Below are 576716 nucleotides of genomic sequence, written 5' to 3'. Positions count from 1 at the left end.
TTTCTATTTTTTTAAAGATTCATTTTACTTATTTGAAATGCAGAGTTACAGAGAGAGAAGGAGAGGGAGAGAGAGAGAGAAAGAGAAGAGAGAGAGAGAGAGAATCTTCTATCTGCTGATTCACTTCCCAGTTGGCTGTAGTAGCCAATGCTGGGCCAGGCCAAAGCCGGGAACCTGGAACTCCGTCCTAGTCTCCCACATACAAGTCAGGGGTCCAAGTACTTGGGCCGTCTTCTGCTTCCTGTCTTCCCAGGAGCATTCGCAGGGAGCTGGATAGGAAGTGAAGTAGCTGGGATTCGAACTGGTATTCCTATGGAATGTTGATGTCACAGGTGACAGCTTAACCAGCTGCACAGCAATGCTGGCCCCTGTCGTTGCCTATGTTACAATTTCAAAGTTCTGTACAATTTGAGTGGCAGATCTGCTCAGGACTAAATACACCTGCGGTGGAGCTGTGGACTCCTCAATTCGGTCCTGGAAGTCTGATCCTTTCATAGCCTGAGTTTTCTTTCATAGAGAGAGATTTTAGGGTTAAGTTCTTTCTCAATCCTGTCTTCTAGCCCTGCCTTATCTTGCAATCATCTCCTCACCTGGGAGGTTCTCTGGCCTCTTCTGCTTCCACCCAGATTCCAGCCAGTAAATTTAAGCCGGTCAGCAGATCTCAACCCAAATATTGTGATCTGTGAAGCTGGACTCTCCAAATTAGATGAAATAGTTTGTACACTATAGAAATAACTCAACTTCATCTTTTCCTGCTTGGTCCAAGGAGGGAAAAAGCATTGCACTGTGCCTTGACTTGACATAGCAGTGCACGGAGGATGAGTCTTGGTGGGGTAACGGGGATACAGGACTGTGTCTGAATCCCGCGCTTTGCCTGGAGCTGCGGTGTCACGTGGACGTGCTGAGACCAATGGGGAAGCTCCCCTGGCTTGTGCCGGATGCCGAATCACCGTTCTCATGATTCACATCATCTCAGCTGGTGTGCCTATGCACTTGGGATTGACCAGGAAAATTCCAGCATAATCCTAATGTGCTGCGTTCCCTTCTCTTCTCAAAGCTGTCCCAATGTGTAGGTAAATTGTGAGGTCATTCAAATGCCAGAAAACACGCTTTATAGATCAAGCAGTTATCTAACACATTATTTCTTTTGCCTTTACAGTAATTTTATGAAGGAAGTACTCTTTATAGCCTCATTTTATAGAGGATAAAATTAAGACAGAGTTTAAAGGAAACTTGTTCAGGGTAGCCTAGCTTGAACCCGGGTGGTCTGGCTCCAGAACCCAAGGTCTTAATCCTGTTACTACTTCTTGCACAGAAAATACGGGGATGTGCCCGCAGGATCCCCTAATATCAGGCCCACCATAAACTCTTTCTGGCCCAGTGGCAATGCCTGGATCCCTGATGGCTTTTGCTCCTGCAACCCTGTGTAAGAAAATGAGGGGCTGGCTGATGACAGCCATTTTACACTCTGCTATACATTTATCTGATAAACAAGCTTCCATTCTGCCTAAGTCTCTGTCTGTAGAGTGCCTAGTTTAGTTAAACTACAAGTGTAGGGTTAAAAGGACTGCAAAGGTTGCGAATGACTCAAGTTAGCCCACCGAAGTCACTCTGCAGTGCTGTTGTTTGTTAAAAATCAAACTTGTCACTTAGGCAAATTGCCTTACACAGACATCACCCACCCCAGGAGTCATCACCCACTCCGGGAGTCATCACCCACCCCAGGAGTCATCACCCACCCCAGGAGTCATCACCCGCCCCAGGAGATGCATTGTTATCCACATTTCATAGAAAAGAATGCATGGAAGAGCTTGACTGACTTATCCATGGTTGCCCAGCGACTATGCCAGATGCTGGCATTTGACTCCAAAGTCCATAAATTTTTGCTCTGCAACCTCCTACCAAATACTCGACTATGGCTTAATCAATGTGTACTTAATCAATATGTACAATATGTATATATATATGTATATATATACGTATATATATATACGTATATAAGCATTTTTATAAATGCTTTTATACAAATATATAAGCATATATATAGGCATTTTTCTGATACTTATTTTCCTGATTTGTATATTTTACAAGTAAATAAGCATTAACTTAGGTGACATTGCTTTCATTCATTCATTGAGCAAATATTGGTCAAGTCCTTTTCTAAATGCCACACCCCATGTTCAGTGGTTGGGCATGTGGTGCTGAACAAGATGAGGACCCCTCTTTCCTGAAGCATCTTTGCTTTAGAAGCAGGGAGATGCATGCCCAGAATGATATCACAGTAAATGCTACAAGTGAATGATGAAATGAGAGCTTAATAATGGGAATGAGTAGTGTCCCTTGGCAGGTAAGGGAAGAGGTAACAGAATGAGGGTGGGAGATAAGTCACATCATAGGTCAAAACTAGATTGGGACAAAGGTTATACCCAACATAAAAATTTGAATTGTGCTCCCAGGAAGACACACAAGGTAACTGAAGCAGAAAAGAAGGTGTGCTTACATTTCTGAGGGAGAAAACCAGCTGTGGGCAGTGCAGAAGATGATCTGCATGCAGAAGATTTCGAGGTAGAGGGCAACAAGGAGGTTATTGGAGTGGTCCAGCGTAGACACTATCAATGCTTGAACTAGTACAAGAGTCGTGAAATTGGAGAGCAGGAGGTGGGAGTTATATTTAGAGTTGAATTTTTTTACAAAGATTTATTTCAGAGAGAGAGAGAGAGAGAGAGAGATTCATCTTCTACCCACTGGTTCACTCTGCAAATGACTGCGATGGCCAGGACTGGAGCAGGCCAAAGCCAGGAGTCCATATCTCCATCTGGGTCTCCCTCACAGGAGACAGGGCCCAAGTACTCGGGCCATCCTCTGTTGCCTTCCCAGGTGCACTGACAAGGAGCTGGATATGAAAGTGGAGTAATCGGAGCTTGAACCAGTGCCCAAATGGGATGCTGGCATTGCAGGCAACAGCTTAATCTGCCACATCACAACACCAGCCCTAGGGTTGAATTTGACATCATATTAATTGCAGGGTTTCAGGCTTCTGTAACTTGGCGGATGGTGGTGACTTTTAATAAGATATAGAAGAAAATGTGTTTTGCTTAAGTTCCAGTTTGAAATATAGAGCAGGTGCTAGTAAGAGAAGCAACTGCTGGAGAAAATCATTTCCAAAGAGGCTGTGTTCAAAAGTGTAGAAATGAACAAAAGCCTACACCCTGACATTGACTAGTGAACAGTTTGCCGTGGGAGTCCAACTGGCCAGAGGTGACTCTTGTTTGGCAGTTTGTGAATTACCCTTAGGGGAATAACTATCCTTAGTGCAATAACTTCCTCTAGAGAAAATTAGCTTTGTTTGGTTTTGCAGGGTCATTTCATGCTTAACAGTTTCTGTGAGCTGTGAACAGCACAAGGGACAGCAGACAGGTTCCAGTTCTTAGCCATTACCAAATGGGACTCTGGACTTCAACATCAAGGCTAAGCAAGAGCTGTTCAGAGTCAGTGTTCTGTGGAGGTTAGGCCTATAGTTCTATTTTTCTGACAGGCAGAGTGGACAGTGAGAGAGAGAGACAGAGAGAAAGGTCTTCCTTTGCTGTTGGTTCACCTTCCAATGGCCGCCGCGGCCGGTGCGCTGCGGCCGGCGCACTGCACTGATCTGAAGGCAGGAGCCAGGTGCTTCTCCTGGTCTCCCATGGGGTGCAGGGCCCAAGCACTTGGGCCATCCTCCACTGCACTCCCGGGCCACAGCAGAGAGCTGGCCTGGAAGAGGGGCAGCCGGGACAGAATCCAGAGCCCTGACCGGGACTAGAACCCGGTGTGCCGGCGCCGCAAGGCAGAGGATTAGCCTAGTGAGCCGCGGCGCCGGCTGTTCTATTTTTTTTAAAGATTTATTTTATTTATTGGAAAGGCAGATTTAGAGAGAAAGGGTCTTCCATCTGCTGGTTTACTCCCCAAATGGCCACAATGGCTGGTGATGGATCAGTCTGAAGCCAGGAGACATGAGCTCTTTCTGGGTCTCTAGCACTTAGGCCATCCTCCATTGCTTTCCCAGGGTGCATTAGCAGGGAGCTGAATTGGAAGTGGAACAGCTGGGACTCAAACCAGCATCCATATGAGGTGCAGGCAATGCAGGTGGCAACTTAGCTCAGTATGCCACTATGCCAGACCTAGGCCTATAGTTCAGAGATGAAGTGGTTTTTTTTTTTTTTTTTGACAGGCAGAGTGGATAGTGAGAGAGAGACAGAGAGAAAGATCTTCCTTTTTGCCGTTGGTTCACCCACCAATGGCCACTGTGGCTGGCGCACCGCGCTGATCTGAAGCTTGGAGCCAGGTGCTTCTCCTGGTCTCCCATGCGGGTGCAGGGCCCAAGGACTTGGGCCATCCTCCACTGCCTTCCCGGGTCATAGCAGAGAGCTGGCCTGGAAGAGGGGCAACCAGGATAGAACCAGGATAGAATCCGGCGCCCCAACCGGGACTAGAACCTGGTGTGCCGGCGCCGCAAGGCGGAGGATTAGCCTGTGGAGCTGCGGCGCCGGCCCAGAGATGAAGTTCTAAGAATTACCCAGCTTATTATGAAGTGGATCTCAGGGCAAGCATTGTGGCACAGAGGAGTCACATTGGAGTGCTGGTTCAAGTCCTGGTTACTCCGCTCCCAATGCAGCTGCCTGTTAATGCACGCGATAAGGCAGCAAATGAAGGGTCAAGTGCCTGGGCTCCTGACACCTATGTGACAAACTCAATGGAGTTCCAGGCTCCTGGTTGCAGCCTGGCCCAGCCCTGACAGTTGTGGGCATTTGGGGAAGGAACCAATGAACAATGGAAGATCTCTCTTTCTATGTATATATGTGTCTCTCTCTGTCACTTTGCTATTCCAATGGAAGAAAATTAGTAAGAAAACAACAATAACCACCATAAAACAAGTGTGTGTAAAGTTTTAAAGGAAGTTCAGAAGCTGTTCTTACACTGTTGCTGAGTCCCAGGGCCTATTGGGAGGCCCTGCCACGTCACCACATTCTCCTTCAGGCCTTCCCAAGACAGAGAAGCACCTGGCTTGGGGCTGACGATGTGGCCCAGTGGGTGAAGCCGACTTCCTGCTAATGCACCTGAGAAAGCAGCAGAAGTGTTGGGCCCCTGCTAACCACGTGGGAGACCCCGATGGAATTCTAGGCTCCTGGCGTCAGCCTGGCCCAGCCCCCAGCTGTTGTGGCCATTTGGAGAGTGAGTCGGCAGGTGGTGAGCTCTCTTTCTCTCTGTTTCTCCCTCTTTCTCTGTAACTCTGACTTTCAAATAAAAAAAAAAATTTATTTATTTATTTATTTATTTTAAAAGAGAAAAGAAAAGCTTCTGGCTACTTCAGGCACCTTTTATTCTATTGTATGTGCTTATTGGGGCCAGGAACTATGGTGTCTCCCCTGGCTTGGCCATGGCCTCCAGAGACATTCTCTCCAAATACCAGTTGTAGGCGGAGGTTGTCTCATATTAACGCCCATATTAGAGCTGGTTCGGCAGAGGCGTTAGGAATCCAGATTCTACCCAACTCTCTGGCTCCACCAATTATCCCGCTGGCTTAACCACTCTGTCCACACTTCCCCATATATGAGTTGCAGTTATCTCGTAGGATTAAATCAGATGACCTATGTAAATTGCTTAGGATATCGCCCAACACATTATAAATACTTTACAAACATTAGCTATCACCAGTTTTAGATCAAGTTGGATTGATTACATATAGAACGTTGAGTGAGATAGCGAGGCCTGCTATTTTCCAGAGAATTCTTTCTGAGGATTCCAAGACTTCGGTGACTCTGGAGGTGTTGTGCACGGCCTCCACATTTTCAGTGGAGATGCACCCACAGGACACATAGGACTTTGGTTGTGTGAGGACTTTGAAATGACAGATCCGTGTATTCATTTTTCCAAAGTACTTTAGTTTGGTAATTCCTCTATCACTAAAAGAAGATTAACACTTGACACGATAAGAAAGGTGGATCAACAAAAACCTGTGATCCAGGAGATAGGATAAGATAGAAAGTCACAGACTTCTATGGCTGGACACAGAACAAGGCTGACTGCTCGCAAAATGCCAGCTGATGACTCAGTTTATCTGTAAAAGACAAATCGAGCAGAGGCTAATCATGAAAGAAATGGATTAATAGTGTCAAAGATTAGATAGGAAGGAAGGCATTAAAGGGAGAGATTGTCATGGTCAATAAAAGTAAGGAATCGAATGACCGCAGCCTGAATAATCTCACGCGACCATTGGTGGATGGGAAAAGATTGAAAAACAAATCAAAAGAAGTCAAAGGACAGACAAGTCTCCATCCGTCCTCGGAAAGATGTCGGGGTTGAACTAAATGACCTCTATGGCTTCTTCCAGTGCTGCTGCTGTTTAATTTGACAATTCCAGCACAAAGGGAGAAAGTCCAGGGTTAGAATTACTATAAATGGAGACACACACACACACACACACATACCACAGGTACTTATGACTTGAGCCAAACATTACATTTTAATTTCACATCTCTTATGTGGCTGGGACTTGAGCTTTGCTCATTTCAACTTTGCTTCTCAGCAGTAGCAATTTTACCCAACTAGGAGTGACAGACAGGAAGCTACCTCCCATGGTCGTTCATTTTGCTACTCCCTCCGTGTTGGTTAGCGGGGAATTCCTGCCAATGAAATAAGGCCACCCATTTGTCTTTAGAGTAACCTGGAAGCAAGAAATATGGGAAGGCTGGGGGAAGAGCACCTTAAGAGAAGGCTGGGTAGTGTGAATCACCAAGAGAAGAAGGGACGCTCTGTCTGAAGCTATATGGGTACAAGGAGAAAACAGGACCTGGACTGCTGGTCTGGTCTAACACAGGACTGTGGCATCCAGGCCCCACCTGTGTGTAATTCAACATTAACAAGCAGTCTATCGCAAGCCCTGAAAACACCTCCACCTGCCCCTGGAATCCGCTCTGACAGTTTTTAGGAGCAGCCCGTTTGGAGACTGAGGTTCTCAGGATTTGTTTTTGTTTAGCTTCTAATCCCAGACACTTTTAGAAATGTTCATTTTCTGTTGCGCATGTATTGACCAGTCAGTCACTGGCTGTCGGAAATTGTCCGCTTCGAATTTTCCTTTATGTTGAACTCATTGCCACTTAGGTATTTCCATTCCTTCATGGGGAAAAACATCCAGACAGGTGTGAAATAGAGTATTTGTAAACCACAAAGCACTCAAAAGCTAAAAGGTGGTATGTTAGTTTTCCACGGTGTGTATAATGAGTGTAGTGGTAGGACAACACGCATGTATTATCTTCCGGTTCTATTGATGCCAAATCCTACTCAGGTGAGGGATGTGTCCCTTTCTGGGGGACTTGGGAGAGAGTGGTGTTCTTGACTTTTCTCATTTCTAGAGGCTGCCACACTCTTGGCTTCTTTCTCCTCCCTGCATCTTCAAAGCCAGCAACATTGCAAATCTTTGGTCCTTCTTCCATCTGCACATCTTTTTTGGACTACAGCAAGTGAAAGGTTTCCACTCTTAAAGATTCACATGATTAAATAACTTCTCTGCTTCAAGGTATTGAACTTAATCACATTGCAGTGTCTCTTTGTGCCTATAATCTTTTTTTTTCTGTTAAGAATATGCTTAATTTTAGAAGGGTTGGAGCATGGGCAGGCAGGGTAGGAAATATCACTATGTTTCTAAATCTGTATATATGAAATACATGAAACTTATATACCTTTAACAAAATTTAAATCAACGAATATGCTAATTTAAAAAACTTGCCATGGTAGCAATCCTTTTATTTTCAAATTATTTGTCTCTGAATCAAGCTAGATCTAGCATACTAAATTATGAGGAAGGAAGGAGAATTCTTTGAAAATATCCTGTATTATTTCTGTTTGTTGGTCTATGTATTAAGGTTTGATCTCTTTTTAATTTACTTTTTTGAGAGGTAGAGTTACAGAAAGAGAATGGGAGAGTCAGAGAGAAAGGTCTTCCATCTGCTGGTTCGTTCCCCAAATGGCCACAATGTCCAGAGATGGACCAATCCCAAGCCAGGAGTTTCTTCTGGATCTCCCATGTGGATGCAGGGGCCCAAGCACTTGAGGCATCTTCTACTGCCTTCCCAGGCCTAGCAGAGAGCTGGATTGGAAGTGGAGTAGCTGGGACTTGAACCAGTGCCCATTTGGAATGCTACAGCACCGGACTGTAATCCTTATTTTTGTTCCTTTCTATTTTCCTAAAACTTTAAAATTATTTAAAAATTTTAGGATTTATTCAAAGTATTTTCTCATAATTTTCCTTTAATTTTTTTAAAGATTTATTTATTTGAAAAACAGAGTTACAGAGAGAGGTAGAGACAGAGAGAGAAGGTCTTCCATCCACTGGTTCACTCTTCAAATGGTTGCAACAGCCAGGGCTGGACAGATCCAAAGCCAGGATCCGGGACTGGTTGGTTGCAGGGGCCCAAGGACTCAGGCCATATTCCACTGCTTTCCCAGGAGCATTAGCAGAGAGCTGGATCAGACTAGAACCAGTACCCATATGGGATGCCTATATTGCAGGCCGGGACTTTAACCTGCTGTGCCACAGCATTGAGCCTCCTTTAATTTTCTTAGTATCTAAGATTGATTCACCAATTCTTATTCCTAATTTACTTTAATTGTATCCTTTCTCTCCTTTTTATACCAAGCTAGCTGGTGATTTAGTAGCTTTCTCTTTTTTTTGTGTGTAAATAGTTATTTGACAAACTGCATAAAAGGCACAGCATGGTGAGAAGCTTCCACTGATAGTCAGGAAGAGCCTCAACGAGAGGTGAAAATAGGGCATTAAATGGTCTAGGATGGTGCAGATTGGGCACAAATAACCCCGGAACACTAAGTAGCTTTAGCTGTTTCCTCCGAAAGACAAGGGTCCTGGGACATTGGAGTGTTTGGCTTAGAACTGAGTATGCCACGTCTGATTTAGTCGCCAGCTTTTGGGTCTTAACCTTTTCGTTCCTAACTCTGTTCCTTGTTTATTCACCACCCCTCCACCTTCTTTAGCTACCTCACTTCCCTTCTGGATGTATTCAGTATTGCGGGCGGTAGCCAGGCTCACGGACGAGCAGCCCACACAATACCACACCTGCGCAAAATGATCTTTAACAATGCAAACTTCTCGAACCTCTGTTTTCAGAAGTGACACCTCGGGGCCAGCGCCGTGGCTCGCTTGGCTAATCCTCTGCCTGCGGCACCGGCATCCCATATGGGCGCCGGGTTCTAGTCCCGGTTGCTCCTCTTCCAGTCCAGCTCTCTGCTGTGGCCCGGGAGGGAAGTGGAGGATGGCCCAAGTGCTTGGGTCCCTGCACCCACATGGGAGACCAGGAAGAAGCACCTGGCTCCTGGCTTCGGATTGGTGTAGCTCCGGCCATAGCGGCCATTTGGGGGGTGAACCAAAGGAAGGAAGACCTTTCTCTCTGTCTCTCTCTCTCTCTCACTGTCTAACTCTATCTGTCAAATAAAAAGAAGTGACGCCTCAGTATGAAAATTGAACCTAGATCATGCTGGGGGTCCCTACAATAGCAGGTCACTGCTTCCAACTTAAGCAAAATTGGAGCAGACACTTTCAAAAGCATTGGGCTAACTACACACACACACAAACGTGTGTGTATATGTAAATATAAATATATATATATATGTAAATATATATAACAGAGTTTTGTAGCACCCTTTAATTTTTTTTTAATCACCTGGCACTGATAATTACATACAAGGAAACTTCAAAATGTTCATGGAAAATTGGAATTAAAAGATAAGCTTGCCGGTGCCGCGGCTCAATAGGCTAATCCTCCGCCTTGTGGCGCCGGCACACCGGGTTCTAGTCCCGGTCGGGGCACGGGATTCTGTCCCGGTTGCCCCCCTTCCAGGCCAGCTCTCTGCTGTGGCCAGGGAGTGCAGTGGAGGATGGCCCAAGTCCTTGGGCCCTGCACCCCCTGGGAGACCAGGAGAAGCACCTGGCTCCTGCCATCGGAACAGCGCGGTGCGCCAGCCGCAGCGCGCCTACCGCCGCGGCCATTGGAGGGTGAACCAACGGCAAAAAGGAAGACCTTTCTCTCTATTTCTCTCTCTCACTGTCCACTCTGTCAAAAAATTAAAAAAATAAAAAATAAAAAAGAAGATAAGCTTATTCTGGCACCCACGTGTAATGTCTCCATAATATGCGTTTTCCATGAATTTGAACTTTTTTTTTTTCAAGTTGTCTATTTATTTGAAAGGCACAGGGAAAGAGAGTGAGAGAGCTCCCATCTTGTGGCTCTTGAATATCCAAGAAGGCCAGGATTGGATTGGGACTGGGCTGACCCCAAAGCTGGGAACTGGGAACCCAATCCGGGTCTCTGGCGTGGGTGGCGGGAGCCCAGTGACTTGAGCCCTCACTGTTGCCTCCCAGGGTCTGCATTGGCAGGAAGCTGGAGTCAGGTGCTGGAGCCAGGAATGGGAGTCAGTGCTCCAATGAGGGCAGGGCATCATAACTGGGATCTTGATTAGTAGGCTACATGCCTGCCCCCACGGTAGTCTCTGATAGAGACTCTTCTAAAAGGTCTCTTTGTAAGATAAGGGAAGCTTTCTGTGTTCATATTTTACTGAGGCTTTTTTCCTTCCACTAAGTGAAAAGGCATTGGCTATTTTCAAAGCTCTAATGAGAATAATTTCAAAAAAGGAATTTTCATGTTACATGGATTATACATTTTGGAGAGAAACTTAGGTTGTTCGTGAGTGCTTGCATTGTGTAGGATTTTTGTGTCTGTGTTCACGAGTGAGATAGGGGAGTTTTTACTTCCTTATCAGAAGTCTGTAGGCCTCATCAGGTCAGTTGAGCAATAGGCTTTCTTTCCTGTTCCCCGAAAGAACTGTAACAAAATTGAAATGACCAGCTACTTGCAAATCTGGTGAAACGCACCTCAAAAATTACCTTGACTTGATGAGGTTTCCCAATTGATATTCATAAATTACACAAAATCTGGCACTTGCTATTTTCCTTGTATCAGTTTTTCTTTGTTATATTTTTCAAATATACACATGACGGTATGTGAGCTTTCAAATATACTGACAAAAGAAACTGTTTGTAAGGTTTTCTTTTTTCCTTTTTTTTTTTTAAGATTTATTTATTTATTTGAAAGGCAGAGTTACAGAGAGGCAGAGGCAGAGAGACAAAGAGAGAAAGGTCTTCCACCCACTAGTTCACTTCCCAGATGGCTGCAACAGCTGGAGTTATGCTGATCTGAAGTCAGGAGCCAGGAGCTTCTTCTGGGTCTCCCATGCAGGTATAGGGGCCCAAGGACTTGGGCCATCTTCTACTGCTTTCCCAGGCCATAGCAGAGAGCTGGATCAGAAGTGGAGGAGGTGGGACTAGAACTGGCACCCATAAGGGATGCTGGCGCTGCAGGCAGTGGCTTTACCTGCTGCACCACAGCGCCGGCCCCAGGTTCTCTTATTTTCTTAGAAATCTCTTCTTACATCAATAGTTACTCCCCTCCTTTCTCCTTACATCTATAGTTACTTCCCTCTTCTCTCCTCCTAAAGAGAGTTTGTCAGTTTTAGTCCTCTTTCCAAAAATCTGTGTTTTGGCGATATTGATCCCTGATCTCATTTACTTTTCCTCTGACCTTTATGATGTACTTTCTCCTGCCTTTGGGAAGAGATAACAGTACTGCAGTTTTTCCAACATTTTTTAAGTTGGCTGCTTACATCTTAAATTCTCAACCTTTCATTCTTTCTCATATAAACATTTAAGACAACAGCTCATAGAAAATACTCCTCTCTAAAACTACTTCTTCTGCAGGCCGCTCTGTGTGTGTGTGTGTGTTTGAATCTCATTTTCTTAAGATAAACTGAGTTTTATGGAACATTTAAACTTATTAAAAAGTAGATAGAAAAATGCCATGAATCCCTATGTATCTGTAGCTCAGCTCCCGAAAATTATCAACTCACGACCAAATGTGTTTCACCCATACCTTTCCTCGGCACCTCTCCATTCCAAATATTTTGAACACAAATCATAGACTTCTGGATTCATGAATATTTGGGTATATTTCCCCAAAATATCAGGATTTAAACACACATACATATAAAATTGTAATACCATTATCATACCTCAAATGTTACAATAATTTCTTTCTTTTTTTAAATTTTTTGACAGGAAGAGTGAACAGTGAGAGAGAGAGACAGAGAGAAAGGTCTTCCTTTTTGCCATTGGTTCACCCTCCAACGGCCGCTGCGGCCGGCGCGCTGCGGCCAGCACACCACACTGATCCGAAGCCAGGAGCCAGGTGCTTCTCCTGGTCTCCCATGGGGTGCAGGGCCCAAGCACCTGGGCCATCCTCCACTGCACTCCCGGGTCACAGCAGAGAGCTGGCCTCAAAGAGGGGCAACCAGGACAGAATCCGGCGCCCCGACCGGGACTAGAACCCGGTGTGCTGGGGCCGCAGGCGGAGGATTAGCCTATTGAGCCGCGGCGCCGGCCAACAATAATTTCTTAGTACAATTAATTATCCAGTCATTATTCAAAGTTTCCTGATTGCCTTATAATTTATATTTATAATTTGTTTATTCAAACGAGGCTACAATTTAGTCCATAGATTGTAACTAATGATATGCCTTTTTAATTTTTTTAACAATTTATGTATTTGAAGGCTTGGGGTGGCGTTTCCATCTGCTGTTTTACTCTCCAAATACCCACCACAATCGGGACTGGGTCAGGCCAAAGCCAGGAGCCCAGAACTCAAACCAGGTCTTTCATGAGTGGCAGGGACCAACTACTTGTGCCACCACCTGTTGCCTCCCAGGGTGTGCGTTAGCCGGAAGCTGGAATTGACACGGAACCCAGGCACTCCAATGTGGGATGCTGGCATTTTAAGCAATGTCTTACCCGTTCTACCAAATACCCTCCCCTGATGTCCTTCTTCACCTCTACTTCTCCCCTCCATCAGGTTTTTGGTTTTGGTCCCCACGCCCCAGTTAATTCGGTGAACCTGGATGACTGGACTTTGGTCACTGTCCTGTTAGCATGTTCTCTGTGGTTTGCGTGTTACATGCATAGCTGGAGCTGGAGGCCTGATCACATACTGTTGATTTTTATGGTGACACTAATTCATAGGCAGTGGTGCATACCATGTGGGGAAGACATGCGAGGCTCTGTGATTCTACCAACCACTGATGACTGTTACCTACATTCACAAGTTCAACAGTGGTTTGACACATTTTAACACTGTAATTCTGTCCTTTTCATATAGTAGTTGGAATTGTTCTATAAGGAAAAACTTCTCCTTGTTAATTATTTGGTCATCATGGAGCACTTGTAGTTCATATACAAAGGCAAGATAAATGATCAATCCCGTCCCTTTATTTTATCAAATTCAGACAATGACATAACAAACTTTGAATAAGTAACTTAAAAAGAATCACATTTGAAAAGATACCCCCATGTTTAGACAACTTCCCTCTTAAATAACAATAAACTTTTGTTACTCTTTATTTTCATTGGTTTTCATTGTCTCCCAATAAAGAAGTGTTAGTCACATTGGTTACCCAATTTATTTACTAACGTAATTCTGTGTGAGCTTTGAGGTTTTCTAAAAAGCAAATACATTGTCCAAAATCAATGTTTTCATATTATTGATGAAACTGTTCACAATGACATGCATAAACTTCCAATTTCTCTGACACCCCAAACTCCTCTCTGATCTATCTGCTACCTACCTATCTGGGGCTCCTATGATGACTGACACCTATCACTCAACATGTGAATGAATCTACATAGCTCCCCTGTTTTCTGGAGCTGTAGGTCTGTTAAGGTCACAGGAGATCCATGGACAGCAAGTGCTTCCACACATGCTGTGCCAACTCAGTCGTAGCAGGGACAGGTCCTGAGCAGGCCTTTGCCCACCAGGCATGCTCACTGAGCCAACTCTCAGCCACCGAGGGAGAGGCCCAAAGCTACCTTTTGTCTACTTTTAACCTGAACTCTCTTTACTTTTTACACCCACTCTTTCAACCATTGCTGCCAAAATACACACACTGCACCAGGGTCAGAAGAAACTTCCAAACTGACTCCTCCTCTAGGTTGGAACGAGCCTGCCCCACAGGGCAGTCAGAGTCCTGGCTAATAAATATATTATGCACACACACACACACAAATATATATATGACACACGCAAGATGCAAACCCCCTCTTCCCCTCTTCTTTGATAAATGGCACGCTTTACTTTGCCTTTTGTCCCTCCATAATGCATCCTAGAGATCACTCCAAGGCAGTCTACAGAAATGTTCCTTATTTCATTTTATAGATGCAGAGCACCCAGTCATCCCGCTATGGATTTACAGGATCTGATTCAATCGGCCCATCACCGCGTGCCATTTGGACAGTTTCTTCTTTTGGTATTACAGTTAACAGCCAACGCTAGCCCCGCTCCTTTACTGATATGTGCCAATGCGTATTAGCTCACGGCAACCTTGCCAAGAAGGGTGATTCACAGAGGAGAAACTGAGGTTTTAAGCAGTTAAATAATGCACCGAGGGCCAAGCAACTCTAAGTAGTCGGTTAAGAGGCCTATTTGCTTGCCTGATTCAAGTCCACATGCAGGAACAGAGAAGAGCCAGGCCCTGCCCTGACCCCACAAGCCTTGCTCGCACCAGCTCCCATCCTTCTGCAAACTCCTCAACCAGTCTTCCTCCCCCTTCCCAACAGCTTACAGGCCTCAGCTGGGAGCAGATTTGTCAAACAGCCATGCACCGTTTGGAAAGCTGCCCAGAGGTCCCTGTACTGACAAAGCAGAGATCCCACCTCATCTACATTCGGCCCCAGGCCTCCCCAGATTGCCTTCCATGCCTCCGGCTACTGTGTGCACCCAGAAGCATTCTTTGTTGGGGGAGGGGAGAAGTCTGAGTGGGAGAGCGCGCTGGGCTAGCCTCTCCCTTCTTCAGCCAGGGTACTGCCTCCTCTCTCCTTCCCTCTGTCCTAGAAGGATCTTGTTCCCCAGCAGCCAGTCTGGGACAGGAGGGTGAGCTGGGATGTAGCGGGTAGGGGAGGGCATGTGAAGTGGGTGATGGAGTGTTTGCAAGCACCTTCCTCTACCCCCTAGTCTGGTCTGAATGTGGGTAGAACCAAGACGATGAACCTGGGGTCCTCCAGGGCCCTGCTGACTGCTGGGGTTAGAAGAGGGCAGCACTCAGTTCAAAGCAGAAACCGCCTAGGACTTAGGAATGGGGGCTTCTCTTCTGTCCTGGAAGCAGTGCCATGGGCACCAGGAAGAACGCATCTGTCTGGAACAGAGGATTCTTCATGACTGCAGGCTAGGCAGGGAGAGGGAGGAAGAAAACTGTATACTTCAGGAGCTCCTGACCAGCCTTAAAAATCAAGTCACGCGAACATTCTGTTGTAGAAGCAAAGAAAGTAATGGTTAATACTTACTGAAGGTTTAGGCTAATGAATTTACCTACATCATGCCTGTTAATGCTTATGATAATTCTAAAAGACATAATCCCCACTTTATAGATGAGAAAATTGAGGCTAAAGTCCACAGATCTACTAAGAGATGGAGTCCTGATTCAGACCTAGATCTTCTGACTGTAAAGACCAGGGACTTACCCAGTGCATTATGCTCGAGCCCCTGTCTGCACTCATTCATTCATTTATTCAAGAATGTTGATTTGATATTTGCATGTGCACATGGTATCATAGGGACACAATCAAGAACAAGACAGGTGTAATCCTTGTCTTCAGCGATCTTATCTTCCAGCTTCAGTGGGGGTGCAAAATGAACAAGCAAATAAGCAAGCAATGTGAGTACAGGTTGTAATAAATACTGTGGCTCCCATCTGATATTGAGATTGTTTTAAAGTGAAGTCTTTTTTTCAGTGCCCAGTATTCAGTAGAAGGAAGGAATCCTATATAAACTTCTTACATTGAATTTGAAGGGCGTTGTTTTATATTTAGCCATTTTATGCTCCCACACCGAGGCAAAACTAGTCTCATCATTATTATTTTTAATATTCCGAATTTCATATCTCCAAAAGCCAAAGGTAAGTCTAAGAAAATTCATTTCAAATGACCCTGGGTTATATGATCTCTCCCCGTGACTTCCCATACCAGGGAAGTCAAAATGATGCCCTGGGAGGAAGAACTGAAGGGGTGAAGTCACGTTTGTTGGCAAGGAGGCGGTGACTCTGCCCTAGAGCTTGTGGGAGCTGTGTGAAGATCTCCCATGGCAGAAGACAGGATATGTGTCCAACCCATGATTTGAAAGACAAGTCTATCAGATGACAAGCAATGCAACAGTATTATTATATGCTACTATTATCATTGTTCTTCCATGTAGCTAGATTTGAATCTGAGCAATCTTTTCTTTTTATGTTCACAAATACCTAGGAGGAAGGGAGGTGAGAGATGTTAGCATTCCCATCATTTCCTCAACAGAGTTGGAATTAAAAATACCTGCCCCCTACCTGTCTGACTGGCCCCCGGAGCTGAGCTAGATGACTATCTCCAAACTGCTTAGGTTTCCCAGAGATAGGCACTGTGTAAACATAAGCTATTATTATTGTTATCGTAGTATCATTGTGTTATTGTAATTGTGTGGATTCTCCCATAAAGCTGCCTGGGATGGGATCCTAGCCCACACCATCATCTGTCCAGCGCTTTGAGCTGAGATGAAAGGCACGCACATGCTGTCTTGTGTTGTTACCATCATTATTGTGATTATGGTTGCATTTATGGTTATTGAAGAATGAACCAGGTTTTAAATTCATCTCAACATCTCTCCAACTTCTTTTCATGTTTCTTGTGTGACTGCGGTGGTGTGCTCTTCCTCATGTGTTGGAAGGCCTGGGGTAAGACACATCATGGGCTTCTCACATCACCTGGGGCGAAGGGACCCAGGCAGGACCTGTGAGGCTGGGCCTTTCATTCCTGTTCAACCAGAGCCTGGTAGAGGCTGCAGAGTTCCCTGCCATCAACAGCCACACTTGGGTACCCGATCCTGGTTCAAGCCAACTTTGAATGGTTCTTCTTCACACGTGCCACCTTTCGGAGTCATAGATGGCTATTCTCAAAAATACTTGAAATGGGATTCATCTCAAAAAAGAGGAAGGGAAGAGAGCTATAGGCCCAACAGCACAGCAGAGAATACTTTTATGAGATTAAAGTAGTTGACTCATCACTCAATCTGCTAGCTGGTAAGGCTGTACAGTTTAGTTTAGGAGGATATTCATAAATCCAAAGACTGATGCTGGCAGTGATGAAGATGTTATTTTGGAGCTTGTGAGTTTGGGATCTGCCTTATTTTATCTCGGCTGTATTCTGACAATGTCCTTCTCAAAGGTCATTTTCTTCCCATTGTGTTGTGTTTTTTCCCCCCAGTGAATTCTGCTATTATTAATATCCTCTCCACTGTGTTTACACATGTGCTTAAAATTATTTCCATCGAAGCCTCCCGCTAAAGGTTGCCATTTTCTTTCATTTTCTCTAGGCTGGGGCCACTGTGTCATAGAACTGGAGCATCTGAAAAGTGCACGATTTAGAAATGTAGGATGCTGGATCCCTTTATCCACTTCCCAGTGCCTACCAGGGCTGAAGATCCTCTCGTTCAAACGAGGGAAAACCTCCCCATAGATGAGCCAGCTGTTCCCTCACATTCTTACATCTCTCAAGATTCAGGCGCATGCTTCAGGCGCATGCTTTATTAAACGTGGTAATAACACAGTTATCGTCACTCTCTCATACGCCGTGGTTGGCTCTTGGGATGGGTCTTTCCCATGGTGCTGAGACTGTCATGACGGAGAAGTATGTTGTTCTCTGATAGGAAGCTTCACATTCCATATTGAGTGGCAGGGATTGAGTCCTGCCTCCCCTTCCCATTCAGCTTCCTGCTAATGAGCCTGGGAGGCAGCAGGCGATGGCTCAAGTATTCAGGTTCCTCCCACTGGTGTGGGAGACCTGGCAGGACTTCCTGGCTCCTGGCTCCATACTGACCCAGCTTCAGCTGTTGTGGGTATTTGGAGCATGAACAAGTCTTTAGAAGATTCTCTCTCTCTCTCTCTCTCTCTCTCTCTCTTTCTATCTCTCAGCTTTTCAAATAAATAAATAACCTTTAAAAAAAAAAATAGAAGCTCCCATCTGGACCTGCCTTTGCAAAGGCAAGGCTACCAGGATGCTGAAGAGGACTTGGGGTGATTACCTGCTGTGTACACCTTGACTTTCGATGCCAACAACCTAACGAAAAAGTCACTGGAACTTGACTCGCTGCTTCTCATGCATCTGTGGGCACATTTCATGCGCAGCTACAGGTTGCAGCTGGTCTGGCCACGGTTTTGTGTGGCCGAGTGCTGAGGCCAGCACTTTATTATCAGGACAGAACAAATCTAGGCTAATGTGCGTGGTATAAAGAATCCCAGGGAGCCTTAGTGCCTCATTCTCTGGCCATTCTTTCCAGTTTTTCTGCTGTTGCACTCCGGATAATTGCAGTTTAATTGGGTGACATGAAATGAAAATTGTGTCCACATTACCCGGGATTATCTCTTTTTCCTGAAGGCTGCCACCAGTTGAAAGGAGCCCATTTATCAGACCACAGAGCCGCGCTCGACTGCTTTTCGGAGCAGGGACGAGTGTGAGAACGGACTGGGAAAAGGAGAAAGGGAGTTGACAGCTAAGAAAAATTATTTCAGTTGTTTATCACGGGGAACGTTTATCTGATCCTTTACAAAACGATACGGAGGCCAGCGTGTCGAGCCATGAGTAATGAACATTGACCAAGTTTGCTTCCCCAACTGGCCGGGCCCAGCACTGCCTCTCTTTTGTGTGGGCACAGATCAACTTCAAAAGCTTCTTTCAGGCAGCATGAATGCCCTTCATTTTACCAAAAAGAACTTTGTGTTGATAGCTGGAGAAAAGGAAGGTTGCTTAAAAAGGAAGGATAGACAATCGAGACAGAGTGAAGAGCTTTCAGTTTCTCTTATGAGCATGTGGCACTATTCTTGTCATCTGTATACACACTCCCCCCACAGTAATGTCTCTTTGCAGTAATGTGTTTCCCCCTTTACACTATTCATATTGAGAAAGCCCTCACATCATGACCGTGGTAATAAATACCATAGAAATGTGAGTATAATGTCAATTTGCATTCTGTGAGAAGATCAAGGTAAACTTAAAGGCCAAAAGATTATTCCGCTACTGCTCGTACATCATTCTCCAGAGCCAGGTACAAGAAGGACCTTGTCACTACCCTGCAAACCTCTTGCGTGGCTATTGCATTTGTGTGAACATTTTAGCCTAATGCACTGATTATTAAGTAGAAAGAGCAGTCTTTGAAATTATCTATTGCACTCAAATCCCTAGCTGCACGAGGTCTGGGCAGGAGGCGTTTCTATTCAGAAGGAAATACAAGGCTTTCAGTGCAGTAAGCACAGTGTGGTTGAAGGTTACGGAGGATACCGTGCGTTTTTTGAATCAAAGTTCTCAAACGAGGGAAAAGCTCATTATCTGTTACGGTAGCAGTGCATATGGAGTGACATCTGGTGACACTGTCTGATACGTAGGTGCAGCCTTTATCTTTGGAGTCATCCATCAATGGCCAGTTGATACCAGCATAGCCTAAGCGTGCGAAGTGGGAAGTTTTCGTATGGTGCAAGCAGTTGTCTCAGATATTTGTAAGATGTACCTTGTGTTGTTACACACAGATTCAGCGCTCTCTGTAACGTCTGCTGTCCATTTTGATATTGACCTTCAAAAATAAGGCTGTAAATTAATATGGAAGGTCAAGTCGGACATTCTACACATATTATGAATAGGCTAGTCATTCTCTTCAGTGATCATGTCCTGAGCACGTAGAACTCAGCTACCTCTAGAACTCCAGGCTTTCTCTTCTCTTGGAGCAGATATTACAATATCAGTAATGTTTCCCCAGCACTGACTTCCTGTACGTTTTAAACATTCTCGTCACATTTTCCGATCTGATGGGTAAGTACAGGAGTTTAGAGAGGCAGGCAATTGTAGAATCACCATGGTTTCCTCGAATCTGTCTTTGATGACAGAACAACAAAACTCCGCAAAATTTTTGAATGAAGGATAAGATTTTTGAAAATTATGTTACATTTTGTTAGTCTTAATCCATCCCATCCCCTTAAAGGAGTTAAATTCCAGTCTTTCTTTCTTTGTCATTTTTTTCTTCTAACATAGGACTGTGCTGTATTTACTAAATGTATTCCCAAGGGCCTCTCTATTTTCACTGCCATTTTAAAAAACATTTATTTAATTATTTTAAAGTCAGAAAGAGAGAGGAGAGAGCAGAGAGAGAGAGAGAGAGAGAGATCTTCTATTCATTGGTTCATCCCCCAAATGGCTGCAGGCCCAGGGTTGGGCCGGGCTGAAGCCAGAAGCCTGGAACTCCATCCGGGTCTCCCAAATAGGTGGCAGGAGCCCAAGTAGTTGCTGTTTTCCAGGGGGTGTTAGCAGGGAGTTGGATCAGAAGCAGAGCTGCTGGGACTCTAACCAGCGCTCTGATACAAGATGCTGGCATCTATGTAGAGGCTTCACCCTCTGCACCACAGTGCTAGTTCCTGTCACTGCCTTTTTTCTCCGTTTGAATTATTATTCCATTATGTTTATTTTGAGTAATGCGTGGTTTATTCAGAAAGAAGAAGAATCAAAAAGAAAGAAATTGCTTATAGTTTTTGCCAAAAACTCTGGTACAAAACTAACTTGAAATCTTACATATACAAGAAGTCTTCAAAAAGTTCATGGAAGATGTCTATGAAACATTATGCACGAATTTCAAAATTTTATTGCACCAAAATAAACTGATTTTTTAATTCCACTGCCCGTGAACTTTTCAAAAATGTATTTCTTTGAAAGGCACACAGAAAGAGACAGAGTTCCCGTCTACTGGTTCACTCTCCAAATGTCCACAACAGCTGGGTCTGGGCCAAGCTGAAGCCAGGATCCTGGAATTCAATCCTTGTCTCCTACATGGTGACAGAGACGAAGTACTTGAGCCATCACCTGCTGCCTCTCGGGGTGCGCCTTAGTAGGAAGGCAAAGCCATGAGAGAATCTCCGGCACTCTGATCGGATGCAGGCATTCCAACCAACTTCTTAATGGCTGTGTCAAATGCCCACCCTCCCTAAACCTTTTGAAGTGCTTTAGCCTATTGTAGAAGATTCAGACGTCCTGGGAATTTGATGGAGCCTCTTCATGTCTTGGGAGAGCTGACCCCACCGCATGCTGTTGTCATCTCAATTTTAAAATTGTGTTTATAACCTTGCTCACAAAAAGGAACTAGTAACCCACATGCCACACTTGCAGCCAAAACCCAGAGCAAGGAAGTTCGGCTTTAGAGAAATATTCAAAGGGTCCATTCACTTCTTTCCAAATGCAGAAGAAGCTGTGCCTGCAGGACTCATTTTTGTGCCCATGGCAGAAATGACACCTGTGGGCAGACAGAACTCACGCCGGACTGATTTATAAAAGCCTCTGGATAAGCACTTCGGGGTCGCAAAGCTGTTCCTTGAAACCCGCAGCCTTCCTCCCCAGATACAAGGAAGACATCATCGATTAGACTTACAGCAAGCACTGCAATGCTTTGCTTTGCCTTAGCTGTGAGAATTCCAGCTGTATGTTCGAATATATTTATCCTCTGAAAAACAGGCTAGTGAGGATGTCGTGCAGACTGACAGCATGTGCATTTACCGTCCATCAAAGGCAGCGGGAAGAATAACCTACATGCAGAACCCAGACCTGGGATACAGACTTCCAGTCTGCAGGGACCTGGAAGGAAAAACAAAAGTAAAGTCACAACAAAGCAAATGGGTAAACCCAGGAATTTGGATCAGCAACTCTGTCCACACATTCAGTGCCCAACTGAGAAACCAGGAATGCAAATCCTATCTGATGACTCTGGATAGGAGACCAGCATGTAGTTTCAAGCAACTACAAGATAGTAATTGTCTGAGATATTACCTGGTGGTCTAGGAAGTCACTCCAGAGGGTCCCCCAAGGGAAACAGACCCCATCTACCATTGCAATAAAACTATGCCAAGTGGCATCCCTTAGAAAATGCTGATAATGAAACAAAAATGCTCTCATAATAATAGCTAACATTTACAGAACAGCATTCTAAGCTAAGCACTGTACTTGCGTTACTATTGCATAGAAACCCTATGTCATAGGTATTAGAGATTAGCTCATGACAGGATGCTAGGGTTCATTTGTGTAGCCCCAAACTCCTGAGTTGAAGTTCTAACCCCCAGTACTTCAGAAGGGAACTTTGTCTGGACATCAGGTTGCCTGCAGGTGCCATTGATTAACATAAGGTCATGCTGGAGGAGTGGGTGCTCCTAATCCAATACAGCTAGTGTTCTTATAAGAAGGAGGGAGCCTGGACATAGGCCTATGCACACACAGAGGGCCCTGAGAAGATAAAGACAGGACTCATGCAATGCTTCCATAAGCCAAGGAATGGCAAAGACCGCCAGCAAACCACCCAAAGTTAGAGGAAGGCTGTACAGATGGTCCCTCACACTCCCCAGAAAGAACCTACTCAGGCAAGCCCTGGAGATTGGACTTTGGTCTCTGAAAGATCCTGAGACAACACAATCCCCTTGTTGAAGCCACCCAGGCGCTGGGGTTGGAACTTGACCTCAAGCCCTGTGGCTCGGGTCATGCCTCCTCTGGCATGGTTTGTGTAGCTCTGAGCAGCTGCACTGAGTAAGCTCCGATGGCATTTCATCACGAAACCCAATGAGACACTGTAAGAGAAGGAGTTCTTCACTATGACTTGAGATCACAGAATGTGAGAGCCCAGAGGGATCCTCAAGATGCTCTAGGGCCGTAGTTTTCAAACTGTGTTCCATAGAACCTTAGGGGTTCCCTTGGGGTGTCTCAAGTGTTCCTGCAACACCAAACAGGGAGAGCAGGTGAGTCTCTGGAACCCCACTCCTCCTCCACCCTCAGCTCTGTGCTTTTATGTGCTTTGTACTTTGGACTTCTCCACACAAATTTGTTTCAAAGAAGGGCTTTACTGCTTAAATATGAAAAAAAAATTGGTTTAGTCGGAATTCATTACTTTACTGAGAAGACTAAGGTCCATAAAGATCGGGTGGCATTCTCAATGTTGGAAGTGATGTTGGTTGACCGGGTATAGAAGTCACTTCCATTCTGCTACACCTTACTGCTCGCTGAGGTGGTAAAATGGGGAGAACTACCAGAAAGTGCAGGATCTTAGGAGGCATGGTGGACCTTGCTGTCAAATGGTCCTTTGGGTGGGTCTTCAACCATTCCCATAGGTAAAAAGGAGACAAGGGTCCCCGGCTTCCATGAGGGCTCACCTAGTACCTCCCTCATACCCACACACAGAGAGAAGTGTGGCTCTGCAATGGCAATTCATTCTTGTACAAGCTTAGATTCTAGACATTTCTGTGCTCTTAGCCCAGGTCGCAGCACTTTGTGTAATAGGGTTCTCTCTGTCTGACCAATTGTGGGCACTCTGGATATTTGAGAGTTTTTTATTTTTTTATTTATTTTTATTTGGTCATCCTACAGAGTCAGGGGGTACTAATGATACACAGATGATAACAAGAAAAATAATAAATGATGTCTAGAAAAAGAGATTCTCCTCTCAAATCTCAGATTCCAAGGTGACCTAAGGTGATACTGCCTCCTCCCAGATTTCATTTTCATTTACTCATTCACATGGGACTAAGAAAGCTCCTTTGGGGATGGGGAAAACTTGCATCCCACCCATAGTTAAGGGACAGACATACAACACCATGGACTTGGGGAGGGAGAGTAGACAGAAGCCAGACTCTACACAGAGAAGGAGGGGCAGAGTGAGGTATGGTGAGTAGCAGGTCTGGACAGGGGTTATCATGTCTGTATGTTGTTACTATCATGAACAAACTGTTGTTCATCTGCATTGGAAGCGTTGATTCACTAAGCCCTTTAGTGTGTTGGGCCCAAGCTATCCATAAGATCATCTTTCTTCTACCAGCAGAGATGAACTGAATAAGCAGTGTCTTCCCTCTCCCTTCCCAATAGACTACCAAGTGGTTGTAGCACTGCCAAGGTCAAGAACATCATCAGTCTCTGGAAATTCACTGATCTCCAAGGCGGTTTATGCTCAGATGGGGACTTATGCTAATGCAGAAATGCCACTATTAGTTAGAGACAACAACTACTCCTGATAAATCCTTTAAAATGTAGGGGCTAAAGTCATCTAGTGTGCAGTCCTTTCTGAGAACCAGAGAAGGGGGGTGGTGTTTGCTTTCCAACTTCACGAGATGATCACTGGCCAACACAAATTGGCAGGTGTCCCCTTTGAAGACAGAGGCCAGCACAAGCTCACCTGGCACGGGGACTGCACCAGCTCAGTCAGGAGGTGCTGATTCTAGCTTTGATAGCCCCGAGGTAGTGGTGATGTTATTTGGTCAGAACCCCAGCTTGGCAAAACAATCAGTCCATGGATTCAAGAAAACATGTAAAGGACCTCTTGCCAACCAGCAGAAGTATTTGGAGGAAGATGATACCTGAGGAATAGTGTTTCCTTCACTTGTAGTCGAGGGATCAGTTCTATGGGGATTGGATGTTCTAGTTGAGATGACTATACTTAACATAGAGGCCAGTGGAGCTGGGAGCATTAGGGTTATTGCTTACTGTTGCTTTCAATTGCTTTGATGACAGAACAACTTGCTCCTTCAAAACCCAATTCCCAAAACCTTACTGAGAAGACCACAGTTCTCATTCTTCTTCCCATAAGCTCTCAGACTTTCTAAAAATGAGTTCTGGCCTGCACTACACTTCGGCAGGCTCAACATAAATGAATATTCTCCTTTCTTCCCAAATGCCATTGTGATAACAACAAGGAAGAACAAAACTGAATAAATGAACCTGAGAGAAGAGGAAAGAGGGCCTGAGCAGGTGAGAAAGGCTGAGGACTTTCTGGAACATGGTATGGAAAAAGGAATGACATTGAATGTCGACCTGAAGTGGGAGAGCCCTGCCTTCTCCCAGAGAAGCGGTGGGGTAGGAGACCTCTTACTGGGCGGGCCCAAGAGAGCAAGAGTGAACGGAAATGGGCAGAAATGGAAGTGTTCTGGAACATTTACCTACATGCGCCCTTCTTCCTTGACCCTTACCCCACAAAGGTGGGCAGGACCTTCCGTCTCAGGTTGAAATCAGGTGGTGACTCTGTAAAGAAATGATTCCTTTGGGAGATCTAGAGAGCTGAGTGTGGCTATGGGTACGCAGAGCTAAGACCTCTTTACTCTGGCACAATAGAGAGAGATGTTTTGCTGTGTTTTACAAGGGATCCTATAGTTGGCATGTTCTATTATACACGTTTCTTAGACTCACCTCTCTTTCAGCAGGGGAAGATCTACCCAAATCTGGAAGCCACCCACCCAGGCATATTTCTCAGGAGACTGTGCTCATGTGACAGAAGCAGGCTAAGACACTGTCCCAAGACTCCTGGAAAGTACTCAAGTACTTCAGAAACATGAAAGTTCACGTCACTATCCAGCAGTCATCCAGTCGGTGCTGGCTCTTCTCAGTCATTCTGGGAGGGTAGTTCACGGTCATCACCAACCCGCAGTGTCTAGGGGATGCAGTCAGGGAGGAGTCAGGCTCATGCTGAAAAAAGTCCTCCAGGGATGGCATTGTGGCACAGCGGGTTAAGCCACTCCTGTGATGCCAGCATCCCGTGTGAGCACCTATTGGAGTCCTGGCTGCTCCACTTCCAAACCAGTTCCCTGCTAATGTACCTGGGAAAGCAGTGCAAGATCGCCCAAGAAGTTGGACTGCTGCCCCCCACACAGGAGACCCAGATGGTGTTCCAGGCTCCTGGCTTCGGCCCAACCCAGCCCTGGCTGTTGCAGCCACTTAGAGAGTGAACCAACAGATGGAAGATCTTGTTCTCTTTGAGCCTCTCCCCTCTCTCCATAACTCTGCCTTTTGGATAAATAAATAAATATTTTTCAAAAAAGCCTTCCTGGAAGGAGCTCATTGCCTTGGCTAGGATGTCTAACTGCAGTGTATCTGAGAAATAAGGTGTAGGCACAAATCAGCAAGAAGAGGAGCAGATTTTGGGGGGATCTGGCAGGCTCTGTTCAGATGCCACAAAAAACCACCAGAGATTCGACAATAAACAGTAGCACCAGAAAGAAGAAACAAGAGGAAAAGAGAACAGTTCACCTCAGAGCTTACTTAGTGAACGTAAGACAAGCTTCAAAAATTCAGTGTAGGGGCCGGCATTGTGGCAGAGCTGGCAAAACTGCTTGTGATGCCAGAATCCCACATGGGCACCGGTTCATGTCTCAGTTGCTCCACTTCCAATCAGCTCCTGCTAATGGCTTGTGGAAAGCAGTGGAAGATGGTCCAAGTGTCTGGCCCCCTGCTACCCACGCGGGAGACCCAGATGAAGCTCCTGGCTCTTGGCCTCAGCCTGGCCATACTGGTCTTTGAAGCCATCTGGGGAGTGAGCCAGCGGATGGAAGATCTCTCTTCTCTGTCTCTTCCTTTCACTCTGTAACTCCATCAAATAAATAAATACATCTTTTTAAAAAATTCGATGTAGAGTTTACAAAACATATTGCATCAGGGTGGGCATTTGGCCTGGCAGTTAAGACATCAGTTAAGATGTGTGTGTCCCATATTGGAGTACCTGCATCTGATACCCAGTGCCAGCTCTGACTCCAGCTTCTTGCTAAGGCAGACCTGGAAGACAGCAAGTAATGGCTTAAGTGATTGAGTTATTGCTGCTGCTGTGGGAAACCTGGATTGAGTTCACAGCTCCCAAGTTTGGCCTCAGCCCAGTTGTGGGTATTTGGGGAGTGAACCAGGAGATGGGAGCTCTCTATCTCTGTTTCTGTGTGTGTCTCTCTCTCTTGCTGCCTCTCAAATAATAATAATAATAATAATAATATCCATTAAGATGGCTACTATATAGGCAAGAGTCATGAAGTATGGCTAAATTTCAAAAATTCAATAGGGTGGATGATGAAGTTGGTTGATGGCTTTCAATTTTTAAAATAAACCTGCAGAAAAACCCAGACTTAATTATAGTTCAAGAATGGAGTATAAACGTAATGAAAGTTGTAGGTACAGAGAAAGAAAAGTTCAGGAATTTGTGGTGGGTTTTAGACTCCTCAACTTACAAAAACGAGGTCAAGACATACAGTCTGAATCCAGTGGCTCAAAAAAAAAAAAAAATTACAGGAACTAAGCCCTTTATTTTAATTGATAAAATAAAGCCCTGAACTGAAAACGAACATGTAAGGTTGGAATGAGGTGGAGAGAGAAGTAATTCTGGTGAGTTCTCAATCAACTGACACGGCGTTAGAGCTCAGCTGTCAGGAACAAGGTGTAAGTTATCCGGAGAAATGGAGGTGACCACTCAGAAGAAACAGGAGAGTGGGGGTTGAAAGTGGTGACCCCTGGCAGGTGGGACTGAAATACAAAGGGGATGAACATGTTGCTTTTTATTCAATGCCTTTGGATCCTTTAATTTTCATTGTCATACACGAGGGCGATCTTAATGTGAAAAAGTTGAAATCCAAGGAGTTTTCTCCAAATTTGCATTTTCCATGAAGTTTTCGAAGCCTTTTCATATTTCTTGCATTGAATAAGATTTGGAAGGATACAAACTTCTAACAGTGGTTACGCTCAGCCTAGAATTGAAGTGAGGGATGTGGGGGCAGGGCCTTGGGAAAGGAAGGGACATTTTCACATTTTTTGCTTCATTTACCTGCCTCAATTATATTTTTACAATAACAACTAATAATTTTATATTAAACTCTCTTATTAAAATTGTGAATTTCACCCTTCCCACATTTCAGAAGGTTTATAAGGGGAATAGGTCTCTACACTCTAAAGCCAACAGTCTACGAATAACAAGGCTACAGACAGTCTGTCTGCAATTCTGTCTTGGGCATTGTGAACTATAACTTAACCACAAACTGTATCTTTTTTTGTAAAGAAAGGACTCTCAAAAGGAATACTCAGTCCAACTTCCTGTAGGCATACTTTACAATTTTAATTGATTAGTTTTGCCAATATAGCTTATTGCGTTATTATGTCCTATAAAATCTCTCCAGGTGTACACTGTTCTTTTTAGATGCTCAAGGACATTTAGGATAAGGTTTGGAAAGAATTGTGTTTAAAGCCCAACATGACTAATTTTTTCACGTTGTTAACTTTTAACAATTTATTTCAAGCTGTGATGTGTATGAACAAAATTGAATGCCAGAGGGCTAGCTTTTATGGTTCTTGTTTTAATAATCATATGGTAATGTTTTTATTAATACCAGCTTTGTAACTGAAGCCGTGACTTGGACTGATTTAGTTTAATGACCATACAACTTCCACAGATATCAGGATCTACCTTAGGCCAGAAAAAGATTGGAGAGTTCAGAAGCTGCAGGAAGCAATAGCACATCTTATTCACTGAGAAATGTTTCTTGCTTGTTAGCAAATAAATATTGTTTTGATCTTACAGATGTCAAAAGTTGATGAGGTCATGTGACTCTCCACTTCACTACCTGGAATTACTCTAAGGGCAAGTGGGGGTGGGAGGAGGCCTGCATATCTCCCAGGTGCTAGCACCATGGGCATTCAATGAATATTTGTTCATTAAATGCATGCATATGCAAGGGGCCATCAAAAAGTTCATGGAAAATTCATACTATGAAATAACCTTGCAGGGCTTCCAATTTTTTTTTTTAGCTCTTTCTTACTATCTCTTAATTGCATTTTCTATGAACTTTTCAACTACCCTCCTTTGGATAAATGGATGAATAAGGCTTCAGATAGATTTTGATTTTCAAAGTTCTCTTGTGGTTGTCTGTGTGAAAGTCCAAACTACCCTTCCCATCATAGCCATTAGATTATCAAAGCAGAGTCTTCAAGGTATAAGGCCTCCAAAAGCGAAGACTGGGCCCAGAAGCCTCATTTTCCAGTATTTTTTAAAAAGATTTTATTTATTTATTTGAGAGGTAGAATTACAGACAGTGAGAGGGAGAGACAGAGAGAAAGGTCTTCCTTCCGTTGGTTCACTCCCCAAATGACCATAACGGTCGGAGCTGCTTCCATCTGAAGCCAGGATTCAGGTGCTTCTTCCTGGTCTCCTATACAGGTGCAAGGGCCCAAGTACTCGGGCCATCCTCCACTGCCCTCCCGGGCCACAGCTGAGAACTGGATTGGAAGAAGAGCAACTGGGACTAGAACCAGAATCCATATGGGATGCCGGCGCCGCGGGCGGATTAACCTACTGCGCCACAGCGCTGGCCCCATTTTCCAGTTTTGATCAAATGAAGCCACAGGGATGGCTTCCTCTATGAGTGGCATTTATGCCAAATAGATTTCATATGATGGACAATCCATTCTTAAGTGTGCAAATTTATATCAAATTTCAGACTGTAGATAGGCACCATGGAATCCACAAAATGAAGACACCATGATTTACAGGAAGAAGTGTATTTATTTATTTATTTATTGACAGGCAGAGTTAGACAGTGAGAGAGAGACAGAGAGAAAGGTCTTCCTTTTCCATTGGTTTACCCCCCAAATGGCCGCTATGGCCAGCGCGCTGTGCCAATCCGAAGCCAGGAGCCAGGTGCTTCCTCCTGGTCTCCCATGTGGGTACAGGGGCCCAAGCACTTGGACCATCCTCCACTGCCTTCTGGGGCCACGGCAGAGAGCTGGACTGGAAGAGGAGCAACCGGGACAGAATCCAGCACCCCAACCGGGACTGGAACCCGGGGTACCAGTGCCGCAGGCGTAGGATTAGCCTAGTGAGCCGCAGCACCGGCCAGAAGAAGTGTATTTAAATCATAAAATCTCTTGAAGTGAAACCATATGACCCACCAAACAGATTTTATCAAGGGGTAGACTCAGTAGAAATGATGGGCTGACCGATGGGGAAGATAAATGTGAGACATTTATTGAATTTGGATATTTGGGGTGGCACTGTGGCACAGTAGGTTAATCCTCCGCCTGCGGTGCTGGCATCCCATATGGGTGCCGGTTCTAGTCTTGTTGGCTCCACTTCCAATTCAGCTCTCTGCTATGGCCTGGGAAAGCAGTAGAGGATGGCCCAAATTCTTGGGCCCCTGCACCCACATGGGAGACCCAGAGGAAGCTCCTGACTCCTGGCTTTGGATCAGTGCAGCTCTGGCTGTTGCGGCCATCTGGGGAGTGAGCCAGCAGAGGGAAGACCTCTCTCTTTCTCTGCCTCTCACTGTCTATAACTCGACCTCTCAAATAAATAGATAAAATCTTAAAAAAAAAAAAAGAATTTGGATATTCATGAAGATTTTCTTCCAGCCCTCCCTTCAAGAACTTGCCCCCAAGGGAATTCTCTGCCTGTGTACTATCTGTGAACCTCTGGGCTTGGCATTGAGATTTTTAAGAGAGTGGCACTAAGATAAACACAACTCCTCTTCAGCCGCCATTTCCCCAGCAGGAGCACTGAGGACCTCTCCTGCCGTCCCAGGGACTCTGAAAGCCTTGACAGAACCACAAACCCCTTTCTGCACGTTTTGGAGAGGAGAGATGCTGTCCTGGGACTTCCTTTGTGGGAACCTCAGACTTTCCACTAGGCTTCTTTAGGTCTCCAATGAGAACATGGCGACCCAAGCCTTCTCTTGAAGGGAGTTCTGGTTTCCATAGCCTGTGAGCGTGCTGTATTAGAGGCAGACCTTGGAGAGAAATATTGGATCCATGGGAAGTGCTTTGGATTGTATTCCAAGGTAATGCCCCTTCCTCACCATCTCTTCCCCCAGTTAATCTGTTGAAGGGTATCTCCATCTATGCAGAGGCTCCCTGGCTCGGCTCTGGAGATGCTCAGAGAAGCCACACCCTTAAATGTAATGCAAAGTGCTATTAAATTAATTATAGCATTTATTATAGAGCTATTTACAAGATGAAGTCCTGCAACATAAAACATTAAAGAAACATAAGTATGCAAAAATGGAAGGAGAGAGTAAGCTATCTAATCCAAGGCACTTGACTAAGCAGTTGGCTGTGAGAGTGGTTGGAGAGGTTTATCCAAATGAGCATAGAGATGGAGCTGCTCCTTGGGAAAAGGCAGGTGTCTTGGGATCCAGGTGCTTGCTGCGGTCTCTTAGTGATTTGTTTTCTCTTTGTTTTAACCATAACTAAAAATACATTTTTCTTTAACAGAATGGAGCCTTCACATGGAATCATTTTAATTGCCAATCATTTGTATCTCTCCAAACATAGATGAAGGATAGCACTAAGTGTTAGCAACTGTGATAACATCTTAGAGCACAGAATAGATACCACCCTTTCCCATCCTTCCATGGAAAAGCAATGCTGCCGGCTACACTGCAGTGCTTCCTTTAACAGCTCCCCATAATTTGCATGGTTTGTAGAATGGTGAGGATTTTTGTTAGACCATTGACTATGTCTTACTTGTATCTCCCAAACCCTCAAGACAGTATGTGTAGATTTTATTATTTTAATTCACCCACAAAGGGACTGTGATCTCTTTCAATTATTAAGGCTTCTCAAATATGTCTCCAGTTCATCTTTCTTCCAATTTTGATACCATTCAGTCATTTATTCAAAAGGCTACAACTTCATCCTTTCAATAGCCCACGTAAAAAACCAAGGGTCATCCTTAACCCCCTCTTTTTTATTTGTATTTTTTTTTAACATCCCACACAAAATTAATCAACGAATTCTATTGGGCTTACCCTCAGAATATCCAAAAATATATGGACACGTTGCTTAAATATTCTGAAGTTTCAGTTTTCCCACCCACAGTGTTGTGATGAAAGTGTTATATCCACCCTACAGAGTTGTTGGGGTGATTAAGTATCACGGAAGTACTACAAGGTGTCACATAAATACTCATTAAGTATTAACAACAAGTCTGTCAGCAGAACTAGGTTTACATGGCAAATAAAGGTGTATGTGTCATACTTTTGTGGGACATTGAAAAATTCAGAGAAATAGCAAGAAAGAGCTACTGGTGAAGCATCAGCTGACAACAGAAAAGTTAATTTGGTAGAGAACATGAAAAAAATGCAATGCTATTTCAACCTTGGAAAAAAAAATTACTAAAGAGAAATATATATTCTTTTAAAAAAATTATTTATTTATTTGAAAGGCAGAGCTACAGACAGAGAGAAGGAGAGACAGAGAGAGAGGTCTTCCTTATGCTGGTTTAGTCCCCAAATGGCCACAATGGCTGGAGCTGGGCCAGGCTGAAGCCAGGAGCCAGGAGCCTCTTCCAGTTCTCCCAAGTGGGTGTAGGAGCCCAAAGATTTGGGCCACCTTCCAGTGATTTCCCAGGCTATCAGCAGAGAGTTGGATTGGAAGAGGAGCAGCCAGGACTCAAATTGGCGCCAATATGTGATGCCAGTATTGCAGGTGGAGGCTTAACCTACTATGCACAGCACCAGCCCTGAAATACATGTTCTTAAAAAGAAAAATGAGCAAAACTTTAAAAATGATGTTGATTGCCAGGTATTTTCTTGTCTAAGCAAGGAATATTCATGGAAAAGCCTAGTTTTAATAATTTTATAAAAGAATATATCAAAGATCTAAGCATGTCTCATCACCTGAGTTATCAATTATTCTTGGAAAATTCTATTTCTCAACATTTCTCGCATTTTTATAAAGAATATTTTTAAACTTTAACTCAGGAAAAGATTATTTAAAATATTTAATGTAAAGGTAATGTCAGCTTGATATTTGTTAGTTAATAAAAAAATTCTAAAAATATTGCAACTATTGTATTAAGGTATGAAGGTTTCAAAGATTAAAAGCTGCAACAGTTGCCAACCAAGGGAATAAAAATAAATATTGAATTTATTTGCACTTTGAAGGTAAACAAAAAATGACAGTCTTTAAGAATTAGTAAATTTTGCTTATTTTTAAAAATAAAACATTCATATACATACACCATGTTGTACAAGTTTCCGGGGGGGTTATTTTTATAGTGTGTTTAGCTGTTTGGTTTCGGCTTGTAAGTTATATTATTAATATGTTTATAAAAGTTTGGGGTGTATAAAACTAATAAAAATGATTCTCTGTGTGGTTTTTCCCATAGGTTTGCCTTTGAAGTCCAATGCTGTGGTCTAGGTTGTTTCAAAGCTATATTTATTCTATAATTTTAAAATATAAAACTTAATGACTTAATAGGAGCAACTTGACCTATAATTTTAATTGTGAAACTGTTCTTCCTCTTGACATCACAGTTCAATATGGTTAGTTAGGGTTTGACATTCAGGCCACAAAAAAGACGAAGTGTATCAAGATTCTTTTTTCCAACATAATCTTTTAAAACAAATGATTTGCACTCTCTTTTGTCCTTCGAGCTCTTGGGATGTGGTAGCCTGAACTTGCAGGCAAATATCCAATGAAATGACACCAGTCCTGTACATATACTCTGTTGAGTGCTAGCAGCTATGTTGGGATGAGAGGAGAAAAATATTCAATTAATATAATTTTAAATAGTATTTTTAAAATGTAAAGTAATATTTAAATTATATAATATCAAAACTATTTAATTAATATAATTCTCATTTTTTTAAGTACCTTTGTTAGTGCCTACTGTATGCCAGCAACCATGGTGGTTGTTAAGACCCATATCACGGGCCGGTGCCATGGCTCAACAGGCTAATCCTCTGCCTAGCAGCACTGGCACACCGGGTTCTAGTCCCGGTCGGGGCACCGGATTCTGTCCCGGTTGCCCCTCTTCCAGGCCAGCTCTCTGCTGTGGCCAGGGAGTGCAGTGGAGGATGGCCCAAGTGCTTGGGCCCTGCACCCGCATGGGAGACCAGGATAAGCACCTGGCTCCTGCCTTCAGATCAGCGCGGTGCGCCGGCCACCCACGGCGGCCATTGGAGGGTGAACCAACGGCAAAAGGAAGACCTTTCTCTCTGTCTCTCTCTCTCTCACTGTCTACTCTGCCTGGCCAAAAAAAAAAAAAAAAAAAAAGACCCATATCACATCCTTCAATACTCACTCCCTCTGGGAGTGAGGTGTTAAGGCCACTGCATTCCACACAAGGACAATGGAAGTGGCAATGCTAGAATTCAAACCTCAGACATCTACTACTAAGCCCACTGCACATCATTTAAGAGCCTGGGTGAAAATGAATTTAGGAACAAGGACAGAGAGAGTAATATATAAACCACATTGCCGCAGAGCACATCACAGACGAGGACCAGTGTGCAGAGGAAGCAAGGAAAAATAATGAGGCTCGATGCTGGGGGTCAGCTGCCACTGAGCTGCTTGACTCCCAGCTCTCGTGGCTGTCACAGGACAAGAAGAAGATAGCCTCCGTGACCTGAGTCTCCTTTGGACAGTTGTTCACACACATCACAAGACATTACCAAAGGGGCATAGGTGGGAGGGGTGGGGAAGGTGGTGGCCTTAGTGTCCAAGCTGGCTGGGTAAGGACGTATGCAGGGTCAGGCTCCCAGAAGCAGAAATGCAAGGTCCAGTTTGTTCATTTTTTAGATTTTAGAGCAAATCATTTGTTTTGTTTGGTTCCTAGTAAGAATCTTAGAGGGGCCAATGGGCATGTTCTTTGCAGAACTGTGAACAGTAGAACTGGTCATGGTTGCCATTCCTCTGTAGAACTTTAAGAAAGATCGAAGTCAAATTTAGGGCTTCCATTAGCAAGTAATAGGACTTTAAAATAAAGCAGTCCTTTTATATTAGCCTCATTTCCCACTCCCTATTTCTCATCTAAATATGTTTTCATTCTATTGTGTTTCTGGGACCTACTTAAATTGCCTGGGATTCCTTTGGAAACAAGAACAGGATTCAAGTTCACAGAGGTATGCACAGAAACCAATGGTTGTACAGGAGCCGGGGGCAGTAAGTGAGGCTCATCCCAGAGCCTGGGCTAGTGTTCCTCCTACAATGACTTTTAGGAAAGGCCCAGGCATTTGCACTTAACTTTCTAAAAAATTCAGAAGAAGCCGACAACAATGTGATGATCAAGTGAGCTGCTCACAAACTGCAGAGCCCTGGCATTGGATTTGGGAACTGCTTTGGCCACATGTTGAAGAGGGCAGAGAGGGTGGAGAACAGGCTGCCACTGATTCTGATGGGAATTGTGCCTCTGCTACTTCCCATGAGTGTGATGTTGGAGAAATCCTATCATCTGATAGCCTCCTTCTCCTTGTTTGTTTCTTTTTTTTTTAAGATTTAGTTTTTATTTTATTTTTTGAAAAGTGGAGTAACAGAGAGGAGAGAAAGAGAGAGAGAGATCTCCCAACTGCTGATTCACTTCCCAAATGGCCACAATGGCCAGGGCTAGGCCAGGCTGAAGCCAAGAGCCTGGAGCTTCCTCCTGGTCTCTCAATGTGGATGAAGGGGCCCAAGCACCTGAGCCATCTTTTGCTGCTCTCCCAGGCACATTAGCGGGGAGCTGAATTGAAAGTTGAGCAGCCGGGACTTGAACCAGCACCCATATAGGATACCAGTGTTGTAGGCAGAGGTTTAATCTACTATGCCACAGCACTGCCCCTCTTCACTTCTATAATAGGAACAATATCACAGGGCTAAGAAGAATGAGATAACACTTAAAAATACTCATCCCAGTGTCTGTTTCATAGAAAGCAAAAAATACATATTAACATTATCATCATCATCATCATCATCACCACTAATCAGATAAGAAAATTGTTGTTTGCCGTCCAAATAAACTTATTTTATTCAATGTATAGGATACGTCAACAAGTTCTTAGAAAAATAGAATTAAAAGATATGTTTATTTGGGTGAAATAAGACCTTTTTTTTTTTTAAAGAACTTAATCCTTTTTTTTAAAAAAAAAAACAAGATTGATTGATTTATTTGAAAGGCAGAGTTACAGAGAGACAGAGGCAGAGAGAGACGTCTTCCATCTGCCGGTTCACTCTCCAAATGGCTACAGTGACCAGAGCTAAGCAGATACAAAGCCAGGAGCCAGGAGCTTCTAATGGGTGCAGGGGCCCAAGCACTTGCACCATCTTCTACTGCATTCTCAGACCACAGCAGAGAGCTGTATCAGAAGTGGAGTAGCTGAAACTCGAACCTGACACCCATATGGGACGCCAGCACTGCAGACGGTGGCTTTATCTGCTATACCTCAGCACCAGGCCTGCAAAAAGACTTTTGAAATTCATGTGTAGTACATTTTTCATTAACTTTTAAAAATTATTTATGTATTTATTTAGGGATACAAATTTCATAAGTACAATTTTAGGAATATAGTTATTCTTCCCATCATACCTGCCCTCCCATCCATACTCCCATCCCTCCTCCTCCTCCTCCCTCTCCCTTTCCCAGTCCAATTCTCCATTGAGATTTATTTTCAATTAACTTTGTACACAGAATAGCAACTCTATTCTAAGTAAAGATTTCAACAATTTGCACACACACACACACAAATTGTTTGAGAACTAGTTTTACAGTTATAGGACCTCTGTCCCTAATGAGTTGTACTATGAGAATCAACTGCAAATTTTTTCCCAAACTGTACTCTATATGTTATGTGTGTGCATGGATGCAAGTTGTTGAAGTCTATGCTTAGCATGGAGTTGGTCCTCTGTATATAAAGTCAAACTAAAAATGAACCATAATGAAGAAGATGAGAGAGGGATAGGGAGGTGGGATGGGAGTTGGCAGGGGGAGGGAGGGTATGGGGGAAAGAACCAGTGTATTCCTAAAGTTGTCTATGAAAAAACGCATTTATTAAATTTAAAAAAATTTAAAAATCAAATAGTATGAAGAAAAAACAATGAAAAAAAAAACAAAAAAAAATGAACCTATTCCTTGACAGTCAATGCAAGGGCAGCTCAAGTCATTCCTTCTCAAAATTGTCAATTTTACTTCTACAGATTTCATTTTAGGTGCTCTATTAGTTCTCACAGATCAGGAGAACATATGGTATTTGTCCCTTGGGGAATGGCTTATTTCACCACATATGATGTTTTTCCAGATTCATCTATTTTGTTACAAATGACCAGATTTCATTTTTTACTGCTGTGTAGTATTCCATAGTGTACATTTCCCATAATTTCTTTATCCAGTCTTCAGCTGATTGGCATTTAGGTTGATTCCATGTCTTAGCTATTGTGAATTGAGCTGCAATGAACATGCGGGTGCAGATAGCTTCTTTAGTTACTGATTTCATTTCCCTTCGGTAAATTCCCAGGAGTGGAATGGCTGGGTCATATGGTGAGTCTATATTCAGATTTTTGAGATATCTCCATACTGTCTTTCATAGTGGCTTTACCAGCTTACATTCCCACCAACAGTGGTTAGGGTACCTTTTTCCTCACATCCCCACCAACATTTATTATTTGTTGATTTCTGTATGAAAGCCATTCTAACTGGGGTGAGGTGAAATCTCATTGTGGTTTTGATTTGCATTGACGGCTAGTGATCCTGAACATTTTTTCATGTGTCTGTTGGCCATTTGGATTTCCTTTTTTGAAAAATGTCTGTTTAAGTCCTTTGCCCATCTCTCAGCTGGGTTGTTTGTTTTGTTGTTGTGGAGTTTCTTGATCCCTTTGTATATTCTGGTTATTAATCCTTTATCATTTGTATAGTTTGCAAATAATTTCTTCCATTCTGTCAGTTGCCTCTTCACTTTCCTGAGTGTTTCTTTTGCAGTTCAGAAGCTTCTCAGTTTGATGTAATTCCATTTGTCAATTTTGGCCTTGACTACCTGTATTAACTTTTTGAAGATAGCTTGTATGTATAGATTTCAATCAAATGGATATCAAAGCAAGGACTCTCCCACTCTGCTTTTTTTTAATTTAATTTTTTCTAACTTAAATGGCAGAAGAGAGAGAGAGAGAGAGAGAGAGATCTTCCATCTGCTGGTTCACTCCCCAAAGTCATACACCAGCTGTGGTGGTCCAGGCCCAAGCCAGGAGTCAGGAGCTCACTTTTGGTCTCATATGTGGATGACAGGGATCAAAGCAATTAGTAATTATCTGCTGCCTCCCAGGGTGAACATTAGCAGGAAGCTGGAATCAGAAACAGAGCCAGGACTGCAACCCAAGAACTCACCTTCCACTACTCTCTACCTCTGGGCAAGGGATGGCCTGGTGGAAATAGAACCTGTCTTCCTCCAACAGAATCCTCCTCACTGACCTCTGCAAATGGAAGATGGTGGCTGCTTGGAGACCCCAAGCCCAGCTGTCCTTGAAGCTCACTCTGTCACCTAGGCATCTCCAACATAAACTTGACTTTCTGAGGATTCTAGTGAGTCACCTTATTCTCTCTCCACTCCATTTCCATAGCTCTTTGAGAAGGAAAAACAATGGAAACCATTTTTGCTGTTCAAAATAAATATTGTATCTTTGGTGTCAGGAGCACAGCCACTGGAACTTTCTTCTCATGCATCCTGCCTTGCATACCTTCCTCTCCTCCAACCAACCTAAATTCCTCCTACCTCAAAGGCAAAGAAATTCACCACAAAATGCTGGTCCAGTGTGTCTCATCCTTACAGGACTTTGCTCTTTCCATTAGATTAAAGTGAATTAACCAATTCCTGACACACTCAAGAAAGTTCATGGTTTAAAATCTAAATCTCAGTGCATGTATTCATTTTATTCCACTGAAGAGCTCTTTGAATGTGTTCGCTATGATTTTAACAAGCTTTATTGGTCCTTGGAGTCCTTTGGAGGAAAAATTACTGCTTAATACAAGATGCTATAAATGTACTTACAGGTTTAGAGTGGTTCTACACATTTGATGAGCCTATGCATTTTAGACAACATTTTCACATCCCCTGTTTCTCCAGATAAACAATCTTGCATTCATACATGTGGGCAGATATACATGCATGGTGTACCTAGAAGAAAACCAACAATTTAAAATCCATTGCAATGAAGATAATTAAGAGTGTTATTATGAATATACTGTAATAAAACAATATTTGCTTTGGTGACTCATAATAACGTTAGGCATTTGACCTGAAACTAGTGAAATATTATGTAATGGGAAAACAATTGATCTTAGTTTTCATGTGTACTATCTCAGGGCCCGGAGTTTCTTCTCGGTAAAGTTCTTTATACCACTTAAGAAGTTTGTGTTGCATCTCAGCACAGTAACAGCTTAAAAAAATGATTCCCATAACACAGTTCTACTGGATAGTTCCATGTAATTTTACTTATCATAATTATTATGAAAATAATGTAGTTACAAAGAAACATGTAAGCATCATGATGCTTTTTATATTTTGCAGTTCTGAGCTATGTTAGACATTCAAAATTAATCTTTCCAAACATCATTTTCTACTTTTTTCTATGGCTTTGTTTGGAGAGCTTTGTTAGATTTTCTTCCTTTTGCTCAACTCATTATGCATTAGAAATAATGAAATTTTGTGGTTATAATGGGCTTCAGTAATCATGATGTGGGATCTGAGGCTGGGTTTGCTTAAAGACTAGAAACTAGATCTTTCTTGGTGTGTATATCTGAAACTTTCAACGATGGTTTATTAAATCTTTAAGAAAACCTATATTCTAAAATTGCTATTGAAGGCTAGTCGCTATTACAAAGTATCAGAGTAACATGCCAACTGACAATTTGAGAAAAGACCTATGGCTTCTGCACTCCAGTATGTGTGTGTGTGTGTGTGTGTGTGTGAGAGAGAGAGAGAGAGAGAGAATACTACAGCAGTAAGATTTTTGGTGATTTACTGTAACTTGTAGGCAATAATTTATCAGAACAAACTTTTACAGACTGATATTTCTTTTCCATATTTTTAGAAACAATATTATGTTTTTGAGCAGTCCTGTCTTGACTGTTGAGGAACAATATTTTTGTTTGTTTGTTTTGTTTTTTTGTTTTCTCTCCATATAATTTGTTAACTCTCTATTTAGTATAGGGTTAATCTTATGAATGTAAAGCTAACTGAAAATAGATCTTTGGAAAAAATAAGAATGGGAATGGGAGAGGGAGGAGAAAAAAGGATGGGAGTATGGGGAGGAGGGAGGTAGGGAGGAAAGAATCACTATGTTCTTTTTTTTTTTTTTTTTTTTGACAGGCAGAGTGGACAGTGAGAGAGAGAGAGAGACAGAGAGAAAGGTCTTCCTTTGCCGTTGGTTCACTCTCCAATGGCCACCGCGGCCGGTGCACCGCGCTGATGCCAAGGCAGGAGCCAGGTGCTTCTCCTGGTCTCCCATGGGGTGCAGGACCCAAGCACTTGGGCCATCCTCCACTGCCTTCCCGGGCCACAGCAGAGAGCTGGCCTGGAAGAGGGGCAACCGGGACAGAATCCGGTGCCCCGACCGGGACTAGAACCCGGTGTGCCGGCGCCACTAGGCAGAGGATTAGCCTATTGAGCCGCGGCGCCAACCACTATGTTCTTAAATTTGTATATATGCAATGCATGAAGTTTACATTCCTTAAATAAAATTAAAATAGATAAATTTTTTAAAGAAAAAAATAATGTTATGTATGTAAGTATTGCTTATGACCTTGAGTTTCAGCCCAGAGTTTAGTTGCCCAAAACACTGCTGTATATTCCAGAGAAGTCAAACCTGATCTACCACTGCTTACTAAGAGGGCAGAAAAAGTTGTTCTGGAAACTGGTTAAGTCTGATGGACCACATTTCTGTCGTCAAAGGAAAAGTTAGGTAATTTTTCTAAGCAATTTAAGCAAAAGTGATTTGGATCGGGAGGAAAGAGGGCACGGGAGAGAAGTGCAGAGTGCTGAGAGCAGGAAAGTAATCCCAATGATTTATTCCACCTTGCGTGGTGCTTTAGCTTGGAAACGTGTCTCTAATGTGGCAGATGGGCAGCATGTTAAATATCCTTCTGGACTCTAGGTCCAGGGTGTCTTCCATCAAATTCCACCGCCTTTGGGGAAGGCCCATTCATTTAGGAGGTTGAACCAATCTTTTCAGTGGGCACATTTTCCAAGTACATTCATTCTAGATTTGTGAGCAGGAGGAATTCAGTCAATATCTGCTGATGATCCTTTCAGTTAGACAGGGAGGGCTAGGTACCAGAAAAGCTTTAATCTAGGCACAGTTTATCTTAGTCAATCTTCATAGCGCTTCTTACCATCGGTATTTATTCACGCAAACACTGCGAAGGCAAAGACATTGGCTGATTCAATCAACCCAATTGATTGTACATGAACACCCATTGTCTAACTCAGAGCCAGGTACCTGGGAGGGGTTGGATATATATTTGCTAAAGGAATGGAAGAAGCAATATCCCCCTTCATCTTTGCCCACATCTGCCTCCACTCAGTGACTAAAAGACAGCAGCAAGGGGTGTGTCCTCTTGGAGATGCATATGTGGAATGTGGCTCAAACATGTCTTTAGATTGGACGGCCATCTTGGGTCATTCATTGTCTCAGGGCCACAAATCTATGATGTCAGCTTTTTGCTCCAACACTTGAATCCGTGTTCAGCAATTAATGGGAACTATGGGTTACCATGTCACCACCTTCAGTCATAACGATTATAATGACTTAATTCAAGGTGGTATTGAAGCCTCGTGGTTACTTCTCCCCTGAGTATACTGCATCATCATTATTCTTTTGCACAAGAACCTTCTTCAGTGCTGACCTTGAGAACTCCCAAAGAGGGCATTGTGTTGGTGTTGTGGTCAGCTGGGCAGACCTCTAACAGCTCTTGGTCCACCAGGAAGTAATCGAAAGAAACCACCAGAAAGGTAGTGTTGTATCTGGCGCTCACATCCACTCTCCAGCCATGGCCACGGTACTCCCAGAAGACAGCACAGCTCTCATTTCCTGATGAGGCAGCTGAGACCCAGAGGCTTTACAGAACTTGTCTAGGGTCAAGGCCATGAAGAAACTGTGATTAAGATTCAGATCTGTCCCGGACCAAGCCCCTGCTCTCTAACTACATGTGCAGGCCCCTACACCACAAATGCCCCTCTACTGAGTGTTTTTAAGATGTGGTAGCATCTAGGGAATTATTAGGGAAGAAAATACCATCACAGTGTGTTTATCCTGAAGGGGCTCATGTCTTGACCATCTGGACATGCTCTGTGATTGGACACTTGATACATGGGCTGGCATCTTGCTGCTTAATATTGATTAAGTAGCAGAATGACATCCTCAGTAACTATTGGGGAAATCAGTTGTGTCAGGAACATGCGCATTACCAGGGCTACTTGAAGAGAAGGATATTTTGATAAGGAACCTCAGGCCGAGGCTGAAGTCAAGCTCAGACTGAGAACAACTGTGAGGAGAAGCCAGGCTTGTTGGCTCTGAGCTACCATTATCCACCCAACAGGGTCTCTTAATCACGACTGCTGAATAGAGATCTTGCTGGTGATTTTCAATACAGAAAGGGTATGGCGTGGATGAGCCCAGTGACTCTGAGAATCTACTCACTGAAGTCTGGCCATACATTAGCTTCCCAGACTCTCTGTGGGGAAATCAAACACTTATCATTTACCTATTTCTTTGGAGTAGTCTTCCTCATTGGGGAAGAAAATAAACCTTAAAAATAGATGCACATCCACTCCAAGGCTTTTAACGGATGATTGAACACAAAAATCTAGAGCCAAGTTGTACCTGGATGCTGCCTTGATTCCTTTGATTTCTTTTAGAGAGACAGAATTTATTTTATTTTTTTATTTTATTTTTTTATTTTTTGACAGGCAGAGTTAGACAGTGAGAGAGAGAGACAGAGAGAAAGGTCTTCCTTCCATTGGTTCACCCCCCAAATGGCAGCTACGGCTGGCACGCTGTGACCTGTGTGCCACGCCGATCTGAAGGCAGGAGCCAGGTGCTTCCTCCTGGTCTCCCATGCGGGTGCAGGGCCCAAGCACTTGGGCCATCCTCCACTGCACTCCTGGGCCACAGCAGAGAGCTGGACTGGAAGAGGAGCAACCGGGACAGAATTCAGCACCCCGACTAGAACCCGGTGTGCTGGTGCCGCAGGTGGATTAGCCTAGTGAGCCACGGCGCCGGCCTAGACAGAATTTTTTTAAATAAACTTTCGTTTTTTTTTGTTTTGTTTTGTTTTGTTTTTTTTTTTGACAGACAGAGTGGACAGTGAGAGAGAGAGACAGAGAGAAAGGTCTTCCTTTTGCCATTGGTTCACCCTCCATTGGCCGCCGCGGCTGGCGCACTGCGGCCGGCACACCGCGCTGATCCGATGGCAGGAGCCAGGTGCCTATCCTGGTATCCCATGGGGTGCAGGGCCCAAGCACTTGAGCCATCCTCCACTGCACTCCCTGGCCACAGCAGAGAGGTGGCGTGGAAGAGGGGCAGCCGGGACAGGATTGGTGCCCCGACCGGGACTAGAACCTAGTGTGCCGGCGCCGCAAGGCGGAGGATTAGCCTAGTGAGCCGTGGCACCAGCCCAAATACTTTCAGTTTTAGCATCATTCTAGATATACAGAAAGTTGCATAAGTAGTATGGAGAATTTCCACACCTACCTCTAGCTTTCCTGGCATCTTACATGTCATGGTACATGAGGGTACTTCAAAAAGTTCATGGAATAGTGAATTAAAAGATAAGCTTATTTTGTGCAAGAAATGTTGAAATCATACATGCTTCTTTCAAAACATGCATTTTCATGATGTTTTTGAAGACCCCTTATATGCATGGACTTCATTTTTTGCACCAAAATTAAACTCATCTTTTAATTCCATTACTCCACAGATCTTCTGAAGGCTCTTGTGCATTTAATAAGTGTACTCACTTGACATCTTCACCAACTCTGACTATTTTAGCATTTTAAATATTTGCCTATTTGATGCTTTCAATAATGGTATACTGGTTTAATTTAAATGTTCATGGTTCAGATAAAACAGTTTAAGAAAGTTTTTTGATGTTGTTTAGGAAAATGATGGAACATTTGTATGTTATAGTCTCTTGAGTCAGAATTAATAACTCACCCAAGGATAAAATGGACGGAGAGATGCCCATTTGTCAAAATCTATCATTCCAGGGAGAAGACAACAAGGTGACTTTAAATCTATACTGAAATTTGTTCTGTTGGCCTGGACAACGACCCCCAGCATCTATTCGGTAGGACTCAGTGAGTCTTCTAAATACTTCTCTGGAGGTTTTTGCCTGGTTTATTTAGGTTGTGCTGGGTTTTTTCAATTCACCTTAGAGGGAAAAGTTGATTCATGCTATTTTCTACTTCCTATCATTTCAGAGCTCTTCAGTCTATCTGAGAACTCAGAGAACTCACAGAAAGACAAGAAAACACTGCCCCAAATTGCTGTGTGCAATTTCCTTGTGCACAGAATGCTCTTTTCATAAGCCCATTTGCTTTTGCATCTCTGACTGTACACAACTGTTCCTTCTCCGAAATTCATAAAACAAGCCTGAAGAGGAGCCGGCAGTTGCCTAAGTAACTACTCACAAAATGCACTCCTCGTGAAAAACCTTGTATGCCCACTTTTGGGAATCATTTCCCAGCACTGGCTGGCCAGCGAATTAGGTTTTACAAAAAGGGTCCAAGGCATGTGAGGCCATAACAGCCTACTGGGTGGTGAGGAGGGGGCTCCGGCGATCTGTGTTGACAGAGAAGACGGACGGCTGCTTCCTGACCATGGGCTCCAGGGCTCTGCGCGCAGGTCATTGTCATTGGCTGGAGCCCACTCAAACTCCCCAAGTACCCTGACTATGGGGCTGTGTGTGTGTGTGTGTGTGTTTATTTATTTTTTAAGAAGTACAAATTTCATAAGTACAACTTCAGGAGAATAGTTATTCTTCCCACCATATCAGCCCTCCCACCCCTCCTCCTCCTCCCTCTCTGACTATGGGTCTTAAGTGGAGGGATGGGTTCGGGCAGGAGCACCAATGAATAGGGTTTCTCCTCCTCTCCTGCAGGGCACAGCACTCCTGCTGGGCGTCCCTCTTTTCTAGTCACTTTGCCTGGAAAGAAAAAAGCCTGGGAAGTTCCCTTCCCAGATTCAAGAGGAGAAACAATTCCTCCAAAGCCTGGGAGAACTGGATTCTTTCACAAGCAGAATTTTTTTTAAGTATTTATCTATTACTTTCCAGAAATGGAGAGACAGTGAGAAAGGGAGAGAGAGAGAGAGAGAGAGAGAGAGAGAGAGAGAGAGAGAGAGATCTTTCATCTGCTGGTTCACTTCCCAGATAGCTGCAATGGCCAGGGATGAGCCAGACAGAAGCCAGGAGCCACGAACTTCATCTGGGTCTTCCACATGGGTAGCAGGGGCCCAAGCAGTTGGGTCATCTTCCACTCTTCTTCACAGGCCTTTGGCAGGGAGTTGGAACAGAAGTGGAGCAGCCAGGATACGTAATGCTATCCATATGGGATGCCAATGCCACAGGAGGTGGCTTTACGTGCTATACCATACAGTACAGGCCCAGATCATGGGAGTGACTAATATGCTCATACAGGTTTGCCCTACGCATTGCAACAGGTATTTTCAGGGTGCAATTTGAAGCCTGAGAAGACCATTAATCCACAGAACTGGAAATAACCCCATTGAGTGATTTCTTCTAGAAAGTGTGCTGGCTCCAGACAGTGTTCTCAGAGAGCACACTGGTAGCCAGAGGATGGGGTAACACACACCCCCATCAGCACCTATGCCCTTACACAAGGGCACAATTGATATCTCAGCTTAGGTGGCTACCCTCAGGAGGAGAGAAGGAAGGCCACTCCCACTGGCACTGGGGAAGGCTCTTCTGGGCTACTGGGTCCTACAGCACGAGTAGGAAAGCTTTGTGGAACGGCTTTCTCCTTACTGATTGTTTTCTGGGCCAGTTCTAGGTATCCATTTAAGCCCAGCAGGTTAATAAGGAATGATCTTGAAACAGACTTTTAAAAGGAAAGGCTGACATTGTAGCCTCCATACTTAATGCAATTAAAGTATCTGAAAACCTTTAGAATCTGTTCAAGCAAAAAGCAGGGCTCTGCCTCTGGTTGTTCTACAGGATCCTGGGATACTTCTGCTTTTCCTGTTTTGTTTTGCCCCTGCCACTCAGTGGAGACTCACATCTCACTGCCTGGTACCCTGTGTGTACAGGCCACATGCACCTTCGTTTTGTTACATTAGTGTGCAGGTACACCATGCCTGCTCCCCACACCCACCCACAGCCAATCAAACTAGTCTCCTGTGAATCCAGTTGCTGCTTTTGGAGGAGGAGGGAGACAGGGTGAACAATGAAACATTAGGGGACTTTGGGCCTTGCCCTGGGGATCCATTCAGAAAGCCTAGGCAGAGCCATCATCAGGAGGGAACTACTGACCTCAACTCAGAACCACTACCAAGTGCAACTACGGACATTCAATTTCCCAGTCCCCCCACCTTCATTATCTTTATTCTCAATCCCAGGCTGCCTACGTTGCCACTTCCTCCCTTCCCAGTCAACATCATTACAGAGGCCTGCTGGCTGAGCTGAAAAAACCATGGAATGCCAAAGCCCAATCTGTTTCAATAACAAACATTTGAAAACCAGTTATAACAGTCTTAACAGTCTGTTATGTCATTTAGCTTGGTAGCCCATCAACACCAATTCTAAAAAGAATTAAGGACAGATTCTATTTAAGCCAGTGAATTTAAATGTTTTCCTGCTTCCACTTTCATTTTATTTTTATTTTGCCAATGTGTCAGCCAATACCAAAATGAGGTAATTCGCCTTTACTGCAGACAGGTAAAAAAGTCATCTATATTCATTAATTCAAAAGTAACTTACTGATGAGCTATCATAGAGAATGGGCTTTGTAAGGGCCAGGACCATATCTGCCATGTCCACTACTATGGTTTCAACATCAGATCCAGCTTTTCTGGGAGGCTTGGGAAACCGTTCCTGCATGAACAATTGCTTGTAACCTGGGTAGGTGCTAGGTGCTAGGGACCAAGGGGTGGGAGATGTGGTTCTGTAGAGATTCAGAGTTTAAACGAGAAGAAATGAGCACTGAGTTAAAGCCCCAAGCTTTCCTCAGGAAACCCAGCATGCAATGAACAATCACAGGATCAAGGGATCTGGATGCCGGACATGCTTCTGCCCCCAACTAGCATTGTGATGTCTGACCAAGAAGGTTAAAAGGCTCCAGTTTTGCCTTCTTAAAAGTAGGATGCTTAGGACAGGCGTTTGGCCTAGAGGTTAAGACACCGCTTAGGATGCCCATATCAGAATGCCTGTGTTCAAGACCTGCCTTTGCGCCCCCTTCCTGCTTCCTGCTAATGCACACACTGAGAGACAGCAGTGATGGCTCAAGTATCGGCTCCCTGCTCCCTATGTGTGAGACTTGCATTGAGTCCTCAGCTCCTGGACCCAGCCTGACCTAGCCTCTACTGTTGTAGGCATTTCTGGAAGCGAACTAGTGGATGCTGAACTCTTGATCTCTCTCTCTCTCTCTCTCTCTCTCTCTCTCTCTCTCTCATCATCTCTCTGTCTCTCTGCCTCTCAAATGAATGAATGAATTAAACATAAAATACAAGAAAAGCAGGGGTGCTAGCTTAGATGAACTCAAAGCATCTCAACGTTCTCGACGGCATGGAAAGGAATGCAGTTGTACCAGACATATGTAGTGACTTTTCTGTTTTCTGTAGCATTTGGCTAGATCTGTGGGATTTGGGCCGCTGGATGCAACGCTGGCCTGAAAGAAGAGGCACATGTGTGCTCTTGGCTGGGCTGTCCAGGGAAGAGAGGATGTTGCCAGATGCTTTTGGAGGGAAGGAGTTATGCAAGCACCTAGCAGAAATGTCAGAGACTGGATGTGTTCAGGCCTTCTGCACTGGAGGCAGCAGTGGGCCAACATGGATGTCCATTATCATGCAAACAGGCGCCGGACTGCCCCGCTGCCTCCCCAGCTGCAGGTGCACAGCTCTGGAGGGACTGTCCCTAGCACCCCTCTTGGCTGTTGCAGCAAACCCAGGGCCATCCAGTGAGAGATGCAGTCCCTCCCCAGCCCCAGCATCTGTCCTTAGCAACTTCCTTTTCCTGCTGCCCCCAGAGAACCTGCTAGAGACACAACATGTTGCTCCAGGAGACTGTCCCGGAGCCCAAGCTGGCAGGCTGAGGCTAGGGCTCTCACTCCCATACATACAAATCTAATTGAAAATAAGAGCCTTAGTGTTTGCCATTTTTATGTGTCTGTCCGACAAATGCTGCTGTAAAGCTGGCTGCAAGGCATAGTCCAAAACAGACGACGCTGTGCCCATGATGAATTCAGTCCCCAGATTTGAAGTCTGACACTGCGTGTGCCACATCATCTCATGCTATCACCCTACTTTAAGAATTGAATTTGTTCCCGGCTTGCCAAATGGCCCCATTAGTCACAACATCAGGAAGCCCTAAAATTTGCTGGTTTCTAAACAGGGTACACTAAACAAGCAACAGCATGATGTCTGGACTGGTTTCTGGTGTGGCGTTTAATGCCTCAGTTTCCCCACTGGTAAATAGTGACCAACATTGCTTGGAAACCTGAGCAGAATCCCATCCCCACATGCAACTACTGTTGTCATGGCTTTGTTCAGCAGGCTTCACAGCCACTAAGCAATGCTGAATTTTCATTCATTCAAGAGTAATGTTTAGCAGGGTTGTCAATGCGAGCCATCACTTAGTGAATTGAATTCACAAAGCTCCCACAGTGGGATTAAAACTGGTTGGCTTCAGAGACACCAAGAAGAGCTATAGGGTAAGAGCTAAACACACACACACGCACACACACATATCCACGATAAACACATGTGCCACAGTATGTTCAAGGCATGGAAAAGCATGTAAGCAATTGGAATGGTGGCAAAGGAAAAGCCACACAGAATGCCTTTCATGCAAACTAAGTATCCCACATCATGGTTAAATATGAATGAGATAGAAAACCACTCCTGAAGGCCGGCGCCGTGGCTTAACAGGCTAATCCTCTGCCTTGCGGCGCCGGCACACCGGGTTCTAGTCCCGGTCGGGGCACCGGATTCTGTCCCGGTTGCCCCTCTTCCAGGCCAGCTCTCTGCTGTGGCCAGGGAGTGCAGATGGAGGATGGCCCAAGTCCTTGGGCCCTGCACCCCATGGGAGACCAGAAGAAGCACCTGGCTCCTGCCATCGGATCAGCGCGGTGCGCCGGCCGCAGCGTGCTGGCCGCGGCAGCCATTGGAGGGTGAACCAACGGCAAAAAGGAAGACCTTTCTCTCTCTCTCTCTCACTGTCCACTCTGCCTGTCAAAAAAAAAAAAGAAAAGAAAAAAGAAAACTACTCCTGAAAAGCTATTTGTTTTGAAAGGTAAGTGCATAGGTGATTTTGTGCCACCTCTATGTAACAATATGTTATACAAAGTTCCATGTAACAGCCTCTCTTGTTTGTAAGGAAAGGGAAAACACCTGCAGTGCTGGCTGGACTGGCATCACTGCCAGATATCGCACAGTGGAAAGCAGACATGTGGGTTCGATGTCCATATCTATTTTTTTTAAACTTTTATTTAATGAATATAAATTTCCAAAGCACAGCTTATGGATTACAATGGCTTCCCCCCACCCAAACTTCCCTACCACCTTTCCCACTCCCTCCCCCCTTCCCACTCCCTCTCCCCTTCCATTCACATCAAGATTCATTTTCAATTCTTTTTATATACAGAAGATCAGTTTAGTATATATTAAGTAAAGATTTCAACAGTTTGCCCCCACATAGTAACACAAAGTGAAAAATACTGTTTGAGTACTAGTTATAGCATTAAATCACAATGTACAGCACATTAAGGGAATGTCCATATCTAAAATAGCTGTTGTGTGATTCATCTGCATCGTTACTGTAACGTGTGTGCAAAAACCTTTGCATAGCAACAACTGTGCACCTGTGCTTTCTTTGCATTTCCCAAGTCTTTGACACAAAAAACAAAACAGGATCTAAGCCTCCCTTTTCCTCTTTGCTGTGTTCTCTCTTTGTTTCTTTTGTATACTATTTTCCATAGAGGTGGGCCTGTTTGGTTTTATGTCCATTAAACTTAGCATCCATACAGGTCTATATATTTGTCAAGTTTTGTGATTTTATAATGCAATGTCTGGCACAGCTAACTTATTGAGAGGAAAGGTTCAGTTAGCTCATGACGGAGGTTCAAGGGCAGGGTGCTTGCACCAGCCCTGTTCTGTTGAAGCCAATGTGGTGAATGATGGAGACAGTGGTAAGAGCCACATCAGGAGCGAATGGTCACATCTCAAGTAGGAACAGACTGGTGTCCCCCAGTCCCTTCAAAGGGCACAGCTCCAATGACCTAAGGACCTCTGTTAGGCCCCACCTCTCAACAGTACCATCCTGGGAACCAACACAGTATCAAGCCTTTAATCATGGACCTCTGATGGACACACACATGAATATCCAAACAACAGCAGCCCAGCTAGGGAGGGTGAACAGAGGGAGGTGAAGGGAGGAGAGAGACAGGGAGAGGGAGAGAAATCGAGAACAGGGATCAAGTACCTCTGTTTTTTGGTAGCAAGGCTACCTACTTTTATTCAGTGGTAAATCAGCACCATGAACTCTTAGGCTTTTAGGGAGAAAAAATTAAACTTTTTGTATAATTGGAAACTTTTTTTTAAAGAAAAATTACACGTGTTCTTGTGTCAGCAGCAAGTAGGGAGAAAGCAGGGTTACCTGCAAAGTCACAGGGGCCAAAGAATTGAAAAGCGCTGAGCACGTATGAATTCTGTGTCCTTGGAGCTCGTGAGGAGCGCTGGGAAGACTTGCATTCAGTGACACTGTTGCACTGTCAAGTTCAAGGGCAGGCAGATGGGGGATATATTTTGAAAAGTAAAAGCAATCACTTATGTATTCTTTTTATGAGGACAAAGGTAGTAAGCTCTGATTCTAATTTTATGATACATACAAACAATTTTATGTGTTTTCCAAGTAATTCACCTTTCATTCAACAATTGTTTTGAAAGGTTTGATCTTGGAAAGCCATCTTCCTATCACAACATCTAAGTCATGTCGATAGATCAGTCTCTGCTCCACTGTCTGAAGTGGACACAGGAAAATTCAGAAAGCTAAACATTGTTAATGTGTCTGTTCCCTAAACCGGTGTTTTTTATGATATTTGAATATAAGAGATTATAGGCTGGGAATAATACATACGCTACTTATTTCATACATGGCACTATAGAATTAGCCAGTCAGCACACTTTGTAAGAAAGCATAACACGAAACCTCTGGGACCTGGGGCAAAAGTGGAAACAGACCCTGCCCTTTCTATCCAATGTGAAAATATTTTATTTATGCCAACAAAGCATTACTCGTAACACAGTTTCAGAGCTGCCCCACCGGAGATAAATTTCACATCTTGTCCAAACCTTGCATTTCTCCCCGAAGGTGGGATAATTTAAGCATAAACATACAGAAAATATTCTATCTATTTGGAGCGGCTCTGAAATGAGTTGTTAACAGTCATGTCCCTGGATTCTCCTTGATGTGTATTTATCTCCTGCTGCCGCTCTTACAAATTAGTATTCTCGTTATCCTGCGATTTTCACATTAGCACAAGTTACAGGTACTGTGAGGACCACAAAAAAGGAAACACGGCCATTCAATGAAGGCTGCTGGCAAGACACGGCTCGACAGGGAGAAATGCTGCCCCGCAGCCCAGCGGCGCTCTCGGTCCCTCGCTCCTGCTGGCCCGTGATTGTGCTGGGTCTCTGCACGGCTGCTCCATTTTATCCCAGGCTACCTGTGAACCTATGCCTGCTGCTTTCAGACCGAATGGCTGCTCCGTAGCCCCGGCTCTCCGAGGCTCAGGACAGGAGCAAATTAGAGGCGGGCCTCAGGGACCGTCTGCTGACACTGGCTCACGGGGGGTGCAGGCTTGTGTCCCCACCCCACTCCCCAGAAGCCTGGCTCTTTGGTGGCTGTGCATAGAGGCCACCTAGAGCCCTCCAGCTCTGGGGCTGTCCTGTGTTTCCGGCCAAAGGACGGGGCTCCTCTGGTCTGGGATTACAGTCTCAGCTTCTAGTACTGACTTCCGGGGAAGACAAGCAGCGTCTTTGTTCCCTGGGGGGTCAGGTCTGGACGCGCAGGTGTGATGGCAGGAGGGGCTGTGGTCGCAGCCGCTCAGGTGTGTCTTGCTGTCTCTTCCGTGTGTTTTGTGTAGAAGCAGCCAAAAGCAGATGGACGGAGTCGCAGCTTTGGGGTTTGTTTGATGTCTGCTGTCGTGGCTTCTAACATCTCTAGGCAGATGTAGTTCGTTGGTGGAGTGTTGAGATGTTCTTTAAGTGTATTTTAACCGCACTGTGGCTTCCTTTATAAAAGAGTGGTGCTTTTATAACAAAATACAAAGAGCAGATTTTAGAATGGCTTTGAGTAACCTTACTTTCTATCTAAATGAATCACTGCCATGAAAGATGGCAAAACAAGACTTCTTTCTGCCATCCATTTGCCCACTTCTAACTGCTCACAAATACTCTGCCCTTCACACACACCCACACAGGAACACACCCCAGAGAAGGGGCAAGTTCAGGTCTACAGGATGGTACCTACTGCTTCCAAAATGTTCCCGGATTCCTGGATAGGAAAGACTGCAAATCCTGCTCCTGATGCCTGGAGTCCAAGTGCCTGAGGTCATTTCCTGTACATTCTCTGGTCTGCAACACAGCTATATGTGACATTGCTTTTGTTTTCCTAAGCTTCCTGACCTTAAGAAATACAGGCGGTCTCTTCTGGCATAGAGAGAGAACACATTGAAAGTGGTGCTCTCCTTCAATCTCACAGACTTGGGGTGTAATTGATGTAACATTGACAGCTCTCTCTCTCTCTCTCTCTCTCTCTCTCTCTGGCATAGAGAGAGAACACATTGAAAGTGGTGCTCTCCTTCAATCTCACAGACTTGGGGTGTAATTGATGTAACATTGACATCTCTCTCTCTCTCACACATACACACACACACACACAGATGTTATACCAAGAATGTATCCAAATGTGGCCCTTTCAGTTTAATGCCATCTGCTTCTCTTTAAATCACTTCGAAATACTCACCAAGACAATTAACCTCCACTGTTCTGACATTTTTCAATTATTTAAGCTGTAGCCTGAGATCCTATGCATAGAGTGTGTGGTTTTTAAAGAGTTAAGACCAAAAAATGTCTGAAGAAAATCAGCTTAAATATGTTGTACAACAAAACATGTTATTGCGGGTATTGGAGTTAGGCTATGATAATGAATTTCAGACTCAAATATTTTCTTTGATTGTCACAAAAATATGTGAGGAGCCGAGGGATTGCTTTCAGTGTGTTGCACGGAGTTGGTTGCGTTTCGTTACCACAGGCTAATTGTAGGAAAACTGCTTTCACGGCCAGAAATCCTGAGATGCGAAAGGGAGGGAGGTGGCTGGGCTCCCAGACACCCTAGCGGATGATGATTTAAAAGAAGAAGGATTAGTAGTGGCCGTTGGTATTTAAATACTTTTTGAAGGGTAGCTCGGTGATTGATAGTAGACCCCATAAATCACCCAGCACAGCTGAAGGCTGCACACTTCTGAGTGTCTCCAACAGCCCTTGCAATGTGGGTAGGGAAATTTCTTTGGCAGTCCATAGAGTTCACCATTAGATCATTAAGCCAGTCAATAATGTTGAATAATCAAACTGGAAGAAAATATGCTATTCATCCGCTTCTTCCAGAGTGTTTATTTATTGTCATCGTTTATCACTATAAGCCTGAGTGGTTACTTACACATTTTTTTTTATATATATAAACCGAGTTGAGAAGCTGCGCCTTGGTTAAATACCCCGCAGGACGCGCACGAGACAAACCTAAGAGAAAGATGGGCACATTGCCTGATAAAGGATTACCGTGGACGTGAAAGGCTGACCTACAGTCAGGAAATGTTAATCATTTTTACACCAAAGTGAGTGTAACGTTTCTATAGGGAAATTACTTCAATCTGGTCAGTGCAAGGAGCAGTTTGTATAATCGGATTGCAAATAAGGTTTGATCACATTCCAGCTTAATCTACTCTCTGAGCACCATTTACGGCACTAAATCAAACCCGGGGAAGCTGCCGGCGCGGTTTTACAGTCATTACACCCAAGGGGCAGAGACTTGGTAATAAACAGCAAATAAATTGGAGCACTGACTTGCCTGCTACAGGCCATTTCTAATTATCCTCCAGTTTAGCTGGAAATTGCCGCTCTCTCATCGCAGCCTGTTTTAACTGCTGCTGAATACGAGTGACACTCTCAGGCTGAATTAATTGAGAATGTGGGGACATGCAGATGGTGCCTCCGTGTCTCCCCTGCCAGTCCTTTTCCCTCTCTCTTTTCTGCACCCCCGCCCTTTGCTCGCCCCCCACCAATGAATGGCGGGCTTTTCAGAAGACCTGAGCCCATGTTGTATTCTGTGTTCATCTGTCTGCCTCCTCTTGTGGGTGAACCAGAGATGCCATGTCACAGCAGCACACCTCGTGTATTTCAATTATGACCCAAAGAACCACCAGACTGAACAACGTGAATGACGACCACTTCCAAATCCTCCTAAACAGACTGGTAAAGTCATGGTGACTCGTCCCAGTCCCAAGTTTCTGGGTAAGAAGAGTTGCCAGTCTGTGGCACTGAGCAAGGCAAACTGATCCTGGCAATTCGTCACTGAGACCCAGTAATGAGCACCTTTGAATCCACATCTTCCACTGACTCATGGAAATATCACAGAAGCTTTGAAAAGCTGTCCACCTGAGGGATCTTATCAAACGGAACAAAGTCAGAGTGGGTTTTGAGCACCTTAAAAAATACTTGCTCTGGTCCATTCCAGCAGAAGGTGAGGACTTAGAAGGGCTCATTTCATCGGAAATGGAAGTAAGATACTGTAACCAACATTTATGCAACATGACCAGGACGATGGAGATTTTAGTAATAGGTTGATCATTTCTCCTTAAGGGTCAAGGGTGCTGACTATGACTCAGGTAAATGCTCAATGAAATGGATGTTGGTACCCAAGCAGCAGAGAGTCTTCTGAGTGGGATCTTATCAAATCAAGGAGACTTGGTTACCTTAGCTTAGCTTCTAGAGTGAAGTGGGGGAAAAAGGATATGACTCAAAAACTCCTTGTCTCTCCAGAAAAAAAACAGGAGAGTCTGAGCTCCTCTGGTCTGCTTCCAGCTTCTGCTCTCCCCTAGCCTTCCAGCTTTAAAAGCAAATTTTGTCCTATCCTGGGAATCTCAGGGTTGGGGATCAATAACATCCTGAGTTTGCAAAGCTCCCTGGCTCCACATTTCCAGTGGCACCGGAGTCTAGCTCAGCCCGCCCCTTTCAACTCATCAGGGCAACTGACAGCCAATTGGTGGGAAGATAATGCTCTCCACTCAAACACCGGCGTAACATCACAATAGGAGAAATTCTCCAACACACATGCAAAACAAGGCAGAAATTTTCAGAGCAGTCATCTTGTGCCATTACATTTTATTTTCCTAATGGATTTGAAAATAACTTTCATCATGTTTGTGTATTTTCTAAAATGCAAAAATACAAAGCAGATGAGCGTTTTATTTTCTGATGCTTTTAACTCCAAAGGATTTCTCCAATAGTATGTTCATTCTGTTGCTGAAAGTAGGAAAGCAACACACTCTCCAGATTCTCTTTGGGAACCCAGAGAATCATAGTGATCCCCAGCTTTCTTTTCCCTTGCCCTTGCAGGGGGAGGTAAGATGATTGTCATGAGAAAGAAAGTTCCTGAAATAAGCATCCGTCACCAAGAGACACCTACTATCTCCTTACCTTCTAGAGCTCCAGAGCAAAGGGGAGTCCATGTTGAAGAGGGACCCTCCACCCCACACTGGATCATCTCTGGGAACCCAACTAGGAGACTAATATGCGTCCCTATTCTTAGGGATTGTGCAATAGCACTTTGCAATACTGGCACAATTCTTGGTGACAGGTGGGAAAAAAATCGGATTCCTGAGTCTGATGGGAACATGACGCTACTGTATTTTGAGAAAGGCGGCATTGCTTTAAGGTGCATGACTGGTGCTAGGCAGCTGACCTCAACTTAAGCAAATTAAGACCATATGGACTTTGAAAAAAGATGAAAGGATATTATCTTCTTAACAAAGAGTTTTTTCTTTTTTCATTTTAGAAATGCCATTCACAAGATTCCTTTAAATGACATTGCTGTATGCTTCTACAGCTTCACGTCATGGCCCTGCCACTCACTATGTCCCTTCAACACATTCCTTGATTCAGTTTCCTTATCTTTAAAGTCAGGGGCCAATAATACCTGCCTTACAGAGGTGAGCAATAAAACTCAATAGATAGAAGTCAAAACACTGAAGGGCCAGTACTGTGGCACAGAAGGTTAAAGCCCCAGCCTGCAGCGCAGGCATCCCATATGGGTGCCGGTTCTAGTCCCGGCTGCTCTTCTTCCGATCTGACTCTCTACTATAGCCTGGGAAAGCAGTAGAAGATGGCCCAACTCCTTGGGCTCCAGTACCCATGTGGGAGACCCGGAAGAAGCTCTTGGCTCCTGGCTTTGGACCAGCACATCTCTGGCTGTTGTGGTCATTAGGGGAGTGAATGATTGGAATGGAAGACCTCTCTCTCTCTCTGGCTCTACCTCTCTCTGTAAATCTGTCTTTCAAATAAATTTTAAAAAATTTTTAAAAAAAAGTTGAGTCACCACTTCATGCCCAGTAAGAGGACTATACTTAAAAAAAATAAAAAATATAGACAAGATGTGGAGAAACTGAAACCCTCGTAAATTCCTTATGGGAATATAAAAATGGCACAACAATTTGGAAAAACTTTTTGGCAGTTCCTTAAAAAATTAAACAGAATTAAACTATCATCTACCAATTCCTCCCCTAAGTATATACTCCATGAAAATGAAAGCAGGAACTGAAACAAAGACTTATATACGTATGTTTACAGCAACACAACTCACAATAGCCAAAAGGTAGAAACAATTCAAATGTCCATCAATAGATGAGCAGATAAACAAAATGTGGTATATATATATACAAGGAATATTATTCTACCTTTAAAAGGTATTGAATTCTGATACATGTTACAACATGGATGAACCTTGATGGCATTTTGCTAAGTGGACTAAGCCTCACATGAAAGGACAAATATTGTTTGATTCAATTTATGTGATTGTTATAGACTGAATGTTGTGTCTCCCCAAAATTTACTTGTTAAAGATCTAACCCCCAAGTTAGGGTACTAGGAGGATACTAAACTTTGGGGAGAAAATAGGTCATGCTGGTGGAGCCTTTGTGAATAGCATCACTGCTCCTTATAAAGGGGACTCTGGAGAGCTCCCCCAGCCTTTCCACAGTGTGAGGACACTGTAAAACACCAGCCATCTGCAACTCAGAAGAGAGCCCTCACCAGAACCCAATGATGCAGACACTGTGATCTTGGGCTCCCCATTTCCAGATCTGTGACAAATAAATGCTGTCATTTAAATCACCAATCCCAGTAGTATAGCAGCTTGAATTATGATAGCCAGGGACCTTAGAGTGGTTGGATTCAAAGGGCAGAAAGTAGAATAGTGGCTACCAGGGGCTGAGGGGATGGGGGACTGGGGAGTCACTGTTTAATGAACACACAATTTCCATTTGGGCTGATAAATATTTTTCTGGAAATGAATGGTCCTGATAGTTTTACAATACAGTGTCAAAATCATTGAATTGTGTCCTTAAAAATGGTCAAAATGGTTAAGTCCCATGTATATGTCAATCCAACAAAAAATTTCTCAAATACAAAATAGATAAAAATAATCTCCAAGATGGGTGCTCCATTTATGTTAGCTGAATCTGAATAATTTGACTTCCACAAAATAATGGCTTGCTCAAATTTTCAAGGTTTCCCCTTAACACAGTGCTGTGGTGCATGCTCCCCTGGGAACTTAACACTGCACCAATGCCAGGACCACAGCCCAGGGGCTGGGATCCCAGCATCCACTACCATGATGTGCTGGGATGCTGACCTAGCCCTTGGCCTTGTCTGCTGCCCCTGCGGCACTGCGCTAATAGTATCGCGCCCTGTCCATGCTGTGATGTACAAATGTTGAGAAGCTCTGTTCACAGAAAGCCTACTGCTGTAAGGAGCGATGAAAGGTTATCAGCTTTAGAACAAGTGATTCTCTGAGACCTAGTAAGTATTGAGGGGTCAACCTGGGAGCTAATATTTATAATGTGTAAATATGCACACATTGCATCCCACATTATCCCCAAGGCCCAAGTGAGGAAGGTGCAATGAATTCCATTTTACAGAAGAGTAAACTGAGCCTCAGAGACATCGAGTAGCCCACCCGGGTTCCCTGTTACATAACCCAGAGTGAGTACATGGATTACTCTAGCTTCCTGTCCAGGCCTGACCCCAACGCCTTTATTCTTTCCTCTGTGGTCATTTTTAGCTTTCTTCTCCCCCAGCTCAGCCCGGGATTCATGGTGCAACCTGACTTCAAAATGGACCAGAAGCAAATCCTAAATCATGGTGATGTCCACGCAACCAGAAAATGCTGCTCTTGAGCTGGCTTCCGCTTCCCCATGCTCTCCGTCGGAGTCCTCATGCGCTGTGTCTCGTGTCTGGGTCACAGGCGCAAGACTCCTTCTCAAGGTCCCTGTCAGGCGCACCCTGTTGCTTATTCTTTTTACAAAACAACTAAACCCGAGTTACCCTGAAAAGTGAGTCTCCATGGTGACCCCAGCACCACTTCTCTGATCAATCCATTTGGTTAATTTGACTGCTTAGGTTATATTTATTCAACTCCACTGTTAATAACCATTCCTCCCTTGCTACCAACATAGATAATGGCCATTAATTTAGAAGGTTTTCAATACTCACTCCTGGGGCAGACTGTACAAAGAGATGCGGGTATTTCTGTCACAGGTAAGAGGACGGTTTGTCCAATGTATCGCTTGCTGTAAGATAACAGGCATAACTACTCTGCACAACTAACTCCACGTCCATCTCTTGTGGTTGCAGGTTTTTGCAGAAACCCAGGATGAGCTTCGAGAATGGGTGGAAATGAGAGATGATGAGTGCATCAGTGTCGATCTCTTCGACCCATTGCTGCCCTGCACAAATGTGCCCATTGCAGGAGCAATGCCCATTTTTCCCATGCGTGTGCTGATGCAAGCCTTAGATAATATCAGCTGAGAAGCAAAGGTCCTGGCATACTGGCTGTCTAAGGCATTTGATGGAAGCTGGGCAACCACTGGCCTCTTAGACAGCTAACTGTGTTCCTTGTCACTTCCCCTGTGGCATGCAAAGTCACTTTATTTGCTGTGAGGTGCTGCTGTAGAACCCCAGAGCACTTTCTTTCAAACTGCCCTGGGAGTAGTGACTGCTACTATCCCCTGGACCAAGCAGTGGATCACTCAGAATGGCACAAGTAGCAATTTTACTGTCCATATACTGTCCATATGGACATGCATAGATTGCCCATTATTTGTTGAATTAGGTCTTTCCCAAAGATTTGCTGAAATCTAACCCCAAATACCTGTGAATGTGACCTTCGCTGGAAATAGGGTCTTTGAAGATGTAATCAGATTAGAAGAGATCGTTAGGGTGGGTGCTCCTCCAATCTGACCAGTGTCCTTATGGGAAGAGGGGACCACTGGGTAAAGACACAGGAAGAACAACAGGTGACGGCAGGGGTAGAGAGTGGCGGGAGACAGCGTTAAGCCAAGGAACATCAAGGCTTGACAGCCACCACCAGAAGCTAAAAAGAGGCAAGGAAGGGCTTTGCCCAGAGTTAAGGTGTCTGCATAGCAATGATTTTGAACTTGTAGTTCCCTGGCAAGAGACTGCATTGTGTGCTTTCAAGCTACTCAGATTGGGGCACTATGGTACAGCAGCCCTGGGAAAATGAATACACTGCCCTTTTCTGGGGAGTCCATTTGGTATCTATCTGCATTGAAAGTGTCTACATGTTGTAGATGAGCTCTGCTGTTCTATATTGTGTTCTTCCCTTTGGTTTGGAGGCAAATTAATTAACATGATACAGAAAACAGAGAATACAAATGCTGAAGCCCTCACTTTAAGCCCTCATCTGCTTTTGTTCTCCATTATTGCACCAAATTATTTAATTGGGCCTCTCTGATTGTGCTCAGTCACAGAAAAGAACACAGTCTATTGTGAGACGCCCTCCAACCATAATGCAATATCAAATTCAATTCCCATCAAAAGTGCTCGCTGCTAAAAGCCTGTTCTGTGGCTGCAGATTAATGAAGATCTGCATTGAGCAAAGTGGTGGTCGTGGAGACATAATTTTCCTCCAATAGAAGCCCTATTCTTGAAGAACAATAAAAGCACAGAGAAGCGTTAGTCTGCTTATGGATGGAAATAAATCAAAATGAATAAGAGGGTTGATGGAAGTGGTCTGAAAGCAGCAGAGTGAATTCTGAAAATACTGTTTTTGTTTTGGGAGGACATTTTCTTTCTTTCTTTTCTTTCTGTCTCTCCCCACCCCCACCCCGCCCCCTGGTCCTTCATCAAATGCTGCTGGGTACAGGATCAAAAGCTGTGGAGAGAAGGACAAATATCTGAACATTCAGACCCCAGTGAGAACTAGCCAACATCTCATCCGCACGCCCCAGCTCAGCCCAGCCTTGCCACGTATGCTCACAGGCGGGAGGCAAAGTGAGAAAGAAGCCACATCACAGAGCAACAGCGGTGAACCCCAGCAGCAATCCCCGGTCTCCGCGCAAGGTGCACTTAGACCCTCTCTCTCTCTCTCTCTCTCTCTCTGGGTGGTCTCCTGCTCCTTCTCCCTTCCTTCTCTCCCCAAAGGCTTTTTCACTTTGGAGTGGCCTCTTCCCACCTCTCCCCAGTCCCAGTTTCCATGGGGAATTCCTCAATCTGACAACTTCCGCCTTCTTTTACCCCTGCCCCTTCCTAATTTCCCCAGGGTATTTATGAGGACACTTCACAAAATTCGTGGACAAATGAAATGAAAAAAGAAAGTTTATTTTGGTGCCCCCGATTTTTGAAATCCATGTAGGGTTTTTTCCCCACAATACGCACCTTTGCATGAATTTTTTTAAAAAGATTTATTTTATTTATTTGAAAGAGTTATAGAGAGAGGTAGAGACAGAAGAGAAAGGTCTTCCACCTGCTGGTTCACCCCCCAATTGGCCGCAAAGGCTGGAGCTGTGCTGATTTGAAGCCAGGAGCCAGGAGCTTCTTCCGGGTCCCCCACATGCATGCAAGGGCCCAAGGACTTGGGCCATCTTCCACTGTTTTCCCAGGCCATAGCAGAGAGCTGGATCAGAACAGAAGCAGCCGGGACTAGAACCAGTACCCATATGGGATGCTGGCACTTCAGGCCAGGGCTTTAACCTGCTGTGCCACAGCGCCGGTCCCATGCATGAATTTTTTTTTAAAAAAGTGTTATTTAATTCATTTATTTGAAAGGCAGATTAAGGGGGGAGGAAGGGAGAGAGAGAGAGAGAGAGAGAGAGAGAGAGAGAGAGATCTTCCATCTGCTGGTTTACTCCCCAAATGGCCATAATGGCTAGGGCTGGGCTAAGCAGATGCCAGGAGTTCCATCCAGGTTTCCCATGTGGCTGAAGGGGGCCCAAGGACTTGGGCCATCTTCTGCTGCATGCTCAGGTGCATTGGCAGGAAGCTGGATGGCAAGTGGAATATCCAAGACTCGAACCAGCACTCACATGGGATGCTAGCATTGGAGATGGTGACAGGCAATGTCTTAACCCTCCAAACCACAACATCAGCCCCTCCATGACTGTTTCTGAGGACTTGTCATAGGCATGATTTTTAAAATATTTTGCACCAAAATAAATATATCTTTAACTATCATTTTCCGTAAGCTTTTGGAAGTACTTGGCATTATCTGTACTGTGCTAGGGATCCAGCTGTGCATTAAGCTGTATACCTGAGCTGCCCCAGCAGCTCCACCTGCTGCTATTCTCTTCTGTTTTCACCACATGGCCTGTATTAAGGCCGCCATAGCATCTTCCTTCAGTTGTGAGAGCCTCCTTCTGCTCCGCCCCCACCCCGCCTCTCACCGCTCTAGTTTATTCTGCAGTCATTTGGGTAGATTTGTCTACCCAAGACACACGACCAAACAAGTCTGGCTCAGAACCCTCAGGGAGTGCACATTTCTGCTGAAGACAGTCCAGGCCTATAGTTTAGTTTTCCAGGTTAGGTTCCTCATCATGTTCCCAATTTTCTTTCCTATACTTCTCTTATGTTTCCCTGCAGCTCAGCCAAACCAGACTGTCAATTCTTTTTCTCCATCTACATGCCTGTGCTCTTGTCTCGAAGGTCCTTACATTAGTCTTCCTCGTGTAGGTCTCCTTTAATACATGAAGCCGGGGTTCAAGATTCATATCAACACCATCTCTTCCAATTTTCTGGGTGTAATGATTCTGCTGTCTCTCCTTATAGCACTGTCATTATTAATTGATATCACTTTTCCAAGTATTTTTACATGTAGTAATTCATTATACATCCATCTTTCAGTGGGGAGTGAGCAAGGCTTATTACTCAGAATTTCCAAAACCTGAAGTCAGTTTACAGAACCTGATATCACAAAGTGATCATTGACTCGCTCAAAGTCACATGGCTGCAACTCAAACTCACAGGTTGAGGTCAGAGCAATGGTCAGAGCTGCGCCGATCCGAAGCCAGGAGCCAGGAGATTCCTCCGGGTCTCCCATGTGGGTGCAGGGGCCCAAGGGCTTGGGTCATCCTCCACTGCTTTCCCAGGCCATAGCAGAGAGCTGGATCCCAAGTGGAGCAGCTGGGACTTGAACTGGCGCCCATATGGGATGCTGGTACAGCAGGCCGCGGCTTTATCCGCTACACCACAACACTGGCCAAAAAAGGTGCATTTCTTCTAAATAACATATAGAGTATGATTTTTCACCCTGAAATTCCCTTTCAGTTCAAACACTAATTTAATTCTTCCATATTTATTTGTGATTTCTGATACATTTAGGTCTACATCTGCCATCTTATTACATGTTCCCTTTAAGTGTATTCGTTTGCCATTATCCCCCCTCTTCTCCTGTTCATTGGAATTTTAGTTTTGTTGTTCTTGTTTATTTTTCTTTTTAATGTTGGTTTTGGGGTTCTTGAGAGAGCAGGGAAAGGACACTGGCTGCGGGTCTTTATGGTGGTTAGGAGGTAGGACTGCAGTGACGATTCTACTGATGAGCTGCACTTCTCACCAGCACCAGAGAACACTCATACTTTTTCTTCAGGTTTCCTAGCTTAAATGTAAGGCAGAGGACTAGAAGAAGGAGTAAGATTTAAAAGCAGACATCCGGGGCTGGTATTGTGGCATAGTGGGTAAAGCTGCTGCCTGCAGTGCCGGCATCCCATGTGGTTGTAGATTGGAGTCCCAGCTGCTCCACTTCCAACCCAGCTCCCTGCTAATGCACTTGGGAAAGCAGTAGAGGATAGCCCAAATTCTTGGGCCCCTGCACTCACACACTAGACCCAGAAGAAGCTCCTGGCTCCCGACTTTGGACCAGCCCAGCTCCAACCATTGCAACCATTTGGGTAGTGAACAAGCAGATGGAAGATTCTTCTCTCTCTCTCTCTCTCTCTGACTTTGAAATAAATAAATAATTTTTTAAATAAAAAGCAGACATTAAAAACTGTAGATGGAGCCACAGTGTCTGGGGCTAGTCTTTGGAATCAAAGCATTTCATGTCATCAACAAACTGTAGCATAGTTTAACACTTAAACTCTTCACCCATTGGCCACAATGGGCTTGACCAGGGAGTTTAACACTTCCTTGATATTCTTATAAACTCAGTCTCAAAAACAGTTCCCTGGAAGTGAGTCCCAAATATCCACATAATCCTATTCTAAAGGGCCATTGCCTCAATGACTTGGTTCTAATTGCCCACGGTGCAGACAGCTACATCCTACACAGATAGTTACATCCTACAATAGCAGACAAGCCCCCACCCATGTCGGGATGACTCAATCCACAAACTTGAACATGTAATCTTTTCATTTTATTTTCTCTGTAAACTTAGTTTCTATTCTAAGCCTTTTGGAAAGGGACAAGACTCCTACGGACAGAAATTAGGTTTCTATCAGTCTCATGGAATGGGGACTTCGGATTGAAAACTCGGGAAGTCTTTTATTGTGCCCAGGCATTGGGTCTCCATATGTTTATTTCAGTATACTCAGCAAAGTTGCTGTTGGATCATTGTTTAATGTCCTTTATGTAATAATTAATATTTGTTTGTTCATATCATTTACATTTGCTCACTTGCTCTTCTTGATGTATGTGCCTAGGAGAAATATAGTCTTTCCTGAAACACTTTATCATAGAAAGTGAAAACAAGTTATGTTAATGTTTCCCTTTTCCTTTGTATTTTGAAATTCCAGACCCAAACTTGCTGTTCAATTAGAGAAACCCTTTAATGCAGTGCAGTGTAGACTCCGCAGGAGCAGGGTCATATAATCTTTTTGTCTTTGACGCTGAGTGCATTGCATGCCATATTTGTGACGAATGAATATTTGAAGGACTGAGTGTCTGATGCAGCAGTTCCATCTCCACTTGGGATGCCAGCATCCTATGTAGGAGTGCTGAGTTCAAGTTCCATCTCCAGTTTAAAGCGTATTGCCATTAATGAACATCCTAGGAAGCAACAGGTGATGGCTCAAGTACTTGAGTTCCTGCCATCCATATAGGAAACCCAGGTTAAGTTCTGGGCTCCTAGCTGAAGCCTGGTTTAGCCCCAGGTGTTGCAAGCATTTAGGGAGTGAACCAGTGGATGGGAGATCTATTTCTGTCTGTCTCTATCTTGCTCCTTTTCAAATAAACTGAAAAGAAATAAATTAAAATTAAGCAACTGTTTATGGAATAAATTAATTTCCTTATTTATTAAGTTAATTAATTTCCTAATTGAAGTACACACAGAGAAATAGAGAATGGAAGGGTAATGTCAAAATGGTCTCTGTGTAACTCTGGTAGTCGACTATTTAACATTTCTCTTTGTCTCTTTTAAAATCTTTATCTTTTTCCTGTATCCTTTCCTACAAATGTAATTTTTGAGATGAACCAATGCATTGAGTATTTGATATATACAAAGTAAATATAAAAGAGATCTAAGTAGGACAAGGATTCTTCTATCCATCCAAGAACCATTAACTGTGTTGCTATTAGGAGGTGAGCACCGTACCAGACATTAGGGCATTCAAAGGTGTTTAGGAAGAGCCTAGGAAGCACTCACTGTCTACTTTGGGAGGAGGGGATAAGCATGTCAGCAATGCAGTGACCCACATATGTTTGGGGTACAGGGAAAACACAAAGTTATTATAATGCTGAGTCCTAAAATAGGACTGATGCTTGCCAGGTAGTGAGGATGGAGATCTGCTAGGAAGAGAGTTCTAGGGAAAGGGGTTGCTTTCCATATTTTTTTAAATCAAGGAAAATATGGAAGTGTTAAGGTTACACACAAGGTTGACTGTTTTAGAACAAAAATTACTTAAATTGACCTTGGTTCTGTGTTACCTAAAGGTGTGTTCATACGAGATCAATTATTTTGGTCCCCGCGCTGGCTTCTGAAACATTCTAGACATAAAATCCAAATGTCTGGGGAAATGGTTTCCTTTGGAAAATTCTCCAGCTTGTACCCTGAATGCTTTGAATTCAACTAACCATGAGAAATCTCTTTTTGAAAATAAAGTAATTAAAAGTTGGATATTGTTACTATTGAAAAATAGTCTTTATGAAGAAGTTGATTTCTTTGATATAATATTCATTTCCCTTGGGGAAACGCCCCCAACAAATGAAAATATTTTCACAGCAAATAATATATTGCTTTCAGTTCATTTAAATTGATTTTGATAATCTCTTTCAATTCCTGTGGCAAATTTCTGTGTGAAAAGAATTTTAATTAAAATAAAAGTAATATATGCATATGACTTAAAAAATCAAATAGTACAAAGAGTTTATAATGGAAAGAATAGTTCCTCGCCCAGCCCTCCCAGCTGCAGCCTCCTCCCTAGAGATAACCATTTTAAACAATTTCTATCTTCAGTTCTCCCAGTGGTGACTTCGGTATCTCTGTATGATATCACTGTCATTCCTTTATTACCCAAGGAGATTTGGCTTCACTTAAATCCTTCACCTCCATATTTTAATATTGGGTTTTACTTGTTCTATTCGTTTGCCTTTGTAAGTTAATAAATACCTTTAACATCTGTCTCATGTGTCAATTAAAGACAGTGTGTCTTAACTCCCAACCATGTAGCGTGAAGACATGAACCCCTAGATCTTTCTCTCCAGCTTTTCTCTGTTACCTCCCAATTTCAGTTGGCCATACTGTTTGAAAAAAAAATAATATGTAAATGTACCCTGCAGATTCAAGTATGTAATCACACCTACTTCCTTCTTCCTAGTTCAGAGTGATGTCTCCAATTCTACCCAGTGAGTATTGTTACAATGGAATCCTCTTTACTACATTCCACCACGTACTGAAAAGTTTCCCAGGTCTTGGCTTGCTCTGGAGTCACGTATCATGCTTTGTACAGCTTTTGGATTTTTCTTGAGATTCTGACTGACTCTCCATGGTTGAGAGAATCATGTGCCTTTTAGAATATCCTTGATAAATGTCAGCCTTTTATTCATTCTGTAACTTGAGAAGACGATTCTATTTTCTTAAGGAGTCCGCTGAATGTTCTATGCTAATTAAGATGAGTTGCTTCCTGTTTGGACCCTGAAGTTCTTGTATTGCCTTTTCTCCTGCAGTCATTCATCCTATTTTGTCGTATGCATTCTGTAGCTTTAGTAAACCATCAAGTCCTTTCAATGTCCTCACTGTCCTACCCACCCAGTGGAATCCATGCATCCTGGAGATCTCCTTAGGGAGCTTTTTTTCTACTTGAATAAGTCTGGAATCATTATTCCCTAAGCCTCTTATACAACAAGAGGAAACAAAAAAGTTTCCCTTCTTTGGTCTTCTGGTTCGGATCTATGGTTTCCCTAATCTCAGATCTTCCTTCTTTGGATTTACTCTTTCATTTCACTGGAGCATATCCTCAACTAATTTTTCTTAAAAAGAGCACTTAAACTTTATAAACTTTCATGCATCTGGAAGTACATTTATTCGTTCCTCATAACTAGTGAGTACTCTGGGTGGGTATAGAAATCTATTAAAATGCACTCTTTTTCAGAGCTCTGAAGACATTGCCCACAGCTTCATAGCATCCAGAACTGCTGGTGAGAAATCTGATGATGGTTTAATTTTTCATCTTTTGTGAGTGATCTACTTTTTTCTCACTAAATGTTTTAAATATATACTATTTTTCTTATCATTTTATAATTATTATCTAAGTGTATGAATATTTTACAAACCCTATTTGGTACTCAGAAGCCCTTTTCAATTTGAAGATTTGTGCCTCTCTTCAGTTCTGGTGAAGTTCTCATGTTTCCATCATTATCGTGGTGTTTTACCAATGTCCTTATTTCCAATTTGTCTACACTTTCTTTCTTGGAAATCGTATAACTGTAGATTGGCTCTCCTGAAGTGATTTTCCATGTCCTTATTCTTTCTCTCATATTTCTTACCTCAGAATTTTTACTCTATTTTTTCTCTTCCCTTTGTTTTTCTTCAAATGTTCAAACATTCCTTGATATTTAAATTTCAATAATCAAAATATTTTAATTTCAATAATCAAGTATTTAATTGTCAAGCATTCTCTGTTCTTTTTCACTTTTATGTTCTGTGTTATCATCTTGGATTGTTCCAATAATTCTCATTGGAAGATTTTTTTATTTATTTATTTTTTTGACAGGCAGAGTGGACAGTGAGAGAGAGACAGATAGACAGAGAGAAAGGTCTTCCTTTTGCCGTTGGTTCACCCTCCAATGGCCACCGTGGCCAGTGCACTGCGCTGAGCCGAAGCCAGGAGCCAGGTGCTTCTCCTGGTCTCCCATGTGGGTGCAGGGCCCAAGGACTTGGGCCATCCTCCACTGCCTTCCCGGGCCATAGCAGAGAGCCGGACAGGAAGAGGGGCAACTGGGACAGAATCCAGTGCCCCGACCGGGACTAGAATTTGGTGTGCTGGCGCCGCAGGCGGAGGATTAGCCTATTGAGCCGTGGGTGCCGGCCTGGGGGATTTGTTTTTAAAGTTTGTTTCTCTATTCCCTGAATTATCTCTGTTTCTCTCCTGTGCAATTTTTCTGCTTGCTTATCTTTTGTTTGTTAGGCATTCTTCAAATAACTGCTGATTCTTGGAAGGCTGATGAAGGACTCAGGGTGGCCAGGCCACGCTTGTCAGCGCAGATAGAATACAGGTAGTTGGCTGTGTGTTTCCTCCTCTGCTTTGTATCTCAGTCAATGCTTCTGCATTTTTCATTTTCCATGCTCTTTTCATGCAGAAATTCTTTCAATCCCTTCCTCAATTTCTCTTACTTTTATAGGATTACACTTTTTTTTTTTTTAACATTTTCTTTGCTTCCATCAAATGGATCCTAGGCGTGGCAGTAGAAATACATGTGCTAAGTTCAAAACCATCCACTAAATAATTAAAATTTTTCATCTAACTCACAGTAGACATGGAGTAATGAAGAAAAGAGTTTTGGATTCTTTTGATATTTACCTGATCTTCCTGAGAGTATATGGGTGTCTGCAAAGTCTCTGACCACAGGTAACAAAAGCCCAACCACCATTAGCTTCAATAAGTAAAGGATGATTCTTGTAGATGTAAAGAAGTTTCTGGAGTAATTGAGAGTTCATTCATCTTCTTTGTGATGTTATCAGGAAACCAGATTCTTTTTTTTTTTTTTTTTATTAAACTTTTATTTAATGAATATAAATTTCCAAAGTATAGCTTGTGGGTTACAATGGCTTCCCCCCTCCCATAACTTCCCTCCCGCCCGCAACCCTCCCCCCTCCCGCTCCCTTTCCCCTTCCATTCATGTAAAGATTCATTTTCAATTCTCTTTGTATACAGAAGATCAATTTAGTATATATTAGGTAAAGGTTTCAACATTTTGCCCATATAGCAACATCGAGTGAAAAAACTACCATTGGATTACTAATTATAGCATTAAATAGCAATGTACAGCACATTAAAGACAGAGATCCTACATAATTTTTTTTTTCAAAATAATTAATTTTCTATGCCATTTTCATTTTAACACCAGGTTGTTTTTTTTTTTTTTTCATTTCCAATTCTCTTTATATACAGAAGATCACTTCAGTATATAATTAGCAAAGACCTCATCAGTCTGCGCCCACACAGAAACGCAAAGTATAAAAATACTGTTTCCATCTTCCACCTTACCTTCTCTAACAGGTTGGCTTTTGTCCTTCTACTTGTCACCGCAGACTGATGGCTCCTGCGGCTCCAGCCACCATGTTAACATCTGAGCAGGTCGAAGCACACAGTGCAGTCACATCTGTCTAGTTTATCAGGAAAGCAAAGGATGTCCCAGTCCCCCACATCAGACATGCACTCACTAATAATTGGGCAAAACTGTGTCAAATGACCTCCCTTAGCTCCATACTGAACACTATACTTCATTGGGCTTATTGTTTGTCCGGAACAAAATCAGAGTTAGTAAGGGAGAAAATGGAATTAACAGTCAACAGTGTCTGTGGCAAAGAGCAAAACAGGATTTTTTTTTTAAATAAAATTTTGAAAATGCTATACAAACAAATGCAAAAATATAGGCTACGATATGAGTGGTCTCTAATAAAATTTCAATAGTATAATAAAAATAATACATGCAGCAATGGAAATCATTTTTACAGTTTTCAATTAATTTTGTTTGGCATTTTGTTGAGACCACTTGGCAACCCAGAGTACACTGTGATGATTTCCAATCAAAATGAGTCTGAGTTTTGATACAACTGCATGGGGTCATTTACAGACTGTAGACTTCTACCTCCTTACACATTCAGAACCACTGTCTCTGTGGGAGCGGTTGTCTCAATTTTTCTTGGTGGCTGCTATCCTTTGCTGCATGGTATCCCTCATATCCACGTGTAGGAACCCTCCTACTGCTTCCTTCATGTTGAATTCTGGGCCCTTGGCTATCTATCTACCTACCTACCTACCTATCTATCTGTCTATCATCTATCTACCTACCTACCTATCTACTTATCTATCTATCTATAAAAGGAAGGAAGTTTGTTTTTTGTTTGTTTGTTTGTTTGTTTGGAGATGCTTAATTTATTTCTCAACTCTCAGCCCACTGATCAAAAACTGAAGTTCTGTACCTGGCCAGATCCCAGAAAGTCAAGTCAAAGTGCCCAGGCCAGGGGCCAATTCAGACTTCAGCAGCAGACCAGGGCCAGGCTTGATCAAGGTCAGTATTCAAGGTTCATATATGTTCTCAGTTCCTGCTCCCAGGCTCTGTCCTGTTCCTCTTGCCTTCGCTCCTCCCTCCGGCTCAGTGTAGCCACCCGAGGGCCTCTCACCCTTCCGGCCACAGCCCGGGTATCTCGAGCTGGGAAGTGTGTGACTCGGGGCTGGGGTGGTGATCTGTAGCCTAATCTTTCCTGGTCCCTCTTGAGGACAGTGGGGATGGGGTTGGCTCGGCCCTCACCTCGGGGTCCCAGTCCCATTTCTGGCTCCCAGCCTCCCCGCAATAGCAGCTAGAAACCTGGGCTGGTGGTGGGCACCCCAAGGCCAACGTTGGGGGACTGACAATCCTTAGACAATGACAGCAGGTGAGCAGTAGATGTGCAGTGGTTGGAGTCTTGGAAATAGGCATCATAGGTCTCACAGTACTGGGGAGAAGAGGTGTGGGACCAGTTCTCTGGGCTCCTTGTCTCTCCATGGCTCTCTCTGACCACACAAGCCACCTCGGAGAAGCCAGCTTCTTCGGCCAGCTGAGCAGCATCCCTGCCACTCAGCTCACAGACACCCACCCAGGCAGCCCCACGGCCCAGGAGATAGCGCACAGCAGCCTCCTGGCCCGCCCGGGCAGCACACATCAGGGGAGTCCACCAGAAGGCATCCCGGGTGTTGATATTCCCTCCAGCTCCCCTTGCCTCATGGGGTTCCAACAGCTTTTGCAGTTCTGCCAGGTTTCCCTCCTGAGCTGCCCTCAGGATCCGCTGGGTCATCTTGTCCTCGGCCTCAGGGGATCTCCACTGTCCATGTCTTTCCGGTGCTCCTGCAGACCCTGTTTCTGCTGCTGTCTCCCTCATAGTTCTTCTCTTCCTCTTTCTTTCCAGTGCAGGCTCAGGTTGAGATGCCTTGGGCTCAAGGGCACTGCTGTCATCCCCGATGAGGGCCTCGTAGAAAGCTCTGGCAGTAGCCCCATCCAGGGCGGCCTCTGGCTCCTCAGGCTGTGACTGCTGCTGCTGCCTATCCTTCCAGAGGTCACTGGGGTCAGTGGCTGGGGTGAACGAGATGAGGGAGGGCTTGAACATAGCCTTTCCAAGAACTGAGAGAATGAGGCTGGGCCAGAGGAGGATGAGACAGACAAATCAACTTCCTGGTGGCCCTTGCAGTGGCCACAGCCACCTCCAGGCACCATTACTCAGAGCAGGTTCGAAGGGCACGCGTAGAGCCCTCAGCTCATACCAAGGGCGTGTTCTTGACTTACAAATACCTGGCATGTGGGATAAGCTTTTACATATTAATGTATGAATATCTTCTTGATCACTGTCTTATCTTCACAAGACATCTGCCACAGCTGGTATGCTTGGGACTCCAGTGTCCTCTCCTACAAAACCCTCTTCCACTTCAAGAAATTCTTGGATGACTTTTTTTATAAAAAGGGATACATCATCCAGGATTGGGTTTTGCTGCTAGTGATGAAAACCCAAAATAACAGCAAGTTAAATAAAGTACAGCATTATGTCTCCAGAACCAAGGAGCCCCAGAGATAGGAAACCCAGAGATAGTAAAGCAGTTTCATGAAACTGTCATGACCCCAAGCTCTTTCTATATTCTGTTCCCCACCCTTCCAGGAGTGCAAAATGGCTGCTTGAGCTCCAGCCATTACAATCACATTCTGTACATCAGAAAGAAGTAACACTTCTGGAAGTTGCACATGTCACATCCAAAACTCACCAGCCCCACACGTGATGACACGTAGCTGCAAAAGAAGCTGGAAAAAAAATAGTGCTGATTCCATGTGGCAAATTAAAAATCAAATATTCTGTTACTATGGAAGAATAGCTACTGGGGCCAAGCAGCTATCTTTGTCATAACAGAAAACTAACAACACTTAACAAGACTTTCTATCCTAATGTATATAATGGGCCAGGCTCTGTCCTGACAGTTCCTCAGGTACAAGTTACTTCAAAGAGTTCATGGAAAATAGAATTAAAAGGTAAGTTTGCATCAGTGCAGAAAACTTGAAATCCACGTGTAGTTCTTACATCACGCGCATTTTGCATGAATGTTGCGAAGTGCCCTCATTTCAGCGTATTGCATTCTCTGTGAAGTGAGTGTTGCTCTCTCCACTTCTCAGCCGAGAAAGCGCAGGGCATGGAGATGACTCCATTTGTTTGATACCCAGCACACAGCCTAACATAGCACCGCCTGCCCTGCCGTGTTTAATTAATGCTTTGGGATGACCTTGACTGACAATGAAAATGCACAGGGCTGTGAGAGGTTGATGTGAGCCTATTACTTCGGGTAATTATGTTTGCAAAGGGTTTTTAATTATTGATGTTTATTTTCTAAGATTCCGCGCTGGAAAGCATGCATTTCCAAGCTGTGTGCCTGAATGAAGAGTTCTCATGATGAGACTTGTTGCCTAAATATCCCGCAGGGGCCTGGAGGGAGCAGGGGATGGTTTCAGACTGCTGGGTCTTCCTGGCTTCAGGTGCGGTGCACCTGTGATGGGTCTCAAAGATCCCAGGAGGCAGAAGCAGAACAGGAAGAGCTCAGAATTTGCGTGTGGATGGGAGGAGGGGCCAATGAGGACTGTGTGTGCCAGCCCTTAGGTTGATGTTCTCCTATTATTTCCTGGGAGTCCTTTTAAAGAACTGAAAAGGTATTATGACAAATGGCTTTTTAGGACTAGGACAATCTGTCCAAGAAATATACAAGGTACATAAAAAAAAAATTGTGGAAACTGGAGTTGAAAGATAAGTTTATTTCGGTGCAGAAACAATTTGAAATCCATACTATTACAGTTGTAGTGATTTTGTGACTATTTTAAAAGTTGCTTTATATGAGTGAAGTTGAATGTCTTTTCATTTGATTACTATTTATAGCTCTTGCCCATTTCCCTGCTCAGCTAAGGTCAGTCATTGGACTTCTAATTTCTTGAAATCTTTAATTAGTGGAGCAGTGGCTTTTGTTTAGTAAGTAAAGATTTGTTATCTCAAAAACCAATAAATATTTAATTGGAAAAAAGTTCATGAAAAATGTGTATTATGAACAAACTAGACATAGATTTCAAATTTGTTTTTGCACCAAAACAAACATATTTAAATTTCATTTTTTCAATAAACTTTTGGAAGCACCCCCATGTAAGCAAAAATCTGTATTTCCGAAAAGTATCACCATGTATATATATATATACATATATAAATATATTCATTTTCTTCTTATTTCGGCTTCCACAGTAACATCCAAGTGTCCCACAGTAAAGACCGGTCACGATCCTCTTCAGAATACTGTGCTGTGAATTGTTAAATATTTTTGGTTGACCATAGGCCGCAACGTTTCTTACAGCTCCCTTGTCCTGTCGGTGACTGCCAAATAAAATGCTAGAAAGAAAAGTCCGAGAGATTTTCATGTGTGGATCTTTTATTCTTTTTAATCATTTCTTAAAACGCATCTCCTCTCTTGGTGACAAAGGAAGTTCCGCTGGCGAAAGCTTGGTACTGTGTGATAACTCTCATATTACCCCTTCCACAGCCATCTTTCTTTGGCTGCTGGTGTATATCATTCATTGCAAGTTTACTTCATTCCCCTGGATTCATAGCTGATGCTCTGTGGACCATAAAATTTCAGCTGCAAAACCAGAACATCTCATTATTTCTGAAATATCAAGCTTGTATCTTCTTGATAAATAATTCCTACTAGTATAATGTATCAGACTAAAACATATTTTCTGAGGCCAGTGAGGTTAAAGCGGCAATCTCACCTTTTTTAATTTTTTTGCCCTGAAGACACTGATTTCCATATATAGAGTGACCCTGGTTTGTGTTGAACACGGGGAATGAGGATGAAGCATGAAACGACACATATTGCTGTCAGAGATTTGAAATGAGGCCCGCTAACCTGTAGGCAGCCCTCCAGACTGATCAGCCCCTTGTATTACCAATGCATTCAGATAGCGGCACACCTTAGCTCGCCCTGGGATGGCAAGTGTGTCCCTTCTTCCTTCTTCCTCCTTTTTTTTTTTAAATCCCAACCATTGACAAATGTTACATTTTAATGCAATTCTTCCTTCCCTCTCCTACCCCACTGCAGAAAAAGAGGAAAAATAAAATCTCCATTGACAAGGTATCTCCGAGACACTGGGCTCATCTGTTCTCCCCAGGCCTGAAAAGTGGCTGCGACTGTTTGGATTTGCTTTTGAATATACATCAGTCAGCAGTGCTTAAACAGGTGATAACATTTTCCCTCTTGCGCTTGACAACGGCCAGTGCTCTGGAATTCAGCCACTTGCTGAAGCTGGCTGCCTGTTCCAGCGGCAGAAGTTGTTCTTAAGGAAATCATGTCACCACTCCGAGTTTGGTTTGTTGTACATTACCCGGTGGAAACATCGGGAAGCGGGAGAGGTTTGAAATCATGCATAATTTGCTTTCTGCTTCTCGATGTTGTCTCTGGTGTCTGTTTCATAAATCAGGCCATCTGCCAGCGTCTTGCCAGTAGTAATGATAATCAGCAGAATAACTCTGTCCCAGGTCTGCGAATGAATGACAGTGTTTACATGCGTCTGTGACATTCAGGGGTGCGTCAGGAAGCTTGTGGAAAACAGAATTAAAAGATACATTTATTTTGGTGCACAGATATTTTGAATTCCCTGCATATGAGCCGGTCTTCAAAAAATTTATGGAGTGGCTGGCACTGTGGCACAGCAGGTAAAGCCACCGCCTGCAGTGCTAGCATTCCATATGGGCGCCAGTTCAAGTCCCAGCTGCTCCATTTCTGATCCAACTATCTGTTTTGGCCTGGGAAAGCAGTAGAAGATGGCCCAGGCGATTGGGCCCCTGCACCCGCGTGGTAGACCTGGAAGAAGCTCCTGGCTCCTGACTTCGGATCAGCCCAGCTCTGGTTGTTTCTCAGCCATTTGGGGAGTGAGCCAGCAGACGGAAGACCTCTCTCTCTTTGCCTCTGCCCCTGCTACTGCCACTGCCTCTGCCACTCTGTAACGCTGCCTTTCAAATAAATAAATTTAAAAAAAAAATCTTTTTTAAGAAGTTTATGGAAAGTGTGTATTTTGAAAAAGATTTACAAGTATTAATTTAACATGTCCGATAAATACGTATCTATGCACACAAACACATGTATGTAAGTCAATTCAGTGCCCTTAAAAATCAGTCATTTCAGAGCTGTCCCTTGTTCCTGTGTTGCAGGAGCCTTCTGATAGCTGTTGACAGTGTCACGAAGCGCTGTGGTGAGAACTCGTTTTCTATGCTGAGATTACGAATGGTATCAGCGGCAACAGTGGTTTCAGGGCCATGGACCCTGGCGGTCTTGAACCCCTCCCAGGATCTTTGTACCTGTACTCCTACCTGATCCTCTCTGGAGGTTGCCTCAGCTCTGTCAATGCCCAGAAGGGCTATTTCTGCAAACATACAAGTACTACAATGCTGATTACAATTCCACAATGCGTTAAATGGCATTACTGCACTTCTGACTTCTATGTCATCATATATCTCCTCCATTATAAGAACACCTGTTTTGGGGGAGGAAGTCTGACATTTTTGGCCTTGAACACAGGGCCTCAACTACAGGGTTCAGAAACAGCCGCCCTGAGCGAGACAGCGAGTTACTGCAGACCGAATCGGTAGAGACCCTGCCTGCAGGAAGCAAGGAAGCGGAGCGGTGGGATACCCACGACCAGACGGCAAAATGTTCGTTTGCTGTTTTACTCCTGTATCCCTCAGTAGAGCCAAAGCATCAGCTGGCCAAATCAGCCAATAAGCAGCCCCTTCACAGACGCGCGGCAGCCAATTTCTCGTCCTGCTTTTGTAAACCACTTTATTGAGGTATGTTTGAGACAGAAAGCTGCACAATTCACCTTCGACATCTGGAGTTTGAGGATGAGTTCACACCTGTGAAACCATTGCCACAACCCCTTCCAGAAACATCCATTGCCTCCAAAAGTGTCCTCCTTCCCTGTTTATCATTATGATCGCTATTATTATTTTGTGCATATGCGATAACATTTTATAGAAGAGTTCTCTACCAGCAAACGTTTAAGTGTAAAATACTACATCAAGGCCGGTGCTGTAGTGTAGTGGGTTAAGCCGCCACCTGCAGTGCCGTGGTCCCATATGGGTGCCGGTTCAAGACCCGGCTGCTTCACTTCCGATCCAGCTCTCTGCTACCGCTTGGGAAAGCAGTAGAAGATGGCCCAAGTCTTCCGGCCCCTGCACCCGCGTGGGAGACCCGGAAGAGGCTCCTGGCTCCTGGCTTCGGATTGGCACAGCTCTGGCCATTGCGGCCATCTGGGGAGTGAACCAACAGATGGAAGACCTCTCTCTCTCTCTCTCTCTCTGCCTCTCCTTCTCTCTGTGTGTAACTCTTACTTTCAAATAAAATACATAAACCTTTAAAATAAAATGCTACAGTCACTGTGGTGTACATTAGGTCTCTAGGACTTAATCATCTTGCATAACTGAAACTGTGTGCCTTTTGACTACACCTCCTCGTCTTGCCCTCCCTGGGTCCCTGGCAGCCACCATTCTACTCTCTGCTACTGTGGGTTTACGTGTTACAGGTTCCACCGAGAAGCGTTGCCAGGCAGCATTTTTCCTGCTGCGTCGAGCTTGTTTCACTTACTGTGTCTTCCAGGTCGATCCATCGTGTCACAAATGACAGGTTTGCTTCTTTTTAAAGGCTGAATGATATTCCATTGTAGGTAGCTATCACACTTTCTTTATACATTCATCCTTTGTTAGCCATTGAAGCAGTTTCTATACCTTGGCTATTGTGAATGATATTGCAAATTATGTGAGAAATCTACATTGTGATTTTACTTCCTCTGAGTCTCTACAGGCCAACGTGGGATTGTTGGATGGTATAGCACTTCCATTTTCCATTCTGAAAGACACTTCCATACTGTTTTCCACAGTGTGGGCAGTCACATTTTCTTGACTACGTTTGCCATTGTGCACTTCAATAGGAAATGCATCAGCTCATTGAAGAGGATTTAGGGTAATGACCTTCAAGCTTAAATATGCAGAGAGCCGTTTTAAGGGGAAAACTGCATTTTTAAGAGTTGGCATGATATGATTATTAATTTTGAGTAAAACATACAAACTTAAAACTGAATGGGACTTCCTGGTGATTATTAACTTTCTTAAAAATTATTTTCATTTTTCTTTGAAAGGCAGAGAGAGACAAAGAGAGCTTTCTTCCATCCCCTGGTTCACTTTCCCAGTGCCCCCAGAGGGAGGCCAGGCTGAAGCCAGGAGTGGAGAACTCCATCCAGGGCTCCCACGTGGGTGGCAAGGGAGCAGGTCCCTGGGTCATCATCTGCTGCCCCCTAGGACGCACATTAACCAGAACTGGGTGGGAAGTGGAGTCCCTGGACATGAACCAGGCACTCCGAGAGGGGGTGTGCGTGTCCCACGCAGACTCCTCTAAATGCCCAGCCCACTGATGACATTTTTAGAAATCAAGTATAATTTTTAATTAACAGAATTCAAGTTAGCCTCATTAAAGCATGCTGATATACCATTGGTATCCTTGTAATATGAAAATACACTGATGGACAGATTTTTTTAAGTGAGGCTTGTAATACATGCCGTGTGCTATGTGACCACTCTCTTCTTCCACGATTTCTCTTTTCTTAATTTTATTGGACATTTGGTTATCATCAAAATGAAAACACAAGTCTATAAAATTTGGAGTATACCCAGACCTCCGAGAACAGACTTCCAACATGTGAGGACCTCAGATTAAGCAGGAGCTGTTTGAGATTCTTAACAACCTCAGCCAGCGTTGTGGCATAGTAGGTAAAGCTGCAGCCTCTGATGCCGGCATCCCATATGGGCACAAGTTCAAATCCTGGCTGCTCCACTTCCAATCCAGCTTCCCTGCTTTCCTTGGGAGAACAGAGGAAGATGGCCCAAGTCCTTAGGCCCCTGCACCCCCCTGGGAGACCCAGAGGAAACTCCTGGCTCCTGGCTTCTACTACTTGACCCTTCCCTGGCTATTGAGGCCATCTGGGGAGCAAACCAATGGGTGAAAGACCTCTCTCTCTCTCTGTCTCTCTGTCTCTCTCTCTCTCTCCCTCCCTCTCTGTAACTCTGCCTTTCAAATAAATAAATCCTAAAAAAATAGATTTGTAACATCTCAGGTCAGGGAAAGAAACATGGAGGAACCTCCAGGGCAAATGTCTTAAGCAGGATGGAGCCCAAGACAGAAACACACTGCATTTTTCTTTCGAATTCACTGATGAAGGTGCCATGACAGAGGTCAACAGACACCTGGGGTAAATAAAGGCAACGCAGCCTTTATAAAATAAGGAAGCCCTCTTTTTCTGGATAAGAGGTAGGCATTTGTGATACTTTGATAAAATATTTCTAAATAATGACTTTTCCTGTCACCAGAAAATTTGCTCCATCTAACACTTGACAGTTTTTATATTTAAAGGTTCAAAACAAAAATTTTGCTGAGAGAAATCTTTTTTTTTTAACTTTTATTTAATGAATATAAATTTCCAGTATACAGCTTATGGATTACAATGGCTTCCCCTTCCCATGACTTCCCTCCCACCCGCAACCCTCCCCTCTCCCGCTCCCTCTCCCCTTCCATTCACATCAAGATTCATTTTCAATTCTATTTATATACAGAAGATCAATTTAGTATAAAATACTTCAACAGTTTGCACCCACATAGCAACACAAAGTGAAACATACTGTTTGAGTACTAGTTATAGCATTAAATCAAAATGTACAGTACATCAAGGACAGAGATCCCACATCAGGAGCAAGCGCACAGTGGCTCCTGTTGTTGACCCAACAAATTGACACTCTAGTTTATGGCGCCAGTAACCACCCTAGGCTGTCGTCATGAGTTGCCAAGGCTATGGAAGCCTTCCAAGTTCCCTGACTCTGATCATATTTAGACAAGGTCATAAAAGACAGGGTGAGGATAGTAACCAATGATCTTAGAATAGAGAAATGAGGGAGCAAGTCCTAGATCGCTTGCTGACAATAGCAATATTACATGAATACCTAGCAAACCGTTTCAACCCTTAGATAAGAACTTAATAAAACATTTACCGGAAGGTCCAATGCCTTCTATAAATTTTAAGAATCATGTATTTGAAAACACGTCTTAAATATCTAACATGGTGTAGTTTGTTTAACCAGTAAACTTAAGCACAACCATATAAAATGTTTTTAGTTTCTTTCTACCAACAAGTTTAAAACATATGATACACAGATTCAGGTCATACAAATTAAAATGTATCTTTGATTGATTTTAGCAGCTTAAATTTATGGACAATCTTATCTAAAAGCCATTTAAAATAAAACTCTTAATAAAATTTCCCCATGTGGACATACAATATGTACGCACATATAACATAGCATAATAGACCAATATCAAAATCCAAAATATCTGGTTGAAATAAGATTCCTTAAAATCATGACATAACATAGACCAAATCTGATCATTGTTACAAGGTGATTATTCAAGTCTTTGAAAATAAGCACATAGTTAAATAACCCATAGCTCTTCATCTCCTCCCTCTCTTTTTCCACTCTTAGATTTAACAGGGATCACTTTTCAGTTAAAATTTAAACACCTAAGAATAATTGTGTGTTAATTACTGAGTTCAACCAATAGTACTAGAACCACAACAACAACAACAAATACTAAAAAGGATAAAGTATTACATTGTACATCTAAAGTCAGGACAGGAGCTGATCAGTTCATTGTTGCTTATAGTCCATTTCACTTAACAGGTTTCCCCTTTGGCACTCAGTTGTCACCGATCAGGGAAAACAAATGATATTTTTCTCTTTGGGACTGGCTTAATTCACTCAGCATGATGTTTTCCAGATTGCTCCATCTTGTTGCAAATGACTGGGTTTCGTTGTTTCTTACTGCTGTATAGTATTCTATGGAGTACATGTCCCATAATTTCTTTATCCAGTCTACTGTTGATGGGCATTTGGGTTGGTTCCAGGTCTTAGCTATTGTGAATTGAGCTGCAATAAACATTAATGTGCAGATGGCTTTTTTATTTGCCAAATTAATTTCCTTTGGGTAAATTCCAAGGAGTGGGATGGCTGGGTTGTATGGTAGGGTTATGCTCAGGTTTCTGAGGAATCTCCAGACAGACTTCCATAGTGGCTTAACCAGTTTGCATTCCCACCAACAGTGGGTTAGTGTCCCTTTTTCCCCACATCCTCTCCAGCATCTGTTGTTGGTAGATTTCTGAATGTGAGCCATTCTAACCGGGGTGAGATGGAACCTCATTGTGGTTTTGATTTGCATTTCTCTGATTGCTAGTGATCTTGAACATTTTTTCATGTGTCTGTTGGCCATTTGGATTTCCTCTTTCGAAAAATGTCTATTGAGGTCCTTGGCCCATCTCTTAAGTGGGTTGTTTGTTTTGTTGTTGTGGATTTTCTTGATTTCTTTGTAGATTCTGGTTATCAATCCTTTATCTGTAGTATAGTTTGCGAATATTTTTTCCCATTCTGTTGGTTGCCTCTTCACTTTCCTGACTGTTTCTTTTGAAGTACAGAAACTTCTCAATTTGATGCAATCCCAAATGTTAATTTTGGTTTTGACTGCCTGTGCTGTTGGAGTATTTTCCAGGAAGTCTTTGCCTGTGCCTATATCTTGCAGGGTTTCTCCAATGCTCTCTAATAATTTGATGGTTTCGGGTCGTAGATTTAAGTCTTTAATCCATGTTGAGTGAATTTTTGTGTAAGGTGATAGGTATGGGTCTTGCTTCAAGCTTCTGCACGTGGAAATCCAATTTTCCCAGCACCATTTATTGAATAGACTGTCCTTATTCCAGGGATTAGATTTGGATCTTTGGTCAAATATAAGTTGGCTGTAGATGTTTGGATTGATTTCTGGTGTTTCTATTCTGTTCCATTGGTCTATCCATCTGTTTCTGTACCAGTACCATGCTGTTTTGATAACAACTGCCCTGTAGTATGTCCTGAAATCAGGTATTGTGATGCCTCCGGCTTTGTTTTTGTTGTACAGGATTGCTTTGGCTATTCGAGGTCTTCTGTGTCTCCATATGAATTTCAGCATCATTTTTTCCAGATCTGAGAAGAAGGTCTTCGGGATCTTGATGGGTATTGCATTGAATGTATAAATTGCTTTTGGGAGAATAGACATTTTGATGATATTGATTCTTCCAATCCATGAGCATGGAAGATTTCTCCATTTTTTGGTATCCTCTTCTATTTCTTTCTGTAAGGTTTTGTAGTTTTCATCGTAGAGATCTTTAACGTCTTTGGTTAAGTTTATTCCAAGGTATTTGATTGTTTTTGTAGCTATTGTGAATGGGATTAATTTTAGAAGTTCTTCCTCAGCCGTGGCATTGCCTGTGTATACAAAGGCTGTTGATTTTTGTGCATTGATTTTATATCCTGCTACTTTGCCAAACTCTTCGATGAGTTCCAGCAGTCTCTTAGTAGAGTTCTTTGGGTCCCCTAAATAAAGAATCATATCATCTGCAAAGAGGGATAGTTTGAGTTCGTCCTTCCCAATTTGTATCCCTTTAATTTCTTTTTCTTGCCTAATAGCTCTGGCCAAAACTTCCAGAACTATATTGAATAGCAGTGGTGAGAGAGGGCATCCCTGTCTGGTACCAGATTTCAGTGGAAATGCTTCCAACTTTTCCCCATTCAATAGGATGTTGGCCGTGGGTTTTTCATATATTGCTTTGATTGTATTAAGGAATGTTCCTTCCATACCCAGTTTGCTTAGAGTTTTCATCATGAAAGGGTGTTGTATTTTATCAAATGCTTTCTCTGCGTCTATTGAGAGAATCATATGGTTTTTCTTCTGCAGTCTGTTAATGTAGTGTATTACGTTGATTGTTTTGCGAATGTTGAACCATCCCTGCATACCGGGGATGAATCCCACTTGGTCTGGGTGGATGATCTTTCTGATGTGTTGTTGCATTCTATTGGCCAGAATTTTATTGAGTATTTTTGCATCTATGTTCATCAGGGATATTGGTCTGTAATTCTCTTTCAATGTTGTGTCTCTTTCTGGCTTAGGAATTAAGGTGATGGTGGCTTCATAGAAAGAATTTGGGAGGATTCCCTCTTTTTCGATTGCTCTGAATAGTTTGAGAAGAATTGGAGTTAGTTCTTCTCTAAATTTCTGGTAGAACTCAGCAGTGAATCCATCTGGCCCTGGGCTTTTCTTTGTTGGGAGGGCCTTTATTACTGTTTCAATATCTGTGTCAGTTATTGGTCTGTTTAGGTTTTCTATGTCTTCCTGGCTCAATTTAGGGAGGTTGTATGTGTCTAAGAATCTGTCCATTTCTGATAGATTTCCCTGTTTGCTGGCATACAAGTCCTTGTAGTAATTTCTGATGATTCTTTTTATTTCTGTGGCGTCTGTTGTTACGTTTCCCATTTCATCTCTGATCCTATTGATTTGGGTCTTTTCTCTTCTTTTTTTAGTGAGTTGGGCCAATGGGGTGTCAATTTTGTTTATTTTTTCAAAAAACCAGCTCCTCGTTTGGCTGATTTTTTGTAATGTTTTTTTGGATTCAATCCTGTTGATTTCTTCTCTGATTTTAATTATTTCTCTTCTCCTACTGGGTTTGGGTTTGGTTTGCTGCAGATTTTCTAGATCCTTGAGATGACTTGAAAGCTCATCTATTTGGTGCCTCTCCAATTTCTTGATGTAGGCACCTATTGGTATAAACTTTCCTCTTAACACTGCTTTTGTTGTATCCCATAGGTTTTGGTATGTTGTGTTGTTATCCTCATTTACTTCCAGAAAATTTTTGATTTCTCTTTTAATTTCTTCTATGACCCATTGTTCATTCAGGAGCATGTTGTCCAATCTCCATGTGTTTGCACGTGCTCTAGGGATTCCTGAGTTGCCAATTTCCAATTTCACTCCTTTGTGGTCTGAGAAGCTGCATGGTATGATTCTAATTCTTTTGAATTTGCTGAGACTTGCTTTATGGCCTAGTATGTGGTCAATCCTAGAGAGGGTTCCATGTACTGCTGAGAAGAATGTAAAGTCCTTAGATGTAGGATGAAATGTTCTGTAGATATCTGTTAGATCCATTTGAGCTATAGTGTCGTTTAAATCTACTGTCTCCTTGTTGATCTTCTGTCCTGTTGATCTGTCTATCTCTGAGAGTGGGGTATTGAAGTCCCCCAGTACTATTGTATTGGGGTCTATGTCTCCTTTTAAGTCCCTTAACAAGTCTTTTAAATAAGCTGGTGCCCTGTAATTAGGTGCATATACGTTGATAATCGTTATATCTTCCTGTTGAATGGATCCCTTAATCATTAAATAGTGCCCCTCTTTGTCTCTCCTAACAGTTTTTGTGGTAAAGTTTATGTTGTCCGATATTAAGATGGCTACGCCCGCTCTCTTTTCATTTCTGTTGGCATGGTATATCTTTTTCCAGCCTTTCACTCTCAGCCTGTATGGATCATTGTTGGATAGATGGGTTTCTTGTAAGCAGCAAAAAGATGGGTTTTGTTCCTTAACCCAATCAGCCAATCGGTGTCTTTTAACTGGACAGTTCAAGCCATTAACATTCAATGTGACTATTGAGAAGGAGTAACTTTGCCCTGCCATTAGCCAAAGATACTTTCTAATATATGGTTTGAGATTCCTGTGATCTTTTGCTGTGAGGTTTCCTTCCTTTACCTTCTTTCATATTGGTGACCGTGTTTCTGTGTTTCTGTATGTAACACATCTTTAAGCATGTTTTGCAGGGCTGGACGAGTGGCGACAAATTCTTTCAATTTCTGTTTGCTGTGAAAGGTCTTAATTTCACCTTCATTCACAAATGAGAGCTTTGCAGGATATAATATTCTGGGCTGGCAGTTTTTCTCTCTTAGCACCTGGGCTATGTCTCGCCATTCCCTTCTAGCTTGTAGGGTTTCTGAAGAGAAGTCAGCTGTGAGTCTAATTGGAGATCCTCTGAGAGTAATCTGGCGTTTCTCTCTTGCACATTTTAGGATCTTTTCTTTGTGTTTCACTGTGGTGAGTTTGATTACGACGTGTCGTGGTGAGGTTCTCTTTTGGTCATGTTTATTAGGGGTTCTATGAGCTTCCTGTATTAGGATGTCTCTGTCTTTCTCCAAACCTGGGAAATTTTCTGCTAGTATCTCACTGAAAAGGCCTTCTAATCCTTTCTCTCTCTCCATGCCTTCAGGTACTCCTAGAACTCGAATGTTGGGTTTTTTAAGAGTATCCTGTAGATTCCTGACAGTATTTTTTAGATTTCTGATTTCTTCTTCTTTTCTTTGATTTGATTGTTTCCTTTCCTGTTCTCTGTCTTCTAAGTCTGATATTCTCTCTTCTGCTTCGCCCATTCTGTTTTTAAGACTCTCTAATGTGTTTGTCATTTGATCTATTGAATTCTTCATTTCATTAAGATTTCTCGTCACTATCACCATTTCTTGTTCCACTAGTTGTTTCATTTCATTTTGATTCCTCCTTAATATTTCATTTTCACGAGAGAGATTTTCTATCTTGTCTATTAAGGATTTCTGTAGTTCAAGAATTTGTTTTTGAGAACTTCTTAATGTTCTTATCAATTTTTTGAGATCTGCTTCTTGTATTTCTTCAATCTCCTCATCTTCATAATCTTGAATTGGGGTGTCTTTTTCATTTGGGGGTGTCATAGTGTCTTCCTTGTTCTTGTTAGCTTGGTTTTTGCGTTTGTTGTTTGGCATGTTGGAGATATTTGGTTTCTTCACTGTGGTGTTTTTTCTTGTTACACTATGGCTCTATATTAAGTGTACTGTCTGCTTTCAGTGGTGCCTTAGAGGCTTGAGATGAGCGTGGACTGAGAGCTGTGTTTGGTTCCTCAGGGCTGAGGGTGTGTCAAAGATGACACTCCCAGGTTAGGTGTGGTAAATCTCTCTCTTTTTTGATTCAAAAGGGAAGTAATTCCGCACAGCTGAACGTAATTGGAGGTAGTTAGCAGGCAAATGATATACCCACAGGAGCCAGAGATCGGAAGCTCTTTCCCACGGACCACACAGGCAATCTCTGCTGCCCTCAGTGTGGGCTCCAATTCTCCTGAAATCTCCCACTGGGTTGCCAAGTTAGATGCTAATCTCCTGTTATTTCACCCCTCCCCCCAGAGTCAGGTTTTTCTGCTAGGCTCAGGGCTGGTGCAGACCTGAGGTCGCCCTGCTTATGACGTATGTCCAAAATGGCGCCTGCTCTGTCTTGCTCGCCTTTGAGAGGTGAGCGGAGAGAGAGAAACTTGTGTCCGTATCGGTCGCTTTTTTTATTTTTTTCCTCTCTCTCTTCTAGTTAGCCTGGTGAACTTTTCCCCACGGAGTTTCAAGCCTCGTTCCCTCTAGCCTCCTCTTTCCGCTTGCCCGCTGGTGTCTCGGGCTATTGTGGTTCAGCTCACCTCGCGTTCCAGCGCTGGTGCGTTGAGTCTGCTGCTGGTGTCCCGATTTTGGGCTCCCACGCTCTCCACGCAGATACACTGTGAATTACTAGTTCCGGAAGAGTTTCCTATGCTGTTTCATCCCCTACTCTTCCTTGACCCTGCAGTATCTCCACTTATATTCACCTGTCTCTGTCTCCGGACTAATAGTTTGCTCTCTGCCTATTCCGCCATCTTGCCGCTGCTGAGAGAAATCTTATCGCTGTTTCCTTGTCTGCCCATAAACTGCTTCCTTTTTCAATTGTCAAAAGCTGGGGCCGGCGCTGTGGCATAGTGGGTAAAGCCCCTGTCTGCAGTGCCAGCATCCCATATGAGCGCAGTTTAAGTTCCAGCTGCTCCACTTCCATTCCAGCTCTGTCCTGGCTCCTGGCTTCGGATTGGTGTATCTCCTGCTGTTGCGGCCAACTGGGAAGTGAATCAGTGGATGGAAGACCTCTCTCTGTCTTTGCCTTTGCCTCTCCTCTCTGTGTAACTCCAGCTTTCAAGTGAATAAATAAATCTTTAAAAACAAAATTAAAATAAAAAAATTGTGAGAAGCTGGTTTCAACGCTTCTATCCTTTTTCCAAACCACCTCACACCAAGTCCTGTAACTGTAAGACATTCAGCCTGTGTGTGACTTAGTCACCGCAGCCACCGGCAGCCCCCCAGCTGACTTGGGAAATTCAGGATGATTCGGCCTCAGTGAGACTTGCAAGGTGCCGAGAGCCAAATTCTTCTACCTGCATTGCCTGATATTCATGTAAATGATTTTGACTTTTTGATAGTTTTTCATTTTATTTGCTGTTCACTTGGGAAATTTTATTGGATCCTTTTGGCAACAATCTCTAATTCAAGTGCACAAGTACCCAAGGTATTTGCATCTATTCTGTTTAGAGCTATTTAGGTTTTTCTTTTCCTCTCTTGATGTTTAATGTGTTATTTTTCTTTTCTTTTTAAAGATGTATTTATTTATTTGAAAGGCAGAGTTGAGAGAGAGAATGGGAGAGATCTCCCATGTGCTGGTTCATTTCCTAGGTGGCTACAATGGCTGGAGCTGGGATGATCCAAAGCCAGGAGCCAGGAGCTTCTTCCAGGTCTCCATGTGAATGCAGGAGCCCAAGCACTCAGGACATCTTTCACTGCTTTCCCAGGCACATCAGTAGGGAGCAGGATAGGAAGTGGAGCAGCTGGGTTGCAAACTGGCACCCATATGGGATGCTGGCATTACAGGTGGCAGCTTTACTCGCTATGCCACAGTGCTGGCCTCTTATGTGATATTTTCCTAGAATTAATTTCTCAAGGAAGAAGTAAATTTCAAGGATCCACACTTGCAGTCATAAATGATGTCCCTTGCTTTCTCATTCAGAGTTTCTAATTAAGAGCATGCTTACATTAGTGTTTTATTCTAGCAAAGATAATCACTGTTCTATCTAGAATGTTCTGGAAGGCATTATGAACATGTGGGCCAACTGACAATTTACATGTTCTTAAGACCTCTAGATGAACTTTGTAAAACTATTTTCCTACAATTGTCCTTTCCATGAGTTTAGCTTTTTTGAATATTCTTTCTCTAATTACCCCTATAGTCTCCTAAGAAAGATTTTTTTTTAACTTTTATTTAATGAATATAAATTTCCAAGGTACAGCTTATGGGTTACAATGGCTCCCCCCCTCCCGTAACTTCCCTCCCGCCCGCAACCCTCCCCTCTCCCGCTCCCTCTCCCCTTCCTTTCATGTAAGGATTCATTTTCAATTCTCTTTGTATACAGAAGATCAGCTTAGTATATATTAGGTAAAGTTTTCAACATTTTGCCCATATAGCAATACAAAGTGAAAAAACTACCATTGGATTACTAATTATAGCGTCAAATAGCAATGTACAGCACATTAAAGACAGAGAACCCACATGATTTTTTCTCAGATTAATTAACTTTCTATGCCATTTCCCCTTCAACACCAGGTTGTTATTATTTTTTTTTTCATTTCCAATTCTCTTTATATACAGAAGATCACTTCAGTATATCATTAGTAAAGAGCTCATCAGTTTGTGCCCACACAGAAACGCAAAGTATAAGGATAAAGTATTACATTGTATATCTAGAGTCAGGAGCTAAGCTGATCAGGTCAATGTTTCTTATAGTGTCCATTTCATTTCAGCAGGTTTCCCCTTTGGTGCTCAGTTAGTTGTCGCCGATCAGGGAAAACAAATGATATTTGTCTCTTTGGGACTGGCTTAATTCACTCAGCATGATGTTTTCCAGATCCCTCCATCTTGTTTCAAATGACTGGGTTTCATTGTTCCTTACTGCTGTATAGTATTCTATGGAGTACATGTCCCATAATTTCTTTATCCAGTCTACTGTTGATGGGCATTTGGGTTGGTTCCAGGTCTTAGCTATTGTGAATTGAGCTGCAATAAACATTAATGTGCAGATGGCTTTTTTATTAGCCAAATTAATTTCCTTTGGGTAAATTCCAAGGAGTGGGATGGCTGGGTTGTATGGTAGGGTTATGTTCAGGTTTCTGAGGAATCTCCAGACTGACTTCCATAGTGGCTTAACCAGTTTGCATTCCCACCAACAGTGGGTTAGTGTCCCCTTTTCCCCACATCCTCTCCAGCATCTATTGTTGGTAGATTTCTGGATGTGAGCCATTCTCACCGGGGTGAGGTGAAACCTCATTGTGGTTTTGATTTGCATTTCTCTGATTGCTAGTGATCTTGAACATTTTTTCATGTGTCTGTTGGCCATTTGGATTTCTTCTTTTGAAAAGTGTCTATTGAGGTCCTTGGCCCATCTCTTCAGTGGGTTGTTTCTTCTGCTGTTGTATTTTCTTGATTTCTTTGTAGATTCTGGTTATCAACCCTTTATCTGTAGTATAGTTTGCAAATATTTTTTCCCATTCTGTCGGTTGCCTCTTGACTTTCCTGACTGTTTCTTTCGAAGTACAGAAACTTCTCAATTTGATGCAATCCCAAATGTTAATTTTGGTTTTGACTGCCTGCGCTCCTGGGGTCTTTTCCAAAAAGTCTTTGCCTGTACCTATATCTTGCAGGGTTTCTCCAATGCTCTCTAATAATTTGATGGTTTCAGGCCGTAGATTTAAGTCTTTAATCCATGTTGAGTGAATTTTTGTGTAAGGTGATAGGTATGGGTCTTGCTTCAAGCTTCTGCACATGGAAATCCAGTTTTCCCAGCACCATTTATTGAATAGACTGTCCTTATTCCAGGGATTAGTTTTGGATCTTTGATCAAATATAAGTTGGCTGTAGATGTTTGGATTGATTTCTGGTGTTTCTATTCTGTTCCATTGGTCTATCCATCTGTTTCTGTACCAGTACCATGCTGTTTTGATAATAACTGCCCTGTAGTATGCCCTGAAATCTGGGATTGTGATGCCTCCGGCTTTGTTTTTGTTGTACAGGATTGCTTTGGCTATTCGAGGTCTTTTGTGTCTCCATATGAATTTCAGTATCATTTTTTCCAGATCTGGGAAGAATGTCTTCGGTATCTTGATTGGTATTGCATTGAATGTATAAATTGCTTTTGGGAGAATAGACATTTTGATGATATTGATTCTTCCAATCCATGAGCATGGAAGATTTCTCCATTTTTTGGTATCCTCTTCTATTTCTTTCTTTAAGGTTTTGTAGTTTTCATCATAGAGTTCTTTAACGTCCTTGGTTAAGTTTATTCCAAGGTATTTGATTGTTTTTGTGGCTATCGTGAATGGGATTGATTTTAGAAGTTCTTCCTCAGCCGTGGCATTGCCTGTGTATACAAAGGCTGTCGATTTTTGTGGATTGATTTTATATCCTGCTACTTTGCCAAACTCTTCGATGAGTTCCAATAGTCTCTTAGTAGAGTTCTTTGGGTCCCCTAAATAAAGAATCATATCATCTGCAAAGAGGGATAGTTTGACTTCTTCCTTCCCGATTTGTATCCCTTTAATTTCTTTTTCTTGCCTAATAGCTCTAGCTAAAACTTCCAGAACTATATTGAATAGCAGTGGTGAGAGTGGGCATCCCTGTCTGGTACCAGATCTCAGTGGAAATGCTTCCAACTTTTCCCCATTCAATAGGATGTTGGCCGTGGGTTTTTCATATATTGCTTTGATTGTATTAAGGAATATTCCTTCCATACCCAGTTTGCTTAGAGTTTTCATCATGAAAGGGTGTTGTATTTTATCAAATGCTTTCTCTGCGTCTATTGAGAGAATCATATGGTTTTTCTTCTGCAGCCTGTTAATGTGGTGTATTACGTTGATTGTTTTGCGGATATTGAACCATCCTTGCATACCAGGGATAAATCCCACTTGGTCTGGGTGGATGATCTTTCTGATGTGTTGTTGCATTCTATTGGCCAGAATTTTATTGAGTATTTTTGCATCAATGTTCATCAGGGATATTGGTCTGTAATTCTCTTTCAATGCTGCATCTTTTTCCGGCTTAGGAATTAAGGTGATGCTGGCTTCATAGAAAGAATTTGGGAGGATTCCCTCTTTTTCGATTGCTCTGAATAGTTTGAGAAGAATTGGAGTTAGTTCTTCTCTAAATGTCTGGTAGAACTCAGCGGTGAATCCATCTGGTCCTGGGCTTTTCTTTGTTGGGAGGGCCTTTATTACTGTTTCAATTTCTGTGTCAGTTATGGGTCTGTTTAGGTTTCCTATGTCTCCTGGCTCAATTTAGGTAGGTTGTATGTGTCCAAGAATCTGTCCATTTCTGATAGATTTTCCTGTTTGCTGGCATACAAGTCCTTGTAGTAATTTCTGATGATTCTTTTTATTTCTGTGGTGTCTGTTGTTATGTTTCCTTTTTCATCTCTAATCCTATTGATTTGGGTCTTTTCTCTTCTTTTTTTAGTGAGTTGGGCCAATGGGGTGTCAATTTTGTTTATTTTTTCAAAAAACCAGCTCCTCGTTTGGCTGATTTTTTGTAATGTTTTTTTGGATTCAATCCTGTTGATTTCTTCTTTGATTTTAATTATTTCTCTTCTCCTACTGGGTTTGGGTTTGGTTTGCTGCAGATTTTCTAGATCCTTGAGATGACTTGAAAGCTCATCTATTTGGTGTCTCTCCAATTTCTTGATGTAGGCACCTATTGGTATAAACTTTCCTCTTAACACTGCTTTTGTTGTATCCCATAGGTTTTGGTATGTTGTGTTGTTATCCTCATTTACTTCCAGAAATTTTTTGATTTCTCTTTTAATTTCTTCTATGACCCATTGTTCATTCAGGATCATGTTGTTCAATCTCCATGTGTTTGCACGTGCTCTGGGGATTCCCGAGTTGCTAATTTCCAATTTCATTCCTTTGTGGTCTGAGAAGCTGCATGGTATGATTCTAATTCTTTTGAATTTGCTGAGACTTGCTTTATGGCCTAGTATGTGGTCAATCCTAGAGAAGGTTCCATATACTGCTGAGAAGAATGTAAAGTCCTTAGATGTAGGATGAAATGTTCTGTAGATATCTGTTAGATCCATTTGAGCTATAGTGTCATTTAAATCTGCTGTCTCCTTGTTGATCTTCTGTCCTGATGATCTGTCTATCTCTGAGAGTGGAGTATTGAAGTCCCCCAGTACAATTGTATTGGGGTCTAGGTCTCCCTTTAAGTCCCTTAACAAGTCTTTTAAATAAGCTGGTGCCCTGTGATTCGGAGCATATACATTGATAATTGTTATATCTTCCTGTTGAATGGATCCCTTAATCATTAAATAGTGTCCCTCTTTGTCTCTCCTGACAGTTTTTGTGGTAAAGTTTATGTTGTCCGATATTAAGATGGCTACGCCCGCTCTTTTTTCATTTCTGTTGGCATGGTATATCTTTTTCCAGCCTTTCACTTTCAGCCTGTATGGATCATTGTTGGAAAGATGAGTTTCTTGTAAGCAGCAAAAAGATGGGTTTTGTTCCTTAACCCAATCAGCCAATCGGTGTCTTTTAACTGGACAGTTCAAGCCATTAACATTCAATGTGACTATTGAGAAGGAGTAACTTTGCCCTGCCATTTGCCAAAGATATTTTCTAATATCTGGTTTGAGATTCCTGTGTTCTTTTGTTGTGGTGTTTCCTTCCTTTACCTTCCTTCATATTGGCTACCGTGTTTCTGTGTTTCTGTATGTAATACATCTTTAAGCATCTTTTGCAGGGCTGGACGAGTGGCGACAAATTCTTTCAATTTCTGTTTGCTGTGAAAGGTCTTTATTTCACCTTCATTCACAAATGAGAGCTTTGCAGGATATAATATTCTGGGCTGGCAGTTTTTCTCTCTTAGTACCTGGGCTATGTCTCGCCATTCCCTTCTAGCTTGTAGGGTTTCTGAAGAGAAGTCAGCTGTGAGTCTAATTGGAGATCCTCTGAGAGTAATCTGGCGTTTCTCTCTTGCACATTTTAGGATCTTTTCTTTGTGTTTCACTGTGGTGAATTTGATTATGACGTGACGTGGTGAGGTTCTCTTTTGATCATGTTTATTAGGGGTTCTATGAGCTTCCTGTACTAGGATGCCTCTGTCTTTCTCCAAACCTGGGAAATTTTCTGCTAGTATCTCACTAAAAAGGCCTTCTAATCCTTTCTCCCTTTCCATGCCTTCAGGTACTCCTAGAACCCGAATGTTGGGTTTTTTAATAGTATCCTGTAGATTCCTGACAGTGTTTTTTAGATTTCTGATTTCTTCTTCTTTTCTTTGATTTGACTGTTTCCTTTCCTGTTCTCTGTCTTCTAATTCTGATATTCTCTCTTCTGCTTCACCCATTCTGTTTTTAAGGCTCTCTAGTGTGTTTGCCATTTGATCTATTGAGTTCTTCATTTCGTTGAGGTTTTTTGTCACTATCTCAGTTTTATGTTCTACTAGTTTTTGCATTTCATTTTGATTTCTCCTTATTATTTCATTTTCACGGGAGAGATTTTCTATCTTGTCCATTAAGGTTTTCTGTAGTTCAAGAATTTGTTTTTGAGAATTTCTTAATGTTCCTATCACTTTTTTGAGATCTGCTTCTTGCATTTCCTCTATCTCTTCATCTTCATAATCTTGCTTTGGCGTGTCTTTCTCATTTGGGGGCGTCATAGTGTCTTCCTTGCTTTTGTTACCTCGGCTTCTATGTTTATTGTTTGGCATGTTGGAGATAATTTATGGTTTTTTTTTTTTTTTTGACTCAGTTGGGAGTGGAGTTGAGGGTAGTTGAAATCTGGCCTCTGTGAGTATTCATTTGATCTACCTCTGGGACCACACCAAGAGTTTATTCAGCCCTCAATGTGTTCTCCAGTTTTGCCAAAGTTATTGAGTTTGGCTGCGCTTTAGATATGTAAAATCGCAGTGCTCTTTGTTTTGCTTGTTGAGTGAAGGGTGAGGCCTCTGTTTCCCTCCCCCCTCAATGTCTTGGGTTTCTGAGGTCTTACCCTCCTCCGTTGGTTCCCGCGCTGGCGAGATTCTGTGGCACGGCTCCGCTCCGCTTCCGCCGCCCGGCTGCGCTCCCGCCGCGCGGCTCCGCTTCCGCCGCCCGGCTGCCGCTCCCGCCGCGCGGCTCCCCTAAGAAAGATTTTGGTTAACAGTTTTAAAAGTGAAAGCAGGCTTGACGCGGTCCATGTGTCTGCTCATGATATTTTAAGTAGTAGAGTCAGGATTCAAACTGAAGCCAACTGTTTCCTCTATACTGCCTTTTTTTAGTCTGTATGGATGGCTGTTACCAAATTCCTTGGGCTGGTGACATACACAGCAGGATGCATTGCTCCGAGTTCTGCAAAGCCAAGACCAAGGCACCAGCAGATTCAGTGTCTGGTAAGAACTCACTCTGGTTCACAGATGGCACTGTGTCACTGTGTCCTGACAGGGACCAAGCAAGGCAGGGCCCCTGGGACTTCATTGATCTCCACAAAGGCCCACCTCTTAATATGGTCGTATTGAGTATTAGGTCCCAACATAGGAATTTTAGGGGGACACCAACATTCAGAGCACAGCACTTCTGGATTTCGGAGTCGTCTTGAAGGTTCCTGATGTTCTGGAAAAAGATGCAGAGAAAAGGCGCAAATAAAAGTGCATCTTTCCCCTAGACCCTGAGGGACGCACCTGAAGCGACACCCAAGCAGGGCTACGAGTCGGCTTGCCAAGCGGCAAAGCCAAACCTGAGGGGCTGATGCAGTGCACTGGGCCTGTGGCTCTGTGGAGCCTTGTGAATTGATATTCAGAGTCTTGGTCACAACCATTAAATGAGCCAGTGGTCTCGTTTATTAGGGTGCTAATAATCCTGGCCAAGAAGGCGTTATCTTCCTGATCTGGTGACTCCTCAAAGGCCCCCCGTCCTTACACTCCTACACTGGGGGGTTAGGATGCCAGCACATGAATCGTGGAGGGACGTAAATGTTCACTTCTTCACACCTTGGGACCTAAGTCATTTCCCGCTTTGTCGGGGGATGCTTCTCAGAATCTATTAGTCTGCTACCATAGGAATGGCCTTGCACATCGGGGTCAGTATTGCATGCAGAGAAAGTCCAGGCATCTCTCTGGTACTTAGGAGCCTCCTGCCCATCTTACGAGGGACTCTTATGACCGTTAGCATCAGCACCAATTTTCTCACTAGATACCTGACTTTGAACTGATAGGGGAGGGTGGAAGTAGGAGAGGTTTCCCCACTTGGCTCCTCACTCCCCAACCCTGTATCGCATTTACAGCTTTCCAAGGCTTTGGACAGAAGCAGATCCCTGAGCTGGATACTGCAGGCCATCAGGCAGGTTTTGACGGTGGGACAGAGGTATAGGAGGCGTGCCTGGCAGTACCTCTGACAGCAGCTCAATCATGTGTGATTGTATCTTCGTTGGAAAAACTTTTCATCCTATCGTGGCCATAGTTTTCCAATAGCAGACTCGAAATGTAGGATGTGGAATTCACATTTGTGGTTGTGAACCTGTATGATTCCCTTCTATATAACAATGGTTGGCCATCAAGGATGGCTTCGTACTCTAACAGTGTGGCTTGTTGGGGCTGCTTGCCTTGGGATAGTGAAGAAACCTAAATCTTATCAGCTCATTGTGTTTTATGATTGACCCAGAGTATAGAAAGGAGGCTGAATATTCCATCCTTTCCTATTCTCTCCAAAGATAGTTATAGACTGTCAGTCTTCCTCCACCATGGAAGTGTGAGAAATCACTTGCAATGTAAAAATATTTTTCTTTCATGACTTCAAAATGTGACTAAGAAATGTAGCTAATTATTGAAGCCTTTCTAAAATGTGCCTTTTCTGTTTTCTAGGGCCTTCAAAAGGGGCGTAAATAACATACTAATTATCCAGAATTTCTTTAGATGGGGCAAGGAGATTGCACAACATCAGCATGCGTCTGCTTAAACCTATGTGCTGTTTGGATTCCTCCATTACTTTAAAGTGTTTGGTGCAATTTTTAAGCGAAATACTGTTTGCGACTTGCTGCAAATGAGAAGCAGCACTTCTTAACATTCTGGAAACTTTGCTCTAGGGTTTGGCACTGCACCTGAGAAACCAGAGATTTCTGAATCTCTAACACTTCTTAGCAGTGTTGAGCAAACAGCCACTTCTGCCTGTCTCTGGATGTATCTGTCAACCCACATTAGAAATATATCCACGGCTACAACATTCTCTTTTCCTAATGGGAGCTCTACAAGCATAATTGCTCCCTGATGGTTTGCTGTGGTCACTAGCAGATCAATGCATTCCTTCAACAGCACAACACACCTTCCACAGAGGGCTGAGAACACGGACACTGCCGGGCCCGTTTCTGGCTTCCCCTTGCGGCTGGCCGCTCATTCCTCAACGATAGATGCGGTATGCATTCACTGTGTTATTTGAGAATATCCATTTCTGCCATCGAAATTAAGAGAAACAAACAGAAGAGGATAAAAGAAATGAAATACAGAAACAACATGTGAAACATTGGTAGACCTCAGAAGATGTGTTGAGAATCTAGACATGGAGGCACGTGTTTAGCCTAGTCATTAAGACATGTAATTAAGGTTAAGAGGCCTATGTCCTACATTGGAGTGCCTGTGTTCCAATTCCCAGCCCTGGTTCCTGTCAATGCAGACCTTAGCATGCAGCCCTGATGGATCCACAGCATGCAAATTATAGAAAAAGTAAGAAGAACATAGAAAGGGATAAAAACACCATGGTGAGTCTAACTAGGACATTATGTTTCATGGAGGAAGATCATGATAAAGCGCTGTTGTCATAACATGGTGTCAAAGGTACATACGGTCGCCATGACTTATCACTGTCCATGTCCAACACTGACCACATGACTGAGGCCACCTTTAAATAAAGCTGTGCCAAGCCACTTCACAAGCACCATGGGTCCCTACCCACAGAGGCACCCCAGTTCTTCCCACCCACTCCACATGACACTACCATCACTCTTTCACTTATTCAATTATAATAATATATAATAATAAAATAATTATAACTGCAATCGCTCTGTAGGATTTTTCATCTATTTGTTTGTTTACTATTACTCTAAGCTGTTATCTTTTAGGCCAAATAAGAATGAGAATAAAGTAAGTTATTTCACCTTCATACATACTTTCTCCGTAGTCTTCGTTTCATCATAGATATGTGTCTCTGACTTGAAGAACTTCTTTTAAAATTCCTGCAGGGCAGATCTTCTACTGAAGAATCCCCCAACTTTCATGGGTCTGCAAAGTCTCTATTTACCTCTCACTCTGCAGGGATCATTTGTGTGGATAAAGAACTCTAGGCTGATGGGCTTTTTCTTTCAGTGCTCTGAACATTTACGCTCTCTGGCATTTGTTCTGGTGATAAATCCCCGGTAATTCTTACATATCTTACTCATTTGTCTGTTAACCTACACAAACATACATGCATGGAAGGCAGCTATATTTTTTTCCCACTATTTTATTGTCTTTGCCTAGATCAGTGTTTGAAACATGATAGACACTTAATAAATAGACTTTATTTATTAAAATTAATGGGTTCATAGATGCATAATCATAGTCTTCATTTTCATGATTTTTAGTTGATTCTTTTCCAAATTCACAAAGAAAAAAGAACATTTAGCAAATTTGTTGACATTACTTTTGAAAATGGGACCCTTGGCAGTGACTGACTTGCTTCTTGGCCTCACTTAGATTTACTTGCTAATGCCTCAATGTCTTTAATCATGTCCTTAGGAGGCTCTGATACTTGTTAAATAACTTCTGGTTTATAATCTTCTACTTAGTACAAAGTGTTAAGTGTTTAGCACCTAATACCATGGAGGAGAAATCAACATGGTTGAACTCTGAAAGAGGATTATGACAACCCTTGACAACAGGATAAAAAGAACTGAAGCTGTGTACGAGGTGGTGAAATGGAGAGTTTTGTTTTGAAACACAGAATTGGGCAGGTTAAAAAATCATTTAAAAGAATTTTACGCCGGCGCCGCGGCTCAATAGGCTAATCCTCCGCCTTGCGGCACCGGCACACCAGGTCCTAGTCCCAGTAGGGGTGCCGGATTCTGTCCTGGTTGCCCCTCTTCCAGGCCAGCTCTCTGCTGTGGCCAGGGAGTGCAGTGGAGGATGGCCCAAGTGCTTGGGCCCTGCACCCCATGGGAGACCAGGAGAAGCACCTGGCTCCTGCCATCGGATCAGCATGGTGCGCTGGCTGCAGCGCGCCAACCGCGGCGGCCATTGGAGGGTGAACCAACGGCAAAAAGGAAGACCTTTCTCTCTATCTCTCTCTCTCACTGTCCACTCTGCCTGTCAAAAAAAAAAAAAAAAAGAATTTTACTTCAGGACTCTCTCAACAAGACAGGAAATCTCTCCCCCTTGAGAGTGGCAGTAATGGCTTTTCACCTGCTCCTTGAAGGTACCATTCCTACTGCTGCACAATAGTCATCCACAAAAATCACAAAATCCACAAAAATCAGGTGACATCTATCCGGCCTACTTCATGGAGATATCGTGAGCATCCAATAAACGCATACTCACAGGAGTGTCCGGAAAAGAGAAATACGATGGCATTACCATCCTTAGGAAGAACAGTAGTAGAGACCATCACACTTTCATGTTTTTGAAGGCAAACAATTGCCCTAGTTCCTACCTACTGAGGACCATTTGTTATTGGAGTGTGACACCTATGCTTTGCTGCTTTTAGCTCTAACTTGAACCTCACCTTGAGCAGATGGTCATACGTAACCTACTCTTAGTCATTTGTATCTCTGCCTGAATGAGAGACAGAGGAAGTCTCCCTGACCCATCTTTCCTCTGGGGAATCACAGATAAGTGAGGGAGGGTGTGACATGATCTGTATCTCAGAACCTGGATTACATTTTAGGTTCTGGCATACCAAGTGAAAGCTTTAGAAACATCCCCATTCTTGTTTGGTCTCATCTGGGTAACAGAGAGAAACTAGGTGAGACATTCCATGTGTCTAAAAATTCTAACCCTCCATGACAATTGTATGCCAGGTAATAATTATGTCAACTGTCAGAGAAGGTTTTCTCCCTTCCATCCAAGCAGGGAAACAGGTATAGAGAGCCAAGTCACTTACCCAAAGTTCATATAGAAGAGCTACTGTCAAAGTCAAGTTGGCTCCTTTTCTTGGTTTCTCTTGAGGATGGGATTGGTGTACCATGTCAGCCCAGCTGTGTTTCCCTGCTGCCCACAGCTTCCTGCCAGCCACTGGTCTCACCTTGTTTGCACATTACAACCACTTGCAGAGCTTTTTAAACATACTGAAATCCCCAAACCACAAGAGATGCCAACCTACATCCATCAAGATAGTTATCATTAAAAAAGAGAGAGAGAACATAGAGAAAACAGCAAACATTTGTGAGGATGTAGAGAAATGGGAAGTCCTGTGTACCACTGGTGGGAACATAAGATGATGCCACTGGGATGGAAAACAGTATAGAGATTCCTCAAAAAATGAAACATAGAATTCTCATATATTCCATCAATCCCACTTATGAGTGCATAAATTAAAAAATTGAAAACAGGGATTTGAAGAGACATTTGGACAGCCATAGCAACACTATTCACAATAATCAAAAGATGGAAGCAACCCAAGGAAGTGTACCATCAACGGATGAATGGATAAACATGTTGCCATATCATGGAATATTATTCAGTATTAAGGAAGGAAATATAGACCCATATTACAACTTTGAGGACATTATGCTAAGTGAAATAAGCTAGTCACAAAGAGACAAATACTGTATGATTCCACCTATATGAGGTGGCTCGAATCAGCCACATAGAGACACGAAGGAGTGTCCCCAAGTCCTGGGGGAAGAGAGGAATGGAGAGTTTATATTTTCTAATAATATAATTTTAGTTTTGTAAGGTAAAAAGAATTGTGCAAATGCACCTAATGCCACTGAACTGTATGCTTCAAAATGGTAATTGTGATGTTTTCTGTATTTTACTGTGACTCAAAGAACTGATGCCAGCATGAGACTGTCTAAGGGCATGGCCAGGGCCCCTGTGTTTGCCGGAGCTCTGTGGTCAGCATTCTCTGCTGTCCAGTGAGTGTTGAGCCTTGCTCTAGAATAACATGTCCCATTCTGGCCCTCCTCCCTGGAAACACTCATCCTTGGTACCAAAATGTCACTTGCTAGCTGTAGCCAAAATGAAAATGAAAATCACTGGCATCACCTCCTGCAAATATTCCTGAGTGCATTCTTCCTAGAGAAAAGAAGCTTCTGTCTTGGGTTTGCTGACAAGAAAGAGGCTTCTGTGTGCTTATTCTGTTCAGAAACAAACCTCACTCTGAATTCTCTGACCCAGGAAAAAAGCCGTGGTATCTGGAGAAAGAAAAAGGATCCCAGGCTCCAATCAATGGAAGAATGCCTGGGGAATCAGAAGAACATTATGGTGTTGTCTACATTTCTGGGGAGGTTTCAGCCTGCAGCATTGTCCTGAATTCTATGCAAAACACGGGGGAGGCTGCTGAATTGGAAGGTGACTTGGCTAGCCATGGGCCTCGGGCTTTACTATGGTGATGAAGTTAGGAAAGAAAAGAAAAAAGATTTACAGTCAGAGGAAGAGGAAATGAAGGAAAAAGGTTTAGGGAGTGCTCCAGAGGACGGAGGACAGGCTCTGTGGCAAGCTGGCTGCACTCTAAAGCAATTAAGTGTGCATTCCCCCTACAAAGGAATTTGGTTTCGGTTGGAGGAAGGGAAAGATAGGAGAGATAAGGGAGATTAAAACCCTTAGAATCTGGGGCCGCTGCCATGGCTCACTTGGTTAATCCTCCACCTGCAGCACCAGCATCCCATATGGGTTCCAGGTTCTAGTCCCGGTTGCTCTTCTTCCAGTCCAGCTCTCTGCTGTGGCCCGGCAGGGCAGTGGAGGATGGCCCATGTGCTTGGGTCCTGCACCCGCATGGGAGACCAGGAAGAAGCACCTGGCTCCTGGCTTCAGATCGGTGCAGCACCGGCCATGGCAGCTATTTGGGGAGTGAACCAACAGAAGGAATACACCTCTCTCTCTCTCTCTCTCACTGTCTATTGAAGGACCCTTATGGGGGAGAGGGACAGGAAACTAGGCCTGGGCAAATATCAGGGGCTTCTTAAGAGGTTAGATGCCCCAGAGCAGAACTGCCCCTCCCCTCCAGGAAACCTCTGGGCGCGCCCCAGAGCAGAGCTGCCCCTCCCTTCGGAGGGTCTCTAGGCGCACACTTATGATGTCACTGCGACCGGCCAATCCTGTAACACCTTAGCACTCTCCCTCAGCATTCTCCGGTATGCTAATTGTCCCTCCAAACCAACCAATCCCGTGCCACCTCTGCATTTTATACCAGCACTCTCCACCAGCATTCTTCACCAGCATTCTCCCATATGCTAACGGTCCCTCTGAACTGACCAATCCTATGCATGCGTTAGGAATATGCTAATTCGTTGCCTATATAACCTGTGTAAAACTGCCGCTCAGAGCTCCTCACTGCCTGAGGTGGGGGGCCCGTTTGTGCAAACGTACAATAAATACCTCATGCTTTTTGCATCAGCTGGTTTGGAGTCTGGATTTTTGGGCGTCCTCTCGAGCAAGTGGGCATCTCTACTACTGAGGGGCCCAACATCTATAACTCTACATGTGCAAAAAAAAAAAAAAAAAAAAACAAACCTTAGAATCTTTAATCTTTGCTACCAATACAGGCATGGGTCTGTCTCATTCTCATTTTGATATTTCCATGACAGCTAGTGCATTGGTTGAGGCAACACTGCCCGGTGGAACTTTCTTGGTGATGGAATTGTGCCAGCTGGGTATTGGAGCTATTTTTACTAGCTTGCTAGAGCTGAATGTTACATTTTCAAGAAGTTTGTGAGCTGTTTTTTTAAGCACTACCATTATAAAAAATTAAATCATACAAACTCACCATTAAACAAAGATAATAAATACTCAAAACTCATCACTTCTTAATTATTTCACTGTTGTCTATACACTCGGGTTTGCACTGCCCAATATAGTAGCCAGGAGCCACGCATGACCATTGAGCACTTGTCATTGGCTCCTGTGACTGAAGGGCTGGATATACATTTCACTCTATTTAAATTAATTTACATGGAAACAGCCCCTGTGCCTGCTCTAAGCGAGAGTACAAAAAGCAAAACCATTACCAGACCCTGTAACCAGATCTGACTGCTCTCAGAAAAGCAATTATTTCAGCCATTTAATGACTGACTTTCTTTTTAATGATTTTATTTTTTATTATAAGATCATTTGGATCTAACCTCAGGTTACATCTGAGCACAGTGTTGGAGGAAGTGGCAGAGAGCACTGGAGAGAGAGAGAGAACTCATTCCAAGTTGAATCCTTCGTGCCTTGTGTGGTTGCCAGCTGATGCCAGCAGAGACACTGTAGGCTTGCTGTTGTACCATCTCATGAGCCAAAGCCAAAAGCCAGCCATCCTTGCCTGGTCCGGTGCTGGCCTTAGATGCTGGTGTGTCGTCAGCAGGTATGTCTGGGTTTCGCTCAGCATTCAGGAACCAATACCAGACTCCTCAAAATGAGCAGGGACTGTCGCTGGGACCCCCTAGTTCACATACCAGCACAGTGAGACCCTGCCAGAGAAGCGCAAGGTGTCTGGCGTGTAACAAATCTTCCCAGGCAGACGAATCAATTAATTCACAAGCTTTTATTGGGATTCCGCTCCCGGGCGAGGTTCCCCAGTCCCAGCAGATTGGGGGCCGGGGAAGTCGCACATCAGAGATTGGGAGGGCTCCTTTTATAGATTCAGGGCATGGGGGTTAAAGGTTGAGGCGGGGCCGATCCTCATTGGTTGACCTTTAGGCACCCGCGGGGACCTTGACAAGGACTTTTCTTCCCCGGAAGTGCAGGTAGAGACTCTCCATTCCTGGAAGTATAGGCCTTCCCTCCTTGTGGATCCCAAAGCTACCATCAAGAACCTCGGATTTCCCAGCCCAAGCACCGCCTCTGTCGGACACCTGGGAAGGATTAGGATTGGACAATCAGCACTTAAAGCTCTTGCCTCCGAGGTGCCCAGCCTTGTCCCTGCCCCATTCCCCTAGGTAGCTGCCTGCTTTAATTTCCCTGCAGGTTTCAGAAAGAATGCATTAAATTATAATCACTAGCTGTTTTGAGAGCAGCCTTTTGTGACCAATAATGACTGTAATGAGAGAAAAGAAAAAGAGGAAATAGGATGATTGACGCCCACTGAGATGCTTTTGCTGAGCCATCTGTAAAAGCAACACAAACAAATGCGGCCATTCATTTGTATCTGTGTTTTTCTTGTCATTAAAAGGTGAGCCCTTTTATTAGGCATCTGTTTGACAACAGAGACCACTTTACTTAACCTAAGGTGGTGTCCTAGAGCCAGCGGGAGTCACATGGGCCTGTCTCCGGCAGCGTGGCCCTGCAGTCTTGTTTATAAATTAGTCAGTTCTGCTATGTGATTAAATCAAAACTGCAGCTGGGGATCTTCCCAGGAAAGCTTTGACAGCCTGTTAAACCTGCCCCTTTCTTCCTCGTCCCAGAGCTTGTAGCCTTTGGTATTCACCTGGACCACAGTAAACAGGGCCTAACCATCTGGGGCTCTCTAGCATCTTCAAGTGGCTTGAAAGGACCTCCAAGGCCATCTGCAGGGCTGACTTTATGGAATCATGTAACGGGGTGGTCAGTGCTCTGAGGCCCCGCACTCTATGTTGTTCAGCTTCTGAATCCTAAGTGGCAAAGTGGCTTGGACTTGGAGGGCCCCTAAGAATTTGTTGGACTGGACTGAATCCAAAGCAAAAAGAAAAGGAAAGTCTAAACCTTCAATAGTGTGGTTCCTTGCATATGCAAACATAAAAGGAAAAAAAAAGACAGCCCGATGTAAAATGTTTGCATTTTCTCTAGAGGAATTCTTTCCCAACTTTTTCATTAAGTAGTAGAAACCTTATAAAAATACTGATGCTCATTATCAAACATTGCATGTCAGAAAACCTGTATCCTGGTCCAACTCTGCCTGAGGTCCCTAGGGCACCTTGGAGACCACACCAGTGCTGGCTAGAGGAGTTCTAGTTTGAAAATTAGGACTTAGAACAAGAAAGTGAACTGAGGTGGAAAACAGGAGCTCCAGGTTCTACTCTGCTGTGCCACTTACTAGCAGTGTGACCTCGGATGGTTAGTTCCCTCTCTGAATCACACGTACTACCTCTTCTAGAAAATGAAAACGGGGCCAAATGGTCAAAGGTGGGAACCTCCAAGTCCATTCCCTTTCATTTGTTCTTGTGAATCTTACACCAAAGGGTTCAGCACAAGCCCCAGTGGAGTTCATTCAACAACAGACATCTGCCCATTACATATCTGTAAACCTGAAGAGCTCATCCTGTGTCCTTGTCAATCACCTGGCCAACATCTCTTTATCCTTGGCTTTTAAAGCTCCCTTGAGGAATGAATTTAGAGAACTTTCTTAGACAAAATTTGTGTCAATCCTTTCTCCTTCGCAAGATAAAATTCAATGTCACTGCCCACGAGAACCATTTTGGAGATTGTCTGTCATCACTCCCAGAGTAGCCACTGTGGTCATCACCTGATCCCTTCAGACCTGACTCACACAACTCCAGCTGCTGGGTAGGTCAGCTCCTGATGGCTTATTTCTTCCCTAGGGATGTCTCAATAGCACAGGGGATTGCCTCAACCTAGTTTATGCCCTGTAGTAGAATTAAAGATGATGAAGTTGAATGTCACCCTTCTGCCTGGAATTCTGGGAAGGTTCTGTGACTGCCTGGATCAACAGAATTCAGCAAGAGAGATGTTGTGCCAGTTTCTGGACTCAAGACACATGAGACTAGCAATTTCTACTCTGGCATTTCAAAGACTCTCTGGGAACCCTGAGCTACTATGCAAGATTCGCAATTACTCTGAGATCATCATGCTGGAGAAGCCACATGTTGATGACACGGTTGAGAATTTCAGGTGAGTTTTGCCTTCCAGTCACCCCCACCAAAAACCAGAGACATAGGAGAAGCCATCTTGGGTCTTCCCGACCAGTCCATCTGTGAGCTCATGACATCTACTGATGATACATAGATCAGAGGCATCAACCAGCTAAGCCCTATCTGAATTCCTTTCCCACACATTTGTAAGATATAATAGAATGCTACTAAGTTTGGGAGTAGTTTGATGCATAGCAAAACCTAGGTGGAACATGCCTCTTTCCCAGGGGCAGTTCACAACCAACAAGTGACTGTTGATTTGATGTTGCACACTGCGTAGGACCTTCCCCGCTCAGAGTACACTGAAGGGTGGGCTGAGGTTTTATTTGCAACCACCATGTGTGTAAGCATCTCAATCTAATCCTACCTCGTCTGCTCTTTCTAGGTGTGCATCCTCAACAGAATTTGGCACACAACACTCCCACTATAAGTATTTTCCAAGAGAACCCAAAGATAGCACCACCTCTTGCTTTTTTTTTAAAGATTTTACTTATTTAGCTGAGAAATAGAGTTACAGACAGAGAGAGGGCGAGACAGAAATAAAAGTCATCCATCCACAAGTTCACTCCCCAAATGGCCGCAACAGCCAGAGCTAGGCAGATTCGAAGCCAGGAGCTTCTTCTAGGTCCCCCACACAATTGCAGGGGCCCTTTGGGCCATCTTCTACTGCTTTCCCAAGCCATAGCAGAAGAGCAGGCAGGACGAGAACTGGCTCTCAAATGGGATGCCAGCACTGCAGGTGGAGGCTTAACCCACTATCCACCATGCTGGCCCCATCTCTTGCTTTCTTCGAAAGGATTTCTCAGTTCCTTTCTCTTCCTCTTCTCCCTTTGAATCTTAATTGTGTGGGTAGAATAATTCAGCAACATTCTGCTATAATATTTGATATCTTTGGGATGCTATCTGGTAGTCAACCAACATTTTTTGAATGAATATTTGTGAAATAGAAGTATCTTTACTTTGTAAAGTAGTACATTACTTAATTTTTAATGGCTGTGTGGAGGCAGGCCAAGGGAATTCTAACTTCTCATGACCCAAGTCATGTCCAGAAATCTTTCCTCTCTGTAGGAAGTTGGTTGGGATCTATAGGAACCAGTACCACACTGATAATAAATAAATGCAGAAAGAAGTGTAGGATGTTTGGTGTGCAGAGTTTCCATTAGGATTTCTGAGCTTTCCATCTGAGTAGAATTAAATCATTAGCTTAGTGGAGTCGTGGGTCAATACAGCAACAAGCAGCTGGACTGAACCGGAGCGTACCACTCCGCACCCTGAGCTTGAACACACTCTACATCAGTGATGCCAAATTCCAGAGAAAGATGTGCCTTTTGCCATCCAAAGCTATCATCAAGCTGCACAAAGCAAGAAGACAACAGCTACAAAGCAGCACATTACCCAGGGAAAGAAAATGAAGCACTTCACAGAAACTTGAAGACAAAGGAAGAGTATGATTAGCACTATGTGGCTTCCTCGGCTTCCTCACTGAATTGGAGTGGGTGAAGTCTGCCTTCTGATTGATTTTGCTTTTAGCAAATTTCATTGATTTTCAATGGACAGGTAAAATTTTAAGTCTTTATCTTGGGCATAGTCTCAGTGTCTTGTGATGATTTCCTGAATCTGCTTTTTTAACTCTTTCCTCTCTAGCTTCCTGTTTTCCATTGCCTAGGAAGTAGCTATGATGTGATGGGTGCCATCTAAATTTCCAGCAGAGGGGACCACTCAGTGAATTGTCCTAAATCAGCTCCATTGCATTTAGGCAACAGGTTCCTTTCTTTTTCTCTGCAATTTTACACACACCATAATGCCAATAACTTTAAACTACAACAATTCCTAGAAACAAAAAATAAAATTTAATAGCTGATGCCATTTGAATGGGTAATTTCCCCAAAGATTCTAGAATGCACATTCAGTCCTTGCACAATGGGAAATACGTCATAACCTTTTTGTTTTAAATTGAGGGAGGATACTAAGAAAATAAGTCCTTGAAGAATGATTGGAACTCAGCCTTTTGGGGGCCTCTGCAATGCCCAGGGTGACAGGGAACTGTTGACTGGGGAAGAAGAGGACTGTGTGCACTGACTGTACAGCTACGGAAGGGCATTTGTCTCTGAGCTAAATCCCTGGGTAGTGGCTTCTACAGCACGTCCCGGATGTTGATTCTCACCACTCTGGCTCTCACCATGCTTCATTTCTCAGTAGAAGTATATTAGTTCAAACCCTGGGTAGGCATAGCTTTTCTGTCTTCTTAGTTTCAGACTGTCTCTTTGTTCTGAGATTACTGAAACTAATTTCAACCACACCCATGGATTTCTTGGTGATGGGCAAAGAGAGAGCATCCAGCAGAATTCAATGTGTTCTCCACATCTCTGCAGCCTCTGGGTCCTTCTCTTTGGAGCACTCTGTTTTTCAAAGATGTCTCATTTCCACAGCAGGCGTCAAGAGCTGGGACTGCCAAGGCATCCTGGGAAACCAACAGCATCTCCCAAAAATCTCCATGAGAAGCTCTCCCAGAAAGACAAGCTTGGCAAAGTTCCAGGGTGAGGTTTTCCAACTCTCTTTCTGTGACCCCTCTGCGTAGGCCTTGTTTCACCTGAGAAAGTGTCGCGAATGTCTTAAAGCTAAAGTGATCTGCATTCCCTTGAATTTTTAGAAATGTATGCAAGCAAAAAAGAATTCAGAGTTAGGAGAGGCCCAACAGATCAAACATAACATATTTCTAAGGGGTATGGAACCACTAGCATAGGCTTTCTCTCCCCTGCATTGACTTCCTTAATTGCCACTTTCCTAAAAAATGAGAGTAGAGACTGGAGACAGGTCTTGGGGGAAGAAATTCAAATGCGTTAGGAGGGGACCACACATTATTTTCAGGAACAAGAAGGTCAGCAACTTGGACAAAATCAATCAGTGACACAGTAGACACTTGACAATTGGATTCTGTTGCTCACAGCTGTCCTCTGGGGTTATCTCCAGGGTTTCTTAGAGAACAAAGGACTCCTTTCTTACCCATGTACACTCCATATGGCCTTGAGACCCAATAGGTAGCCCAGGACCAGGTATCACTAGGGAGCCTGTAAAAAATGCACATCTTGTTTGCTGCTCATGGTCCCCTGAAACAGAATCTGCATGTTAACAAGTGACTCAAGTGAATCTCATACATATTAAAGTTCGAAAAGCATTAGCATCTTGGATGCTATAGCTTGGACAAGATTTGACTCCCCAGCACATGCTGATGTTTGAGTCCCAAAGTCTTATGTTATTGGTTGATGGATTAGAGGTAGAGTCTTGATATAATTAAGGTGTCTAGGAGGTAGGCCCAATGAGAGGGCTTTAGGTCACTGGGTACATGCTTTCTGAAGGTGGTTACTGACAGAGGATTAGCTATTTTAGTCAAGCTGGCCTAGCTCTCTCTCTCTTCTTCCTGGCTTGCCGCCATTGCCAGCCTCCATCAAAGGCCAAACCAATAGATCCACTGATCTTGGACTGTGAACCTCCAAAACAATGAGCCAAAATAAAACTTATTCCTTCACAAATGGCTTCTCACAGGTATTTTCATTAAAGTATTGAAACATATAGGATGTCCCTCCTTACAAACCACTCCTGCAGTTCTTAGAAGCCCACAGTCTCCTCACAATTACCTACATCATGAAGCAACTCCTGGACTCCACTCTGGCCCTGCCATTTCTCTGCAGCAATATATATATATATATATATATATATATATATATATAGCAAAGTTGTGTGGCTACCCACAGCCTGATGTTACCATCCCATTTCCATCTTTGTCATTCCATCACATCTCCTCAGCCCAGCATGCAGGGTCCTCTGTGATACAGGCCCACTGCACCACCAGCCTCCTCTGTCATCAATTCCAGCTTGACACAGCTAACTGTGCCTTTATATTACAGGCTGGCTCTGGTCTTGATGCTTCTACTCTGTTATCTCAGCCCAGAGTGCCCTTCCTACTCATCCTGCTCATGCTGTAGCACCCAGAGAAGGTCTCAGCTATCTCTGGAAGCTGTAGCCTGCATAGCACCTAACCCGTGGGACACACACACTCCAACTTGGATGAGGTGCCTACTTCAAGGTTTGCATACTGATGTTGGGAGCTTTGCACTCTTAATGCATTCCACATTATTTTGCAATGGCCTACTCTAACACAAGGGCCTGGAGGGATAATACAGTCTAGGGTCCACCTAGTATAGAGGTGGTTATGGCCTCTGAAGCTAGCTGTCTGGGTTTATGTCTCAGCTGTGCCACTAAATAGTTGTGTGACCTGAGACAAGTTACTTAACCTCTCTATGCCTCAATTTTGTCATCTGAAAAGTGGAATAACTTGAAGTACCTACTTTATAAGGTCATTGTGAGGATGAAATGAGATGACATGTAACACGTGTATAATACAAACCTGTTTGCTATCACTTGGTAACTATCCAAATTTTTACCCCCTATGACTAGCAGGGTGCTTAGGATAAAGTCAGTGCTGGGTAAATAAAATATCAAAAGATGGAATGCATCATGTGCTTGTTTAAGTTTTATGTTATTTGACCAACCAAACGCAGTACCTTTGTGAAGTCCACAGAGTTTGCATAAATAGGCCTGTGTAATAAATGAGAAACGGGCTGAGAGAGCTTTCCTTGACTAAGATCTCACTACTAATTCAAAGTGGAATTAAGACCAAAGTTAGAATTTTTTTCAGCCTGTGGCTTATGCAGGCTTAGGTCCCTGATACTAACTGACTAATGGCAAGCAGAGTAAGGTGGGTTTTTTTTTTTTTTTTCATATTATTATTTGAAAGGCAGAGTGACAAAAATCTTCTGTCTGCTGGTTCACTCTCCAAATACCCACAAGGACTGGGGTTGAGTCAGGCTGAAGCCAAGAGCCAAGAACTCAATATAGGTCTACCACATGGAGACATCACCTGCTACCTCCCTGGTTTTGTGCATCAGCAGGAAGTTAGAATTGAAAGTGGAGCCAGGACACAAACCCAAGGCTCTCCAATACGGGATGAAGTCCTTCCAAGCAAAGTCCCACCCGTTGAGCCTACACCAAGTTCAGCACAGAGGAGTGTAAGGGTGGGCATCTCGTCATGAGAATTTCCCTTAGACTTCTTGGTAAAGAGCAGTGACCATGCTCACTCACCCAGAGAGTAACAGTCTCTTCCGACCTATCACCCAGAGGCGTCTTCAGCCTATTGTCATTCCTGCTTTATACCGTCTGGCAGACAAAGTCATTAGGATGCACTTGCCAACTTGACAATTATTTATGAATATGGTGGGGTTAAGGAAAAATATCACCAACTAATAAAAGCTGCTTTCTCTAAATACCCGTGGCATGCATTTTCAATATTGCACACTTCTTAGAAATACAATGACCAAAATAACTCATACTTTGTTAGTTTATTCACCTTAAATTTGTTTTTGCTCGGAGTATGAAAATAAACCCTCATGCAATATGACAACAGCAGTAAGTAATTTGTTTTGTTTTTACTGAAAGGGAAAAAAAATCAACTTTAATTTGAATACTAACCCATCCAGAATATCTAGCTGGAAACATGTTTTTATTATTTGCATTCTTAGGTTTGGCTTGTTACGCTTTTGGCATATCTGCTCATATCGCTTGCAGTGTTTTTTCATTTCATATATTAATATTTAATATTCTTTAAACATTGTTCAACCTTAATGGTTGTCTAATTTCTGTTTTTCATCCACAGAGAAGCTATTAATTTATGAGCATATAGGGCAGTAAGTAATAATTTGCATGAATGCCTTGAACAGATATGCTTCCATAGGCCGCCCATAGCATAGACTCGGGAAGGATGATACCATCTATTGGCCAAGCTCCAATGAACATTGCTTTACAAGAAGCAGAGAAAAAGTTTTTTAATCCACAAAGAAGTCTGCTAAGTGAAAAGTCGACAGAGATGACAGGAACTGGTTTGTTTTTGCTCCTTTCTCCTCTGGTGTGTACTCTGCAGTTCCCTGTCGGGGCAGATGGAGGAAATGGCAAAACAAGAAGCCCAAGACTTCTGAGGAGCTGGAGATGAGCGCTTTGTTTTCTGTGTCCAGAACTTCATTCTCCTCCCAGGAGCTCTGTGCACAGAGAACCATGCCCACACGTTGCCAAAGTAAATCAGTTGGATCTCCCTGAAAAATCAGCTGATAAGTCGGTCAAACCAGTAGTTTAGCAATACCCAGACAGCTACAATCCGCTGTGTCCCATCTCAGTGGTAACGATATTCTACCATGTGTAGGTTTTACGATGGCTGCAGGCAGAACAGCACTGCCTATGTCCAATGCTGATCTTGGAGTTAGAGGTGTCACTGAACATGGGTAGGTGATGAGGCTCTTTATATTTGAGAATACATTAGGTTAATTGCCCTCAAAGCAGTCGCAACATTTCCTTCCTCCAGAAAGCACCAGGAAGTCAACCAGAAAAGCAAACACTGTTGCCATCAATTTTGGCCCCAGTTTCTCACCTCACCTAGTGCTAGTCAGTCCCCTAGAGTTATCGATCCTCAAATCTGAAATTTATGTCACATCAGGACAGACATCATCCCAAGGGATATAATTAGAGAGGTGACCCAGACAATTTGGAAAAGACAAAATAATGTCTCCTCAATTATCTGTATAATACAACTAGTCTTGACTTTCAAGTAGCAATGTGATCTGCTGTAATTTTCTTTTCAATTTTTTTATTATCATGACCAAACTTATAGGCAAGAGTGGACTTAGAATTAGTGTCCACCTTAATAAAATCTCATCACGAACTAGCATTCTGATATTCAGAACAAATATTTTACAGAAGGAACATTTTTCTTACCTGTTCAAGAAGTGAAACTACTTGTTCTGACGCAGTGAAGTCCCAGATCTTGGGTTTTAAATCAGGCTCCTCGAAAAACATCCTGCTCTTCTTTTTCCTTGTGTGGAATTTAAAATGGCTGCAGCCTCTCAGTATGCATTTCTCCTTATGAGAATAAGGAGAAATAAAATTAGCAATGCTTAAATATGAACATATATTTTTAGGCCATCATTATTTTGGATGGGAGTGATTTTTGTTGGTTTAGTGTTTTGGCTAAAATTTTTGTGAACCAAGGAAGCATATTTGAGTATAAATCTATCCATGAGTGAATTATATGTTGTGGAATATACAGTCAACTGGTCCATTACTTTTTCAACTCATTATTTGTTAATAAAAGAATTTTGCTATGTGGCATTGTGTAACATATGTGGCTGATCTTAAGACTTCTAAATGATTTAGAGTTTTCTTATTGAAAACATAATTATTAGGCTATAAGAGTGACATAGCAGGGTCGGTGCTATGGTGTAGTGGGTAAAGCCACCGCCTGCAGAGTCGGCATCCCATGTGGGCGCTGGTTCGAGACCCGGCTGCTCCACTTCTGATCCAGATCTCTGCTATGGCCTGGGAAGGCAGTAGAATATGGCCCAAGTCCCTGGGCCCCTGCACCTACATAGGAGACCCAGAGAAAGCTCCTGACTCCTGGCTCCAGATCTGTACAGCTCTAGCCTTTGCAGTCAGCTGGGGAGTGAGCCAGTGGATGGAAGATCTCTCTCTCTCTCTCTCTCTCACTTACTCTCTGTCTCTCTTTCTCTGTGTGTGTAACTCTGACTTTCAAATAAATAAATCTTAAAAAAAAAAAAAAGAGTGACGTAGTGGGGCCAGTGCTGTGGCATAGTGGGTAAAGCTGCCGCCTGCAGTACTGACATCCCACGTGGGTGCCAGTTCAAGATTGGGCTGCTGGCCGACGCCACGGCTCAATAGGCTATGCCTCCACCTGCGGCGCAGGCACCCCAGGTTCTAGTCCTGGTCGGGGCGCTGGATTGTGTCCCGGTTGCTCCTCTTCCAGTCCAGCTCTCTGCTGTGGCCCAGGAGTTCAGTGGAGGATGGCCCAAGTCCTTGGGCCCTGTACCTGCATGGGAGACTAGGAAAAAGCACCTGGCTCCTGGCTTCGGATCAGCGCGATGCGCCGGCTGCAGTGCGCCAGCCGCAGCGGCCGTTGGGGGGTGAACCAACGGCAAAGGAAGACCTTTCTCTCTGTTTCTTTCTCTCTCACTATCCCCTCTGCCTGTCAAAAAAAAAGGCTGGGCTGCTCCACTTCCAGTCCAGCTCTCTGCTGTGCCCTGGGAAAGCAGTGGAAGATGGCCCAAGTCCTTGGGCCCCTGAACCTATGTGGGAGACCTGGAAGAAGTTCCTGGCTCCTGGCTTCAGATTGGCTCAGCTCTGGCCGTTTCAGCCATTTGGGGAGTGAACCAGAGGATGGAAGATCTCTCTCTCTCTCTCTCTCTCTCTCTCTCTCTGCCTCTGCCTCTCTGAAACTCTGGTTTACAAATAAATAAATAAAACTTAAAAAAAAGAGTGACAGCATAGTTTACACAAACCGTGCACAATTTCCTTCCAGTAGATAACAATGATTTGAAGCTGCTTCTCTGCTATCACGGGCTTTGAGTGCGATGCAATGTACACTTCATGATACTGCATCAACCTCAGAGAAGCAGGTGTTAATGAGGATGCCTGGAAAATAAGCTCATAACCTGGAATAGGAGCATCTTAGGCTTGCTTATGTGAGATAGTGGCTGTCCACAGGGTCATGACATAGGACGTTCAACGCTGAGTTGTTATCAAATAATAACAGGCAATTAATGGTGTATGATTATTTTCTTGGGGTAAGTGGGGTGGCAAGGGGTAGGGAATGATTAGTTTAATCAGAGCCCACCCCTTCCATAATAGTTTCACTGTCTCTCCATCTGCATTCTGAAAGGCCATCTTGAGTGATGTCCCGGCTAAGTCCCCAGGGGATAAGAGATGACACACAGCCCACAGTGTCACCTTGTAACGAACCAGCAAAGCAGGCTCCAGGGGTATAGAGAGCAGTGTGGCCCTTTCGGAGGTTTTTCTACCTCCTTGATGGATCTGTCCCCACCTGGTTATGTCAATCACTCCTGGACTACCACATGTTCACAGGAGAATTTTCAGAGCTTCACTCTGTGTATCCTTCCTGGTTTTCCAAAGAGAAAGTGCATCCAGTAAGCAGAATGGCATGTAGATTAGTTGTCTATTGCCACAATAAGGCAATATGACATGACGAAATTCATAAAACAATCCACATTCATTCAATTCATGGATCTGTTGGGTTAGATTTGCCTATCAGCACCAACTGAGTGTAGGCTGCAGGCTGGTAGATAGGTTTGCTGGTTTGGGTTGGGCTTCCTCACCTGTCTAAGGAACCAGTTAGCTCTTGGCCAATCTAGCATGGCCCAACTCATCAACCTGCAGGCTAGCCCATGCATGTCATTCTCATGAGGTTGACAGAAGGCAGGAATAAACACACCCAATAACGCAAACGCATTTCAGTTTCTACTTGTGTCACATCAACTCAATATCCTGTTAACCAAATTATGTCACATGGCCAAGCCCGGTGCTAGAAGAAAAGGCATACACAGTGATAATAGCCAATAGAATGAATGCAGGGACAGGTAAAGGATTGAAGCCATTTTTGCAATTCACCATGCCTGTTAGCAAAATTAAGAACCCACAGTGCAAATTATTTTTATATAAAATATGCAAGTAGAAATAAATCAGTGAATAGTCTGCTAATACTAACTGATGGAATTAAAAAGGAGAGAACGATCCAACATGGGAAGCCAGATACACAGCAGACTCATAGAATGGCAGATGTACTAAACAGCACTCTGGCCTCAGAATCAGCCCTTAAGGCATTCGGATATGGCTGAAGAGCCCATGAGAGTATTTTAGGCATGGAAAGCCAAGACACTCTGGCAAAAAAAAAAAAAAAACTAAATGAAAGATCTCTGTGAGTGAGATCCCAGGGGAAAGAAGGGGCCAGGGGCCATCAAAGAAGGAGGTACCTTTCTCTGAAGGGAGGAGAGAACTTCCACTTTGACTATGGCCTTGTTGAAATAAGATTGGAGTTGGCGAACTCAAAAGGCTTCCATAGCCTTGGCAACTCATGACAAGAGCCTCAGGTGATTACTGATGTCATAAATAAGAGTTTCAACTGTTAAATCAACAACAGGAGTCACTGTGCACTTACTCCCCATGTAGAATCTCTGCCCTTGATGTGTTGTACTATGAGAATTAATGGTAAAACTACTACTCAAACAGTACTTTACACTTGTGTTTCTGTGTGGGTGCAAACTGTTGAAATCTTTACTTAGTATATACTAAATCAATCTTCTGTATATAAAGATAATTGAAAATGAATCTTGATGTGAAATGGATGGGAGAGGGAGCAGGAGATGGGATGGTTGTGGGTAGGAGGGAGATTATGGGGGGGAAAAGCCACTATAATACAAAAGTTGTACTTTGGAAATTTATATTTATTAAATAAAAGTTAAAAAAATAAATAATTTTTAAAAATAAAAATAAATCAGTGGATAAAATCACATTGTGCAGCAATTTCTAAAATTGGCCCTGTGTTTGAGGATATTTTTAAAAAAATAATAAAACTCTCTGATGAGATTAGCCCTGGTCACTGCTTTCATGATTCCTCCCAGGGTTCAGGAGAGATTGAAAGCTCAGGGCAGCCTGAAAGCCACATGGGTCCCTGAATGACAGTTACTACAAGATTTGACATGGAGAACAACAGCAAAATGATTATTCCTCTTTGGTTGCTGGAAGTACATCAAAGGTAAATACAAAGCTCTCCAACCACTAACCGAAAAGGAAGAGGTTCACACTGTACTCACTCACACAAGAATACTGCACTTTATTTATCAGCATTCCCCATCAAAGCTCACTTTACAATGCCATATAATACCCCAGCCCCAACATTTATGAGTATGATTGCATATAACGCCTATCTTCTAGATAAAGTAAATCTAGACCATTTAAAACTAGACTAAGATAACAAAGATTAATGGCCTGAGTGAATGGACGATGATGGTTGTTGGGGGAACAGAGGCAACAGGGGCCTATGTTGCTCTTGAGAGCAGGCATTTCCTTTCCTTTCCTTTTCTATTGTGGTAAGAAACACACAAAATGATGCCTATACTCAACAAAATTGTGTTAGCTATGAGCACAATGTTGTAGGGGAACTCTCTAGGGCTTTTCTATCTTTTGTCTAAATATTTACATTCCATGAATAGCAGCTCCTCCATTTCCTCCTTTTTCCCCCAGCAACCACCATTCTCCTGGCTATCTCTATGAATTTACTATTTCAGATACCTCATGTAAGTGGAATTATGCAACATGTGTCCTGTGACTAGCTGATTATACCTAGTGTGATGTCCTCAAGTTTCATCCACGTGTAGCTTAGAACAGAACCTTCCATCCTTGTTAAGATGGAGTACTATTCCATTATGTATATGTATCACCTTTCCTTTGTTTGTTCATCCACTGATAGACATTTAGATTGTTTTTCCCTCTTAGCTATTATAAATAATGCCACAACAAACATGAGAGTGAAGTTGTTTTTTTTTTTTTAAGATTTATTTATTTGAGAAGCAGAGTTACAGAAAGAAAGAGAGAGAGAGACAGAGAGAGAGGTCTTCCATCCACTGGTTCACTCCCCAAATGGCCACAACAGCCAGAGCTGGGCCAATCCAAAGCCGGGAACCAGTAACTTCTTACGAGTATCCCGCATGGGTGCAGGGTCCCAAGCACCTAGGTCCTCTTCTCTTGCTTTCCTGGGTCACCAGCAGGGAGCTGGATCAGAAGTGCAGCAGCAGGGACACAAACCAGCACCCATATGGGATGCCAGCACTGCAGGCAGAGCCTTTGCCTACAAGGTCATAGTGCTACTCCACCGAAGAAACTTGAGTTCCTGACTTACATTCCTTTGGACAAATATCCGAAATTGAGATTAAGTCATCTGTAAATCCTATTTTTAGTTCTTTGAAGAATCTTCTTTTGGTTCTCACATCCTTGACAACACACTATTTTTTTTTTTTAATGAAGGCCATGCCTTTAGGTATGAGATGATATCTCATTGTGATTCTGACTTGCGTTTCTCTGCGTAGTCAGGTTGAACATCTTTTCCTAGTTTATGCTTTCTTACACACATAATGGGTAGATATCACATTGATTTTACATTAGTGAAAAAAAAAAGAATAGGCCCTCTCAGTTGTGTTCCCAGGAGGCCCAAATATTAAAATAATTTCACTTTTTAATGCTGACTAAACATGTAACTACAACATAACAAAACTTCATATACCAAAAAAAAAAAAAAAAAAAAAAAAAAACCCTGCATATACTGCGTCTCAGAAACCTTCAGAAACCCCTATTCGTTCTCCTGGAACAGAGTCTACTTTTATGTAAAGGAATTTGCTATCCACGCTCAGCAAAATTCATCCTTAGCATTTGATTACTCGTCAGTTTTCAAAGACATGAGCAGTGCCACCATGAGCACTTTCCCATTATTGCCTAAAGGAAAGGAGAGGAAACAAAAGAGAGTCACATGCTTTGGGGAAGCAGTCATTCCACACGTAAACTTTGATTTGTGTGAGCCAGCCATGGGAGCGTGCGATCCACAGGAGCCCCCTACTCGGGACAGGCTACATAATTTTCAGGGCTCAAGCCAATATGAAAATACAGGATGTCTTATTTAAAAACTATTTAAAAGTGTTTTAAGACAGAAATGCAGATTATTAAACAAAGCACTTGGCCTTGTAAGCAGAGGGCCCTGTTGGACTGCATGGGTCGTGTGCCCACCAAGCCACACCAGACTCACTTGTTTCCCTCATTGTAAAAAGAAAACCTCTTTTCCTTTTTTGGGTACCTATCAAATGTCAGAAGAAAAACACAAAACCAGTCCTATGCTCCCTAAGAACCAGCAGGAGTGATATTTGAGGCCCTTAGAATCCAGGGAAAGAGGGGCCAGAAATTATACCTGTTGAAAACAAGTACTTTCCAGAAAATTCCAAGTATTTTGCAAAAAATTCCAAGAGATCACTTAGTTTCAACACCTAGACATTCACAAGGAGAGTGAAGTTTTGCAGTCAGCCAGAGCCAGGCTACAGAACAGGGGCACTTCCCTGATTGTCATAATTAATTTCTTGGCAATCATTGTCAGGAGAGGAAAGTTACTGAGAATTAGATGAGCTTACAATCTCCCCAGCCAATATGAACACAGAGTTTGGGGGAGACTCCAGGGAGACCCAAATCAAGACTGGCTTCACCTCGTTCTATGTGACTTACTAACCTTAAGCAACAAATGGTTATGACAGTGAGAAAGAAATTTCAGCAAACAATGGGAAGACATCTTTCCTAAGTGCTTGCAATTAACAATGATCCTAAGAATTTCACAATGGGAAAATGTGTTTTGAGAAGCCCAGCTTTTCAACACTCACCAATTAAGTAACCAAAGGAAGTTTTCTTTAGCACGCGATTTATAAACCGAGCCATTGGCCTTGTCATCCCATGACTGCTGTCACAAAGATGTATTTCTTCTAAAAATACGTTTTTATGTACTTAGAAAACATAACCAGCAATATAGTCAGATCCTGAGTGATTTGTTCTTGATTCTGCAAATTACAGTAATGACTTAATTAATAACTGTAATTGGGACACTATGGTTGTCAGATGAACACATCATCTAATCAATGGGAACAAATCATTTTCTGTTATGTTTAACCATTCTCTCATCAGGTGACTCTAAGAAAACAGAAGAGTCAATCAATGAGGAGGTGGCATATATTGTCTCTTTTATCAGCAGAATTGAAAACAAAGGTTTTCTTCATTGTGTAAATTTCAACCATTGAAAATCAATTTTTGTAAATGGAGGGAGGAAGTTGTATAGGGTAGACTCTAATTTCTGATTTTTGTGTTGCAAAAATACCTAAAATTATTAGTTACCATGGCTGTCCAAATACTCTGAAAATCAACATTAACTTCTTTCAGGAAAATTCTGATGCTTTAAACCATGTCATTTCCAATAGGAGTTCAAATAATCTGACACTTCAAAGTCTCATCCTAACTTTGACACCTGTCAGCTGGGTCCGTAGACTCTGGAGATGCCCAGCAAATGAATGATTGGTAAAAAGAGGGAAAGAAGTGATGTTTGCAGGCTCACAGCTAAGGAAGAGACTTGCAGACTTGTCTCTAGTTTGAACTGGTCTGCCATACCCGTGGAAGACTTCTTTGAACTTGGAGCTACCCAAGAAGATGAAACGAAACCATCAGTTAACTCTGTGTGTTAGTCATTTTTCTTTTGCTGTAACAAAATGCATGGAGCTGGTTAATGTCTCACAGTTTTAGAAGCTGAAAGTCCAAGCCCAGGTGGCCCCTTCTACCTCCAGTGACGGCCTCTTGGCCCATGGCATCACAAGTGTGAGCAGGCAAAGGAGATCTCAGAATGAAATAGCAAGGCAAGCCATTAGAATCCAGGGGCCAGGAGGGCTCTTACAAAGAGCGAGAAAAAGCCAGGGTTCTGTGAGAGCTACATTAATCCCTTCCAAGAGCAGTACATCCAATGATCTAATCACCTTTAAAGGTGCCAATACCTCTCAGTACCACCACACTGGGGACGATGCTCCCAGCACATGAACCTTTGGGGAACTCTCGCAAACCAAATTCAAAACTATAGCACTCTGATTGCACCTTGTACATAATCCTAGGCTTAAATAACTTCCTGATGCCTGGAAGGTGGCCACCTACCTAGGGAGAGTCAGAGAGCACCATGGAAAACGAGACAGCAGCAGCAGCATCTTGGACGTGAGTCTCACATCTCGTATGACTATTAAACACATGGTCCTCCTTCTCAATTTCTTCTGATCTTGAAGTTCAATTCCATCTCATAAAATGTCCTTATTGCAACCTTTAATGTAGGGATCACTCTCTTCACTTTTTACATTTGCAGTGTCACCTGAGTCTGCCGGTCCTTCAACATCCCTACGACGCTGAAAGAGTTTCATTGCCTTTGAACTTGTGTCCTCATCCCTGCCCTTTCTATACCACACACTGTGTACCTTAGCAGGCTGATAAGCCCAAAGCACTGAAAAGCCAGCCCATCCTTCTCTGTCAAAAACTCTCACAATGGCTCCATGGTCAGCTGCCTACTTCTCTGCATCTCCACTGTCCTTTTCCTCTTTCAGGTCACAAGAGAATATGGGCTGAGGGTTAGGACCATAGCTTTGCATTTTCAGAAATTTGATTGTGGGGTTGGCATGTGGGTGCCAGTTCGAGTCCCAGCTGCTCCACTTCTGATCCAGCTCCCTGTTGATGCGCCTGGGAAAGCAGCCTTGGTTGTTGCGGCCATATGAGGAGTGAACCAGCAGACAGATGGAAGAACTCTCTCCCTCTCCCTCTCCCTCTCCCTCTCCCTCTCCCTCTCCCTCTCCCTCTCCCTTTCTCTGTAAGTAACTCCACCTTTCAAATAAAATAATAAAATAAATCTTTTAAAAGAGCTTATAAAAATTTGCTTGTATCAGCTCACCTGGAATTTATTACCAACTAAAATCACAAGAGGACAAGTCATAAGCCAGAATAAATCTTCGCTTTCTTAACAGCACTATGAATTTTTATTATGAGCTCCCCTTTGCTGGCTCACTTCCCAAATGCATGCAATGGCTGGGACTGGGCCAGGCTGAAGCAGGGAGCTAAGAACTCAATGTAAGTCTCCCCTGTAGGTGGCAGGGACCCAACCCTGTGGGCTATCACGTGCTGCCTTCTAGGGTATGCACTGGCCGGAAGCTGGAACTAGTCCTCAAACCCAGGCACTCAAGTGTGGGATGCAAGCACCTGAACTGGCATCTTAACCGCTAAGCCAAACATTCACCTGTTTATTAATGTTTTAATTAGTGCACAGACCTATGAAACACCATCCAGATAAATTTTAACATTTTACAGCAACATTTAGAACAAATCTTGCTTTCTTCCATTATCAGAGATATGGTTATATACAAGGCTACTTTAAAAATTTATGGAAAATAGAATTAAGAGGTAAGTTTATTGTAGTGTAAAAAACTTCTGAAATCCATGTGAAGAGTCTTCAAAAGGTTCATCAAGGGGCTGGTGTTGTAGCACAGTGTGTTAAGCTGCTGCCTCCAACGCCAGCATCCCATCTGGGAGCTGGTTCAAGTCCCAGCTGCTCCACTTCCACTCCAGCTCTCTGCTAATGCATCTGAGAAAGCAGCAGAAGGTGGCCCAAATACTTGGACCCCTCACGCTTACGCAGGAGACCCAGATGGAGTTCCAAGCTCTTGGCTTCACCCAGCCCCAACACTGAACTTTGTGTCCATTTGGAGAATGAACCAGGAAAATCTCTGCTTCTCCTTCTCTCTCTGGAACTCTGCCTTTCAAATAAATAAATAAATATTTAAAATATTCATCAAAATATGTATTATGAAAAAATTGTATAAATTTTAATTTGTCTTTATCAAAACAAACAGTGAACTAAGAAATAGAAAATCAATCTGTCTCTCCCTCTATCTCTGTAACTCTGAGTAGCAAATACACCTTTTAAAAAAATAAACAAGACCGGTTGCTCCTCTTCCAGGCCAGCTCTCTGCTGTGGCCAGGGAGTGCAGTGGAGGATGGCCCAAGTCCTTGGGCCCTGCACCCCATGAGAGACCAGGAGAAGCACCTGGCTCCTGCCATCAGATCAGCGCGGTGCGCCAGCCACAGCGCGCCAGCCGCGGCGGCCATTGGAGGGTGAACCAATGGCAAAGGAAGACCTTTCTCTCTGTTTCTTTCTCTCTCACTGTCTACTCTGCCTGTCAAAAAATTAAATAAAATAAAATAAAATAAACAAGAGGCTGGCGCTGTGGCATAGTAGGTAAAGCTGCCACCTGCAGTGCCAGCATCCCATATGGGCACCGGTTCAAGTCCTGGCTGTTCCACTTCCGATCCAGCTCTCTGCTATGGCCTAGGAAAGCAGTAGAAGATGGCCCAAGTCCTTGGGCCGCTGCACCCATGTGGGAGACCAGTAAGAAGCTCCTGGCTCCTGGCTTCAGATCAGCTCAGCTATGGCATTGCGGCCAACTGGGGAATGAATCAGCGGACGGAAGACCTCTCTCTTTCTCTGCCTCTCCTTCTCTCTCTGTGTAACTCTGACTTTCAAGTAAATAAATAAATCTCTAAGAGAAAAACAATCTTTTGTTCTATTTTCCCTTGAACTTTTTGAAGTACACTCATCTGTACTTTAGATGAGTATTTTAGATACATGTATCTAAACATGTATTTTAGATACATCCTCTAGATATTTGCCCATTTTTCTTTCCCTATTTAGTGGATTTTGTTATATTGCTTAATGATTGCATATAATTGAGAACTGCTAAATATGGCCCAAGAGGTCGTGAGTGTTTCCTCTTCCTCAAATGTATAATAATTGACAGAGAAAACAGTGAGAGAGGAAACCGGAAATACAGCCTGGCTTCAAATACATCTATTTCCCTGCCCCAGAAACAGGACAAAAAATAAAATTGTGGGGACAAGTAATTGGCCTAGCAGTTAAGATGTCTGCATCCTGTATCAGAGTGCCTAACCTTGGGTCCTGCTCTGCTCCTCATGCCAGCTTCTGCCAATTCAGATCCTAAGAGGCAGTGGTGATGGCTTAAGAGACTGGGTTCCTGTCATCCATGTGGGAGACCGGGATTGCATTCCTGGCTCCTAATTTAGGTCAGAGCTGCTGCAGACATCTTGGGAGTGAGCCAGTGGATGAGAGGTCTCTGTGAATCTCCCTCTCTCTCTCTCTCTCTGTCTCTCACTCTCTCAGTCTCTGTCACTCTCTCATACACACATAAATAAATAAATAGATATTACAACAAATCAACAAAATTGTGAGTAGGACTGAAAATACACAGCTCTTGAGTTCTAAGTCTAGATGTTGGAAGCAGGGCACAGAAGTCTGGCTCTCACAAAGAATAGTGCTGGCTGTGATGTAGGGACTGTCACCAGTTCCATTGCTTAAATCTAGGGTTGGGGTTAGTCTCTCCATGGAGTCTGCCTAAGAGTCACACGCTGTGTCCATGGCATTGGAGAAAGCTGTGGGCGCTGGGCTGGCGCCGTGGCTCACGTGGCTAATCCTCCGCCTGTGGCGCCAGCACCCCGGGTTCTAGTCCCAGTTGGGGCGCTGGATTCTGTCCCGGTTGCCCTTCTTCCAGGCCAGCTCTCTGCTGTGGCCTGGGAAGGCAGCGGAGGATGGCCCAAGTCCTTGGGCCCTGCACCCGCATGGGAGACCAGGAGGAAGCGCTTGGCTCCTGGCTTCCGGCCTAGTGGCCATTTGGGGGGAGTGAACCAACGGAAGGAAGACCTTTCTCTCTCTCTCTCTCTCACTTTCTAACTCTGCCTGTCAAAAAAAATAATAATAATAAGGCTATGGGTGGAAGGACATTGTCATGCCAATCCCATGGTTTCTCTCCATTCTGCTGGAGAGAATGTGCTGCAGCCCTAACAGGTGGGCACACTCAGGTGGTAATTTCTGCAGCCTGAGTTTGCAGAAGAAATTTTCAATGGCAAATGTAAGCACTAGGTAATCAAAATGCCTTGCCAGCTGCTCAGTGTCTCCTTTAGAAAGAACACAAAGAATGCTTTCGTCTTGGGGTTGTTAGAGTATGGGGGAGTTGACCCAACTTAGCTTGATGACAGCCAGGATCAGTCAAAAGATGTTTATTGCACATCTACCAATTGTCAAGTGCTGCTCCAGGCACTGGCGTTCCATCAGTGAATAAAACTGACAAAAAAGAATTCCTTGCGAAGTTTATATTCTATAGGGAGAGACAGACTATAAAAATAGTACCTCTGATAAGATATGCAAATGGTATAGTATGTATTAGGAGTTGAATTATGTCCCCCAGAAAGATACGCTAAAGATATGTGAAAGATGTGTGCCGGAATCTTGGAATGTGAGCTTATTTGGAAATAGGGACTTTGTAGATGTAACAAGTTAGATCAGGAAGAGCTCATCCTGGAGTGAGACCCACATGACTGGTACAGCAATGGGAGGTGGCCACGTGATGAGACAGGCGCAGAAATGGGAGGGGTGCGGCTGCAAGCCAAGGCTAGGCGGCCATCGTCACAAGGTGGGAAGAGGCAGGGAAGGACTCCGCTCAGAGTCACAGGGAGAGACTGGCCTTGCGGACACCTCGGCTTTGGACTTCCGGCCTACAAAACTATGCGAGCATACATTCCTGTTGTTTCCAGCCACCCAACCAGTGGTGCTTTGCCTGATGAGCCCTTGGAAAGCAGTAGAGTATGCTAGAGGCTGGCTGTGCTGGGGTGGAATGGGGACCGGGGAGGGCTGGGCTGCACCGGGCGGTGGTGAAAGTTCCAGGCAGAGGTCTGTTGTCCATATTAGAGAACAAGCAAGAGTCCCTTGCGGCTGGAGGAGAAGGCAGTGGAGAATGTTGGAGGGAAGGTGAGCTGAGCACTGAGGGAGGCAGGTCCCTCCAGGCTGCTCTAAAGACTGGGACTCAGGGAAACCGGAAGGCTTAGGAAGATTCTGAACAGAAAGTGACATGCTCTGAGATTTCAAAGGCTCCTCTGGCTGGCTGCTCGGTGGAGAGGAGACTTTGGAGGGGAGGCCAAGAAAAGTGCTAGGACAGTCCCCCAGGCAAGAGCCAACGCAGCTCACCCGGCTGTGCTGGCAGTGGGGTGGTGCAAGCCGCTGGATTCTGACCACAGTTTGAAAACAGAGCCACAGGACTTGCAGGCGGATTGGATGAGGGGGTGTTCCGTGCCTCCCAATGCCGGAAACCCCATGGCTTCTTGAAGAACATTAAAGACACTCAGAGAAGTCTTCCTCATCGGTTTTCCCTTTCCTGCATGTTCTAGCCAGATGCCTACCTCTCTTTCACAAATAAATTATCTTGGATAGATTGCAAGATTGAGATTGCAGTATGTAATTTTTAGTACAAAATGACTGTGTAATGAGTTTAAGCATTCAAACAGTGTAGAAGGATAGACAAGGAAAATTAAAAGACTTTTCCCTCCTCAGTTTCATAGCTCAGCTGTAACCATTGTCAGTAGTCTCATCTCACAAAACATTATAATGCATATGTAACTCATGTGGCATATACTGTATTTTAGAAAAAGTGGTCATTTATACATATGATTCCATGTCGCTATTTTGCTCTTAAATTTATGAATTGTACTTGGTTTTAAGTCAAAATTCACAAAACTAGTTGATTCTTTGCACAGAGGCACACACGGAGCACTCTTTGCACTTGCTGTCCGTCCTGTCTGGAAAGCCACTCTGTCCCTAGTCTGTCGGAGCCAACCAGCCCTCCCTGAAGATACACTTACCCCTCAGCTCCTCTCCCGTCTTCTCTGGCTTCTCTGGGGGGAGGCAGTGTTCTGTCCTCCACATTCCAACAGCAGCCGCTACGCTCCCTAAGGATTACGTTCCTACGATCACTCATAAGGACTCTGAGTTCTGCCACAAGCGAGGAACCATGCTCCATTGGTTTCTCTGTCACCAGGTACCATGTGTGACTCAGTAGCCATTTGGTGACTGACTGAATGAGGGAAGGATCCAAGGGACAGCGGTACACCACGCCCATGCCATGGCCACAGGTGTTCTCCTTTAGTTAATTAACCGTGATGAGATGTGAGCTCTCACATGGGCTGAGTAACCCGACTGCGGAGAGTGACATTTTTCTGGGACAGAGAGCCAGGTGTGCTGTTTAAGGATTCTCAGATTTTCCTGATATCCACAGGCGAGTCCCTGGCTGCATGTTTTGCCTAATAAGTATGATGGTTCATATGAAATGCGTATCAAATGAATGAACACGTGTGTGAAGAAATGAATGAAAGTCTGCTTCATCAAGTGCGGACAGTTTTTCCTGAGTCTGGCCCTTCCCTTGCTGATGAGCCCTAGTCACCCCCTTCCTAAGACATCTTGCCCCCCCTCCAGTCAGTCTGGCCAGATAGGTGGGTGGTTGCGGTGGAGTGAGCACCTCTCCCTGTCCCCCGATCCCATGCTAATCACCAGATTTGATTTGTGCCTCCAGGTGTGCCAGTGGCTCCCCTTCCTCGCTGCTCCTCCACCATCCACATGCTCCTGGCTTTCTCATCCAGAAGAGAGTGCTGTGTGGGAAAGGGTGCAGCGCCCTAGGACTTCTTGGAACCAGGCTCAGAGCCTCTCAGCAGAGCTTCCTGTCTGAGGCCAGTGTTGCAGCACAGCGGGTAAAGCCACTGTAGCAACCCATATGGGTGCTGGTTTGTGTCCCAGCTGCTCCACTTCTGATCCAGCTCCCTGCTAATGTGCCTGGGGAAAGCAGCAGAGGATGACCCAAGTGCTTGGGCCCCTGCCAACCCACATGGGACACCTGGAAGAAGCTCTTGGCTCCTGGCTTTGGCTTGGCCCCGCCCCACCTTTGTGGCCATCTGGGGAATGAACCAGCAGAAGAAAGATCTCTCTGTCTCTCCCTCCCTCTCTATAGCTCTTTCAGATAAACAAATAAATCTTAAAAACAAAACAAAACAAAAACTTCGCTCTTGTCTCCAGCCAATTGCTTTTGCTACTTACTTACTTGTAATGACTGTGACCTTTCCCTTCTCCAGTTACTTTTATTTTTTCATCCTTTCAGCAGCTACCTATGGAAATACCTAGCACCTGTCATGTGCCACATCCGGTGCTCACATCTGAACACATCAGGACTTGGACACGTCCTCACCCTGCGTCTCTAGCACTTCATTATCCCGATTTCCTTCTAGCGTGCCTTTCCCCCCAGAGACTGCAAACTCTACTTATTCAAAGCTACCACAGCAACCAGGCCAGTGCTAGATTCATCCCAGGCACAATACCCATTTGTCACCCAAGTTGGAGGGGGCGCCGGCTGTTCACGGGGTTGACTTGACTCATCTTAGAAAAAACAGCTTCCAGATTCTTTGAAAAGCAGCCTTGCAGCCTTTGTTAGGTTGCAGGTGGGATGGGGGATTTGATTCTTTCTGCTTTCACCTTCTCATTAAAGCAAAGGACTACATTTTCAGAATTTTAAACCGAAATTTAAATCGCCCCATTTTTTTTTCCAGTATTTTTCAGTGTGATAGTATTGTTTACACTCTCTCTGTCTCTTTCCAGAAAACTCAGACACTGTAAGATGGCTTAGCTGTGGTTCCTCACTTCTTTTTCCTTGTCTGTGCCAGAGCTCGGTCTTACATCTGATTTGCTTTTCACGTCACAGAATAGAGAGGTGCTAGGGAAAGAAGTTAGACCCCCAAGTCTCAAGCTGACATTGCAGTGCCTCCCTTCCCATGCCCCTGACTCTTTTTGTCTTGGAAGCACTTGTCAAAGGAGAGGGGGAAAAATCAACTAACATACAAGCGACCGTTAGGGGTAGAAAGAAAGATGGGAGATAGCTCGCAAACGGATCACGCAGCGCAACAGGATGAAATAGCCCACAGCACCAAAAGCCAGGGCTGCTGGGGATCAGTTACCACTGAGCCAGCAATGATCTTCTTACATCAAAAGCCCTTTCAAGACATAGGAACATACCTGCCCTGCAAAGACTCTTGAACTCGAGGATAATGTAATCATCAATACAGGATCCTTTCTCTTTGGTGAGCACTTTAGAGACAGCCCCGCCGCACAGTGACTCGGGTATTCAGTGTCATTTTAAACAATACCTTGAAACCATAATGCAATCTTACTCCTGAAATGTAAAGTATTTGCTGCCCCGGTGGGTACACCTGGCATGTCTGGCTGCTAATAGAATAAATCTGTGATTCTCTTTTCATTTGCTGTCTCACTTCTCGCCCGGCTAAGCTGCAAATCAGCTGGACTTACCCTGCTTTTTCTGTTTTGTTTCAGGGTCTGGTATTTGTTTGTGCTTTATCTTCCCCTACCTCTTAATAAAAAGAGTAAACCAGTCTGCCTGTGAGAGTATTGACTGTGGTAAGAATGCGGGATTGTGTTGCAAAGAAGCTCAGGCCTGTAATGTTATCACTCAGCAGGACTGGGTCCCATCAGCAGGCACACGGAGTGCCATGACGTAGCCGGTCTTCCATCACAAAAGCAGACTTTCTCTGTGAGTTAGACAAACCACACAAAGGGCAACAATAGCTAGCATAAACACCATTTAATACCATTCACAGGCTATTGAAGAGATGGGCGTTGACTAAGAATTGCAGCAAAGCCAGGACATTGTAGTGAGATGAAAAGGGGCCTAATGAACAGGAAGCATCATTTGAACAGGCTGACAGTAACCATATCACGGCGGGATGGTGGGGCTGGCATCTACCCCAAGGGTCTGTACAGTCAGAAAAATAAAGAGAAATTAAAGCATAAGGAATCCTCTTTGTGGGCACTTAAAGCCCATGAAGCAACACAAGAAGCTATACAATTGTCTTTTCAAGACCCGACTGTGCCTCGGATAATTCTGGAGAGGAAACATTTGGGGCGTGCTTACCCAGAGGATGCCAGTTCCTCCCCATGGGGAAAACGCATCGACGAAAACAGATGAGATGTTCCCGGCAAAATGAACAGTTGTGTGAGCGACGCTTTCGGCTCGTTTCCAAGCAGGAGGAGCTGACCGAGTGGGCTAGTCAAGCCAGGCCCCAGCCCCGACAGCCTCTTCCGGGGTCACGGGCTGGGCTGTCCGTGGCAGGACACCCCCCACCCCCTTTCTTCCTCAGGTGCATGAAGAAAAAGAAACTTAAAACAAACCCTTGCCAGCGCAATGCCTATCTTTAAAGTACTCATCCCTCTGTCTATGAGAAACTAATTTACATGGACATTTTAAAGTAGGAATGTAAAGTACTTTAATTTTTGAAGCAAATCTGTAACGATAATCATTCTTTGATGTGTACTGAGCAATTTTTTTAAAAAAATGCATAACGAGTGTACAAAATACATTAAGGAAGATTAATGAGGAAAGTGCACAGAGAATTTTTTGAGCCGAAGGGACTGTAGAATGTTCTGGAATGTCATTTTACAGAGGGGGAAGTAAGAACCAGGGAGTGAAGTGACCTGCGCAGTCATATAAGCTGTAGTTGCAGCTCAGGTGCAGCCCCAGGCATCCTCTGCCCAGTGCTTTTCCTACTTTTTTGAATATAAAAATATTGTAACTGTCCAATATAGAAATAATGACTTTTGGTGTCAAGCTAAACTTTTTTGGTCATTTTAGTTGTTCAATTTTGAGGAGTTGATTAGCCTCCTCATGCCTCAATTTTATTGTCTGCACAATGGGGTTGTCCTACTTCAAGGGTTGTTGAGAACAATTGAATAAGTGAGTGATATAAATGTTTGCTAATATTACTGTTCGCTTATAAAACAGCAGTAGGTTTTGAAGACCATGGCCTCAATGAATGTTGGGGCCCTGATGGGTCATGCAGGGAGACCAGCAGCTCCTAAGCAGAGGAGGGGTCTGGAGACCAGAAAGGTTTAGAGTGGCCCAAGGGACAGACTTTGACAGGCCCAGGCCTCGGGTCTTTTTACTGCAAAGCAGAGCCCATTTTCTAAGGAATGATAGAATGTCCCTTACACCCTCACAAAGCACCCAGTGAGAACAATGAATCGGCCTAAGGTCATGCGCCACAGAGAGCAGGACTCTCAGTAAAAGCTGACTGTGCTGGCTAAATTCTGTTTTCTTCAGTGGCCCTCAAATTTCAGTGTGCATTTTTGAAATGTTTATTTACTTGTACTTATTTGAAAGGCAGAGGTACAGAGAAGGAGGGGCAGATAGAGAGGTCTTCCATCTGCTGGTTCACTCCCCAAATGGCCACAATGGCCAGGGCTGGGCCAGGCTAAAGCCAGGAGCTTCTTCCAGCTATCCCACATGGGTGCAGGGACCCAAGGACTTGGGCCATCATCTGCTGCTTTTCCAGGTGCATTAGCAGAGAGCTGAATTGGAAGGGAAGCACCTAGGACTCAAACCGGTGTCCATATGGGATGCTGGCATTGCAGGAAGCAGCTTAACCCATTAAGCCACAGCACCGGCCCAGAGTGTACATTTTTAAAGGAAAGTTGGGAGGTCTTCTCTTGGCTTATTCTAATTACATAGGTCTCATGGCGGGCACGAGAGTGAAGGAAGGGGAACTCAGAAAGTATATTTTTTTAAAAGTCCCCTTCTCCCCAGGGGATTCTCAGATAGGTTGTCCAAAGACTGCATGTTGAGAAAAATTATCTCAAAGCACAGATTTCTTCCTACCACTTCATTGTCTCCATTTAATTTTCTCATTTGTACTCTGGGTCAACTGTTACCAGCCCACTTGGTTAGCTAGTGGTGATGCTAATAGACAAAAGGATTCACTTACAGCAGAAATGAACAAACAAAACCAGTTCTGCCAAAGCCTCCAATTCTGACTCTAGTTAATGATGTCGCCCAGGTGACCTCAGTGGCTGTGCCACAGAGGAATGCCACAGGTCATCGCCAAGCCCTTGTCACAAGAGGACAAGTCTGGTGGAACACGCGCATGCTACCAGATGGTAGGGACGTCCAACCACAGACCTGCATTTCTGATCCTCTGGGATAAGACCTATAGCTTTGGAAGAGAGAGAGCTTTAAATGAAACCAGCCACAATACCCTCAAGCCTCAAGCAGGGTGGAATCTGGTAGAGAGAGTAAAATACAGACACACTTACCTTTGAAAAGGAGCCCTTTCTAAGCGCCCTGGTTGTTCTGCAGCAAGTGCAGCTACTGATTTCTGTTTTCTTTCTCCTCAAGTTGCTTAAAGTCACGCAGGGCTCAGATCACAGGAGCAAAGCCAGGGCCAAGAGGAGAAAGCAGGAAGAGGCCATCTGCTGGCAGTTTCTTTCTGTCCACTGCACCTTCCCTGTGGTGCTGGCTTGACTCTTGTGCACACCCTGCAAGCTTTGTGTACTTATGTCTCCAATGCATCGATTTAGCCCCAACCAAAACATGTGCTGGGCGATAACAGGAGAGGAACCAAACGGGACCTCTGCAGTCAAATAGGTGAGGAACACTCTTTCTGGCCCCACGCAGTACTACTTTCTCTCTGCCACAAAGCACACGTTAGACCTTTACAGGGGTCGGGGTTGCGCTGTGAGTCGATAAACTGCAATGCTGGCATTCTATATGGGAGTGCTTGTTCAAGTCCTGGCTGCTTGGCTTCTGATCCAGCTCTCTACCAATGTGCCTGGGAAGGCAGTGGGAGACGGCTCAAGGCCATGGACCCCTGCACCTAGGTGGGAGACCCAGATGGAGCTCCGGGCTCCTGCCTTTGGCTCAGATCAGCCTCAGCTGTTGCTGCCATTTGGGGAGTGAACTAGTGGGTGAAAGATCTCTCACTCTCTCTGTCTCTCTCCCCTATGCCCAACTCTGACTTTCAAAATAAATAAATAAATCTTTTAAAAAAATAAAATAAAAAGACTTTCACAAAATGTTAATGGAAAAAACCACGCATGTGTTTCAAAAATTTCTTGCATCAAACTGAACTTATATTTGAATGCCATTTTCCTGCATATTTTCTGAAGTACCCTTATGAAGACCCCAGTGCTAACTTTTTGTGTGCTTGAACTCATATTTTCTGAGTGCTCACCCTATGCCAGGCCCAGTACTAGACAGTAATTATGTTGGTAGAGAGTCATGAGCTCCGTAATGAGAACAACACATCACCCGATACGGCAGCCGTGGCTCTGTGCCACAGGCACCTCTGCCACTCCACCCACCGGAGATATTTCTCAGTGGCTGGAAGTGTTCTTGGTTGTTAAACTCAGGAAGAAGGGGATGCTAATGGCCTCTAGGGAGCAGAAGGCAGCAGAGATGCTGCGGCACATCCTGCAATGCACAGAGAGCCCCCATGGCAGAGTTACCCTGCCCTAAAGTCAGCAGAGTCATTCAGTAATCGAGAGACCTGTGATAAGGGAACTGAGTGGTGGCAGCATCAACTCCCTGCACAGGGGAGAGGGGCAGAGAGTCAAGGGTCAGGAGAAGGGAAGGAGTTGGCTCTACAGAGGAGAAGGACATTCAGGAGTACTGGTTGTGTTGGATGATGTGAGCCAGGGGATCAGGGCTGGAGAGGAAGGGAGGAGCCCAAGAGACAGCAGAGGCACTGAAGAGAGCCAGCCAGGTCCAATAATGGAGTCTACAAATAAAGGTAAGTTTTCCCATTCTTGGGGCTACAGGGTCAAGGGAAGGGGGACCCAACCCTTCCTAGTGCTTCCTATCTCCTCCATTGTTCTTTCGTCGACCCTTCTCAACAGGTGTCTCTAATGAGTAGTCAGGGACACTCGTTCCAATGCCGTCAGCCCTGACAAGCTTTCTCCCCGCACATCACTCAGACTGAATTTTCTAAGGCTACTGTGATCCTAGCACTGACATCCAAGGACTATCTTCATGCAGCGGCTCCTGAATGAGCCCGCGGTGCTTTGACATCGCTATCCTCAGCCTCTTCTCCCAGCCACTCATTGCCCCGGGATGCCATACTGCCGACTTCCGTGAGTCTCCCATTACCACCTTTGGAACGCTGCAAACTCCCTCAAAATCGGATTCCCAATTTAACTGATTTCTCATCTGCCTCTTCACACTTTTCGCTAAAGAAACTGCATGCCTTAATGTATCGCCTCCCTTAAATGCACCCAAACACAGTGCAGAGCTCTTGTCCTGTCTTTTTTCCCAATGACTGACAGTTCCTTATCTCCACAAGGTGGTCACACCAGTGCCTCCAGCTGAATGTTGCAATGGTCCCCCAGGCATGATGTTTCTGGTGCCAGTTAGTTCACATGTTAAATGAGATAATGGACATTAGATGCCTATAAGAGATAGAATCACTATAACCAAAAAGATGATAAACAATGAATTTTGGCAAAACGGAGAGAAATTGCCTCCCTCATACACTGCTATTGGGAATGCCCTAATGTGCAGCTATTTTGGGAAATAAGTTGACAGTTTCACTAAAAACGTTAGACATAACTTTAACATATGACTCAGCAATTCCACTCCTAGGTATCCGTGCAAGAGTAAGGAGAACATCACGTCTGCATAGAGACTCATTCATGGATGTTCTTAGCAGTTTGTTTATGATAGTCGAAAGGTGAAAACAACCTAATGTCTGTTAATTGGTGAATGGATAAACAATGTGTATCCATATAATGAAATGCTATTTAGCAATAATATTTAGCTATGCCACTGATGAGTCTCAAAAGCATGCTAAGAAGCTGGGTGCGAAAGACTAACTACATAGGTACAATTGCATTTGTATGAAATGTCCCAAAAGGGGAACTCTAAAGACAAAATGCAGATGAGTGGTTGCCTGGAGTTTTGGGGATACAAGATAGGGTTGACTGCAAATAGGCCCAAGGGATCTCTTGGTATGGTGGAAGTGTTCTGCAACTCAGTTGCAGGCACAACTCTGATCTAACCAAAACCAACGAATTGAGCAATTAGCATGGTAGCTTTATGATATGCAGAGTGTCCTTGTCTTTTAAAATAACGGCTATTGTGACAGTTTTATCTTCTGTGAGAGTCTCATATTTGATGCTTCACTATAAATAGTGTTACTCACTGTATAAAATAAGATGTCCCCAGAAGTTGGACATAAGCTTAATCTTTGAAAATGAAAACATTAAGAATCAACACAAAAGAGGCTTATTGAAGAGGACGGAAAGACAGTTGAGTGTATGGATGTGACTCAAATACATGATCGCACCCCCACACCTGAAGCTATAGCCTCATCACTTGTGGCTTATTCATCAATCTTTCATGAGTTTGGCTTGTATAACTAAATCCCATCACACTTGATCAACTCTGGGTCCTTGGCAAGACTCATTTGGTTTGTAAAAAATATTTTTATAGGCTGCAAAAATTTAAATGGTAGCTTAGCTCTTGCTTAAGTTATAATTTCTCAATTATTGGTAAAAATAAAAAAGCTACTAAAGCATGCTTAGACTTGACAACACATTATTATATCCAAAGGTTTTTTTTTAAAGGTTTATTTATTTATTTGAAAGTCAGAGTTACACAGAGAGAGGAGAGGCGTGGGGGGAGGGCGTCTTCCATCTGATGGCTCACTCCCCAACTGGCTGCAATGGCCAGAGCTGAGCCGATCTGAAGCCAGGAGCCAGGAGCTTCTTCTGGGTCTCCCAAGCAGGAGAGGGCCATCCTTCACTGCTTTCTCAGGCCATAGCAGAGAGCTGGATGGGAAGTGGAGCAGCCGGGACTCGAACCAGCGCCCATATGGGATACCGGCGCTTCAAGCCAGGATGTTAACCCGCTGCACCACAGCACCGGCTCCTATTCAGGGTTTTAATTGTCAAAGTTACAGGTAAAGCTAGAAAGTAAAACTGACTTATTTTCCATATTTTTGTTCTGGTTGTAAAAGAAGAGGCCACCAACACTAAATCAAAAACACTTTTAACCTCACAGACATCTAAATCAATTCAATGAACTTAACATACACACACATGACATAAGGGATATATTTTAAATATAATTAAAAAACAAATTCATGCACACGTGACCATATTTGTACTGTCTAATAAATTCAAGAAGATTAATAAAATATCCCAGGCCACACTTTGATGAAGTCAAGTTTTAAATCTTGCCTGTGCTTAGTATTTAAATATGTGTGAGTTCACCATGATCATGGGCATGCACTAGACATCCAGGCTTCCGTTCTGCAGGCCAGATTACTGCAACTTGAGTTACAAAGCAGCAAGCAGCTACCATTAGCTGTCCACCTGGTAAAACTGCGCTTTGCTCTGTACGTGAGCCTTTTAGCAGTCAGATGCTAAACTCACTGGACAGGCCCTGAAAATGAGGATTTCTGCCTATTGCCGGCCTCCTTTGAGGAAGGAAGCTGAGAGCCGGGTGGGAGAAATAGAAGAGGAAGGAATTTGCTGCTTTGGGGGTTGTTTTTCATGACAGTGGCCTCCAGATGGGCAGAGCTGGCAGCTTTCTTGCGGCCTGGGTGAACTGTGTGATCTCATGCCTCTTTGAGCCTGGAGACAGCACTGAGGGGCTTTATTTGCACTGCACCTGCCCCGTAAGCCACAGCATTGATTTCTGCTCCCAGAAACCTTCAATAAGTAGAACTATTCACTGTATAAGCTGCCCTGTTCCTCACCCAGGAAGAAGAGTCCAGGAGTTCTCTGGAATGTTCGTCTTATCTGTCTTTTTCAATGTATTTGATTTTGCAACACATTGCACACACCAGAAGCCTACACACAGCCTTTGCTTCTGGATCTGTGAGGAGGCAATGTGATATCTCAGTATTTTTAATAAATGGGATAATACATTATTAGTCTGTAGTGGATCATTGAATCTCAGAAAATTTCTGTTAACCCAAAGAAGCAATTCAGAGAAACATTAAAATGAGTTTCCTCTGTTCTTTACAGGAAAATTTCTTCTGGCAAAAAGGGAATAATTTTAATTAATTAATTAAGGCTAGTAAGTTGTCACAGTGACCCCAGGACCACAGAGCCACCAGAGCAGGTGGTTGACTTGTAAGTTCAGACCTTCCCAGGTGGATGACTTTCTATTCCCTCGACAAAGCTCTTCTTGTGCAAAAACTCTTACACTCACTCAACAGGATGTCTCACGACTGATGCTCACAATTTTGTCCTAACGTTGCCCAATTCTACTCTCGGTTCTGTGCAGTTGAAGCTGGATTTCTTCCTGTGGTTCTGGATTAGTGGGACCTCCCTTCTACCTCTGCCTCCTACACCACCTTGGCACATTTGAACACAGTTGCTACCTCTGTGTTTGCCATACGCCGTTTCAGCAAAGGAACTCCAAGTTACACATTTTCTGGGTAACTGTTCTCTAATTACGATTTAAATTCCAGGGATTAGGAATTAAAAGGCATGTTATAGATTACTTGCTCCAGTTGTTAGCCTGTGTGGGAATCTGTGTACATACTTCCAACAGTGCCAAACTCTACTTAGATAAGGAATTGACTTTATCCGAGGACAAGGTGGGTAGGACAGCCTACATTGGAAGTAGGTCTGTAAATTAAAATGCCCTTGTTTGAGCAAAGTTTGCCTCCCAGTGACCTCCACTGCGTCCCAAATGGCTTTTCTAGAAGGATATGCAAAGAGCAGGATCCTCTTTCTCATGGGAGACCTCCAGAGATGGTTGATTTAACTTTCCTATTTTAAAATTGTTATTGCTATTATAATAGTTACCAGAGACCGGACAATGTATTTTTCTAGAAAGATTGTTGTCAATGACTATTTGGAGAGGGAGGGTCACTTTTCTCCTTTCTGGAGCAGAGGCGACAAAAGCCCATGCAGACCGTCTCTGTGTAGGTACATAGCTCAGTAAATCAGGATGTTGCAAACCAAGCCATGGGGCTTTTCCTCCTGACCCTTCACAAAGTGCCATATCTCTCTCCATCTCTAAAATGGGGACAATGGCATGCAAGCACACAGCAAGCTTGGGAAATCAAGCAATGAACACAAGAGGTCTGAGCCAGAGCCCGTACAGAGAGCTAAGGCAGGTATAGCTGTCTGAAAGACACTTATATTCCCAATTAGTGGCAGTAATCTTGCAGCAAGGCATCCTCAAAATGGGGCAGCTCCCAGCGATACGAAGGAAAAAGAAACTGTCCAGAATCACACTATTTTAGTGGATTTGCTGCACCTTTGACTTAAAGAGTAACACACACACACACACACATATGCATGCAGAGTGATGCAAGTAGCCAAAGAACTAAATCCATTTTTCTCTGGTTTTTGAAAGACAGGCTGTTATCACTGGCCCTGATGCGTAAGCGGTGACAATGTCCCTATGTAATCTGCATTTTCATTAATGATCAGCAGGCTCCTTTCTGTGTATTTTTATTTTCCTCGCGTGCCTTTTGTGAGAGTGATGTCAGCAGAGAGGCAGGGACAGCAGACAGAGCAGTATCTGGACAGCGCTAACAGGCTGGAGCGCGCTCGCGGGCTTTGCCAGCCTCCTTTTTTAACCCATTACCCTGAAAGTCCAAGTAACAAACATTACCCAGTGCCAATGCGACCGCCGCCCGGAAATTCCCCGACAAAGCTGCATGATTTGAATCCTAACTAGAGAAACCAAAGGACTCTGGCTCAGACTCCAACGAGAAGATGAATAATATAAGTGGCCTTCTCCCCTGGAAAAAAGAATCTAATTAGATGTGTATGGATTTTTCTAAAGGTTGGCACTGAATACTCAGAAATGTATTAAAATCATATTTACCTTCAATAGGAAACCTGAAAAGGAGATGATAGTCTGAGACAACAGGCCAACTCTGAACCTTGGGGGATGACAACAGTTACAAAATGCAGGCATCTGACGAGAGAGTGTCCACAAAACGCTGCCACCCGCGTTCTCATCAGATGGGCAGAGTCTAGAAGCTTGGAGCCATCATCCTTTCACGTTCCTGTCTGTGCTACTTTCTCAGTAGTGGAGGCTGCTTCTCTCACCGTGAGCGTCATATAAAAATCTCCTGAACATGTGGATCTCTCGTTATAGTGCTGGTTATGGATTTTCTATATGTGCATACTAAAGAACTCAGCAAATACTAACACACTGTCATTAATAAAATCAGCATAAATAATAATGTAGGGTGGCAAGATAACAGGGCAAACAGCAGGAACTCTGTGCTCAGGCCTGTCTTCCTACCCTTTGTCTGATATTATCAGCCTTGTGCCATGTATTGAAACCCACTCAGCCTCTATTTCACATCCATAAAATGGGGTAGCAATGCTCCAAAGGCAAGTTTATAATAAATGTGAAAATGTGTATGTAAATCACCTAAGTACTCAGTGAACTACAATTACCATTGCCATTGGTTTTTCAGCTATTGTTTAATTTTCAAGTTAAGATAAGGAAAATATTGTGTATTCAGATGAGTTGATTTCTAGTTCCATATTCTTAACAAATATGGTATATTTCATTCTCTCAAAACCCCAAATCAGTTGCATGTTTTTAACTTGCTTGTAATATTTCTCACCTTGTTGTTTTTTGAGAATTTGAAAGGAATAATTGTGTTTTGGATACTATCAAGAAGCCCACTGAAACCATGTTTTGCTTTTAGCAACTTCTCTGGTTCTTATGGATCCATTACCTTGATTTTCAATACATGGATTTTGTAGCTCATCTTGGTCTCATTCAAATGGTAAGCGTATTGGATGCTGCCTTCTTCTTCCTCTTCTTCCTCTTCTTTCTCCTCCTCCTTTTCTTCTCCTTCTCCTCCCCTCTCCCCCTCCTCCTCCTCTTCTTTTTCTTCTCCTCTTCCTCCTCCTCCTCCTCTTTTTTGAAGCTAAACAGAGAAATAGGTCTTATAAATATGGGTATCAACAAAGAAGTCCCTAGACTTAAATATTGGAGGCATAAAGGCAAGAAGATATCTTGCCACAAATTCTAAAACAGCAAATATCTTGATTGTGCAGACTCTACATCTTATGACACTATTAATTTGGACTCAGCATCTTAGAATATTTACATTCCACATTTACCTAAGGCAGGCGGAAAAGATTCATTAACAATAAAAAGGATTCCTGAAGATGTGCCATTGGCATTCACACACTATTAGAATGAACCTCATGATGCCTGTCCTTTGATATCTATTCTTGCTGTGTAACAAACTATGCCAAAGTTTAGCAGCTTAAGACAACAAACAAATGATTCCTCTATTGCAAATGAGGGGAGGGAGAGAGAGAAAAAGACAGAGAATGAGGCCACAGCCTTTGCCTAATCTAATCCAGGAAAGGACACTCTCCTACGTCTCTGTTGATCACAAAGGTAACTCTCGTACAACAAACATGTATTACCTTGCAGTTCCCATGGGCAGAAATCTGGGCACAGCCTGAAGTGGTTAATTCTGATACAACGTCTCTCTTGAGATCGGGCCACGCCAATGGCCAGGACTGCTGTCTCATCTGAAGGCTTGACTGGGAGCTGCGCTTCCAAACTCACCCTCCTGAGGAGCGAAGACCTTGGGTCCTCATCAGCCGTTAGCAGGGAGTTGGGTTTCTGTTTTGTGGGTCTCTCTTGTCTTCATGACACGGCAACTGGCTTCTCCAGTTCGCTGTGGGCTTCTGTTCCTCACCACTGGGCAGCTCACAACAGGGCAAATGATTCCTCTATTGCTAATGAGAGAGAGAGAGAGAGAGAGACAGAATGAGGCCACAGCCTTTGCTTAACCTAATCCAGGAAAGGACACTCCCCTACATCTCTGTCCTCTTGATCACAAAGATAACTCTGGTACAACAATGGGAAGGGTGACACAGGATGTGAAGGCCCGGAGGTGGACCAGGCTGGTCCTAGCAGAATGGGCCTGTTCTCTGCTCTAAGATTGATAGGATTCCACGAGTTTCTCCAACAGGAAGAAGACAGGTCTCGTGACTGTGGGAAGACTCTTAGAATAAAATCAAAAGTAAAGCTTCATTGGCAGACATTTAACTAGGCAGCCATGCATGCAGCTATGCTTACAGGACAAAACCAAGTTTTCCTATGGCTTTTCAGCATGACATGGAAGAAGTGGTAATTTAGAAAATGATCTTATCCTATGGTTTTTTCTACATGCAATGAAAAAAAAAGATGATTTGGAAAACTTTACTTTCACCTAGAAGTACTGTAGTCTCCAAATATGCTTAGTTTATGAACAGGTCTAATTTCAAGGAAAATTTCTCTGTTTTTTTTTTTTTTTTCAGATTTATTTGTTTATTTGAAAGGCAAAACTGATAGAGATAAGGAGAGAGAAAGGAAGAGTTCCTTCATCGACTGGCTCACTCCGCAAGTGACTATCACAGCCAAGGCTGGGTCAGGTCAAAGCCAGGAGCCAGGAACTCCACCTGGGTCTCCCGTATGGGTGATAGGAACCCAAATACTTGGGCCATTATCTCCTGCCTCCCAAGTGCATTAACAGGAAGGTGAATCAAAAGCAGAGTAGCCAGGACTCAAACAGGCACTCAGATAGCGAATGTGGGTTTCCCAGGTGATGGCTTATTCCTCTGCCCCACCATGCCCACCCTAAGAAAGGTATCTTTCACTTACAGAATTTTAGAGCTGACAGTTACTTAGAGCAATCTGTCCATCTTCCAGATGAAGAAAAGGGACTGGACTGGTAACAGCTTTTGCAAGAGAACACAGAGCAACACAAGCAGAGTTGGGAATGGAAGGCCCAGAGGGACAATGTTTGTAACGTTTGCAATTATTTTTAAACCATGGACAGCTCAGGATGAGTGCTTGCCAACATACAGCCCAAGGCTTATATTTTAATTCATCCACTACTTAGGGAGATAGTCTTCGTGCCAGGGCAAGGGGGCGGGGAAGACAGGACTTGGTTCTTGTCCTCAAGCAGCTCACCTTCTCAAAGGGAGAGGAGAGAAAAACCTACAGCAGGATTTCCAGGGCGTGCAGTGAATGGAGCCCAAGCCTCTGGTGGACTGCAGTTAGAGCTAACAGGGCCTAGACTGTGACCACTTGTGCTTTCTTGAGCATCGGAGCAAATAGGGGATAAATGACGAGGCTACTGTCTCTGCTTTTTACATTGTTTGGTACAGAGTAAGGAACTCTTGGATGGAGCCCCACTGGGAAATACTGCAAGCCCCCGAGAAGATCAGCTTTTTAAAAAAAGCAGAACTTAAATATTTGAGATCTAGACTGTTAGTAATAGTTAAAATCAAAGTGATCTGACAGGTCTCAAGCTTTTGCTGTATCCATATGTTCATTCATGAAGCCCGTAGGCCCATACGCCTCTCTACCACATATCAGGCGCTGCCCTAGGCACTGGTGGCCAGCAATCAATAACTGGCTCGTGTCCTTGGGCAGGCTTTACGAAGCTCACTCCTTGCTTATCCTATGGCAAGTGTCACTTCTCTCTTTGCATTGTTCAAAGCTTTGTTTTTCAGTTCTTGCTCAGTGTTCCAGGGAAGCATAGACTTCAAATACAACAATAACAGCAAAAAATCTGGTCTCTAGAGGTGAAAAAAAATGTGTGTAAGAATTTGGCACTGCCATGCTGAGTCCAGAACCGCCATCATTCCTTGAAGAAACCCCTCTGGGGTTTGTTTCCTTAACACAGTATGTACTGAAGACATGACACAGCCTAGCGGTGCCCCCGGAATGAGCTTTCCTTGCCAGCATCTCTGCTAAGTACATTTTCTTTCTCCACTGGGCCATGAGAAATTGGCTTGGAAGGAAAGCTTGGGTCAACTCTAGGAAGCAATGCCCACCCGTTTGTGTGTGGGGTTTTGTTGTTGTTTTGTTTTGTTTTTTGAACACTTAAGTTTTCCCAAGAACTGGTTGGGTAATGACCTAACAAACCGAATGCCAATCTGGAGCACACCATTTGTTTTCCGTGAATACTTGCACTTCTTGTGGCCTGAAATCCCTCCATGGAAGGCGAATTCCAGGACAATGGATTAATGGCATTAATAGTTCCCTCTTCAAGCCCTGGAGGGCTCACACTTTCAGGAGAAGGTGACATCAGTGTGAAACTGGCCCTTCTTGGGCTTTCAGAAGCATGTCTCTTATTTAAAGATGAGATTATCCGTCTTCTATTGTTTTCCATTAGATTTTGTTTCCTTTCTCCTTTTGGGGGGAAGTCCAGCTCACTATTTTTAAAAGGTGATGGACCATGTCAGGATTTAGAGAGTGAAAGGAAAAAGATTGGTTTGGATTTTCTCACTCTCTTTGTGTGCGCTAAGCTCAATAAACTTCGAATGGTGCCTGCAGGTATAGGGGTAGAGGAAAGCTTTTATATCCTTAGAAAACCGTAGGTTTCAGTTGGATTATTGAGGTACTGAGGAGATAGGGAGAAAACTTCCCATAGCACTTTGACTGCTTTCCATGTCAATGGGCATGTATCTGCCATATTCTGTTGCTATAAGAATCAGTATGTTCAAGGATGGATAGAAAAAAATTTTTTACGGAATACAAGCTATCAAAAAAATTGGATGAGTTTGTTGTAATGAAGACAGCACTGTATGCAGTTTATATCCAAGTTTATGGATTTTTCTGAATACTGAATAAATTGTCAAAATGGCACCGAAACTCCGTGAAAGAATCAGCCCAAACTGTTAATCTGCCTGATACATCTTTTTGTGATTTTTTTCTAAAGACTCTAGGCAAAAATTTTAAGCTCATTCCAGCATTACTATAAGGATTTGATTATATTCATACATTGTGTGGGTCTACTGTCACCTTTCTTTGTAGCAATTCACAAAATAGCACAGCAGACAACAGATAATAAAATAGATAGGCAACGCTCCTTGCAGCTCTATATAACACACAAGGATTTTGATATGAAACTAAACAATAGTTATCAGTCAATATTTATGAGCACATGTGCTTCCCCAATTTCTTCCCGAGTGAATATTTGCACCAAGAACAGAGTTGTCTGTGGCCATGCAAGGATTAAAATATGACTTTATTATTACTTTCCAGTTTTAACCATTTGGCTCTCTGAAGAAGCTGTGAGTCTGGGTGAAGGACAACTGTCGATCCAAGAGTTAATGAACTTGCATTAACAACCATCCTGGAACTCCTTCATCTTTCTCACAAAGGTGCTCTGAGTCTCTGGCCTAGATCTCCTACCTGAGAGTTTGGGTATCAGAATGGTTCAGAAAACATTACTATATGAACCACGAAGAGTTTGAAGACAAAACTGCAGCTGAGGTTAAGGTTTGACTGAATGAGGCAGGGCCCATCATCTGTTGGTTGGGACAACTCTCCAATGAGGAGAGACACGCTCTATATGATGATCTGTTATCAGAGCGCCAGTGCTGCCTGCCAGCCTATCTCTTCATGTCTTTCTGTTTGGGTCCACATACACATCCAGGGAGGATAAATGAATTAATTATGCACCGTTAGCAAATTCTGCAAACACACACAGACTTCACGGTGTACAGGCAAGGTATTGGTGTGGTCGGTAGATAGCCATCACCTATTGTATATCTATTCCCACTACAGGATTAAGTGAACTCAAATTCAAATGATGCATCCGTAATATGTTGTCTAATATGAGGCATTGTAAATCTCCGCATTGCAATATGGAATAAGGCTTTCCAGTTAGAGTGTTCATCACAACTATGCTAACAATCATGGCTTTGTTTAGATACCAAAATATACTGACCTTGGAGATAGGGGATTTACAGAACTTTAAAATTTCGTGATGGGATTTTTGTTTGGCTAGAGATACTAACTTGATCCCATGTACAAGAAGACAGTCTTCCAATACTCAAAGAACATGATTTGCATTTAACAAATCTATCACAGCTTGTTACATCATTGCAGCCACTGGGGCTGGGTTTCCTGAACAATGTGCCTAGTTTTCTTCCCTCTACTGCTTCTCTAACGGCAACATCCTCTCCCTTCAAAGTTTCCCAAAGTATTGTTTCCTGTTAACTCACAGCTTCCTCTAAGCAGCAAGTTTGTCGGCTCATTAATGCAGAACTTACAGAGAGGGCTCACTACATATTGATCTAATTAAAACGTTTTTGAGTCTGGACAACAATAATAATGGCATTCATTATTGTAATTTGTGCAGCCAAAGTATATACATAAATAGGTCATCTCTATTTTTCAAGATTGCTGGTGGAAAATGAATTTCAGACGTTAGGACCTGGGAGAGTCACAGCTACAGCTGCGGAGCGCGAGCCCCTCCCACTGTTCTGGCCAGCAGCCCCGACATCTCTGCACAAAGTAATCACAGATCACAGCATTTAATCACTGAAAACAAGCACTCCAGAGGACAGCGGTGTCAATATCCCACTCTCTCATTATCTGTTTGGATTGCACATCCACACTGTCAGATAAACAGAGTGGAAAATTAAGATTAAAAATATGGTAATTTCATTTCAGGCAGCAGGCACCACTCACTGCCCCTATTATGCTATTGATTACCTCTGAATTCAATTTTTCTTTCAATGCAAACTTTAATCTGTTTGCTACCCAGCAATTCAACTCCCCAAGGGCTATTTGAGAGTAAGTAACCATTTAATCTGATGCTAACTGAAAAATCACCGTCCTTAATGAATTGTGTAAATCAGTCAGCTCTAAAGCACCTTTGACTTCTATTTCATTTTTTATTTTCCACTCAATATAGGGAAGGATCGGCGTGTGAATAATTACAAAGTAGCAAGTATTTTTACATAGCGCAAATATGATAAAAACCCTATTATAGTGGGGCATGTGTAATGAACAGTACTTTTTAATTTCAAAATAGCTATTCATTAAAAAAGAATGGAAGATTAAAAAGAGAGGCTCAAAGCTCAAGGTAAAAGTTGATAGACATTGTAATTACATGGTTAATTTCAAAGATTTATATGCTGTTATGATTTAAAAGGAATTTTTATGACCTGACATTTTCATTCGGGAAGGTTTTTTATTTAAAATTAATCTTCGAGCTCCTATTCTTAATTATTTCTTGGCAAGCGATAAATGGGAATACCAAAAAAAAAAAAAATGCCCTATATCAAATTTTAAGCAGAATAAATGCATGCGAATTTTCGAACAGCTATAAAGTGGTTTTTTTTAACTTATTTGAATTGCTTTACATTGAAATCCCCGGTCGGAGGAATTCGCGGGAGAATGAACACCATTAGCCACTTAAAGGGGGCAGCAGTCATGGCCACGCGGAGCAGAGGACGCTCGCAAGCACCAGACTGGAGCGGCTTCGGCTCCCGCGATGCGGTGGTCTTTCAAGCTGGCGTCTGTCGTTTTCAACAGGTCTCGCGGCGGCTCGTCCCGGACGCGGGGGCTCCCCGGGCGCAGGGCCACGGGGCCCGCACGGCGAGGCTGCGGGCTACCGGGCCTGCGGGGCACGCGGCTGGCGCCGGCTCGGGGCCGCGAACCCCTTCTCGGCATCTCCAGCCCCGCGGGTCCCACGCGCGGCCTCCCGCGGAGCCCAAGTCTGGGGGCGAAGGCGGAGTGGCGGCGTCTCCTCTGCGGGCGCCTCGGCAGGCCCGGCTGCCCCAGTCCTCACCGCCACCCCCGATCTCCTCTGCAGGATCGGGGCGCCGTCCCTGGCTCCCCCTGCTGTCCTCGCCCCAGCACCGCGGGGCCTTCCGCGGAGTTGGGGGTGGGGGTAGAGGGGATCCCGGGCGCTCTGGGGACTACGGACCGGGAGGGGGCCGGAGCCGAAGGAGGCGGGGTGCCCCCTCCCCAGGAGCACCGGGCGAGAACGTCCCGTGCTGGGCTCTGCACCTCGGGGCGCGCAGCTCGCAGGCGGCGGCTGGGGGTGCTTCCGTCGCGGATCCCGCTCGGCCGCCCCGCTGCCCCGAGCTCGGGCTCTGTGCCCCGGTTCCAGACGGTTCTTAGCTTTCCCTTCCCTACCCGGCGAGCGCTCAGGGGGCGCCGCTCGCCTGCGGCGGAGAAAGGCGTCCTTGTACCCCCACCCCGGCTCGGCAGGGTCTGCCTTCCTGGACCCCCGATCATCCCCCTAGCATTTGCATCCCAGCGTGTCACGTCCCCAGCGGAGAAAGCGAGAAAGGGCGGCGTCAAGGATTAGCGGGAGGAAGTCCTCGCAGCTCGGATGGAGATGCCCTGGTGCTCCTCCAACTCCCGGGAACTTAAGGGACCGCTGCACAGAGCTCGGGTCCTGGGGTGGAAGGCACAAAAGTCGCGGTGCCGGCCCCAAGCTGAAGCTGAAATTCTAGCCTGCACCCAGCCACCATTACTTGAGTAATGGTGTTGTTTCAGGTTAGCAACAGTTCTGGGAGGGCGCAGGGGGATGGGGTCGGGGGCGACTAGTGCATCCACTTCTTACACGACCCCTGTCCACACTTCAACCTTAAGGAGAACCCGAGTTAGCCTCCAGGCTGCTCAGGGCCCCAAGTCAAAACCCTTGCATTGGCTCTCTGGAGTGCCAGTTACTCAGAGGTGTAACTACTCTGCCAGCTTGGGTTTGTTGCTATTTTTTCCAAAATCAACATTAGCAAAGCCTTATTTCATTCATTAAATATTTATTGAGCACCAGACACTGGCCAGGCTAGGCAGAACCGGTCACGGTTCAGGCAGTTTTTAAAAGCATTTTATTTTGTGGGAAGCAATGAGTGGCTGCATAACAATACTTAATGTATTTTAAATACATGCATTACTTCTCCCAGTGGCTGTAATAGCTTCCTTAGCGCTCATCTGAACTGTCCCGCAGTGAGGGTTCCAGCCCTGGGAATCCTAAAAATCACCCGCTACCAGCTTCTGACCCCAAGCTCAGTGTGTGGCACTCCAACCTTTGTGATGTGTTTGAAACTGTAACCCTTAAAAGGTCAGGGTGCTAGAAGTTCTGGTGGGTTTTTACGCAGATCCTACTTTGACCATGCATTCATTCCTGTATTGCATGCCTTGTATTTGTTCTTAAAAAAAAAAAAAAAAAAAAAAAAAAAAGTTTTCTTTTTGTTGGCTTTTTCCAAAATTTCCAAAGGCTGCCATCTCACTGTGGTCCATGAGACAGCACATTTTTCAATTTTAAAATATTGAATTATAGGCAGGCCTCAAAAGGGAAAAGAAAAAGAAACAGCACCATTTGTTCCCATCTTTGCTTTAAACATGCCTGTCAATTTGGTTTGTAGCTGTTGATTTTTAAAGTAACCCTTTCACTGAGAAGGAGATGGAGCGTCAGGAAGCCGAGCCCCTTAGGCTGTATTTTCTCAATCTGAAAATGCACGTGGGGCTGCACCTTTGTGAGTGCAGCCCTGTGACAGTATATGTAAATGGAGTATTTAATACGTGCAACGCACTATAAAAAAGTAACCGGTAGTCTGACCAGCCAAAAATGCAGGCTTATGGCCACCCCTCTTTCTTCCCTTACGTCCGATGAATTGTACTGACATCTTATGACCCTGATGGTATACATTTGGCCCTAAAAAAAAAAAAAAGAAAAAAGAAAGAAACCTGAAGTGGACTTCCTACCATTACCTTACTCCTATATTTTTTTGCCTTTTTTTAAATGATACTTTGCTGTCTACATGCTCACTTCTGCTTTGGATACTGAATGACAGAGAGGTTAGAAATAATACAATTGTAATTGAAGAGGTTGCTTCTCTTGGCATGAGGTTTCATTCCTCTACTAGTGGCACATCCCTCTGGTCCTCAAATATGTTTTTAAAACAACCACGTGCAGCAGTAGATACAACAACAAATAAAATCACTTTTCCTTTATTTTTAAAATCTGACATTGGGAAATAGGAAAGAGCATTAAAAGCACTACAATTTCCTGTTTAACTGCTAGAGAGTTGGTTTAGAAAAGAGGCCCAAGTGGTTCTCCTAGTGAAACAGTTCTAAATTAAAAGCTGGTGTGACCATCACCCACTTGGATCAAGGCAGAATTTAGGGATTCCACTGGGAAAGAACTGTCCTCGCGCTAACCAGAAAAGCAGAGGGTGGAGCCCCCCGGAGGAGGAGGGAGAATACCCATTGAAAAATGAGGGACCTGTTCGCTCTTGGTCTAGATTGAGAGTGAGTTCTCTCAGCCTTTTGCAAAAAGGTAGGAACACCCAGGAGGATATGAAGAAGAAATATTTTTAAATATTTGCGTGTAAATTATAGGCACACTGAATGAAAAGGGTAGGAAAAGGAAAAAAAAGAGGAATCAGGTGTTGGGAAGCATTTATTCAGTCATTTGTTCAGCAGATATTTATTGAGCACCTACTAGTTGGGGTATTAATGAAGCCCTGGGGATACAGACCCTTTCTGAATGGAGCTTATGTTGCATTCATTGAAACTGAAGCCTTGGTTAGCTGCTAGTCCTAGAGGACAGACCCATTATTTTCTTGAGGGCTACAGTGTTTCTCCAGCCAGTGCAACCAAAGAGATTGCAAATGGAGTTTTGCCCTTTGACACACTCAACTTCACTTCCCAGAGGACTATCCAAACTCAGTTGATTTCACATCGGGAGAGAAAAGGGAGTATTTTCAAGTGCCTACTCATGCCAGGGATTTGGGTGTCTTAGCCTGTTTCATACACGAAATGAGACCCTGGAGACTATTACCACATTCCTACAGATGAGGAAACTGAGGCCCACACTTGTTAAATTTCTCCTTTAATACACAGTTACTTAGTGAGAGAAGGTGCCTTTGAATCTACGTCAGTCCTCTCAAGTTTGTCCTCTACCCACATAGGAACCCCTGGAGCTAGTGTGAGAGGTTACCTTATAAACTGCAAGATTTTTAATGCAAATGCAAGGTATCTCTGTTAACAAGTAACAATAAGCTTTTGAAGAAACAATTTATTGTATTTATTTGAAAGGCAGAGTTAGAGAAAGAGAGGGAGAGTTGAGAGAGATCTTCCATCCTCTGTTTCACTCCCCAGATGGCCGCAAAACAGCCAGTACTAAGCCAGGATGAAGCCAGGAGCCAGGGGCTTCATCTGGGTCTCCCATGTAGGGGCAGGGGACCAAGCATTTGAGCTATCTTCCCCTGCTTTCTCAGGCGCATTAGTGGGGAGCTGGATTGGAAGTGGAGCATCCAGGACTCAAACTGGCATCCATATAGGATGCCGGCATTGCAGCCGGTGGCTTAACTTCTTACACCACAAACCCATTCCCCAAATAAGCTTATTTTTACATACTAGTATATGTAGCAATGAAGTAGCAAGACCTGTCCATCATCTCATTACCATTAGTCAATTATTTCCCAAGCATATTCTTCATATGCACATTTTTTCCTTGAATTAATGTTGCAGAAGTTGTCAGTAATAGTATTAATTGGTCTGTCTACCTAGAGACATTTAGCATTGAGTGGCTCCTGACTCTGGATGGTCTCTGAGAGGATCTGGTGCTCCCGCTAAGAGCTCCGTCCCAGGCTCTGTGTGTGCACTGTACCTTGTCAAAGATTTTCTTGTAAGTCGCAGTCCTCCCAGCCGCACCCAATGAGAATGAAAACACCAGCAGAGCCTTTTCCAGCTGCTTACCAATTGCATCTGTGTAAAACCCCACAGGTACAAATTAATCACCGTCTATAACTTTCAGAAGAGTTCAACATTACTTGAATGTCGAGGATGGAAGCGATCTTAGCAGTTTAATTATCAAACTCTAGAAAAATACAAACGAATCTTTGGGAGCCGATCAAAGGCTACTGAGGCGGGAAGTTTCTCTGCTGGGCGTTGATTGGTGGAGCAGGCAGTGACGTCACAGCCCCCGTGGCTAAACCCTGAGCTCCGTCACTAGGTGCTAAGCTTCTTCAAACTTAGTCCAGTGATACCTTTGGAATCAACCAGATTGAAAGGAACAACTGGAGAATTTCAGGGGTTTAGAACGAACCCTTTATCAGTGAGAATCAAATCTCTCACAGGTTATTGGAAAGTAAGGCAGAGTGAATGATTCACAGACGTTTATAAGGTAGTAAAGACATTGCAATCAATTTCAAAGTACTTCCGTTCTTTTCTGAACTTTTCTAGCTCCTTCCATTTCCTTCCTACACGCCTACTCCGTAAAGCTGAGCCCAGAGCGAAGGTTGCTTTGCAGGTTGGGTCTTGATTACTGTACTCAGTGCAGTGAGTCACCCTGTGCCTCCAGACCCACGATGCTTTGTCAACAGCAGTGAAGCTAAGAGTCTTCCACCATCCTAACCGTATGTTTGCACAGAGCCTTCGATTGTGCAGCATTCTACAACTCACAACGCACTTGCACAGGCGTTCATGCAACTCTACTACAGATTTGGGAGGGCTGGTGTTTTCTTCAATTTGCAAAAGGAGACAGAAAGCATCTGTATTCATCCATTTTCTTCTGCTATAACAAAATACCCCAGACTGGGTAAGGTGTCAAAGGGAAAAAAAAAAAAAAGAGGTTTATTTAGCTCACAGCTTTGGAGGCAGGAAGTTCATCAGGTCAGCCTCTGCTGAGGACCCCCTTGGCTGCACGGCAAGATGGCAGATGGCATCATGGTGGAGGCACGTGCGAGGGGAAGCGATCACACAGACAGCAAGGCAGGGTCTGTCTTACTCTTGCCGTTAGCACTCACTCCCTCAAAAAACCGACTCATTCTGTGAGTTCAGAATTCACGCCCTCTGAGAGCAGTGTTCCCAATGACCTCCCACTGGGCTCCACCTCTTCAAGGTTCCTCGCTTTTCAGCGTTAGCTTCCAACACAGGAACCCGTGGGGGCACACCCAAACAGCAGCACCTAAGGTCCACAGAGATAGCACAACGATTCCACGGCAAGACACGTGGAGAGTGCCAGAGCTGGCACCTCTCCCCCTGACTCTGCCTACACTCAACACCCCAACTCTGAGGAAACCAATCGAGGGTGCACACGGAGCTGTTAGCATGTCCGCTTACAAGTCCCAAGGTGTGCTCAAACTTAGAAATGATGGCGTGAGCGAGCTGAGACCATTTCAAGAGACCTTCACAATCTACACCTGAAAGAGCCGTGTTTACTTTCAGTCAGCTTAAACTCCTGCTTTTACTCTCTGGACTATTTCAGGTCCGTGCACAAAAGCTGCATAGCTGTCCAGCCATTGGTCTCGCAGGTAGTGGGGGTGAGTGAATGCTGCTAACATCATGCCAGCTTAGCTGAATTTTAAGGACTTGTTCACAGGGACAGAATATCTGGAATTTGCATTCCACTGGGGTGTTTGTATCTGATGCTGGGTGATGATTTTTTTTTACAGTTATTTAAAAATGATTCTCTTTTTTTCTTCCCTTAAATATTGCTCTTTCGCCAGTCTGTCTCCATCAATTTAACACTTTTGAGAGATATTCCACATCCCTACCGTACATGATGGACACTGCTGATCCTGTATCCGGCTGCACCTGCAGCCTCTTGGCCTCCACCCGGGGTGTTAACCAGATTATTTTTCTATCACTCTTGCCCACACTGAATATGCTGAATACTGTATCGCTAAACTGGCTAGCCCGCGCGCACAGCCTGAGTCTTCACTATCGGCAGCCACAGCATGCATATGTTTATTTAGTTTCCAGTCCTTAGGGAATCCTCTCTCTGTGCCCTTCCTTGAGTCGCAAAATCTTTGGATTTTCCCTTTTCTGCTACATCTCTCGAAATACTCATCCCTGAATGTATGTAGATTGGGGGTGGCTACAGAACACTTTCCCACATCAGTACCGTGCCTCTGCCTGCTCTGAATTCTGGCACACGACAATGCGATTATTTTACGCATGCTTGCCTTGTGTCTTCTGCAGCTTTCAGTCCCAGTGCATCTCTTGCTGCAGTTTCCTTGAGCACAGAGGCTCAGAAGCTGCTCTAAGACGTACACCCTCCGTCGTCAGTGCAACCCCAGGCCTGTTTGCTTTGGCTGTGGGTTTTTATACCGATCTGTTGGTTCAGGCAATATTTAGGTATTCGTAAGCTGTCAATATTCGAACAGTTCTGTAAACCATCCCATACGAATTTGCAGATTTATATTTCAACATTAAATCTTTCTGCACAGACTATAACAGAGAAGCTAAAATGCCTTTGTAGAATTATGGTTTGGATGCTGCACGTGGGCAGCTTTCCTATAAACAACATCTCATCACAGGAGCAAATCTAGGAGAAGAAAAAAAGTGGGGACAAGGGGGCCCTGCTCTTAGCCCAAAATACCCCCAGAGTGGCTCAACACATCTTCTCTTTCCAAGTGACTGTGAGATTGCAGGCTTGTTCCAGTGTTGGGGGAACAACAGCTCTCTTCCTATTTGTGTTCTTCTGCCCGCCGTAAGATTGCTGAGAGCCTTGGCAGAGGCTGCACCGTCTACGAAGACGATCCCGCTCCTCTGAAGACAGCACTGGATGAAGTAGGGATCTGAGATGTGAGTTTGCTTATTTTCTAGGGGACGTTTCTTAGGAACAAGTGGGCCTTTTGCCAGCTCCTTTTACCAGAAGGAAGTGTGACAGAAATCCCTGCCGCACGAGAAACTTTCTCAGGCCGCAGTGCAAAGGGCTCGGCTTCTCCCCAGCAGCAGACTCCTGCAAGGAGCCCGGCTTATCGTTATCTTAATTAGGGATAATTTGCACTTAGACTTGGGAAAGAGGCATGAAAAAGCCCTTGACAAATCAGTACCAGGATTCCCATTTTAGAGGCAGAGCGAAGGAGGCACAAGGAGGTCAAGTGCTTTGCCCAAGGTCATGAACAAAGCGTTATCTTTTCATCAGAGTATTTCTATGGCGCCTGCAATTGCAGGAACAATGATGTGTTCCCACAGAGCTGAGAGGAGGAGAGGGCCCAGGGAGGAGGCTGGCAGACCAGCCTGATAGCAGAAGAAAGAGGTCCCCAACAGCTTGCCTTTAAGTGGATCTCAGGAATGATTGGTCACCGATCATGTTTATCATTGAATAACAAATTATTCAATCAATTATGCAGTATATTTCCTTACCAAGGGACTGCTATGTAAGTGTCATTGTCCAAGGAACCCGGTGGAAAGGTGCAAAGAAATATGAAATTGGTCTTCTAGGAGCTTTCCACATAAACAGGAAACAAGGCACTTAAGCATAACTAAAGAAGTGCATAGCACCCGACCACGAAGTCCCAGCGCCTGGCATAATTACTGGGGCATAGTAGGTGCTCGATCAATGTTTGTCAAATTAATAGTTATTCACTCACTACCAAGCCTGAAATTACACTCTGCCAAGGTTGTTGTGGTATGTGGTTTGATGGCCCAAAGTTTACATAAGCAGGTTTTAGGAAGTTGAGACTGGAATCAATTCTTTAAGTAAGTTTTTAAACATCTTTGACCTTTAATTTTCAAATAATTTCTGACTTTCAACAGAGTTACCAATACAGTTAGAGAACTGCTGTGTACCCTTCTCTCATCTGCTGAAGAAATGTTCTCAAAAGATTGTTACAATGTTGTTAACTCATGTATGAACCTTATTTATATTTCATCAGTTGTCCCACTAATGGCATTTCCTGATCAAGGGTTCAACCCACGAACACAGGTTGCATTTATTTGTCATGTTTCCATATTCACTTTCTATCTGAATCTATTTTTCTCTTGCCTCTCATGAAATAATGTTTTAAAGAGTGATGGGTTATTTTGTAGAATGCCATCCCTCCTCCAAATTAGGATTTTTGTGATGTATCCATTTTAGTTATCTCTCTCTCTCTCTCTCTCTCTCTCTGGCAAGAATCCCATAGAAGCAGTATTGTGCCCTTCTCAGAACACTGTATCAAGAGGCACACGATGCCACTATATTTTATCACAGGTAGTCTTAGCTTTGGTTATGGTACTGACAGATTTCTCCATGAAAAGATGGCTTTTTTCCCTCTGTAATTAATAAGTTTCTTGTAGGGATATAGTCGAAGATTGTGCAAATATCATGTTTCTCATTATACATTTGCCTACTCATTTTGCTATCCACCCATGACTCTTGCCTACAATTATTACTGTGATATTTGCCAATAGTCGTTTTCTATTTCCATCATTCCTCCCATGTTTATTATCAGAATTCAGTTGTAAAGACGGGTTTTCTCATGGTGGACATTTTGTGCACCAGTTAATTCTCTGCTTGGGACACACATATCCCACACCGGAGTGGCTGGGTTCAAGTCCCCTCTCTACTTCTGATTCCAGCTTGCTGCTAATGCACACCCTGGAAGGCAGCGGTGCTGGTTCAAGTACTTGGATCCTGCCACCCTTTGGGAGACTTGGATTGAGTTCTGGGCTCCTAGTTTTGAACTGGTCCAGCCCTGGCTGTGCAGGCATTTGAGGAGTAAGCAGATAGGTGATGTCTCTCTGTCTGCTTTTCAAATTAAAAAAAAAAAAATGAAAACAAATCAATGGAAGTTTTTTAAAAAGAAGAAAAGTTTTCTTTTCCCCCATTTATTTATTTATTGAACTGTTTTTTAAAGTAAAGTGAAGGCAGGATGCTAGCCAATAACTCACAGGGAAAAGAGTGAGCCCTTCATGAGAAACGCTAACCAGTCTGTCTGTGTGAAACGAAGAACAGGAGCTGGGCCTGCAATCAGAAGTGCTATTTGCTGAGAGCAGAAAATGAAAGCCTTTTAACAGTTTGTGAAAAGGCAGGAACACAACCAAAGGGCCGTTCAAAGATGAACATTTAGGTAAGATTGGTGGCAGAAGGCTGGCAACAAGTACAAGGTGTTGGAGGACAGGTGTGACTGAAGCAGGATGAGTAACTCATAGACAAGGGGTCATCCTGCGACCTTAGCAGTAATTCATGCAAGAATGGTGCTCCTGACTGTGAAGATGCAGAGGATCAGGCAGGAGAACACAAAGAATTCCCCTGGAGTTGAGACCGACTGAGCCTGGTGAAGCACCCACGGAGGATGTCCCGGAATCCGAGCAATGACTGGAGGAGGACAGAGCCTTCCTACAATTAGGCTTGGGGGACATGGATCCTGTGTTTCTGGACTCTACCTTAGCCAGTATGAAGCCTGGTCTCATGGCCGGGTGATGTTGGGTAAGACCAAAACGCTGCTGAGAGTATAGAGTTATTTCCCTAACCTTCTACACTAATGGAAAACAAGAAAGAGAGCAGCCAGGTCTACTGGGGTGTGCTACTCCCCCACTCCACCCTTCTACTGAGGCTCACACCTGGGAATCTGCTGTGGGCGGCCAGTGAGCCTCATCTAAGCCGATTCTCCTCCATCTGCTCCTCCAGCCTCTCCCCACGTGATCTGCTTTGATCATACCCTGAGTCTGCCTCTTCATCTCTCGGCAGGGCCAGTCCTAGTGCCCTGTGAAAATGATTTTGAAATACTGGCTTTGGGTACTAACTAAAACGACTTTCTCTTTTATTTGCCAGACTGGGGTAATGACTGCCTGGTTGAAGCTGTGTCATAAGGCTGCTGATGGCCCCAGAGCATGAGCTCTTTGCCTCAAGCTCTCCAAGGGGCTGAAAGGCGGCAGTAGCCTGGAGTGTGTCCTCTGTCCTTTCTCTGATCCTTAACCAAGGCACAACATGAACTTGTCTCTCCAATTGGTAGGGCAGTAGCAGAGAGCTACTCCGGGAAAGACTATGGGAAAACTTTGCCAAATTTCCCTGTTGGGACACCCAGCTTTGTCATTGGCTACATTTCTGTGTGTCAGGTAGGACCTGGGTATTGGCCTAAGACGTGAAGAAGGAGAGAGGGGTGAGATGGGGGGGCAGCCATAGCTACTGCACCACTACACAGAACCCCAGCCCTTCCAGAGGTTGAATTTTCATTTTCCTTCTGAGGGAGAGTCCAGTGCTATTGGGTAAAGATGAGGTTTCAGATTTGGCTCTATCCATGTTCAAATCCAAGCTCCACCATTTACTCTATAACTTCAGACAAGCCATTGCTTCCACACATGTTTTCCCAACAACAAAACCATAGCCAGCACCCAATGAATGGTGGCTATGACCAGTATTCTTGGTGAAACTGGGTATCCTATGGTAGTTCCAGTGCTCCCTGGCGTGTAGTCCTGCGACCTATTTTCTTTTCTCTTGAGCACTCACATTGTCTGCTTGTACCAGCACCATTGATTTTAATTCTGTCATTCTCAGGAAATTGGATGATATCTATTAGCAAGAATGTTATACATATAGTACAGACTAATGCACATCCACTAATGTCATAATGTTGTATTTCAGTAGCAAGGAATAAAAACCAAAGCAACGTTCAAAAACCAAAGCCACTTCTCATGGTAGGCAAGTGAGACTATGCTGGACTGTTGGTTTTTCACACTCATCAAACCCAGGCATCCATGGCTGGGAGAACCCCACGGGATGGCCACACAGTGTACTTTGCTACTTTATTTTTACAAGTGCAGTTGAGTTTCAATTATTTGTGATGAATTTTAATAGCTATATTATCCGAATAATGATGAGCTGGTATGATGAGACCTTAGTGAAGATCACTGTTATTAAGTATTATGGAGAAGTGGGGCATGACTGCCAAGCTTTTTATAAGAATTACGGGGTTATGGGGCTGCAAGCAAGGTGCAGCAGGACTCAGCAGTCCAAGACACATACATAAGACTGCTAGAGGCTGGAGATACTAAGGGAAGATCTGAGGAAGGAAGTTAGTGGACCGAAAGTGTCGTTAAGAGGGCCAGGCTCCGAGAATCCCATAGAATGTCTGTGCAAGAAGCACTTGCATTAAGTGTATACCGTGATTCCCTTGAGCTAAGGATGAGAAGTTTTTACCTAGCTCAAATACGTGCCTGGGGGGTGTGTGTGTGTGTGCGTGTGTGTGTATGTGTGTGTTTATAATTCCTCTAATTACACATGGGTGATCAGAACAAAGATGGAAGGCCAAAGAACTACTCCTATGAAACTTCACCACTGAATGGTGCTTTATTTTCAAAACACTTTTTTTGAATTTTTGAGATAACACATTTTCAATTTACATTATAGTCAAAGGCTTAATGCTCCACTAAATAAGAGTTCAACAAATAAAAAGGAAAAAGAAGAGAGTGCAGCAGGAATGTAAGCAGAGACAATAAACAATAATCAAATGAAAAGACGTCAATTTTACCCATACGGACTAAATTTTAAGATAGTCACAGATCATTACAACTATAGTAGAATATAGTTATTTTTAAAAGGATTTATTTATTTATTTGAAAGTCAGAGTTACACAGAGAGAGAAGGAGAGGCAGAGAGAGAAGTCTCCCATCTGCTGGTTTACTCCCAAATTGGCCGCACCTGCTGGAGTTGCGCCTCTCCAAAGCCAGGAGCCAGGAGCTTCCTCCTGGTCTTCCACGTGGGTGCAGGGGTCCAAGAACTTGAGCCATCTTCTACTGCTTTCCCAGGCCATAGCATAGAGAGCTGGATCGGAAATCAAGCAGCCAGGACTTGAACCACTGCCCATATGGGATGCCAGCACTGCAGGCGATGGCTTTACCTGCTATGCCACAGTGCCGGCCCCAGTACTATATAATTCTTAATGGTTTGTTTGACAAAGACTCAAAACAAAGTTTAACAAAACTCTATGCTTGCAACAAAACCGATACACACAGGCATTTCTCTTTTTTGTTGTTGTTTTGTTTTTGATTTTCTTTCTTTATTAAATTTTAACTCCCACATAGAAGGGAGAATATGCGGAATTTGTCATTCTGCGTCCAGTTTATTTCACTCAACACGATCTCAACAAGCAGTACTTTAAAAAGCCTAACCATGTATGGAGTTGGGAATCCTGCCGTGAATATTTGCCAGGGTTCTATTGAAATATATCCTCCTTGCTGGTCTGTTTCTTTCAACCTACAGAAGGTATTCACAGGCATGGTTATGAGGCCAGTTAATATCCAGAATGGCTCTGGGTGAAACATGAAATGTGTTCTCTTTAGTTTCTACATAAAAAGTGATTTGTGGCTAGGTACTCTTGCCTAGCTTCTGAACAGGTGCCCACTAAGCCTCTGGAGAGTAGCAACACATGTCAAGCAGGCTGGAAACAATATAGTTCTCATTAGTTTATTACATGTGAACCTCCTGGTAGGTGGTAGAGCGATTAAAACTTTGTATGGCCTGATTTATTCTCATACTGATTTGCAAGGTTGCCCCAGCATTGCTGCATTCCTTATAATTTGGGTGTTTATTACATATTTTACAAGGTACTTGAGTAATATTATATCAAACTTAAAAGTGGTATTGTATATACAGAAACTCTATTAATAACAATTACTAAGTAGTGCTATTTGTTTATAGTAAAAGGAGACTGGCTTATTAGCAAGCTGGGAGATTCCTCTATGCTTAATGACTTAATTAGCAATTTAGAGGTCAGTTTTTCTTGCTTAGCTAACTAAGTGACTGACTTCTACCAAGTTCATTAAACAGACTTACCTCGATTATTAACCAGTTCCCCTCCAAACCAGGCATTTCTTGTTTGGGTCCATGAATCTCTATGAGTTTCACGAATCTTAGGAAACCTCTGTTGCAATGTAAGTGTTGATCTGGGCGAGGCTAGTGCTGTGTTGCCTGTGAGGAGCCTGTTGTAAGGCAGCCATTCCTCTATGTCGGTGGGGCATTGGTTCCAGGACCCCTTGTGGGTACATAAACCTGAGGGTGCTCAAGTCCCTTCTATAAAACGGCACATAAGCTTGGCACATCCTCCTATTTCCTTTAAATCACCTCCCAGTTACTTGCAATATATAATAAAAAAGGAATGCTATGTAAATAGCTGTTATATAGCAATTTTAAGGAAACAGTGACAAGAACAAAAGTCTGAGTGTGTTCGTTACAGACACAATTTTTCCCCAAATATTTTTCAACTGTGAGTGCTTGCTCTGCAGACACAGGTCCCACTGACACAGGGGGGCCGACTGTATATCTCTCACCCTGTTGATAAACTGATGGATTAAGCAAACTGAGCCCTGGTTATCTCTCTCAATGCACGTTCCTCTCTATGCCTTAAGTTCTTTATTTTTTAAATTTTTTTAAAAAGATTTATTTATTTATTTGGAAGGCAGAGTTACAGAGAGGCAGAGGCAGAGAGAAAAAGAGAAAGGTCTTCCATCCGCTGGTTCACTCCCCAGATGGCTGCAACTGCTGGACCTTGGCCAATCTGAAGTCAGGAGCCAGGAGCTTCTTCTGGGTCTCCCATGCAGGTACAGGGGCCCAACGACTTGGGCCATCTTCTACTGCTTTCCCAGGCCATAGCAGAGAGAAGGATTGGAAGCAGAGTCGCCAGGACACGAACTGGCGCCCATATGGGATGCCGGCACTATAGGTGGCAGCTTTACCCACTATGCCACAGTGCTAGCTCCTCAAGTTCTTTATTATTATTATTATTTTATTTGTTTGCTTGAAAGGCAGAGTTATGGGGGGGCAGTGTGGCAGGGTTAGTGAGGAGAGAGAGAGAGAGAGAGATCTGCCATCCACTGGTTCACACCCCAAATGGCCCCAATGGCTGGCTCTGCCTGGGTCAGGCCAAGCCAGGAGCCAGGAGTTTCCTCAGGGTCTCCCACATGGGTGCAAGGACCCAGGCATTTGGGCCATCTCCCCCTAAAGCCTCAAGTTCTATAAAGCAAACTTTCATATCCTTCTCAGATCGAGAGTCCCGTGAGTTACTGGAACCTGGAGAGACCCCATGGGTTTCCTCACATGAATATTTTTGTGCATCTGTATATCAAAGAGGCATTCATTCTTTCTTTTTTTTAAAGAGTATGTTTTCTTTTTTTCTTTATTTATTTGAAAGAGATACACAGAGAAAGAAGCAGAGGCAGAGAGAAAGAGATAGAGAGCGAGCGAGCAAGCTTCCATCTGCTGGTTCGCTCCCCAGTTGGCCCCAGTGGCCAGAGCTGAGCCGATCCGAAGCCAGGAACCAGGAGCCAGGAGCTCCTTCCAGGTCTCTCACATGGGTGCAGGGTCCCAAGGACTTGGGCCATCCTCTACTGCTTTCCCAGGGCATAGCGGAGAGCTGGATCAGATGTGGAGCAGCCAGGACTCGAACTGGTACCCAAATGGGGTGTGACTCTGCAGGCAGCGGCTTTACTTGCTACACCACAGCGCCGACCCCAGAGGCATTCATTCTTGAGGAGCCAACTTAGACCCGTGCCCTGGTTTCATGGCAGTCAGATTACAGGAGGGAAGAAAGCAAATCTAGCAAGTGATTATAATCCACCCGCAAGCAGACAAGTTTTGCTTTCCTGAGCTTTGACAGCCCCCTTACACACACAGCTTGTTCTAATCTGCATTGCTGTTAGTATTAGTGTACATCATCTCCCTTTCCTGTCTGCTGATAAACTCATTGATGGTTGGGACTTAATGTTATTTATCGCTGAATCTTCCACAGCTTTTTGTACACCGGAGCCTATCTGTAAGCAATTATTGATGATATGTATGGAAGCATATGTTACATGTATGCAAGCAAATGTTAGAGTTGTTTCTAAGAATTAAAATTAATTGGGGTTGTGTCAAAGAAGACTTAGTAAGGTGATTTTTCAGGACCATCCATATGAATGTACTCTTACAATTCATAATTAAATATTTTCCTCTTGTGTGCCTGGCACATAGGAAGCACTTCATAAATATATTGAAGGAAAAAACTGAATGAATGACTTGCTTTCTTGTTGATCAATAGCTCCCCTGAGTGAATGAATCTCTACCCTACTGTACAGTAATTGAATGAGAAGACATATCTCACATGCTGTGGCAGAGACATTTCAAAGTCCACAGAGCAGCCGGTGTATTTGATTTTTGTTTTTCTTTTCAATGTCTTGAGCAATCAATAAGCTTATATTATTTCCAGTCATTTAAAACAAGTCAAATGTAATTTTCTTTATAAATAAAAAGGGATCTTGAAAGTAAAAAGGGATCGTGCTTAAGGTCTGGTGAATTTATCGAAAGTGTGAATGGTGGGCTTTTTAAGATTCTGCTAAGTTAAGAAAAATTTCCAAGATTGAAAGAAAGTGTGTAAATTTTCAGGAACCAATTCTCCAAAGCTTCTATCTTTAAGAAAGAGCAAACTGAAGACTACAAGAAAATGAAGTTATTCTATTGTATTTATCTGCTAAATTTAATTCCATTTTAGGAAAACAAATTGCTCAAATATTTCATTAAAAATCACGAAGCAGTTGGAGAAAATGTATTTTTACTTTGTTTCCCATTGCCTCTCGTTTTTTCCTTTGGAGAACCACCGAGGACATACCATCATTTTGTATCTGTTCTTTTTTTCCGTATTGTTGTTGTTCTAGCCGGGATTTTTTTAACCACTAGATAGCAATATCACACGGGGCACTGGTTGAAAAGCCATTTTCCATAACGATGTATATTTCTAAGCACTAATGTGTTTGCCTTTGAAGTATTATTTAGCCTGCATCTTAAACTTCCATAAGCAGTGATTACATTATTAAGATTGGATTTTTTGAAACTCATATAGAAATAAAGAGATTACTCTTACTCTCTAGTAAGGATAATAATAATAGCATGAGACAAACAGTAAATAGAAACTGCTGCTTCAAAAATAAATAAAAGGCTCAGATGAAGCAGAAAGTTGAACCTGGTAAGATAAAGCGGAAGTAAGTTATATTAAAGAGAATACAGAGTAATCGTAGCAACATATGCTAATGACCTGCACCTTTTAATTAATGGAGTTGTTTATCAGGCTCCAGACAGCCCGGCAGGAGTCTCTCTTATTATTTTTGGAGGCTTACAATCTTGCAAACTTAATGTTGTGCAGTGCGGAGTGAATCCGGTGATCTCCATGTAATCCATAGGAGCCTTTCCAAGCCTGAAGATTCATTTTAATTGCAGATACTAATAATAAATGTATTTGTGCTGATGCATTTTTTCATCTGGTCTTTTCTGTGGTCTAGTTTTTGTGTCAGTGTTGAAACTGAGATGTGTTGATTTTGGTCATCTTCAATCATGTGCCGTGGAATGACTTAGAATTGTCCTGGGTGAGTGTGCAGGAAACAATTTTCTTAATAAACAAAGGAGTTGGGGCCAGCACTGTGGCGCAGTGGGTTAACGCCCTGGCCTTAATGGCTTAATGGCTGGCATCCCATATGAGCGCCGGTTCGAGACCCGGCTGCTCCACTTCACATCCAGCTCTCTGCTATGGCCTGGGATAGCAATGGAAGATGGCCCAAGTCCTTGGGCTCCTGCACCCACGTGGATCGGCTTCGGAGCAGCACAGCTCTGGCCGTTGTATTGGGGAGTAAACCATCTGATGGAACACCTCTCTCTCTTTCTGCCTCTCCTCTATCTGTGTAACTCTGACTTTCAAATAAATAAATAAATCTTTTTAAAAATTAAAAAAAAAATAAACAAAGGAGTTTAAATATGTTTTTTTTTTTAAACCAGGAGAGATCTACTGAAATGGGTTCAGTTGAATTTTATTTAAATCAATATAAAATAGCTTATTGAGCATCTACTATTTTTCAAGTTCATGAGGAAAGAGTAGATTGGTAAGAAGCCTGGATGGATAAAATCAGGCATTTGAGTTTAGCAGCCTAGAAAAGGGAATTCCAGAACTCCAAAGTGGAAGGAACGTTAAAAAGCTGGACAGTTCTATGATTTACAGGGCAGCAAGCAGAAGCCATAGGGAAGTATCACAGTGTGCCCAAGGTCAACAGCTGGTAATGAAGTTTGAACAGGTCCCAGGCCTACTTCAAGTCCAGGCTCTTTCCACATGTCAATTTTACTCCTTCTGTTTCTTGAGTGAATTCTGTCTTGTGTGCAGTCACTACCTAGTGCTGTTTAAACTCCCTGCTAATAGGGCCATGGTTAATGATGGCTTATCCATTCAATGGAGTAGACTGCAGGCCTGAAAGGTAATATTTATGAATACTGCATCATATTACAGAAATGCGGTCAGGAGTAGTGACACGATATGAATCAGGAAATAAAGCCATGTATGTAGCTTATTGACTATGTCCTCACAAAGCCTTTAAATTAAAAAAAAAAAAAGAAAGAGAGAGGAAAATATTGAAAAGTTACCTGCATTTACATTTGGATGGTGCAGCTAGCAAAAAATGTTTTCCTTTCTTCCTACTTTCTAGCATTTTCATTAAAAATTTCTTAACAAGCATACGTATTTTAAGGTATAAAAGTAAAAACAATGGTTCTACTATGATCAAAGATATTTAAGGAAAAGCAAAGCCTTTTTTAAAAAAAGATTTATTTATTTGTTGGCCGGCGCCACGGCTCATTGGCTAATCCTCCGCCTGCAGCACCGGCACACCGGGTTCTAGTCCCAGTTGGGGCGCCAGATTCTGTCCCGGTTGCCCCTCTTCCAGTCCAGCTCTATGCTATGGCCCGGGAGTGCAGTGGAGGATGGCCCAAGTGCTTGGGTCCTGCACCTGCATGGGAGACCAGGAGAAGCACCTGGCTCCTGGCTCCGGATCAGTGTGGTATGCTGGCCGCAGCGGCCATTGTGGGGTGAACCAACAGAAAAGGAAGACCTTTCTCTCTGTCTCTCTCTCTCTCACTGTCCACTCTGTCAAAAAAAAAAAAAAAAAAAAGAGTTACAGGGTTGGAGGGGGAGGGAGAGAGTGATATCTTACATCTACTGAAATAGCCACAATGGTTGAAGCTGAGCTGATCTGAAGTCAGGAGCCAGGAACTTCCTCTGAGTCTCCCACGTGGGATCAGGAGACAAGTAAGTACCCAGGCCATCTTCTGCTGCTTTCCCAGGTGCACTAGCAGGGAGCTGGATCAGAAGTGGAGCAACCAGGCCCGGAACCAGCGTCCCTATGGGATGCAGGCATTGCAGGTGGCAGCTTTACTCACTACACTACAGCATCAGCTGCAAAGCAAAGCCTTTTTGCAGGGTTTCTGAAGCTGGTCCTGGAGCAGAATAAACAAACAAACAAACAGAAAGCCAAGCAAAGCATTCCTAGAAGGAGGGCGTTGGTCTGCTCTTCTGAGCGTTCCTGCACAGGAACACTGGGCTGAGATGTGCAAGCTGGACCAAGGGAGGCAGGAGAGCATGCCAATGTGACACAGCCTTAGCCCTGGAAGAGAGGAGAGATAAAAGGCTCAAGGGGGGAATTCTCTGTCTTGTAAGCCCAGCTGCTGTCGAGGAGCCTCTCCCAGCACCAAGGAGCAGACCTGAGCAGCAAGCACAACACAGGAGAGCTCCTGGACTAGCATATGAGACAGTCTAACAGAAATAGGGGCCCCCTGGACCTCTCGGTTAGACCTGATTTCTCGTTGCAATGGTTCTCATGAAACATACATCAGCTTTCACTGGTCCTCTACAAACGCCTTCCCTGGACTCTCCTTTCTCAGAGCCCATCAGTGCAGCCCATTCCACTGGCTGTCCAGTTGTTCCACACGCTCTCCTGGGAGTGGATGCTGAATTTCTTTGTGACAACTTTATGGAGGCAGAATTTATAAGAAACCAACTGCACATATTTAAAATATGCATTTGCAACAGTTTTGACAGATTTACACACCCATGAAACCACAACCATTAATAAGATCCTAGCATGATCATCATTCCCAAAGTTCCCCTGTGCTTCTCCCTGGCAGCTCCCTCCAAACAATCCCCTACCACACTCCCAGGCAGACATTCATCGGCTTCCTGTCACAGCATTATTTCATTTTCTAAAAATCTGTGCCAATGGGATGATACAGGATGTACTCTTATGTCTGGGTTCTTTAACTCAGAATCATGGCTTTGATATTCATTCAAGCTGTGAGGGCATTAATTGTTGCCTCTGATTGGTAATCCACATACTATTGAATTAATCTAAAATATGTTACTTATTCACCTCTCAATGGACATTGGCGTTGTTTCTGTATTGAGAGTATTAAAAATTAAACTGCTGTGAACATTCAGCACAAGTGGGTAAGTAAATACCAAGGAGCAGAATGGTAAGGGTATTTGTTGGTTGTTATGTTTACCTTTTTAAGAAAACTGAACTTTTATCAGTTTCACAGGCCCATAGCAGTGCCTGAGAGTTCCAGTTGCTCCACAACCTTGCCACCACTTGGTATATTCTGTCTGTATTTAGCCACTCTGGAGGGTCGGTATGGAAATTTCATTGTAGGTCGTGCCTTTGCATCCTACCACTGCCCCCCTGTGAAAGAAGTCTGCAGAGCACTGTCAGAACTCACTCTTCTTGAAAGGACAGTTTGTTCTCTGCGTGTGTTTATTCCACTCCAGAAGCATCTTAGAGCCCCACAGAAGGACTTTGCTTCTGCCTGAAAATGATCCCGCAGTCCCCTTCCTGGGGTTTCCTAGTCTGTCTTCATCGCTATATAGATCAGCAGTCACTGAATACTTACTCTATGATTTTCCTGGGGCTGCCGTCACAAATCACTACAAACTGGACGTCCTTACACCAGACACTTATTCTTGCACAGTTCAGGAGGCCAGGAGTTCAGAATCAAAGTGTGGGCAGCTTCCGTCCCTTGTGGAACAGGAAAATGAAGTCCACGCCTTCCCTCTGGCTGTGGTCACCACTGGCACACCCTGGCTGGTGGCCACGTTGCTCCAATCCCTGCTGCACTGAAGCGCTTGCCCCACATTCCAGAGATTTTTCTTTCTTTTTTTTTTTTCTTTCTTTCTCTTTTTTGACAGGCAGAGTGGATAGTGAGAGACAGAGAGAAAGGTCTTCCTTTTTGCCATTGGTTCACCCTCCAATGGCCGCTGCGGCCGGCGCATCGTGCTGATCCAAAGCCAGGAGCCAGATGCTTCTCCTGGTCTCCCATGCGGGTGCAGGGCCCAAGGACCTGGGCCATCCTCCACTGCCTTCCTGGGCCATAGCAGAGAGCTGGCCTGGAAGAGGGGCAACCGGGATAGAATCCGGTGCCCCAACCAGGACTAGAACCCAGTGTGCCGGCGCTGCAAGGCGGAGGATTAGCCTGTTAAGCCACGGTGCTGGCCCCACATTCCAGAGATTTTAAAGCCTCCAGCATGCTGAAAGTTTCACCTGAAACCCATATAAGGCGGATTCTCAGAGTCGTATCTATTAATTTTGCTTCATTATTGAAAGTTCTAAAGCAGGGGTCAACATTCTTTCTCTTAGCTTCATCTCAGAGTCACATGGACAGTGCTGTGATTGAATCTGATTTGTTTCCACCAGCACTGATGCTGGGGCTTGGGTCCCAGTGCAGTGTTGCGATGTGGTGGGGCCTTAATGTAGCATCCGAGGTCAGGAGGGCCCCATTCTCATAAAGGGATTAATGTGGTTCCCTTGAGACTGGGTTAGCTACCATGCGAGGCAGTTGTTCAAAATGAGCCTGGTATCTCCCTCTGTCTCTCTCATACATCTGCTCCTTGCTCTTTGTCAGCTTCCTCTTTCTACTTCCCTGCTGTGATGGGACACAGCACAAGACCCTCACCAGAACCAGAGAGGATTCCAGCATCATGCTCTTGAACCTCCAGAACTGCTAGTTAAATGAACCTCTTTTCTTTACAACTCACCAGTCTCAGTTATGTTATATCAACATAAACTAAGACAGGGAGCTTTTAAAGAAGGGTTGATGCCTAGTTCATCCCTTTAACCCAGTAACCTTGGTTACCCAAGAATTCTCTACCAAACCTGTGGCTTTGCTGTAAACCATTTTCCTTGGAAATCCTCTGAAGTAGATTAATTCCATTCGGTGATCAGAAATGACCCTGGTATGGATTGAATAGTCCTTGGATGTCCAAACTCAAGCAGATCTTTAAACTCTGAAGTTTCAGAGTTGATGGTTGATGGATTGAGGGTATAGATTTGATCTAATTATGGCCTCTGAGAGGTGGGCCTGGTGGGAGGTCATTAGATCACTGAGCGCAGGCCCTCAGAAGGGAGTTCTCATGACAGGGGTGGTTATTCAAGTGAGTTCAACCTAGCTTCCTATCCTCCTATCCTGCCTCCTGGCTTACTATGTACGTGTTCTGCACCTGCCCCAACCCATAATGGCCAGCCTCTACCAGATGTTGGACTAATGGGGGCCGCCTGTCTGATCCTGAACTCTGTACCTCCACACTGTAAGTAGCCATAAACCTTTGGCTCTTTTTTTTTTTTAAAGATTTATTCATTTATTTGAAAGTTAGAGTTACACAGAGGAGAGGCAGAGAGAGAGAGAGAGAGAGAGAGAGAGAGAGAGGTCTTCCATTCATCGGTTCACTCCCCAATTGGCTGCAACGGCCGGAGCTGCACCTATCCGAAGCCAGGAGCCAGAAGCTTTTTCTGGGTCTCCTATGCAAATGTTTGGCTCTTAAGAAGCTTGTCTTGGGGCCAGCATAGTGGCATAGTGGAGTAATCCGCTGCCTGCAATGCTGGCATCCCATATGGGCACCAATGTTTGTCCCAGCTGTCCCATTTCTGATCAGTTCCCTGCTAATGTGTCCAGGAAAGCAGAGAAAGATGGCCCAAGTCCGTGGGTCCATGCACCCATGAGGGAGACCTAGATGAAGCTCCTTGCTCCTGGTTGCAGCCTGACCCAGTCCTGGCCATGGCAGCTGTTTGAGGGGTGAACCAACAGATAGAAAACCTCTCTCTCTCTCTCTCTCTCTCTCTCTCTCTCTCTGGCTCCTAACCACCTCCTATAACTCTGCCTTTCAAATAAATAAAGAAAATACATTTAAAAAAAAAAAGCTCCTCTTAGGTGTTTTAATTAAAGTCCAGTGTCAAAGCCCAAGCCCCATTTAATCTTACCTACCAGGACTCTGGAGACTGCAGGATGTCTGACGGGGGTAATCAGCAAATTTCTCATCAGTTTCAAGTCTATATGTCTAAAGGATCAAATGAGGTTTTCAAGATGGTAGACACGGCCGGCGCTGTGGCATAGCAGGTAAAGCCACCGCCTCCAGTGCTGGCATGCCATTTGGGCACTGGTTTGAGTCCCAACTGCTCCACTTCTGATCCAGCTCTCTGTTATGGCCTGGGAAAGCAGTAGAAGATGGCCCAAGTCCCTGGGCCCCTGCACCCATGTGGGAGACCTGGAGGAAGCTCCTGGCTCCTGGCTTCAGATCAGCACAGCTCCAGCCATTGTGGCCAATTGGGGAGTGAACCAGTGGATGGAAGACCCCCCCCCTTTCTCTCTCTCTCTCTCTCTCTCTCTCTCTCTCTCTCTGCCTCTCTTCTCTCTGTGTAACTCTTTCAAGTAAATAAATAAATCTTTTTTAAAAAAAGATGGTGGATTAGGGAGGGAGCTTACTGCTTTAGTCTAGGGGAAGATAGTTTAAAAAGAAGTGGAGACAGACAATATGCCAGAAACAGAAATTTTAAAATTTATTGTAGGATTACTTAGAGGTAATCAGAAGCAAATTCATGAAATAAAGAAATCTGAACATGACATGAATGAACATTTTTCTCACAAAATTGAGATTTTAAAGAGAAATAAAAACAAAATATCAGGAATGAATAATTTAATAGAACAAATAAAAAATATGGTGGAAAGCCTTAAGAACAGACTTGGTGAGGTAGAATAAAGAATATCCTAGTTAAAAGACAAATCTCTGGAAATTTTATAGCCAGGCCAAAAATAAGAAGATATTAGAAAACTAGAAAACAGCATCAGAGACTTATGGGATACTATCAAATGACCCAACATATGGGTCTTAGGAGTTCCTAAAGCTGTGGAAAGAAAGAATGGATTAGAAGGCCTTTTCGTGAAATAATTACAGAAAATTTTCTTAATTTGGAGACAGAAAGGGACATCCATGTATAGGAAGCACATAGAACTCCTAACAGACATGATTAGAAAAGATCTTCACCATGACACACTGTAGTAAAACTCTCCACAGTAAACATAAAGAAAAGATTCTAAAATGTGCATGAGAGAAATGCCAGTTTACTTTCAGAGGATCTCCAATTAGACTCATAGTGGACTTCTCATCAGAAACCCTACAGGCTAAGAGAGAATGGCAAGATATATTCCAAGTCTTCAGGAGAAAAACGGTTAACCCAGAATACTCTACCCTGCAAAGAACTCATTTATGAATGAAGGTGAAATAAACGCCTTCCATAGCAAACAGAATTTGAAAGAATTTTTCACCACCTGTCCAGCTGTATAAAAAATGATGTGCTACACACAGAAACACAGAAACCTGGTTATCAATGTGACAGAAGATGAAGGCAGAAAAATCTCACAGTAAAAGTACAAAGGAAATCCACAGTAAACAATAGGAATATTTATGAAAAAATGGCAGGGCCAAGTCATTATTTATCAATAGACACCTTGAATTTAAATGGCCTCAACTCTCCAGTTAAAAGATACAGACTGGCTGAATGGATTAAAAACCAAAACCCATCTATTTTGTGCCTACATGAAACACATCTCACCAACAAAGATACATGCAGACTGAAAGTGAAAGGATGGAAAAATATATTCCATGCTAACAGAAACCGAAAAGGAGCTGGTGTAGCCATCCTAATTTTAGATAAAATAGACCTCAACACAAAAACCTTTAAAAGAGACAAAGAAGGTCACTATGTAATGATTAAGCGATCAGTCCAACAGGAAGATGTGACTATTGTAAATGTATATGAACCTAATTACAGGGTACCTGGCTATTTAAAAGAAATGTTAATGGATCTAAAGGGAGACTTAGACTCCAATACAATAGTAATGGGGGACTTCAATAACTCACTTTCAGCAATGAACAGATCAGCTAGACAGAAAATCAGCAAGGAAACAACAGAGTTAATCTACATTATAGACCAAATGAACCTAACAAATATCTACAGAGCTGTTCATCCTACAGATGCAGAATACACATTCTTCTCACCAGTGCATAGAACATTCTCTAGGATAGACACATGCTAGGCCATAAAGCAAGTCTCAGCAAATTAAAAAAAAAAAAATCATACCACGCATCTTTTCTGACTACAATGAAATGAAGCTGGAAATCAACAAATCAAAAATCTCTAGAACATATGTAAACACATGGAGATCGAACAACATGCTCCTGAATGAATAGTGGGTCACTGAAGAAATCAAAAGAGAAATCAAAAAATTTCTGGGAATGAATGAAGATGATAATACAATGTATAACTTATGGGCTACAGCAAAAGCAGTGTTTAGAGGAAAGTTTATAGCAATGGGTGCCTACATCAAGAAATTGGAAAGGCACCAAATAAATGAGTTATCAAGACATCTCAAGGACCTAGAAAAACAACAGAAACCCAAACCAAAAATTAATAAGAGAAAAGAAATAATTAAAATTAGAGAAGTAATCAACAAAATTAAAACAAAAAATACAGAAGATCAGCAAAATGAAAAACTATTTTGTGAAAACTCAAACAAAACTGACACACCATTGGCCCAAGGAACCAAAAAAAAAAAAAAAAAAAAAGAGAAGACCCAAATCAATAAAATTAGAGATGAAAAAGAAAATGTTACAACAGACACCACAGAAATATAAAGAATCACCAGAAATTACTACAAAGAGCTGTATGCCAACAAATCAGGAAACCTAGAAGAAATGGATAGATTCTTGTTACATATAACGTACCTAAATTGAGCCATGAAGACATAGAAAACCAAAACAGACTAACAACCAAGATGGAAACTTAATCAGTAATAAAGACCCTCCCAGCAAAGAAAAGCCCAGGACCAGATGGTTTCATTGCTGAATTCTACCAAACATTTAGAAAAGAACTAACTCTAATTTTTCTCAAGCTATTCAGAAAAATTGAAAGGGAGGGAATCTTCCCAAACTCCTTCTGTGAAGCCAGCATCACCTTAATTCCTAAACCTGAAAAAGATAAAACATAGAAAGAGAACTACAGACCAATTTCCCTGTACAGCCACTGTGGAAGACAGTATGGAGACACCTCAGAAATCTGAATACAGACCTTCCATATGACCCAGCCATCCCACTCCTGGAAATTTACCCAAGGGAAATGAAATCAGCATATGATAGCATTACCTATACCCCCATGTTTACTGCAGTTCAATTTATAATAGCTAAGATATGGAATCAACCCAAATGCATGCCAACTGAAGACTGGATAAAGAAATTATGGGGTATGTACACTATGGAATACTACACAGCAGTAAAAAAAATAAAATAAAATCCTGTCATTTGCAAAAACTGGAAAACATCATACCCAGTGAAATAAGCCAGTCCCAAAAGGACAATACCATATGTTCTTCTTGATCTGTGGTAACTAATAGAGTACCTAAAATGTAGTCTATAGAAGTGAAGTTAATACTTCAAGATGCAATGAGTTTGAACAGACTGTTGAGGAACAATTTTGTTTGTTTGTTTGTTTCCATCTCTTCCAAACCTTTATTTCCTGGATCTTGGTATACAACCAGCACTCAATGACTATGTGCTGAATGATAACAGACTTAGAACAAAATGTGTAGATAGTAGACTCTTACTGTAATCCGGTAGTCAGTAACTCTTCCTCCACATCCTTCACTAATGAAGGCGAGTCTTCTAGAATGGATCGAGAACTGCTAAGGACGTGCAAAAAAATCTCTCCTCCATGGCTACTAAGCATGTGACTAATGACCTTAGAACCTGACTTTTGCAGTTGTTCCAATAAAACAGAATGACCATTTAGAAGAAAATTAGTAAGGCAGGAGGAAGGTATACTATTTACATCAACGGGTGAGATTCAGTACAATAGCTCCAGTACAAAGCTCCAGTACAATAGTGTAATTTGATGGAGGAACAGTTTTTTGTTGTTGATATATAATTTGTTGAACTCTACTAAGTATAGAGTTAATCATATCTGTATAAAGTTAATTGAAAATAGATATTAATGAAATTAAGAATGGGAATAGGAGAAGGAGGAGGAAGAGGGGTGGGAGTGTGGGAGGGAGGGTGGGTACGGTGGGAAGAATCACTATATTCCTAAAGCTGTAATTATGAAATGCATGAAGTTTGTATTCCTTAAATAAAAGGCTTCTGGGGAAAAAAACAAATGAGATCATTGTACAGCTGGGTCACTTCCTCTGGTTCTTTTTGTCAATCATCATCCAGGTGCTTCCTGGAGAGAGATTTGCTTCCAGGCCCTTATGTGTAGAGAGTTACAGCAAAAGCACATTGCCCAAAACCTCACATTGAAGCAAAATGAAAGTTATCATTTCCATCGAAGGAATAGGAGGTCAGTTATAATTTTTGCTTGTTGTATTAAGAAAGGCATATTATTTCCTTCCTTTGAAATAATTAGAAGTGTTTGGATGGATTTCATCCAATTGTCTTTCTCTAAAAATCACCTGAGGATTAAAGGCAAGATGGAAAGATTTATTCCCAAAGATTTGGGAGACAGTTATGGTTTGAACACAGTAATTAAGGGATTCAGATACCTATGCTGATAGACTTCAAATGCTCATTGAGAAAATCTTATTCAATGTTCTCTATCTGCTGGTATATTTCCCACAAATCAGTGCAATTGAATGAGAGTCTACTGGACTTTATCTTATATTTGATCACTCATTATGATTTCATTTAAAGTGAAACAGTGTGGCTGAAAAATACCCAATTTCCACATTTTCTAAGAAAAACCATGTGATTTGTACAATATCCTTTCTTTATTATTTTAGGGTCTATTTGCATATTCTATAGAGAGTTAGGGGCTACCCAAGAACCTTCTTCACATTTACCTTCTGTCTGTAATCTATCTTGTGTAGGATGACACAGGAAGAAAAACTTGGTGTGATTGCCAGGTACTCTCTAAGCTTCCTCCGAATCGGTCTCCTTCGCGGACTATTCAAGTGAACATAGTATGTCATAATTAAGCAAACTCCTGAATTTGAGTCCTGCCATATCAAAGAAAGGGTTCGTGAGAGGGCCCTTCTGTAAAATAGAAAGCTCCAAATGAAGAATGTGTCTCTGGCCGCACAGCAAAATGGGACAAAGGGTTCTGTGAGGCATCACACCATCGTATTCCCCAGGGCAACTCCAGAGCCTCAGAATAGGTTTCTAAAAAACAACAGCTGCCTGGGGAGCTCAGGTCTAAAAGAATTGTGCAACTCCATATTTTCCAGACAGGGCTCAGCAGGGAAATTGTAAAACTTTCCCTTATGAATGTGCTGAGAGAAGACCGCCCTTACCTGCCTGAATGGCTAGGGAAAATTAGTCGCAGGAGCTTCAAGGGAGGCCAGCCAAGGGATTCTGCATTGTAACTCTGCCCTCAAATGCCCAGTAGGTAGAGGGTGTGGCTTGGAAAAAAGTTTGCACATAATAATTTTCCATTCAGTCATCACTTCAGGTTCAGTTCCCACAGTCAGTTGGTTTGGACCATTGCAGAACTGACTGGAATGCCACAGACTTGACCTGATTTGGTTGCTGTGAAGGCCCAAGGCAGTGAGAGCAGCTAACGTTCCAGCGACAAGTGATCTGGGTCACATCTGTGATTGACTCATATACCTATGAAGGCTCCGGATGATGGTTCCATCAGACTTTATAATGCCCAGAAGTCACCAAATGGACAGATTCATACCATTGTAGCTGTAGTTGATCCTCTTCCTTTGACTTTTGAATGCTGGCCAACAGCTACTGAGCACCCATTGTGTCAAAACTCATTGCTTCCAGGACCAACAAATGTCTGTAAAATGTGACCTTTGCCCTTAGGGATTTCACAGCCTCCATGAGGAATACTATTAGCCCCTGATGGAGATCAAATAAAGAACAAAACTTTGGGCAGGAATATACCTGGGGGAGGAGGGCTGAAAGGAAGCAGTTGGAGAGCAAGTCTCACTGCTTCCAGCCTCCAGGGAGCAGTTAGATGTCATGTTAGATGTCATGGCTGGATGAGGGCTCAGAGGGTCACAGAGGCTGAAAACAGGAGGCAGAGTGTCGGTACATGGTAAGCACTGACTACACGTCTGCTAAATAATCCTAAGTGTGACTCCTTCTGGGTCAAAACTCAGAGTTATTCAAACAAACAGCAAAAGGAACATGGGAAATTTGTCAATGTTCCTGAGGAGCTCAGAGTTGCATGCAGATTTTCCTGGATACGGGTACTCAGGCCATCTTTCTCTCTTCTCTCGAAGCTGAACGTGACCTTTATTAGTCTTTGTTGGGTGTTCTGTAACATATACGCTTCACGTTGAATAGACTTTTAAAATGTTACTTATTTATGTTTATCTACTTTAAAGTTAGTGAGAGAGATAGAAAGAGTGATACCTGCTGGTTTAATTTCTAAATGCTCACAACAGCCATAGCTGGGCAAGGCCAAAGCCAGGAACCTGAAACTTCACTCAGGTTTCCCACACCAGTGACAGGGGCCCAAGCACTTCAGCCATCATCTGCTGCTTCCCAGGACCCATGCCCAGAAAGCTGGATCAGCAGCTCAGGAGCTGGTACTTGGACCAGCGCTCTGATATAGGATGTAGGCGTCCCCAAGTGGCCGCTTAACCTGCTGCACCACACCACCCACCTCATGAATGAGGCTTTAGAGATTACTTGGCAACCACTCCAAATTCCTCTTCATGTGTTTTCCCTAAGAAGCACAAGCTAAGCGTGGCTTTTTGGCTCAACTTTGGGTCATGACCCCATTCCTGTACCAATCATTGCCAGCAGGAGAGAGAAAATAGCTTGACTGGTCAGGACTGATCCCACGCCAGCCTCCCAGACCCAGGATTCTTTCACTTGGAAGATATGAAAAGGTAGTGGCTCCCATGCCAGAACATAAAATTAACATCTATGACACATAAATTGCCTGGTATATCTATATATGTTAGCAACTGTGCAAAAAGCTTTAAAAATGGCAACCCATTTTAACTGAGACAGTTGATGGAGCTCTTCTGCCTTGAGCTCCCCGAGTGCATTCTCACCACTTAGCTGCCCTGGCCTCTCCCACAAGGCCCTTCTTCCCCAGAAGTGCCCAACTCCAGCGAATAAGGGATTAATGCCTGGAGCAGAGTGAGGCCCCAGGATCCTGCTCCAAGAACACAAGGACCCTCTCACATGTGTTCTGATTCATAGGTGGCTGTGTTACTGTTTTGACTATCATGCCACTTTCATGAGATTGAGGAGCTCTATCGTGTATCTCAGAAGTGATTCAGCATTTCCAACAGCTGGCAGAGCCACGTGCAGGCATCCCAGCTACTTGAGAACCATAGAAGTAGGGACTATCTGTAGTTTGCAAATGAGAAATGTATCTCACGGAGATCTAGCAACTTTCCCAAGGTCACAGTAAACTGGGGAACTGGAATTCAAAGCCAAGTCAGTCTATCTGAGTCTGAAGTCTATGCCTTATAAAAATTTGGACTAATTCAGAGATCCTCTATTCATTATAATAAATGTCCTTGTAGACCCATGCCTTGCCCTTGAATGAGAAAAAGGAGCCTTCCCTGAAGAGCAGCATGGTTTCACTGCTTCCAGAGTGACTTTCATCACTCTGTAAGACAGAGGTCAAGAAGATGCCCTGAATCCCAAACCATCCTGTTATTCATCCCATCACCATGACTACTATAATGAAGTATGTACATGCTTCGTGGCTGGTTCTGGGGATAATAAGACACAAAACTAATAGTATAAGCATGGATCTTTTCTTATACCATTTTGACTACAGCAGAAATTTTGCTGCAAAAAATAGAAAGGAAGGAAATGTTATATTAGAAATGTCAGAAGTTCTTATGAGTGATTTAAGAATAGCTTGTTGTATTTTTAAAACGTTAATTCTGGCACCTAAGCCACTACGATTCCTCAATTCACTGTGAATTTCTCCGTAGTAAGTATAAGCATTAAATAATATAGAATTGAACTTTTAACTTCTTTTAAAATTGGAATGATTTCATTACTCCTCTAATAATATTGCAACATTCACTGGAGGAGAATGGAGGGGTAAAATAATGTCCTTAGATTATAATTGTATGGTGGACATGGATAAAAAAGAATTAATCACAATGATTGTTGAGGGAGTTTTGCCCAGTGGTCTTTGAAGTCACATTGCCTGTGTTGGGATCCCAGCTCCATCACTTATCGGCTCTCTGAACTTGGAACTGCCACTTGAAACACACTGGGGTTTTGTTTCCTGGCTTAAGATATGCGGATATAATAGTAGCTCCCTCATATGGCTGCTGTGAGGATTACCAAAACAATCCATGTCACATGTTTAACATAGCCTATTCTATACCAAATGCTATGAAAATGGTCATAGAATAGGGAAACACCAATCAAGCCATAAGACTACAAGTGGTTTCCTGGAGGATATACTACTTTGATGAATTTTGAAGAATAAACAAGAGTTGAATAGATGGAAGAGGAGAAATTAGAAGGCATGTTAGGTGAGAAGGCAATGGAGACCATGGTGTTTTCAGGATGCTGGCTAGCATGATGAGCTAGAGAGATGGACTATAAAATGTGTGGGTCTATGTTTGATACATCTTGTGTTTTCCATGGGGACTGTTTGCAATGCTTGCACAGTGTTACATACGTGAATGACTAAGTGAGTAAGTGAATGAAAATATGTCTTAGCTCCTAGGAGCTGCGTGGTGTGGGCTCAGTGGTGTTGACCCACTCACAGTTGCATCATACAATGAAAGACAGACATCACAAAGATGCTGGAGTGTGGGATGTTGCCCTGAGGCTGAGACCTAGGGACGGGTAACCATGGGAAATTGACACCACCATTGGGATAATGCAACACAGGGACAGCATGGTGCTTGCACCCTGTGGGAGCTGGCGTGAGGAGGAAGAGTCATAGTATTAAGAGCTCAGTTAATTCCTGAGCTGCTTCCCTGAAGCAGGAATGGGAAGGGAAGCCATAACTCCTCCTCCCTCTTTTGTGGCCCACCTCTCCTGCTGATGCCTCCCATTGGTCAAGCCAACTGGAAGCCAGCCCTCAAAGCAGCCAGAGTGAGTTTCTTTTCCAACTTTCCATGGAGGTATCTGAAAGAGGACAGTTTAAAATTAAAAAAAAAAAAACAAAAAACAAACAAAAAAACAAACTTGTGTTTCTGAACAAGCACAAAATTGAACAATTCAGAGTGAAAATGAACAATTTCAGCCTCCAAATCCTGAAAAACCGGAAAGTGAGCTCTCCAAGATGAAACAATTAATGATTTTTGGGGCAGCCTATTGCAAGAGTACCCAAATATTGCACAACATGCAGTCTGTGTGCTTCCTCCCTTCGCTACAACACTTTCAGTGCTCCACCAAAAACAAAATAAATGAACAGACTTGATGGTGCAGCTGATAGGAAGTTCTGACTCAGTCCCATTGTTCTAAGTGCTAATACATGATAAAGAGAGATGTAAAATAGAGCCTGCTAAATAGCTATTCAAGGCGTTGTGTTTTGTAATAAGTATAAACTAAAAGATATTTTATTTTGATATATTTAATTTGCAACAAAACAAAACTGAATTTATTTTAATTGTCAACTATGGTATATATTAAAAGCATATAAATGGTCAAGAATAAAGATGTAACTCAATAAAAATTAAACAAAAGGTTTGAACAGACCTTGCACTAAAGAAAATCTACATGGCAAATAAACACATGCAGATGTTCATCACTAGCCCTCAGGGAAATGCAAATTACAACCAAAAGAGATACCACTGTCACGCATTAGAACGGCTACAATGAAGACTGACATTAATAAGAGATAGTGAGAATGTGTAGAAACTAGAATTCATTTTAATTTTTTAACACAACACAGTTTTGTTCTAGAGTTCTGGAGGCCAGAAGTTCAAAATCAAGGTGTAGCCAGAGCCCAGATTTCTCTGAAGTCTCTGGGGGACTATCCTTCCTCCCCTCTTCCAGCTGCTGCTGGCTGTCGGCATTCCTTGGCTTGTGGCTGCATCTCTCTCTGCTCCATGTTCACATCTGGATGTTGTTTGTTCTCTCCAAAGATTCTTGTGTTGGGGTTTGGTACATAGAGGGGCTAGTATTGGGAGGTAGAGAGATTTTTTTTTTTTAAGATAGATGTTCTTATTTATTTGAAAGGCAGAGTTACAGAGAGAGAGGGAGGTACAGAGAGAGAGAGAGAGAGGGAGGGACGGAGGGAGGGAGAGACGGAGGTGGGGGAGGGGAGAATCTTCCATTGGCTGTTCCTTTCCCGTAATGGCCAGGGCTGGGCAGGGTGCCATATGGGGATGCCAGCACCGCAGGCAGCAGCTTAACCCATTATGGCCACACTGTTGGTTCCTAGAAAGATGTTTAAGAAATGAGGCCTAGTGGGAGATGCTTGGGTTACTGGGGGTCCTGCCTTCAGAAGAGCTTCTCTTGGGAGGCTGAGTTAGTTCTCCCAAACCTGCCCCCTTCCCCTTCTCCTTTCTCCTGTGCTCTGCCATCTGCCGTGGGGCCCTCCCAGGAGTCCACATTGCACTGTTGGGACTTCAGTCTCCAAAACCATGAGCCAAATAACCCTCCTTTGTGGATAAAGTTAGCTGGTATTTGTGTTATGCTGACAAAAAATAAAAACAAGCTGACTAATTTACCTGCTCTGTGTCTGTCTCTGCCTCCCACTCTGCCTCTCTCATAAAGATACACGTGATGACATTTAGGGTCTACCCAAACAATCCAAGATAAGCTATTCTCAAGATCCTTAACAGGCACACCTTTTGCCATTTGAGACAACATTCACAGGATCTGGAGATCAGGATGTAAAATACTGCACAATCCAAATATCCACCAACTGGTCAAATGTCCAGTGGAATGCCACTCAGTCATGAAAAGAAGCCATTGATAAATGCAACAGTTTTGTTGCATTTAAAAAGCACTTTGCAAAGTGCAAGAAGTCAGACTCAAAAGAATACAATGCGTGTGATTCCATTTATATGGTCTTCTGGGAAAGACAACACCACAGGGACAGAATCCTTGCGCTCAGTGGTGCCAAATACTGGAGGTAAAAACGGCTGATTGACTGGAAAGGGGTACAAGGGAACTTTCGGTGGTGATGGAAAGTTAAGCTTTTTTTTTTTTTTTCTGACAGGCAGAGTGGATAGTGAGAGAGAGACAGAAAGGTCTTCCTTTGCCATTGGTTCACCCTCCAATGACCGCCGCGGCTTGCTGATCCGAAGGCAGGAGCCAGGTGCTTCTCCTGGTCTCCCATGGGGTGCAGGGCCCAAGCACTTGGGCCATCCTCCACTGCACTCCCGGGCTACAGCAGAGAGCTGGCCTGGAAGAGGGGCAACCAGGACAGAATCCGGCACCCCGACCGGGACTAGAACCCCGTGTGCCGGCGCCGCAGGCAGAGGATTAGCCTGTTGAGCCACGGCGCGGGCCTAAGTTAAGCATCTTGATTACGGTGTTGGCTACACTTAAAAACTTACCAATCTGGACATTTAACCTGGAGAATTTTATTTGCTACATTGCATCCCCTAATAAGCTTACCTGTAAATAAGCATGTCAATCAAATTTTAATAATTTCATGCATTAAATCTGAACTACTTTTTTGTTCTTCACTATAATCCAAATACCTATGATTATGAGCTCCTGCTAATGTTCTGTCAATGTTTTTTTAAAAAAGTCCACCTATTCCCTTCCTTCCTTCCGTCTCTTCTCACAATGTGCTACTGGCCACCACGTGGAGGCTAACATAAGGCTTCTACATTCCGAGACCACAACTGTCCCATTGACATCAGTCCTGAGTCTCTAGACTGTCTTGTGATTCCCCAGCTTAACAGAATTTTATCCACAACCCCATTGCTCCCTTCTTCTCATCAGTTTCCAGTCCTCACCTCCACCCATTTAGACTCATTCTCCATGGTGACACCATCACCGTTGCCTCTTAGACCCAAATCTGATCCTGTCCATTTCAGACTCAAAGTTACTTCTGCCTTATCTTTTCCCCTAAAAGTAAAGTCAGATGTGACGCTGATAGGATTCTTAGGCATAAACTCTTGCAGCCTCATCACCTGCCGACTCCCATAACATTCTCTGTGTTTCTGGTCTTTGGTTTTTGCTTATGTTCTTCTTGTTCTCAATATGGTCACCCTGTCATCTGCTGACTGCTCATCTTTGAGCCAATCCTGTGGCTGGGGGAATGAAATGCCTCTGATAATTTGAACCAGGGGCTCCCAATCCTTACCACAATTAGAATCACCCCTCACTCCCGAGATCCTGATTCAACAGGATTAGGAATGGCTGGACATTAAGAGGTCTTTTCAAAGCTCCTACGTGACTCTAACACTCGGCCAGGTTTGTGAAGCCCTGGCCTCTCCGGATCCAAGACAAGTGCAAGAGGCTAAGGTTGCCACTCACTGGGCTCTGGCGGATGGATGTTGGCAAGGCAACCACCATGCCCTGACCAGCGCAGTTACAGTGGTCCCGCCGTGCTCTGCAGAGGGGGCACACGTCCTTTGAGGGAAGCTACCCTGAATTCATTAACACTGCACAATGAAACTGCATTTTATTAATCCCAGCCCCTACATAAATTTGAAAAGCACTGCACGCTTTCTAGACATTCCTTTTGGTTTAGTCGACAGGTCATGCTTGGGGAGCATATGGATCCACGGGATGCTTCCCAGCATTCTCTGGGCTTCTGCCTACTGGATGGGACCCAGCTGCCAGCCTCCTGCAGAGACGATGGTGGACGCGACCACACTGGGAGGCGCGTGGGCACCCATGGGTGAAGGGGAGGCCGGACACCCCCGCTTCCCTGCGGCGCCCAGAGTCCCGGAAGGTAGGTTCTCTATGATTGTATGGACACACACACACACACCAATGCTCCGAGTGCCTGCGGGGAACGCGAGGGAAGGCAGCGCAGGCGCCCACCTACAGCGCCCAGGTGCGGAGACAGCGGAACATCATCACCCCATGTTTGTGGGCAGGCTGCGATCCCTTTAAACTATATCCAAGCCTGCCTTGCCTATTCCACGCGCGCTTCATTCTTCCTTTTATTGTGGCCAGCGAGCTAACAGGCTGCAGATGCCTCAACAGCGTTCTAGAACAGCCCACCCTCTGCACGTCCCTGGTCAGGAGCGCAGGCTCGGGTGGCCACCACGTGGCCGGGACCCGAGCATGTCTGCACAGCCCTTCTCGGAGCCCCTTCGTCACGGCCTCCCGCTCTTCTCTCCGCGCCACCTTCCCACCGGTGGGGGACACCCAGCGGGGAGCTGGGCGGACCTCCCCGTGGGAACGAGCCAGCGGCCGCTCTCCCCCAGGGCCCGGGCGGAGCCCCCTCCCTGGCCCCGGGGCCCGGAGGCCCTGCCTGTGATCGCGTTCCAGGGAGCAGGCGGGCTCCCGGCCGGCCGCGGCGCTGGGCGGGCGCCTGTGATCTGCGTCCAGGGAGCGCGCGCGCCGAGGCGTCCCCGGGGCGCCGGCCTGTGATCGTGCGCCAAGCGCAACCCGGAGCCCGCGCGCTGGGCTTCCCGCCGCACCCGCGGAAGGTGGCCCCGGACAAAGGGATCGGGGCACCGGGCTCGGGCCCCCTGCTCTAGGGAGACTTCCCAGAGGCCTCGCGCTCCCACCATCGGCCAAGTGCCTGAGAGACGGCCCCAAAATGTCCCCCAGGTGGGATCGCTGATGTCCCAGGAGGCCACTCGGCCTCCAGCCCCAGCCCCAGGACTGGCCCTTGGAGTTGCCTTGCTGAACATGTGCAGGGTTAGCAAGAAAGAGCGCACTGGCTTGGTATTTTAGTTCCACACAGGGTGGTTGTTAAAACAGGTGTGAATCGTTTAGCAAGCAAGAACTATTTCTCCCTGAAATGGCTCCCTGCGCAATCTGAAAGCAGACAAAAGCCTCACATTAGCATAGGTTGTGCAAAGCCACCTGTTCAAATAACTCGGGCCAATAGTGACACACAGCCTTGGGAAGAAGAAAAGAGCTCAAAACCAGTGCAAATACTCGAACAAACTTGAAGGATTACGTCCATCACAGTACTTGCAGCGGTATTTTTAGCAGTCTGTTGGATTCCATTAGATGAGGAGATAGCTTTCATAGCCTTGTCAACGTAGAACATGGGAGACAGCCCCAGCAGTCTGCTTAATTCAGCAAACATTTACGTTTGGAAATTCTGATTTCAGGTCACCAGAGAGCAGATAGGAGTCTGTGCACAGACAATAGCCCACAGACACAGGCTCGGTCTGTGTTGTGACTGCCGGTTTCCATTCCAAGAAAACAAACACATGATTTCGTCAGCATCCATCTTTAATATTTTTGAAATGTTATTTTACATTTGTTTTGTGGCGTAAGAGAAAAGCGGGGGAAGGAGTGGGAAGGCAGCGGAGAAAGGAGCCAAGAGAAACTTGACTTGGGAAGAGTGGGTGGGAGATCAAAGGGTGGTGGTGGCAGAGCCGGTGGGGAGGACAGGGCCCAGCAGTGTGGGAAGAGAGCGCTCCTGATGCAATGGGGCCAGGGGCAAAGAAGGGGCCAGACCCAGGGAGGAGCCTCGGGCCCTGAGCTCCGTAGTTTAGAGGATCATCTTCTCTCTCTGGACCTTGCAGGTCCCATAGGGAGACTCGAACCGAGAGAACACTCCCATGCAGAGCCCATTCTTAGGCACTTGCTACCACTTGGTGGAGCTGTGAGTTGTCAAGCCCAGCCCCAGCCCGACCTGCAGCTTTTTAATGGGACACCCCCTCTATCTCGCAAGGTGGAGTATATGCCCAGGAAGCTTCCAGAAACAATGACTAGACTAGAGTACCGAGGATCCCACAATGGCCCGACCAAGTGGCTCCAGCCCAATTCACGACCTTGCGTGGGTAGGCACCCGAGTCCATCCCCCACCTGCAAAGCACCTGTCATCACTGCCAGCGTGAACAGTCCTGGGCCTGGGAGGGCTCACTTGCAATCCTGGGGTGAAGGTGGCCAGAACTTTTGCCAGGAGGGAGGTCCTTACTTTTGCCCTTGTAGCCCTGTCAAGGGTGGACTGTGGGCATGCATGGGATAGCTCTCCCCAGGCTACTGCTTCTTAGCACAAAACCCTGAGAGTCTAAGAAACCTAACTTCAAATCGGGCCTCCCAGGTAGTTTGGAAGGTTTACTAAGATGGGCGTCTAACACATGTCATCAATGCTTTGTTAGCTGGGTTTAAAGCTTTATCTATGTAGACATGCGATACATGTGCCTCCAACTCCTGCTCTTGCAGCGACTCAGAAAATATTAGAGGTGGGCTCTGCCAGTAGCAGATACTTCCTACACTGGAGCTCGGAGCATGCCGAGGGAAAGACTTAGCATACCATAGCACTCTTAAGCACACAAAGCCGTAGTCACCAGTGCATTGTCTCAAAGTTTGAACTACAACGCACATCTGAATTTTTTAGTGTTGAGACATTGGTGACAGCTGTTTGCATGAAAGAGGGATTAACTCCAAGAACAAACAGAATCCAACTTGTTCAACTCACGCTCAGGATGAAAGCCATTCATTCTTTCAACTGACACCGATTCTTCTTCTTTTATGGTCCAGACACCATGTTTAGCCAGGCTCTGATGCATGGGATCTGGCTGTCCTCAAAAAACTCCCCTGAATACTCGGGCAGGTTAAACCCAGCAGGTCACCGAGCACATCTGCTTCTTCAAATTCCTTCTCCGGCAAATGACCACCTCCAAGTCAAATCCTACAAGATCCTTTAGCCAACTCTTTCCTGGAGCAGACATGAGAGATAATTTGGCTTAACAGATAAGAGTGGCAGGTGGACAGTGCTCAAATTTTTGCGTCCAGCTTTGCAGAGTGACAGTGAACTTAATTATCTATGTGTTGGTCTATTATTCACTAGGCGGTTTCCTTTTTGGGATTTGTTGTCATTATGCAACCTGGCTAATGAATTTTTACTTCTGGAGGTTCTGTCTTGTCTACTGCGTCCCTTCCAGATGGACCCAAAGCACTCACTCCTCCAAATCATGTGTGCTACCCATTGCTCCTTCTATTAGTGGGCCAGGAACTGGACTTAATCGATCCAGCCCCTGCTGACCCACCACCTGACAACTATGAATGTCTCTAGCATTCATAACCCATCAAGAATAAGGAGTGTCCAGATCCTAACTGCAAAAGTCCCCCCTACTGCCTCACTAGGGACTCCTCCAAGCTGCATGCCTGCCCAGAATACCCCAGCAGGCTCCATCTATGGCCTTCCCAGGGAGGCCATCGTGAGCAACACCACCATGTTCAGTGTGTCCTATGCAAAAACAGCAACAGTGCCTGCACAAGCTGGGTGCAAATTCAAGTGCCCTGTGCTGAGAGCGAGGAGCGAGTCTGGGAGAGTTTACTCACAGCTCTCCAACCACCCAAATGCCCCGGTTCAGCTCCCATTGGAGAGCCAATTGATGAAATGCCTTCCTACTGTGCTATCTCCCTGTGTTTCAGCATAAACCCCTAATAAACCTTGTCTGGATGGTACCATGGGTGTTTGTCAATTTCCATGACAAGGGAGTCAGAGAATCTGGAATCCGTATCATTAGGAAGAAAGTAATTTTAAACTCACTCATGAGGAGTGTTGGTGACTTCATGGTTTACCTCTTCATAAGAATACAGTATCTTATTTTTTAAAGGATCTCAAGGAATAAGCACAAAGTATCTGAATAAGTGACTAATAATGGCTCCTCCAGCATCACTGAATGATAGACTTTGTAGGAAGGATTTTTCCCAAGGCCCTTAAATTATACTTGATCTCAAAGAAGCAGCTTTGGCACAGATGAAATCTATAGAGGGTGCCTTTATCAGGGGTAGCTGACCCCAAAATAGAACTTCAGAAATGCTCTCTTCATTCCAAAGACCAATACTGAGGAAATCCACAGGAATTCTGTTCTATTCAAAGGGAGAAGGAGCAAAGGGAGAAAGCAAGGAAGAGAATTCAAAGCTAAAGATGGCACCTGATCTGATCGTAACACATTGTATACACACATCTGTACCCCATACATATGTACATTGAAAAATGTACAAAGTAACAAATCCACACTCTAAATAAATAAACAAGAACCCAAAGCTACCTACAGACAGCTGTCCTGCGCTCCCCCAGTGGCTGGCAGCCTGGGGGCTGGGCGGAGTTGTTGATACAGTGCACCTACCTGTCCTCACATCTCAGCGCAGCTGCTGGAGGAAGACATGAGTGTCTAACTTCCACTGAAATGAGTTATTGTTCCATGTTCTTAATGTCATCGGCATTTCTACCCCCACACATGTAAATCAGAAGCTTGAACATTACTACAACCAGGGAAACACCAAGTTTCTCTGGAAAATTTGCCTAACCATTTCTTGTTGCCTGATAACTGACTTTAGGTGCCTCCCTCAAAGACATGTGGCAACAAATCCGGACCCATTGTGCAATGTGGGAGCCATCATTTCAGCAAAAGCTCCGCCTGATACAGAGCAGATCATCACTGTGGCTCTGTGGAAGTTGTACTGGCATGAAGTAGGTTGTGCCCATTGCTGGTAACTCTTAACTGTGATAGTTATGCATTCATAGAGAAAATTTCAAAGTATTGAAAGTTCATAATTATTTATCTGTCCCGTAAGGGCTATTTTTTGAATGCAGAGTCTTCCTAAGTTAGGTGTTCACCTGGTCTGTCTCCTTCATAGGAATGCATTGAGGTTTTCAAGTTGGCCAGGGAATACTAAAGAATGGGAACAATGGAAAGATAAGTCAAACAATGGCACAAAACATTTCTGAACAATCTTACAACTCAAAGGCTACAGGGAGGGTCTGTGGTGAAGATACTCAATCTTGGCCAGTGCCGCGGCTCACTAGGCTAATCCTCTGCCTGTGGCACTGGCACACCGGGTTCTAGTCCTGGTTGGGGCGCCAGATTCTGTCCCAGTTGCCCCTCTTCCAGGCCAGCTCTCTGCTATGGCCTGGGAAGGCAGTGGAGGATGGTCCAAGTGCTTGGGCCCTGCACCCGCATGGGAGACCAGGAGAAGCACCTGGCTCCTGCCTTCGAATCAGCACAGTGCGCCGGCCATTGGAGGGTGAACCAACAGCAAAGGAAGCCCTTTCCTCTCTGTCTCTCTCTCTCACTGTCCACTCTGCCTGTCAAAAAAAAAAAAAAAAAAAAAAAAGCTCAATCTTCTCTATGGATAGATAAGATTTTGTACATAAATAAAATATAAACTTACAAGTTCCTCCTAACTGCAAGAGACACTACAAATTCTACAAATTCTTCATGTATTATTTTCTGGACCTTATAGCCAAATTCATTGTGGTTCATTTAGAAAATTAAAAACAGGGGCCAGCGCCGCGGCTCACTAGGCTAATCCTCCGCCTTGCGGCGCCGGCACACCGGGTTCTAGTCCCGGTTGGGGCACCGGTCCTGTCCCGGTTGCCCCTCTTCCAGGCCAGCTCTCTGCTGTGGCCAGGGAGTGCAGTGGAGGATGGCCCAAGTGCTTGGGCCCTGCACCCCATGGGAGACCAGGAGAAGCACCTGGCTCCTGGCTTCGGATCAGCACAATGCTCCGGCCACAGCGGCCATTGGAGGGTGAACCAACGGCAAAAAGGAAGACCTTTCTCTCTGTCTCTATCCACTCTGCCTGTCAAATAAATAAATAAATAAATAACTATGAAAATAAAAATCAGCAATAACCACACAACTCAGAAATAACTTAAAATTTTGATTATTTGATTTCAGAGTTCTTAAGATGCAAGTATACTTTATAAAGCATCAAAAATTTAGGTAATGTTTCTCTCTTGATCTTATAAAATGAGTATTTCCACCTATCATTAAATCAGCTTTGGATTCTTTTACTGGCTCTTGCTTGACAACACAGTCTTTTTGGAATTTAGCTTGTTTCCAATTCCTGATGTTACAAAGAGTATTACAAAATGTTTTTGAACATAAGAGTTTTGTTGGAATTTATACTTACATCCTTCGGGTAGGTCCCTATTAGAAAAAATTTCAAGACAACATATAGGAACATTTGCAGGAATTTAATTCATCTATATAGAGGTAGTTAGTAACATTCATGGAAAAATGGAATTAAATGATTTTTATTTTGGTGCAAAATGTTTTGAATTCACGCATATAAGAGGTTCTTGAAAAGTTTATGAAAAATGCATTTTATGAAAAAAAAACCATGCATGGATTTTGATTTTTTTTTTGTATCAAAATAAACTTATCTTTTAATTCCACTCTCCACAAACCTAGAGCACCTCAGGTACTGAACTTCAGAAAGTTCGCATCCTTCACACTTTCACCAGCTTGGTTAACAGTGCCTGTTTTGTTGTATTCTTGGTAGCAATGAGTGTTGTTTTAACCCTTGCAAATTAGAAAGTGTAATGTTTGCTCATTTTCACTGTATTTGCTATAAAACAACAGGGAAGGAAAACTGGGACTGTCTTATCAAAAGAAATCTTTAAATTTCAGTACAACTTTAAAATGACCAAAGATACTGATTTCTGTTTTGCCAAAGCAGACAATTCCCACTTCTCAACATTATTTCAGAACCTTTTTGGAAATGGTTTCCTATGTGATGATGAGGAAACCTAGAATCAGTACCCTTTTCCTCTTTTCCTGTGTGCTTGTATATGAGCTTGGTTACAACACTTACAGTAGCAACAAAACAGTGATGTTGCTTTCTTATGCAATAGCGGCATAAATTTTTAATTTATGAAAACTGACAAAAGGAATTTTATTTTATTATTAAGACAGTGCATACCAGAATAAACTTGACTGGCCCAAAGCCAGGTAAAAATATCTCTGTATCACAGAAGAAAGAAAAGAGAGTCTCTGTATAAAGTGGGTTTGGACTGGCATTGAGTTTGGGTTTGCATCCATACTCTTACTGACTTTGTGCACCAGCTGTTGGTAGAGCCACAGGTGTCCACTCCTAACTGCAGCTCTGATCCCACCAGAACAGTGTCATCCACGTGCCTATGCTAACTAAATTATTGTTTTCATCCAGGCAAGATATGTGATTTATGTGATATTTTTTTCAAGGCATAGTTATGCCAAATTCAGAATCCCTAATGAGCCAGATCTCCAGGACTGAATGGTTAGTTCATTGTTGTTAGAGGGAGTGGCCACGTGGGGATGTGTCTGCACTCTGGGTTGAGGCTCTGCACACTTGACTCCACACGCACACTCCACAGAGGTATGCATATTTCTATGCTTTCGCCTTAAGCTAGACTTGAGCGCTTCAGCATGGAGGGAACTGTGTGAACCATACTCACACAAAATCCTACCTGATGATTTTCACAGACTACCTATTGTCAGCTCTTGCTTATTGAGATGTGGATTCTTCACTCTGTGGCTGAGCCAAGGAAAGTTTTGTGTTTGTTTAAATCTACAGAAAAGTTGAAGTAGTAACACTATAAACTCCTGTGCATCCTTTATTTAGATTTGCTTACTTATAGTTGCTTTCTCTGTATAAGTACATAGATGATAGACTGTTTTCTGATTCATAGTATTATGTATTTGTATGCATACATAACATGTTATGTATATGTATACATACATATATGTACATATATATAACATGTGTGCACTGTGTGTATACTTACATGTGATTAAAATGTTGAGCCATTTTAGACTTGCCCTTCACTCCTAAACACAGAAATATGCATTTCCTAAGAATAAGGATATTCTAGTACATAGTTGGTATGCTGAGTAAATTCAGGAAATTTAACATGGATGCAACTATTATAAATTAGATTGTTCTTTTTGAAATTTTACCAATTATCGCAGAACTGACTGATCTTACCTCTCTTTTCTTTTGGATCTCAGATCATGCAATATATTTGTTAAGTCTTCTTAGTTTCCATTTAGTATGAAACGTTTCCTCACTCTTTGGTGTTCATTGACATTTTAAAGAGTTTGGCTTTTTCAGATCAGTGTTGATTTGATCCAGATTTTGCTTTTTTTTTTTTTTTTTTGTACAAGGAGCAGGAATGTCACAAACACAGTGTTTCCTTGTCATTGCCTCACACAACAAAAGACAAAGGTGTCAGTTGGGGCCATTATTGGGGGTGTGAACTCTGCTCACTGGGCTACAGTGGTGTTTGCTGTAAAGACATCATTCCAGTCTTATTAATTACTGTGAGAAAATAGTGTCCATCCATGTACATACAGTGCTGTCTCCCATCCATCCAGCCCATGCTCATGTGATAGTCAATGGTTTGTCTGAATTATTTACGCTACATCAACATAATACTTTCTCTGTTCACCCTTCTACATTTATGAGTTGGTATTTTGCTACACAAAGACCTTTCCCTTCCATCTGCATTTATTTACCTGGCTACCTGCTTACTTATGTGTATCTCTCTCTCCCCCCTATCCATCTACCTACCTATCTATCATCTTACTAGAATCAGTCTGGACTCAGGGGTTATTTTCCACTCATTATGTTATAAAGTAGATTTCCTTTCCTACTTGAAGAAGTTCCTAATGTGATATAAACTTCCTCATAAAGACTCATTTTCATTTTGTTAAAGCAGTCTGCAAACTTTAATTTTTTTAATTTTTTTTTTTTTTGACAGGCAGAGTGGACAGTGAGAGAGAGAGACAGAGAGAAAGGTCTTCCTTTTTGCCATTGGTTCACCCTCCAATGGCCGCTGTGGCCGGAGCATCGCGCTGATCCGAAGCCAGGAGCCAGGTGCTTCTCCTGGTCTCCCATGCGGGCACAGGGCCCAAGGACTTGGGCCATCTTCCACTGCACTCCTGGGCCACAGCAGAGAGCTGGCCCGGAAGAGGGGCAACTGGGACAGAATCTGGCGCCCCAACTAGGACTAGAACCTGGGGTGCTGTCGCCGCAGGCAGAGGATTAGCCAAGTGAGCCACGGTACCAGCCAGCAAACTTTAATTTTAAAAATGCTTTTCAGTCAATGCCCTCCCAAATGAAGTATAATTAATTTTTGGATCATACACTCAAGGTTTCCACCTACTGCAACAGATAATTCTGAGTTGGATAATTTGGATGGTGACTGAGCAAAAGAGCAAATTTAGCCAGAACTTTCCAGTACAAGCTGTTAAATAATCTTAGTATATATCTCTGTCATGATCTTAGTTCTTCTTGAAAAATCATATAATCCCAATGTTGACCCCTAAGGCAAGTTAGATGGGCCTGGAGTGTAGAGGAAGGTATAACAGGGCTGATGCACACTAGCCTTTGATTAATGTCATTTTTTAGTACCAAATTCACATAAAATACATTTCTCTCACCGTTCAACACAAGTGCCATTTTAATTTTTAGCAAGAATGGGGCTATTTTCCTTAGAACATTAGATTTAAAAAGTAAACACTCCTGATGCGTTCCTTCTTCAACATCAAGATCACTCCATTCACTGAAGAACATAGTTAGTGTAAACATCAGCACCGATCATTCTTCTGGTTTTAAAATAGCTCCACTCCCTAATTAACATTGAGCAGGATATTAACTTTTTCATTATTTTGAATAATACTGCTACGATACAGTAAAGCATCTTGAAAGCCCATGTGGTGTGATGTTAAATGTAAAAATCATTCATAGTTTTCCCTGATTAATAAAAAGCTCGTAGATTTTTTAAGATTTATTTATTTATTTATTTGAATGTCAGAGTTACACAGAGGAGAGGCAAAGAGAGAGCGAGAAAGAGAGAAAGGTCTTCCATCCATTGGTTCACTCCCCCAATCGGCCACAACGTCCAGAGCTGAGCCCATCCAAAGCCAGGAGCCAGGAGCTTCTTCTGGGTCTCCCATGCGGGTGCAGGGGCCTAAGGACTTGGGCCATCTTCTACTGCTTTCCCAGGCCATAGCAGAGAGCTGGATCAGAAGAGGAGCAGCCGGGTCTCGAACTGGCGCCCATATGGGATGCTGGCGCTTCAGGCCAGGGCGTTAACCTGCTGCGCCACAGCGCTGGCCCCTGGCTTGTAGATATTGAGAGCTAACCACATACTGAGACTTGTTCTCAAGAAGCGCTCTCAAGTATCTGAGGTTAAGAGCCAGCTTTTCGAAATTTTCACTTCATTGCGAAATACTACATGGTTCTGCTGGGCATGGCTAGTGTACAGCTTGTAGTACATAGACCTCCTCATTCAAGTCTAACACTCAAACTGGTCTGTAGTCTGCTCAACAAGAGGAAACCCACCAATCATTACCAATCATTAGTTTGGATGTCAAGGCCATGGCCAATGGTCCTAAAAGTTTCTAAATGCTTTCCCAAAATTCCTGCACTTACCGTGGACTGGTTTCAAATAGTTTGTGGAGTGGCACTATGAGTGCCACTGCTGTAAATACTTCATATTTCATCTTGGCAACTGTCCTCTGTGAGAATAGCACTATCCCTATTCCAGTTTTATTTATTTATTTATTTATTTAGACAGGCAGAATTAGATAGTGTGAGAGAGAGAGAGAGAGAGACAGAGAGAGAGAGAGAGACAGAGAGAAAGGTCTTCCTTCTGTTGGTTCACCCCCCAAATGGCCGCTATGGCCGGCGCGCTGCACCTATCTGAAGCCAGGAGCCAGGTGCTTCCTCCTGGTCTCCCTTGCGGGTGCAGGGCCCAAGCACTTGGGCAATCCTCCACTGCCTTCCCAGGCCACAGCAGAGGGCTGGACTGGAAGAGAAGCAACCGGGATAGAATCCGGCGCCCAGACCAGGACTAGAACCTGGGGTGCCGGCGCTGCATGTGGAGGATTAGCCTAGTAAGCTGCGACACCGGCCAACCACGCCTTGTTTTAAAAGTTCAAAATTTCAAGATGGTGGCAACAGAGCATTAAACCAAGTGCTGGACCCTTCCAAGCAGGGGTCCTGTACAGCAGACCCTATGACCTAGTACAATAGAGGAGGGGTGCTTAGGACATCACAGAAGCACGTGAGAGTTGCCCAGTATGAAGGCAGGTCCTAGGGGGGCTTCCTGGAAGACAGAGAGACCACGCTGACCTGAGAGGACAAAAACAATGAGAATATCTCCCCTTCGTGGACCTTCTATGTTTCAGACTATCCCTTCATCAGTCATTTGGACTCAAAATCCAACGGCCAAGGGCCTTCTGCTACTGCCTGAGTGCTGCCCAGACTGCACTTCGAGGACTTGGGGCCCCAGCTGCCGACGTGCAATGGCTGACCATGGAGGAGGTCCTATGGCTTTGTCACTGGCCCTTGTGGACCACACTGGCCCCGGAGCTTCCTGAGGGGTCAGTGAAGGTCATCCGGCAGCATTCCACCTCCTTCTGCCCAATCAGGCTTCTCCCCTCCATTCTCCAAGTGTTGACCCCAAGGGCAAGTCCCTAGCAACATGCTGAACTCTAGACTCTGCCTCAGAGTCTGCATCCCAGAACCAAACGGCAACAGACCAAAAATGCCTTTGGTACCCAGGGAGGGTTTTGACTGTAAAGTTGTTGGTTATGCACACAAAAAATTCATTCCATTTATTTGAAAGGAAGAATGACAGAGACACAGAGAATTTTCACTCTAAATGGCTGCAACAACCATATCTAGATCAGGCTGAAGCTAGGAGCCAGGAGCTTTATCTGGGTCTCCCACTTGGGGCCCAAGCACTTGGGCCATCTTCTGCTGCTTTCCCAGGCTCATTAGCAGGGAGGTGGTTCAGCAACATAGCAGCCAGGACTCGAACAAGTGCTCTAATATGGGACACCAGCATTGCAGCTGTTGGGTTAATTCACTGCACCACAACACTGACCCCTATTCCAATTTTTGAGGGAACCTATTCTATTTTCCAATATCTATCTATCTATCTATCTATCTATCTATCTATCTATCTATCTACCTACCTACCTACCTACCTACCTATCTATCTAGGGAATTATCTACGTAGTCCCCAAGTGTCTTATCTACAGAGTGGTGCATACTTTCACTGACACACACTTTCTTTTTTTAAGAAAGCTTTTATTTAATAAATATAAATTTCATAGGTATAGATTTTGGAATTCTTCCTCCCATACCTGCCCTCCTACCCCCACTCCCATCCCACCTTCTACTCCCTCTCCCATTCCATTCATCGTTAAGATTTATTATTAATTATCTTTATATACAGAAGACCAACTCTATACTAAGATTTCAACAGTTTGCACCCACACAGACACACAAAGTATAAAGTACTATTTGAAGTCATGTTTTACTGTTAATTCTCAAAGTCCAACTCATTAAGGACAGAGGTCCTACATGAGGAGCAAGTGCACAGTGACTCCTGTTGTTGATTTAACCATTGACACTCTTATTTATGATGTCAGCAATCACCTGAGGCTCTTGTCATGAGCTGCCAAGGCTATGGAAGACTCTTGAATCTACAAACTCTTGTCAGTGCTTAGGGCCATAAGCAAAGTGGAAGTTCTCTCCTCCCTTCAGCGAAAGGTTACCTCCTTCTTTGACAGCCCCTTCTTTCCACCGAGATCTCACTCACAGAGATCTTCCATGTAGGTCATTTTTTGCCACAGTGTCTTGGCTTTCCATGCCTGAAATGCTCTCATGGGCTTTTTATCCAGATCCGAATGCCTTAAGGGCTGATTCTGAGGCCAGAGTGCTTTTTAGGGCATTTGTCATACTATGAGTGTGCTGGACACACTTTCAATCAAAGAAGCAGAATTACAAAGAGGTTTTTTGAGATGTGGGATGCAGAATGTCAAACAGTGTTTCCAGGTAAAGATGCATCTTGAATAGGTGCCAAAACACTGTCAGTCAGGGGCAGTGACTTCCACATTGCAGTACCAAATCTAAGACACTTCAGGGCATGGGATTTTGGTCATGAATCTTTTCTGGATTAAGATTTGAAACAAATACTGAAACGTTAAGAAGGGCTTCTAACAGCTCAACAGCCACCCTCTCAAAGACATGCATGTTCATTGGCTTACGAAAGAGAAGTTAATCAGCGAACAGTTAACTCACCACATTGTCTCAATGCTGAATATTAAGTCTAGTTCACTGCCCCACAGAACTGACTGACATCATCTCTTCAAAGGTGAGACAGTACCATTTATGATGTTGCCAAAACCACCTAGCAGGGGCAGGCAGTTAGTCCAGCAGTTAAAAACGCTGGCTCCTGGGTTTGATCTCTGGCTCCCGAGTCCAGCTTCCCAGCAGAGCACACATTGGGAGGCAGCAGTGACCAATCAAGTAATTGGGTTCCTGTTATTCACATGGGAGACCTGGATTGCATCCCTAGTTCCTTGCTTCAGCTCTGGCCCAGACCAGCCAAAGCCCAGCCCTGTCCATTGCACTTATATAGGGAGCAAACTAAGTCAAAGGGAGCTGTCTCTGAATTAAAATAAATTTTTTAAAGTGCTTAGCATTAGATTTTGACTTATGTATCTTATTCCTACTAATGCGATTTAAAAATAAAGTGCAGGAAGAAACTTTGGATGGTGTTAGATATTTGTTTTTAAAGATTAATTTTATTTATTTGGAAGGTAGAGTTAGAGAGAGAGAGAGAAAAAGAGAGAGAGAAATCTTCCATCCAGTGGTTCACTCCATAAATGGCCACAGTGGCCAAGGCTGGGCCAGGCTGAAGCCAGGAGACAGGAGCTTCATCCAGGTCTCCCTCATGGGTGCAGGGGCCCAAGCACCTGGGCCATCTTCCACTGCTTTCCCAGGTGCAATAGTTTGGAGCTGGACTGGAACAGCTGGGGCTCAAACTCTGTGCCCATATGGGTTGCCAGCACTGCAGGTGGTAGTTTAACCCATTACACCACAATGCAGGCACCAGTGTTAGATATGTTTACAAGATTGTGGCGATGGTTTCATGGATGTACACATGCTTATCTCCAAAATCATGAAGTTGTACACGTTAAATATGCACACCATTGTGTGTGCAATTAGACCTTAATGAAGTGGTTTAGAAAATAAAATCCAGAAAAACCTGATAACTCCTTTTTTTGTACTTATCCTGGAATTGGAATGGAAGCGATTCATTCTAACTGGTTAAAGGAAACATTGACCTTGGCTTTTCACACACCAAGAGCTTTCAGTGCTCCATCTCCTAAGGACCACAAGACAAACCACAGTTTCTTCTCTGAAGATGCAGGCACTGGATTTGAGGTTCTAGAAGAAAGACAAGGCCAAGAACAACTTTTGTCTTCAGTTACTTGACTATGAATTGTGATATCAAGGTGCAGAAAACAAATGAACAGCCCAATGAAGATCGAGGTAACCATTACCTAAGCTAATAACAAAACAAAAACCCAACACTTCAAGCACCCTTGGAAGCCCCTTCTGTTTTCCAAAAGTCAAGCACTATTCTGACTTTGCACACTACAGTTTGGATGGAACTATTTTTGAACTTTTAATAAGTGGGACCTTAACTATTCTTTTGGGTCAGACTTACCTGGAACATGAAATTCATCTACATTACTTACGTAGTTTAATTTCCTTCATTGCTGCAAGAACTCCACTCCCTCACAGCACGTTTTCTTTCTGCTGTTGATCACTTTATTTCTAGCTTAAGCTATTATGAATTATGTTTCTGGAAACATCCTTGAAAACATCTCTTGGTGCATATGCAGACACACTGGAGTAGACATAATAGATCATAAAGTGTACAGTGGGAATAAATGCTATCCTAAGGTAAGCTTTTCAATGCACTTTTTTAATGTGCTACCATTTATGAGCTACCATTGCTCCACCAGTGACTGAGTGCTATCCTCAATCTTTTTAAATCTTAGCCATTCTAGTGGGTGTTTGGTGCTAGCTCACTCATTTGCATTTCCCTGGTGAACAATGAGAGTGAGCACTTTCCATTCATTAGACACTTGGACATTCTTTTTTGTAAAATGCCGATTCAAGTCTCTTGTCCATTTCTCTTAATTGTGTATTTTCTTAATTCATTTTCAGAGTTCCTTATGTTCTATGGTACTGGTTCTCAGACTTTAGCCTGAATCAGAATCACCTCTAGAGCTTTTTGAAACACAGATTACTAGTTCACATCACAGGAGTTCTGACTCACCACATCTGGAATAATGCACAAAAATCTGCATTTCTAGTTAAGTTCTCAGGTGATGCTGTCAGTCCCGGACCATGATTATCTATATTCTATAGATTTTTTTTTTTTAGCCTTTTATATGAGAGGTAGTGGAGTGGAGTGGAAAGAGAGAGCTCCCATCCATTGGTTGACTCCAAATGTTCACAACAGCCATGGCCATGGTCAGGCACCAAAGCCAGGAATGTAATCCAGGTCTCCCACTTTGAGTAGCAGGAGTCTAATTACTCCAGCCATCACTGCTACCTCTCAGGGCCTGCATTAGGGGGAGCTAGACTCAGGAGCCAGGGTCAGAAATCAATCTAGGCACATCCAAAATGGGATACGGGAATCTTTAACCATAGGCTAAATGCCCACCCAATCTAGTTTGTTTTTGTTTTTGTTTTTTTTTTTAAACTTATTTGACAGGTAGAATTAGACAGTGAGAGAGAGAGACAGAGAGAAAGGTCTTCTTTGTATTGGTTCACCCCCCAAATGGCCGCTATGGCTGGTGCTGTGCCTATCTGAAGCCAGAAGCCAGGTGCTTCTTCCTTGTCTCCCATGCAGGTGCAGGTGCCCAACCACCTGGCATCCTCCACTGCCCTCCCAGGCCACAGCAGAGAGCTGGACTGTTAGAGGAGAGCCGGCATTAGAACCCGACGCCCATATCTATATTGTTTTAAATGCAGCAGCCACGGGTGTTTCTTGTTAGTTTTGGACAAAATCACCTTAAAAATAAAAAACACAAACTTCAGCCATTTCATAGTTGTTCAAGCCTAAGGCCTAGGCTAAAACTCTTCCCCAGAAGGGTGCAACTGGACCTGCTTCAATCTGTCTGAAAACCATGGATCTGCTTAGAATATCTGGTAGACCTAATTAGGCAAGAAAACCAGCTGCTACTGGAAGGCACTTTTTGAGTTTACATTTCTGATCTCGGAAACACAATGGCTTGCATCAGCAAGGACATGAGTCAGTGATGTAAGAACAAAAATAAAGTTCTCTGAAGAGATGAAAACTGTCATTTATTTCAACTGAATTAAAAAAAATCCTATGATGATATTAAAACAGAAATGAAAACACACGTTTTTATGGCAGCCTTTAACCTCCAAAGACCAAATAAACACAAAAACACATTGCAAATGTTTCCAATATTTTAACAAACCTTACAATTATCACTGTTGTCATTTCAGTATCCAGAAACACTAAACACCACTGCTAACGGACAAGTTGGTGTGTGTGGTTTATAGGGAGTAAACATTAACCATAATTTCTAAATACACAGAGTCGAAACAGCTCCCACACCCAGTGCATTTGGGTAGTTTGTTATGTGTGTGTGCTTCTTAATGCTCCATTTCACCAAACATGCTTCTTTCTCTCCATGAGTCTACAAACCCACTGTATTAATGCATGCAATTTGAGGGTAGTTCTGCTTTCTTCTGAGGTCATGAAAGTCCGCTTAAAGCCTGACAGCAAAATCTTTAGTAACATGAACTTAACCTATCACAGCCATCATCATCAAGAAAAACTAGACTCATAGCTCAAATAACGCACAAGAGGCCTTAGGAAGTATTGTGGTTTGTTGATTCAGAAAGACCTACAGAAACTATTATTAGTGGTCACAAGTAAACATAAACTACTCTGGGCAGGCTCACGGCCGTGAACTTTCTGAATACATCCTGAGAACGGACTGCATAATTACTGCCAATGTTTGCAACGATTTTCAATTTTTCTTACCATGTCAGCAGATCCTATGCATGTGATGGAGGAAAGATTTCCATAAAGGCTAAACCAAAAGGTCTATAGTCAAGAGGGTTAACTTTCTGGTAAACCAGAAATCCAAATAAGAATACTACTATGTAGTTCAGGGATTCCAGCGGGAGGTCTGGCCTTTGTGGAAAGCATCACCATGCTGACCTGAGAACCCCAACAGAGCTCCCGAGCTGTGTGAACCTGAAGGATGCCTGCTACTCCCACAGTCTCCTTTGTTATCAAATCACCTGCCAGGGCACCCATTTTTAGTAAGTGTTATGTTCTCTTCCTTCTTTATTAGAACATACAATAAAATATCGATCTTCCATACTTTAATCATACTCGTTTTCTGAAGGGGGTAGACTCTCCCTACCTCAGTCAATTAAAGCATTTTTTGTTGTTTTTTTTTTTTTTTTTTTTCCTATTAGTTGAATCCATACCAGAGGCCTTGGCGGAGAATAATGGGTCTTAGTCATGGTAAAGAAAAATGGGGAGACAAAGTGGTAGCCTCACACAGTCTTTAAGTAAACAGAATCCCTGATGTAACTGGAAATTGATATTCAATTTGGGACCAGCAGGAAAAAAAACCACACATAACTTGTGACAACTTTATTTTATTCCTTACAAATTGAGCTTTGGCTCTGGGGTCTTGGTAAGGCATTAAGCTTGGTAGGTTTCTTTTTTTTTTTTTTTAAAACTGGTGGCCTGCACCTCTGATTTCAGATTAAACAAAAACAGTGACATTTGAATAAAAATAACAAATCATTTTGTCAGAGCTTGAAATCACTGGATAAAGTTGAGGGAAAACTCCAAATACACTATCATTTTTGAATGTGTGCATAGTGTTGCTAGAGTAAACAATTTACAATAGAGTTTACACAGTGCAAACACAATTGGAAAATGCCTTTGGAATAGAGTCAACATTTTGGCAGAATCACAGTGCTGTCTCAAAAATGGTTAAGGCTGAGGGCTGTCCATTGGAAGTGTTCAAAACCACGGAGTCCGTGTGAGCGACCTCTGGATAATTCCTTTTGAAGAACACCTGTCCAAAAAAACCAACGCAAGCGTCACAAGGATCTGTTTCAAAGGTTTAAAGTCCTTCTCCCTAAAGCAATGCATTTCTACATGGCCACTTCTTGTGCAGCAAATGGTCTCACTCACTGAGATACAATTAAAAAACAAGGATATAAGTAGTCTGTAGAGGAGTAAGTCCCACCACACCCTGAGCAGGGCCGGCCTGGATGCCAAACAACCTGTAGATCCACTTGAGTTCCGATCAGCCTGAATCAGAGATGTATTTTATCACTGCATGACATTGATAAGCAAAATCATTTTACTGACTGAAAACCCGGAGATAAATTAAAAGCAGGACGACAAAGAGGCTGGGGACTTCAGTGCCTGCAGGAGGGTTTCTCATTTTCGCACACAAAATGAGCACAATGGGTTCGGATGTTAATATCAGGTTGTAATCCCTATATTTCATAAACTCTGATTGACAAGCATTGAAATGGTGGCGTACATGTATGAAATATCCCAGCATTTAATTTGTGCAGCAGAGCAGTTATAGGGCCTATAGAAATGTGAGCTGTGGATAGCGGGCCACAATAATGAAAGAGAAGCAAAAGCCCTTAACAATGACTCAACCAAGCAACTTCTCTCAAATGTAAGATGATACCAAATAATAGGACAGTTCTTTGCCAAGCCTTTGAGTTCCTGAAGTCTACCAATTTCTAGCTGAACTAGAAGAGATACAGGTTTTCTGATAAATGTATAATCAGAATATAAAGGCAATGAAATGCTGTCAAGTCGCTCTGTTCCACAATCATCAGTTTTTAGCAGCTGTATCGTATCTCGGCTCCTTGACAGATGGCGCATAACAAAATGAAATAATGTTGAGACGTGTGAGCTCTTATCTCACAATGTGTTGGGGTGAAAAAGGACTTCAAATGTAATTTTTTTTCTCCAAAGAAGAATGTGAAAAGTTTTGAGTCTTTAAAACAGAAAATGTGCCGCCTGTTTGAGGCGGACACGTGTCATGGGCTGGGTTTCTTAGTAATACACTTCTGGATCTATTTTATAAAACCTGGCTCCAAATATATTTGTGGGTGCTGTCAACAAAGTTATCCCTGGAGATAATGGACTTCACATACCAAAAAGCAAACGGCTGGGACGCCTACCTACATATTAAGTGGACTTCCTTTTTTTCCCATTGCTGGCATTCTTGTTATTCAAAAAAAATCATTTCATACAAAATACTGTACATTAAAATGTCACTTGAGGAGAAATAAAATAGTCTTCAAAAATGCTTAGACCTTACTGTTTTCAGAAATAATATTTGGTGGTGGAGGAGGAAGTAATTTCTTAACATCTCCCGCCCCTATTTTTTTTTAAGATTTATTTATTTGAAAGGCAGAGAGAGAGGGAGAGAGGGAGAGAGGGAGAGAGGTCTTCCATCCAATGGTTCATTCTCTAAGTGTTGTAAAGGCTGGAGTTGGGCCAATCTGAAGCCAGGAGCTAGGAGCTTCTTCCTGGTTTCCCACATGAGAGCAAGGTCACAAGCACTTGGGCCATCCTCTACTGCTTTCCCAGGCCATAGCAGAGAGCTGGATTGGAACAGGAGCAGCCAGGACTCGAACAGGTGCCCAAATGGGATTCCGGTGCCATAGCTGGAAGCTTAGCCCACTGTGCCACAGTGCTGGCCCCCTCCCCTACCTTTTAAAGCTAGCCTATTGTTTAAAGTTACATTTTTACTTATTTTTAATATTTTATTTATTTGAAAGGCAGTGTTATAGAGAGGAAGAGAGAGAGAACTTCCATCTGCTGGTTCACTCCCCAAATGGCCACAACGGCCAGGGCTGGGCCAGGCTGAAGTCAAGAACCTGAACACCACCCTGGTCTCCCACATGAGTGGCGGGGGCCCAAGCACTTGGGCCATCTTCTGCTGCTTTCCCAGGCACATCAACAGGGAGCTGGATCGGAAAAAGGAGCGGCTGAGACTAGAACTGGTGCTCATATGGGATGCTGGCACTGCAGAAGGCCCCAGTTACATATTTAGATATTCCATAAAACAGCTTTTTCTTGGTGAAACTAAGAACAGCCAAAAGAACAAACGGCTGTTCTGTTTCTACTTTCCACTGTTTGAAAGAACTCCCAGAATAAGCTGGGTCTTTCCCCATAATCCACTCCAGGTGATTTTTTTAAGTAAAGAAAATATGATTATTAATCCTTAATCGAAATGGTTCCAGCTTCATGGCCTGAGATATGTTGTGGAAGAGAAGCTGTGTGTAGGCTCCTTGTTCTGACCTTTCTTGTTCTCACTAGTTCCCTTGTTGAGTGACATACTATGGTGCACAAAACCGGGCAACTGCAAAAGAAACCTGTGATAACAAAAAGCATCTTTCCGTAACAGCGCAGGCAAGGAAGGGAGTGAAGACTACTGTGCCCTCTCCAGCAGGGTCTTCATGGGGTCCCTGAGCCGGGGAGGGGCGCTCTCTCTCCTGAGACCGACTGCTGATGCTGGAAAAATCACCGAGCCTGTCTCCGTGCCGGCCGCCTACTCTGTGAAGTGAGATAACAAGGACTTACCTCATAGGAACTAATTAATGGCTACAGGCTGCAGCCGAAAACAAGCCGAGGTAAGTGCTGGGTGTGACTGCAAATGCTGCTAGGAGAAGTGGCCCCTTAGCACAGGGAACGTGGCAGCATAATCCGCACGCAAGATGACTACAAAGCAAACAGAGTCCTTGCTATGGCCCTGTTGATTGGATTGTAACAGAACCCCAGAGCTGTAGCTTGAACGCCTTTTACTGAATGGCTATGGTAACTGGGGAGTAGAAAAGTCCATCAGAAAGATGGCAGAAGCTGCAGTCCTCACACTCATTAACTGGTGACACTGGGGAGGTACTTAGGCTGCTCTGCCTCAGTTTCTTCATGCAGAGATAAAAATGCCAAGTTCAAGGGTTGCAAAGATTCCAGGAGACAATGCTTTGAAAGCGTAAATGTTGGGGCCGGCACTGTGGCCTCATGGGTAAAGCCACCGCCAGTGGTGCTGGCATCCCTTATGGGCGCCGGTTCGAGTCCCGGCTGCTCCACTTTAGATCCAGCTCTCTGCATGGCCCGGGAAGGCAGTAGAAGACCCAAGTGCTTGGGCCCCTGCACCCGCATGGGAGAACTGGAAGAAGCTCCTGGCTCCTGGCTTCAGATTGGCACAGCTGTGGCTGTTGTGGCCATCTGGGGAGTGAACCAGTGGATGGAAGCCTCCCATCCCCACCATGCACCGTGTCTCCTCTCTGAAACTGTGACTTTCAAGGAAAATAAATAAATCTTAAAAAAAAAAAAGCATAAATGTTGGGGGCAAGCAGAACTTAAGACCAATGAGTGTTGGGTATCTTGTCCCTCCTCTCTTTCTCTTGGGTTTGGTTCACTACTGTTTCTCTAAAGTATGTTAAAACCAAGGTCAGTATCTAAACTCTAGCTCGCTAACAAAGCTACCATAATGGAGTTAGATCTCACTGGAAGCAACAGGGGACTAAAAGCTCCCTTGCATGCACAGAGAATTGGGCCTTTCTTTACCCGGTATTTGTAAGACACAATGCAATGTGTTGAATTGTGGTTCAAGACTGTCAGTTTGCACTAACTTGCACAGCCCCAGAGCAATCACAGTAGGTCACAAGGCCTCAAGTTCCTCATCTTTAAAGCAGATTTTCCTGCTCATGGCTGGTATGCACAAAGAGGTGTCAAAAGTTCACAAAAAGTGGAATTAAAAGATAATGCAAATTTTCCAAGAACTTTCTGAAGGCCCTCATATTATCAAACTTAAGGAGAACTGGAGAGTTAGGGATGGTTTCTGCTTTAAAGATAAAGAGATAATGAATTTTCCCTCTCCTTATCCTTACAGAACTCACCCTAAACATCAAGGATACTGAAAACTTTCATGGGCGAGCTCGGTTCTCCCATCAGCTGGCAGACTCAAACAGCTTCGCCAGCAGTATGCTCATCCACAAGGTTCACGGAGAAGAGACTGACTTGTAAGTGGCACTGTAACTACCCAACTCTCTCCTCTGCTGAGGTGGGAAGACTAAACAAATACACGTTTTCAACCTTTCTCTGTGTCTGTCTCTCCAGTCTGAAATAATGCCCTGGCCACCAACTATCCTGTAGCTATACGGGAAAACTCATTTTAACCAAAGACGTTGAGTAAGTAGGAGGGCTGGCATTGCCGTGCAGTGGCTGAAGCCACTACCTGTGACCCTGGCATCCCATAGCAGAACACTGGTCCCGCTCTGGTTGCTCCACTTCTGACCCAACTCTCTGGTAATGTGCCTGAGAAGGCAGCAGAAGACAGCCCAAGTGCTTATCCCCTGCTGCTCATGTGGGAGACCTGGATGGAGTTCCTGGCTCCTGGCTTCCACGTGGTCCAGCCCCAGCCATTGTGGCCATCTGGGGAGCGAACCAGAAGATTGACAGATTTCTGTTTCCCTGTCTTTGTAACTCTGCCTTTCAAATCAGTCAATCTTTTTTTTTTTCCCCAAAAAGTTGATGACTAGAACTAATGAGGAAAGAAGTAATATAGGATTTATAAACTATATAAAAAGACAAAAGAACAAGACAAACCTAACAGATGAGTAAACCGAGAAAAGGAAAAATATGAACAATTACAACGTAATACACTCAAAGAAAATGATGTAGCAGAACAATCAACCTGTGGCCAACAGAGACACAACAGTACATGGAAACATGCAGAGCAATGGGAGATGCTGAAAAGTAAGCTGACAAAAGCCAGAAGTGAAATGGAAGAAAAAAAATCAAACTATCAAAGAAATGACAGCTCTACTGAAGGCAGGATAAAGATTAGCCACTTGATACAGTTTGAATTGGATTTGGCTCCCAAACTCAGATAGACATTTGGGGAAAGTCTTTGGGGAAAGCATTTGGTGCAACGTTTCAGACGCCACTTGAGATGCTAACATTTCATACCGGACTGATTGGCTGGGGTCCTGGTTCCTTTACTTCCAATCTGGCCCCTGCTAATGAGCCAGGAGGCAGCACATGAAGCTATCTGGATCCCCCCCACCCACATGGGAAACCTGGGCTGAGTTCTGGACTCCTGGCTTTGGCCTGGCCCAGCCCTGGTTATTACTGACATTTGGAGAATAAAACAGCAGATGGAAGACATATCTCTCCCTCTCTTTCTAAAAAAATGAAAAAGAAAGAAGTAAATAAATAAGCAAACAAAACACTAAAAGCCAGATATCTTAAGTTAATGGTACCAAAAGGGTGGAAACAGTCCAATTATGGCGTTTAGGAGGAGGCCCTAGTGGGAGTTTGTTAGCTCACTGGGAGTACGTCCTCAGAAGGCAGTTCTCCTGAGGGTTTGTCATGAAAGCCTGAGCTGGACAGAGCCCGTCTCTGCTTCCACTTCCTCTGGATGGGCTCTGACACTGCTATCTATCACTCTCGCCAGACACCACACCAACGGGGCCACCCAATCTAGGACTTGAACCTCCACAACTTTTTATAAAGTTAATTCTCAGGTACTCGTAGTGAAGAATCACTGCTGGAAAAAACAGTGAGATGTGCAGGGTTGCACAAGTAAGCAAAATATTCGGAAATTAATAAAAAATGTAAATGGTTTAGGAAAAATTAGTTTCACAAAATAGGCAAGGACATACAACATGTATATGGTTGGTATTTGTAAAGAGGACAACACAATGAAAAATATTTTCAAGGATATAATTCAAATAAACTTCCAGACACACATAAGAAGACTTGAAGCTAAAGTACAAATGGGTATGCCATGAAGTCCTAGAAAAATTAATAATCTTCAAAATAAAGAATCCTTTCGGTATCCAAGGAAGAAAGACCAAGTATGCCTAACCTGGCCTTATATTTCCATAAAAGTAAACAGTGATAGAAAACCTTAAAAAATTATAATATACCAAGTGAAAGAAAGTATAACTCAAGAATTTTATAGCCAGGCAAGTCAAATTAGAGAGGCACTATACAAGTATTTCAGACATGTAGTAAGTAAGGGAATTCTAGTGCCAATGAAAAGAATACTTGAGGACTTCAAAAAGTTCATGGGAAATGTGTTTTCTGAAAAATTTTGCATGGATTTCAAAATTTTTGTATCAAAATGAACATACCTTTTTTTATTCTATTTCACAAGAATGTTTTGCAGTATCCCAGTATTTAAGGTTTGAAGGGAAAGTGCAGAAGTAAAAGAATTAAAATTTGATACTAGAATGGAGGGAAAGAATTGTACTGATGTTGTCATATGGAGTTAATGACAAAGAGTACTTAGAAGAAATGAAAGGATCACACATAAAACAATAAACAAATAAACAATCAGAGACGATAAGTTAAATAATGAAATAACACTAGCAACAGAGCGGAACACGATGGAACAAAAATATAATCATGAACCCAATAAATGTAAATGGACTAAACTCACCTGTCAAAAGTAAAAGGCTAAGATTAAATCTCTGAGCAAAACCTAACTAGATGCCATAAACAAGAGACATACTTTTGGATATTGAAAGATTATTATAGACATATGCAGTAAATGAAAGCAATGTGAAAATAGGGCCCCGATCTTAGATTTGAGTCAGCTTGGATTCAGGGCCGAGAACATTAACTGAATAACAGAAAGACACTTTAAAATGGTGGAAAACAGAATTCAAAGTGAAAACACCATTCATGATCATCTGTGGACTGAAAATCATAGCATCCATTTACCCACAGAAAGATGAGAGGAACTATGAGAAGACATGTAGGGCATGGAACTAATTTTCTTTTCTAAATAAATTCAAGTCACATCAAATGGACCAATAAAAACAACAGAGGGGCCTTAAATAATATAACTAATAAAGTAGATCAATTCAGTTATTATGCTCTATACCTTAAACAGCCAATACTCTTGCTTTTTAATGACCAAAAACATTCAGAAAAATTGCCTATGTACTACAACACATTTGTAGAAATAGTACACACAACATGTGTGGCATGAAATAATGAAAGAAACACTGAGAAGTAAGACGGTAAAGAATCATAAATAAGCCCTTATAACCATCAAGTTTTAAAAAGTTTCTTCTTAAATAACTTCTGGTCCAATGAGGAAGTGAGAACCAAGACTGCAGGAAAAAATATATTTAACAAACTATCACAAAAACACTACATGTCAGAACCTACAGGATACGGCCAAAGCAATATTCACAGGAAAATTCAGCCTTAAAACATTTGTATCAATAAGCAAGGAAGAAAACAATAGCATCCAAGTTTTAAGAAACAAAAACAAAATAAACCAAAATATAAATTAATAAAGATAAAAGCAGAAATTGGTCAATTACAAAATACAGTATAAGAAACTCAAGTCTCAGAGCTCATACTTTTGTGGGAAACAGTGATTATTAAAGTAATTTTTAGTTATTTAGAGTATCTCAAGCTATTTAGAACTTTAGATACTTTTGTTATTATTGAGAGGTAAGGGGTTCAATCTATAACCTTTTAGAAGTGATCAAATTTGATCAAACAGATAGAATTTGTTTGTATTTACAAACGGCCTTATATTCTTAGAAGCACTTAAACATACATGATCTCCTCTGACTGTGAAGGAACTGTGAAGAGGCCAAGGTACCGGCAATCCTGCACTACAGATGAGGCCTTGAACTTACATAGAAGGCCCGTGATTGAAAGTGCCCCTTCACCTAGTCAAGTAAGTCTAGACTCCTGGAGTCCAGATGTTGGAATTTCTTCACTGTGGGGTTGTGTCTGGTAACAGCTCAGACACAATGGCATCTCCGTTGCACATCTGAAAGCTTCTGGCAGGTCTGATTCATCAAGGACATCACATGACAGGGACTCATCCACTGTTGTGCGCTGAATTGCCTGTCTCCTGCCCCCCACCCCACCCATATGTTGAAGTCTTAACCTAGCACTTCAGAATGTGAGTGGATTTGGAGACAGGGACTTTAAAAGGGAAATAAAATTGACATCTTTGTGTAATCTAATATGACTTAAGACAAAGAGATTAGGACACACACACACACACACGGAAGACCACATGAAGGCACAGAGAGAAGGCGACATCGCCATGCCAAGGAGAGAAACCTCGGAGGACACCCACTCTTGCTGACACCTTGATCTTGCATTTCCGGCCTCCAGAACAGGGATACAACAGCCCACCCACTCGGTGGTATTGTGCTATGCCAGCTTAAGCAAATGAATATACCTTTCAGCTTTATGTACCTAAATTTTTTCGCTGCTTTCCCATGGATCATTCACAGAGGCCAATCAAAGGGTGACTCAGCTTGCCTGCACCTACATTTTCAGAAAAGCAACCCTGTCGACCAGAGTACGTGACTTGGAAGTGCCTTTTCCCACACGATGAACTTTCTTTTCAAGCACATGAATTCTAACCTGTTGGGAGTGAAAAGCTTGTTGGTTTAGACTAATTCTCATGGTGTTCTAGTTCCAAATCATGCGTTGATACTGGATGCCTGTACATGTAAAAGGCTGACAATTTGACAGCTTATTCTCCTAAGAGGACCAAGTGTGTGCGAAAGCAACATCGAGTAGACATGGAACTCAGAAGGGAATCAAGTACGTATTTCCTTACGTCTCTCTGTAGAGGTGACCTGAGCCAGTGGTTAGGAAGGGCTGAAATCCAAGAGGGACACTGTGCCACTGTGTGAGCTGGGTGACTGGCACCACCTTAGATACTAAATGAAACAAGGGAAAGCATTTTTCACTCTACAGAATGCAGTATCCCAGGAGGACCTATTTGCCCAGCAATTTACTCTCTGTTCTGCATTGCAGCTCTGTGCCTTCCAAAGAACCCTCGATCCAATGTCCTCATCAATAAAGTGGGATGAAAATGAACTGTTGGGAGGATTACGTGAAGTCATACATGCAAAACTATGCAATCTATGCAGATTATGAAGAACTATGCAAATGTACGTTACTATCAATTTTGTTGAGCAGCACAATTGATGACTGGTTCAGGGATCAAGAGATGCCTAATTCTATGACCTATGCGCTAGTCTACCTGTACAGGTATGTTACATTTGAATTAAAATGCTGACAGAACGAAAAGATTTCTGTCTCTCTCAAAAACTGGCACAACACTGGGTCACGTTAATGGGGGGTTTAAGTAATTCATAATAAAGTATTGAACTATATTATGTTACATGGATCTATCTAAAATTCTATACTCTATTTCTCATTACTCAACGCCTAGATAATATAATGATAACATATTTTTAATGTGGGGACTTTGACATGTAGGTGGGGACACATCTCTTTGATGTGAAATGCCTGAGGTGTCAAAGAACAAAAAGGTTTGAAGTTCTTGGCTCCTTTGTGCCTAGATTATACAAGGAATCCCAAATGATTGATTGGGTCTTATGAGGGAAGCTTTGAGTGGGTGACACTCTTGAAGATGAAAGTATTCCATATACTTCAGACATTAAAAAAAAATTACAAGGGTACTACAAAAAGTTTGTGGAAAGTGGAATTCCAAGTATATTTTGCTGCAAAAACGTTTGAAATGCACACATAGTTTTTATAAAATACGCATTTCTCATGACCTTTTAAAGACTACCCTATCTAGTGCTCCAAGAGAAGCTTCCCACCACATTCCCATACAACCTCAGTCCTTATGAAAAGTTCAGAACACAGACTCTGCTGTCCCTAAGCCCAGGCATGAACCATGACTGCCAGTCACTCAGCTATCCATGTGACCCTGAGCAGTTTTCTTCCCCTCTCCAAGTCTCAGCCTCCTAAATGGGCAATGGTGAGAGAAGCTGCAGTGTAGCACAGTACATGTCACAAAACGGGTATCAAGTTTAACCTCATCCTCACCATCACCATGGCTTAAAACATCATCGAGCATCCCAGCTGTGACTATGACACATCCAACACATATGTAGTACCCAGAATAATACTGCAGATACACAGTCATTTACTGAACAGCTTTGGGGATGGAAGCAGAACTCAAAGAAACACCCCATGAGCAGTGTGGAAGGCACAGCTCCTCATTACTGAAGAGGAAAGAGATGAGAGAGTTGGTGACAGAAGGGAACCTAGACTAGATTTTGGTTAAATCGTTTACACAAAAGGACTGCAAATCTGAGAAATGTAGAAAACAATGAATCTCATACTGTCATGGCCAGAGGTCACGAGAAGTTAGCCTCACCATGAACCCTTGGAAGTGTCTTTCCACCCCAAGCCACGCACAGCAGGTGGCAAGAACACCAGGCTCCTTCCATCAATGCAACTCCCATCTTACAAATTCCAAGAAAGAATGAGAGGTGGCAAGAGCCAAAGCTGTATCATCACTGCTGACAGATGCTTTTCAGGCTGTGTAAACCTGCAAGCTCTCATCAAACTCTAGCTTTCGGGCACTCTCAACAAAGGGGGGAAAACTTGGGCATAAAATGACAGTATCGTTTACAAATTAGAAAACCTAAACAAAAGCATCTACACATTTCCCTGATGGAGAACGAGTGAACACTATTCCACATTTTGGTCTTAAACTCTCCAATTTCCTGGATACAGCTGAACAGTATTCCTATCTCAAATGGGTTACATAAATGCCAGGCCGATGAAATGCAGAGTGAATCTTTTGTGCTATACACCTTTCTCCTATGAGAATCTGAATCTGCAGAGGTGAACCATGTAGAAGGTCCACCCTCCAGTCTCTCTCCCTCGTAGGTACACCTGCTTGCACAGGTGAGCGTGTACAGACTCCCCTTTCCCCCACCCTCTCCTGCTGCCACCACAGCCTCTCTGTAGGCCTGACTTCAACCCAGGATGTATCGTTAAGGCCCGATCACGAAGTTTTGTCTCTGGAGGCTTATAATTGAAAAGGGCACACAGTGCTTGTTACCATACCCAGGGTGCCAAGCTGTGAGGAGAGAGCAGTTTGAGACAAACTTTAATTACAGCGCCGGGGCGCACGCTCACCTGTTTTGCCGTCTCGGTGAGGGCAGCGGCTTCTGCCTTGCCCAGCTGTTGCACCATCTTGTAAAATAGGCTCTCTTTATTTTGCAGCAAAACATATGGCTCATCATATTCTTTCAGTCTTCCTGAATCCAAAACCTGTTAGTCAGCAGAAAGCAGCCCATTGAAACACAAGGGTTGGCAACAACCTGTATCATAACTCCGACAATGTCTCGGAAGGCGCAGGGGAAGAAGAACACAGAAGACTCTGGGTGGTAGGGCCTGCATGGTGTTTAACTGCTTTGATTACCCTGTTTTCCCAGGCAGACAAAGGCCTAACATGACCTTTTATTATGATAATGCTATAGGAGAGGAAGAAAAATGGAAGTTCTAGACTATCCTCATGGGCACTCAGCAGTCCTCTGGCATTTTATGCGCTGCCAAGGGCATTTGGGGCTGTGAATCTTAAGTTAGGGCTTTAACTCCCACGATGTGCGCTTTGAGGGGTATTCATACATACGCTCAGAACTGGGAAACATCTTTTTGTTGTTGTTGTTTAAATATTTAGCTGTTTATTCAGAAGGCAGAGTGAGAGTGAGAGAGATATAGAGGGGAGACGGAGAACTTCCATCGCTCATTCACTGCCCAAATGCAACCCATGAGCCAGGGCTGGGCTAGGCCAAAGCCAGGAGCCTGAACTCCAACTGGGTCTCCTACATGGATGATAGGGCCCAAGCACTTGGGCCATCTTCTGCTGCTCTCCCAGGCACATTAGTAGGGTACTGGATCAGAAGTGGAGCAGCTGGAACTCGAACTTGTACTCCTCTATGGGGTGCTGGAGTTGCAAGCAGTGGCTTAACCTACTGTGCCAAAACACTGGCCATAGGGGTCTTCTTGATTTAAGAAAATCTATTTTGGGGCCGGTGCTGTGGCACAGCGGGTTAAAGTCCCGGCCTGAAGCACCATCATCCCATATGGTTCTAGTCCTGGCTGCTCCTCTTCCGATCCAGCTCTCTGCTATGGCCTGGGAAAGCAGTAGAAGATGCCCAAATCCTTGGGCCCTTGCACCCATTTGGGAGACCCAGAAGAAGCTCCTGGCTCCTGGCTTCAGATTGGCGCAGCTCTGGCCTTTGCAGCCATCTGGGGAGTGAACCAGCAGATGGAAGACCTCTCTCTCTGCTCTCTCTGTCTATACCTCTCTCTGTGACTGTCTTTCAAATAAATAAAATACATCTTTAAAAAAAATCAATTTCAATTTGTCTAAAAGGCTGGGTAATATGACACATATCAGATGCTAGGGCTTGGGAGCAAATTAGTTGCTCAGCTGATTTGACGGAATCTGAACAATATTTCACCTAGCCCAGGCACTTGGGGGCTGCACCAGTGGCTGGGAGGTCTTTTTCTTTGCCTAGCAAAACAAATAAATAAATGATTTTCCAGATGTTTGGAAAAGAAGATGTTTCTAGAATTTCTCTAGGGTCCTAGATGCTATCAGCTGGTAAGAGGGGCTAAACCCTTGTCTGTGAGGTTAAGGCGCAAGCAGAAGTGAGCTTTGCTTGAAGTTTATTATTCTGAGAGTACAAGACCAGCCAAAGAGAGCTGCTACCCTAAGCAGCTTTAGCGTAATTGCTCTGCACAGAAGAAATCTCAAGAAATCCAATTTTCTCTGTGGATAAGACTAAAGAAGTAATTAAGAAATTGAGCTGCAAATTCCAGTGATCACGGCCCACACAGCACACGGGGGCAGCCTACTCTGAACGGCTCAGGGGCTGGATATCTGTTCTCACAATTATCTCTCCTTGCTTCTTGCTCTCTCTTTCTTTAGCTGCCTGCCTTTTAGCCATTTATTGCTCATTAATATGTCCACTGGAGATGGAAAGGCAAAGGGGGGGGGGTGCTCTCCACCCTGCATTTCTACTTATTAGTGGCTTTGGTTAATGGTTTCAGAGGGAAGCATCCAAGACAATTGGCCCTAGTGACGCATCTAGGAAAAGAGTTCTGATGTTAAGTGGTGCTTAATTCTTCAGTGAGGCTGTATTTAGAGTAAATTCATCTTAAGAGAATATGCTCAGACTCTAAGCAGGACACAGGTTGTTTTTCCACACTGAGATACTGTAGTTAATTCTGTCCCCTGGTATTGAATGGGGAACATTATTAAGTCTCATAAAGGCTCTTTTCCTGTTAATCTTTTGTTTACTACTGTGAATCACTGCTAAGGGCAGCTTTCTCAAAAGAGTTCAAGAATAATTGAATCTGTCACATCCACATAATAATTAAAATGTCCTATAATTTGGTACGCCAATTTGGACGCCCCGAATGTGTTATTTTACTTAAGCATAGCATTACAGAGCATAACCACTCCTCCTGACGTTGAAGGAGGGGGAAAAAGTGTAATTTTAAAATACAGGTTTCTCTCATGCTAAAGACTAAGCAAATAGATGCATCAAATTACTTTATAAAATGATGAACTCCATTCTGCAAAAGCAACAAGCCAGCTTTTAAAAATCACCACAAGTGAGCTCCCTGACTAGAAAGACGTCACCTCATTTTTAATAGAAGGGAAGTACTACTGTTATTTTGTCAATGTCCAACTTTCTCCTAAACTAAACTTATTCACATTTTGAGCACACAGTCTTTCTTTCTTTCTTTCCTCATATTGTCTGAAAATACATGAATGCCACTTAGATTAGTAGTTTTCAAAGTTGACCATAAGCTAAAAGGGCAGAGTTAAAAAGAAAAAAAAAAAAAAGAACATTCTCAAAAAGCAGGAGTAACAATATAAATGACACAAAGAGAATTTTGGTCAAAATATTTTGAGCTTTGTAAGTCTGAACAATTTAGGGGATGGTTAAATTATAGTAATTCATTTAGAATGCTTAATAACTTATTAAATGCAAATTTTAACTTTTGTAAGATAACATTTCAAAAGCAAAAAGTAAAACCAAATCTCTTTAGTACTGTTTTACTGTGCACTAAAACAAAATACTGTATCTTAAAATGAATGATTGTCTCAGATGGGTGAACCTGCTAGTTTGGAGCAATGATAGACTCTTGCATAGATACATTGTAACAAAGAATGTACATCAGTGAGATTAATCCAGAACTAAGAAAACAAACAAAAAAAGAAAAAGTTGTTGAACTTGAAAAGGAAAATAAAATGAGTTGAACATTTATTGCTTTTACTGTAACTGTTAACTCTCAAAATAGATTAAGGAGGGGGGACAGAGAATAACCTTTCTCACCTACTCATTCATCCATCCACCCACCCATCTGTCCATCCATCTACCCACCTGTCCATCCATCCATCTACCCACCCATATACACATACGAGCTATTGCACTATCAGGATCAGGGGTCAAAGATGAGCAAAACACCAGTCTGTCAAGACACTGAGAGCTGGAGCTGAAGACTGAAGTACAGATACGTCAAATGACTCTGCCCAGGCTCCACAGTTAGTAGGTAGGAGAGCTGGGATTCAAACCCAGCTCTGAACCTTTCTTTCCTTTCCGGGTGAGACCCCCACAGAAAGACACTGTATTTATTATCAAAAGTAATGTAAGGGCAAAGAGAATTTTAAACATGGAGTTTTCTGAGATACTGTTTCCTTTGGGTAGCATATAACTTGGCATAATTTACGAATGTATGCTTGGAGCATAGACACGCCCTCCGTCCATTTTTCACTATTTCATTATAGTTGGGACTCAGAACTGTTTACTGTGTGTATGAGTACACACAAACAAATCTTATTATACTTGAGTGAATTTTCACTAATTCCTGAATTTATGTGACAAACATTTATAGCACACTTTGCACACATGCCATTTGGTACAACATACCCCATGGGAGAGGCAAAGACAGGTACCTTCCTTTAACACAAGAAAGAAACAGAAGGAAACATTCATGAGCTGCCTCCTCTTCCCCCAGAAGGCAAAATAGAGTAGAGGTTAGTGGCAGGAGGTCAGCTGTGGCCAGAGCTTCAGGGAGAAGTGGGGTGGGGTGGGAAGACAGCAGCCCCTCCACACACAAGGACAGCATAAGCCAGGATGTCTGGAGGCAAACCTGGCACCTCCTCCAGGGCGGGACTGTGTGGTTTCTCTTTCCACCATTGCATCTCCTAGGTCTGACGCTGCACGTGATAGGTGAACAGACTGTGCACTGGCTGAGGGTTAAGGACAGAGGAGACCAGATCCAGGGCATGACTGGGTGACCATCCAGGGGTGTAGTTTGGTGAGAGTGAAGTCTGGGATCAAGGGAAGAAAGAGTCCAGTGCCGTGGGGATCGCCGGGGAATGCGGCATGACTGAGTTAGAGCTAGGGACTTGGAGGAGTACGCCACTTCAAATTCATGGCTACGGGCAAGAGAGAGAAAATGAGAAAGTGCAGAGGTGAGGCCAAAGGCTTGCGATTCCTTTGTGTTCAACACCTGAGAAAGGACAGAAAAGATGGGAGAGGCAGATGCTACAAGCACCGAGCTGGGATGCACATGGGGGCAAAACATGCCAAGAATAGAATTTTACCTCTTGGCTTTGACATTTACGGGCTTGATCAAACATTCTAGATCTTTCAGAATAAGTAAACACAAACTCCAAATTTTCTTTCTGTACAGAAAAAATGGAGAGAATCTTGAGGGTTGTCTTAATGCCCTTGCTGACTGTGAGAGAAGCCTCCTGAAGTCTCCCCCTGGGTCCCCACCCCTGTGGTGGCCAAGCACAACCGTAAAATCAAGCACACGTGAATGCTGGTGCACTAGGTATCCCTCGGCCCCAGGATCTCTCCAGGAACGCCAACCTCAAATCACTTGCTGCTCTCCAGTAGATGAAGGAAAAATACATTCTATCGGATGAGTCAGGCAGTTACGTAAGCTCCAGGGCGATGTGATTATCAGGCGCACATATCTGCTGATAGCAGCGGGAGCTGTCCTGGATATAAAAATTAAGTGGACCGATTGCAAAGCAATTCCATCCATTTTAATTAGCAGGACGCTGTCAGCAATGGTGGGGTAGGCTCAGCGAAAGGCAAGGGGCAGGCCAGGCTTCAGGACGAGGCTGGGCACAGGGACAGAAAAGCCCAGAACAGCTTCCCCATGTTGATGAGTGAGTAAGGGAGATGCCCTCCAGGGATAAGTGGTGTGGGGACAGGAGACCCAACTTTCAGCTGACAAAGAGGCCTACAGAAGTTGCCTCTGTCGCTGGCAAAATGGTGCCTGGGCAAGTGTCACTCAAAATCCTTCCATGGGCCTTGAAACACTGAGTGATTCTTCTCCCAAAGATGAAGGCTGGGTCGCGGTGACACGCCGGGCTGTGCCTCCCCTTCTCTCCTGAAGCAGCTCTGCTCCCAGTTTGTGCTTTCTGCGGTCATAGCAGTTATTTACCTGCCACTGAACAACTGGATCAAATCTCTCAGCTTACTTTTACAATGGGAAGAGAGATCTTCAATCCACTGGCTTACTCCCCTATTGCTGGCAACAGCCAGGGCTGAGCCAGGTCAAAGCCGGGCACCTGGAACACACTGGGGATCTCACACATGGATGGCAGGAACCCAAGTACCGGAGCCACCACCTGCTGCCTCCCAGACTACACGTGGAGCTGGAACGGAGAATGGAGCTAGGGACTGAACCCAGGTTCTCTGACGTGGGATACGGGCCAAACACTCATTGCTCTCTGCATACTTCTGAAGGATTATTTTTTTCCTTCTGAAATATTCTCAGTTGCAGCCATGGATGCTTATTATAGCAAACATCCATGAAGATTAAAAATAAAAAGGAGAATTTAAATAAAAACCAAATTACCTGCAAGTTGATGGATGTGTTGTTACAACAGTTTCCAGTTTTGTTTTCTCTGAGAAAGCTCTACTAACAGGATTTGGAGGTAAGAAAGAAAGGTGGAGACTACAAGTCCCTACGGTTTCCTAGAATCAGAAGGGCTGCCATGGGTCTTGGTTTTGCCTCTCTGTAGTTCATTCCCAAAGCATTCTCTAACTGCTGACGGAGAAAACACTGAAGACAGGCCACAAGCAGATGCAGATGCTCCTGTCCATTTCTTTCTCACACTACTGGGGTGAATCCAGGGTGCTGGAGGGATTGGAGGGTGCAGGGATGGAAGGGAAACGTGGTGCTACTGGCTACGAAGCAAATGGGACAAGCAACCAGCTCATCCTAAAAATGACAGGGAAGACGCTGTCTTTAACATCTAGAGAGGGGCTAGGAGAACGGATTTCTAATTCGTCTTGCTCTGCTGTTTTGTGGCAACTGAGCAAATGAGGAAGATTAAATTAGCCGTCATCACGGCTGCACCGTGTTAAATAAAGTTAAAATTGAGAGAACATCTTCATAGAACAGAAGCCTAAGCCTAGCGCATTAATGGTGCTTAATGAACCAAAACTGGGTAAATCCCTCTGGAGAGCCAGCACATAAACAAAGCTATTATGGAGGCGGCAGTTGTTTCCCAACAAGTCCTTTTGTTTGATTTACGTACAGTAAACAAAACCATATGCATCGTCTTTGTGGAGAAGTATTCAGTAGGGCAAGAGAATGCAATTATGACACCCTCAGCGCCTGCAGTTACATGACTGTACAATGACAGCGCTGGGGGCCATGCCCTTCCTTGGCTCCCGTCACTGCCCCAGCCACACCCCGGCCTGGCCTTGCCCTCCGGAGCCTGAGGTTGTGCAGCTGACCCACTTGTCTTTATGTCCTCAAAGCTTTCAGAACAACAGAAGAGAAACATCCTTTGTTTTCTGGAAAGGACGTAGGTATTTCTCAATCAAGCTGGAAACGAAAATCAAGGTTAGAGAGAGAACATCCATGGGTCTTGTGGAATTGAAAGCCATTCAATGATCAGAAGGTGTACAATAAAACAGGCTCCCACCAGGCATGGATGCAGCACGGGGACCGGTTCCTCGTGTCTGAAGCTATGGAATGAGGGTCTCTAGGGACCCCTGAGATCAGCTCCCGCCACGCCCTATCAAAGTCAGCAAAGAAACCAACTTGAGTGGCCAAGCTTAGAGCTCCTGCTGGCACCTCCTGGGCTGCAGCTGGTGGCCTTATGGCCTGGGAGCCCTCAACTGCAGATCTGCCAATACTGGAGTAGAGTTGGGAGTGCGAGAGGGTGGCTCCATGGTGAAGCACAGGTCATTTTGGTGGTGACAAGTCAGCAACAGCCCTGGCATCCCTCCCTCCATGTCAGCTTCTCCCTAGGTCTCCCCATTCTTCCATAGGCTCAATAGCGCCCCCATCCCAAGAAATCAGAACTGACTCCTTTCTTTCCTCATATCCTACATTCAACCCATCCCAGTCCAGTTGCCCCTACCTGGCTACCCAAGGCATCCGCTTCACCCTCTCCACTGCTAACCCCCTGGTTTGAGCCACCAACAATGAGAAGGAGTAGGGAGGAGAGGGCACAGCCATCAGAGTGAGTGGATGCCCCTCTAAAGAACTGATGTCATCTCCATGGCTTCAACCATAACAGGGAGAGGGAGCGGGAACCAGACAAGACTAGAAGGGGAGAAAGGCTGTCTATAAATTGCTTTACAAAAAACATGGGGCTGGCATTGCAGGTTAAGCTGCCACCTGCAGCACTGGCATCCCATGTGGGTGCCCCTGCAAGTCCTGGCTGCTCCACTTTTGACCCAGTTCCCTGCTAATGTGCCTGGGAAAGCAGTGGAGACCCAGCAGAAGCTCCTGGCTCCTGGCTGTGGCTTGGTTCAGCTCCAGCTGTTGCAGCCATATGGGGAGTGAACCAGCAGATGGAAAACCTCTCTCTCTGTCTCTCTCCCTTTCCCTCCAATGTTGCCTTTCAAATACACTTTAAAAAACAAAAACAAACAAGAAAAAAAAAATACCAAAAAATCCATATGGACAATGATCCAGAGAGGAAAAACTGAAGTTCTCAAGGAAATACTGCTAAGTAAAGAATTAAGCAAATCAGCCCATTTTGAAAGCTGATGGGTTAAGGGGATGCTTGTGACCCAGAGGCCACGCCTGTGAGTTAAACGCTGACTGCTGAGAGCAGTGAGCAGGTGACAGTTCTGCCAAATGCTGTCCTTCCTTGCTGTCTCCCTGGCCAACAGGACATCTCAAGGTGACAGTATTGCTAAGCACCCGACAATTAAAGGGAGTCACTACCATGGATGTTGTGCTACTAAAAACAAAAACAAAAAAAACCCTTAGAAATAAATTTTCATGGTACATTTAGCAGTGAAGATTTTATTTGGAATAGGGCCCCAACTGAGCTGGAGAGCAAAGTGTCTTTCTGCTCAGTATCCATGGCCTGGCCAAGGGCTTCCGACAAGGAAAGCTCCCAGTGCTCCTTCATTGTAGAAGCCGGATGCTTTAGGGCACAATCTGCAAAACACACTGTTGAGCCGCGAGGACAAAAGGTGACGGACGAGGAACATGTAGAAATGAAAGAGCAGGACTGTGCTGTGGGTGGCTTTGGATCAACCGCCTGGGATAGCAGGGCCTCGCTCCTGTCCCTCCCAGGTTGTGTCGTATTTTGAGTTAGGGAGGAACTGCTCAAGAAAGTCTGGCCATTGCTCCTCTCTCCCCTGCTAGTGAGACATCCTTCAGAGCATTGCTAAGTGAGTCCTGTGGCCCTGGAGGGAGATACACCGGAGCAGGCTGCCTTTTGGGGCTGCTCAGCTGGGAAGCAAATGGCACAGGATGGGCCCTGGGCTTACGACCCTTGCTCTGCTCTGTAAGTGAACCTGCTTCATAGAACTCACTGCTCGTGAGTGTGTTCTGTCTCCGTAGACTTGGGCACTGGTCACTGCAGCCCAGGATGCGGTGGGCACAAGTGTGTGGCTTCCTGTTGCTGGTGGCTGGATCAGGATGATGCTCTTTGGTGTCCTTTACAAAGTGGCGGCCTCCCCAGGGATGGGTTATCAGTGGGCCATTCAGAAACACAAGTCTGGGAGGACAGAACGAAGGACTGGGATGTCCAAGGCTGAGTAATGTCCAAAGCCAACAGTCCCTGTCCTGCCTTCTAGAAAAGTCACCTGATCACTCACCGAAGTCTGCTGGGCTGAACTTCACCCTGCTGTGGACCAGCCCCACTCCTGGAAGCTCATGAGAACCTGTGTTTGGCACCAACCCACTCCTGTTGGGTAGCTTGGCAGAATTCACTCTTAAGGCTAAAGGTATCACTTAGATATCAACAGTTAGGGGTTGGCTCAAATGACAGTGGTTATGTGGGAGGGCAGGAGGTAATAGTTCAGAACCCCCCCCCCCAAAGTCAAAAGAGCAAGATCCATAGTCATTAGACCTAAGAAGTCTGGACATTATTGATCAATCATTTATGAATCTGTTCAGCCTGGGCCATCCAAATAGCAGAGTAAAATCTACCAGTTGTTTCTGATGTACCACACAGGTCCCTTCTTTGTCATCTTATCACTGGATACCAGAGTGACAATGGTTGGAGTCCTCAAGCTGGATGACAATCAGTCCACTGTCACAGGTTGGGTTGGGGCTGTGATGTGGCATAGCAGGTAAACCTCGTATCAGAATGCTGGTTCAAATCTTGGCTGCTCCACTTCTAATCTAGCTCCCTGCTAATGTACCTGGAAAGGTAGCAGAAGATGGTCCAAGTATTTGGACCCTTGCCACCCACGTGTGAGACCTGGCTGGAGTTCCTAGCTCCTTGCTGTGGTCTGGCCCAGGCCTGACCATAACAGCCATTTGGGGAGCAATGGGTGGGAGATCTCCTTTGCTCTCTCTTTCAAATAAATACAATGAATCTCAAAAAATTAAAAGAAAAAAAGAAAAGAAAAGAAAAGAAAAGAAAAGAAAAGAAAGGAAGGAAGGAAGGAAGGAAGGAAGGAAGGAAGGAAGGAAGGAAGAAAAAGAAAAGAAGGAAAGAAAAGAACTTGCACTACTTTGGGCTTGTTTCAGCCAATTATTTCTCTTTTGAGGGATGTTGCTCTTGTAATTTTATAAAGCCACCTTGAAAGATGTCCTGAACTCAGCAAGTCACAAAGGGAAGGGAAGGGAGGGGAGGATGGAGGGAAGAAGAGGGAGGAAGGAAGAGAATACAGAAGGAAAGACTGAATTGTTAAGGAAGGAAGACGAGACCGAACTTGTTCAGAGACCGAAACCTGCAGCCAGCCACGTGTGCAGCCCTGGATCGACGGTGCAGCAGGCACGCTGGGTATTATCATGTCTCCTGCCCTGTTGTGCGACACTGGGGCAATCACAGTTCAGAGGCTCCTGGGCCAGTTGGTGGCATTAGAGGGAGACTGACTGTGGGACACAGGCAAATGGTCTTCCTGGTGCTGCTACTCCTGCCAGCCTCCAGCCTCCAGGTTGGCAGAGCCCCTCTGGAACAAGCCTTGTGGCACTCCCTCCTGCTCAAGCCTGACCCCTTCATGGATGTGGGAGCACTAACTATTTTTGTTATTTTATTTGGAAGGCAGAAGAGGGAGGAAGAGAGAGAGCCAGAGAGCGAGCAAGCGAGAGAGATCTCCTATCTTCTAGTTCAGCCTGAAGCCTGAAACTCAATCAGTGCCTCCCACATAGGTGGCAAGGACTCAAGTACTTGAGCCACCCCTTGCCGCCTTCCAGGGTGCACCTTGGCAGGAAGCTGGACTGGACAGTGGAGCCAGCACTCCAACCCAGGTACCCATTAGGGGATGTGAGCATCCCAAGTGCATCTCATCCGCAGAGCCAAATGCCCACGCCTAAGGACCAACTCGCTAGAAACTTTCCTAAAACTACGACATCAGCGTTTCCTTTCATTCCCCGAGCCGTTCAATGCCTACGTAACAAACTTCCTATTTTAAATCCTCTCTGCTGAAATCAGATGTTTTTCTGATGAGTCCCCTCCTTGTATTTTCTTTGAATAGCATTTTAAGTTATAAATCATAATTTTATTTTACTTACGGGGTACACACAGATTTTTAGATATGGCCACCCTATAGAATGATTAGATTAGGTTGATTTGCCATATCCGTTGCCTCACTGCCATCAATTTTGTAGGTAAGACATTGGAAATTTTCGCTGTGATTGATTACAGTCACATTGCCATGGAATAAATCTCACGAGTTACTCATTCTATCTAAATTAACCTTTGTAGCCTTTGATCAACATCTCTTCGTTTCCTTCCTCTTCTACACCCCGGCCTCTGGTAAAATTCAACTATTTTAGATTTTATGAATGAGGAGATCATTAGTATTTTTTCTTTCTGGGCCTGCCCTATCTCACAAAGCATAAGGTCCTCCAGGTTCATCCTTGTTGCTGCAAATGATAGGATATCCTTCTTTATTTTTTCAAGCTAAACAGGATTGCATTATGTATATATACACGTTTTCCTTATCCATTCATCCATTAGACACTTAGGTTGAGTCCATAATTTTGGCTATAATTTTGGCTATTGTGAATGACACTGCAATGAACGTGGGAAGGTAGCTATCCCCTTGCTATACTGATTTCAGTTTCTTTAGGTATATACTCATTAATGGAACTACAGGATTGGATCATATGGTAGCTCCATTTTTAGTTTTTCTGTAAAACATGTTTATTTCTGCATAAAGTCATATTCTTAAAACATTTGTTTAAAAATTTACTAGGGAGGGGCCAGCGCTGTGGCACAGCGATTAACACCCTGGCCTGAAGTGCTGGCATCTCATATGGGGGCCGGTTCTAGTCCCAGCTGCTCCTCTTCTGATCCAGCTCTCTGCTATGGCCTGGGATAGCAGAAGATGGCCCAAGGACCATGCACCTGTGCAAGAGACCGGAAGAAGCTCCTGGCTCCTGGCGTCATTGCGGCCAATTGGGGAGTGAACCATTGGATGGAAGACCTCTCTCTCTCTCTGCCTCTGCTCTCTCTGTGTAACTCTGACTTTCGAATAATAAATAAATCTTCTAAAAAATTCATTAGGGAGACACAGAGGGTCCCCATCTATTGGCCTACTCCTCAAATGTCCCCAGGACCGGGCCAAGCCTGGGGAATCAGGCAGCACTTGAGCCATCACCTGCTGAATCCCAGGATCTGCATTGGCAGGAAGCTGGAATCAAGAGCCGAAGCCAAGAACTGAACCCAAGAGCTCTAAAATGGAATGTGAGAATCCCAACGGGCATCTCGACAGGACAAGGTCAGCCCCTATCTTTAGCTTTTAGAGGAACCTTTGTAAAATACTAATTTACATCCTCACCAACATGGACAAGAGTAGATTAAACCTATACTGACAATGCTTGTGGAGGATCTCATCATTCCTCCAATCCCCTTTCACAGCACAACTTGCAGAAGTCCCAGGAACCGAGAAATTCTGCAGCCTCGCCCTACGACTTCTGCTGTTTTAAGTGAAATATTAATTTTTTGATTAAGAGAATCCCATATCCTGAAACAGCCGTGACACTGTGAAAATGACTATAGGCCCCACCGATCTGTAGTTACGACTTAGCATCACAAGCTTAGGTTCTGAATATTTTCATTGGTTGGCCATCTTAAAAAAGGGGGGAACTCAAGTACACTTTTAGTATGCAAACAGGTAGAGAGATGTGGATATATTGCTTCATAGTGGTGAATGCCTAGCGTGAGGGGAAAAAGGAAAAGAGAATTAACTTTGAGGGGTTTCCATCCAATTTACCAGGAGGGAAAAGCTGACAACTGGGACAACGAGGACGCCGCAGCTGGGCGACTCACCATGATCCTGTCGCTGTCTATGATGGTGTTCAGCCTGTGCGCGATGGTCAGCACAGTGCACTGCTCAAACTTCTCCCGGATTTTTTTTTGTATTAATTCATCAGTTCTGCAATCCGAGAAGTGACATTCAGCTCAGTGAGGACGAAAGAAGTAGACTCAAGAGAGAATAATTAATACTTAAAAAAAAAAATCAATACTTTGACATAATTTTGTTCTTTAAAAAACCAAGTATCAACAGTCTACTTAAAGATTTACTGTTTTTCTCTCTCTCTCTCACACACACACACACACATATACACACATGAAGACGAATTCTCATTGCTTTTCATACAATGGAAAATACTTTCACTTCCAAATTGCTTTAAATTATCAGGTGTTGAATTTAAGAATCCAGTTTTCCTAAGATACCTAATGGAATCAGTAACATAATAAACCATGTCTTGGTCTCTTCCTGTTTTCCAGAATTAATGTCCTTAAGATATATATTTGGGGCAAGGGAGCACTTAGAAATATCTCTCCATCACTTGAAGTGTCCTGTGCACCCCATGTAATATTCAGATCCAATACTCTATGAACTTGAGCACTGTACCTTGGATCCACATTTGCTGTTGCTTCATCAATAATCAATATTCTATTTTTCTTGAGAATTGCCCTGGCAAGACACACCAATTGTCTCTGCCCAACACTAAAATTGGATCCTGACTCTGCTAATTCAGTATCCATTTTGCCAGGAAGATCTTCGATGGCTTCTTTGAGCTGTACCTGTAGAGTAGAAAGAAGAATAACATTTTACTCCACAAGGTACTACTGAAGACAACCAGCCTATTAGATGTTAGAAATGTGGAGTGCTGTAGGAGGGGACTTCAAAAAGTTTGCGGAATTCAATGGGGAGTTTGTTTTGGTGCAAAAATGTATTTAAAATTTACTCTCACATTATTTGAAAGGCAGAGAGAAAATCAATCTTCCATTTTCTGTTTATTGTCCAATTGCCTGCAACAGCCAGGGCTGGGCCAGCCCGAAGCCAGGAGGCCCAAACTCAATCTGAGTCTCCCACATTGGGTGGCAGGGACACAAGTACTTGAGCCATCATCTGCTGCCTCCCAGGTCTCACATGAGCAGGAAGCTGACCTGGAAGTAGAGTAGCTGGGACTCCAAACAGGCATTCCAACATGGGATGTGAGTTTACCAAGTGGTGAATTATCGCCCACACCAAGCATCCACCCTTGGTGAACACTTTTATTATTTATTTATGAGAGAGAGAGGAAGAGAGAGAGAGAACACACACACTCCCATATACTGGTTCATTTCCCAAAAGCCTGCAATGTCAGGGGCTGGGCTGAGGCCGAGCCTGGGAACAAGGTCTTCTAGGTGACTGGCAGGAATCCAACTAAAGGAGCTCTCACTGCAGTCTCATGTGTTCCACATTAGCACAAAGCTGGAACCAGGAGCCAATGCCTGGGACCGACCCCAGCCACTCCAATATGGGATCTGGGCAAACGTGTGGGCCAACTTATGAGGCTAAACACCTGCCCGGAACACTTTTGAACCTCATGTATATTTTTTTCATAACACACATTTTCCATGCACTTTTTGAAAACCCCTCATATCTCACTTGTAAGATCCACATGACAGTGAAGAGTTAGTTCCGGTTAATATTCATTAGAAAGAGGGAAGAGGCAACAGAAATACACTGCTTGGAGAGTACCCTAATGAGACCCAAGATGCTTGTCTGTTTCCATCCATACGTTGTCTGTTCATGCTGGGTCATGTGTTAAACATGCCACTGTCATTAAGGGATTTCCAGGATCCTAAGTAAAATCCTTATTTTGATAAGACACAGAAAGGTAACAATTGTTCCTTCTTAATTTTTAGTTGGAGAATACCTGTGGAATTGACAGGGGCAAAAAGCAGAATGCTGCTAGCCTGGAGGTGGATTTTAATTTTAAGCAGATGTCAATGAACTTCAAGGTGACAAAAATGTTCCACAACTAGATTGTTGCACAACTCTACACATTTCCCAAAATCGCTGAATCACAATTACATGGGCAGTGAATTCTGGAAGATAAATTACTCCTCAATGAAGGCAGTGAAAAGAAACTATCTCAGTGCCCCTCACCACCTGCACTCCCTTCCTGCCAGGAACATACACTAAGAACCCACCCAGAGGACAAGGAACTCTCTCAAAGAGCAGCTTTGTCCCAATAGAAAAGGTCTCTGCACAAACAGTTAAAAGATCTTTTTGGCTGAGCCAAGGTTCTCAAAGTATATTCTGCCTATGAGTTTGAATGCTAAAAGGGAAAATTAAAAAAGAAGACAGGAAGAAGGTGCTATAATCTTATAGGTATTCAACCACTTGAAAGATTTTAATCAACTGGAAAAGTGGGAAAAATACAAATTCAAACAGTGGGAAGCTGTACCTCCCATGTTAAGAAATCTGGAGCCTGTGGTAGGAATGGTTCTTTCCCAAGCATAAGTCCATGTCCAAGGGCAGTAAGTGTGCTTATTGCTGTCTCGAAACTGCTTTGCAGTGAATGAACTAATGGAAAGTGGACACAACATAACAGCTTCCTGTCCCCCAGACCATGTGGTATTTCTATCAATCTATCTCCATAAGCTAATAGAAATGTGGCCTCCCACTGCACTCATGATGAAAGTCTACCTCCAGGAGCACGTATTTTGAGTTAGGGATGGATGTGGGATAGGTCTTTAGTGTTGGGACACAAGAAAGAAGTGATATATAAAATCTGAAGTGTAAGATGTGGATCCTGGTGGAGTTAAAACCCTGCCCTGCGCCGTGGCTCAATAGGCTAATCCTCCGCCTTGCGGCGCCGGCATCCTGGGTTCTAGTCCCAGTTGGGGCACCAGATTCTGTCCCGGTTGCCCCTCTTCCAGGCCAGCTCTCTGCTATGGCCCAGGAGGGCAGTGGAGGATGGCCCAAGTGCTTGGACCCTGCCCCCATGGGAGATCAGGAGAAGCACCTGGCTCCTGGCTTCGGATCAGCAAGATGCGCTGACCGCAGTGGCCATTGGAGGGTGAACCAACAGTAAAAGGAAGACCTTTCTCTCTGTCTGTCTCTCTCTCTCTCTCTCTCTCACTGTCCACTCTGCCTGTCAAAAAATAAAAAAATAAAAATAAAAATAAATTTTAAAAAAATTATAAAATGGGAGGTGTCAGCTTGGTCAAGGTCCCCTCTATAAAAGGGAAAAGCCTTAGCAAGTATCCCTCTTATGAAACATATTCATAGGCCTACATATACCCCAGGTCACTAAACTGGCCAAAAGTTGACGGTGGCAAAGATTTTATCAGCTTTTCCTCTTGCGGTGATTTTGTTAACACTGGACCATGCAGATGAATCTTTCTTATGTTAGCAGTCACACTTGTCCCTAACTCAGGTGACATCTCCTCACTGATCAGGTCTTAGAGCCTCCTTCAGGTTCTCCATGTCTATCCGGAGAGGCATAAGGGACATGTTTTCTGGAACACCCTGTCTTCTGAGACTCTGTCTTCATTTGCAAGGACGATAGGAATCTATAGGCCCTCTGTAGCTTCATCACACATTCATGTTGTAATTAAGTATTAGAACAGAGAGGACAATATAGGCAATGGAACATGGTGCCATGAGTGACAACTGGGGACATTTGAAAGCATATTAGATAATAGCATTCCATCACTATTATTTTTAATTTCATGTTACATATACTTTTATTTATTTTATTTTAATTTATTTGAGAAGCAGAGTTACAGAGAGGCAGAGAGAGAGAGAGGTCCTCCATCCACTGGTTCACTCCCCAGATGACTGCAACAGCCAGAGCTGCACCAATATGAATCCAGGAGCCAGGAGCTTCTTCCGGGTCTCCCATGGGAGTATAGGGGCCCAAGACTTGGGCCGTCTTCTACTGCTTTCCCAGGCCATAGCAGAGAGCTGGATTGGAAGTGAAGCAGCCAGGACAAGAACCAGCACTCATGTGGGATGCTGGCACTGGTGGCGGTGGCTTTACCCACTATGCCACAGCACAGGGCCCAATTTCATTACTATTAAGTTTGAATTCTGTCCTGTAGGAGACGTTTTTATCCTTAGGAGGCATGTATTTACATACTTAGGTGTGAACTGCACCATAGTACATGTCTGCAGTTTACCTTCAAATGAGTCAGCAAAACAGAACACACAAGAAAGGAAACAAAGATATTAACTGGCAAGATATTAAGAACTGCTGAATCTAGGTGAACAGTGTATGAGTGGTCAGCATACCATTCCTCTGACTTCTCTGTGATTTGAAAATATTTATACAAAATAAAAAATGAGCCTTAACAACAGACAGACCAGGCATGAGTCCTGCTTGGCTCTGCCAATTGGACAAACGCCTAAATTTTCTCTTTTTTAGCTTCCTAACCTATAAATAAGATCATAATGTTCTTATAATAAAAGTGTGTATCTTTGAACATTTTTGGAGTATATAATGAATCAGTATGTGTGGTCCCTAAAACAGTGTTGGATGCAAAGGAAAAGATCAATATATTTGACGATTGATCTGATCCTGTCAGCCAGCGCTCTGTTTTCTGCTTCACGTGTGGTCGCTGCTTTTCTCAGCAGCCCACACTGCAACACACTGAATGCACTGCTTATGTTCTGTTTCCCCACAAGAAGGTAAGCTCCATGCAGATGGGGCTGTTCTCTCTCTTGATGACTGCCCCAGAATCTATCATGCTTCAAAGCTCTCTCTTGTTGAATGCTTGAATAAAGCCACAAGTACAGCTCATTTTGTGCTGCGTCTGTCTCTAAAAAAATTAATAAACCCATATAGATATTCAGGATCTTCAGGATGCACGGACTTCAGAAATTTTATACTAAAATAAACATATTTTGATTTTCCACAACTTTGTGCAGTAACCTAACATAACCAATACAAGGTCACTCTCATTAAATGTCATCATTATAGAAATATATTCTTATAAAAGTTAATTAGCCCCATGTGATCATAATATAATTCTAAAACTCAAAGTATTAAAAAATTAAAATTTCAGGGCTGGTGCCACGGCTCACTAGGCTAATCCTCCGCCTTGCGGCACCAGCACACCAGGTTCTAGTCCCGGTCGGGGCACCGGATTCTGTCCCGGTTGCCCCTCTTCCAGGCCAGCTCTCTGCTATGGCCAGGGAGTGCAGTGGAGGATGGCCCAAGTGCTTGGGCCCTGCACCCCATGGAAGACCAGGAGAAGCACCTGGCTCCTGCCTTTGGATCAGCGCAGTGCACCGGCAGTAGTGTGCCGGCCACAGCAGCCATTGGAGGGTGAACCAACGGCAAAGGAAGACCTTTGTCTCTGTCTCTCTCTCACTGTCCACTCTGCCTGTCAAAAAAATAAAAAAATTTTAAAAAATTAAAAAATTAAAATTTCAAAACAAATAATAATATTTAAAATCCTGTATCTCAGCCGGCGCCGCGGCTCACTAGGCTAATCCTCCGCCTTGCGGCGCCGGCACACCGGGTTCTAGTCCCGGTCGGGGCACCGATCCTGTCCCGGTTGCCCCTCTTCCAGGCCAGCTCTCTGCTGTGGCCAGGGAGTGCAGTGGAGGATGGCCCAAGTGCTTGGGCCCTGCACCCCATGGGAGACCAGGGGAAGCACCTGGCTCCTGCCATCGGAACAGCACGGTGCGCCGGCCGCAGCGCGCTACCACGGCGGCCATTGGAGGGTGAACCAACGGCAAAAGGAAGACCTTTCTTTTATTTATTTATTTATTTATTTATTTATTTATTTATTTTATTTTTGACAGGCAGAATGGACAGTGAGAGAGAGACAGAGAGAAAGGTCTTCCTTTTGCCGTTGGTTCACCCTCCAATGGCCGCCGCGGTAGCGCGCTGCGGCCGGTGCACCGTGCTGATCCAATGACAGGAGCCAGGTGCTTCTCCTGGTCTCCCATGGGGTGCAGGGCCCGAGCACTTGGGCCATCCTCCACTGCACTCCCTAGCCACAGCAGAGAGCTGGCCTGGAAGAGGGGCAACCGGGACAGGATCGGTGCCCCGACCGGGACTAGAACCCGGTGTGCCGGCGCCGCAAGGCGGAGGATTAGCCTAGTGAGCCGCGGCGCCGGCCAGGAAGACCTTTCTCTCTGTCTCTCTCTCTCACTGTCCACTCTGCCTGTCAAAAATTTAAAAAAAATAAAAAATAAAAAAATAAAATAAAATAAAATCCTGTATCTCAGTATAAGGCATTCCAGATTATTTCTAAGCTTGGAAAACAGTAATTATGACAGAACTGCAAATAATGAACTCAACTTATAGAAACCGCATTTCAACCACCATCAGTAAACCAGAATGCTCCCTGTGTCTACCAGGTGCTGGTATCACTCACAGAAGGATAATTTCAATGCCAGATTCTGTTCCCATGTTTTGTGGAACTTTCTAACAAGAAAGTTGGACGAGAAAAAGGCGGGACAGAAATGCGATCAACAGCAAATCGATGGGGATGAACTCTGACTAGAGCAGCGCCAATGGGAAATGAAGGAGGGGCAGCCCATTCACTGACACACGGCCCCGGGGGATGGGAGTACAGTGTGTGGAGGACACAGGACCAGAGAGCCCTATTCCCCTGGGTTCCTCTGATGTTGAGATTTCTGTATCTTGGTTTCCTGTCTAATGAGACGTACTTGTATGCCAATAGAGATACTATCAACGTGGAACGCAAGGGGATGGTTTCCTTGCTGTTCTGACATGACATATCATCTCTTAATCATCTACCCCTTTATTAAAGTTGTTTTTCCAAAGAAGTAACAACAAGCACTGATTTAGGTCAGAATTTTATCTACTGTGATATGCTCTTGATAAACTGTAATCAATCTTTAGTCATTATTTCTGCTTTATCTATAGAGCTGCCATTACTCCTTAGGTGCCCCAGCTGGCACTGGTTCCACTAGACTTTCTTCAGTTTACAGCTGACTGTTTTTGCTGTATTCAAGATGATTTTCAGCCCATTTAAAAATAAAGAACTGGAGCCAGTGCTGTGGCTCACTTGGTTAATCTTACGCCTGTGGCGCCAGCATCCCATATGGGCACCAGGTTCTAGTCCCGGTTGCTCCTCTTCCAGTCCAGCTCTCTGCTGTGGCCCGGGAGGCAGTGGAGGATGGCCCAAGTGCTTGGGCCCTGCACCCGCATAGGAGACCAGGAAGAAGCACCTGGATCCTGGCTTCAGATCGGCGTAGCGCCGGCCATAGCGGCCATTTGGGGAATGAACCAAAGGAAGACCTTTCTGTCTCTCTCTGTCTATAATGCTACCTGTCAAAACAAAACAAAAATAAACAAAACAAAAACGACAACAAAGAACCAAGATGAATTGGGCAACATCCAGAGGATTATCTCCCTTCTGAATGCCAATCCTCTGGCAAACTTTTCTACCTCTGGTCTAAGGGAGAAGGGGGAAGAGAAAATAAGAGAAAGTATTTTCCAAAATCAGCTTTTCTTTTTAGTTCAAGTTGATAAAGAGGTACAAACAGCAGTGCTCGCCTAATGACTCACAATCCAACCCTATGAGCGTGGGCTCCCACGAGTGTGGGCATGATTTAGGAGGGTCAGTGCTTATTTTCAGTCCACTTCACACAGAGCTGCCAAGGACACCAGGTCTCCTGCCGTGCCCTGAAGAGTAGAATGGGTTACTCTGCCCTGGTTTGCATATAATGGAAAGAAGAAAGTCACAAAGATAGAAACTAACAGAGAAATTCATAGAAATTGAATCCTTTGCATGGGATTTCTCCAGGTAACACACACACATAGAGCTCATCACAGTCAATCCCAAGGCCATTAATTTCTTTTAAAGGAATTTTTTGGAGATGCACTTATCTGAAAGGCATAGGAATAGAGAGAGTGAGAGACAGATGGCAGAGAGCTCCTGTCCACTGGTTCAATCCCCGAATAGTGGGGGGTTAGGCCAAATCTGGGAGTTAGGAACCCATTTCCGGTCTCCAACAGCTTAAGACCATCACCTGCTGCTTTCCAGGGTGTGCATTAGCAGCAAACTGGAATTGGGAGCTGAGCCAGGACCCAAACACAAGCACTCCAATACTGGACACAGCTGCGTTAACCACTAAGCAAAATGCCCACCCCGTCAGCTCTAAGTTCACCACAAGTAGCCCCGACAGTCCACAGACTCCTGGGCAGAATCACTGACTTATCAGAAACAGCCCAACTTCTACCAATTTGTAGACATGGAACTCTAATTACTACCATGACAAATCTGCAGGGCTTCATAAAAAAGAGTGTCAAATTGTTAAGTCAATAACAGGAGTCACTGTGCACTTACTCCCCATGTAGGATCTCTGTCCTTAATGTGTTGTCCAATGTGAATTAATGCTATAACTAGTACTCAAACAGTATTTTACATTTTATGTTCTGTGTGGGTGCAAACTGATGAAATCTTTACTTAACATATACTAAATCGATCTACTGTATATAAAGATTAAAAAAAAAAAAGAACCTAAGTCCTTAGACAACATTTGAAAAATTCAGAGAAATGAAAGAAAAAAAAAAAAAAACGCTTCTTGTTTTATTAACTCCAAACAAGTGATGTGAGCGGTTATGACTTTTTTATGTACAGATTTCAGAATATATGTATGGTCAAGAATAGCTGGAATCATATTAAGATAAATACAATGTTGTATTCTAATTTTTAGAAAATTTACCGAATCTTTCATTAAGAAATATGCACCGTCATAATGAAATTATTTAGAGAGAATGAGGGGATATTTTCTTTCTTCCAAGTGGTATCACTAAAGCTCTGAGGTCAATTCTGGAAGCGATACATGGCACTCACTCACTACCTTTTATAGGTAGGCCTGGCAACACACTCGTATTTATTTTCTAGTCACAGAAATCAGCAAAAGCTGGCTTGATGAAAGTAGACCTTAGTAAGAATGGTCATTTCCACTGTGTCATCCTTTAGAGAATTCTGAGAAGCTACTAACTTTTGACTACCACTGATGAATCAAGTTATAGCCAAGTTCTAAGACAGATTTATATAGGATTGGCTCCTAATTAACATTGCTTCACTCTCTACGGAACAATGTGTTTCTAAAGTAAATTTACTATCTGACAGTCTGTGAAGAGAAATCTAAGTTCTGAAGCAAATAGGAAAAATAATTTTCTAGAAGTTCCGGTTGGTTAGGGTGTGTCAGAGTTTCACTATGAAAGTTGTCTTGTGAGTTCAACAGCATTACATAGTCTTTATCTTTCTTTAGAGGCCGCCTTCCCGCCTCTTTTCTCCTATAATTTCCCTGCCGAAAGTCTCACAGCCATAAATGAAATCAAGTCAGTTGCTTTTCAAGTAAGAAAAAGTGAGGTAATCGACTAATTTAGGAAAATCAAGTCTGCAGTTGCTGGAAAGCAGGGTGGATGTATAAAGACTCGGCACCGACCCGCCTTCTCAAACAGGAATTCCTGGCAGGAGCTTGGCTTGCTCGCGCCGAAAACTCGTCTTAAAAGTTAGATTGTAGAACTATCTCTGGGAGGGAGACAAATGTAGCAATTCCAAACAGCAGCAAGAACCGCGTTGGTGAGGAACATGTGTGACTTGTGTTTTGTTTTATTTTATTTATTTATTTATAAGAAAAAAGCTATACTCCTCTGAAATGAAGAAATCAACCATTCAACACATATTTACTTAATACTTACTTTTTAAAAATAAAAGACTGAACCAGGTCCTGTGAGGGATTATCGTTTCCACTGTTAAGTAGCTTAGAATTAATTTGCAGAAATGCGGTGAGTATGCAAAATGATTAGCATTAACAGACACAAACCAATAGCACCTTAACAATCAGAATCCTTTTCATGCAACAGAGCGGAAGTTGAAACATGTGATCCAAAGGGAGTCACTACACAATACAGAATCTTCTAGAAATGGACATTATCAGTACAGAACCTCAGTCAAGGCTTTGGCTTCTGCTACTTGCATTCAATCGGCATCATTGAAATGACATATATCCAATTTTTTTTTTTTTTTCTTTTTTGACAGGCAGAGTGGATAGTGAGAGAGAGAGAGACAGAAAGGTCTTCCTTTGCTGTTGGTTCACCCTCCAATGGCCGCTGCGGCCGGAGCATTGCGCTGATCCAAAGCCAGGAGCCAGGTGCTTCTCCTGGTCTCCAATGCGGGTGCAGGGCCCAAGGACTTGGGACATTCTCCACTGCCTTCCCGGGCCATAGCAGAGAGCTGGCCTGGAAGAGGGGCAACCCGGATAGAATCCGGTGCTCCAACCGGGACTAGAACCCGGTGTGCCGGTGCCGCAAGGCGGAGGATTAGCCTGTTGAGCCACGGTGCCGGCCTTAATATCATACTATATCATTTACCTTCACAAACACTTTCTTACGAAATTTCAAGGCATTTCACAAGTATAATCAAGTCTTAATATGATTCCAGCTTAATATGACTCCAATATCTTAACATGATTCTAGCCATTCTGGATCACATCTTGTTCAGTTATAACGGAAATCTGTCCTTGCTGCCATTCTTAGATGTTCCCTGAGGACAGAGTGGTAACAAACACTGCAGGGACACTTGGTCACTGGTAGTATGATCCCAGAAATACAAGTTCGAGTATAGTGTTCTGCCCAGGAGAGATAAGATAGTGTGTCTGGTTGCCTTGAAATATAGTTTGAAAGTTAAAAATGAGAACATGAGATATTTTATTTTCGGTTTCCATCATCATCAATACAAACACGTTACGTGTATCCAGGCCATCACTGTTCTCCTGGGTGGTGAACAAAGTTAAATCAATAAGCTCCCCTTAATTACCAGCAATGCTGTTAACACACACACACACATATATACACGGATGCTAACAAATTAAGGATAATTACGTTTCATAAATTACCTCTTTTAAGGCATTCCACAGCTCTTCATCTGTGTGCTCATTAAAGGGATCCAGGTTTTTCCTCATTGTTCCAGTGAATAAAACAGGTTCCTAAGCACCAAAAGAATGAATATCATTACTGTAGCCTCTTTTCTTTTACCCCCAATGCTAACTTTCAGAATAAAATTGAAATCCAAAAAGCCCCAACAAAAACCCAAATTGACTATAATCGCTAATTATAGAGTTTCAAATGCCTGTTTACAAAACAACATCTCTGTTAATTTTCCATCACATAAAGCATGCTCCAAAATATCTTCCAGATCACTGACCACCAACTAACAAAAGAAACTGCAGTGATGGGTCATCTTAAAAAGAAAATGAAGGCACTTTCCTGGTGATATCGGCTTAACCAGGAAATACAGGGTGCAATTATTGAGGACCATTACCTCCAAAGAACCCTAAAAATGAGCTGTCAATGCTAGTGACACTGGAAAACACCAGCAGCATGATGAAAAGTTTGTGCCTCCAAGCAAAATTATTAAATAGCTTCACATTTGCACGGAAGCATAAAATCTCCATTGGTAAAAGTCTTCCAGGTTTGGGAATCTTTCCACGCATCCAAATGGGACATTCTGCTCTTTGCCCAAAAGGATATGAACTAATGGGCCCAGGGGAACCTCTATTCACGAAGAGACGCCCAGATTTTCCATCAGGAAGTCCTCACATTATCTGCCTGCGCATCAGGGTTACAGGCCTCAGACGCTCCTTAGTAACTAGAAGGGCAGGGTAACCCGAAACCCATTGTGAAGCAAGGCATAGAATCAAATTATTTTAAGTTAAATAGTTCTTCTAATGAATGTACTTAAGGAGGAGCCCACAGTTAAATTGCTCTTGAAATACATGCCGCCTTCTGGATTTCAAAACAAAATCTTGTATAGAAGTTTATATAAGCTGTGTTCAAAGAGTTTTCTCCTAAAGGCTCCACTACCCCAGGCCACGAGAACACGAGCAACAGAAAACAGCCCAACTGGCCCCTTTCAATGAAGCGGCAGAACCATGGGATGCACCGACTTGGAACAAGAAAACACCTCTGTGACTGTTCGTTCCTTGGGTACCGGAAAACAGCTCATGGGAGTCGTCAGCCTCAAATCTCATCATCTGCAGGGGGTGGACCCTTCCTCCTGACTTCTCAAAAAGACTAGGAGAAGGTAAGGAGGTAGACATCTCATCCTCTCTAGCCAGGAAGAAGAGTGACACTCAGATTCCTATTCTCTCCCCTATTGTCTCAGTGTTAAGATGGATGAGGGAGAAATGTATGGAGAAGGCAAAGGATGTGCCATCAAAAATTACATATCGTGCAGCAAAATCTCCCAATTCAAGAGATTTTAAAATGGACCCTTTATTTGTACAAAATCAATGAAATGACTGATATGCCCTGAAAGGATCAGAAACAAAAATCCCTGGTTATACAATGCTACAAAATGACCAAGCCGTGATTTCTCAATCGAGTCCTCTCGCTGTCACCACCCTCACCTTCTTCCCTTTAGGAATCTCTTGAAATGGATGTATGTCTGCAAAGACTGGGGGACTGACATGAGGCCTTCTTGGCCTTTGTGGTGCCCACTGAGCCCCTGTGCAACGGCTAAGGCTGCCTTAAAAACTGAACTCTCAACATCACCTGACACTCACTCCACCGGCCCAAAGAAGGTTCTGCCATCATCACCCAGATACTGCTGACCGGCGTCATGAGGCAAAAGTTTTCCACTGCTAAAAGGGACCTCAATTAAATCTGCATTGTCAACGCACAGGGAAAGATTGGGCAATTACTCATGTTTATTTTGCAATACCAGATGGAAGAACATAATACAGCGAACAAGACAATTTTTCTTCGTTGTGACATGCCAAATAATATCATTTAATAATGAGTAAAATTTCAATCACGACTTGCTGAATGAGGAGACTGATTTAATACAACATTAACTGATGGAAGCTATATTTTTCTTTAAAACCAGCATGCAATTTGTTAACAATGTCTAGTTTAATATGTCAATGTGTTTTATGCACAATGTTCATTTTGGTTTCCACTCAATCTACTTTCATCTACTTGCCAAATAAGAAACCATTAAATTATCTCCAACAGGTAGTAAAAGTGCTCATTGTAGACAATACTGGAAGAACAGATAAGGGTCAAATTAATGATTATTTCTGATAGATATCATTTAAAGTGCCCATTTCCACGCAATGACGTTAACAAGCTAATCTTAAGTAAGTGTTGTAAAAATGTCTGTAGGAGGAATACTTCAGTACACAGAGATTTATGGGAAGACATACAAACTTTATGTAAATATATGCAAGATGTATAAGCCTAAGTGTACTTCATCCTCAAGATCTATGTTTAAACCTTATTTCAAAAACATTTTATTTTAACCTCGACAGTTGGCTGGCATGGTACAGTCAGGAAAACAAAAGCTCTTCTTCAATAAAGTATTGTAAGCAGAGCATACCAGTAGCACATCTGCTTTTCATTACAGTTTAAAGTTTGTACTTTAAGATTATTAAAAATTGTTTAAGATTTAAGGGTTTTAAGAAAATCTTGGGTGCTAGGTTCGGTAGTTACTAACATAACTCAAGTTCGTACAAGACATGTGATCCAAAAGTGGCCACACTGAATCAAAGCATTCAGCGTAGTAAATGGATAATCCCTCAATATAACTGCAAGGCTGAAAACTAGTCTTACCAGCCCTCTGCACACACTACAGGAAGACAAGCCTCTCATTATCTCAAGAAACTCTACCCACTAACCCCTAGCCACGTCAGACGAGCTGGGACCAAGACAAAACCCATCCAAGACGTTACACACTGCCAACAGGTCATACAACACTTCACTGTCCCCTAATCTTTTTGGGTCCCAAAGGAGAAAACTTCCCTAGCCTAAAAAAGAGTCAACGGGAGCCACCCCTACTGTTTCCTGGTGGCCTCAAAGCTACGTTTTCATTTTCAAACCTTGAGATCCTTTATTGAGGGCAACACCATCTTCAGGAGGCAACCACCTGAAGTCACTTTAAATCTTGGGCCTCTTTTTTTTTTTTTTTTAATCCTGTAGCCTCTGAATGAACTGATCATCATCCATTCTCAGAAGAAAAGAACATTGTTCTCCAACAAAGGAAAAAGAATCTAAGTTGTGTAAAGTCCTCTTTAGATACAAAAAGGTCACCAGCTCCAGGGAGCAGTTCCAGGGGCTTTAATGAAGACTTCAGAGTACAGAGACAAAGCAGCCACTGCATTCGGCCAGAATCCAATTGTATTTCTTTACTTGTAACAGCATACCCACCTCTTTTTCTCTTGGAGTTTTGTTCTCAAAAAGAAAGAAAGAAAAGAAAAGCAGGTAATAATAATAATAAAAAAAAAGGCTTAAAGAGACACAGCTCTGGTTAACCTTTCCAATCTACTGAAGAAAACTCAGGGGCAGAAATACCAAAGACAGCAGAGCGGACTGTTTAAAAAAACACTTTGCTTTTTCTCTGATCTACTAAATTTAAAAAAGGAATCTGTTTCATCATGATAAAGATTACAGCTGTTGATGTGTGCCAACCCTTAAGGTCTATCATAAATGTTGAATTTGCATGGAATTACTCTTCAATTGAAAGCTTTTTTTTTTTTTTTTTTTGGTGCCAACAGGATAAAGGCTCTGGGTGTAAAAAAAACCCATCCAAAAAAAGTTTTGAAATCCATTTCTCCAGATCCTTTGCGATAAGCACGCCATTCCCTGAAGACAGTCTCACTCTGCTGTTGTCTTCACAGAGCGCATTTAACCACTTTGGGCACAGCTATCCGTTCTGTTTACGGAAATGACTTAGGCAGCGCTTTCATTGTTTGCTTACTCCTGATATTTTGCAGGTGAATTAAGGAGTCTGCTCTTCAGGATGGCCCCGACTGGTATGTCACTACCTGCAGGCCCAGGCCCAGGCCCTTCACCCCTAAATCTGCACTGTTCTTGGCAGGGTCAAGAGTGACAGACGACCCTCAGCCATTAGCCAAGGGTTGAGCCCAAGCTAGAAGGAAGGGAAGGGATGGGCCACATGCCTGTGGCTGTTTGCTCCCAATACGGTAGGTTCCCTACGTCAGGGAGCTTCCACACAAGCCACCCTGCTCTCCACTACTCAGGGGCAGAGGGCAGTGCGCCTCTGCACTGCGGCCACCTCCCATGTCTCCCCACCGGTAGGCAGTAAGTCAAGAGCAAGGCGCGGGAAGGCTTCGAGCTGTTGTCTCCTGACGCTCATTGCCTGTGATGCAGACATGAACAAATCCCTGCTCTGAAAATGGCTTTCTTTTCCTGCCAAGGGTTGAGTGTTTTTTGGCAAATAATCACAAACAATGCTGTCTTTCAGCCACCTAACTGTGCAAACCAGAGAAGCTATCTTTGAACTTTGCTCTGTTTGTTCCCTTTTGCCATGGATTTGGGAATCCTTTCTAAAAGGGGTGGATAAGAACGATGGGTAAAATAACCAAGGTTCAATCAACATTTTCTTGAATGAAAAATAAAAATCACATGTGGAGTCTGCCAGCCTGGGTTCTGACTCTACTGCTGACCAGCTGTTTGCCTTGGGCACCTTAGGACTCTGCCCAAGCCTCAGTTTCCCACCTGGAATGTGGGGCTCACACCATCCGCCTTGCAGGACTGCTGGGAGGATGAGTGTCAGGTGTTAGGGCCCCTGCCACGCCAGCGGGACAGTGAGGCACTCGTCTTTCAACGTGCAGGTGCGACCAATGGATCATGAAATCAATTTTGTGGCTCGTGCCCATCATTTTGTCTTTATATGAAGCAGAATAGAACGGATGTAATGGAAAATATCAGAGTGCAGGCCACAGAGTCATGCGGTTTTGTGCAGTATTTGTTTCTGTGTGTGGGGGTGGGGGTGGGGGTGGGGGTGGGTGCGCATGCGGCCCTCCTCACATGGAGTCCCGAGGCAGAGTTCCTATGGCAGATGCTGTTCTACAGACTAGGATAAAGTGTCTGGGAGGCTGCAGCTCTGGAGTCGCCAGTGCCTGCACCCAGCCAGCCTCGTGGCTCTGCCACTTACTTACTTACTAAGTGCGCTAAGCACTCGGTGCCTCAGTTTCTCAACCTGTCAAATGAGGAGGATGACAGAACTGTGGTGAGGACTACATGAGAGGTTTGAGAGCAAGGAAAGCACGTTAAAGATTCCACAAATGTTCAGAATTAACTACTGCCCATGTCACTTGTCAGAGACTGGAGCCATGAAAATGAGAGAAAAGGCTTGGTCCTCAAGGAGAGGTAGAAAATAGCAAGGAATGTAGGCGGGGTAGAGAAGATGCCAGCCGGCTCTGTGGGGGCCTGAAAAGCGTTCATGGGGTCCAGGGCAGGGGGCAGCAAGGCTGGGAAGAACTGGGTGGCAGGAAGCAAAACAAAACGAAGTGACAGTCTCACCTTTGCTTCCTTGTGGGAAATCCCTAATTAGGCTTGAGATTTTTTTTCCCCTACAACTATTAAGTATTTTTTTTTCGTTTTTCTTTCTTGTTTTTTTTTTTTCCTTGCTGCTTCACTAAATATATATAGGTTCGTTTAAAAAAATCACCAAGGATCACAAAAACAGAAACAGAAATGAACATGCCTAGGTCATCCATAAGGTGTTACCAACAGGCCCTGACCCCAACCCTTAATAACAAACAGTTACTATTTATTGAACATTCCCAAGAAGCAGGCACCAGGCCATTTGCTCATGCAGATAAGTGTGCACAGCAATTACTAGACTTGGGGTAAGGACGAGGATGCTGGAGCACCGAGGCCACGTGACCTCATCAAGGTTGCACACTTGGAGGTGGCCGAGGGAATGAAACGTGGTCTTGTGGGCACTCAGCACTGGCTGTGAAAGCATAACTCCCAGGCCACTCGGGAATGGTTTCCTGGGACCCTGCCTGTGTCAGTCTGCAGACTGTTTCTTTTTATTGACTAACCCTGTGCCTTGGAGACAAAGGCATATAAGGTTGGAAAATAAAGCTTCTGTGTTGACAACGCTTGGTGATCACCATCTACATGGATACAAAGCTGAGCGCTGTTTTGTAAGCACTCTCTGCCGTGCATACATAGAACATTGGCTCAAAAGGAGGGTGGGAACTGATGGAACACAACCAAAACCTGGTGATGTCAAGGTGTACTTAGTCTTTGCTCAGATGTGCTTCCAAAACATTCCTGGCTGAGCCAAGAAGCATCTAACGCTACTTCTTTATTTAGAGTTCTTTTATGTACACAAGCATATAACCCTTTCTTATTAAGAAGCATTAAAAGTAACACAGGGCACGTTTCTAGATCCTTTCATCCGGGGATATGAAAGTTTTTTACAGAAACGCCCGTGGTCTCTGCCCAGAGACTCCCATCTGGCCCATTTCTGAGATGGGTACGACCCAAATAGAAAACCTGGGACTTTAAATTCTCATTTTCTACCGCAGCCACCAAGCCCTGCTTCTGATGGTCAGAGGACCCTTAACCTGCTGAAAACCATCTTCCATTTTTCCTGAAAGGCGTATCTTTTTTCAAAAAAATTAAAAATGTGATACAATACACACAATATATAGCATTTTCCACTTTAAAGCGCACAGCTCAGCGGTAAGAAGCACAGTCCCATTGTTATGTGCTGCTCATTCTCATCTATGTCCATAACACAGCGTAACTGCCCACCCCCACCTTCTCTCAGCCGCTGGTGGACACCATCCTTTCTGTCTCCCTGAACGTGACAACCGTAGGCACCACATCCTTAGTGGGACCACCTGGCACTTGTCCTTCTGTGACTGGCTTATTTAATCTGACATAATGTTTATCCGTGCTGCAACATGCTTCAGAAGTGCCTTGCTTTTGAAGGCTGAGTAATACTCCACGTTATGGATATATCACATTTTCTTTATACCTTCTCCCTGTTGGTGGACATTTGAGTTACTGTGAATAATGCTGTTACGACACAGGTATAAAAATACCCCCTTAGACCGTGCTTTCGATCCTTCCGGGTAGACACTCAGGAGCAGAACTGCCGGGTCGTGTGCTAACTCCTGTTTTTAATGTTTTGAGGAACTTCCCCGTTTTCCACAGTGGCCGCAGCATCTTGCTCTCCCACCAGCACAGTGCAAGGGTTCTACTTTGTCCGTGTCTTTGTCAACACTGAGTATTTTTTGTTTTTTTGTCTTAATAGTAGTCATCCTAGTAAGTATGAGATAGTATCTCACTATGCTTCAGAAAGGGTTATCTCAATTTCAGATCAATTACAATATTTCCAGTTAGTTCGAGGTTGACAGTAGCAGCACAGTCTGGCTGTACCTGGTCATGAGGCAGAAGCCCACATTCTCCTTCCCTTGGGTGTCATATTCTTTGCTTGCAAACCAGCAAGCATCTAAGTGTGCCTCACACCCACCTGCCCAGGAAACACGCTCACCTGCTCTCTTCCTCTGTACTTCTCAGCTCGAGAGTGTGTGTGTTCCTGAACGCCCTTTGATGGGCAGATCACAGTGGAGTAGAAAAAACCCCAAATGAGAAACCCCCAACAGCAAGTCTGGAGTTGAACACATGGAGAACGTCAAAGCAGAGGGTAGGAGACGGGAGGCCCCAGAGCTGCTGGAGGCAAAGGCTGCTGCTGCCCACGGCTCTAGATCTGCCGAACAGGACCTGCTTGATAAATGCTTCCTGAATGGATGCTGGACGGATGAACCGGAATCCACGGCTGGAGCGCCTATTGTGCATACAATCCGCTCTCTGCAACACCCCGGAAGTCCCACGGCTGGTGGGAAGCAGAAGGCTCAGCTCAGAGCACGCACGCAGTGGGTCTTCAGGAAGAACTCACTCTACAGGGACTGATGTGCTCAGCCCTCAGAGGTGGCTCTCTGAGCAGCCTGGCAGAGAGGAAACACAGGTGTGGAGGAAGGACCTCCCTTCCTGGGCTCCTCCTCTCCACTCGGTACTGCCTCCTTGGTTAAAATCATGGACCAGCCATGAAACTCTTTCTTCCTCTAACACACACACACACACACACACTCAAATGAATGAACAAATAACCCTGGTATCTCATGATAACATCTGTTGAAACTACTAAGCGCTAAAACTATGCTCTACTGGGGGAGAAGGATCAATCCTTTCCTCCAATTAAAAAAAAAGCAATAAAATTAAAAGCAATTACACTTTGGTGCCCTTATAGAAGCACAGTGAGAATGCTCCGACTTGCATACCTGAGGTATGATTGACATTTTCTTCCTTAAATCGTGCAGTCCAATTTCAGTTGTCAAGATCTTATCGATCCAAATTTTACCTTCAGGTTCTGACAATCTGAAAAGGGCTGAGATGAGGGAACTTTTTCCAGCTCCTGTTCTTCCCACAATGCCAACCTACAGAGAGATCCAGGAGGAGGGATTAAACATAACAATGCAACGTGCAACACACCTAGGAGAAAATGCTGGTTCTCAAGATGAACTGAGCAGGTCTTACACAGCGGCTGGCTTAAAGGAATCCCTCGGCTTCAGCACTGTAGGCATTCTGGGATGAGGATTCTTTGTCTAGCGCGGGGTGTTTACCAGAATCCAGCGGTTCACCTACCAGATGCCAGGAGCACCCCCCCCCCCCAAATTGTGACATGCAAAAATCAGGCACTGACAATTGTCCTGGCGGGGGTGGGGGCAAAACGGCCTCGGCTGAGATCCAGGTTAGAAACGAGAGTGAAAATTAACAATCTGCTTCTTGGCAGTGGAAAGCCAGTCACTTCTTACGGGGTTGGTAAGAAGTCGATTTAAAGATGAGCTTTACTTTTAGGGCCTGGGCATTTTTAAAAAACAGATTTATTACTTGAAAGAGTTAGAGAGAGAGAGAGAGAGAGAGGAAGAGAGATCTTCCATCCACTGCTTTACTCCCCAAATAGTCACAACAGCCAGACTTGGGGCAGGCTAATACCAGGAGCCTTGAACTCCATTCAGGTCTCCCGCGTGGGTGACAGGGCCCAAACACTTGGGCCACCTTCTGTTGCTTTTCAGGCACATGTGCTGAGACCTGGATCAGAAGTGGAGCAGCTGGGATATGGGGGATGCTGGTGTTGAAGGCAGCGGCTTAACCCACTGCACCACAATGCCAGCTCCAGTTCTGCGCATTTTGAACCTTGAAAATTTCTTGGATAATTCTGCAGAGAAGTTAACAACTCAAGTCAGCTGTGTTAGGTACAAATAAATATTCATTGTCCAAAGGTTTTGTCATTTCAGACAAATGATTCTTCGGTGGAGAAACCAAAAAATCACTTTTAGACATTAAATACCTAGTGATGTTCTATCCCAAAAGAAAACACCTTAACATTTTAAAATGCAGCTTCCAGTCCCTGACTTTCCTTTTAGAAGACAGGAATGAGTAGTCAAATATGCATAATGAAACCAACAACAACACAAATAACATTTGCTATTAAAAGGGGTCTTTCATCTGAGCAGTTCAAAAGGTATTTTGCAAGCCAATTAATACACCCAATTGCCCCTTGGGAAAGATGTGTGTTGAGTATCCTTCCTCTTATTAAAGCCAAAGCACAGAGAAACGAAGTGCACTGACAATAAGATCAAAGTGTCAAAATAATGCTCACAAAATGCTGGTCAGGGATGAGACTGCGCTGTAAACACTGTGTGCAGAAACTGGCCTCTTAACCCCTGAGCTTGCCCAACCATACTCTCCCAGGTGGGCATCTCCCATCTTCAGAAATGATATTATCCTTCTTCAGAAATTAGAACCCCTACGATCATTTGACATCAATTCAGTAAACTCTGAAAACTCACTGCTTTCAACAGAGAGGAAGTGAACTTTATTGTCCACTGATTACATGCTGGGAATTTAACAAATTCTCTCATTTAAAAAAAAAAAAGTTACCCTATAAAATCAATAGTGGCATTTCAAAAAAGAATTTATAGAGTTTCAAAATTAAAAAAACCGTGGCTTGATCTAATTTCTTAGTCCTTGGAGCTGTGTCTATTTTTTGGTAAGCCCTAATTTACATTTTAGATGTGCCACTTCCTGCACACAGGTATGCCCAAGCACATGACTATACTAACATGTGGTGTGTGCGTGTGTGTGTGTGTCTATCGGTGTATCTCTCTGTACTTTCAAGATTTATTTTATTGGCCGGCGCCGTGGCTCAACAGGCTAATCCTCCGCCTTGCGGCGCCGGCACACCGGGTTCTAGTCCCGGTCGGGGCACCGATCCTGTCCCGGTTGCCCCTCTTCCAGGCCAGCTCTCTGCTGTGGCCAGGGAGTGCAGTGGAGGATGGCCCAAGTGTTTGGGCTCTGCACCCCAGGGGAGACCAGGATAAGCACCTGGCTCCTGCCATCGGAACAGCGCGGTGCGCCGGCCGCAGCACGCTACCGCGGCGGCCATTGGAGGGTGAACCAACGGCAAAAGAAAGACCTTTCTCTCTGTCTCTCTCTCACTGTCCACTCTGCCTGTCAAAAAAAAAAAAAAAAAAAAAGATTTATTTTATTTGAAAAGCAAAGTTACGAAGAGAGAGGGAAACACACACACAGAGATTTTTTCCATCCACTAGTTCACTTCCCAAATGGTCACAAAGCTGGAGTTAGGCCAGGCCAGTCAGGAGCCTGGAATTTTATCTGGGTCCCCCACGTGGGTGGTAGGGGCCCAAGTACTTGGATCGTCTTCTGCTGCTTTCCCAGGTCATTAGCAGGGAGCTGGCTCGGAAGTGGAGCAGGAACAGGTGCTCATTCGGGATGTCCCTCTCGGGGTTTTCACATGTAAATCACGGCAAAGGCAAATGTCAGGTTGTGAGAATGTGTGCACCCTCACGCGGCACTGATCCATCCCTGCAAACCTGGACACACTGTTAGGAAGTGGCTGGGGTGGCCCTGCAAGGCAGAGACCTGAGAGCTGCCTCATACCACCGCATTGGGAATTCCACACTCCAGAGGGGACAAGAAAAAAGGCAACTCAAAGAAAACCTCGCTCTGCTGACTTTTCTCTACCTTTCAAAGTCATCAAACTACCATCTGCAGTCTCTCCCAGGTCATCCCTGGGTTTTTACCAAATGCCTGGGGAGAATCTCGCCAACATCACTCAGTTTACACATATCACACTAAAGAGACATACTGAGATGGGGTCATCGTAGCTGTTGCTGCCACTGTCCCTTCATTTCCTAAACAGGTCCAGGGTGGTCCCCTGATAGCGACATCAGCGTGAGAAGACGCTGCACTCGGGCCTCTCTTCACACAGCAAACTCAGCATGGTCTATACCCCCACTCGCCCTGCGCAAGACTGCTGTGGTGGACGCCTCCAATGTAATCTCAGGACGTCTTTGCCAAGGTCACGGCTTAACACCCCCATCCTACTTCCCCCCCGTTTTCTTCAAACACAGCCTGGAGCGAAGCCCTGAACACTCTACTTCCTCTGTTTCTGCCTCAACCCCCTTGTTTTAATTCCTGTAGCCATCACCTAAGTGCAAAGGTGCATTGCCTTTTAAAAACCAAGACGAACTTTGTCCTACTTACACCCAGTGCCAGGGAACTTGAAAAGGGAGTGACTCCTAGCCAGAGCCCCGGAACTCTGGTAGAACCACTCTGCACATGAGAAGGCATTTTCTTTTTGGGTGTTGTGTGTGTGTACGCACATGCCTGTCCTCCTATATACACAAACTCAAACAATTAAAGAAAATGAGATTAATCTGAATGTGCTTTTGAAACGCTTTCATTTAATGTTTCATAAATACTTTAACATCCACATAATAATACAGTATATATGACCATTCACTTAACAACCTCCCCCCTTGTGGATATTTAGGCTGTCTCCAATATTTTGCTGTTATAAACAACATCACGTTAAATATTCTTGAAGCTAAATGTTTGCAAACAACCTTAATTATCTGCCGACAATAAACTCTCAGATGTGGAACTGCTGAGAGACAGGTAGGAACACTTTCAAAGGAGGCTGTGAAGCGAACCCTCCAGATATAAGACACCGGTTCCCACTGCCACCCATCTCCCTGTGCGATCCCCAGCCTGATCCTTAAGACTGGGTTTTCAGGGATGTTACTCTGATTTCAGAAAGTAGCAACGCTGTCCTTTGCATCCTGCTAGCACACAGCAGCTGCCGCCTCCTGCCTCCTGGGTCTTCCCTCTGTGACCCTGGTGCTCACTTCTTAGATTCAGCTTTCAAAGGAAGCCTCTGCCTGGTGCTTCCTGCTGGGAAACCGCCGCCACTCAGGCTCTTGGCTCACTCTTCCCTCCTGAGCTCCCGAGTTTGCTTCGTAGGGTTGCCTGGTGGTCATAAGGACTAAACATAAAAATGAGTGCCCTACCCCTGGTAATTCATGTCCCTGTATAGAGAAGGGCCCCAACCTTCAACAGTTCAGCTTAGGACTTTCCACTCAGAGCAAGTTTTAAGGCAATACTTCATTCAGTAGATTCTGTATTTCAAAAAAAAATTTGTTAATGGTTTATGTATTTATTTTCGTCTACTTGAAAGGCAGAGCGAGACCAGCGAGAGTGAGCGAGAGAGATCTTCTATTTGTTAGTTCACTCCTCAAATGCCCGTAACAGCCAGGACTGGGCCAGGCAGGCCAAAGCCAGGAGCCCAGATCTCCATCTATAGATGGAAGGGGCCCACGCACTTGGCCCATCATCTACTGCCTCATTAGCAGGAAGCTGGATCAGAAGCAGAGTAGCTGGGACTCAAAATGACACTGGTATGGGATGCAGGTGTCCCTAGCTGCAGCTGAACCCACAATCCCACAAGCCCACTTCTGTACTCTGATTTTGGTTTGGATCTTTTCCAGGGCTAGAGAAGATGACCCAATCCTCTGTTGCGATTGTGGGCTGGAGTGGCGATCACAGTTCCCTGTCAGCCCCATGGCCACACGGGAAAATAACCGATGCTCTCAGTGTACTGTGCTGCTGAGCGAGACCGTTTTGGGGGTTCGGTGTAGGAAGTGTATTTTGATTTAAACACATTTTCATGAGTTTATTGGGATGTGTCCCCACCGGAAGCCAGTGAGCATCTGTCTTCTCGGTGCCTAGTACCTCCGTTTACATCAATCACAGCACAGTGCCTTTGCTCACGCCAGTCCTCCAGCTGAATGCCTTTCCCATGCATTTCCGCCTGCTGAAATTCTAACCACGCGTCTCCAAGTTCACTTCCAATTCCTTCTTCCACAAGATGGCTCTGCTCTCAGACCCACAAGGGGTATCTATCACCTTCTCCTAAACATCCATAAAAGCCTTTGACTCCCTTCCGCCACCCACATCAGCCATTTATCTATCGTTTGTTTCTTCACTGGACTGTGCGTGCTCAGGGCAGGGCCTACGTCAGATGCAGCTTTGCGTTATTTGCATTTCCTGTGGAAAAAATAGGAATTTTGCAGGGAGCTGAGAGTTTAACCCAGGCCTGAGAAATTTATGAGAAATCTATCACCATAATGTTCAGGTTTTCTAAAAGTTGGATAGAGAAGACAGACACAGGCAGATGCATCTGATAACCAGAAATACTGTGAATAGCCAATCTCTCATCTTCATGAGGCAGATAACAGTTTATGCATGCAAAGTGGTTAGGTTCATTTTACACCCTAGGATAATGACAGCTATCTGTGATCAAGCATTTACTTTGCGTCTGTCTCTGTGCTACTTATTTCCCACATCTTATCTCGCTTAAGTTCTACAACAGCTTACAGAGCTTAGGCTCTGGTACTTCTTTCTTTGCAAAAGCGGAAAGCCAAGGCTCAGTAACACTGACGAATTTGTCTGCAATAAAGGGCTGTGTAAGTGGCAGAGCGGGACTCATACCCAGGACCACCTGCCTCTTCCCTGTGCTGCAGCGGGTCTCCCTAGCACTTGGATGGCCTGGCTGGTTTCCTCCCTGGCTAGCAGGGAGAAGCAGCGGAGACAAATGGTACCTGGTTCATTACAGATCGCATTCCCAGGCATGGATGAATATGGTGGTGGGGGCAGGGGGATTATAGTGGGGGAACCAAGAGGGGTCCTGTAGTTGGGTAGACTATGAGTGTTGACAGAGAACTGCCTCCCATTACAGGACTCTTGTTGGGGACGTGGGGGGTTTTGTTCAATGTGATTTTGATTCAGCGACTCTGCAAGTCAGAATTTCTAGCAAGTTCCCAGAAGATGCAGAAGCTGCGGGTACCAGAACCACAGTTGGGGAAGCCAGGATCAGATAGTAGGCAGGGAAACGAGGCGATCAGGCCATAAGGGGAGGGCTTTCTGAGAAAGCATTATGCAAAAGAGGAGAAAACGCAGGAAACTAATATTTTTGCCCATTATAGCAAGGTCTAGTACACATCTGTAAAAATGTATTATCGAAGTAATAGCTCTGAGCAAAAAAAAAAAAAAACAAACCAAAATCAATCTAGCTGTAGAGCTGGAAAATGCTTTAAAATGGCCCAGTACTCTCTAAAACGATCAAATCAACCACAAAATCATCTAAGTGAAAAATGCAGCCAGTGTTTAGACTCTGACCAGGAAGCCTCGGGTGCTATTTACCTCATTTCATTCTTTATTTTTACTTGCTATTTTTTCTATGAATTAGAAGCCTGTTTAGTAGCGATTACATTTTCCTATTTAATGTAACTTCCAGAAATCGGAGGAGAGGGAAAGATTGAAAAAGAGTCATTTCTGCTGTGCAGGCACACCCCCATGTGCAGGTCTGAAATAGTGCCTCCCGCAATCAAACCCAACAGCTAAGAGGTGGCCTGGAACAGGGGGGCTGGTGGCAGGCACTGGGGTGAAAGCTAACCCCTCCCCCTGCCCCCACACGGATGAAACCATCTGGTCACCCTGCTACCTGGAGCTAAAGGGGAAACTGAGGCAAGGAACCAGAAGTCCAGTTACTGTAGATACTAGAATTCAGTCTTTAATTTATCCTCACCCACTTCAGCATCTCAGATAATCCTACAATTTGGGCAAGGGGCGGGGTTTCAGATGGAGGAATACAAACGCAGGGATATTTCTTAGATAATTAAAATGTTCGGGCTTGGAGGGAAATTGAAGATGTGTGCAAACACACAGAGTTCCGTGTAGGATGGAAGATTGGTGAGGGAGCACGCACCCCTTCTGGTGCGGCAGGCACAGAATGTGGAAAGGTTTGCTTTAAGAGCTGCGGCGGAGGGTTTGGCTCAGTTATCCTCAGTTATCCTTCCGACCTACAGGGAAACGGTGGCCAAGGGCCTGGCTGGCGCTGTCCCTGGGTGGCACTTGGGCACCTTCCCAACATCAGGGCATCACATGTCAACCCATGGGGAGTGGGAAGCTCACGGCAGCGCCCTCGCGAGGGCGCTTGTGTTTCCGAGTCACCCTGCCTGCACGTCGCTCCCTCGCTCACTGTCACCCTCAGCACTCACCATGTGCCCTGCCAACGATGGCCATGTTCTGGGGGACAAGGATGAAAATCAAATGTCCCCAAACCCAAAAAAACTGCAGAGAACTGTGAGGTACAGACACATACATAATACATAATTCCAAATCATGCCATCACGCGATCTTTAAAAAAAAAATTAATTGTACAATACATAAAATTTCTTTTAACTGCATGCAAATATAAAATGTACTGTCTTGGCTGTTTTCTAGTGTACTGGTCAGTGGCATTAAATACATGCCAATTCTGTGCAACCATCACCATCATCCTGCTAAAGAATTCTCCTCATTTTGCAAACCCAAACCATGCCCCTTAAACAAGTCCCCATTCCTCCTGGCATCCGGGCCCTGGCAACCCCCATGCCTGTTTCTCTGACTCTGACTACTGCAAATGAGCAGAAACACAGTACGGTCCTTCTGTGAGTGGCTTATTCCACTTAGCTCAAAGTCCACCACGCAGTAGCAGGTGTTGGAACATCCAGGCTCTGTAAGGCTGAACAGTATCCCACTGGATGTAAACACAACACCCAGTGTATCCCACCCAGCCCCTGATGGACACCCTGGCTGCTCCCCCTTAGGCACAGAGAGCACCATCCAGACGGAGATCTTACAGGGCCATCTGGCACACGAGTCTCACAGAGGCAGATACTCAAGCTGACCATGGAAATGAGGAGACAGCAGGGATGACCCTGAGGCAGGGGGCAGCCAGAGCACAGCTGCCCTGGGATAAGCGGAATGCTCCAGGCGGGGAGGGCTGTGAGGGCCCACGTTAGGAGTGGAGGCTGGAGGACCAGGTGGGGAAGAGCTTCCTATTGCCTGGTTCCTTCTGGCTTAGTTCTGGTCAACAGCCCGGGCTACATGTGACAGGGACACTGAAGGCAGAACCAGGCAGAAAATCTCCCCCCCAAGCCCCTCTTTGCTTTCATCTCATTGACTCTGAGCTTGGGGGCAGGGTCCTCAGCCCTCACTGGCTCACTAAGAATGACCCACACAGCTCCTGCTGGAGGGGGCCTGGAGCCCCTCTCCCATAGCAGCAGCAGCTGCCCAAGGCCAGGAGCCAACAGGAATCATGTGAGGATCAGATCCGTGGTTCAGAAGCAAAGTCTACGGAGGGAGGCATGGGAACAGGTGCAAAGCACCGGCTGGAGGAAGATGAAGAAGGCTATGGAGAGCGGCAGGGAGGAAGAGGAGCAGGGCCGGGCCAGAGGCTGCGGCAATGGAGAGGAAGAGCAGGACGCGAGCAACTTAGGAGTAAGGCGATGGGAACCTCACGCAGGAGTGGGGCTGGCTTCCAAGGCGCAGGCCTGAAATAGACGGTGAGTGCAGTGTCCTGGGTGAGCTTGAGCCTCAGTCTGGGGCCGAGGACCCACCACCCAGCATGAGGCCGCTCACAGTATGAAGAAAGTGGCTTCCTGGGCCGGCACTGCGGCGTAGAGCGTAAAGGCGCAGCCTGCAAAGCTGGGGTCCTATATTGGTGCTGGTTCGAGTCCTGCTTGCCCCACTTCCAATCCAGCTCCCTGCTAATGCACCTGGGAAAGCAGCGGAAGATGGCCCAAGTGCCTGGGTCCCTGCACCCACATGGGAGACTAGGAAGAAACTCCAGGCTCCAAGCGTCAGCCTGGCCCAGCCCCAGCCATTGTAGCATTTGCAGGGTGAACCAGTGGATGGAAGATATCTCTCCCTCTCTTTCTCTTTCTGTAGCTCTGCCCTTGAAATAAAACATATACCTTTTTTTTAAGGGTGGTTTCCACATTCCACAGTGAGTTTCCAAGGAAGAGTATCTCTGTCATTATCGCTTCTCGGCCTTTTGGCTGAGATAAGTGTGTATCTCTGTCATCACTGATCTAATTTGCATCCACAGAGGAAGGAAAAGTCCCCTTGACACATCCACAAGGAAGCCAAACAGGCAGACACGGCACTACATCTTTAGCTGAAACTTGAAGACGCAAGAGCGTTCAGACAAACCTTTTCTCTTGCTTTCACGAGCGCCGTCAGGTGTTTCAGCACCACTGGCCCGTCCAGGCTGTAGGTGAAGTTCACGTTATCAAAGATGATCACCCCTTCTTGGGGCCAAGCGTCCGGCGGGCGTTTCTGGGACTCCCAAGGCGCCTCCTTCTCAAGGTCTGTATATTCAATCACTCTTTCCACGGAAATCATCTGGAAGAGATAAGGCACCCAGACAGGTTAGCGACAGGGCCTTGTGGGTCTGTCAATGCAGCACACATCTGGGCGAGGGCATCTCAGGCCTTCACACTCCCCAAAAGGGAGAAGCAGGCGTTGGACGAGGACTCTGATGATTGCCCAGCTCGGTCATGGGCGTACCATGCCTGCACTTACTGGTCTCTCCAATACCATGATAATACTAAAAGAATCAGAGAACTGGATGGATGCTAAGACTCTATGTATCCATTTTAACATGTGAATAAAAAGAGGATTTGTTTTTCAAAAGGAAATACTCCAGGCCACCAATGACTAATCTCTTGCTACAACAAGGCCACCTGCTGGAGGTCAGTTCACCTGAATGGTCTTCAACCCTCACTGCGGTAACTGCTCATCTTGAGAAGAATAAACAGAACGCTGCCATGGTCACTGCTGATCTGCCTTGAGGAGAAGGTGCAAAGTTTGAAAGACGGAGCCTTCTGATCCCTTGGACTAGCACACTGCTACCAGGAAGAGACAACAGCAGATCCAAGGCCTCCTGCCTTCCGTTCATCGGGGTAATGAGACAAGAAGTGCTGACTGGGGGGAGGGGTGTCTATTAATTAAACAAACAGCCTCAAAACGTTGAATTCTTCTTTTACCAGGAATGAGGGATTGCTCACTATGAAACAAAAATAAACAGGCCTCTAAGAAATTAGCCTATATCCTCTCTAGGATTTCAGAACCTCCCTCCTACAGAGACATTTATTGCATTTGAAGACAGCTTGTGATGAATATAAAACCTGCTGACATAGCATACATGAGACTAAGAAAAAGATGTATATACTGTATTTTACATTAACTTTAAACAGATGGAGGAAGGATCTTAAAAAACTCCACGAGCCACAATGTAAAAATAACAGTTTTAATATTTTACATAAGAATAGCTTTTATGCCATTTAATGGCAAGGAGACTTGAAAGGCTGAGAACTTTGAGATAAACATTACCATATTCTCTACTTCAGCGCTTTGTCTCACACACCACTGGAACATCCCCATGAGAGTGAGGGCGTAGGACAAGGCCAAGCCAACCTGTCCAGCATCCAAAGCTGCAGGGGGAAGAAGAAGAGAATACAGTCAGTCTCATTCCCGACTGGAGCCTGGTGCCGTCGGCCACTTCACCAAGACGACTCCTTCCCAACTAAGCAAACCCCACACGATCCATCAAGAGTCCTACTTTGACTATGTTTTGATTGAGATCATGATAGAATGAAAGAAACTCCACTACGAATACAAAAAGATTATTAAAGGAGTTCATTAATCCCAACAGGATTGACCCACACTTGAGAAACAGTATCATATAGGCAAGGAATAATGTCTTTATTCAGACATGCATCGTTAGGGTTTCAGAACCCATTACATAATTCCACTCCCTACATCCAAGGCAACCACAGTTGGAAACCACGCAATGGCTTCTAACAGCCAATGCTTTTGAAGCTAAAATACTGCTCTCATTGTTCCATTATTAAATACTGTAACCCAGAGCTGCAATGGTGGGAGAGTGAGGCATGGTGACTTCACACCACACAGGCCAACACCTGCTCCTCAACTACCCACGTGGCAGGCAGGATAATGCTCTTTCCTGCTGAAATCTTTCTCAACCAGTGCACCAGGCAACAACGATCAACAGGTCCAAGTACTTGATACTGAAAGCCTACAGCTTTAAGCTGGAGAAAATGCTTAATGGTAAACTTGGTCCCCTTCTCACAAGTACCAGACATGACCAGGAATGTTCAGAATGTCATTTGCGTAGACCTCAATCCATTCAAAGGCAGATAAAAGGCATCCCTCAGGACCAAGTGACTTCTGAGTGGGCCACACTGCTGAATCATATTCACCCTGACAGGCTGCAAACACTTGACTACACTTCATTAGAACCAAACAGTATGTGATATTAGACAAGGTGGCAGGAGTTTCATTTAATAACTGTAAACACAGCAATACATTGTAATCATACCATAAATAGTTATTCACATCTGTACTTACTTTTTGCCAGAATCAGGGATCCGAAGGCAACAACGATGACAAAGATGGCACAGATGGCATCCAGACGTACGGCGAACCATCGAGACGTTGTCAGAAACAAGAACCAAGCCTCTGGATTTGCGAACCACAATGAGCGTGAAGAGCACCATAAGAAAAAAACCCGTGTCGGACATGAGAGCGCTTTGCCCAGCTGTTACAGAGCAGGATAGCTACGGTGCTCACTCAACGGATCTGAAGGTTCCAGAAAGCGAAGTGACAAAGGCAATGATGGCCCACACGCAGCACAGTACGGCAGCGTGGTGGGAAGATGCACTAAAATGTACAACTCGGAGGGTACTAACAGCAATGCAGTAAGAATAAAGGACACAGGAAAATGGGCTGCCAAGTGTGTCTCTGGCAATGATGGGCCTTAATGTGAAGTTCACCTGCCCACACAGCTGAGGGCTCCCAGTTCCTCAATAGCAGAGAGCACCCCTCCCAATTTGCATCCAGTACCTTCCATACTTAACCAAATACCCTGTGTGTAGTGGTATTGCTTAGGGGGTTTAATCTAAACGACCACAAAGATCTACATCTGGTTTTTAAAGTGCCACTTAATCTTCAAAATGCAATAAAGGACAGCCAGAACGTTGCATATTCAAAGGAAATTCTGAAATTAAGTGGAAAATCACCTTGCTGATGCAAATAACAACACACTCCGACTGGGTAGCAAATCTCATAATCAGGAAATATAATTGCATTTTTGCCTGCTTTCTTGCTGCAAGTGCTAAGGCGAGCAGTGGCGATGGACATATCACTGTGCACAAAGCTTAAAACACCTACCAGGGACTCTTTTGCAAAAACGTGTTTGCTGACCTCTGCTCTAAAGGGACAGAGAGCCACAGGGCTTGGTGCAAGCCTAGGTGGAAGAGGTAGGAGCAGAGTGGATTCTGAGAGCAGTCAGCCGAAGGGTAGGGGGAGGAGAGGAAGACAGGATGGGGCCAGCCCAGGGGACAGAGGAAGGTCAAGGCTGAGGCAGCAGCACTTCCGGAAACACACAGACCTGAGTGCAAGTCCTGGTGTGCATCAAACAGCTCCTGAAACCTCTCCTCGGCTCTGTATGCCCGGATAGTCCAGAGCCCCTGGAGTGAAGACGACAAGTGGGAGAAGACCGGACTCCGTGCTGTGGGGACAAGGACAGAGGCGACACCAGCTCAGTGAGGCCCAAGGAACGCAGCTGTCTCTGGGCTGGGGTCAGCACCCCAGGGGGTGGTGGGTGTGGTGCTTCCAAGTGCTCCCAGCACCTGGAGAGGACCCTGAGTAGACACAACTCCCCGGTCACACCATCACTCACTTTAAGGACCCAGAAATGAAAGTCTCTCACCCCACCTTTGACCACATTCTAATCCATACCTAATTCTGGGCTAATTCCCCTCCAAAATCTTGCCTCTTATCTCCTAGGGCAGATAGTGTTTGTCACTGAGTTAAAAACTAGCAGCATTTCTAACATAATTCTGTTAGCGTACTCACCATCCAGAAAGATCATTAGCTATGGATGTGTCTGTGCCCACTGCCACCTGGGAAAGCAGAAGATGGCCCAAGTGTGGCAGGGAGCCAGATGAGAAGTGGAGCAGCCAGGGCTTGAACTGGCTCCCATTTGGGATGTTGGCATGGCAGGTGGTGACCTAATCCACTGTGCAACAACACCAACCCCTTATTATTATGCTTTTAGTTCCCTCATGTTCCAAGGTTACAACATCTTTGGTAGGGGCCTGCAAGCATTTTCCAAGCACTGTCTCAAGCAATCCTCCTAAGAATCCCAAAGGGTGCATCTTATATCCTTGAAAGAAGGAAAAACAGACTTGAGACTGAGAACACTTTGCAAAATTAAGTAAATTAACACGACTAAGTGGCAGTGTCGGGCGTCAGACCCATTTCTGGAACATTTCCAACACTACACTTTTCATCTGGGCTTTTGGTGTCCTGGAGAGAGTAATCAGTGACTCTCAGGCATGACTGAATGCCTTTTTCTCCAGACTTTGTTACCAAAGTTTAGAAAACTCAAAAATCCTCATTAGCTAATATTCAACAGCTATGTAATAATTCCCCCCTTACTGCATCCCTTATTAAGCACCTTAAGCTTAACAGTCTGTGGGAACCTGGCATGAGAACTCAACAGTTAGGCCAACAGTTAGAAACACATGGCAGGTGTGTTAATCATCCCTGAACCTATGCCTGTGGCAGACATTACTAGCGGATTACAGACACCATACAGAGTCTGGATATGCCAAATGCCTGCCTAGAGAAATGCAACCAAATGCCATCCTTGTTTTATGCACTTTTCTAAGGGTAACTGCTATGACACTCACTTTTGTGAAACTAAAAAACCTTTATGATAAAAGGCAGATGTGTTGTGAAGATCACTTAAATGTCAATTTTCAGTATCAGAGACAGCTGGGCAGTACTATCTGAAAATAACCTTGCAGCTTTACTTCTTCCCTTCTTACCACAGCAATCAGGCATCTTTTAGCTAGTGATTCCACAACGGCTACAAACCCACTGCAAAGTGCCACTTAGGAAGAACAGAGAGGCTGTGATTTGTGGCACAGACCCACTGCCACCAGGTGAGTAAGAGGAATACTTGTAACTTCCCAGCTGCTGTATCTGGTTATCTGGTGGCAGCACATTCAACTTACTGTCACAGCCAGGCAGGCTGCAGGAAAACTCAGGTGTTCTGCAGGGGCCATTACTAAGTTGTCCAAGTTTCTAGATCAAAAGTTTTTCAAGCTTTCTGGTTGATGTCCTGAGCCCCACGAGAGAAAACTCCATGTCGCTTCTTGAGAAACGCCTTAGATCCTCTTCTGTCACTACCCAGTTGATGCAAGGGCACCCTTGTGGTGCCCTTTCTTGATCATGTCTAAAACATCATTTGCAACAATACCAGATCCTGTGAGGCCCTAAATCCCAAGCTATCCGAGTCCTCATTGTGTACGAGAAGACTGGCTGGCACCAACACAATGCACAAGGAGGGTCTCCCAGCAATGCTACACCTTACGTTCTGCTTTCTCCAAATCTTAACAGCAGAGGGGGACTACACTGTTCCGCCTTCCCTGGAAACACAACTAGACAAGATCTCAGGGTAGGGTTGCTCGTTCTCTGCATCACTGAACATTTGCTGTAGCTGTTACAAAACTGGCACGTGCTCTCCTTCATGCAGCCACTTGTGATAAATGCTTTTTAAGGGTTTAATATTGGGGATGGCATTGTGGCACAATGGGTTAGGCTGCTGCCTATGATACCAGCATCCCATATCAGAGAGCCAGTTCCAATCCTGGTTGCTCCACTTCTGATGCAGCTTCCTGCTAATGTGCATGTGGGAAACCTGGATGGAGCTCCAGGCTCCTGGCTTTGGCCTGGCCTTGCCTCAGCAGTTGTGGCTATTTGGGGAGTGAACCAGCAAATGGAACGCTCAGTCTCTCTCTCTATCACTCTGCCTTTCAAATAAATCTTAAAAAAAACCAAAAAAACAAAAACACATGTATTCCACAACAAAAAACTCCTCTGTCCTGACAAAATTACTTTTTTCCAGCTAATGATGCTTAGGACTGCAGGGTTCCCAGTCTGTCTTTCTGATTGGCTTGGCGTCCAGAGGCTGAGTTGGCATTTGTTTTCAGCAACTGTCCACAGTAGAGGTTTTTCTGAAACAAATAGCTTCCTTCTCCACCTTTCTGGCTATGAGGATGGTATTTTAAAAAAACACAACCAATCTCCTCTACTTCTTACTTACTGTTTCATTAATGAAACACTGTTAGTTCGTACATTCACCACGAGATGAGCTCCAGATTATTTCACCTTCTGTGATGACTCACAGAAAACAGTGATTAATCACAAAACATGTTCCCCATTATTCCAAAATGGGGAAGCTGAATGGAGGAGGAGATGAAATGCATTCTAAACGGATCGCCATCCTAAGGGGATTATTCTCAGCGTCTGTTTATAACACCAGCCAGGGGAGAGAAGCCTCAGTGCGCTGTCGCATCAAATACTGTTGATAATGAAGAGCCAAACTGAAAATAACAACGCCAATCGTTCCCAAAGATTCGACAACTGCAACCTATTAGCCATGTTTTGAGTATGTAAAAGTAATACAGTTTTCAAATATATTTCTTCTGACATTTGAGTGTATTTCTGATACCTCCTTGCCTTCCTTTAATCTTTTCCTTCCCTTGACATTCCCAGTGGATTTAGGGAAAGAAAAATTCTCTGTTTTCCTTCTAACTTTAGTACCAACACATGATGGAACATTTTATTTCTAAGAACAAATGTTTGAGTGCCTACTCTGTTTAAAGAAGTGTGTCGTGAGCAAGACAGAAGTGGTCCCTTGTCTCTCTGGCACGCACATTCCAGTGGTGTATTACCCCACATGTATCCTTGCAAGCTTTTGGATATTGTGTGTCCAGAGGTCAGGAGCTTGGTCCCCAAGTTGGCGGTATTTGGGAGAGATGGGACTGGGGCAGGCCTCGGTGTAGAGATTCAGACTCTACCACAGACACACACACGGGTCTGAGTCCCAGATCTGCTCCTGACTCCAGGTTCCTAGAATGTGCACCCTGGTGGGCAGCAGTGACAGCTCCAGTTGGGTCCCTGCCACCCATGTGGGAAATCTGTATTGCGTTTCCACCTCCCAGCTTGAGTCTGGCCTATTCCCAGATGTTGGGGGCATTTGGGGAGTGAACCAATGGATGGGAGATTTTTCTCTGTGTTAAAAAAAAAAAAAAAGAGGGAGACATAGTGGGATGGTGTTAGGTCGATTAGGAGTGTGTCCGTGAAAGGGACTGTGATGCTTCTTGAGTGACAAAGTGAGTTCCTCCAACATCAAGTTGTCCTAAAAGGCAGTCTTACCCTTGTGTCTCTGTTTCCTGTCTCACCAGGTGAGCTCCTTTTCCTTACACGCTCTCACCACTGTGATCTGCCACAAGGTCCTCAGCAAAGGGCAAACTAACAGGGCCACTTGACCTTGGAATCTGAACTTCCAGGTCGGTGAACTATATAGACCGTTGGTCTTTATAAAGGTGGCCTGCTGGCTAGTGCAGTCCTCCATTCCTTCTTCACGCTCAACTGTGAAGCTGCACCTGGCAGGCCACCAGCTCCAACTGCCCTCAGGGCTACACTGACTCATGGTGGCTATGACATGCAATGACCCAATGGGAGTGAAGTTAGAAATTCCAGGAGGATGGAGGCGGCAGAGTGTCAGAAGTCTCCTTCATCATGGCATGAACAGGCGCTAGCCAGCTTCGTATACCACCTGGTACTTACTTGTGGACTCAAGGCGTTTGACATCTCTTGACGTTTCCAAGAAATATCGCCGAAGAACAATGAAAAGGATGCCAAGGGGGACCAAGGGTACCAAAATCCAGGGAATCACGGCCGCCGCCACAGCTACCACACCAACCACTTGTAGAAACGTCTGCAGCAGCAAAAACAGAGACAGGGCCTCCTCATCAAGAGTTCCTTCCACAACAGACTTCCATGGGCTGTTTTGTTGGGATCATACTCCTTACCATCCAGGCCTTGTTGGAACAGCAGGGGATGCTTCACCAACTAAAGAAACAGTGAAAGTATAGGAGGTCCTAATGGTGTTTATCACATACTTGCAATGTGCAAAATGCTGTAAGAACACCTTAGGCGTTAGTTCTTTGGGAAGGCATGTTAGTTTTCTCCATTTAGTGAATGCCAATCTGTCACAAGTTGGTAGAATTTACTAGGGAATGCGGTAAGCAGGTATCACAGATGATGAATCCAGCAATCTTAGCTTTGCACAGCAAGACAAAGTGCAAAGAGGAGGAAATAATCTAAATCTTTACCTTTGGAAGTAGAGAGTCATCTTCCTTGGTTTTCTATACACACTTACCATTGACTGAATGTTGATAGTGTACCTCACCATCAATTATATATGCATTTAGCACTCACAATACCTCTCTACCACGTTATTATTTTATGCTTTTACAGATGGAGGCACGAGGGCACAGGTGGAGGGAAAGTAAATCAAATCTACACAGCATCAGTCACCTAGCTGGGGAGGCCACATCATCAGCCACTGTGCTCACATAAGTTAGACCTGTCCCTAACATACACAGCTGTCCTATTTGTTGTCCAGCAATCACTTTTTTGACCCATGTGGGCCTCATAATTTGTCTTTCATTTTCCAGCTAAACACTCTTATTTAAGGAATTCCAGAGTTCCCAATGAAAGAAAAGAGAAACATGGTAAAATTTTTAATATTTCTTTAAAAATATGGAGAACAGTTTCAATAACAAATAGGCCTACAATGTCTAGAAGGCTGGTACTTCTTTATTAAATCATATCTACAGGATGTCTATTAGATTTTCTACCATGGGAACAAGTATTTAGGGGTGAGTGGTGAGGCACAGTGGGTTGAGCTACTGCCTGCAATGCTGGCATCCCATATGGATGTCAGTTTGTGTCTCAGGGGGCTCTGCTTTGATCCAGCTCCCCGTTAATGTGGCTGGGAAAGCAGTGGAGGATGGCCCACATGCTTGGGGCCCTGCACCCATGTGGGAGACCTGGAAGAAGCTCCTGGCTCCTGGCTTCAGCCTGGGCCCCACCCTGGCATTGCAGCTATTCGGGGAGTGAACCAACCAAGGATACACTGGAGCAGATGCTGCTGTTTCCTAAATGAGGCAACATTATCACACACGCCAAAAAAGACTGTGGTGTTTCTCTGCCAATTGTGTTGAAAAGCTACCTGGCTTATTTGTATATGCACTTTTGACACAGAGGGCCAATACAACTCATGTCTACAATCTCTATTTTTTCTGCATTTTTCTTCAATTTCAGGCTTCCGAAAGATTAATAACCTTAGGTATGGAGGAAACCCGACATTTTAAACGATGCTTCTTGGGCTGGCACCGTGGCTCAACAGGCTAATCCTCCACCTACCGGCGCCAGCACACCGAGTTCTAGTCCTGGTCGGGGCGCCGGATTCTGTCCCGGTTGCCCCTCTTTCAGGCCAGCTCTCTGCCATGGCCCAGGAGTGCAGTGGAGGATGGCCCAAGTGCTTGGGCCCTGCATTCCATGGGTGACCAGGAGAAGCACCTGGCTCCTGCCATCGGATCAGCGCGGTGCGCCGGCCGCAGCGCACCAGCCACGGCGGCCACTGGAGGGTAAACCAATGGCAAAGGAAGACCTTTCTCTCTGTCTCTCTCTCTCACTGTCCACTCTGCCTGTCAAAAAATAAAAATAAAAATAAAAGATAAAAGTAAATAAAAATAAAAGATGCTTCTTGGTTTATTCCCTAGCTCTTTTCTCTGTGTCAGGCCTTGCTTCTTTTAATGAGGAGTTATTGGTCTGAAATTGCTAAGAATTTCTGAGACACTAAGGAAAAGACGGTGGGACTCTGGATCAACAAAATCAAACCAAATTTCCACTCACCGGACTCAATATTTCAAAAGAGAAGGCAACTTGCTAGCTCCCATTCAATGTAGCATGAGTCAGTGTGTCAGTATCAAGGGACACAAAAAACTAGATTTTGTCTGTAAATGAATCCAACAAATTAAACGGAGTCCATTCCAGGTCAACTTTCTAGGTGCAAGCAAGCATCCTGATTTGGCTGTCAGGATGACTAAGGCAAAGGGCCCTCAGCACTACCATCTATGCAAGGGATGCCTAAGGTGCACCTCATCTTCAGAAAGGGTGTTGTCTCGTGAGCAGCTGTTTCAGACAAACCATGCTGACATCCGAATGAACTGATAACAAGGTATGCAAAAGCAATGAAGGGAAAAAATTATGCTTCTAAAGCATCTTAACTGTTTCGTTTAAAAACTGCCTGGTAAAAGAAATCAGAAAAAATATGACATTGCTTTATTGTTAGCACACATGGCTTTACTGTTAGCATCCCAATAATACCGAAGAAATGACACAATTCTCTATATCAAGTTGAAAACCAAAGAAGGTATACTCGCCCCGCACTCCAAAATAGCAAAGACGGATCACCCTCCATGACACTTGACTCGTGTCCAAAGTGTACATCACTGAACTTTGCTCTCAGAGCAAACGTAAATAGCAGGGATTACCAGCACCATTTATAAAGGAGAAAATTGAGTCGAAGAGAGGTTAAATGGTTTGTTCAAAGACAGTCATTCACTCTGAATTCAACCCTGTTCTTTTAATCTCTGCATGACATTGTAATCCACATACATACTAAGATTCTTATTTGGAAAACAAAATACCTAAGTACACTCCTGTTTTATATATTTCCCTTTCTCTGCATTTCTAGTTTCTTGAGTTTCCTGGGGTTGTATCTGGCCTCTCCCATGAGGTGACCAGTATGGATTCCCAGAAAATTAGGCAGCAACGGCAGCAGAGTTCACACAGCAGAGTTGGTCATTAACAAGGGCTCACGATGCTCGCTAACACCCTCACTGACACGTGCTGATTTAAGAACTTTTGTTTAAGTTTTTTTTTTTTTAAGAGTTTCATAAGGAGGCAAAGTTTCAACCCCAGAAAAACAAAATGACTTGGCAGATAGAGGGAGAAGAGCAAAACTTAATCTTACCTAAGATAGAAAGTCTCACGACATGAAATGAGGGTTGGATATTTTACATGTTCATCATCTGTATTTGAAAAGTGGTAAAAACATGCAATTTTCCCAGGAAGACTCTCACGAGAATCAATATTGTATACTGCTGTTTCAGATTCTAACATACTCTTTTCACAAGCAGAATTTTAAACAGGAGAAGCTGTCTGCCTGTTCAACACTGAACTACCAAACTGCTGAGCATCCTGTGGTACCTCTTAGGTATCCCCCACAACTTACATCAAACTCAATTTCATGGAACACTGTTCCTGCCAGTCTTTGTGAAGCTTGAGCCAAAGAACATGTTTTCTATAAACACCAGTAAAAGCGTATTCTTCTGATTTTATGCAAATCAATGTGCCACCCATACTTTTGGCTCACTGCATTTGTTATTTGAACTCTCTCATGCTTGCATTAGGCACAAAGTGAAATATGTATTTATTGCAAGGTCACTTAATCAGTAGACAGTACTTTTATTATTTATTTACAGTATTAAAAATAAGATCAGGATCGTTAAGATTGCTAACACCTCCAAGGAGCTGGAAAGCTTTTAATTCTGCTGTCAGTCAGACTCTAAGAATTCTGTTCCAAGTTGTGATAAGTACAAATCGTCCAGATTGCCTTAAACTATTACTGATTTTGCACAAGATACGAGTGTGACTTAAGCACAATAAACAAAGCAGGATTCACTTCTTGACAAGAAAGCATGGTAAGATTTTCTTCTGACTTAAAAGAAAACCATACCTAGTTTTTGATCAGTAAGCTGTTTACGGATTTAGGTAAAGAAGAGATTCTTCAACCTATTTATTCTGGAAACATTTGACATGATTAAAAAAAAAAAACCGTCAATGAAATGACTATCATAACAGATCATGCTGCTGGCTAATGCAGGATTTTTGTGGAGGTACTACAATTCTGAACAGACTATACAAACCTCTAAAAGTGTCAAGAAATAAAAATGTAATTGCTATTGAATTACACTTACTGCCCTTCTAATCACAGGATGAATAGAAGCAAAGGGAGAAAATATGGAAGGCTTGAAATGTAAGTTCCTAAACTTAATTAAGTTGATAATAACACACATTAATACATTCATTAATAATTGCATTATATTTAATATATTTAAGTGGGATCAGCACCAAGTCAGCAGGTGTAAGTTACGTGCTGTTATGGCACCTTGGCCGTTCCCAGGGAGTTCAGAGGTCACCTTTGGTTCTTATAGAACCTGCCTTGGATGTCTCTCCTACCTCATCTGTTTTTCTAACCTCACCCAAACTCTAGCATTAAGCTTTCCTAAACTTGTCCTTTCCTCAGGACACAGTACTTGCACCCTTCATCCCTCATTTGGCTGTTTTTCACATGCACACCCACTCTGGTGTCTCAGCCTTCAGTCAGCACTCAGTCCTGAGTCACAGCTAGCTCCACCGAAGAACAAAGAATGATTGGTATCGGGTTATAAATTATTTATTATTAGCACAATAGTAAGCATTAGGGACATTGTACATCCTTCCTCCCTTTGCATTCAGCCTCTCTCAGTGATAGCTTCCTGTCTACCTGTAAGTGTGCATTCTTTTTATGAAATTCAAGGCTACTGTCCATGGAAAGGTAATCTTTAAAATATACTCCTTAGAAATAAGAACATAAAAAAGTGTTAATAAAAGGCTAGAAAGTTCCCTCATGAAAACACCAACCAAGAGACAAGCAGAATATATATCTCTACCACTATAAACAAGCTTTTAACTTAAGGATTCTTTGAGAAAAAGGAAAACATTCCATAAGAATAAAGGGATGCTTGGGTCAGAGGATAAGACACTGTTCGGGACGTGTGTGGGATGCCAGCATCCGTACTGGCGTGCCTGGGGTCCAGTCCTGGCTCCACTCCCAATTCCGACTTCCTGCAGTGTGGCTCCCATATTTGGCCTGGCCCAGCCCCAGCTTTTGGGGGCATTTTGGAAAGGGACCAGTGGATAGGTAATCTCTGTTTTTCTCTTCCCCTCTCTCTGACTTTCAAATAAAATGAACATAAATAAGAAGCAATTTTTTTTTTAAGAATAAAGGTTCAGGGGCCAGCATTGTGGGGTAGCAAGTAAAGCCATTGCCTGCTGTGAGGCATCCGTATGAGCACAGGTAGGGGTTCTGGCTGTCCCACTTCTGATCCAGCTCCCTGTTAACGGTGTCTGGAGAAAGCAGTGGAAGATGGCCCACGTGTCTGGGCCCCTGCCAAGGATGTAGGAGACCCCAGTGAAGCTCCGGGCTTCTGGGTTAGATCTGGTCCAGCCCTGGCTGTTGTGGCCACCTGGGGAGTGAACCTGCTGATGGAAGATCTCTCTCTCTCTCTCTCTAACTCAAATAAAGGTTTTTTTTTTTTTTAAAATAGAATAAAAGTTCATAATACCCAGAAGATATAGACAAACTTAAATTTATATGAACTTAAAATATGGCTCAAAAATATACAAAACAGGGGCTGGCGCTGTGGCATAGTATGTTAAGCCACCACCTGCAGTGCCAGCATCCCATATGGGCACCAGTTCGAGACCTGGCTGTTCCACTTCCAATTCAGCTCTCTTCTATGGCCTGGGAAAGCAGTAGAAGATGGCCCAAGTCCTTGGGCCCCTGCACCCACATGGGAGACCCGGAAGAAGCTCCTGGCTCCTGGCTTTGGATCCGCTCAGCTCTGGCCATTGCGACCATCTTGGGAGTGAACAAACAGATGGAAGACCTCTAACTCTCTCTTTCTCTGCCTCTCCTTCTCTCTTGATGTTAACTCTTTCAAATAATAAATCTTTATATATATATATATATGCATATATATATATATAAAACAAAAATCTGACTACTTAAGAGAACAGACAAATCCACAACCATAGTTGGGAAAATTTAACCCACTTCTCTAAAAAATGAGATAAAAATCAATTGAGATATAGAAGATAGGAAAAAAGTAGCAATCTTGACCGAATGATGACTTAATAGCAACTACACATAGTCAATAACTACAGAATACATTCTTTTCATGTGCATGTAGTATATCACAAAGCAGGTATCAACAATCAAGGGACAGAAATTATACAAAATGTATTCTAACCTAAGTGAACATAAATAATAAGTCAATATTTAGGTAATTAGAAAATCATTAAATGTTTGGAAATTCAGCAGTACACTTCTAGACAACACTTAGCACAAAGAAATTACAATAAAACTGCAAAGTATTTTGAAATAGAAGAAAATGAAACTCTAATACTAAAATTTGAGGTTGCAACTAAAGCTACATTTAGAGGCAAATTTATAGCTTTAAACTTACTTAAGAGATAAAGTCTAAAAGTGAAGAGTCTAAAAACTACCTTAAGAAAACAGAAAAAGAGCTGTGTATTAAAGTATAAGAAAAAAGGGCACACAACAAAGACACTAATGAAACAGAAAACTAACTTTCAAAGAAAAAAAATCAACCAACCCAAAGCTTCATTCTTTGAAAACATTAATGAAGTTAATAAACTTCTATCCAGACTGGTAAAGACAAAAAGAGAAATTACCATCAATATGAATTACAAGGGCTAACTTAGGAGGTACTGCAGGCATGAAAAGAGGAGATCACAAATATTGTGTCAATAAAGCCAAAATGCTTGATGTAAACAGAAACTCTCTTGGAAAAATAACAAATACCAATGTAAGAAACTTGAATAATTCTAAGTTGATTTGTGGGTCTGAGTTTATGTTTTAAACATTTCTCACAGGAAAAAAATTTAATACCAGAAAGCTTCACTGGTAGACTTTACTAAAATATTTTACCAGATATTTCTTAAAGGATTTGAATCAGAAGTGTTGTAATCCAAAAAACAGAGAAAATTATAAACCAAAACATTTCAAGAATAATAAACAATATGCCAATAAACTGAACCTAACCACATAAAAATACTTAATAATCAGCCTATGATTATTACAGGTAAACAATGTTGCTTTAAGATTTGAAAACCAATCAGTGCTATTTATCCCAGTAACAGAATAAAGGAGAAAAACCACATGATCATCTCAATAGTTTGCAGAAAAAGTATTTGATAAAATTCAATGATCAGTAGTGATTTTTAAATGACTGCTTAAAAAGCTAGGAATAGAGAGGTATTTCCTATTCTGATACAGGGCAACTATAAAAAATATAGTAAACATCTTATTTCATGTTTATGCATGAAAAATTTTCTCTCTGAGCATAGGTGAGAACCAGATTTGCTACTTCTATTAAAAGAACTTAATTGGTGAAATAAAGAAAAAAAAAATAAAGGTATAAGGAATGGAATGGAAAAAAAACCAAAGTTATTATTCATAGTTAACAGATTTATATATCCCTGACAACCAAAGAGATCTTAATTATTAGAATAAAAAATTTAATAGGGATACCATATGAGGTATATAAAAATTCAACTCTTTCTATATATTCACAATAAACTATTAGAAAGTGAATTTTTAAAAAATGTTCCATCTACAATAGCATTAAGAAATATCAAATGCCTAGAATAAACCCAATGAAAGGTATGCCAAGCTTTTTATATGGAAAATGATAAATTTTATTGAAAAGATTTGAAGACCTTTAAAATTAAAAGATGTTGCATATTAATATTTCACAAGCCTCAATACTGTTTACTATTTCTAAAGGTATTGATGGGCTCAATATAATGAACATAAATCTCTATAAGTTTTTTTGTGTGTATGGAATTTGACAATCAAAATAGAAGAGCCAAGACAGTCTTGACAAAGAATAAGGATGAAGGAATTACACTACCAGATATTAAGACAAATAGGGGGCTATAATAATATTGAATTACAAAGAAACAAAAAGTTCATAGGATCAGAAGAAAGCCCACAAATACTGGGCTGGTGCAACGGCACAGTGGGTAAAGCCCCTGCCTGTGGTGCCAGCATCCCATGTGGGCAGAAGTTCGAATCCCCACTGCTCCACTTCCAATCCAGTGCACTGTCCGTGTACCAGGGAAAGCTGAGGAAGATGGCCCAAGTCCTTAGGCCCCTGCACTGAGAGACCCAGAGGAAGCTCCTGGATCCCGGCTTCAGATTGGCCCAGCTCTGGCCATTGTGGCCATTTGAAGAGTGAACTAGAGGATTGAAGATCTCTCCCTCTATCTCTCTGTAATTCTGCCTTTCAAATAAACAAAATCTTTAAAAAAAAAAAAAAAAAAGCACACAAATATACCCTCACATCTCTAGCTGTTTGTTCTGTGACCAAGGTGACACTGAGAAAAATACTTTTCAATACATGGTGCTGGTTCAGTGGTATATTCCTATGATTTTTGAATTCTATACTTGAGAGAAAAAGAGGAAGAAATGAAAAAAAAAATGAAGATGATTCCCAACTTATGATGGCTCAACTTAAGACTTTTCCAACTTTATGATAGTAGAAAAATCAATGTGCATTCAGTAGGAACCGTACAAGGATTTTTTTCTCTTTTCCCAGACTAGCAATAGGTGGCAGACACTCCTGCTATGCTGAGAGTGGCACCGAGCTGCAGCTCCCCGAATGCCATGCAGTCATGAGGGGCAGCAACCAATTCTGTAGTCTGCTGTGTTGTCGTCATGTTTGGCAGGGTAGGTGTACTGAACGCATTTTTGACTTAACAATACTTTCCAATGAGAATGGGTTTGTTAGGGCATAGCCCATTTTAAGTTGAAGACCTCTGTGTATGAAGAGATAGACAATTTCTCAAAGTTAAAGAGAGACATCAACCCATATATTGAAGAAGCTGTTAAATCTGAAGGAGGCTATTAGACGCATCGAGTCAAACAACCAGAGGCAGAGACAAAATGAAGGCAAAATAAAGACATGTTCAGACGAGAAAACATTAAGAGAAGTTGCTTCCAGCAGACCAGCCTGAAAAGTTTGTCATGCTGAAGGGAAATTATATCAGATGGAGGCCCAGACATCAAAAAGAAGTAAAGAACACTGGAAAGGATAAATATGATACATGATAATGGGTATGTACATACATGCGTTCATATGTATATATTTTTCATTAAAAGACTACCGCTTCCTTAAAGCTAAATCTATACCAACATATGAACATTGCTATTTTATAGCAATGTAGAAGTAAACAATTTGACAACTGGAGCCCAAAGTCAGGAGAAATGAATTATACAGTGGTAAGACACTTTTATTATTTGTGAATCTGGTAAGTTATTGTTTGAAAGTGGAATGTGATAAAGGTTAAAATGAATGTCGTAAACCCTCGAGTAATCACTAAAAACAAAAACATAAACAAATCGAAAATGCAGAAGAGGAGATAAAATGCAATAACAATATAATGTTGTCCCTTAGGATAACTGGTTCCAGAACCCCTCACATTTGCCAAAATCCACATCTGCTCCAGGACCTCAGATAAAATGGCCCAGTCTTTGCATATAACCTACTACTCCCTCCCTTATACTTTAATCATTTCTAGATTACTAAGAACACCTGATACAATGTGGCGATTGATGTTATATTGTGTTCCTTAGAGGACAAGAGCAGGATACAACTGTCCATACATGATCAACGCAATCTTTCCCCCAAATTTTCAATCTGCAACCGTTTGAACACACAGTTTACAGATCCCCAGATAAGAAAGGCCAACTGTATTCTATTCATTCAAAGGAAGGAAAGAAAGAACAGAGTAAAAAAGAACATACAGAATAAACAGAAGACAAATACTAAGATGGTAGACTTAAACTCAACCATCTCAACAATTATAATAAATGCTGATGGGCTAATAAACACTCTTTGGAGATGGCAGAGCCTTCTGGATGGGATAAGCCACTCAACTCAATTAGATGATGCTTCTAAAAAAACACTAAAATACAAAAAATACAAAAGATCGACAGGGGAAAAAATAGATAAGAAAAAATATACCATGTAAGACTAAGTATAAAGAAGTTAGAAGGTTATATTAATGTCAAAGAAGACTGAACTACAGATTGTTATCAGCAATAGAAAGACATTTCATATTGATGTGAGGCTGATTCACTGAGAAGACAGCAATCTTAAATATTTATGCAACTCATAAAAGATCACCAAAGTAGATAACACGAATTATTGCATAGCTAAAGAGAAAACATAAATTGATAGCCACAGTCAGGAGATATTAACACCTCTATCTCAGTAACTGACAGAATAGTAACAGAAATTCAGTAAAATTGTTGACTATTTGAATACTATAAACCAACATCACTTGCCATTTTAGAACATTATACCCAACATCTATAACCAGGTTAATTAGGAATCAATAATACTAAGTTATTCAGAAAATCCTCAAATCTTTGGAAATAAACTTATACACTCCTTAGTAACTTATTACTATAAAATTATAGCCAACGCCAAATTCAAAAACATTCTGAACTGAAGATAATGAAAACACAACATATCCAAATCTCTGGCTACAGCTAAAATGTTTAAAGAGAAATGTATAGCTTAAGTGCCTAAGTTAGAATGAAAAATGAAAATCAGTGGTCTAATATCCAACCTTAGGAACCCAGAGAACAACTGACAAATTAAAACAATGTAAGCTAAAGAGATAATAAGCCTAAGAATAGGAATTGATAGGGCAGGCATGTGACACAGTAGTGAAGATGCCTTTGGGATCCCTGCCTGGTTCCAGCCCTTTCTCTGCTTTCATTCCACTTCTTGCTGGTGCGGTGATGGCTCAGGTACCTGGATTCCTGCCCCTCCTGTGGGAGACCCAGATTGAGTCCCCAGCTCTCTTTGGCCTGGCCCTGCCCTGGCTGTTGTGGAAATTTAGAAAACAGATGGGAAAATTCACATGCTCGCTCCATCTATCTATCTGAAAAAAAAATAATAATAATAAGCATAGAAGTAATAAAATAGAATGTCTACAAACTACAGGGGAAATGGAGTCAAACAGGGTTTCGTGGAAAAAAAATATACAAATTCCTAGTTAAACTAATAAAGAGAGGGTGAGGGCGAAACAAATGATGAGTGTCAGGAATAAAAAATTTCATTACAGACCATATAACCATTAAAGAGTCAAAAATGGGGTTATTATGAACAATTTTATGCCAAAAAACTGTCCAATAAAAATGAAATACATTTATTGAAATTCACAATTTTAAGAAAAAGAAGAAACATAAAATCCAAATTGTCCTACATCTTAAATGTGTAATCAAACATTTCGCCACTGAGAAAACTCCTGACCTATACAGTTTCAGTGGTAAATTCTATGAAACATTTAAGAAAGAAACAATACCACCTTAAAACTCTTTACACCTTCTTTTAGGAACCTGAAGAGGAGTCAGTTTTTGGTCAGGCCCAAGCCTGGAGCCAGGAACTCATCTGGGTCTCCCATGTGGGTGGCAGAGACGCAACTGTTAAGGCATTACTTGTTGCCTCCTAGGGTTTACATCAGTAAGCTGGATGCAGGAGCAGAGCCAGACTGGAACCCAGGACTCCAACATGGGATAAGGATTTCACAAGCAGCGTTTTAACTGCTGCACCAAATGCACTGATGCCTTGCAGGCTCTTTTTTAAAGAGGAAACTGACAAGTTGATCTGTAATTTAAAGGCTCTAGAATACACAAAACAGTTTTGTCAAAGAAGTACAAAGTTAGAGGACCACTGGATTTCAAGTTGTACTAAAATGTACCATAGGCAAGACACTACGGTAATTGGTACAAGGAGAGACATACAGATCTGTGCACAATCACACAAAATAAAGTGCACAGATGTAGAATTGCTCACAAATGATTTTTAACCAAAATTCCATGTCAATGCAATGCACATAGGTCTTTTTTTTTAATAGATAGAATAATTGGGCAGGGGTGAATGGAATAACCACTAACTCCTCATTCCACATACCAATATTAATGCAAGATGCATTCATTTTCAAAATGGTAAAACAATAGCAATGTATCTTCACACCCCTTTGGGTATGCAAAGATTCCCTAGGCCAAAAAAATCATGAACTAACCAAAAGCGAAACTAAACATTGGACTTATTCAAATGTAAAACCCACACCTCAAAACTCGAAAAAAAGAATGTTACAAGGCAAGCCACAGACTGGAAGAAAATAACACAAAAGACTTGTATTAAACACATAAATACATGCATATAAATCAACAATGAAAGGATTTTAAAACATTGGCAAGAGATCTGAACTAATATTTCACAAAACAAGATAACTGAATGGTGAGTAAGCACGCATGAAAAGAGCTCAATATCATTAATCATCAAGGAAATGCAAATTAAAACCACAATGAGATCAGATACACCCACTAAGAAGGTTCAGATAAAAAAAACTGATAAGAGTAAATGTTGATGAGGATATGAAGCAACTGGAATTCCCATATTTTGCTGGTGGGTGTGTAAAATTGTAAAACCATTTGGAAACATTTTGTGTAGTTTTTAAAGTAAATATATACCTATGTTATGACCCAATAATTCCACCCCTAGTTATGTTTTAAAATTTTTATTTATTCATTTGAAAGGCAACGAGACAGACAGAGATCTGCCACCCACTGGTTCATTCCCCAAATGCCCACAAAAGCAGAGACTGGACCAGGTTGAAGACAGAAGCCAGGAACTCAATCTGGGTCTCCCTAAGACCTAAGTGCTCCTGATAAAGTGATCATATTAAGTATGGAATTGATCATATACATAGGACAATCAGTCAAAGGGATCACATAAATAAGAACAAGTGCCTGGTAATAATAATAGATAGAATTACAAAGGAGAGAAAGTTACAACATGAGAAGCAGTCTACATTGCTGACTCATAGAATGACAAACACCCTGAACAGCACTCTGACCTCAGAATCAGCCTCTAAGGACTGACTGAAAATACCATGAGAGCATTTCAGGCATGGAAAGTCAAGACATAGTGGCAAAAATGGTTCTGCATGAAGGATCTCTGTGAGTGAGACCCTAGTGGGAAGAACGGGCCATGAAAGAAGGAGGTACCTTTCTCTGAAGGGAGGATACAACTTTCATTTTGCATATGGCCCTGTCTAAAAACCGACGGTGTTTTTGAACTCAAAAGGCTTCCATAGCCTCGGCAGCTCATGTCAAAAGCCTTGGTAGATCACTGACATCATAAATAAGAGTCTCAAATGTTAAATCAACAACAGGAGTCACTGTGCACTTACTCCCCATGCTGGACCTCTGTCATTAATGAGTTGTACTATGAGAATTAACGGTAAAACTTGTCTTCAAATTGTACTTTATACTTTCTGTGTCTGTGTGGGTACAAATAGTTGAAATCTCTCCTGAGTAAAGAGTTGGTCTTCTGTATATAAAGTCAATTAAAAACGAATCTTGATGGAAAATGGAACGGGAGAGGGAGTGAGGGGTGGGATGGGAGTGCGGGTGGGATGGTCGATATGTGGGGGAAGAAACACTATATCCCTGAAAGCTCTATATATGAAAATTTGTATTCATTAAATAAAAACCTTCAAAAAGTACTTTAGCCATCACCACGGGCTCCCTGGGTGCACATCTGTAGGAAGCTGGAAATGGAAGTGGTGCTGGGAGTTGAACCCAGGCACCCTGACACGGGGTGCACATGTTTCAAGCAGTCTCTTAACTGCTAGGCCAAATGATAGCCCTCTGCTAATATTTTATCCAAGAGAATGAAAGCATATGTATACTTAACCACTTATACAAGAGGTTCATTGCTAAAAACTGGCAACAAATGTCCATCAACCAGAACACAGAACTTTTGTGATCTACATACAAAGGACTATTACTTGGAAAAATGAAATGATCACTGGAACTTGTATGAAACTCAAAAGCTTTATGTTATGTTGAGCAAAAGCATCTAGCCACTGAAAAATCTGTACTGTACTAATGCCATTAATATGAAATACAAGAACAGGAAAGCCAGTCTATCGTGACAGAAATCTGGGAGAAGTGCAGGGCTGTGGAAACTGACAGCAGGGGCTACAGGGACTTTCTGAGTTGATGAAAATGCTCTACATCCTGTTTTAGGTGGCAGTTTCAGAAATATTCAGTTATCAAAATTTGCCAAAAAAATTTTTAAAAGCTTATTTCAACGTATGTAAAATAGATATTAATAAAAACTATTGATAGAGTAAAAAACACTGACAGAAGAACAATTTCTTGCTCCTTTGGCAACATTTAGGCAGGTGCTGGGTAATGTGCAAGCATGCAGTCCGAGGAGGAGAGGCTATCTCCTTGAGCAAACTGAGTGTAGGGAAGACAGGCACGTGCTAGGGATCATGGTAACCACTCTGTGTGCCTCAGAACAAACATGGCTCCCAAGCTCCATCCAACATAGCCCCCTATGGTGCTGGCCCTCTGCTGTGTTGCTCACGCTTGTACCAGCTGCTTCATGGTTGACTGCAAGTGCTCTTTACAGAACACTAAATCACTAAGTCCAAGGGAAGGGCTGCAAGAAACAAGCGAGCCTCCGCACTCAACAAGCAGGAGACAAACACAGAACAGTACAGAGCGCAAGGACCCATGTTCCCTATCAGATTGAAGGGCTACCTCCAAGTATAAAAGAACAGGTGCAAGATTTTAATAAAACAGGAGAAATGGCTCCAGTGCGACTGCTTCTTGTGCATCTTAGCAAAAATAAAAACTCATCAGGTACATGGACAAAAATGGATGCCATCAAAAATAGCATTTGAGGACACGTAAGGTCCTCCAAATAAGGAAACAGACTTTTCCCACTTGCTTCTAACAACTGTCCATTTTACCAACGCTATGGATGCAAGACAGCAAGGAGAAGCAGCACTGAGAACGGCCACTATTGTTCTGCAATGGACATCATCCAACCTTGCCAGAAGGAAAAGTTCTGCGCTCTGCAGAGTACCACCAGGCTTGATAAAAATGAGATCCTTATTTTCCCCCTTTTCAGGTCTTAATTAGCTTCTTGTTAAACTACAAACATTATCATTGAAACGCACATGCTGGGACAAATTGAAACACTGGTTGCCAGCCTGGAAGCCTGGGAGGGTCCCTGGCGATTAACTGTCACCAGGCTGATATTGACGGTGCTGCTTTGTAAGTGTGGTAACTAAAGTGTGGTGAAAAAAAAATATCCAACCATCTCATCTTTCATTAAAAAACAGAAAGGTAAAGGAATAGAGGGAGCGGGCCCGTGTGAATCATATCACCCCATCTCAGAAACCCAAGGGTCAAGTGTTGGTAAATATTTCCAGTAACCCACATCCATCAACGCCCCTGTCTGTGAACAAGGAAACCCACTTTAACGGGGCACCTGGCATGAATCACTATCTCTCGGCATTTTCACAGACTAGCCCATCCTTGCAAATGCACTGACTAAAACTCTTTTGTTGATTTTGAAAGCATGAAAACCCCGTGATTCAGTTAAAACGGATGAGCTTACTTTTAAAGAGTTGGTAAAACAGAGATCTTTGCAAGGAGGGCAAGGCAAGCTACCTAACAATCTCTTTTGTCCAATGGGGATTTGAGGGTGGGAGTGGGGGGAAGGGGTGAACAAACCGTAGAAATCTCAAAATGACAAAGCCATTGTGCAGTGTGCTTTCTACACACTTTCCCTGACGTCTCTACACAATGCAATGCAAGGGTCAGTGGCACCGAGACAAGCCAAGGCAGTTCCACTCTTTTGCTTGGATAAAAGCGAGTGACCCAACCTATTATCCCGAGTCTTAGGCTGCCTTTGTTCTTAATACTCAGATGCAGCAGCTTTTTCTCACTCCTCCCCTCGCCCTCCCGGGTTAGAAATGACCGAGGACACCTCCTTCACATTTGCTTCTTCTTGGGCATTTTCACTTCATAAAGCTGCAGTCAATGTGTTTGGCACGCAGGGAGTGGGGCGGTGACACAATCGGTGGTGGTCTCCACTACTGGCTGCATTGGTGGCTCAAGCAGCCTCGGGATTAGCTCTTTGTGCTCCATGAAAGGATATGAAAAGTCAGTTATTTAAGCTCAGTCAAGCTGTTGGTTTTTGGAGGGATGAGGAGTACGTGGGGAAGAAAGGTTCTGCAATTCACTTTTCCTCAATAAATTACAGCATCGCGCTGAGGGCAGTTATGTGCAGGTTTGCTTACACAGAGCTGCCCCAAATTGTTTAAAAAAAAAAAAAAAACCTGAATGCCTAAATCCCACTCTGTGTCTTACTTTCATTTTCCTTTGTTGTGCTAGCATAAAGATTTCTTGGAAGCAATGTTTTTTTAATTACAAAAATCCCAGATTATTGAGATTCCTTACTCAACATTATCAAGGACCAAGAAGGTTTCAAAAATAGTACAGAAATATTCACCACTCAATGGTCTGTTCTGAAAACTATTGATCTCATTACAGTGATCCTCCATGGGAAAACAGCTATTATAATCTCTAGGGACAAACAAACCTAGAATCTGGGATACAAACCCACGTGGTGATGCATAAGGGCCTACTGGTAATTCTGACAGCTACACTACTGCAGCACAATGCAAGATCAGACTATTTCACTCCCTCTATCAGTGCTGTCCATGTGCTCAGATGTTATGCCAGAAATGTTACCGGGAGGACAAAGTTTTACCCTCATAACAATCCTGATGACGTAGGCACTGGTTCCACTTACAGATGCAGAGTGTGTGTCTTGTGAAGACAGAAAGAGTGAGGGGCAGAGGTGGGATTGGAATTTGGAGAGAGAGATCTCAGGCCTCTTCCACTCCACGATACCATACCATCCTCTCATGCAACCCTCATGCTATGAAAACAAAGCTTTGCTCAGAGAACCAAGAGCATCGGCAAAGCAGTGTTCAGGGCTCTCATGTCTTTAGAATCACACTAAATGGACTGCACACATGTTTTATGCTGCTTCTCTCTTCCTTTGGAATCAAGAACTGGCTGGGCCCCATACCTGGCTGCTTCAACAGTGGGTGCAGGAAACAGCTGGACACTGTCACCCATGTGACTGGCCCTCTGTGGGACATGGTCTTCATATAGACATGGATAACATATGCCTAAGGGGATGGGCTCATCAGCTACCTACCTACTATTCAGAATCAAGGGTTTGCATTAAACACACTTGGTCTCCCCACCAGGATGTCCCAAACAGAAACTCATCTCACAGAATCAAATCAGTGCCTCTTCCTGTCCTCCCTATGTTGGTGCACCCCAAAAACCTAACTCTACACTCTTGTGCTTGGGGTGCAAGGATCCCTAGGAGGTAGCCCCTCCGTCTGTGCTCACCCATTTTTTTTAAAAGATTTATCTTATTGATTATTTGAAAGGCAGAGTTAGAAAGAGGCAGAGGCAAAGAGAGAGAGAGAGAGAAGGCTTCCATCTGCTGGTTCACTCCCCAGATGGCAGCAATAGCCAGAGCTGGGCTGATCCAAAGCTGGGAGCCAGGAGCTTTTTCCGGGTCTCCCACACAGGTGCAGGGGCCCAAGCAGAGAGATACATAGGAAGTGGAGCAGCCAAGACTTGAACCAGTGCCCATATAGGATGCCAACACTGCAGGCGGTAGCTTTACCCACTATGCCGCAGTGCCATGCCCCGCCCCAATCTTGATGTCCACGATGGCTTATCTCAGACTCACGATGCTACTGCTCTACACTGTGCTATTCCCATAGGCATCCTCTGCTCCTGGGTTTCCTGCCCTGTGCCACCTCCACCCCACTATGTGGTCCAGGAATCCCCTAGAAGCCAGGCCACTGTCCCCAGGCATGGTTCATGAAGAAGGCCTTCTAGTAGTTGTTATCTGAACTCACAGTGAGTCAGCTAAGAAATAAGGAATACAGAAACTTACATTTTGCTTTGACTTAGAACATGTCAAGGTCAGATGTCACAGGGCCTTTCTTTCTTACATAAATAACACCTGAAAACACATCATCTATAATTTTCTTTCTTTTAAAATATCTATGTATTCAAAAGGCACACTGAATGAGAGATAGATAGCTATCGAGAGATTCCATTTGTTGGTTCAGTCCCCAAATGCCTGCCTACATCAGCCAGGAGCCAGGAACTCCATCCAGGATTCCTACATGGGCGGCAGGGATGCAAGTACTGGGGCCAGCATCTGCTGCTCTCCCATGAGCTTTAGCAGGGAGCTGGATCAGAAGCAAAGCAGCCGAGATTTGAACCTGCACTGATAGGGGATGTGGGTGTCCCAAACCGCGGTTTAACCTGCTATCCCATAATACTGGCTCTGCAAGGATGGTTTTCAAACACCTGTGATGCTTTGAGAACAACCTCCAACCCCCTCTTCCATTTACTGTTGTCATCCATATCTAATTTGCCAGTAATTGCTTTCCAGTGAAGTCCTTCCAAGAGTAAAGTAAAGCATTTTTCCATTAAGTCTTTCCAAAGCCTTCGAGTTGTCAAACAACTCTTCCATTTGGCATTCCTATACTTTACCAGCCTAGGCGATAAGCATTGTCATTATGAACTTACAACAACACGGATAAAGAGCAAGAACAAGTTCAGGAAGAACTGCGACAAGGCCATGGATCAAGCAGAGAGTGGGCCCACTGGAGGCAGGCGCTTGCAGGCAAGCACCAGGAATCCCTGAGCAGCGGGAAATGACTGTGTGGCTTAAACAACAAGGGCAGTTACTGACTGTTTAAAGATTAAAGAGAAACAGGCAAATTCCCTTTTTTAACACTTACTTGAAAGGCAAAGGGGTGGAGAGAGTCAGAGATCCATCTTCCACCTGCTGGTTCACTCCCCAAATGCCCACAGCAGCCAGGGCGGGGCCAGGCTCTAAATTTGGATCTCCCACATGGATGGCAGAATTCCAAGTACTTGAGTCATCACCTACTGCCTCCCAGTGTATATATCAGCATGAAGCTGGAGTTGAAGAATTACTATGTACAAAATGTTGTATTTATGAGATACATACAAATTAATAATAATAATAATAATAATGAAGAATGGAGTTGGGACTCCAACCCTGGCCCACCGATATGGGATGTAGGCATTCCAAGTGGCATCTTAACTACCAGGCCAAACACACACCCCTGAAGCCATTGTTCTCTCTGGAGTATTAGGAAGACAATTAGAAGTAAAGGCTTCTATTTATTTCTGGAAGTTTAAGGGCAAGTCTAGAGTTATTATCTTAGCTTTCACCCTCACTCAAATGTGCATAAAGCTCTACTGGTGCTGTCATTGGTCTCACTAACTCCATTTATAAGTCTTCTGAAAACAGAAAGCCTCATAAAATGAATCCAGTCATGCAATACCATCATGCTTCCCCTGGGCAGATACACAGTGAATACAGCTGGGGGGCGCAGGACACTGAACTGAGTATAGGGACAGTCCACACCAAGGCCAGTTTCAGGGAGGCACAGCAGAAGAGCAGGCTGCTTGCTGCCCAACTCTGAGATGCTGCCTACTGTGCACACTGCCTAGAGCATCAAGGGTGGACACAGGGCTTCTTATGCCTCAGAGACTTCATAGGTATCCACCAATAGCAGACAAATTTCTAAAACAGGAGCCTTTTGCTCCGAAAGCAACCATGGCACAGTTCAGAGGACAGCCACGACATGTGCAAGGCAAGCCAGGTCTTGCAGGAATTCAGTAACGTCCACCAATGCAGAACACAAACATCTTCACACATCCTTGTTTTCCCTTAAAATCACAAGGTGAGTGGCTAAGCACCTGCTCAAAGACCTTGCAAGGGCCCTGTCTATAGGTTTAACTGTAAACTCTTTAGACAAGTTTTCAAGCCTGGCTAACTTGTGGGCTCTGATTCCCCCAGTGCCCCACATTTATTGTTCTCAATTCATAGCTGGAGATGATGTGCGGCCATCACATATTGACAATTTAAAAAAAATGTGTTTATTTACTTAAAAGGCAGAATGACACAGAGAGAGGTAACTTCCATCTGCTAGTTTGCCCCTAAGCACTTGCAACATTCAGGATGGGGCCAGGCCCAAGACAATTTATGTATGTATGTACATTTGTGTACATGCATGTATGTATTTAAAAGGCAGAATGACAAAGAGGTAACTTCCACCTGCTGGATCATTCCCTAAATAGGAGCATTATCTGGGGCTGGGCAAGGCCTAAGTATCCCATGGAGGTGGCAAAGGCCCACATGCCATCATGCATTGCTTATCCAGCAGGAAGCTGGATAAGAAGAAGAGCAGCCACCAGGACAGGCATGGTGGTACAACAGGTTAAGAAGCGGAGTGACTGGGTCTGGAACAAGCACTCTGATATGGGACGCCAGCATCTTAACCCACAATGCCCGCCCCACAAATTTAATTGCTCCTTGAGGGTACGTGTGTGTGTGTGTGTATACACACATATAAAATAAAGCACCAAAAAGCTATGTTATCTGAAATCAAACTTATCAGAACACCGATCTACACAGGTAGGTATCATTACAAAATAAAATGTTGGTGGCTCATAGGAGATCAGAAGGAGCTCCAGGCTCCTGGCTTTCGCATGGCATAGCCATGGTATTGCGGCCACTTAAGGAGTGAATCAGAGGATGGAAAATCACTCCTTCTCTCTCTGTGGCTCTTTCAATTGAGAAAACAAACCTTTAAGAGTATTAAAAAATGTAAGGAGTTTTGAAGAGTAGCAAATTTAAAACAGCATTTGGATATTGAGTTTAATTAAACTATAGAGAGGGTTTTCATAAAAGATTTATTATTCTAGAGAGCTCACACATTTTTCTAGTACTTAAACTGAACTTTTACTTCAGTATACTTATACAGTTCTCTATAAAAATGCATTTCTGGTTAAGAGTACAATTAACCTGTTGTTTTATAAGGTTTTAACGTACAGCTCTGATTTTTAGCCAGGATCTAGAGAAATGTGTGTTGGCTTCTGTCACAGCCAATTCTACCTGTGTATACAATGTCACTCAAGAGCTAGATATAAGTCAGCACCCAAGGGAATGAGCACCTACCTACCTACCTACCTACCTTCCTGACCCTCAGACTGACCACACAGTCACTGTCTCTCTGCTGTCTGGGCTTGAGATCCTTCTTATTCTAAAGCCAGGGAAGAAGGTTCTTGCAAACAGTAATTCCCAGACATGGGGATTTCACAAACCATCAAAAATGTACAAAAGTATTTTGAAGGAAGAAAAGTAGGCCTACCATTAATTCTGAATATGTGCAAAAATAAAAGGCCAGAAACCACAATTTTCAAAAAAGGTTTGTGTCTAAAATATCATAAGCGTCATATTATGTGAGCATTTCACTTACATGACCTTAGCTAGAAGGGAATGGGCAAGCATCAGGTGAAAATGCAAACTTAAATTTTAGTGATAAGTTCTTATCATCAGAGATTCTGCTAGGGGCCTCCCTCAATGAGAAGATTTTTGTGAAGTAAACATAAGAAGGGGCAGTCTGCTTCTCCCCCAGGATGAGTATTTACTCAAAAACGTAGAAGTCACGTCTCCAACTACATGACTAGCTGTGTGAGCCCTACAAATCAAGTAATTCCTCCGAGTCTCATTTCATCTGGGAAACCAGAACAGTAGCTGCATGCAGCTCACTGGGCTGCCTGGAAGATGAAATGCGACTGCGCAAATGAAGGATTTGAATGGGCCTGGGCACACAGGACCCAGGAAATACACATTAGCTGTGATCGCCTGTAAGACTTCCACCTTCTGTGCTGACTTCAGGAATCCTGAAGTGCCTCTCCTTTCTCTGTGTAATTCTCACTTTCAAATAAATAAATATATCTTAAAATTTAAAAAAAAGGGGGTAAGAGAGAAAGAGAGATATCTTTCATCCATTGGTTCACTCCCAAACAGGCTGCAATGGCCAGGGCTGGGTCAGTCCAAAGTCAGGAACCAGGAGCTTCATACAGGTCTCCCATGTGTGTAGCAGGGGCCCTGGAACTTGGGCCATCTTTTGCTGCTTTCCCAGGAGTATTAGGAGTGAGTAGGACCAAAGTGGAGCAAGAAGGACACAAACCAGCACCTCTATGGGATGCCAGTGTCACAGGTGGCAGCTTTACCCATTATGCCATAATGTTTGCCCTGGTAAAATAAATGTTAAAAAGACACCCAAACAGAAAAACTGAGTAAACTCAGCTTCATGAAAAAGTCCTCCATCACCCTTAGTTCCTCCATTTGCCCCAGCCAGGCAGAGTAGCTGGAAGGATACCACACGCCTCTGACTGCAGAAAACCATTTCCCTCAGTCTGCAATTGTCAATGCAGTTTCAATGGGCCTTGATGACTAAGAAGTCAAATACTGACCTGCCTCAATTTGCAAAGCTATGTTATGGGCAGAGAGATTCTGCAGAATAAAGCCCCAGAACCTTTCCTTTGGGAGCACATACATGCCACTGGTGACATAAGACATTAAAAATTAAGCAAAAACAGCACAACATGAGAATTGCCAACTACATATGAGATTTCCTGTCCATCTAAAATGTGAGTGTGGTGGTCCTTCGCTGGGTGAAATTACCCAGGGGCGTCCCTCTGTATCCCTTACCCTGGCTCTGGAGGCCGCTGAGGTCTGGTCCTGCCTGCTCCTCCTGGCTTCACTGTGCACATAGACTGCCCCTCTCCCTGGGGACACACCACTCCATGACCACCTGGAGTCCTGGTGTCTGTATCCTGACGACGGCCACCTATGCCCGCCCCAGGCCCGCCGCTGCTGTCCCAGATCTCGTTTGCAAGGCTGTTGTTTCCTCCTTATTTCTCAAGCTCAGCGTCATCTCCTCTTGGTCCACCATGATCCAGGCAGTCTCCACCTGGACACACTGGCCTTTCCTGTGTGCACTGGCGCCCCACTGGACGCGGCTTATTTATCTTGTTGGTGCGTCTGTTTTCTCTCTATCTCTGCACAAGGAGTGATGCCCAGGTCACTGCTCCATGCTCTAATTCTAGCACATGCCTGGCATATACTGGGGCACTCCCAAAGCACTGAGTGATAATCACTCCGAGTGAGGCTTAGTGAGATGCAGCAAGGGTGCTCGGCATGGTACAGGGCCTGTGGGAAAGGACCCCGTCTTCCTGTTGGGACACACAGTACTCTCTTGCAGAGTGGAGGGTTAGGGAAAAGCATCACTACCAGGCAAGAGAGACCTTGGCTGACTGTGCAAGAATGAAAAATTAAGAGGGTACATTTGAGGATGGGTAAGAGGTGTGCAAGCAGACACATATACTCAGATACCTACACAGAAACAAATACACACACATACAGACATAGCACCACACATCCACACACATAGATACACATATACACACAGAAACACAGATACACATATACATAGCACCAGACTTCCACACACAAACACATATACACACATACAGACATAGCACCAGACTTCCACACACAGAAACACAGATACATATATACACACAAAAACACATACACACACATATAGACATAGCACCACACATCCACACACACACAAACACAGATACACATATATACCCAGAAACACAGATACACAAATTATAGACATAGCACCAGACCTCCAAACACACAGAAACACAGATACACATATACACACAGAAACACATATACACACATACAGACATAGCACCAGACCTACAGACACATACGCACACCCAAACACACACACAGTACCCACACAGAAACCTACTCAAACACATGGTCACACACACACAAACACAACAGATACAGACACACACACAAAGGTACTTAAAAAAAATAAAAGTTTACTTTGGTGCAAAAAATATGGAATCTAGTCATAGTTTTTTCATAATACATGTTTTTCCGTGGGTTACAAAAATTATTTTGCACCAAAATAAAGACACTTTTATTTCCATTTTCCATGAACTTTTTGCAGTACCCCAGCATATACACTCAAGGAACCATCAACAACCTAACCAGTGTGTAGTTTCTTTCTAGGAGTTGGAAAGAGACTAGATATAATGGCTAGGAAATCTGGGTCTCACTCTCTGCTTGTTCTTTGGAACGCAAATCACAGCAAGTGAAGCAAAACAAATACACTTAGATACAGATTCCCAGGTAGTGCTGCATGGTAAGACAAGGGTCCATGTCCCCACGCTGGTGTCAGGAGATGTAATCTCCCCACCCACCCTTCCGTGACAAGTTCAAGTCCTCAGTTCAGGTGGGAAAATCTACATAAGAACTGATGGCAATGCCAAGAGGAAGGCATCTGCTGATTCCAGGACTGTGTGCTGATGAATCTGCTCACTGTGGTCCTTGTGAGCAAAGACAGGTGCAGCTTTCCCTCGGGAATCCAGAATGTGAAATGCATCATCTGAGAGTTCACTTAAGGGCATGAGAAGGAATTAGCGGAGACAAAGTTTACTGAACAGGCACTTCAGAAGGAACACAACTTTTCAAAATGATCAAGTAGTTTTTAAGGTCTTTCAAATATGCCAAGAATGCACAGAATCATACTTGGGACTTAGGCTATCCATGAATGAATGAATGAATGAATGGACCAGTCAGCCAACAACTCCCTTCCCTTTGCCTGCTGACTCTGGTAGGGGAAGACAGACGGGGCTGGAAACAGGTCACTTCTGGCACACGCCCAGCCCAGCTGCCCTCAGCACCCGTCCCTTTCATTTTCCCACAAACACCCCCCAGGAGAGCAGGGCGCACTTCCCGGCCCAGGCTCCAACAGCTCCACTTTGTCTTCCAGGACTTCCTTGGTGGTACTCAAAAGTCGGTGAAGTTAGCATTCAGACTCACAGGGGTTAAACTTTGGATGCACTGGGGGAGGCTCGGGAACAGCCATGAGGGGAGGGTCTTTCAGTGTTACTCCCCTCTGGTCTTAGGATTTCCTACCCCCCAACTTCAAATCCTGTTGTGGGAAAGGAAGAGGGAAAAGGAGGCGACCTCCTCCATCTGACTCCTCCCCAGCCTTTCCCTACCTTGTCTCGGCCTCACTTGTGCCGGGCTCCCTCCCCTGGGTGAGTGAGGATCAGGCTCCACATATTTTAGCTCTGAGTACCCAGCACATAGTAGGGGCTCAATAAAAAGAGGGTAGAAAAATACAAATGGAAGGGATGTGACAGGAATGAGAAACACTGAAAAGAATTACACAGTCTTCTCCCGATTCAAAGATTCATAATAAAAATAATATTTTCCTCTTTGGAGAAACTTCCAGGTTTTTCATAATATACTTAGTTGCAAAAACAATCACAAGCAACATAGTTGTTCATCAAATATTATGAATCTATATCATTACATAAAAACACTAATTCTAACAATTGATAAAATTAAAACTTTAAAAATACTGCTAATGTCTCACAAGTATGGAGTTTATTAATTCAATCATTGCCTTAGATTCAGGCTTCTATTTGTGCTAATATTAGGAAGGCATCGAACACTTAAAAATGTGAATTGTTACTTCTAAGTTTTTGTTTGCTGGTTTACCCCAATACATTAGATTTCAAAGGCCAAAGTCCTACACAAACCTCTCCCCACGTGCACACTGATTTCTTCTGTCTGAAGCTCATATGAAGATCTTTACACTACTTGTATTTTGATTCCCATTTGAATACAGATACTTAGTTTTAGCCTGTGACAAACCACTGCATCTGGACAGATGACTTGGTTTTAAGGAAAACTGTTCATACTCAAAGTGGTTACAATTTCTGAGCAAACAAACAAAACGTGTTTGAACAATCATCAACCAGATGTGCACCGCCAACCCCTGGCTAAGTCATCTGATAAGCCCACAACAGCCCTGAGGTAACCTGCAAGCTGTTGTTTTGTATTCTATAATTTATTTCCAAATGGTTTATTTGTATCTTAGGCTATGCACATAGTAAACAATACCTCACCACTCGAGCCCTAGCTTTCCAAACAGCCAGATCAATCAAAAACTCAACTCTGGGCGTCACCACTGTTCCACACCAGTGCCCATGTGGAAGTGTCCCAGACACATGGCCCCGCCCCACACTGCCATCTAACACAGAATGGTAGTAACCGAGATACACTTTCAACATCAGCGTTGTCACCGCTTCCCATTAGCACAGGGGCCAGGAGCGAGCCACATCAAAACAGAACGCCGTCAGTGTTCCCGTAAACACAAATAGACAGAGTCTGACCGGCTGATGTCTCGAGCTGCTTCCTTATCCCAGTCATTTGAAATGGAATCATAAAAACTGGTGCCTGATTTCTTTATCACTTTTATGTATTTGATGGAGAGAGAGAGAGAGAGAGAGAGAGAGAGAGAGGGCTCTGCTCTGCTGGTTCACTGGTCAAATGAACACAACAGCCAGGGCTGGGCCAGAGATAAACGTGGGAGCCAGGAACTCAATCCAGGTCTCCCAGATGGGTGGCAGAAATGCCATTATGTATGAACCCTCACCCTGCCTCCCAGGGTCTGCACCCAGCCCTTGGATAGGGGGATGAGGCCAAACATGCACCCTGGTCTCTGATTTCTGACTTCCTTCTGCAGACCACACCCACTCTATACAAAGCCCCAAAATGCAGGGTTCTGCTCTCAGCACTGGACTCAGAGGGAAACACGATTGCATTTTAACTGGATGGGCCACAATTCTAACTGCTCACTTACAAAACGCAACAAAATTATTATCTCGCACAAAAAGTCATCAAACGCACATCCTCTGGATCAAAAAATTCACACCGATAAAAGTAATTCCATTATCTACTTCTAAAGCTATTTGATTTTAATTTTCCAGAAAAACATGAGCATCGGCCTATCTTTAGTATATGCAGCATTCGTCTGAATATCCTGCAAAGTGGAAGCCTAAGTCTCTAGTCATTAAGGTTGGAGTCGGAGTGTCACTTTATTTGTCACAATACACTTGCTGCCAAGCTCTTCGCGGCTCAAGAACACCAGATGTTGTACGGTAACCCTGGACACTGGGAAACCAGACACCAAGGGGGCCACTAACAGGGAAGTCCTAGCGCTTCTAAAACGCATTGCTTTGGTCAAACTCAGCTGTTGGGTTTAGGTGGCCTCAGGAGGAACTGCTGATTGTCACCTCCAGAAACTGATGGGAGACATTAAAATTCAGGGCCTCCTGCTGTCAACAGCGCATTTTGCTAAGGACATTGAAAACAAAGAGCAGAGGGTAGGTGTTGTAGCACAGCAAAAGTTAAGACACCACTTGGGGTGCCCACATCCCAAATCTGAGGGCTGCTCTGAGTCCCAGCTCCCCCACTTCGGATGCAGCCTCCTGCGAATGCACCCTGGGCGGCGGCAGTGATGGCTCAGATGCTTGGGCTTGGGGCGCTGCCACCTACATAGGGGACCTGGATAAAGTTCTGGGCTCCTGACTGGTCCAGCCATGGCTATTGTGGGCATTTAGGGCATCATTCAACAGATGAAAGATTCTTTCTTTTCTTTCTTTCTTCCTCCCACCCTCCCTCCCTCCTTCTGCCTTGTAAGTAAGTGAATCATAAACAAACATTTAAAACAAAACAAAACAAAACCCAAGGTGGACAGGGTATTTCCTCCCGCCTCACTTTGAAAGGGGTAACCACACCCTTTCGAAGCACTGAGGAGCTGGACAAGAGGCCTCCCAAGTCACTCTCGCTGCAGAGGCGCTGCCGTCCAGAAGGGCTATTACTCATGCAGATAATACTCATGCCACCTGCAGGTGTTGCTTGATGGCTACTTCCAGTTTTAAAATTTATTAGAACACTGGGTCAAAGTGGACGAAATTCCCTTTGAAAAGTAAAACACCGCTCGCCCACACCCCAACCCACCACCACCAGAGAGACACAGGCCCGAGGAGAGAGTCAAGTTGTCACTCTGACCTTGGTCTGCTTTAATGCCAGAGACTATTTAGAAATGTAGCGAGCAACCCACTTCACTCGGCTCAGCTAGCAGAGCTAATAGGCTTCTAATTAATTTCCAGAAGATTGCTGTTATAACTAACAGGTTTTAAACATTTGGTTGATTGGGGAAAATGAATTGAATATAATGTATTTGATTTGGAAAATTAGTTTTCATTCTATGTGCTTACCATAAGAGTGTTTATTTTAAGTTTACATGATTCCATTAAGAGTCTTGGAACACCACTGGGTTGTTTGCAGCCTTACAGGGTCCTATCCAACTTAAAAAAAAAACAAAATCAATTTACACTTAGATTTTTGTTGGTCTTTATTGGAATGCAGGTTAAATTCATTTATGAGGCTTTAATAAAAACCTTTGCTGGCTAGTACAGCAATGGACTCAAATACTGCAAAATGATCCTGGCGACATGCGACACCTCGGTCAAAAGCCCCCTCAATGCATGCAAGCCCTCTGAGAGTGCTGGGTGCACAAAGTAAGATGAGCCCGCAGCGGCCCTGCTTGTTCAGTTTCCCTGATTCCTCCTGACAGCCATTTACACAATGAATGTTGGGAGACGTCTCTCAAAGACTCAACAACAATGGTGGGGATCAGAGCTTTTCTGTTTAGCTAATACTATTTTTAAAAGGAGAAAATATTTCTTCCTGAAGGGATTATGGGAAGCCTTATTAAAGACACCTGCAAACAAAACAAGTGACAATAGATCTTTATCATAATTGATAACTGAGTTATCCTTTCTATAAAAGCCCTTTCTTGGAGACAAAAACATTCAAGAAATCAGCTAATTGGGACCGGTAGCATTCAACAACGATAGGTTTACCAAGATGATGGGGGCAGATAATAAAATAAAGACCCTTGTCTCTTTGGCTAAATGGAAGTATAACGACATTAGAATTTTCTGTCCTCACACTGCTGAACACGTGTTTACAATGAAATCAAGGAGCACCAGCCCTGTCCCTCTGTGTGTGACACAAAAACTCACGCAGGCTCCCTCTGAGAAGGGCTCGCCCTGCCGAGCACTCAGAGGGCCAGCGAGTTTGGAAACACGCGGAGGCCACCTCTGCCTCCGCGCTTCCCACAAAGAAACAGGACCTCAGGAAACCTCGTCAGTCAGGCAAACATGCACTTACAGCCGTCTGCATTCTGTGACAAAAGTGAACTTGTTTCAACGGAAAGAGAGCGTCTGGGAAATGATATAGATAGGCCCAGCAGGGTGCATCAGGCAAAAAAAAAAAAAAAAGCATAGAGTTTCCTGTTTGCATTAAAAATACTGCACCTGCGAGTCTCAGGTGAGCCCCGGCTTTCCTGGCACTGGCAAACGGCTGCCCATGAGCTCTGCTCTTGGCAGACACTCGGGACTGCCTTTGTGTGCGACCTGCAGGAACTCCTGTCCTCATGTCAGGCCCACTGCTGACTTTTCTGACATAGCTCATTCTACAAATTAAGCAATTTCGATGCCTTTTATGAGAGTGGCTCCAAAGGAATTCTGGAGGCTCTAACATGACTGGCATTTGAGCAGTGATGATAAAAAAAGGGGGGGGGGGGGTCAGAGTGGTAGGGAGGGACCTTCAGGATCAAACCCCCAATGCTGACACCAACTGCGGCAGTGCTACTTCTAGGCAAGCAACTCAGCTCAAGAAGGGAGTGACTGCAAATTGGCGCTTAGGGAAAGAGAAAAAAAAGGTGCAAGGGCAGGAGGCAACAGCAGCCGCGAGTTTAGAATAGGCACCACTCTGGACCGGGGCCTCTCATTGCTAAACAAACACGCGGAAAAGAAGAAAGTCCCTCAGGCTGAATCGCCGAACAGTAGACAGAACTGAACAACAGAAAAAATAACACCACCTGAGCAGCAAGAATGAAGAGCTGAGAGATGAGGTGACCCAACATCATTCCTTAGAACCTCAAGTTCACAGATGAAATGAATGCTTTATACAGAAGGTACTTTTGTGGGACTGTTGCCTTTTTTTTTTTTTTTTTAAACAAAAAGACATCTTAAGACATAGCAATCAATGTGTGAAAAGGAAAGCTGCCTAGAAAAACAAAAAGACATTTTTTTCTGAGATGACTTTGATCCTGTACTCAAATTATTGGCTCAAACATGCTTGCCTCTAGAGGCTTTGTGTGTGCAATAACTGCTCTCCATTGTCCCTGTTAACAAAGTATTATTTTCACCTTATTATTACTAATCTTTTCTTTGTAAGTAACCACACCTGGTTTTATCCCCCCCAAAAAAACGGTGCAGTAAATATTTGCCCTTTGTGGTAACACAATGCATAATTTAGTTAATCTAGGCTATCTTTCCGTGAGAGGTGATTGTTTCTATATTATGAAATGTGTTCACAGTAAAGCGAAATCTGCGCCAGATACCCAGGAGGCAGATGGAGAGCCACTCACCCAGCAGGTACCTATGTAGCTGCCTTGAACCAACCCTGACACGGCTGGGTAGCCCCTCCTACACACGAGGTATTACTCATGCCAACTTAGCCTCCACATTGTAACCACACCTTTCTCTTACAAACATGGCCTTTTATTCAGATAGCATTACACATCACCAGGCCGAGAGCCCCAGCCCCAGCCCCTGCGACCGGGCCTTGAAGAAACAGGTACATCAGTTTCCCATTTGAGGACGTGATATTATGGTTAGGTTACCTGGATGAAATCTAAAAACGTCAGCGGCAGCAAGTCATCCATGTGTCCAATGTCTTTGGAGAAGCGATTTAGAATTCGTCCTACAAGAACAGGATATGAGAAATTACTCATTTCCCCAGGCAGGCCCTTTAAGAGAAACAACTTGCAAACAAATCAAAACAACATTTTAAATGCATATGTATTTAATATATTACGCATTCATTCAAAAGAAGCCGATGTCAGTGGTAAAGAAAAATAAATAGGATGATACCTAAAGAGAAATAAAAATACCGACCAAATGGTAGTGGGAGAGGAATTAAAATGTGGCCCTAATTTTTTAAAGAACAAGAGGGAACTCTTGTGATAATATCAGGAAGAGCTGGTGGGTTTCAGAATATTCCCTCATTTTTAGATCCTATCTAAGACTAACGCAAGTGCTGAGAAGGTAGACAAAAGTAAAATATACAAATTAATACTAGTTGTTATACTAATTTTGTTTTCATTGTGAGAAATGATTTTGCAAGTGATAGATTTTTAAATACTGTGTAATTGTAACCTCTCTCTCTCTCTCTCTTTTCCCCCCAGAATGGGTTCATAGCACCTTCTGTTTAGGGCAAAGTTAGAATCCTGCCATTTCAAGGCTGTCAGTTTATTACCTGAGTACAAGCCATTATTTTCAGAACTGAGCTAAGTGTTGCAGTCTGGTTCTTAAGCACCCAAGACAACAAGAGGAAGGCAAGAAAAAGCAAATTATCTAACGATTAAAGATTCTTTCTTATCTTCAATTTTGTTTCCCCTGTCAAGCAGAATCCAAGAAAATGGAACATCCCGAAGGTTCTGGAAGCAGAAGGTCAGAGCTGTATACTAATAACTGTCACTTTTTTTAATGATTTCATTTCAAATGTATTGAAGCTTCATACACATACACACACACAACCTATTTTGATGAAGGCAAACACTGAGAAATGTGTTTGTCTAGGGCAGGGGTGGGGACCGCTTTTTTGGCCAAGGGCCATTGTGATATTTACATCATTCTCAGGCCATTCAAAATTCTCAACTTAAAAATCAGCCCACTGTATATTTATTGGATTTTGAGTCCCACCTGCGGTTGCGGCACCAGGACCAGACCAAATGATTTCTTGGGCATTAATATGGCCCCGGGGCTGGAGGTTCCCCACCCCTGGTCTAGGCTCTGAGCTGCTGCTGTAACGGATGCCTTGGGAAGCCAGGCTATGGATGGGGTGTAGGGTCCTGGGCACTCTGCTCAGTGTCCGTCAGAAGTGCCTTCCTCCCATGGCCTGCACTACCATTGTGCCTCCTTGCACTGCAGGGGTAACAGGGTACCTGGGCTCACAGGGAAGTGCAGTGTATGGAGGCTGGGCCTCAGCTGTCCTGTCTCAGGCTTAGGACATACGGGTTCTAGCAGGTTCCACCGTTAGCAGGTGCAGTGACCACTTTTCTTAGCTACTAGGAACGTTCCCTTCCTATAAAAGGCCAGGCCCCTGGAAGAGTGAGACAGTGTACACTGCCCACAGGTTCTGCAGCCCCGGGAGGCAGCCACACTCCTGGACTTCTGGTTCTGATTCTGGTTCGGCAACTCGGGGGAGCTTGAGAGTCTGCCCCTGGCACAGGCTTCCTGGATGCCTCTAGTGGTCTCCCAGGCCACCGTGGATCGAGAGGGAGAGTCAGGCTACCACACCATGAGCCGGGCTTGCGGAGCAGTAAAATCCAATGGGCAATTTCTCCCCATACCATGGTGGATTTTGTGGCCTATATGGTTATTGATTTATTTATTTCCCTTCTCAGAGGATCAGCACCAACATAAGGAAAACACACTCAAGAAACCCGTAAGAGATGTGATTAAAATACGTTATTTCTTCAAAGAAAACCTTATAATCTTTTAACATAGGTAAGTACTTAATATTGAGAAATATTGCAAGTAGGGTTCAGGTTAAAAACTGTTGAAGGCGATACATAAATCAAAAAGGCCACACAGTGATGATCAGCACGTGGCAATTTTCCCTCTACCTTTTACCAGAGGCTTGAGTGTTAAGGACTCAGAAACCCATGGCTGGCAAACAGCATAAAATACAAGGAAGCCACAAGCAAGCCATCTCTCAACGCAGCTGCTGAATAACCAAACTCGATGTCAAAAGTGGTGGAAACATGAGCTGAGAAGTCCAGTGGCTTCCCTGCTCTAAGAACCAATTAACAGGCCGAACGGTGTTAGCAGAATATTTTCATCTGGCTTTGCAGTGGACTCTTGTAATCAGAGCTGGGATTTCAAGTTCACGGCCTTGGAGTCATTTCCTTGGCGGTCTCCAATCAAAGCCTTAGGATGGATTCCCTCTAGGCTTGTGCCCTGCCTCTTCTTCTAATGACACTGGGTCCCTGCTGGAATGTGTCCAGGGATGTAGCGGGAAACGGAGTCAGCTTCCTGGAGAACCCGATCCGTTTTCAGACTGTTCTGTTAATAAATAGGGCTTGCTTACATTAATTCGATTCCTGGCTTCCTGGAACATCCAACTGTTACTGTTGCTAATTCTGCTCTAATAGCCACAGGGAGAGAACACTGGTTTCTCCTAACCTGACAGTTCATATACTTGAAGGAACTTGAGCACAGCCTTTCCACACCTCTACAATTTCTACTCCTTGGTGACTCAATTATCCCTCCTAAGACACAAGATCCTGCCTTCCTCACTGCCTGCATTGCGAGCCAGCCAGTCTCACCTAAGCCTCGTGCCCAGGATTAAAACTACTACCCCAGGTACTGTCTGCATTTCTCAAGTAAGCTGGTAATACCACCTACTGTGTTCCGTACAAGATATGTTGAATCACAGCAAAAATCTGACAGCCAAGTCACCTGTTAGACTCACATTCAATGACAATCCGTATCATTCCAAACCTGCACTGCATGGGTGGATTTCAGGAATAACTGGGCAATATAGAGAAACAACTTCAGAGGTCACCCTGTTTGACCCAGAAATTCCATTCAGGGAAGTATCCCAAGGAGTTACTCCGTGCATCACAGTTGCTCAACGTGGCATTCCTTATTCAGCAAGTTATATTACCTTCAAGTAGGAAACAACCTCCATGCCTAAAAAGCATCTGTAATATTAAATGGGCATTTTCAATTTTTTCTTTGTGTTCTTCTTTTTCCAGGTGATTATATATTGCTTGTGTAAAAATGTAAAGTAAAGAAGGGAAAAGAGAGGTTGAGATGTAGGAGAGAAACCAGCACGCCTGCGAATGTCACACAACCTATCAGCTTCCTCCTAATTGCTCAGGTTGCCCTATTTTACCTACAAAATCATGAAAAGGGACTTTCGATCAAAATACTAAATCATAAGTGATCGCGTTTTAAGAACTAATTCTAAAATCTAAACTGTATTTTAAAACTGATTCTAATTCTAGTGTTACCTCTAGAAATCAGAAATCTCTTCCACAGCAAAGATTCCTCAACTTCCTTATAACCCAACTATCGTTTAACAATTTAGAAGTTCCAATGTCTAGTTTGAGTCTCACTGTATTTTTCAAGCAAAAAAGCACAGTACCGAGACATACTTGTATTGACATATGTTTCATAAAATTTACTCATTTCATGTATATAACTCAATGAATTTTAGTAACCTTACTGAGTGATGCAATCAACACCAAAAATTTTAAGACATTTTGATCCCTCTGTAAGATCACTTACGCCATTTCTACTGACTCCCAGCCTTAGGCAATTGTGAGTCTATTTCCTGTCTCTAAATTTGTTTCCTCAGTTCCCTGTGGTCTTGCGTCTGGCCTCTGTTCACATAGTCTGAGGTTTCTGAGATTCATCTATGATGTGGCATGTGTCACTAGTTCCTTATGAGTCCATTCTTAAAGATTTATTTATCTATTTGAAAGGCAGAATGACACAGAGGCAGAGACAGAGAGACAAAGAGATCCGTATCTGCTGATTCACTCCCCAGATGGTTACAACAGCCAGGGCTGGGCCAGGCCAAAGCCAGGAGCCAAGAATCCCATGGTGGCAGAGGCCCAAGTTCTTGAGCCGTCATGTGCTGCCTTCCCAGGCGCATTAGCAGGGAGCTGGATTGGAAGTGCAGCGGCAGAGACTTGAACAGCACTCCAGTATGGGATGCTGATGTTGCAAGCAGCAGCTTAACCTGCCACACCACAACACCAGCCCCGAGTCCCATTCTTCACACAGAAACAGTGTCAGGTAGCAATGAAGGCCCCATGTGGCCAGGCCATGCCATACCTGACCTCAAGGGTAAAGGGAGATGTGTTTAGTGAACAATTTGGTAAGATGAACTTCTTTATATGTACTCACATTTAGCTTCACAGATGGTTTGGGAATCTAATTCTTTGGATAATAATTGGCATTATTCAGAGGTTTGGAAGCTAGAAGTGCTGGGTTTGGGGCAGGCACCACATCAGGTGTAAGGGTGGATGTTCACATGCCCAGGGTGGAGGGAAGCTGGTAGTGACAGGAGACAAGAAAAAGAACTACCGTCTTGGGGAGGAGTAGAATCTAAACCCACGCAGTCCATCTCAAAGAGTGCAGAGTTTATCCAAAGGAGGAAGAGAATGAACTGTGTGGGCCAGGCACAAGGCAACGTGGCGAGGGTGCGGATGGAGCCTAAAGAGTTGCTGGACTGCAAAGGGTCATTGTGAGTAGGACTCTGGGGGCCTGGGAGGGGAGGAGGCCATTCAAGAGGCTGGGCCAGCCTGGGCTTCCTGCTTGATTCTCCACAAACCAATTCTGCTCAGACCAGCATGAGGGCAGGCACAGGCTCGGCAGAAGTTGGACAGTTCAGCACACCTGTCTTGTCGTTTCGTTCCTGTTGGAAGAAGCCGTCGACATGGGGGAGGCTCACAGAAGGACACCAAACAGAGCAGCAGGAACCAGGCACCAGGAAGTTCCCATCTTTTCTTGGGGCCAGCGTGATGGCCCAGAGGTTAAGCCGCCACCCACAGTGCCGGCACCGTATATGCGTGCTGGTCCAAGTCCCGGCTGCTTTACTTCCCACCTAGCTCCCTGCTAATGCTCTTGGGAAAACAGCAGCAGATGGCCCAAGTGCTAAGGCCCCTGCACTCACGTGGGGGATCTGGTGGAAGCTCCAAGCCCAGCCCTGGCCCTGTACATAGAAATTCCCCCGCCCCCGACTCTGCCTTTCAAATAAATAAATAAACCTTAAAAAATATAAATCACATAATTATCAGCAGGTCTTAACTTCCTACTTAAAAAAAATCCTACCTATATGCTTACACAGCCAGCCTATCATTGGGAAGAGCAAGGAGAGATAAGTGGGAAGAGAGGGGCTACCCGGCGTGCCTCCCACCCCTCTGAACTGTGCATGGTTTTCCACATGGGAGCCTTCTCTCAGCTCCAGTCCCCCGGCAGGAAGGCCTCAGTTCCCACTCAGCGTCACTCACCCAGACCTCAGCCTTGGCGCTTTGCCTCCCACAAAACTCGCTGACAAACATAGCTCTCAGGGACCTGCCGCTGACTCGGTCTTGGCTATCCCTATGGATCAGGCTCTGGATACCTGGGCAGGCGGCCCTTCTCAGGAGTGTCCTCGCACTGAGCACAGGCAACCCCCTGAAGGTGACCAGCAGGCCCTCCGACCAGCTGCCAAGGCATTCAGGTTTCTCCCCCACCACCCAGAGTGCACCAGAGAAGCAGAGAAATGGAGCAGAAGCACCTTTGAAGCAAGACGGTGGTGGGTGTCAAGGGGCTAGGTAGGTACCGTGCTCGAGCCCCGACCCTGGCTCCCAGCTCCACGTGTGGGAGTGTCAGCCTGGCTTCCACTCCACGTGCTGCCTCAGCTTCCCTCAATCAACGCCTCCTCCTCTGAACTCACTCAGGCAGCTTCTGCCCCTCCCAACCCTGACATCCTGACCACAAGAACATCACATGTCCAGCAGGAGCCAGACCTCCCCAAATCAGCTGGGAGAATCATGAATTTTCTATCAATTTCCAAATTGCTAACTGCCTTTTAAAGTAACAGAATTTTTCTTTTCTGTCTTTTTAAAAATTTTAGTCATCTTGGCAGAACCTTTTTCATGTGAACTACAGACTTCTATCTTCAAAGACACAGATCACACGCCTAAGTTTTTGTTTTTTGTTTTTCTTGACAACCCAGAAGCAATGCTTGGAGACTGACCGTTTGTTTACCTGTTGGTAAACTTGGCAATGTCTTTAAGAGTGGCCAGGTTACCCGGATGCACCCCACACCCCCAATGACAGTTATCTCTGAGCTTCCGGTGGACTTAGTTGGCCATCGTCCTCAGCCTGCCTGCTACCTCCACTTTTACTGGTCGTGGTGAGGGTGGAGAAAATCCATCACTCGAGTGCTTAAACTGAGCCTAGATAAGGTGCAATATATTCCCAGCAAAGCCAGCAGCAATGTCTGTGTCTGAAGGCACAGGTTTTTTTTACTTGCTTTGATGAGAGACTACTGCAGCTTGTTTCCTGATTTCCGTATTCTCGGAATATACCGTAATACATCTGTTCAGCAGCTAAACTACTCTTCAAGTGTATTATTTTTGAATTCACACGTAGACCATACACCCTTTGGAAACAGAGACCACATTTTAAGTTCCATTTGCAACAGCATGCCCAGTGGGTCTCAAACTATATTTGCTAATAACGTGCCTTAAAGCCAAGGGTTTTCCAGCTCTTTTTTTTAAAGATGGGAAGATTTCTGAGTAGAGGGTTTTTAGATTAAAAAACAAATATAAAATAAGTGGCTCCTGGTGGGCATTGGGCTGAGATGCCCTTGTCCCACACTGGAATGTCTGGGTTCAAGTTCAGGCCCCAGCTCCTGACCCCAGCTTGCTGCTAATCCACACCCTGGGAGGCAGTGGTGATGGCTCAAGTAGTTAGGTCCCTGCCACCCACACGGGAGACCTGAACTGAGCTCTTGGTTCTTGGCTCCCAGCTTCCACCTGGCCCAGCCTTGCTCATTGCAGGCACCTGGATAGCGAATCAATAGATAGGAGCTCCCTGTCTCTATCTCTGCCTCTCATAAAAATAAGGAAAAAATAAATAAAAAATAAAAGCATCTCCTACTGAAGAGAGACGATGAGACCTGGAGCCCATTCCTACAAGTCCCTCAGGGACACAAAACTGGAAACTCACAGGTGCGAGGGTGGGGTGGGCATCGGTGTGAGTCGCGGGGTTCAGCAGGGCGCCTGAAAACCAGGTTTTGCTCTTTGCTTCTTCTTCAAATTTTGGCTCACTTCATTTATTTGAAAGGCAGCTAGACAGGTCTCTCATCTACAAATTTACTCCCTAAATGCCTGCAAGATCTAGGGCTTGGCCAGGTCAAAGGCAGGAGCTGGGAACTCAGCTCTTGTCTCCCATGTGGTTGGCAGGGACCCAAGTACTTGAGTCATCACCTGCTGCCTCCCAGGGTGTGCATCAGCAGGAAGCTGGATGGCAGGAGGAGCCAGGACGTGAACCCAGATCCCCAGTGTGGGCATCCCAGCCACCACCTTCACAAGTGCACCCAACACTACTCCTCAAAGCCTTGTTTGTAAAGAGCAAGCACTGAGGAGGGGCTGACTTGCGTGAGGACAGAGGGACGTCTTACACATGTGACCTTGGATGGAGGAAGTCTGAAGGGTTCTATAGAAGACAAAAAGGAGATGAGCTCCTCTCGGCCGCCATGGGCTCAGGCCGACCTCAGGCTGACCCACCCTGTATCCCCCCAACAGCGGACGCTGGACAAGACTTTTCCTCTGGTCATCTGGGTTTACTCATGCTTTCTTTCTAGATACCCACCACACACCAAGCACTAAGTGCCAGGAGCCATGTTACACGTGGCATACTCACTATCTCTAAACTATGACAAATACTGTCCCCATCTTAAGAGGAAGATGGCAAGAAATTAACTCAAAATACCCAGCAGTCTGGCGATTCACATAGGCGTTCATGCCAATATCTCCATCATGGAGCTACATTGCTGAACACAGATGCAAACTCTATTAAACAACTCCTAACCAAGGGTGAACCAACAGAGCGAAAGTCAGGGCTACTATGAAAGGCTAGGACCAAACCAGCCATTGACAGCCAAGGCCCTTCTGATTGGCTGATGCCTGCTGCACAGGCTGTAAATTACTCTGAATAGCACTCGTGATCAGAAGAGTTTCAGGTACCCTCAGCAAACCTAACTAAAGTAAAACACTTCAAGTGACCACCACCTTAAAATTAAACTATGTGGCCGGCGCAGTGGCTCACTAGGCTAACCCTCCACCTGCGGCGCCGGCACCCAGGGTTCTAATCCTGGTCGGGGCGCCGGATTCTGTCCTGGTTTCTCCTATTCCAGTCCAGCTCTCTGCTGTGGCCTGGGAGGGCAGTGGAGGATGGCCCAAGTGCTTGGGCCCTGCACCCGCACGGGAGACCAGGAGGAAGCACCTGGCTCCTGGCTTCGGATTGGCGCAGTGCTGGCCATTGTGGCCATTTGGGGAGTGAACCAACGGAAGGAAGACCTTTCTCTCTGTTTCTCTCTCTCTCACTGTCTAACTCTGCCTGTCAAAAAAATAAATAAATAAACTATGTAAGTTACCGGAAGTTGAAAGAGCCTATTAGCAGGAACACAAATGAATCAATAGGACATGAGGTCTAATAAAATGCATAACTTATGAACAGAATCCAGGAGCCTGAGTCCCAGCTCATCCCAGGCCTGCAGGTGTTGTGTGACTTGGGGCAAACAGAACTGCTTGTGCCCAGGAAGCACCGCAGGGGATTATCCTGTAAGCAGCGGCTCCGTCTCACAAATTGCCCCGGGAAATCATTTTGCTCCAGCAGCCATAAATGCTGTGCTGCAGCAAATCATCACAAATTTACGTTTTCTCAGCATTAAGCAGAAAAAAAAGTTTGGCACACAGACCAGGCTACTGCCTCTACCCCTGGACCTCACAGATATCCCAGGCAGGAGAGAATCTGGTCCACACCATGCGTGTGGTGATGGCAGTGCAAACGCCTGGATAGTAACAAGTGGAAGAACCTCTAAGCCAGCAGCCGGAGAGCTGCACAGGAGCGAGGGGAGTGCCCGCGCCCCACCAGTGGAAAATGCCCACACACACGGCCTGTGCATCATTTCAGGGCACCCCTCAACCGTGCACCACAGCAAGCAGAGTAGCCACAGAGCCCTAGTTAAGAACCTCTTATGCCAAGGACACAGGACACTGCAGATCAATTACCTCTGCTGTCCCAGGCATGCGCCGCTGTTGTCTCCAAGAGACAATATCTCCACCAGTTTCTCGATTCACAACTAATTGCTTACCAAACTTCTGCAGAAAAATGAGTCGTGGTAACGGGACTGGGGTGGCGGGCGTGGGGGAGGGGAGGAAGCCTGGATAGATCCAGCTGTCTCAGGCATGTGTTCCTCAGAGACGGTGGCAGTAGTGCCTATGTATTACCTACTTATACGGCATTCATCTAAACAAAGAATCCCCACTGCACAAAGGCAGGCATCGGACTCCGCCACTGAGGTTGCCCTGAATGGAAACTGCCATCCGGCATGTGAATCAGCTCCGTGTATCTCCGATATACAGAGAAGTGTACGTAATGCTCAAAAAATAGGACAGCAAAACATTTGGTGTGAGAACGAGACTGAACTTGAAGACAATGGGCCCTCCCACTACCCACCCTATGTAAAGCAACCGAAGGTGTGCTGGAAGCGCATCAACCAACACCCAACTCTGATCGTCAGTTCTACCTCCAGCACATCATTTTAATATCTGGGAGCCGCCAACAGATGTTACACCAAAGTGGCGAGGCTGTGTTACAGGTTAATGTGTACACTTTTGTTGGGATTTAAAACAAAAAACAAACAAGGACACCATTAAAAAGCTGAGAGAAAAATCATTTTTAACTACCATGTGACTTCTTTTAAAAACTCAGATAAAATTTGTAAGCACTAGAAGTACTGCTGTAAGTGCCATCACTCCACTTGCCTCGCCAGTTAAAAAAAGCTGCGGATACATCTAACCTCTGAGTCACACACACTATCAACTTTTTCTTACAGGAAATCGCAACCTATTCAAATACTCCACAGGGCTTTCCGCGTGGCTCCGGCTCCCCTCCACAGAGGGACCCTCACCATGCATCTGGATCCTTACACCAGTAGCCGGCCTGCCGGCCCCCTCCTCCCACACCCCATCTCCATTCTTCCTGACTTTATCCACAGCATCTGACGTGCTCATCACCCTCTTTCTGAACCATTTGTGTATGCTGGATTCTGGGATGTAACGATTTTTTTCTTTTAGTACCTGTCTCTTTTCATTCCTGCTACTCTACCCACTCAATCTTGTCCCCTCTCTCAGTGCTGTTCTCTAAGGACAGAGGCTCCCAAACCACAACATGTAAAACTGCTGTCTTCTTCCTTACTCTTCATCATTTTCAATCCATCCAGCTGGTCAACCTGTGTGTATATATGTGTGTATATGTGTGTGTGTGTGTGTCTGTGCACACGCGCGTGTGTCCCCAATGCATATGTGTGATGTCCCCATTGTGAACTGAGGAAAGCCTCAATAACTCTTGCTTAAAACATTAAGCCTAGCCCAGTAAATAGCTGCAAGCTAATGTCAACATCTAAAAAAAGAGTTATAGGTACTGGCATTCAGCCCCTGGCGGTTCCAACACTGGAATACCTGGGTTTGATTCCTGGCTCTCGATCTAACTCCGGATTCCAGCTTCCTGCCAATGCAGATCCTGAGAGGCCACAGTGACGGATCAAGTGATTGGGCAGTTGTGACCCATAGGGGAGGGCTGGCTTGTGTTCTGGACCCTCAACTTTGGCCTGTCCCTTCCCAGGCCATTGCAGGCATCTGAGGAGTGAAAGAGCATATGGGAACGCTGTCTACTTCTTGCTCTCAAATCAATAATTTATTTAAGAAAATTAAAACCTTTATAGATTGATGTCATAAATTACCCAGTTTTTTCTATACTAAGAAAAAAGGCAAAAATCCAGATTTCGTCTTAAGTTTTTGATACTCGGGGACCATCCATGAGCTGTCAGCTACCACGTCAATTGTCCTTGTTGGTAGCAGGGTGTCGAAAAGGGCTGAACTGACCTCCCCAGCCCTGTGAGTGTTACTCCATCAAATAACTTAATCAGAACACAAACAGTTCTTAGATTTCTGCAGAGGTAATCAAATAACAATTCAATGTCAATTAATCACAATCAAATAAGAGTCTGTCAGCGAAGAACTCTATACACATGGGAGACTATTTAATGGTCAAATACTTGGCAGGATCTTGGTTAAACAATGACTCATTAAGCCTCCTCTGCCACACAATGGCTAGGCTCAACTCAACGTGAAGGAATCGAAACTCTTTTGTTCTCCCATAAAAAGACAGCCAACCTCCGTGCGTGATATCCTTTTTCTCCCTCACTTAGCAGACTGCTCAACTACATGATTCAGAGTGTGTTCAGCTGCTCCCATGCAGGTCCTCCCGGCTCTGAACCCCGCAGCCATGCACCTCTTTTCTTCCCAGCCTAGAAGGGAAAGAGCTGGACAGCTGACCACACCTACTTAAAATGTTTATTCACTCTGAGCAGGGAAGAGAGTCCAGGACTCAGAACCGACCTCCTGCCCCAAAGGGAAGGCAGGGCCGCGGCCACTTCTCTGGAAGCAGCCAGATTACCCTCCACAAAAACCCTTGATCCGCACAACTTGTCGATCCAGCAAAAACCCCTTCAACGTTTGTGGTCGCCTGCGCCTTCCTTATCAACTTGGTTTCTTCAAATTAAACGTCCCTTTATAGCACAACTCCCCATGCAAACCCAGAGATCCACTTTCAGTTCTGCTGATAATTCTCAAAGACTTTTTAAATCACGTTTCTCAGGACTCTATTACCTGCCTGCAAGTTCATTTCTTCCTGTGGAGAAGGCATGAAGGGAAAGACGCACGGCACCACTGGCCCTGTTTTCTGCTTACACTAGCACTATCCGTGCCCGGCACTTCACCAGTGCTGCCATTTTTGAACAGCATCACGTCTGCCCTTGTTGCTGATTGGCACCGGAAGCAGAGACGGCTGAAAACGGGCCCTCAGATGTTCTGGTGCAGATGCTGTGAGGGTGGCTCCCTTCTTAGCTTTGTAAAATGCTGGGATGTCACTACTTCTAGTGTGCGTCTAAAGATCAAATTTTAATAAGTACAGAAATCACATGCATTGTATTTCCTCCACTGAGGAAGAAAATACGTGCTAGGCAACAAAGCTGAATTATGCCTATGACAAAATAAAGAAAACTTCACGGAAAACTTATTGGCAAAATGCATTTTAACTTAGTCATAATGACCCACTTTTCTTGGGCCATGTTGGATATAAAATATTAAATTTATACGCAGTCTATTAATGGTGAATACAGAATATACTGTATGTTCCCTATTTCATTATACAAATCAATCAATCAATATACAAAATATACAAATCAATCAAGAGCTGGTCCTAGCTATGAACATTTCAGCTACTTTTGTGGTCCCTTGGTTGTCAGCCCTGTGTTTTGTTTCACGTTGCTCTCAACGGTGTGCAATGATAGCACCCTGTGTGTGTCTATTTCGCAGTTAACTATGGCATGAAATGATTTTGAGAAGGGAAGAAAGTCACATGGAATCTATACATAAACACACCGTGGCAAAACAAATTTTCCTGCAAATCTAAGCAGTTTTACAGTCTATCAAAGTGGTGCCAAAAAGTAGATTTCTCCGCATTAAGTGCTGACAGGGCCGAAACATTTCAGTGGTAAATAAAGTACATTGTAAGCCAATCGTCCAATCAATAAAGTCATTAAAAATAGACTGCATTCTTCAAGGAAATAGGGAGTTTGAGGGAGCAGGAAATCTTTGGTCACGATACAGAATGTATCTTCAAATGCAGCTGACAATGACCCATCTGGTCTGTCTCTTCTCCCGGGCGCCTACAGGCAGACACGTATGCGTCCGTTATCTTCCTGTGTGTGTTTTTAGCCATGTAAACCGCCACACGGCATTTCTAGCTTCCCCACGGGCATCCCATAAATACCAAAAGGAAAATACACCCTGGTTTTTATTTTCCCTTTTTCTTCCAGGTCCCAAACTGACAGAATATTATCACTTTTGTTGACTCTTGCAAATCAGCACAGTAGTGTTGGGCAGAAATGTGCTGAGATTATAATATCCATTTATCTAAACTGCCAGCATGTAACAGAATTCAGGTGGGGTGCTTGCCACCTAAATTAATTTAGTACTTGAAAAAGACTTCTTGTGCCAAGCCTGTCAAAAGGAAAACAGGAAAGGAGTTAAGAAACTGTAAATAAATCTAAACACAGTTTGCGTTTGATCTGATTTTCAAGTGTAGGATTAAAAAAGAGGAAGGGTGCCAAGAGACGGCGACAAGAGGAGACTAGCAACAAAGAAGCCTGCGCTCCAAGCAGGCATCCACACTGGCTGCAGGGTCCGGGGAGTGTTGCCCAACTGTGCCAGGTGACTCCACACTCCCCACTGCTGCCGCTGCTGCCGCTGCCGCCGCCACCGCCTCCAACCTACCTCCTGGGATTCACTGCCAGACTCCAACCCACTAGGGTGGCTACTATCAAAAACCCAGAGCATGATCTCCAGAACCCTTGTCCACTACTGGTAGGATCATGGAATGGTACAGATGTTATGGGAAACAACACGACGATTCCTCAAAATAGGCAGCAGAATGAATACATGACCTAGCAATTCCACGTCTGGGCAGGTGAGGGTACTTTAAAAAGCGTGGAAAAGGAAACTCAAAGATAAGTTTATTTTGATGCAAACAATTTTGAAATCCACATGCATGATTCTCCTAATACGCACTTCTAGGTCAAAAGGTAGAAGCGAGGAGTGGCTGCTATACTGCAGTGGGTTAAGCCACCTTTTGGGATGTGTGCATCCTGTATCACTAGGCCTGGTTTAGTCCCATCTCTCGTTCTGATACAACTTCCAGTTAATGCACTGGTGAGGCCCAAGTACTGGGGTTCCTGCCATCCATGAGGGAGACCCGGATGGAGTTCCAGGTTCCTTGCTTCAGCTTGACCAGGTCCTGACTATGGCAGGCATTTGGGGAGTGAACTTGAGGATGGAAGGATGTGTGTTTGTGTGTGTATGTGTGTGTCTCTGTGTGTGTGTGTCTCTGCCTTTCGAATACATAAAAAATAAATAAATAAATCTTTTTATTTAAAGATTTATGTATTTTATTTGAAAGAATTAGAGGGGGAGAGGTAGAGGTGATTGCGGGGGGGGGGGGGGGGAGTTCTTCCATCTGCTGATTCACTCCCCAGATGGCCACAATGGCCAGGGCTAGACAAGGCTGGAGTCAGGAGCTTCATCCGGGTCTCCCACATGGGTGCAGGGCCCCAGGACTTATGCCATCTTCTGCTGCTTTCCCAGGTGCATTAGCAGGTAGCTGGATTGGAAGTGGAGCAGCTGGGACTCAAACTAGCAACCATATGGGTTGCCAGTGCTACAGGTGGCAGCTTTTACCCACTATGCCACAGTGCCAGCCCCTGATACATAAACCTTACAAATAAAGGTAGAAATAACCCAGGTGTCCATCACCAGATGAATGGACAATTATCTACATAGCATCTAGTGGCACCTACATACTGTGGAAGATTCTGACCTATGCTGCTACATGCATGAAGCTTGAGGACAACATGCTAAGGGAAAGAGCTAGTCACCAAAAGAGAAATGTTGTCTGATGTCATTTATATGAAGTTCCCAGGTCAGTCAAACTCACAGACTGGCAGTCAAACACTGGCAGCCAGGACTGCAGGGAGAGAGTGGCAAGGAGTTAGTGTTCAATGGCAAAGTTTCACTGGAGGAAGATGGAAAAGTTCTGGGGATAGCAATCATCCTACGGTGATAGGAATGTAGTTAATCCCGCTAAACCACATACTGAAAAAAGTTAAGATAGTCACTTCTTTATCACATATATTTTTTGCCACAATTTGAAAAACAAGAAATAACAACAAAAAAGGAAAGGCAGGCTTCAGCAACGTCACTAGTGGGAACCACACTACCAGTCAGCCCCCAGCCAAGCAGAATAATTCAAACCCCGTCTGTGCAGGATAAGGACAGCGGGGTGAAGAGGAATGAGGCCCGTGTCTGAGGGGAGACAGCGTGATCCCAGGAGCCCAGTGCGCTGACGCGGCCAAGGAGAGAGACGCGAGTGTGTTCCGTATTCCACACCACATAGCGTTGGCAGGCCTTCAGAAAATACTGGAGCAATCTGCCTTCCCCAACAACATTCTGCACAATCCATGTTCTCAAACCCTCTTCTCACCCATGCCCCAGCACCTCCAAGACAGGGTTTCCGGTTAAGATACAAAGGAGCAATATGAATGCTTTCTGTGCCACCTGTTGAGCCAGCTGAATCAACACACATACCGTTCAATCAAGCCCCCAGTCTCTACAATTTCAGGTCAAGAAGAGCTCACCAGAACCCAGAGAACAGTAGCTAGGTGGGTCATCAATCTGTGAACCCGTGCAACCAAAGAACGCTAAACCAGGGACAGAGAAATCTCAACATTTATGGCAAACGAGATCTGAAGGGCAGTCAAGGAAAGACGTTCTCTTCTGGGGATGTGTTGCTGGACACAAGGGAAGGTGAACAAGAAGCAGAGCCTGCAAGGGCTGCTCTCCAGTCTGAAGAAGGAAAGGTCTACACAGACGAGTACTCAGGAGCACGTACGGAGGGAAGTGCGATCCCAGGAGCCTTTAAATGACAGGCAGGGGTCTGGGTGCTGGGTGGGCGGCCAGAGAAGGAAAGGATGCTCAGGGCAGGTGTCAGGGCCAGGGAGGGCAGGGGCAGGTGCAGGAGGAAGCAGTACCAGATGGCAGAGGGAACACCAGGCAGTGAGGACTGCCAGCAGCTTGGGCCTCACTTCCAGGGTTTCTGCAACTGGTCTGATGGAGTCCAAACCTGGGGAGGAGAAACCAGGCCCTAAAAATGACCAGTCTAGAAGACAGAGTCCTGTTAGGGGAGATGGTCGGAGGCATCCATCTTGATGGGTATTATAAAGGCAAGAAGTGAGACCATCAGCTCCATGTGGAGTCCCTTCTGCAGAGACTGGACTTGATGGGCTGGCAGAGCCCAGAGCAGGAAGGACCGCGGCTGCTTCTCTCTTCCATTCACCACCCGGCGCTCCTCCAGGGACACCAGCACCAGCCCCGCTATACCACCATTTTAAATTATTTCTGTGTAACTTATTTACATTGTAACTACAATGTAAATACAAAATGCTATCTCAAAAAGAATATTAAGTTGAAAAAAGTTAATTAGAAGTATAGAAACTGTAATTCTAGAAACCCAAGTCTCTTTACCTACACCCCGTGTTTCAGAATCAGGCACATTACAATAATACGCACAATTCTCACACTGAAATCGAAGATGTTGCTTTGCATCCTACACAACAGTGTTAGAAAGATGTTGATAATTATGTTTGGTTTGGCTTTCCATTTACGTTAATGAATTTCAATTATTAGGCATAAAACATACTGACACTACTACATACAATGTGGGAGACATGCGTGTAAATAGCGTCCTGAAATCACAAGTAAAATGTAAAACCTGGGAGCTAGGGCTGCTCTCCAGGATAAAAGCTGCCTCTATCGCCAGTTAATTTTCAATCTATATTTTAAAATACAGTTATGATGCCGGCACTGTGGCTTAACAGGCTAATCCTCTGCCTCGCGGCACCGGCACACAGGGTTCTAGTCCCGGTCAGGGCGCCGGATTCTATCCCAGCTGCCCCTCTTCCAGGCCAGCTCTCTGCTATGGCCCGGGAAGGCAGTGGAGGATGGCCCAAGTGCTTGGGCCCTGCATTCCATGGGAGACCAGGAGAGGCACCTGGCTCCTGGCTTCGGATCAGCGCGATGCGCCGGCCACAGCGGCCATTGGAGGGTGAACCAATGGCAAAAAGGAAGACCTTTCTCTCTGTCTCTCTCTAGCTATCCACTCTGCTTGCCAAAAAATAAATAAATAAATAAATAGTCATAGTCCAAAATTATTTTAAAAAAATACAATTATTAAAATCAAAACCTGATACATGTTTTAAATGTCAATAAATCATACATAACAATGTAAAACTCATTAAGTGGAAAGATGATTAGGTTATTTGACTGGTATTTAAGGGAGACTACAACCTTTATTATCAGAAAAGAAGATATCACATTTAATACAACAAACAGTAGCAGCAGTGGCTTGGTAACTCTGGCTAGCAGGGGGTTGCCTTTCTGAGGTTATTTCTAGCACAAACTAGCAGCAAAAAGAGCCTAAACCCAGTTATGTTCTTCAAGGCAAGGATGAACAAGGCTGAACTCCTCAGAGGAGACCCAGGCTCAAACTGAAGCTACAAGGTCCCTCTCCAAATAAGCTCACTTGCAGGAGACAGAATTCCCCAACCCTGTGAGCTAAAAAATTAATTCACAGCTCATTTGTACTCTCCCACACAAGGGTGGTCGGCATGCCTTGTATAACAAAGGGTGGAAAATCAAATACCGTAAGAAGCAGTGGACCAAGGAAGCAGCCCACCATCGTGCCTGCACAACACCCAACCTGCAAATGCCTTACCAGGTTAGTGCTGTGCCACTGGACGCCAGCAACAGCAAGTGCTGACTTCTCGAAGCCTTGTAGCCCAGAGCAAGCCAGCGAGGAAGCAAGGCGCTGCTCTATGGAAGGCACTACATCCATCACACAAGGTAGGTATGGAGGTGGGCAGAGCTGCTCTCTATTCAAAGTAGTCACTTCACAACCCACCTGCGCTGTCCCCACCCCACTTCCCAGCCAGCACAGATCTCGGTAAGGATTTGAAGCAAGAATTTATCTCCTGACAACTTCTAGAACATTGACCAGTGATTCGATAAAGACAATCAATGAACCTTAAACACTGAGGTAAGAACTTCATCCAAGAAGGCCACGTGAGACTGGGATTTTCTTGCTCGGAACACGACCCTGTTTCTGCACATCCTGCTCTGGCTGATTGCCTGCCACTCAACTGCCACTTCCGCTTTGTCCTGCAGCCACTTGGTCTCCCAGGGAGATCAGCCACAGCTGAACTGATTTGTCACTACACAAAGTCTCAGTTTCTCACACAGATGGCATGGATGAGGGAACTTCACAAAGTTTGTGGAGGGGCAGGTGTTAGCTACAGTGGGTAAGACACATCCCATGCTGGAGCGAGTCCTGGCGCCACTCCTGACTCCAGTTTCCTGCTAATGTGCACCCTGGAAGGCAACAGGCGAAGATCCCAGTGGGTTCATCCCTGCCACCCACATGGGAGACCCGGACTGAGTTCTGGGCTTCAGCTGGGCCCAGTCCCAGTGCTATTGAGGGCATCTGGGGAGCGGGTCGGAGATCTCTGTCTCTCTGCCCTTAATATAAATAAAAATTGTTAAATTCTTTAAAGTTTGTGTGCAAAATGAAATTAAAAGGTAAGTTTATTTTGGTGCGAAAAAATGAAACCTACCCAATAGGTTTTCCATAAAACACATTTTCATGAACTTTCTGAATATCTCTCATACTGTGTATTTTTAAAATAATATAAGAAACTTGGGCCGCTGCTGTGGCACAGTAGGTTAATCCTCCACCTGCGACACTGGCATCCCATATGGGTGTTGGTGCTAGTCCCGGCTGCTACTCTTCCGATCCAGCTCTCAGCTATGGCCTGGGAAAGTAGAAGATGGTCCAAGTCTTTGGGCCCCTGCACCCACGTGGGAGACCCGGAAGATGCTTCTTTCACCTGTCTCATGGCTTTGGATTGGCCCAGCTCCAGCCACTGCAGCCATTTGGGGAATGAACCACCAGATAGAAGACCTTTCTCTCTGTCTCCCTCTCACTGTAACTCTACCTCTCAAATAAATAAAATCTTTAAATAAAATAAAATAAGAATGAAACTTGAAATGATCCGAGATAGCTGAATAGGGTATGGTCTCACCAACTTACACTGCTCTGGGATATGAAAAGAACAACAGAAGTAGTACGTTTCCAGGAATCTAGCGGATTGAAATTTTCAGCAAAGAAGCAGAAACAAAAAAACAAAAACAAAGACAAAAAAAAAAAACACAAAACAAACAAACAAAAAACCAATGAAGACTGTGGAACAAGAAGAGAAAAGAAAGAGACATCACCACAGCGAGGTGCTCACAGCTGCTCCCTTACCACTCACGGCTTTCACTGAGATGATTCCACAGTCACCCACTGATGGTTACCTCTGCGTGCAGAGCTGACTGGGGTGTGGGCAACTGCCGGGCTTGGAGCAGGGAAGCCTCCTGGCTTCCCTTCCCTCTCCTACTCCCCCAGAGCACCACCCTCGGCCGAGAAAAGCTGCACAGCACGCATCTGTTCTGCTCCTGCCGGCATCCGAGTCAGAGCTAAGGCAACGTGTGGGGCAAAGGATGGATCCCCTGAATCCTGCGACTGTGGCAATTCTGGGGCGTAAGCCCCAGAGCTATGCTCACACACTCTACGTGAGCCAGGGCGGGTTGCCTAAGCTGCAGGAGGCTAACACTAGAAGCAGCCCATAAAACAATCGTCTCCCACCCTGGGATATCTGGGTATGGCCCCACTATTTCCTGCAACACCAGGACTCTAACAATTCATTCTAAATTTCTTGGTGCCAATAGAATCCATACAGTGGACACAGGGAAGAACTTACCTCTATTCCACTTCTCTGGACTCGTACCTGCACAGTAAATTCTCCTGTATACCTTGTAGTCCCCCTGGAGGACTGGAACAGGGTCACTTCAATCGTCCAGTCCTAGGACTAGGGCTGTTGGTGTTATAAGCCATAGCACCAGTTGGCCTCTGCTAGCAGGACCAGAGGAAGAGTCCATCCCTATCACACAGTCCTAGAGCCACAGAGATTGATGCCATGAGCCCGCCGTCGCTCAGTCTTGCCAGGAAGTCAAGGGGGCAGCCACCTTTGTCTCCCCAGCAACAAGGCCCTGGCTTTCACATTCGCCAGGGAGACTAACACCAAGCTCTCTGTGGGCCCAAGACACACACCCAAGGACACCCTCATCCATCTCACAGCCACACTTCTGCCCCAACAAAGTGCAGCAGAGGAGACCACGGGTTCACTTACAGGCACAGCTGACACAGAGTGATTAAGACGAAACAAACCACTCAGAGCCTACACTCCTGGGCCACTTAGAACCAAAGCCAAAGCAACAAGCCAAGTGATACCCTACATTCCAGTTAAACACCTCTTTTCCAATAAAATCTACTCCATAAAAATGAAGGGACAAGTACAGAAGATGGGCAAATGTCACCGCAGGGACACGGGGACAGGAAGAAACAAGATAGCATGATGTCTTCAAAAGAACACAACACTCCTCCAGATCTGGGTCTTGAGCTGAAGGAAATCTATGAAATGACAGATACAGAATTCAAAATAGTGACTGTAAGGAAACTCAATGAGATGCAAGAGAACACAGACAGATTAAAGAGATGAGGGAATCAATGAGTGAGACGAATGAAAATATTACTAAGGAGACAGAACTCATTAGGAAGAATCAAATATAAATTTTGGAGATGAAACCTTCAATCAGCGAAATAAAAATACGATTGAGAGTTTTAACAGAATAGACTGAATGGAAGGAAGAATTTCTGACCTCAAAGACAAGAATTTTGAAATAACACAGTCAGACAAAAATAAAGAGAAATGAATTAAAAAGAAGGAACAAAGTCTATGTGAAATATTGGATACCATTAGAAAACCAAATATTCATATTATATGTATCCCTGAGAAGAAAAAGAAAAAAGCATTGAGAACCTGCTAAATGAAATAATAGTTGAAAATTTCCCAGGTCTTGAAAGAGACATGGACATCTAGATACAAGAAGCTCCAAGAACTCCAAGCAGACTCAACCAAAAAAGGTCTTCTCCAAGGCATAGTGTCATCAAATTGTCAAAATTTAAAGGAAAGAACCCTAAGGACAGTAAGAGAAAAGTACCAAGCAATTAGAGTTCTCAAGGGAAACACAACAGACCAGAAGAAAGTGGTATTACAAACTCAAGGTCAAGAATAGAATATCCAGCAAAGCTATCCTTTAAAAGTGAAGGAGAGATAAGGTATTTTCCAGATAAGCAAAAACCAAGAGAATTTACCACCACCAGACTGGCCTTATAAGAAATTCTGAAGAGTGTCCTGCATTAGAAGTAAATAAATTTAAATTTAACTGATACATGATCACTGTTAAATATAAAGGTGGGAATAAGAGAGGAAGGAGATATACAATTTGGGACATGCTCAAGCTGACTTACCCCAAATGGTAGAGTTAGAAACATACCAGGGGATTCCAATACAATTCCATCAAGGTTGCATGTACCAATGCATTCTCACTAGTCCAAGTGATCAATTTCAGTTCACAATTTAGCATACTGATAGGTCTAAGAGTCAAAGGGATCACACAAACAAGACTAGTGTCTGCTAATACTAACTGATAGAATAAAAAAGGGAGAGAACGACATGGGAATCAGGATACACAGCAGACTCATAGAATGGCAGATGTCCTAAATAGCACTCTGGCCTCAGAATCAGCCCTTAAGACATTTGGATCCAGCTGAAAAGCCCATGAGAGTATTTCAGGCATGGAAAGCCAAGACACTTTGGCAAATAAAAAAAAGGACCTAAATGAAAGATCTCTGCGGGTGAGATCCCGGTAGAAAGAACGGGCCATCAAAGAAGGAGGTACCTTTCTCTGAAGGGAGGAGAGAACTTCCACTTTGACTATGACCTTGTCTAAATAAGATCAAAGTCAGCGAACTCAAAAGGCCTCCATAGCCTTGGAAACTCATGACTAGAGCCTAGGGAGATTACTGATGCCATAAACAAGAGTGTCAAATTGTTAAGTCAGCAACAGGAGTCACTGTGTACTTACTCCTCATGTGGGATCTCTGTCCTTAATGTGTTATCCAATGTGAAGTAATGCTATAACTAGTACTGAAACAGTATTTTACACTTTATGTTCTGTGTGGGTGCAAACTGATGAAATCTTTACTTAATATATACTAAATTGATCTTCAGTATATAAAGATAATTATTAATGAATCTTGATGTGAATGGAATGGGAGATGGAGTGGGAGATGGGAGGGGTGCGGGTGGAAAGGAAGTTATGGGGGGGGGGAAGCCATTGTAATCCATAAAGTGTACTTGGGAAATTTATATTTACTAAATAGAAGTTAAAAAAATACTAAATAAAAATTTTTAAAAAAGAAGTAAACATGAAAACATATGACAGCACCAAATTCATTAACAGAACAGGTAGAATCATTATCCAATGAACAAAATGACAGGTCTTAGTTCTTATCTATCATTACTAACTTTGAATGTAAATTTACCAACCCAAAAACCCTGGTTGAGCGAATGGATAAAAAACCATGACCCTGGCCGGTGCCACAGTTCACTAGGCTAAATCCTCTGCCTGCGGCGCTGGCACCCTGGGTTCTAGTCCCAGTGGGGGTGCCGGATTCTGTCCCGGTTGCTCCTCTTCCAGTCCAGCTCTCTGCTGTGGCCAGGGAGTGCAGTGGAGGATGGCCCAAGTGCTTGGGTCCTGCACCCACATGGGAGACCAGGAGGAAGCACCTGGCTCCTGATTTCGGATTGGTGAAGTGCGCAGGCCGTAGCAGCCATTTGGGGGGCGGAAGGAAGAGCTTTCTCTCTGTCTCTCTCTCTAACTCTGCTTGTCCAAAAAAAAAAAAAAAAAAAAGACCCCACTGTATGCTGCCTAAAGAAACTCACTTTACAAAATTACACACAGAGTGAAAGTGAAAGTTGGGAAAAGATATACCAACCAAATGGAAAACAAAAGCAAGCAGGCATAGCTATCCTGATAACAAACAAAACAGACTTTACATCAAAAATGTAAAAAGAAATAAAGAAGGACATTATATTTTGATAAAAGGTTCAAGTCAGCAAGAAGATATAATAATCATAGATACATATGCACCCAAGACAAGACCACCCAGATATATACAGAAAATACTATTTGATCTAAAGGGAAAGACAGACTCAAATACAAGAATAGTATGTGACTTCAATACCCCACTCTCATCCAGACAAAAAATCATACCATCGAACAAATGGACATTACAGACATTTACAGGACATTTCACCCAACAGCTAGAGAACACACGTTCTTCTCATCAGCACATGAACCATTTTCTAGGACAGACCACACATTAGGCCACAAACCAAGCCTCAGCAAATTTAAAAAGACTGAAATCATACCATGTGTACCATCTCAGACCACAAAGGAATTAAACTAGAAATCAACAAGAAGAACAATAGAACACTCACAAATACACGGAAATTAAACATGCTACTGAATGATCAATGGATTATTGGAGAAATTCAAAAGGAAATAAAACATTTTCTTGAAATAAATGAAAATGAAAACACAACATATAAAAACCTGTGGCATACAGCAAAAACAATATTAAGAGGGAAGTTTACATTAAGTCCTTACATTAAAAAAAGAACATCTCAAATTAAAGATCTAATGATGCATCTTGAAGACTTAGAAGAACAAGAACAAACCAAGCCTAAAATCAGCAGGAGGCAAGAAATAATAAGGGTCAGAGAAGAAATAAATGAAACTAAAACTAAAAACTAAAAGGATCACTAAAACAAAAAGTTGTGGGTTTTTTTTTTTTTTTGAGGAGATAAACAAAATAGGTAAGTCTCTAGCCAGACTAACAAAGAAAAAAAGAAACTCAAATAAATAAAATAAGAGATGAAAAAAAGAGACATTACAACTGATACCACTGAAATAAAAGGATCATAAGAAACTACTATGAAGATCTGTATGCTAATAAATCAGAAAACCTTGAAGAAATGGATAAATGCCTGGATTTACAACCTACCAAGATTAAATTAAGTCAAGAAGATATAGACGATCTAAACAGACCCATACCAAGCAATATGAATGAAGCCATGATCAAAAGCCTTCCATCAAGGAAAAGTCCGGGACATGATGACTTTACTACTGCATTCTACAAAATAAAGAAGAAATAACTCCAATGCTCTCCAAACTATTCCAAAATACTGAACAGGATGGAACCCTGCCAAACTCCTTTTATGAGGCCAGCATTACTTTGATACCAAAACCAAAAAGAAAACTACAGACCTCTTTCCTTAGTGAACATAGATGCAAAGATTCTCAACAAAATACTAGCACACTGAATCCCAAACCACATCAAAAAGATCATACATCACAACCAAGTGGGATTTATCCCAGAAAAGTAAGGGTGCTTCAACATTCGCAAATTAATAAACGTCATAAATGACATCAATAGAATGAAGAACAAAAACCATACGGTCATTTCAACAGACGCAGAGAAAGCATTTGATCAGACTCAACAGCTCTTCATGACAAAAACCCTCCACAAATTAGGAATAGCAGGAACACACCTCCAAATCATAGAGGTTATATATCACAAACCAACAGCCAATACCATACTAAATGGGGAAAGGCTGAAACATTTCTGGAACAAGATAAGGATGTCCGCTCTCTCCACTCTATAGTACTAGAAGTTTTAGCAAGAGCAATTAGAGAGGAGAAAGAAATAAAGGGCATCAAAATGGGAAAAGAGGGAGTCAAATTATCCACGTTTGCAGATAGCATGATGTTGCACATGGAAAAACCTAAACACTCCACCAAAAAGCTGTTAGAAAAACCAATTCAGTAAAGTTGCAAGTTACAAAACAAACATACAAAACACAGTAGCTTTTTTTTTGTAAGCTAATAATGAACTTATTGAAAGAGATATCCCATTCACAATAGCCACAAAAATCAAATATTTAAGAATAAATTTAATCAAAGTGGAAGACCTCTTCAATGAAAATTATCAAACATCCATGAGAGAAATCATGAAGGACACACAAAAAATCCTTGTTCGTGAATCCATATAATTAAAATGTCTGTAACTACCTAGATTAATCTACAGATTCAATGCAATCCCTTTCTAACTACCAATGACATTCTTTATAGAACTAGAAAGAGCAATCCTAAAATTCACGTGGAATCAAAAAAAAACCAAATAGCCAAATCTGTCTTTAACAAGAAAAATCAAGCTGGAGGCATCACAATACCTGACTTCAAAGTATATCACAAAGTTATAGTAATTAAAACACAGTGGTACTGACATAAAAACCAATATATAGATCAGTGGAACAGAACAGAGAGCCCAGAAATTAGTCCACATACATACAGCCAATTACTTATTGACAAAAATAGACCATACAGTGAGAGAGGATAGTCCTTTCAACAAAAAAAGTGCTGGCAAAATTGGATGTATCTATGTAGAAGAATGAAATTAGATCCATACTTCTCACCAAATACAAAAATCAAATCAAAATGGATCAAATATCTAAATTTAAGAACTGAGACTATGAAGTTGCTGGAAGAAAATATAGGGGGAAATATTCCAAGACATTGGAGTAGGGAATTACTTCTTGGACAGGACCACCAAAGCACAGGCAACAAAAGCAAAACTAAGCAAATGGGATTATATCAAACTCAGAATCTTTCCCACAGCAAAAGAAATCATCAATAGCCTGAAAAGACACCCAACAGAATGGGAAAAAGTATTTGCAACCCACCTGACAAAGGATTAATATCTTGAATATATTAGCCACTTAAAAAACTTAACAACAACAAAATCCTATCCAGTAGAAAAACAGGCAAAAGACTTCAATAGATAGTTTCCAAAAGAAGAAATACAAATGGCCAACAAATACATGAAAAAATGTTCAACATCACTAGCCATCAGGGAAATGCAAATCAAAACCACAATGAGGCACTGTGGTGTAGTGGGTAAAGCCGCTGCCTGCGGTGCCAGCATCCCATATGGGAGCTAGTTCAAGTCCCAGCCACTCCACTTCCAATTCAGCTCTTTGGTATGGCCTGGGAAAGCAGTAGAAGATGGCCCAGGTCATTGGACCCCTGCACCCGCATGGAAGACTTGGAAGAAGCTCCTGGCTCCTGGCTTTGGATGGGCTCAGCTCTGGCCATTGCAGTCATTTGTGGAGTGAACCAGTGGAGGGAAGACACCCCCCCCCCCCCACTCTGCTTCTGCCTCTCTATAATCCTGTCTTTCAAATAAATAAATAAATCTTAAAACACACACACACACACACACAGATTTCATCTCACCCTAGTCAGAATGGCTAAAATCCAAAACACAGAAAATAATCAATGCTGGTGAGGATGTGGAGACAACTTATACACCATTGGTGGCAATGTAAATTAGTGCATCCACTGTGGAAAACTGTGAAGATTTCTTAAACAACTAGAAATAGACTGCTATATGATCCAACAACCCCACTACTGGGTATAAACCCAAAAGACTTGAACACCATGTATCAAAGAGACACCTGCACCACCATGTTCATAGCAGTACTGTTCACAACAGCCAAAATTTGGCATCAACCAAGGTGTCCATCATCAGATGAATGGATACAGAAAATGTGGCATATATATACACAATGGAATATTATTCAGCTACAAAAAGGAATGAAATTCTACCATTTGCAGCAAAATGGAGACCCTGGAGTACATCATGTTGAGTGAAATAAACCGGACCCAGAAAGAAAAATACTGTATGTTTTCCCTTATATGTGAGAACTAAAATTTAAAAGAAAAAAGAAATTTCTGGTTGTTATCAGTATTGCTGCAAATACAGTTGTGTAAAACTTTGTTTCACTCTTTTGTCAATCCCATGGTTAAGAATATTATACTATTATAGTTTTAATGATCTGTGATTACTTAAAAATTTACTGTATATGGGTAAAATGGTCATTTTTCCATTCAATTATTGTTTATAGCTTTCTTTATATTCCCACTAAACTAGGGTCTTTTTGTTTTTTACTTGTTAAACTTCTTATTTGGTGAAATTTAAAAAATAAATAAAACCTGTACTTTCCACAGGCAGTCTAAAATCCTACATCATAGAATTAATATTCAAAGAGGGGGGAATAAATAACTAATATTTTCATTTTAAAGGAAGAAGAAACAGAAACATCGGCAACAACATGTGGAAAAACAAGCAAGGAGACAGGGCACCGGTCAGTTAACTCAAACCCTGTACTACAGGAGGTTCCCGAAAAGCTTCCCTCACTCTGCACACAGGAAGAACTCCAATCTGGACGGGTTCTTCCGGCAAAGGCTTGCGAGGTCCTTCCATTCCCATCTGGAACATTCCTTAAAACATGACATGGACAGAGAGAGTTCTTACTCTGTTCTTTTAATATGAATCATTTTAGGGACTAGCCCAACGTGCTGCAAGAGTTCATAAGACACAGGTCTTTGATCTTTGTGGCTTTGCCATGTATGTTTTTAAAATTTCTGGAATGCACCCAGGGAGGCAAACTGCTTGACAGAGAACACTATAAATATCCAAATAAATAAATACATACAAACATCTGGAACCCTGATTAAGCACCAAAGTTTTATTATTTGGGGAGAAGGAGGAGTGCAAGGGAAAAAAGAAACCACTGCACAGCATTTTTATTTTTATGGAAAAATGTCCCACTGCTTCCTTATAATAAAGTTCCTCTGATACTAACAAAGCTCACGTGTGCAAATTGAAGGGGAAGTGGCGTCCCTAAAGTGGCTGCACCCATCCTCTCACTCCTCCCCCCCACACACACACACACAGCCAAGCAACTCCACCTTCACCAGCATGAAAACCGTCCTGTAGTTCACTTTCCGAACAGCCTGTGGCAGAGGAAGATGTATGAAACACTAGCCACTCCTTACATCAAAAATAAGTCCAGGCACTGTATTATTCACTTGTCTTAGAGTTTAATTAAGTGTGCCAAGTACAGATTTTAACTCCATATGCAGGAATTTTCTGGGAAGGAGATGTAAAACGACTTGTGGGTTTAGTGCTGTCTTTGTGAGGTGCTTGGAACAGTAATGAACAGTGAGAAATCCGCCACAGTTACCTGTAATGCAATTATATGAAAATCGCCGAATCTATGTGGGTACAAGCCACACGGTTAAGAGTGAATGAGGAGTCAGTTACAAAACCTGTGGCACATTAAATGCCTCCATGTTTAAAGCATTCACAAAGGAGCCCCAAAGGAGCCCCTGTTCTACCCCACTGTGAAATGGAGCTCTGACGAGCACAGGCAAGTTGTGTTGCCATCAGGCATCTCAGCGCAAAGCAAGACACTCACTGCTGTGGGGACGGATGGAACCCCTTCACCTGCCCTGCACCTTCACCTGCCTGGTTCTGCTGTGCTCCCTCCACCCATGCCAGTCATGGGGCCCCTTCCCCATTTCCAGGACTACCGCCAGCCCGACCCCCACCCCCAACTCAGTTCCATCAGAGACTGTTCCTCAACCTGCTGCAGTCGCCCCTGGCCCCGCTTCCACAGTACCCATCACAAGTGCAAGTCCACACCCTTGTTTGAGGTCTGTCTGCCCCAGCAGGCAGCGAAGTCCACAAGATCAGAATGGGGGGATCTGAGGTTTGGTTGGTGTCTTGGCAGAGCTTGAAAGACGGTGCCTGGCTCTAGAAGGCTTGCTAAGCTTTCCTCACTGGCACAGGGATGATTAAGTGAATGTGCTTAGCAACTGGCTTTTTCAAAATTTGCCATGTTGGGAAGAGACTCCATGGCCACATTAGGATACCTGAGATCCCCACTGTGACTGGTCTGCCTTAGCCCCGGAAGGAGGGATGCAAGAGGTCACCAAAGGCCGGGAGACGGGGGCAACACCAAACAACTAGCGGTCAAGTTCAAAACAAGAGGAAGGCTCCAGCTTGTTCCTGTGGCAGCTGCAACCCAGAAACTTGGCCGGGTTACAAAAGCAGGAGGGTAAGCTGTGTGGGGGGTGGGCAAGTCCCCCCACCCAGCCCCAGGAGTCCCTCCTGCCCCAGCACCTCCACGGCCCATGCCCGTGAGGGTACAGTGCTGGGAAACACGCACAGGCCTGTGGTTGTGCTTTGCATCGACCTCAAGGAAGGCAACATCTACAGAAGTGGTTTCAGTGCCACAAACAAAAGGAGACTTCGTCTTTCTCTTCCTTCTAGGTTCCTTCTTTGCAGCTTCAGAATGTTTAACCATCCCAGTGTCACATTCAATTGCTCTGTCCCACTTGGTTCATATCCATAAAACTCCCCAAAGTGGAAGATGTTCTATTAAAAAAAAAAAAATTCAGCGCTGGAAATCTGAGTTGTGAATCGTGTCTGTACCAATTTGTGCTTTCCTAAGTGCCAGGACAGCCCTTGGCACGGGGCTGGCAGCAGCCACACAGATGCAGACTTCCCAGTGACTCAGGGCTGCCCTCCTGATCTGCCCCTCTTGTTGGGATCTGTTCTTCGATCCACTGCCAGCCACAGCTACATTCTGCATCCTGCCCTTCTCCATGGCCTGCCTCTCCAGCTCCACTCACATCCCTGCCTTCAGATCTGCTTCTTGGAAAAGTCTCCCCTCCCTCACGAGGCCGGCCCCCGGAAATCTGACGCCTCATCCCCAGCCCAGAGCATTTCCACCAGCTGGCTCAGCAGATCCACCTGCTGGATCTGTGTTCCTTCCGCAACAGGGAAGAGTCATCTCGGTTCCCCACACTCCACTCCCTAGGGAGAGGACAGCGGTCCCCGGACCTGCCACAGGCTCCAAGCTAGAGGTGACCAAAACAGCCAGAAAATGAGCTTCAGATCACCCCTGGAATCTGCAGATGCATGAAAACGGACATGGAATTAAATGTCTTCTCCTCGCACAAACAGGCAAATCATCTCACTAACTCAGACTATCCAAGGCTGTACCCAGGTAGTAGCCGTAAGAATCAGTTTGCATTTCTTATTGATAGCGAAAAAGACACACAGAGAGCAGCTGCTTGGAACACTTACATTCCATAGCAGAGTGCCTGGGTTTGAGTTCAGGCACTACTCTCAATTCCAGCTTCCAGCAAATGCATACCCTGGGAGGCAGCGGTGATGGCTCCCTGCCACCCACTTAGGAGACCTGGATTGAGTTCCCGGCTCCCGGCTTTGGCCTGGCCCAACCCTGGCTGTTGTGGGCATTTGGAAATAGACCAGCAGATGGAAGACCTCTCTTTCTGCCTTTCAAATAAAATGAAAATGAATCAATAAAATTTCTAAAATTCATCCAGAGAAACATCGCCTTTTGAACATTCTTATAACAAAGATCTGGGAACTAAGGATACAGAAATTCCTACGTAAGGAGAAAAGGGTTTGAAATCCATAAGGAAGTCACTTAGTTAAAAATCAGAAATTCTCCACTTGCAGATCTGCAAAAGTGTCTGTCATTCCTGGAAAAATACAGGTGACACCTCTGTAGGAATATTCTTGGCCTTGTATTTATGGATTTCCATGGCTAATTTTTTCATACTAGTTCTTCCCCTTTTTCCTCCAAATCCATATTCTGCCCGACATTTCCCATCACTCACAGGTTATGTCTGCTATTGTAACCTACAGGAACAAATATTCATCTCCTAAGAGCTATACTGCACAAGCTTTTCATGCATATTAGGGGAAAATCAGGCTTCTGCAGGACATCAAAGTCCTTTCAGACCATGACCTTAACTGTGTTCTCTACCAGCATTCAGAACTTGGTTGCATTAAATAATACCAGTGTAGGCTCATAATGAAATAAAATCACGCCAGGATCCCAATCTCTCGGGCTGTCATGGACGCCGGTCCCTCAGGAGAAATGTGTTGCTCGGCACTGAGAGGTTTCCGGAAAGCTGAATAGACCCACGAGTCACAAATCTGAAATTGCTAATATTTTCATCAGAAAGGAGTAAAAGAGCTTAATTCACCAAGACATTGCAACGGAGAGGCGAAGGGTGACAAGCCAGCTCAGGCTCCATGGGTCAAGACATCAAATGCTGAGATGTCACCAAAACGCTCATGGGGAAAACAGTTCAACACAACGTTTTCCTTCGCGCAAATCAAAACCCATACTCCTTATTCTTTGACTTTTCCCCTGGGTCTCGCTTTGTTTGCCTACTTCCAGTCCATTATTTTCACTGTATTATTTAATATCCAGTTGTACTGGCATCATGTGTTCTGAAACTCAACAAAGAAAACAGAAAGGTTCAAAGAGGCCAAGAATTTAAGAAGTCCCTGAGGTAGCAGGACAGAGAGCACAGATGGACCACAAGTCCCAAGCCTATGATGCACTGGGTTAAGCTGCCATCAGTGATGCCAATATCCCACACTAGAGCACCTGCTTGAGTCTCAGCTGCTTTACTTCTAGTTCAGTTCCTACTAATGCACTTGGGGAAGCAATAGAAGATGGACCAAAGACTTGGATCGCTGCCACTCACATGGAAGATCCGGACAGAGAGGGTATCTCCTCCTGGCATCGGCCTGGCCCAGCCACGGCTGTAGGCAGCCATTTGGGAAATGAAACAGCACATGGAAAATCTTCCCTTCTCTGTCTCTCCCTATCACTCTGCCTTTCAAATGAATAAATATGAAAAAAAAAAAAAAGATCAAGCACTGCTTACACTCTTTCTGAGTAAACTACAGCGCACACAGGGGAGACAGATAGTATGTGTGACATTTCTGATAAACTTCAGTATATTTTAGTCAACATTTGGGAAGAATCTTGGAAAGGAGGCTGGAGGACAGTGACAAATATAATGCATGGCTAAAGAATTTCCAGTCAATGAAAGAGAAGCAGGGTTGAGAGTTTAGCATAGCGGTTAAGGCTCAGCTTGGGACCCCTGCATCCCATATTAAAATGCCTGGGTTCAAGTCCCCACTCCACTTCTGAGTCCTGGTCACGTGTACCCAGGGAGGCAGCAGGTGATGGAGCAAGAAGTTGGGTCCCTCCCCACCAACATGGAAGACTCAGGTTGAGCTCCTGGTGCTTGCCTCAGCCTGGCCCAGCCCTAGCTGTTGCAGACATTTAAGGAGTAAACTAGTGGATGTATGATCTTTCTCTTTCTGCCTTTCAAATAAATAAATTAAAAAATATTTAAAAAAACAAAATGTCCCTTTAAAACTTTAAAAAGAGAAGCCAGCCAATCATCCAAACATCCATTCATTTCCCCAGTACCAAATGGCAGCTTTACTGGGTGAACCTATTTCCATACTTCTCACTTTTTACAAAGGCCATCATTGGGGCCAGCACTGTGGCTTAACAGGCTGAACTGCCATCTGCAATGCTGCCATCCCTTAGGGGCATTGGTTCATGTCTCGGCTTCTCCATTTGCAATCCAGCTCCCTGGTAATGTCCCTGGAATAGCAGCAGAAGATGGCCCAAATACTTGGACCCCTGCCACCCACGTGGAAGACCGGGATAAAGCCCCTGGCTCCTGAGCCTGGCCCAGCCCTGGCTATTGCAGCCATTTGGGGAGTGAACCAGCAATGGAAGCTATTGCGCGCTCTCTCTTTCTCTCTTGCTCACTCTCTCTCTCTCTCCATATCTCTCTCTCTCAATATCTTCCTTTCTCTCTGTAATTCTGCCTTCCAAAGAAATATATCTTAAAGAAAAAAATAAGATCACCATAAACAGGACCCTGGAAGCACGTTTTCCCAGAAGCAAAGGAGACAAGAATACACCTTTCTGCAAACTGTTGAAATCTTTACTTAATATAAACCAAACTGATCTTCTGTATATACAGAGAACTGAAAATGAATCTTGATGTGAATGGAAGGGGAGAGAGAGTGGGAGAGGGGAGGGGTGCGGATGGGAGGGAAGTTATGGGGGGGGGCGCATTGTAATCCATAAGCTGTACTTTGGAAATTTATATATATATATATAACTTATATATTAATTATTATTATTTTATATTAATAATAGTTTAAAAAAAGAATACACCTGTATTATACATCTGAGTTTTACAACAAAGAGCCAAAAGATGGCTAAAATTCAGATTAGATTCTATTCTGATATTATTTGTGATAGAGTATTTGAGTAAAAATCATGAGTTTTACAACAAAGAGCCAAAAGATGGCTAAAATTCAGATTAGATTCTGTTCTGATATTATTTGTGATAGAGTATTTGAGAAAAATCAAAGTGTCTTGTGATAGAACACAGAGTCTTGTGAAGACTAAATAATAATATTTTCTACATTCTATTTTCATCCAAATTCCCAAACAGTGTTTTTCGACAGAGGACAAAGAACTAAGAACAAAAACGCCTAAAATTACAGTGGTGCCACTTCTCTCTGCTTTCAATTTTTGGTTTCATTCACCAGCAAACACTGTCCAAAAATATTAAATGGAAAACTCCACAAATAGATAACTCATAAGTTTTAAATATCCCATTACAATATATTGCTAAAATCAGTTTATTGGTAGTCATTGTTGTTCATCTCTTCCTGAACCTAATGTACAAGCTGAATGTTAGTACAAGTGTGTAGGTATAGAAAAAGCATAGTCTATAAAGGGTTTGGTATTGCTATCTGCTGTGTCAAGTGTCCACTGTGGGTCTTAGACAGATGCCTGTGGCGAAGAGGGAACTGTTGGACTATAAGAAAATTAAGATAATGGCACTAAAACAGATGATGAAGATCTACTGGTCTTTCCCATCACCAGAACTGGTGAGGAAGCACAAGTAGTTGCAAAGTAAGCCATGTTCCAAAACGTCAATTAAAATTAAAAAGTGAAAGTTTTAGTGGAACTTCCTGTGGATCAGCTCATCTGTGACTTTAGGCCACGGCCATCACCAGCTGTTGGTGCTGCACCAATATTAGTGACAGGGTTTACCTGGACTGGACTTGGGACAGGAGAAATCACTGCACCTTTTCTCTAGACCCAGAGCACAGCTGGGTGGGAGCTAGGGTAGGATAAGACCATTCTGCAATCTCCATTCTGCACAGTGCAAACAGTAAGATTCCTGACGTTAATATTCCTGCATTCACAGACAAAACTACATCTCCAAAATAGCCTTCATATAGAGTTATTGATGAATTTACAATCAAACATAAAATACATCTTTATGAGAATGACCAAAGACATCTTGGAATAGTTAACAGCACTTCTCATTTGAAATGATTTTACAGCCCTGTGTGTGTGTGTGCACCTGGCTCCTGCCTTTGGATCAGTGCAGTGTGCCAGCCACAGCGTGCCAGCCGTGGCGGCCATTGGAGGGTGAACCAACGGCAAAGGAAGACCTTTCTCTCTGTCTCTCTCTCTCTCTGTCTACTCTGCCAGTCAAAAAATAAAATAAAATAAAATAAAACCATATTTTTAATTTAAATTATAGTCAAAGGCTTAATGCTCCACTAAATAATTCAGTAAGTAAAAAGTAAAAAGACCATAGTTCAGCAGTAAAATAGGCAAGAGCTATAAACAACAATCAAATGAAGCAGCTGGAATGTGGCATAGCAGGTAAAGCTGCCACCTTGCAGTGCCAGCATTCCATATGGGCACCAGTTCAAGTCCCAGCTGCTCCACTTCCAATCCAGCTCTCTGCCACAGCCTGGAAAAGCAGTAGAAGATGGCCAAAGTCCTTGGGCCCCTGCACCTGGCATGGGAGACCTAGAAGAAGCTCCTGGCTCCTGGCTCCTGGCTTCGGATTGGCCCAGCTCTGACCACTGTGGCCATCTAGGGAATGAACCAGCAGATGGAAGACCTCCACCTCTCTCTAACTCTGACTTTCTAATAAAATTAATCTTTTAAAAAAATCAAATGAAAAGATGGCCATTTCACTTACATACAGTACATTTTAAAATCATAGATCATTAAAACTATAGTAGCATATCTATAACTATATGGCGCTCGCTCTGTCTCTCTCTCTCTCTCTCTCTCTCTCTATATATATATATATATATATATATATATATATATATATATATATAAACTACCATAAATAAGAGAAAACATGATATTTTGATTGCATGGGAACCACTATACCAAATATAATGTAACCTTTACCCAAAGCGGTATAATGTTATTATAGCTTACAACATTATGGAATGCTTGACCATCTTTAGAAAGCAATCGTGGAGAATTCAGAAAACAATATCTGAATACCACGGAAAAATTCCCAGCACATTGGCACAAGGAGATGCATAATACATGTTGAGTTATACTCTGCATTTGGATTAAAGATTTGCGGCAACCTGGTTCTTTAATTCTCAATTACATGCATCCTATTCCTAAATCTATCTTGTAAAAACCAAGGGGGACAACAGCAAGAGGAGTAGGCAGGAAGGCAGAGAAAGCCAAGGACCCCACTGTGGATGCTCAGAGACCTTGTCACTTAGTTGCTGTGGCAGATGAAACAAGACAACAGGAGTTGAAATTGTCAAATGAATGTATGATGTTGCTATAAAATGACGAGACATAGGGAAAGAGTCCGATTTTATTCTTCTTCTGGCTGATCCTCAGTTTAGTAGGGAACTGGATGATAACTACCAACAGAGGAAAACCTGTCAGCCCTGAGATCTCTGGAACACTATAGGGTATGGGCAAGCTCATGTCATAAAAATCCTGTGATGCTTTTTACAAACACAGGCCTTTTTTTTTTTTTTTCCTTAAAAGCGTTCACCAAGCTATTTCTAAACAAGTTCAACAGAATGATATAGTCAGTGAATTTCAGAGCCAAGGGCCTCTCTGTCATTTCTGAGGCTGAGTTCTAAGACTCAGGACTAGTTACTTGCTCCTTCCCAAAAGACACACACACCCACCTGGCAGGCAGGTGGTAAGCCCGTAAGTGCTCTGTCTTCATTTAGGTAGCTCCACCCAAAACCGTATTTCCCTACCATATCAAGGTTATTATATCCAGTTGTAATTAATGGCATTTAAATTGTTAGTTTGGCCAAGGGGGCAATTGGTGTGGCAGTTAGGTTACTGCTTGGGAAGTCCACATCCCATATCAGAGTACCTGGAGCAAGACCTGGCTCTTCCATGTCTGATCCAGCTTCCTGCAATATCCACCCTGCCATGCAGCAGATGATGGCCCAAGCATCTGCTACCCATGTGAGAGACCTGGATCGAGTTCAGGCTCCTGGCTTTGACTTGGCCCCGACCTTTGGGGAATGAGCCAGCAGATGGAAAATTCTTTCTCTCTCTCTCTCTTTCTCTCTCTCTCTCTCACTCACTCACTCAAATAAAATGAAAATAGTTTTTCAACACTAATAGGGCAATACCTATTGAAGAGTTACATATGCTCTGTTTCTTATTCCTTTCAATGTTCTAAAAACATAATGTGGAGCTCCTAAGAACTAACCAGAAATCTCACTTTCTTCCCAGGTTGCTTTGACTATATTTTGTGCAAGAGGAAGTTTTCAAGTATCAGAATGTCCATCTGGTAGAAATGCAGGATTGCCCAGAATTAAGTGGAGTGAACAAACCACAGAATGTCTCGGAAAACATCCCATGAATAAAATTTGAAGGCTCAACAATCTAAAACTGCCTTAGGTCAACTTTAACTTTCACTTGTGAAATTTGTCATTTTTCACGCTTTTTGAAAAAGGTGAATACATAGAAGTTTTACATTTTGACCAGTTATGGCATTTTTAAAAAATAATAAGTTTCTCCTACTCCTAGGAAGTACATCCTCTTCCCTGGAATAATTCCAACGTTCCATTTAAATCGAACTTAATTTGTAAAATTTCAAACTGTCTTTCTGTAATTACACAACAGACTTCTGTGCTAAACTTCAGCCGTATCATTTTCAAACAAAAAGTAAACCAGATGTTTGGTACTTACATGCAAAATTGAGCTCTCATTGTAAAACCAAATTAAATTTAAAATGAACTCTGGAATGAAGCTAAGCCCCACTGAAAACAAAAATAAAAACAAAACAAGCAAATAAACCAAAAAACACACTACTGATTTTTGTTTCGTGGTTTGTGGATCTTGGTCATTCATCTATTACTCCTTGCATCTAGGAAAATAAAAATACCCTGCCTTAAACCCCATTATTTTATCAACACTAGCACATACATTTGGAATTTATAAATTAAAAAAAAAAACCTAAAATTTCATATCGCTTAAATAATTAAAAAAAAATGCTAGCCATGGACTGAGCAGTTTTAAATCTCATAGCTTTAATTTTCACACATACAAAAGGTTGGTCTTATCATCATCCCCATAACACGGATAAAGTTGAGGCAGAAAGAGGTAAGCTACTGAGCAAGGTCCTGGGCACACAGGGGTTCACATTCGGGCAGGCCATTCCAAAATCATGTTCCTTACCCATGGGTCCCAAAATGGCTCAAAACCATGACGAGAGGAAAAGCATTGGGTCAAAGGTCATCTTATTCACTGGTCAATTTTCAAACTTTAAATTTCATGCCTGCTTCATAGAATCCAATCACACAAATATCACTTGGCGTTAGATGGTGTGGTCATCTAAGAGAATTCCCTCTCTCAAACACATCAATAGCTCTTGAGAGATCAGCTTCCATCAAGAGGATCTTAAACAATAATCAAAGTTCTCTCTCATCTGATATGAAATCAAAAATTAAGGAGACAAGACAAGCTCTACTGGGAAAGAAAATTACATAATGTTTATCCAAAAACTATGATGTTGTCCATATAAAGCTTCAAAGCCTAATCTGAACTTTAACATTTAGCTTCTCTGATAGGGCAAGAATTAATGGAAGACGATGAAGACGTACCTGAAGACCAGGTCCACTAAACTTTAAATTCTTACAGCGTGTGCAAACTCTACTCGCCTAGTCTACACACTTGACAATTCCCTAATAAAGAGCAGCTTGTCTGATTGTCTGACAACTGATGTCTGGATTACACAGGTGTTCCCTTTTATTACTCTGGCTATTTATATCAACAACTATTTATTTAATTTTGAAAAACAATTTTCTAGTAACATAATCTTTACCATCCTGAACTATGTTAATTTTGCTTTCATTTATAAAACCATGGCAAGACCAACTTTTAAAAGTTGGCACCAATAAGAAATACTTTTGTCTATGATATAGCTCATTGGAGGAACTCATTAAACCATATTTAACTCCCCTTTCATTTTTCTGCTAAGTAATGGGAAGAATATTATAGAGAAGATTTATATTAGCATGAAGTATAATTTTAAGATGTTACTATCACTTTTTTCTTGAAAAAGGTAAGGAGAATAAATTTATAGTTCCCCCCAAGGAAATAAATTTTGTGAGCCTGGGTCCTTCTGACACCAATAGGAGGAAAAAAAAATTTTTTCCATTTTTAAAAATAATGGTTACTCACAAGAAAGCAATCACTTCCCTCTTAATCTACTTTTAAATACTGAAAGTTAATGAAAAAAGTTAATCCATGCTTCTGACTACACACCTCAAAGCACTGCTGCTGATCTGGGTATACGGAATTATACACGAGAAAAATATACTGAGGCTAAATCCACTTACACTGTGGTATCTTTGCAAGTATCTTGGTGCAGAACAAAAAGAATTGGTTGCGCTGTTTTTTCTTACCACGCCCTCAAAAATCTCTATACTCTTTGATTACATGCTTCAATTAGAGAATGAAATGAGACCAGTCACCAAGTCAAAAGAATACTTCTATAAACTTCCACTTGAAGTTTAGAGAGAACTCATCACCTAATTAGCAACTTACAACATCCCCAACTCAGGGACTCCGGCTGAAAAGCCAACCAGGGCAGACACAGGGTTTCCAGGGCTGTATAACCAGCAAGTTGCTCCCCAGAAGCTCCCTCCACCGCAAGAGCTGGAGGCAAGATTTTCCTTCCGTGAGGTGAGAAGCACGATCATACTTGGAATCACGTCTGCCAGAAGATGTCTAAACACCAGAACAAGTCTAAAATAGACCTGCCAGGTGTTCGGGAGGTTGAAACATTTGCCCACGTGATACAATCTATTAAAATGCAAATGTGAAAGAGAAATGAAAGTATTTCCAGAACAGAGAATTTGATTTTATGATAGCTTTTTGCACAACCACAATATTTTAATAAGCTTCCACTCAAAATGTACTTTGAAGCTTGTCACGTCTTTCTTCGGATATGAAAGGGCCGCTCCTTCAATGAGGGGGAAATTTCTCAAAGACTAATCCTGATTACCAAGAACAGGAAGAACACTCGATGGATCGTAGTTGATTTCATAACAACATTGCTTACAGAGAAAATACCACTACTTATGTTCCATCTTCTGCCGAGATGTCTACAAAACTCTCAAGCAACACTGGAAGTCCCTCTCCTGCCCCAGCCTACTTCACAACAGAGGCTGCAGCAGCCGGACATCCCTACTGGGTCAGGAGAACATTCGGGTGCAGGGGAGCCTCTGGTCAGAATCTGTATTGAGTTTGCTGTGTGCACAGAGATTACAATCTTAAACAAAGAATCACTTACCTTTTGTTTCCTACACTCCTCTCATACTCCCACTGGTCTGATTTCAGTTTGAAAACAATTGGCCTTGAAGTGCCAAGAGAACAGTTTTTGGAAATTTTATGGAATCACGCCAATCACTTATGTAATTGATTATGAAGAAGAAATGTATCATCGGGCCAGGTTTGTAGGTGTGTGTGCACTTCTGCAGATTTAGCTCTCCTTTCTGAGCTATATAATTTTTTTAAAAAGTTATTTGAGAGTCAGAAAAAAAAAGGGGGTGTGGGAGGGAGAGAGAAACAGGCAGCTCCCATCTACTGGTTCACTCTGCAAATGGTAGCAATGGCTGGGAACACAATCCCAGGTCACCCACATGGCGGGAATGCAACTGCCTGAGCTATCACCACTGTCTCTGAGAGTCCACGTTAACAGGAGGTTGGAGGCTGGGGTCAGAGTTGGGAGTCAACTCAGGCACCCAGATGCGGGCTGCAGGCATCTTAACTGTTAGGTTGAACACCTGCTCCCTACATTTCTAGTCTGCATCTTTTCTACATGGAATCACAGCATTTAGACACAGGGTGGCGTTCTAAAAGTAACCCATTAGCCACATTTATTTAAGTCTGCCAATGTCTGGAAGACAGAGGTGTTACGTCTGTCTTGGGATCACAGCAGATGACAAATCACACAGGCCTGAGGAATAAACAAGGCCCTCTTGGTACCTGTTAGAAACCACGGCCACCATGGGGAAGTGAGCGACCTGGCAGTCATGAAGCTACACTCCTAGCCCACCTGGATCATCTCAAGGTACCTCTAAACTCACTGCACAAGAAATACTTTCAAAGCGTCTACTCAGGCTTTAAAACGGTGAGTTCCTCCTCTTCACTTGAGTGCATAGTTCATAAAGCAAATATAAAGCACCAAACATTCAGCTCATAAACGTGTCAAAAGGCACAAAACCCCAACAGCATTTATTGAGGGTTTGACAGCTTCATTTCCTTCACAGGTAAACAACAGGAGAGTCCACAGCCACAGTTAGTCTACCTTCGCGAATCAAAGAACCAATATATGGTCTTCCTCTTCATGCCATCATGTACGGGGAACAAAGTCCATCATAAATGACCTATCGGATATTGCACTTCTGAAAAGAAATCACGGAGAAGAGCTCAAATCCCAGCAACACCCACTACAAGACAAAAAGGCCACGCCAATTCAATTTTGACACAGTCAAGTTCCATTGTTCTTTATGGGCACTGCTTGGAGATGCAAATTCACTGCTGAAGTCGCCCTGTGATCTCAAGTACAAGTACAAGGGGGCTTCACAGAGGTCATGGGAAATAAAAGATGCTTATTTTTGATCAAAACAAATTCCGATCCATACCTAGGTTTGTAATAATACCTCATTTCCATGAGCTTCCTGAAGACCTCAAGTGAGTGGATTTCAACATTTTTTGCACCATTCATTTATGTATTTAAAAGGAAGAGTAAGAGAGAGCGAGAAAAAGAGAGAGAGAAACAGATCTTCCATCCACCAGTTCACCCCTGAAATGGCCACAACAGCCAGACCCCAGTCAGGCTGCAGCCAGGAGCCAAGAACTCCATGTGGGTCTCCCATGGGGGTGGCAGGGACCTGAGTGCTTGGGCCATCGTCTGCTGCCTTCCCAGGCACATAAGTAGGAAGCTGGATCTAAAAAGGAGCAGCCACTTAGTAGCATCCTAGTATGGGATGCAGACACACCAATTGTTTAACCTGCTGTGCCACAATGCCTGCCCCTAAAGTCATGCTTTAATTCCATTTTTCTGTGAAGTGTTGAAGTCCCCTCACATTTACTAATCAGCTACAAGGCATCCAATCCTGCTGGAAGACTTAGCAATAAAATAATGAATAAGCTCCAGGAGGGCAGGGATGACACAGGCAGGATACACATGATCACCTGCATTTCAGGGCGTCCTTTTGATAAGTACTATCAAACAGTGGACAAAAATACAACATTTCAAACTTTACATGAGATGTCAATGTTATAAATATATTTTCTCCTGTGTCTTCAACACAAAATAATGATGTTTATTATAAAGGGGGCAGGAATAAAGTGATAGAATATGAAACCTCCGGTTTTAAATGAAAGTCAAAGTTCTCATCATGGTGTCCTCTGAGAGCTTCAAAAGCAAATCTTTGAAGAGAAGCAGGTGGCTTTACAGAACAGCATGGGATTTCAATCCAGCAAATCCCCAAAGGCTTTCACATAGCACCAGACAACTCTACACATTCGGGCTCTTAAATGACAAACTTCCCAATATTCATTCCTGTTAATGTTGGTCCATTCTCCCTTGCAACAGGTGTGCAACAGCATTTACTCTAAAGATATTTTGATTCATTTCTAAGAGCTACACAAGGAGTCACAATGTTGAACAGTAGGAGGAGAAACCTTTTAAATGACAACATTTGAACGACTACCAACCATACACCCCACAATGCCTAAGTAATGAGCACAACACCATGGACCCTGAGATACACCAGCAAGATCCCAGGAAATGAAGACTGCTCATTCTAACCAAGCTGAGGATGAAGGCAAAACATTTACCAAAGCAAGGGAAACGTGGACTCAGGACATTGCATCACAGCCACAGATGTCAGACTGTAGTGGAAAACTTGTGTGCATGAGGGGATGACAAAATGATCATGGAGTTGAGATGCTGTTTGTGACACTGGCACCCCATATGGCACAGGTTCAAGTCCCGGTTGCTCCCCTTCCAAGCCAGCTCCCTGCTGATTCCCCTGGGAAAGGAGCAGAAGATGAACCAAGTGCTTGGGTCCCCACCATTCAGGGGGAGACCTGGATTGAGTTCTGGTTCCTGACTTTGGTTTGGCCCAGCCCAGACCATTTAAGCCAGATCTTTCACTCTCCTCCCTCCCTCTCTCCCTCCCCTCCTCCTTCCTTCCCTCCCTCTCCCTCCATTTGGGGACAGAACCAGCAAACAGGGATAGAAGATCACTTTCTCTATCTGTCCCTCTCTCTCTCTGTAACTCTGTCCAAATAAATAAACCTTGTTAAAAAGTTTCTAGAAAAGTGGAATTAAAAGATAATTTTATTGTGTTGCAAATAAAAAAGGATCAAAATCCATGCATAACTTCTTTATGAAACCTAGTTTCCATGAACTTTTTTAAAGATCTCACATATCCTGAGAGCAGGGAGCACAAGCCTAATACAACACATATAAATACCTGAATTGTGACAAAGCTATCATTTTGATAGATACTAACAAAGATTCACTAAGAAACAATCTTAGAGTTTAAAATGTCACAGACTCAATGTTACAAAACATACGCAGGCGTCTTTCCCAGCTTCTTCAGGTAAAATAATAAAGAGGTACGATACAGGACAGGGAATGAAATATATAAGTACATGTGTATCACTTGCATTCTATACTCTACTGGAAAACAATAAAACACAAGGAAAATGTCTTCCTCCTAACTTCCTGAAATAGTATACCACTGCCCCTTTTTATGTAAAGCACAGGCTTCCCAAATCTTATCTTTTTAACATTTTACTGGACAACCATACAGAACTTGCTCTGTTACTGAGTTGCCAGTATTTTCAGGTCTGATTTATTACAGAGGAAAAGAAAAAGCACTAAGAATAAAGAGTAATCAGAACATTCTAAGAGATTTAAAGTGTACACCAAAATGGTGCAATATTTGCCAGCTGTAGACCAGGGCTATAATAATCAATAGTTGTAGAGATTACTGACAAAACAACAATAGCAATCAAATATATGTAACTATGTAACTATTTAAACTGGTAACAAAGGCTTTTATGATACCATTAACAGTAAATGAGCAACTCCCATAAAATATGACTGAATATCACCCCTGATAAGAGTTTAAGTACATATAACCATTGTTATGTGAAAAAACATTATTTTTAATATGTGACAACCCGACAGGATTTAATTACCACACCTACTTCAAACTATTAGCTGTTTCATTCAAACCTGGAAAAATAATATTTATGTGGCTATTGAGAATCATTATGATTGATGCAATCTTTTGTGTTAGTCCCTTTATAGTCATTCACATTTGTTATTAGTAACAAGGAAAAATGAAAGGGGAAATGTGTGTTTTTGTTTTGTAACAAAGCTTTTCTGATGATGACTAACTCCTTCCTTTGAACACAAAAGGCCTCTTAAACTAACTAATGTCCATATAAATATGTTCTTTACAATGTGTGCTAAGCAAGAAAAGAAAGGGAAAAAAAGCCCACAGGACTTCAGCCAGAATTAAAAGCAACCTAGGCAAGAGTACATGAAAGCTGACAGGAGAGCTGCTATTCTTATTCTCAATTTCTTACAGCTCATCTGCTCTCAAGGAAGAAAAATCATAGTTTCTTTTAAGCATATCCACAACAGATCTCACTTGAAAGGAAACATAGCGAGTGATTTGGCATGAATGGGCATATTACCAATTTTCCAGCATCACTACTGAATATTTATGTCGGTGACGAATGATGACACTGGTGAGATATTTTAACACGAAGCCTTGCCTTGTAAATCGTCTGAATGATGCTGTGTCAAAACAACACCTACCATCAATCAGAGGTTTTAAGACCAGTATTTCTTGTTTAAACATGCTACCTGCTCAGCAGAACCACTTGTGTGAACAGGCATAGATTAATGTGTGCGAAGCACAGCCCTGTTACCTCCTAACTTATAGAGCTATAATTTAACAGGCCTATTATCGTCAAGGTAATTTTGACAGTGCTGAAATATTATACTTGCTAAAAATATGCATTTAGCACTAACTCCCGTGGTCATCTGAACTGAATACACAGACAGACGGTTACCCCTACAATTAGGTTCCTTCTCTACTGAGAGTCTTTTCTGGAATGGCAGCAGTATGTTGACAATTGATTTTATAAATACTGCAGCAAGACAGTCTTTCTGACGGTACAAAAAGCTCACCGCCTTGCCTTCGCCTCGCTCTCCACTTCTCCACTTCTCCACCTGAGGTGGATTCTAAGGGACCCCTTTCCAGATTCCAGAAACAGAACAACAGCTCCAGCTACCTCCACCTATCTCCTATTGCGTGTGCATTCCCAGAAACAGCCGTATTCAGGATAGGTTGCATTTGTGAGATCATCTCCAGAGCCTAACTTCCCACTCAGTCAGGCTGGGACTGTTCATCACGAGAGCCACTCTGGGTTGTTGAACACGGAGGACAAGAGCCTACGTCTGTGTCTCAAAACCTATCATTCATGTCCCGGCCGCACTGACCACAAGTCCTCTCCTCAGGAAGAATGAAAGCAACGGCGTACGTCAGGACGCTCCATTTTCTAACATCTTAGCTGTTAATTTATAAAGAAAAGTGATATCAACTTGCAATTGTTATGCTGTGGAATGCACAAAAGTGAACACACACACCCCATAGAAATCATCCGTGTGAACCAACGGGGCTGGCGATCACCCAGCAGTGCCTCTCAGAGAATAAACAAACACCTCTCTAGACACCAGGGGCTCAATTTCTTAAAGCCAAATGAACGCACTGGGAGCAAATAAACATTTATCTGGAGCCCACCAGAGTCAGTGCACTCAGCCTAGTGTTACGTCCCCATAACTAAGCATGAGAAAAAGAGAGCAACCAAGCCCTCATCTGGGGAAGTAGAGAGACTTGATAAAACTAACGCAGCCCCACTCACACGTTCTCCCCAAACGCGTGTCTACAAGTCAATACATTTACTCTACTGTATTTAGAATTAAACTACATCCATTCAAGATGTCAGCGCCTGCCTATGGCAGTTACCAGTTGGGAAAGTGTTCATCGGGAATTCCAAGCAATCTTGCCTGAAATGCTAGGTATGCCACGATAACACTTGACTATCTCTTTGATGCACAGCTTCATGTCTCAAACACAATAAACCGCAAAAATGCTTGCAAAATTCTATATCCACACATTTCAGAATACAAAGACTCAAGTTATAAAACCAGAATTTTCCAAGAAAGCTTTACAATAAAAACCAGGTTGTGCACCGGAGTGCTCCTCCATCCTAGCCCTGAAATACCGCAGATACTGCTGCCCTCTGGTGTCCGGTGTCAAAAGTAGAATCCAGTTGGCCAAAGGCGAGAAAACACGATTTACATGTAAAATAGAAATCAACTCCTAATCTCTCAATGACTTCCTGTTGCCTGGGATCTGTGCTACCCGTTAATTAACATCTGATGGAACTGAAATGGGGCTAAGACCATAGACACGCTGACTAGCAAGAGGCAGGTGTAGCAAATAGCAACAGACCACATCTGCAAACACTCGATTCAACCGGGGCTGGGGTGGGGGGAGCAGAAACTGGAGGAATTGTGGGAGCAGCTGGAAATTGAGGCTCTCCAACAGACACACCCAGTGCCATCGACAAAATCCATCAAAGGAGGAAAGAAAATGGACAAGCTGGTGTAGCACTGTGGCGCAGGGGGTTAAACTGCCCACTATGTGTGACGCCAGCATCCCATCCCTGCTAATGTGCTGGGGAAAGCTAGTGGAGGATAGCCCAAGTGCTTGGACCTTTGCCATTCACATGCAAGACCCGGATGGAGTTCCAGGCTCCCAGCTTTGGCCCAGTCCTGGCCATTGCAGCCATTTGGGGAGTTAACCAGTGGATGGAAGATCTCTCTCCCTCTACATAATTCTATTTTTCAAATAAATAAATCATAAAAAAAGACATGGGTGAGAAGAAGTAGGGTAAAAGGAAGAAAAGAGGAGAAAAGAAAACCTGCCCTTCCCACTGTAAAGCCAGGTTCAAACTTTATCCCCACGGGCCTGCGATGTGGCACAGCGAGTGGTTTAAGCTAAGCTGCCACCTATGATGCTGGAGTCCCATATGGGTGCCAGTTGGAATCCCAGCTGATTCACTTCTGACCCAGCTCCCTGCTAATACACCCAGGAAAGCAGCAGAAGATGCCCTGGGTCTGTGGGCTCCTCCACTCATGTGTGAGACCCGGATGGAGTTCCTGGCTCCGGGCTTCGGCCTGGCCTAGCATCAGCCATTGTAGCCATTTAGGGAGTGAACTAGTGGGTGGAAGATATTCTCTGTCTCTCTGTCTCTGTCTCTCTCTAATTCTGCTTTCAAGATAAAGAAATAAATCTTTAAGAAAATATATCCCCAAAGCTTTATTTGCCAGGTTACAAGAGATGAGTAGGGATCACGCTGTATGCACAAACCAAGACAAACTTCACACAGTCAAATGCAAGTTCAAGCAGAGAGGAACCTGAAGGTCCTATAACTCAAGGTGACCTCAGAAACCAGCTGTCTGGAATGGTGAAGGTAGTCCCAGTCACTTCACTGCGGAGAGCAAATCTGCACTTTCCGGGTTTATCATGCTCTTCTCCTTAAATCCCAGGAACCGTACGCGGGTGGCAGAGGCATGGCCAGGCTTTCAGCACCCTCCATGGGACACTGGGGTCTCCCGTAGCCCAGCCACAGGCAACAGGGGCCTGCAGGAAGGCTGAGAGATGGCACATGTCGGGGACACACAGCCAGGAGGGAATGCAGGACAGGGTGGCAGAGCCCAGCCCAGCGCAGGTGAGAGCTGCAGACCGGAGCAAGAGGGCAGATCCCAGGCAGCTTGGCCCGCAGTCTCCGTGCCAGCTGCTTACTGGACAATGCTTGCTGTCAAATGTCCTTCCTACCTACTCTCTAGGTTTCCTAAAATCTGAGCAGCTGCCAGGAAGCCAAGCTCCTAAGCAGCTCTTGCTAACCCCTGGGGCTCCTGGGAGAGCTGGCTCTGAAAAACTCCAGAGAGAAAAGCCAATGCTCCTCGTCTCCCCGTGCAGCCTGGAGAGCCCTCTATAATTGAGTAGGCACAGATTCTGCAAGGCTCTTCCACACACCCATGGTGCTCTCACAGCTACCTTGGGAGCCTGGGGCAGGGATGTTTAAAAATATCTTCCAACCATTTAAGTGCACACCATCGATGCATAAACTCTGAAGCATAACTCATAGCCTTGGCGCTCCTCCAAAGTAAAATATTCACCGAAATGAAAACTTAAAATCTACTATTAAGATGTAATCTATTTTTTTAAAAAATTTCCCACTAAATAAAAGTAAATCATTCATGACCTCTAAATATTTCGGGCAAACTAAAGGCTGATCTTTGGAGTGTTTATCTGGGCTTCAATTTTACTGAGAGCAGAGGGGGGCAAGATGAACGCTCATGTGCTCCTATGAGATTAGTAAGATTGCAACTGGATCCTAAATGCCTGAGGAATAAGCAAGTAGGAGGAGGAGGAGGAAGAGGAGCCCACAGATCCTCTGCATGAGGACCCTGGCTAACTACAGTGAGGTGCACTCAGAAGCTGTCATAATAGAAATGCATGCAGCCCCACTTAACGCTTCAAACTTTATGACCGTAGTTTCCAGACCAACTGGCCAAGCCTGTGGACTCAAGAGCCGTAAGAGGCCAGAAGCCCTCCACTTTCTAACCACAGCTGCACTCAGACTGCCCGCGACAGCCACAGCCATGTGATCTCTGCAGTTTACAATTCCTTGCACTTGGCACAGGGCCTGGGCCAAACAATAAATAAATCTATGTAGGATGCTTGCCAGAACAGGTGTATTTAACTCTCACCACTGTGACCCCTGAAGATAAGAGATTCCGTGCTGCTAACATGCATCAGGCATGGACCGTGTGGCTGAGAACGAAGCACTGAGAATGGGTTATCCAGCTTAATTCTCACAGTATTTGAATACGGCAGGTGTGAGCAGTATCCCCATTGTGCAGATAAGAAAACCAAGGCACAGAGAAATTAACCAACAAGCACATGAGCATTGCTAACCAGCACCAGGACTGAATTCCAAGGTCCACACTGTTAACCACAACACCCTGATTTGACATTTGCATGTCCAGCAGAATCCCTGTGCCTGGTCATGCAGCCAATCTGTGGCCAAGTCAAAGGTACCCCTGTGCCCTCTCCATGCCGCCGGTCTGCCTCTGCAGGTGCTGTCAATTATCGTGCACATGAACACAGCCACACAAGGCCTCACAGCAACAGCAAGTCCACTCACCCTACAAAGGCAGGAGCCTACAGTGATGACTAACTCTTCAAAGAAACACAGGGCCTCAGGGTGGAGGCAACAGCCACTTGGAAACTGCCAGGCAGACTCATTTAAAGAAACCGAGTACTGAGTACCACAATGTCCCTACCTTGCAACCCAGTGGCCACTGTGAGACTAAGGCTAAAAACTCAGGTGATTCAAGGGCACATTTCCATTTTGCCAATGGACTTCAATCCCTTCTTCATTGCCATGGCAGGCAAAGTGCACAGAAGGAGAACATTGCACAGCTCAGTTGTTCCAGACACGAAAGGGATTCCCAATTCAACAAAGAAGCAACCCACAGCTGTCTCGCATCTGCAAGGCTTCCTGAGAAGAAGGCCCTTCCCGAAGGTGCAGAGCCCACACCAGTGATGTCAACACAGCCAGTGTTTCAGCAGCAATCTGACTACCTTCAAACACATCTGGGTGTAGACCGAGGGGTGTTTCATATGCACACCATAGGTGGGTTCCTAAATCATCCTGCACACGGAACATTCATCTATTTTTACACACACACATAAATCAGAATAAAAGATCGTGTGCTCCCTACATTCAGATTTGCTCTGGGAGGAGAAAACGATCAGAAAAGCTTTCTCTAGAAAATGAATCAACATGCATCGCGATTTTCTTCCCAGCATCGCCTCCATCTTCAAAGATGGAAATGTAATCCGATTCTAAGTTTGTGACAAGACATATGTACTGAGAAGCTGGGTGTCTGACTTACCTATTGGATTTCTATCAAAGAACAATACTGGAGCTTTCAGAATTGACTCAAACATTTTGTTGTGCAGAGTTTGTGATGAATTAACCAGGACGTAGAACACCAACAGAGATCTTGCTATGCCAAAAAGGACGGTAGCTGCAGTTAACCCTGAAACAAAGAAACAGCAGTAAGAAAACTCGGGATGCCTGCATTTTCTTCCACACTGCTAAAGCAGGCAGTTTACAAAGATATTAATTCATTTTATCTCATAAAGCATTGCACTCGTATACAGAGCGGAATTAAGTCTATTTTTCTGCCACTGAATGCAAACTACATGAAGGAAAAAAGCTACAGCTTCATTCTAGGCTTAAATAATTCAATTACTTGGAAGTAAGAAAGATAATCATAAGAAGTAGTTGATCAGGCCTGGCATTGTGCTGTAGCAGGTAAAGCCACTGCCTGTGACGCCAGCATCCTATATGAGCACTGGTTCCTGTCCTGGCTGCTTCACTTCGGATTCACCTCCCTGCTAATGGTCTGGGAAAAGCAGCAGAAGATGGTCCAAGTGTTTGGGCCCTTGCCTCTCATGTAGGGTACCTGGATGAAGCTCCTTGCTCCTAGCTTGGGCCTACCCCAGCCCTACCCACAGCAATCATCTGGGGAATGAATAAACCAGTGGATGGATAATCTCCCTCTCTCTCTTTCCCTCTCTCTCTCCTTCTCTGTAACTGTCTTTCAAATAAATACATCTTAAAAAAAATAACTGATCTTCCCTTCTCCACATTCCAAATAATATTTACAATACGTCCCCATAAACTAAAAGTGTGGTATATTTTTAATACCAACATGTAATATTAACAAGGAATGGGAAAAATGATTTACCTTTTCCTTGTAGAAAATGCCCAAGTAGCTTTAAAGAATTTGAAAATATCATATTAAGTTCCACATGGCAAAATTCTTAAATAGTTGAATTGCAAAAAAATGCAAATTAGATTTTAACACCAGATAATTCATCTACATAGGCAACTGATCTCCCACTAAGTGTTTCATATAAACACAATGCATTTTAAGTGAACATAACTTGAAAAACATATTTTTATTAAGACATGCACAAGTACCCACCATGCGTGCAGAAATTAAAAGAGCTTTCTTAATATCTCTTCATCACAACGTTAGGTGGAGTGGGGATATCTTGGGTAATAAATTTTTCCCCCCTCCAATGAATCTCACTGTCATCCAACCCCTGCATGTGTTCAGATTCCTCAACTGCATCAATGGGTATTTTCCTGAGCCTGCCATCCCACGTGGACACGTCACCACGGTGATTTCCCTCCTGCTCTAGGCCTCACAGAGCCCACTACCCCAGCAGCTAAACGGCGAAAGGATTTAGATGTCTGAGCAAGTGATCAACAAAATAGCAAGCAATTTTCAGTGTGTGGGTTCTTACTAAGATAAACTCCCTCCATCTCCGAGTAAATCTTGGAGCGTTTCCTGGGGAAATATTTAAACTTTTAGGTGAGGATTTCCTTTAGAAAGTGTGTGATGCTACATACAGTCTAAGCATTCCTGTGGAAACAGTGTGTGGTGTTAGCACGAGTCTGGCACACCGCATGTCAAATGCATCGCACCGTTGGGGACGCGATAACATTGTGATTGCCAGGTAAGAAAGAGAGGAGTCCTAATTCCCAGACACTGGCTGTCCCCATGCTTTGCTTCCCTCTTAAGTAATTAGTGAGGCCTAGGAGAAGAGCAGCATGGTGAAGGGGAGCTCTGTACACCTGGGAAGGAATGATGCTTTTATTTGGGGGCCATGCCGCAAGGGGGGAGTGGGTGGATTTCATCCGAGTTCAATAAAAGCTGGGGTTTATTCAGACAGAATTGGAACAATCCGAACCACAGGGTGGGGATCCGTTTCTAATCCCCTTGCCCATCCATATAATGATAGAAGATTTAGCGAAAGCCACCTATTAGAATAGACAATAGCCACATATTTCCAGTGGCTGATTTTCTGAATGCTCAATCCTAATTTCACTTTCAAAATCCAGAACAGAGCAAATTGAGAGTCTTCATTCAGCCTCTTTCTTCTAGTAGATTTCAAAAAAAAAAATAATAATTCTAATTAATCACAGAGCCCGTGCGGCTCAGCCTCCGACCTGTGAAGACACTGCTCCATTACTCCTGGAAGCCCTGGGAGCTCACACAGGCTAACACGAGCACCTCAGACCCTCCCATAGCAGACGGAACAATCGACTTTACCTGAGTAAATCCCCAAGTACCAGGTAAGATCTAACTCCTCCGTGACATTTCCTCTTCCGCTGACGGTGACATTCAGGGCACTCTGCTTGTTTGCCCTGTGTTGCAGGGGAAGAGAATAAAAAGTACTGAGATGCAGGTTCCACTTACACAAACACAAAACCAAACGAGCCTCACTTTGGGGGAAACGTTTCATGCTGCAGAATGACCCCAGCCTCACACAGGCCTGTGGCTGTCCACCTTACATAATTCCACTTTGAATACTGACTTTCAGTTCTGTACACGTGGTTGAGGGTCAGACGTGGGTAGAGGCCATTACGGGTCTCGCTCCACCGGCAAGAACTCTAATTGTTCTGCAGGTGAACTAAGTGTGGATGAGAAGAGAAGGCACAGCAAACTCCGCCCCTCCCCTCCCGCCCTGGAATTCTGTAGAAGTAAGGTTCCTCCTGGGTTTTGAACTCTTTGTGTCAGATCAGAAATAACTCACCAGTATGAAAGCCACCAATCCTGAAGAACGTAGGCAACCTACAGAAGGGGAACCAGAAAACTCAGCACTGGCAGCGCAAACCTCCTAATCGCTACAATACAAAAGCCAAGGTTGCCGAGAACAGAGATGGTGCCCCAGGCTGAGGTCTGTGCAGAGCCCAGCTTCCCAGAAGGTCAGAGGTCAAGGCAATGCACAGTGCATTGTTAAATCTTTAAAAAGACCCCATCCCCCACCCCACGGCAAAACCCCAGGAAGCACCACTCAGTTTTGTTCCCCACAGAGAGCTAACTTCAATGCACACCCCAAGTGACCAGCAAAATGCGGCCTAAATCATTAACAATCTGAGGGCCACAGCTTACCTGAGCCGCCATGTTGAGCACAAACAGCACAACGATGATAAGCCAGTGGGCGCCAGCTGTGAAGTAATTCTTATAGGCCTTAAAGCCAATTTTCCCTTCAGAACGGCTCTCCTCAGTCAGCGTTACCTGCGTGGTCTCAGGCTGAAGGAAAGAGGCGGTGAGAGACAAGGTAGACAACAGCACAGTCCCCAGAGTTGACAATGCACTCCACTAGCAACGTTGTGGGGAAACAGGCACGTCTCATCGTGGCAGGTGGAAGTACAACACAGTCCAGCCGTGTAGCAGGGTCTGCAACACCCGGCCAAGCCGCACACACACCCACCCCTGGACCCAGCCATCCCACACCTAGGCTCTTGTTAGAAGTAAGGGAACAGCGTGTATGTATTACAGAACAGCTTTGAAGTATGAGGAAGCACCTCGTGATTTCTAGCATGGGCCTAACACATCCGAACTCAACTACACGTGAAGTGGGGTAGAATTAATGTGTCACGCCTGATTACTTGTCACTTAAAGAGAGAAACATAAACAAATGCAAACTGAGCTCACACAGTACATTTGGGTAATAAACAATTGGAATAGCAAAGGAATCTATTCTATGTGCATCACCCAAGCTCCTGGATTTAGACTGTGAGGGTTTGGATAGCGAAGAAACCCCAAACACATTTCCACGGGAGCTCTAATGCATTTCTGTCTGGAGGCCGTTAGGCACATTACAGATTCCCAAGAGAGGAAGAAGTACTGTGTCTATGGTGACCACTGGAGACTCAATGATGATTAAGATGTGGTTCCCACTCTTGAGGGGCAAGAAAGCAAGACAGAAATGACACAACTCTAAAGAACAGGTATCGAGGCTGGCGCTGGGGCAGAGCAGGTTAAGCCATGGTCTGCAATGCCAGCATCCTATATGGGTGCCAGTTTGAGTCCTGGTTGCTCCACTTTCAACCCAGCTCCCTGCTAATATGCCTGGGAAAGCAGTGGAAGATGGTCCAAGTGCTTGGGCCCCTGTACTCATGTGGGAGACCGGGAAGACGCTCTGGGCTCCTGGCTTCAGCCTGGCATTGCCCCAGTCATTGCAGCCATTTGGGGAGTGAACCAACAATGGAAAAGCTTTCTCCCTCTGTCTCTCCCTCTCTCTCTGTCAGTCTGCCTTTCAAATAAATGAATAAATCTTTTAAAAAAAAAATCTATCATGTGCCAGGCGTTGTTGTGTCCTTGCACATGCTATTTCTGGCTTAATACAAACCATTTGACAATAGGGCAAAAGAAACCCATAGGTGACTTAGTGTGAGAACATTCCAGCAAACAGGAGAGGTGGACCACAGCAGGTCAGTGTAAGGGGGTCTTTAAATGAAGCATCTGGAAGCTTGGGGGCCACCAGGACAAGCAAGGTCTGCCTGCAGTAATTCAAGAGCTCTAGGATCAGGGAGAGCCACAGACGGCTTCGGACCAGCCAGCATCACACCCACTTCTCCTCTCCATGAGACTGCTCAGCTCATACCAAAGGACAGCCCCAGCCAGGCTTGCCCCCTGCAAGCTGTGTTGACTCCACCAATTCCACTGAGGGTGCATTCCCAGAATCGACTCTGGGAGAAACGAAGCAGAGCAGATCAACGACCCGGCAGACCCATGACAGCCAACAAAACCTGCGTACAGCGTAGCAGGGGGGCACTCACTTCCTGACCCTCGGGGGCACCCTCTTTCAGCGAAGGCCTAGAGGACTGCTGAGACCACACGGAAGACTCGGAGAAGGTCCGGTTCCTCAGGGTGGGCGTCCCTGGAACGGGAGACGGCTCGCCTTCCTCATTCTCCTTCTTTAAAAGGGAACCAAAATCTACCCCAGATTTCAGAAACTCCGTGTAGGTTCCCTTCTGCACCATTTCTCCCTGAAATAAAAACAGAGAATTTCAGATTCTTTGCCTGTGATAACACTAATCTACCCTAGTAATCAAGAGAAGTGAACTGATCTTATAAATTAATATTATCCCTAGATCCGGAATTCTGGCTAATCAACTCTAGGACAATTCAAAATGACACATAACTGAGTATTCTGTCCTCTGTTGAACCCTGTGTTCGGTGCTGGGGGAGGGAAAACAAAGGTGAAAAATGAGGTTATTGACAAAAATACCATGAGCGTATAAGGAAGCAAAAAGTACAGACGTTGTGGGAGTCTCTTCAGAGAACAGGAAACTGAAATAAGTCTCACTGATAAGAACAAAAGGAACAGAGTAGACTGGGAAGGAGATTTCAGGAGAGAAACATACACTGACAGGGAGGTGGGCGCCAGTGTATCGGCTCAGACAGGAGTCACGCAACAAGCCTCCGCTGGCCCTGTGGCCACAGGCCGGGAGAAGGCCTTGGGAACCAGCTGGGCACCGAACCCGTGAGCTGCATCTTCATGGTCTTTATTCCCAAACTGCCCTGCAAACTCAGGAATTTCCTGACTGAAAATTCAGCACTCCACACGACAGCTCATCACAGTCTCCCTTCCTTACAAAGTCATAGAAAGTAATGCACAAAGATCTACACTCATTTTGCACCCTGTGAAAGGAAACCAGCTGAATGACTCCAACAGGTGCAACCAAAATATTAAGCCAAATCCAGGATACAAAGCAAATCAAGGACTATCGGCCCTGGTGAAGATGGGGGGAGCGGGGCCAGGATCCCAATACTACCCCAGCCCTCCCATTCCTAAGGCAGTCCTCTGAGAAAAATCCCATGATGCCTTGGTTTACTTGGAACAGCTTGATAACTGGAGAACTAGAACATTATTGACAATACATGGTGTCTTGATCCACTTAGGAGGGAAAACCCACATCCCTTGTTCAATGGCATCGCCACTTTCTACTTTGCATCTACAAGACACACAAGGAAACTACTGCTGGTACTGTGACTCCAGTATTCCTAAAAAGCCAAGCACTGGCAGGTCAGAGACAGGTTGCAGGGGCCAGTGATGCCCTCTGCTCTTAAGTGAGGCCAGACCAACAGTGAAGACAGACCCACATTCATCCAGGGGGTACCCTCCAGGGGGTGCCCACCAAGGGACACACTATTATTTGGAAACTACAGGTGATGTCACGGGACACGCATCAGGCAGGCTCCTCGGAGATCCTCGGAAGCCACCGTAAGCATGTGGAGCTAAGCGTTTTTGCAAGAATGCTGCTATCGTTATAAATCAGGTCTATCACAATAACGTGAAACTTGTCTCTTTGACAATGGTGCACACACAGCTTGTGCACTAGTTAACAGAATTTCTAATTTCCATCATTTACCAAGAGATTTTGGGAGGGCGAATATCGTGTTTGAAGGAACCAACGGGGTTTCAGATCCACTACGTGGGATTTGACCAAGGGCCAGGTGAGCAGACAGGGGACAACGAAGGGTGCCGAGGCACGGAGGCCAACAAGGATCCCCACTGACCCCCACTTCCCCATCACACTAGCTGCTGCAGGTCAAACGCTGGCCCTCAAAAGATATATTCAAGTTCTAAACCCTAGCTCTTGTGAACATGACCTTATTTGGAAATAGGATCTTTGCAGATGTATTCATTAAAAACGCGGTCACCCTGGAGTAGGGCAGGCCCTAAGTCCAGTATGGCTGATGTCCCCTGATAAGAAGAAACCCAGATGCACACAGAGACTTCAGTGCAGGACAACAGAGGCAGAGACTGAAGAGCTGCAGCTGCGAGCTGAGGAGCAAGAATTCCCACCAAACCCCAGGAGGGGGCAGGCAGGGAAGGAGGCCCGCCGAGGGCCCTCCGAGGGCACAGCCCTGCCAGCACCCTGGGCTCAGGCTCGCAGCCTGCAGAATGGTGAGAGAAGAAAGCCCGCTGTTTCCAGTCACTTTGTTCCTCACGCACTAGCCAAAGCCCACACTTCTGTTCTCTGAACAACTAAGATTCTAACTGCTTCTGCTGCAGCTCTTCCAACAGGGTTCTAAAACCATGAACTGGACCACACCATTGCCCTGCTCTGGAGCATCCAATGGCTTCCAGCCCAATCCCAGATCTACTGACTACCGCCCTGAGCCCAGCTCTCTCCCACCACACTTGCTCTAGCCGCTCAGCCCCAGCCATGCTGCCTCCCTTCTGGCCCTCTAAACACAGCAGGTGACTTCCTTCCCTAAGACCCTGCCTGATCCCCCTGCCTCAGCTACACCTCTCCCAGGTGACTGCAGAGCCAGCACCCTCATGTTACTGTCCCTCGGGTCCCCATGTGGCCACCCCACCCTTTCTCCCTCATAGCATGTATCCCCAGAGAGCATGAAAGGGCCACAAGGCAAGGAGTTGTCTCACTTATTGCTAGACAGACTCCCCTACAAACCAGTACTCAGTGAGACCAGGCATGGCTGTTCCAGGAAGCAGGTGCTCTGCCTGGTGGCTGTCCCACTGTGTTCCTGTAACTTATGCAGGATGTTCTTTAGGCAAACCACATATGACAACCAAAAGGACAGTTCTTACAGGAGAACAAAAGGCTGTCCCTAAAACAGCATTAACAATTTCACTAGAACTGTTAAAATTTCGTAAATGTGATGCCACAGTCCCATATACTTTGGAGCCATTATAGTGACATTTCTACCAGTGCTTTGAATTCATCCTCAAAGGTATGAGTGTTGTGAAACCAGGGAGGAAGAGGGAGCTCACCACATGGCCCAGGGCAGGAAACCTGCTGGGAGTATCCTGCTTCAACACACTGGAGTGCTAGTGAGAGTCGCAGACTTCCAGAAATTACTTACATCTTTTAATATGAGAATATGACTTGCAGCTTTTAGGTACTGCAACTGATGAGTCACTAAAATGGTGATCTTCTCATGCAAGGTTTGACAAATGCACCTAGAAACGGGACAGGCACAGCACAGACGCGTTAGTGAGGGTGCTCCGAACCGGAAAGCCATAATGAGAAGAAAGACAACACAGCCGTCAAAGATGCACAGTTCACATACAAATGTGAATACACACTGAACACGGTACAAATCAAGGGAGCGGACCAGATCCTCAGTCTCACCATAAGCAAACAGGAGCCTTGTCCTGCTGAGAAATCCCAGACAGCAGGCTGGCAAAGGAAGGGGCGACCGCTAAGCTTTCTTTCTGAAAGTCAGCCTAAGATCTATTTATGTATCTCATGATGAAAATCAAACAGCACTGAGATTCCAAAACCGTACTTATCGGAAATACGAATGATGTGACTGCTGCGTGACAAAGGGGAGAGGGAGATCAACGCCTTGGCCAGCTTCCTGTGGGTGACTCAGCATGTACGTAGGAGCCACACATACACAAGCGTTAGATTCCTCAGTAACCTCTGCCAGAGTGCATTTTCCAGGCCCCTCTTCCTAAATAATGGAGAAAAAAAGTGCTGGTGAGGCCTTGGGAAGTCTCCACGACACTCCCAGGCACAGCCAAGGAGCCTGCTTTCTTTTGTTAGGACTGAACCCAAAGGCTCTGAATGTAACATCCTCCATCCACTGAGTCAAAGGCACCTCAATATTCAACCTTACAGTTCTTCCAAAGCAGCTCCCCCGAGTGTTCCTGCGTGTTACATGCAGACTAAGAGTTCAGTCCCAGCCCCCGCTCCCAGGTGAGCAAGCAGCCTGGCATACAAGGCTCAGAGACCACAGCCTGCGCTCCCAGCATAGACTCCAGATTTGCAGGGCCCTGCGCAGAGCAAAAAGTCAGGAAAATGGGTCCCAAGGCAACCTGCTGAGGGGGTCACAGATCAAACACAGAACCCTGGTCTACCTTCCACCCTGGCAATGTTGGGTGAGCTACTAAGCCTTCATGAACCTCAGTAACTCCATCTTAAAATGAGGCTACGGTCAACTTACTTCATGTTCTAGGAAATAAAAGCACTAAGCCGTCAAAAAGGCCCAGAATACAACTGATGCCCGACACTATTGTCAGCATCACCGGTCCACTCTTCCCCTAAGCCACAGCTAACCATCTGATTCTCATTCAGGGTGAAAAAGCCCTAGGAGGGCACTTTGGGGACCAGGCCTCTGATCAGAACCAAGCCCCTGACTTAGAGGCACAAACTAGGGCTCCATTCTCTCAATCCATAAGGATTAACATCTCCCTCTAGACATGTCTTAACCTGGCTGACTTCATACCTAAGTTTCTCAACCTAGCAAATCCCTATTGAGGCTTAGCACTCAAGCTTTTAATGGAATTGTTTATCCTTAATTCAAAATCACCTGCCATAAATCCCTCTTTATAACTATTTGAAGGGAGATGTTAACCATCAAATCTGATAGGCAATAGGCAGCCATGTCCAAGAAGGGTCAAGTTTAAGGTTTTAAAACATGTTCTGCCTTGGATCTTCCATCATCTACAAAAATCACATAAATAGGCCGGCACCGTGGCTTAACAGGCTAATCCTCCACCTTGCGGCGCCAGCACACCGGGTTCTAGTCCCGGTTGGGGCGCCGGATTCTATCCTGGTTGCCCCTCTTCCAGGCCAGCTCTCTGCTATGGCCCGGGAAGGCAGTGGAGGATGGCCCAAGTCCTTGGGCCCTGCACCTGCATGGGAGACCAGGAGAAGCACCTGGCTCCTGGCTTCGGATCAGCGAGATGCGCCGGCCGTAGCGGCCATTGGAGGGTGAACCAATGGCAAAAAGGAAGACCTTTCTCTCTGTCTCTCTCTCTCACTATCCACTCTGCCTGTCAAAAAAAAAAAAAAAATCACATAAATAACTGAAATAACGTGGTGACTGATGACGTTAAAATTTTCCTAAACTATATGTTTTTGCAAAATCTCCAGGAAAACACAGCCCAAATATTTAAGGGGAAAAATTTCCATGTCTTGTCATAAACACATTGATTGATTCAGCAGTGACTCATTTAATTCAGGTGGCAAGCCACCCATGGAGGGCCATGGGCCCAAAGGAAGGGCACACTGCCCCCTGCAGGCACAGAGGGGAAAGGCAGGTGGGTGGGGTCTGCATCCTCCTTTCTCCATGGCTCTGGCATAAGCAGAAAGAACAAGTAAGCAGACAGGCAGACGACAGCCAAGCCTGACTCCAGCATTCCACAGGTCGCCATGGCTGGGAGCGGAAGGGCTGCAAAGCCGAATGGGGACAGGCTGCACAGAAGTCTCTTTGCCATTTGAGGGCCTGGTGCTGCACCCAGAAGGTGAGCCAAGCCTAGGAAGGACTGAATCAGGACAGGTGAACCAGTGCTGAGGTCTGAGTGTTCATGTCCCCCGCCCCCCAACACACACACAGTCTCTTGTTGAAACCTAATCGCCAGCGGGAAGGCATTTGCAGGAGGGGTCTTTTCACGGAACTCTGCCCTCATGAATGGGATTAGCCTCCTTCTAAAGGAGGCCTCAGGAAAGAGGGTTGCTGATGAGCCTGGAGCAGACACCAGACTGGCTGTGGCCCTGAGCTTCGACTTCCCAGCCCCCAGAACTGTGAGACACACATTTCTGCTCCTTGCAAGGCACCTGGTCTCAGCCTGCGCAAACCACAACTCGGTGGAGGTGACCTAATTATCAGGACAGACCCGCAGAACTCATTTCACCTGCGGCCGAGAACTTGAGGCTTCCCAAAATAGAGCAAGATTGAAAGCTCACAGCAGATCTGACTGGCATCAGTATCATAAGGGCCCACTTAACGTTTCCAACATATAGTTGTAAAACTCACAAACCTTCATAACCGCGGATGTAGATCCATGATTGAAGTAAAACTGCTAATGGCAAATAGAAGTGTAATTCATTCACTTTTAATACAAAACACTTCACATTCCTAAGCTTCAACACAACCACCATCTTTCATAGCATATTGTTCAATCCAATTTTCTAACTCGTTGAGAACATTCTCCTGAGTGATTTCCTAAATTGCATTCGTGCTCCCTGCTTGAAGTTTCCCCAAAGAATGGTTCTGATTAGCAAACAACCATTCTAACAAGCTTACTCCTATCAAGTGTATATCCAAAGGCATTAAACCTTCAAGGTGCAAGAGGACGTTATAACTACCTCCTGGGTGCGCAGAAAAACTTGGGGAGCACCTGCGACATGCACATAGATACCCAGCAATCAGAACACTTTCCTTCCCCTTCCAGGAGACAAACACCACGTCCCATCAGGAGCTGTTCTGCGAGTGATGGAGAACTCGAGTGGACCTGCACGAGACTCATGCAAGCCACAAAAGCCCCGCTCTGCCCACAGGGAAACCCAATAAGGCACACCCAGGAGCAAGCAGGCAGAGAGGGTCAGAGAAGAGAGCTAAGGGCAAGGACAGGGCCAGCTGCTCCTGCTGTCTGCCTTCTGGAAGACGCAAAGCCACCACACTGGTTTTTTGTTGTGGCGATAAAATATAATTTACCATTTTCACAGTTTATAAGCACACAGTGGCATGAGGGACATTCACACTGCTGTGCAACCACCACCACCATTTACTTACAGAACTTTCTCATCATCCCAATTCCAGGCACATTTCCCAAGCACACTCTGATGGGGACATGTCTAGTGAGCCCCAACTGGAGTCCCACACTCATGAAAGATCTCGTGTCCCAACCCCTAGAATCTATCCTGGCATCCTAAGGGGGCTTCCAAATGGTTGTGGGTGAACTGATTTTTTTTTTTTTTTTTTGGACAGGCAGAGTGGACAGTGAGAGAGAGAGAGAGATACAGAGAGAAAGGTCTTCCTTTTCTGTTGGTTCACCCCTCAATGGCCACTGCGGCCGGTGCACTGCAGCCAGCGCAACACACTGATCCGAGGCCAGGAGCCAGGTGCTTCCCCTGGTCTCCCATGCAGGTGCAGGGCCCAAGTACTTGAGGCATCCTCTACTGTACTCCCAGGCCACAGCAGAGAGCTGGACTGGAAGAGGAGCAACAGGGACAGAATCTGGCGCCCCGACCGGGACTAGAACCTGGTGTGCCGGCGCCGCAGGCAGAGGATTAGCCTATTGGGCCTATGCCCTGGGTGAACTGAATTAAAAGATAACAGGAGGGGCCAGTGCTCTAGCATAGCAGGTAAAGCCTCCGCCTGCAGCACCGACATCCCATATGGGTGCCAGTTCAAGTTCCGGCTGCTCCATTTACAATCCAGCTCTCTGCTATGGCCTGAGAAAGCAGTAGAAGATGGCCCAAGTCCTTTGGCCCCTGCACCCACGTGGCAGACCCGGAAGAAGCTCCTGGCTCCTGGCTTCTGATTGGCCTAACTCTGGCCGTTGCGGCAATTGGGGACTGAAGCAACAGACAGAAAACCTCTCTCTCTCTCTCTCTCTACCTCTGCCTCTCTCTACCTCTGCCTTTGAAGTAAATGAAAGAAAGAAAGAAAGAAAGAAAGAAAGAAAGAAAGAAAGAAAGAAAGAAAGAAAGAAAGAATGAATGAATAATGGGAAGTATGGGAGTATGGCCTGGCAGTTAAGACATTGTCTAAAATGCCTGCATCTCATATCAGAGTACCTGGGCTTAACCCCTAGTGCTGGTCAATCTTCTTGCTAACGGGACCCTGAGAAGCAACAGGCAGTTGAGTCCCTGCTACCCACATGGGAGATCTGAACTGAGCTCCTGGCTCCTGGCTTTGACTTGGGTGGTTGTGGCCATCTGGGGGGTAAACCAGCAGATGGGGGCTTCCTGTTTCTGTCTCTTAAATCAATCAATAAATGCTGTTTTACAAAAGACTGGTACACTTTCATGAACTTTTTGAAGTCCCTTTGTAGGCTACCCTAACTCTGCTCAAATCCTTCATTACTTTGCTATATGGGACAACTGATACAGACTAAATTGCTTAGGTGAAGCCATAATTCCTGCTATCTTAGAATTTGGAGACAGGACCCTTAAAAAGGCACCACAAGGGTGCACCCCGCTCCCACCTGACTGATGACCTGTTAGGCAGAGCAACCTGGGCACAGACACAGGAGGAGGAAAGGAGACGGGAGGATGCAAGGCGGTGGTTCCTGGTAAGCCAACGAGAGGCCTCGGCAGAAACCAAACCTGCCGACACTTTGATCTTGGGCGTGCAGCCCCCGGAACGGTGAGAACACAGATCCAGCTGTTTAAGCCACCTGGTATGTGGCATTCTGTTGCAGCTGCCCCCGTGGCCAACGCAGCACCTCCCTACAAGCCTCTCCAAGCATCCTTTATGCTGCAGAACCCGCGTCCTGCACTCTGAGAAGACGTGTCTGCTTGCTGTTCCAATCATGCACTCTGCTTGCTACCATCTCTACATCTCTGCTTCCACAGCTCCTTCTGCCACAAAGAGCTGAATCCTCTTCACAGCCTCTACAAACCCTTCCCAGCCTGCAGGGCCACAGGCTTGGCCACTTCCTGCTGAGCCGAGCCCACAGTGTGCCCTCTAAAACCAGCCTAGAGCTGCCCACTTATTCCTCCACCTAGCACGACTGCCCCGTATTAAAATCCTCTTAGGCCTACTTGTCTTGATCAGCTACAGGTAGAAATTTCTTTCTTTCTTTTTTTTTTTTTTGGGGGGGGGCAGGGGGAGAACAGGTAGAGTTATAGACAGTGAGAGAGAGAGAGAGACACAGAGAGAAAGGTCTTCCTTCCGTTGGTTCACCCCCGAAATGGCCACCATGGCCGGCGCTGCATCGATCCGAAGCCAGGAGCCAGGTGCTTCTTCTTGGTCTCCCACGCAGGTGCAGGGGGCCCAAGCACATGGACCATCCTCCCCTGCCTTCCCAGGCCACAGCAGAGAGCTGGACTGGAAGAGCAGCAACCAGGACTAGAACCAGGCCCCTATGGGATGCTGGTGACGCAAGTGGAGGATTAACCAAGTGAGCCACAGCGCCGGCCCTGGTAGAAATTTCTTAAAGGCAAGAACGAGATCTACATTTCTTTGGGTCTCTTCCTCTGTCCAGTTGGGTCCTTAACTTCTCCATAGCTTTCTGTCATCCTTTAGTAAATGAAGATGTTTTGTGCAACAGCATCCATCAGAGCAACTAGGGCTCAGCTGAAAGGGTGCACTGGGATTGACAAGGTAAACCACACACACAAAGCCAATCGAGGGACAAATACAGATGCTGCTTATTTATTTAGAAGTTGTTATGAAAGATTGGTTTATTGATCTGAAAGGCAGAAGGACACACACACAACACACACAGAAAGAAAGAGAAATCTTCCATCCAATGGTTCACTCTCCAAATGCCTACAGCCAAATCTGGGCCAGGAGCCAGGAACTCCATCCAGGTCTCTCACATGTGTGAGGCAGGGGCCCACATCCTTGGGCCATCCTCTGCTGCTTTCCCAGGCACATTAGCAGAAAACTGGATCAGAAGTGGAGCAGCCAGGATTTAAACCAGCACTGTGATATAAGATGTAGGCATTGCAAACAGCAGCTTAACCTGCTGTGCCACAACATCGGCCCTTCCGCACGCTATTTAAGCAAGATCAAGTTCACCATGCTTTCACAAAAGCCAATCTAAACCACAGAGGAAGTGTCAGTCAGCACCTTCGATTACAGTACACACAAAAAACATTCCAGAGTCATTCTACCTCATGGCTCAGTGGCTAAACAAGAGCCAAAGAAAACAAATTCCAGAAACACCCAGTGAAAGATCAGGAGTCCGGCCAGATTCCACAGACCTAGTTTCCAATGCAAGCTAATGCTCCATGTCTAGGGGTCATTAAGTGTTAGTTCTGCTCAGAATCCACAAAACAACGGGAAACTCTCTAGCCATACTCTGATATGGAAGACATCATTCTAAAACTCCAGGTTTCACTAATTACTTCCAAATCTACAGGTTAGTAAGTCCTCCAGGCCTTTCCACCGGAGCCCTCTCTTGGCCCTAAAATCCCTACTTGTGATGACCAAAAATCAAACAGGAAGGAAAGAACTGACACCCAGGGCCAGGTTGCCAAGTGCCATCCCTCAACTGAAGCACCCTAGGCCATGTTTCTTCTTCCTGAGATCTGGATCCAGCCACAGTTTCCAGGTAAGCAACTCCAGCAGCAGCTTGAGCCATCTGGCTCTCAGCTCCCTAACCCATGTTCTCTGCTCACTGCCATCCTCTTGTGCACCTTCCTACCTTGACCTCATATTTGTGCAAAATTGTTCCCTAACGAGGATCTTCTGGGTGGGACTGGGGGTATCCCCAGGCAGGAGGAGCTGAATTTCATAAAGCCACAAAGGCATTCCTGAGCTGACCCTGGGTGGTTCTCGGAAAGCGGAAACGGCATAAAACAAGGTTCAACTCACTGCTGGAACAAGTGCCTGCTGACTTCCGCATCGACCGCACTGAGAGGATCGTCCAGGAGGTAGATGTCGGCGTCCTGATACACTGCCCTGCAAAAGGGAAGAGAGCCCAGATGAGGAAGAGTGTCCCCTCCCAGCTCTCACCTAGGAATCACGACAGTGTCCCACCACTGCACTACCCAGCACCAACCAATAAAGCACGACCCGCCTTTCACAGGCACCCACCACGCAGCAAGTGGGCTCAACGTGCCCGTGACCTCCAGCAGCAGCGTGAAAGTGTGCAGGCGGCCGAGAGGCGGCTTACCTGGCCAGGTTCACCCGCGCCTTCTGCCCTCCGCTCAGCGTGGCTCCTCGATCTCCTATCACCGTCAGATCCCCATCCTCCAAAAGCTGCAGGTCCTAAAGGGAGCAAGACAAGGTGAGGGGGAGCCGTAAAGTAGTTCTCCCACTACCATCAGTTTTTGAGAAATCACTATGGATTTGATCAACAGCAATGCATGTATTCCGTGGTGGCTAAATCGTAACATTGAACCATTCCAAAAATCTCTCAGGTGTTCCGTTGATTTTAATGCTGTAGAGTAGCAGAGCTCTGTGCACTTAACCATTTTAATAGGATTCACGGGGCTTCAGCTCTAGGTCAGGCATGGTTCTGGGTGCAGTGAGGGAAACCAAGGGCCTAGAGCTTCCACACAGGAGACAGGTAATATATACAGAGCCTAGTCCACAAGGGCTCTGGTCAATGGGGTCTAGCAGCAGAGACCCGATAGAGGGCAGGCCGGGAGGAGGGGCGTGCAGTGTAGGGGAACGAGCAAGGGCAGAGGCCACAGGCAGACGCAGGCCCAAGGTGTGCAAAGCACAATCCAGAGGGCAGTTCAGCTGGGGCAGAGCAGGGAGCGTTGTGGGAGATGAAGGCAGGGGAGGCAAAAAGGGTCGCAGTCTCACTCCCTCTACAGGCAGAACAATGACGCCGTCTGGCTCCGGTTAAGGGACCACCGCTGTCTCTGTGGGAGACAGACAGCACAGGGCAAGGGTGCCAGCAGGGCAGGAGTTAGCAGTCCCGGCTACAATCTGTTGAGAACGGACTGTGGCTAGGACCAGAGTGGGAACAAGGAAATGGACAGACGTGGCCACATTCAAGGTAAACCTCACCTTGCCTACGGGATGGGATGGGGGTGGGCGGGGAGAGAAGAGGAGGGGAAGAGGATGACATTGCCCTTGGCATGAGAAACGGAAAGCACAGGGTTGCTGGAGAAGATGGTGGATATGGATTTCAGGTAAAACAAGTCAAAACCGTGGGCAGGGCAAAGTGCGATACCTATTGGTGGTGTCGAGTAACAACTACACATGTAGGTCTGAAGGTCTGTGCTGGACACATGGAAATATCATAAGGGTTGTCACTACCCACATGGCTCCCAAAGCCATGGGATTCATTGTATCAGAGAATAAGTGTGTGGGTGGTCGGTCAGCCTAGAGGTTAAGACACCAGTTAGGATGTCTATATATCCCATATTAGAATGCTGGGATTGGGTCTGATTCCAGCTTCCTGCTGATACACACGCTGGGAGGCAGCAGGTGATGACTCAAGTGGTTGGGTCCCTGCCACCCACGGGGAGACCTGGAATGAGTTCCCAGCTGAAGCCCCAGCAAGTTGCAGGCATTTGGGGAGTGAACCCGCTGTTCAAATGAATAAAAATAATTTTCTTTTTAGAAAAAAGGAATAGGTGTGTCTTCACAAGTTGTTTTTGTCTGCCTCAGATTCCTAATTTAAGAGGGAGAGAGAATTTATTTATTGGAAACGAAGCATTAGAAAGACAGCGAGAGCAAGAGAGGGAGGGAGGGAGGGAGGGAGACCTTCCATCCATTGGATCACTCCCTAAAAGGCCACAACAGCCAGAGCTGGGCAAAGCCAAAACCAGGAGTTTCTTTGGGTCTCCCACATGGATGCAGGGGCCTAAGTATTTAGGCCATCTTCGGCTGCTTTCCCAGATACATTAGCAGGGAACTAGATTGGAAGTGGAGCAGCCAGAACATGAATCAGAACCCATATTGGATTCTGGCATCTCAAGTGGTGACTTTACCCACTACACCACAACTTCCCGCTTTTAGAGAAGAGATAATATCTGACTCAAGTGCACACTGTGAGATTTAAGGCACCATTGGTAAGGTCAAAGGCAAAAATCCATACAAGAAATAAGGACACACGGGTTCTAGTCCCGGTTGCTCCTCTTCCAGTCCAGCTCTGTGCTGTGGCCCAGGAAGGCAGTAGAGGATGGCCCAAGTGCTTGGGCCCTGCACCTGCATGGGAGACCAAGAAGCACTTGGCTCCTGGCTTCGGATCGGCACAGTGCCGGCCATAGCGGCCACCTGGGGGGTGAACCAACGGAAGGAAGACCTTTCTTTCTGTCTCTCTCTCTCATTGTCTATAACTCTACCTGTCAAATAAAAAAAAAAAATTAAGGGTGCAAAGAACAGGAATAAGAAATGTGTGTCTGGAGGACACTGGGCAGATTGGCTGGACTAAGTAGATTCTTGTTTCCTGCAGGTAGGAAAAAATGAGTGCTAAGAAGGAAAAGAAGTTTCTACTTGAGGTCTAGGAATCATCCTAAGTTACAGTTCAGTATTATTTAAAAAATAAATTGACAAAGCACAATATCTTTTTTTTTTTAAAAGAACAATAACATTCCTAACCAAGATAGCAAACAGGTTTAGGTTACAATTCATTATACTAAAATGATTTACTTGATTTCCTCTGGTAATCAATAGATGGCTTCTGGAACAGTCCGGGGTGCATGCTGGGTGCTGACCAGGTTTCACAAGCATCAGCCCAGGACTACACCAACAGCCCTTTCACAGGTCAACTCTCATGTTTGTCCCTACTTGGTCAAATGGGGAGACAGAGCAAATGGCACACTGGGATTTCCACAGAAAACAAGGGCTTTGACCCCTCCTAGCTGTATGTTTTCCTGTTCTACAAACTGCCCTGGAGAAACAAGAATTGCTAACTCACAGGATGCAGGGCAAACAGAGAACTAAGTGAACACCCTCTGTAAGTAGAATTCCCTGCAGCATGCTAATGGCACCTGAGATCCATTCAATCCAACCAACAGTGGGGACGCCATTCACCGTGTGAATCACATCAGCACAGCACTCGACCAAAAGGAAAACGGAGAGAGGACATCTCCATCCTAGCGCACTCCACACAACCCTCAGAGGCGCAGGCGCACATGGCATTCTCTCCATACTCAAAGCTGAACTGCTGCTGGCAGTTGTCTTATCAGGAAAATTTGGTAATTCTCTTGTTGACCTCAGAAGTAAATACCAGCTTTTGCTTTCAGCTTGTAATGGAAAACAACATTGGCTTGAAGATGCTTTTCCAGTCTCCCACCCACCCACACCAATGCACACATACCGTAGCTTGGCCTCCGACTTATTGCTGACAATCCGTGTAATATTCTCAGCTTAGTTTAGAATGCCTGGGTTTGATTCCGATTCGTTTTCCTTCTCAAAATAGCACCATGTGGTAGTACAAGCATTTTCTAGAGAAGGCCCTTAGAGCCCCTCTTTCACTGTATACACATGAGGGAACAGGAAACGGGCTCTTTCTGAGTCTGGGGGCACCACCTGGAGCACAGCTAGGAGTGCTGCTGACCCAGCAGACTATGTATGGCCAAGTCTCAGATAGGGAACCATTTCCAAGGATGTGCAGGACATTCTGAGCCAGGCTGATTTCCCAACCGTGATTATTCCGGTGTGGTTACGGGGAAAGCATTATTTGATTATTTGGGCATAAACAGCAAGTCCTCCCCATGCAGGAAAATCTTCCTCCATTAGTATTCAATTTTTTTTTTTTTTAATTTTTATTTGACAGAGTTAGTGAGAGAGAGAGACAGAGAAAGGTCTTCCTTCCGATGGTTCACTCCCCAAATGGCCACTACGGCCATTGCTGCGCCAATCCGAAGCCAGGTGCCAGGTGCTTCTTCTCAGTCTCCCATGTAGGTGCAGGGGCCCAAGCACCTGGGCCATCCTCCACTGCCCTCCCAGGCCACAGCAGAGAGTAGACTGGAAGAGGAGCAACTGGGACTACAACCTGGCCCCATATGGGATGCCGGCGCCACAGGCAGAGGATTAAGCAAGTGAGCCACAGTGCTAGCCCCAGTATTTAAATTTAACTAAAATTTAACCACATGTTCGCTCTATAACACACTCTCACTGAAAAAGCAGACACATAACACAAGCAGAAAGAAATCAGGAGATGGCTCTGTGGGCTTTGAACCAACAGACCAGGAACACAACCAGCATCCTTCAGCGATGGTGAAATCCCACTAGGGAGACCACCAGGATGGTTCCTGAGGGTGAGACATGAGGCCCAGGCAGGGGGAGAATTCCAGATCCAGGCAGCAGGGCACTCAGGCCTCTGTCCACAGCTTCTCCTGATGTGGAGCTGCCCTTCCTATCACAGCTTGTCTCCCCCACCCTCATCCTCTGCTCTGAAACCATCCCTGTGTTTCCCATCGGAAAGCAACTCTCTGTCTACTGGGTTCCAACAGCTCTGTTTCTGTTGCTCACAAAGGACTGGCCCGGTCTGCATCACAGATCTTGTGCGTATGCCAGGCTTATCTCCCCAGTAGACTCAGCTCCCACGTGGCAGGAACCATGCACCAAGCATGGCTCCCAGTGCCTGATGTTATCTCCAGGCCCCACAACCACCTGCAAAGTAAGTATTGGTAAAATGGAGACGGAAGGGAGGTAGGCAAGTGAGGCGACTCTCCGGAAGGGCAAGAACGCGAACCAAGTTCACACTCTTCTGCTGTTCATTAGGCTACCCTCTACAGGTACTGAAAGGTACATTTAGTGAAGGCAATACTAAACTCAAAATTCAGACATCTAGATTCACACAGATGTATCAAGAAATTTAGTCTCCACATTTAGATTTGTCCCGCATTCCTTTAATACGCTAAGCCTTCTTTTAAAAGATTTATTTATTTGAAAGGCAGAGTTGCAGACAGAGAGGAAGAGGCAAAGAGAGACAGATATTCCATCTGCTTGTTCACTCCTCAGATGGCTGCAATGGGCTGGGCCAGGCCAAACCAGGAGCCAGGAGTTTCATCTGGGCCTCTCAGATGGGTGGCAAGGGCCCAAGTACTCGGCTCATCTTCTGCTTGTTTCCCAGGCACATGAGCAGGGAGCTGGATTGAAGTGGAGCAGCCAGGACACAAACAGGCAGCCCTATGGGATACCGGAGTGCAGGTGGCAGCTTAACTCGCTATGCCACAATGCCAGCCCCAGAAAGCATTTCTCTCTTATTTCCTATGATGTCGCCATGGAATGATATGGTTATCCCAGTTGAGAGATGAAAACCTCAAGCTATAACGATAATTATACTGCACTTGTCAAGGCAGATTGAAAAGAACGCGTCCACGTTGCCAGGAATGTGGTAAATATGAAAAGGAACTAGAAGCCTGCAGGTGCCCAGTGGAGTTCATAAATTCCAGTGATGTACACAGGAAAATACTAAACCTGAATTTGTCAGCGTCATACCCTTGCATACAAATTGCTTGGATGTTCTAAAAAGTGCTCAAAGCTTAAAAAATACCATGCAGGCCAATGTTACATCATGCATTATGTTTAGTATGGGGACTGTTTATCCTTGGCTTTGTTACTGTACTGTGTGTGAAGCACTTAGACAGAAATCAACTCAAATACTAGAAGTTGCATACTCAAGACACATTCTTCCTAATATGTCCTGTTTTATGTGATTTGGCCCCAAAATTAATAGCCCTTACAGTTAGGAGCTAACATTTATAGCAGGCCCATGACATCGCTGGCAACCAAGGACTTTAAATTCATGGTCATATTTGGCCCTCATGACAGCCTTAGGCGTTGGATGTTATTATTATCTCCACTTTATGGAAGAAGCAACCTGAAACTTTGCAAGTTGAGACACTTAGGCAGAATCTCACACTCAGTGAAGAGCAACAGAGGCTCAATCCCAGAGCTGTCTGACCCGGGGCCTCGGCTTTTAACTGCTCCTCGCAACGTTCCGAAGGTTATTACACCATGTCCTGAGGAATATCCCATAACTCACCGCAATGTCACTTTAAATATATAAGCAGCCTAAAGACGTGGCTACGTGTTTTTAGTTCAATTAACTCATAAATTTACCTTAATCAGATCTACAGTGATGCACCTATTTATTATCCCTGTATCTAATATGAGAGATCTTGCTTTGCTCTGTTTTACGAGGGGCAAAGAAGAGCTTAAGGAGAAATCTTTACTCCATGTTTCTTACTGATGGATTTAGAGAAAGGTGCTATAATAGTGACAAATACCACTGACCAAAAATCTCCGTGCATTGCCTGAAATCCAGACAGTCATACCCGATCTCCCCCACTGACAAGGAAGGAAACTGAGGCAAACCCGCAGAGCTCCTGTCTTCCTCTAACACCAAGCCTTTCCTATTCCATCTTCAGTCTCTGCACCTACAGGCATAGATAATTCCAGGAGGTGTCTATCCATCTGTGACCACCTTATGCCCGCCCCCTGACACACAGATTCAGAAAGGAGATTGACAGAGGACCGCACAACTCATTGAGCGCCTCCCCGATTTCTTAGAGACCTCGGTGACTGCTGCTACAGCGAGTCAGCTCGGAGCGCAGCCATCCTTGAGGAAATCGTCTAAGTGAGCGTTCGGGTTCGGCAGCAGGACACACCAGCGGTAACACGATGGGCCCAGCATGCCAGCCAGCGCGGGGCAAGGCCAGGGCAGCCTCTGGCTCTGCACCCTGGGCCTGGCTTCCTGCCAAGGAGGGGAATGAGCACAAGGAGAACATGCGTCCCTCCGCAGTGCAGGGTTGCCTTTGTTAACACCAAAACAGAGAAGCACCACCCTCCAAGTCTCTGTGCAGCCCTGCCCTGTGGGGGACCCCTTCTGCACAAGAGTCTGCCACGCAGACGCCTCGAGGTAGCTAAAGACCTGGACCGGTGGCCATGGGAGATGCTGAACACAGCCAGTGCCCCAGCACCTGCTGAGACAGACACTGGAACCCAGATGTCCACAGGTGGGGAGGGCGAGGGCAGGGCTGGCCTGACCTGAGCAAACCTGATCCAGGTAAGAGGAAAAGCTTGGGATCTGTTTTCTCTACCGTCCAGATTCTTCAATCAATCACCCAATTTAATCACACACAGTTCCACAACTGAGAGGTGGCGGGGCGCAGGGGAAAGGGGCATCTGAACCAGTGCAGATGTGCGTTTGAACTTGAACTGCAAATGCTGAGCTGAGTCACTTCAGTTCTCAAAACCACTGTCTTCCCAAATGAAGAAAAAAGCATCAAAGACACTGGGAAATTGTGGAAAGGGGTTAGGATTCATACATGCTTGTTTGTGCATGTGAGAGACATGGGGCGGGGGTGGCGATTAGCACACGTGGACCCTGAACAAATGGGATCAAGACTGGGCTACATCTGCTTCCCCCTTCTTTTCTTATCAGGGATCTATTCCATTTAATAAAAATCAAGTTCATCACTGCTACCTCGATGTCGTGTCTAAAAACACATTATCTCTCATGAACAAGAACCCAGCGGAAGGCAATAAAAGCCCATTAAACAGCAATTATATCTTTTGCCCACATCATCATAAAATATGCTGCCCACTTGATACAATCTGAGATTCAAGCCAACTTTCAAGCAAACGTACTCTTTCCTTGCAAAGCCGGTTAGGAGCCTTCAACACTGCACCTCTGGCAGTGTCTACGGCCCTACCCACAGGTACAAGAGAATGGCCAGACGTCCAGGCCGCTGGGCAGACCCTGCAGAAAGCCCTCTGATGCCACCATTCCGCGAGTTCCACAACTCAAAGAGGGCAACACAGTATTTCTCCCGGTTACCTTCTCTTCCCTTTTTCTAACTTGCATTCTCCTAGCACGTGTGTTCAGTCTCCATTCATCATCACCAATTTTCTTTAAATCTCAGTACACAGTCATTTCATCTTACCATTGTCTTCCAAACTGTCATTTTTTTAAATGATTTTATTTATTTGAAAGTCAGAGTTACAGAGAGGCAGAGGCGGAGGGGGAGGGGGAGGGAGAGAGAGAGAGGTCTTCCATATGCTGGTTCACTCCCTAAATGGCTGCAATGGCTAGAGCTGGGGCTATCTAAACCAGGAGCCAGGATTTTCTTTTGGGTCTCCCACATAGGTGCAGGGGCTCAAGCACATGGGCCATCTTCCACTGCTTTCCCAGGTATATTAGCAGGGAGCTGGATCAGAAGTGGAGCAGCCAGGACTCGAACCGGTGCCCATATGGGATGCCAGCACTGCAGGCGGCAGCTTTACTCACTACACCACAGTGCCAGCCCTGCAAACTGTCATTTCTGAAAGCAACCTCACTACTGTAAAATGATGTATGTTAAAAAAAATAGTTAAAGCTTTTCATTTTCCTTTATTATTATTGCTGTTGCTGTTTTAATTATAATTTATATGTAATAATATAGCATTATATATTTATCACTTTACATAATCAAATATTTACATTTCACTATTTTATTGTATAATTACATACTTACATATTTTCATATTTAGTATTATATAATCGTACATATTTATAGGGTTCAGTGTGATCATTTGATACCCGTAACCAATGTGTGGTGAACAAATCAGGTTCCAGCTCCTGAAAGTTCTAAATCTGATTCACAGTAATTGTGTGGCGTGTTGTTTCAATCACTGTGTATCAATCAAATCAGGGTCATTAATGATGTCTCTTCTCCTAGTTGTGAGTTTGTGTTTGGAGACTGGGAGTCCCGCAAGTAAAACAGGAAGCAGAAAGGGGAACGCATGGACACAAAGGGGCCCTGGGGACATGGGCCAGTATGAGAATCTGAGTCAAACCAGTGAGGATCAAGGTTTCTTAATGCGCTCACTGAATATACGTCAACCCGCTAAGAACGCTGACCATCTCAAGGAATGCGGGTCATTTTTTAAGGTGTTATAATTTTTTTTTCAAATGAGTTATCTGCTAGAGAAAAATGATAAAATAGTTATGGACAAAATACTGTGAGGTCTGAGACCCCCTTCACAATAACGGGCGGCTAGGGAGGAGGCGAGATTGGCCACCAGCTGATTCCGTTTCAAGCTGCGAGACAGGCACGTGAAGCTTCCACATGCTCTCCACGGTTCAGGCTCTAATTGTCCATTTTTTTAAAAGTTAAAATTAAAGCTTCAAAAATTAAAAACCTCCTCCCCAAAAAAGAAACAACCTGTAAATGTAATTACATCAGGAATAGGAATAAAACATACAGAGTGTGTACGTGACGTGTGTCTGTATGTGTGTATACTTGTGCGTGTGTGTGTACTTATCCAGAAGACTGGCTTAAGCACTAACTAGCATTCAAAACTCTTTCCAAATTAAAAAGAAGGGGCTGGCATTGTGACATAGCAGGTAAAGCTGCCCCTGTGATGTCAGCATCCCACGCGGGCACTGGTTCATGTTCCGGCTGCCCCACTGCTGATCCAGCTCCATGCTGACAAGCCTGGAAAGGCAGCAGAGAATGGCCCAAATGTCTGGGTCCCTGCATCCACCTGGGAGTCCTGGAGGAATCCCCTGGCTCCTGGCTCTGGCCTGGCCTGGCCTCAGCTGTTGTGGCCATTTGTGGAGCAAACCATCGGATGAAAGAGCTCTGTCTCTCTCTCTCTCTCTCATTTTTAAAATTTCTTTATTTATGTATTTGGAAGGCAGAGTTACAGACAGAGAGGGAGAGACAGAGAGACTTTCCATCGGCTGGTTTACGCTGCAGATGGATGCAAAAGCTGGTGCTGGGCAAGGCCAAAGACAGGAGCCAGGAGCTTCTTCTGGGTCTCCCATGTGGGTGGCAGGGGCCCAAGCACTTAGGCCATCTTCCTTTGCTTTCCCAGGCTGTTGCAGGGAGCTGGATCGGAAGTAGAGCAGTCAGGACACAAGCCAGCGCCCATATGGGATGCCAGCAACTCTGCCTTTCAAATAAATAAATAAATCTTCCAAATTAAAAAAAAAAAAAAGTCTTAACAAACCTTGTAGTTTAATACTAATACGACTGGAAATTCGAGAATGAAATTCAAGTCACCACTCACCTTTTTCAAAGCACAAGCCTTTATTACTTTTTCATATCGCTCCTTTTCATACTTCTTCCCAAACAGAATGTTGCTCCTCACAGTTCCAGAAAACACCCAGGGCTGCTGAGAAACATAGGCAACTCTGCCATGCACACGGACCAGGCCCTGGCTTGGGGGCAGCTCTCCCAGGACTGCACTCAACAGCGAAGACTGAAACAGATCACACACACACGCGTGACATCAGCACATGGGACAGCCCGGCCTGGCCCTCAGGGTTTGACAAACACCAATCTTTCATTGAGAGCAAGACAAAGTACAGCACAGGAAGTTGCAATAAAAAAAAAAAAAGAAAGAAAGAAAACCTGAAAATAACAGTAGCAGGCTGTTGTAAAAGAATGGTCTATAAAGCATATTAACAAAAGGATCTAACAACCTACTCTTCAAATGAGTTTCCCCCAAGTGATAGGTTATACAGGGCAAAGACTAACTAATAATGTTTACAGCCACAGAACAGCTTTACTCCAAAGAGTCCATGGAAAATGAAATCAAAAGGAAGGGTTAAGGAGTGGGCAGTGTCTGGGAGTAATGATATACTGGAGAGTCTGGCTTCCGTTACAGCCCCAACTCCTGACTCCAGCTTCCTGCCGATGTGAACCCTGGGAGGCAGCAGCCATGGCTCAAGTAACTGGGCTCCTGCCACCCTTGGAGATTTGCATGCTATTGCCAGTTCCCAGGTTCGGCCCCAGCCCATGCCATTGCAGGCATTTGAGAAGTGAACCAGCAGATGGGAGCGCTCTCTTTCTTCTCTGTATCTTTTGACTCTCAAAAATTAAAAAAGAAAAGTTAATTTGGGTGCAAAAATTGGAACATATACAGGTTGTTGTTGTTTTTTTTAACAGCACAATTTTCCATGAACTCTTTGAAGATCCTCTGTGTGTGGCCACGGGACCTGCTTGCCAAACCCATGTTCCGTTCCAGACATGCCAAATAAAACTGTGTAACACGCAGCTTTGGGCTTAGCTCCAGAACCCAGCAGGGGGACTTACCTTTCCTGCTCCCACAGGGCCGACCACAGCCAGCAGCTCCCCGGGTCTGACGGTGAAGGAGAGGCCTTGAAGGGTGGGCGTGTCTGAGGCCTGCAAGAGAGGTCACCACAGTGTGCCCATTTAAGTCCAGCAGCGCAAACCGCTTTCAGAACACAGAGAACATGGCACTTGACAGCCACAGGATTTCAGTGCAAATGACAAGGTTTCTTGGATCTTTTTTTTTTTTAATTTATTTCTCTGAAAGGTAGAGTTAGAGGGAGAGGGAGAGACAAAGAGAGTTTTTCCATCTGCTGGTTCACTCCCCAAATGGCCACAATGGCCAAAGCCAGGAGCCAGGAGCTTCTTCCAGGTCTCTCATGCTGGTGTAGGGGCCTAAGTACTTGGGCCATCTTCGGCTGCTTTCCCAGGTGATAACAGACAGTTGGATTGGAAGAGGAGCAGTTGGGACTCGAACCAGCACCTATAAGGGATGCTGGCACTGCAGGAAGAGGCTTAGCCCACTATGCCATAGCTCCGGCCCCTTCTTGGCTCACATTAACACAGCAATACAGTATCCTTAATATCCCTTCATTAGGACTTTGTATTAATTTTCTATTTCATTAGCCTCCACAAGGTGGCAACATAAGCACATGGCATTCCCAGTCCTTGACTAATGAATAATTGGAGATCTCTACACTAATCTCCCCGTTTTCTCTGGATAAACAACGAATCCCAGGGGCCAGCATCATGGCACAGCCAGTGAAACCATGGCTTGTGCTGCTGGAATCCTACAGAGTGCCAGTAGGAACCCCAGCTGCTCTGCTTCCCATCAAGCTTCCTGCTATGGTGCCTTGGAAGGCAGTAGATGGTAACGCCCAAGCGCGTGGGTCCCTGCCGCCCACATAGGAGACTGGGGTGGAGTTCCTGGCTCTTGGCTTTGGCCTGACCCAACTCTGGCTATATCAGCCATTTGCAGAGTGAACCAATAGATGGAAAAGCAATATCCCTTTCCCTACCCTTACGTTTCCATAAAATAAATAAACCTTAAAAAAAAAGAGTGAATCGGCCGGCGCCGCGGCTCACTAGGCTAATCCTCCGCCTTGCGGCACCGGCACACCGGGTTCTAGTCCCGGTCGGGGCACCAGATTCTGTCCCGGTTGCCCCTCTTCCAGGCCAGCTCTCTGCTGTGGCCAGGGAGTGCAGTGGAGGATGGCCCAAGTTCTTGGGTCCTGCACCCCATGGGAGACCAGGATAAGCCCCTGGCTCCTGCCATCGGATCAGCGCGGTGCGCCGGCCGCAGCGCGCCAACCGCGGCAGCCATTGGAGGGTGAACCAACGGCAAAAGGAAGACCTTTCTCTCTGTCTCTCTCTCACTGTCCACTCTGCCTGTCAAAAAAAAAAAAGGAGTGAATCTCAGGAAGACTCCCCCAGCAAGAAAACCTTCCTAAAATCACTCTTGGCAAATGAACTCCTGAAACTGATGGTCAAAGCTGTAACCAGAGCTCTAATGCCTCCAGCAACAAAAGTGAGGAAGGAAGAAATTAAGTACAGGATCAGTGTTGTATCTATAGCATGCACTTTGTTCCCTGGACAAACAGGGACAACACAGTACTTCTACTGGAACCACCACAGAGGCACTGGTTACCTACCACAGGCGATCAACACACAGGGGGCAGTTAAAGCACTCATTACATTCATTAAGATAAAGAGACCGGAGACTACGCATGTTTTTACCTATACAGTCTGAGCATCCCAAACATAGAAATACAAAACAAAACAAAAAAAAACTCTTTGGGGGACAACATGATGCTTCAAGTAGGAAATCCCACACTTGACCTTATGTGACAGGTGACAATCAAACTGCAGGTATGCTAAAATGATCACATAAATTACCTCCTGGCTAGGCATAAGGGGTGTGCATGAGACACACATGAATTTCATGTGTAGACTTGGGTTCTACCCCCAAGATAGCTCAGTATGTATTTGCACATATTCCAAAGTCTGAAAAAAATAAGCGTTCTGAAACACTTTTGGTTCCAAGCATTTTGGGGAAGGGATATTCAACCTGCAGTAAATGTCAAGAAAATTTTCAGTAACTGCTAAATTTTAAAAACTGACTTTACAGGTCCTAACTAAAGGGCCAAGCAAAAGTCACTTCTATAAAGAACTTCTAATTAAGAAGCTGGTGTGTGATGCATGAGAAACTTCAGTCTCTCTACTCCTATGTATCCAATGGCTATTTCTGATTTTCCTACTTCGTGCTCAGTTTTGACTGCAAGGCATGAGTCACATACAAATCCCAGCTTGCCTTCTACTGGGTAGGGTCTTGTTAGGAGAGGGTCCTGCCCCACAGAGGCAGCTTGGGAAGGGGCAATGGTCTGCTGCAACCACAAGGGGGCAGCATTTGGTGGCTCAGGGAGCCCAGCCCCTTCCTGGTCGTCCAGGCTTCCAGACACAGGCAAGCACGGCCTGAGCACCTGCTCCCAGCCAGACACTGTACACTGTGGCTGTGGGGACACAGCAGTGCACAGAGCAGAGCCGACCCCTGCCCCTGTGTAGATCAGAGGACCACAGGACCATACATTTTAAAGCCTTGAGATTGAGACCAAGTCCATTCGTGTTATAAATGAAGCCCTGGGGATGGTGAGATCTTTGCTGATGGAGTCCCTGTCTGCCCTCACTCCTCGGCTTCTCTCCCCAAGTCCCCACTGCCTGGCCCCTCCACATCACAGACCTTACCCATATAAACCCTACCCTCTCCCTGCAAGAAACCTAACCCCACCGACGAGACCAGGAAAACCGCAGGGCGAACCAATCCCACAGTGTGAGCTGCAAGAGTCCTGGAACTGGTTGCCACGTTCCTGGAGGAACAGACACCCATTTTACAGCACTGCGGGGCTGGTACCAGAGAGGCTCGCTCGGTAACGGACCCCACAGGTGCCCGTGGGCCACCTGGCGCAGACGCAGCAGCTTTCTCCTAGAGCACTTCTTTAGAATGTAACTTTAGTGGTGTTTCCGGTGGCTATTCAAATCACACTAGGGTGGGGTGTGCCACACCAGGACAGCCAGGAGAAGCTGCCAGGTCAGGCGGAGTGCCTTGTGTGTGATGCAGCTTCCTATCCTGGGGGCCGTATTGCTTTGTAGGTGGAGATGGCAGGGCTCACATCAGAATCAGGAGACCACGAGAGGGTAGCACAGTACCTACAGCCAGGGTGCAGGAAAAAAGTCTACGACTTCCACATCTGTACGACACAGTGTGGAGCAGCCAGGGAGTGCTGGTCAACCTCCTGCTGGCTCCCAGCTCCACTTGCACCCTGGCTCTTGCAAATCACACCTCCCAGACTCTCTTGGGCCAAGTCAGGTTTAGCCATATGGAGAGCCCAAGCCAAGCAGGGATGCAGGAGAGGGGGAAGCCAGTTCTCACTAGCATCTCCCGCCTGCTCCAAGCAGCCATTGCTGTCCCAGAACACAGAGGAGAGAGAGCTCCCAGCTGGGGGGGTTCTGCTCCCAAGGGTGCCTCTGGCAGATACCACATCTAGCCCTAGAGGTAGGAGCAGCCTCCAGGCCCTGCCAGTCCCCGGGCGGCTGTGCCCATTATCATGCACCCTTCCCCATCACCTCCATAAAGTCCCTGCACGAAGCTCCCCCTCCCAAGCCATGCATTCTGTTTTCTGGGCTAACCCCGACTGAGGCAGAGCTGTGCATAGGGGACCACAGAGTCCGGTGACAAAGGCTCCGTGGTGGTCCACACAGGCAAAGGCCTCTGAGGGTGGGCCCTGTTCCTTCCCACTTGTCTAAATGTCCCAAGTATATCAAGTGTTGGGAAACCTTGTGAGCTGCCCCTGCTCTCTGAGCAGGCCACAGAGTGAAATCCTGCAGGTGGTGGCCCAGGGTTTGCTCCCAGAGCCTGCTGCCTCCTCCCCACCCCGGGGCCACCATCAGGCCACACAGAGGTGTGGAACCCCCATCCCACAGCACACAGCCAAAGCACAGGCTTCCTTCACCTGGAGCAAGATGATCTGAAAACATTAAGGTGCACAAAAGCACACAGGCCACCAAGGCTTCCAGAGCAAGCCACGGTGTGCTGCTGAGTCGCCCGGCTCCACACGGCAGCCCTCATCTGCCCAGGCCTAAGACCCACTGCAGAGGGAAGGAACCCTCGGTGTGTTCTTGAAAATAAGAGGCTCTCTGCTCCTCCCCATCTGACAGACAGCTGGGTCTCTCTGTGCAGGGCCAGCACATCCCCAGGACATGATGGTGAAGGTCAGAGTAACAGATTTGGCGGCCTTGGGCACTGGTCACTAGGGCTGCTTTTAACTCTGGCAAAGTGGATCTTGTCGCTATCGGTGATCCGTTTGTTTACCTCAACCACACGGTCTGCACGTCCAGTGTGATTCCACTGGGGCCATCTGCACATCACAGTCAAGGCCAAGAATGGGAAGCTGGTCATGAATGGGAAAGCCAGGAGCGATATCTGGCCAACATCGAGAGGGGTGATGCTGATTCAGACGATGCTGTGGAGTCGTCCACTGGTGTCTCCACTCCACGGAGAAGGCTGGGGCTCATGTGAAGGGTGCAGTCCAAAGCATCATCGTCTCTGTCCCCTCTGCCGATGTCCCCATGCTTGTGATGGGCGTTGAGAAGTATGACAGCATCCTCAAGATCATCAGCAGTGCTTAGCCGTCCTGGCCCAGGTCACCCATGACAACTCTGGCATCACGGAGGAACCCACGACCACCGTCCATGCCATCACTGCCACCCACAAGTCCGTGGATAGCCCGTCTGGGAAGCTGTGACGTGATGGCTGTGGGGCTGCCCAGAACATCATCCGTACATCTACTGGGGCTGCCAGGGCCATGGGCAAGGTCATCCCTGAGCTGAGTGGCCTTCTACGTGCCCGCCCACATCCTGTCAGTCACAGACCTGGAGAAAGCTACTAAGGGTGAAGACATCAAGGAGGCGTGGAAGCAGGCATCAGCAGGCCGCCTGGAGCCTCCTGGGCTACACCAAGGACCAGGTTGTCTCCTGCGACTGTGACAGTGACAGCCACTCCTCCACCTTTGATGCCAGGGCTGGCAGTGCCATCAGTGACCACTCTGTCAAGTTCAGTTCCTGGTATGACGAGTTTGGCTACAACAACAGGGTAGTGGACCTCATGGTCCCTACGGCCTCCAAGGAGGCCTCGAACCATGGACCCCAGCGAGAGCACCAGAGGTAAAGAGAGGCCCTAAGCTGCTGGGGAGTCCCCACCCCCACTCAGCCCCTGACACACTGAGGGTTTTCCCCCTCTTCACAGTTTCCATCCCAGAACCCCTGGGGAAGGGGAGGGGCTTAGGGAACCCTCACTTGTCATGTTACCATCAATACAGTGTGCAGCACCACAAAAACAAAACAAAAAGTTACAGAACAACTGGTCAGACACCTTGGGCTGACTGGAAACTTCCTTGCTGCTTACAGCAAACCTTACTCTTGATTTTAAGAATTTTTATAACACAAACTTGGGAAAAGAACAAGTCACATTTTCTATGATGTATAAAGTCTCCAAATTCTGTCCAATCAGTGTCACTCATTGTCATGATCTCAAAATAAAGGATTCATTGGGGTCAGCAATGTGGCACAGCGGGTAAAGCCACCGCCTGCAACACCAGCATTCCCATATGGGTGAGCACTGGTTCGAGTCCCGGCTGCTCCACTTCCAATCCAGCTCCCTGCTAATGCAGCTGGGAAAGCAGTGGAAGATAGTCCAAGTACTTGGCCCCTGCCATGCACGAGGGAGACAGACAGAATTCCTGGCTCCAGGATTCGACCTGGTCCATAGCCATTGCAGCCAACTGAGGAGAAAACCAGCAGATAGAAGAGCGCTCGCTTGCTCTCGCTCTCTCGCTCTCTCTGTCTCCCTTTCCCCCTGTAACTCTGCCTTTCAAATAAATAAAGATAAATCTTTAAACAGAAAAACAAATGAAGGACTCATTACCTTATCCCACGAAGCAGTGAAATCCTGCACGTGTACTATTGTTTTGCCATCTGAGGTCAGCTGAGTGTTGCGCTGGGATATTTCATCAAGTAACAGAAAGTCCTATGGAAACAGGCGAAACACATACTGTTTAAACAGCAGAACAGCGAAAGGGTAAACAGAAGAACCACTGCTTCTACGGCATTTGCAATAGAAAACTTTATGCGGCCTACAGATCATTTTAGCTATGGAACCTAAAGCGTTTATCAGTTCGCGTCAGAACAAAATAAATATTTAATGACACAAATTACCGTGTACATTATAAAATAGTGAACCACAAGGCTGCTATCTTTGCAACTTTCTCAGTAAGTGGACTGGTTCCTTCCTCGAGAGAAAATACTTCAGGGGAGAACCTGGCCTTTCCACTGCTTTACTGCTGTGTTACCAACAGCAGACACTGAGGTGGTAGGAAACGATTTGATAAATATTTACCAACGCCTCACCGCGCACCAGCACGTGCTGCATACAACGAAGGCCATTTCCAGGCCAGAAGGAAGTGAGCTGGGCCAGAAGGGATGCCCAGGGAACACGGCCCCATGGCTCAGCCCGAAGCAACGCCTGCCTGGGCCTCGTGCTTTGTTGCTGCAAACCTGTCATTAACTTAAGCCACACTTTATAAACTTGCCATCTCTTAAACAATGTGCTACGGTGAGCGTTTTGGTACAGTGGTTGAAATGCTCTCGGCACACGCACATCCCATACTGGAGGGCCTCGGTTGGAACCCAGCTCCGCTCCAGCCCAGCTTTCTGTTAATGCACACTCCAGGAGACAGCAGGTGGTGGCCAGTACTTGGCTCCTTGCCACCTACATAGCAGACCTGGATGGAGTTCCAGGGTCCCAGTTCCAGCCTCTGATCCAGCTACAGCGGTTGTGGGTCTTTGGGGAGTGACCCAGAGGATGGGAGCTCTCTGTCTGAACGTGTGTACGTACGTATGTGTCACTTCTCTGCTCTCTCTGTGGATGCCCTCTGCCTCACAGCAGGAAGGGCCCCGTGGTCCTTGTGTTGTTTTTCGCACTAGTTAGCAGCTATGCAATGCACTTTAACGGAACTTTAAAAAGTCACGTAAGTCATGACAAGTCTAACATAATGACGTATATTCCCTCTTGCTCCTCAAAAGCTAGCCACTCATAGTTTAGGAGAAAAAACACAGCGGCACAGAAATGAAACCAACAACACAGCTCACTCCACTCCCAGATTTTAGACTAGGGGCGGAAAGTGCTGGCTGTCCTCCAACTCTGCTGTCAGGAAGCATCCTCTATGGTTGTTTTTTGTTTGTTTGTTTGTTTGTTTTTTACAGGCAGAGTGGACAGTGAGAGAGAGAGACAGAGAGAAAGGTCTTCCTTTGCTGTTGGTTCACCCTCCAATGGCCGCCACGGCCGGTGCGCTACGGCCGGCGCACCGTGCTGATCCGAAGCAGGAGCCGGGTGCTTCTCCTGGTCTCTCATGCGGGTGCAGGGCCCAAGCACTTGGACCATCCTCCACTGCCTTCCCGGGCCATAGCAGAGAGCTGGCCTGGAAGAGGGGCAACCGGGACAGAATCCGGTGCCCCGACTGGGACTAGAACCCGGTGTGCCAGCGCCACAGGCGGAGGATTAGCCTATTGAGCCACGGTGCTGGCCCCTCTCTGTTTTTAATAGAAAGCTTTTATTTAGTAAATATAAATTTCATAGGTACAGCTTTTGGAATATAATGGTTCTTCCCTCCATACCCCCCCTCACACCTCCTACTCCCTCTCTCTTCCCATTCTTCATTAAGATTCATTTTTAATTATCTTTATATACAGAAGATCAACTCTATACTAAGTAAAGATTTTAATGTTTGCACCCACACAGACACACAAAGTATAAAGTACAGTTTGAAGACTAGTTTTACTGTTAATTTGCATAGGAGAGAGGTCCTACATGGGGAGCAAGTGCACAGTGATTCCTGTTGTTGATTTAACAATTGACACGCTTATGTATGACGTCAGTGATCACCCGAGGCTCTTAACATGAGCTGCCAAGGCTGTGGAAGCCTCTTGAATTTACAAACTCCGTCATTATTTAGACAGGGCCATAAGCAAAGTGGAAGTTCTCTTCTCCCTTCAGAGAAAGGTACCTCCTTCTTTGATGGACCCTTCTTTCTACCAGGATCTCAACTCACAGAGATCTTTCATTTAGGTCATTTTTTCCACAGTGTCCTGGCTTTCTATGCCTGAAACGCTCTCGTGGGCTTTTTAGCCAGATCCGAATACCTTAAGGGCTGATTCTGAGACCAGAGTGCTTTTTAGGGCATTTGTAATTCTGTGAGTCTGCTGTATGGCCTGATTCCCATGTTAGATTATTCTCCCCTTTTTAATTCTATCTATTATTATTAGCAGATACTTGGTCTTTATTTATTCCATCCAACCAGTGGATGGAAGACCTCTCTGTCTCTCTCTGCCTCTGGCTCTCTGTAACTCTGCCTTCCAAATAAACAAATAAATCTTTAAAAAGCAAAACTAATGGCCAGTGTGACACGGGTAACAGATGTGGCCCTTAATCCCATCCTACCCTCATGAATGGAGTTACTGCCCTTGTAAAAATTTACTTATTCCTATCTTTATGATCAGTTATGCACTTAAAATAATTACTTTGGCCGGCGCCGTGGCTCAACAGGCTAATCCTCCGCCTTGCGGCACTGGCACACCGGGTTCTAGTCCCGGTCGGGGCGCCGGATTCTGTCCCGGTTGCCCCTCTCCCAGGCCAGCTCTCTGCTATGGCCCGGGAAGGCAGTGGAGGATGGTCCAAGTGCTTGGGCCCTGCACCCGCATGAGAGACCAGGAGAAGCACCTGGCTCCTGGCTTCGGATCAGCGGGAAGTGCCGGCCGCAGCGGCCAATGGAGGGTGAACCAGCGGCAAAAAGGAAGACCTTTGTCTCTGTCTCTCTCTCTCTCACTATCCACTCTGCCTGTCAAAAAAAAAATAATAATAATAATTACTTTAACTAGTAAGATGGCATTGGCACCTGCCAACTTAATGGGATTTGGAGTTCCATGGCAAGTTTTTAGCTTTACCCTTAGGGGTAAGTCCAAGGGAACGTGTACCGAACTCTCTTATTCCCACTCTTATTTATTTATTTATTTGACAGATAGAGTTAGACAATGAGAGAGAGAGACAGAGAGAAAGGTCTTCCTTCCATGGGTTTACTCCCCAAATGGCCGCTACGGCCACAGCTATGCCGATCCCAAGCCAGGAGCCAGGTGCTTTCTCCTGGTCTCCCATGCGGGTGCAGGGCCCAAGCACTTGGGCCATCCTCCACTGCCGTCCCGGGCCACAGCAGAGAGCTGGACTGGAAGAGGAGCAACTGGGACTAGAACCCGGTGCCCATATGGGATGCGGGTGCCGCAGGAGAATTAACCAAGTGAGCCATGGCACCGGCTCCCCCATTCTTATTTTTAACAGGGACTAATTTTCAACTGGATTTGAATACCTAAGAATAATTGTTTTAAATAAAGAGTTCAACCAATGGTATTAAGTAGAACAAGAAAATAGTAAAAAGAATAAAATAGTAAGCTGTTTCTCAACACTTAGAACAAGGGAGAAGCCTCAACTTTTTAGCAGGTGCACCCTGCTAAAAACCCAGCAACCTGGAACCACTCTTCCTGGCCTACCGTGCAGCTAGGTATAACCATGCAACCAGAGGCCAGGCCCAGGAACCTCTTCGACCCTACCACCTGGGTCTTGAAAGCTGCCAGCTGGGTCAAGGCCATGCAGAGGGGAGCAGTAAGAAGGAAGAAGCTTGGGTCCCTAACACTACGTGAATTCTACCAGCCCCGCAACTTATAAAGGGAGGAACCATGCCTGCTGCTTAGCTTCCAATGTGTCCCCCACAAAATTCATGTGTTAAAACCCAACAGCCAGCGCGTCGCATAGCAGGTAAAGCCACTGCCTGCAGTGCCGGCATCCCATGTGGGCACCAATTCGAGTCCCAGCTGCTCCACTTCCGATCCAGCTCCCTGCTATGGCCTGGGAAAGCAGAAGAAAATGGTCCAAGTCCTTGGGCTCCTGCACTCATGTGGCAGACCTGGAAGAAGCTCCTGGCTCCTGGAGCCTGATCAGCACAGCTCCAGTCATTGCAGCTATTTGTGGGATGAACCAGCGGATGGAGGACCTCTCTGTCTCTCTCTGCCTCTGCCTCTCTGTAACTCTACCTTCCAAATAAACAAATAAATCTTTAAAAATAAAAAATAAAAACAACAACTAATGGCCAGTGTGACACGGGTGAGAGGTGTGGCCCTTAATCCCACCCCACCTCATGAGTGGAGTTACCGCCCTTGTGCCCTGTTCCCTGCACCACGAGAGGACATGGTGCTGCCTCCAGCTTCAAGCCAGAAAATGGGCTTTGCCAGACCCTGAATCCAGTGTTGTGCTTCATGGCCTGCAGAACTGTGAGACGCAAACTTATTTTCTTCATACAATACCCAGTCTGCAGCATTTTCTTACAGAAATAGATAAGACAACCCCTGAAAAAATACCTCGGAGTCCTAACCCCAGGACCTTGAAACCGACTTTCTTTGGAAATAGGAGTGTGGTGGGCCCCTATTCCAACACAAGTGCAGTGCTTATGAGGCAGGAAGAGACAGACGGAGACCAACACAGGCAGAGAGCAGCCGCGTGATGATGGAGTCAGACACAAGAGGGACACGGCCACAAGTCCAGGGACCCCCCAGGGACGCGGCCAGCAGCTGCAGCTGGGGGAGGGGAGGCAGGATCCTCCTCCACGCCCTCTGGGGAGCGTGGCCCCGCTGCCCCCTGGATCTCAGAAGGCAGCCTCCAGGACTGGGAAGGGAAGTTGTACTGGTGGAAGCCACCCACATCCTGGCATGGTCCCATCAGCCAAGCAAACCCACACGGAACGTTACAAGGACTAACTGCCTGTGCAAGAGATGGCAACACAGGGGACTCTGGACCCCATCCTAGCAAACACAGGAGGCAAGTGACCTCAGCACCCAGACGTGTCTGAGAGCTGGCGTGAGCCATGGACCACATCCGTCAGACTCCCGGCTTTCACTCCACAAAGTTCCAAACCCGATTACAACGTCTGACTTCAAAAGATCCACTGGGGAAAACTGAGAAAGAAAACCTTCTTCATGTAGGAAAAGGAAAACAGGTTCCTGTGCACAGCCTAAGAGCCACCCACTCTGCACTGCCTCCCTCACCCAGCAGCCTTCTGAGCCCCTGGGTAGGTCAGGCGTTGCTCTCTCCACCTGCACCGGCCCCGGGTCCAGAGAGGAGGCGGTGGACAGAGACAAATGCTGTCAGAGTCAGAGGGCTCCCCTGCAGCCTTTGCTGTGGCCTCTGATTCTCTCTCCGTGGCATCTCACAGTCAACCAGGTGCTGAATCTATTTTGCCACAATTCACTTTTCTCCATTCCTCTTGACAGCTCAATTTCAGAAGCTCCCTGACCGCCAATTGTGTGACTTGCTGGTTGTGGGTTTTCACTGCTCTCCCTACACTTCCTGGCTTCTACCCTAGCAGTCCCAACCCTAAGAACCACTCCTTTAGGATCTTCGGACAACACCAGTGCTTCTGTACACCATGATGGCAATCCTCAGCAGCACCCCCAGCACCTGCATCCACACCCCTTAAGTGGCCCCTGCCTCCATCCCCTGACCATAAATCCCACCCAGGGTGCAGGGCCCATCTCCAGTGGGAATCCTACTGGGAGCCGGCTTGGAGATGAGGTCCCCACAGCAATGAGCAGGTGCCCCTCACAGCCAGGACATGGTGGATCCATGCTGCCCAGGTGCACACACAGACGACACGGTTAGTTAAAGCAGTCCAGCCCCTCCCTACGCCAACAGAGCCTCGCACGGTCCGAGTCTCCACAGCAACAAGCAGAAAGTTCTTACATGTCATAAATCTTGTCTAGACAGAATACAATTCTGATTTTAGCTTAAGCCAAGTACCAGGTCAGAAAATTCAATCTTCAGTGCATGCCTCTTGCAAAAGCTTTACTTTTTTTTTCTTTTTTCTTTTTTCTATTTCAAGGTAGGAAATGTGGAGGCACAAGGTGAGGAAGTGAATCTGCAGAGCACTTGTCCACAAACAGCAGGCCTAGGGGAGCAAGAAGTTACCGTCTTACAGCAATTAAGTGAGACTCCATTCGACACAAGAACAGCTTGTGAAGGTGCCAGAAGCGCTGGCTGGATTTTTCTCTAATACTCAAGGCGCGTGAAAAAAAGCTGCGTTTAAATCGCCACTACAGCAATGAGCAGGTCACGGGGGAACCATCAGACGTCAGAACTGGAGCCGAAAAGTCTGACTTCCAAGGAACAGCCTAAGCCTATGCAGCTCCATGAGCACCATTAGCCCGGGGACCCGGGTGACTGGGGTAGGCGCCACACACAACGTTCAGCATGGATGTGGGTCAAGACAGGATCCCTTATAATCCGATGGGGCTTGCTCTCTGCCAAGACCGTTGGCTGCTTCCTTACTAAGAGAAAAACCAAGGGAACTTCTTGGGCCTTTGACTTCACAGTGGGTCCTCCGTTTTCTGGGCAAGGAAAAAGGCAGGTAGCACACTACGAGGCTCACGCAGAGGTCCGCACCCTGGGTATGGACCTCACCCAGCAGCATCCCAAGGGTGGAAGTGTGTGCCTGACTTCTTCCCAGGGCTCCCCGAGCTGACTGCACTGGACATCACCAGGACACCCCAGCCCCCGAGCGCCAGCCACAACAGAGTGTCCTGTGCACACTGCTCCCTAAAGGCGGGGTGCCCGCCAGGCTCGAGCCTCGCTATGGCACACCTCGCGACTGCCCACCTCCACGCCAGCACTCTTTCTTCCCCTCCTGCTGCCATTCCCACCCCTGACTGCTCGTGAACACACCTGAGAAGCAGAGGCAGTGCACACTGGATCAAGTCACCCCATCTGCTGCCCACTCACCTGTTGGAGGAAGAGCCACGATGGCTGAACCAGGCAGGCGAGCTCACCTGAGGGGCTGAGAGTGGACACCTGGGCGTTTCAGAAGCACCTCAGGTGGCAAAACCAGATTCCAGCCCAAATCTGGCCCTTGCCAAGTATTCCCTACCGCGCCAAACCCAGGCGATTTTCCAGCCAAAGAATCCCTTGCTTCCTCCTTCTGACCTCTCCCCGCCCCCAACCTCAATTTGATACTTGCTTCCTGTAGCTCGCAAATCTATCCCCGTCTCCTCTGCGTGGCCCTGCTCAGAATCGTGTCATGTTCGTTCTGGGCTACTTGCTCCAGCAGACCCCTAACACACCCCCCACCCTCTGCCCCGGGACCCTGCCTCCTACCCCTGACAACTCAGCCCCAGGCTCAGCCAAGGACACCCCAAAAAAGCTAATTTCCTTAATGCTGTCTGCTGGGTCCCTTGTGACGGCTCTTCAGAAACATCATGGAAAATGCATGAAAGAACGATGCATGCATTTCCAAGTGATTTTTTTAAAATTAACACCGAAATAAACCTATCCTTCTAAAAATTCATTTATTTGAAAGTTGGACTGACACAAAGAGAAATCGAGTCAGACAGAGAGCTACCATTTAGAGTTCCCTCCCCTAGAACACCTGCAGTGGCTGGGGCTGGGCCAGGCAGAAACCAGGAGCCCAGAGCTGAATCAGCGTCCCCCACATGGATGGCAGGGACCCAAGTACTTGGGCTGTCACCTGCTGTGTCTCGGGGTCCACATCAGCTTGAAACAAGAGCTAGAGCGGAGCCAGGATTTGAACTTGGGCATCTACATAGGCATGCAGGCATCCCAAGCAGCACCTTACATACTGCACCAAAAACTGCCTCTAAACTTATCTTTTCCTTCCATTTTTCCACAAATTTGACATACCTTCCTATAGTTCTCTGCTCAGGCCTCCAGTACCCTCCACTCTGTAGCCACAGACATTTTGGTTCCTCAAATCCATGGATCTCAGGTGCACTGAGAGCGTCTCTCACATACTCACCCCCGTGGAAATGGAAAGCAGCAGCCTGACCCACCCCTACCCAACCAGCCCTCCCCAGCACCCAGGGAACTCTCCAGATTACTTCCTTAGCCTTTCCGGAAGCACAGCTTCCACCACGCGCCAGCCTCTTTGCCAGAGAACCTCGTGGTACCAGCACTTTGCCTTCCAAGGGCAATGGCGCACCAGATCACACAACAGTCAGTCTCACTATGTGATGATGGGTGAGCCTCACCCCGATACACAAAGGCTCCGAGCTGTAACGGCGTCTGTGCCTTTGCTTATCACTGTATGTCTATCACAGTGCCAGCCTGCAGCCAAAGACTCAGTTATTTTACGTAGTGATGACTGACAGCTGAGTCGACCTTAAACCTGCTGCACACGTTCTGCCCTCCCCGTGCATCTCTGACCACAGCAAGGGCAGTATTTCCCCAATGCAGCATGTTTCCAGGTACACGAGAACGCCTATGACAGACACGGATGCCTTGGGCCCAAGCCAGCATCTACTGCATCAGAATGTCCAGGGCGAAAGTATAGTTCTGATTCTGAAGAACTAAGGGACACTTTTTAAAATGGGCTATATAAGCCAGTTGTGTTGAAAAAAAAATGTCCAAAATCTAGAAGAAAAACAATTCCAATCATGGCTGCACCAGCACCATGCAGCAGGCCACAACACTATCACCAACAGTGTTACTCTCTGCCATTTATCCCATAACTGCTGCTGAACAGAATCGAAATTCCTGGGCCCACCTTCCTGCGAGAGGACCCGTGCACCTGCGGGGACATAAAAGTTCCCTACCCAAACCAAAGACACTTCCTTTTTGTGTTTGCACAGTTGCCAGCAGCTTTTACTGCACATGAAAGGAATTTCAAGCCTCAGATACAGATTTATTTGCATTCTGGTAGAAAATAAACCTCAAAATCCTAAAGCTTCTCCCCTTCCAAATATTAGACTGGAGTTCCTGAAACCGTTTTTGCAGGACCCCGCTCAACGCCACACATCCTGACACATCGGAGCGTAGAAGCTGCCACTCTCCAGGAAAGCAGTGTTCCATTGTCAGGCATTCGCAGAACCCCACCGATGTGGAGGAGCTGGAGGTTCCCTTCAGTCACACACGTTTCGCGCACCTGCTATCTACAGGGATTATGGAGATGACCAAGGTAGGACATCTGCCCTTGAGAAGTCTGGGATGTAGACAAAGAAAGAAACCTACTAACAGTTGGCTCCAACACCACGGAGCAGAGGTGGATAAAGCTCCAAGTTGGGAGCCCAAAAGAAGAGATTGGGGGTAAAAGCATGTGTGACTGTTCATCTTCTATGTCAGCATGGATAGGCCCCAGTGCCCAGTGCCTTGGGCAGACACACCTGGGTGTCAAGATATTTTTCAGATGAGATGAGCATTTAAATCAGTAGAATCAGCATAAAACAGATTGTCCTACATAATATGAGTGGGGCCCATCCAACCAGGAGAAGGCCTTGGAGAGAATAAGACTGAAAGGGGGGGGGGGGGGGTTGGGGGAAGGAGGAAGAGGAGGGTGTAGGAAGAAGAGGAGGAAGAGGAGGAATTTTGCCATAAGACAGCCCTGGAACTGGAGCTGCGACGTCAGCTCTTCCCTGGGCCCCAGCCTGGGGCATGCACTGCAAATTCAGACTCATCACCTCCACAACCACACAAGCCAATTCCTTAAAGTCACTCAGTACCTCTGTACGTGTACACACACACACACACACACACCCCTTCTGATTGTTTCTTGGGAGAACCCTAATACAAAGGCTTTCTTAATACATGGGGCATGAGGCTGGCACCGTGGCTCACTTGGTTAATCCTCCACCTGTGGCGCCAGCATTCTATGTGGGCACTGGGTTCTAGTCCTAGTTGCTCCTCTTCCGGTCCAGTTCCCTGCTGTGGCCTGGGAGAGCAGTAGAGGTTGGATCAAGTGCTTGGGCCCCTGCACCTGCGTGGGAGACCAGGAAGAAGCATCTGGCTCCTGGCTTCAGATCGGCACAGCACCAGCCATAGCGGCCATTTGGGGAGTGAACCAATGGAAGGAAGACCTTTCTCTGTCTCTCTTTCTCACTGTGTATAACTCTACCTAGCCAAAAAAAAAAAAAAAAGTACATGGGGCAGGAGGGCATCTGGCACAGCAGTTAAGTCACCGCTTGGAACACTCAGATTCTGTATCAGAGTCCTGGGCTCCAGTCTCAGCCCTTCCTGCTCGTGTGCACCCTGGGAGGTACAGATGACAGCTCGAGACGTTCGGTCCTTGCACTCCCAGGGGAAACCTGATTGCGTTCCAGGCTCCTGGCTTTGGCCCTGCCCAGCCTCAGTGGTTGCAGGCATTTGGAATAAACCAGCAGATGAAGATCTCTGTCTCTCTCTCTCTCTCTCTCTGTCTCTCTCTCCTCCTTTCAAATAAACAAATGGGCAATGTGAAATAATCTCTGCACCATCTAGTGCAATCCTCCTTTTTACACATAAGAAAACTGAGCCCAGAGAGGTGCTGAGGGTCCTGGGTCTGTGTCCCCGCCACGGGGGCTGCTCTTCTCCATGTGTTCTACGGGACCTCCTGTGGGCCATATGCTCTGCATTTTGGTCCCAGTGTGCCATGGCACCCTATAGGGCTCCCACACCGAAAGCCCAAGTCAGTGTTGTACCAGCGGAGAGAACCTGGAGCTGCTCTTCCATCCCCACCCCCCATGCCTCAGTCTCCTTAGCTGTAAAACAGGGATGGTAGGGTGGTTGGACGAGCAAGGGCAAACACTCAGAAACACCTGCCCACCACCCCTGCAGTGAGCACTCACTATTTCCTGTTCACACCAAGCCCTGTGGTTTTGATCTTTTATCTCGTAAATGGCCATGTGACACATGAATTTTATTAGCCATTTAGGCTGCTTCCAGTTATCTACGCAGCCCAGTGAGAGAGAGAGCCCAGCTCTCTTCACAGCTGGGAGCCAGGCCAGCAAGTCATCACCAATGGCAGGCTGGGCCAGGCACAGCCCCCAATCGTTCAAGACAGCTGGGCTGGAGACACACAGAGTAGGAAGAGGAAGGCCCATCCGTCCCCACTCTAGACAAGGCCTAGCTCCCATGTGTCAGCCAAGATCCTCCAAAACGCAGTGTTCCAGGAACGCTCAACTCCAACCTGCTCCTACACTTGGCATTTCTCTGGCTTCTGGTGCAGGCTGGGCCACCCTGGGTCCCTGCTGGGTCCCAGCCTACTCCTGGGACTGTGGCTTCCACCAGCCCAGTACAGAGCGTCCACTGCATGTCCAGAGAGGCTGGGCTATGTGGCACTTGCCCGTGCAGCAGAACAAAAGCACGGCAAAGGCCATGGGAGCTGAGCGGAGTGCTCAGCTTAAACCCAGGACAGAAGAGAAGGAGCCCTAGCAGGGGCCAAAGGGAGGAGCCAAAGACTGGAGCGGGGGTGGATGTGGGGCACAGCGAAACCTAGAGTTTTAAAATTTGAGTTTGCAGGAAACAAGGAACCTATGGAGGTTTGGGGAATCAGACTAGATGATGACAACAATTATTCCATATGTTAGAAGGTACTAAGAAGGCAAGGCCGGCGCCGAGGCTCACTAGGCTAATCCTCCACCTTGCGGCACCGGCACACTGGGTTCTAGTCCCGGTCGAGGCACCGATCCTGTCCCGGTTGCCCCTCTTCCAGGCCAGCTCTCTGCTGTGGCCAGGGAGTGCAGTGGAGGATGGCCCAAGTTCTTGGGCCCTGCATCCCATGGGAGACCAGGAGAAGCACCTGGCTCCTGCCATTGGATCAGCGTGGTGCGCCGGCCGCAGCGCGCCAACCGCGGCGGCCATTGGAGGGTGAACCAACGGCAAAAGGAAGACCTTTCTCTCTGTCTCTCTCACTGTTCACTCTGCCTGTCAAAAAAAAAAAAAAAAAAGGTACTAAGAAGGCAACATAGGTTAGGAAACCAGGGCTCAGGGCAGAGTCCTCACTCGATCTTGTACAAGCTATGTGACAAGGGACACTATTTAACCTATTAAAGGAACCTGCAGAGGGGATCTTAGTGCACCAGTAAGCCTTAGATTATCGTCAGAATGAAACAACAAGAGTAAAGGTTCGCAAGGACCCCTGAACCCAGTACAAGGGTACTTCCAAAAACTCATGGAAAATAGAATTAAAAAATAAGATTACTTCAGTACCAAAAAAAAAAAAAAAAAAAAAAGATCTGCAATCAATGAATATGGGATGTTCAAAAAGTTCATGGAAATGCATGTTATGAATAAAATTATGCCTGGATATCAAACATTTTCTGCACTGAAGTAAATTTTTTATTCTGCGTTCTGTAAACTTTGTGAGGTTTGTGCACACATGAGCACACACACACACACAGCAGCAATGAAAGTAAGCAGCATAATAGTGACAACAGTAGTAACAGAATTACAACAGCACAACACACAGCAAGCCACTCTCTAGGAGAGGCACAGTGTGCATTTAAAATGACACTAGCATCAAAATATGTTCCTCAATGTTTTCTTTTAAAAAAAAAAAAAAAAGCTATTCCAATGCATGGACCACGCCTTAACCATGCTGGGTTAAGCCATTGTCACAAAAAACAACTTCAGGGGCTGGCACTGTGGTGTAGCAGGTTAAAGAATGGTGCCTAACCTATACGGGCACCAGTTTGAGTCCTGGCTGCACCACTTGCGATCCAGCTCCCTGCTAATGTGCCTAGGACGGTGGCTGAAGATGGCTCAAGTGCTTGGGCCCCTGAACCTTCATGGTAGACACAGAAGAAGCTCCTGGTTCCTGGCTTCAGCCTGGCCAACCCCAGCCTTTGAGGCTATTTGGGGAGTGAACCAGTGAATAGAAGATCTCTCTGTATGTCTTTCCTTTTCTCTCTCTCTCTCTCTCTCTATGTGACTCTGCCTTTCAAATAAATAAACAAACCCTGAAAGAAAGAAAGAAAAGAAATAATACTCCAGGGCACCAGAACTGACCCTGTGTGACTCATCAGTTTCATGCATACCATTTTTTTTTTATGACTTTGTGTTAAAAACTGATTCTTGTTTATGATGGGGCACTGTGTTCACAGGACATCTTTGCTGGGCATGGATCATGGCTGAGCAAAAACAAGTAGATCTGTTTAAAGCTCAGACAAGCAGGGCCCTCGCAAGGAACCGATTCATTCTCACTTTAGACCCATTCAGCAGTACCAATACTTGAGCACCTATTATGAGCCAGGCCCTTTCTCTTAGTTATGTAAGTTATTTGCCCCTAGCAATTTAGGGACAGCTGCTTAGCAAAGGTGAAAAGGCTTGTAAAATACTGGTTCAACCGCAGTCAGAGAAAGGAAAAAAGAGGACAGGAAAGAACAGGCAGGGATCCAAAGGCATAGCCAGAAATCAACAGGTAAAGCAACTGTGGAGGAAAGACCCAATTTTAAAACGTTCAATCAATTTTCAGGCAGAGAGAGAGAGAGAGAGACATCTTTCATTGACTGGAGCACTCCCCAAATGCCTGTAACATTCAGGGTTGGGCCAGGCTGGAGCCAGCAGCTCAGAACTCTGTTTTGGTCTCCCATCTTGGTCTGCCCAAGCACCGGAGCCATCTGTCACCTGCTGCCGCCCAAAGAGCACTAGGGAAGCCAGACCGGAAGCACCTGGGACTTGGAAGGGCACTGATATGGGATGTAGGCATCCTAAGTGGTGGCCCAACCGGCTGCACCACAATGCCAGCACCAAGCACCTGCTCTTCAGCAGGGGTCATTAGGTGAGGTTCAGGCCACGCTGCCTCCCCAAGGAGCAGGGCTATTTGGCAAGCTCTTCTCTTCCCAGTTCAAAGAGGAACCCACTCCACCTACCTACTCACTGGAGTTGGCACAGGAGACGGAATCTGTTTGCATCCCTGTTCCTAGCATTTCATCACACCCCCATTATCACTGGCACAGACAACTCCTCGGTCGCCGTCACATTGCTGTCCACACGTGATCACAGCGTGTGCTGTTTCCAGCCCACCTTCCCTATGAGAAGCAGGGAAGTCATTCCTATGTCTGGAATGACTCCATGCTTTGGTGCTGATGGAGTTCAACTCCCCTTAACTGGGACCCAGGAACCCAAAGCAATAGGAATAAGGAGCCACCCACAACCTTCACCATCATTCTCTACCAAACCTTGATTCTCCGGATGCTGACGATCGACTCTGACACTCTCTCGATGGCCGCTGGGAAGAAGAGGGTGACGGTGAGCCGCACGGCGCCATACAGCGTCACGGCCACGAACACGCGGCTGGCTGTGATGACGTTGCCCAGGAGCACGTAGACCGTGAAGGTCACGAACACGATGATTTTGCTTGCGACGAAAAACGAGGCCAAATTCATCCCTCTGAGGTAGGAACTGCTCAGGATCTTGGAAATTTCCTTCCTACAACGGACAATGGACAGGAGGTTTGCAGGAAATATCCATGTCAAGGTCACAACCCCAAGTGCCTTTTGCATGTGGCTCCGTTCTAGGGTGGGGGGCACCAATTAAGACAAACTGCTTCTCACACGCTGAAAAACTCAGTGCTTATCCAATATTTTTATGCGCATTGGTTGAAATGTGCAATGCCACAGGATTACATTTTGAGTCTATCAGACTGGGCTTGAACAAGCGCTCGAATGACTCACTCAACAAGCATTCGTAAACTGGAGCCTTGTGCCAAGTGGCTCTGTGATGCCAGAAAGATGAGGGAGACACAGCCTGTCCCCTCCAGGTGCTTCGTGAACTCATGAGAGAAGAGAAAAGCAACCTGAGAATCGTGAGACCCCCCCAAGACCCTAGACAGAAGGTGCAGCAAGCCCGGCGCCTTTGGGGGCAGGCGGAGGCAGTGGGTAACTCCACGTGGTGCAGTCAGAGGGTCACGTGCTTGGCAGAGCCAGACAAGAATGAAGGCAACAGGGTTCCCAAACATAGAGAGGGGCCTATAAAGGTGCAAAGATGAGGGGTGCCAGGTGTCATGTGTTGTGATGCAAAATGTAATCAAATATTTCAATCAAAAGACAAAAAAAAAGATTTTCCAAAGATACAGAATAACAAAGAAGAATACTAATTCCATGGCTGTTTGGCTCAATACAGGCTCACCCCATCTCTGTAATCTCCCCATCAACATCAATTACAGCTTCATTTCAAAGGTCATACCCTCAGTATTAATAGAACCACTGCTTATTCAGAAACACTTGAATTTCATTTTTGTTATTAGTCAGACACATGTACATTTTTTGCCTTAAGAAAAGGGAAGCCCAGGGGCCAGCGCTATAGTGCAGTGGGTTAATGCCCTGGCCTGAAGCGCCAGCATCGCATATGGGCGCCAGTTCTAGTCCTGGCTGCTCCTCTTCCAATCCAGCTCTCTGCTATGGTCTGGGAAAGCAGTAGAAGATGGTCCAAGTCCTTCGGCCCCTGCATCCACATGGGATACCCGGAATAAGCTCCTGGCTCCTGGCTTGGGATCGGCATAGCTCCAGCCACTGTGGCCAACTGGGGAGTGAACCACTGGATGGAAGACCTCTCTCTCTCTCTCTCTCTCTCTCTCTCTGCCTCTCCTCTCTCTGTGTAACTCTCACTTTCAAATAAATAAATATCTAAAAAGAAGAAAGGAGAGGAGAGGAGAGGAGAGGAGAGGAGAGGAGAGGAGAGGAGAGGAGAGGAGAGGAGAGGAGAGGAGAGGGAAGCCCAGGTTAAAATGGTATCCTAGGCCATTCTACTAAACCTACTGCTCACACAGGAGGTGGGCATGCACAGCGTTCAAGTTCACCCCCATATGAAATCATAGGGAGATTTCTGAAACCAACTCAGGACCAAATGGTAAGCAGCATAGCGCACAAACACAGCCCGCTCAGCACAAACCTACCTTCTCAGACTGGCGATCAGCTCTGCAAACGACTTTTCCCAGGCATACATTTTTATTATCCTTATGCCAGTTATGACTTCATTCATGGTCCTGATCCTGGCGTCGGTGAACGCTGCCGTTTTACTCCTAAGGGGGACAGGCGGGAGAGGTGAGCCGCCGGATCACAGCCCTGCTCTCCTGAGCCACAGCAGGCAGGCAGGCAAGGCCCACGATCCAGGGACTCCCTGCGGCTCCTCGGCTCTGACAACACAGGCAGGCCTTCCTCAAAACACAAACGGACAAAGGGCGCAATTAGGAAGTCAACGCTTTAGCCCACCTCAACACATAGGTGGAGAATTTGCAGTAGCTGCGGAGGAAGACACGACAATGAATCAGGTACCATCTCTCCCTGAAGGAACTCACAGGCGGGAGGGGAGGGCAGCAAGGTGAGAGGACCCAATAACAGCAACGCAGGTGGAGGCAGGGAAATAAAACAGGAATGAAATATTGCAGAGCAGAAAAGAAAGGGCTATTAATTCCACGGAAAGAGCGCAAAGCAGGCTTCACGGTGCCAGGAATATCTGAACAGAGGCTGCGAGGATAAGGACCATTTCTCCTGATGGCAAAGAGGGAAAACCCTGAAGGCACCAAAGAAGGAACCCATGGGCATTAAACAGCACAGCACGGCCATGACCTGACACAGGTTAAGCTATGACGTGCAATGTCAGCATCCTATATGAATGCCAGTTCAAGTCCTGGGTACTCCACTTCCAAAGTAGCTCCCACTAATGCACCTGCGAAGCCGCAGATGGTGGCTCAAGTACTTGGGTTCCTGCCACCCCTGCGGGGAGACCCCGATGCAGTTCCTGACTCGGCTTCAGCCGGGTCCAGCCCTGGCTATTGTTTGCATTTGAGGAGTGAACCAGTGCATGAAAGATCTCTCTCCTTATCTCTCCCTCTCTCTCTCTGTCTCTGCCTTTCAAGTAAAGCTTTCAAAAGATATTTCAACTTATTATTATGTAATATATCCTTAAATAACGTCCACATGTGTAGATTCAGCTTAAAGATACTCCATCTTGGGGCTGCAGTGCCTGCGAAGCCGGCTTCAGTAGCCAGTGAATCCCTTCACCTTTTCCCTTTCAAGATTAGCCTTAGGCTTACGGCTGGAGCCCCCAGTGGATAAGCCTGAAGAGCCTGCAAAGACATGTGCAGAAAAAGACACATGCAAAGAAGAGATAATCAAGGGCATTTGTTCCTGAGGAAAAGCACTGGGCTATTCCAAGCCACACAGGGTGCATTTTTCGAACCAGATCTCTCTTACCGCAGTGACGAGAACAGCTTCCCGATGCAGCTTTGCAGAGGCAGGAGGATAAGCAGCACTGCCATCCCAGCCAGACAGGAGACGCCTATCTCCATCCAGAGCAGGGCAGTCACTGCCACGGCCTGCAGTGGTCCTGCCCATAAAAAGTGCAGAAAGATTGTCACCTTCAAAGGAAAAGACAAAGCGTTCTTAGGCCTAGAGAGCAACAAACCCCGTGAGGTTGCGGTACAGAAACAGCCTGCTCTCGGAAGAACAGACAGGAATCTAAACTGAAAGGATCACAGTGGGTGTTCAACCTGCCAGGGCAGGAATCCATGAATCCTCCACAGCTGAAGCCACCCAGGGACCACAAAGGGCTGTGTTGGAAGGAAGGTGTGCGTACGCCCGTCTCACAGCTGAGATGAGGGCGCTCCAGGGCGCTCTCTGCCACACAGCTCAGTCCCCAGCAAAGCCTGGACTACGGTACCGGGTACCGGAGCTACTCCAGACTGGCTTCCAGTTTCTTCAGGGCAGAAATCAAGTCTTACTCCTCCCTGATTCTGAGTAAGGGAGGAGGGACCCTGTTTGATGAGTGGATATTTGACAACAGAAGTGGTCCTGGAACAACGCAGATGTGACCAGCAGCTACAAAGTCCTGGATTACAATACTTCCAGAAGCTCAGTGCAAAAGATGGGTGTGGTGGGATAGTGGAGGAAGGGTTCTTTTTGTGCAGGAACCCCATCCGGCATTACTTATCAAAGGGTTCCTATGGCCAGGCACTGTCCTGGGAACAGGGAAAGAAGTTATCTCTACCCACCGGGAGCTCAGCCCGTACAGCAAAGTAGGAACAGCTCAGTTGCAACCCCACAGCTGCAGACTGCAAGCTACGAAAGGGGAGCCAAGGAGGACTGCTGGATGCATCTAACCAGGGTGGGCCTGAACACCACCCTCGGCCTGTGATTGCTGAGGTGTGTTGTAGACCACACCAGAAAAACAAAACCCAAGGGGCTGGTGCTGTGGTGTAGTGCGTAAAGCCACCGCCTGTGACGCCAGCATCCCATACGGATGCTGATTCAAGTCCCAGCTGCTCCACTTCCATCTAGTTCCCTGCTAATGTGCCTAGGAAAGCAGTAGAAGATGGCCCAAGTGCTTGGGTCCCTGTACCCGCATGGGAGACCCAGAAGAAGCTCCTGGCTCCTGGCTTTGTATCAGCGCAGCTCTGGCCATTGCAGCAAATTGAACCAGCGATATGGAAGTGATGTGGAGTAAACCAGCAGATGGAAGATCGATCTCTCTCTCTCTCTCTCTCTCTCTCTCTCTCTCATTCTCCTTCTATCTCTGTGTAAATCTGACTTTTAAACAGATCTTTAAAAAAAAAAATAAAAAAAACCTTGTCTTAATTCCTCAACAGAATCTGGGCCAAATCAAAACCAGCACCTGCTGTTCCAAGAGGTTTTAGAAGGACACGCAGCTCACCTGGTCAAACTTGTTCACATCATTGGACAACAGGTTGACTATCTGGCCTGTGGTCGTCTTCCCCATAGCCATGTTACTAAGACGAAGCGCCTGAAATAAAAAGAGGAAAACAGAGAATCACACTCCCAGCATGGTACTAAGTTACGCTTAAAATACAACAAATCTAGGGGCCGGTGCTGTGGTGCAGTGGGTTAACGCCATGGTCTGAAGCGCCAGCATCCCATATGGGCACCAGTTCGAGACCTGGCTGCTCCATTTCCTGTCCAGCTCTTCTGCTGTGGCCTGGGATAGCAGTAGAAGATGGCCCAAGTCCTTGGGCCCCTGCACCCACGTGGGAGACCCAGAAGAAGCTCCTGGTTCCTGGTTCTGGCTTCAGATTGGCACAGCTCCGGCCGTTGTGGCCATCTGGGGAATGAACCATCAGATGGAAGACCTCTCTCTCTGCCTCTGCCTCTCCTCTCTCCATGTAACTCTGACTTTCAAATAAATAAATAAAATCTTTAAAAAAATACAACAAATCTGGGCACATTTTCAGGGGCTCTTGTGTGAAGTCCAGGATGACCCACAACAGCAGCTCCAAGTACCAGACACAGCCCACAAGGACAGCAAAGGAAGGAAAAGAAACGGGGGGGGGGGGAACCCACCTCATTTTTATAATCCACTTTATTTTTTATTAATTTTAATGACTGGCCAAGAGAGAAAGAGACAGAGAGTTCCATCCACTGATCCAAAGCCTTACATCAGCCAGGGCTGATCCAAACCAAAGCCAGGAGCCAGGAACTCCATCTGGGTCTCCCACGTGAGTATCAGGGACCCGAGCACCTGAGCCGTCACTGGCTGCCTCCCAGGTTGTACATTAGCAGGAAACTGGATCAGAAGCAGAGCAGCTGGGATTGACCCTCTGCACCCCCTGTAGGATGCAGGTGTCTTAACAGGTAAGCCAATCATTTTACAAACCACACTTTTTAATGAAGGTGGACATGCCCAAAACACAGGGGGATGTGAGTTTATACTTAAGAGTCAGCCAAAGTAATTTTAAGCTGATAAAGAGAACAACGGAAGGGTTGCCAAAGGAAAAATACTAGGGTCTTGAATTGTAAACCTGGAATCAACCGCTAATTCTCCATATGATGTTATCTAAACATTCGGGGTCTGAATTTCCTCATTCTGTGAATGGAAATGAGTGAAATGACAAGCAGTCCCTGAGTCGCTGCTACTGGAGGATTTCAGGCATCTCAGGAGAGACTGTGACTGACGATCCTGTTTCCCTGTCTTTAGAGAAACACAAGCACTTGTAATTCAAGTGTGAATGGGACGATCAAGGGAGGTTGCCGCTGAGGGACAGTGCTGGTGCGAAAGGTCTCGGATGATGAAGAGTAACTGAATGGAGAGAAGAGAAAGATGCCGAGTGCACACAGAGGTGTACAGAAGGGGTCATGTGCAGGCAGCCGCGTCAGGAATGGCCCAAGGGGACGGCGATGTGGGCAGGAAGTTAAGCTGCTGTCTGCAACGTCAGCATGAGGGCGCCATGTGGGTGCCAGTTCAAGTCCTGGCTGCTCCACTTCCGATCCAGTTTCCTGTTAGTGTACCTGAGAAAGCAGTAGAAGATGGCCCAAGTGCTTGGGCCCCCTGCACACACATGGCAGATCAGGAGGAAGCTCCTGGCTCCTGACTTCAGACTGGCCCATCTCCAGCTTGCATTAACTTACTCTCTCTCTCTCTCTCTCTCTAACTGACTTTCAAATAAACAAATCTTTAAAAAAAGAAAAAAAAAAAACAAAAAACCAGCCCAAGACTGGCTGAGGGTGGCCAAGGAAGCAGTCATGACGAGTCTGAAAGTCAGCAAGGAACAGGGAAGCATTTCAGTGTTAGGAAAATTCAGCTGTAGACGTGCTAGGCCAGCAGATTCCTGGAAGAGGGAGAATCAGGGGCCTCCCTGGGAATAGTCCAGGCGAGAGGTAATAAGATCATCCAGCAGGGATGGATGAACTGAAAGGAAAGAGCAGATGGAGGGGGAAACACAAGTGAAAATGCTATGCAAGTGGGAGTGAGTCAATCACAAAATGGGGGGGAAAAAAAAAGCAGGGGCAGAGGCAGGGGCAAGGGTGGGGGACGCGCACCCATAGGAAAGGCCCAGAGCTTGCTGTGGCTTAACCACTAAAAGCTCTCTGCAGATATTTTAGAGCCCAGTTTTGCATACATGTTAACACCACATGCAAAAAGTACAGAGTATATTTTCAGGGACAGAATACCTGCTACGAACTTGTAAGAATTACAATAACACCAAATGGCACATAAAAAGCTCCTCTCCCCCCAACCCTCACTCACCTCCTTGGCCCTGGGACCCACACACCCCTGAGGCTGGCCCATCCCTACTGCACCTTGCATGCCAAGTGCCCTCAGCCCCTCTGTCCTCCGGGGTGCTTATGAGCCACCTGGGCCCCCTGAGGGTGGACAGCAACCCACGCCCAGACTCCTGCCCCCGGAGGGAAGGTGCCAGGAACACAGGTGTGCAGGGTTGGGGGGAGAGGAGCGTCGCGTCCCCAGTGAGTGTGGGGGCCACAGAGACCAAGTCCAGATGTGGGAAAGCAGCCTGGCTTCCTTGCAGCCGGGGACTGGCCAGGCCCTGGGCTCACTGTGACCTTGGTGATGCTGTGGCCCCACCGCATCCCTGGCCTGCCCCCCAGCCCCCAGCCACGCCCACGGCACGCGCAGGCTGCACATGGTGGGGGGGGCAGCGCGGCCTCACCGCAGCCCCCAGCCATGCCCACGGCACGCGCAGGCTGCACACAGGGGCCCGGGCTGGGGGTGGGGACAGCATGGCCCCACTGCAGCCCTGGCCTGCCACACAGCCCAAAGCCACGCCCACGGCTCTCACAGCCTGCACACTGGGGCCCTGCTCCCCACACGGCCTCTGGTCTGGAAGCGAGGCTGGACCTTGATCTGGGCCTTGGGCAGCCTGGGGGTGAGGGTGGGGGTATTTTAAACTCTTCATCAGGACTGGGCGGGGGTCCAAACTCCCGCAAAGGAACGATTTTTCACTTCCCTAAGCCCCTGGGCTCCTGGAGTCTCCCGGCCTCACCCAGGGCCCCTGCTGGCTGGGGAGCCCCCCCAGATTGTGTCTCTCCCCCAGGTTCTCTGAGGCAGGGCCCCCCCAGTCACACAGACAGTGGCACACGTTGGGTGGGGCTCTGTCATTCACAGAGGGACTGACCCTGGTACGGGGCAGGGGCACAGCTCTTGGCTGCCTCCTCCCCCTCCTGCTGGACCCCAGCCCCAGGCCCATCAGGGCCGTCCCTGTCTGACCTGGAGGTGAGGGCCTGGGCTTTCCCGTGAGCGTCTTTCCTGGGTCAGAAAAGCCTCTATGGGGGCAGGGTGGTTTCTCAGTGGGGGAGGGGTGGCTGAGGACAGCACCAGGGGTGCCCCCAGGGCCAGCACTGCCTCCTGGGCTCTGAGGACAGCACCAGGGGTAACCCCAGGGCCAGCACTGCCTCCGGGCTCTGAGGACAGCAAGCCTGCAAAGGGTTGAGAAGGAGGAAGTGCAACCCCATAGCCCCAAGCCAGAGGCCCTGAAGGAGAAAGGCGCGCCCCCCAGCAGGAAGAGTGACCCAGCCCGCCCCTCCCCCGCCAGCATGGCTCGTGGCTGTGGTCCCCAGCTCCCCCCCCCCCCAGGCTGCTGTCCGCGCTCAGTGACCAGGCTGTGGGCTGTGGCTCTGTCAACACACAGGAAAGCCAGTCCGGCTGGCTGGGGCCGGCTCCAGGGGCAGCCAGCGTCCCGTCCTGGGTTGGGAGGGGGCCTGCGTGAGTGAGCACACGGCCGCCCCACTGCCTGTGGGGATCCACCTCACAGCAGCTCAGGGCAGTGGGGAGGCAGAAGCGCGGGACCTGTGCCAGGGGTCCGTGGGCAGGAGTCCTTCCTGTCACCCCCGAGTGACCCCGCGTGCCTGGCTGCCTGGCTCAGCAGCCCCGTCCCCTGAGCCCACCACCTCTCCCTGCTCTCGGCCTGCACAGCCCCATACGTCCCGTCCTCTGTCACCAGTGAGGCCACGCCAGGCGGAGGGTCCCCTGGGTTCTCGGAGGGCATCTGTGGCCTCCTCCTCTGCCTCCTGAGGCCTCTGGCGACCAGGCAATGGATGACCATCCCTGTCCCCTGTCTGATACCGCGGGCCGAGGCATGGAGCTCTGGCCAGAGCTCTGACCCCCAGGACACAGGGGAGAGCCCTGACCCCTGGACACAGGGGAGAGCTCTGACCCCCTGGACACAGGTGGAGCTCTGACCCCTGGACACAGGTGGAGCTCTGACCCCCTGGACACAGGGGAGAGCTCTGACCCCCGGGGACACAGGGGAGAGCTCTGACCCCCGGGGACACAGGGGAGAGCCCTGACCCCCTGGACACAGGGGAGAGCTCTGACCCCCTGGACACAGGGGAGAGCTCTGACCCCCGGGGACACAGGGGAGAGCCCTGACCCCCTGGACACAGGGGAGAGCTCTGACCCCCTGGACACAGGGGAGAGCCCTGACCCCCTGGACACAGGGGAGAGCTCTGACCCCTGGACACAGGGGAGAGCTCTGACCCCCTGGACACAGGGGAGAGCTCTGACCCCCTGGGACACAGGGGAGAGCTCTGAGCCCCTGGACACAGGGGAGAGCCCTGACCCCCTGGACACAGGGGAGAGCTCTGACCCCCTGGACACAGGGGAGAGCTCTGAGCCCCTGGACACAGGGGAGAGCCCTGACCCCCTGGACACAGGTGGAGCTCTGACCCCCTAAACACAGGGGAGAACCCTGACCCCTGGACACAGGTGGAGCCCTGACCCCCTGGACACAGGGGAGAGCCCTGACCCCCTGGACACAGAGGAGAGCCCTGACCCCCTGGACACAGGGGAGAGCTCTGACCCCCTGGACACATAAAATTGGGTCAAACATATGAAGCAGCTGCTCTCGGGCCCTCACCTACAGGTAGACTGAGAGAACTGAGAGCCGGGAAATAAAGGAAGTGACCAGCGACTGGCCTGGCTCTCTGTCTGGGGGTATTGTTTTTGCCTAAGTAGAACAGCAGTTTCACCGAGATGGCTGCTCCAAGTACAGCAGTGTCTGAAATCTGTGATGTGGCAGCGGGCATTATCCAAAGTTTTAGCAGGGATTTACCAAAATTACTTTGCCAGTGGTTCCACCATCCTTGGGCAGGGCAGGACTCCATGAGGTCTGTGAGACCGGAAGCCATGGAGTTCAGTGCCGAAGGGAGAGTCCGGAGGTCATGTGGTATTGGGAGACACAGACATTCTGCCTAACCCCAGGAAGACCACACTGGGAAGGCGTGTGTTAGTAACAATGATCCTGCTCTACAGCAAGAGCCATGCACACAAGTGGAAACACAAGGGAAACACAAGTGAAAATGCTATGCAAGTGGGAGTGAGTCAATCACAAAATGGGGGGGAAAAAAAAAGCAGGGGCAGAGGCAGGGGCAAGGGTGGGGGACGCGCACCCATAGGAAAGGCCCAGAGCTTGCTGTGGCTTAACCACTAAAAGCTCTCTGCAGATATTTTAGAGCCCAGTTTTGCATACATGTTAACACCACATGCAAAAAGTACAGAGTATATTTTCAGGGACAGAATACCTGCTACGAACTTGTAAGAATTACAATAACACCAAATGGCACAACAAATGCTGACCCTAAACTGTTAGCAGCCAGCGCTGTGGCACTGTGGGTAAAGCATGCAGCACCACCATCCCATATGGGCACCAGTTTGAGTACCAGCCGCTCCCCCTTCCAATTCAGCTTCCTGCCAATGAGCCTGGGAAGGCAGTGGAAGATGATCCAAGTGTTTGGGCCCCTATACCCACATGGAAGAGAGAGGAAGCTCCTGGCTCCTGGCTTAGGCTTGGTCCAGCTCTGGTCATTGCAGCCATTATAGGAATGAACCAGCAGATGGAAGATCTCTCTCTCTCTCTATCTGACACTCTCTCTTTCTCTTTTTTCTCTGTAACTCTGCCTTTCAAATAAATAAATGTCTTAAAAAAAAAAAATCAAGACAAACCGCATCCAAGGTGAGCTATCACTCAGACTCTGACTGCTGCTGACCAATGAGGACAAAAATGGTAGGATGACAAAGATGACCATCTGTGCAAAAGACAAAACTCCTTTGGGTGCACCCCAGGGCTACTGTATTCAGGCAAGGCTGCACAAGTGTAGGCATGGACTCTCGAGGTCAGACACTCAGATTACCAAAGACAGTAACAAGTCTATGGACAACACAGAAACTGAGGATTTGTTGTAAGAAAAATTTGCTCTCCTGCAGACAGGAGAAACAAGAGTGAAGGCCATGAATATTATTTATGAGGAAGAAAGACACGGCTGACAAGTAAACTGCCAGGCTTCTAGCCATGAGAGAGTGGTTGGTCCTGGACTTGTCTTCCATCGTAAAACATAAAATTGGGTCAAACATATGAAGCAGCTGCTCTCGGGCCCTCACCTACAGGTAGACTGAGAGAACTGAGAGCCGGGAAATAAAGGAAGTGACCAGCGACTGGCCTGGCTCTCTGTCTGGGGGTATTGTTTTTGCCTAAGTAGAACAGCAGTTTCACCGAGATGGCTGCTCCAAGTACAGCAGTGTCTGAAATCTGTGATGTGGCAGCGGGCATTATCCAAAGTTTTAGCAGGGATTTACCAAAATTACTTTGCCAGTGGTTCCACCATCCTTGGGCAGGGCAGGACTCCATGAGGTCTGTGAGACCGGAAGCCATGGAGTTCAGTGCCGAAGGGAGAGTCCGGAGGTCATGTGGTATTGGGAGACACAGACATTCTGCCTAACCCCAGGAAGACCACACTGGGAAGGCGTGTGTTAGTAACAATGATCCTGCTCTACAGCAAGAGCCATGCACCTAGCCCAAGCTCAAAATGAAAATACCAGCTGGCCGGTGCCGCGGCTCAATAGGCTAATCCTCCACCTTGCGGCGCCGGCACACCGGGTTCTAGTCCCGGTCGGGGCGCTGGATCCTGTCCCCGTTGCCCCTATTCCAGGCCAGCTCTCTGCTGTGGCCAGGGAGTGCAGTGGAGCATGGCCCAAGTGCTTGGGCCCTGCACCCCATGGGAGACCAGGAGAAGCACCTGGCTCCTGCCATCGGATCAGCACGATGCGCCGGCCGCAGCGTGCCAGCCGTGGCGGCCATTGGAGGGTGAACCAACAGCAAAGGAAGACCTTTCTCTCAGTCTCTCTCTCTCACTGTCCACTCTGCCTGTCAAAAAAAAAAGAAAATACCAGCTGTACAATGGGTTGACTGAATCCATTCTGGACAAATCATGGTGACCAGTAAATCAATTAAATGTTGAATGTCATGAGTGATACATTATAGGAAGTATAGGCTAATAGGTACTGAGTTTTATACTTGGCACACTGGTCCTATCAGAATTGGACATAGAGGTTTATCTCTTAATTAGAGGATGAGTATTTCCGTTTTGAATTTGGTCCAAGTGGGAGAAAAAACTCCACACACATCAATCCTAACATGATGATATGGATTTTGGAATTATAGAGAAGAATTGTAAAACAACCATTATAAATATGTTTGAAGAGTTAGAAGGAAATACAGTTATAACAAGGGAGTAGTTAGGTAATTTCAGAAGGGGGATGGACACTAGCGAAAAGAAAATGCAAATTCTCGGCCGGCGCCGCGGCTCACTAGGCTAATCCTCCGCCTTGCGGCGCCGGCACACCGGGTTCTAGTCCCGGTCGGGGCACCGATCCTGTCCCGGTTGCCCCTCTTCCAGGCCAGCTCTCTGCTATGGCCCAGGAAGGCAGTGGAGGATGGCCCAAGTGCTTGGGCCCTGCACCCCATGGGAGACCAGGATAGGCACCTGGCTCCTGCCTTGGGATCAGCGCGGTGCGCCGGCCGCAGCGCGCTACCGCGGCGGCCATTGGAGGGTGAACCAACGGCAAAAGGAAGACCTTTGTCTCTGTCTCTCTCTCACTGTCCACTCTGCCTGTAAAAAAAAAAAGAAAAAAGAAAAAAGAAAATGCAAATTCTAGAACTGAAAAGTACAATATCTGAAATGAAAAATTTCCTAGTTAGCATTAATGGCAGATAATTTCCCCTGATCTGTTTGCAGAGTCACTGAACACATTTGTAATTTCCAATCTGAAAAACTGGCAGGGAAGAACACAGACACACACACGCACACCACACACACACACGCGCGTGTGCACGACAAAAAAAATGACAAAAGCCTGCGGGTTCTGTAGTAGAGTAAAGAAGAGAAGAAGAAGGAAAAGTATTTGCAGAAATACTGGCTGGAACTTCCCCCAACTTTGACCTCTGCTGAAGCACATCATAGTCAGATTTCTGAAAACCAAAAAATTAGAGAAAGTTCAAAAACAGCCTGGGAAAAATGGTGCCCTGCATCAGGGAACAGCAGAACAGCGAACGGCCGACTTGTGAGAGACAATGGGGAGGAGGCAGTAATGGATCTATATCCCACAAAAAATCCTTCAGAGTCTAAGAGTGAAGTGCAAACATTTCCTGATGAACAGTGCCAAGAGAATCCATCACTAACTGATCTGAACGCTAAGAAAATAAAAGGCACTCTTATCAAACTAAAGGAAATGAGTCAGATACACACAGGAATAAAGGAAATAAAATAGCAAATACACAGGCAAATAAAAAACATTTTATTTTCTCCTCTTAATTTTGCTGAAAGACAACTGGCAAAAAAATGGTAATAGTGCATAGTAGGAGATGTAAAATATAAGACAATAATAACAGGATGAGGAAAGGTAAGAGAATTTTACTACTGCTCACCTCTTATACTAAATGCAAAGGCATATATTAGAGGGCTAAGCTAAATTAGACAATTAAGCAAAAATTTCCATTTTAATCCCTAAAGTATCACTAAAAATGCAAAGAGAGACTGCAAAAAAATAAGTAACTAAATAAAGGAATTAAAATGAAATACTGGAAATATTCTATTAACCCAAAAAAAAAAAAAGATAGGATTAGAGAAAATAACAACAACAAAATGAAGCAAATAGAAAGCAAACAGCGCAAGATTAAAGCTTAAACCTAACCACATCAATATCCACACAAAATGTAAACAGATCAAACACTGCAATTAAAAGTCACAGAATTCCGGACTGGATTAACAAGAGGTAAGGCTCAACTGTATGCTGTATTCGAGAAATATTTAAATTTGATGGTAGGTAGAAAGTAAAAGGATGGAAAAATATATACCAAACAGTAAGCACAAGATACCTGGTGTACTTATACTAATACCAACTTCAGTACAACCAAATGTATAAGAGTCAATCCATTGTTCCTAAGGGCGTGGACCTCAAGAGCGTCAACACACATGAGAGAAAAAACAAAAAGACAGAACTAATGGAAAAATCAGAAAACTCCATAACCATAGTTAGAAATTTCAACATCCCTCTCAGTAATTGACACAAGTAGGCAAAAATCAGTAAGGATACAGAAGACTTGAGTAACACCAGTAGCTGACTTTTTATTTTCAGTAGCTAACTTAATCTGACATATCTCATGAGATTTGACTTTACATAAAATGAATCTCAACAAATTTCTAATCATAAAAATGTTACCCAGAATGTTCTCTGATGACAAAATACTTAAGTTAGAAATCAATCAGATCTCTGAAATTCCCTAATATTTGGAAACTAATAACATTTCTTTCTTTTTTTTTTTAATTTTTGACAGGCAGAGTGGACAGTGAGAGAGAGACAGAGAGAAAGGTCTTCCTTCTTTTGCCGTTGGTTCACCCTCCAATGGCCGCCGCGGTAGGCGCGCTGCGGCCGGCGCACCGCGCAGATCCGATGGCAGGAGCCAGGTGCTTCTCCTGGTCTCCCATGGGGTGCAGGGCCCAAGCACTTGGGCCATCCTCCACTGCACTCCCTGGCCACAGCAGAGAGCTGGCCTGGAAGGGGGGCAACCGGGACAGGATCGGTGCCCCGACCGGGACTAGAACCCGGTGTGCCGGCGCCACAAGGCGGAAGATTAGCCTAGTGAGCCACAGTGCCGGCCGGAAACTAATAACATTTCTAAATAACCATCAGAAACATTTTTTGAAAATTAAAGTGAAAATATAATTTGCAGGATACAACTAAAGTAATTTCTTTGGAGGCAACTTTTAGTATTAATTATTTTCCATTAAAAAAAAAAAAAGATATAAGGGCTGGTACTATGGCATAACACCTGTGGTGCTGGTCCATATGGGCCTGGGGTTTGAGTCCTGGCTGCTCCACTTCAAACGAGCTCCCTGCTAATGCACCAGGAAAAGCAGTGGAGGATGGCTCAAGGGCTTGGGCCCCTGCACCCACATGGGAGACCTGGATGAAGCTCCTAGCTCCTGGCTTTGGACTGGCCCAGCTCTAGCTGTTGTGGCCATTCGAGGAGTGACCCAGCAAGTGGAAGATCTCCCTCTCTTTCTTTCTCTCTCTTTTCTCTCTGTAACACTGCCTTTCAAATAAAATAAGTCTTTTAAAAAAAGATTAAAAAATTGATGATTTATGACTCTACCTTGGACCAAGACCATACAAAACAAAACAGAAATGCTGTTCACACTTCCAAACAAGCATTCAGTGTAATCAACTAACTATATATACATTTGTAGCCATCAGTAGATATCAGGTCATTGAGTATGGACTCTGCTGTACTCAGTTATGTTATCATGATTATGGATTTATCTTTATTTTGGGAGACAAGAGTGTGGAGACAGAAATAGCAGATAAGCAAGAGCTTCTATCCATAAATACTCACAGCAAACAGGGATGGGCCAGACCGAAGCCCAGAGCTCAATCCAGGTCTCCCACATAGGTGGCGAGAGCCCAACTCTAGCTATCACCTGCTGCCTTCCATGGTATGCAATAGCAGGAATCTAGAATCAGAAGTGGAGCCAGGACTCCAAACCAGGCGTTGTACTATGGGATGCAGGTGTCAGGTAGTATCTTAACTGCTGGGCCAAATGCCCACCCCAACAGCAGCCACTTAATGAACACCCACTACAAGCCAGACAACTGAATAAGAAGATAAGAATTATGCCCATTGTGTTGGTTCTATACTTTCAAAAACCTACTCATTATAAAAAGATACCACTTGATTGAATTTGTTTTCCTTGTGCAAGCAAGAGTCCCCATTTATGAGAACAATAAAAAGCAAACAAATCAGTACTGGCACTATCTACACCAGACCCAAAGTTCATATTGTTAATAAATCAAGAGCAATTAAATATCAACAAGACAAGTAAAAACATACCCATTTTTTTTAAAAAAAAAGCAAAGAATGTTTGCAGGAAATTCACAAAGAAAAACCACAAACAAGAAATGTAGGAATACATGCACTGTAGTCTAGTGAATATATGCAAATATTCTAATTATGATTCAAAGATACACAAATTAAAATTACAAAGCAGTATTATTTTTACCTATGAAATTGGTGAAGGAAACAAAGATCACAAAAATATAACATCCAGCCTGCATGAAGGTAGGTCTGTCACAAGGGGGACAGTATGAAGAGGAGGAAAAGTAGCATATCAAAAATCTTAGCTTGTGTACCCTCAGCAAAATCAGAGATGTACTCAAAGGTTTATCATTCATTGAGCCCTTTGTACTGCCATCTGTTATACATAAAAACTAGAAAACAATAGATGTGTAGTTATTGGTTACACTAGAAGTTGTGCGGCCATTCGGGAAATATCGTGACAGGTGGGGTGCAAACTCCATCTCACAGTTGGTCACAACTGTAGAGGGCAGGAAAACACAGCTGGGATTACCAGACAGCTGGATAACCTGCAACCTACAATCAGGGTGAGGAACCTTTCCTCTGCCAAGGACCGTCTGGATATGCTTAATACCACTTGTGGCCCACACAAAATCAACTTGGAAAGCAGCCTGCTGTAGATTTAGCGAATTTCCAGGCCCATCTGCAGCTGCCGGGGTAGGCCCAGACCTAATGGTTTCACAGACTTTGTACGGCCCGCAAGTCAGACGCTCCCCACCCTAATCTATACCAAGACATCAATTTCACTCCATTTTTTAAAAAAATCAATCAAGTAGTGTGTACGATTCATCTGAAAAATAAGCTGCTTTTTTTTTTTTTTTTTCTCTGTTGCTCTCATCAGTAAATGCGAAACCCAAAATCCAAGTGTGGAAACACAAATATCACCATCAACGAAATGGGGCAGGAGAATGATCTCTCCACGGAGGTGAGTACGCCAGACTGGTAAAAGGCAGTATTCCTTTAAGAACCCAATGTTCACCTTTCAGAGGAATCCCCTAAAACCGCTTTTCTAACAGCCCTTCCAAAATAGAAGATGCAAACCACAAACCATCATTCTAGACAGTCCCAGATGACTGTGCTTCTTAGATATCGTGGACTTGATCACTCCAACTTGTCCCTTGCTGTCACACTATCAGCTCACCCTTCAAACTCAGCCCTTCTCCCCAGTACCTTCCACCGTCTCTAGACCAGGCTTAACAGTATTGTTGGGGCCAGTGCTGTGGGTCCGCAAGTTAAAGCTGTGGCCTGCAGTGCCAGCATCCCATATGAATATGTTTAAATATCCGGACAGCTCCATTTCTATTTTTTTTTTTTTTTTTTTTTTTTTTTGACAGGCAGAGTGGACAGTGAGAGAGAGACAGAGAGAAAGGTCTTCCTTTTGCCGTTGGTTCACCCTCCAATGGCCGCCGCGGTAGCGCGCTGCGGCCGGCGCACCGCGCTGTTCCGATGGCAGGAGCCAGGTGCTTATCCTGGTCTCCCATGGGGTGCAGGGCCCAAACACTTGGGCCATCCTCCACTGCACTCCCTGGCCACAGCAGAGAGCTGGCCTGGAAGGGGGGCAACCGGGACAGGATCGGTGCCCGGACCGGGACTAGAACCCGGTGTGCCAGCGCCGCAAGGCGGAGGATTAGCCTGTTGAGCCACGGCGCCGGCCCGGACAGCTCCATTTCTAATTCAGTTCCCCACTAAGGCACCTGGGAAAGCAGCAGAAGATGGCCAAAGTCCTTCGGTCCCTGCACCCACGTGGGAGAACCAGAAGAAGCTCTTGGCTCCTGGCTTTGGCCTGGCCCAGCCATAGTTGTTGCAGCCATTTGGGGAGTGAACCAACAGATGGAAGCTCGCTCTCTCCCTGTCCATCCTCTCTTTCTATAACTCTGCTTCTCAAATAAATAAATATTTAAAAGATAAACCAACAGTACTATTAAGTCAGAGTGGAAAGGCTCTGAGAAGGGGCCTAACACACTACTGGAACAGAGGACAAGGACTTCAGTGACCTGTTTTCCATCTCTGGCTCGCATCGCGGTTCCTGGCCCTACCCCAGAGTTGACTTCATCAGGGAATGCAGCCACCACGTAAATCGGGTACTACCGTGACAGCCAACTATGAGGGGTATGTTTGGCTCACCTGAAGCAGAAAATCATCTGTATTTTTCCAACACTGTTGGCCAGAGCTGCTTAGAAATGCTGCCACACCTATTGTCCTGGTTGCACAATCTAAGGACGTTCACCTGTTTCTGAGAGGGAGACTCTGGAACTGCCTAACAGCCCACGAGGGGTGACTATGGCACACGGTCACATTCCCTCTGTTCTGTAGGTGAAGAGGGACTTGAAGAAAGGAAAAGCAAAGGCCACACAATGAACAACCTGTCAGTCTCAACAATCTGACAACAGCCCAACCATCTGGGGTTACTTCCTTCTGCGCCTGACTCTCCATGGCTGGCACACAACCCAGCGAACCTGGACAGAAAGTTCTGTCTGCTTTGAAGAACTTGTCACTTAACTCCCGGAGGTGCCAGGAGCTTCAATTCCAGTGCTACTTTTCTATAATCATCACTAAGACAAGAAGTCAGATAAGCATGCAGAGTTGATAAGCCAGCACCAGCCCTATGGATGAATAAGCCGTGGAGTGTGAAAGCCATGATGTGGACCCTAAGAGGCCACAGGGGTCACTCGGGTTGAGGATCAGGTGCTGGCTGCTTCTGAAAAATCCAAGAATGTTAAATCTACACTTCCCCATAGTCCCACACTCCATCCCACCAAGGCAGCCCTGAGCCTTGCTGCATAGAGGGACCAGCCTCTCCAATGCCCTGGACTCCCAGGGCTCCACAGCCCAGCTGCATAACACCCCTCACTCTCACTCTCGGGCTGGCTATGTCCAATTTCTTTGTGCGGAAGAGACGTCCCACCCGGCTGGCTTACCAATCCGGGAAGGGACAGTGATGAGCAAGACATGCAAAGGTGGTGCAGGTGAGCTGGCAGGAGACATAGAGGGCATACAAGGCCCAGGCCTGGGGAGGAAAATGGTGCACACTCTACCCTAACACAGAGGAAAACAACAGACTTCTACCATCCTTTTAAAAATGGATTTCATCCTAAGGGAGGTGTGAACCTCCTAGGGGAAGGCACTCTGTTGACTTTCATTACTTGGCTGGCCTGGGAGGAGAGCTGGCCAGGTAAAGGCAGGGGGCATCTCTAACAAGAAATTTACAGTTCTGCCTGCAATGTTGCTGACCCTACTTGACCATCCCCTCAGCTGCAGTGGTCACTTTGGAAGTTGGGCTGAGTGAAGGGCTTTTCAGCTTAGAGCCAATAAGATCTGTGGCTCTGACCTGGGCATCCTTCGACTCCAGGGCAGGTCCATTTCCAGTGATCCAACTCTTGGCAGAGCTGCCAGGGCTCTTCACAAGCTGACTTCTGCTGAAGCCCAGGCTTACCACATTGAAAGCCACTGCAGTGGACTGGCCTGTTGGGTCTCCTTGAGGGCAGATCACTGTACAGATCAGCCATTAATAGGCCTGCCACCCATTGCTTCTGATGCCGAGCTTTCTTTTCCTCCTGGTTTGTGTTAAAGCAGACCAGAGGATGCAAGTCAAGGGAGTGCCCGTTTCCCATCTCTAATCTTCGGTGGCCTGAACTACAAGTCTATAGTCACAGGCATGTTCTGTAGTAGTTTTTCTAAGGTAGACAATGCCCATGAGGAAAATTATATTCTCACTTTAAAACTTTCTTTCCCTTTGGTCTGAAAGGGAGGTTTTTTCTACTTACTGTATACTTTGCTGATGGCGAAGTGAATCTAGCTATGAGATTATTATTTGAGTTCTTATTTTGGCTATGCTATTGCAGAAAAATGTTAGCCATCTCTTTTATAAGGTCTAAAGATTAAATTGTGCATCCTACAGATTCCTTCATAATAGAATTAGTTTCCTACCTTGAAGAGAATAGAGAAATGAAAGAACAAGTTGGGCTTAGAATCGAGAAATGAGGGAGCAAGTCCTAGATCGCTTGCTGACAATAGCAATATCACATGAATACTTAGCAAACCGTTTCAACCATTAGATAACAACTTAAGAAAACATTTACCAGAAGGTCCAATGCCTTCTATAAATTTTAAGAATCATGTATTTGAAAACACCTCTTAAATATCTAACATGGTGTAGTTTGTTTAGCCAGTAAACTTAAGCACAACCATCTAAAATGTTTTTAGTTTCTTTCTACCAACAAGTCTAAAACATATGATACACAGATTCAGGTCCCACAAATTAAAATGTATCTTTGATTGATTTTAGCAGCTTAAATTTATGGACAATCTTATCTATAAGCCATTTAAAATAAAACTCTTAATAAAATTTCCCCATGTGGACATACAATATGTACACACATATAATATAGCATAATAGACCAATATATCAATTTTAATAATAGCTTTTAAAATCTTTAACTCTTTTTGTAGATTGCCAATTGATTTGAATTGCTTTTTCTTTTTAGTAACCTCAGTTAACCATACTTTCTCTCAGTTGGTACTGTTAATACATTATTGGCTTCATCTGTTTACAGAGCCATCCCAAAGTACTGAATACAATGGAGGTTCACACCTCCCTTAGGATATACCCCATGTGAAGAGATAGATAGGTCTGGGCCTCTTAACTTACAAGGCCTAAAGCCCACCAGATTATTATCAAGCCCCTTCTGTCAGGTTCTATTTGCCTCTCAATCAGAAAACTTCATTGTAGCTTAGACAGCACCTTTCTTAGCTCCTCTAATAATGACTCTGTCCTTTGTTCTAGGCCCTGTCTAGTGCACTTGGGCCTCATTCCTTTGTAATCATAACCTCTACTCTACCACCAATGGCTCTACTCCCAACCTGTGTGTACTGATGGTCCTCTTCCCCACTTAATGCTGTATAATTGTTCAAACCTGGTAAATGCCACTCTTAGGATCATTGGTTACTATCCTCACTCTGTCTTTTATGACCTTGTCTAAATATGATCAGAGTCGGCAAACTTGGAAGGCTTCCATGGCCTTGGCAACTCATGATAAGAGCCTAGGGTGGTTACTGGCGCCATGAACTAGAGTGTCAATTTGTTGGGTCAACAACAGGAGCCACTGTGCACTTGCTCCTCATGTGGGATCTCTGTCCTTAATGTGCTGTACATTGTGATTTAATGCTATAACTAGTACTCAAACAGTATGTTTCACTTTGTGTTTCTATGTGGGTGCAAACTGTTGAAATCTTTATACTAAATTGATCTTCTGTATATAAAGAGAATTGAAAATGAATCTTGATGCAAATGGAAGGGGAGAGGGAGCGGGAGGGGGGAGGGTTGCGGGTGGGAGGGAAGTTATTGGGGGGGGGGAAGCCATTGTAATCCATAAGCTGTACACTGGAAATTTATATTCATTAAATAAAAGTTAAAAAAAAAAATGGATTTCATCACGTTGTTCTGCTTTCTCTAAAAGAACATCATAAAAAAACAAAGTGTTTATACTTCAGCTTCTCAAAATTGGCCTGTTTAGTCATAAAAACCTACGCAAGAAGCCAATCCTGTCTTTTACGGCAGCTACACTCTGTCTAGTAGAGTTAATTTTCTGCTTACCTGGTGCCTTCTTTCAGAACAAAAGAAAATTTGGGGGAAGCAGTATGTTCCCTACAGGGTCCACAGTTCATATATTTTACTAAGAATTGGTCAAAATGAAGATATTTTACAAATGTGGTTTTCTTTTACACCTTTACTCCTAGTGCTGTTTCTTCATCAGAGTAAGGAACTTGAGGACTTGGCTATGCAGCATTCTTAAAGCAACAGCGCCCACCTTTGTAATGCTGCAAAATTAATCCCATCATTCGTTCCTTTTTGAATACCACTTCTGAAGCTTTAAGAGAATGGAGAGATCTGTGTGGCAGAAAGAAAAAAAAAAAAAAAAGACCAAAGCAAGGCTGGCTAAATAATGACTTATCCACCACACACATTTTTAGAAGAAACATATCAAAAGCAGCAAGGCCTTAATTTCTTTCATTGATAAGTATAAAGGAACTAGAAACAAGGAGACGAAAGTCACCCATCACGTTCGACCAGGTTACCTCTTTCTAAATCCCATATTCTCCTCCTCGTTGGAGTAGAAAGATAAGCAGATCAAATAGGAGCTGTGTGCCAACAGCTGTTACTGCACAGAGATACCCAACAAAGAAATGACCCTGTTAGTTCAGCTAATGGGTCCCAGAGGGAACAGGCGGGAGACAAGGACTGCAAAACAGCCCAGGCAGTGCGAGGAGCCAGGGAGGGCAGAGTCTCCAGCGAAATCCCTGCCTTTTCCTCGTCATCAAAGTGAAGGTCAGGGGGAATGGTAATTTTCTCATAGAACACTGAGTAACTGTGTGACCTAAACCTGTTCAAAAAGCTAAATGAGCCTTGAGGACGTTACGCTCGGGGAAAGAAGCCAGGCACAAAAGGACACACAGCTACGATCCTGCTTTCAGGAAGTCCCTGGAGCAAGGAATCGCACAGACAGAAAGCAGCCGGGTGGTTGCCAGGGCTGGGGGCGGGGCGAGGAGGGAGGGAGTGCTTTTCAGTGTGGGATGTGAGGAGGATTCCGTAGGCGGATGCCAGGGCTACAATGTGAACGATGAATGGCCATGTACACTTTAAAATGGTGAATTTTATGTTTCATGTACTTTGCCACAATTTTTTTTTAAATTTATTAAAAAAAATTTTTGAACAGACCAATTATCCTTAAAGACCTGAAAAGAAATAACCACCAATTACACATTCTTAACCTACAGAAATATCTTAAAAGAATAAAGGAGGGGCTGGCACTGGGGCATCATGAGCAAAGCCACCGTCTGTGATGCCAGTGTCGTGTACGGGCACTGGTGCCTGTCCCAGCTGCACCACTTCCAATCCAGCAAGCTCCTAATACTTCTGGGAAAGCAGTTTAGGATGACCCAAGTGCTTGAGCCCCTACACGCATGTGGGGGACTCGGATAAAGCTCCTGGCCCCAGGCTTCAGCCTGGCCCAGCCCTGGCTGCTGCAGCCATTTGGGGAGTAAAATCAGTGGATGTAAGGTATCTCTCTCTCTCTCTCTCTCTCTCTCTCTCTCTCTGTCTCTCTTTCCTCTGTCTGCAACTTTGCCTTTCAAATAAATAAATAAATATTTTTTTTACAAATAAAAGAGAAATAAAAAAATATTTTCAGGTCAACAAAGAAATCTTAAAATGATTGGAAACTTTAAACAAACGCAGCAGCACCCGTGATTTCAGCTCACAGCTGGGGAGGGGATACAGAGATCCACACAGCCCTGTCATTTTCAAGGGGACTCTGTCCATCCCTGTCCTACCCTGATGTCCCTTTCACCATCACCCACCACAGTGCTTCCCAACTGTTCCCTGGAGCACAAATTACATATACAGATTGTGGGGCCGGCACTGAGGCACAGTGGGCTAATGCCCTGGCCTGAAGCGCCGGCATCCCATATGGGCGCCAGTTCTAGTCCTGGCTGCTCCTCTTCTGATCCAGCTCTCTGCTATGGCCTGGGATAGCAGTGGAGGATGGCCCAAGTCCTTGGGTCGCTGCACCCACGTGGAAGACCCAGAAGAAGCTCCTGGCTCCTGGCTTCAGATCGGCACAGCTCCGGCCATTGCGGCCATCTGGGGAGTGAACCAGCAGATGGAAGATCTCTCTCTCTGTCTCTACCTCTCTCTGTAACTCTGTCTTTCAAATAAATAAAATAAATCTTAAATATATATATATATACGCATATATATACACATACACATATACATACACACACACACACAGATTGCACAGCCCTGTACTTAGAAATTCTGATGGAGGAGGCCTGGGATGGGCCCAGGTTCTAGATATTTTTCATTTTAGGCCCACAGGGGGTTGATGGCAGAATCTGGGGACTCTCGCCTAGCATATGTGCTCACCCTTTATTTGCACAGCAAGGAAGTTAAAACAGCTATGTCCTACAGCTCCTAAGACCACACCCTGAGCTATACACACAGAGCTCTTGGCTCCAAGGCCTAGAAACAGCCATGCTGTTGCTCTGGTGGAGAGACTGCTGCCTTGGCTGTGGCTGAGTAGCTGACACTGCTGGCCTGCGGCTCCTCCTACTCCATAAACCTCCATGCACCTGGACAAAATCATGAGGCCGATATTTTCAGACACTAGCTACGAGGCAGTGAGCAGGACTGACCGCTGAGAAAAGGGCCACTAGCAAGGTGAACTTCAGCTGAGAGATCACTCTCCGGTCAGCTGTAGCACCTGGCATCCTTGAGGAAAGCCACCGACAGCAAGCAGGTCTCAAAGGGAGGGTCCCCGCAGTGCAGGGGGAGAGAGAGAGAGCTGCTGCAAGCCCTTGGCTGAGGGCTGGGCTGCAAGGGCCCAGGTCAAGACCACCCAGCTTCGCAGGGAGCTGGTGCAGAGGAGGGGCCAGCTGAACAGAGACCAGTGGAGGTGGAGCAGAGCCGGGCACTGGGTTCTCACCACACCAGGGTGCAGGGGCCTTGCTCACATGTCCTCAGAAAGCCTGAAAACCAGAAAGACCTTGCCTTAGAAGCAAAGCCCGGCGCTGCGGCTCACTAGGCTAATCCTCCGCCTGAAGCACCGGCACCTGGGTTCTAGTCCCGGTTGGGGCGCCAGATTCTGTCCCGGCTGCCCCTCTTCCAGGCCAGCTCTCTGCTGTGGCCCGGGAGTGCAGTGGAGGATGGCCCAAGTGCTTGGGCCCTGCACCCCATGGGAGACCAGGAGAAGCACCTGGCTCCTGGCTTCGGATCGGCACAGCGCGCCGGCTGTGGCGGCCTTTTGGGGGGGTGAACCAACGGAAGGAAGAGCTTTCTCTCTCTCTCTCTCTGTCTAACTCTGCCGGTCAAAAAAAAAAAAAAAAAAAGAAGCAAAGGCTACCCCCGGAAAAGGGATTCTCACCCAGGGTGACTGCAGGGAACATCTGGCAAAGTCTGCAGACACTGCTGGTTGTTACAGCTAGGGCAGTGCTATTGGCAGCCAGCTAGGAGGAGCCAGAAATGTTGTTCAACACTGCAGAGCACCAGGGTGGACCCCCACAAGGAAGAACCACCCAGCCTCAGGTGACAGCAACCCATGCTGGAAGCATGAGCAGAGACTGCTGGCTCCTTTCTGAAACAAGCCTGTGAGCCACGGGCAGCCTCTGTCCCTCAGTGCCAATCTGCTGATTTCACCACCCAGCACAGCCCATGTCACACGGTCCTTCACGTGGTGAAGGCGGTAAGAAACACAGAATCTGTGGAATCTGAACAGACCAGCGTGGGCCACGTTAACAGAGTGCCACTGAAGCCACGGATCCAAATAAAAGGTTATCTCAGTTTGTAAAAAATGTCTTTTTTTTTTTTTTTTTTTTTTTTGGACAGGCAGAGTGGATAGTGAGAGAGACAGAGAGAAAGGGAGAAAGGGAGAAAGGTCTTCCTTTTTGCCGTTGGTTCACCCTCCAATGGCCACTGCGGCCGGCGCGTCTCACTGATCCGAAGCCAGGAGCCAGGTGCTTCTCCTGGTCTCCCATGCAGGTGCAGGGCCCAAGCACTTGGGCCATCCTCCACTGCCTTCCTGGGTCATAGCAGAGAGCTGGCCTGGAAGAGGAGCAACCGGGATAGAATCCGGCACCCTGACCGGGACTAGAACCCGGTGTGCCGGCGCCACAAGGCGGAGGATTAGCCTGTTAAGCCACGGCGCCAGCCAAAAAAATGTCATTTTCAACAGAAAAATCTATGCTCCAGTGGGAATATAAAATGTTACAGAACTTGAGGCAGCTCCTCAAGAAGTTAGAGAGCGAGCAGATGGTTAGGCAGCTACTTGGCACACCTGCATCCCATTATCAGAGTCCAGGCTTCTCCACTTCCAACCCAGCTTCCTGCGGATGCCCATGGAAGGCACCAGGTGATGGCTCAAGTATTTGAGTCCCTGTCACCCACATGGGAAACCTGGATGGAGTTCCTGGCCTCCGGGGTTTGGCCTGGCCCAACCCCAGCTGATGGAAGATATCGCTTTCTCTCTTTCAAATAATTAAATCTTGTTTAACAATGAAGTCCAGAACTGCCGTATGATCCAGAAGTTCCACTTGTGGAAATATATTCAAAACTACTGAAAAGCAGGCCCTCAGAGAGTTGCACAGGTGTGTTCACAGCGAGTCCCAACAGCCAAGGGGCAGAAGAAACCTGAACGTCCAGCAGCAGGTGAGCGGACAGAACGTGGCTTATCTGAACAGCACAGCATCACTGGCCATGAACAGGAATTACAATTTGACATATGCCAGGAATGAGCAAATCATGAAGACGCTATGCTACATGTAATAAGCCACACAAGAGGAGAGATTCTGAGTGCAATCAATCACACAAGCATCTACAGTAGTCAGATCCGAGACACTGAACTGTGCTGGCTGGGGGAAGAAGGGGATTATTTAACGAAGACAGATTTTCTGTTTGGAATGATGGAAAGATTCTGGAGTTGGTTGGAGGTCATGGTTGCACAACAACGTAAAGTACTTGATGACACTGAACTATACACTTAAAAATGGTTAAAGGGGCCAGTGTTGTACTGTAGCAGGTTAGCTGCCGTCTGCAAAGCTGGTATCCCATGTGGGCAACAGTTTGAGTTCTGGCTGCTCTACTTCTGATCCAGCTCCCAGCTAATACACCTGGGAAAGCAGCGAAGGATGACCAAACTGTTTGGTCTCTGTCACATACATAGGAGACCCAGAAGAAGCTTCTGCCTCCTGGTTTCAGCCTGCCCCAGCCTGGCCATTGTGGCCATTTGGGGACTGAACCAAGGGATGCAAGATTGACCTCTTGATAACTCACTCTCTCTCCCTCTCCACCCCCCAACTCTGCGTTTCAAATAAATAAATAAATCGTTTAAAAATAATGCTTGAAGTGCTAAACTGCATGTTATGCATACACATTACAACAAAAACAAAACTCAATGACGGAAAGCCAAAGGTGATTTTTCCAAAGCTAAGATAAGTAAAAGACAAGTCATTTTACCACTGATGTGCCCCAGGAGGTCACTCAGTGCCACACACAGCCCTGAGCTTGGTCACCACTCCATTCATAACAGCCAACCTGACTTTGTCCCAGGACTGGGAGTGGGTGTCAGGGCTGGGCACACCTTGCAAATTCTCCAAGAGGGGCCTGTCAGAGGTGCAGCTCAGCACCAGCTTCTGCTCTCAGGGGGCAGCCCGCATGCAAGGAGGTGTCGGTTTCCTCCCTGGCGTTTTGCCAGCTACCAGGTGGCACAAGAGGGCATCTGGCTTTCCCACGTTTCTGGAATTTCAGGTTAAGTCTATGGCTTAACCCAAGCAATTCATGACTTTGTAAAGAGACAATTCTGCTAGAAGAGTCAAGCTGGCAAATGAATACCGTGGGGAAACATTTATAGTCAGGTAAGCAAATCTGCCAGGTTAGGTCAGATTTCCCAAAGGCTACTTTCCAAAGCGTTAGTGGAAACAGGAAGACAAACAGGTGAACAACAATTCGCCAAGAGTTTTGTGTGAGTGAGCCGGCGGCACGCCAGACCTGCCTTCCGTGTTTAAGGTGCTCACAATAAGGTGAGTGCTAGTGACAGTTCCCACCTACTTAGTGGAAATAGCCAGGATCTGGAAAGATGAAAATCTAGTTCGTTTATAGAGAAGCCAGAGTGCAATAGAAAAACAGAGATGGTGATGATGCTAATGATGGTGAAGATCCCTTGACTAGCATGTATGGTCATTTTTACCAATTCCACGTCCCAGACAAGGACACCAGGAGTGTTTGTGGCAGCCCACCATAGGGGGAAAACACCAGGCCTCCAGGATTCACACACCCGAGCTTAGTAAGACACTGCTCAAAGGAGGGTATAAAATAGAAGCTCTAGATAAGGAACACTGAGGTAAAGGAAGCAACACTTTCTTTAAATGAGTAATAAAAAGAAAAAAAAATTCAGCCAGCCCAGGGCAAAGAGATACCCAGGATGGAGCTTTTAGAGAGATCTTCAGCTCCTGCAGCCCGACTCTCTGTACAGAGCTGTAGTAACACGCCTTTCATAACCAGGCAAACTGTGGGTCAATGTCATGGCATTTCTCAATACACATCAAATCACATCGTATCATTCAAGGCAAAGAAATATCACACAAAAACTGAACCGGAAGAATGAAATGCAACGTAATACAGAAAAACTAGAAATTTTCTCCAAAATTACTAAAAACCACTACAAACAGAAAGTAGTATCCAAGCATCCAACTGTTTTCTTAAAGACTATAAGAAACAAAAGGAAATACTTTTAGAATATAAACATAGCCTATATTTGGCATAGAACCAATTTACATTTTTCTTTAGCTAACAAAGCTATACCAAAAAAGCTTAATTGGCTCATTTCAAAATTATAAGTATTCCCTTTCTCAAATATATTCCAATCTCCTAGATTTAATTTTATAGATCCAATTTCACTGACATTTGCTTTGAAATAAAACTTTGATGTCAATGAAGGCTTAAATAAACAACAAAAAATTTCCATAAACACAATTAAGAGATTTAGTCCTGAAAACAGTGAAAATCAATTTGATATTTTTAATTAGATTTCATAATAAATTCAGTATTTTGCAACAGCCCATGGCCAAATGTTATCAAAGGCAGTTCTGGCCTGACAGCAATAGAACTTTTATATAGCAACAAGATTTGCTCAAACAGAAAATGAACCACAAAAAGATACCAATTAGCCTTATGCAAACAGTAGGCTTCTCCAGCAAGGTTCAAATGATTCTATTTACACAATTTTAGTTTACATAAAGCTTTCCCAAAATGCTTCAGAAGCTCTGAGCAAGGGACAGGTTTTAGTGGGAGTGGCACTTACCTTGCGATAAATCATATGGCACATGGCTACTCTTAACCTCATCCCGGCACACTGAACGTGATAAAAATACAAGTGGTGCAGAATGGCCAAAAAAAGTGTGCAGGCGGTCAGCACCGACGCATAGCCATAAGCTGTGTGCAAATCCACTGAATTCGTGGGATCATAGTTTTCAAAATAATTAATGACCTTCCCCAAAAATATGGGCTGCATTACTTTGGTGCCTTCCTAAAAGAAATAAAAAAAAAAGCCTGAATTAGTAACACAAACCACATCGATTTTTGTCAGCATGAGTTTTACTTTTATTAGGAGGCTAATGAGGCACTTGGACAAAGTGGGATGCTCAACGCCAACCTAAACACAAAACAGGACTCCTTTCTTCTTGAAGAAGAAAACAAAGCTACAGTCCATTGTGCCTGGGACACTGTGCATGCTCAATAAATATTATAACCAACGATTTTTAAACACATTTGGCAAACTACCAGAAAGTCTCAACTTAGCATGAAAGAGGCGAAAAAAAAAAAAAAAAAAGCCAAAAAGGAAAAGGGGAAGGAACCAGGTTACAGCACCACAGGCCAAGTCTCATGCTGCCCACTTCCTCTGAGCTCCCAACCTCCCAGGCCAACAGGCAGCAAAGGCAGCTGCTTTGCAGGAGGCAAACTCATGACTCATGTGCTCCCGCCCTAGGAGCCTTTATGAACCAAGATGCTGGCATCAACACGGATCACAGAAAGGAGCCAGGGAGCCGTACTCTATGTGCAGATCCAAGACAGGATCCCCAGCATGCCCCAGGGGTGCTCCTTCTCTACCCCCTAGAAGTTGGGGTGCACCCAGAAGTAGTGCCATCTTCACATAAGCAGCATGGAGTCGAAAAACACACACACAGAAGTCAAGCTAACAGATGTCGTCATCGGCGTTCTGTATCAGCCGTAAGTTGCAGGTGCTTGTTTGCTGTTGTTTTGTTTGTTTGTGAGGGTTAGAGGGACAGATGACACACAAGAGCTCCCACCAGCTGGTTTACTCTCCAAATGCCCATAATGGCCAGGCCTGGCCTAGGCCTGGGCCAAGGCCTGGGAACTCAATCTAAGCCTGCAATGTGGAGGGACCCAAGTACTGGAAGGTTGCATTAGCAGGAGGCTGGAGTCAGATGTTGAAGCCAGGTACCAACCCAGGCACCTTGAAAATGAGACACAGGCATCTGAACTACTAGAGGAAACACCCGCGCCAGGCAGGTTTTGAAGAAGTCATCATCACCTATTCCCCAAGGCAGAAACTAAAAATCCTAGCCAATGAGTCGGGAGGCAGAGGGAAAGCAACTTTTGTCACCACAGCTACAGGCAGAGAAACAGCAAGGCACCTTGGGCCACACCAGGCAGAGGAGCCTTGCTTGTTTCTGTGTCACTCCATCCCATAGCAGGCTGCTTCCCTCCAAAACCTGGAAGGGTACTTCCCTCCTCCCCACCAGACACTCCTTGCAAATCCAAGTCGCCAAAAGTAAACACCATTTCCTCTGGCTTCTCAGAGACAAACGCCAAAAGTCTGGAAGCCTTTCAAGAACTTGACTCCAAGACGAGCTTTTCCTTTCAAGCAACCCCTCCGTGTGAACACAGGCGTGGTACACACGTGACAGGTTTGCCTTTGGGAGCTGTTCTCTATTTCAAGTGAGGAGCCCATGCACAAGGCAGAGGGATAATGAAAAAGAAAGAAAAAGAAAAGAGTCAACTTGCATCTTCTTGCCAACCAGACAGTGCCTGAGTAGGAGAGTCACTGAAGATGTCCCCTTCCCCGCCATGGCCATGATGCTAGATCCCTGTACTCTGTCGTGGTGCGTGTGCACCCGCACACACGCATACCCACGCACACCCAGACTTCACCGACCACACTGCCTTCCATGAGGTCAGGGAGGATTCCACACACTCTACAGAAGGAAACATCATTCAGCTGAAGAATCCAAAGATGGTCAGATTCCAAGAACACGGGGGTTCCCCATTTCCAGCACGCCCACCCATTTGTCCCGAGACTTTAGGATTTATACCAAAATGGACACAACTGGAGGACACGATGTTGAGTGAAATAAGTCAAACACAGAAAGACAAATACCACATGCTCTCCCTCATATGTGGGAGCTAAAATTTAAACAAAAATCAAAAAACAAACAGAAATGCCTGTGCAAATCAGTTTTACTGTAAATACAGTTTCTGTCAAATTTTGGTTTTAAATCTTTGACAAATTCTTAATAATTATATATACCATGGTTTGAATGATTTTGTGACTATTGTAAAATTGACTTTTTATGTATGAAGTTGGACATATTTTCATTTGATTATTGCTTAGAGCCCTTGTCTATTTTCCTGCTCAGCTGTGGTCTTTTTATTCTTTATTTGTCGAACTCTTTATTTAGTGAAGCATTAAGCCTTTGACTATAATGTCAATTAAAAATACTATCTCAAAAATAATAACCAAAATATTAAGTTGGAAAAAAACATGAGGCATTAGACATTTCTGGAACAGCCTCTGACACAGTGGCTAGAGTTCAGCATAGTGAAAATCTGGAGTTTCACAGAGAAGCCCTGGCCCAGGGCAGCCAGGGACAGCAGCGTGCAAGCCTGCCAAGACTAGCGGCCACTCCTGCCATCCCACACTTTCCTACTCTCTGGGAGTCCCTGTTGCCTGTCACACAGTTTTCTGCCTCAGCCCAGCATGGGTGGGGTTCAGGATTCAAACAGAGAAACTAGGAGGGACACCTCCCATCTGAGAAAACGATGAGATAAAACACACCCAACGAAAAAGAGTACAAGGTGAAGGCAGGTCGCTGCCGCCTACAGTGTCTAAATGCTCCTGTACACAGACGGCCCTGCACACTACTGAGCACACTGGCTCATTAATCTCATTAACGAGTAAGGCCAGCCCACACCTACCTCTCCTCCCACACACCTGTGCATCCTTCAGCCCACCCCTTCACGAGTGAGAAATGAAGCGACTGGGCAATGCTCATTACCAATCCTGTAACTAAAGAAATTCAAGCTCTTGGGGTATGAAGGTCAAAAGTTGTTCCTATCTACCCCCTGGGAAAGAGTCTTGCCACAAACAAAGACTGCAACCCTTACTGCATCACAAGCATTCCCCACTTGGAAGCCACATGGGATTGTTAAAAAGTTTTATTTTTATTTTACTTGAAAGGCAGAGAGACAGAGACAGACGGAAAGAGAGAGGTCTTCCATCCACTGATTCATTCCCTAAATGCTAGCAACAGCCAGGACTGGGCCAGGCCGACGAAGCCAGAAGCTGCAATTAAGACCTCACTTAGGGGGGAGGCGGCAAGATGGCGGAATAGGCAGGAAGCACACTTAGTCCGGGGGGAGAGAAAGTTTAATATAAGTGGAGATACTGCAGTGTCAAGGAAGAGTAGGGGATGAAACAGCAGAGGAAACTCTTCCGGAACTAGTGATTCACAGAGGACCTGCGTGGAGAGCGTGGGAGCCCAAGTTCGGGACACCAGCGGCAGACTCAACGCACCAGTGCTGGAACGCGAGGTGAGCCGAACCTCCATAGCCCGAGATACCAGCAGGCAAGCGGAAAGAGGAGGCTAGAGGGAACGAGGCTTGAAACTCCGTGGGGAAAAGTTCACCAGGCTAACTAGAAGAGAGAGAAAAAAAAATAAAAAAAGTGACTGATACGGACACAAGTTTCTCTCTCTCCGCTCACCTCTCACAGGCGAGCAAGACAGAGCAGGCGCCATTTTGGACATACGTCATAAGCAGGGCGACCTCAGGTCTGCACCAGCCCTGAGCCTAGCAGAAAAACCTGACTCTGTGGGGAGGGGTGAAATAACAGGAGATTAGCATCTAACTTGGCAACCCAGTGGGAGACTGCAGGAGAATTGGAGCCCACACTGAGGGCAGCAGAGATTCCCTGTGTGGTCCTTGGGAAAGAGCTTCCTATCTCTGGCTCCTGTGGGTATATCATTTGCCTGCTAACTACCTCCAATTACGTTCAGCTGTGCGGAATTACTTGCCTTTTAAATCAAAAAAAGAAAGAGAGATTTACCACACCTAACCTGGGAGTGTCATCCTTGACACACCCTCAACCCTGAGGAACCAAACACAGCTCTCAGTCCACACTCATCTCAAGCCTCTAAGGCTCCACTGAAAGCAGACAGTCCACTTAATATAGAGCCATAGTGTAACAAGAAAAAACACCACAGTGAAGAAACCAAATATCTCCAACATGCCAAACAACAAACGCAAAAACCAAGCTAACAAGAACAAGGAAGAAACTATGACGCCCCCAAATGAAAAAGACACCCCAATTCAAGATTATGAAGATGATGAGATCGAAGAAATGCAAGAAGCGGATCTCAAAAAATTGATAAGAACATTAAGAAGTTCTCAAAAACAAATTCTTGAACTACAGAAATCCTTCATGGACAAGATAGAAAATCTCTCTCGTGAAAGTGAAATATTAAGGAGGAATCAAAATGAAATGAAACAACTAGTGGAACAAGAAACTCTGATAGTGACTAGAAATCATAATGAAATGAAGAGTTCAATAGATCAAATGACAAACACATTAGAGAGCCTTAAAAACAGAATGGGCGAAGCAGAAGAGAGAATATCAGACTTAGAAGACAGAGAACAGGAAAGGAAACAGGCAAACCAAAGAAAAGAAGAAGAAATTAGAAATCTAAAAAATATTGTCAGGAATTTACAGGATACTATTAAAAAAACCAACATTCGGGTTCTAGGAGTTCCTGAAGGCATGGAGAGGGAGAAAGGATTAGAAGGCATTTTCAGTGAGATACTAGCAGAAAATTTCCCAGGTTTGGAGAAGGACAGAGGCATCTTAGTACAGGAAGCTTATAGAACCCCTAATAAACATGACCAAAAGAGATCCTCACCACGACATGTTGTAATCAAACTCACCACAGTGAAACATAAAGAAAAGATCCTAAAAGGTGCAAGAGAGAAACGTCGGATCACTCTTAGAGGATCTCCAATTAGACTCACAGCAGACTTCTCATCAGAAACCCTACAAGCTAGAAGGGAATGGCGAGACATAGCCCAGGTACTAAGAGAGAAAAACTGCCAGCCCAGAATACTATATCCTGCAAAGCTCTCATTTGAGAATGAAGGTGAAATTAAGACTTTTCACAGCAAACAGAAACTGAAAGAATTTGTTGCCACTCATCCTGCCCTGCAAAAGATGCTTAAAGATGTGTTACACACAGAAACACAGAAACATGGTCACCAATATGAAAGAAGGTAAAGGAAGGAAACCTCACAGCAAAAGATCACAGGAAGCTCAATTTCTCTTTGACATAGAATTAAACTCTGATGCTCTGTTAAAGCAATGTGTTAAAGTAATCTATTATGTTCTCTTGATGTCTGTTAAATTCTAATTGTTCAAAAACAGCTGAATTTTTATTAAGAGCTATGGGTTATTTAAATATGTGCTTTTTTCAAAAATTTGAATATCTGCTGCTCATAAAACTAAGGCGTTGTTGGTTCTGTGTTTAGCTGTCCTCCTATAGGTTCCTATGGACTTTTTCCAGCCACTTTTATTGTATTCAGTACTTTGGGACGGCTCTGTAAACAGATGAAGCCAATAATGTATTAACAGTACCAACTGAGAGAAAGTATGGTTAACTGAGGTTACTAAAAAGAAAAAGCAATTCAAATCAATTGGCAATCTACAAAAAGAGTTAAAGATTTTAAAAGCTATTATTAAAATTGATGTATTGGTCTATTATGCTATATTATATGTGTGTACATATTGTATGTCCACATGGGGAAATTTTATTAAGAGTTTTATTTTAAATGGCTTATAGATAAGATTGTCCATAAATTTAAGCTGCTAAAATCAATCAAAGATACATTTTAATTTGTGGGACCTGAATCTGTGTATCATATGTTTTAGACTTGTTGGTAGAAAGAAACTAAAAACATTTTAGATGGTTGTGCTTAAGTTTACTGGCTAAACAAACTACACCATGTTAGATATTTAAGAGGTGTTTTCAAATACATGATTCTTAAAATTTATAGAAGGCATTGGACCTTCTGGTAAATGTTTTCTTAAGTTGTTATCTAATGGTTGAAACGGTTTGCTAAGTATTCATGTGATATTGCTATTGTAAGCAAGCGATCTAGGACTTGCTCCCTCATTTCTCTATTCTAAGCCCAACTTGATCTTTCATTTCTCTATTCTCTTCAAGGTAGGAAACTAATTCTATTATGAAGGAATCTGTAGGATGCACAATTTAATCTTTAGACCTTATAAAAGAGATGGCTAACATTTTTCTGCAATAGCATAGCCAAAATAAGAACTCAAATAATAATCTCATAGCTATATTCACTTCGCCATCAGCGAAGTATACAGTAAGTAGAAAAAACCTCCCTTTCAGACAAAAGGGAAAGAAAGTTTTAAAGTGAGAATATAATTTTCCTCATGGGCATTGTCTACCTTAGAAAAACTACTACAGAACATGCCTGTGACTATAGACTTGTAGTTCAGGCCACCGAAGATTAGAGATGGGAAACGGGCACTCCCTTGACTTGCATCCTCTGGTCTGCTTTAACACAAACCAGGAGGAAAAGAAAGCTCGGCATCAGAAGCAATGGGTGGCAGGCCTATTAATGGCTGATCTGTACAGTGATCTGCCCTCAAGGAGACCCAACAGGCCAGTCCACTGCAGTGGCTTTCAATGTGGTAAGCCTGGGCTTCAGCAGAAGTCAGCTTGTGAAGAGCCCTGGCAGCTCTGCCAAGAGTTGGATCACTGGAAATGGACCTGCCCTGGAGTCGAAGGATGCCCAGGTCAGAGCCACAGATCTTATTGGCTCTAAGCTGAAAAGCCCTTCACTCAGCCCAACTTCCAAAGTGACCACTGCAGCTGAGGGGATGGTCAAGTAGGGTCAGCAACATTGCAGGCAGAACTGTAAATTTCTTGTTAGAGATGCCCCCTGCCTTTACCTGGCCAGCTCTCCTCCCAGGCCAGCCAAGTAATGAAAGTCAACAGAGTGCCTTCCCCTAGGAGGTTCACACCTCCCTTAGGATATACCCCATGTGAAGAGATAGATAGGTCTGGGCCTCTGAATTTACAAGGCCTAAAGCCCACCAGATTATTATCAAGCCCCTTCTATCAGGTTCTATTTGCCTCTCAATCAGAAAACTTCATTGTAGCTTAGACAGCACCTTTCTTAGCTCCTCTAATAATGACTCTGTCCTTTGTTCTAGGCCCTGTCTAGTGCACTTGGGCCTCATTCCTTTGTAATCATAACCTCTACTCTACCACCAATGGCTCTACTCCCAACATGTGTGTACTGATGGTCCTCTTCCCCACTTAATGCTGTATAATTGTTCAAACCTGGTAAATGCCACTCTTAGGATCATTGGTTACTATCCTCACTCTGTCTTTTATGACCTTGTCTAAATATGATCAGAGTCGGTGAACTTGGAAGGCTTCCATAGCCTTGGCAACTCATGACGACAGCCTAGGATGGTTACTGGCGCCATAAACTAGAGTGTCAATTTGTTGGGTCAACAACAGGAGCCACTGTGCACTTGCTCCTCATGTGGGATCTCTGTCCTTAATGTGCTGTGCATTGTGATTTAATGCTATAACTAGTACTCAAACAGTATGTTTCACTTTGTGTTTCTATGTGGGTGCAAACTGTTGAAATCTTTATACTAAATTGATCTTCTGTATATAAAGAGAATTGAAAATGAATCTTGATGCAAATGGAAGGGGAGAGGGAGCGGGAGGGGGGAGGGTTGCGGGTGGGAGGGAAGTTATTGGGGGGGGAAGCCATTGTAATCCATAAGCTGTACACTGGAAATTTATATTCATTAAATAAAAGTTAAAAAAAAAAAAAAAAAAAAAGACCTCACTTAGGAGGCCCACAACTCATATCAGAGTGCCTGGTTCGAGTCCCAGTTCTGCTGTCAATTCCAACTCCCTGCTAGTGTGTACCCTGGCAGGCAGCAGCTGATGGCCCAAGTACTTGGGTCCCTGCCATCCATGTGGGAGACCAGATAGAGCTCCAGACTCCCAGCCCTGTTGGTTTCTGGCATTTGGCAGTGAACCAGAGGCTAGAAGATATCTCTCTCACCTCTCTCTCCCTCTCTCCCTCTCTCCCTCTCTCATTTGGGAGTAAATCAGAGGCTAGAAGAAGATAGCTCCCCCCACCTCTCTCTTTCTCTTGCTCTCTCTCTCCCTCCCCCCCCCCAAATTTGGGAGTAAATCAGAGGCTAGAAGAAGATAGCTCCCCCCACCTCTCTCTTTCTCTCTCTCTCTCTCTCTCTGGCTTTCAAATACAATGAAAATTAAAAAAAATTTTTTTTCAAAAAAGAGTCCAATAGGAGCCCTCAGCGCACGCAGGGCTCAAGGTTCCACTAGCGTCTCAGGAGTACGTGAAAGCAGATATTTCCCAGTGCAGTACTTGGTACTGAGCCACCCTAAAATATCTGCCATGTAAGGCCCACTGCTTGCTTCACAAAGGTATTCCTAGCACGGTTGGAACGCAGCTCCCTCCCGTCCCATTCCCGCCAGGCACCTGCCCAACTCTATTATGCCTGATTCCAAAGATGAAAAAATAATAATAATAAAAAAGAAAAATAGTCATTTTTATTAAAAAATGACAGGAAATAGAAACAAGCTGTCAGGCTGGCGCCGTGGCTTAACAGGCTAATCCTCCGCCTTGCGGCGTTGGCACACCGGGTTCTAGTCCCGGTTGGGGCGCCGGATTCTATCCCGGTTGCCCCTCTTCCAGGCCAGCTCTCTGCTATGGCCCAGGAAGGCAGTGGAGGATGGCCCAAGTCCTTGGGCCCTGCACCCACATGGGAGACCAGGAGAAGCACCTGGCTCCTGGCTTCGGATCAGCGAGATGCACCGGCCGCAGCGGCCATTGGGGGGTGAACCAACAGCAAAGGAAGACCTTTCTCTCTGTCTCTCTCTCACTATCCACTCTGCCTGTTTAAAAAAAAAAAAAAGAAAGAAAGAAACAAGCTGTCAAAGAAAAACATGCTGCCATGAAAAATACAAGCAGAAAAGAATGAACTTGTAGGGAAAATGAACATGCGGTCAATTTTAGAAAAGCAGCGAGGGAGCAGGGAACAGAAGTTGAGCTGAGACAGATCAAAAACAATGAAGAGGTCGGCACCGAGGCTCACTAGGCTAATCCTCCACCTGCGGCACCAGCACACCAGGTTCTAGTCCCGGTCGGGGCGCCGGATTCTGTCCCGGTTGCCCCTCTTCCAGGCCAGCTCTCTGCTATGGCCAGGGAGGGCAGGGGGGGATGGCCCAAGTGCTTGGACCCTGCACCCTATGGGAGACCAGGAGAAGCACCTGGCTCCTGCCTTTGGATCAGCGCGATGCGCCGGCGGCAGCTATTGGAAGGTGAACCAACAGTAAAAAGGAAGACCTTCCTCTCTCTCCCTCTCTCTCTGTCCACTCTGCCTGTCCAAAAACAAAACAAAACAAAACAAAAAAAAACCAATGAAGAAACACAGCGAATCTGGACAACTCACAACCATCAAGATCCCAGAGACGTGAGCGCTGGGTCCTCTGGGAACCCAGGTCCTCTTGGCTGCACGTGAGGACGAGTCTTCAGAACCTGGCTCCATGCTTGACATGAGGGCCAGGCTTCACCATCTTTACTCTTCCTCAGGTTTTAAAGAACATCTCGGAAACACACAACTAGAACAGGGTGATCATCTCTGTCCCCTACGCCAGCCTCAGCACTTGTCAGCTCGGCTCCCCTGAAGCTCCGCCCACTGCCCTGTGAAGCGGGGGCAGGGGGCTGAGAGCTCAGCAAGACACAGGACCCAGCCCCCACCCCACCCCATCTGAATCCCATCACCTGGGGAGAAGCCAGAGTGCAGAACCATCCCCACAGGAGCCTGCGGGGGCAACAGTCCTGCCTGGTTCCCTGAAGGGTCTTCATGAGGGTGGCCGCCATATGTCACACATCCCAGGAAAGCCCTGCAGAGCCCAGAATCCAGAGGTCCCCAGGAGGAAACTGAAACCCTCCACTCTACATGGGAGGGAAAATCCAATGTTCAGAAAGGACTTACTAAAAAAAATTTAACGGGCCAGCACTATGGCGTAGCAGGTCAAGCCTCTGCCCATGTGGGTATCCAGTTGGAAATTCGGCTGCTCCACTTCCAGTCCAGCCCCCTGCTAATGTGCCTGGCAAAGCAGTGGGAGATGGACCAAGTCCTTGGGCCCCTGCACCCACATGGGAGACCAGGAGGAAGCGCCTGGCTCCTGGCTTTGGATTGGCTCAGCTCCGGCCACTGCGAAGTCTGGGTGTGCGTGGGTATGCGTGTGTGCGGGTGCACATGCACCAGGACAGAGTACAGGGATCTAGCATCATGGCCATGGCAGGGAAGGGGACATCTTCAGTGACTCTCCTACTCAGGCACTGTCTGGTTGGCAAGAAGATGCAAGTTGACTCTTTTCTTTTTCTTTCTTTTTCATTATCCCTCTGCCTGGTGCATGGGCTCCTCACTTGAAATAGAGAACAGCTCCCAAAGGCAAACCTGTCACGTGTTTACCACGCCTGTGTTCATACGGAGGGGTTGCTTGAAAGGAAAAGCTCGTCTGGGAGTCAAGTTCTTGAAAGACTTCCAGACTTTTGGCGTTTGTCTCTGAGAAGCCAGAGGAAATGGTGTTTACTTTTGGCGACTTGGATTTGCAAGGAGTGTCTGGTGGGGAGGAGGGAAGCGCCCTTCCAGGGTTTTGGAGGGAAGCAGCCGGCTATGGGAAGGAGTGACACAGAAACAAGGAAGGCTCCTCTGCCTGGTGTGGCCCAAGGTGCCTTGCTGTTTCCCTGCCTGTAGCTGTGGTGACAAAAGTTGCTTTCCCTCTGCCTCCTGACTCATTGGCTAGGATTTTTAATTTCTGTCTTGGGGAATAGGTGATGGTGACTTCTTCAAAACCTGCCTGGCGCGGGTGTTTCCTCTAGTAGTTCAGATGCCTGTGTCTCATTTTCAAGGTGCCTGGGTTGGTACCTGGCTTCAACATCTGACTCCAGCCTCCTGCTAAATGCAACCACACTGCCTTCCATGAAGCTCCAGGCTCCTGGCTTCAGCCTGGTCCAGCCTCAGCCATCACAGCCACTTGGGGAGTGAACCAGTGGATGGAAGATCTCTGTCTTTGTCTCTCCTCCTCTCTCTCTGTAACTCTGCCTTTCAAAAAAAAAAAAAAAAAAAAAGATGTTTAAAAAAAATTTTAAAGGAAAAAGGACTCATTCACAATATGAAAGGAAGGAGTAGAATTTTTTTTAAAATTCCCTCTAAGAAGAAAAAAGGAGGGATGGGTATTTAGTACACTGATTGGGATGCCTACATATCTTAGCAGAGTACGGGGGTTCAGGTCCTGACTCTGATTCCAGCTTCCTGTTAATGTGCACCTTCGTAGGCAGCAGGCGACGGCTCAAATGCTTGGTTCTCCTACACCCATGTGTGAGCCCGGATTGAACTCCTGGCCCCTGCACCAGCCCCAGCTACTGCTGGCACCTGGGGAGGGAACCAGTAGATGGAAGGCCTCTCTTTGTCTCTACCTCTCTGCTTTTCGAATAAAATGAAAGTAAACAATTCGAAATGTTTTTAAAATAACAGAGGGAAAAGTGAGAGGAAAACAGGCAAGAAACCCATACAAACTATAATCAACCAGACCCACCCTATTTGAACACTGATTCAAACTTTTAAAAGACAGTAAGACAACGTGGTGAGAGCGCTGGACAGACACTGCTGATACTGAAAGCTTGGCATTTATGTCCAGGCTCAGGGTATTATAAGGACACGGGGAAAGGACTCCTTGTCTGTTATAGATATATCCTAAAATGTTTACCAATCAGATGATTCAATGTGCAGGAACCGCTCCAAAGAGAAGTGGGCTCCAGGTGACCAGGCTGGTAAGTCCTGAAGCCGGCTTCGGGGAGAGGGGCAATTATTACCCTGTTCTACTTTTGTGTTTTCAAGATGCTCTTTAAAACCCAAGAAAGAAAACTTCTGGTGGAGCCCGGCCCTCGATTCCAGCACGGAACCAGGGTTCTAAATACTCAGTCCTCTGGGCTCTGTGCCTCCTAGGAGTGGCCCGGCAGGATGCCAGTGGCAGGGCAGGATGACCTGCGCAGCAGAACACCCTGCTTCGAAAGCCAGCTGGACACCTGCGAGCCGCATGACCCTAAGCACGCCCATCCCCTCCTGCGCCCCACAGCCAGGGAGGCACCCTGGGACCACCCAAGGAGCTTGAAGCCAGAGCATGGATGCCAAGTGTGGGCTGCGATTATGTTCATCGGCCGAGAGTCCTGGGAAAATACCCAGCCCATTTGTAACAGACAAGAGGCTAGTTTTCAAAAAGGCTCTGTAACATCTCTTCGCTGCTGGCAGACCACCATGGCAGAGTGAGAAGCCAAGCTTTCCAGAAAGATTTTTACAAGTTTTGCTTTTTAGGGACCGGCATTGTGGTGTAGCGGGTAAAGCTGCTGCCTGCAGTGCCAGCATCCCATAGGGGCGCTGGAACGAGTCCCAGCTGCTCCACTTCTGATCCAGCTCTCTGCTATGGCCTGGGAAAGCAGTACAAGATGGCCCAAGTTCCTTGGGCCCCTGCACCCACGTAAGAGACTAGGAAGAAGCTCCTGGCTCCTGGCTTTGGATCGGCGCAGCTCTGGCCATTGTGCCCATCTGGGGAGTGAACCAGCAGGTAGAAGACCTCTCTCTCTCTCTCTCTCTCTCTCTGTGTAACTCTTTCAAATAAAATAAATCTTTTTTTTAAAAAAAAGTTTCACTTTTTAAAAGTGTCTTTTTTACTTTAACCATTATGGATACAAGCATTGTTAAAAATCTTTTATTTGCTTATTTTCAATTATTTGAAAGGAGACAGATCTGCCATCCACTGGTTCAATCCCTAAATGCCTATAACAACCAGGTCTAAGCCAGGCTGAGTCCAGGAGCTCCATCCAGGTCTCCCACATGGGTGGCAGGGACCCAAGCACCTGCCATTAGCAGGTGCACCTCTCATGTGCGCATAAGCAGGAGCTGGGGCTTGAACCAAGCAACCCAAGGACGTGGGATTGTGGGTGTCTCCCAGGGCAGCTTAACCTTCACTGAACTCCCAGTCCCAGATACAAACTTTTCCAAATGATCACCCACTCCCCTGACTTTATAAAGCAAATGGATTTAAAAGCAGTGACCCTTACAATTCGGAGTCATCTCTGAGAATATTAAAACACAGGGTGCCCAAGACCCCACAGTGCTCGGCAGGCCCTGCAGTTCCCACTCTGCTCTCCATGCTTCGTCCACCTCCCTCACCCAGTGTCTTCTCAGGGACCCACAGGTAGCTACTCGAGTAGCTACAACTTGGCCTCCTGGCTTGAGGGACCCTTGGGGGAGGGGCACTTGGAAGCCCCTGCAGGGGTCTCAGGAAATCAGCCCTGAGCATATACTGCAACTCTGGGAGGAGTTCACTCCCTGCTATTGACACAACTACTGGCCTCCAAGTAGCCTTCTACAGCTTCTACCTGGACCAGGGCCAACCAGAGGCAATGCAGCCTTGGGCAAAAGCCAAGGCAATGGACCAGGCTGGTGGCTGAGCAGGCCCTTTGCCAAGGGTCAAGAACACAGGACCTAGCCCGCCACGCTTCCGTACTTGGGGAAGGAGTGGGCAAGCCCACACTGGGCTCCTTTGATGTCCCTAACTTCACACTCCACAGGGCAAGGCAGCTCCGGTCTCAAGGCAAAGGGTGATGTGGGCAAGCAGCCTGGGTCTCATGGTTTGGCCACGTTTCCCGCAAGCTGCTCCATGAGGACTCTGGGAGTGTGGGGACTTGCTTTAGCGGTGCACAGGGGACAGTGGGCTGGCAGCCGGTGCGCCGCTGCGCTCTAACGACCATTTGCCTTGCAAGAGCACCACTGGCCACTGTTTCTCCAAACGTGACGATCAGTCCTGGTTCTCACAGGGCGAGGTCTGCACGGCTTTGAAATTCCAATCTCGGGCCAGAATTGTGGGATAGTGGATTAAGATGCTGCCTGCAATATAGGCAGCCCAGGTGGGCGCTGGTTCAAGTCCCAGCTGCTCCACTTCCAATCCAGCTCCTTGCTAATATGCAGTGGAAGGCAAAAGATGACTCAAGGGCTTGGGCTGCTATACCCATGTGGCAGACCTGGATGAAGCTCCTGGCTCCTGGCTTCAGCCTGGCCCAGCCCAGGCCACTGCAAGCATTTGGGGAGTGAACCAACAGATGGAAAATCTCTATGTCTCTCTCCTCTCTCTGAAATTCTGACTCTCAAATAAATAAATCTTTAAAAACAAAAAGAAATTTCAGCCTCAAAGCATCCTTGCCTCTCCTTGCTGGTGTCACTGATATTAGCAACCGCAGGTCCTGCTCGCATCTTGGCTGGGTAGCAGTACCCAGTGCAGGAGTCTGGGGCACGCGGCACAGGGGTTCTGTTTGCCAGATGAATGGGAAAGGACACAGGAAACATCCACCTTTGACAACACCAGGCAGAGTGCAGCTCTTCCGCCATCTAACCCTAAAGACCAGCAGGTAGGATACAGACGCAAGATCACACGGGAAGCCGCTCCAGTCAATCACCCACATAACCAGTGCTCGTTCCATCTGACCAGTAACCAGCGTTGATGACGGAAAACCCAAAACTGCACCTCAGCTAGAAATTACTCCTCCCTCATTTCTCCAAAGCAGCAGACTGTCACAAACATGTCTAAGACAAAAGCATTCATGTTGGAATTCAGGCTTTTTTTGCCAGACCCAAAAAAGAAAAAAAAAAAAAAAACATAAGACCATTTACTTCTAGTTGAGTTGATGCCTTTGATGCCTTGTAGCTCCCTTGAACATCACTGCATCAGAACTAAAAGTTCTTCCAGCTGTTAAGTTAAAGCCACAGAGCTCAAATAGGCAGCATTCACTGTCATTACGCTCACGTGGGGAACACTCAGCCGCTGTCTCATTCTATACTGCCAAATTCCAAGTGCGCACAAAGCACACCCCAGCACAGGCCACGCTGCACATCAGAAGCCAGTCTGCCACGCCAACACCAGAGGCCTGGCAAGGTGTGTCAGACCCCAAAACCAAAGAGCTGCCCCCACCACCAACCCAACCCAGGCTAGTGACTGATCTGGGCCCTCAGCCTCGCCAAGCAGATGCACACTTAACTTCCCACCTTAGGTCAAAGGTGTCTAAAGCTCAGAGATGCCCCAGCTCAGCGGGAAACCAGGGAAACAGAACTCAGCCTCTGCCCAGTGCACTGGAGTCCAGGTGTCGTCACCATCCAAGACCAGCAAGGGGTCTTAGAGGCCTGGACGTTTAAGAATTTGGGTCACCATTTGGGCAATGGAGGAGCTGGATTCCCACAGGGCTCCTGGTCAAGCTGAAGGCCTTGGCCACTCTGCAGCCTCGCCAGTGACTCTCTGGCCCCAGGGCACAGGGTAACCTGGACTCTACCCTAATCTTCAATCCCCAGTCTGACTCCTGGCATTGATGTTCCACTGCTTCAGGACACCCTTCAGTCCAACCCAGTATCCCCAGACCAAGCCCAAGAAGCAGGTGCACAAGTTCTGAAGATGCACCTCCATGGTGCTGAGGGACCGTAGCCAAGAGATGGATGGGCTCGTGATCAGAGCATTCCAGGCTGATCTCTGTCTTTTCCATTCCGTGTGGCCCTGGGCATACTGGGTACCCACCTGGCATTCACGTCCTCTTTCAGAAAGCAGGAGGAACACAAATCACTTCCACCTTGCTGAGTCAGCCAAAGGTATTAAAGTAATATTGTATGATATAATATTTCAAGTACTTACTATTAGTTCAAATACTACTACCACTGTTGTTACTGGTATTACTATTACTATTTCTATTACTACTACTGGAACTACTCTATCAGCTCCTACCAATGCCGTTGCTACCAGCAATATTAAGAAGTACTGTCAGTACTGAGTACTAGCACCATCACTACTGAGTATGAGTATGTTGCTATTGGTACTACCTCTGAACAGTACTGCTATGACTAACTGCTACTGCTGTGACTCTGAGTATGAGCCCCTAATAATGCTGCTGCTGCTCTAACTGCTACAAGTATGAGTACTACCACTTCTTTTTTTTTTTTTTTTTTTGACAGGCAGAGTGGATAGTGAGAGAGAGAGACAGAGAGAAAGGTCTTCCTTTGCCGTTGGTTCACCCTCCAATGGCCGCTGCGGCTGGCGCACATCCTGATCCGAAGGCAGGAGCCAGGTGCTTCTCCTGGTTTCCCATGGGGTGCAGGGTCCAAGCACTTGGGCCATCCTCCACTGCACTCCCGGGCCACAGCAGAGAGCTGGCCTGGAAGAGGGGCAACTGGGACAGAATCCAGCGCCCTGACCGGGACTAGAACCCGGTGTGCCTGCGCCACAGGCAGAGGATTAGCCTAGTGAGCCACGGCGCCGGCCAGAGTATTACCACTTCTAAGGGGTGCTACTACTGCTGCTGAGTATATGCCCCTGCTGCTTCTACTGCCGCCAGTGAATAGGAATCCCCACACTGGCCGGGTGCTCTGTCTCCCCCTTTTCTGCCATGATTGCCCAAAACCCAACCTTCCAAAAGAGGCCACGATTTTGTCACTTGCAACTGTATTTAGCTTCCTCCAGCTCTGGCCTTCGTGGACCCCCCACACACACACACACAGCAGTAAGTATTTTCAGGGAGAGGCATCTGTCACATCAACACTCCAGCACCAGGGGAGGGACTGTCCTCTCTCAGGAGGAAGCCCAACCTTGGCGGTCTCTCCCTCTGTGTCTACTTCTCCCACGAGAAGACCTGCAGCTCACTATGAAAAGGGATCTGGCCACCCCCTGGGGTGTAGAGACCCCCCACTCCATGACAGCAAGAGCAGCCAAAAGCCCAGTTCAAACCCAGCCCCATAGTCCACCCTCTTTCCAATTTCTTAAGCATCTGGCTCCAAAGACAAACTAGAGAACCATGACAGCAGAGAGAGACCTGCTCGAGATGACCCAGCAGCCGCATGAGGCCACTCTGAGGCCACACGCTCCTGCCCACACCCCAGCTGACACCTGGCAGGGGCCACGGGCACTCAGGAATCCTAGAGAGCTCTGCTCGCTGAGGTTGCAAAATCACATTTGGCCAGGAAATCATACACACGCGAGCCACGGCAACATTGGCTTATAGCTCGATTTGTTTCTGAGACCTAGTATGACCGTGAAGAAAGTCCATCACCGGGGCACCCTGGCAAAGGTCACAGACGGACTGGTGGCAGTGCACAGTGGGGGTCCTGAGAGACTCCTGCACCCTGGCCTACATCTCCACCTGCCCTTCGCAAGGCCAAGGCAGCATCCAGGTAGTGGGAAGGACCCTCTCAGAGAGCCCTCACTATCTGGCACACTGCCCAACACATCCTTCACCTTTGTCACCAGAGAGGTCAATCTCCAAGGCCATCCAGGTACCTGTCACCTGCAAACACCCCGAACACACACACACACACATGGCAGTGTTCTCCAGCGGTAGAGCAGAGCTCACTGACCAACCTCTCTGCTGCTGTGAGAGTCCTCAACGTGCACAGAAAAGGCTACACCGGAGCTACACCTTCCCTCGCACCCACCTGTCTCGCCCCCAAGATGATGCACTTTTGACAACTCTACTCTCCACCTAACATCACCCTTTCACAGTAACTTCCGTCCCCACTGCCCTCACACACAAGCAGGACCACCAGGGCCCTCAGGTGGCACTAAGGTCCCACGAGGGGTCCAGGCCACACGGCCAGATTTTCAGCATCTCTTTCAGCAGGACACAGATGAGAACAGGTGCAGGCCACCTGGCCCGGTGTCCCTTGCTGGAGGACCTGGAGAGGGGCTCTTCAAAGTAAAAGAAGCCACGGCTTTCTGCTGTGGGTTTTCCAGGGACCATTCACTTCCAGGCTCTCTGCCACAAAGCTATCAAAACTCTTTTACTCAGTAACTGAGGACAAGAAACTAGGGTGGGCTCGGCAGGAAGTCACTGGGCTCCACAGGGAAATGAGACCTCCTGCACCAGGGAGTCCTGGTCTCAGCACCAGGCCTATAGGGCAGGGGACACCACCTGGGCACTCCAGTCTCGGGGGCGCCAGAGCAGCCCAGGCTCAGGGTCCTGCATTCTGTTTCCCTGAGAAGGGAGAGGGAAGGCATTTATCAGATCTGGCTGGGCTAAGTGAACAATTATTTGTTGAGCACCTGTAAATGTCTTCTATTGTTCTTGGCTCTGATCACATTTGCTTCCTCCAAACCACAGGGCACATCTCCTTGAGGTGGTGGAACCCCCAGGTGATCCAGGATGACTCTTAGGCTTGGCTACACTTATGGTACAGAAAACCTCTCTCAGGGCCAGTGCGATGGCACAGCGGGTAAAGCCGCCAGCTGCAGTGACAGTATCCCATATGGGCGCCGGCCTGAGTCCCAGCTGCTCCACTTCTGATCCAGCTCTCTGCTGTGGCCTGGGAAAGCAGTAGAAGATGGCCAAAGTCCTTGGGCCCCTACACCCACGTGGGAGAACTGGAAGAAGTTCTTGGCTGCTGGCTTTGGATCAGCGCAGCTCCAGCCATTGCGGCCAACTGGGGAATGAACCTGGGGAATGAACTGGGGGATGTCTCTGCCTCTCCTATCTCTATATAACTCTTTCAAATAAATAAATAAATCTTAAAAAAAAAAAAAGAAAGAAAAGAAAAAGAAAAAGAAAGCAAGCCTCTCTCTGCAGGGCTCTCCTCTCCCAACACTGACAGAAACAGTCATGACCTTGAACTCCAGTCCTGTAAGAACCTCTCCATGCTAAAGATAAATACAGCAGCAGAACCACCTGTGCCTCCATCCTCAGACCTTCCAATACTCTCAGAACGCACCTGGCCGGCCGCTCCTCACCTCCAGTCCCCACTCATCTTAATCCTGAGCCACAGTGCAAGGTTTGCTCCATGCCCAACCAACTCACTGCATATCAGAGCTTTTACCTCAATCAACGTAAAAATCCCCAAAACCAGATACGACTTCCAGTAACACTTTATGATTGCTTTTGTCAAAGAAGGTGCCTGTGCCTCGTTCTCGGCTGCCAGAACTTCTTTATCCCAGTACCTACAACGAGAAAAAAAATACAAACTAAGAGTTCGATCAAGAAGCAGATATCCTGCCCCGTGGGAAAACGGGGCAGGTGTGGGTGGCCCGGTGACAGAGGGTGGTTACTACAGGGCATTCTGCGCTGCCCCCCGAAAGGGCTGGCTAAATGCTGATAGGGTTCCTGAAAGAAAGGCCATTGCAATCTGCAGCACCAGGAAAAACAGGCCTTGAGGGGAAAAGCCTCCGTGGGGAACTAGGTGCTGCCAAGCTTGCTGGATCCACAGCACCTTCCGTAGCCCCAGAATGCAGGCAGACACTGGCACAGACAAGCCCAATGGCCTCCTCGAGCGATACCATGTCAGAGATGACCCAGGCAGCCTGGGCCTGGGCCACTGCTTCCTCCATTTCTAGAAAGGTATAAAGAGACTCAGGTTTCGCCCCGGCCACCAGGACAGGCTAAATCTGGGACGGTGCTCGGGGAGAGAGGACTGCTAGGGTTCCAGATGGAAGGCAAGGGACCCAGGACAGCACACCCAGCCCCAAGCGCGAGCCACACACAGCAAGCCTCAGCCCTTACACCCTGCTCCTCACTGCCTCTCTTACCCTTGCAACTCTTCTCCAAGGTGCTTGGAGCGGTCTTCCGGAAGCACTGAATACATGTCATCCTCCTCCAGCCTCCGTTTATGACCGATTTTGAACAAGGGGTTCAGCCACCTGTTAAAAAGGAAAAGGAGGGTGACATACATCCAAAACTACCCATTAGTGTAGACAGAGTCTGTGGGTTTTGTAAAAACACCTGTGGTTTAAATTGACAGCTACAGAAAATATAAAATATGTGCTTATGCACACACACAGCCATATTAGCTCTATCCACCAACCAGCCCTAGAAGCAATGACACCCCATTATAGTACCCCGGTTTTAATTTCTAGACTCTTCTACCCCCTTCCCCTGGGGCAAAGAATCAAGGTTCCTTGAAGAAATGGCTGATTCCAAGGCTGGAGCAGAGAACACACAAGGCAGGCCAGGCATCTTGCAAGGTAAAATAAGAAATCACGGGGCCAACAATGTGGCGTAGCAGGTAAAGCTGCCACCTGTGATGCTGGCATCCTATATGGGCGCCAGTTCAAGTCATGGCTACTCCACTTCCCATCTCTCCCTGTGATGGCTTGGGAGAAGCAGCAGAAGATGGCCCAAGTGTTTGGGTCCCTGCACTCACATGGGAGACCCAGAGGAAGCTCCTGGCTCCTGGCTTTGGTCTGGCCCAGCCCTAGTCACTGTGGCCATCTAGGGGAGTAAACCAGAGGATGGACTATATCTCTCGCTGTCTGTCTCTCCCTATCTCTGTTAACTCTGACTTTCAAATAAACAAATAAATATTTTTTTAAAAATCATGAGGATGGGTCCAAAGGACAGAGGAGCCAGCTTGAAGGAATCCCAGTTAACATCCAAGTAAATAATAAAAGCAATGAATCAGCACCCACTGAATAACCATAGAAGAAAAGGCACAATTGAACATTATCAACAGAAGTTAAAACCAGCAGATCAAAGTCCAGTGAAAAATGGGATATTTATTTGTTAAACTTCTTATTCTGTGAAGTGTTAAGCCATTTTACTGTAATGTAAATTTAATGTTATCTCAAAAACTAAAAAAAAAAGAAAAAAAGAAAAAGAAAAAAGGAAGGAAGGAGGGAGTGAATATCATTATGTCCTTAGAGTTGTATCTACAAAGCACACAGACTTTGTTAAAAAACTAATTAAATTTTTTTTAAATTAAAATACACAAAAAAATAAAAATAAGATATTGACATCATCCCCAGTTATCTTTCTACAAGTGAAAAAAAAAAAACAGTAACTGTGGGACCTCAAAATATGGTATTAAAATATTTTGAGATTTTTCATTAAAAAAAGCCAAAGGTCTGTGAGTATGTGTAAATCATTGAAATGATAACAATCAATGTGCAGAGAGAGCCCAAAGGTAAACAGTTCTACTGGACGTGCCCGGGTGTGGAAATTTCCAAGGCCAGACAACAACCCAGGAAGGCAGAGATCGCGTTTCTCTTACTGACTGATGGTTCCATCACTTTATAGGGGAAAACGCAAGTATTCCGGGAATATTTGTTGAGCAAATGATGTCTCTGAATCATTAGGAAAGCAGTAACAGAAACTGAGCTGCAGGCCGGCTAACCCTAGGAGCCCGGCACCTCCAGGGAGCCCTCATGCAGGGGTCAGAAGACAGGATTCCAGGGCCAGCAGCAGGGCTAAGGACCCAGGGTCCCCATGGCCTCGGTCACTCCCCTCCTCCTTCCTCAAGTTCAGCACCTCATCACTTCTGCCAGTGTCCAGGTTTCAACTACTTTCCACAGCCAAAAAGTATCCAGACGGATGAGAAACCTGTTGAGCGGTTTTGCCCACGAGTACCTGGGACTCAGATGCTGAGCATCAGCTCTTGCAGAGTTGTCCCTGCTCTGAAAAGCCCACTTTCAATTTCCGCTGGAACCACTTCCTGGTTCTGTGACCTGGAACCCCCTTAGAGGCTCTCAGCATGGGCCTTAGGCCAATGAAGAGAACACCTGGAGAGGACCCATTCCAGCGCTCGAGAGATGATCAACCAGGACAGCTTTGAGTATCACTAGTCCCGGCAGCCAGTACTCACATCTGGGCCCCGAAAGCAGCCTGTAACACCCCATGAAATGTGCACAATGTGTGCCAATCAGACATGACATAAAACAACAAAAGCAAGCTGCTAATGGCACTGATAGACGAAACAGCTTAACCCGAGACCTACCACAGGGCTGCCCAGGATGGGGGTGTACACTGCAGGGGTATCCAGGTTGACTCTAGGATTCTGGAAAGTTCCATTTCCCCTGGTGGATGACCCCTAGCAATCCTAACTCTCCCAATGGGAACAGCAAGCATCAGATTACTTTTCTTCCCCACAACTTCCCAGGGGACTGTCACCTCACCAGCTCAGACTCAGCTTCTGTGGTTTCCCAGGCAGCACCTGTACATCTCACACCTGCTCCTTCCAGTAGACCATCATACGATGTGTTTTAGCAAGAACTTTTTACATTTTTTAACTTACCTTCAATTTATTTGAAAAGCAGAGAGACAGACAGAAAGAGATCTTCCATCTGCTAGGTCACTCCTCAAATGCTTACAATAGCCAAGACTGGGTAAATCTGAAGCCAGGAGCCTGGAACTCAATTAGGATCTCCCAGCTGGGTAGCAGGGACCCAAATATTTGAGCCATCATTTGCTACCTTCCAGGGTGTGCATTAGCAAGAAGCTGGATGGGGAAACTGAGCCAAACTGGGAAAATGAACCAAACTGGGGATGTGGCATCCCAAGTACGGACTTAACCCTGTGCCAAACATGCACGCACACACACACACCAACACAATGGAATTCACTGGCATCTGTAGAATGAAGAGTTTTTTCAATCAGGAAATAATACTGACTTGGGGGTACAAAGCTAAGGAAGGTGACATTGATGGGTCTGTCCTTTCCACAGGCTGCAGGGTTACTTTCATCAGATTGAAGACTGTTAGAAGGAGGGATACTGCACTTGAATTACAGCATCTAGAATCAGCGTGGACTCAAAGCTTCTGTTACCAGATGCCACAAGTTAGTGAGCACTTGACTTGAAGGAGCTGCCCCAGTATCAAAGTCCCATCTGATGGTAAGGCTACTGGGACAGGAGACCAATCCAATGTTAAGGAATCATACATACATGGAGACAGCCAACCGGCACATTGATTCCAATTCATCCCTGAGGAAAAGCCATCAAGTGCAGACCACTGCAAATGAGCCACTCATCAACCCAATAGTCCTCCTCTCTCCTTTCCCAGCTTTCAGGGCAGCAGAGGCCTGGGCAGCAGCATGGCTCTGAGAACTGCCCAACCAGGGCCCGCAGCTCACCCACAGTGTGGCATCAGCTTTATACAACTGGAGGCGGTGTGTGACACATGCTCAGTAAACAGTGACTGAAGGAATGCATGCACTGGAGCAGACCCACAGTAGATGACCTTGACAATGACCCACAGTACACCTCCTTTTTTTTTTAGAAAGCTTTTATTTAATAAATATAAATTTCATAGGTACAGCTTTTAGAATATAGTGGTTCTTCCCCCCATACCTGCACTCCCACCCGCAACTCCAATCCCACCTCCTACTCCCTCACCCATTCCATTCTTCATTAAGATTAGTTTTTAATTATATACAGAAGATCAATTCTATACTAGGTAAAGATTTTACAGTTGGCACCCATGCAGGCACACAAAGTATAAAGTACTGTTTGAAGTTTTACCATTAATTCGCATAGTACAACTCAAAGAGGTCCTCCATGGGGATCAAGTGCATAGTGATTCCTGTTGCTGATTTAACAATTGACACTCTTATTTACAAAGTCAGTGGTCACCCAAGGCTCTTATCATGAGCTGCCAAGGCTATGGAAGCCATTTGAGTCCACAAACTGTCATTATTTAGACAGGGCCATAAGCCCAGTGGAAGTTCTCTCCTCCCTTCAGAGAAAGGTACCTAAAGGTACCTCCTCCTTTGATGGCCCGTTCTTTCCACTGGGATATCATTCAAAGAGATCTTTCATGTAGGCCATTTTTTGCTACAGTGTCAGCTTTCCATGCCTGAAATGCTCTCATGGGATTTTTATCCAGAACCAAATGCCTTAAGGGTTGATTCTGAGGCCAGAGCGCTGTTTACGGTGTTTGTCATTCTATGAGTCTGCTGTGTGGCCTGCTTCCCATGTTGATTCATTCTCCCTCCCCCCTTTTTTTTTGACAGGCAGAGTTAGAGAGAGAAAGAGAGAGAGACAGAGAGAAAGTTCTTCTTTCCATTGGTTCACCCCCCAAATTGCCGCCATGGCCGGTGTGCTGCGCCGATCCAAAGCCAGGAGCCAGGTGCTTCTTCCTGGTCTCCCATGCGGGTACAGGGCCCAAGCACTTAGGCCATCCTCCACTGCCTTCCTGGGCCACAGCAGAGAGCTGGACTGGAAGAGGAGCAACCGGGACTAGTACCTGGTGCCCCAACCAGGACTAGAACCCGGGATGCCGGCGCCGCAGGTGGAGGATTAGCCTAGTGAGCCACGGCACTAGCCATTCTCCCCCCTTTTAATTCTATCTATTGTAGATAGCAGACTCTTGGTCTTATTTATGTGATCCCTTTGACACTTATTCCTATCTTTATGATCAATTATGCACTTAAAATAATCACTTTAACTAGTAAGATGGTATTGGTACCTGCCAATGTAATGAGATTTGGAGTCCCATGACAAGTTTTTAGCTTTACCCTTAGGTGTAAGTCCATGGGAACGTGTGCCAAACTGTACATCTCCTTCCTCTCTTATTCTCACTCTTATTTTTAGCAGGGATCAATTTTCAATTGGAATTAAATACCTAAGAATAATTCTGTGTTAAGTGAAGAGTTCAGCCAATGGTATTAAGTACAAAAAGAAAATAGTAAAAAGAATAAAATAACTGTTCCTTGACAGTCAGGACAAGGGCTGATCAAGTCATTGCTTCTCATAGTGTCAGTTTCACTTCTACAGGTTTCCTTTTAGGTGCTCAGTTAGTTGTCACAGATCAGAGAGAATATAAGATATTTGTCCCTTTGGGAAGGGCTTATTTCACTCAGTATGATGTTTTCCAGATTCCTCCATTTTGTTACAAATGACCGGATTTCATTTTTTTAACCGCTGTGTAGTATTCCAGAGTACATATCCCATAATTTCTTTATCCAGTCTTCCAGTGATGGGCATTTAGGTTGATTCCATGTTTTAGCTATTGTGAATTGAGCTGCAATAAACATGGAGGTGCAGACAGCTCTTTTATTTGCCAATTTAATTTCCCTTGGGTAAATTCCGAGGAGTGGGATAGCTGGGTCTTGTGGTAGGACTATATTCAGATTTCTGAGGTATCTCCAAACTATCTTCCACAGTGGCTATACCAGTTTACATTCCCACCAAGAGTGGATTAGGGTACGTTTTTCCCCACATCCTTGCAAGCATTTGTTATTTGTTGATTTCTCTATGAAAGCCATTCTAACCGGGGTGAGGTGAAACCACATTGTGGTTTTGATTTGCATTTCCCTGATGGCTAGTGATCCTGAACATTTTTTCATGTGTCTGTTGGCCATTTGGATTTCCTCTTTTGAAAAATGTCTATTAAGGTCCTTGGCCCATCTCTTAAGTGGGTTGTTTGTTGCTGTGGAGTTTCTTGATCTCTTTGTAGATTCTTGTTATTAATCTTTTATCAGTTGCATAGTTTGCAAATAATTTCTCCTATTCTGTCGGTTGCCTCTTCACTTTCCTGTTTCTTTTGCCATCGAGAAACTTCTCAATTTGATGTAAAACAGTGCACTTCCATGCAAGCACAGCAGCACACAGTCAAACTCAGTCCAAACGCAGGAAGCTGGCAGCTCAGAGATATGGAGGAGAAGCCCAAGGAGACGTTCTCCAACACAGAGTCTTGTCCGTACCACTTCCAGAAGGACGGACACCTACACATAACTTACTGAAAGATTTTTTTTAATAGATCTTATTCGCTTGAGAGGCAGAGTTAGACAGAGATGAGAGAGAGAGAGAGAGAGAGAGAGAGAGAGAGAGAGAGAGAGATCTTTTATCTTTTGATTCACTCCCCAAATTGCTGTAATGGCCAGAGCTGGGCCAATCCGAAGCCAGGAAACAGGTGCTTCCTCCAGGTCTCCCACATGGGTGCAGGGGCCCAAGCACTTGAGCCATTTTTCATGGCTTTCCCAGGCCATAAGCAGAGAGCTGCATTGGAAGAGGAGTAGCTGGGATACGAACCAGCACCCATATGGGATACCTGCACAATGGCTAGAGGCTTAGCCTACTATACCCCAGGGCCAGTTCCTACTTACAGAGTTTTGATGATTTCTTTATTGTTGGTGATTTTTTTCTTTGTCAAGAATTCAAAAAGTGTTTAATAGTGACTTATTGATGTGGTTTAAAGAGGATAACTTTGGAGTAGCAAGTAAAGCCTACAGTGCCAGCATCCCATTTAGGCACTGGTTCAAGTCTCGGCTATTCCACTTCTGATCCAGCTCCCTGCTAATGCACTGAGAAAGCAGCAACAGATGGCCCAAGTCCTTAGGCCTCTGCACCCACATGGGAGACCCAGAAGAAACTCCAGGCTCCTGGCTTCAGCCTGGCCCAGCATCCCTATGGGATGCCAGCACTGCAGGCGGCAAGTTTACCAACTATGCCACAGCGCTGGCCCCCCTCATTGAATTTCTACTGGTGTTTCCAAGGAAAATGCCTGAGAAGCCCTTTCCCACTCGCCACAAGTACAAAGGTTAGCACACACAGCCAGCTGTCTCCTCTCCCCACCCCTCTCGGCAGAGCCGGTGCCGTTGGAACGGTACATCTTCACAGACGAGTCTCCATAGAGATGCAATAAACACAAGCGTTCTTCCAGTGAGTTTTGGTAGAAATGGGGTTTTTATAAACAGAATGAGATAAAGTTTCACTTTCCATGTGGCAATACAAAAGGAACTTCTCAAACGGCATTATGTGTTTTTCTCTAAATCCAATCCTGATATGCTTTCGACATCTTTGTATGTATGTAATCATTTGCAGAACGACAGTTGCTATTTTGCTAAAAGACAATATCTAGTGCCAAAGGGGACATAAAGTGCCCGTGACCCATCTAACTGACTACAGGTTCAACATGGCCTCCTCGTGGGTATCTGACAGGCGCCTCAAACTGAGAGCTGTCCAAATAGCACACTTTTGCCTCCTCAAAATCCTGTTCCTCCCACAGTCTCTTCCCTACCAGTTAACAGCAATAATAGCTTCCCCACTGCTCACACATTTAAAAAAAACCTCTCAAGGTCATTCCCTCCTTTGTTTCCCTAATATCACATCTCTAACCCAACAGCCAATCTGTCATTCTCACCTTCAAGTATACCCAGAAACTATGGCCCTGGTCCTCCAAGGAGGCACCATTTAAAGGCTACCACATGCTGCTTTTTTTTTTTTTTTAAGATTTATTTATTTATTTGAAAGGCAGAGTTATAGAGAGGCAGAGGCAGAGAGGGAGGTCTTCCACCCACTGGTTCACTCCCTAAATGGCCTCAAAGGCTAGAGCTGGGCCAATGTGAAGCCAGGACCAGGAACTTTTTCCAGATCCCCCATGTGGGTGGCAGGGATCCAAGCATGTGTGTCATCTTCTACTGCTTTCCCAGGCCATAGCAGAGAGCTGGATCAGAATGGAGCAGCTGGGTCTCAAACCAGCGCCCATATGGGATGTCAGCACTGCAGGCAGAGGCTTAGCCTGCCATGCCACAGCACCAATCACCACTTGTTTTTCTAATGATGTTTGCTCCCAAGGACAGCAAACACATTTTCTGTGTTGTTTGCTGCAATGCAGACACCTAGAACATGCCAGGCATGTGGAAGACACTCAGCTTTGTCATATGCCTCCTATGAAAGAATACATCCTCTACAAGTCCCTACTTGTGGTATTAACCTACAAAGCCCATTATAGTGGTGGACAGGCGGTGCAGCGTTTGGGCAGCTACTTGGGGTGCCCACAGTCCATACTGAGGTGCCTAGTTCAAGTCCTGGCTATTCTGCTTCCAGTCCAACTTCCTGCTAACGTACACCCGGAGAGGCAGGAGGTGCTAGCTCTAGTGCTTGGGTCCCTGTCACTCAGGCGAGAAACCCTGATTGAGTCCCAGGTCCAGCCCTAAGTACTGGGGGTATTTAGGGAATGAGCCAGCAGATGAGAGGCCTCTCCTCATGTCTCTCTTTCAAACATAATGAAAAGAAATAAAAATTTAAAACAAACATTACTATAGCATCAAACACAACAATGCTAAGCGGCAGGAAATAAATATCAAGTAATAGTAAAGTATCCCAAAGCCACCAGTTCTCAGCCTGGAATCTGCAAATGTGTTTCAAGAATGTGGTAAGAGATAAATGTAGGCAACTGTGCATTTCCTAGCTCTGGGTGGGGTGAGGAGGGGTAGCCCACTGCCAGCCCCCTGCCAGCCCACTGCTTCTCCTCTATCATCCCAGAAATTCAACTCAATCACAAACCTGCATGCCCAGGGAGCAAAACGGAAAAGAACCAAACCCCTCAAGTTCACCACTGCCACCCACCTAACAACGTTTCCAGGCCTGGCTGCAAGAAGGGCCCCATGCACCTGATTCCTTCAACCTCCTCCCCACTCTCCATGCCCTGAAGGTCATGTTCTCCCAGGCACAGACATTGCTGGAATCAATTCAGCATGTGATCACAACGCTCACACGGCGCACGCGCTATCTCAGCACAGGTGGCCACCCTGGCGTACCTGCAGCGGCCCACAGCAGACCAAACGACACACGGCTAGCTACTAGCACGCTGTCATCTTCTTTCCTGACTCCTGAGTGAGGCTTCTCCATGCCTAAAACGTGCTCAAAACCCATTTTCTCATCCCTCACTGCTTCAGCTACTTGCCTGTCCTTTCTATGTCAAGATGAATGAAGCGTCAGTACACGTCCTGTTCAGGCTCTCTGCCCCAGGCTCCGTGAAGTCCTCCCGAGCAGTGGGCGCCCCAGATGGCCAAGCACAGAGTTCCGGAGCCTTCTCTGCTTTGTGCCCAGCCTTCTCATCTCCCTGTTCCTCCTCCAGCCAATCCACGCCCTGCCCTTCTTCACCACGCCCCTTGACTGCTCATCACCTCTTCCCAACCCTTTGTCCCACTCGACAGCCAACCGCTGTGGTTGGCTAAACTGACAGAATAAAGCACGGAATCCCATTTAAGGCACCATTTCTGCTGCCACCTCGCACGGCTGTGACGGATCAAAGCACCCTCCCGTGCCATTACTGAGTAAAGGACCTCACAAACAATGCCCTCCTCTAGTCATTTCAGGAGAGATCAACTGCCACCACATCCCTGCTGACCCACGGGTGTCACCCCCGAAAACTCTCCCGTTAGTACCCATGCAGAGCAAACGCTTTCTTCCAAATAATAAAGCTGCCCCGGCTTGGACATGGTGTCCGTGTGTCCCTCAAGCACTCACGTGCTGCAGCTTGGTCCCCAGTGTGGTGAAGAGGAGGTGGGGTCTTCAAGAGGTAGGGGCCAGGGGCCGGCACTGTGGCATAGTTAAGCCTCCGCCTGCGGCACTGGCATCCCACAGGGACATTGGCTAGTGTCCCAGCTGCTCTTCTTTCAATCTAGCTCTTTCCTACGGCTTGAGGAAGTGGTGGAGAATGGCCCAAGGACTTGGGCCCCTGCACCTGCATGGAAGACCCAGGAGAAGCTCCTGGCTCCTGGCTTCAGATCAGCGCAGCTCCAGCCATTGTGGCCATTTAGACAGTGAACCAACAATGGAAGACCTCTCTCTCTCTCTGTGTAACTCTACTTCTCAAATAAATTTTTTTTTAAATAATAAAAAACAAAGAGATGGGGTCCAGTGGGAGGTCCTCAGGTCACTGCAGGCACTGCCCTTGAACAAGCTGCTCTAGTTTCCCTGGGAGTCCCCCCAAACCAGAGAGCTGTTATAAAAAGAGGAAGCCACGGCTGGCGCCACGGCTCAACAGGCTAATCCTCCGCCTGCGGCGCCAGCACACCGGGTTCTAGTCCCAGTCGAGGCGTCGGATTCTGTCCCGGTTGCCCCTCTTCTAGGCCAGCTCTCTGCTGTGGCCCGGGAGTGCAGTGGAGGATGGCCAAGTGCTTGGGCCCTGCACCCGCATGGGAGACCAGGAGAAGCACCTGGCTCCTGCCATAGGATCAGCGCGGTGCGCCAGCCGCAGCGCACCAGCCGTGGTGGCCATTGGAGGGTGAACCAACAGCAAAAGGAAGATCTTTCTCTCTGTTTCTCTCACTGTCCACTCTGCCTGTCAAAAATAAATAAATAAATAAGAAATAAATAAATAAATAAATAAAAAGAGCAAGCCTGGGGCCGGTGCTGTGGCATAGCGGGTAAAGCCGACACCTGCAGTGCCGTCATCCCGTGTGGGCGCTGGGTCGAGACTCAGCTGCTCCTCTTCCAGTCCAGCTCTCTGCTGTAGCCTTGGAAAGCAGTAGAAGATGGCCCAAGTGCTTGGGCCCCTGCACCTGCATGGGAGACCCGGAAGAAACTCCTGGCTCCTGGCTTCCCATCGGCACAGCTCCGAAGGCCATTGTGGCCAACTGGGGAATGAACCAGAGGATGGAATACTCTCTCTCTCTCTCTCTGACCCTCCTTCTTTCTATGTGTGACTCAGACTTTCAAATAAATCTTTTAAAAAAAAAAAAAAAAGCAAGCCTGGCGGTTCCCCTCACCCTGGCTTCCTGTTCCACCATGGGATTACTTCCCTCTCAAGCACACTGCCCCTGGGAAGGCATCTACCACGAGGTCCTCACCATACATGAGCCAAGGCCAGGGCCACACACTTGACCCTCCCAGACCAGGAGTAAATAAACTTCTTTCCCTTAGAAAGTCCCAGCCTCGGACACTTCATCATAGCAACTAAAACCAAACTAAAGCAAAACCTCAGCCCCCTCAAGGGAAAGCGTGGCCTTTGCTTCCAAGCTGAGGAGGCCTTACAAGACAAAGGAGCAAGCAAGCATCTGGTGCTGCTCGTTTTGATTTGTACACCGAGAAGCACAGATGAGAAGAGAGTTTACTTGGGTCAAGGAACTATTCTGGAAGCAGAACTACATGCATGTGAATATGCAATCGATATTTATTCAATCAAAAGGGGTCTCACTCAAGGCTGAAATCAACGTCTGTGCATCTACGTCAACTTAGGAGACATGCAATCCCATGCAGCCTGCAGAGCCGTGCCCTGCATCCAGGCATCGCCTCTGTGCGTGCCTACGTTTTTACAGTAGCTCGAACTGGCTTCGCCCGTGGCAAAGTCCATCTGTCCCAACGAGAGCCCTTCCTCACTGCCAGCCTGGCTGTCTCCTTATCCCCTGAACACACCTTGATTCTCCTGCTCCCTCCCCACCCTGTCAGCCTCTACTCCTTTCCGATCCTTTTGTTGCTGCTGTTCTGTTTTGTTTTCAATTTTAATAATTTAGAGCAGTTATGGGTACCCAGAAAAACTGAGCAAAAGGTAGAGAGATACAGGTGCCATCTGCCCCTACAGACCTACAGCCTCCCCCACAATCAATGTCCCCTGCCAGGGTGTCCACTTGTTTTGTATTGTCGTTTTTTTATTATTATTATTTGACAGGCAGAGTTAGACAGTGAGAGAGAGAGACACAGAGAGAAAGGTCTTCCTTCCCGTTGGTTCAGCCCCCAAACGGCTGCTACCGCTGGCGCTGCGCCGATCTTAAGCCAGGAGCCAGGTGCTTCCTCCTGGTCTCCCATGCAGGTGCAGGGGCCCAGGCACTGGGCCATCCTCTACTGCCCTCCCGGGCCACAGCAGAGAGCTGGACTGGAAGAGGAGCAACCGGGACTAGAACCCGGTGCCCATATGGGATGCCAGTGCCGCAGGCGGAGGATTAACGAAGTGAGCCATAGCACCGGCCCCCAGGGTATCCACTTGTTACAACTGATGAAGCTACACTGACATCATTGTCACTCAAAGTCCACAACTCACATTAGGGTTCATTCTCAGTGCGTGTGGACAGTATAATGACACACATCTTTGATTACAGCATCATACAGAGTATTCTTGGTGCCCTAAAACCCCTCTGTGTTCCACTCACTCATCCTTTTCCTCACACCTCACTCCTGGCAAATCCTCGTCTTTTTACTGTGTGCAGAGTGTGGCCTTCTCCAGAAAGTCAGATGTGGAGCTGGACGTTGGAATCACGTATCACGCAGCTTTTCCAGGCTGGCTCCTTTGACGAGGTAACATTCCTATGTGTTTAACATTCTTCCACATCTCGTCGTGGCTTCACAGCTAATGTATTCCTTTTTATCATGGAATACTCTTCTATTGTCTGGATCTACCACGTATCCATTCACCAACTAAAGGACCTATCGGTTGCTGCCAGGTTTGGGCAATTAGGAACAAAGCTGCTATTATCACCTGTGTGCAGGTACTTGTGTGAACTCAAGCTTTAAATTCATTCACGTAAATACCAAAGAGCATGCTGGATTGCACACGAAGAGTATGTTTAGCTTCGTAAGAACTGCCTCCCAAAGTAGCTGGATTGCTCTGCACCCTCAACCAGCAAGGAATGACCATTCCTGTCCCTTCTCTTACCTGACCTAACCCTTGCTTCAACTCTAGATTCTGCACCAGTCTTCTCTGATTCTCCCTCTGGAAAACCTCCCCTGCCGTGGGACCATGGAAATCTAGATGGCAGTCACCAAAAATCCCTGCACGGGGGCCAGGCTTGTGCTACAAGAAGTCAAGTCGCCACCTGCACCGCAGCATTCAGTATCAGAGCACCTGTTCAAGCTGGATATTGGCTCTAGCTCACGACTCCAGCTTCCTGCTAATGTGTACCCTGGAAGAGAGTAGGTGATGGTTCAAACACTTGGGCTCCTGCCACCCACATGGGACACCTGGACTGAGTTCCCAGCGTCTGCCTCTCACCTGGCCCCACCCAGGCCATTGCAAGCATTTGGGGAGTAAACCAGCAGATGATAGTGTGCAGCCTCTCTCTCTCTCCTTCTCTCTCCCTCTCTCTCTTTAATTAAAGTAAAAAAAATTGCCTGGTACATAACCTTAGGTCTGTGGTCACCAGTTAAAAGTCCACAGACAAGATGACAGGAGCACACACATTTGGAGTAACACACATTATTCTTCTATAATAGAGCCACACACATTGAGGAAGTTGTCCCTAAAAATCCCAATTTCCAAAACTCAGACACCTGCTGACAATGCCCACATTTCCCGCACGCTTCTCTGACACTTTCCATTCTACTCTGTGTCACTCATAAAGAAACAGCAGAGCCAGTTACATCCATGTTCGCAGTGGCATCGTTCAGAAAAGGCAGATGAAGAAGCAACTTGGGGCCGGCGCTGTGGCACAGCAGGTTAATGCCCTGGCCTGAAGTGCCGGCATCCCATATGGGCGCCGGTTCGAGACCCGGCTGCTCTTCTTCCAATCCAGCTCTCTGCTGTGGCCTGGGAAAGCAGTAGAAGATGGCCCAAGTCCTTGGGCCCCTGCACCCACGTGGGAGACCCGGAAGAAGCACCTGGCTCCTGGCTTCTGATCGGCCCAGCTCCGGCCGTTGCAGCCAATTGGGGAGTAAACTAGCGGATAGAAGACCCCCCCCCCCCACCTCTCTTTCTCTGCAACTCTGACTTTCAAATAAATAAATAAATCTTTAAAAAAAAAAAAAAAGAAGCAACTTAAGAGTCCATCAACAGATGGGCAGATAAACAAAAGGTGGCATGTGCACCCAGTAGACAGCATTCTGTGTTTAAAAAGGAAGGAAAAATGTTAGCCATCTCTTTTATAAGGTCTAAAGATTAAATTGTGCATCTTACAGATTCCATCATAATAGAATTAGTTTCCTACCTTGAAAAGAATTGAAAAATGAAAGAACAAATTGGGCTTAGAATAGAGAAATGGGGGAGCAAGTCCCAGATCACTTGCTGACAATAGCAATACCACATGAAAACTTACCAAACAGTTTCAACCATTAGATAACAACTTAAGAAAACATTTACCAAAGGTCCAATGCCTTCTATAAATTTTAAGAATCATGTATCTGGAAATACCTCTTAAATATCTAACATGGTGTAGTTTGTTTAACCATTAAACTTAAGCTCAACCATATAAAATGTTTTTAGTTTCTTTCTACCAACAAGTATAAAACATATGATGCAGAGATTCAGGTCACACGAATTAAAATATATCTTTGATTAATTTTAGCAGCTTAAATTTATGGACAATCTTATCTATAAGCCAATATAGTAGCATAGCCAAAATAAGAGCTTAATTATAATTTCATAGCTAGATTTACTTCGCCATCAGTGAAGTAAACAGTAAGTAGAAAAAACCTCCCTTTCAGACCAAAGGGAAAGAAAGTTTTAAAGTGAGAATATAAGTTTCCTCACGGGCATTGTCTACCTTAGAAAAACTACTACAGAACATGCCTGTGACTATAGACTTGTAGTTCAGGCCACCGAAGATTAGAGATGGGACACGGGCACTCCCTTGACTTGCATCCTCTGGTCTGCTTTAACACAAACCAGGAGGAAAAGCAAGCTAGGCATCAGAAGCAATGGGTGGCAGGCCTATTAATGGCTGATCTGTACAGTGATCTGCCCGCAAGGAGACCCAACAGGCCAGTCCACTGCAGTGGCTTTCAATGTGGTAAGCCTGGGCTTCAGCAGAAGTCAGTTTGTGAAGAGCCCTGGCAGCTCTGCCAAGAGTTGGATCACTGGAAATGGACCTGCCCTGGAGCCGAAGGATGCCCAGGTCAGAGCCATAGATCTTATTGGCTCTAAGCTGAAAAGCCCTTCACTCAGCCCAGCTTCCAAAGTGACCACTGCAGCTGAGGGGATGGTCAAGTAGGGTCAGCAACATTGCAGGCAGAACTGTAAATTTCCTGTTAGAGATGCCCCTGCCTTTACCTGGCCAGCTCTCCTCCCAGACCAGCCAAGTAATGAAAGTCAACAGAGTGCCTTCCCCTAGGAGGCTCACACCTCCCTTAGGATGTACCCCATGTGAAGAGACAGATAGGTCTGGGCTTCTTAACTTACAAGGCCTAAAGCCCAACAGATCATTATCAAGCCCCTTCTGTCAGGTTTTATTTGCCTCTCCATCAGAAAACTTAATTGTAGCTTAGACAGCACCTTTCTTAGCTCCTCTAATAATGACTCTGTCCTTTGTTCTAGACCCTGTCTAGCACACTTGGGCCTCATTCCTTTGTAATCATAACCTCTACTCTACCACCAATGGCTCTACTCCCAACCTGTGTATACTGATGGTCCTCTTCCCCACTTAATGCTGTATAATTGTTCAAAATTTCTCTACAGACAAACCCCTCTACCTACAAAAGATGAGTGACTTTTCTCCCAGTCTGGGCTGGAATCAGCTTTCCAGCCTGTTGGGTGTTCCCCAATAAACCCTTCCCCTTAAGAAAAAAAAGAGGGAGGTGCCTTTCTCTGAAGGGAGGAGAGAACTTCCACTTTGACTATGACCTTGTCTAAATATGATCAGAGTCGGCGAACTCAAAAGGCTTCCATAGCCTTGGCAACTCATGACGGGAGCCTAGGTGGTTACTGATGCCATAAACAAGAGTGTCAATTTGTTAAGTCAACAACAGGAGTCACTGTGCACTTGCTCCTCATGTGGATCTCTGTCCTTAATGTGCTGTACATTGTGATTTAATGCTATAACTAGTACTCAAACAGTATGTTTCACTTTGTGTTTCTATGTGGGTACAAATTGTTGAAATCTTTACTTAATATATACTAAATTGATCTTCTGTATATAAAGAGAATTGAAAATGAATCTTGATGTGAATGGAAGGGGAGAGGGAGCGGGAAAGGGGAGGGTTGTGGGTGGAAGGGAAGTTATGGGGGGGAAGCCATTGTAATCCATAAGCTGTACTTTGGAAATGTATATTTATTAAATAAAAGTTAAAAAAAATAAAAATAAATAAATAAAAAGGAAGGAAATCCATGGGGCCAGCACCGTGGCACGGTAAGCTAAGCTGCTGCCTGCAACACCAGCATCCCATATTGGGTGCCAGTTTGAGTCCCAGATGCTCCTTGCTAATGTGCCTGGCAATGCAACAGAAGGTGGCCAAGTCTTGGGCCCCTGCCACCTACGTGGGAGACCCAGATGGAGTTCCAGGCTCCTGGCTTTGGCTTGGCCTGGCTCCTACCATGGCGGTAGTTCAAGGAGTAAACCTACGTATGGAAGATTCTCTCTCCCTCTCTCTCCCTTTCAAATAAATCAATCTTTAAAAAGAGAAAAGGAAGGAAATTAGAACACATGCGAAGCCATGGATGAACTCAGGATCCTGTAAGCTTAAAACGCCGGTCACAAAAGGACAAACACCGCGATTCCACTGACATGAGCTACACAAAATTTTCCAGTTCCTAGAGACAGTAGAGAACAGTGGCTGCCAGGGAGTGGGGGAGGGGAGTTGGGAAGCTGCAGGGACAAGGTTTCAGTTTTACAAGATGAAGAGTTCTGTGCATGGATGGTGGTGACAGTGGCAAGGTGACTATAATCATACATATACTATACATATAATTAATATAATTAGTGCCACTGACCTGAACACTTTAAATAGCTACGATAGCAAATTTTATGGTATGTGCACTTGATACAATTTTTTTAATCTTAAAAAAAGAGAAGACAGACGTCCGTTGAAATGTCCTAAACTGATTTCCTGCTGTGCTAATAAACAGGCTGAGCCCCTAAGTCTGGAAACAGCAGCTCAGCCGGCTCCACTGTCTCGGTCACAGAGTGCAGGGGCGGCCCCTCCGTCACTGTCACGCTCTGGGCACCGTTCCTGGGACACGGGCCGGCGCTGCAGCCTCTGCAATGCACAGCAGCAGGCACGAGGCTAGACGGGCACAGAGGGCTTCCTGTCTGACAGCTCACGCTTGGCTGCCACCCTGCATGACTTCCTGTTTCCCTTCAACTGAGGAGGAAGTGACATGAACACGCCTGACACGGGACACGCCACCCGCTCTGCTGAGAAGCCAGCGCTGCACACAGCAGCGCGTCCAGCTGAGGCCCAGAGCCACAGTGCCCAGGGGACCCAGGCTCCTGAGTGTCCCAGGAGCACAAAGCTGGAGTTTAAACAATAAACACTGGGGCCGGCGTTGTGGCCTAGCAGGTGAAGCCGCCACCTGCAACACCAGCATCCAATATGGGTGCCAGGTTGAGTTCCGGTTGCTCCACTTCCAATCCAGCTCCCTGCTAATGCACCTGGGAATGGCCCAAGTGCTTGGGTCCCTGCACCCACCTAGGAGACCTGGCTGAAGCACCTGGCTTCGGACCGGCCCAGCTCTGGCCATGACGGCCATTAGGGCAGTGAATCAGCAGATGAAAGAGCTTTCTCTGTGTCTCCCTATCTCTCCTTAACTTTCAAGTAAATAAATAAATCTTTTTTAAAAAAATAACACTGAAACAGTGGAAAAACCAGCAACAAAAGGTCACACTGGGGAGGCTGCCAGCCCTCACTCTTGGGGTACCTCCTTCACCCCATTTCCCTGCAGAGGCCTTGGGGGGCAGTGGAAGAGACATTACCCTGAGCTTCCCCTGGATGGAGCCCCTTGGAAAGCCTGGTTCTCGTAAGGCCACCTCCACACTTCAGCCACCTGCTCCCCAGGCCATAAGCCAAGCAGGTGTCTACCTTGGGGCAAAGAGGCCAGCACCCCTGCCAAGGGCCACACCAGCACCCACGAACCTGTAATGGTCACCCTCAGTCCTCACATCTGCCTCTGTAGCCAGTATACGGTGACCGGCCCCAGGTAAACCCCCACCCACGCCCTCACAGCACCTGCCACTCCCGCCACAGGTGCCCAGCTCCCCTGTGTCCTTGGCTCCTGACTAAGCAGAAGCCTGCGTGACCCCTGGGGACCTAGCTTTTCACTCACCACCCTCTAGCCTCAGGGGCAGCCCTCCCTCTCCCACCTCCACCTTCCAGTCCCATACCCCTCCTAGCTGTAAGCACCCCGGCACCTCCTGAGGCCATGGCACCCAGAGACTGACCACGCTATACCTGCAGCAGCTGGAGCGGCCCGGCCCCCAGCTTCCCCCACCCCCAACCAGCAGCACCACGGATGACACGGAAAACACCCAGAACCCCAGCCTCTCGCCTCCAGCTTCTCTCTTCTGGAACATTCCTTCTCTCCAAACTCAGATGACTTTGAATGTACTCAGGATGGCTCCTCAGACCTCCGTCCCCTACCCAACCTAGCAGCTGCCACTCTCCTATTTCTAGGTGCGGCCTCTCGGGTCCCTGCAAGTCATAGACTGAGTTCAGCCCCCTGCCCTCCCCAGAGGTGACCTGGCAATCTCTTAAATGTCACCCCTCAACGACACCTGTGTCGCAGAGCTCGGAGGCTCTGCCCTGAACCTCAGACCCTCGTTGTCCCTGTTCACACTGGCCTGATGTGGTGCAGGCCACCTCCTGTGCTGTCCACCGGTTCCCTCCATGGGAGCAAATGCTCTTCCCCATCATCCCTTAACTTCACCTTCTCCTTCAGGTCTCAACCTAATTGCCACCTCCCCACCAAGGCCTGACACCGTGCACAAGACACACAGCTTGCTGGTCTATCTATTTTCTCCTTTTAACTTCCTTGACCAGGGGCCGGCATTATGGAATAGCACGTAAAGCCGCCACCTGTGACACTGGCATCCCATACGGGAACTAGTGCTCTACTTCCTATCACGCTCCTTGCTAATGTGCCTGGGGAAGCAGTGGAAGATGGCCCAAGTCCTTGAGCCCCTGCTACCCACGTGAGAGACCTGGAAGAAGCTCTTGGCTTTGGTTTGACCCAGTCCTGGCTATTGCAGCCATGTGGGGAGTGAACCAGCAGATGGACAATCTCTCCTTCTCCTCTCTCTCTCTCTCTCTCCCACTTCCTTCTCTGTAACTGACTTTCAAATCAATAAATACATCTTTTTTTCACAAAAAAACTTCCTTGACCCACTTACTACAACTGAGATAAAAACTGATATCCACTTATGTACTGTGTCGCTCTGTGGGTAGGACCCATGATCTTTCCCAGGATTCCCTGGGCCCAGCACCCAGTGAGCCACCCAGGGCTCAGGTCAGGGAAGCAGGGAAGGAGGCTCCTGGGCGCAGGCGCAGCAGCCTCTGAACACTGCAGGGCTGTGGAATGTGCAGGTCAGCGGAGGGCAGTCAATCATTCATCCAGCGCCCTAGCACCACGCCCACCAGCCACTTCCCTGCTGAAAGAGCAATGCATTTTAAAGCACTTGTAGATTATTAATCACTGGTTAGTTTTCCTTAGAGATGCTGCCAGCCATGATCACTGGGGGGTGGGGGAGGCTCCCCCAGGGCAGGAACTGGGGTGCAGCACATGAGAGACCTCATGGGCAGGCCTGCCCTACCTCATTAGGACCCCTTCTTCACTGCTGACATCCGAAGCCAGGAGATTCCCTGCAGCCAGAACAGCATCTCCCAATCCCACCCTTGAGAGCCAGGAGCATCTCCCCACGCCAACTGGACAACCAAGATATTTGCAGGCACTACCCGGTGGCAAACTCACGTGCACCAGAACCATTGCTCTGATATCTTCTTGCCTTTCTGGAAAAGAACCCTCCTCCCCAGACACAGCACAATGCAGCAGTCCCTCAGCCACCACCACAAGGGTAAACCATGCCTATCTCCACAGGTGCAACCCCCTTCCAGGAGGTCGCAGTCAGTGCAAGGGATCTATGTCTGAGAAAGGCAGTGGCAGGTGTGGTCCTGAGGCCCAGGATCTGCCCCTGGGCTTCCCTGGGGGAGTCTCTGCAGAGCTGAGGGATCAGCAGATCCGCTCACCAAAGACCCCCTTCTCTAAGCAGAGGCTCTCGAAGTACGGTCCCAGAACAGCAGCATCAGCACCCATTAGCCCGTTGGAAATGCAGAGTCTCAGGTCCCACCCAGGCCCAGAAAACCAGAAAGGGGTCCAGCAATTTACATCCGTTCTCCCAGCGGGATTCTCTCCCCGTTTTGCTTCGTCCCAACCCTGGACTCTACCAGAAAGACAGGCCCAGTGAACCAGAAATCGGAATTTCTAGCTCAACATCCTATTACTAATTTAATCCAGGAACTCACAACAAGGAAATACATTGCAGCATCAATCATGTAAACGGCTTCAAAAGTATAAAACAACAACAAGGCAAAATCAGGAAGTAGGAAATTCTTTAACAACTGTTCACTGAGGCCAATGGCTGACAGTAGGAGGTCCTGCAGAGTAAAACCAGAGCCAGGCTAAAAGGGAAGGGAGCACACCTCAACACCTACCAAAAAGCAGAATTCAACACACCCAAGCACAGCCAGACCCCTGGGGGCCTGCGCGTGGTCACACCCAGAAAAGTGAAACACTCCCAGCCTTGAAGAAGAGGCAAGCACGCAGCTACCGCACAAATTGGGGGTAGGTAGGGGCTAAACATGAAAATTTAAAATATTTACCCAACGCTTAATTAAGTAACTGATGGAGAAGAGACTAACACCAGGGAGGAAGAGGAAGTCGCCCAATGACTCAGAAGACCAGACTCCATCTGTCGCTGCTACAGCCAGGCACCACTGTAAGCACCTTACACACATCCTCACCACCCTTGGATGTAGGTGCCTGGAGGGGCTTCAATGGCAGCCCCCAGAAGATCTATCATGCCCTAACCCCGGGCCCAGTGTCCAGGGCCTTATATGGTAAATGACTGCAAGTTACCTGTAAGAAGGGGACTGTAGCCCCTTACCTGGTCCTATACTTTCTTGCATTTCAGTTACCTGCAGTCAAGCACAGAAGATAGTCATACAAGGGGGCAGGTGCTGTGGTACCACCTTTAACGCCTGCATCCCGTTTGGGCACCAGTTCCTGTCCCAGCTGCTCCACTTCTGATTCAGCTCCCTGCTTATGGCTGGGAAGAGCAGCGGAAGACAGTCTAAGTGCTCAGGCCCCAGCTGGTATGAATATTTTCTCTTTTCTTTTTTTAAAGAATTTTCTATTTATTTGAAAGAGACTCAGAGTTACAGAGAGGGAGAGACAGAGCTTTCTTCTGGTTCACTCCCCAGATGGCTGCAATGGCTGGAGCTAGGCCAGGCCAATGCCTGGAGCCAGGAGCTTCTTCTGGGTCTCTCACATGGGTGCAGGGGCCCAAGGACTTGCACTATCTTCTGCTGCTTTTCCAGGAGCATTAGCAGGGAGCTAGATTGGAAGCAGAGCAGCCGGGACTCTAAGCAGCACCCATTAGTGATGCCAGCTTTACAGGGGGTGGCTCAACCCACTGCTCCACAACGCCAGCCCTGGAACAGAGGTGGCTTGGCCAGAGGCACACGAGCTTCAGGCAATGGGATGAGACCCCAATCCAGACAACGGGGGTCAGAGATCCCGTCCCAACAAGCTACACCCTCAGGCCCAGCCTGATCAGGGTGTCCCAGGGAGCACGTGCCTGGGGTTAGGATACACTCTCCTTTCTCCCTGATATGCCTCCCAGAAAGTCCTCCAAGCACAGGAAGAAGGGCTGTGTGGTGGTCAAAGCAAGGCCAGAGAGATGGGGGACTTGCCTAAGGACTTGTACAGACTTTGTCTCTGGCTCCCCTAACTGCCTGGAATTTCCCAAGGCAGAAGTGTGGGCCCTGATGGTTTAGGCTAACAAGGTGACTCACTAAGGGTCCCCAGACACTTCATGCTAACAAATGACTCAAGACGGGGCCTGGCCCCAGAAAGGCCAACCACATGATGAGAGGATCAGTCGGGCTTGGCGTCAACAGCTATCGCCCATCCTCAGGGGAGCAGGTGCTGGAGATCAATCTCTGGACCAAATGAGGTCCTGGCATCACACCTACAATCGAGTCCTGGACACCAGTGCTGGCATGAGCACTCCTGGTTGCCAATATTCTCAGGACTGTCACACAGGGATGTGCCAACTGACTGACTCAGGCCCACAAGAAAGCGCAACCCCCAACCCCCATGCAACTCTCCTTTTGACTGATATCCATTCACTGCGATAAAACTGTAAGGTTAGTAGTGCTTGTCCACATTCCATAACTTATTCTAGAGAATTATTAAACTTGAAAGGTTTGTGTGAAGTCCCAAATTTAGATCCAGTTGGTTACAAGTGAGGGTGGCTGGGAGACTCCACGCTTCCAGCTCGTGGTAGAAGGGCAGGCAGTCTTGGGGCAGTCTTAACCTTAACCTTCAAGCTTTATTGTTTCTTATTTGTTTGTTTTCATTCTCTTCAAAAGACAGAGACAGAAAAACACCTTCCATCCACTGCTTCACTCCCCAAATGCCCGCAACAGCCAGGGCTGGTTCAGACCAAAGTCAAGAACTCAGAACTCCATCTGGGTCTCCCACATGGGTTGCAAGGACCTAAGTACTGAGCCATCATCGGCTGCCTCCCAGGGTGCACATTAGCAAGAAGCTGGGTTGGAAGCAGAGGAGCCAGGACTCAAACCAGACAGTCTAATATAGGATACAGTGGCTTAACCACCGCACCAAATGTTTGTCCCATCCTACAAGCTGCAGCTCAACTCTGGGAAGTTGGTGACAGAAGGATGGTGGTGCAGATGCATCGGCCTAGAATTCCAGGCCAGGACCCACATCTGAGGGCCCCCACTCCACCTCCTCAGCTTCTGCTGGTTCAGAGGTCAACTCACCTCCAGGCTCCTGGGTTCTGACCACCCCACTCCCCATGGCTTACTTGTCCTCGCCAAGCTGCAGCCCCCGACCTGGTACCCACCGTACCCACCAGCTCATCACTGTCCCCACAGGCACCTGCACTGTCAGCACCAAAAAGAAGAGCTTTAGAATGGTGGGAAAGCTCCCTGCTCCTGCCTCTGGCCGGCTCCCTAACTCTAAGACGGGGCTGTCACACTGCACTCCGCAACAACACCTCCTGAGCAGTTCACAAAAATAAAAATCAACCCAGACCTCATCTGCCGGGGTTTCAATCCCACAGATCAGTGAGCAGGCTCACAATGTGGGGAACTATGATCCAAAGGGAAGCCACATCAAAGTCATAAAGGGTTACTCCTTCATAGAGGGCCAGAGCTGGAAAAAGGCTTTGGAAAACCTATAGCACCCATGACCCCTAGAGACAAAAAGTGGCCTAAGATCTCGTAGTCAGGGAAACAGCTCAACTAGGACCAAAAGCCCAGGCTTTGGGGTACTGGTCTGAGGAAACTTGGAAAGAATGGACTCTAACTGGGGCAGGTGCCTCAGGGAAGGGCTGGGAAGCAGGGACTCATTCAGCAGGCTTATTTTTCTCTAAACAACAACAGCTGTATTTTATGCAACTTTTCATTAATATAGTAAATGAAGAAAAATCAGAAAGGAGAAAGGGAAAGTAAGCATACTACTGACCACCTGTGATGGTCTGAACAGGACTGGAATCCCAAACACAAGTGGAATTTAAATTCTGCAGTCCTAAATCAATGATACTAAAAAGGTGGCAATTCAATTTTGGTACTCAGCGACAGGGCCTCTGGGAAGTGATCAGATTGCAAAAGGTTACACTGGAACCTGGGGGCTTTGTAAGAGGGGCACTCCCTCTCTCCTGCCACACGATGCTCTGTCGGTGTGGCCTGTGGGAATGTCTTCACCAGAGGCCACACCAGCAGGGCCCACCAGACCCTCGACTGTGACCCTCCAAAACCGTGAGGCAAAATAAGCCTGTTTCCTTCATAAAGGAAGGCTGCCGAGCCAGCGCTGTGGCATGGTGAGCTAAGCCTCTGCCTGCAGCGCTGGAATCCCATATGGGCACCGGTTGCAGTCCCAGCTGCTCCACTTCCGATCCAGCTCTGCTGTGGCCCGGGAGATTAGTGGAAGACAGCCCAAGTGTTTGGGCCCCTGCACCCATGTGGGAGACCTGGAAGAAACTCCTGTCTTCTGTCTTCAGATCCACTCAGCTCCGGCCATTGCAGCTATCTGGGAAGTGAACCAATGGACAGAAGACTTTCTCTCTCTCTCTCTCTCTCTCTCTCTCTCTGTAACTCTACCTCTCAAATAAATAAAACCCTAAAAAAAAAAATAATAATAAGGCGGCTGCTTTGGGTACTTTGCTATAGTAATGACAGGCTAACTAGAGGCCACTGAACGACAACCATAGCTGAGCTCATCTAGTGCCTTCCTTGGCCCAGGAGGAGGCTGGCCCTTCCTTCTCCGTTTGTTCCTGGCACATGCTTTGACTCTACTTCCTAGCCCTTTGTGGTGAGACAAGACCATGTCCCTCTTCCCTCCCTCAGAACCTGCACAAGCAACAACTCAGCTTCAACCCAGCAGATGACAATGGGGCTTGGCTCAGGTCCATGGCTGCCAATTCCCTGGAGATGTTGTTACAATACAGATTCTGATTCACAAAGTCTGGGGTGATGCCCGAGACCCCAGAGTAATCAAGCACCAGGTGCTGGTATGCAGACCACACTTTGAGTGGCAAGGCTCTGCGCAGAGCCACTAACAGTCTCTCTTGCTTCTGCTGCTTCAAAGACGGCGACCTAGGGCAGACGTTCAGCCTAGTGGGTAAGCCATCCCTCTGACATCCCACTCTGGAGTGCCTGGGTTCAAGGCTCACCTCTGGCTCCCAACCCCAGCTTCGAGCCAGCCCAGACCCTGGGAAGCAGCGACAATGGCTCAAGTAGCTGTGTTGCTGCAAACTACATGGGAGATCTGCATTGAGTTCCTGGTGCCTAGTTTCAGCCTAGGCTATATCAGGCATCTGGGGAGCAAATCAGAAGATGAGAGCTCTCTGTCTTTGTCTATCTCCCAAAATAATTAAATAAAAATTGGAGAGGAGAAAAGATGGCAGTCGAATGGCGAGCAATGGGAAATACACCAAAAAAGACCCCACCAGAAACAGCCGGCCGGCCTTTCTCTCTTGACCCCTACCAAAGTTTACCGCACGTCTATGATGAACTCCAGTCTGAAAGTGCAACAAGCACTGGAGTCCAGAGACAGCTGCGGGTAGATGACGTGCGTGTGCAATGTGATAGGAGTTGGCTGGGTTCTATCTCCAACAGTATCTGCCACCCTGAGTCAGAGAAGGGACTGTAAACAGTGAGCTCTCCAAAAGCAGTCACTGCCCCAGCCCAGAACGGCGAGCCCCGCTCCAGGACGCAGAGGAGAAAAAGGTCACACACTGGCCTTTGGTTCACGGGAGGCAGAGGCCTCCCTGAGCTGGTTTATTCTGTGACAGCATCACTGACAATGATCAGATTAGCAGTCTACAAAACTGTAGCAAAAACTTGCATCGCTTTGGCCCTAAAGCCCCTAGCCAGTCTATTCTTCAGGGCTATCACCCTGTTGGTCCAAAACTGGCAGGAAGCAAATGAGACCTTGCAGCAACCCTTAAGGATATGTTGAGAAGCTCTGGTTTACAGTGGAAATTTCTTGGTTACTTTACATTCCTATTAATCAACAGACATCCATCCTAACAGAATACACCGTGTGACCCGATGGCACATGAAACTGGAAAACACAGCAGGATTCCCTGTCTTCAAGCATCATCAGCTAACAGCCTGCAAAACTGGTTCTGCTCACAAGGCTCTTTGGGGTCAGCATTGTGGTGCAGCAGGTTAAGCCACTGCCTGTAATGCCAATATCTCATGTGGGCACCGGTTCAAGTCCCGGTTGCTCCACTTCCCATCCAGCTCCTGATAATGCACCTGAGAAAGCAGCAGAAGATGGCCCAAGGGCTTGGGCCCCTGCCACCCTTGTGGGAAACCCAGATGGAGTTCCAGGCATCTGGCTTCGGCTTTGCCTTGGTCTAGCCTTGGTCACCGCAGCCATTTTGGTGCTGAACCAAAAGATGGAAGAGAGATCCATTGATCGATCTCTCTCTGTAACTGCCCTACCTTTCAAGTAAATAAATAATCTCAAAAAAAAAAAGAGTCTAGTTTAAATTTATAAATTCATCTAAACTATTTACGTATTCAAAGAGGTACAGCTTATCATTCTCAAGTACCTAGGATAAAACTTCCTTGGAAGATACGTTCTAGCATGTTCTTTGAGCACATCAAGTGTTCGCTGGAAAATGTATTTCCAACATTCCCCAAGCAATCTAATTATATTGTCCATTTGTCTTAGGAAAAGCTTCCACTGGCAGAGATAAAAGTATTTTCCAGTCCTGTCTCTGTTTCAATGGTCACAAATTCCATAGTCACACATGAAGTCTAAATTATTTGTTTATTCACTCATTTGGAAGAGACAAACAGAGCGCACCCATCTGTCAGTCCACTCCCCAAATATCTACAACATCCAGGACTGGGCCAGGTCAAAGACAGGAGCCAAGAAAGCTATCTCGCTCTTCTGAACGTGGCAGGGACCCAACGACTTGAGCCCTCCCCACTGCTTCCCCGGGGGTGAGGGAGCAGGAAGCTGGAATCGGGACTGGAGCAATGACTCAAACCCAGGCACTCAGTAAGAGATGCAGGTGCCCCCCGACGGTGTCTCAACTGCTGCACACACCGGCCCCATGAAATCTAAATTAACCCTCGATACTCAGCAGAATACAATCTCCACGAGGCCACAGGTTGTCTTTAAAATTTTGCATTTCTCCAAAGCATCTAGTATAATGGAGAACAGGAGCAAGAGAAACATAATTACTTGCTACTTAACAGAAAAACAGCACACACAGACCAAACAAATTGAGATTTTATTCTCAATAAGAAAGATAAGGAAAAAACAGATATTTAGCCATAAAAATTCAGGAACTGGCATTTTTGGCGATCAATTGTTTCTTTTTTCCTCCTCTGGATTCAAAAAGGAATTTATACAGAACAAGGTCCTCATGGATTTGGAACCTGCCTGCAACTTCCAAACCTCTCCCAAAGCCTCTTCTAAACTGGCAGTGCAGGAGTTACAGTCGCTTGGGGCATTTTCTTTTCCTTTCTGCTTGGACCAGGTAGGGCACAGTACAATGCAGGAGCGACGACGTCCAGGTGCAAGGCCACCTTGCCCAGCCTGACTGCGGCTCTATGGGCTGGGACCAGGGGCAGACCCCTGGGTAACACGCTCAGCCACCGCTTCCTTTTGATCCTGGTCTCCCACACCCACCTTAGGGCTATGACACCTAGCAGCCCCAGGCTGTGTCTTCAAGTCCCTGGCGGAGCAGATCGCTGAAAATACAGAAAAGCTGAAATGAAAAAGCAGCATGCCTCCTGAGGCAGCGTTTGGTGTCTTTCCTTCTGTCCCCCACCCCCAGAGTCCACTAAAGACTCACAGAGCCCTCCCCACCACCACCACCCCCCACCCCACCTCTTCCTGCTGCCCCAGGCCTACCTCAGCCCTTCACAGCCCTGCCCTAGCACCTTTCTCCTCTGGCTGGGCCATCACATTGTCCCCTAGATCACCAAGCAGCAAAGTGACCCCTTACACAGCCTTTGGACTATATTTTTTTTTTCTATTTTCTACACATTATGATATTGTGACTTTTTTTATGGTTAAAAATATATATACTTAGAATTAGCAAGCTGGACTCAGTTTAGATGATCCCAGTTTTGTTAGTGATACCCAAAGCATCAACCCTTTCCGGCTAGGGAGAGACTGCCCCTTCTGGGACCAACCATCTCTTAGAACCCACAAGGGCCTGGCCAGAGCATGGTTTTGAAAGAAAAGTTAAGCGTCCCTCCTCTGGCTCGCCCGTCCACCCCACAAGATGAGAGCCCCCCGCCTCGATCCTCCAAGAGGTACCAGACAACCAGGGACCACCGCTACAGCGTAAAGCCCGGCCCACAGGAATGACCCAAACTAGCCAGTCCTAAACCGTTCATCCCACCCTGCCTCTCCCCAGGAACCCTGATAAAGGCCTGGGGCTAGGCTGTCCCCTGCTTCTGCTCCTGCTGCTCCTGTCCATGGTACAGGTGCCTCCCTCTCCAGGACCCTGAGTAGTCAGCTCTGCCCTGCAGAGCCGCCCCTCCGTCTCCTCTTAGAGCCACACCTGAATGATTGCCAAATAAAGACACAGAACAGGCAGCCTTTTAGTTTTTATATTAAAGGCCCACAGGAACATTCCGGCCCAGGGACTTCAACCCCTGGCCTGGGCTGCCTTACAATTTCAAAATAATTTTGAGGTGAATAAAGTTTGAAGGGCATGCTTGTGATTTTACTGCAAGTAAACAGAATCGGTATTAAAGCAACAGAGCCTCGGATTTCATTTCCTTTTTATAATACCATCCTCCTTCATTCTTACAAGGAAAGGCCCAGGGTCAACGGAGCAAGCTCTGATCTGAGTTCAGACTCCTGGTCCTTGTCCATGAACTAATAACTGAGATTGCTTAAGCTCCGGAAAGAAAACACGGAAGCGCCTTGCAGCTGTGCTGCACAAGTGAGGGACCGACCTGAAACTCTGCGGTCCCCAGGAAGCCCCGTTCCCACACACATCACACCTGCCCTCCTCCTGAGGACCACCCCAGCGGCTCCCTTCTGGGCACGGATCAGGCCCAACAATGGGAACCCTGATCAAAGACCAGCTGTCCAAAACAGCAAATTGAATGACCTTTCTGCTCCTTAGGGAAGAAAGCTAAGTATAAGTCACCCACTCTTCTAATTGGGCAGTACATGGGCACTTCATAAAGCTCATGGAAAACCACTAAAAGAAAAGTTCAACTCTGGGGCAAGTAAATTGCAAAATCCACGCAGCATTTTTCATATTATGCATTTTCCACCCACTTTCTGAAGCAGCCTCGCACCGTGTCAACGGGGCAGAGTTTGAGAAAACCTCCAGCTGCACCAGTTTGTTCTCTGAAGCCTGAGGTCAACGAGGATTGCAGTCCTCAGCCTGAAGAGCTCCGGCTTCGGAAGGAACAAAAGCATTCTTTGTAAAGCCTCGCTGTGTGCATGGTCTATCGGAGGGCTGATCTGGGAGGGAGTAAATCCACGGAGACGGAAAACCCCACCGTGGCTCCCGGGGCGCTTTCTAAACCAGCATTCCTAATCACCGGTGTCTCCCCCTCTCCACTCTGAAAACTCTTTCCCATAACCACAAAAGCTCACGGAGGTGGAAAAATAAAAGCCACAGAAAACAACACCAACAGGTTCTGTGAGACGGCGGAGGGGAGCTGGCAGGAGACTCAGCCGTGGCCTGCCGCCCCCACTCTGCCCGGAGCTAAGCCTGCTGCCCCCTGGAAGGCCTCACAGTGCCGCCACCAAGCGCACCTGTGCCTCATCAGAGGGAAACAGTGGAGCAGCATCCCATATGGGCACCGGTTTAAATCCCGGCTGCTCCACTGCACATCCAGCTCCCTGCCAAGGCACCTGGGAAAGCAGCAGCAGATGGCCCAAGTGCAAGGGCTCCTGCTACCCGCATGGGAGACCTGCATGGAGCTCCTAGCTCCTGGCTTCAGCCTGGCCCAGCCCTGGCCATGGCAGTCACTTGGGGAGTGACCCACTGCATGGAAGCTCGCTGTGTGTGTGTGTGTGTGTGTGTGTGGTCTCTGCAATTCTGTCTTGCAAATAAGTAAATAAATTGACTTTTAAAAAACTGTAGGGGGAGGGGCAGAGGGAAGCCAGACCACCCTACACACAGGCACTCCCCTCAACCCTGGCTGTGCAACCAGTCCCTCCAAAGAGACCCCAGACAAATGGGTCCTTCTCCCGCATCCCCAGGAAGGAGCCCTCACAGCACAGCACACACATAGCGCCTGCATGGACCAAAAAGGACCCAATCCACAGCTACCTCTTACGTAAACCAGGAGTCTCAGCAAGAACAGACAGGAAACAGTCTTGGGATGCTATTACAAGTGAACTCTGAACAGTGCCCGCACTCACAGGCACTTTTGTAGCTTCTACATCACAGGCAGGGTCTTTTTATGGAGCTCCCATTCTGGGAGCTGGCAGGGGGCAGGGCAGAAAAGCGAACCCCAGGGAAGGGAAGGCTTGGCCAGAACCATACTAAGCGCCACACAGAAAACACACAAGGGGCGCTGTCTTCAGAGAGTTCCAGCAAATGTGGATTATGAAAAGTAAGTTTATCTTTTAATTCCCCTTCTCCATGAACTTTTTACAGCCCCTGTTGGTTTAGCTGGAAGCCCTCCCACCCCACCACCACCAAGAGCATGGCATTCAGGCAGAAATCCCCAAGTGACAAGTGCAGGTTCAGTCTGCTCCAGACAAAGGGATCAGGCAGTGCACAAGCCCTAAGGCCCAAAGCAGTGACAAGAAATCCTTACCCACTGAGCATGCCACCTCTATTGGGCAGACACCACAAAAGCAAACCGGAGAGGGTGGTGGGGCACGCAGGAAGCACTGTGGGGCTCCCAGTCTCCTCTGTCCACTCTGCAGGACACCACTCCGGAAGATGGCCCAGCCATTCAACAGCCAGGATAGTCCCCACGCCCCCCACAAGGAGGCTCCTCTCACCCCAGGTCCCCCAGCAGATGCCCAGGATGCAGGAGCTCCCAGCCCTTCCGCTTCTCCCGCTGCACCCCAAGAGGATGGCCTCAGGCTAATGGTCCAGGCTGGCTAAGCAGTGCAAGGCTGCTGTGGTGTCAGGGGTCCTCCAGCCACTACCCTTCACTCAGGACGTCCTTGGGTCTTGCAGAGTGGACAAGGTCCCCCCACTCTGGCTTTGAGTCCAGCATGTGCACTCTGCCTCATGTCCCCAAAGCTAACTGTCCTCATCCTCATCTTCAGGAGACCCTGTGGCCCCCACAAACTGGACCATAAATCAGAGATGTCCCCAGTGCCAGCCACACCCCCACCAACAGGCTGCTGCTGGAGGTGCCCACCCTGCCTCTCCCCAAGGCCAAGCCAGGGGACACCAGGAGGAGCACCAGGCAGAGGGCCACAGCCACCACTCTGCCTGCTTGGAGCCCACATTCTGCGACATCATTTCAGGACATCTGCAGAGTCACAGCTTCACTGGGTGCTCCTCTGGGTAAAGGACGGAGACATTTACATCCCCTGGCCACTGCTGGCATCTGTGCTCCATGAGGGAGGTGAGGTCTCTCATGGAAAACAAACTGCGACTTGGTGGGCGATGGCATTCTCCATCAGCCAACCTGGGATGAACAATTATAGTGTGACAAGGGGTGTAAGCGAGGCTTGCGGTAGGCCATCTGCTACACATGGAAAGGAGGATTTAAAATGGAGAGGAGCAGGCATTTGGTCCAGCAGCCGAGATGCCCATGTTGCACATTGTAGTACCTGAGTTCCATACCTGGCTGTGGCTCCTAACTCCAGCTTCCCGCCAGTGCAGACCCTGGGAGGCGCAGTGACAGCACATAGGCTTGGGTTCCTGCCACCTACATGGGAGACCTGGAAGGAGTTCCTGGCTCCCAGCTTCAGCCTGGTGCAGCCCAGCCAGCAGGCATCTGACGAGTGGACCAGCAAATGTGAGCTCGCTCTCTCTGCTCATCGATCTCTCTCTTCCTCCCTCTCTGCCTCCCAAATAAATAACCTTAAAAACTAAAAAACAAAAGGGACCGGCTCTGTGGTGCAGCAGGGTAAGCTGCCTGCAACACCGGCATCCACATGAATTCAAGTCCACACGGATTCAAGTCCCCGCTGCTCCACTTCCAACCCAGCTCCCTGCTAGTGCGCCTGGTGAGACAGTGGATGATGGCTCAAGTGGCTGGGCCTTTGTCACCCATGTGAGATCCTGTCTCCTGGCCCTGGCCTGGACCAGCTCTGGCTGTTGTGGCCATTGTGGAGTGAGCCAGCATTGGGAGATCTCTCCCTCCCTGTTTCTCTCTCCCTCGCCCTCTCTCTCCTTCTCTCTTTCTCTCTGTCACTCTGCCTTTAAAATAATTAAATCTTTAAAAAACAAATAAATAGAGACCAAAACAACTCTATCACCTTGAGTCACTAGAAATTCCTTCCACTTGATTTCATATAAAACCAAGGTACAACTTTTTCCCTCCTTGGGGGAGCTGGAGTGGGAGGGAAGCTGCGACAGTGTATGGCTTCCTTGGAAAATAAAAAGATGGAGTACAACCCCGAGGAAGGCGGCCGACTGACGAGGAGACCCGGACACGGCCCCTCCCGCTCCACTCTACCCAAACGCTAGAAGCCGGCTGAACCAGGAGACACTTCAGTAATACAGATGAGGCCTGAATGGCAACAGCCACTTCCTACCCCTGGGGAAAGAAACCTCTGCAGCGTGGGCTCTGCTGCTGGAGGCGCCTCCTTAAGGAACTTAAGGGCAAGAAACAGTATTTCTACAGAGTGAAACACAGCTCCCTCCCTGTGAACTCCCCTCACTGCCCCCCACCCCTCCCCGGCTTCCAAGAAGCCTTTCCCGGGATCGTGCGGGCTCCTCCTGCAAACACATTCAGGAATGCGACCCCGCCCGCTTGCAGCATCTGACCTGGGAAATCGCCCAGTCCGGCCCCCTCTGCTCACGGTGTGGCTTCTGCATGAAATGTGGCCTCTTAGCACCTGGGTTTCCTTAGCCGGGGGCAGAGAAGGTGGCCACCACAGCAGAGCACCTGGTGATGCTAATGGTGGGCATGCTAACACCCCATCTTACCCTGGACAAGGCTGCCTAAAAACCCAGGAAACCACTCGTGAGCGTTTCAGGAGGCCCCAGAGTCCACACGGACTAAAGTCCTCTCTGACTTTAGAGAGAGGAAGAAGACCCCAATTTGCAAACCCTCACTGTGTTAACCAGTAAATGGGGCTGCTCTTGCTGAGTCCTGAGGAGAGAGAACACACAGCCAAGAACATGTAAGGCAAGAGATAGGCCAGTGCACCTGCACAGCAGGAAAACACTGGTTCAGACTTGCCACCAAGCTCACCAGCTCCCAGGAGCCACAGGGCCCAGCTGAGGCCTGGGCCTGTTTCCCCAGCATGACCACTCTGGAAGGATGCTCCAGCCCCGCCCACAAACACCTGCTCCCCACCTAAGAGGCACACGGGTGCACCTTAAGCATCCAGCTTCCCATCTCCCTCTTCTTCCCTTGAACTTCTTGCCAGGAACTCAATCCCAGTGCCTGCAAGGGAGGAACTAGCATGATAGCTTTGTTGTGGGTGTTACTTCCACCTGCCTGGCCTCCATGTCCGCCTGTCACCAACTTTTCAAAGTAAAACCTTACAAGTGGGGCCGGCATTGTGGCACAGAGGACTAAGCCACCACCTGCGACTCTGACATCCCACATGAGGACCGATTCAAGTTCCCACTGCTCCACTTCTGATCCAGCTCCCTGATAATGTGCCTGGGAAAGTAGCAGCAGATGGCCCAAGTGCATGGGCCTTTGCCAACCACATGGGAGACCAGACGATACCTCTAGATTCAGCCTGGCCCAGCCCCAGCCATTGTGGCCATTTGGGGAGAGAACCAGTGGATGGAAGGTTTCTCTCTTGCTCGCTCTCTCCCCCACACACACACTCTCCTCACTCTCTCACTGTTTATGTGTGGGTGTGGGTGTGCATCCTCTAACTCTGCCTTTCAAATAAATAATTAAACCTTAAAAAAAAAAAAACTTTCCAAGTGAAGTCACCCTGGGTGACAGGGAATCAAATGGCTAAGGCTTCCTCGGTTCACCTTTAGTGGGCTCGTGAGAGGTCATTCTACCCAAGACAACCCTCAGAGACCACCTCTCCTGACCCATTGGGGAGCAGCGGCCACTGGCTCACTTCCTCCCGTGTCCATAAAAGCCGCCAAATCCCAGCAACCTGGTCCTGCCCTCTTCCGTGTTCGGGAGACGGCTGCTCTGTTGGGCTCCCTGCGGCTGCACCGCGTCCTCCCTGGGGGGAATCTTAGCACCTGCACCTCCTCCTTGCAGGGAAGGCGGGCATCCCTCCCCGAGGGACTGTGGAATCGGGCAGCTTGGGGCACTTTCCTTCCACACGTCAACTCACTCTCAGGCTGCTCCTCTCCAGAATGGCCAAAACCCACTCAAGGCAGAGAAAGGGGGAGCGATCCTGGGTTGGCTTACTCAAAGGGACTAATTGTCTCTGTGAAGAGGTATCTAAGGAAAAACAAGGACTACATTATATTCGAAAGGATGCTGTGTCCAGCGAACAACAGGGCCATCTCTTCTCAGCTACCAATACTGGACACGCTAAGGACTTAGATGTGGTTTTTCCAAAAGCAAAATAGCGTGGGGAACCTTGCAGACGTAAAGAGGCACACCACAGCCTGAAAGGGCAGAGCAGCTGACGCCAGGCAGCCTCACCCCAATGACGCTCCCGCCTGGAGCAGAGAGACGAACACAACACAAACGAGCAATCCAATTTCAAGAGCAGGAAACACCCAGAAGGCTCGTCTGGGAGCAGACCACACTCTCCTCTGTACTCATCCACAGGCAAGGAAGGGTGCGTGGGAATCGGCTCCGCACTGAAGAGCTTCCGGGATTTCACCTCAACCCAAAATACATGAGGACCCGAGGAGCAGGTCAGGTGGAGGGTCAGAATCCTTGGCGAGCCCAGTGTCACAGAGAACGAATTCCCACAACACCAGCAGCTCTGAAAAATGACAACCCATGATGCTAACTCCAACCAGCACCTGTGCGGGCTGCCAGAGAAAGCCCCAGAATCCAAGCGGCTTAGCCAACGGGACCTTGTTCTCTAAGACCCAGCAGGGATCCAGGGGTCGGTTTCTTCTGAGGCCTCTGTCCTTGGCCTGTAGGTAGCCCTCTGGCCTACAGGAATCCTGGCTACTCTGGATTCAGGTCCAGCTCCCTGCTAACTCATCCAGCTCAAGTGCTTGGGCCCCTGCCACCAGCATGGGAGATCCAGATATGGTTCCAGGCTTTGGTCTGGCCCAGCCCTGGCTGTTGCAAGCATTTGGGGAATCAACCAGCAGACAGAAGCTCTTCCTTTCAAGTAGATGAAAAGAAGAAGAAAAGACTCTATCTGCAAATTTAATCACACCTACAGTGCTGGGGGCTAGCATTTCTATATGAATTTGGGGACACCGCCATTCCACCGCTATATGGGTGGCAGAGGAGGCAAGTTCAGGTGTACTGGAGAAACAGGGACCCCCTGAGGCAGACCCTGAAACTGGAAGGCCTTCCTGAGAGACCAAGAGACCCACGGTGGGGCAGGGAGCCTGGGAGGAACCTGCAGCACGGCCGCCTTCCTGATTTGCTCAAGAGCTGCGGCCTTAAGGGTCAGGTCCTGACAGCTCCCCAGGTCGTCTGGTAGCTCACGGCCACCATCAGCACTTTTCTATTGAATGAAACGAAATGGGAAATATCAGTGTGCCGCATGTATTGTTTCATGAGACAAAATACCGTTTTGTGAAACTTTCATTTTTGTTAAAACACATACGCGTTGAATGAATGCGCATACGTGAGAAGTCTGTGTCCTTACAGCACTGGGTAAAACATGTAGCACGTGATCAGTGTTAAGAACTGGTCCCACGGAGGTGGGACTTTAGCATGCCCAGAACCATCTGGAGGACTGATTATTTAGAGACCATGACCCCTCCCCAGAGTTTCTGATTCAATGGGTTTGGAATCGGGAGGACCTCAGGGTCTCCTTTTCTAACAAGTCCCAGGTATTGGTGATGGCAATGGTGTCTTTGAGAACCACCGTCCAGGGGCTGGCATTGCTGCACAGCGGGCTAAGTGGCCACCTTCAACGTTGCCATCACATATCAAAGGGTCAGTCTGGGTCCCAGCTGCTTTGCTTCTATCCAGCTCCCTGCTGAGGTGCAGGGGAGAGCTGCCACCCACATGGGAGACCAGGATGGAGGGACAGTGCCCAGAGCTCTGCTATCCAAGTCACTATCCACTAACCACATGTGGCCCGGCACAGACGAGCTGTGGGGACTAAATTCTGAAGAAGATGCCTTTCCTCCCCAATTTCTTTTTTTTCCATAGGATTTATTTGAAAGGCAGAGTGACGGAGAGAGAGCAGGAGAGAGAGAGGGGGGGGGGGGGGGGGGGAATCTTATATCCACAAACGGCCACAACAGCCAAGGCCCCTGTCCCAGCCCCCTAAGAGGCCCATTGCTGTCCCAGGGACATAAAGTCTTCTCCGGCTCTGACTTCCAAGAGCTGCTGGCCCTTCTCTCTGCTCTCACCTGGGGCTGCAGGCTACGCAGATCTTGAACCCTCCATGCCTGCCCCTCTATCTTCCTCCTGATGGGTATCTCACACGGAGAGGCAGCCGAGGGGAATCTGATTCCAACCCTCACTCAGCTCACGCTCATTAGCTGTGTGACCTCAGGCAAGAGGCCTACAACTCTGTGAGACACCGATCCTCTAACTCAATTTCTTCATCTGTAAGCTGGGGACAGGGTGGGTGCTGTGACATAGCAGGTTAAATGGTAGCGCCCGCTAATGTATCCTGGGAGGCAGCAGGCCCCTTCCACCCAGGTGGGAAACCAGGGATGAGTTCCAGGCTGCAGGCTTCAGCCTGGCCCAGCCTCAGCTGTTGCAGGTATTTGGGAAGTGAACCAGCAGATAAAGAGATCTGTTTTTCTCTCTCTCTCCTTCTCTATGGCATTTTATAAAACAATAAATCAACTGGGACAAGAGTACCTACCACCTTAGCAGGGCTGCTGGGAGGGTTAGATGAGTTAATACAGGTCAGGCACACAGCAAAGACTGTACAGGTGTTTAACCGTCCCAGGCCTCTTCTATACCCAGCGCCAGCCACCCACTCTCACACTCCCAGCCACTGCGGATCTGCAAGGGAAGGCTAACCCAGCCAGCACACCTGGCTTGGAGCAGGTGTTTGAAAACGATGTTCATGTCTAGAGATGTAGCCCCAGACTACAGCACCACCATTGCCACTACATTGGGCGTACGTTAGACCCACAGGGAAGGGAAGAAGCAAGTCAGGAATTCCTTTCAGCAGCATCCCCTTCACCAAAGGTTAAGGGGAAGAAGGTGTAATCACAACTCCTTGGAAGGGATGAGAGCTGCCCTATTTGTCCCTTCACTGTAACAGCCCCGGCTTGCCAGGACCGGCCCAGCACCAGGAACACACAGAGAGGACCTGGAGGGCTACGGGTATTACACTCACAGAGCCGACGGTCAGGCAGCTATGCCCTCAGTCTGGCCTCTCTGTGGGACATCTTAAAGCACCGCACACAGCAGGGACTCAAAAGGAAGCATGATCTGTCTCCCAGTGGAACGTAAGCCCCTACAGGGCAGGGACTGGGCTCATACACCCCTCTGTCCCCAGCACATATACCCAGAGAGGCGGTGCAACTGCAGCCAACAGCAAGCACCCACCTGAATTTGCACCTAGGCTTGGCCACTCACAGGCTGCAAGTGGGAAATAATAGTACCTAGCCTGTAGGTTATCACAATGAAGTATGTTAGCATTTGGAAGGCACTTGGACCAGCTCCTTGCCTACATGAAGCATGGCGCAAAGCTAAAAAAAAAAAAAAAAAAAAAATGGTAACTCGCACCTGACTTACAGCAGAACCACATTCTTCAAGTAACAGACTAAAAGGTGGCTGGCGGATGGGTTTTCAGGAAGGATTTCGGCAGCAGGGCCAAGAGGGGGGCACTCTGGACAGGGCCAGCACAAGCTAATGGGACAGGGCAGCAAACAGGAGGTGTGGGCAGGAAAAGGTAGCAGGCACTGACCGCCCAGCCACAATGCATATCTCAGAAGGCAGAAAAGCTAAGCTGGACCCAGGCCAAGGAAAGCACAGAATGCCAAAGATGACACCGTCCGAGGCTCGCGGCTTGCAAGAAGGAAGCTGTGCCATACAGCCTGGCTTGGAGCCAGAAGGCAAAAACACCACCAGCCAAGACCTGGCAACTGACCGGCCTCCTGTCCCCGCGCTCAGACAGCTGTGAGGGTGCAAGCCCTGGCGACCCCTCGGACAGGACGAGAGGAGTCAGCCAGGAGCAACCACCTGGCTCTGCCGTGGGACGACCTCCCAGAAAACTTCTCGGGGACACGGCCACACCACCGTGTCTGATTCTCAAAGTACTTCCATTTCTAAACTTCCGAAGCATCCACAGAGGGTGGTGCAGCTCTCTGGGTATGAATGACATTTTTCTTGGTTGTCTTTCGTTTCGCATTTTTGGACTGGATTTTCGATTCTGGGGCTGGTTATGAACAGGTCACTCCTCTCCCCTTCACAGGTGGACGCCTCACACTCACTACTGCTGCATGACTTCCCCACTTCACCAGAGGTAGGGGAAGAAATCAGTTCTAGAACATTATTCTTTTATTAACTTTTCAATATGACTCTTAAAATATGTGAATAGGTTTTGATTTTCCCAACTTGTACAAGAGGATTCTGAAGCCCACGGTGACTGTGTGGTCACACAGCTAACAAGTGCAGGCATTTGGTGCTACGTTCAATTTGCTGCTTCGAGTACCTGCCTTAAAGGGCCTCGTTCAAGTCCCGGCTGATGTGCACTCTGGGAGGCAGGTGACAGCTCAAGTACTTGGCTCCCTGTCACCCATCCGGGAGACCTGGATTGAGGTTTGGGCTCCTAGCTTCAGCCTGGCCAGGCCACAGCCGTTGTACACATTTAAGGAATAAACCAGCAAATGGAAGCGCTCTCTCCACCTGTCTCTATCAACTTAAAAAAAAAATGCAGATAAAGAAATTTTATAAATTAAAATAAAAAAGACCCTGGACTAGAACGCAGGTGTTAGGCTGCAGTCTGAGGCTCTCTCCATAAAACCCAACTTCTCACTTAATCCTCTCTGAGGGACAGGTGAATGCAACTCCAAAGTCAGGACACTCAGAAAAAAGGCTAACGTTATCAATACAGTCACTGATTAAGCAGATTCAGTGCAAGGTGCTCAGCCAGAGGTGGCGATAAGATGGAGAACGTGATTGGTTTCTGCCCTCCAACAGTTAACGATTTAGGAAAAGTCACAAGTGAATAAGGAGTTAAGAAAAACTAAGTCACTTCAGGCAGCTTTAAAAGGCAGGCAAAAGAGTGAATTTGGAAACAATGCTCACTGTCCCCATTCACCAAGGGCCTCACACGTACAAGGCACCCACAGATACGTGCACTGTTCCAAGTAAGATCTACTAAGAATGAACACTCTGTTTCGGGTTCTCTGACAGAGATCCCCACCCCCAGCCTATCACGTTAAGCCACTGAAGAAACCCCCCTGCTACCTTTTAAAACAGGACAGACCCCGTCCTGCCGTCCTGAGACGGCCTGCGTCCCCTCTAGCTGCTGGGCGCTCACTGCAACAGCAGACATCAGAAGAGGTGGCCGGGATGGGCACACGGCTTAACAGGTAAGATGCCCACGTCCCATATCAGAGTATCTGGGTTCAAGATCCAGCTCCACCACCAACCCCAGCTTCTTGACAATGTAGACTTTGGCAAACAGCAGGTCATGGCTTAAGTGGCTGGGTCTCAGCCGCTCATGTGGGAGACCTGGATTGAATTCCCAGCTCCTGGCTTCAGCCCAGTCCACTCCTGGACGCTGCAAACATCAGGGGAGTGAACCAGTGGGCAGTATGTGTTCATGTTTCGTTCTCTCTCCTCTCCTCTCCTCTCCTCTCCAGTCCAGTCCAGTCCAGTCCTGGATGCTGCAGGCATTTGGAGAGTGAACCAGTGGCAGGTGGGCTCACATGCTTGTGCTCGCTCGCTCTCTCTCTTTCTCTGCCTCTCAAATATATTTTTCTAAAAAGTGGCAATTGAGTTTATCACACAATGCCAGTTAAATCCTGATCAATAAAACAAACCACTAACAATGCACAAATAAAAGCAACATATTAGATGAACAATTTTAAATGCATGAGCTCTGAATTCACAAGTGCAGAATTTTTACTCAAGGACCTTCAAGAGCTCCATCTGTGTGCCCCAGGGAGAGGAAATAAACACAGAGATACAGAGGCCAAAACTCGCGTCTGGAATTTGTGAGACCTGACTCCGTGGCCAGCTCCAGCGTGGCCCACCTCACTGGCCCTCTCCAGCCCCCACTTCCCTCACCCAGAACCCGAGGACAGAGCCAGCCCCCACAAGGGGTTACTAATGGATCACAGAACCCTGCATGTCTAAGATGTCTGGCATCCTGCATGCCTCTTCCCCCCAGCCACCTGCTGGGCACCCACAGGGGTGACTGAGGCTGCCTGTGGCTGTGACTCCCAAGCTTTGAGATCAGCAAACCCTTGGAGAGGAGCCTGAAAGGTGGAGGGACGGGGGCAGTCTGGAAGCCATGGCCAGAAAAACTGGCAACAGGCACAGAAATGTTTGACCTTTGAGAAGCAGTTCATCAGAGGTCCCTGGTCTTCCCATCCATCAGAACCCCTAGGGAACCTTCTCAAACTATATTGACACGTGGGTTCCACCCCAGGGATTAGGACTCGAATCGTCCTGGGGAGGGTCCAGGAACCCCTATGTTTATGACGGCCCAGGTGACTCAGAGCAGGCAGGCAGAGAGCTGCTGCGTATGAACTGGAAAGAATTTAGAGAAAATGGATTCTGTAGGGGCTGGTGCTGTGGCACAGAGGGTTAAAGCTCTGGCCTGAAGCACCAGCATCCCATATGGGTACCGGTTCTGGTCCCGGCTGCTCCTCTTCCAATTCAGCTCTCTGCTATGGCCTGGGAAAGCAGTGGAAGATGGCCCAAGTCCTTGGGCCCCTGCAGCCATGTGGGAGACCCTGAAGAAGCTCTTGGCTCCTGGCTTCAGATCGGCGCAGCTCTGGCCATTGCGGCCATCTGGGGAGTGAACCAGCAGAGGGAAGACCTCTCTCTCTATCTACCTCTACCTCTATCTGTAACTCTGTCTTTCAAATAAATAAAATAAATCTTTAAAAAAAAAAAGAAAAGAAAATGGATTCTGTGCTTCCGAGAAACAACGCACATTCCCAATTGCACAGAGCAGGCACTCTGAGAGTGTCTTCATGGAAGGCAGCACCATCAGCCTGCCTGTGTTCATTAACAGGAAATCCTGCCACAACAACTCAACCCTCCTCTTCAGAATGGTTGCCCAGCAAATCCAACACCTCTGGCCTCCCAGAAGGCAGAGGATCCGACCTCTCCTAACATTGCGGCCGAGCTCACCTGCCACCCACCGTGCTGATAGGTGGACGCACAACTTGGAGGACGGCTCTGGGACCCATCTTTTCTAGTATTCAGACTGAAAATGCTTTCAAGAACTTTCAGTAGAACAATGAGCTGCTGAACTCCGCCATCAACGAGATGCACTTAAAGAAGGATAAAACAGCAGTCTATGTGGGAAGAAGCCTCATGGACGGTGAGGTCCGCTGACCACATGCCCAGTGTGCACAGCTCGACTCCATGTACTGCTGAGGATGCACCCACTTTGTCTCTGGCCCAGACTTCCTCCCCGAGCCACCTGCCTATTCAACATCTCCACTTAGGGCTGGCACTGTGGTAGAGCAGGTTAAACCGTAACCAGGATCTCGTATCAGAGCACCAGTTGGAGTCCCAGCTGTTCTGCTTGCTATACAGCTCCCTGCTAACGAGCCTGGAAAGGCAGCAGAAGAAGGCCCAAGTACTCGGGTCCCTGCCACCCACACAGGAAACTCAGATGGAGTTCTTGTCTCCTGGCTTCAACTTGACCAGGCCCTGGGCCATTGTAGCCATTTGGGGAGTGAATCAGCAGGTGGAATATTTCTTGCTTTCATCTCTCCTTCCCTCTGTCACTTTATCTTTCAAACAAATAAAATAAATCTTTACATTAAAAAAAAAAAAAAAAACCTCCATTTGAACATATAGCTGCAGTCAAACACAACATGGTCAAAAACAAAAACAAACTCCCAATCTTCTCCGGCTCATCTGTCCTGCAGTGTCACCATCTCACTTAATGGTGACTCCACCTGACCCATGGTGAGTCCTTGAGCATCTTCCATCCAGCAGCAAAACCCCCGGATCTACCTGCACACCAGGTGTATGGAACAAGAGAGATGAGCAGTTGCAAGGAAGACTGCGTGACCAGCAAAGTCTAATTATTATCTAGCCACTTCTATGGAAAATTCTGCCTGACCTCTGCTCTCGGTATCTGAGATACAACAGGGAACAAAATAAGGAATAGTCCCTGTAAATGAGTGAGCAGGGCTGTGTCCCACTGAAAGGTTATTTCAGAAACAGGTGGTGAATTGGATTTGACACGCAGGTTCTCTTTGGAAACCTCTGGTCTAAAACACAATAAGCACTCAGAGATATCTGTGAAATCTTCCAAGAACATAACCCACGGTCACAGGTGGATCACTCTTCCAACCCCAGATGCCACATCAGACATGCATAAAGCGTTTTTTATTAAATATTTACTTCATTTATCTGAAAGGCAGAGCCACAAAGAGACAGGGAGAGACAGAGAGAGATCTTCCATTTGCTGGTGCACTTCCCAAATGGCTGCAATGGCTGGGGCTGGGTCAGGCCAAAGTCAGGAACCAGGAACTCCAGTGAGTTTCCCACATGTGAGCCAAGGTCCCAAACACTCAGGCCACCTTCCGCTGCCTTCCCAGGTACACCAGCAGGGAGCCAGATTGGAAGCAGGTCTGCCAGGACTCCAATAGCTGCTCTATGGGATGCTGGCATTGCAGGCAGTGGCCCAACCAGTGTGCCACAATGCCAGCCCCAAGCAAACACAGTTTAAAGAGCATACAGTTCAACCAGAGGGCCGAGGGTCAGAAAACCCTCCCATGTAAGGGAACCATGGAAACAAGAGCCATTTCTCTACAAAACAACGTTTAATGGGTTGGCCAGGATACCTAAATTTAAACACCAAAAGGCCAGCTATGAAGGGAGGCAGTCAACTTGCTCTGCATGTTGACAAAAAATAAAGGTGGTAAAAATGATGAGAAATGACCCCAAAAGAAAGCTGTGACTCAGCACAGCACAGTTCCGTCATTCTATTCCGGGTTCATCAGAATCGAATAAAGAACCTGCCCATTGTCCGGAAGGGATCTGTATCTTGGAAACTGGCTAGAAAATCCCTTTTGACCCCATAATGCAATGACACTAAGGCAAAGGGGCAGACAGGAGCTGGCCTGGGGGAAGGAGCTGATGGGCACCAGATCCATGAAGTGGCCACCATGAAGGTGGCCCTGGAGCCAGGAAATGGAATCAGCAGCTGAACCAGAAAGCCTAGAAGGAATCCAGTTCAAGGAGAACAGGATTGGGGAAGCCTGAATGTCGGCTGACTGGAATGAAACAGGGAAGGAGGTGACCTTGAGTGAGGGCACCAAACACTCCCAGCTGGCAGGGAGCGGCAGAACCACCGTGGGCATCCACTTCACAACACCTGTCAGGACTCGCTACCCCAGTGTACGATTCTGTCACATGCACATGTCCCCTGTCAGGCCAACCCCCACCCTCTCCAGCCAAGCTCCACCAGGAGCAAAATCCCCACTGCCGGCCAGCACACGGGCACCTCTGCTGCAGCACATACGATGCTGGGCCGGCACTAAGCCTCACGGCACAGACTGCTGGACAGATGCACTATGTTTTCTATGAATCTCCCCCACTTAGGGCGAGGTGTGACCACGTGGTTGGGCAACAGCACGTGAGCACAGTGCGCCTCACTTTCAAGCTTGGAAGACAAAAATCTGCCACATACAACCTCTCTCCAGGTGAACAGAGACCTCACTAGAGAGAACCCCACGAACCTCCAGACAGGCTGAGCCACGAGAGGTATAAAGTGTGTGGCACAGCTCCCCGCCCCTCCAGCAGACTCAAAGTTGAGTAAGGCCCCAAGAATCAATGTGCTTTTTGGTTTTCACAGAAGCCACTGAGAGTAGGGACTTGTTTGTTTCTGCTAGCATGATTCACATAAAGCACACAATGACTGCCTCCTGGGCTGTTAGGGTCTGGGTGTTTTTTCCCTACAAACTTCACACTGAAACTTAATCGCCGACGTCATTGGTGGATGGTATTTAGAGGCAGGCCCCCAATGGCATTTTGTGGCTTTAGGAAAAGAGAGACCCACTGGCCCTGCCCCGCCCTGGCTGCCCTCTGTCACGATAGGATGGAGAAAGCCCTCGTAAGATGCCAGCCTTCCGACAGTAAACTAAACAAACCTCTGTTCTTTATAAATTACCCAGGCTGCGGTATTCAGTTATGGCAACAGAAACTGGACTCACACCCACGAGGCTGTGTGAGTCCTTTGAGAACATTACTTTTTTTATTTGACAGTATTTTTGTGGATTTGAACCTAGCAACAAAGAAGGCACTCAAATGTTTGCTGAATGAATCATCTAAACCGTGCCAGGGGCAAGGGAGGGGCACCCGGTACAGGCGTGGAGGTGCTGCTTGGAATGCCCACATCCCACTTCAGAGTGCCTGGGTCCAGCCCTCCCTCCACTCCTGATGCCAGCTTCCTGCAAACGGGCACCCTCGGAGGCAGCAAGTGGTGGCTCAAGTAATTGGGCCCCTGGCTACCCACATGGGACTTCTGAATTAAATTTCTGGCTCCTGACTATGGCCTGGCCTGGCGTCATCTGTTGAGGGCATTTGGCAAGTAAACCAATGGATGGGAGATTTCTTTCTCTCCCTCACTCCGCCATTCAAATAAATTAAACATATGACACTTTTTCTAAATTTCAGATGTCAGGATGTCACCAGCACTCCTGCCACTCCAATCCCAAGACATTATGATTCCATGAGTGAGAAAGAGAACTCAGGGGCTGGCGCTGTGGTATAGCGGGTAAAGCCACCTCCTGTAGTGTTTGCATCCCATATGGGCACTGGTTCGAGTCCTGGCTGCTCCACTTCCAATCCAGCTCTCTGCTATGGCCTGTCCTTGGGCCCCTGCACCCACATGGGAGACCTGGAAGAACCTCCTGGTTCCTGGCTTCAGACTGGTGCAGCTCCAGATGTTGCAGCCATCTGGGGAGTAAACAAGCAGATGGAAGACCTCTCTCTCTCTCTCTCTCTCTCTCTCTGCTTCTGCCTCTCTGTAACGCTGCCTTTCAAATAAATAAATCTTTTTTAAAAATGGCACATTACAAAATATTTAAAGGAAGGAAGGAAGGGAGGGAGGGAGGGAGGGAGGGAAAGAGAGAACTCTGGGGGCCAGTGTTGTGGTGTAGTGAGTAAAGCCACTGCCTGCAATGCCTGCCTGCATCCCACATGGGCACATGTTTGAATCCCGGCTGCTCCACTTCCAATCCAGCTCCTTGCCAATGGCCAGGGAAAACAGCAGAAGATGGCGCAAGGTTTTGGGCCCCTGCTACCCACATGGGAGACCTGGATGAAGCTCCTGGTTCCTGGCTTCAGCCTGACCTAGCACTGGCTGTTGCAGCCATCTGGGGAGTGAACCAGTGGATGGAAGATCTCTCTCGCTCTCTCTTTCCCTCTTTCTCTTACTCTGATTTTCCAATAAATCTTTTTTTAAAAATTTTAAAAGGGTGCCGGCGCCGCGGCTCAGTAGGCTAATCCTCCGCCTTGCGGCGCCAGCACACGGGGTTCTAGTCCCGGTCGGGGCACCGGATTCTGTCCCGGTTGCCCCTCTTCCAGGCCAGCTCTCTGCTGTGGCCAGGGTGTGCAGTGGAGGATGGCCCAAGTGCTTGGGCCCTGCACCCCATGGGAGACCAGGATAAGCACCTGGCTCCTGCCATCGGATCAGCGCGGTGCGCCAGCCGCAGCACGCTACCGCGGCGGCCATTGAAGGGTGAACCAACGGCAAAAGGAAGACCTTTCTCTCTGTCTCTCTCTCACTGCCCACTCTGCCTGTCAAAAATTTAAAATTTAAAAAGAGAAGTCAGAAACGTACATTTCTAACCTGTCCAGAAAATTTTAAAAATCCGATGTTAAGTGAAAAATGTTAAGCAGCAGGATGAAGGTGACCAGCTATCTTTTCTTATCTACCAGCTCACTACCTGCCACACAATGCTCAACGCTGACCAGTATTGAGTCCACCAAATGCCCTATGAGGCTGGTAACGCTCGTACTCCCGTCTTGCAGGTGGGCAAACTCCTCCAAGGTCAGGTAAGCAGCAGAGCTTGGACCAACGCCCAGACGCTCCAGCCCCAGCTGGGGACTGCTCCACTCTGGTCTCCGACCTGGACTGGGGCTCTGGTCTACTCTCTGTGCCTCTGGAGAAGGCGCTGGAAGGCAACCAGAACATCCTGCTTTTACTCATAGGACACTTGTCACCCAGTGGCTCGACCAGACGCTCCGGCCTGTCACCAGTTAGGGCCCCAGTCCTGGCTCTGAGGTCCCTGCCGAGGCAGAACTACTCCAGGACCTGCATCAGCCGGAAAGTGCGACCGTGTGAGAAAGGACAGAAGACCAGGCTCCGAGAGCAGATTCTGGAGAACCCCGAAAGCCACACAAAGGCATTGCAGTTCGCTTGGGAGTGCAAGGAAGCTGGAGCCTGGCACCCTTGGTTTTGGGGGAGAACTTCCACCCACTGGGAGGAAGGGGAGCTGAGAGTGTGCGCACGGAGGCCAGAGCTGCGGGTGGAGGAGGCCAGTCATCATGCCTTTCCTTGCCTGAGGATCCTAACACCAGCATTCAGGGGCCCAAAACCATTCAGGAACCATTAGCCGAGTGCAGGACTAAATGAACAAATGAACTCCCAAGGGCACTTTGAAAGCTTTGGGTCAACAGGGTTGGATGTCAGTGGATGAAGGTGAAGAGGATGACTAACTGGGGAGGAAAACGGAAGGGCACACGCTTCAGATGCTTGCACATGTACAGAGCACATCCATTCACTCTGAAAGGGCTGCAGCACTGTGCCCCCCACCCCAGCTGTGAGGCTCCTGACAAGTTGCCCAACCTCTCTGCACCTGGATGTCCTTATTTGTAAGGTATGACAATGCCGGCCTTTGGGATGGTGTTGTGGCACACCAGCATCCCTTATGAGCACCAGTTCAAGTCCCAGCAGTTCTACTTTGGATCCAGCTCCTTGCTAATGCACCTGGAAAAGCAGAAGATGGCCCAAGTCCACAGGCCCCTGTCACCCAGGTCGAAGATCCTATTAGAGCATCTGGCTCCTGGTTTCGGCCTGGCCCAGCCCTGGGAATGAACCAGCAGGTAGAAAATCTTTTTTTCCCTCTCTCTGTAATCTGTCTTTCAAATAAATAAACCTTAAAATGAAAAAAAAAAAAAAAAGATAATGCCTGCTTCATAGGTTGTTTAAAGTACATGAGGATTGCATACACATAGAGCTGAGCGAAATTCTGAGCCCACAGGAAACAGCCAATAGGCGTGAGTAATCAGCAGTATCATTAGCTCAGTGGACCAGCTGCTGTCTGTATACATGGTCTGAAGTAGCTGTTAACATGCCAATTCCAGGGCAGGCACTGAGGCTCAGGGGGTCCATCTGCTGCTTGGGATGCCCGCATCCCACATCAGAGTGCTGGTTCACGCCCTGTCTGCTCCACCTCTGACCCAGCTTCCTGCTGACGCACATTCGGGGAGCTGGCACGTGACGGCCCAAATACTTGGGTTCCTGCCACCCACGTGGGACACCTGGTTGGAGTTCCGTGCTCTACCTTTGGCTGGCCCAGCCCAGGTTTCTGTGGACAACCAGGGAGTCAATCAGTGGACTGAAGCGCTCACGCGTGGTACTGCTGAGCAGCAGAGGAAGGCTGGCCTCATGCACGGTGCCCCAGGCTCCACACCCCATGTGGGAAGACACAGGGAAACAGCCTGGGAGAGCCACCTCCCGGAGGGGAGCCACAGGAGGACTCAGAAAGACAAACTCGCTGCTTGATGCATCAGTTAACACGCGCATGCTGATGAGATGCTGGGCCACAAGGATAAAGGCAAAGAAAGAGAAATCAAGAAGAAAACACAGGCAAGACAGGCATAAGATGCAGGACGCAGCTGACTTCACGGCAGACAATCAGTAGTAAACTTTAACACATCTTCGGTGCACTGCACAGCTTGCTGGAGCTGCAGGTGATTCTCCTATAAAACTGCCTCCAAACCGGGTGCTCTGAACAGAGGGACCAGAGAAAGCGCCCTGGAAAGCTAAGCCCCAGACTCCATCCACCATATCTGGATTTCTGATTGTTAATGAAGAACAGTAACAGGCCGGCGCCGTGGCTCAACAGGCTAATCATCCACCTAGCGGCGCCAGCACACCGGGTTCTAATCCCGGTCAGGGCGCCGGATTCTGTCCCGGTTGCCCCTCTTCCAGGCCAGCTCTCTGCTGTGGCCCGGGAGTGCAGTGGAGGATGGCCCAAGTGCTTGGGCCCTGCACCCGCATGGGAAACCAGGAGAAGCACCTGGCTCCTGCCTTCGGATCAGCACAGTGCGCCGGCCGCAGCACACCGGCCGCAGCAGCCATTGGAGGGTGAACCAACGGCAAAGGAAGACCTTTCTCTCTGTCTCTCTCTCTCTCACTGTCCACTCTGCCGATCAAAAAAAAAAAAAAAACAGTAACAAAGACGGGAATAGAAGAGGTATTCTGAAGATGGTACACACACACACACACACACGCACACACAAAAAGCGTGATTTAGAAGTTAACATTTCCGGGGCTGGAACTGTGGCATAACAGGGTAAGCTGCCACCTGCAGCCTTCGGGGGATGGTGGGAGTAATGAACCAGCAGATGGAAGATGTCTTTCTCTGTCCCTCCCTCTCTCTGTCACTCTGCCTCTCACAATAAAGAAAATAAATCTTAAAATACATACATAAACATTTCTATGCACTGCCCAGGGCCTCTCACAGCCACCATCTGCTCCCAGCCTTGGCCTTGCTGCTCTGCATTATCAGCTGTCTCCCAGACCATCTCCAGAGAGCCCGTGGCGTCCCCAGGAGCAGCTTTCACAACAGCCTGGCTTTGTCACATGACCTTTCTCCCACTGGCCCAGCCAGCAACAGGGAACGAGGACTTGTCCACCCACTGGGCCAGAGGCCTCTGGCCGGAGGATCCCCTCAGCGCCCACCTCCGAGGAAAGATCTGTTGCTGCTGACCTCCAACCTGCTGCTAACCCGGCCCTGGCCAGGGTAAGGAGTGCGGGGCTCACAGAGGGGCTCACTGAGCAGCAGGGGAGGGGAGGATCTCACAATCTCATGCCCAGCTGGGCAGCGTTCTAAGCTGTGCCACTGATTTCCAACACCAGGGAAATGGAAGAATTATTCAATAAACAATGATGGGAAAACAAGCCATTTCATAAGAAATGGGGCCTACCATATCAAATACCAAAAAAAAAAAAAAAAAAATTCTAGCAGCCTTTATTGTTAGAAATGAAACAAAAGCTAGAAGACAATGCATCTGGAGATTCAGGTGATCATGGGATTAAATATATAATATAATTAACATAATTATATTATATATTTAATATAGCCTATGTATGTACATATGTGTATGTGTATAGGTGTGTGTGTGTCTGTGTGTATATATATATATACATAAAGACCTAAGGAAGGGGTGTGAGCTGTGGTGCAGGTTAAGCCACAGCTTGGGACACTGATATCCTATATCAGAGTGCCTGGTTCCAGAGTCCTGGCTCCTCAGCTTTGCATCCAGCTGCCTGCTGATGCGAATCCTGGGAGACAGCAAATGGTGACGCAAGTCCTTGGTTCCCTGCCACACATGTGGAAGGACCTGGATGGAGTTACCGACTCCCAGCTTCAGCCTGGCCCAGCCCCCGCTACTGTGGACATCTGCAGAATGAACCAGCAGATGGAAGATCTCTGACACTCTGCTTTGGGAATAAATACGTAAGTCTGTAAAAGAAATTAAGACAGGAAAAACCAAAGTGAAAATATCAATACAATTAATAATACACAAATGTGAAACTTCTGAACAAAATTAACAGACGTGAAAATCTGGGAAGCACACTGTAAGAAATACAAGTTCTTCCAAAAACATAACTGCATCAGAAAAAATGCAGACTCTATTAAGACAATTCAAAGAAATATAAATAAATGATCAACAGACCTTTAAAAATTTCAATAATCACATAAACTCAAAATAAAACTGCTTGAAAACAATGTTAATCTATCAACTTGAAATTTTTTTTAATTCAGTACTCAAAATTGACAACAAAATAAGTACACAAGTTGCTAGTAAGAGGGCAAACTGAGGGCGGTGCTGTAGCACAGAGGGTCAAGCCACCACCTGCACCATCAGCTCACCATATGGGCCCTGGTTTGAATCCCAGGTGCTCTACTTCCTACCCAGCTCCCTGCTAACGCACCTGGGAAAGCAGTGGAAGATGGTCAAATGCCTGGGCCCCTGCACCCACGTGGGAGACCTGGATGAAGCTCCTGGCCCAGCCCTGGCTGTTGCAGCCTTTTTGGGGAGTATATCAGCAGGTGGAAGATCCAGCTCTGTGTCTCTCCCTCTCTTTCTCTAACTCTGATTTTCAAATAAATAAATAAATCTTTAAAAAAAAGAAGAAGAAAACTGGTCCAGTCCTGTTGGAAAATGATTCAACTTTTATTTTTATTTTTTTCATTTCATTTAAAAGGCCAAGAAAGAGACATGAGAAGGAAAAATGGCGAGAAACAGTCCATCTGCTGGTTCACTCCCCACATGCCCACAAGCGCCAGCAATGGGCCAGTCTGAATCCACAAGCCAGGACTCCGTCCAGATCTCCCACGTGGGTAGTAGGAAACCAACCTCTTGAGTCATGTCCTGCTGCCTGGCAGAGTGCAGAGTGCAGAGGTCACTAGGTCCAGCCACTTGGACACAGAATGTGGGTGCCCAACTGGGAGTTTTAAGCACTGTTCCAAACACATGCCTCCAGTTCTGCCTTTCACCAGTAACTCTACTTCTGGGGACAGAAAACAAAGAAAAGTGTGCCGAAATATATGGTATGCACACAATGGATACGCATTACATCAGTACTGGAAAGTAACTGTTCAACAATAGTGAAGACAGCATAAATTAAAATCATTAAACATGTTTTGAGGATTATTTAAAGTGATGAATACATGCTAAACCACAGAAAATTAAAAAGAAGTGCGGGGGGGAGAGCTGGTGCTGTGGCATAGCAGGTAAAGCCGCTGTTTTGAGTGCTAGCATCCCATATGGGTGCTGGTTCAAGCACAGGCTGCTCCACTTCCCATCCAGCTCTATGCTATGGCCTAGGAAAGCAGTATAAAATGGCCCAAGGCCTTGGGGCCCTACACCTGTGTGGGAGACCCAGAAGAAGCTCCTGGCTCCAGATCGGCCCAGCTCCAGCCATTTGGGGAGAAATAACAAAAATATCAGCAGGTGGCCTGGCTCACAGAATAAGCAACACAGTAAATAAATAGGTAACACAATAAATAAAAAGTAAATAATACAATAAATAAAGATAACAGAAACAAATCTTCCTTATTCCTTTCCTGTTCTTATAGTTTTAAATTTCGTGCAGAAACAGAAATAAAACCCACACCAGTTATCAATTACGGTAACATATGTCTCAAATCCACACTGCGTGATAAACAGGGATTGGCAAGTTGGTAAGCTAACGAGTATTAATTGGCATCACCTGGGCAGGCAGCTGCCAACACACAGGTGGACAAAGCTGGTGACACTGGAAAGAAAAAGAAAAATACCAAACAAGGTGAAAAAAATCAGCTTTTCTGTATCAGGGGGGCCTTGTCTCTAGACGGCTACTTCCTGGCTGGGTTTATTTCAACTTTGCTGTTTACAGCGGGAGAGGTACACAAGGCATTCACACTCCAACATTCCTGCAACTGCAGAAGCTAAGTACATACAGGGTGGGCAGCAGCACCCACAGCTGACTTCACAAAGTCATGTCCCTCTTTTAAAATTACAGAAGGGAATGGCAATGCAAGGAGCAGGAGCAGCTGAAAGCCCTGAGCCACCCTCAGCTCCCGTCACCCCTGGGAGCACAGCCGGCACCCCAACACACCCCAGCGTTTCTAACTTGGCTGAATCAGTCTGGAGTGGGCGCCCGAGGAGCTGCACCTCCACGAAGCTCCCAGGTGATGCGGATGGAGCCAGGCGGCTCTGAGCGCCACACTTTGGAAACAGCTGCCCTCAATCACCATCTCCTAATAGCAGGAACTTCAAGAACCTCCTGAGAGAAAGCCCAGCCAGCAAGAGCCCAGGCGGCAGAGGAACTCCAGCTTTGAACACAGAACGGAGCCAAGCTGCCCGGCTGGGATCCTGCTGAGCCACTGTACTCCCAGGCAACTGAACCTCCCTCTCTCCCTAGGCAGTCTTCAAAGCAGAAGTCACGGCCCCTTCCTCTCCCGCCTGGAAGATGATTAAAGGCTGCCCACCCAAGTCACCCACGGTAAGTCCTCACCTTCCCACTTCCCCGCACCTACATTTTGCAGATCCCAAACTGAAAGCGCCCTGGGAATTCTCCGCCCTACCTGGAGCCACACCCATATTCCTTCCTCCCCAAGCTGCTCCCTACTTAAGGGCCACCAAGCTGCCAAGAAAGCTTAGCACTCACAATGCATGCCCCGCAATTAAAACTAGAGGGGATGACTCACCCGCTCCGGATCCCCTACGGTTTTCCATTAAAAAGGGGGGAATTACCAGAAAAGAGCAGAAACTGAGACAAAAGACCACGGGTGAGGAACGCCCAAGGTGTGGGCCCACCTGGGTGGTCCAGGCCAGCAGACCCAAGTGTCAGCTCTCCCAGGCTCTGAGCAGCGGGGCTTCCTGGCACCAGGAGGGGTGCACCTGTCCCCTCCCCATTTCAAAGCCCCCTCCAGTGGCTGGTCTGTCACCTGCATCACCGTGCCTCCCTGAAGGCCAGGAACTCCGGGAAGGCTCGCAGATTTCAGCCTCCCCTACACCCCCCCCCCATCCCAGTCCTCAACGGTGGCAGTGAAAATATGTCCCACAGGCAAAGGACAGCTCCAGCCCGGCTGCGTGTGCGTCCCAGCCTAAAGCACACCGTGGAAGCAGATCTCGTTTGAAAAAGGTATCCCCAGTCATCAAGAGAAAATCATGGGGTGCTTTTTCACCCACGTGAGAGCGGCCCTAAGTGGGTACCACCACGCGCGGCCAGGCAGAAAGGGCCACCTGGTCCCAAAGCTACCCAGCCACAAGCGGCGGGAGCCCGGCGGCGCCGGACCCAGCAGTCACTAAGGGACATCGGAAGGGGTGGGGACGCGACTGGGAGGTGGCACTAGTCCAGGACACTCACTAGGCTTCGGCTGCGATGAGATCAAGGAAGCCGTTCGCAAGCTGCTTACTTGGAAAGAAAAAAGGGTGCCGTCTGGCCTCGGGGGGCACTGCGAAGCCCTGGGCGGTGGGCGGGAGTGTGGGGGTCCTGACCTCCTCCTGCCGGCCACTGGTCCCTCTTAGGCAGCCCTGGGTCCCCGCCCGCCCGCCTCCTCTTCGCCTCTCCCACCGTGGTCCCACAGCACCGCAGGCTGGCGCGGCCCCAAGCGGCCAGCGGCGGACCCCGCGCACCGCCCCTGGTCCCCGGGTCTCCACTCGCCGCGCGCAGAGGCGCAGGCGGGGAGCACGCGGCCGGCCCGGGGAGCCCGAGCGCGCAGGGCAAGGGCCCCCTTGGTCGTCAGGGTGCGGCGGCAGCGGCAGGGGGCTCACCAGAAGAACACGCGCGAGCAGAGGTTGGCGTCCTGCAGCGGGTTAGGCTTCACCTCCGAGTGCACCGGCTGCATCGTGCCGGCTGCGGCGGGCGCGGGCCTGAGGCGCGCTGCTCCTAGCGGCGCCGGTGCGGATGCTGGCGCAGCGGCCGCGCCAGTCCGCTCGGCGGGAGCCCGGGAACCAGCTGCTTCCGGGAACGGGGAGCCGGCGGCACGCCCCGTCCCCGCCTCCCGAGCCGCCTCGGGGCTCCCGCTACGCCGCCGCCTGCGCCGGGAGCCGGGCAGCCGAGCGTCGCGTGCGAGTGCGGCCGGGGGCGGTGGGGTGACGCGACTGGGAGACGCGGCGGCGGCGGCTGCGCGCGGGTGCGGGGCGCGGAGGATGCAGGAGTTCCGCGGAGCGCGCGGCGTGCGGGGCCCCGCGCACGGGCACCCACGTGCCCAGCCCCGGCTGCGAACTTTGCTGAAGTTGGAGACCAGCGCCGAGGCACCCGGCTCGCAGGGTGGAGGGGGTGGAGAGGAGGCGCCCGGCTCTGCCCGCCTCTGCTGCTCGGAAGCGCCCCCTGGGCAGCGGGCTTCCGTAGGTTGGAGCGAGCTGCCAGGTGTCCTCGGAGGCCGGCCCCTTGGGCGCGCTGCCCTGGGAGGTTCTCCAACCTGCCGGCCAAGCGTTTGACCTCGCAACAGGAGCAGGCTTTAGCTCAGATTATCTCGGTAGAGCTGCAAGAGCTAAGGCCAGCTGGTTAACGTGAGATTGGAAGGACTCAGATCGTTGGAAAGGAGAATGGGCATGTTCAACGAGGGCGGGCTGTTGGCATCCCGCCTGCTGCACTGTGCTGCGTGCGGACCCCGGGGAGCCTGTAGCCACACAGGGCTGATTTCTTTCTTTGATCGCGCCCTGGGGACCCAGCACAGTGCCTGTGGCAAAAGGTTGCCCAACGCCAGATCTGCCCGGTTGTGCGTATCTTTCCTCCCTTCAACTCTGACAACGCCCTGGTGGAGAAAGTAGTCTTTATTTTACAGAGCCCCAAAAACGCAGAACTCGGGGTCCTGGAAAATGGTCTGACTCGCGGGAAGGTGGCACCCCAAATACTATGGGAAAAAATTCGTGTTTGTAGGAACCACGAACAAAATCTTGGTCCAAGCTTTTGGACCCACACCCGTTCGAGGCTATTCCAGAAAGTTCTTAGATGGGCGCACTTTTGGCCTGGTGGCTAAGATGCCAATAGTCCACACCAGATGCTAGGTTCCTTTTAGGGCTCCTGCTCCTCACTCCAGCTTCCAGTTAATGCAGATGCTAGGAGGTTCAAGTTGCTGGGTTCCTGCCACCCACTTGTAAAACCTGAATTGAGTTCCCAGGAGCCTTGGCCCTTGGGAACATTTGGTGAGTGAACCAGCAGATGTTGAGTGTGCTGTTTCTCTCCATCTCTCAAATCCTTTGTTTTTCTTTCAAGATTTATTTGCTTTTTGAAAGTCAAAGTTAGAGGAGAGCCTGGGGCATAGAGAGAGATGCTGGGCCAAAGCTGGAAGCCTGGAATTCCCTCCGGGTCTCCCACGTGGGCTCCGTGGGCTCCGAGCCTTCATCTGCTGCTTTCCCAGACACATTAGCAGGGAGATGGATCGGAAGTAGAGCAGCCGGGACTCGAACCAGCGTCCCTATGGGATGCCGGCGCTGCAGATGGCAGCATTACCCACTACACCACAGCGGCAGCCCCAATCCATCCGTTTTCATAATATGCATTCTCCAGAAAATTTCTGAAGATTCCTCGTATGTACGAGTCAAAATTTTTGCACCAAAATAAACATTTTTTAATTTGGTTTTTCCACAACCTTTCTGAAGTACCCTCAAAGAGTGCAGGTATTTGGCCACTTCACCAGCTCTTCTACCTGTCTTCATCTTAATCCCCTAAGACCAAGGTTGCACATTCATGGTGCTTGTAACAAGATCATTTTTTTTATTATAATTATTTCCTACATGTGTTTACTGAAATGGGCTTGTTAGTAATAGCATTTTGAGAGAGATAGTTCCCATCTGGAGGGCTCACACACACACACACACACACACATGCCTGCCAAGATGGGCTGGTCCAGGTCGATGCAGGGAGCCTGAAAGTCAATCCAGGTCACCCATGGGCGTGGCAAAAAACCAACCATACAGGCACCACTGCTGCCTCCCAGAGTCTGCAACAGCAGGAAACCAGAGCCAGGAGCTAGAAGCAGGCATCAAACCCAAGCCCTCCAGTGGGGGACATGAGCGTCTCGTGAGGTCTGATGCCCACCCCTAAAACTGGCTTTACTGTGTACAAGCACTTCAAAGTCAAGCACATAAGAATGGTAAAATGTTCATTTCTTTGGCCAAAAAAAAAATGGATGATGGGATTTTACTGTACTGTTTTCTTGATATACAATGAGAATTTCTATCACAAAGGAAGACAGTGTTTTAATTTGAATATTGTAAGAAAACTGATCATTCGCTCACCTGCCTTTCTGTGTTGGCGCTCTCTCAGATAATGCAATTTTTATACCAAACAGTCTGCCTTCACCTGATTTACAATGTCCTTTCAAATTCTCCAAATTTTCTAGCCTGGAAAATGCTCAGCTCCCAGTTGTACTTCAAAGCTCAAGAGTTTGCTAAAGTTAGAAGCCTGTGACTTTCCTTGTCAGACTGTTCCAGACTGCGCTCTCTGCTCCCCACAACTATGTCAGAACCATAATTAGAAGTCTTCAAACTGCCAAGCACTCGGGCCTTTCAGCTTCTGCTGAGTTGGGTTGGCTTTTTTTTTTTTTTTTTTAACTTTGATCCCCTGAAACTTAACATTCTTCTCTGAACATTAATGTGGCATTTAGAAGAGATACTGAGAAACCTCATCTGACTGTAGAGAGAGGACTGGATGTGGGGACAGGGACCAGAGGTCTAGAATTTTCTTTGTCCTCTGACCCTTATTTTTTGTCAGATCTAAAATGGGGATCCAAATTTCCACTCTTTCACATCAGGGTGTTATTGTGAGCCTCACCATTTGTGAATGCGCTCATAAAAGGGCAACATACAACACCATTCATTCAACAAATGTTTAGTAAGTGCCTTCTGGATCCGTGACAACTAGTCTGGGCACTGAGCTTGCATCTGTGTGACAACATTAAATGATTCAGTTCTCTAACCGAAAAGACTGACAATAACAAGTGTTGGAGAGTGTGGAAAAATTGGAACATTCCAGTGGCCGTTGACAGTAATGTGAAATGGTTTAGACCCAGTGGAAGAATCCAGCAGCTCTCTGAAAAGTTAAAGAGCGTCGTGTGACTCAGCATTCCACTCCTCAGGACATGCCCAAGAGAAATGAAAACTTACATCTACACAAAAACTTGCATATAAATATTACAACAGCACTATTTGTAAAAGGCCCAAAAGCGGGGGGAAAAAAGTGTCCATCAACAGATGAATGGATAACGAGCACATAATGTAGCCATGGTATGGGTTATTATTTGGCAACTCATATAAAGGGATGAATTATTGATCAGTTTACAACATGGATGAATGTTGAAATTATTACACGAAGTCAAACAAGCTAATCACAAAATATCATATGCCATTTGGTTTCGTTCCTAGGAAGTTTCTAGAACATGTAAATCTGTAGAAAGGGAAAGTAGATTCATGTTTGCCTAAGGGGGAAGCTGGAGAAATGGGAGTCACTGCTAGCGGGCACAGGGGTTCTTCCAAGGGTGATGGAAGTGTCCTAAATTAGATTGTTATGATGGTTACAAAAGTCTGTGGATATGCCAAGCAAAATACAAAATACAAAAAAAAAAAAAAGTTGAATTATACAATATGTGAATTCTACCATGGAAGCTGTTATAGTGTCTTAAAGGTTCAATAAATTTTATATATTTGTATCATACCTACTATGTGCCACCTGAAGATAGGCAGATAAACAAGCATGCATTTTGCTCTTGAATTGCTTTCAGTGTAGAAAGTCTGATTCCCTTAGTCTGTGGCGGGACCTGGGAATGGGTAAAAAAAAATTTTGATGAAGCTTCTAGTATTGCAGGAACATTGCTGAGCTGAGTCCCAGTTTGTGTCCTGGTGTCAGTCATAATTTGTAAGACCAGACACAATGGTGAGAGTAGAAGTGAAGTTTTATTTAAGTAAAGAAAATAGAAGCTCCAAATAGTACGATCAGAGGGACTAGTAGAGAGACCAAGCCGCTGAGGTCTCGCAGTCTAGGGGTATTTGTATGTCCTTAACGCCTTATCTCCAAGGAACAAAGGTAGCCTTTATACATTAGTTACAGTGAAGGCCCGGGGCGGTCTTCACAGAGCTCTTTCTAGCTTGTTTTTATCTAAACCTAGATCTTGTCGTGGAAATCTAGATTTTGTCATCATTGACAAATATTTGCTCCAAGAGGCTGCCATCCTGTTCTGTTTAGTGTGTACATGCTGGGAAGGCACAGCCGCGGGATGGGTGAGTCTTGACTGCTTCTGGTCCCGAGCTGCCTCGCTAGGGGGTTCTAACGAGCGGCCATGGTTGAGAAGCCCTGGGTGAGGCAGAGCTGACTGTGTACGCGATAACCATCACACAGCATGTGTGCAAGTGGACACGTGATGTGCTAGAGAACACGAAGAAGGAGGTGTGCCTGGTTAGAAGGCTGGTGATGTAGTCAGGGGCACTGTCATCTAAATTAAGGCTGGAAGAGGCAGGAGACCCCTGTGTGCTCATGGCTTACGAAGGGCAAGGATGTGGCCTTGTGCAGAGGAAAAGACACCAGCAAGACCCTTTGCGATGATGTCACCATTTCCAATTAGAACGGGTTGCTTATGGAACAGATAGCCTAAGTGTTAAGATGCCTGCATCCCACATCAGAGTACCTGGGTTCGATACCCAGCTCTGGCTCCTGACCCCAGCTGCCTGTCTGCAGGTGCTGAGAGGCAGCCGTGATGCCTCAGACAACTGGGCTCATGTCCCCCACGTGGAAGATCTGGATTGAGTCCCAGGTCCCACACACACAACCAGCAATAGGGAGCTGGCTCTCTTTCTCTTTTTCTCTGAAATAAATTCTTTTTTACATAATAAGTTACTTGAAAATGTTACTGCCACTGATTAACAGATGTTTACAAAAACAAGATAAGATGGACATATCAATAATAGTCCTGAAGTTCCTAGTTTGAGTAACTGAGAATAGGTGACACCATTACAAAGAAGGAATAAACAACTTCAAGAATTTTAAGATATAGTACTGTAATACTCTGACGCTTGTGATTATGAGTGGGAATGTTTGAGACTGAAATCTGTGAATGTCACTCAAAAATTTTCTCCATAATATGTAATAAATAATTATGTTAAAAGTTGAAGAAAGCTTTCCTTCAATTTTCCGCCTTTTGACTGAGAACCATAATCCTTCTATGGTAGCTCCACTGTGATAACTAGCGTTTGTTAGGAAAATGGTGCAGTCTTACCTATGGCACGATCTACACCCTGACACCATCCTAGGCCCTAGCCCCTGCCACCATTGCTGGAAGCCAGGTGGCCACATGGCCCAACCACCCTCATCCTAACGGGATTCGCTACTCCTACCTCCCTACCCAGCCCCTGGAAAAGGGATATCGGGACCTGTTTCCCAGACACGCGCTCTCTTTCCCTTCCTCACCCCTTCCCGCGGGTCTGCTGGGTTTTCTCCAATAAACCTTTTCCCTTACTCTGGTGTTTCGTGTGTTTTGTGGCGGCCTTACAGGATTAGCAGTTAACTTTCTTTGGAGGACATTGGATGATGTTCAAGAGTTAACATTTTTTTTTTCTGCTTGAATTCAGAACCATTTGAGAGAGAGATGCAGGAGTTACAGATGAAGATGTCGGCTCTAGGACTCATGAAAGGTGGGTCAGATGAATTCTAAGACGAGAGAGCTTCATGTTAATACTCACCCTCTAAAATAGATTTCACCCGTCTGGGCCCTGGCAGAGGAAGACTGCCAGAGCCCTCCCCACCAAGAAGGGACATCCATAGGATGGACAGAGGGCAGACCAGGGCATCTTCCCTGCAAGCAGGCAGGCTTAGAAAAGAGAGAAACAGAAGTAGTCATTGAGGCACGCTAGTGCCACCTTCTAAACTCCCGGGAGTTGGGGGGATCAGTAAGAAAGGAGGAAGAGTGGTACGCTGGCCAATCCTCCACTCAGAAACCTTAAATGTAGGGAATAGTGCTCTGCCTACAAGGTTTGCAGCCCTTTGTAATAAGAGAGAATGTCAAAAAGCTTAAGGGAACATCTGCATTATCTATGTTTTCATGGATGTGCAGTGGAAGCTGGCTCAATATAGTGAGGAAGAGGAGAGAAATTCACTTGTACACCAACAACTCATTCCCAAGCCAAAAAAAATATATACTTTTGCACAGCATAAATTACTAATGTCCAAAAACAGAATTACAGCCATATAGTGTAAATACCTTAACTGGCTTTCTTTTGTGATTCTACATTAAGGCAATACTTTATCCCATTAAGTAGAATAAGTGTTCCAATGAGCCAAGGAGAAGAGATTGGTTTTGTAGACAAAGAAGAGTTGATATAAGTAGAAACAAAGAACAAAAATCAGAAGGGTCATTTCAAAGTTACTTTCCCTGTGAATTGGGAACAGGGAGACAGAACAATAGAAAAATAATTGATTGCTTAACATCCCATTACTTCAGGTCACTTTTTTTTTTTTTTTTTTTTGCCTAAGAATGGAGGCAGAGAGAACTTAATTACCACACCAGTTGAAACCAGCCTGCTTGGGAAATTTAGCTCTCTCCTGATTTCTCTGAAGGTCAGATAACCATTCAGTTTCCATTTGGTGATGTGGAACATTAACACGAGTGACTCCATTTTGATTTTTAATCTGATCTATTGGGATCTACTGCAGGAGCTTATCCCTGAGCAAGGTCTCCCTATAATGTTTATTGAACTAGTTGGCCCACAGAGCCATTCTCAAAGTATCAACTGTTAAATCTGTAATACACATAACAGCTAATAATGCAAAAATACAATGGGTCAGTGAGGAAAATAGAGGTTCATAAGCATTTTTCTATAAGATATATGGGACAAATAGCATTCATAATGTAAATATATTCCCATAGGTATCCATTGTCCCCAATATGGGGACAATTGCTCTGTCATTTCACCTTCTGATAATAGACTCCACTCCTGTAACCTCAGGGGTTGGCACCTAACTCAAATCTAGCCAATTGTAACATCTCATGGCTATGCCCAAAATGATTGGACCAGAGATAAGCCCATGGGCCAGCCAGGCCAACTGGCTTTCTTCCTTGGAAATTGTTTCCTGGAGCTTCAAGGGAAGAACTCGGTTTCCTCTTTGATCACATAGCTACAAGGATATGACAGATAACTGCCAGTGATTGTGCCTCCCATTTACATGGAGATGCAGAAAGAATAAAGCAAGTATCCAAAAGAAAGCCACAGTCAGAAAATATTTATTAAACTCCTACTGTGGTCCCAGAATTGTCCCAGGTGCAAGGAATACATAAGTTTGAACCCTTGTGTCTGCTATGGTTTGAATGCTATCTGGCTCCCAAACTCATCCAGAACTTTAAAGTCCAAAGTCATATGTTAATGCCACTAATAGGGCAACTGATTAGGATGTTTAAGAGGTGGGCCTACTGAAGTCCTTAGGCTATCAGGTCATGCCCTTGGAAGGTAATTCTCAACAGAGGGCTGCTTTAAAGCCTGAACTGGGCCCAGTCTCTGTTCTCTCTCTCCCTGCTTCCTGGCTCACCATGTGATCCTTCCTCTACAAACATTCTACCATTGCCATCTGTTGCCCTCACAGAGGCTAGCCCAGTGGGGCTGCCTGATCTTGGACTTGAACTGTGAACTACATAGACCTTTCTTCTCTGCAGAGTTGTTTGCCTCAGGTATTTTGTGGTAGCAGTCAAGGAGCTGACTCATACAATGGTATCAAATCCCTGGGATCCTAGAGGTTAATAGGATTCCTACTTGGATGATGTGACCTGATATAGGAAAAGCTGTCACTTTCCCTCCCATGTCTGGGCACCAGTTTTCCTGCTTAGCAGAGTCTCTGTGCTTAAGAGCCTTTTTCTGGCTATGGAAGCACAGGGACCCATATGTTAGACAGGTGAAAGTCCCTGGAATCAACAGTGATAGATGGGGAGTGGGCTTACAAGTGCTCCATTTCTCTTGCCTCTCAGTTGGAATAGTTCTGTCTCCCCACGTTGCCCAGCAGGATACTACCAGTTGTCCATACTTGCAAACACACCCTGTGTTGACTTCCTTCCCTTCTCTGTCTCACTCCCCACAAGTGCTCCCTGGGATCACCTCCAAAATAAACTGCTTTCACTCTAATCCTGTCTCAGGGTCTGCTACCATGGGAACCCAAACCAAGATGCCTACCTAAAGCCCTCTTCCAGTTATTGAAGTATACACCCTTCCAGTTATTGAAACATCTATTCCTTTGTACACATAAAAGTCCTAATACCAAAGACCCTGTGCTAGCCAATTTGATAGCATTATCCACATAAGGATTTTTAGAGAATCATTTTTGAAATGTAGTCCCAAAAGAGATCAGCCATGAGTATAAAACAGACATTAATTTCAAAGATAGTACCAAAAAAAAAAAAGTTTAATGTCTCATTAATGATTTTTTTACATTGGTTAGAGGTTAAAATGATAATACTTTGGCTTAAAACTATGTGACTAAAATTTAAAATTACAGGTCTGGCTCATTATAAATTTTTTTTTTTCATTTCACATTTCCACAGACAATGCTGCCTTAACAATAGATGGCCTCTACACCATTAACTTCTTTCTCACTCAAGGAAGCACATGAATAGGGTCTTGATATCATATAAATAACCTTGAATGTACTGTAATTAATGAATAAAAGTCATCCTTGGATTTCACAACTTTGTTTTTAATAATGAATTAATTTTGCCACAATTAATGTTTGACCTCAGTCACATCTGTGGATGACACTATGAGGAGTGCCACTAGTGTAAAAATTGAGCAAAAATGCTCAGAAAGCCAATTTTACTCAGTAAGTTTTATTTGATCATTCTTAATATATGATAATATTGTAACAAAACTAATTTGCTTTCAGTCTTTTGGGAAACTAGTACTTTAGTGAGGTAAATTGTCCAGAATTGCTAAAAGTTGATAAAGTGGACTTCAGAAAAGGATGTCCCTAAAAAGATAAAGGCTCTACTTTCATTTGGCTCAAAATCTAGAACGCTAATAATAAATAAAAAGGAAATTACTAGAAAATAATCCAAGGAATAAAACAAAGAAATAGAGCTACACCCGTTCTTACCCAGCAAATCAATAAGGATTTTTTAAAAACATATATCCAGTGCTAATGGAGGCAAAGTATTTGTACTATTAGTGAATTGGGAGCTAGAGTAGCCTTTGCAGAAAAAAATTAGCAATATTTATTAAAAGCCTTAGAAAAAGTTCAACCTTTTTGAATCAATAATGTCACTTGTTGGAATTCCACTTACAAGATCACCAAGAAAAAATTCAAAATATAGCTGTGTATAAACTTGTGCACAAATTTATTTAGGTACAAATCAATTTACCAGAGCAGTGCTTGGTACAGTACAGTTTAGAAAACAACTAAAAGTTCAGCAATAGCAGATTGATTAAACAATGAGTCACTTTTGACTAGGTTCTTTTTGAACCCCTACCACATGGTGGATAACCTTGTAAACATAACAAATAAGTTTCTCTTCCCCAAGTGTTTACATTCAAGTCGTGGGAAATGGTCAGTAAACTAAGCAAATGAACAAGATAATTTCAGGTTGTGATGAGGGCTATGTGGAAAATAAATAGGTTGTAACAGAGTACTGCAAGGTGACCAGCAAGTACTGATTTAAATTGAATAGTCAGGGACGGCTACTCAGAGGAGGAGTGACTTGGGCTGAAACATGGGAACCACAAATGAGCTGATCTGAGGCAAGGTGCCTCCAGCAATGGGAACCAACGGGCAAAGGCTCCAATGAGACAATTGGAAGAAGTTGTGGGGCAGGGAGGAGGGAGAACACACTCAGATGGTGACCACGAAGCAGACCAGAGAGGGAAGTGAGCAGAGATAAACACTGGGGAGGCAACAACTTAACAGATGGTATTAAGAACCATGGCTTTGAGGCCAAGAGGAAAAAGCTCTGTCCTGTATGTAGCCAACTATATGACATTCTGAAAAGGGCAAAACTATGGCGACAGTAAAAAGATCAGTGGATCCTGGGGACTGAGGGCCACAGAGACCGGAACAGGGTAACACAGAGGATGTCAGGGTAGTGAAATCATGCTGTGCCACACAGAAGGGTGGACACATGTTGACATATGATTGTCCAAGCCACAGGATGCCTGACACCAAGAACGCACTCCAGTATGACCTGCAGACTGTGGGTGAGAACGATGTGTAGGTACAGGTTCTCTGTTGTGACAAGTGGAGCCTTCTGGCAGGGGAGGTGGGGGGGCAGGTTGTGCATTTGTAGGGACAAAGGGTGGATGGGAACTCTGGACTTTCTGCTCAACTCTGCAGTAATCCTAAAACTACTCTAGAAAATAAAGCTTGCTATGCAACCAACCATAGCAGCAACAACAAAAACATAAATTGAGAGGGAGAGTATGGATGTTAAACAAGAGGCGAGTCACGGGTGGGCCTTTAGCCTGGCAGTGGAGAACGCCCTGTAACATATCGGAGTGCCTGGATTCAATGCCCCGCTCTGCTTCCTGACTCTGTCTTCCTACTGATGTAGACCCTGGGAGGCAGTGCTGACAGCTCAAGTGCTGGGTCCCTGACACCCGGGTGGAATCCCAGATTGAATTTCCAGTTCCGGCTTTGGCCCTGACCATCCCAAACATTTAGGATGAGAGCCAGTAGATGGCAACTCTGGCTGGCTGTCTGTCCCCCTCCCCTCCCCTCCCCTCCCTTCTTCTCTCCTCTCCTCTCTTTCACTCTCTCTCTGTCTCTCTCTCTCTCTCTCTGCCTACTCTCTCTGCCTCTCTTTCTCTCTGCTTCTCAAATTCTTTTTTAAAAGATTTATTTATTTGAAAGATTTATGGAGAGGCTAAGGCAGAGAGGGAGAAAGGTCTTCTATCCACTGGTTCACTCCCCAAATGGTCGCAACAGCCGTAGCTACACTGATCTGAAGCCAGGAGCCAGGACAGGAGCTTCCTCCAGGTCTTCCCATGTGGGTACAGGGGCCCAAGGACTTGGGCCATCTTTCACTGCTTTCCCAGGCCATAGCGGAGAGCTGGATCAGAAGTGGAGCAGCCAGGACTCCAACCTGCGCCCATATGGGAGGCAGCACTGCAGGCAGTGGCTCTACCCACTATGCCACAGAGCAGGCCCCCTCTCAAATGAATTCTTTTAAACAACAGAGAAGAGTCCTTAGACTGAGCTATTAGTCTCTCCGACATTTCCTGGCAGGGAACCATCAAAGGAGACAGGTGGCGGCAACGTGGAGTCATAGTAGTACAGAGAGTGTTTCAAGAAAGAAATGCTGCAGCCTGTGCTTCTGAGTGGCTCCAGACACCAAAGCTGAGGCTACTGAAGTCACTTACTACAATGCTATAAAATCCGCCACTGAGTTACCTGTGTTTCTTGAGATTGCCTCCCAAATAAACTGCTGGCATTCAGATTCTTGTCAGGGCTTAGTGTCAGGGTCCAGCAGAAAATATTCATGTAATGTTATGAAACCATGGTCCCAACTATGTACAGGACTGTATGATACTAAGATGGGAGAAAGTATTATAAAACAAGGGTTATTTCTTTAAAAAAAAAAATCTATTTATTTGAAAGGCAATTATGGAGGGGGGAGAGATAAGGAGAGACACAGAGATATCTTCCATCTGCTGGTTTACTCCCCAAATGGCCACAACAGCCAGGTCTGGGCCAGGCTGAAGCCAGGAGCCTGGAATTGTATCCAGGTCTCCCATGTGGGTGGTAGGGGTCCAAGTACTAGGATCACCAACTGCTGCTTTCCAAGCTGCATTATTGGGAAGCTGGATTGGACTAGAACTGGCACTCACCTGTATGGGATGCCAGTATCACATACAGCAGCATAGCCAACTGCAACACAATGCTGATCCCAATGGTGATTATTACTGTACTGTGAGATTATGACTGGTTAAAAATCAAAACAAACCTACTTTTATTTTCCAAATTTTCTGAGTTTATAAAAACAAGTTAACTTTCAAAAAATTGGAATTCTTAAAATTACAATATACAGATTAACAGAGGCTTAAGTTTAAGTCTATGTTCAAACAATAAAAACTATTATTAAATAAAGTTATGACTGATGTTAAGTTTCTTTGCAATGCTTTGCAAATTAAGTAACAAAAAATGCAGCCTACCAAGGAATTAGAATCACTATAGAATTGTGCATTAGACCACATGTTGTGTCATAGAAGGTGATTATATGACAAAACATCATTATTTTCATTCAGTCACAATACCTTCCCTTCGTTGAATAGGTAACCACACTTTTCAGTACATCTTTACAACACTGAGAGGTATGTGTTGTTACCTGTTTATAGATAATATAGATAATAAAGTTTAGTGTAGTTTAGGGAAAGACATAGTAAATATTTCAAAGTGGAAAAAAAAAAAACAAAGTTGGCTAAGACTCCTGAATTCGATCTGATTGGGGCCGCTCCTCTCTCCAGCTTCAGATAAGAAGTGAGAGTCACCAACAGCAAGAAAGGAACGAGGTCACTGAGTCACTACTTGTGATGCAGTTGATTGTAACCTAGCACCACAAGGCCAGGCACGCACAGTGACAGACTGCAGGTGCCAGCGGCTGCCTCAGAGCAAGCTGCCACGTGGGCACCAGAGCCAGGTTGAGCAGAGTGATAGGCAGCCATGCTACCATTCTGCAGAAACTTCATTACTTCAACATACACACTTTATAATCAGAACCAAAGAAAAGTCCCGCTGTCTGCCATCAGAGGCATCGATTTTTAAAAACTGCCTAGGTTATGATAAGCGATTTTTAAAAGTTTTATGTATTTCTTTTTATCTGGAAGACAGAGCAACAGAGAGAGAGGGAGAGAGATCTTCCATCTGCTGGTTCACTCCCTCAATGCCCACAACAGCAGGGCTGAAGCCAGGCTGAAACCAGGAGCCAGAAACTCTCTCTGGGTCCGCACCTGCTGTCAGGGACTCAAGTACTTGAGCCATCATCACTCTGCTCCCCAGGGTGTGCTTTAGAAGCAAGCTAGATCAGAAGTGAAGTAGACCTCGAACCCAGGCCCTCTGTTATGGAATGTGGGCATCCCAAGCAATGGCTTAACCACTGCACCAAACGCCCAGCCCAGTAAGCAGAATTTTAAAGTATATCTGATCTTAAAAGGCTAAAGACAGTACAGGGTATGTATTATTGATTATAGAATAAATTTGTGGCCATAGTCATAGTTTATATGAGAACAACAACTCATTTATCTATCTACCAGGAAAGCTTGCTTAACGTATGCTGATGTCATCACTCACAACTCTACCCAAAAATGTAATCTACAAGAGATAAGGGAGAAAGAATCTTGCTCCTGTCAGTTCAGTTCAGCTCGTGTAAACAAAAGAGCTAAGAAATACATGAGAAGAAAGCCGGCGCTAATCCTAGGCTAATCCTCCGCCTTGCGGCGCCGGCACACCTGGTTCTAGTCCCGGTCGGGGCACTGATCCTGTCCCGGTTGCCCCTCTTCCAGGCCAGCTCTCTGCTGTGGCCAGGGAGTGCAGTGGAGGATGGCCCAAGTGCTTGGGCCCTGCACCCCATGGGAGACCAGGAGAAGCACCTGGCTCCTGCCATCGGATCAGCGCGGTGTGCTGGCTGCAGCGGCCATTGGAGGGTGAACCAACGGCAAAAGGAAGACCTTTGTCTCTGTCTCTCTCTCACTGTCCACTCTGCCTGTAAAAAAAAAAAAAAAAGAAAAGAAAGAAATACATGAGAAGAAATAAGTAATTTCAGATTTATCCCCCATACATGAAATTCATCTGAATATATGCCAATTGACTTGAGGAAATGAAATGCAAAAGTGTTATTTCTGGAATGGATATACAAAATTCAATGTATCTACACAACGGACTATTACTCAACCTTAAAGGGCAAGGAAATTTTGACACATGGATGAATCTTGAGGAAATTAAAAGTGAAATAAGCCAGTCACAAGAGGACAGGGGCTGTGTGATTACACTTGAATGAAGTATCCACAGTAGTCAAATTTTTTTAAATAGTAAACTGGTTGTTAAGGGTGGGGGGAGGGAGAATAGGAAAGTATGGTTTAGTGGGTGCAGTTTCAATTTGGGAAGATGAAAACCTTATGGCGATAGATGATAATTGAACGACAATGACAATGGACTTGTACACCTAAAGCCTGTAAAAATGGTGCTGTGTATATGTGTTATTTCTGAAAGCAAAGAAGAAAAAAGGATGTGTCTGTTTCTTGGAGCCTCAAGGGCGGGGCTGTTTGGCACCCTCCGTGTGTAGCAGTGAATGGTGTTCCTCTCTGTGGAGAGGTATAACATGCCCCAGCAGTCCCCACAGTGCCCACCGCCAAACAGACGTGGCACACAGCACAGCACAGAAGCCACACACATCCACGGTTCTACCGCACGGTGCTGTGAAATAGTGGCCAGCCTCTGAAAGGCTGGCTCTGGAACATTCTAGAGTCAGCGGCCTCTGAGGCAAGCTCCCCCTCCCTTCCCCCTTCCTCTATCCCAGAGACGTGAAATCCATGAAAAGAACAAAAGTCTAGTGATCTTTACTCCCTGGGACATGAACCTAGTCACTCTACCTAACAGCTTCTGTGGTTCTAAACTGAGCACCAAGGGTTCCTGCAGGAGCCGTCATCTTACAGTGTAAGGACCTTGCTCGCCTCACATTTCTGTAATTTAGGATTCTCATCACGTGACTCTGCTGACAACAGCGATAATTCCAAGGTAAATACACGCGTATCCCCTTATCTATGGGGCACATGTTCCAAGACCCTCAAGAGATACCTAAAACAAAAGATAGTACCAAATACTATATATACTGTTTTATTTGCAAACATACATACCTATGATAAAGTTTAGTTTATAAATTAGGCGTGATAAAAGATTAATAACAAAATAGAGCCACTGTAACAACCTACTGATACAAAGATTATTTAGAACTTGTGAATTATTTCTGGAATTTTCCATTTAATATTTTGGGACCATGGTCAACCGCAAGTAACTGTGAAACTTTGGAAGGCAAAACCACAGATAACAGGGCACTGCTGTCACCTTTCCCCCAGGACAGCGGGGTTACCCTTTTATGCAAGGGATGGGCTCATCTGGAAGAGCCACACCATCATCAGAAATCGCTGGTCATGTATGTCATTAATCCTGGAATAACATTCTGATCCATTAAATCAAATATAGATTACGGAAACAAGAGCTCCAAGAATTTCAAAGGCTTAGCAGATAAAAATGCTCAAAGATTGGACACAATAGAAAGAGACTGAAAGTGAGCTGACAGAGAAGAGATATATAAAACTCTAAAGCTTAAGTAATTAGTCTGGCACCATCTGAGCAGCAAAACGCAATGGAGTCTGTAGAAAAAAAATACAAGGCATTTAGCATATGATAAAGGCAGAAATTCAAATTACTGAAGAATGGGCCTATTCAATAAATGGTGTTAAGGTTGTAGCTGATCTTTTGGAAAAGATAGACTTTGATACATGTGTCACACCTTGTGTAAAACCAATAAGGATCAAAGATTTAAGCTTTTTTTTTTTTTTAAATGAGCCCTAAAAGCCCTAGAAGTAAACATGGGTGATTTCTTTGTAATAGTCTAGGCTTAGAGAAGACGTCCTAAACAAGGTGTAAACGCATACATCATGGAGAACAAAACTGATAAAGTCATTTAGCTGGGATGGGCATTTGGCACAATGCATGCTTGAGATGCTGCTCAGGACATCTGTATCCCAGGAGTGCCTGGGTTCAAGTCCTGGCTGCACCCAGGGAGGTAGTGGCGATACCTCAGGTAGTCGCGTCCCTGCCACCCACGTGGACACGTGGGAGGCCTGGGTTCAGTTCCCAGCTCCTGGTTTCAGTCTGGCCCAGCCCAAGCTGTTGCTGTTTTTTGGTGAGTAAATCAGTGGATAGGCAACAGGGAAATCTCAATCTCTCTCTCTCAAAATAAAATAGAAAAAAATTTAAAGACAAAATGGATTATCTAAAAATAAATTTTTTTCAGGGCAAAAATGATATGAAGAAAAGTGTCGCAGCAGGTTAAACTGCTGCCTGAGACTCCAGCAACCCATAGAAGCGCTGATTCGAGTCCCGGCAGCTCCACTTCTGATCCAGCTCCCTGCCAATGGCTTGGGAAAGCAGCAAAAGATGGCCCAAGTGCTTTGGCCCCTGCCATCCATGTGGGAGATCTAGATGGAGATCCAGGTCTCTTTCTATTGTGTCCAATCTTTGAGCATTTTTATCCTCTAAGCTTTTGAAATTCTTGGAGCTCTTGTTTCCATAATCTATATTTGATTTAATGGATCAGAATGTTATTCCAGGATTAATGACATACATGACCAGCGATTTCTGATGATGGTGTGGCTCTTCCAGATGAGCCCATCCCTTGCATAAAAGGGTAACCCCGCTGTCCTGGGGAAAAGGTGACAGCAGTGCCCTGTTATCTGTGGTTTTGCTTTCCAAAGCTTCAGTTACTTGCGATTGACCAAGTCTCCTCTATTTGGCCCGGTCCAGCCCTGGTCATTGTGGCCAGTTGGGAAGTGAAACAGCACATGGAAGATTCTCTCCCTCTGTCTCTTTCTCCTTATCAAAGCAAATGAAAATAAATAAGATAAAATTTTTAAAAAGAGTATAAATGGCAAATCAGTAAAAAAAATAATTGCAACCTATTCAGATAAAAAGAGTTAATGTTTTCTTATAACTGTATAAAGCCCTTATGCTATCATGGCTTCCATGTGATCTCCTCTACTCCTAATCACCTCCCAAAGGCCCCATTGCCAAATAGAGTTAGCATATGAATATGAGGATTGGGTTTTCAGATGAACTCTGGGGGGACACAGTCAAACCATAGAATGACTATCGATGGATATCTCCATCCATTGTGTGTAAGGAATTTTCAATGCTCCATGGCTTCACCAAAACATGGTGTCAGGAGACTTTTTAACATTTTTGATGAATTCAGATTGCTACCTCTCTTCATTTTATTTGCAAATCTCAAATCGCCAGTTAGGTAGAGCATCTTGTCTTGAGTTCTTGTGTAAATTGTCTAATCTTTTGCACATTATTCTTTGTGATTCTTTGCTGCTTTATTACTGATGTTTACACTTCCTCTATATGGACTGGGTATTAGTCTTTTATTGATGGTATAAATTAAAAATATCTTTTCCTAGACCATAGCTTGTCTTTTTACTTTGATGCCTTCTAAGGTACAGAATTTTAATTTTATAGATTCAAATCATGCTGCTTTTTCTTGTATAGCTTACACATTTTGTGTCTGGTCTCAGAAATTCTTTCATGGCTTAAAATCATATTCTCTTATAAATTTTTGAAGAATGTATTTTCCTTAAGATTTATTTGAAAAGCAATTGCAGATTTTATGTGTATATATATATATGTATATAAAAAACATATATGTAGAGAGGTGGGGGTTTCCTCTGGTTCACTCCCTAAATGGCCACAACTGCTGGAGCTGAGCTGATCTGAAGCCTGGAGCTAGGAGCTCCTTCCAGGTCTCCCACATATATGCAGGAGCCCAAGTACTTGGGCCATCTTCTGCGGCTTTCCCACACACATTAGCAGGGAGCCAGATTGGATGTGGAGCAGCCTGCTGAAATGTATTTTTGTATAACATAAGGAGAAACTTCCTAGTTTTTCAAAGCCATAACCAAGTGTCACAGGATCATTTGTTGGCTAGAGTTTCCATTCTTCACTAATGTTTAATGAGACTTTTGTCATAGACTGTCTCCATATTTGCCTGTCTCTCTTTTGTCCCATTTGGTCTTTCAGTCTATTCATGGACAGTGTTCCATAATACTTAATTATTACAGCTTTATAATAATTATGGATGGATGAAAAAACAAGAACCCTCTCCCTATCACGTGCTTTTCTTGTCCATTTTGGCCATTTGTTCTTTTGTATGCATTTTAAATCAACTAACCAATTTTCAAAGCATTTATTGGTTGTATATATGGAGAGTAATCCTATCTTTGAAGTATTGTATTGAGTCTTATGTTCATGAAAATGAGTAGTCCTCCATTGATTTAAGCCAATATCAATATAAAATTTTCAATGTCTTATAATTTCTCTTTAAAGATCTTATATTTTGTTATACTTAGTCCTAAACATAATAATTTTTGTTACTATATAAAATACTTTTACATCTTCATTTTTAAAATTTTTAATAGTTTGTTAGTATTATGTATGAAGTTATCATCTATTAATCTTCTATCTAGAAACCTTACTCTATTATTTGCCCTCTGATACTTTATTTTTTCATGTTACTGTAATACTTAATATAAAGAGAACAGATTCAATGTAGTCCTAGGTATAATTCTAAGGATATGGTGTATTCCCTTCTTCCCTCTCACCATAGCCTGCTCTCCAGACTTCCCGACCTCTATTTTAGTTTTTAAGATAACAGTTTTAATTAACATTACAACCAAGGGCTTAATGCTCCACTAACTCAAGAGATCAGCAAATAAAAGACCCTGGTTCAGCAGGAATATAGGCAAGGGCTAAGAACAATAATCAAATAGAAAGATGACCATTACACCCATATACAGTAAATTTTGAAATAATCACAGGTCTTTGAAACTATAGTTGTATAATATTCTTAACCATTGGTTTGACAAAGCTACAAACCAAAGTTTGACAAAAATATATGTACAGCATTTCTGTTTCGTTTGGTTTTAACTTTTTCTTTTTTCTTTTTTAATTTCACCTCCCAAATTTAATGGAGAACGTGTGGTATTTGTCTTTCTGTATGTGGCTTATTTTACTCAACATGACGTCCTTCAGGAACATCCATTTTTATGTAAATGGTAGAATTTCATTTTTTTAAAATAATATTCAGTTATAAAATTTATACATATATCACATTTTCTTTATCCATTCATCTAATGAAGGATACCTTGATTGATTCTGCATTTTAGCTATTGTGAACAGTGCTACTATAAACATGGGAATGTAGGTATCTCTTTGATACAATGTGTTCCTATCTTTTGAGTGTATAACCAGTAGTAGGATTGCTGGATCATATGGCAAGACTATTTCTAGTTTTTTAAGAACTCTCATACTATTTTCTATAGTGACTGCACTAATTTACACACTTACCAATAATGTGTAAGTGTTCCCATTTCTCTACATCCTTACTAGCATGTGTTATTCTCTGTGTTTTGGATTTTATCCATTCTTTTTTTTTTTTTTTTTAAGTGGGAGGTAAAATAGCAAGGTTTATTAGGGAAGGGACATCCGTAGGAACGGAGGGGCACCTCTCCAGACAGAGCCTGAGAGACGGCGGAGGGGGGGTGGAAGGAGCGAGGTTACATGTTGAGTGGAGAGATTACACCTGACCAGGCCAGGCGGGCAGCTCAGCAGAGAGGCAGAGGGCTGAGCGCGCAGTCCGGTTGAGGCTGGGGGTTTTTAAGGAGATGGGTCTCTGTCTTCACACATCTCCTCCGGTTATCACTGGCAGCAAAGCAGAGGCCGAGAGTTAGGTAAATATGTGTTCATACTGAGCACCAGGAACCAGCCACATGGAGGAGCATCTAGGCCAGGAAGCCTAGAGCACATGGTCTGAAGGCCACACGTCCTGGAGGTGCAGGGCTACAGCAAGCCCCCTCCTGGCAAGAGGTCAGGGGAAAGAGAAGGCGATTTTATCCATTCTGATAGGGGTGAGGTGCTGTCTCATTGTGGTCCTGATGGCTAGTGATGTTGGGCATTTTTTCACCTATTTGTTGGCCATTTGTAATCCTTCTTTTGAAAACTGTCTACTGAGGCCCTTTGCCAGTTTAACTGGATTGGTGGTGTTTGTTGTTGTTGAGTTTTATGAGTTGCTGAATATTCTGGATATTAATTCTTTTTCAGATAGGTAGCTTGCAAATATTTTTTTTTCCTATTCTGTTGGATGTCTCTTCATTCTATTGATCATTTCTTTTGCTGTGCAGAAGCTTCCTTTTTAAGGTTTATTTTATTTATTTTGGAAGTCAGAGTTACAGAGACAGAGGAAGAGAGAGATCTTTCTTCCCCTGGGTCACTGTCCAGATGGCTGCAATGGCCAGTGCTGGGTCAGACCAAAACTGGGAGCAGGAGCTTCTTCCAGGTCTCCCACATGGGTGGCAGGGGCCCAAGGACTTGGGCCATTTTCTGCTGCTTTACAAGGCACATTAACAGGGAGCTGGGTAGGAAGTGGAGCAGCTGGGACAAGAACCAGGTCCCATATGGAATGCTAGCATTGCAGGTGGCAGCTGTACCCTGCTATGCCACAACGCCAACCCCACAGAAGCCTCTGAGTTTGATATAATCCCACTTGTTTCGCTTTTGTTGCCTGTGCTTTGGGAGTCTTATCCAAGAAGTCAGCCCCTACAACAAAGTCTTAGAGTCTCTATTTCCCCTACATTTTCTTCCAACAGCTTCATAATTTCAGGTCTTAAATTTAGACCTTTGATCTCTCTTGAAGGATTTTTGTATATATGAGAGATGTGAATTTAATTTTATTCTTCTACATATAAATATCCAGTTTTTGCAGCACCATGTACTGAAGAGATTATCCTTACTCCAATGTGTGTGTCAAAAATCAGTTGACTTGGGGGCCTGCAGTGCCGGCACCCCAAACAGGTACCCTTTGAGTCCCAGCTGTTCCCCTTCTGATCCAGCTCCCTGATAATGCTCCTGGGAAAGCAGTGGAGGATGTCCCATGTGTTAGGGCCCCTGCACCCCTGTGGGAGACCCCAAGGAAGCTCCTGGCTCCTGGCTTCAGTCCTGCCCAACCCTGGCCATTGTGGCCAGTTGGAGAGTGAACCAGAGAATGGAAGATCTGTTGTCTGTCTGTCTCTCCTTCTCTCTCTCTGCCTCTGCCTCTCCTCTCTGTAACTCTGCTACTCAAATAAAGAGATAAATCTGTAAGGAAAAAAAAAAACAGTTGACTATACGTACATGGACTAATTTCTGGGCTCTCTGTTCTGTGCCATTGATCTATGTTCCCATATTTATGTCAGTCCCAAGCTGTTTTAATCACTGTAACTTTATATTATGCTTTGAAATCAGGTATTCTGATGCCTCGGCTTCATTTTTCCCCCTCTCAAGGTTGCTTTGGTTATTCTGGGTCTTTTGTGATTCCATATGAATTTTTGGACTTTTTTCTAATTCTTAAAGAATTTAATTGGTATTTTGATAGGGATTGCATTGAATCTGTAGATTGCTTTATGTAATATAGACATTTTAATGATATTGATTCTACCAATCCATGAGCTAGAAACAGCTTTCCATTTTGTGTGTGTGTGTGTTCTTGCTGATTTCTTTCATCAATATTTTATAATTTTCTTTGTAGAGATATTTCACAACTTTGGTTAAATTTATTCCTAAATATTCAATTTATTTATTTTTTTTGGTGGCTATTGTGAATGGGATTTCATTTTCAGTGAGTTCATCATTAGATTATAAAAAAGCTACCCTTTTTTGCTTGTTTATTTTCTAAACTTTTTGTGTGTTTGTTGTTTATTTCCTAACCTTCAACCTAACTGAATTGGTATATCAATTCTAACAGTGTTTTGGCAGATTGTTTAACTTTTTCCATGTACAACATCGCCATCTGCAAGCATGGTATTTTGACTTCCTCTTGTCCAATTTTGATGTACTTTATTTCTGTCTCCTACCTAATTGTTCTTAATAATACTTCCAGTACTATATTGAATAAGGGTGGTGAAAGTGGACATCCTGGTATTGTTCCAGATCTGAGGGGAAATGCTTTCAACTTTCCCCATTCAGAATTATATTGGTTGTTGGTTTGTTATATGTAGCCTTTATAACTTGAAAGTTTGTTCCTTCTACACCCGATTTGTGGAGGGTTTTTATCACAAAAGGGTGTCAAATCTTGTCAGATGCTTTCTCTGCAACTATTTAGATGACCATATGGTTTTTACTCTTCATTCTGTTGATGTGATTTATGACGTTTATTGATTTGTGAATGTTGAGCCACACTTGCATCTCTGGGATAAATCTCACTTGATCATGATATATGATTTTTCTATGTGGTTTGAGGTTTGGTTTGTTAGTATTTTGTTTTCAATTTTTGCATCTATGTTCATCAAGGATATAGGTCTTTTTGTGTTAAGTCTTGGTTTGATTTTGGTATCAGAGTGATACTACTTCATAAAAAGAGTTTGGCAGAATTCCATCCTGTTCAATATTTCAGAATCATTTGAAACCTTTTGCAGTTCATCTTAAATGTTTTGTAGAACTCAATAGTAAAATCATCAGGTCCTGGACTTTTCCTTGATGGAAGAATTTTGATTGCTGCTTCAATCTCATTGCTTGTCATGGATCTATTTAGATTATCTATATCTTCTTGATTTAATAGTGCTAGATTTATGTATCAAGAAATTTATCTATTTCTTCAAGGTTTTTCAGTTTATTGGCATATTGCTTTTCATAATAGTTTCTTCTGATCCTTTGTATTTCAGTGGTATCGGTTTTAATGTCTCCTTTTCTGTCTCTAATTTTACTTATTTGAATTTCTTCTCTTTTTCTCTTGATTAGTCTGGTTAATGATTTGGCTATTTTGTTTATCTTCTCAAAAAAACAAGTTTTTGTTTTGTTAATTTTTTTGTATTTTTTTAGTTTCTATTTCATTTATTTCTTCTCTGATTCTTATTATTTCTCACCTCCTGCTCATTTGGGGTTTGGTTTCTTCTTGTTTCCCTCTAAGTCTTCAGGATACATCATTAGACCATTTATTTGAGACATTTCTCTTTTTTTTTAATGTAAGTACTTTGTGTACAATCTTCCCTCTTAATACTGCTTTTGCTGTGTCCCACAGGTTTTGATAAGTTGTGTTTACATTTTCATTTGTTTCAAGAAAGTTTTTTATTTCTTTTTTAATTTCTTCATTGATCATTCAAAAGCATGTTGTTTAATTTCCATGTATTTATGAATGTTCTATTATTTTCCTTGTTGATTTCTAGTTTTATTCTTTTATGATCTGAGTAGATACATGGTATGATTTCAATCTTTATAAATTTAATGGGATTTGATTTGTGGCCTAATATGTGATCTATCCTAGAAAATGTTGTGTGTTCTGATGAAAAAAAATGTGTATTACCTGTTGGGTAAATGTCCTATAAATGTCTGTTAGGACCATTTGCTCAATAGTGTGTTTCAACTCTGATGTATCTTTATTGATTTTCTGTTTGGATGATCTGTCCATTGATGAGAATTGGTTGTTGAATTCACCCACTATTATTGTATTGGAGTCTATCTCTCCCTTTAGGTCTAATAGTATTTGCGATGTATATTTGGCTGGTCTTATGTCAGTCACACTGGGGATTGTGAAAGCCAGGGCCTTGTTCTTGGTGCTATGGGAGACAAACAGGGATATCCCCTTGTCGCACTGGGAAACCCGAGTGATGCTGGGATTGTGGCACCATTTCTGTGACTCTAGGACTGTGTGATGTGGATGGGCTCCTCCTCAGGTCTTTCGAGGAGAGTACAGCTGGTACTGCGGTTATAACACAAACAGCACTAGCTCTGGGAATGGGGGTGGGAACTGAACCCTGCTCCAGCCTCCCAAGGTGACGACAAGGTATGGGTTCCCAGAGGTGGAATGCAGGTGGTTTCTTCCCCAGGTCTACCAGAAAGACGCCAGTGGGACTGAGAAAATTAGAACTGACAATTACATTCCTGGTACTGCAGGTACGGTCGGGTCGTTACCCAGAAATCCCAGTGTGGGAGAGCATTTTTCATGTGCTGCTGCTTGAGCGATCCCTGGAAGCTAAGGGGAACCCCCTTGGCTCACATAAAGTTGGCGAGCAGAGCCTTGGATCTCATGTCCCAAAACTCCCACAGTTGCAGGATGCAGGGGATCTGTTCTCTGCCCTAGAAGTTGCCCTGATCACTTTTGGTAGCAGTGGTGCCAAGGTCAGCCCAGCCTGGTCGTCTGTGGGGGTGGGGGTGGGGGAGGGGAGGGAGGCAATGTGGCTTCCCTTCTTAGAGCCCAGCAGTCGCTCAGACCCCAGTCAGCTCCTCAGGCTGGAGTTACAGTCAGCGGGTCACTGTGGAATCCTCCCTCAGGTAAAGCTGCGAGTGGCAGAGCGTGCGCCAACTTCTCCCTACCCTGACTCAGTAAGATGGTGACTCCCAGCTGGCAGCCCTTGGCCAGCCTCAACTGCGTCTCTACCCTCCTTTGTTACTACCCATTGGGTCTTCATTCTTTTTGTGACTTCTCCACTGGAAACTTCTGTCAGCCAGCCCCCTGGAAATGCAGTCCTTCCTTTGTTTTTGTTTTTGTATCCTAGAACAGCTGAAGTCAGTGTGATTTCACCCTAGTCAGCCATCTTGGATCATCCCTGGACTCTCAACACTGAGATTTGTAAGATGTTTTTAAAATTTTTTTTATTTAGATGGTTATAGTATTTATGATTAAGAAGAGTTTTCTTCCTTCCAGTCCTTAAATCTGTACATTTTTTTCTCAGGATTTTAAGACTTTACACTGTTGAGGAGAAATTGTACTAGTTGACATCTGTGTTTTCTTCCTGATTTTATAGGGAAACTTTCAAACACTTCAACACATAAGCTACTTTCTAAGAGTTCCTCATATTTGATCAGATTAATGAAGTCTCTAATATGTTAAGTGCTTTCTAAAAAACTCAAGAATGGGTATTACATTTGTCAAATGGTTTCTATTTATTTGCTGAGATGATCAGGTTTTTTTTTTAAACACATACTGTCAATATTTACATTAGTAAATGTATGAAGCTCAAATATCTTTGACATTTCTTCAAAAAACATACTGTATGGGCTTCTTTTTTTCTTTTTAAAAATTTTATTTATTTATTTGTGGAGTTAGAGAGACAGATAGTGAAAGAGATCTCCCATCCCACTTGTTTACTCAAAAGCCCACAAGTGCCAGGGTTGGGCTGAGTGGAAGCCAGGAGCAAGGAGCTCACCCCGTCTGGGTCTCCCATGTAGGTGGCAGAAACTCAACAATTTGAGCTATCACTGATGCCTCCCAGGATCTGCATTAACAGGAAACAGGAGTCAGCATTCGGAGCTGGGACTGGACCCAGGGTGCTGTGATGTGAAACTAAGCCAAACATCTTAACCACCAGGCCAAATATCTATTGCTCAGTGGTTTTATTTTAGCTTTAATAAATTCAAGCTGATAATACTTTAGAGAGAATATTTATATCTGTTTATGAATAAAATTAACCTATGAATTTTCCTTTTGTATATTATTTGATTTTTTAATCAAGATCATACTTCCTCCATTAAATGAATTGGAGAATATTTCTTTTGTCCTATAGAGAAAGTTACATAACAATCAGATTCACTGATCCTTGACTACATGATATGATCTGTCTGTTTTGGTCTGCTCATTAATTTTATAAGTAAATATATTTTTTATGGATTACAGTGGCTCCCCCCCATAACTTCCCTCCCACCCGCAACCCTCCCCTCTCCCGCTCCCTCTCCCCTTCCATTCACATCAAGATTCATTTGCTATTCTCTTTATATACAGAAGATCAAAGTAAATATATTTTAAACATGATTTCTTTGTGTATGTCTGTCTGTTTGTTCAGACTTTCGGGTTCTTCATTTTCCACCATTTCACCTAAGTTTTGAAATTTATTAGTGTAAGATAGCATGCAGCCGGTGCCGCGGCTCACTAGGCTAATCCTTCGCCTTGCGGCGCCGGCACACCGGGTTCTAGTCCCGGTTGGGGCACCGGATTCTGTCCCGGTTGCCCCTCTTCCAGGCCAGCTCTCTGCTGTGGCCAGGGAGTGCAGTGGAGCATGGCCCAAGTGCTTGGGCCCTGCACCCCATGCGAGACCAGGATAAGCACTTGGCTCCTGGCTTCGGATCAGCGAGATGCGCCGGCCGCGGCGGCCATTGGAGGGTGAACCAACGGCAAAGGAAGACCTTTCTCTCTGTCTCTCTCTCACTGTCCACTCTGCCTGTCAAAAATAAAAATTAAAAAAAAAAAAAAGATAGCATGCTATTCTTTTATTGTTAACTGCTTTATCTGTGATTGTGTTCACTCTAGTTCCTAACTTTGCTCTATTGTCATTTCTTTTTTTTTATTTTTATTTTTTTTTCTGAAACACAATCTTATTTATTTGTTGTTATTAGACCTTATTTTTGACTGGACTCAGATTTAGAAGTAGACGCTCTCAGAGGAGACAGCCTACGTCTCTTGGCAATCTGTTCCTGGCGTTTTCCTTTGGCCTCCTTCATTCTCTTGGCCAAGAGTTTAGCATATTCTGCAGCCTCCTCCTGTGCTTCTTATGCGCTGTTTCTTCAGAGCAATTCGCCGGCGTTTGTGTTGCAGGACACGTGGAGTCACCAGATGCTGAATCTTGGGTGCTTTGGTCCTAGGTTTCTTACCTTCTTTGTTTAAGGGCTTTCTTACAACATCCTGGCGTACATCATCTTCTTTAGAGAGGTTGAAAAGTTTACGAATTCTGCTGGCTCTTTTAGGACCCAGGCGACGAGGCACCGTGGTATCAGTCAATCCAGGAATATCTTTCTCTCCTTTTTTTACAATAACCAACTTGAGAACACTCAAATTGGCATTGACAATGCAGCCCCAAACTGATTTGGGCTTTCTTTCTCCAGTTCTCCTGGGTCTGTAACAGGAATGCCCCTTACTCAGCAGCAGGCGGACCCGGCCATGGGTCAAGACACCTTGCTTCATGGGAAAGCCTTGTTGATCATTCCCACCACTGATCTGGACCACATAACCCTTCCATTCTCCACCCAGAGCGTCGGCAGCAACTTCTGTGGCCATACGCTTCTCATAGAAAGTACGAAGTTTACGTTCATCATCCACTTCGATGAGTTTCTGGCAGCCAGTGGCCGGGAAGGAGATATTCAGCTTCATTTGGAAGCAGCTGACCGCCTCAGAGGCACCAGGGAAAAGAGGGCCATTTCTTTTTTTTGAAAAGATGGATTTATTTATTTGAAAGGCAGAGTTAGAGAGAGAGAGATAAGTTTTTTATCTCCTGGCTCACTTCCCAAATGGCCACAATGGCCAGGGCTGGGAAGGCTAAAGCCGGGAGCCTGGAAATCCATCTGGATCTCCCATATAGGTGGCTGGGGCCCAAGCATTTAGTACCTCTTCTGCTACTTTCCTATCAGAGAACTGGATCAGAAGTGGAACTACCAGGATTTGAACCAGCACTCATATGGGATGTTGGCATTGCAGGCAGTGGTTTAATCCCCTGTGCTACAGCAGTGGCCTGGCTTCAATTCTTAATAAACCTTCCTATAAGTCAGAAACATGCCAGGGGATACCAATACAATCCCATCAAGGTGGCATGTACCAATGCCATCTTGCTAGTCCATGTGATCAATTTCAGTTCACAATTGATCACACTGATAGGTCTAAGAGTCAAAGGGATCACACAAATAAGACTAATGTCTGCTAATACTAACTGATAAAATCAGAAAGGGAGAGAAAGATCCAACATGGGAGGTGGGAGACACAGCAGACTCATAGAATGGCAGATGTCCTAAATAGCACTCTGGCCTCAGAATCAGCCCTTGAGGCATTTGGATCTGGCTGAAGAGCCTATGAGAGTATTTTAGGCATGGAAACCCAAGACACTCTGGGAAAAAAAAAAAGAAGACCTAAATGAAAGATCTCAGCGAGTGTGATCCCAGTGGAAAGAACGGGGCCATCAGAGAAGGAGGTACCTTTCTCTGAAGGGAGGAGAGAACTTCCACTTTGACTATGACCCTGTCAGAATCAGATCGAAGTCAGCAAACCCTAAAGGCTTCCATAGCCTTGGCAACTCATGACTAGAGCCTAGGGAGATTACTGACGCCATGAACAGGAGTGTCAAATTGTTAAATCAACATCAAGAGTCACTGTGTACTTATGTCCCATGTGGGATCTGTCCTTAATGGGTTGTCCAATGTGAAGTAATGCTATAGCTAGTACTGAAACAGTATTTTTACACTTTGTGTCTCTGTGTGGGTGCAAACTGATGAAATCTTTACTTAGTATATACTGAATCGATCTCCTGTATATGAAGATAATTGAAAATGGAAAAAAAAAACCTTGGTGTTAAATTGGAAATTACATAGAAAATTAATCAATTTAAAAAAATCATGTAGGATCTCTGTCCTTAATGTGCTGTACACTGTGATTTAATGCTATAACTGGTACTCCAACAGTATTTTTCACTTTGTGTTGCTATGTGAGGGCAAACTGTTGAAATATTTACTTAATATATACTAAACTGATTTTCTGTATATAAAGAGAAAAAAAATAAAAATAAACCTTCCTATAAATTTGCCTGCCTTCCTTCCTTCCTTCCTTCCTTCCTTCCTTCCTTCCTGAGATTTTATTTATTTACTTGAGAAGTAGAGTTAGAGTCAGACAGGGGGTAGGGGGAGAGAGGGAGAGAGAGGGAGATGTCTTCCATCTATTGGTTCACTCCTCAAATAGCCACAATAGCCAGAGCTGAAGCCAGGAGACTCCTCCGGGTCTGCTATGTGGGTGCAGGGGCCCAAGGACTTGGGCCATCTTCCACTGCTTTCCCAGGCCATGAGCAGAGAGCTGGATTGGAAGTGGAGCAGCCGAGACTAGAACTGGCACCCATATGGGATGCCGGCACTGCAGGAGGAGACTTAGCTTACTACGCCACAGCACTGGCCCCATATTTGTGATCCTTCAAATTTGTTTTAAGATTTTATTTATTTAAAAGGCAGAATTACAGAGAGAGAAAGAGAGACAGAGAGAGAGAGTGATCTTTCATCTACTGGTTTACTCTCCAAATGGCTGCAATAGCCCAGCTGGCGCAGGCCAAAGCCTGGAACCAGGTGTCCCAATGTGTATGCAGGGGCCCAAGTTTTTGGGCCATTCTCTGCTGCTTTGTCAGGCACATTAGCAAGGAAGCTAGACCAGAAGTGGAGCAGCTGGAACTAGAACCGGCACCAAGACTGGATGCTGGTGTTGCCAGCGGTGGCTTAAGCTGCTGCGCCACAATATTGGCCCCTTTAAAATGTATTTATTTATTTTTGTTTAATGTAAGAAGCAGAGAGACAGATGGACAGAGATCTTCCATCTGCTGTTTCACTCCTCCTATGTTCACAACAGTCAGGACTAGGCTAGACTCTCACCAGGAGCCTGGAACATAATCCGGGTCTCTCACATGGGTGGCAGGGACTCAAGTGCTTGAGCCCTCATTCTGCCATTCAGGGTATACATTAGCATGAGGCTGAATCTGAAGTAGAACACCCAGGACTCAAACCGGGCACTGAGATTAGAGATTGATTTAGTGGTGGTTTAACTGCTGTGCCAAATGAATGTCCCATGTCTTCTATTTTTCAATCACATCTATTGTTTGTTTTGAATGTTATATGCTCAGGCTTAATCTCATTTGTGGAGAATAAGATTTCTGCCAACGCACTCTGAGTGAGTGCTGGACACAGAGTGGCCGCAGGAACTGATTAAGGGTAGTATAGGAGCTAATTAGAAGGGCACTGAGCCTTTGTGGGAATGTTGGCTCCACAAGGACATGCAGCTGCTTACCCAGACATGCTTATCTAATATGTCTTGCTGAACGTGTTTCAAATGAACATGTGCATGTGCTGTCCAATAGGCTGTTGGAACCCTTCAGTAAGGAAACGTGCTGGGATTGTCCGGCGGCGCTTTTCACAGCGAGAGTTCCCAAGTCCTGTCTCTTCTTTGGCTTACGCACTCCAACACTCACAGATTCTTGCTTTCTGCTTTAGTTCCTTCTGTCTTCTTTAGTCTGAATCTTTTGATTCTTTTCTCACTTTTGAGACAGGTGTTTAAGTCATTAGTTTCAGCCTTCCTTCATTTCCAAATGTAAGCATTATGGTTATAAATTTCCATTTTCATTCTTGTTTGATCTAAAAATATTTCTTGTTTTACCTATATATTTGAAAGAGTGAAGAAGAGCAGAGAGAGATCTTCCATCCACTGATTCGTTCTCCAAATTCCTGCAACAGCCAGGGCTGGCCCAGGCCAAAGCCCAGAACAAAGAACTTTGTTGGATGTCCTGTGTGGGGAGCAGGGACTCAATGGGGCATCATCTACTGCCTCCTGGTTGCATAAGCAGGAATGTGGATGGGAAACAGAGTAGCTGGGACTTGAACCAGGAGGGAATCACAGGCAGCAGCTTAACCAGCAGTACCACAATGAACAATACTGCAATGCCACAATGCCACAATACTACAATGCCTACCCTAGCATTAAACTTTTCTTGTTTCTGTCATACAGCTTTGACTCATGGATAAATTACAAGTCTGTGTTTAAACCTGTCAATCAATGGGGGTGGCTTAGTCAATTTTCTCAATGATCTCTAACATTGGACAACATGGTCTGTGTTCTATTGACTTCTTACTGTTTGTTGAGACTTCCTATGCAACCTAGCACACGGTAGTTTTTGTAATGATTATGTGCAGTTTCAAAGAACATATTTTCCTTAATTTTTAGATATAAGGTTCTGCATCTGTCCATTAGAAAAATTATGTTTGTGGTATATATACATATATATTTATATATCTTTTTATATATATCCTTTATATCCTTCCTTGCTTCTCATGACTTATCAAACAGCCCTGTCCACTGATGTTTGTGTTACAATCTTGCATCAGACTTGTGTATTTGTATAATTTTTCTCTGAAATTTTACATTGTTCTATGTGTATAAGGTATACTGTGGTAGGTAACACAATTATAGAATTGTTATATTTTCATTATCATTTTTAAAGATTTATTTATTTAAGAGGTAGAGTTATAGACAAGAGAGAGAGAGACAGAGAGAAAACTATTCCACCCACTGGTTCACTCCCCAAATGACCACAAAGGCCATGGTAGGAGCTGAGCTGATCCAAAGCCAGAAGCCAGGAGCTTCTTCCAGGTCTCCCACCTGAGTAAAGGGGTTCAAGCACTTGCTCCATCCTCTACTGCTTTTTTAGGCCACAGCAGAGAGCAGTCGGACTTGAACTGGTACCCAAGTAGGATTCTGGCACCACAGGCGGTAGCTTATACCCACTACACCGTAGCTCCGGCCCCTATATTTCATCATATGTAGTGCTTCCTTTGAAAATAATATCTTGTGGGTGAAATGTGTTTTACAAGATATGACTTTTGACTACTGCTTTCTTACATTATGATAAACCATACTCTTCAGGACATTTACCTGGTATGTAAATATTCTTTTATATTTCTTTCAACTTTGTAGGTCCTATAGTTTAGTTATCTCTGATAAATAGCATAGGTCTGGCTTTTGCTGTTCTTCCAATACAACAATTTATTTTACTTATTTGGTAAAGTTAGTCTACTTTACCTGATGTTAGTTACTGATATATTTGTACATATTTTAACCTTTTTACATTTTGTTTATCCTAATTGTGCCATGCTACTTAAAAGAAATAAGGAGAGAAAACTACATGAATATATATTTTCTACACATCCATGTAAAGTAAATGATATTGTGGAAAGAGGCCAGAAGGAAATTCATCCAAGCATTAACCATATAATGGACTTCTTCCTTAAACAGAACTATGAGGCATTTCTTCTTTCCATTTTTTTCTGTATTTCTTTGAAATTTTCTGTCCCGACAGTTTCAGAGTAAAGAAAAAAGAAAGAGCCAGCAAATCAGATCTTATGTAAGTAATAAATCCGATGAGGATGATGATGCACGAACAACACTTTCCACTGTCTGCCCTTCCTTCCTTCCGTGCTGTCTGAGGAGCACCTGCCAATCCCCACCCTGCCCTTTGCTTTTGTGTCTAGCAAATGGCCATGTCCTCACCTAGCCCTGCTGCCTCCTCGGGTGTGGGAGGAAAGGGGAGGGTTAAGTGCCCGGTGGCTTGCTGACCTGAACATGCAAGGCCTTATCCTGCCTTTGAGTGTCCCTAGGATATCAACAGGATGTGGCCAGAGGGTTTTCTTCCCCTGGTTTCCCAAAACAGAAAAAAAAAAAAAAAAAAAAAAAAAGATCCTTTGTCTAGACAGTTTTTGATAGATTGTGGATATGAACATTTAAGCACATTATCTGAACTAGCTGAAAAAGTCCTGCAGCCCGTGAAAATTTAATTTGTGAAGGTAACTCTTGGTTCCTAGCCTAGATGCAGTTTGGCATCTAGTACTTTCTCAGTGCTTAGCCTGGATTTACCCCTTTGTTTTTCATAAATTCTTGTCGCTGTTGTGTGTAATGCCTTGTGATGTTGGTCTGTGTCTCTGGGTAATGGGAGTTCTATCTTTTTATGTAGTACAGTACTTCCCCAACTTTCAAAATCCAGGCTACTGTCTTAGTCCGTATCCTGTTGCTATAAATACCTGAGATTGGATAATTCACAAGGAAAAGATATGAATTTCTATAGTTCCGGAAGTAGGGCAGTCCAGGGTCAAGAAACTGCCTCTGATAAGGGCCTTCTTACTGATGGGGACTTTGAAAAGGCCCAAGACAGCACAGGCAGCACATGGTAAGACACCCACAAGGCATGGCCAACATGGCTTTTGCAACAGACCCACCCCCTCAGTAACCCACTTCTCTCCATTAATCCATGAATGAAGTTAATCCATTCATGAGGACAGAGCCCCATGACCCTGTTACCTCTTCATGGTCTCATCTCTAAATACCACTAGTGTGTGGCTTTGAGGATTAAGTTTCCAATACACGAATATGAGGGACAACCATTCAAATCACGACAGTCACCTTATAAGAAACACTAAAATCTCATACACTTTTCAAATGAATTCAACCCAGCATTTTTAAAAACAAACCTTTGTGTGGCAAGGGGAGATAACACAGCTTTACTGTTTTAGAATGATACACAGCTCCATCCAGGGCTGTTTTAAAATCTTTGCAAGTTCTAGACAGGACCAGCTACATAATTTTGTACAGCCCAGTGCAAAATGAAAATGTGGAGCTCCTTGTTCAAAAATTATTAAGAATTCTGAGGTGATGAAATCTGGGTACTAAAGTCCCTTCAGGGACCTTCTAAACATGATGTCCTGTGCTAAATGCACAAGTCATATTCCTGCAAATTCTACCCTGGCCCTGGATACCTTCAATGATCTCATCCTATCTTATATCACATGTCAAAATGCATTTGCAGCCTGGGTAGAATACATAGTTTTTTATAGATTTGTTTACTTGAAAGGCAGAGTTACAGAGAGGCAGAGACAGAGTAAGAGTGAGAGCGAGAATGAGAGAGAGAGCTAGAGATAAAGGGAGAGAGAGAGCTAGAGATAGAGGGAGAGAGAGAGAGAGAGAGAGAGTTTCCATTCACTTGTTCACTCCCCAGATGGCCAAAATGGCCAGAGCTGGGCCAATCTAATCAGGAGCCTGGAGTTCCTCCCAGGTCTCCCACGTGGGTGCAGGGGCCCAAGGACTTGGGCAATCTACTGCTTTCCCAGGCCACAGCAGAGGGCTAGATTGGAAGGATAAGCCAGGACTTGAACCGGCTTCCATATGGGATGCTGACACTGGAAGTAGCAGTTTTACCCACTATGCCACAGACTGGCCCTAGTAGAATATGTTTTACATTGAAACTATTTTTCAAGATTTTTCTTTTTGAAATTATTTGACTACAGACAATTCATTTATTTTGTGAGTGGCTCTGGTAGCTCTAAAAATAGCATATTGTGTATGTTTGGGAATTCTGACCTTTCAAATAGCTTTCAAAGGTAACAAAACTTGCATAAGCAATGAGGTGGGCAATGAAGTTGTCATTGGTTATGTTGTGTGGATATTTAACCAATTACAAATCAACATTATAGTTTTCTTTTGATATTTTGAAGCTAATAGTATTTGGGGGACACAAATATTTTCATAGGCCCTTGAAACACGCAGAGCTCCATGTGCTGTGTTTATAGCACTTAATGGGGTGGGGGAAAATGCTGTTGCTATCCCAGTCCTGTTATGATCTGACATGTCCCGTCAAAAGAGCAGGCCACCCCAATACACCCACAACATACACACAGAGGATGAGGGTCATAGAAAAAACGTAGAAGACTGCAAAGCTAGGGTTGGTACAGAGAGAATTTAGGGCCTTGACTCTGATATTCCTTTACCTAGAGTTAGAGCTGAATGTCTTGGTGTCTAGGAAAGGCTTCTAATAAAGAAAACGTCTTTGATATATTGCAGTAGGAAGTGATGAAGGATTGTGATACTTTTAACAGACTTTAATGAGTTGGGATAAAGTACCACATGGACACATGTGGGTGGAGCCACCCTTGCTCTTGGGGTGGACTGTGCCTCACTGGTTGGTCCTATTAGAATCTCAGAGCAGTTTGAGGAGTACAGATGTACGTAGCACTGCCATCCCGCCACTGGCTTCCAAATGGATACAGGTAACAGAAACGGAGGCCATAGGGTGAAGTAGACAAAGTGTGGTCCTGGAGTTAAGGAGATGTTTTTGTTTTACATTTTGGTTGAATTGCTTCTTGGCCTCTTGGCTAAGATCAAGTGCAAATTTTTGATTGACATGTAATACTTGTACATTTTTATTGGGTCCAGTGCACTATTTCAATGCATATATGCAGCATAAACTGGTCAAATCTAGCAATTAGCATTTGTATTTCCTTATCTTTTCTTTATGTTTGGGGCCTACCAGCTCCTCTCTTCCAGTTCCTTATACAGAACATAGTACACTATTGAGAGCTATGGTTGCCTCACTGTGCCATGGAACACTAGAACTTGTTACTTTTGTCTGAGTGTGGTTTGGTACTCATTATCCAATCTCCCTGAAAGCCCTCTTCTCACCCTCCCTAGCCTCCAGTAATCACTAATATAAGTTCAGATCAACTGTTTTTAAACTTAATCGTTTGAATGAAAATGTACAGCATTTATATTTTTGTGTCTGGCTTATTTCACTTAACCAATGATCTGCATGACCATCATTTTGCTATAAATGTCAGGATTTCATTCTTTTTATGGCTGAATAGTATTCTGTTGCATAGAGAAGATATTTTAAAATTTGAACTTAGCTTCCTTATTTCTTAGCTATGATCAAGTCAGTCCCTCAAAATGTTTTACTTACCTCTAAAATGGGGGCTATTAATGTGTACCTCATAAGACTGTTACGAGGGGGCAAGATTTGATACAGTGGTTATCATGCCCACATTTCATATCAGAGTACCTGAGTTCAAGTCGTGACTGTACCTGCTAAAATGCACCCTGAGAAACGTCAGATGATGGCTCCATCTTTGCATTCCTGCTGCCAATATGGGAGCAGGATTGCATACCAGGCTCTTGGCTTTGGTCTTGCCCAGCTCCAGGTCTTGCAGGCATTTGGGGGGAGTGAACCAGAAAATGGCAAATCTCCCTGTGATTGTCTCTGTCTCTCTGCATTTGAAATAAATGTAAATAAATAAAGAAATTTAAAGACTATTATGAGTATTAAATTAAATATGTAAGTAGATACATAAATATGTGTGTAACTATCCATGTGCATACATATACACACAAAATTATTCCATAGACATTAAATAAATGGCAGTTTCTACTGTTACTAGTATGGCTTTTAAGGTTTTTTTTTCCCAAAGAAACCTTTTACTTAACGAAAACAAATTACATAAGTACAATTTTAGAAATATAGTGATTCTCCCCACCCCCACTCCCACCCCACCTCCTCCTCCCTCTCTCATTCCCAGTCCCATTCTCTGTTAAGATTCCTTTTCAACTAACTTTATACACAGATGGCTAACTCTGTACTAAGTCAGGATTTCAACAATTTGCATGCACACACACACAAACTGAGAAGAAGTTTTATAGTTAATTCTCATAATACAATTCATTGAGGACAGAAGTCCTTCATGGAACGTAAGTGCACAGTGACTCTTGTTAATTTAACAATTAATACTCTTATGTTTGATGTCAGTGACCATGTGTCTATTGGTCATTTGGATTTCCTCTTTTGATAAATGTCTATTTAAGTCCTTTGCCCATTTCTTAATTGGGTTGTTTGTTTTGTTGTTGTGGAGTTTCTTGATCTCTTTATATATTCTGGTTATTAATCCTTTATCAGTTGCATAGTTTGCAAATAATTTCTCCCATTCTATCGGTGGCCTCTTCACTTTTCTGAGTGTTTTCTTTTGCGGTACAGAAGCTTCTCAATTTGATGTAATAAATATCATTTGTTAATTTTGGCTTTGATTGACTGTGCCTCTGGGGTCTTTTCCAAGAACTCTTTTTCTGTGCCAATATCTTGCTTGGTTTTGCGAATATACTCTAATAATTCGATGGTATCACATCATAGATTTAGGTATTTAATTCATTTGAATGGATTTTTGTGTAAGGTGTAAGGTAGGGGTCTTGCTTCATACTTAGGCTTGTGGAGATCCAGTTTTCCCAGCACCATTTGTTGAAGAGACTGCCCTTGCTGTTGGGATTGGTTTTAGCTCCTTGGTCAAATATAAGTTGGCTATAGATGTGTGGATTGATTTCTGATGTTTCTATTCTGTTTCATTGGTCTATCCATTTGTTTTTGTGCCAGTACCAGGCTGTTTTGTTTATAACTGCCTTGTATTATGTCTTGAAATCTGGTATTGTAATGCCTCCTGCTTTGTTTTTGTTGTATAAGATTGCTTTAGCTATTTGAGGTTTCCTGTGTTTCCATATGAATTTCAGCATCATTTTTCCTATATCTAAGAATATCTTTGTTATTTTGATTGGTATCACATTGAATCTGTAAATTGCTATCGGAAGAATGGACATTTTGATGATACTGATTTTTCCAATCCATGAACATGAAAGATTTTTCCACTTTTTGTATCTCTTTATATTTCTTTCTTTAATGTTTTGTAATTCTCATTGTAGAGATCTTTAATGTTCTTGGTTAAATTTATTCCAAGGTATTTGATTTTTTCTTTTTTTGTAGCTGTTGTGAATGGGATTGATCTTAGAAGTTCTTTCTCAGCCATGGCTCTATCTGTATATATAAAGGCTACTGATTTTTGTGTATTGATTTTATATCCTGCTACTTTACCAAGCTCTTCTATGAGTTCCAATAGTCTTGTTGGAGTCTTTTGAATCCCTATAAATAGAATCATCTCATCTGCCCATAGGGATACTTTGACTTCTTCTTTCCCAATTTGTATCCCTTTGATTTCTTTTTCTTGCCTAATGGCTCTGGCTAAAACTTCCAGGACTATTTTGAATAGCAATGGTGAGAGTGGACATCCTTGCATGGTTCCAGATCTCAGGGGGGATGCTTCCAATTTCTCCACATTCAATAGGATGCTGGCTGTGGGTTTGTCATAAATTGCTTTGATTGCATCCAGTGCTGTGGCATAGCAGGTAAAGCCACTGCCTGCAATGACAGAATCCCATATGGGTGCTAGTTCAAGTCCCTGCTGCTCCACTTCTGATCCAGCTCTCTGTTACGGCCTGAGAAAGCAGTAGAAGATGGCCCAAATCCTTGGGCCCCTGCACCTACATGGGAGACCTGGAAGAAGCTCCTGGCTCCTGGCTTTGGATTGGCACAGCTCTGGCCATTGCGGCCATCTGGGGAGTGAACCATTGGATGGAAGACCTCTCTCTCTCAGTCTTTCTCTCTCTCTCCCTCCCTCCCTCAGCCTCTGTAACTCTGCCTCTCAAATAAATACATAAATCTTTAAAAAATTGCTTTGATTGTGTTGAAGACTGTTCCTTCTATACCAATTTGTTTAGAGTTTTCATAATGAAAGTGTATTGTACTTTATCAAATGCTCTCTTTACATCGAGATAATCATATGATTTTTGTTCTACAAATTGTTAATGTGATGTATCACATTGATTGATTTGCGAATGTTGAACCACCCCTGCATACCAGGGATAAAGCCCACTTGGTCTGGGTGAATGATCTTTCTGATGTGTTGCTAGATTCAAATGGCTAGAATTCTGTTGAGGATTTTTGTGTCTATATTCATCAGGGAAATTGGTTTGTAGTTCTCTTTCTCTGTTGTGTCTTTTCCTGGTTTGGGAATTAGGGTGATGTTGGCTTCATAGAAAGAATTTGGGAAGATTTCCTCCCTTTAAATTGTTTTGAATAACTTGAGAAGAATTGGATTTACTTCTTCTTTAAATGTCTGATAGAACTTAGTAGTGAAGCCATCCAGTCCTGGGCTTTTCTTTGTTGGCGGGGCCTTTATTACTGATTCAATTTCTGACTTGGTTATGGATCTGTTTGGGTTTTCTATGTCTTCATGGCTCAATTTAGGTAGGTTGTATGTGCCCAAGAATCTATCCATTTCTTCTAGGTTTCCCAGTTTGTTGGCCTACAGCTCTTTGTAGTAATTTCTGGTGATTCTTTTTATTTCTGTGGTATCTGTTGTTAAATTTCCTTTTTCATCTCTAATTTTATTGATTTGGATCTTCTCTCTCCCTTTTTTGGTTAGTTGGACCAGTGGTGTGTCCATTTTGTTTGTTTTTTCTAAAAAACAGCTCTTCATTTTGCTGATTTTTTTGTATTTTTTGTTTCAATTTTGTATTTATTTGTTTGAAAGGCAGAAAAACAGAGAAAGGGGTGAGGAAGGAGGGAGAAAGAGAGAAGAGAGGTCTTGCATCCGTTGGTTCACTCCCCAGATGCCCACAATAGTTAAGTCTGGTCCAGATGAAAACCAGGAGCCAGGAACTCCACCCAAGTCTCTTACATGAATGGCAGGGGTCCATGTACTCGGGCCAACTTCTTCTGACTTCCCAAGCACATTAGCAGGAGCTGCACTGGAAGCAGAGGCGCCCGGTCCTTGGACTGACCCTCCCATATGAGATGCTAGTGCCACAGCAGCAGCTTAACCCACTGTGACACAATGCCAGCCGCAAGTTTTTCTGTTTAACCATGGGAAGCGTGCATTTTATGGCAGCCTCCTCTAAAAAAATACACTTTAGAGTTTTTAATGACTGATATTATTCCACAAAATAATCTAATGTGTCAGTATAATCCATACTTGACTAGTTGTCTTATCTAGATTAAGCAGTGATTGTACATACTATGCTGTTATGGGCCAAAGGAGCTATGGACCTGCCTTCAAAGAGCAGTGAACATTCAAAAAGTCATTAGAAATACAACCCTGCATATAACTAATGGGGCTCAGATTATCAGAGATGATTTCAAGGAAGCATGCTCACATCACTTTAAATGAAGGAGACACCTTTATATTAAAACAAAACTGTGTGTGATTTTCACAAGTTATTTAATTCATCTTAGTCACAGTTTCTTGTTTGCCAAATCAAGGTGATGGGTTGTCCCTATCAGATTGATGCTTTGGATTGCAAATTACTCCAATTCAATTCAATTAATTGACTTGAACAAGGAGAACTATATTACTTTCAGCAGCACAGTTGTTATAAGGGATGTTAAGGAATATCTTTGGAGACCCAGGTTTTTTCTGCTTTTCTTCTCTGTCATCTTTATAATGTCAATTACCTTGCCTCATACTCACAATATAGCTGCAGAAGCTCCAAACACCACAGCCTTTCACATCACTATGCAGAGGCAGAAAATCTGGAAAGAGAAGGAGAAGAAACATTATCTCTGACTTGCATTTCTTTTTAAGAGCAACAAACAAAACTTGCATTGGAAGTGGCCCCTGTGGGTGAGTGCTGTGGTGCATCCATACATCTCACTGGTTAATATTAGATCACATACCCTTTGCTAAGCTGACCACTGGCAAGAAAATAGAATTCTTGAGAGACATAGATTCATGTCTTAAGGTTGTTGGAGCCAGCTCTCCCAAGGCACATGACTGTTTAACTAGGGCTGGGCCAGCAAGGAAGAAGGTAGCAACCCAAGAGGGTCTCCTCTCGTGACTGAGTTGTGAAAGTGACATAGTATTATGTACGAAGAGTATTAAGACCTTAATCCTTAACAGTGGACCCATACTCAGAATTATCATTCCAGCGTATTCCAACCTGATTTTCCTAGAGGGAACTAAGAATGAGCGTATTCATCCCTATCTCTTCCCCTTGAAAGTGGCCTTGACCTAGACATTTTTTTTTTCTTTTTGACAGGCAGAATTAGACAATGAGAGAGAGATACAGAGAAAGGTCTTCCTTCCTTTGGTTCACCCCCCAAATGGCCTCTACAGCCAGTGCGCTGCACTGACCTGAAGCTAGGAGCCAGGTGCTTCCTCCTGGTCTCCCATGTGGGTGCAGGGCCCAATCACTTGGACCATCCTCCACTGCTTCCCGGGCCACAGCAGAGAGCTGGACTGGAAGACGAGCAGCCGGGACAAGAACCTGGCGCCCATATGGAGGCGCCCAGGCGGAGGATTAACCAAGTGAGCCATGGCGCCGGCCCAGTCATTTGCTTCTGATATATGGAAGAGGCAAAAGTGGTGGGCTGACACTCCCATGATTAGGTTACAGATGATCACACTTCCGTCTTGTTGGATTATTTTATTGTCTTCTCACTGATTATGCTTAGGTGAAGCAGGCCATGGTGCTGGAGAGGCCCGTGTGGCAAGGAACTGAACTGACCTCCATAGCTGTGTGAGCCAATTCCTATAATAAATCTAGACACACACACATACACTCAAGGTACTTCCAAAAGTTCAAGGAAAAATGGATTTAAAATATAAGTTCTGGACAAGTTTGTAGTCAAGCAGTTACAATGCTAGTTAAGATGTCTATACCCTATATCAGAGTCCCTGGGCTCAGCCAACAACATGTGAGGAACTGGATTCTCTCAACAGCCACATGTATGAGCTTGGACACGTATCCTTCCCCAGTTGAGCTTTGAGATGAGACTGCTGCCCTACTTAACACCTTGATTACAGCCTGGAGAAACCTTTAAACCTAAGATGCAGCTAAACCATGCCCAATTCATGACCCATGACAATGATGAGATAAGTGTTGTTTCAAGACCCTGCTTTCTTGAGTAATTTGTTGTGATAGTTAAGTTTGTGTGTCAACTGCCTGAGCTGAGAGATACTGAGATAGCTGGTGAAACACTTTTTTCTGGCTATGTCTGAGAGGCTGTTCATAGAATCAGCAGACTAAGTAGAGAAGATCTGCCTTCACTGTTGTGGGTGGGCCTTGCCCCATCCACTCAGGGCTTGCACAGAACAAAAAGGCAGAGGGAGAGTGATTCTGCTCTCTGCTCTGGAGCACACACCTTCTCCTTCTCTCAGACCTTGGCTTCCCTGGTTTTCAGGCCTTGAGACTTAGACTGGAAACACACCCCTGATTTTCTATTTCTCAGGCTGCAGATGGTGGATTGTGGAACTTCTTGACATGCATAATTGTATGAGCCAATTCTTATAATAAATCTAGACACACACACACACACACACATGGTACTTCCAACAGTTCATGGACACATGGATTTAAAAGGTAAGTTTGGGACAAGCTTATAGCCTAGAATTTATGATGCTTGTTAAGATGTCTACATCCTGTATCAGAGTAACTGGGTTCAATGCCCAGCTCCAGCTTCTGACTTCAGTTTCCTGCTAATGTGAACCTTGGGGACAGCAGTGATGGCTCAAGTAGTTGGGTCCCTGGCACTTACATTGGAGACCTTGTCAGAGTTCTAGGCTCCTGGTTTCAGTTTGTCCCACCCTTAGCCATTCTGGACATTTGGGGAGTGAACTGGTGGATGGGAAGTAACTTTCTCATCTGTGTTTCTGTGTTTCTATTTGAGAAAGAAAGAAAGAGAGAAAGAGAGGAAGAGAGGAAGAGAAGAAGAGGAGAGGAAGAAAAAGAAGGAAGGAAGGAAGGGAGAGAGAGAGGGAGGGAGAGGGAGAGGGAGAGGGAGAGGGAGAGGGAGAGGGAGAGGGAGAGGGAGGGAGGGAGGAAGGAAGGAGAAAAGTTTATTTTGGTGCAATTTTTTTTTTTAAATCCGTGTACAGATTTTTCATAATAAGCATTTTATATGAGCTTTTAGAAGGCTCCTCCCTGTGTGTGTGTGTATGTGTGTGTGTACTTGTATATCTCCTTATTTGCTTTGTTTCTCCAGAGAACCCTGCCAAATACATTTGTTGTACAACAATAGATGACTGATACACCCATAAGAGAAGGCAAAATTAAAGACTCTGGTGCCAGTGTATTGAAGAACCAGTGATACTTGTTGTGCACTATCATTTGCAAGGCATGGTTTGAAGCACACACATGCAGTAACTTGTTACAACCCAATGAGATGGGTGCTGTTACTGTCTCCATGCTATAAATGAGGAATCTAAAGTGCTACCAAGAGGTTGAGTGACTTGCCCAAGTTTACGCAGTAACAAGGATGTGAATCCAGTTTGGTCTCTAATGATTGCTCTTCTTCCTGGATGTCTGTTAGAGTGAACGAGTGGAAGGAGCCTAGGGACCTTTCGCTTGCTGCAGTGCCCATGGCACCCAGGAACACTGTGGACCCACCTCCAGGCCAGCAAGAGAAGAGCTTATGCTACATCTGCTGTTCCCTATGGAGCCCCATAAGGCTGGCCTGGGGACAATAGGATTTGGTTTACTGTTTTAAAAAATGTGCTAAAAGTCACATAAAATTTACCATTTTAACTCTTTTAAATGTACAATTCAGTGGCAGTAAACTTATTCACAGTGTAATGCAACTCTGGCCACTATCCATGTCTAGAATAGTTTTTCATAGTTAAATATGTATTAATATCAGGATACCTTCTCTGACTCCGACAATATTACCACCAATCTGCTGACTAGTTATTACTAGGCTTTGTTTTAAGGGACTCAGGAAACAAGTCCTCTCCTTCCATAGTTAAAGATTGAGAAAGGCAAAACTTTGTCTTCAATTTATCCATTTGGCTGGTGCCGCAGCTCAATAGGCTAATCCTCCATCTATGGTGCCGGCATACCGGGTTCTAGTCCTGGTCAGGGTGCCAGATTTTGTCCCGGTTGCTCCTCTTCCAGGCCAGCTCTCTGCTATGGCCCAGGAAGGCAGTGGAGGATGGCCCAAGTGCCTGGGCCCTGTACCCGCATGGGAGACCAGGAGAAGCACCTGGCTCCTGGCTTCGGATCAGCGCGGTGTGCTGGCTGCAGTGGCCAGCCACAGAGCCCATTGGTGGGTGAACCAACAGAAAAAGGAAGACCTTTCTCTCTGTCTCTCTCTCTCTCACTGTCTAACTCTCCCTGTCAAAAAAAAAAAAAAAATTATCCATTTGTGGCTCTCGGTGCCATCCAGCCTCAAAGCCTCTTACCTCCATTCAGAGCTTGGTGGAAGACAGGGACTGCATTTCTCCTTGGGAGACAGACACTCTCTCCTCCAGCTTCCCTTGGAGCTAAGACAAAGACACCTACCCAAACTCCACCAGGTGGACTTCCCCACACACCATTCAGAGTCAGGAACTAGTGCTGCCAAGAGACAATGTTTAGGTAGAAGCCATTCTGGTGTAGCACTACAACCAGCTACCACAACAGAAATGTTCTACTACAGTTCTACTACAGTGTCTATGATCCAGGAACAGTGCACAGGACTAGGTCTGTGCTTGGTGGCAGTGGCAAAGGCATTCTTATGATATAAAACTCTTAGGCCTTTTTCTGGTTACACCACCTTCTGGACATACTATGAACTATTCAATAGCTGTTGATATTCTTTCCCTGATTAAGGTAGCCAGGGTTCCAGTCTGTTTCTCATTACCCTGAATTTGATGACCTGTCCACTTCCTCAGTTAGAGACAAGGGGCAAAGAACAGGAAGAACTTGGATCATGCGGAGAACTTCATTTTCTTAAAAAAAAAAAAAAGGATTTATTTATTCGTTTGAAATGCAGATTTACAGAGAGAGAAGGAGACACACACACACACAGAGAGAAAGAGAGAGAAAGAACTTCTGTCCACTGGTTTACTCCCCAAATGGCTGCAACAGGTGGACCAGGCCAAAGCCTCGAGCCTGAAACTCTGTCTGGATCTCCTATGTGGGTGGAGGGGGACCAACTATTCGGGCCATCTTCCACTGCTTTCCCAGCTGCATTAGCAGGGAGCTGGATTGAAAGTGGAGCAGTCAGTTCTTGAGTTGGTGCTGATAAGGGATGGCACATTGTAGGCGGCAGCTGAACCCACTATGCCACAATGCCATCCCCATAACTTCATTTCAGTAATGCTACTTGACAGCGTTCTTAGCTGGGAACCTCTCAGCTTGAACTTTGACATTCTCTCTTGGATAACCCAAAACTGAACTTGGAAGCTTCATTTCTGGTTTCAGGGGAGTCTTGATTTATATCCCACAAAAGAAAGAGTGGCTTTGTGTCTTCAGAAAAACAACTCCCTCTTTGGGCTTTGTAGCTCCTTGTGGATGGCCTTAGGGAACCTGTCCCAGGGAGGGCAAGAGAGAGGTTCTATACTGAAATAGAAATTTCCACAATGGCCAAAGACAACTTTTCTGTATTTCATAAGAATGTCACATTCCTGTTTTACATTGACCCACTCAGCAAATGTGGCTATTTTGTGCTAGCATATGCGTTGTTTGGGGGATCTTAGAAAATAAAGAATTTGCATTATTAGTGTTTGGATACTGTTGAATAACATAGTATAGGCAGATGGAAGACAATGTTATGTTAGAGAGTGGGATAGAAGTCTCCACTGACCATTGGCGCTCATCCATGAGTATTATGAACTGCAGTCTTGATTTGGTGTCCTTGGGTGATCTTGACTGAACTTTGTAAGGATATGAGGCAACCATTAACTACACCCATGAAGAAATGTCCACATCAACGATCACGTGGGCTTTTTGAAGGTTGTAGGATAGCGAAACATGTTCGGGCACTGAGAGATGATTATGAGATGGACTATGGTTATAGGCAAGGTTGCCTGCGTGCACTCCAAGGGCATAGCCATGAGTCTGCACATTCCCTCGCCGCCTCCTTCCTCTACTTCAGTCCTTATCACTGCTTCAGGGTCATAGCCTTTTCCATTAAAGTAACTCAATCACAGCGCAAATTCCCTGGGCCCCTATCTTTTCCTGTCTTGCAGTGATGCTTGGTGATCATAACAGTGTGTCTCCTTATTTCAGTTCTTTCTGCTCCAGAGGGATCATAGGGGAAAAAATATGGTTCCTGAAACTACAGAAGTCACAAGACGACTACTTGAATAAACTGTTTAGAGTTGCTGTCAGGCATGGACACTTGGCAAAGATTCATTTGGAACTTAGAGTTCCACAAAGTATTCTCATTCTTCATGCAGCCTATTTGGAAGCCTCAACCAAAGAAGGTCATTTATTAACATTGGGAAACCAAAGTCAGAGAAAGCCTGTAAACAGCTCGAATGGCCAAACATACCCTGTGCACGCTAGCTCCCCAGTAGGGCTCTGAATTTGTTCTGTTGGCTAGTAAGGTGATAGAAGTTTGAATGTTTCCCCATTTCATTATTATGCCATTTCCTGTCGTATCCCATCAGATCTAGCAATTTAATCTGAGTCCTTTGGTTGTTGCTATTGTTGTTTGAATGTAGCCTATATAGTCCCCAAGCAATGTTCATTTGCTCCTTGCCTAGTACATCTATTGCTCACTAGTGAGGCCTTAAATTTTCTCTGATGTAGATTGAGTCAGATAGAAGTAACTATTGTTGAATTCATAGAAATCAGATAAGGTGGTTGGTTTCCTCGGGTGTGAAATTTCAGTTAACCCCTCAAATAATCTTGTGAGATGGGATATTTCACTTGAATTTGTAGGGAAAGACTCAGATGTTCAGAGAAGGTGCAGATTTTCTAAGGCCACACATCTTGCCAGTGATACTGACAGAGCTGGGCACGCACACACACACATCTTTTGATCAAAGCAATTGTCTTGACTTTTTCACTAGCTAATAGGCTTTTCCATGTCAAAATGTAGCTGTGTTACCTTGGTGAGGGTGAGTTTCATTTGACATCAAGTCAACACTAGCATCAGAAGGTATGTTAGTTGAGGAGCTTGGAGACACAAGTAAGAAGAATGTAGGGTGCCTGTCTTGACTTTTTGGGCAGGGAGGTTTGCCAGCAGGAGGATTGGAAATAAAGAAACAAATCTTCCCCTAGTCTTCATTCTGCCACTTGGAGCTTACCCAGAAGGCGGTTTGTACTTCCGTCTTCCCAGCAGAGTCTTGTGATACTTGATGGCCTAACACTGCCACATGCAAGCCCCTTTCTCTGAGCTCCCCTATGTTAGTCTTGCATTCAAGAAACTGAACTGTATGTTGAAGGTGAATACTTTGTACTCTGTAATGTAGATAGACTAGATTCTTATTCATATCTTTGATCTTTTGCAGCACTTCCAAGTCCAGTTGGATAGCCCTGAGAAATTGACGTATGTAAATATTCTCTCAACATAGTTTCTCACCTGTAAAATGGATATAAAAATGGAGTTCGTACTGCATAGTGTTATTGTTTATGTGACTGGATTTTAATGATTCTTGGCACATACAAAGTGTTCAGTGAGTGGAAGTTTATAACAAGATAATTTATCAGAACATTAAATTGGGTGGTTTCTGTAGCATCCCTCCACCTATTCTCCAAAATAAATGACATAGATAGACTGCAATTTCTTGACTTAGGAATTTTGCTACCAGAAAGAGAAAGATGAAGAGGTATGTTGGAACCAGAATATATCCCAACTCCACATCACATTCCAAACTCCTAGAGTTGGGGATGGCGCCCATCCCCAGGGGACATTTGTCAATGTCTAGAGGCATTTTGGGCTGTCACTAATATGGGGAAGGGTGGCCAGGGTGCTACTACACATCTAGCAAAGCCTAGGACTAACCAAAAATACCACGGCACTGCTATTTCGCCTTGGGTCTTACCTAGTTGGTGGCAGATGAGAAGAGCTTGAGTGTCATGGAAGATTGCAACTGGAAATGCATGGGGCCAAAGCTTATAAACTGGGAAAATATGCAGTCAATCTGAGATTTCATTATAGGGAAGAGACTAACATAGACCAGCTAGAGCAGCCTTTGGGGGAAAAAAAAAACTGCTTTATGTATTTTCCCCAGAGTAAATTCTTATTGCAGTTGTTATTGGTGTTCCTATATCAGATCACTTTTCCTTTTTAAAAGAAAACTTTGTCACTTTTCCAATAAGAACTCTGCATAGACTCCTTGCTTTGTTACTGCTTTTCTTATTTTAAAATATTTTTATTTATTTATTAGAGAGGTAGAGTTACAGACAGAGAGAGGGAGAGACAGAGGGAAAAGTCTTCCGTCCTCTGATTCACTCCCCCAATTGGCCAAAATGGCCAAAGCTGGGCTGATCCAAAGCCAGGAACTAGGAACTTCTTCTGGGTCTCCCACATGGTCAAAGGGGCCCAAGTACTTGAGCCATCTTCCAGAGCCTTCCCAAGCCATAGCAGAGAGCTGGGTTGGAAGAGGAGCAGCAGGGACACGAACTGGCATCCATATGGGATGCCAGAACTGTAGGCAGAGGCTTAGCCAACTACACCACAGCAGTGGCCCCTAAAAACATTATTTAAAGTTTCATTTTATTGAAAAGCAGAGATACAAAGAGATCTGCTGGCCCACTCCTCAAATGCCTGCAACAGTTAGAGCTGGGCCAGGCTGAAGTCAGGAATCTGGAATTCAACTTTGGTTTCATGTAAGGGTGGCATCACTGTTGCCTCCCATAGGTGCATATTAGCAGGAAATTAGAATTGGAAGCAGAGTCCAGCGCCGCGGCTCACTAGGCTAATCCTCCGCCTTGTGGCGCCGGCACACCGGGTTCTAGTCCCAGTCGGGGCGCCGGATTCTGTCCCGGTTGCCCCTCTTCCAGGCCAGCTCTCTGCTGTGGCCCGGGAGTGCAGTGGAGGCTGGCCCAAGTCCTTGGGCCCTGCACTCCATGGGAGACCAGGATAAGCACCTGGCTCCTGCCATCGGATCAGCGCAGTGAGCCGGCCGCAGCGGCCATTGGAGGGTGAACCAACGGCAAAAGGAAGACCTTTCTCTCTGTCTCTCTCTCTCACTGTCCACTCTGCCTGTCAAAAAAAAAAAAAAAAAGAATTGGAAGCAGAGCCATTACTTGAACCTAGTCACTCCAGTGTGGGATGTCATCATCCCATGTGGTGTTTTAACAAATGTGCCAAATGCCTACCCCACTGCTTTTCTATATGGCATGTGAAAGAAGAGACAAGTGGTCATGTTGGAGTCAGAATACAATGGAGACATTAACAACCACAAAAAAGAACATAGCCCCTCTCTTTCTGTGTTGTAATTTCATGTGTCCTTTATACAGGGTGAGGCCTTGATAGGAAAAAAAAAAAAAAAAAAAAAAAAAGGATTCTTGTGGTTGATAACAATCATTGGAACCACACAGTGCTGGGCCAAGAACATCAAGGTCAACTCCACTTGAACCTTCTCAGGTTGTCAAGTGCATGCATTGGACATCAACCCAAGTAACAGAGTGGGACAGCCATGGGCCCTTAAAATGGAGAGATGGTGCTCTGTTTCATTATACACACTCACTCTCGAATGTCTCCCTAAATATTTTTAAATAGCAAAATAATAGCTATGTTCTTTGAAACATATTTACTTGTGACATATAAACACTTTTTCTTAGAATTACTTTTCATGACTAATGTTTATTTACCTAAATTTTAAACTGTTAGAGAAACTCCCATCTAAATTTCAAACTGTTTTTCAAGATTTGTTTATTTGTAAGAGTAGAGAGAGAGCTCTTATCCATTGCTTCATTCCCCAAATGCCTGCAATGGCTGGAGGGCTGAAGCTATGATCTAGGAACTCAATTCTGGTTTCTCTTGGGTGGCAATCACTGGAACCATCACTGCTACCTCCCAAAGTCCACATTAACAGGAAGCTGGAGTCAGGAGTCAGAGCTGGGGATCGAACCCAGGCACTCCAAAATGGGATGAAGACATCCTAACCAGCATCTTTAACACTAGGTCAAATGCCTGCCCCTGAACTGATTTTTGTACTTTTGAAATGTTTGTTGGATGCCAACCTTCCCATCCTGCCACCACTTAAGCAACACAACAGCTGAATCTTTAGTAGAAATCTCATGCCTATGTCCCCTAGCCTTGTTTCTTTGTATTATTCTTAACAATATAGCAGGTTGAGATCATTAATGCAAGGGAGTATTTGGCACTTTGTTGTCTACTGTTCGCATTAACTGTGCAAACGTTGATCTAGTGCAGAGTCAAGGGGTCAGAGATCAAATCCTGACATTATGTTCTGGCAATAACATGCTCTGGAAAGTCTTCAAACACATCCAAGCTCCAACCACATGCCTGTAAAATAGAATCTTCATCCCTGTTACCGGAGAAAGCAAGGCTTCTTGTCTTCACACAGGAAAGAATTCAGGCATGAGACAGAGAATAAGTGGAAAGCAAAATAGCAAGATTTATTAGGGCAGGGACATCCGTAAGAAAGGATGGGCACCTCTCCAGACAGGACCTGGGAGAGAGTGCCCTTGCTCAGACTGGGGGAGAGCGGGGTTACATGGCTGAGTGGAGAGAATACAGCTGGGCAGGCCAGGCGGGCGGCTCAGCAGAGAGGCAGAGGGCTGAGCGTGCAGTCTGGTTGAGGCCGGGGGTTTTTAAGGGGATGTGTCTTGCCTTCTCACCTCTGCTCCTCCTGGAACAAAGGACATTTTGGATGTAAATATGAAAAATTCCTTTCTGAGTTTCCCCCGAAGTTATCAGACAGGGGGAAGCCCGGCTGGCATCGCCCTGGTTAGAGGAAGGATGGTTATCGGGTAGAGGGGGCAGGACAGTTTGAAGTGCAGATACTGGACTGCACCTGGAAGGTTATCGGGTGGAAGGGGCAGGGCCCCCTGGGAGATTGTGTCAGGATCCAGCACAGCAGGATATCTGAAGTGTAGATACTGGGATGTACCAGGAAGGTTATCTGGACGACTTTGAGATGCAGATGCTGGACCTGGATGTCAATGCCTTAGGCCTTTGTCACACACATATAAGCTCATTTCTGACTTCCTACCTAACAACTCCCACCCTACTTTTTTTTTTTTTTTTTTAAGTAAAGTAGGATTTATTCAAGTTGGGAACCTCCTGTCAGAGTGGCATGGGAGAAGGGGACTTCCAAGAGAGAAAAGAACCCTCAAAATACCCTTCAAAAAAGCATTTGGATTTTTAAGTACAATTTCGAAAGAAAAAAAACTTGACAATCAGATTGGCATTCGGTTACCAGGTGGGGACAACAACCATCAAAAAACCTGATTTACAGAGCCGGCACCGGGTTCTAGTCCCGGTCGGGGCACCGATCCTGTCCCGGTTGCCCCTCTTCCAGGCCAGCTCTCTGCTGTGGCCCGCGAATGCAGTGGAGGATGGCCCAAGTGTTTGGGCCCTGCACCCCATGGGAGACCAGGAGAAGCACCTGGCTCCTGCCATCAGATCAGCGCGGTGCGCCTACCGCGGCGGCCATTGGAGGGTGAACCAACGGCAAAAGGAAGACCTTTCTCTGTCTCTCTCTCACTGTCCACTCTGCCTGTCAAAAATAAAATAAATAAATAAAATTTAAAAAACCTGATTTACAAACCTTTATCCTATCTGGTTTGCTCATACTAAAACAAAAAACCTTCCAGAAGGGTGGGATAGGGAACTTGCCTTCACCACAAACTGTGAGCTCAGATGCAATCACTACTCCCTTGCAATTCTCATGGTAAACTTATAAATTTGGACATTCCTAAGGAAGCAAGATACTTTGATCAGCTAAAGATAAGCTTTTTGGGAGAGCAGGTATCTCACTATTCCAAATTTCTACCTGGATACCACCCTGACTGCCTGTTACCCACTTGACTTCTCACATATACACAATGTGCTTACAATGTTTTACCCTACCTTTTAAAGAAATGTTAACTTGAGAGGCAGAGCATACTCACTCATTGATTTGGTTACGGGAAAATGGTGGCAGAGAAATTATTGTTACCTCGGTTCTTTGTCTACATGGAAGAATTATTTCCAAGCAGACAGCAAAGAGATTTAAAAGTACTTATTAGAATCAAGGACCTCCAGACAGAGCAGCATGGAGGGGTTCCAAGAGAGGAAAACCCAAAGGTGACTGGTGGCAGTCGATTTTAAGTACATTTTCGAAGGAAAAAAAAAAAACACTTGAGGATTAGATTGGCATTCCATTACCAGGTGGGGACAAAAAAACCATCAAAAGACTTCATTTACATTCTCCATCCTGTCTAGCCTGCTAAGGGAGGGAGCTCAGGAGGAGCTCCTTGCTATTCTCATGGTAAATTTAGAGATACCGAAGGAAGGAGGGCAGCTTGTTAGTTCTTGCAAAAGATAACATTTTGGGGGAAGAAGTGATATCGGACAAGACCCCCTAAAATTCACACTAAAACGTGGCCCCTTAAAGTTCCATAGAAATGCTAGCCGGGGTACCACATGTACTACCAGAATTTGGGGTGCCTTACGATTTTACCACGGGCTTATTACTAAATCCCCGATATTAATAAGCCCAAGAGGTCTTGCCTAATATTTAGAGAAGAATTCTAAATACCGGCACAGATAAAGGAGGCAGCATGGTACGTTTTAAGCTTTTATTCAGTAAGAAAGATGCATAGGAGAGTGAGAGCTTTATTTAAGAGAAAGAGGTAATTAGGGGTTCATACTGAGCACCAGGAACCAGCCACGTGGAAGAGCATCTAGGCCAGGATGCCCAGAGCACATGGCCCGAAGTTCCATGCGCCCTGGAGGTGTGGGGCTACAGCAAGCCCCTTCCTAGCAAGACGCCAGGGAAAAAGAGCAGGCTGGGCACACTGTGCCCCAGGCATTTAACCCACTCCAAAGGGGAGTGGTCAATTAACCTGATTGGCTGGTGGGCACCCCGGTATGGCCAGGTAGGGGAATGAGGCCACACAAGGGCGTGGCCAAGGCATCAGGTAGGAGCATGAGGTCACACAGGGGCGTGGTCTTCCAGTTCACAAATCTGATCAACTCCAACCTGTATGCCTGCCTACTTCAGAAGCAAATATCTTACACCCCAAATTCCACTGGAGTCCCCTGACTACTAATCCATCTGACACCTCACATTCCCTCCTCCCGGATGGAAACCCTAACATCTGTTAGGGGGAACTGGGTGATGATCGCTCTGGCTGCTTCATGCTGAAAAGGGGCATCTTTGGGAAGAGGGTCAAGACAGGGTTGCAGCAGGAGGTGGCTTCTCAGCAGGAGGTGGCTTCTCCAGGGGGATGATGCAGTGCCAGTGCTTCCATCGGAGGTTTCATGGGCATGGCCACTTATAATTTTACTTTTTGAAGTCCATAGAAAATGAATCTAACAAGTAATTTAAACTCACAGGATCTAAAGCCGAGGACAGAGTCATTATGAGAAGGCCTAAGAAAAGTGTCTAAACCATGAGCAAGTTTTTTTCATGGAGAGGCAAATACAAACTGACAGAAAGGGCTTGAAAATAATCACCCACCCTGCTTTCATAAAGGAAGCTTCCTGTGTAGAGTTTTGAGTGATGGGACAGCTTCTAAATGTGATGGTAGGGAAATGGCATCTTAGGGAGAACGAACAGAAAGTACAAAGAGAAGAAACTCAGAAGGGACACTAAGTGATATATGTTGATATTAATAAAAATGAAATGACAACAAAAACTGAAAAGTGAGCTGTTACCTGCAGATATGGTGCAATATATGACCTGGTAACCCAAACTGTGCTATGGCCTGAATGATCTTCTGCTTCCCAATTAACCGTGACTTTACTGTTTAAAGAGACACCATTTTTGGTGCTGGTGTTGTAGTATAGTGGGTTAAGCCACCCCTACAGCACAGGCTTCCCATCTGGGCACTGGTTTTGTTACCGGAGAAATTGCAGGGTTCTTGTCTTCGCGCAAGAAAGAATTCAGGCGTGAGACAGAGTAGTGGGAGGTAAAATAGCAAGGTTTATTAGGGAAGGGACATCTGTAAGGACAGATGGGCACCTCTCCAGACAGAGCCTGAGAGACTGGGGAGGAGGAAGGAGGGAGGTTACATGTTGAGTGGAGAGATTACACCTGACCAGGCCAGGCGGAAGGTTCAGCAAAGATGCAGAGAGCTGAGCGCCCAGTCCAGTTGAGGCTGGGGGTTTTTAAGGAGATGGGTCTTGCTTCCCCACCTCTGCTCCTCTTGGAACAAAGGGCTTTTTGGATGTAAATAGAAGAACTTCTCTTGAAGGTCTGAAACAAAGGACTTTCTGGATGCAAATGTTATCAGACAGGAGGAAGGGAGCAGGGTGTTTGAGATATAGATACTAGGCTGCACCTGGGAGATTGTGGAAGATTGTCAGGCAGAAGGGGTGGGGACCTCCACCTGGCAGGTTATCAGGTAGAAGGGGGCAGGGCAGGATGCGAGGGCCAGGCTGCCCCTGAAACATTATCAGGATGACTTTGAGATGCAGATGCATATGCTGGACATAGATGTCTTCTCTTTAGGCCTGTTACACACACATAAGCTCATAATTGACTTCCTACCTAACAGTTTGGGTCCCAGCTGCTCCACTTCTAATCCAGCTCCCTGCTAATATGCCTAAGAGAGCAGTGGAAGATGGCCCAAGTGATTGGGTCCCTGCACACATGTGGGAGACCTGGATGAAGCTCCTGGCTTTGGCCTGGCACAGTCCTGGTTGTTACAGCCATCTTGAGAGTAAACCAGTAGATATAAGATCTCTCTCTCTCTCGGGGCTGACGCTGTGGCACAGTGGGTTAACACCCTGGCCTGAAGTTCCGGCATCCCATATGGGTGCAGATTCAAGATCCAGCTGCTCCACTTCCAATCCAACTCTCTGCTATAGTCTGGAAAAGCAGTAGAAGATGGCCCAAGTCTTTGGGCCCCTGCACCCACATGGGAGACCTGGAAGAAGCTCCTAGATCCTGGCTTCAGATAGGTGCAGTTCTGGCCGTTGCGGCCGTCTGGGGAATAAACCAACAATGTAAGGCCTCTCTCTCTGCCTCTCCTCTGTGTATATCTGACTTTCAAATAAATAAATCTTAAAAAAGTAATCTTTAAAAAAAAAAATCTCTTCCTCCCTCCCTCTTTATCTTTCTGTAGTTCTGCCTTTCAAATAAATAAAATAAATCTTAAAAAAAGAGAGACACAGAGAGAGAGATACCTTTCCTCCCCATGCTTTCTGTATCCTAGTAGCATGTTCCATGGCTAAGATAGTGTGTTCATGTTAATTTTTTAAGATTGATTTATTTATTTGAAAAGTAGTTACAGAAAGAAGGAGAGGTAATGGGAGAGGGAGAGGGAGAGGGAGATGTTTTACCTATTGATTTACTCCCCCAAATGCCTACTACAACAGCCAGGGCTGGGACAGGCTGAAACCAGGACCCTGGAACTCCATTCAGGTCTCCCATATGGGTAGTAGGGTCCCAAGCACTTGGGCCATCTTCTACTGCTCTCCCAGGCATATTAGCAGGAAGCTGGATCAGAAGTGGAGCAGCTAGGGCTTGAACCAACACTCATATGAGATGTCTGCATCACAGACAGCAATTAACCCACTATGCCACAAAGCCAGCCTCTAGAGTTTAATTTTTATTCTTTATGTGGCTGGAGCTATGTTAGAGACGTATTACTAAAATTGTTGACAATATATTAAAAGACCATAGGTCATCAGATATCACCAAAGGATGGCCTGAAAGTCATTTGCCTTAATCATGGCCATAGGTAATGTCTGAGCACTGTCAAAGCAGGAATATACAAACTGAGAACAGGATTCAAACCATCACTTGGGAAAATCTAGAGCTGAGGTTCTCAGAGGTTTGGTTGTAGATCCCGTTTATTCTCTTACATTTCAGTAAAAATTCCCACAGAGCTTTTGTTTATGTGGTAAACCTACTGATATTTATCACATTAGCCATTAAGACTGAGAAATATTTAAAATAGTTATTGTCACTTAAAAATAACTATGATAAACTCATTCAAGTTGACATAGATTTATTTTTAAACATCATTGTAGTGTCTTTTTCTTTTTTTCATTATTTATTTGAGAGACAGACAGACACAGAATACCAATCTACTGCTTCACATCCCAAATGCCTGCAACAGCCAGGGCTGGGTCAGACCAAAGCCAAGGACTGGGAACTCCATCTAGTTCTTCCTTACAGGGACCAGGGACCCAACAACTTGAGCCGTTATCTGCTGCCTCCAAGAGTGTGGATTTTTTTTTTCTTTAAGATTTATTTTATATATTTGAAAAGCAGAGAGAGAGAGAGAGAGAGAAGGAGAGATGAGATCTTTCATCCGCTGGTTCACTCCCTAAATGGCCAGGAGCCTGTAACTCCATCTGGGTCCCCCAGTTGGGTAACAGGGGCCCAAGTACTTGAGTCATCTTCTGTTGCTATTCTAGGTGTATTAGCAGAGAGCTGGATCAGAAGCAGAGCAACTAGGACTCACACCAGAACTCAGATAAGCGATTCTAGCATTCTAGGTGGCTGTTTAACTCACTGGGCCATGATGCCAGCCCACCAGGCTATGGATGCTGGACTAGGTAACAGATCCAGGACTCTGATATGGGTATAGGCATCTCAACTGCTATGACTCAGTGTCAATGGACTTTTCCTAAAAGAAAAAAATATCAGTGGTGACAGGGACATTGTTTTACATGTGTAATAGCTGTCTTAATAGACAACAGCTGGTTTCTCATATCTGCATGCAGTTTGTCATTAAATGTTATTTTTGATCAAAAGATAAAAGGAAAATCTGGCCTCATGGAGACACATAGCTGGGAAAGAGAGGAACTCATGGAACCCCGGTAGGGTCTTGGGAACCCTAGGAGTCCTTTGACCACACTTTGAGATTTGGTGCTTCAGTGACAGTTTATTTACAACAACCCATGATTGTGTGCAGTGACTCTGCTGGTGGCGACTCTGCTCTGTGGATGCAGTTCTGGTCCCTTCAGTATTTGCCTCCACTTATTAGAGCAATTCTTAGTGGCAGGAAGGTTTCTTGATTTCTGTGTGCAGACGCTCAAGTCTCAAGCAGAATTTCACTCAGTGGAATTTTAGGGAGAGTTTTGCTTCTCTCCAATGCTTTGCTAACAAGTCTGACCTTCTTTTTCTACATCACTAAGGGATGGAATGACCATGCTTCATGGTTGATCAGATTCTCTCTGTCCCAGGCCATCTGTGCTCACCAGCCTGCAGCCTTTCTGCCCCTCTGTGGTGGTGGCGTTGGGCTCAAAGTCCAGCTCACTCATCAGGAGGAATAATTCAATTCGTGTGAAGCTAATCCTTGTCTGTGGTTGCCACAATCCTCTCTGTATCACCCACTCAACATCTCTTCCACCAGAAGCAGTCAGGGATTTACAAGTTTTTAAATAAAAGATTGCTTGATTGGAAAGAGAAACACAGAAAGAGCGAGAGACAGAGATCTTTCATCCTCTATTCACGCTCCAGGTGGCTGTAACAGCCATGCCAACACTAGGAACTGAGAACTCCCTCTGGGTCTCCCACTTGGTGACAGGGGCCCAAGTACTTGGACCATCTTTCACTGCCTTTCCTGACTCATTAGCAGGAAGCTGGATTGGAACCTGAGCAGCCAAGACTTGAACCAGCACTGTGATATGGCATCATGGGGCGAGGTTGAACCCACTGCACCTCAATGTGGCCCTAGTTTAATAATGCCATGTCCCCGTCCAGATGGTATACTTTGAAATTGCTGCCCACCAGCACAAGGGTGATGCACTGACTCAGCGTCTACGGAGTGTCCATGACCCAGAGTCTATGAGCCATTTAAGACCCCAGTTCTGGGTCTATGGACCCTCTGTGACTGGGTGTCTGTAGACTATGTGTGTTACCCAGTGGCTATGTGATAAGAACCATTTCCTGAGATACAGCCCTCCTGTGAGGGGTGTAGCAGGTGACCAGAAAGCATTTGTTGGCTGCCATACAAAGCCTCCCATCTTCATGCTGTCAGACTCTCTTCTACCCTACCTGAGCTCTATGTCTGGTTCACAACTTTAATTTGTCCACTTATCCTTAAGTCCCTGAGAGATGGCTTTTCAAGACCCTCACAATCCTTAGTTTTACTTCCAATTTAAGCATCACTTAAATTTCCATTCAACTTACAGATGTGACTATTTAAACTATCTGGTCTTTGTTAATTTTCCCAACATATAAATGATTCTGAACCAAAAGGGTTTATCTGAAAAATCTGTTAGGTAAGACTCAAAAAGACTCAAAATTACTCATTTTTGTAATCATTATAATGGCAACCTGTATCTTATATAAAATAAGTATCATTTTAGCATATCAAGTAGTTTGTTTCAAGGGCCTCTGTTACCACAAATCTGTGCCTTTACAATTTATAATCATTTGTTTTTATATACAGTGAGAGAGAGACAGAGAGAAAGGTCTTCCTTTCCGTTGGTTCACTCCCCAAATGGCCGCTACGGCCGGCACTGTGCCGATCCGAAGCCAGGAGCCAGGTGCTTTTCCTGGTTTCCCATGCGGGTACAGGGCCCAAGGACCTGGGCCATCCTCCACGGCACTTCTGGGCCACAGCAGAGAGCTGGACTGGAAGAGGAGCAACCAGGACAGAAACCGGCGCCCCAACCGGGACTAGAACCCGGGGTGCCGGCACCGCAGGCAGAGGATTAGCCTCTTGAGCCGTGTGCCGGCCTAATTTATAATCATTTTAAAGTTGCATAGATCAGTGCCTAACAAGTTTTTTTTTTTTTTTTTTTTGACAGGCAGAGTGGACAGTGAGAGAGAGAGAGAGACAGAGAGAAAGGTCTTCCTTTGCCGTTGGTTCACCTTCTAATGGCCGCCGCGGTAGCGCGCTGCTGCCGGCGCACCGCGCTGTTCCGATGGCAGGAGCCAGGTGCTTCTCCTGGTCTCCCATGGGGTGCAGGGCCCAAGCACTTGGACCATCCTCCACTGCACTCCCTGGCCACAGCAGAGAGCTGGCCTGGAAGAGGGGCAACCGGGACAGGATCGGTGCCCCGACCGGGACTAGAACCCGGTGTGCCGGCGCCGCAAGGCGGAGGATTAGCCTGTTGAGCCACGGCGCCGGCCAGTGCCTAACAAGTTTTAATAGCCACATGAGTCACTGGGAAATCTCATCAAAATGCAGATTCTGTTTCAGTAGGCCCAGACTGGGGCCCGAGAATCTTCTCGGTACCGCCCTCTCCTAGGCCATACTGGTAATACTGGAACACAGACCACATGGTGCAGAGCATTGTATGTAACTTTTTAATCATTATTTCAGTTGAGTTGTTGAAAACTCTTCAACAATGAAAATGCAAGGACACTCCAAAAAGCTTTTGGTGCAAAAATATTTTGACATCTATGCATAGTGTATTCATCGCATGCATTTTCCATGAACCTAGCCTTCCGTGGCTGTCAACGTTTTCTTCTTGCTACTAAGGTATCTTGTTTCGCTGTTATTATGTGTGATACGTCACATGTTTTCTCTGTGTGGTTTCCAGTCTCCTGGTGAATAGTAGTTATTGGCCCAAGAACCTGGGAACTTTATCTGATAAACGGAGCTTTTGTTTACTAGATCTCAAGAAAGCAGGCCAGCGTCCAGCACCTCTAAGCTGATTTAGGTCTCCATGACGATTTCATAGCCTTGGCACGCTTGCTGCTAGGTAGCCTAGGAAAACTCCAGAATAAATACCCTTACCAGCAACTTCGGTTGGGGCTCAGCTCCCCCCACCTCCCAGCCTGGCTGATGTCCACACTGGGCTCACACAAGGCTGGGGTAAATCCCGTCTGGCGTCTTCATGCTCCCTTTTCCCCATCACCGATTTCTGACGGGATCTTCTGCCTCCTTGAACAGCTTCTAAAGTCCCCAGGCCTGTTGTCTGATCCAGGGCATCTCTCGGTCAACCACACCAACACTGTCGTCCTCTCAGGCAGCCACGGGGAAGCCGGGCTGCGGGAACCTTCACTCCTTACACGGTAGCATGATGCTGTTTGTGCATCCCTGTTACTTTTCTGTTCTCTTGTCTCCCTGCCTCCTTTTTCCACCTGGTGTGGAGCACAGAGGAGATGATGCAACGTTCCAAAGGAACAAAAGAATGGATTCCTGTTTTTGTTTTTTTTTTTTTAACTTTTATTTAATGAATATAAATTTCCAGTGTACAGCTTATGGATTACAATGGCTTCCCCCTCCCATAACTTCCCTCCCACCCGCAACCCTCCCCTCTCTCACTCCCTCTCCCCTTCCATTTGCATCAAGATTCATTTTCAATTCTCTTTATATACAGAAGATCAATTTAGTATAAAGATTTCAACAGTTTGCACCCACACAGAAACACAAAGTGAAACATACTGTTTGAGTACTAGTTATAGCATTAAATCACAATGTACAGCACATTAAGGACAGAGATCCACATGAGGAGCAAGTGCACAGTGACTCCTGTTGTTGACTTAACAAATTGACACTCTTGTTTATGGCATCAGTAACCACCTAGGCTCCCGTCATGAGTTGCCAAGGCTATGGAAGCCTTCCAAGTTTGCCGACTCTGATCATATTTAGACAAGGTCATAAAAGACAGAGTGAGGATAGTAACCAATGATCCTAAGAGTGGCATTTACCCGGTTTGAACAATTATACAGCATTAAGTGGGGAAGAGGACCATCAGTACACACAGGTTGGGAGTAGAGCCATTGGTGGTAGAGTAGAGGTTATGATTACAAAGGAATGAGGCCCAAGTGCACTAGACAGGGCCTAGAACAAAGGACAGAGTCATTATTAGAGGAGCTAAGAAAGGTGCTGTCTAAGCTACAAGTAATTTTTCTGATTGAGAGGCAAATAGAACCTGATAGAAGGGGCTTGATAATAATCTGGTGGGCTTTAGGCCTTGTAAATTCAGAGGCCCAGACCTATCTAACTCTTCACATGGGGTATATCCTAAGGGAGGTGTGAACCTCCTAGGGGAAGGCACTCTGTTGACTTTCATTATTTGGCTGGCCTGGGAGGAGAGCTGGCCAGGTAAAGGCAGGGGGCATCTCTAACAAGAAATTTACAGGCTGGCGCCGTGGCTTAACAGGCTAATCCTCTGCCTTGCGGCGCCGGCACACCGGGTTCTAGTCCCGGTCGGGGCACCGATCCTGTCCCGGTTGCCCCTCTTCCAGGCCAGCTCTCTGCTGTGGCCCAGAAGTGCAGTGGAGGATGGCCCAAGTGCTTGGGCCCTGCACCCCATGGGAGACCAGGAGAAGCACCTGGCTCCTGCCATCGGAACAGCGCGGTGCGCCGGCCGTAGCGCGCCTACCGCGGCGGCCATTGGAGGGTGAACCAACGGCAAAAAGGAAGACCTTTCTCTCTGTCTCTCTCTCTCACTATCCACTCTGCCTGTCAAAAAAAAAAAAAAAAAATTTACAGTTCTGCCTGCAATGTTGCTGACCCTACTTGACCATCCCCTCAGCTGCAGCTGCAGTGGTCACTTTGGAAGTTGGGCTGAGTGAAGGGCTTTTCAGCTTAGAGCCAATAAGATCTGTGGCTCTGACCTGGGCATCCTATGTAATCTATTATGTTCTCTTGATGTCTGTTAAATTCCAATTGTTCAAAAACATCTGAATTTTTATTAAGAGCTATGGGTTATTTAAATATGTGCTTATTTTCAAAAATTTGAATAATCACCTTGTACCAATGATCAAATTTGGTCTATGTTATGTCATGATTTTAAGAAATCTTATTTCAACCAGATATTTTAGATTTTGAGCCTTCTTGGCATTCTTGACAGGCATTCAAAAAATCAAAGTTTCAAACAATCTGGTCTCTAAAATTTCCAGTAAATCCTGGACTTTGGTTTTTCCAGTTTGAGCCCAACTGAAAAAATCGAAGGACCTATGTCTCTCATCTTATAGAGACACCAACTAATCAGTCTATTTGGATTATATTAGAAGGACTGTCAAGATGTGATGTGGTACCAGACTTTAAGTTTCTATAATGGAAAATGCTATTAATACAAATGTTTGAGAATTAAAAATCTAATGATCTTGTGTTACTAGACATGATAGTTATCTTAATGAGAAAGCCCCAGAGGCCTAAAGGGTTAAATACTTGTAAAATCCTACAGGTGCTTTCAAAAATACTGTGAAGTAAGCAAGTGCCTCTTGTTGGTTGATGAGTTTATAATTTTAAACATGGCGACTTAAAGTCTTTTGTCATTCACAGTTATATATGATGTGCTACTCATAAAACTAAAGTGTTGTTGGTTCTGTGTTTAGCTGTCCTCCTATAGGTTCCTATGGACTTTTTCCAGCCACTTTTATTGTATTCAGTACTTTGGGATGGCTCTGTAAACAGATGAAGCCAATAATGTATTAACAGTACCAACTGAGAGAAAGTATGGTTAACTGAGGTTACTAAAAAGAAAAAGCAATTCAAATCAATTGGCAATCTACAAAAAGAGTTAAAGATTTTAAAAGCTATTATTAAAATTGCTATATTGGTCTATTATGCTATATTATATGTGTGTACATATTGTATGTCCACATGGGGAAATTTTATTAAGAGTTTTATTTTAAATGGCTTATAGATAAGATTGTCCATAAATTTAAGCTGCTAAAATCAATCAAATATACATTTTAATTTGAGTGACCTGAATCTGTGTATTATATGTTTTAAACGTGTTGGTAGAAAGAAACTAAAAACATTTTATATGTTTGTGCTTAAGTTTACTGGCTAAACAAACTACACCATGTTAGATATTTAAGAGGTGTTTTCAAATACATGATTCTTAAAATTTATAGAAGGCATTGGACCTTCTGGTAAATGTTTTCTTAAGTTGTTATCTAATGGTTGAAATTGTTTGCTAAGTATTCATGTGATATTGCTATTGTCAGGAAGCGATCTAGGACTTGCTCCCTCATTTCTCTATTCTAAGCCCAACTTGTTCTTTCATTTCTCTATTCTCTTCAAGGTAGGAAACTAATTCTATTATGAAGGAATCTGTAGGATGCACAATTTAATCTTTAGACCTTATAAAAGAGATGGCTAACATTTTTCTGTAATAGTATAGCCAAAATAAGAACTTAAATAATAATCTCATAGCTAGATTCACTTCGCCATCAGCGAAGTATACAGTAAGTAGAAAAAACCTCCCTTTCAGACCAAATGGAAAGAAAGTTTTAAAGTGAGAATATAATTTTCCTCATGGGCATTGTCTACCTTAGAAAAACTACTACAGAACATGCCTGTAACTATAGACTTGTAGTTCAGGCCACCAAAGATTAGAGATGGGAAACGGGCACTCCCTTGACTTGCATCCTCTGGTCTGCTTTAACAAAAACCAGGAGGAAAAGAAAGCTTGGCATCAGAAGCAATGGGTGGCAGGCCTATTAATGGCTGATCTGTACAGTGATCTGCCTCAAAGAGACCCAACAGGCCAGTCCACTGCAGTGGCTTTCAATGTGGTAAGCCTGGGCTTCAGCAGAAGTCAGCTTGTGAAGAGCCCTGGCAGCTCTGCCAAAAGTTGGATCACTGGAAATGGACCTGCCCTGGAGTCGAAGGATTCCTGGGTTTTTATTTTGAACAAGAGCCACGCTAGCCAAAACAGTGGAGTTTGCAAGAATACTAAGGCAACCCATTTTTGCAAATAAGAGGAGAGCAGAGGCTTGGAGAAGGGAGGCAGGGAGTTGGACACAGTTGTGATCGCCGTCACCAGAATTGTCACCACCCCCAAATCTCCTGGCAGAGGGCAAGGCAGGGTGTGGACCCAAGTGAGCCCCCTTCAAGCCCAGCTCCTGCCTCGCCTCCCCTGGAAGCCAGGTGGGTTGGCAGCTCTGTAGAGAAGACTTACACGTAGAGTGAAAAAGTCCCGATTTTCCACTTGGGGTCTGATATCCAGAGAGAGGAAGGCAGCAGGCTTATAGGGATCTCTGAGCAGGGGTGTTGGATGCCATGGTTGAAGGTGTGGTGTGCACTGCCCAGCTGGGGGTTGGATGAGGACCCAGTCACAGCCTTCCTTTAAACCCCATGTCACAGCGAATTTTCAAAATAATCAATGATAATGAAAACCTACCCAGAAAAACTAAAACCAGATTTTGCTTAACTTTATAAGATAATAGTAGAGGGGCCGGCACAGTGGCATAGCAGGTAAAGCCACCACCTGCAGTGCAGGTATCATGTATCCCATATGGGCGCTCATTCGAGACCCAGCTGCTCCACTTCTGATCCAGCTCTCTGCCATGGCCTGGGAAAGCAGCAGAAGATGGCCCAAGTCCTTGGGCCCCTGCACCCACATGGCAGACCTGGAAGAAGCTCCTGACTCCTGGATTTGGATCAGTGCAGCTCCAGCCCTTGAGGCCAATTAGGGAGTGAACCAGTGGATAGAAGACCCCCCCCCCCCCCCGCCTCTCCTTCTCTCTCTGTGTAACTCTGACTTTAAAAAAAATCTTTTAAAAAATCCATTCTGTTAGTGCATTTCCGGTATAGGACTAATAGGCATAACGGGAAGATCCCATTCTCCTTCTGACCCTCAGCGGTGTCCCCGGAGGTAATGATGGTAACACTAGTGAGCTGCACTATGATGGAAGAGGGAGGAAATCAAATCCCCTGCTGCCTACAAACTCAGATAAGGGAGAAGCACTGAACTGGTAAAGGGTGTTGGTTGTCTCTTAAGTATGGGTGTATGGTACACTGTTCATGTGTACCTTGTGCCTCACCTCCTGATGGAAGCTCAGTATGTCTTGTAGACCTACTCGTTCCACACATTAGGTCAAAGCCTCAAAGAATCAGATGATTGTGACCCCCTCTGAGGTGGGAGCCTTGAAAGAAATCTGTCTTCCGGAGACACATCCTCAGGCCAACAAGGAGCCAATGGCACCAGAGCATTTCCTCTTTCAGATAGCCCCGCCCCCTGGCCTGTGCGCCAAGGAACGCCCCGCTTCCTACTCTGTGTGGGCCAGACTTGAGCTTGCATGGCTGTCTGAGATCAAGGAGACCGACCAGGCCCAAGACCCCTCATGGAAATGAGGCTTCCCTAGTGGGAGGGGCTTCCTGAGAGAGAGAGGAAAAGAATTGGAGGAGACCTTGAGGAAGAAATAAGGGCAGTGAGTAACGTCGAGGTAAGCAGTTCCCAAGAGAGAGCCTTTTTGTAAAAGACCCAACTCTTGACGTGTTCTGTCTTTTAAAATTTGGGAAAAGAGACTGTTTAAAACTTTCACTAGTCTCCTTCTGCACTGAAATGCCCTTTTGAATGTATCCCAACTCTTGAGTTAACTGAATTGAACGATCCCTGCCCATTCCCAGCCTGGTGTTGCAATTTTAGGGAGGCTGATAGGGCAGGATGTTGAAATGGGAATGAGGGACGGCCACCTCCCCTCCCCTTCCCGCTCCCCCCAGCTCCCTGGGCTTGTGGAAGACCACATTGTCCTTTCAAGTGAGCTATGACTCAGACACTCGGAGCTTGGCCAACAGTCCTATGGGGAGGGACCGAGATGGGAGGTAAAGGGGAAATTCCATACAATTTCGAGGCGCTCTCCTTGGGGTCCAACTCAGAAATTCCAGTAAGAATGAGTCAGTTCCTACGTAATAATCCACCCTCAGACACAGGGGGCTTGAAGCAGCCGCCATGTATTTATTTATACAGTTATCAAGGTTGATGGGGCACTGCTGTTGCTGGCTTCTTGGGGCTCACTTCCATGGCTAATGACAGCTGGCAGCTCCGCTGGGGCTGGGTGGCCAGGATGGTTTGCCTCACATGTGTGGGTGGCTGGAAAGGCTGAGGTGGCCTGTCTTCTCTCTCTGCATGGCCATGTGTGGTGGTGGGGAAAGGGTTCTCCGCGAAGTAACCTTTCAGCCGAGGACTTCTGAAGGATCGGAAGGCAGCAGTAAGCTGGCAGAGGGGCAGCAGCTGATAAGGAGGGCAATGCTTTAAGAGGAAATCACATGTTCAGATTCTGTGAGGGTGGACAAGCATAGTAGTTTCTTGAAAAATAAAGAATAAAATCAGTTTGGCTACTACATAGAATACAAGAGAATGGGGAGCATGGGTATCAGATGATGCATATTCATTAACTATGGATTAAAATTTTTATTTGAAATGGAGGGAGGGAGGGAGGGAGAGAGAGAGAATCTAAGTATCTTCCATCTGCTGGTTTACTCCCCAAATACCTGCAACAGCAAAGCCAGGAGGCCAGAACTCAATCTAAGTCTCTCATGTTTGTGTACTGTTTCCTTCCAGGGTGTACATTAGCAGGAAGTTGGAATGGAAAGAGGAGTCAGGACTTGAACCCAGGCTCTCCAACGTTAGGATATAGGCAACCAAAGTGATGTTTTAGCCACTGTGCCATACACCTGCCCTTGTTTTTTAGTTTGAAAATATTTATACTAAAGTTATAGAAAGGTACTGAAAGGTTTTCAGCAATACAGGGACATCTAATTTGCTCTTTTAAGAACTATCATAGGGGTTAGATATTGTGGTGCATTGGATTAAACAGCTACTTAGGATGCCTGCATTCCATATCAGAATGCTGGCTTGAGTCTCAGCTACTCCACTTCTGACCCAGCTTCCTGCTAATGTATCCTGGGGGACAGCATGTGATGGTTCTGGTGCTTGGGCCACTGGCACCCACATAGAGCTCCTAAGTGGACAGTGAGAGAGAGAGACAGAGAGAAAGGTCTTCCTTTGCTGTTGGTTCACCCTCCAATATGGCCGCCTCGGCCGTGCTGATCCGAAGGCAGGAGCCAGGTGCTTCTCCTGGTCTTCCATGGGGTGCAGGGCTCAAGCACTTGGGCCATCCTCCACTGCCCTCCTGGGCCACAGCAGAGAGCTGGCCTGGAAGAGGGGCAACCGGGACAGAATCCAGCGCCCCAACTGGGACTAGAACTTGGTGTGCCGGCGCCGCTAGGCGGAAGATTAGCCTGTTGAGCCATGGCGCCGGCCTCTGGCTATTTCAATCATTTAAAGGAGTAAACCAGTTGATAGAAAAGCAAGTTCTCTTTCTCTATACCCCTCCCTCTCCCTCTCTCCCTCTCTCCCTCTCTCCCTCCCCCCCCCCCCCCAGCCTGCCTTTCAAGTATATGAAAAAAATAAACATTTTCTTAAAAGGATGATCATACGTGAGGTATTGTGGGAGGATGGGACGTAGGGTTTATCACCCTCATCATGTTGACATTTCAGGTCAGACAACTCTGTTATGGGGGCTGCCCTGTACAATTTAGAGTGTTTAGCAGCATCCTGGCCTCCACTCACTCGATGGAAGTAACACTCCCCACACATTTAGTTATGACAACCAAAAATGTGTCCAGACTTTGAGAAGTCCCCTCAGAGGCCATGTTACCCCAATTGAGAACCCCTGGGCTAGAGAGAATGCAAGGCCTCTCTAGTCACTCTTGTAGTCCCCCAGGGGAGAAGGAAGACCAACGTGGACTTGCATGGTTGAGCTGAAGTTGGGGATAAGCAACAGATTTAAGAGACAAGGAAATGAACTCAACAGATCTGTGTGGATGGAATCACTAGTCTTCAAAGTCTCTTCTCACCTTCAGTTCTTTCACATTCTACCTACTCTTGAAAATGTCTGCTCCCGTTTGTTTTCGCAAATACTGAGTCAGATGGCGAAATAAAAGATGAGGAAGGTAGAGTTCGTTTTCACTCCTTTGGAGTTTGTTGAGGCAACATTCAAGGAAGGTCAAATTCTGAACAAGAAAATGATTGAAGATCAACCAGGCAGTGCATTTTTAAGCTTATTTTTGGGTGACGAAGTCATAGGAAACCCAGAGAAGTGACACCAGTGGAGAGGGGGCTCTGAAATGAAGTTATGTGAGATACTGGTGACAAACCTATACTAATGAGGGCTGCAATTGTCCAATGTCTTAGCCATCAGCCTGCCTGCGTGCAGAGGCTGGCTTGTTCTCCCCTCTCCTCGGTTTTTACACAAAGAGTAATAATTCTTTATTGCTTGCCTGCCTGTAAAGAAGTATTGTGGGGAATACTTCCCAACCCTAACACACTCGGAATTCACCCAGTGAGAGGATCCCCCCATTATTTCTCTACCCATCGAGAGCAGTTTTTTGTAAGAGAGGAAAGGCTCCTATGAAGGAAAACAGACGCTTTCAAATCAGAGTTTTGTTCTTGAGTCAAAGGCACCTCCTGAACCTCCTGCCAAGTTCAAGTGAAAAGGCTTTGTTTGATTATCTGAAGTGATCAGGGTTCATAAAGGTCATCTGTTCATTCACGCTGAGTTTGAGAAGTGTGTCTTTTCTCTGCTTCTGACATGCAGGTGAAATTGAATGCTAAATTTTCATTTCACTTCTACCCTGCCATATTATTTTTTTCTGGTTTAGTTGAATATAGTCTCCCAAATGACAGTCATTCATGTATTCTGCTTTATTGTGAAAGTATTATCATTAAGCTCTCAACAACATAAGCACATCAAAATTCAGAGAACAACATGAAAAAAAGGGAAGTCAATTCTCATCTTCAGGGTCATAAGGTTGCTACCCTTCCACGGGCCGCCTGAGTTCTTACCTCTGGACAATGTTGTCCATCACAAACAAACCAGCCTGCACAAGAACAGTCTTACCCTTCTCAATAGTGAGCCAAAGACTCTCTTTTACAGCAATTTCCAACTACTGAATGTGGAAGAGATAACAGAATTTTAAACTATCTTATGTGGCAACATCACAGAAATTAATAGTAGTGAGAATAAATGCTAGTAGTCAACCAATAAATAAACAAAAACAATTAGGCATATGTATGATTGTGGCCATTTAAGGGTGAACCTGCACATGGAAGACATTCTCTCTCTCTCTCTCTCCCCCCCTCTCTCCCTCCTTCCCTCCCTTCTTCCTTCCCTCCCTCCCTCTCTCTCTCCTCTCCTCTCCTCTCTTCTCCTCCCTCCCTTCCTTCTCTCTCTTTTGCTGTCTCTCTTTCTCCCACTCTGCCTTTCAAATACATAAATAAGCCTTAGTAAGTCCAAATGGAAAATACAGAATTGACTGTGGAACAATCTGTGGAGTCAATATCACTAGTATTGGGATATATCATCACCTATCTTCTAATGTGACACACTGAAAAGGATACAGCATCATTGCTGCGATTTTCTTGATACATATACATAAACTCAAATTTAATTAGGAGAAAACCTTAAAAAAGTCCAAATGTCACTCAGGACCTTCATGTTGCCAGATTCAACAGCCATCCATTTGACTCTTACTCAACCTCTCGGCATTATGTAATATTGTTGAGTACCCATTCTCCAGTCGCTTTCTTACCTTGTTCCTTAGGGTGTAACTATCTTTTATCTTTTGATCTTCCTAACCATGGAATTTCTCTTCACATCATCTGTACTGCCCCACAAGATCATCTCAGTCACTCCCAAGGCTTTGCAGCGATAGGAATGCCAATCATTATATTCTCATTCTAATCTACAGGAATAAAAGAGGAGAAAATGAGCTCTTTGCAAAACTTCCGCCTAACACACACACCCTAAAATGTAAGCACACAACTTTCCATTTACATCCCATGAGCCAAAAGTTAGCCGCGTGGGCACTCAGCCGTAAGGCCATGGGCCAAGCTGCAAACAAGAGTTCTATATTATGGAATAAGAGGAGCACAGGAAAACAGCTAATAAACCCTGCTATGGTCATTCCTATTACATCGCAATGTGGTCTGTGCAGAAGCCCAGGTCCAGAATGAAATAGTGGATTGTTGTAAACTTGATCAGATGGTAACTAATTACAGCCGCTGTTCTAGATACAATTCTTTCCTAGAGAAACTCTGCACAGCTTCTGGTGCCTGCTATGTAGCTATTGAGCTGGTAATTTTTCTTTCCTTTCGCCCAATCAACAGAGAACATGAAAGGCAGTAGTTGGTTCTTATCTGACAAGGACACAGCCTTCCTTCATAACCTTAATACAAGATGACAAATTTCCTGGCACTGTGTTACAATTTAGTCTGCAGAAACCTTTATCATCTCATGATTACACAGCATATCAGTCTGCCCCACACACTGATAGCATCATGCTGATAGGACCTGTAGAACAGGAAGAGACAGGCTGTACACAGAATGCTTGTGTCAGGAGAAGCCACAGCTCTGGTGTTATCAGCCACACTTGGAGGAGAGCTGCAGGAGATGATGGGACACCCTCCCTATGGGCAAAACATTTGAGTGACATAAAAACACCATTACTTAGTTTGCCTAGAAGTCATGGCCTGAGGTCAGGGTCTATGCTTTCATTTCCTTCCCTCTCTCCTTCTTTTCTTTATCTTTTTATATATTCTATGTATTCCCTCCCTCCCTCTCTCCCTCCCTTCCTCCTTCCCTCCCTCCTTCCTTCTTTCCTTCCTTCTGTCCATCTGTCCTTCCTTCCGTCTGTCCGTCCATCCTTCTTTCCTTTATCCTATCATGGATAAAATTTGAGCCAGACGGTAGGAGTTAGTGGTTAGAAGATTTGTAGCAAATAGTGAGGCAGAGGGATGCATGAATGGATCTTTGGGCATAGTCCCTAGAGACAACATGTGATGTCCTTTACTACTCAGGATTTTTTTTTCTTATTTTTAATTATTTATGTGAAAGGAGAGGGAGAGAGAGAGAGAGAGATCTATCTTCCATCTGTTGGTTCACCCCTTAAAGGTGTGCAACATTCAGGTTGAGCAAGGCCAAAGTTAGGTGCTTAAAACTCCACCCAGGTCTCCTTTGTATGTGGCAGGGCACCACATACTTAAGCCAACGTCTGCTGCCTCCTAGGGTGTGCATTGGCAGGAAGCTGGACAGGGAGCTGAGTTGGGACACAACCAGCCTGACATAGGATGGGAGCAAGCCACCCAGTGACTTACCTGCTGCACCACAGGCCTGTCCCGTGCTCGAGGTATTTTCAAGTCAATTGTGCTCACCCCACCGTAGCTCTTCGCTCATTCACTTCAAGGTGTGTTCAGCAAGTTTGCGGGCAAATGCAAAGGCTAGGAATGGAAGCTGTGCATGGACTAACACAGATGGCCTCTCGCCAAGCTGACCTGGCTGTTGTCTCTGCTGAGTGGCCAGCTTGCCAGCAGCAACCAACCCTTAACCTCACTGTGGGATCATATCTTGTGGGAGCAAGCCAGAGATCTTGTGGGCTGTTCCACTTTCCAGTTGCAGTTACCTGACATCAGCAGTGGTATGAAAATATTAAATGGAAATTTCTAGAAATAAACAGCTTCTGGCCGGCGCCACGGCTCACTAGGCTAATCCTCCGCCTGTGGCGCCAGCATACCGGGTTCTAGTCCTGGTCGGGGCACCAGATTCTGTCCCAGTTGCCCCTCTTCCAGGCCAGCTCTCTACTGTGGCCCAGGAGTGCAGTGGAGGATGGCCCAAGTGCTTGGGCCCTGTACCCCATGGGAGACCAGGAGAAGCACCTGGCTCCTGCCATCGGAACAGTGCGGTGCACCGGCCGCAGCGCGCCTACCGCGGCGGCCATTGGAGGGTGAACCAACGGCAAAAAAGAAGACCTTTCTCTCTGTCTCCCTCTACTGTCCACTCTGCCTGTCAAAAATTAAAAAAAAAAAAAAATAGAAAAAAGAAAAAAAAAAGAAAGAAATAGCTTCTAAATTTTGAATAACTTCTATGGTACTGTATTGTTATAATTGTTCTATTTTATTTTTCTTATTTTTCCGGTGCCTTGATATTACTGCTCAAGCCCCAGAACCATGAGAATTCGATTTCTTTCTTTTTTGAGGGGTGGGGGACAGTTTAACATAGTTCTAAAATTTTTAGCTTTCTTATACTTGTACATTTTGATTGGGTTACAGTGCAATATTGCAACACATATATACATCATAAACTGATCAAACCAGACAATTAACACTTCCATTTCATTACCTTTCCTTTGTGTTTGCAGCCTATCAGTTCCTCTCTTCCAGTTCTTTATACAGAATATAATACACTATTGTGAACTCTAGTCACCTCGTGGTGCTCTGGGACACTAGAACTTGTCACTTCTCTGACTGTGGTTTGGTAACTATTATCCAATCCCTTCTGCCCACTCTTATACCCTCCATAGCCTCTCATAACCATTAATCTAAATTAAGATCAGCTTTCATTAACTTTCATATAGGAGAAAAAACAGCATTTGTCTTTCTGTGTCTGGCTTATTTCCTTTAACATAATGACCTCCAGTTCTATCCATTTTGCTGAAAATGTCAGGGTTTCATTCTTTTTTTTAAAATAACTGAATAATAGAACATTGTGTACATATACTACTTTCTCTTTATCCATTCATTCATTGATGGATACCTGGATTGATTTCATAACTTAGCTATTGCAAATACTGCTACAATGAACATGAGCTTGCAGGTACTTCTCTTATATGCTGATTTCATTGTATTTGGATATATGTCTAAAAGTGTAGTAACTAGATCATATGATAGATAGATTTTTAATTTCTTGAGGAATCTCCATACTGCTTTCCACAATGGTGTACTAATTTACATTCTGCCAACAGTGTGTTAAGGATTCCCATACTCCACATCTTCTCTAGCGTTTATTTTTTCCTTACTGATATTAGTCATTCTAACTGGAGCAAGGTATCTCATTATGTTTTGATTTGCATTTCCCTAATGACTTGTGACATTGAGCATATTTTTTCTTTTTAAAATCTTTTTAAAATATTTATTTATTTATTTGAAGGTCAGAGTTACAGAGAGAGAAGGAGAGAGAGAGAGAGAGAGAGAGAGAGAGAGAGAGAGAAATCTTCCATCTGCTGGTTCACTCCCCAATTGGCTTAGGCCATCTTCAACTGCTTTCCCAGGCCATAGCAGAGAGCGTATTTTTCAGGTATTTGTTATCCATTTGTATTTCTTCTTTTAAGAAATGTCTATTCAGATCCCTTGCCTATTTCTTAACTGATTTAATTGTTTGATTTTCTTCAATTCTTTATATATCCTGTATATTATTATTTTGTCAGATGAATAATTTGAAAATATTTTCTCCCTTTCTGTTGGTTTTTCTCTTTACTCTGTATATTGTTTCCTTTGTTGTACAGAAGTTTCTTAGTTTGATATAATCCCGTTTAGTTTTGCTTTTGTTGCCTATGCTTTTGGAGTGTTATCTGAAAAAATCATTATCTATATATATGCCTTGAAGTATGTATCTCCTGTGTTTTCTTTTAATAATTTCATAGTTTCTGATCTTACATTTATGTCTTCATCCATGTTGAGTTGGTTTGTGTGTAGGGTAAGAGATAGGAGGGACAAAGTTTCAATCTCCTGCATGTGGATATACATGTTGTCCCAGCACCATTTATTGAAAAGATCTCCTTTATCCAGTGTTATGTATTTGGTGCCTTTGTCCAGAGCATTGATTGGCTGTGGGTGTGTGGATTCAATTCTGGAATCTCTCTTTTTTTTAGTTATCATTCATCTGACAGATAGAGTTAGACAGTGAGAGAGAGACAGAGAGAAAGGTCTTCCTTCTGTTGGTTCACTCCCCAAACGGCCTATATGGCCGGAGCTACGCCGATCCGAAGCCAGGAGCCAGGTGCTTCTTCCTGGTCTCCCACGCAGGTGCAGGGCCCAAGCACTTGGGCCATCCTCCACTGTTCTCCCGGGCCACAGCAGAGAGCTGGACTGGAAGAGGAGCAGCCAGGACTAGAACCCAGTGCCCATTTGGGATGCTGGCACTGCAGGAGGAGGATTAACCAAGTGAGCCACGGCGCCGGCCCCCAGTCAATTCTGGAATCTCTATTCTGTTCCACTGAGGCCTGTTTTTATGCCAGTACCATGTTCATGCTCTTTTGATTATAATACTTCTGCTTTATGGCTTGAAGTCAGGCATTCTAATGCTTCAAGTTTTGTGCTTTTTATTCAAGATAGCTTTTGCTATTCGGGGTCTTCTCTGCTTCCGTGTGAATTCTAAGATTGTTTTCTGTAGTTTTGTGAGGAATGTCACAGGTATTTTGATGGGGATTGCATTGAATCTGTAAATTGTCTTGGGAAGTGTAGATGTTTCAATAATACTAACACTTCCAATTCATGAACATGGGATGTCTTTCCATTTTTATGTATATTCAATATGTTTCATTAGTGTTCTGTAAACATAGAAGTCTTTTATATATTTGGATAAATTTATTCAAACAGACTTTTTTAAAGTCTCTATTTCATTTATTTCCCCTCTGGTTTTTAAAAGTTTTTTATTTCCTTCTATGAACTTTGGGTTTGGCTTGCCCTTACTTTCTAGTGTTCTTAAGGTGCATCCTTAGGTTGTTTATTTGATATTAATTTATTTATTTGAAAGAGTTAGAGAAAGGAAGAGAGTGACAGAGAGAGAGAGAGAGAGAGAGAGAGATTGAGAGAGAGGGGTCTTCCATCTACTGGTTCATTCCCCAAATGTCCACAACAGCCAGGACTGAGCCAAGCCAAAAGTGGAAGCCAAGAGCTTCAGCTGAGTCACCTACATGGGTACTGGGGCCAATGCACTTGGGCCGTCTTCCGCTGCTTTTCCCAGTGGAGCAGCCAGTACACAAACTGGCACCCATATGAGACGCCAGCGTGGCAGCAGCTTTACCTGCTTTGCCACAATGCCAGTGCCTCTATTTTTTTAATGGAGATGATTTTTGCTATAAACTTATCTTTGAGTACTGCTTTTGGTCTATCCCAAGAATTTTGGTTGTTGTATATCCATTTTCATTTCTTTCAAGAACCATTTTAAATTTCATTTTGATTTCTCCAGTGACCCATTGTCCATGCAGAAGCATCTTGTTCAGTTTCTAGATATTTGTACAATACCTAAAGATTTTTGTTGTTGACTTCTAGTTTTATTCCATCATGGTAGAAAAGGAACATGTTATGATTTTGATCTTTTTCTTAAAGATTTATTTATTTATTTGTAAGGCAGAGTTGCAGAGAGACAGAAAGAGATATCTTCCATCTGCTGGTTCACTCCCCAAATGGCCACAACAGGCAGGAAGGAGCCAGGCCAAAAGCCAAGAGCCAGGAAGTTCTGGTTCTCTCACATGGGTGCAGGGTCCTAAGCACTTGGGTGATCCTCTGCTGCTTTCCAAGGCACATTAGCAGGGAGTTGGATTGGAAGTGGGGCAGCTGGTACTTGAATGAGTGCCCAAATGGGATGCCAGCACTGCAGGCCAGGGCTTTAACCCACTGAGCCACAGCACCAGCCCTAATTTTGATCTTTTTTAGTTTGTTCAGAATTTTTTTGTGGCCTAATATATGATCTATCATAGATTATGTTCCATGTGCTGATTCTCTAGCTTTAGATTAAATGTTCTGTAATGTCAGGTCATTCTATTTGGTCTCCAATATCATTTAACTGTGATATTTGTTTTTTGACTGGATGATTCATCCATTGATAAAAGTGGGGTTTTGAAGTCCTCCGCTATGATTGTTGCTATGCTTTGGGTATTAGTTTGGAAGTTGAATGACCACCAAAGGCTCATGTGTTAAAGATTTTCTCAGGGTCTTATATTAATGGTACTAAGAGGGTAGAAACTTAATCCAATTATGGTGTCTGAAGATAAGGCCCTTGGGAAGTACTAGGATTGGGTTGGGGCAGTAGGGTGGAGCCTCCATGGTCAAACCCTGGTGGGTTTATAAAAGACTATATAGATATCAGCACTCATTCCCTCTTGCCACGTTCTGTGCTGCCTCAGAACTATGCCAGCAAGAATGCTAAACCAATAGAGCCCACCCACCTTGGTCTGTGAACTTCTAAAGCTGTGATCCAAAATAAACCTCCTACATTCATCAGTAGCTTGTCTCAAGTATCTCATTATATAATAAAAAGTTGACCAGTGCAATTATATTGGAGCTTATCTCTCCTTTTTAAAACAATAATGATTAATTCATTTGAAAGACAGAGTAACAGAGGGAGAAATGGAGAGGAAGATCTTCCACCCATTGGTTCACTTCCCAAATGGCCACAATGGCCAGGGCTGGTCCAGGCCAAAGTCAGGAGCCTGAAACTCCATCTGGGTTTCCCATGTGGGTAGTAGGGGCCCAACATTTAGGGTATCTTTCCCTGCTCCCCAGACACATTTGCAGGGAACTGTTTCAGAAGTGGAGCAGTGGGGACTGGAACCAGTGCTCATAAGGGATGTTGGCATCACAGGTGGCAGCTTAATCCACTATGCCACAATGCCAGCCCCTCCCTTTATATTTGATAATGCATTTTTATAATATTGGTATTCCTTTATTAGGTGCATGGTTGCTTGTGTGTGTTGACAGATCTATTTTATTCATTTGAAAGGCAGAGTGACAGAGAGACAGAGACAGAGAGAGACAGAGACAGAAAGATATCTTCCACCCTTGGTTCATTCCCCAAAAGGCCGCAATAGCCAATACTGGCCCAGGCTGAAGCCAGGAACCTAGATCTCCCATCTGGGTTTCCCACAGCAGGACAGAGGCCCAAATATTTGCGCCATTCACCAGGTGCAATAGCAGGGAGCTGTATCAGATGCAGAGTAGCCAGGAATCAAGCACTCTGATACAGGTCACTGGCATCAAAAGTGGTGGCTTAACCTGCTGTGCCACAATACCAACCCCTTTGCACATACATTTACCATTGTGTTTTCTTGTTGAATTTATTATTTTTTATATAGTGACCTTCCTTTAGCATCAGATATCAGTATAGCAAAACAAACAAGCAAACAAAAAAAACCTACTTACTTTTGATGTCCATTTGCATGGAATATCTTTTTCCATCCTTTCACTTTCAGTCTATGTGTGTGTGTGTGTGTTCCTATGGGTAATTTGAGTTCCTTATAGGCAACATGTCATTGGATCTTGTTTTTCAATCCATTCAGCTGGTCTGCATCTTATAATTTGGAAATCAGTGCATTTACATTCAAAGCTATTGCTAATAAGGTAGTGAGTACTGTCACTAAAAAAATTTTGTTGATTTTACATTTGTGTAAATATATATATGTGTGTGTGTGTGTATTTCTTTTTTAGGGGGATTTATACTTTTACACACTTTCATAATGATAGTTATCTTTCTTTGGCTTTTGGATATGGGACTCCCTTAAGCATCTTTTATAATTCATTGGTGATGAATTCCCTTTTTTTTGCTTGTCCTGGACAGTCTTTATTTTGCCTTCATTTATGAAAGACAACTTTGTTGAATATAGTGTTCTTGGTTGGCAGGCTTTTTTTTCCCAGAACCCAGAATGTATCATTCCATTCTCCCTGCCCTTAAGGTTTCTGTTAAAAAAAATATTCCATTAGGGTAATGGGATGCACAAAAATTTGACTTTGTGCATCTCTTTTGCAGAGTTCATAATTCTCTCTGTGTCAGACACTTGAGAGTTTGACTGAAGTGTATTGTGATAGGGATCTTTTCTGCACATTTCTGGTCCTGTAGACCCTCCTGTACTTGGATGTCCACACCTTCATCCAGATTGGGAAGTTTTCAACTATGATTTCATTGAATAGATTTTCTATGCCTTTCCTCTTCTTTCCTACATGGGCGATCCCTAAACTTCAAATAATTGTTCGTTTAACAGTGTCCCAAGTTCTCAGAGGCTGTCATTTTTATTTTATTTTATTTATTTATTTTTTTAATTAATTTATTTTTTTTTGACAGGCAGAGTGGACAGGGAGAGAGAGACAGAGAGAAAGGTCTTCCTTCTTTTGCCGTTGGTTCACCCTCCAATGGCCGCCGCGGTAGGCGCGCTGCGGCTGGCGCACCGCGCTGATCCGATGGCAGGAGCCAGGGGCTTATCCTGGTCTCCCATGGGGTGCAGGGCCCAAGCACTTGGGCCATCCTCCACTGCACTCCCTGGCCACAGCAGAGAGCTGGCCTGGAAGAGGGGCAACCGGGACAGGATCGGTGCCCCGACTGGGACTAGAACCCGGTGTGCCGGCGCCGCAAGGCGGAGGATTAGCCTAGTGAGCCGCGGCACCGGCCCAATTTTATTTTATTTTATTATATTTCATTTCATTTCATTTCATTTTATGTTATGTTATGTTATTTTTGGTCTATCTGGGATATTTAGAAATATCTATCTTCAAGTTTTGGTATTCTTTCTTCTGCTTGATCTGGTGTGTTGTTTGTACTTTCAAATGTATTTTTCTTTGACTTACTGAGTCCTTCACTTCAAAGATGTCTGTTTGGTTCCTTTTTCAAGATCCCTATCTCTTTGCTAAATGTTTGACTCATATCGTGCATTGTCTTCCTAATTTTTTTTCTTTTTTTTTTTTTAACTTTTATTTAATGAATATAAATTTCCAGTGTACAGCTCATGGATTACAATGGCTTCCCCCTCCCATCACTTCCCTCCCACCCGCAACCCTCCCCTCTCCTGCTCCCTCTCCCCTTCCATTTGCATCAAGATTCATTTTCAATTCTCTTTATATACAGAAGATCAATTTAGTATAAAGATTTCAACAGTTTGCACCCACACAGAAACACAAAGTGAAACATACTGTTTGAGTACTGGTTATAGCATTAAATCACAATGTACAGCACATTAAGGACAGAGATCCCACATGAGGAGCAAGTGCACAGTGGCTCCTGTTGTTGACCCAACTAATTGACACTCTAGTTTATGGTGCCAGTAACCACCCTAGGCTGTCGTCATGAGTTGCCAAGGCTATGGAAGCCTTCCAAGTTTGCCGACTCTGATCATATTTAGACAAGGTCATAAAAGACAGAGTGAGGATAGTAACCAATGATCCTAAGAGTGGCGTTAAGCAGGTCTGAACAATTAAACAGCGTTAAGTGGGGAAGAGGACCATCAGTACACACAGGTTGGGAGTAGAGCCATTGGTGGTAGAGTGGAGGTTATGATTACAAAGGAATGAGGCCCAAGTGCTCTAGACAGGGTCTAGAACAAAGACAGAGTCATTATTAGAGGAGCTAAGAAAGGTGCTGTCTAAGCTACAATTAAGTTTTCTGATTGAGAGGCAAATAGAACCTGATAGAAGGGGCTTGATAATAATCTGGTGGGCTTTAGGCCTTGTAAGTTAAGAGGCCCAGACCTACAGGTGCTTTGAAAAATACTGTGAAGTAAGCAAGTGCCTCTTGTTGGTTGATGAGTTTATAATTTTAAACATGGCGACTTAAAGTCTTTTGTCATCCACAGTTATATATGATTTGCTGCTCATAAAACAAATGCGTTGTTGGTTCTGTGTTTAGCTGTCCTCCTATAGGTTCCTATGGACTTTTCCCAGCCCCTTCTATTGTATTCAGTACTTTGGGATGGCTCTGTAAACAGCTGAAGCCAATAATGTATTAACAGTACCAACTGAGAGAAAGTATGGTTAACTGAGGTTACTAAAAACAAAAAGGAATTCAAATCAATTGGCAATCTACAAAAAGTTAAAGATTTTAAAAGCTATCAAAAAAAACCCTCCCTTTCAGACCAAAGGGAAAGAAAGTTTTAAAGTGAGAATATAAGTTTCCTCATGGGCATTGTCTACCTTAGAAAAACTACTACAGAACATGCCTGTGACTATAGACTTGTAGTTCAGGCCACCGAAGATTAGAGATGGGACACAGGCACTCCCTTGATTTGCATCCTCTGGTCTGCTTTAACAAAAACCAGGAGGAAAAGAAAGCTAGGCATCAGAAGCAATGGGTGGCAGGCCTATTAATGGCTGATCTGTACGGTGATCTGCCCTCAAGGAGACCCAACAGGCCAGTCCACTGCAGTGGCTTTCAATGTGGTAAGCCTGGGCTTCAGCAGAAGTCAGCTTTTGAAGAGCCCTGGCAGCGCTGCCAAGAGTTGGATCACTGGAAATGGACCTGCCCTGGAGTCGAAGGATGCCCAGGTCAGAGCCACAGATCTTATTGGCTCTAAGCTGAAAAGCCCTTCACTCAGCCCAACTTCCAAAGTGACCACTGCAGCTGAGGGTGTGGTCAAGTAGGGTCAGCAACATTGCAGGCAGAACTGTAAATTTCTTGTTAGAGATGCCCCCTGCTTTTACCTGGCCAGCTCTCCTCCCAGGCCAGCCAAGTAATGAAAGTCAACAGAGTGCCTTCCCCTAGGAGGTTCACACCTCCCTTAGGATATACCCCATGTCTTCCTAATTTTGTTCAACTGTCTCTGTGTATTCTCTTGTGTTCTCTTGTACATCCTTTTAATCATTCTTTTGAATCTTCCTCAGACATTCCATTAATCTCATTTTCTTTGGGGTCTTATTACTAAAGCACTATTTTGTTAATTTGGAGGCCTCATACTGCTTTTCTTTTCATACTTCTTGTGTCCCACATTGATATTTGTGCCTCTGGTGTGTTAGTATTTCCTATAGCTCTTTTTTTTTTTCTTTGAAAAGCAGACAGACAGAGATTTCCCATTCACTAGTTCATATCCCAAATACCTACAGTAGCCAGAACTGGGCTAGGCCAAAGTCAGGGACTGGAAACTCAATCCATTTCTCCCACTCTTCTCCAAGTGGCAAGGACTCCAACCACTTGTCGCCTCTACTTCCTAGAGTATGAACTAGTAGGAAGTTAGAATAGAGAGTGGGATTAGGATTTGAACCCAGGGACTCTGATGTGGGGTACAGGTTCCCTAAGCAGCAGCTTAACAACTGCACCAAACGTTCACCATTTCTATCACCTTTGATGAGAGCCTTTCAGTGCAGAAACTTTTTTTTTTTTTGGAAGATGTGTCTTCTGGTATCAATTCGGTAGGCTATTTTGGCTTTAGTTCCAGTTGGAAGCTAAAGTGTAATCACCCTGTATCTTCTTGCAGTATAATCAATGGCCGTGGTAGTGGGTGCAGTACTCTTTTCAGTCTCAGAAGGAGTGTGTGGGCCTTGGTGGTGGCCCATGGGCTGGGGTGCAGGGCACAGGAGCACCAGCCCTCAGTCTGTGGTGGCTAGACTCATGGGAACACTATCCTGAAGTCCCAGAGGAGTTGCTCAGGTTCTGTAGTGACAAGGGCATGACTGGCCCAAAATCTGGTAGAGGCACCAGCTCTAGGTTTCTATGAGATATCTTAACAATGCAAAGGTTTGACACTCACTTATCTTTTCTTCCCCCAAGGAAACAATTACTCTTTCAGTGTTACCGCTGTGTTGTACTGGGGCTGGGGGAGGAATGAGCTTATCAGTCCTGTGGCCACCATTGCCACAATGTTATACCACACCTGGAGCTTGACAAGACCAGGGAACAATGGGACAGGACCCAGGTCCATGTTACTACGAGCTGCCTGATGCTGAGACAGAGTTTGTCCCACTGGAGTGACCATTGGAACCAGCCACAGGTGATCCTGGACAGGCTATGAATCCAACAGATAGGGGCCATAGTATCCACTTGGCACCACGCCAGATCCAGAGGCTTCATCTGCAGCAGTGGTCTAGGGATGTGGACCATTAGGATCTGTCTGTTGATGGGCTTCACTGGCCTGGCACTGAGTTCTGACATGCAGACCTGCACTCATGAGGTCCCTTATTGCCCAGTGACTGAAGTGTTACTTCTCATTGTCTGCCCACGGTAGAGGAAGGGTGGCAGAGACAGTCCCTTGGCCATCCAAGCTGGCAGGAAGCTGGGTTACACCTGGGTTTCTCAGTCACTGGGCCCTGCACCGTCTCAGGGTACACATGAAGTCCACATGAAGCTGGTGGTGATACAGGCTGAAAAGAGTTTGTCCCTGGGATGCAGTTGCTGCCTTAGATGCTAGGGCAGATCCAAAGTCTCCATTGCAAGCGCTGGCCAAGGGGAGAGGCCTTTTGCTTTATCTGCTGCTGAGACTCACCATAGACTGCCTCTGAGCCTTAAGGCAAAGTCCCCAGCTCACTTTGCCACTCTATTCCCCAGCAGCTGCAGGCTCTCTGCCCACTCTCTGCCGGAGGCTGGGGGAGGGTTGATGGAGGTGATTCTCCTGGTCTCCTAGCTCTGGGGGAGTCCAAAGGCTCAGTCTTAAGTACTAGCCCAGAGGCAGGGGTGGTGGGGCGTGACTGGCACCAGGTTTCATTGTAGCAGGCCTGGTTCTCGTTTTCAGGTCGAAGGTCTGGACCTAATTCCCTCTTGCTTCTCAAAGTAGGGGGAGATGTGTCTCTTTTCACACTGGGTGACTTGGAGCTGGGGGAGGGGTGATGGGTGGCTCTGCCCTTCCTGACTTCTCCAATGCATTTTTTCTCACTGTTATATTAAAACCAGGCATTTTGGCATCTCACTGGCTGGCTGCCAAGCCCTTGTGAAGGTGGCTTGGTATCTGAGCAGCTGTTCACGTTGGCGTCTCTGAGATGGTTGCTGAGGCATCTTAGTCGGTTGCCATCTTGTTCTGCTCCCTCTGTTTCCTTATCATTGTCCATTGCTGACTGTGTCTACTATATAAATCAGGCTTTACCGCAGGTCTGTAAGTCAGGCAGCCACTGGGGCTTTGAGGATACGCCCTCTGTAGACAGGGGTGGCTACTGTACCTTGGACCCTTCCACCACAGATTAACTCACTGATAGAAAAAGAATACAGTGGACTGATGCCCTTTGTATTTGCTGATCCTACCATAAACCCCATCACCGCAAAGCGGCGGCCATAAAGAAGAGTCTGTTGAAACCTCAGCTACGTTCTCAGCAGGGAGACACCTGACCTGGCCGTTGCCTTTAATCACATGCATGGGCACTCAATCAGTTCCATGAGATTAGATCTAATCAGCCCAGGTCCTGAGCACCTCACTCCGCACTTCTGCCAGTTTCACTTCACTGCCACTCAGGTCTTTTTTTTTTTTTTTAAATCTACACATTTTGTGCAGATGCTATTTACTTCTTGAGGATTTTTTAAAATATTTATTTTATTTCTTTGAAAGAGTTATAGAGAGAGGTAGAGACACAGAGAGAGGTCCTCCATCTGCCGGTTCACTCCCCAGACAGCTGCAACAGCCAGAGCTGTGCCAATCCGAAGCCAGGAGCCAGGAGCTTCTTCTAGGTCTCCCTTGCGGGTGCAGGGACCCAAGGACTTGGGCCATCCTCCACTGCTATCCCATGCCATAGCAGAGAGCTGGATGGGAAGAGGAGTGGCCAGGACTAGAACTAGCACTCATATGGGAAGCCAGCATTTCAGGCCAGGGCTTCAACCTGCTGCACCACATTGCTGCCCCCCCCCCTTTTTTCTTTTAATCTGATAGCTTTGCTTCTTCTTGGAGAGATGCTCTTTGCCTGTGTTTTTATGCTTATATGTGCCCTGTTCTAAGAACTGCTGCTTCTTCTAGCTCCCAGAACTGTGAGAGAATAAATTTCTTATGTATGAAGTTGTTTGTATGCTGTGTACAAATTCAGGGTAATTTGTTACAGTAACCCTAGGAAGCTAATATAACCATACTCACTCATTCATTCGTTCCTGAATTATTTATTGAGCACCTACTATGTATCAGGCAGTCTTAAAGACACTGGGAATATAGGAATATGGTACTTAATAACTCAAGTTAATGGAGAGCACTATGAAATAAATACAATAGAGGGAAAGGATAATGTATTAGTATTATATGGGTTGCCATAAGAAATAAACAGAGAATAGGTGATTGAAACAGAAACTTATTTTCCTATAGTTCTGGAGACAAGAAGTACAAAATCAAGGCTTTAGGGAAGAATCCTTTCTTCTTTCTAACATGTGGTGGTTACTGGCAATCCTTGTCCTATGGTCTGGATGTTGAATATCCCCGAATGATCCATGTATTATAGGCTTGGTCCCCAAGGTGGTGCTATTGGAAAATGAGGCCCACTGGGGGGTGGGGGGCATGATCCTTCGGTCACTGTTAGTGTGCTCTCCCTCCGAAGGGAGTTCTTGTGTGACCTCTTGAGTTCAGAGTTTGAGCCCACCTGTTCTCTCTCATCTTCCTGGCTCACCATATGATCCCTCCTCTGTATGAACTACGCCATCTGCCATGGGTCTCTTAACAGAGCCAAAGCCTGTGCCATACCATTTGGACTTTTCCCTCATAGGCAGCATGGCTCAAGTGTCATGTTGCAGTAACAAAAAACTTGGAATACACCTTGGAATTCTTCTAGTGTCATCGTCTTCACCTGGCCTCCTTTCCTGTGTGTCCATGTCTCTGTGCCATTACTTATAAGTACATCAGTCATTGGATTTCGGGCTACCCTAAGTGTCATAACTTGATTATATCTGCAAAGACTGTTTCCAAATAAGATCAGAGCCACAGGTCAGGGGTGAAAGAAATAGGAAATTAAGACCTCAACACACATTTTTGAGGACACGATTCAACCTACAACAGAAACACCTGGGAGGGGTGATGTCTATAAGGAGAACAGGTGTCTTGGGCCAGTTCTGACTGCTATACTAGGATATCTGTGACTGGGTGATTGATTTATAAAGGAAAGAAGTTTATTTCAGCTCATGGTTCTGCAGGGTGGGAAGTCTATAGTCATGGTGCCCATATTGACTCAGCTTCTGGTCAGGGCCTCATGCTGCTTCAACTCATAGCAGAAGGCACAAAGTAGATACATGCTGAAGAAAAACAATCAAGGGATAGACTTGGTTATGAACAACCTATTCTCAAGTAACTGAACAGGGCAAAGATATAAGAAGGGCATTAATCTGGGGCTAGCGCCGTGGCACAGTAGGTTAATCCTCTGCCTGCAGGGCCAGCGTCCCATATGGGCACTGGTTCTAGTCCCAGCTGCTCCTCTTCCAATCCAGCTCTCTGGTGTGGCCTGGAAAAGCAGTAGAAGATGGCCCAAGTGCTTGGGCCCCTGCACCTGCATGGGAGACCAGGAAGAAGCAGCTGGCTCCTGGCTTTGGATCAGTGTAGCGCCAGCCGTAGCAGCCATTTGGGGAGTGAACCAACGGAAGGAAGACCTTTCTCTCTGTCTCTCCCTCTCACTGTCTATAACTCTACCCTTCAAATAAATAAATAAATCTAAAAAAAAGAAGGGCATTAACCTTTCCATGACTGGTCCACCTCCATCACCCCAAATTCTCACACTAGGCACCACATCTCAACATGGATGCATTGAGGAATTAAGGTCCCAACACATGAACTTTTGGGGAACACTCTCAAATCATAGCAGTCAGTAGACTAAGACCCAAATGATGAGTTTTGCTATGCAATATTATTGTACTTTAGACACCAAGTTCTCACAGATATTGAAAACCAATAATTCCTGCACTTATTCATTGTTTTGTTACGGGCGAACATAAACCAAAATGTTGTATTTTGGGCCCTTGCCATTTACTTAGGTAAGAATTCTAAGCACCAGCACAAACGAGACAGGCAACATGGTCAAGTTCAGGATTTATTTGGAAAGTGAGAGAAATACATAAGAACATGAGGGCTTTATTAGGGGGAAATGGGTCAGAAAAAATAAACCAGGAGTTCCATACCAGCCTCATCCAGGGAGCAGGCCAGAGACTGCAAGTGAGAGACGGCACATGGGCAGGAAGGGGGGAAGGTAGTTCAGCAAGCTCCAACCTCTTATTCACTTCCAAAAGGGGAGGGGTTATGTAGTCTGATTGACAGGTGAGAGGTCTGGTAGTGGGTAGGAGGTGTGGCCGCCAGCGCTTGGGCCTAATTCTATCTCCCTGATTAGACCCATATCATTTTCACTGGTGAGATGAACATTGTATAACTGGCACACTCGGTGACAGAAATGGACCTTTACTGGTAAATCAGTGATGTTCAAGATATGTGGATAGACTAAAATATTTTAGACACAATCATGCAGACCACACCTTACATGAACAGGCAATAAATAAGACTTTGAAAGACTTTGCTTCTTTTCTTTTGGAATAAACCTCAAGGCCTGGCTCTGAAATGGTCCTGTGTGTCCCAACCCAAGATTTCAGAGTTTTGGTTCCCCGATTAACTAAATCTCACCTCTGGATGGCTGTTCTGTCTTCAGTCAAATGTTGAATTGAGAGACAGTCAGTGCACCTACAAGATCAGAGTACTGGAACTGTATTGAGTTTCCAGAACAGGTTATGATAACTTGTTATGAGAGCCTGCCAGCTCTTGAACATTTGCCTAGTAAGTGCCTTTGAGTTGGGCAAAGCTCCTTCTGAAGTCAGCTCTCATTATCATTGTGTTGCAGGACTTTAGGGGAGCAGTTAACTCTCCTCAACTCTTGGTAGCTGCAGAATCTATCATGAAGAATCGAATAGCTGTGCACAAGGGAATTGATTTGGTGAGTTCTGAGCACTGGGGGACTACTGACAGCCGAAGGCATGGAGAGTCACTGAGGCTCAAGGGATCCAGGCTCCAACCCCAGCGTCTGTTCTGAACTCTCTTCTTTGGACCTAGTTTGGACCATTGTTTCAATCCCACCCTGGACCTGGACTTTCTACTTCTCTTCCAACCCCTTTGCCTTAGGCGTGTGACAACTAACCTTTCTACTTCACTGTCCCTCCAGGTGGTACCTCCTGGTACCTCCTTGGCTCCAGACACCAGTCCTATCCAGTCAGGAGCTCCGCCCAGGGCCCAGGAACTCTGCCTGGGACGAGTGTCCCAGCTTCTGTTTTCCGGTCAGATCATTCAGACATTGTTAAACAGAGTCTCGGGGAATCTTCAAGCCCGTTCCTATCTGAGTTGTTACATCTTCCATATTAGCAGTTAGTACATTATGACACACTCAGCACCTTGCATTTCAAATTGAATGTAGGAAAACAAGCGACTCTGACTCTAAATTAGGCCTCAGAAGACTACTGAGTAGGGGAATAGGTGGAAAGGGATTGTGACCCGTGGCTACAAGCTGGCCTCTGAATGGTTAGGCTCTCACCTGGGCCAAGCCCTCTGTCCCTGAGCTACCAGGCTCTGTGTCTTGCTTGCCATCAAGCTCACCCCACTTGGAATTTGGAACCAAGCAGAGTTTCAAATTTCAGGACAGAGATTACTCCTGCAAAATTGACTTTGTACTTCTCTTTGCAAATTCAAAGGTAAGGATGACTTAGCAAAAACATTTTGATGAGAGAGGAATTTCATTTTGTTTGTGTGTGTGTGTGTGTGAGAAAGTCTGTTCTGGTAACAGTGATCAGGACTTACCGATTTATAGAGCACTTACAGATTTAAATCAGTGTCTTCCCTACAAAGTATCAGTAGAAAGTCAACAGTATTCAAAGAAGGCAATTTCAAATATTTAGGTGGAAATATAAGGGAAAAACAACTACTAGGATGTAGGCAAAACTATCTCACAATTTCCATCAACTGCGAAGTCTTTAATACTTGAAATATTCCAGGGTAGACCTGTGCTTCTAACGGGCCTACAAGAGGCCCTCAAAGCTGGGATTAAATTTGCACTGAGAGCCCTAGAAACCCCAAGAGGGTCCACAGAGCAAACCTGTTTGGGGCTGATCACTGAGTGTTGAGATCCTCCCTTGGGGGGGTTCAAAAATCTGTTCTAGGGCCTGTTGGGTTTGCCTTTCTACCAGCTCACCCTGGTTTTTGTCCTGGTAAAATCAAGGACAACCTCAGACGTGGCTCGACTTTATAAAAATGCATTTTGGAGGAGGATATAGAGAGGAGGGAGGTGGCCCACATTTTTCCTGGGCCCTAAGGAAGGGCTTTCTGGAATTAAGAGTATTGTTTGTAATAAGGGTCCCAGAGACAGGACCCACACTGGGATCCACCTGGGAATTGAGCACATCCTATAATATCCAGTTTGGGGGTGTGGTTGTTGGGGCTTAGGACACACCTCCCCAAAATATTTCTCCTTGACATATTGATTATTAGCTACTTATTTTGAAAAAAGACAATAGTAGTTCTGAAGAATTGCCCTTTTATAAAGGATATGTACACATGTAAAGGAAGTTTCCATCAATAAAATTTTCTACACCAGTAAGAAAGTTGTTCAAGATAACAGTTATCACCAGAAGTATTTTTATCTGCATAGCCAGGCAACCTTGATTCACTACCCACGTCTCCCCTCCCTCTCATAACCCACACCTCAAAGCCCCACGCCACTCTGCCTTTCAGGAAGCTCAGGATGCTACCCAGCTTTCAATCATCTGGCCCTTCTTTGAATGTGATATTTTTGTGGGACTCCCATGTGTGAGCACATAATTAAAATGATTTTTTGTGTTCCTGTTAATTTGTTTGAAGTCGATTTAGCTGGTAGCCCAGCTAGAGAACCTGGCAGGGTGAAGGGAATCAATCTTCCCTCCCCAGAGGGTGGTTGGAAGGGGACCGGGCAGGGGATTCAAGGAGAGGCAGAGAACAGAGTGGAAAACACTATTTACTGGCCCCAGAGCTAACGCCTTGAGGGTCAAGACCATCTCTTAGATTCCTGTGTGGGACACTGCATACATACAAGGGGAACTCTGCCCTTGTATAAGAGAGAATCTAGGTCCACAGGCTTCGTCTGGATGAAGAGGGGATTTATGACAAAACATAGTAGGATGATGCAGTGCAAATGGCCCACTGGTCTGGCTAGTAGAACCTCCGTTTCCTAGAAGGCTATGCTGACCTCATAGCAAGCATTGCCCGGCTTCAAAAGGCAAGGCAATCACCTCATGAGTGACTTCAGAAAGAGTAGCTAACGGGCTGACGGGAGGGTGGTTCTGCCTGTCCCGTGGGTATTTTTCCTGGAGCTGAGCAGAAAAGATTCTCATTTCTCATTTCTGCCAAGAGGGAAGGCACCATTATAACACCCCGAGAGATATGTTGTCAACAGCTGGCACCTTAAACACAGGGTGAGCAAAGCCTCTTGTGAGCACAGGTGATGCTGTCCAGGAATGCCCTGGAAACTTGGAGGACAAAGCCAGGTTTCCACTGGGTCCACAGATGCAGGCTGGGCCAGGGACTGCTTACTTAACCTCCACACTGCTGTGGCTAGGAAAACGGCTTTCTCAGCTCCTTCTCCTCTGTTTCATTGCTGTCTCTACAGTTGTGCCCCATTGCCATGCCAGAAGTACCCTCATTTTGGGTGCTGGAGGAATGGCTCTGGGAAGTGTGCAAGGGAATGTTTTTCTGTAGGGCCAAGAGGCAATTTCCCTTCTGCCCTTTGAGGATCCAGTGGAATGAACTCACAATAGACAGATTAACAGGAGAAAAAGCACACACATGTATATAACGTGCACGGAAGAAATCACACAACAGTCATTATACGATGACTTGGTGAGGTTCAGATGTTTATATACCCTTCTACGTAGGGGAGAGGGAGGTGGAGGAGTGTGGGTAGCACACTTGAGGGGTAGCAGAGAATTTTCTGGAAGACTTTAGCAGAGTACAGAAGCTTGTAAATTATTCTCTTTGGAAACCAAATGGAACAGAACGGGCAGCAGTTTATGAATAAGTTATGGGAAGATGAGGGGCCATAACTACACTGTGAACAAAGCTGTCTTTTAAAAAATTATTTATTTATTTATTTATTTGAAAGGCAGAGTTAGAGAGACAGGGAGAGACAGATCTTTGACCCACTTATTCACTCCCCAAATGGCGTGATGGTCTGGGCTGGGCCAGGCTGAAATCAGGTGTCAAGAGCTCCATCCCGGTTTTACTGTGCGTAGCAGGAACCCAAGTACTTGGGTGATCTTTTGCTGCCTTCCCAGGCACATTAGCAGGGAGCTAGATCGGAAGTGGAGCTGAGAAGGCACCTGCACAACCAGCTTTTACTATGCCCTTATTATCCATTGTACTAGTGCTATCATTATTTTAATGTAACCTAAAGTGTAACCACGTTAGCTTGTTAGGCAACCATTAGTAAAAAGAGGCAATGCTTGATGTCTTGGATATTTCACCCAGTGACTGTATTAAGCTGACCCCTGCCCATTCCTGGCACTCACTATCGCACACTTCTCCTCCCTCCATCTGGCCAGAAGTGACCCTACCCTGACCCAGGTCCAGGAATGTAAAGTAATTATCTATACCTATAGGGTTCAAAGCTTTAGATAACAACCAGCCACTACCCTGGAGTCAGCTGCGATGCCCGGACTTATCAGAAGTGTCAACTTGATCTACAGCATCCCCTTAACACTTGCTTGTACATGATAATAAAAGCTCTGTAAGAATTAGGCTCGGGGCTTCTAGGGGGGGCTTCCTCTCCTGGAGACACTGAGAGGCCCGAGTTCGACCCTGCTTATTAGCTTCAACTTCGGTCTCTGGTGGTGTGACTTTCGGGGGACCACGGACTTCGGGCATAACAGAGCAGCCAGGACTTGAACTGGCATTCATACAAGATGCTGGTGTTGCAGGTGGTGTCTTAACCCACTGAGTCACAACACTGGCCCCAAACAAAATTGCCTTAATGTGCAGATTAAGACTCCCAGATTGTCTCTCAAAGTTGCCCAAGGAAAAGTAGATTGGAAGTCTCTCTTGGCAATGGTGACAACTCTGAGTCTCTTCTGTTTTCTGGGTGTTAGTCTTCCCTGGTTATTTAATGAGATTCTCAGGGAGAGACTTTAAGACCATTGCAGTTCTTCTGGAAGATGTTTTCTCAGTTAAATAAAGGAAATCCAGAAAGAGCCCCTCCTTGAATTTGGGTGGGGGTAAGGCAGGGAGTGAGAATCGGAAAACAAGAAAAAGTCAGGAAGTCCTTGGTTCTGGAGTAACTTCCAGGATCTTCAATTCCTTGTCATTCAAAGATGTTTAGCAAGTGCATACTTTGGGATATGGCTTCCTGAACCCCGACACTTCCAAAGCAGATACTGGTACTGAGTATTCCTGAACTACAGGAGACTACAGGAATCTCAACCACAAGGACAGGAACATGTGGTTACCTTGCTCTCAGGTGCAGCTGTCCTTTCTTTTGGATATCACAATTGACACTATGAGAGGAATGAGGGACATTTTCCACAGTGTTGTAAGCATCCCAAACTCTTGCATAGATTTTCTTACTGTCACATTGGCTGCCATTCTTTTTAGTTTTTTTTTTTTTTTTTGGACAGGCAGAGTGGACAGTGAGAGAGAGAGACAGAGAGAAAGGTCTTCCTTTTTGCCGTTGATTCATCCCCCAATGGCCGCTGCGGCCGGCACACCACGCTGATCCGAAGCCAGGAGCCAGGTGCTTCTCCTGGTCTCCCATGCAGGTACAGGGCCCAAGGACTTGGGCCATCCTCCACTGCACTCCCGGGCCACAGCAGAGAGCTGGCCTGGAAGAGGAGCAACCGGGACAGAATCCGGCGCCCCAACCGGGACTAGAACCCGGGGTGCCAGTGCTGCAGGTGGAGGATTAGCCTATTGAGCCACAGCACTGGCTGGATGCCATTCTTAACAAGTTTCTCTTTTGTCAATCAACCCAAACTCAGAAAATGCAAGATTAAAAAGGATGCTACTTAGTGTCTTAGGAAGCACAAGTGAGGAAACATAGATTCAGATAACTCCCAGTCAGTATGCTGAAGAAGGCAAGGGAGGTGGGAACCCAGGTCCAGGAGCAGACAGTAGTGTTTTATTATAAAACTATAAAAATTCTTTCATGAGAAAACCTCTCTTGGAGTTGAGAACAGAGGCTTTGTGACAGGGGACATGTGACTGATAAAAGAATTATAGACTTAGTAAAAATGGACATAAGACAAGAGTCAATAACCTCTTGGCAGGCAGCTTGAGTCTCTGGTGCAGGGTAATCTTCAGTCTCAGATGCCTTCAAAGGGTGAAGGGGACCAAAGTTCATGTTCCGGGGCAGCAGCTGGACTCCTGCACAAATCCTCTTTCTTTGTGGCCTCCCAATACCATTTTTGAAAACTTTCAATTTTCAGTATGCTTTTCCCTATTATTTTCACAGTCTCTATTTGTCTTTCTAGCTGAGAATTTTTTTTTTTTTTTTGACAGGTAGAGTGGATAGTGAGAGAGAGAGACAGAGAGAAAGGTCTTCCTTTTTGCCATTGGTTCACCCTCTAATGGCCGCTGCGGCTGGTGTGCTGTGGCCGGCGCATCGCGCTGATCCGAAGCCAGGAGCCAGGTGCTTCTCCTGGTCTTCCATGCGGGTGCAGGGCCCAAGGACTTGGGCCATCCTCCACTGCCTTCCCGGGCCATAGCAGAGAGCTGGCCTGGAAGAGGGGCAACCGGGACAGAATCTGGTGCCCCAACCGGGACTAGAACCTGGTGTGCTGGCGCCGCAAGGTGGAGGATTAGCCTGTTAAGCCACGGCACCGGCCTCTAGCTGAGAATTTTTTAAATGTTTATTAATCTTTTCATTTTATTTGCAAGACAGAGAACCAGAGAGATCGTCCATCCTCTAATTCATTCTTCAAATGCTCTCCTAGCCGGGTCTCTGTCAGTCTGAAGCCAGGAGCCTAGAACTGAATCTGGGTCTCCTCTGTGGTTTGCAGAGACCCAAGTACTGGAGCCGTCACCTGCTACCTCCTAGGGTGCACATTAGCAGAAAACTGGAATTGGGAGCAGAATCAGAACTCAAAGCTAGGCACTCTGATATGAAATACAGGCGTGCTAGGCGTGTCTTTAACGTTGAGCCAAAAACCAGCCAAGAGTTTAAAATAGTCATCTTTGACACAGGCCTCTCTCTCTCTTTTTAATTTAGTCAAGCATGAGGCCAGTTTATTTCCTCTTTGTAAATTTTTTCTTCTAACTCTTTTCCCCTGACTGCCTAGTAGGCCAGGTTAAATGTAAAAGAATAAAGGGAAATATAAGATTCAGTCCTTGGAATCAAGTCCTGTGTTCTGAGCAGCAAGTAAAATGGAAAATCCAATATTGTTTTGGTAAAATAAAAGGGTACTTCAGAAAGCTTGTGGAAAATGGAACGGAAAGATGATTTTATCCGGGTGCGAGTCAGTTTTGAAATCCACGAGTAATTTTTTCATAATATATATTTTCACATAAGCTTTTTGAAGGATCCATATAGACTCTGAATGTGTTGGTTGGAAACTGTTTGGTTTTGCTTGTTTTTAAAAAACGTTTACTTATTTATTTTTATTTATTTAAAAGGCAGAGAGACAGAAAGAGATCTTCACCTGCTGGTTCCGTCTCTCAATGCCTGCAATAGCCAGGACCGGGCCAGGCTGAAACCAGGAGCTCCAAGCTCAATCCAGGTCTCCCATGAAAGTGAGAGGACCCACGTACTTGAGCCATCCCCTGCTGACTCCCAGGATGTACATTAGCAAGAATCTGGGATTGGAAGAAAACCCAGAACTCAAAGCCGGTGCTCCCCTACGGGATGCAAGTGCCCCAAGCAGTGTCCAGCCTGCTGTACCCACACCTTGGTTTGATTTTATTTTTTTTCTGTGGTCAATATTTTGATGGTATGCTTCCTGTTATTTTGTTTTCTGAAGGAAGCACCCCCCTCAACCTACCACCCAACAAAGACCAGAACCAATCAATTTTCTATACGTACACCTCACTCACTATATCTCAGGCAATGAGCTAAGTGCTTAACAAAAATTTGCTCATGTCATAAATACAGCTGATAATCTAAAATGGAAAAAAAATGTTTTTCTAAACTCACATAGTGCTTCCGACACCAAATGTGTGATCATTTATTCCTCCATCAGCCAACTCCTCCACACTGGCAGGTGTCCTGCACTTCGGTTCCATCCTGACACTGTGTGGTGTGAATGTTCAGATCCCTCAAGGTCAGGGCCAAGTCCAACAGCACTGATCCCCACTTCTGTCTCAGCGGCAATCTAGACTCCTGGTCCTTTTGACCAGCTTGGCTGCAGGGATTTCCTTGACCATCTCTGCGGGTTTGATCATTTGCTAGGATGACTCACGAAACTCAGGGAAACCTGTATTTACATTTACTAATTGATTATAAAAGGGCATGACTCAGGCACAGCCAGGTGGAAGAGGTGCACGGTGCAAAGAATGGGCTTCCACACACCACTGTCTTTCCAGCACATCAGGGTGTTCAGCAACGTGGACGCTCTCTGAACACCATCCTGTAGGCTGCTAATGGAGTCCTCATTACACAGGCGTGACTGATCGCATCAAATATAAATATTGACTTGATAGATCAAGTCAATATTTAGACCTTCTCACCTCCCCAGAGGATGGGGCTGAAGGTTCCAGCCCTCTAATCCCTTGGTGGGTTCCCCTAAAATCCAGCCCCTCATCCTTAGAGGGCTTCTCAGAAGTCATTTCATGGACATACGCTCAGTGCACTCAAGAGAGACTTGTGAAGAATAATAAATTAAGATGCTCCTTTCCCCTGTATTGCTCTCCTGGCTTTTCCCATGATCACACCTGAAAAATTACAAGGATTTTAGGTGCTCCATAACAGGTACCCTGGAAGAAGACCGAAACATATGTTTCTTATTATATCACAGTATCATAGAACCCTATGAAGTAATTAGTGTAATTGTTCCCATTATATGACAGGTCTTCAAAAAGTCCATGGAAAATGCATATTACAAAATGCTATGCCTGGATTTTAAAAGAAGTTTGCACTGAAATAAATGTATCTTTTCATTCCATTTTCCATTAATTTTTTTAAGTCTACTCATACAGATAGAAAAACCCATGTAAAGTTCTTTGAGACACAAGGAACATGAGCAAATTCTCCTAAACCCTTACGACATATGAATGGTGAAACCAGCCATTGAGATCTGAGTCTATTTCTGACTCTAGATCCTAAGGGCTGCTAAAGTAAAGCTGAGACCCAGAGTGAGAATTCTATTCTGTGTTGTAGGCTTGTTCTCCCCATACCGGAGCCTCGGAAGCAGCAAACCCTCCTCTCTCCCACC

At 45.2% G+C, this 576716-nt stretch overlaps 2 protein-coding genes and 2 pseudogenes across 3 annotated transcripts; 1 reads left to right on the top strand and 3 right to left on the bottom strand.

Moving 5' to 3' along the window:
- Positions 1–70178: 70178 nt before the first annotated feature.
- On the bottom strand, positions 70179–71310 carry LOC133762265 (G patch domain and ankyrin repeat-containing protein 1-like). The gene is given in 1 exon segment (XM_062195277.1): positions 70179–71310. A coding segment is annotated over 1 exon segment (1071 nt). The 5' UTR covers positions 71250–71310.
- Positions 71311–196058: 124748 nt separating this feature from the next.
- ABCC4 (ATP binding cassette subfamily C member 4 (PEL blood group)) lies at positions 196059–483399 on the bottom strand. Of its 2 annotated transcripts, XM_062194025.1 has the most exons (31): positions 483272–483399; positions 430038–430148; positions 429332–429452; positions 410357–410581; positions 386222–386311; positions 384766–384929; positions 383466–383591; positions 381751–382000; positions 367640–367741; positions 361687–361776; positions 360659–360850; positions 350865–350959; positions 350564–350650; positions 343148–343244; positions 340090–340299; positions 338417–338557; positions 338058–338095; positions 337574–337668; positions 335339–335485; positions 286322–286401; positions 255728–255878; positions 251475–251594; positions 250433–250543; positions 249395–249495; positions 248213–248404; positions 239092–239247; positions 230884–230973; positions 220624–220796; positions 220035–220140; positions 207425–207559; positions 196059–196502 (listed from the first exon to the last, which is right to left on the bottom strand). In XM_062194025.1, the coding sequence occupies exons 1-31, from the start codon at positions 483343–483345 to the stop codon at positions 196395–196397; spliced, it is 3978 nt and encodes a 1325-aa protein (XP_062050009.1). In that variant the 5' UTR covers positions 483346–483399; the 3' UTR covers positions 196059–196394. The 2 variants fall into 2 exon arrangements, with proteins under 2 accessions (XP_062050009.1, XP_062050010.1); XM_062194026.1 differs by lacking the exon at positions 410357–410581.
- Positions 365920–366883, top strand: LOC133762540 (glyceraldehyde-3-phosphate dehydrogenase-like; annotated as a pseudogene).
- A 26195-nt stretch (positions 483400–509594) lies between the features above and the next one.
- On the bottom strand, positions 509595–510342 carry LOC133762264 (small ribosomal subunit protein eS6-like; annotated as a pseudogene).
- Positions 510343–576716: the final 66374 nt, after the last annotated feature.

This window comes from Lepus europaeus, chromosome 6 (assembly GCF_033115175.1).
Source record: "Lepus europaeus isolate LE1 chromosome 6, mLepTim1.pri, whole genome shotgun sequence".
NCBI lineage: Eukaryota > Metazoa > Chordata > Mammalia > Lagomorpha > Leporidae > Lepus > Lepus europaeus.
The sequence above is the reverse complement of the archived record's forward strand: the minus strand, read 5'-3'. Positions and strand labels throughout refer to the sequence as shown.

Excerpts from the sequence above, each read along its gene's own strand:
- ABCC4 (XM_062194025.1), bottom strand. The coding sequence starts at position 483,345 with ATGCAGCCGGTGCACTCGGAGGTGAAGCCTAACCCGCTGCAGGACGCC. Across the intron at positions 410,582-429,331 it reads GGATTTTTACGTTGATTGAG|GAAGGCACCAAAGTAATGCA; the intron begins GTAAAAGCTCTG and ends TATTTCTTTTAG. Across the intron at positions 251,595-255,727 it reads CAAACGCCTTGAGTCCACAA|CACGGAGTCCGGTCTTCTCC; the intron begins GTAAGTACCAGG and ends TTGTCCCCACAG.